Source organism: Triturus cristatus, chromosome 5_1 (assembly GCF_964204655.1).
Source record: "Triturus cristatus chromosome 5_1, aTriCri1.1, whole genome shotgun sequence".
Classification (NCBI taxonomy): domain Eukaryota; kingdom Metazoa; phylum Chordata; class Amphibia; order Caudata; family Salamandridae; genus Triturus; species Triturus cristatus.
Genome location: NC_140587.1, coordinates 25998200 through 26574915, shown reverse-complemented (window position 1 = coordinate 26574915; position 576716 = coordinate 25998200). Strand labels below are relative to the sequence as shown.

Here is a 576716-nt window from a genome sequence, read left to right as displayed (position 1 = left end):
GCTGTACATGTAATGGACAGTACGTGGACTGCTGCACTTGCAATTAACAGTACTGGCATCTGCGATTAGGACTGCTGCACTTGCAATGGTCAGTGCCAGGGCTGCTTTACTTGCAATGGTCAGTGCAAAGGACTGTTTTACTTGCATTGGACATTAGCAGGACTGATGGACTTGTAATGGACAGTAACGGAACTGCTTTACTTGCAAGTGACTGTACCAGGACGGCTCTACTTGCAATGGACAGTACCAGGACTGCGGTACTTGTAATGGAAAGTATTAGAACTGCTGGATTTGTAATGGACAGTACCAGAATTGCTTTACTTGTAATGGACAGTACTAGGACTGCTGTACTTGTAATGGACAGTGCCAGGACTGCTCTACTTGCAATGGACGGTACCATGACAGCTGGTCTTGCCATGAACAGTACCAGGACTGCAGTACATGTAATGGGCAGTACCAGCATCTGAGAGGAGGACTGCTGTACTTGTTGTGGATGGTACCAGGACTGCTGTATTTGTAATGGACAGTACCAGGACTGCTGTACTTGCAATGGACAGTACCAGGACTGCTGGACTTGTAATGGACACTACCAGGACTGCTGTACTTGTAATTGGCAGTAACAGGACTGCTTTACTTGTAATGGGCAGTACCAGGACTGCTGGACTTGTAATTGACAGTATCATGACTGCCTTACTTGAAATGGACAGTACCAGGAGTGCTGTACTTGTAATGGACAGTATCAGGACTGCTTTACTTGCAATGGACAGTACCAGTACTGCTGGACTTTTAATGGACAGTACCAGGACTGCTTTACTTGCAATGGACAGTACCAGAACTGCTGTACTTGTAATGGACAGTACCAGTACTTCAGTACATATAATGGACAGTACCAGGACTGCTTGACTTGTAATGAACAGTACCAGCTCTGCTCTACTTGTAATGGACAGGACTAGGACTGCTGTACTTGTAATGGACAGTACCGGCACTGCTTTAAGTGCAATGGACAGTACCAGTACTGATGTACTTTTTAATAGGCAGTAACAGGACTGCTTTCCTTGTAATAGGCAGTACCAGGACTGCTGAACTTGTAATGGACAGTCCCGTGGCAGCTTTATTTGCAATGGACACTACCAGTACTGTTGTACTTGTAATGGGCAGTACCAGGGCTGCTATACTTGCATTGGTCAGTACAAGGACTGCTGGACTTGTAATAGTCAGTACCAGGACTGCTATACTTGCATTGGTCAGTACCAGGACTGGTGTACTTGTAATGGACAGTACCAGGACTGCAGTACTTGTAATGGACAGTACCAGTACTGCTGTACTTGTAATGGACACTACCAGGACTGCTTTACTTGCAATGGAGAGTACTGGCATCTGTGATGAGGCCTGCTACACTTGCAATAGACTGTATTGACATCTGCGAGGAGTACTGCTGTGAGAAGTTGGCCTGATATATGCTGTCCACTAGTTATATTGGGCACCCTGTATCAGTCCAAACAACCCCTTATGGTGATTGGTTAAAGACAACCTTTATTGAAAGCTATCCTAGTGGTAGCTATGGAGAGCAGCCTTCAGGCTAAGTCTTGAAGGAATGTAAAGCAGCTTGTTTTACCAGTCTATAATCTCTTGAATGATCAAATGAAAGGACAACCACGCCAGGTATATATTTTAAATATATGTATTTAAGATAATACACACCCCTCTAGTCTCTTTATGAGGCTAGAGTTCGAAGTACTTAAGTTAAAAGTCAGTATTCAACAGTATTTGCACAAATACACGTTTGGGCCCTAGGGGTGTAACAAACCATAAAGCAATAAAGCGGTATAAGAACCACGACTGACCCAGACACAAGGCCTAGAGCCTGTAGAATTGCTGGGACCCCAAGGAACCACCCAAGGTAGTGACACAAGGGACCCACGGGGACCGTGTACAGTGTGTGAACACAGCTGCTGGATACCGTTAGCTTCTATGGGCAATGTCACGGTTAGAAATTTAAAGATTAGGGACACTTAGAAATGAGTCAGGAACAAACCCTTTTGGACTTAGGAAGTTCTAGGGCTAGCACCCATGGGAACACCGGAGTACTCGTGTTACCTCACCCAGGGAAGCCGGGAGCATAGGTGTCTTTTGGTGTTGGGTCGCGTCATTGATTTCAATGGGAGCTGGCGAAGAAGTGCTGCTGCAGTGAAGAGGAGAAGTGTCCGAAGCGATCCAAGCCTGGATCTAGGATGGAAGGAACCTGAAAGTGGAGGGGACAGAGTCTGGGTCACTTACCAGTGACCAGGGGCACGATAGACCAAAGCCCACAGACGTCGGGTGCTTCAGGTGAGTTGACGGGTGTCTTGACTCTTCATCCACGAGGTCCAGGGGGCACCGATGATGACCAGGAGCTGGATTCGAGCTGTCCCACGAAGCCTGTGCTGCTGTGTCGGCAACCAGATTGGACTGAAAATGCCCTGGCAACTGTAAGTAACTTGGAATCAGAGAAAGGACGTCGGTAGCAAGATTCTAAGAACTCTGACAGGGGTGGGGACAAGGGTAAAGACCAGAAGTGTTCTCAAGGGCCCCAAAAATCTTCTTCAGGGGGGATTCACAGGCTAACAAAGGGAACGTCCAAAAGAAACCATGGTGCAAAGTCTGTAAGCAAAAGACACACTGGACCAGTGATTGCACCAAGTCCAAAGAGAGTACTCCAACCCCCACCAATGCCCCTAAGGCACCTGCTCCCCCAAGTGCAGTTAAAATTGGTGGTGGGAATACACAGCCAAAGGGTTTAGTAGGGTTGACCCTGGGTACTGAGTTTGGCTCTGGCCTAGTCCTAGTCAGAGAAACCACTCAGGCTGTTCTTGTCTATGATGGGGGAATGGATATGACTCCCTCTGTGAGTCCCAGTAACTTGGGCAAGTACATGCAACAGCCTTTAATCAATGGAGTACAAGCTTTGGCATTCAGGGACACAGAAGCAAGTGTCACTATGGTGACAAAAAATCTTGTGGATCCTGGGAAGATTATACTTGGTAAAATCTACCAAGTGACCAATGCTAGCAATCTCAGAACATACGATTATCTGGCAGTTGTTAACTTCTCCTGGGGAGGGGTAACTGGCCTTAAGAAGGTTGTGGTGAGTGCAGACCTACTAGTCGAATGCTTGCTTGGTAATGATCTAGAAACTTCAGCTTGGGCAGAAGTAGAGCTCAGGACTCATGCAGAAATGATGGGCATCCCTGCAGATGTGTTTGCAGTGACCAGGTCACAGGCTAAAATGTCTGAAACTGAACAGGCCTTGGTTTCTGGAATAATGGACCAAGTGCCATCCAAGAGGAGGAGCAGAAGGGTTAAGGCAGAGCCTTCCCCCTGACTCAGAAGGAGGATCAGTCTCTTGAGGAAGATGATCATAGTCCTGAAGAAGGAACTGTCCCAGAGGAGCTTGAGCCTGCTCAGGTTGGGTTCTTGGGGACAGGGGGACCTTCCAGGGCAGATCTGAGCCAGGAGCAGCAGAGCTGCCCCTCTCTTGAACCCCTCAGACAGCAAGCTGCTGCTGAGGCTGCTGGGAGTGCTAGTGGTACCCTCAAGGTGTACTGGGATGATGGACTCCTGTACTCAGAGTGTAGAGACACCAAGCCTGGTGCCACCAGGAGGTTGGATATACCTCTGAAGTTCAGAGCCCTCCTATTGACCCTAGCCCATGATATCTGTCGTACTTTAATATTCGGGACCGCGTAGGGGACAGGGCCCTACCCCTGTCTATCTTGGTATTAGCGAACCGCAAATGGTAAGTGCGGCATGTACGAGTGCTTTATATATCGTTCTAGCTATGAATGCACTGTGTACACGTTATTCTGCTTCACTACGCGGGTTCCATTTTGGAAGCAGTGGCCATCTTGTCATTGCCCTCACATAGGCTATAATGGAGTAAATACGGGCCTCACAGTACATGGGCTTTCCCTCTGACTTCTCTGTGACCTGGGCAGCTGGCTCTGCTGCCCCAGGCCAAACCGGTCTCACGAGCTCCCCTTCCTCCGTTCACCTGTGATTAGCATCAGGGCTTGACCCGTCATAAAACCCTTTCATTCTATACAATCCCCCGGCTAATCTCTTTCACACCTGCTTGTTCCTGCTTTATGACTTGTTTCCCAAAACAGGAGATGCTCATGTTTATTGGGGGGTCTATTGACATACGATGTGGGATCTGAACCTTACTGTGTAAATCATTGTGGGCTGGCCGAACTGGAATGTGGGATGGTCATCATGACTCTGCTTTTTCGTTTGTAATGTATACCTTTATATGGCCATATCGTAAACCAAGGAATGTGTGCCTGGAGCATGATATTTTGTACTTAAGGAGAAGTCCGTTCCTATGAACATACACGCTGTTGTACTTCTAGGATACCTGTCATTGGTCTGAAGCCAATAAACGATTCTTTGACTTCACCCAGAAGACTCTGTGTTTCTGTAGGTCCGGAACAGGGTGAACCCAGAAGTCATAGGGTGTGTGCCCCTGCACCGCTGGGTCTAAAATACCCAGTACTTCAGTTTGGCGCCCAACGTGGGGCGATTTCAGCGGTACCAGTCCAAGCCAGAGGTTCGTGAGGAGCTTCGTGTGGAAATTCCGGAGGAAGGCCGCCACTTCATCGACCCCTGCATGTCGACGTGGTCCGAAAGTCGTTTCTGCGAGGTTCTCCGCGTCCCGACGGCTACGAAGGACTGCTGCCCTGATTAATCGACCTGTTTTGGACCCTTGACGAGTTTTGAGAGAGCGAAACAATCGAGAGAGTCTTCTGGTGACGCCATTGATCAGCAATATTCAGTTAAGTGTAAGTGGAGCGTCTCCTATTTGTTTTTGGTATCCTTCGGGATCGTTTGATTTGGTAATTTGGTACTTTGGAGTTTGCAAACGCCAAAACCAGAGGACTCGTGTATTCACGAGAATATCGTATTCGATAATCCTTTGACGTTTGGATCTAGACTAGTGAGCAAAGATGCCTGGTTCTGGACTATTTGGTAGATTATTCTGTTTGGGTTGTGGAAAAGATTTCCAGCTAGAGGAATCATGTCCGGTTCCTCCGGTTGGAACTCCAACTTATGAGCTCTATGTAAAACATGGCGTAGGCCCCATTGCATATAACGAAGTGTGGATCCACTACACCAGGAAAGATGGTGTTTTAAAATGGCCCCAAAATGGTAGTTTTGATACCGATATTTTAGATAATTTAGAAATTAAATTGTTTAAGAAGAAAGCCCGGCCGGCGATGTTTGACTCTTTCCGCTTATGGCGAAAGGAAGCCAAACAAAAGGAAATTAAGCTAGCGAAAAAGAATAAGAGACAGAAAGGTATGACAGTAATGCAAGCAGCTGTACAATTTAAAGACAATGAAGAGGAGCAGATGAGTGAGCAATTGCATAGGCAGCGCAAGTTAGGAATTGACAAATGTTACCCGGCTTTACCACATTCTAAGCAGAATGAGTCCGAAGAAAAGGAGAAAGATCCCCTGATGTCACACTTGTTGAGTTCGCCACCCCCGTATGCTCAAACTGCCATGGCGCATCCCCAGCTTATAAATATGCCGCCTCCAGTGCATATACTGCAAGCCTTGCCGCAACCGCCAGTTGCTTTGCAGCCGGTTGCTATCCCTGTAGCGCAGCCCTCTCAAGCGCCGCCAGTTGTGCTTCCAACTGCCCCCGCACTTCCTGCGACTTTGCCTAATTCAGCAACTGCCTCCCCTGACACTCTTCCTTCCACCACTCCAGTACCCGTCTCTACATCCTCTTTTCTTCCCTCTGTTTTTCCCCCTGTTCTCGCCTCAGCTTCTCCTTCGGCGCGACAGCGCTTAGCTAATGTGGTTACTACATTAATGTCTCCTCTCTTTGAGACATCTGGTGCGACTCCTGGTTTACAGCGTAAGCAGTTGAGTAGCCAATTGCCTAACCCCGATGAGAAAAAGTTAATAGATCGCATGGCCCGCAGATGGATTGTTTTCCCTTCACTGTATGATGTGGAGTCAGTTGTTAATGTTTTCCATCAATGGGATGCCCCGAAACAGAGATATGTGTTTGAGAAAATGTGCGAAATTCTCTGTGAAGAATTGGAGGATAGTGGTAAAAATCCGAACCCGCAGGAGTTGTGTAGAGTGAGGTTCGATTTTGGAACTGGTATAATTGTGGAACGCGGAGTAGATAAAGCAGTTGCGGTTGTATTGTCCTTTAGGAATGATGATTGCCAACAGTCATTGTTTGAACAAGATGTCCTTGTGGGGAAAAGGGTAAAAGCGCGACAATACCCTATGAGAGAAGTTCCCCCGGTATGGAAGGAAGCGGTTGCAGCTGCCGGTGGTAACCCCGCTGTGGCAGCGCATTTCCAGCGTGTTTGGGTGCATGTTCCATGGAAGCGCTCTGAGGTGTTAGCGCTTAAGCAGTCCTTGCCTGATCCCCGTAAAAACCCAGCAGGTTATTATAAAGAGTTGTCACAGACGGCAGGGTCATGCATTATGAATCTGGCCGACATAGACATGTTGTTTGGTAATGTTGTTCCATAGCCTCTATGGGGGTCAAGTCGTAATGTAGATCACAATGCAGAACTAGGGGATACATGGGCTAACATTGTTGCTGCTGATGCTAGACAAACTGGTGGTGCGAAACCAGAACCTTTGGTAGCTGAATTGCCTGGTAGAATCATCACGTATATGAAGACAATAATGCCTGCGATGCGCGTAAATTGGGACAAGTTATCTGCATGCAAGCAGAAGAAAGATGAGACAGTGTCAGACTTCTTTACTAGGTTTGAAGAAACGTTTATTGACCACAGTGGGCAAGATATAAGTACTGAGGGTGGCCAACGGTTATTCGTGGATAAGTTTGTGCAGAATTTACTTCCTGACCTGTGTAAAAAGTTAAAAGATTCAGAAAGTTCTTGGGCTGTTTCTTCTTCAGCGCAAATACTGGCTACTGCACAGTATTATGAAAACAGAGATAAGGACGAGAAAGATAGAACAGAAAAGAAAACGAAGGAACTAAAGACAAAGGTCCTTTTACAGCAGGCCTATCCGCCACGTGGAGGTCAGAATAATTATAGGCAACCCCAAGGTGTCTATCACCAACCCCAACAGTTTCAAAACAATCAGCAAATGAACGGGTATTACCAACCACGTGTCCCTGTAGGTCCCAACCAATGTTCATACTGCAAAGAGGAAGGTCATTTTAAATATAGTTGCCCTAAATTAATGCAGCGGAACGGTAATGTGTATAGCGCAAGAGGAAGGGGTGGTCAGCAAGCTCCTAGAGGCAGAGGGCGTGGAAGTGTTCCCCAGAACACGCGTCCTCTGCCGCCTCAAAATACCATCAATAGCTTTGATCAGCAAGCTAACGCGACTAGTAATACGGCCCAGTATTATAATAATGATTATTATGCAGAGGACGGTGATACAGAGAATAATGATTACTAGGACAGCCGTAGACAGAGAGAGGGAGTTGTTTCAGTGCCAGTGGATCAGAGTGGACCGTATGTTGAGGTGACTACAGCAAATGTAACGGAGCCTTTTCCTGGTGCTGCAAAGAGTTCAATCATGCATTCAAAACTCCCTGGCGCACCTTTGTCTGGCGATATAAATGTTTCAGTAGGTTTTTCTGGCGCCCCAGTTAGGAACCCGATTTTTAGTCCCATGTCACTTTCTGTTGGACCTTGCGAGCTGAAAGCACCCCTGATCCTGACAACAGGTTGTGGTGAGAATTTGCTGGGATTAGATTTGTTGAAAAGATTGCACGCTACACTGTATTGTTCTCCTTCAGGAGTACAACTTACATTAGGCAAGGAAGTGATTTCCCCAATGTATTTGTCTAAAAATACAATGCCACCTGAATTGTCATCCCTTCCGGATGCCCTTTGGGCTACTGGTCCCAATGACGTGGGCCTCTTGGAGATACCGCCATATGTGGTGACTCTAAAGGCTAATGTCAGACTGCCACGTATTCCCCAGTACAAGATCTCTAATGAAGGGCAGAAAGCATTGTTAGACATTGTCAGCGACTTGATTGATAAGGGTGTGATTATAGAGACAAGAGGCAACGTTTGCAATAGCCCGATTTTACCTGTCTTAAAACGAACGGATCCTTCACAGCCACCTGTTTACAGGTTTGTGATTGATCTTAGAGAGGTTAATAAGATCGTTGTGCCACAGTTTCCGGTTGTCCCCGATATAACTGCCTTGTTAACGATGATTCCAGCCTCTGCTGCGTGGTTTTCAGTGATTGATTTAAAGAATGCTTTCTTTAGCATTCCAATTGCAGAAGAGAGCAGAGACATTTTTGGTTTTAGTCTGGGAGGCCGAAGCTTCCGCTTCAAACGCGCTCCCCAGGGCTACTGTGAGAGTCCATCCATATACAGTCAGGCTTTGAAAGCGCAGCTTGATGCACTTGTTTTACCTAGTGGCGCTATCCTGATTCAGTACGTGGACGATTTACTGATCGCCGCGGATACTGAGAAGCTTTGTAAAGAAGCCACATTGTCACTGTTGCGCCATTTATCCGCTTTCCATCACAAAGTGTCTCTCTCTAAGCTGCAATATTGTCGACAAGAAGTGACCTACTTAGGTCATCTCTTATCGAAGGAGGGAAGGAAACTGACCCCAGAAAGCGCTTCTAACGAGGAAAGACACAGTACCTGACAGGCTTCTGGGGGCTGTCCTGAACCTTCCTTCGGCTCTGAACGGACGCTCGGTTCCCCTGCCGCTGCTGCCTCGCGCCACCTGAGGCTGCCGCAGGGTAGGACCGCAAGCCCCAGCATTCCCCTCAGCCCCGCCCACTCACGCTGGACGACGCGCCCGGAGGCGCTATATTTTCAGAGGCTCCCTCCGCGTCGCGGGATCGCGCGCGGGTCGGCGCCGGGCTGAGCCCGGGACAAGGGCGGGACCGTCTGTGGCCGTCCGGGGCTGGCCGCGGCTGGGCTGGGCCGGACGCTGTGCAATCGATCATTTAAAGAGTTGCATCTGTATGTACCCGGGTCATAATGCACTTTTGCACCTGATTTTTAATGGTTATTAATTGTGTTGCTGATATATCTAGTTTGTACGGTAATATCTTAAGTGATTTACTGTTATAACAAATTAATTATGTCTGATTAAGGCGTTTCAGAGTGTTTAGTTTAGTTTTATATTTGTGGTTTCATTATTTAATAAGTTAAGATGTCTACACTGAATAAGGAGACTGTCCGTTCTAATTGTGCCACCCTTGATAGTTATCTTGTGAAAGTCGTTGATAAAATCAACAAAGAGCGACGACTTTCTTTGGGCCGGGGGTGCCCTTCAGACTCCCTACCTAATATTCCAGATTTAGCTATTGTTTCACCAATAGCCACAGTAGACGGTGGTGTGAATACTGAATGCTCGCAACGTCCCGTAGTGATCCCCGTACCTGATCCTGATCCTATCCTGATTATGCCAGAATCGTCAGACTCATCATTAGCTCTATGCTCTCCGGCTCCGAGAGTGCAGAGAGTGCTAAGATCGGGGAAGGGTGTTGTTAGGTCAACAATTCCAAAACGAGGAGGGAACCATAATAAAAAAAGATCGGATCCCCCATCTAAGTGTGCAGTGAGTAACCCACCTACTGTTGTTGAAAATACTCAAGTAACATTAGACCCCAAGCAATTAGAGTTTCTAGTTAGTCTGATAGATACTAAGTTTGATAAAATTATCTTGCCTTTAATGGACAAACTTGATACTCTATCATTAGAAATTAAGAGACTGGGGGGGCTTCTAGACAACCATTTAGGGACTAAGGTTAATAGAGTAGATCTACTAGATCCATCAGATCTAGTAACAGCTATGGTATCAGAACCGGAAACTCTTAACATCCCTAATGAGAGCCTTTGTCCTAACTCCACAGTTGAACCGAATTTAGCGGTTGGTTCTAATATTCCACCTTTATCTATGGTAGTGGATAACCCTTGGAAGATCGTCAATAAGCCCAAAAATTATCGTTATCCCTGCCCCAATTTACCCCCGGAATGTGCCCCTTACGTGGCAGTTTTAACTAACGTTCCCTCACTTCCGGACAAGGGGTCTCGGGGCAATCCTGAAAGCCACGAGTCCCTTAAGAATAAAACAGTGGCCTGGTTAAATCGTGAGTGTGGCTACCCAGTGGCCCTGTCTCACGAAATTTTAACTACTACCAGAGCCAATTGGATTGGGAACTCTCCTAAAAGCATTAGTGGCGATTGTGTGATCATTAATTTTAGCAACCCACAACTAGCTACTACAACTTTGCTTAGAGCCACCTCACGACCTACAAATGAACAGGGCATTTCTCTTAGACCACTTGGGTTTTTTTACCAACACGTTATTAGTAGACCCCTTAATGTTCCTAGCAGGGGTGGAGGCAGTGCCTCAAATGTGCCTAATAGGTTTGAGTTAGTTAACTCCAATCGGTTCCAGTGCTTGAGCGGTTTAGATTGTAATGACTGACTGATCTCTGATGTAGTATACTGTGAAGACCGGGTTGTTCACTGTGACACAGCACCAGTAAGTGTTATTCCGGGGCTGATAAGAAACGTTAGTTCCCCCCATGATCACTGCCCGTTAACTGAATCTGGTACTGCTTTTGAGGGGGCTAAAGGAGTATCTTATATAACCAATAACCATAGCAAGTGTCCAAGTGTTTCCCCCCCGGACGAAGGCACAGAATTATCAACTAGAAGTCATTTTGTTAGTTGGAATATTGCTGGCTTAACTTCAAAAGAAGCGAGCTTGGGTTGGCCAGAGTTTATTAATCTTTTTGATATCTGCTGTTTCCAGGAAACTTGGTGTAAAAACTTTTTGGGGTACAATGGATATATCTCTTACCAGCTACCTGCAACTGCATCCATTTCTGGTAGAGCCAAGGGAGGGCTTTTGGTCCTGATTTCTATCAAAATTCCCATTATTGTTAAGAAGCATGTCTTAGTGGGGACCCATGCACAAATCTTGTGGCTGCACGAGAAGGATGGTAGAAATATTCTTTTAATTAATTTCTATAATAATATTTTTGATAGTACCAGGTATGCGGTGGTAGATTCTTTGTTCAGTGCTCTAGAAGATATTATTAATGGTTCTAAAATTGTTTTTGAAATTATTTTCGCAGGGGATTTTAATATTACAGTTTGCCCCCTCTCTAGTCATTGTCCGTGCGGAATTACTAACCGATTTGGGGATGTGGATCTCCATTTTCCTCATAATAAATATGGGGACTCTTTAAACCACCTTTTAGCGGCTTTCGACATGGAAATTTTGGATACCAAAAATAATGACTCTGCAGAAAGTATCCCGACATTTACAGGGAGGGGGGCTAACACTGTCATTGATTTTATATGTTTGTCTTCAAGCCTAGTCCCATGGAGTCTGGCTCCTAAGGTTGTGGACATCGTGCTTAGCGATCATAATTGTATAGTTTTAGAGGTTGTTTTCTGGAACAAAATATCTGTAGTATCATCTGGGGTCATTGACAGTATAGAACCACATAGACCCAATGGTACTAGGTTGAGATGGAAAGGTGACAAATCAGTAATGACGTCTGAGAGTATCATTAATAGTTGTCTTCCTGAAATTACTGAGATCCTTGAAAAGGATGACGTCAATGCCGATCTTGTCCAACATTTTGTAAGAATCAATACCATTATTGACCAAAAATTTACCAAATTAAGTGATGGCAAGCCAATACGGCAAAGAGGATGGTTTGATCGTGCCTGTACCTGCGCACTAAAAGAGCTTAAAGATGCTCTGGCTACCAAACCTAGAGACAAGAAGCAGGTGTGTCAGCTTAGATCTAACTATAAGAATATAGTTAAGCGCAGGAAGACAGAATTACAACACGAGGCTTGGGACAAATTGACGCAGGCCGCCGAACTGAAAGATTGTTCGCTTTTCTGGGCCACGGTTAACTGCCCTTTCTTGAAAGATGAGAAGGCTCCGGAGCTCACCTCTATGGTTGGCATGGATACTTGGATTTCCCATTTTTCTATTATTTTTGATTCAGCTAATTCTTTGCTAAATTTAAGTGACAGCTGGCCTATAGTGCCCCTTAATATTAGTCTCTCTGAGGTCTTGGGTAGCATTGCCAGAAGTAAAGGTGGTAAGGCCCAGGGCCCTGATGGAGTACCCATTGATGTCTACAAGGTAGCCCCGGAGATTTGGGGTCCTGTTCTGGTTAAAGTATTTAATGCAGCAGCCAGTTACGGGATACCCCCAACCTGGGAGGAATCTATCATTGTACCTATTCATAAGAAAGGAGACAAGGGGGATGTGAAGAACTATCGCCCCATTTCCCTGTTGGACTCCTCAGTTAAAATCATGAGTAGGATTCTCCTGGTTAGGTTGGAAGAATGGGCAGAGACCAATGGCATTTTGGCTAATTGCCAGTATGGGTTCAGAAAAGGCCGTGGGACGATTGAGCAATGCCTGAATCTCGAACTTTTGATAGGGAAATATACCCAGGCCAGAAAGGGTTCTATTTATCTCTGCTTTGCAGACTTAAGTAGTGCCTTTGATCTGGTGGATCACGCTATTCTCTGGGTCAAGCTGATCGATATGGGGGCTCCTGAGGGCATTATTTTCTTCTTAGCCAGATTGTATGAAAAACTCCGAACTAGTGTAAGATATGGTTCTAATGGGGAGTGCACCACTAAATTCAGGATTGGGCGGGGAATAAGGCAGGGGTGTGTTTTAGCCCCCCTGCTTTTCACCCTTTTTATTAACGAAGTGGACACTGTGCTACAGTCAGTCGTGGCCGATGCCCCTATAGTCAATAATATGACTGTCCCGGTCCTACTCTATGCGGACGATGCTGTATTATTATCTAGGACCCCGATAGGCCTCCAACGTCTGATGGATAGGTTTTCACAATTTATTACATCGAGAAAGCTTGTGATCAACAAAACCAAAACCTATACCATGGAATGTGGCACCGGAAAGAATAAGCCTCACGCTTATTACATTGATCAACATAGGGTCAAAGTGGTGGACAACTTCTGTTATCTCGGAATTAACTTCTCAAAGAACTGTACATGGGCTAGTGAACTTACAAGTGTTAGAGCCAAGATGGTCAGAAGCTCTAATGGGGTGTTCACCTTTGCCACCAAACTAGGGGACAAGCGAATAAGTGACATGCTTAAGATTTTTCAGTCACGATGCCTTCCAACTGCGCTTTATGGAGCTGGGATCTGGGGCTTTACCCAGGCAGGGGGTTTACAGGTGGAGGAGAATGCCTTTTTGAAAAAACTGTTGAACTTACCCAATTCTGCCTCTAATGACTTAGTCCACAGCGAACTTGGTATCCCCTTTCTAAATGATTTGCTTCTCTTAAGGCCACTATTGTTATGGCGGTCAATTTGGCTCAAAGAAGAGACGTCATTAAATAGAGCCATCATTGATGACTGTCTCTCCGCTGATAATCATTTTAAGATACCATGGATTAAGTATATTGCCAACAGTTTTCAAGAATTCTACGGGATTAACATTAAATCCGATAGATATGGGGCCGCTGCAATTTCTAAGGCTGAAATGAAGTATATCTTTCTGCTGTGTAAATCCGAGGGTCGGAATGATAAATGTAAATCTCTCTCTACCTGTGTGCAATATAACTCCTTGAATGAACTGAAAGGATTTCAGCCATATCTTACCATGGTGAACAGAGTCTCCCACAAATTTGTTTTAACTAGACTCAGAATGGGGATTGTGCATAAATTGGTCGCTTTTCCAACTGTAAACAAGCAGCCCATTGGTTTTTGTCCTTGCGACAATTTGTCTGCACAAAGCACGATGCACTTTCTCTTGTTGTGCCCACTGTATGGGAATCTCCGTGTAGCTTTTTAAAAACCTATTTTTATAAAATTCGGTGTTAGAACAGTACATGATTCTTTTAAATTGCTTTTTAACCTGCATCATCCCGATATTTGCTTTTTTACTGCAACTTTCTTACTCAAAGCGATTAATATCAGGAAAAGTATGTGCTTTTAAATATGTTATTCTCCCCTGTTTGTAATATTCTCTTGTTTTTAAACTATTTGTTGACCATTGTGGCAATTTGTTATGTTATTTTGTTATGTTATGTATGTGCTTATATGGACATTTTTTTTCTATGCTCCGAATAAAGCCTTATGAAATGACCCCAGAAAGAATTCAAGCTATTGCACAGTTGAGTGTGCCGAAAACACAGAGAGAAGTACGTGCTTTCCTGGGCATTACTTCATACTGTAGGCATTGGATCCCTAGTTTTTCTTTATTGGCAAAACCTTTGTTAGCCTTAACATGCAAAGACACACCGAATCCTATCCCATGGTCTGAAGAGTGCCAGAAAAGTGTGGAATTGCGTAATGCATTATGTTCAGCACCTGTGTTGGGTACTCCTGACTACAGTAAGCCTTTTACATTGTATGTTCACGAGAAAGATGGATGTGCATTGTCAGTGTTAACACAGCCTTTTGGCGATAGACCGCGCCCATGCGCATATTTTTCATCAACCTTGGACCCTGTAGCGAGGGCATTGCCAAGCTGTCTGAGAGCGACAGCTGCTGCAGCGATGTCTATCCGACAATCTGCTGGTTTAGTAATGGACAACACATTGATCGTTATGGTTCCACACGCTGTAGACACATTATTAAATAGGACCAAGACACAACACTTGACTAGTGCGCGGCTACCAGGTTATGAACTTACACTGTTAGCTAACCACATACACATAAAAAGATGCAATACGCTGAATCCAGCTACATTGTTGCCAATTCCAGCAGACTCAGATGAGATTGAGCAACATGACTGTCTGTTCAGAACAGAAGAAGAGACGAAAGGGAGAGTAGATCTAAAAGATACTCCCCTGACTGAGTGTGATGGCACTTTATGGGTAGATGGGTCATGTTTCAAGCTCCCTAATGGTGACACGACTGCTGCATATGCTATCACGACTTTGCACACGGTCGTGGAAACTGCACGAGTGCCACATAATTCGGCCCAAGCAGCAGAATTAATCGCCCTCACGAGAGCATGTGTGTTGTCTGAAGGAATGAGAGTGAATATATACACAGATAGCCAGTACGCCTTTGGCGTGGCTCATAATTTTGGGCGTTTGTGGAAAGAGCGTGGGTTCCTGACGTCGCATGGAGCTAAAATTCAGAATGGCAAGTTGGTGAATGATCTCCTTGAGTCACTGACCCTACCGTTGCAAGTTGCGATCATGAAATGCAGTGCGCACAGGAAAGTCACCGATGATGTTGGACGTGGGAATGCGTTTGCTGATGAGACCGCGAGAGAAACAGCACAGAATGTGAAGACTAGAATGTATGTTGCAGGTCCCGCAAGATGGGTTAATGATGTGGGAATGTGTGAGAACACAATAGAGAGTGTGAAGTCGCTTCAAGCTGAAGCCACAGAGGAAGAGTTAAGCAAGTGGAGAGAAAGTATGGGTAAGTTGGATGAGAATGGTTGTTGGATTGACCTGACAGAACATAGGCGATGGTTGTTGCCTGATGCATATGTGCTTCCAGTGGTTATTATGGCACATGGAATGGCACATATCAGTACGAAAGGTATATGCAAGTTGTTGGCTCCAGTGTGGCAGAATGCTGGGATTCCCAAGTGTGCAGAGAATGTGGTCAAGAATTGCTTAGTATGCTTGAAGTACAACCCTGGTAGGGGAACCCCAACTCCAGCTGGTCACTTTGCACCCCCATCATTGTTGTAAATTAAGGCAGAATGTGATTAAGCATTTACTGAAAACATTAGTGTTTCCCTTTTATCGTGTTTTCCTCATTATGTTGGCCGAAGTCCGGACTCCATTTTGTATTGACATGCTGCCACGTGTTCACCACGAGGAGAGTCCGACCTCTGTGTTAGTTGCTCTTGTAATCTGCCTAGCAACAGTTATAAATAGCTCTCTCTTGTCCGTCTGGCGCATGCCCAGACTTGACCACATCTGTTATAATTAGCTTTGCTTGACCATGTGTTTTCGCGGGCCCAAGGAGTGTGTTAGCTCCGCCCATGTATTGATTTGGTATCGAGAATGACCCTAAATGGTAATGTTCTTCAACTCTGTGGTATCCACCCACTCATGAGCCCCTCTGTTGTGTATAAAAGGGGACAATGTACGCGAGTTCTGTGTGCTACTCCTTGCAATACTGAAGAGTGTTGTGTGGATTGTAGGACCACCCTTAAGGGTTAATAAACGTTGTTTTTGTACTTTGCAGTTTCCGTGCCAACTTCCTTATAGATTTCGTTACAGAAGAGCGAACCCTTGTCTCTTGCGGGCCTAGCTGGGGCTTGTATTCATCAATTGGCGCCCAACGTGGGGCCCATCGGCGACTCGGATGCCCGAAGGACTGGTCGCGACGAAGGTGAGGAGTTTGGCCGGGGACGTGATCACTGCCAGCGGCGTCTTAGCCTTGGCATCCCGAGGTTTTTCTTCCTTCCCTTCCGAGCTGACCATCTGGGTGGCGCCGGTCATCGACTGAGACCTCTTCTGTCGGTCCTGCCGTGAGAGCCGTTTGGGCGATTGTGGAGCTTGGCAGTTGGAACCTGGACTCTTGATTGGTAAGAACCGTTGTACGGTACTTGCTCCGAGTTTTGAAGCCTGGTCTGGCTATTTGAGTTTGATTGATGGTGACTAGTCATATTTTGAATTTGTCTTTGTGAAAATATATGCGTTGCAACACATATAGGCAGGTAATGTGGAGAAATTTCTCCGGAGCTGTGTAAACTTTGAACGGCGCAACGATTAAGTGCCATTTTTCTTGATAATACTGCATATTTTGCATTATTCCTAGCATGCCTGCTTTTAGCGCACTTCGTAAGTGGTGCTGCTGTCTTGGGAACCGGTTGAACCTCGAGGAATCTGCTCCAGCTCCCCCAGAGGGGACTCCTAATAGGGATATGTACGTGAAGCATGGTCTTTCTTCCATAATGTACAGCACGTTATGGAGGAAATATACTAGGAAGGATCCTGAGTTGCGATGGCCTTTGTATGGATCGTTTGATATACGTAAGCTTGAGTATGTGGAACAGTGTATGTGTAAGCGACGTGCTCGTCAGGATATGTTTGAGTGTGTGCGATTATGGGTGAAGGAAGTGCGTGAGCGAGAGAAACGTGAGAAAGCGCTGTTTGATAAGGAGCAACGAAAGAATGATCATATGCGAGCGCAGGAAGCGAAGCGTCGGGAGGACAAAGAGCAAACGGACAGACAAGAGAAAGAGCGTAGGCTACAAGTTTCGGGTCAATATGTTGTTCGTCAGCCGCTTTATCCTGTCCTTAATAATCCTGATGACGATTTTTATTTACTAGATCGCTCTCCGCCCCCTTATGTTGGCGCATCTGCTCCACGGCCGCAAGATTCTGGCCCGGCTCCGGGTAAGGTCGACACACGGTCCATGTTATCGGCCGAGTATATGGCTGAGCTTCGGAAACTTTCCCTTCGTGCACTTAAGGGCAAGATGTCTATGGATGAGTTGTTCCATGCTTGGGGGTCGTGGCAAGATAGAGAGAGGGTGGATTTTCTGTCTCATTTTTCAGAAGAAGTAATTGCTGCTTTCCGAAAATATTCTAGTGTCCTTGAGCCTGCCGACGTGTCTTCGGATGCCGGAGCATTACGTAATGGTGTTTTTTCTCCCCCTAAGGCTTCTGAGGCGGCTCGGCGGCTGTTCGCTTTGCGGGACGAAGTGCTGGCCCTTAGAGAGAAAGCACGTCAACAAACGGAGGAGGAGAAGCAGTCGGATTCGTCTGCAGCAGGGGGCCACCCATCCGCCTCCCAGTCAGATAAGGATGACATAGTGCATGCTAAACCAATGCGAGAGGCGGCGCCTTTGTATGTTCCTCCTAAGGGAGCAGGGACTAGCTCGGATGTTAACTCCGCCGATGCAAGGGGATATTTTGTATATAATTGGGTTTATACTCCATGGCATAGGGCCGATGTTATGGCATTAAAGAATGCGCTGCCCGACCCCCGCAAGAATCCAGCGGCCTTCTATGAAGAAGTCGAGGGGGCCTTGAATTCTTGCATTATGACCTTAGCGGATATAGACCTATTCTTTGGCCTTATCCTACCGCCGGATACGTGGCGCTCTGTCCGGAAGGTAGATGATGCGGTTGCCTTCAAGGCCCGGTGGTCTGACCTTGAGGATGAGGATAGGGAACGGAAGCCCGCACAGAAACCCCCCCAGAATATTTTAGATCTCCCTGCGGCTATTGTGGCTAAGTTGAAGACGATTATTCCCCCTAAAAGGATTGACTGGAACATGTTAGCTGCATGTAAACAGAAAGTTGACGAGTCAGTCGCGGACTTCTTTACGCGCTTTGAGGAGACGTTTCATGATTTTAGTGGCCAGTCGCTTACTGACGACACGGGCCGCCACCTTTTCGCGGACAAATATGTGGCTAATCTGCTGCCGGCAGTTGCGGCCCGGTTAAAAGCGAGTGAGAGTTCTTGGTCCTCCGCGACACCGACGGCCCTTCTGACCATTGCCCAGTATTATGAGCGTCAGGAGCACGAGGCGAAGGGCCAGGAGGAGAAGAAATCGAAAGATCTTAAAACCAAAGTGATGTTAGCACAAGTATATGGCCCGCCCCGCCGGGGTAATAATAGTAGGGGTAGGGGCGGATCTTATGGTCCCCCTTCGGGCCGATCGGATTTGAATAGGAACCAGTGTGCGTATTGCAAGCAGTTGGGCCATTGGGCCAGGGATTGCCCAGCGTTGCGTGCTTCGCGTCAGGGGCACACTCCGGGTGGCCCGAGAGGTAGAGGGGGCTTCTCGAACTTTAGAGGGAATTCCAACGATAATGTCCGTTTCGATACCGCTGGACAGCATCGAGATAGCTCAAATGTTTTTGATCGCCAGCACCAGTATCATGTATCGGACATCGATCGCTCAGGATATCATGATTCTCAGCATGCATAGGAATGCGTAGGATGGGGGTCCGAATCAGTTGAGGTGCCGGTCGATCAGACGGGTCCTTATGTATCGGCTGAGGTTTTAGGTTCTACTGATCAGTTCCTAGTGGATACAGGAGCGACACGTAGTGCATTGTCTAGGAACTTGGTTCCGGGGGCTCCCCCATCCAGCTCAATAGTTACATCGGTAGGGTTTGACGGTACACTCTCCCGAAGCCCTCTTTCACAGCCCCTTGCATTTAAAGTTGATTGTTTTTCTGCGCCTTGTCCATTTCTGCTTGCTCCGTACACACCGGATAACATTATGGGCCTTGATATGTTAAAGTACTTTAGGGCTACAATTCGTTGTTCCCCTGAGGGTGTGAGGGTGATTTTAAATGACAACTACCCCCGATCTGGGCGGATGTGTACAATCTCAGAGGATGCGTTGTTGGCTACCCTCCCCCAAGCTTTATGGGCGACTTCGGACACAGATGTCGGACAAATGGTGATTCCTCCGGTCCACATTAGTGTCCAGGAGGGGGCGGTACTACCACGCCTCCCACAGTATCGTATTTCCCAGGAGGGCGAGGAGGCTCTCATACAGATTGTGCAAGACCTGATCGCAGTGGGAGTAGTGGAAGAAGTTCCCTATAATATCTGTAACAGTCCGATTCTCCCAATTTTGAAAAAGGACACGGATGCAAAAGTCTATCGGTTTATAATTGATTTGAGGGAGGTAAACAAGATCGTGATACCTCAGTACCCGGTGGTTTCCGATATCACGACGTTGCTTACCTTGGTCCCGCCTACGGCGACCATGTTCTCAGTGATTGATTTGAAAAATGCCTTCTTTTCTATCCCCATTCACCCTGATAGCCGATTTCTTTTTGGGTTTACATTAAACAATAGATCTTATCGTTTTTGTAGAATTCCCTAAGGCTATACAGAAAGCCCTAGTATTTATAGTCAGGCTTTGAAGCGACAGTTGGATTCCTTTGTTTTACTTGAGGGGGTCGCCCTCATTCAATATGTCGATGACATCCTGTTGGCGGCTGACACCCTGGAGTTGTGCGAGAAAAGTACGATAGCCTTACTTTCCTTTTTAGCATCCCACAATCACAAGGTCTCTAGGAAGAAATTGCAATTCTGTAGACCAAAGGTGACTTATTTGGGTCACCTTTTGTCTAAGGAGGGGCGTGCACTCACACCAGATCGTATCCAAGTAATTTTGGACACACCAAGGCCATCCACGCAGAAGGATGTGCGTGCATTTTTGGGTCTTGTTTCTTTTTGTAGACAGTGGATATTGGGGTTTTCACACATAGCTAAGCCATTACTAGCGCTCTTGACAAAAGACACGCCCATCCCGATCCCCTGGTCAGATGAGTGTGACGCTGCTTTTCAGCAATTGAGACAGGCCCTTTGTTCAGCACCAGTGTTTGGGACCCCTGATTATGCAAAACCCTTTTTCGTTGTATGTGCATGAGAAAGATGGATGTGCATTATCAGTCTTAGTGCAGATGCACGGCGATAAGCAGCGCCCTTGTGCATACTTTTCGGCTGTACTTGATCCTGTCGCCCGAGCATTGCCGGGGTGTTTTCGCTCGGTTGCGGCGACAGCTGTGTCAATACGGCAGAGTGAAGGAATTGTATTGTCCCATAAACTGTTGGTGTTAGTTCCCCACGCTGTTGATGCCCTGCTTAATCAAACAAAGACGCAGCATTTGACCAGTGCCCGTTTAACGGGATATGAGTTGACGCTTTTAGCTCCTCACATTACGTTAAAAAGGTGCGTGACATTAAACCCGGCCACATTGTTGCCATACCCCGAGACACAGCCTGAGGCACAGAAAGCGCATGATTGTATTCTTGTGACTGAGGAACAAACAAAGGGTCGTATTGATCTCCAGGATACGCCCTTTTCAGATGTAGATGGAGAGTTGTGGGTGGATGGATCATGCCTGAAGCTACCAGATGGTACGACTTCAGCAGCATATGCAATTACCACGTTACAGACGATAGTGGAGACAGCACGCATACCACAGAAATCAGCCCAAGCAGCGGAACTGATAGCGTTAACACGAGCGTGTGAGCTTAGTACAGGATTGTGTGTGAATGTTTACACAGACAGCCGCTATGCCTTCGGAGTAGCGCACGATTTCGGCCTACTCTGGAAGGAGAGAGGGTTTCTAACGTCACATGGGGTGCAGATAATGCATGGGGAGTTAGTCCACAATCTTTTAACTGCATTGACATACCCAAAGAAAATTGCCATTGTTAAGTGTAGTGCCCATAGGAAAGTAGTTGATAAGGTTGGAGAAGGGAATGCGTTAGCGGATCGAGTAGCACGGGAGACTGCGATGCAGCCCGGTACTACTGCCATGTATGTAGTGAAGTCACAGGTGGAGAGATGGCATGATGCGAAGGAGGAAGTGCGAGAAATACAAAAGACCGCTTCTGACAAAGAGCGGGAACAATGGGCTAGCGAAGGAGAACTGGATGACGAGGGTTGCTGGAGAAATAAGCAGATGGATAGATGGAAATTACCCACGGCTTTTGTACAACCTATGGTCCAGATGGCACATGGGCTAGCACATGTTGGAGCTTCCGCAATTGTGAAATTGCTTACCCAAGTCTGGGAGCATCCAGAGATTGCTAGCACGGCAAAGAGGGTGGTGCAGACCTGTATGATCTGTCTGAAGTATAACCCAGGGAAAGGCACGCGAACTCCAGCAGGAGGATTTGCGACACCCACTGCACCCTTTGAGGTTCTGCAGATGGATTACATCCAGCTTGAGCGCTGTAACAATTTGAAGTATGTTCTAGTAGTGGTTTGCGCCTTCAGTAAATGGGTCGAGGCGTACCCTGCGAAAGACAATACTGCAATGACTACAGCGAAGCTATTGCTGAAAGAGTTTTTCCCCCGATACGGCGTCTGTAGACTTCTGTGGAGTGATAATGGCCCTCACTTTGTAGCAGATGTTATAAAGTATGTCTTGAAGGGCCTAGGCATCACCCAGAAGTTCCACGCCGTGTTCCACCCTCAGTCTGCAGGACTAGTCGAGAAATATAATGGTACACTGAAGCTTAAGATCGCCAAAATTCAAGCTTCAACGTCTTTGACTTGGCCAGACGCTTTGCCACTGGCGTTATTGTCAATTAGGTCGGTGCCACACTCTCGAACCGGCCTTACACCCTATGAGATTGTATTTGGACGCCCAATGAACATTTGGGGTCCACCAAGGCCTAAGGCTGTGTATGATGTACCTTGTGTGATGATGAGTGATTATCTGGCACAGTTAACGGATAACTTGGTTTCTATTCATCAACAGGTCCGAGAGGCGCTCCCTGATCGGTCTACCGGTGAAGGACATGGTCTCCGGCCTGGGGATCATGTCATGGTGAAGACCTTTGACAGAACGAACAGTTTGGAGCCGAGATGGGTCGGACCTGAGCAAGTCCTTCTTGCAACGAGGACGGCAGTGCGAGTCTCGAACAGGAAGAATTGGATTCATTCCCTGCACTGTCGAAAGGTACCGCCCGGATTGGTGGAGTCTGCCGTGCTGACCGATCAACGAGACATCCTAGCAGCAGAGACAGGCCGTGCTGCAGAGCCAAACGACACTGAGGAGCTCTTTCCGGACCATACGACTTCTGGAGGAAGGCGATATCATCTGCGACCAAGGAAGTGAGGTTTCCAGTACCGGGACATACTGTCAGAACGGCCCTTGGGTTAGTGAAACGGAGAGCCAATGAGGCAAGGGGGGGGGATCAGCCCTGCATTAGTGTAGTGACACCCGTCTTGGCCCGCTGGTGAAGAAATCAACCGCTGCCCAAGGGGAAGAGTTCTGACAGACTTTTAGTTTCAGGAAGATATCAGGGTATTGTTTCCTTTGACATGGAGAAGAAGAAAATTCTTTGTGCGTTGGGGTTCATGCTAACAGTAGCTATCATTGGTATAACCACATGGTTTGTGGAGGAGGCAACTCCAGCCCGAGAGACACTTGTGTTGACGACTCCAGTGCCTGCGGAGCACTACTTTTATACATTGCCATATCAAGAGTTGAAGCATCGACAATCCTATTTGAATAACACTTTCATTCAGATGCTGCATCACACCCACGTTGCTACAAATGCTACGAACTGTTGGATATGTGGGATGATGCCAGCCCATCAGAAGAAAGGAGGCACGCCATTCATACCACTTCCTTTCTCTCACAATGGCTCTTGTAGAGCATGGTACACTCTTTTGTTTGCCGCTCGAAAACCGACAGTGGGACGATTGCTTTTCAGACTTAATAAAGAATGCCATCAGGACAAGAATGGATACCCACAAGCGAATGGGACAATTTGGGAATGGGAAGAGTACCGACCGGACAATGAATCCATCCCCTATATCTTCACGAACACCAGAGACACTGTGGGGAAGGATAAATTTGTAATCCAAGTAGCACAAGCCCAAGCGGACCTGTGCGTCCAGAGTGTGGGTTTTATCCCTGTCGGTGTCAGTGATTGTATAACTGTGTTAAACATTGATGGGTTAAATAACAGCACCTTCCTAGCATCCCATAATACCTATTTTGTATCTGGAAATAAAGGTTATTACCGTTTGCCGGCTGGGTGGTCTGGGGTATGCTATGTATCATTCCTATTACCTCCTGTATTCTTAGCACCTGCGTCATATCATAAGGATTTGAAATTGCTGAATAATGTGACTGTAAATAGATATAAACGTACTCTATCTATTGATGAGGTGGATCAAACAGATACCAGCTTGCAACAGTATATTGATTTTAATTTAGGACTGTTTTTCTTTGTTGGAGCCGCTCTGAATAGTAGGAAGATCCGAAGATTAACAAGAGTGGTAGAAGCTGTGACTAATCAGACTGCTGCTGCTCTTGGGAATCTTACGGAAGAATTACAGATTACCAGGATTGTTGCATTACAGAATCGTATGGTATTGGATGTGATGCTAGCTGATCGAGGAGGAGCCTGTAAAATTATTGGAAGTAGCTGCTGTGTGTTCATCCCTGATCATACGCCATCCGTTTATAATGCCATTAATAAACTGCACAAAATAGCAGCTGAAGTCCACACAGAAAACGGCACTTGGTCCTTTTCTGGATGGTTTTGGGCGTTGGTTACTGCCTGGGGTTGGAAGGTTCTAACTGGTCTCTGTATTATTGTAGCAATTCTGTTCCTTTTCTGTATGTGTATTCAATGTGGACCATTGTGCTGTTCCGTATGCATTTCATTCTGCATTCCAGATAAGAAAGCTATTGCCGATGTTGCCCGCCAGAAGGGTCTAGCTAAAGAGGTTAAAGGAATGATGATAATTGACATATACGATGATTATTCTTGGAAGCCAGATGTCTTCAGTAAATGCTGAAAGGGTCGTCTGTTGTAAATTAAGGCAGAATGTGATTAAGCATTTACTGAAAACATTAGTGTTTCCCTTTTATCGTGTTTTCCTCATTATGTTGGCCGAAGTCCGGACTCCATTTTGTATTGACATGCTGCCACGTGTTCACCACGAGGAGAGTCCGACCTCTGTGTTAGTTGCTCTTGTAATCTGCCTAGCAACAGTTATAAATAGCTCTCTCTTGTCCGTCTGGCGCATGCCCAGACTTGACCACATCTGTTATAATTAGCTTTGCTTGACCATGTGTTTTCGCGGGCCCAAGGAGTGTGTTAGCTCCGCCCATGTATTGATTTGGTATCGAGAATGACCCTAAATGGTAATGTTCTTCAACTCTGTGGTATCCACCCACTCATGAGCCCCTCTGTTGTGTATAAAAGGGGACAATGTACGCGAGTTCTGTGTGCTACTCCTTGCAATACTGAAGAGTGTTGTGTGGATTGTAGGACCACCCTTAAGGGTTAATAAACGTTGTTTTTGTACTTTGCAGTTTCCGTGCCAACTTCCTTATAGATTTCGTTACAGAAGAGCGAACCCTTGTCTCTTGCGGGCCTAGCTGGGGCTTGTATTCATCATCATGTCCATTCGAAGTTTTGCAGCTGTACTTTATTCACATGGAAAGATGCAACAACCTGAAATATGTATTGGTGGTTGTTTGTGCTTTCTCAAAATGGATAGAGGCTTATCCTCTGAAAGATAACACTGCCCTATCCACAGCCAAAGCCCTTGTGATAGAGTGTTTCCCTAGGTTTGGGATGCCAAGAATGGTGTGGTGTGATAACGGAAGTGAGTTTGTGGGTAAAGTGATGAAGAATGTATGTGAAGGGCTAGGGATAAAGCAGAAGTTCCATGCTGCAAACCACCCCCAATCAGCTGGATTAGTAGAACGCTACAATGGAGCCTTAAAGCTCAAGCTGGCCAAAATCCAGGCGAGCACTGGTCTTAAATGGCCTGACGCTCTGCCTCTAGCACTCCTGTCCACCAGAATGACCATACACTCACGAGTGGGGCTTAGCCCTTATGAGGTCGTCTTTGGCCGCCCGGCTAATGTATGGGGCGTGCCAAGACCGGCAAAATTTAGTGAGATAGAACATCCAGTACTGCTCGATTACCTGTATGATTTGACTGTTAAACTGCGTGTTTTGCACCAACAGGTACATGATACTCTTCCCCAAGCCTCTGAACCTCCTGGACACCCTATCAACCCTGGTACGTGGGTGCTAGTCCGAAATTTCCAGCGCAAGAGCAACGACGAGCCTCGCTGGATCGGCCCTCATCTTGTTCTACTGTCGACAAGATCAGCAGTGCGAGTGAAAGGGAAGAAGCACTGGATTCATGGTACCCACTGCAAGGTAGTCCCTTTGCCTCTGCCATATGACCAGTGGGTCAAGGAGGGTATCGCCGACTCAGAGACAGACATTGTATCTCGTTTTGTACCATTCAGTGACGCACGCATAAGAGGCACAGTTTCAGACCAAGAGAGTGACAATATTCTGCAGGAAGCGGTGCCACCATCAAGTCGACTGGACACCACTGAGCCTGAACTTTTGTTTCAAGACCAAACAGCACCTGGCCGTCTCCGCTATAATTTGAGACCTAGGCCCATGGACAAATAAAGATTTTCTCACTATTTCCCTTTTGACATTTTTTGCTCTCCCATCTGAAGGACTTTCTTGATTTTGGTTTTTCGAACCACCATCCGGGTTCTGCCGCAGGGTCGCGGTGCCAAGACTTTGGGGTACAGGCCGAAGACGCTAGGTCAACGGTTCTGGTTGGTCTAGGGCGTTTCCCTGGACTGACAGGCGTACCCCTCAGCAGAAGAAACTCATCCACCGCGAGCGGCCCGAGTAGAGGATGGAGTTTTTTAAGATGGAGAGACCGATTGAGGAAATGAACTCTAACGCAAGGATGTGTAGAATTGTAAAAAGTAAATGTTTTGTCTTTTTGTGCCTTTTTACACTGTGTAGTATAATAATGTTTATTGTAGGATTTGTGTCCTTCTCCGCTCAAAAGCCCATTGAACCCACTGAACAGCCTATACCTCTTTCTACTGCCTCCTCTCACTCTTTTCACCCTTTGCCTGAGCACGAACAGACCAGACGATCAGAGTTCGTAAATAACTCGTTTATCCAGCTCTTGCACCAGCACCAACTGGTAATGAATACGACCAATTGCTGGGTGTGTGGGTTAATGCCACATACCATTAACAAAGGTATTCCCTACCTGGTGCTGCCGTATAGTTACAATGGATCGTCATGGGCATTCCAAACCATGTTTCTCTATGCTCTAGATATATACTCCCCTCGCCAACCGCGTTCCATCAGACCTATCACAAATAATAAGGCTTTGATGAAAGGAGTTGCCGATATGAGTAGGGATATTGATGCATACTCATCCATTCCCAAAGAAGAGTTGAGACCTTATGTAGGATGGAACGCGACGGGGTATAGTATTAGTTTGGGTGAAAGACAGCGAAAAATCTCATCTCCAATCTGGGTCGTACCCCACATGGGTTGGTTCTGCTTACAGGGTAATGGTCAGAATCCTAGAGCTCAACTGGGAAGAAGTGACTGTACTGAAACGTACACCTTCCCATCACAGTTTTCCCCTGCGTTTTTGGCTGCTAAGGGCACATATTTCATCTGTAATGACCGAGCATATACATGGCTGCCCCCTGATTTCTCGGGCACATGTTATATTGCGAACTTGCTGCCGCCGACATTTACTGCTGCCTCTGACTATCACAAGACCAGAGTTGTGAGAGGTGTGATTAGTAAGGAGGATACTGCTGGTCAGGAAGCGGGAGACTTCTTCTTGGGTTTCCTGCCGTTTTGGGGACCTATGGTCAATAGTAGGAACCTGAGACAACTGACTCGTGTGGTTGAATCCACTGTCAATGTAACGGCTGGTGCCCTTAGTAATCTGACAGCTGAGCTCCAAGCGGATCGCCTTATGACTTTGCAGAACCGCATGGTTCTAGACGTTATTCTTGCAGACCGCGGTGGGGTATGCAAGGTCATCCAATCCAGTTGCTGCATTTTCATACCAGATAATGCTCCAACAGTGTATCAAGCCATCTCCAAACTCCATAAAATATCTGAAGCCATACACGTGGATAAGGGAGATTGGTCACTGGTGGGGTGGTTCTGGGAATTGATATCTGCCTGGGGTTGGAAAGTTCTGATGGTCATTGGAATGATCTTAGCCATTCTTTTCCTGTTCTGTCTGTGCATACAGTGTGCTCCTGCGATATGTGGCCTCTGTGCTACCTTATGTGTAAGGAAACCTGTATCGAGGGACGAGCTAAGTAATAGGATGATGCTACAGCAACATCTCCATGACTTCGTGAACATCGACCTAGACTCGGATTAAGATGAGTATAGTGATTGCCTATGTAAGGGCAAAAGGAGGGTCTGTCGTACTTTAATATTCGGGACCGCGTAGGGGACAGGGCCCTACCCCTGTCTATCTTGGTATTAGCGAACCGCAAATGGTAAGTGCGGCATGTACGAGTGCTTTATATATCGTTCTAGCTATGAATGCACTGTGTACACGTTATTCTGCTTCACTACGCGGGTTCCATTTTGGAAGCAGTGGCCATCTTGTCATTGCCCTCACATAGGCTATAATGGAGTAAATACGGGCCTCACAGTACATGGGCTTTCCCTCTGACTTCTCTGTGACCTGGGCAGCTGGCTCTGCTGCCCCAGGCCAAACCGGTCTCACGAGCTCCCCTTCCTCCGTTCACCTGTGATTAGCATCAGGGCTTGACCCGTCATAAAACCCTTTCATTCTATACAATCCCCCGGCTAATCTCTTTCACACCTGCTTGTTCCTGCTTTATGACTTGTTTCCCAAAACAGGAGATGCTCATGTTTATTGGGGGGTCTATTGACATACGATGTGGGATCTGAACCTTACTGTGTAAATCATTGTGGGCTGGCCGAACTGGAATGTGGGATGGTCATCATGACTCTGCTTTTTCGTTTGTAATGTATTCCTTTATATGGCCATATCGTAAACCAAGGAATGTGTGCCTGGAGCATGATATTTTGTACTTAAGGAGAAGTCCGTTCCTATGATTTTCAGCAGTCTCCTGAGAACATACACGCTGTTGTACTTCTAGGATACCTGTCATTGGTCTGCAGCCAATAAACGATTCTTTGACTTCACCCAGAAGACTCTGTGTTTCTGTAGGTCCGGAACAGGGTGAACCCAGAAGTCATAGGGTGTGTGCCCCTGCACCGCTGGGTCTAAAATACCCAGTACTTCAGTTCCCTTTAGCTGGTCACCTGGGCCAGAACAAGATGTGGGACAGAATTGTCCCTCACTTTCACTGGCCCCACATGTCTCAGGACAAAAGGGAGTATTGTTGTTCCTGTGTAACCTGCCAAGCCAGTGGTAAAGCAGGTGGCACTACAAAGGCCCCCCTGATACCACTACCTGTGGTGGAGGTGCCCTTTGAAAGGGTAGGGATTGACATTGTTCGTCCCATGGATCCCCAAACAGCATCTGGGCACAGATTTATAATGGTGGTGGTGGATCATGCCACCAGGTACCCAGAGGCAATTCCCCTAAGGACCAATACAGCACCTGTGGTGGCAAGAGCTCTCTTGAGTGTATTCACAAGAGTAGGCTTTCCTAAGGAGGTAGTATCTGACAGGGAAGCAAACTTCATGTCTAGTTACTTGACTGCTATGTGGAAGGAGGGTGGAGTGAACTACAAGTTCACCACACCCTATCACCCACAATGCAATGGTTTAGTTGAGAGATTCAACAAAACCTTAAAGGACATGATTAAAGGACCCCCAGAGAAGCTTAGGCGAAAATGGGACCTACTCTTGCCCTGCATTTTATTTGCATACAGGGAAGTGCCTCAAAAGGAGGTTGGTTACAGCCCATTTGAACTTTTGTTTGGTCACCCTGTCAGGGGTCCATTGTGTTTGGTGAAGGAAGGATGGGAGTTACCTCTCAAGCTCCCAAAGCAAGACATAGTGGACTATGTACTTGGTTTCCGCTCCAGGATGGCTGAATACATGAAAAAGGCAAACAAAAACCTTGAGGCTAGCCAGGAACTGAAAAAATCCTGGCGTGACCAAAAGGCTGTACTGACTGTTTACCAGCCAGGACAGAAAGTGTGGGTGTTGGAGCCTGTGGCCCCAGCAGCCCTCCAGGACAGATGGAGTAACCCCCATACAATTGTTGAACAGAAAGGGGAGGTTATCTACTTGGTAGACCTTGGAGCCCCTAGGAGTCCCTACAGCGTACTTCATGTCAACAGACTAAAACCATATGTTGACAGGGCAGACATTGGCTTGCTCATGGCTACTGATGAAGGACAGGAGGAAGAGAGTTACCCACTCCCTGACCTGCTTTCTCAGAACCCGGATGATGGGTCAGTTGATGGTGTAGCCTTGGCAGGCAGCCTCACTGCCCAGTAGCAAACTGACTGCAGAAAACTTCTCGGCCAGTTTAGACATATGATTTCTCTGACTCCAAGTCAGACCACCTGGTGCACTCATGAAGTGGACACTGGGGACAGTCTACCTTTGAAGAATAAGATCTACAGGCAACCTGACCATGTCAGGGACTGTATAAGGGCAGAAGTCCAAAAGATGTTGGATTTGGGTGTGATTGAACCCTCAGTTAGATCGTGGGCTAGTCCAGTAGTCCTGGTACCTAAACCTCACACCAGTGGTGTGAAAAGAGAGATGAGGTTTTGTGTAGACTACAGGGGTCTCAATGCAGTCACTAGGACTGATGCCCATCCCATCCCCAGGGCAGATGAGCTAATAGATACTTTGGCCTCAGCCAAGTTTCTAAGCACATTTGACCTGACAGCTGGCTACTGGCAGATCAGACTACCTGATGATGCAAAGCCAAAGACAGCATTTTCTACCCCTAGTGGGCAATATCAATTTGTGGGAATGCCCTTGGGTTTGAAGAATATACCTGCCACTTTCCAAAGGTTGGTGGCTCAAGTCCTTACAGGCCTGGAAGACTTTAGTGCATCATATCTAGATGATATTGCTGTCTTTGGCTCCACCTGGGGGGATCACCTGGTCCACCTGAGGAATGTTTTGGAGGCCTTGCAAAAAGCAGGCCTAACTATCAAGGCTACTAAGTGCCAGATAGGGCAGAGTCAGGTTGTGTACCTGGGCCACCTTGTAGGTGGAGGCCAGGTTCAATCATTACAGAGCAAAATCCAGACCATAATGGACTGGGTTGCTCCAACTACCCAGACTCAGGTGAGAGTCTTCTTAGGCCTGACTGGGTACTATGGGAGATTTGTCAAGGGGTATGGATCAATAGTGACACCCCTGAATGACTTAACTTCTAAAAAGATGCCCAAAAAGGTTCAGTGGACAACTAGATGTCAAAATGCATTTCATGACCTGAAGTAGGCCATGTGCACTGCTCCCATCCTGACTACTCCAAGAAGTTCATTGTCCAAACAAATTCATCTGAATTGGGGGCAGGGGCTGTACTGTCACAATTGAATGATGAAGGTCAGGATCAGCCAGTAGATTTCATAAGCAGAAGGCTGACCCCTAGAGAGAAACGTTGGTCAGCCATTGAGAGGGAGGCCTTTGCTGTGGTTTGGGCTCTGAAGAAGTTGAGGCCATACTTGTTTGGTACTTACTTCCTTGTTCAGACAGACCATAAGCCCTCTTATGGCTACAACAAATAAAAGGTGAAAACCCCAAACTGCTTAGGTGGTCCATTTCCCTACAGGGGATGGACTTTACAGTGGAACATAAACCTGGGAGTAACCATGCCAATTGTGGTAAATATTTCGTTACCGGTACTATTTTTTATGCGGTAAAGTCTATCAAGAATAACTCAGTAAATATAAGAGGCAGAATCCGTGGTATTAGAGGTTTTAAAAGGCTTTATTCCTATACAAAGGAATACAATTCGAATTGTAGGCATTCTATTCCATCACCACGAAAGTTCAGGAAGGAAGGGCATATATTATTGACAGATAGGCAGTTTTATAGAAAATACATTACAGTGAAACAGATGCCAGAGGCGTAACAGCTGATAGTATAGATAAAAGGTGCATACGTAGCTAATAGAGGCGTATACATGGGCGTAATTTAATAAACGTCATCATACATGATGTCACAAGTGGGTGGATCCATAAGAGAATCCTGCAATGTCAGCAGAAATATTTGGCAGAGATGCGCGCGCAGCCGCATGACGTGTGATTGACGTGCAACTAGAGGGTGAAGGGGACTTGACATTTAGCTCTACATGTGGAGACAGAAGTCTGGGGTTATGTCAACCTAATCCCAAATCATATCTAATATCCTATGTTTAAAGAACTGTGTTATCCAAAAAGAGAGGTCTCTTAGGATAGAATCTATTCTATACTGACTATACTGACTGTTAGTGCGTGTACAAGCGTCTAAGTGTCTACACTAGATGCGAGGGGGTAGGAATATTCCACGGTAACGGGGCTATGAATTACTTGCATGAGGACAGCGAGGCCTGGCCCTTTGCACGGTAGCTGGAGGAATGTTTACCTAAACTACTAGACAGGAATGCATCGGATGAGGAGCGGAGGAGATAATCTTGAAGGTGAAATACAGTTTTTGGCAGGCGACAGGCTGGATCAGGCACCGTTAGCCGCGCAGGGAGTAGGACAAAGTTCATGGTCACAGATGCAGGCTCAGACTGGAGCTTTCAGAGGCAGAAGGCAGGAAAAGGCTTGATGACAGAATTCGGGCCTACTCGCCTGAATCTGTAAAATGTGGAAAGTGAACCACATAAAGTCGGTGGCCTTTCATACTTAGGAATGGAATATCTGACCCATTCATGGCGGATCTGAAAGAGGACATGTTGACGGTGGACGCACATATATTTGCGTCTTCAAAACTGGAGCAGGAGGGAACATACATGTACTTGTAGCATGTACATGGAGCCGTTGGGGTCTACGATAGGGGACATAACTGATCACAAAATTCATATTTCCTCATTCCCTCCTTGTCCCCTACGGACCCTCAGGAGATATCGATCTTCATCAATCCATCGATCTGTTCATATAGCATCATTTGTTCTTCTATCTTCTTCCGGGATTTTGAACGAACACTTGGATGTGGGATACACGAGGTGGCACACAGACCACAAATCGCTGGCCCACATTGCAGACATAAGCAGCAACTGAATAGTATGAGAAAGCCAATACCTAGGAAGGATAGGATTCTCCATCCCCAGGCTGACAACACGCCCCAGAACCAACCGGACCAAGTCTAGGTGCCTGGACTCTGGTGTATCTGGCTTACAATCTTATGAAGGCGGGTTATGGCTTTATATCCTGACGGCGAATTTTCTGGTATGAAAATGCAACAACTTGATCCGATGACCCTACAAGCTCCGCCCCTATCGGCCAGGATGACGTCAAGGACAAGACGATTTTGAAGCACAACAATCCGCATAGCAGACTGCTCTTCTGTTAAATTGCCTAAGGCGGAAATAGTTTCGTTCACTACTGCTTCAAGGGTTCTGGTTAATCTACGTATCAGCTTACTATTAGTGACTGTACCTATATAGGGAAAGAAACCTTTATTGAAATCGGTGTATTTTTCCCATGCTGTTTCAGTGTAATCGACAATTGGGAGATCTCTCTGCTGTCTATTGTGTACTAAATGGGTATTTCTATGATAATCAGGAGGAGCTAGGAAAACAGGTGGTAGAAGGAATGCTATGTAACAGGTACCATCCCAATCTAAAGGTAGACGTATATATGCGGTCGGGCCACATATAAAGTAGGAATGGCGAGAAGCTCTAAATGTAGACTTGCCTTGATCACTGAATTTTATTACAGTGGTGCATTTACTATGGCCCATGTGTATGGAACCATTCTTTCTTATACATAATTCCCCTTTTACTGGGAATACTGACATGGCGGGCAAGATTGGTGTAGCTTCAGATTCAACGTTCAGGATCATGAGGTTAAGTGTAAAATTACCTAATCCATATACTTCATTTTCTAGATCAGTTCCTGTTCTTTTGGGAAGTCCCTCCTTGTTAGGGTAGCAGACTTTAAGCAAAACTAGGTTCAGGTTTCCCCATACCCAGTTGTCTTGATAAAGTGCGGAATTCGAATCTAGGGAATTAATCAAAATAAACCATGCTCCACAGGAGCCATTGTGTGTGAACGGATAGGGAAAGAGGGGCAAAACTCCCTTATAGTTCTGATAGGGAGGGAGTCGGCCACATATCCAACAATTTGTGGCATTGCTGGTTTGATGGGAAAGATGTAACATACTAATGAATGTGTTCTTGCGCAGCGCAAATCTATAGGACAGCTCATGCGGAGGTAATTCACTAAAAGAATGTTCTGCAGTTACATTGTAAGCACGCTTAAGAATAGGGTAATACATCTGCAATAGTATGCTGACAATGATGATCAGAAGACTTAGAAAAAACAAAATTAATAATGTTACTGTGCAGTGACTACGAAATGATTTACAATACGCATGCTTCTTGAGCTGCATCTGATGATTTCTTTCTCTATTCTGGTCTAGAGGATACATGTCAAAGACAAATTCAACCGATTCACCTTGGAGAGGACTTAAACAATCAAATTGTCTGACTTACTAGACCTCAATTTTAGTTTGTAAAGTTCTGAGTTCGACTGCTCAACCAAGGGGAGCTTTGAGTCTGTCTGTGAGGGAATACAGGGTTGAGTATTCACACTGGATGGTAGTCCATAAAACTTCTTGATATGACTCGAGTGCAACCACCCTTTCCGTCCCTCGATCTTCACGGCTGTCCTTGTAGTGAGTAGAACCAACTTCGGTGACTTCCACCTAGGATCCAGTTGGGTCTTTCTGTCAAAATTCCTGACCAAAACCAGGTCCCCAGGAACCACGTCATGGGGCTTCACCTCAGTATTATCGGGAAAAGCTGCGGCTACCTGTGAACGACAAGATTGTAGTGCAGACATCAAGGAAGCCAGGTAATCTGTCAGCATATTACAGTCAACATCAGTGATTTTGCGAGGTATAGGCGTCCCCCACATATTTGGTGGTCTACCGAAGATCACCTCGTACGGGGATAGCCCTGTTCGAGAATGTGCTACCATTCTCATGTAAAAGAGCGCAACTGGTAAAGCTACTATCCAATCAACTCCTTTTTCTCTACATATTTTGAACAATCTAATTTTCAGAGTTTGATTATGGCGTTCCACGAGACCTGCTGCCTCGGGATGTCGGACACAGTGGAATTTCCATTGGTAGCCTAATAAAAGGGAAACGTGTTTCATTAATTCGGATGAGAACGGCTGGCCGTTATCTGAGTAGACAACACGTGGTAAACCGTACCGTGGGAAGAATTCTCGAACTAACTGTTTGGCAGTAGTCGGGGCAGTGTAATCTGAAACCGGGTATGCTTCTGTCCAACGGGAAAGAGCACAGACAACTACGAGAACATATTTGAATCCTCGACATCGTTCCATCTGGATATAATCCATCTGGAGGACTTCAAAAGCATGATCGGGAGGTTGAAATCCACCCTGTTCTACGGGGATGCTTTTACCTGGATTAAACTGACAACATATCATACAGGTACGAACTTTTTGTTTAGCTGCTGCTCGCAAGCGTTTGTTGAACCAAATGTGTTGAATGCTGTCTAGCATAGCTTTTTCTCCTAGGTGTGCTGGACTATGTATAGTGTTAATGATGACTTGAACCATTGAGTCGGGAAGAAACCATATAGATTTTTCCTTCGTCATCCATCCTTGATCCGTTTGGATCCCTCCTAATTCAGTCCATTTCTTTATTTCTTCTGGTGTAGCATGTGTCTGTATGTCAATTACATCAAGAGCGGGATCCTTAACTGTCATGCAATGTGTTGGTGTCGGAACTATTGTCTTTGTCATGTCAGTTGTGTGAGTCTGATTCTGAGCAGTCTGTTTAGCTGTTCTGTCAGCTAGGTCATTACCCTGAGAAATGATATCGGTAACCTTTGTGTGGGCTTTGCATTTCATAATCGATATTGCAGTAGGTAGATGAATCGCGTCTAATAGGGCTTGAATGAGGGGTCCGTGTTGGATGTGGGCACCGTGAGAAGTTAAATAACCTCTCTCTCGCCACAGTACGCCGAAGTCATGGACGACTCCGAATGCATAACGTGAATCTGTGTATATGTTGGCTTTTTTATTCGTGGCTTGAATACAGGCTTGTGTTAGAGCGATGAGCTCTGCTGCTTGAGCTGACAAAGTGTTAATACAGTTTGTTTCAATGACTTCAGTGTCTGTTGTGACTGCGTAAGCGGCCACTAACTCTCCTGTACTTGTTCTCATACATGACCCATCTACATACAATGTCAAGTCTGGATCTGACAAAGGGATATCTGTCAAGTCTTGTCTGGGTTTCGTCGTGATAGTAATGACTTCGACACAATCATGTGCCAATGGATCTGTTCCGCCTACTGGTAACAGTGTGGCAGGATTTAACGTATTACAACGTCTGATTTCTATATGTGGCTGAAACAATGTTAATTCGTAACCGGTGAGTCTCGCTATAGTCAAGTGTTGTGTTTGTGTGCGGTTCAAAAGAACCTCTACTGCGTGTGGTACTTGTACTGTCAATTGATGTCCTAACACTATGGCATCGCTTTGTCTGATTGCTAAAGCTGTTGCTGCCACTGATTTCAGGCACGCAGGAAGTACCTGAGCTACTGGATCTAATGTACTAGAGAAATAAGCACATGGTTTGTGTGATCCTGCTTGTTCCTGAGTGAGTACTGACAAAGCAGTACCTCCGCGTTCTGTAACAAAGAGTGTAAACTGTTTACTGTAACATGGTGTTGCTAGGACAGGTGCTTGGCATAAAGCTTTCTTTAAGCTTTCAAAGGCATGTGTATGTTCTGGAGTCCAAGGGAGGACAGTCGATGTGGCTGCCTCCTGTGTTGTCAACTGGATGAGTGGTTTTGCTAGAAATGCATATTGAGGGATCCACTGCCTACAGTATGAAGTGAGGCCTATAAAAGCCTGCACCTCCTTTTGTGTCTTGGGTGGTGGCATGTTAGCAATTAACTGGATGCGGTCGGGTGTAAGCTGCCTTCCCTCCTTGGACAGCGAGTGCCCAAGGTAAACAACTCGCTGGACACAGAATTGCAGCTTAGAAGGGGACACCTTGTGCCCCTTGTCGGCCAGAAATTTTAAAACCGTCAGTGACGCTGTTTCACATTCAGGTTCGCTTCGGGCGGTGATCAGCAGATCATCGACATATTGAAGCAAGGCAGTGTTAACTGGCATGTGGATACTGTCAAGTTCTTGTTTCAGTGCTTGGCTATAGATGCTGGGGCTTTCTGTAAATCCTTGAGGTGCGCGTGTGAATTTAAAACTTCGTCCATTTAAACTAAATCCGAACAGATATTGACTTTCCGGATCGATTGGGACACTAAAGAAAGCATTCTTGAGATCAATTACAGTGAAGAACGTTGCTTCTGAGTCAATAGCTGTGAGTAATGAAGAGATATCTGGGACCACAGGGTATTGTGGTACAATACATTTATTTAATTCGCGCAGATCAATAACTAATCGATATACTGGTGGTGCTTTTGGATCCGTTCTTTTAAGAATCGGAATTATCGGGTAATTACATACATTGGAGTCGGTTTCGACAACCACTCCTTGTGCAATGAGCTCGTCAATGATTTGCAGTAAAGCCACTACAGCATCTGGTGGTAACTTATATTGTCGCATTCGTGGTAGTACTATTCCTGTTTTCAGTGTGACTCGATATGGTATAATGTTCATGCAACCAACATCAGTGGGGCCTTGTGCCCATAAATGTGTAGGTAAATTCTGCAGTCGGTGATCCATGTCTCTGGATACGTAGTGACCTTTAAAGTCACGTAAAAATAGTCGTACTCCTTCCGGAGAACAACATATTATGGCTCCTAGAGCTTTCAATGTTTTTATACCTAACAAGTTTTCTGGACATGATTTAGTAAGCAATAAATCTGTAGTACGTGTCAATGGACCGACTGTAAGTGGAAGAGGTTGTGTTACGTCATTAATTATAGGTTTTCCTGAGAATCCAAGGGAAATATTCTGTGAGCCTGAGAGGGGTGCCCCTGGAACTTCACTGCGCCTTATAGTTGTTCTGCTTGCCCCTGTATCAAGTAAAAACTTTCTGTCTTCCCCTAATAATTCACTATGTACATAAGGTCCCTCTTGATCTACTGGAACCTCAATAAGGGGTAAGCCAACTTCCCTCTCTAGGCTATCTCATGAGTATCGCTGATAATCGGGATAATCTGTTTGTGCATACTGATACATCTGTTGTGTTGTTGCTTGTGTTGCAGAAATAGGCTGCGCTTGTGGTGGTGCTACGATCTGTTGTGGAGCTGCCTGTTGTGGAGCTAATTGTTGCTGAGCTAACCTAGGTTGTGCATGCTGAGGGATTTGTTGTTGATTCTGATCCTGTCTAGGTGGACGTGGTCTCTCCTGGGTTCTACCTGTGGCAATATTATGTTTCAGGACTGGACAATCGTGTATATTATGACCTTGTTGTTTACAATAGTTGCATGTCCCTTTCGCAGGACCTGCGGAATCACCCTTTTGATGACTATCGGCTGGAACTGACTGTGCAACAAGCATTTTCATTTTTGTATCTTTCATACGTCTTTGTTCGTGTTCTTGTTCTTCTCTAATTCTATTGTGGTGATATTGTAACATCTGTAACATCTGTGATGAGGTATTACCTTGCCAGGTACTTTCGAATTTCAATACTCTATTCTTGACTTGTAGCAGAGAATTTTCAACTAATTTTGTAACAAACAGATGTGGATATGACTCACTACTGGCTTTTATGCCACTATTTATACCAAAACATTTTTCAAATCGGGAATAGAAATCACTAGTGTCTTTATCTGGCTTTTGTTTACAGGCTGAGATTGCACCCCAGTCTTCCTTTTTCGTAGTTAATAAACGTGGCAGTACCTGTATTAGTAATCCTGCTAGTGCTGTAGTCTTTTCCCCAAGCCCTGCTCCTGCAGCTCGGGCCTTTTCTTCGTTTTCTAATGCTGTCCAATCTATCTTTTGGTCTCCCACCTCCCATTCCTTTTCTTTGAGTTTCTCATAAACACCGGCGGGTAATAGGACTTTTAATATTTTCATAATATCGGGGTAGGTATACTCTCCCATGAGTAACATGTCTTTTATCTCACGGTGGAAACCTGCTGGATCCTTGTTATGGCTGGGTACTACTTTCTTCATTTCTAATAATTCCAATTTAGTTATAGGCGTGTACACAAACACGCGTGTAAAATTATCACCGGCCCCTCCGATTGGGTGCACTTCGCGTAACGGGTTCTGTCTATCTATGTGATACATTCTTCTTCCCATTATGGGAACTGGAACGTGTTCTGGGCATACGAAATTTAAATATTGGTTTCGGGATTCTAGAATTTCTTTAATCAAATCAGTACCTGACCCTCTCCATGTATTCGTGAGTAGTTCTGTCAATATGTCAGGTAAGGGTCCTGGATCGGAGTGTTGGCTCTTATATAATATAAGGAGGTGTTGAATCATGTATATACTAGCTAAACGCTGTTCATAGGGGTCAAGATTCAGAAACGTGTGTGCAAGTGCATCATCATTGTATTCGCCGGGACTGTCAGCCCATTGTACTGCTGATCTGGCTAATTCTTGTTCGTCCATGGAATCGAGCATATGGTACCCCCTTCGATCTCGGAGTAATTTATCAGCGGCTTGGAATAGGTGTTCAGGGGATTTTGTATTTAACATAGGGTTTGGAAAATGTCTATTATATTCTGGACGTATTGGACGTATCGGGTCGTTAAAACCTCTGGTATTATTATGGGGTCTTCCTCTACCTACATAAGCTATCGTTTCTAATTGCTCTGATTCTTGCTCCTCGTCTTCTTCTGATTCTACTCTGTCTGTTTCTCGTCTTTCTTTTTGTATTCGTTCTACTTCCTTGCGGATCTTTCGACACATTGCGATTATACACGCCTGTCTATCATGTTTCTCTTCTGATATGTTCTGACCCCATTTGGCAAGTCTTTGCATGGTATCGTGATCTGCCCCAGGTCTGTCTTGATTCCTAATTACACAATTTATGAAAAAACGTAGTAGTTGTCTTTGGACATCCACTTTCTGGTATTCCATAGCTTCGTTAATACTTTCTGGACCTCGCCCTGTTTGGACAAAGCGATATATTTCGTCTAGGTGTTCACCCATTCCTGGTATCGTCATTAAATATAATGTAGCTCGTCTTATACGTAGTGATGATATGAGCAATTTATCCTGTCTACCTGGTACTGGGTCGTATCTACAATCCACAAGCTGCTCTTTAAACATGTCGGATGTCGCTAGTTGGGGTGTACGTTGGAGTGCTAAATCTCTAAGGGTCTGTTTATTTCGCGGCGGTGTGGCAAACATGTCTGTCGTACCTCCTGTAGCACCATCTGAGGTGCTAGGCACGAAAGGATTCGTTGGGCGTAGGATAGAGATTGTAGATGCGGGAAAAACTGTAGAAACGGACGGGCCTGTTGGAACTTGTGTAGGAGTTTGTAGTTGCGGGGATACAGACGAATGCTCTTGGTGTTGAACACCATCGGCAAGCGGTGTGGGTGGTATGGCATTAGCATACTCGGGAGCTGCGTCATCTAAATAGGAGGAAAGAAAAACGTCTTTTGCTGTTTTGGGATGTGCTTTGGGATGTGCTTTTATCGGGAGCAATGGAGGAGTTAAATCTTTTGGTATTTCCAGGGTAGCCTTAGGTAACCCTTCGGCCAGAAGAGGATACATACCATTCATAAGAGTGTTTCTTTGTCTATCTACTTGTTCTGATTTTACTCGGGTACCTTCCTCAAGTAATAGATTTTCTCGGGTTTTATTTGAATTCTCTCTACCTTTCTCTTCCTGTCTGAGTGCTTTTTCTGTACGTCTATATGATTCTTTACGCCATAATTCAATGGCATCTTTCTGTGACTGTCTGGCTTTCTTTTTCCATAATTCTTCTTCTACTCTCATGATGCAATCTGCATCCCAGGTCCCCGCTGCGGGCCATCTCTGACTCTCTGGCAATTCTTTGGTGTAGTCCACCCATAAATCAAGAAATAATACGGCATCTAGGCCATGCTTATGATACATGAAGTACCCTGGAGTGTCCCTAGGTGGGATGGGAACAGCTTCTTCGAGTACACCTTTTCTAGTTTTGATCTGTCTTAGTTTCGAAAAGAGCGGCATTTTTAGACCTTATTACTAGAACACACTTTATACAAGGAACACAATAATGAACAGTCATTCACACCACAATATATAGAACGTATTTAAAACATTTAACACTTAACAGTTTTACGAACAATGATAACTAATAGAAAACTAGTTACTGACATTATACTGACACTAGATAATACTTATTTATACTTATTTATATGCAAAACATACTATATATACTGCTAAACAGTACAGATACACTGCTAAAACAGTGCAGACCGGATTTGTGTACCCAAACCCGTCTTGACCGGCACAGACTATGTGCACGTTAAATGCCTCCCCGTTAATGGTACTCACCGGGTAGCTCGGAACGGAAGGCCTCGGAACGGAACTGAAACTGGACCGGACTGGACTCGACTCGACTGGACTCGGAACTTCGGAACCTGGCGGGACTCTGTATACCTCGGATCTTGCTCTCTCAGCTAGGCTCTGGTCGGGATACTTCGCACTTCTCACCGCCTCGTCTGGGTGTTGATCGCAGCCTCAGTCGTCCCCGCTTGGCCGGAGGGAGATACAGGAAATCCTGCAGGTACGCGTTTTTGTCCGTTCAGCTGTGGCAGGAGACCGGGCCTGCAACGCACCGCCGGCGCGTGAGATGAGAAAGTGTCCCTGTTCGGGCGCCAATTTATGTGGTAAATATTTCGTTACCGGTACTATTTTTTATGCGGTAAAGTCTATCAAGAATAACTCAGTAAATATAAGAGGCAGAATCCGTGGTATTAGAGGTTTTAAAAGGCTTTATTCCTATACAAAGGAATACAATTCGAATTGTAGGCATTCTATTCCATCACCACGAAAGTTCAGGAAGGAAGGGCATATATTATTGACAGATAGGCAGTTTTATAGAAAATACATTACAGTGAAACAGATGCCAGAGGCGTAACAGCTGATAGTATAGATAAAAGGTGCATACGTAGCTAATAGAGGCGTATACATGGGCGTAATTTAATAAACGTCATCATACATGATGTCACAAGTGGGTGGATCCATAAGAGAATCCTGCAATGTCAGCAGAAATATTTGGCAGAGATGCGCGCGCAGCCGCATGACGTGTGATTGACGTGCAACTAGAGGGTGAAGGGGACTTGACATTTAGCTCTACATGTGGAGACAGAAGTCTGGGGTTATGTCAACCTAATCCCAAATCATATCTAATATCCTATGTTTAAAGAACTGTGTTATCCAAAAAGAGAGGTCTCTTAGGATAGAATCTATTCTATACTGACTATACTGACTGTTAGTGCGTGTACAAGCGTCTAAGTGTCTACACTAGATGCGAGGGGGTAGGAATATTCCACGGTAACGGGGCTATGAATTACTTGCATGAGGACAGCGAGGCCTGGCCCTTTGCACGGTAGCTGGAGGAATGTTTACCTAAACTACTAGACAGGAATGCATCGGATGAGGAGCGGAGGAGATAATCTTGAAGGTGAAATACAGTTTTTGGCAGGCGACAGGCTGGATCAGGCACCGTTAGCCGCGCAGGTTGTAGGACAAAGTTCATGGTCACAGATGCAGGCTCAGACTGGAGCTTTCAGAGGCAGAAGGCAGGAAAAGGCTTGATGACAGAATTCGGGCCTACTCGCCTGAATCTGTAAAATGTGGAAAGTGAACCACATAAAGTCGGTGGCCTTTCATACTTAGGAATGGAATATCTGACCCATTCATGGCGGATCTGAAAGAGGACATGTTGACGGTGGACGCACATATATTTGCGTCTTCAAAACTGGAGCAGGAGGGAACATACATGTACTTATAGCATGTACATGGAGCCGTTGGGGTCTACGATAGGGGACATAACTGATCACAAAATTCATATTTCCTCACAATGCAGATGGACTCTCTAGGTATTTCCACTTAGAACATGAAGACTCAACTGGTCAAGGTTAGTTTGATGTCCCTGCGTTTGGGGGGGGGGGGTTGTGTAGGAGAGTAAGATCTGCTTCACATTGGTACCCCCACTTTTTGCTGGTGTTTCACTATTTTTCAACCTTACTCTGGCTGTGGCCCTGGCCTAGCTGCTTCCTCTGTAAAAATGGTTTGAATGTACATTAGGTACATAGCTAATTGGATTCTGGAGTGCCTTATAAGCCCCTAGTATATGGTATACTATGTACCTAGGGCATAGGTACCTCAGAGGCCTACCAGGTGCTGAAGTATGTATTATGCCACCCCTGGGAAGCACTCCAAAATGGCACCACAGGTCTACTGCTGCAGCCTGGGTAAGGGTGTGCTTGCACCCCTTACTGTGGTATAGGCTACCTATATCACTACCATTACACACACATATAAAACCTATAAGTCACTCCTATGGCAGGACTTAACAATCCTGAAGGCAGAGTGGTTAGTTTTTATGTGAGAGGGTGCCCCTGCATGGGCAGAGCCCCTCTGCAGCGTTCGGAGTAATTCCTCCAATGCTGTTTGTGGTGCAGCCTGACCATATACTCTTAATTGCAGTATAACCTCGTGGTAAATGCTAACTTTGGGATGGCTGCACAGAAACATGTCGTGTTTGGAGTCAAACGCTTTAGAATACTACACCCCACCAGTCCTGACAGCGGGGTTAGCATTCCACCCTTTAGAGGGAGAGACATGTTCACACTGGTCTAACCCGGTAGGACTTTCTTGAGCCCTGGCATCACAAAATGGATGCCTCTGCCACAGACACGAGTCTGGCCTCCTGTTGCTGACCGAACCTCCAGCAGGGGAGGCCTGGACAATAGGTTTCTTGTCCCAGACAGGCAGATGTGTATTGAGGCTGGGCGGGAGCACTCTCTGGTGTTTTGAAGTCCTGCACTGGGGGCACACTTGGTGTCCCTGTGCATAGTCCAGTTCCAACCAGTTGCATGGGCTACCTGCCCCTGCTCTGGCGTGAAACTGGACAACGGAAATGGGTGTAACCACCCCTCTTTCCAAACCCTCCCATAGGTGGGTCCCTAGAGTATGTCCAACCCCCAAACTTAGTATAATTATGGGAACCCAGTCCTTGCGACTTTAGATTACCCTGGACGGAACTCTGCAATATATATCCTTGACCTTTGACTTACTATTTCGACTAGAAGACAAAAGAAATCTCCCTTGGGGTCAAGGAGTGACTCCCCTGCTTGGCAGGCACCAAAGAAGCAACTGTTCGGTCTACAATTCCGAAGCTCCCATCGGACACTGAAGTCTCTGCATCACCAGAGGTAGATTTCCTCACTTCCTCGAGGCAACCCTGAGTCTACAGCAAAGCTGAGGCCCATGGCTATTGTGGGTGACGAGGAACCGTGACCCCTAGGCACCGCATACTATTGCTGGTACATCAACTTCCTGTTCATCCTTGAAGTTCTGCTTTGGGCTCCAAGTAGCCCCTGCCTTGAACACTGACTGCACTGAAGATCTCTGGCCTCCACTCCACGAGTGACCCATGGGACAGGTTCCAGTGCGACCGCTCGAGGCTCCTTCACGATCTCTAGCCCGTTGGCTAGTGGGTCCCCCAAAGGCAACTCCTCTTCTGCCTGGGCTTTCCTGGTTGCTCCAGATGTGCCCCAACTTATGCTTGCTGGGTGATTCCCTCAGACCTTGCTGGTCTGCACCAACGTCCTACTTCTCTTTCCATGAGACTTGCCGTTGCCAAGGCTTGTTGGGTCCAATCTGGTCGCCGACACCACAGCACTCGACAAACTTCGTGGCACAGCTCGAATCCGGCTCATGGTCTTCGTTGATGCCTCCTGGACCTCGTGGCTGAAGAGTCAAGATACCTGCAACTCACCTGAAGCACCTGACATCTGTGGGAATTGATCCATTCTGCCCTCGGTCACTGGCAAGTGACCCAGACTCTGTCCCCTCTGCTTTCAGGTTCCTTCCATCCTACATCCAGGCTTGGATCTCCTCGGACACTTCTCCTCTTCACGGCAGCTGCAGTTTTTCGCCAGCTTCCATTGTAATCGACGACGCGACCCGACACCAAAAGACACCTATGCACCCGGGTTCCCTGGGTGAGGTAACTCGAGTACTCCGGTGCTATTGTGGGTGCTAGCCCTAGAACTTCTAAAGTACAAAAGGGTTTGGTCCTGACTCGATTCTAAGTGCCCCTAATCTTTAAATTTCTAACCGCGACATTGACCATAGAAGCTAACGGGAACCCACGGTTGTGTTTTCACATTGCACACTGCCCCCGTGGGTCCCCTGTGTCACTACCTTGGGTGGTTCCTTGGGGTCCCAGCGATTCTACAGGCTCTAGTGCTTGTGTCTAGTTCAGTCGTGGCTCTTATACCACTTTTTTGGTATATGGTTTGGTTTGCCCCTAGGGCCCAATGTATATTTGTGCTATTACTGTTGATAACTAACTTGTAAATTAAGTACTTCGAACTTCAGTCTCATAAATAGACTAGAGGGGTGTGTTTTCTCTTAAATAGATATATTTTATATATATACCTGGTGTGGTTGTCCTTTCATTTGATCATTCAAGAGATTATAGACTGGTAAAACAAGCTGCTTTACATTCCTTCAAGACTAAGCCTGAAGGCTGCTCTCCATAGCTACCACTAGGATAGCTTTCAATAACGTTTGACTTTAATCAATTCACCATAAGGGTCAGAACTGTCACGGGGGTAGTATTCCAAAGCGTTTGACACCAAACTCAACATGTTTCCGTGCAGCCACTCCAAAGTTAGCATTTACCGCGAGGTTATAATGCACTTAAGAGTATATGGTCAGGCTGCACCACAAACAGCATCAGAGGAGCTGGGGCATCAGAGGAGGTACTCCAAACTCTGCAGAGGGGCTCTGCTCATGCAGGGGCACCCTCTCACATAAAAACCACGCACACTGCCTTCAGGATTGTTAAGTCCTGCCACACTAGTGACATATAGGTTTTATATGTGTGTGCAATGGTAGTGATATAGGTAGCCTATACCACAGTAAGGGGTGCGTGTACCACCTTACCCAGTCTGCAGTAGCAGACCTGTGGTGTCATTTTGGAGTGCTTCCCAGGGGTGGCATATTACATGCTTCAGCCCCTGGTAGGCCTCTGAGGTACCTATGCCCTAGGTACATAGTATACCATATACTAGGGGCTTATAAGGCACTCCAGAATCCAATTAGAGATGTACCTAATGTACATGTAAACCATTTTAGAAAGGAAGCAGCTAGGCTGGGGTGCTGACTAGCAGGGCCACAGCAAGACTAAGGTTGAAAAACAGTGGAACACCAGCAAAAAGTGGGGGTACCCATGTGAAGCAGATCCTACTCTCCTACACTGCACTTGCAAACAACAGTATTGACATCTGCAAGGAGGACTGCTGGACTTGCAATGGACAGTACCGGCATCTGCGAGGAGGACTGCTGGACTTGCAAATGACAGTACCAGCATCTGCGAGGAGGACTGCTACACTTGCAAGAGACAGTAAGTGGACTGCTGCACTTGCAATCAACATCTGGGAAGAGGACTGCTGTACTTGTAATGGACAGTACCAGGTCTGGTGTACGTGTAATGGACAGTACCAGGTCTGCTGTACTTGTAATGGACACTACCAGGACTGCTGTACTTTCAATGGACACTACCAGGACTGCTGTACTTGTAATGGACAGTACCAGGACTGCTGTACTTTCAATGGACACTACCAGGACTGCTGTACTTGTAATGGACAATACCGGCATCTGCGAGGAGGACTGCTGTACTAGTAATGGACAGTACCAGGACTGCTGTACTTTCAATGGACACTACCAGGACTGCTGTACTTGTAATGGACAGTACCGGCATCTGCGAGGAGGACTGCTGTACTTGTAATGGACAGTTCCGGCATCTGCGAGGAGGACTGCTGTACTGTAATGGACAGTACCGGCATCTGCGAGGAAGACTGCTGTACTTGTAATGGACAGTACCAGGACTGCTGTACTTTCAATGGATAGTACCAGGACTGCTGCACTTGTAATGGACAGTACCGGCATCTGCGAGGAGGACTGCTGTATTGTAATGGACAGTACCCTGACTGCTGCACTTGTAATGCACAGTACCAGTACTGCTGTACTTGTAAAGGACAGTACCAGGACTGCTGCACTTGTAATGGACAGTACCGGCATCTGCGAGGAGGACTGCTGTACTTGTAATTAATAGTACCAGAACCTGATATCAGGAGTCCTGTACATTGTTGTACAAGTATTACACACAAGTACAAGTAGCTTGGGTAGTTTTTTCTAGACTGCAATATTGTGTGTCAAACACAATACGTGCCAGGTGTGAGGAACTACCAGGTGAAAATGGGCCCTTGTCCTCAGACAGACAGATGTAAACAGCTCAGAGAGGGCACAGCTGCAGTTCTTTAGATTGTTTTTCTCTTGACCTCAATCCATTCATTTAGCTTTGAGCACACACCAATTAAGTGGCCTCACTGCTGTCCATTGCTTTGGTAAAAGGTGTTTGCACCAAACGCTGCCTTAGGGGCCACCAAGCAAGTGTGTTGTGTGAATCACAAATGTTTTGTTCTCCAGCCCTTAATGCTATAAACCACTTGAAGTTCCAATTCAGGCTGTGTCTTGGGAAAGGGATGTCTGCATGAGACCAGGAGACAGTGAAAGAAAACAGGTTAAAAGTTTAATGAAACATGTTTTGCTAAGTTCCCTTAAGCCTTTCTATTCCTGCAATATTCTAGAGGGAGAAGCAGCCCTAGGTGGCAGAAGATGCTCTGAGACTTGTGGGATCAACATGTTTGCAGTGTGTCTTCTCTGAGTATTTCTGTACATTTCTGAAGAGCAATATTTTTGTTATTGCTTCAGGATCAGCGCTACTACAGCTGAGCCCCCATACTTCAAGGCTACATTTAGCACACTGCCCCCTTCTCACACCTCCACTGAACTTGTCTATAAGAGCAGCTCATGGGTTTACATTCAGAGAGCGGCCCCCAGGACCTCCACTCTAGGTCACTCAGGAGTGGACCTCAGGAAGAAGAAGAGAAGTCTTGGAGCAGAACAAAGAGTTTGGAAGGAGCCCACATCTTCAATGTTTAAAAACACAACACATAGAAGAGCATGAGGAAAGAAAATCTCCGGTGTTTGGGAATACAGCACACAATACTGAAAGAAACGTAATCTTCAATGTTTGACAACAGAACACACAAGATTGAAAGAGCCATTTCTGGGCAGTGATTTCTCAAGGTAAGCTGCTAATTGGAGTTATCTAAATGTTTTGTCTTCATAGCTGCTTGTGTTAGTGGCAGGCTTGGCAGTGTGCTGATCTCACCACCTTCATTTTTAAACTCAACAGTCTCTTCAGGGCTTGTAGTTGGTGGACAGAGCCTAACAGGGTGACCCTTCATAGATTTAGTGCCCACGGGCCCAGCTATAGTTAGGCCAGCTAAATAGTGAGGTGTGTTTCTAGGACTGAAGCACTGACAGGCTGTTGAAGGAGGGTGTGATGGCAGGCTGTGAGATGAGGATGTGAGGGGAGGGGGTGGAAGGAGGCTGTGAGGGCAGGCTGTGGGAAGATGCTGTGTGTGCTGGCAGTGGAAGGAGGCTGTAGGGCAGGCTGTGGCAGGAGGCTGTGAGGGCAGGGTGTTGAAGGAGGCTGTCAGGGCAGAAAATGGAAGGAGGCTGTGAGGTCAAGTTGTGGCTGGATGCTGTGAGGGTGGGCTGTGGCTGGGTGCTGAGAGGGTAGGTGTGTGGGATGAGGCTGTGAGGGGAGGTGGTAGATTGAGGCTGTGAGGGCAGGCTGTAGAAGGAGGTTGTGAGGGCAGTCTGTGGAAAGAAGCTGAGGGGCCAGGCTGTGGAAGGAGGCTGTGATGGTAGGTTCTGGCAGGAGGCTGTGAGGGCAGGCTGTTGAAGGAGGCTGTGAGGGCAGGCTTTAGAAGGAGGCTGTGAGGGCAGGCTTTAGAAGGAGCCTGTGAGGGCAAGCTGTTGAAGGAGGCTGGGATTACAGACTGTAGAAGGAGGCTGTGAGGTCAGGCTATGGAACGAGGCTGTGATAGAAGGTTGTGGCAGTAGGCCATGAGGGCAGGCAGTGGATGAAGGCTGTGAGGGCAGGCTATGAAAGGAGGCTGTGAGGGCAGGCTATTGAAGGAGGCTTTGAAGACATGCTGTGAAAGGAGGCTGTGAGGGCAGGCTGGGGAGTAGGCTGTGAGAGCAGGCTCAGTGAGGGCAGGCTTTGGAAGAAGGCTGTGAGGGCAGGCTATGGCTGGAGTCTGTTAGGGTGAGCTGTGGGAGGAGATTGAAAGGGCAGGTCAAGGGGCTGTGAGAGCAGGCTGTGGAAGGAGGATCTGTGTGATGGCAGTGGAAGGAGGCTAAGAGGGGAGGCTGTGGCAGGAGACTGTAAGGGCAGGCATAAAAGGAGGCTGTGAGTGCAGGCATAAAAGGAGGCTGTGAGGGCCAGCTGTGGGAGGAGGCTGCGAGTTCAGCCTGTAGAAAGAGGCTGTGAGGGCAGCCAGTAGAAGGAGTCTGTGAGGGAAGACGCTGGAAGGAGGCTGTGAGTGCAGGCTGTGGAAGGAGGCTTGGATGGTAGGCTGTGGCAGGAGGCTGTGAGGTCAGGCTGTGGCAGGAGGCTGTGAGGGCAGGCTAAAGAGGGAGGCTGTGAAGGCAAGCTATTGAAGGATGCTGTGATGACAGACTTTGTAAGGAGGCTGTGAGGTTAGGCTGTGGAAGGAGGTTGTGATGGCAGGCTGTGGGCGGATGCTGTGAGGGCAAGCTGTGAAAAGAGGCTGTGAGTGCAGGCTATTGAAGGAGGCTGTGAGGACAAGCTATGGAAGGAGGCTGTGAGGGCAGGCTGTGGCAGGAAGCTGTGAGGGCAGGCTGTGGCAGGAGGCTGTGAGGTTAAGCTGTGAACAGAGGCTGTGAGGGCAGGCTGTGGAAGGAGGATGTGATGGTAGGTTGTGGCAGGAGGCTGTGAGAACAGGTGATGGAATGAGGCTGTGAGGGCAGGCTGTGGAAGGAGGCTGTGAGGGCAGGTTATTGAAGGAGAATGTGAGGACAGACTGTGGAAGGAGGCTGTGAGGTCAGGCTGTGGAAGGAGGCTGAGATTGGTAGACTGCGGCAAGAGGCTCCGAGGGCAGGCTGTGGATGGAGCCCATGAGGGCAGGCTATGAAATGAGGCTGTGAGGGCAGGCTATTGAAGAAGGCTGTGAGGACAGGCTGTGGAAGGAGGCTGTGAGGGCAGGCTGTGGAAGGAAGCTATGATGGTAGGCTGTGCAGGAGGCTGTGAGGGCAGGGTGTTGAAGGAGGCTGTGAGGGCAGAAAATGGAAGGAGGCTGTGAGGTCAGGCTGTGGCTGGATGCTGTGAGGGTGAGCTGTGGCTGGATGCTGTGAGGGTAGGTGTGTGGGATGAGGCTGTGAGGGGAGGTGGTAGATGGAGGCTGTGAGGGCAGGCTGTAGAAGGAAGTTGTGAGAGCAGTCTGTGGAGGGAAGCTGGGGGGCCAGGGTGTGGAAGGAGGCTGTGATGGTAGGCTCTGGCAGGAGGCTGTGAGGGCAAGCTGTTGAAGGAGGCTCTGAGGGCAGGCTATTGAAGGAGGCTGTGATGACAGACTGTGGAAGGAGGGTGTGAGGTCAGGCTGTGTAAGGAGTTTGTGATAGAAGGTTGTGGCAGTAGGCCATGAGGGCAGGCTGTTGATGGAGGATGTGATGGTAGAATGTGGCAGGAGGCTGTGAGAACAGGTGATGGAATGAGGCTGTGAGGGCAGGCTGTGGAAGGAGGTTGTGATGGCAGGCTGTGGGCGGAAGCTGTGAGGGCAGGCTGTGAAAAGAGGCTGTGAGTGCAGGCTATTGAAGGAGGCTGTGAGGACAAGCTGTGGAAAGGAGGCTGTGAGGGCAGACTGTGGCAGGAGGCTGTGAGAGCAGGCTGTGGTAGGAGGCTGTGAGGTTAAGCTGTGAACAGAGGCTGTGAGGGCAGGCTGTGGAAGGAGGATGTGATGGTAGGATGTGGCAGGAGGCTGTGAGAACAGGTGATGGAATGAGGCTGTGAGGGCAGGCTGTGGAAGGAGGCTGTGAGGGCAGGTAATTGAAGGAGGCTGTGAGGACCGACTGTGGAAGGAGGCTGTGAGGTTAGGCTTTGGAAGGTGGCTGTGATGGTAGGCTGTGGCAGGAGTCCGTGAGGGCAGGCTGTGGATGGAGGCTGTGAGGGTAATCTGTGGAGAGAGGCTGTGAGGGCAGGCTGTGGAAGGAGGATGTGATGGTAGGTTGTGGCAGGAGGCTGTGAGAAGAGGTGATGGAATGAGGCTGTGAGGGCATGCTGTGGAAGGAGGCTGTGAGGGCAGGTTATTGAAGGAGAATGTGAGGACAGACTGTGGAAGGAGGCTGTGAGGTCAGGCTGTGGAAGGAGGCTGAGATTGGTAGACTGCGGCAAGAGGCTGCGATGGCAGGCTGTGGATGGAGCCCACGAGGGCAGGCTATGAAATGAGGCTGTGAGGGCAGGCTATTGAAGAAGGCTGTGAGGACAGGCTGTGGAAGGAGGCTGTGAGGGCAGGCTGTGGAAGGAAGCTATGATGGTAGGCTGTGCAGGAGGCTGTGAGGGCAGGGTGTTGAAGGAGGCTGTGAGGGCAGAAAATGGAAGCAGGCTGTGAGGTCAGGCTGTGGCTGGATGCTGTGAGGGTGAGCTGTGGCTGGATGCTGTGAGGGTAGGTGTGTGGGATGAGGCTGTGAGGGGAGGTGGTAGATGGAGGCTGTGAGGGCAGCTGCTTGTGTTAGTGGCAGGCTTGGCAGTGTGCTGATCTCACCACCTTCATTTTTAAACTCAACAGTCTCTTCAGTGCTTGTTGTTGGTGGACAGAGCCTAACAGGGTGACCCTTCATAGATTTAGTGCCCACTGGCCCAGCTATAGTTAGGCCAGCTAAATAGTGAGGTGTGTTTCTAGGACTGAAGCACTGACAGGCTGTTGAAGGAGGGTGTGATGGCAGGCTATGAGATGAGGATGTGAGGGGAGGGGGTGGAAGGAGGCTGTGAGGGCAGGCTGTGGGAAGATGCTGTGTGTGCTGGCAGTGGAAGGAGGCTGTAGGGCAGGCTGTGGCAGGAGGCTGTGAGGGCAGGGTGTTGAAGGAGGCTGTCAGGGCAGAAAATGGAAGGAGGTTGTGAGGTCAAGTTGTGGCTGGATGCTGTGAGGGTGGGCTGTGGCTGGGTGCTGAGAGGGTAGGTGTGTGGGATGAGGCTGTGAGGGGAGGTGGTAGATTGAGGCTGTGAGGGCAGGCTGTAGAAGGAGGTTGTGAGGGCAGTCTGTGGAAAGAAGCTGAGGGGCCAGGCTGTGGAAGGAGGCTGTGATGGTAGGTTCTGGCAGGAGGCTGTGAGGGCAGGCTGTTGAAGGAGGCTGTGAGGGCAGGCTTTAGAAGGAGGCTGTGAGGGCAGGCTTTAGAAGGAGCCTGTGAGGGCAAGCTGTTGAAGGAGGCTGTGATGACAGACTGTAGAAGGAGGCTGTGAGGTCAGGCTATGGAACGAGGCTGTGATAGAAGGTTGTGGCAGTAGGCCATGAGGGCAGGCTGTGGATGGAGGCTGTGAGGGCAGGTATGAAAGGAGGATGTGAGGGCAGGCTATTGAAGGAGGCTTTGAGGACATGCTGTGAAAGGAGGCTGTGCGGGCAGGCTGGGGAGTAGGCTGTGAGAGTAGGCTCAATTAGGTCAGGCTTTGGAAGAAGGCTGTGAGGGCAGGCTATGGCTGGAGTCTGTTAGGGTGAGCTGTGGGAGGAGATTGTAAGGGCAGGTCAAGGGGCTGTGAGAGCAGGCTGTGGAAGGAGGATCTGTGTGATGGCAGTGGAAGGAGGCTAAGAGGGGAGGCTGTGGCAGGAGACTGTAAGGGCAGGCATAAAAGGAGGCTGTGAGTGCAGGCAGAAAAGGAGGCTGTGAGGGCCAGCTGTGGGAGGAGGCTGCGAGTTCAGCCTGTAGAAAGAGGCTGTGAGGGCAGCCAGTAGAAGGAGTCTGTGAGGGAAGACGCTGGAAGGAGGCTGTGAGTGCAGGCTGTGGAAAGAGGCTTGGATGGTAGGCTGTGGCAGGAGGCTGTGAGGTCAGGCTGTGGCAGGAGGCTGTGAGGGCAGGCTAAAGAAGGAGGCTGTGAAGGCAAGCTATTGAAGGAGGCTGTGATGACAGACTGTGTAAGGAGGCTGTGAGGTTAGGCTGTGGAAGGAGGTTGTGATGGCAGGCTGTGGACGGATGCTGTGAGGGCAGGCTGTGAAAAGAGGCTGTGAGTGCAGGCTATTGAAGGAGGCTGTGAGGACAAGCTATGGAAGGAGGCTGTGAGGGCAGGCTGTGGCAGGAAGCTGTGAGGGCAGGCTGTGGCAGGAGGCTGTGAGGTTAAGCTGTGAACAGAGGCTGTGAGGGCAGGCTGTGGAAGGAGGATGTGATGGTAGGATGTGGCAGGAGGCTGTGAGAACAGGTGATGGAATGAGGCTGTGAGGGCAGGCTGTGGAAGGAGGTTGTGATGGCAGGCTGTGGGCGGAAGCTGTGAGGGCAGGCTGTGAAAAGAGGCTGTGAGTGCAGGCTATTGAAGGAGGCTGTGAGGACAAGCTGTGGAAAGGAGGCTGTGAGGGCAGGCTGTGGCAGGAGGCTGTGAGGGCAGGCTGTGGCAGGAGGCTGTGAGGTTAAGCTGTGAACAGAGGCTGTGAGGGCAGGCTGTGGAAGGAGGATGTGATGGTAGGATGTGGCAGGAGGCTGTGAGAACAGGTGATGGAATGAGGCTGTGAGGGCAGGCTGTGGAAGGAGGCTGTGAGGGCAGGTTATTGAAGGAGTCTGTGAGGACAGACTGTGGAAGGAGGCTGTGAGGTTAGGCTTTGGAAGGTGGCTGTGATGGTAGGCTGTGGCAGGAGTCTGTGAGGGCAGGCTGTGGATGGAGGCTGTGAGGGTAAGCTGTGGACAGAGGCTGAGAGGGCAGGCTGTGGAAGGAGTATGTGATGGTAGGTTGTGGCAGGAGGCTGTGAGAAGAGGTGATGGAATGAGGCTGTGAGGGCATGCTGTGGAAGGAGGCTGTGAGGGCAGGTTATTGAAGGAGAATGTGAGGACAGACTGTGGAAGGAGGCTGTGAGGTCAGGCTGTGGAAGGAGGCTGAGATTGGTAGACTGCGGCAAGAGGCTGCGAGGGCAGGCTGTGGATGGAGCCCACGAGGGCAGGCTATGAAATGAGGCTGTGAGGGCAGGCTATTGAAGAAGGCTGTGAGGACAGGCTGTGGAAGGAGGCTGTGAGGGCAGGCTGTGGAAGGAAGCTATGATGGTAGGCTGTACAGGAGGCTGTGAGGGCAGGGTGTTGAAGGAGGCTGTGAGGGCAGAAAATGGAAGGAGGCTGTGAGGTCAGGCTGTGGCTGGATGTTGTGAGGGTGAGCTGTGGCTTGATGCTGTGAGGGTAGGTGTGTGGGATGAGGCTGTGAGGGGAGGTGGTAGATGGAGGCTGTGAGGGCAGGCTGTAGAAGGAAGTTGTGAGAGCAGTCTGTGGAGGGAAGCTGGGGGGCCAGGGTGTGGAAGGAGGCTGTGATGGTAGGCTCTGGCAGGAGGCTGTGAGGGCAAGCTGTTGAAGGAGGCTGTGAGGGCAGGCTTTAGAAGGAGCCTGTGAGGGCAGGCTATTGAAGGAGGCTGTGATGACAGACTGTGGAAGGAGGGTGTGAGGTCAGGCTGTGTAAGGAGTTTGTGATAGAAGGTTGTGGCAGTAGGCCATGAGGGCAGGCAGTGGATGGAGGATGTGAGGGCAGGCTATTGAAGGAGGCTTTGAGGACATGCTGTGAAAGGAGGCTGTGAGGGCAGGCTGGGGAGTAGGCTGTGAGAGCAGGCTCAATGAGGGCAGGCTTTGGAAGAAGGCTGTGAGGGCAGGCTATGGCTGGAGTCTGTTAGGGTGAGCTGTGGGAGGAGATTGTAAGGGCAGGTCAAGGGGCTGTGAGAGCAGGCTGTGGAAGGAGGATCTGTGTGATGGCAGTGGAAGGAGGCTAAGAGGGGAGGCTGTGGCAGGAGACTGTAAGGGCAGGCATAAAAGGAGGCTGTGAGTGCAGGCATAATAGGAGGCTGTGAGGGCCAGCTGTGGGAGGAGGCTGCGAGTTCAGCCTGTAGAAAGAGACTGTGAGGGCAGCCAGTAGAAGGAGTCTGTAAGGGAAGACGCTGGAAGGAGTCTGTGAGTGCAGGCTGTGGAAGGAGGCTTGGATGGTAGGCTGTGGCAGGAGGCTGTGAGGTCAGGCTGTGGCAGGAGGCTGTGAGGGCAGGCTAAAGAAGGAGGCTGTGATGGCAAGCTATTGAAGGAGGCTGTGATGACATACTGTGTAAGGAGGCTGTGAGGTTAGGCTGTGGAAGGAGGTTGTGATGGCAGGCTGTGGGCGGATGCTGTGAGGGCAGGCTGTGAAAAGAGGCTGTGAGTGCAGGCTATTGAAGGAGGCTGTGAGGACAAGCTATGGAAGGAGGCTGTGAGGGCAGGCTGTGGCAGGAAGCTCTGAGGGCAGGCTGTGGCAGGAGGCTGTGAGGTTAAGCGGTGAACAGAGGCTGTGAGGGCAGGCTGTGGAAGGAGGATGTGATGGTAGGATGTGGCAGGAGGCTGTGAGAACAGGTGATGGAATGAGGCTGTGAGGGGAGGCTGTGGAAGGAGGTTGTGATGGCAGGCTGTGGGCGGAAGCTGTGAGGGCAGGCTGTGAAAAGAGGCTGTGAGTGCAGGCTGTGGCAGTAGGCTGTGAGGTTAAGCTGTGAACAGAGGCTGTGAGGGCAGGCTGTGGAAGGAGGATGTGATGGTAGGATGTGGCAGGAGGCTGTGAGAACAGGTGATGGAATGAGGCTGTGAGGGGAGGCTGTGGAAGGAGGTTGTGATGGCAGGCTGTGGGCGGAAGCTGTGAGGGCAGGCTGTGAAAAGAGGCTGTGAGTGCAGGCTGTGGCAGTAGGCTGTGAGGTTAAGCTGTGAACAGAGGCTGTGAGGGCAGGCTGTGGAAGGAGGATGTGATGGTAGGATGTGGCAGGAGGCTGTGAGAACAGGTGATGGAATGAGGCTGTGAGGGCAGGCTGCGGAAGGAGGCTGTGAGGGCAGGTTATTGAAGGAGGCTGTGAGGACAGACTGTGGAAGGAGGCTGTGAGGTTAGGCTTTGGAAGGTGGCTGTGATGGTAGGCTGTGGCAGGAGTCCGTGAGGGCAGGCTGTGGATGGAGGCTGTGAGGGTAAGCTGTGGACAGAGGCTGTGAGGGCAGGCTGTGGAAGGAGGATGTGATGGTAGGTTGTGGCAGGAGGCTGTGAGAAGAGGTGATGGAATGAGGCTGTGAGGGCATGCTGTGGAAGGAGGACGTGAGGGCAGGTTATTGAAGGAGAATGTGAGGACAGACTGTGGAAGGAGGCTGTGAGGTCAGGCTATGGAAGGAGGCTGAGATTGGTAGACTGCGGCAAGAGGCTGCGAGGGCAGGCTGTGGATGGAGCCCACGAGGGCAAGCTATGAAATGAGGCTGTGAGGGCAGGCTATTGAAGAAGGCTGTGAGGACAGGCTGTGGAAGGAGGCTGTGAGGGCAGGCTGTGGAAGGAAGCTATGATGGTAGGCCGTGCAGGAGGCTGTGAGGGCAGGGTGTTGAAGGAGGCTGTGAGGGCAGAAAATGGAAGCAGGCTGTGAGGTCAGGCTGTGGCTGGATGCTGTGAGGGTGAGCTGTGGCTGGATGCTGTGAGGGTAGGTGTGTGGGATGAGGCTGTGAGGGGAGGTGGTAGATGGAGGCTGTGAGGGCAGCTGCTTGTGTTAGTGGCAGGCTTGGCAGTGTGCTGATCTCACCACCTTCATTTTTAAACTCAACAGTCTCTTCAGGGCTTGTAGTTGGTGGACAGAGCCTAACAGGGTGACCCTTCATAGATTTAGTGCCCACTGGCCCAGCTATAGTTAGGCCAGCTAAATAGTGAGGTGTGTTTCTAGGACTGAAGCACTGACAGGCTGTTGAAGGAGGGTGTGATGGCAGGCTATGAGATGAGGATGTGAGGGGAGGGGGTGGAAGGAGGCTGTGAGGGCAGGCTGTGGGAAGATGCTGTGTGTGCTGGCAGTGGAAGGAGGCTGTAGGGCAGGCTGTGGCAGGAGGCTGTGAGGGCAGGGTGTTGAAGGAGGCTGTCAGGGCAGAAAATGGAAGGAGGTTGTGAGGTCAAGTTGTGGCTGGATGCTGTGAGGGTGGGCTGTGGCTGGGTGCTGAGAGGGTAGGTGTGTGGGATGAGGCTGTGAGGGGAGGTGGTAGATTGAGGCTGTGAGGTCAGGCTGTAGAAGGAGGTTGTGAGGGCAGTCTGTGGAAAGAAGCTGAGGGGCCAGGCTGTGGAAGGAGGCTGTGATGGTAGGTTCTGGCAGGAGGCTGTGAGGGCAGGCTGTTGAAGGAGGCTGTGAGGGCAGGCTTTAGAAGGAGGCTGTGAGGGCAGGCTTTAGAAGGAGCCTGTGAGGGCAAGCTGTTGAAGGAGGCTGTGATGACAGACTGTAGAAGGAGGCTGTGAGGTCAGGCTATGGAACGAGGCTGTGATAGAAGGTTGTGGCAGTAGGCCATGAGGGCAGGCTGTGGATGGAGGCTGTGAGGGCAGGTATGAAAGGAGGATGTGAGGGCAGGCTATTGAAGGAGGCTTTGAGGACATGCTGTGAAAGGAGGCTGTGCGGGCAGGCTGGGGAGTAGGCTGTGAGAGTAGGCTCAATTAGGTCAGGCTTTGGAAGAAGGCTGTGAGGGCAGGCTATGGCTGGAGTCTGTTAGGGTGAGCTGTGGGAGGAGATTGTAAGGGCAGGTCAAGGGGCTGTGAGAGCAGGCTGTGGAAGGAGGATCTGTGTGATGGCAGTGGAAGGAGGCTAAGAGGGGAGGCTGTGGCAGGAGACTGTAAGGGCAGGCATAAAAGGAGGCTGTGAGTGCAGGCAGAAAAGGAGGCTGTGAGGGCCAGCTGTGGGAGGAGGCTGCGAGTTCAGCCTGTAGAAAGAGGCTGTGAGGGCAGCCAGTAGAAGGAGTCTGTGAGGGAAGACGCTGGAAGGAGGCTGTGAGTGCAGGCTGTGGAAAGAGGCTTGGATGGTAGGCTGTGGCAGGAGGCTGTGAGGTCAGGCTGTGGCAGGAGGCTGTGAGGGCAGGCTAAAGAAGGAGGCTGTGAAGGCAAGCTATTGAAGGAGGCTGTGATGACAGACTGTGTAAGGAGGCTGTGAGGTTAGGCTGTGGAAGGAGGTTGTGATGGCAGGCTGTGGACGAATGCTGTGAGGGCAGGCTGTGAAAAGAGGCTGTGAGTGCAGGCTATTGAAGGAGGCTGTGAGGACAAGCTATGGAAGGAGGCTGTGAGGGCAGGCTGTGGCAGGAAGCTGTGAGGGCAGGCTGTGGCAGGAGGCTGGGAGGTTAAGCTGTGAACAGAGGCTGTGAGGGCAGGCTGTGGAAGGAGGATGTGATGGTAGGATGTGGCAGGAGGCTGTGAGAACAGGTGATGGAATGAGGCTGTGAGGGCAGGCTGTGGAAGGAGGTTGTGATGGCAGGCTGTGGGCGGAAGCTGTGAGGGCAGGCTGTGAAAAGAGGCTGTGAGTGCAGGCTATTGAAGGAGGCTGTGAGGACAAGCTGTGGAAAGGAGGCTGTGAGGGCAGGCTGTGGCAGGAGGCTGTGAGGGCAGGCTGTGGCAGGAGGCTGTGAGGTTAAGCTGTGAACAGAGGCTGTGAGGGCAGGCTGTGGAAGGAGGATGTGATGGTAGGATGTGGCAGGAGGCTGTGAGAACAGGTGATGGAATGAGGCTGTGAGGGCAGGCTGTGGAAGGAGGCTGTGAGGGCAGGTTATTGAAGGAGTCTGTAAGGACAGACTGTGGAAGGAGGCTGTGAGGTTAGGCTTTGGAAGGTGGCTGTGATGGTAGGCTGTGGCAGGAGTCCGTGAGGGCAGGCTGTGGATGGAGGCTGTGAGGGTAAGCTGTGGACAGAGGCTGAGAGGGCAGGCTGTGGAAGGAGGATGTGATGGTAGGTTGTGGCAGGAGGCTGTGAGAAGAGGTGATGGAATGAGGCTGTGAGGGCATGCTGTGGAAGGAGGCTGTGAGGGCAGGTTATTGAAGGAGAATGTGAGGACAGACTGTGGAAGGAGGCTGTGAGGTCAGGCTGTGGAAGGAGGCTGAGATTGGTAGACTGCGGCAAGAGGCTGCGAGGGCAGGCTGTGGATGGAGCCCACGAGGGCAGGCTATGAAATGAGGCTGTGAGGGCAGGCTATTGAAGAAGGCTGTGAGGACAGGCTGTGGAAGGAGGCTGTGAGGGCAGGCTGTGGAAGGAAGCTATGATGGTAGGCTGTGCAGGAGGCTGTGAGGGCAGGGTGTTGAAGGAGGCTGTGAGGGCAGAAAATGGAAGGAGGCTGTGAGGTCAGGCTGTGGCTGGATGTTGTGAGGGTGAGCTGTGGCTTGATGCTGTGAGGGTAGGTGTGTGGGATGAGGCTGTGAGGGGAGGTGGTAGATGGAGGCTGTGAGGGCAGGCTGTAGAAGGAAGTTGTGAGAGCAGTCTGTGGAGGGAAGCTGGGGGGCCAGGGTGTGGAAGGAGGCTGTGATGGTAGGCTCTGGCAGGAGGCTGTGAGGGCAAGCTGTTGAAGGAGGCTGTGAGGGCAGGCTTTAGAAGGAGCCTGTGAGGGCAGGCTATTGAAGGAGGCTGTGATGACAGACTGTGGAAGGAGGGTGTGAGGTCAGGCTGTGTAAGGAGTTTGTGATAGAAGGTTGTGGCAGTAGGCCATGAGGGCAGGCAGTGGATGGAGGATGTGAGGGCAGGCTATTGAAGGAGGCTTTGAGGACATGCTGTGAAAGGAGGCTGTGAGGGCAGGCTGGGGAGTAGGCTGTGAGAGCAGGCTCAATGAGGGCAGGCTTTGGAAGAAGGCTGTGAGGGCAGGCTATGGCTGGAGTCTGTTAGGGTGAGCTGTGGGAGGAGATTGTAAGGGCAGGTCAAGGGGCTGTGAGAGCAGGCTGTGGAAGGAGGATCTGTGTGATGGCAGTGGAAGGAGGCTAAGAGGGGAGGCTGTGGCAGGAGACTGTAAGGGCAGGCATAAAAGGAGGCTGTGAGTGCAGGCATAATAGGAGGCTGTGAGGGCCAGCTGTGGGAGGAGGCTGCGAGTTCAGCCTGTAGAAAGAGACTGTGAGGGCAGCCAGTAGAAGGAGTCTGTAAGGGAAGACGCTGGAAGGAGTCTGTGAGTGCAGGCTGTGGAAGGAGGCTTGGATGGTAGGCTGTGGCAGGAGGCTGTGAGGTCAGGCTGTGGCAGGAGGCTGTGAGGGCAGGCTAAAGAAGGAGGCTGTGATGGCAAGCTATTGAAGGAGGCTGTGATGACATACTGTGTAAGGAGGCTGTGAGGTTAGGCTGTGGAAGGAGGTTGTGATGGCAGGCTGTGGGCGGATGCTGTGAGGGCAGGCTGTGAAAAGAGGCTGTGAGTGCAGGCTATTGAAGGAGGCTGTGAGGACAAGCTATGGAAGGAGGCTGTGAGGGCAGGCTGTGGCAGGAAGCTCTGAGGGCAGGCTGTGGCAGGAGGCTGTGAGGTTAAGCGGTGAACAGAGGCTGTGAGGGCAGGCTGTGGAAGGAGGATGTGATGGTAGGATGTGGCAGGAGGCTGTGAGAACAGGTGATGGAATGAGGCTGTGAGGGGAGGCTGTGGAAGGAGGTTGTGATGGCAGGCTGTGGGCGGAAGCTGTGAGGGCAGGCTGTGAAAAGAGGCTGTGAGTGCAGGCTGTGGCAGTAGGCTGTGAGGTTAAGCTGTGAACAGAGGCTGTGAGGGCAGGCTGTGGAAGGAGGATGTGATGGTAGGATGTGGCAGGAGGCTGTGAGAACAGGTGATGGAATGAGGCTGTGAGGGCAGGCTGCGGAAGGAGGCTGTGAGGGCAGGTTATTGAAGGAGGCTGTGAGGACAGACTGTGGAAGGAGGCTGTGAGGTTAGGCTTTGGAAGGTGGCTGTGATGGTAGGCTGTGGCAGGAGTCCGTGAGGGCAGGCTGTGGATGGAGGCTGTGAGGGTAAGCTGTGGACAGAGGCTGTGAGGGCAGGCTGTGGAAGGAGGATGTGATGGTAGGTTGTGGCAGGAGGCTGTGAGAAGAGGTGATGGAATGAGGCTGTGAGGGCATGCTGTGGAAGGAGGACGTGAGGGCAGGTTATTGAAGGAGAATGTGAGGACAGACTGTGGAAGGAGGCTGTGAGGTCAGGCTATGGAAGGAGGCTGAGATTGGTAGACTGCGGCAAGAGGCTGCGAGGGCAGGCTGTGGATGGAGCCCACGAGGGCAAGCTATGAAATGAGGCTGTGAGGGCAGGCTATTGAAGAAGGCTGTGAGGACAGGCTGTGGAAGGAGGCTGTGAGGGCAGGCTGTGGAAGGAAGCTATGATGGTAGGCTGTGCAGGAGGCTGTGAGGGCAGGGTGTTGAAGGAGGCTGTGAGGGCAGAAAATGGAAGGAGGCTGTGAGGTCAGGATGTGGCTGGATGCTGTGAGGGTAGGTGTGTGGGATGTGGGAAGGAAGTTGTGAGAGCAGTCTGTGGAGGGAAGCTGGGGGGCCAGGGTGTGGAAGGAGGCTGTGATGGTAGGCTCTGGCAGGAGGCTGTGAGGGCAAGCTGTTGAAGGAGGCTGTGAGGGCAGGCTTTAGAAGGAGCCTGTGAGGGCAGGCTATTGAAGGAGGCTGTGATGACAGACTGTGGAAGGAGGGTGTGAGGTCAGGCTGTGTAAGGAGTTTGTGATAGAAGGTTGTGGCAGTAGGCCATGAGGGAAGGCTGTGGATGGAGGATGTGAGGACAGACTGTGGAAGGAGATGGTGAGGTCAAGTTTTGGAAGAAGGTTGTGATGGTAGACGGTTGCAGGAGGCCGTGAGGGCAGGATGTGAATGGAGGCTGTGAGGGCAGGCTATTGAAGGAGGTTGTGAGGACAGGCTGTGGAAGGAGGCTGTGAGGGCAGGCTGAGGAAGAAGGCTGTGAGAGCAGGTTGTGGCCGGAGGCTGTAAAGGCAGGCTGTGGGAGGAGGCTCAGAGGGTAGGCTGTGGACAGTGGCTGTGAGAGCAGGCTGTGAAAGGAGGATGTGATGGTAGGCTGTGGCAGGATACTGTGAGGACAGGCTATGGAAGAAGGCTGTGAGGGCAGGCTGTGGTAGGAGGCTGTGAGGGCAGGGTTTTGAAGGAGGCTGTAAGGGCAGGCTGTGGAAGGAGGCTGTGAGGGCAGGCTGTGGGAGGAGGCTGTTAGGGCAGGCTGTGGAAGAGAGCTTTGAGGGCAGGTTGTGGAAGAGGCTATGAGGGCAGACAGTGGAAGGAGGCTGTGAGAGAAGGCTGTTGAAGGAGGCTGTGATGGCAGGCTGTGGAAGGAGGCTGAAAGGGCAGGCTGTGGAATGAGGCTGTGATTGTAGGATGTGACAGGAGGCAGTGATGGCAGGCTTTGGAAGGACGCTGTGATGGCAAGCTGTTGAAGGAGACTGTGAGAGCAGGCTGTGGCAGGAGTCTGTGAGGGTAGGCTATGGACAGAGGCTGTGAGGGCAGGCTGTGGAAGGAGGCTGTGAGTGCAGGCTATAGAAGTAGGCTGTGAGGGCAGGCTGTTGAAGGTGGCTGTGATGACAGACTATGGAAGTAGGCTGTGAGGTCAGGCTATTGAATGAGGCTGTTATGACAGGCTGTGGAAGAAGGCTGTGAGGGCAGGCTATTGAAGGAGGCTGTTATGACAGGCTGTGGAAGGAGGCTGTGAGGTCAGGCTGTGGAAGGAGGCTGTGAAAGTAGGTTGTGGCAGTAGGCTGTGAGGGCAGGCTGTGGACGGAGGATGTGAGTGCAGGCTATGGAAGGAGGCTGTGAGGACGGACTTTGGAAGGAGGCTGTGAGGGCAGGCTGTGGAGAAGGCTGTGAGGGGAGGCTCAATGAGGGCAGGCTGTGAAAGAAGGCTGTGAGGGCAGGCTATGGCTGGCGGCTGTCAGGGCGAGCTGTGGGAGGAGGCTGTTAGGGCAGGCTGTGGAAGAGAGCTTTGAGGGCAGGTGGTGGAGGAGGCTATGGGGGCAGACAGTGGAAGGAGGCTGTGATGGCAGGCTGTGGAAGGAGGCTGAAAGGGCAGGCTGTGGAATGAGGCTGTGATTGTAGGATGTGGCAGGAGGCTGTGATGGCAGGCTTTGGAAGGACGCTGTGACGGCAGGCTGTTGAAGGAGACTGTGAGAGCAGGCTGTGGCAGGAGTCTGTGAGGGTAGGCTATGGACAAAGGCTGTGAGGGCAGGCTATAGAAGTAGGCTGTGAGGGCAGGCTGTTGAAGGTGGCTGTGATGACAGACTATGGAAGGAGGCTCTGAGGTCAGGCTGTGGATGTAGGATGTGATGGTAGGCTGTGGCAGGAGGCCGTGAGGGCAGGCTGTGGACGGAGGATGTGAGGGCAGGCTATGAAATAAGGCTATGAGGGCAGGCTATTGAAGGAGGATGTGATGACAGGCTGTGGCAGGAGGCTGTGAGGGCAGGCTGTGGAAGGAGGCTGTGAGGGAGGACTATAGAAGAAGGAGCCTGTGAGGGCAGGCTGTTGAAGGAGGCTGTGAGGGAGGGCTATAGAAGGATCCTGTGAGGGCAGGCTGTTGAAGGAGGCTGTGAGGGAGGGCTATAGAAGGAGCCTGTGAGGGCAGGCTGTTGAAGGGGGCTGTGATGACAGACTGTGGAAGGTGGCTGTGAGGTCAGGCTGTGGAAGGAGGCTGTGAAAGTAGGTTGTGGCAGTAGGCCGTGAGGGCAGGCTGTGGACGGAGGCTGTGAGTTATGTTATGATATCAAGAGTTTTGTTAAGCGCTCAGCTACTCAAGCAGAGTGTCCCGGTGCTGACAGACCCAAGACCATAAAGCTTCTGCGGGGAGGAGGGCTTACAGACTGAACAGCCGAGTTTTGAGCTTCTTTCTAAAGGTCGTCAAGTTGTCGCACTTTCTTAGCGCCAGAGGGAGGGCATTCCAGGCGAGTGGCGCTAGGTATTTAAAGGAACGCCCTCCGATCCGGGCGCGCCTGATTGCCGGTACCACGGTGAGGGACAGTGACGCAGAGCGCAAGGCTCTGGTAGGTCGATGAAAACCAATCCTCTTTCTCATATAGAGGGGGCCGATGCCATGAAGAGTTTTAAATACCATGGTAAGTGCCTTGAATTCAATGCACTTCTGAATGGGGAGCCAGTGCAGAGATTGCAGTAATCAGTGGCATGGGAGCGGTGGCTAAGGCCAAAGATAGCCCGAGCGGCCGAGTTTTGCACAACCTGTAGGCGTGAGAGAAGGAACTTGGGAAGACCCAGGTACAGGACATTGGCATAGTCCAGCCTAGAGCCTATCATGGCCTGCACCGTGATCTTCCTGTGGGCGATGGAAAGAACAGGAAGAAATTTTCTTAGCATTTTTAAAATGCCAAAGCATTGACCAGCTAGGCCCATAATCTGAGGTTTCAGGGTGAGACAATTATCCATCTTAACGCCAAGATTTTTAGCCACCGAGGCCACATCAGCAGGGGGAAACACATCAGCAGGCCACCAAGACCTCCAGCATGGATCAGGAGGGCAACCGAAGAAGAGAACCTCCGATTTATCTGAGTTGCATTTTAGCTGATTGCATTGGAACCATGTAAAGACCGCGGCCAAGCAGCTCTTAATACGGTCTCCATTGAAATCCATATTTTTACTGCACGTGAAAAGAAGCTGGGTGTCATCGGCGTAAGAAACAATCTGGGCTCCAAAAGATTCGACTAGCGCAGCCAGAGGGGACATATAAATATTGAAAAGGATCGGACTTAATATAGATCCTTGAGGAACTCCCACTTCCAGAGGCGGCACTGTCACCGAGTACGGAGGGGCCCAGACTGTCTGTTGGCGGTTGGTCAGAAAGGACTTGAACCATTTGAACATGTGCATGTGAGTGCAAGCTATGGAAGGAGGCTGTGAGGACGGACTTTGGAAGGAGGCTGTGAGGGCAGGCTGTGGAGAAGGCTGTGAGGGTAGGCTCAATGAGGGCAGGCTGTGAAAGAAGGCTGTGAGGGCAGGCTATGGCTGGAGGCTGTCAGGGCGAGCTGTGGGAGGAGATTGTAAGTGCAGGTCAAGAGGCTGTGAGGAGAGACTGTGAAAGGAGGCTGTAAATGCAGGCTGTGGAAGGAGGCTGTGTGTGCTGGCGGTGGAAGGAAGCTAAGAGGGAAGGCTGTGGCAAGAGACTGTTAGGGCAGAGTCAATGAGGGCAGGCTGTGAAAGAAGGCTGTGAGGGCAGGCTGTGGAAGAAGGCTGTGAGAGCAGGCTGTGGCCGGAGGCTGTAAAGTCAGGCTGTGGCCGGAGGCTCAGAGGGTAGGCTGTGGACAGTGGCTGTGAGAGCAGGCTGTGAAAGGAGGATGTGATGGTAGGCCGTGGCAGGAGACTGTGAGGACAGGCTATGGACGAAGGCTGTGAGGGCAGGCTGTGGTAGGAGGCTGTGAGGGCAGGCTGTGGAAGGAGGCTGTGAGGGCAGGTTGTGGGAGGAGGCTGTTAGGACAGGCTGTGGAAGAGAGCTTTGAGGGCAGGTGGTGGAGGAGGCTATGAGGGCAGGCAGTGGAAGGAGGCTGTGAAAGAAGGCTGTTGAAGGAGGCTGTGATGGCAGGCTGTGGAAGGAGGCTGAAAGGGCAGGCTGTGGAATGAGGCTGTGATTGTAGGATGTGGCAGGAGACTGTGATGGCAGGCTTTGGAAGGACACTGTGAGAGCAGGCTGTTGAAGGAGACTGTGAGGGTAGGCTATGGACAGAGGCTGTGAGGGCAGGCTGTGGAAGGAGGCTGTGATTGCAGGCTATAGAAGGAGGCTGTGAGGGAAGGCTGGTGAAGGTGGCTGTGATGACAGACTATGGAAGGAGGCTGTGAGATCAGGCTGTGGATGTAGGCTGTGATGGTAGGCTGTGGCAGGAGGCCGTGAGGGCAGGCTGTGGACGGAGGATATGAGGGCAGGCTATGAAAGAAGGCTGTGAGGGCAGGCTATTGAAGGAGGCTGTTATGACAGGCAGTGGAAGAAGGCTGTGAGGGCAGGCTGTGGAAGGAAGCTGTGATGGTAGGCTGTGGCAGGAGGCTGTGAGGGCAGGCTGTTGAAGGAGGCTGTGAGGGAGGGCTATAGAAGGAGCCTCTGACGGCAGGCTGTTGAAGGAGGCTGTGACGTCAGGCTGTGGAAGGAGGCTGTGAAAGTAGGTTGTGGCAGTAGGCTGTGAGGGCAGGCTGTGGACGGAGGGTGTGAGTGCAGGCTATGGAAGGAGGCTGTGAGGACGGACTTTGGAAGGAAGCTGTGAGGGCAGGCTGTGGAGAAGGCTGTGAGGGGAGGCTCAATGAGGGCAGGCTGTGAAAGAAGGCTGTGAGGGCAGGCTATGGCTGGAGGCTGTCAGGGTGAGCTGTGGGACGAGATTGTAAGTGCAGGTCAAGAGGCTGTGAGGAGAGTCTGTGAAAGGAGGCTGTGAGTGCAGGCTGTGGAAGGAGGCTGTGTGTGCTGGTGGTGGAAGGAGGCTAAGAGGGGAGGCTGTGGCAGGAGACTGTTAGGGCAGCCAGTAGAAGTAGGGTGTGAGGGCAGACTGGGAAGGAGGCTATGAGGGCAGGCAGTGAAGGAGGCTGTGAGGGCCAGCTGTGGGAGGAGGCTGTGAGTTCAGCCAGTGGAAAGAGGCAGTGAGGGCAGGCTGTGGCAAGAGACTGTGAGCGCAGCCTGCAGAAGGAGGCTGTGAGGGGAGATGCTGGAAGGAGGCTGTTAGGCAGGCTGTGGAAGGAGGCTGTGATGGTAGGCTGTGGCAGGAGGCTGTGGGGGCAGGCTGTGGAAGGAGGCTGTGAGGGCAGGCTGTGGAAGGAGGCTGTGATGACAGACTGTGAAAGGAGGCTGCAAGGTTAGGCTGTGGAAGGAGGCTGTGATGGTAGGTTGTGGCAGTAGGCCGTGAAGGCAGGCTGTGGACAGATGCTGTGAGGGCAGGCTATTATAGGAGGCTGTGAGGACAGGCTGTGTAAGGATGCTGTGAGGGCAGATTGTGGCAGGCAGGCTGTGGCAGGAGGCTGTGAGGGTAGGCTGGGGACAGAGGCTGTGAGGGCAGGCTGTGGAAGGAGGATGTGATGGTAGGCTGTGGCAGGAGGCTGTGTGAAAAGGGGATGGAAGGAGGCTGTGAGGGCAGACTATGGAAGGAGGCTGTGAGGTCAGGCTGTGGATGGAGGCTGTGATGATAGGCTGTGGCAGGAGTCCGTGAGGGCAGGCTGTGGATGGAGGCTGTGAGAGCAGTCTATGAAAGGAGGCTCTGCGTGCAGGCTACTGAAGGAGTCTGTGAGGACAGACTATAGAAGGAGGCTGTGAGGGCAGGCTGTTGAAGGAGGCTCTGAAGACAGACTATGGATGGAGGCCGTGAGGGCAGGCTATGAATGTAGGCTGTGAGGGCAGGCTATTGAAGGAGGCTGTGAGGACAGGCTGTGGAAGGAGGCTGTGAGGGCAGGCTTTGGAAGGAGGCTGTGAGACCAGGCTGTGGCAGAATGCTGTGAAGGCAGGCTGTGGCAGGAGGCTCTGAGCGTGGGCTGTGAACAGAAGCTGTGAGGGCAGGCTGTGGAAGGAGGATATGATGGTAGGCTGTGGCAGGAGACAGTGAGGACAGGCTATGGAAGGAGGCTGTGAGGGCAGGCTGTGGAAGGAGGCTGTGAGGGCAGTTTGTGGAAGGAGGCTGTGAGGGCAGGCTGTGGAAGGAGGCTGTGAGGGCATGCTGTGGGAAGAGGCTGTTTGGGCAGGCTGTGGAAGAGGGCTTTGAGGGCAGGTGGTGGAGAAGGCTGTCATGGATAGCAGTGGAAGGAGGCTGTGAGGGAAGTCTGTTGAAGAAGGCTGTGATGGCAGGCTGTGGAAGGAGGCTGAGGGGAGAGGTTGTGGAATGAGGCTGTGATTGTAGGCTGTGGCAGGAGGCTGCTCGGGTAGGCTGTGGAAGGAGGCTGTAAGGGCAGGCTGTTGAAGGAGGCTTTGAGGGCAGGCTATGGTGGGATGCTCTGAAGGTAGGCTGTGGGCAGAGGCTGTGAGGGCAGGCTGTTGAAGGAGGCTGTGATGGTGGCCTGTAGCAGAGGCCTGTGAGAGCAGCCTGTGGAAGGAGGCTGTTATGGCAGACTGTGGAAGGAGGCTGTGAGGGCAGGCTGATGAAGGAGGATGTGAGGGCAGGCTGTGGATGGAAGGCTGTGAGGGCAGGCTGTGGGAGAAGGCTGCGAGGGTAAGCTATGGATGGAGGCTGTGAGGGCAGACTGTCGAAGGAGGCTGTAAGGGCAGGCTATAGAAGGAGGCTTTGAGGGCAGGCTACTGAAGGAGGCTGTGAGGACAGGCTGCGGAAGGAGGCTGTAAGGGCAGGCTATAGAAGGAGGCTTTGTGGGTAGGCTGTTGAAGGAGGCTATGATGACAGACTGGGGAAGGAGGCTGTGAGGTCAGGCTGTTTAAGGAGGCTGTGATGGTATGCTGTGGCAGGAGATCGTGGGGGCAGGCTGTTTACTGAGGCTGTGAAGGCAGGCTATGAAAGGAGGCTGTAAGGGCAGGCTATTGAAGGAGGCTGTGAGGACAGGCTGTGGAAGGAGGCTATGGGGGCAGGCTGTGGCAGGAGGCTGTGAAGGCAGGCTGTGGCATGAAGCTGTGTCGGTAGGCTGTGGACAGAGGCTGTGAGGGCAGGCTGTGAAAGGAGGATGTGATGGTAGGCTGTGGCAGGAGGATGTGAGGACAGGATATGGAAGGAGGCTGTGAGGGCAGGCTGTGGAAGGAGGCTGTGAGGGCAGGCTGTTGAAGGAGGCTGTGAGGGCAGGCTGTGGAAGGAGGCTTTGAGGGCATGCTGTGGGAAGAGGCTGTTAGGGCAGGCTGTAGAAGAGGGCTTTGAAGGCAGGTGGTGGAGGAGGCTGTCAGGGATGGCAGTGGAAGGAGGCTGTGAGGGAAGGCTGTTGAAGAAGGCTGTGATGGCTGGCTGTGGAAGGAGGCTGAGGGGAGAGGCTGTGGAATAAGGCTGTGATTGTAGGCTGTGGCAGGAGGCTGTGAGGGTAGGCTGTGGAAGGAGGCTGTGATGGCAGGCTGTGGCAAGAGGCCGTGAGGGCAGCCAGCAGAAGGAGGCTGTGAGGGTAGATGCTGGAAGGAGGCTGTGAGGGCAGGCTGTGGAAGGAAGTTCGACTCGTCCTCTTCAAGTCCCTCTGCCTGGTTCATAAGGCAATCCACGGAATAGGTCCGGTCCCACTCCAGGAAAGATTCTCAAGGTACTCCCCCGTAAGGCAGCTGCGGTCATCCAAGGCCAACTTGTTGGCACAGCCCAGGTTCAAACGGGCAAGGCAACGGGAAGCCAGCAGAAGGAGGCTGTGAGGGGAGATGCTGGAAGGAGGCTGTGAGGGCAGGCTGTGGAAGGAGGCTGTAATGGTAGGCTGTAGCAGAGGCCTGTGAGAGCAGCCTGTGGAAGGAGGCTGTTATGGCAGACTGTGGAAGGAGGCTGTGAGGGCAGGCTGATGAAGGAGGATGTGAGGGCAGGCTGTGGATGGAAGGCTGTGAGGGCAGGCTGTGGGAGAAGGCTGCGAGGGTAAGCTATGGATGGAGGCTGTGAGGACAGACTGTGGAAGGAGGCTGTAAGGGCAGGCTATAGAAGGATGCTTTGAGGGCAGGCTGTTGAAGGAGGCTGTGAGGACAGGCTGTGGAAGGAGGCTATGAAGGCAGGCAGTGGCAGGAGGCTGTGAAGTCAGGCTGTGGCAGAAGGCTGTGTGGGTAGGCTGTGGACAGAGGCTGTGAGGGCAGGCTGTGAAAGGAGGATGTGTCGGTAGGCTGTGGCAGGAGGCTGTGAGGACAGGATATGGAAGGAGGCTGTGAGGGCAGGCTGTGGAAGGAGGCTGTGAGGGCAGGCTGTTGAAGGAGGCTGTGAGGGCAGGCTGTTGAAGGAGGCTGTGAGGGCAGGCTGTGGAAGGAGGCTATGAGGGCATGCTGTGGGAAGAGGCTGTTAGGGCAGGCTGTGGAAGAGGGCTTTGAAGGCAGGTGGTGGAGGAGGCTGTCAGGGATGGCAGTGGAAGGAGGCTGTGAGGGAAAGCTGTTGAAGAAGGCTGTGATGGCAGGCTGTGGAAGGAGGCTAAGGGAAGAGGCTGTGGAATGAGGCTGTGATTGTAGGCTGTGGCAGGAGGCTGTGAGGGTAGGCTGGGGAAGGAGGTTGTGATGGCAGGCTGTGGCAAGAGGCCGTGAGGGCAGCCAGCAGAAGGAGGCTGTGAGGGGTGATGCTGGAAGGAGGCTGTGAGGGCAGGCTTTGGAAGGAGGCTGTGATGGTCGGCTGTAGCAGAGGCCTGTTAGAGCAGCCTGTGGAATGAGGCTGTGATGGCAGACTGTGGAAGGAGGCTGTGATGACAGACTGTGAAAGGAGGCTGCATGGTTAGGCTGTGGAAGGAGGCTGTGATGGTAGCTTGTGGCAGTAGGCCATGAGGGCAGGCTGTGGACAGAGGCTGTGAGGGCAGGCTATGAAAGGAGGCTGTGAGGGCAGGCTATTGAAGGAGGCTGTGAGGACAGGCTGTGTAAGGATGCTGTGAGGGCAGATTGTGGCAGGAGGCTGTGAGGGCAGGCTGTGGCAGGCGGCTGTGAGGGTAGGCTGGGGACAGAGGCTGTGAGGGCAGGGTGTGGAAGGAGGATGTGATGGTAGGCTGTGGCAGGAGTCTGTGAGAACACGTCATGGAAGGAGGATGTGAGGGCAGGCTGTGGAAAGTGGGTTTGAGGGCAGGCCTTTGAAGGAGGCTGTGTGGGCAGGCTGTTGAAGGAGGCTGTGAGGGCAGGCCGTGGTAAGAGTCTGTGAGGGCAGGATGTGAAAGGAGGCAGTGAGGGCAGGCTGTGAGAGGAGGTTGTGAGGGCAGGCTGTGGAAGGTGGATGTGATGGTAGGCTGAGGTAGGAGGCTGTGTGAAAAGGGGATGTAAGGAGGCTGTGAAGGCAGACTATGGAAGGAGGCTGTGAGGTCAGGCTGTGGATGGAGGCTGTGATGATAGGCTGTGGCTGTAGTCCGTGAGGGCAGGCTGTGGACGGAGGCTGTGAGAGCAGGCTATGAAAGGAGGCTCTGAGTGCAGGCTATTGAAGGGGGCTGTGAGGACAGAATATAGAAGGAGGCTGTGAGGGCAGGCTGTTGAAGAAGACTGTGAAGACAGACTATGGAAGGATGCTGTGAGGTCAGGCTGCGGATTGGAGGCTGTGATGGTAGGCTGTGGCAGGAGGCCATGAGGGCACGCTGTGGACGGAGGTTGTAAGGGCAGGCTATGAAAAGATGGCTTGGAGGACAGACTGTGCAAGGAGGCTGTGAGGTCAGGCTGTGGAAGGAGGCTGTGATGGCAGGCTGTGGCAAGAGGCCATGAGGGCAGGCTGTGGATGGAGGCCGTGAGGGCAGGCTATGAAAGGAGGCTGTGAGGGCTGGCTATTGAAGGAGGCTGTGCGGACAGGCTGTGGAAGGAGGCTGTGAGGGCAGGCTTTGGAAGGAGGCAGTGAGAGCAGGCTGTGGCAGAATGCTGTGGAGGCAGGCTGTGGCAGGAGGCTCTGAGCGTGGGCTGTGAACAGAAGCAGTGAGGGCAGGCTGTGGAAGGAGGATATGATGGTAGGCTGTGGCAGGAGACCGTGAGGACAGGCTATGGAAGGAGGCTGTGAGGGCAGGCTGTGGAAGGAGGCTGTGAGGGCAGTTTGTGGAAGGATGCTGTGAGGGCAGGCTGTGGAAGGAGGCTTTGAGGGCATGCTGTGCAAAGAGGCTGTTAGGGCAGGCTGTGGAAGAGGGCTTTGAGGGCAGGTGGTGGAGAAGGCTGTCAGGGATGGCAGTGGAAGGAGGCTGTGAGGGAAGGCTGCTGAAGAAGGCTGTGATGGCTGGCTGTAGAAGGAGGCTGAGGGGAGAGGCTGTGGAATGAGGCTGTGATTGTAGGCTGTGGCAGGAGGCTGTGAGGGTAGGCTGTGGAAGGAGGCTGTAAGGGCAGGCGGTTGAAGGAGGCTTTGAGGGCAGGCTATGGCAGGATGCTCTGAAGGTAGGCTGTGGACAGAGGCTGTGAGGGCAGGTTGTGGAAGGAGGATGTGATGGTAGGCTGTAGCAGAGGCCTGTGAGAGCAGCCTGTGGAAGGAGGCTGTGATGGCAGACTGTGGAAGGAGGCTGTGAGGGCAGCCTGATGAAGGCAGATGTGAGGGCAGGCTGTGGATGGAAGGCTGTGAGGGCACGCTGTGGGAGAAAGCTGCAAGCGTAAGCTATGGATGGAGGCTGTGAGTGCAGGCTATAGAAGGAGGCTTTGAGGGCAGGCTGTTGAAGGAGGCTGTGAGGACAGGCTGTGGAAGGAGGCTATGAGGGCAGGCAGTGGCAGGAGGCTGTGGAGACAGGCTGTGGCAGAAGGCTGTGTGGGTAGGCTGTGGACAGAGGCTGTGAGGGCAGGCTGTGAAAGGAGGATATGATGGTAGGCTGTGGCAGGAGGCTGTGAGGACAGGACATGGAAGGAGGCTGGGAGGGCAGGCTCTGGAAGGAGGCTGTGAGGGCAGGCTGTGGAAGAAGGCTGTGAGGACAGGCTGCAGAAGGAGGCTGTAAGGGCAGGCTATAGAAGGAGGCTTTGCGGGCAGGCTGCTGAAGGAGGCTATGATGACAGACTGTGGAAGGAGGCTGTGAGATCAGGCTGTTTAAGGAGGCTGTGATGGTATGCTGTGGCAGGAGATCGTGAGGGCAGGCTGTGGACTGAGGCTGTGAAGGCAGGCTATGAAAGGAGGCTGTAAGGGCAGGTTATTGAAGGAGGCTAAGAGGACAGGCTGTGGAAGGAGGCTATGAGGGCAGGCTGTGGCAGAAGGCTGTGAAGGCAGGCTGTGGCATGAGGCTGTGTCGGTAGGCTGTGGACAGAGGCTGTGAGGGCAGGCTGTGAAAGGAGGATGTGATGGTAGGCTGTGGCAGGAGGCTGTGAGAACAGGATATGGAAGGAGGCTGTGAGGGCAGGCTGTGGAAGGAGGCTGTGAGGGCAGGCTGTTGAAGGAGGCTGTGAGGGCAGGCTGTGGAAGGAGGCTATGAGGGCATGCTGTGGGAAGAGGCTGTTAGGGCAGGCTGTGAAAGAGGGCTTTGAAGGCAGGTGGTGGAGGAGGCTGTCAGGGATGGAAGTGGAAGGAGGCTGTGAGGGAAGGCTGTTGAAGGAGGTTGTGATGGCAGGCTGTGGCAAGAGGCCGTGAGGGCAGCCAGCAGAAAGAGGCTGTGAGGGGAGATGCTGGAAGGAGGCTGTGAGGGCAGGCTTTGGAAGGAGGCTGTGATGGTAGGCTGTAGCAGAGACCTGTGAGAGCAGCCTGTGAATGAGGCTGTGATGGCAGACTGTGGAAGGAGGCTGTGATGACAGACTGTGAAAGGAGGCTGCAAGGTTAGGCTGTGGAAGGAGGCTGTGATGGTAGCTTGTGGCAGTAGGCCATGAGGGCAGGCTGTGGACAGAGGCTGTGAGGGCAGGCTATGAAAGGAGGCTGTGAGGGCAGGCTATTGAAGGAGGCTGTGAGGACAGGCTGTGTAAGGATGCTGTGAGGGCAGATTGTGGCAGGAGGCTGTGAGGGCAGGCTGTGGCAGGAGGCTGTGAGGGTAGGCTGGGGACAGAGGCTGTGAGGGCAGGGTGTGGAAGGAGGATGTGATGGTAGGCTGTGGCAGGAGGCTGTGAGAACACGTCATGGAAGGAGGATGTGAGGGCAGGCTGTGGAAAGAGGGTTTGAGGGCAGGCCTTTGAAGGAGGCTGTGTGGGCAGGCTGTTGAAGGAGGCTGTGAGGGCAGGCTGTGGTAAGAGTCTGTGAGGGCAGGATGTGAAAGGAGGCTGTGAGGGCAGGCTATTGAAGCAGGCTGTGAGGACAGGCTGTGTAAGGATGCTGTGAGGGCAGATTGTGGCAGGAGGCTGTGAGGGCAGGCTGTGGCAGGAGGCTGTGACGGTAGGCTGGGGACAGAGGCTGTGAGGGCAGGGTGTGGAAGGAGGATGTGATGGTAGGCTGTGGCAGGAGGCTGTGATGACAGACTGTGAAAGGAGGCTGCAAGGTTAGGCTGTGGAAGGAGGCTGTGATGGTAGCTTGTGGCAGTAGGCCATGAGGGCAGGCTGTGGACAGAGGCTGTGAGGGCAGGCTATGAAAGGAGGCTGTGAGGGCAGGCTATTGAAGGAGGCTGTGAGGACAGGCTGTGGAAGGATGCTGTGAGGGCAGATTGTGGCAGGAGGCTGTGAGGGCAGGCTGTGGCAGGAGACTGTGAGGGTAGGCTGGGGACAGAGGCTGTGAGGGCAGGGTGTGGAAGGAGGATGTGATGGTAGGCTGTGGCAGGAGGCTGTGAGAACACGTCATGGAAGGAGGATGTGAGGGCAGGCTGTGGAAAGAGGGTTTGAGGGCAGGCCTTTGAAGGAGGCTGTGTGGGCAGGCTGTTGAAGGAGGCTGTGAGGGCAGGCTGTGGTAAGAGTCTGTGAGGGCAGGATGTGAAAGGAGGCAGTGAGGGCAGGCTGTGCGAGGAGGTTGTGAGGGCAGGCTGTGGAAGGTGGATGTGATGGTAGGCTGAGGCAGGAGGCTGTGTGAAAAGGGGATGAAGGAGGCTGTGAAGGCAGACTATGGAAGGAGGCTGTGAGGTCAGGCTGTGGATGGAGGCTGTGATGATAGGTTGTGGCTGTAGTCTGTGAGGGCAGGCTGTGGACGGAGGCTGTGAGAGCAGGCTATGAAAGGAGGCTCTGAGTGCAGGCTATTGAAGGAGGCTGTGAGGACAGAATATAGAAGGAGGCTGTGAGGGCAGGCTGTTGAAGGAGACTGTGAAGACAGACTATGGAAGAATGCTGTGAGGTCAGGCTGCGGATGGAGGCTGTGATGGTAGGCTGTGGCAGAAGGCCATGAGGGCACGCTGTGGACGGAGGTTGTAAGGGCAGGCTATGAAAAGATGGCTTGGAGGACAGACTGTGCAAGGAGGCTGTGAGGGCAGGCTGTGGAAGGAGGCTATGAGGGCATGCTGTGTGAAGAGGCTGTTAGGGCAGGCTGTGGAAGAGGGTTTTGAGGGCAGGTGGTGGAGAAGGCTGTCAGGGATGGCAGTGGAAGGAGGCTGTGAGGGAAGGCTGTTGAAGAAGGCTGTGATGGCTGGCTGTGGAAGGAGGATGAGGGGGGAGGCTGTGGAATGAGGCTGTGATTGTAGGCTGTGGCAGGAGTCTGTGAAGGTAGGCTGTGGAAGGAGGCTGTAAGAGCAGCCTGTGGAAGGAGGCTGTGATTGGAGACTGTGGAAGGAGGCTGTGAGGGCAGGCTGATGAAGGAGGATGTGAGGCCAGGCTGTGGATGGAAGGCTGTGAGGGCAGGCTGTGGGAGAAGGCTGCTAGGGTAAGCTATGGATGGACGCTGTGAGTGCAGGCTGTGGAAGGAGGCAGTAAGGGTAGGCTATGAAAGGAGGCTGTAAGGGCAGGCTATTGGAGGAGGCTGTGAAGACAGGCAGTGGAAGGAGGCTATGAGGGCAGGCTGTGGCAGGAGGCTGTGAAGGCAGGCTGTGGCAGCAGGCTGTGTGGGTAGGCTGTGGACAGAGGCTTTGAGGGCAGGCTGTGAAAGGAGGATGTGATGGTAGGCTGTGGCAGGAGGCTGTGAGGACAGGATATGGAAGGAGGCTGTGAGGGCAGGCTGTGGAAGGAGGCTGTGAGGGCAGGCTGTGGAAGGAGGCTGTGAGGGCAGGCTGTGGAAGGAGGCTGTGTGGGCAGGCTGTGCGAGGAGGCTGTTAGGGCAGGCTGTTGAAGAGGGCTTTGAGGGCAGGTGGTGGATGAGGCTATGAGGGCAGGCAGTGGAAGGAGGCTGTGATGGCAGGATGTGGAAGGAGACTGAGAAGGCAGGCTGTGAAAGGAGGCTGTGATTGTAAGCTGCGGCAGGAGGCTGAGAGGGTAGGCTTTGGAAGGAGACTGTGAGGGCAGGCTGTTGAATGATGCTTTGAGGGCAGGCTGTGGCAGGAGGCTGTGAGGGTAAGCTGTGGACAGAGGCTGTGAGGGTAGGCTTTGGCAGAAGACTGTGAGGCAGCCTGTGGTAGGAGGCTGTGAGGGCAGGCTGAGGAAGGAAGCTGTGAGGGCAGGCTGTTGAAGGAGGATCAAGAAACAAAGAACAATTGAAGAACAGAGTGATAACAGAAGGGAGGAGTGGGAGCACGCTGAAAGTGAAGAACAAGAATAGAGAAAAAACAGAGAGAGAACGCAAGATAAACAGAAAATAAATGAAGATCATGAATGAACAGAGAGAGAACTGACAAAAATGGAACAGGGTGGAAGTGAGAAGAACAGAGTGAGAACATTGATATAACACAGAGAGAACAGAGAACTCCTAAAACATGGTCATTACTGAAATATCTAATGACACTCCAAGATCTCTCACCTTGGGTGCCAGTTTACAGAATCCAAGGTCTGTTACCTTTTGGGCCCGGGTACAGTACCTGAGATCTCCTACCTTCAAAGCCCAGTTAAAGACTCCGAGATCTCTTACCTTTGCAGCACAGTTACATACTCTAAAAAGTGTTACTTGTGGCGTGCAGACACATAGGTTTCTTAGGTCAGAAATCTTACAGACTCTGAGATCTCTTATTTTTGGGGTTCAGGTACATGGGTTTCTCCGATGAGGTGCATGGAAGCAAGGTACCTCCATGACTAACATCCTGGTATCAGAGACTCAGAGCTCTAATTTTGGGATTTATAATTACATATTTTCCAAATCCTAGGACATCTCACTTAAGGTGGCTTCTGCAAGAAATCCCATGTACTCCTCGACTACACCTGGACGACACCCTGATGACTGCCAGCTGCAATGTGTGCCAATGAGCTGCATTCAACACCCAGTGATACTTGTTCACATTTGGAGCTTTGGGACAGACTGGAGGATGGAAGTGAGGACATAAAATGTGGGCTCCCAATGAAGTGTTTCGATTGGACCCTTTGTGACAGATCTGCATGTAGTGTCCCAAACACCACCTCTTTCAGATATATCATGCTGATTTTCATTTTATTCTCGATGGTGCTTCAATGTGCTGCTGGAGATGTTTCTAAACACACACCCAGGTGTATCCTCCGAACCAGGACACAGCCGAGCATGTACAAGGCTGGAGACCTCATGATTGGGGCGGTCATGCAGCGTCATTTGCATAACCTCCAATATTGGAAAGGTTTCAGCGTGTTGAAAGATCCATGGAGATGCTACTGGTGAGTAGTGAGAGGCCTTTCTTGTCATGCATGAAGAGTCCTCCACAAGTGCTTACCCCAAAGTGTAGTTTGTGAACTAGGCCCAGAGAGTGTTTCAAGCTGTGTCCGAGAAGTCTGTCAGTGTTGAGTGCTCATATTTTGCTTGTTTGCAGCCTATTGCGAACTTTCATGCTTTTACACTGTATTGCTTGCACGCAGCATGTTGAACACTGGCATGCTTGCACACTGAATTGCTCACACGCAGCATGTTGAACACTTGCATGCTTGCACTGTATTGCTTGCATGCAGCATTTTGTGAACATCATTGCTTGCAAACTGTATTGCTTGCACGCAGCATGTTGAACACTTGCATGCTTGCACACTGTATTGCTTGCACGCAGCCTGATGCACACTTGTATGCTTGCAAACTGTTTTACTTGCACACAGCATGTTGCACACTTGCATACTTGCACACTATATCGCTTGCATGCAGCATGTTGCGTACTTCATTGCTTGCACACTGTATTGCTTGCACGCAGCATGTTGCACACTTCATTGCTTGCACACTGTATTGCTTGCACGCAGCATGGGGAACACTTGCATGCTTGCAGTGTATTGCTTGCACGCAGCATGTTGCACACTTGCATGCTTGCATAATATATCGCTTGCATGCAGCATGTTGCACAGTTCATTGCTTGCACACTCTATTGCTCACACGCAGCATGGTGAACACTTGCATGCTTACACACTGTGTTGCTTGCACGCAGCATGTTGCGCACCTGCATGCTTGCACACTTTGTTGCTTGCACGCAGCATGTTGCACACTTGCATGCTTGCACACTATATCACTTGCATGTAGCATGTTGCGCACTTCATTGCTTGCACACTGTATTGCTTGCACGCAGCATCTTGAACACTTGCATGCTTGCACACTGAATTGCTCACACGCAGCATGGTGAACACTTGCATGCTTAAAGTGTATTGCTTGCACGCAGCATGTTGCACACTTGCATGCTTGCACACTATATCACTTGCATGCAGCAAGTTGCGCACTTCATTGCTTGCACACTGTGTTGCTTGCACGCAGCATGTTGCACACTTGCATGCTTGCACACTGTGTTCCTTGCACGCAGCAAAACCTGTGTCTCCCAAGATACATAAATTCAAATCAAACTTTCTGTTCAAAGCTGCAAAACTTCAGAAAATCTACAAGACTGAATGCGTATTTGTTTAATTACATTTTACCCGAAAATTTGCGAGAGCCATGGCAACTTTGCGTAAAATAATGTATAATTTTAATTAGGAGAGTCATATCTTTAACTATTGTCATAACCCTAGCATGCCACAGAAGATAGCATCCTCTAATTTGCAGAATGCACTGCAGGCTTTTAATTGGACTAATAATGAGGAGCCTAATAATTTCCACCAATCTCACGCCTCCTATTACCTGCAAAATTGGTTGGAAAAACCATGAAATTGCAACTCAGCGCCTTTCTATTTGAAAGCCAAGTTTTAGATCCCACTCAATATGGGTTCAGAGAAGGGCACAGTACAGAATCGGTAGAGATAAGGGAGGCCCTGCATAGGGGAGGTAAGGCTGCCCTAATTATGTTGGACTTGTCTGCGGCCTTTGATACGGTCCGTCATGATGTATTGATGGACCGTTTGTTGGCATGTGGGGTCCAAGGTAGAGCATGGAGGCTCCTGAAATCCTTTCTGATGGAAAGATCACAGATTGTGGCACAGGGTAAATTTCATTCTCGACCTTTCTCTTTGCCTTGCGGAGTGCCACAGGGTTCTTCATTTAGCCCCACTCTTTTTAATGTATATGTATCTTCCCTAGCTTCTTTAATTGGTTCCTTTGGCTTTAGCCTGACATCGTATGCAGACGACACACACATTGTGTTGGCTCTGCTTCCAGGACAGGCAGCAGGAATTGAAAACCGCAAGGTTGCTTACTGGCACATCCAAATTTGCCCCTATTACTAAGGAAATCAAAAACTTCATTGGTTGCCAGTTAGGAAACAGGTGCATTTTAAAGCTCTACGCACCATTTACAAAGCACTCCAAGCACAGGCCCAGACTACTTGGAAAGGCAAATGTGGTGGTACTTACTCAGAAGCACCATTTGTGCCTGTGGAACCAAGTTGGTGATAGCACCCATCATTAAAAACGCCTCATGGGGTGGGAGAAGCTTTATTGTTTGCGCAACAAAGGCCTGGAATGACCTTCCCCTATATTTGAGAAATGCCACCGACCTCCTTACATTTAGGAGGGGATTGAAAACCTGGCTTTTTAACCTGTAACGTTGCCTTGCTCAGAGAATAATGGTTAGCGCCAGGACACCCTCGGGTAATCGCTGCGCTTTAGAAATACCTATAACATAACATAACATAAAATGAGTGCAGTAATTGATAGGTAATCGCCTGCTTTGTGCTGCTTCCCTGCACACCCTTTTCATGTTAGCCTAGAGTTATCAAGAAAGGTTGTTAGAAAAAGAGCACAAAAACCAACCTTGTTGAACTTTGCCCGCCCTACAGCCGTCTTGACCAATCAGCAAGAGTATTGTTGCTTCCATTCCAACAAGCAGGATAGGGAAGCAGGTCTTTCTTCCACGCGTTGCTGAAGCCTCATAGCAAAGTTTCATGGAGCAGAAAGCCAGGGAGTTACACGCAGATAAAGTCCCAGTAGCTTTGGAGCACTCTGTGAAGGAAGCAAGGGAGCAGGGAATATCTGAAACTGAGGAAGGGAAGGAATCCAATGGGTGATCTATTGAAGGAGCAATGAAGAGAGTGGGGCATTGAAAGTTATCCCACAACCCCCCCAGACCCTTCTGGCAACAGATTCCACCAAGGTGAGATATGGCCTCTTCTGAGACATTGAAAGTTAACCCCCCTTGAGAGATGGCCACTTTTGAGGCATTGAAAGGTAACCCTCCTGTGAGCGATGGCCACTTTTGAGGTATTGAAAGTTAACCTCTCCCAAGGTGAGAGAGGACCACTTTTGAGGCATTGGAAGTCAAAACCCCCAAGCTGAGAGAGGACCACTTCTGAGGCATTGAAAGTTAACCTCCCACCCCCAACGCGAGAGTTGGCCACTTTTGAGGCATTGAAAGTTCACCTCTCCCAAGGTGAGAGAGGACTACTTTTGAGGCATTGGAAGTCAAAACCCCCAAGCTGAGAGAGGACCACTTCTGAGGCATTGAAAGTTAACCTCCCACCCCCACCGCGAGAGTTGGCAAGGAATGGCCATGGAAGTTAACCCCCCCAAGGGGAGACATGGCCAATTCTGAGGCATTGAAAGTTAGCCCCCACCCATGGTGGGAGATGAAAACTTGTGAGTCATTAAAAGTTAACCCCTCCATGAGAGATGGCCACTTCTGAGGCATTGAAAGTTATCCCCCACCAAAGGTGACAGATGAAACCTTTGGAGGCATTGAAAGTTAACCCCCACCACCAGGGGAGAGATGGGCACTTTTGAGGCATTGAAAGTTACCTCCGGCCCAAAGGTGAGAGATGGACACTTTTGAGGTATTGAAAGTTAACCCCCCCGCCCCAAGTGAGAGATGGCCACGTTTGAGGGATTGAAAGTTAACCCCAATCCCCAAGGACAGAGATGGTTACTTTTAAGGCATTGAAAGTTAAACCCCCCCTTGAAAGATGGACACTTTTGTGCATTGAAAGTTAACCCTCCTCATGAGAGATGGCCACTTTAGAGGTATTGAAAGTTAACCCCCATACACCCCAAGTGAGAGATGGCCACTTTTGAGGGATTGAAAGATAAACCCCCTCCCGCAAGGGGACACATGGCCACTTTTGAGGCATTGAAAGTTAACCCACCCGTGAGAGATGGCCACTTTTGAGGCATTGAAAGTTAACCCACCCGTGAACGATGGCCACTATTGAGGCATTGAAAGATAAAACCCCCTCCCCCAAGGGGACACATGGTCACTTTTGAGGCCTTGAAAGTTAACCCACCCATGAGAGATGCCCACTTTTGAGGCACTGAAAGTTATCCCACCCGTGAAAGATGGCCACTGTTGAGGCATTGAAAGTTAACCCTGATCTCCAAGGGGAGAGGTGGTCACTTTTGAGTTATTGAAAGTTAACACCCCCCCCTTGAGAGGTGGATTGAAAGTTACCCCATCAGAGATTGCCAATTTTGAGGCATTGAAAGTTAACCCCCCATGAGAGAGGACCACTTTTGATGCATTGAAAGTTACCCCCATGAGAGATGGCTACTTTTGAGGAATTGAAATTTACCCCCATGAGAGATGGCCACTTTAAAAGCATTGAAAGTTAACCCTCCCAGGTGAGAGATGGCCACTTCTGAGGCATTGAAAGTTAATCCCGATCATCAAGAGGAGAGATGGCCACTTGTGAGGCTTTGAAAGTTAACCCCACCCCCTTAGGAGGTGGATTGAAAGTTACCCTCATGAGAGATGGCCATTTTTTGAGGCATTGAAAGTTACCCCACATGAGAGATGGCCACTTTTGAGGTCTTGGAAGTTAACCCTCCTCTAAGGTGAGATATGACCACTTTTGAGGCATTACAATGTAAATCCCACCCCAAGGTGAGAGATGACCACTTTTGAGACATTGAAGTTAAAACCCCCTAAGCTGAGAGAGGACCACTTTTGAGGCATTGAAAGTTAACCCCCACCCCCAAGCGAGAGATGGCCACTTTTGAGGCATTGGACGTTACCCACCCCAAGGTGAGAGATCGTCACTTCCGAGGCATTGAATATTAGCACTCCCAATGTGAGAGATGAAAACTTTTGAGGCATTGAAAGTTATCCCCCTGATGAGAGATGTCTGAGGCATTGAAAGTTAGCCCTCCCAAAGGTCAGAGATGAAAACTTTTGAGGCATTGAAAGTTAACCCCCAACCCAAGGAGAGAGATGGACACTTTTGAGGCATTGAAAGTTATCCCCCCAACCCCAAGTGAGAGATGGCCACTTTTGAGGGATTGAAAGATAACCCCCCTCCCCCAAGCGGACACCTGGCCACTTTTGAGGCATTGAAAGTTAACCCACACTTGAGAGATGGCCACTTTTGAGGCATTGAAAGTTAACCCACCCATGAAAGATGGCCACTGTTGAGGCATTGAAAGTTAACCCTGATCCTCAAGGGGAGAGATGGCCACTTTTGAGGCATTGAAAGTTAACACCCCCCCTTGAGAGGTGGATTGAAATCTACCCCATCAGAGATAGCCACTTTTGAGGCATTGAAAGTTAACCCCCATGAGAGATGGCCACATTTGATGCATTGAAAGTTACCCCCTTAAGAGACATGGCTACTTTTGAGGAATTGAAATGTACCCCCATGAGAGATGGCCACTTTCGAGGCATTGAAAGTTAACCCTCCCAGGTGAGACATGGTAACTTCTGAGGCATTGAAAGTTAACCCTCCTTGAGAGATGGCCACATTTGAGGCATTGAAAGTTAACCCCGATCCCCCAGGGGAGAGATGGCCACTTTTGATGCATTGAAAGTTACCCCCATGAAATATGGCCACTTTTGAGGCATTGAAAGTTAAACCCCCTCTGGAGAGATGGTCACTTTTATGGCATTGAAAGTTAACCCCAATCCCCAAGGGCAGAGATGGTTACTTTTCAGGCATTGAAAGTTAAACCCTCCATTGAAAGATGGACACTTTTGATGCATTGAAAGTTAACCCTCCTCATCAGAGATAGCCACTTTAGAGGCATTGAAAATTAAACTCCCCCATAAGAGACGGGCACTTTTGAGGCATTGAAAGTTAACACCCCAGAGGGATAGGTGGGCACTTTTGAGGCATTGAAAGTCAAAAACCCCCGTGAGATACGGGCACTTTTGAGGCATTGAAAGTTAACCCCCGAGAGGGATAGATGGCCACTTTTGAGGCATTGAATGTTAACCCCCCAGGTGACAGATGACCATGTTTGAGGCATCAAAAGTTAAACCCTCTACTCCCCAGGTTAGAGATGACCACCTTTGAGGCATTGAAAGTTAAACCCCATACTCTCCAGGTGAGAGATGACCACTTTTGAGGCTTTGAAAGTTGACCCCCATAAGGTGTCAGATGGCCACTTTTGAGGCATTGAAAGTTAACCCCCACCCTCAGGTGAGAGATGACCACTTTTGAGGCATTGAAAGGTAACCCCCAAGGGGAGAGATGACCACTTTTTAGGTATTGAAAGTTACCCTTCCACCCAAGGGGAGAGATGGCCACTTTTGAGGCATTGGAAGTTGACCCTCCCCTAAGGTGAGAGATGACCATGTTTGAGGCATTGAAAGTAGCCCCCCCCCCCAGGTTAGAGATGGCCACTTTTGAAGCATTGAATGTTAAACCCCTGTGAGATATGGCTACTTCTGAGGCTTTGAAAGTTAACCCCCACCTCCAAGGGGAGAGATGGCCACTTTTGAGGCATTGAAAGATTCCCCCCTCCAAGACAAGAGATTGCCACTTTTGAGTCATTGAAAGGTAACCCCCCCAGTGAGAGATGACCACTTTTGAGGCCTTTGAAAGGTAACCCCTCCAGGTGAGAGATGGCCACTTTTGAGGCATTGATAGATGACCCTCCCAGGTGAGATGTGGCCACTTTTGAGGGATTGAAAGTTAACCCCCAAGACGAGAGATGACCATTTTTGAGGCATTGAAAGTTGAAAACCCATGAGAGATGACCACTTTTTAGGCATTGAGAGTTCCCCCCGCCCAAGGTGAGTAATGACCACTTTTGAGGCATTGAAAGTTAAACCCCACCCCCCACGAGAGAGAGGACCACTTTTGAGGCATTGAAAGTTAAAACCCCCCATGAGAGATGGCCCCTTTTGAGGCATTGGAAGTTAACCCTTCCTGGGGAAAGATGGCCACTTTTGAGGCATTGAAATTTAACCCCCCAAGGTGAGAGATGGGCACTTTTGAGGCATCAAAAGTTAAAACCCCCATGAGAGATGGCCACTTTTGAGGCATTGAAAGTTAGCCCACACCCAAGGTGACAGATGACCACTTTTGAGGCATTAAAAGTTAAACCCCCCCACCCAAGGGGACAGATGGCCACTTTTGAGTTATTGAAATTTGACCCTCCCCTAAGGTAAGAGATAGTCATGTTTGAGGCATTGAAAGTGAACCCCCGCAGGTGAGAAATGGCCACTTTGAGGCATTGAAAGTTAAACCCCTGTGAGAGATGGCTACTTTTGAGGCATTGAAAGTTAAATCCCTCTGTGATAAATGGCCACTTTTGAGGCATTGAAGGTTAACCTCCACCACCAGGCAGAGAGATTGCCTCTTTTGAGGCATTGAAATATTCTACCCTCTAAGAAGAGAGATGGCCATTTTTGAGGCATTGAAAGGAAACACCACAGGTGAGAGATGACCACTTTTGAGGCATTGACAGATGACCCTCCCAGATGAGATATGGGCGCCTTTGAGGCATTGAAAGTTAACCCCTATCCCCAAGGAGAGAGATAACCACTCTTGAGGCATTACAAGTTGAAAACCGATGAGAGATGACCACTTTTGAGGCATTGAAAATTACCCCCACCCAAGGTGAGAAATGACAGCTTTTGAGGCATTGAAAGTGAAACCCCACCCCCAAGGAGATAGATTACCACTTTTGAGGCATTGAAAGTAAAAAAAAACCCATGAGAGACGGACACTTTTGAGGCATTGAAAGTTAACCCCCCCCCCCCCAGGGGTGAGATGGCCACTTTTGAGGCATTGAAAGTTAAAACCCCCATAAGAGATGGCCACTTATGTGTCAGGCCGTCAGTAGCTGAATGCTATGGATGCCACTAACCTTAGAAGTCGGCCGGCGGGAGCGATGACCTGTAGTAAAAGCCCTTACTTCAACCGTGTGCAACCCCACGTCGATGTATGTAACAAACACCAAAACATGGAGGAGGCACACCGGGGGAAAGGAGGGAAATAAAACAAACAAACTCTTGTGGTCAATGTGGTGTCATCTACCATCAAACACTGGGAGGAACTATGGTTGTGACTCCCTTGGTTGGCTGCAGAAAGGGGGAGACAAACAGAGAGCCTGTTAGGGAAGAACAGACGACCTACCCTCTTACCCTTCTCCACCCTCTGGGTCCAACACTTACCAAAGGGGGTTACACTCACAGGAAGAAAGGGTTTCTGTTTCAGGAGCCCCACAGCCTCCGAAGCTGTTCTACTCACAGCCACGTGCAATTCTCCTTAACACACCTAGCAAGGATCTTGTCCCCGGAAAGAGAACACTGTGCTTCCAGTATGGTGCCTTTGCCAGTCACTAGCCGTCACGATAGTTATGCCCACCATCACGGTCCTTGTTTGCAGCACACACGCGTTCCTAGCGCGAACTGCACAGTCCCACAAGCGAAAAGAACTCACGAAATAAGTCCGAAGCAGTTGACTCCACTGCCACGGCAAAGTCCCACAAGCGAAAAGAAAGCAAGAGGTATGTCCGAAGTAGTTGTCTCCACTGCCACGGCAAAGTCCGTTGAAAGAGTGCTCACACCCACCTAAATACCTGACACTGGCGTCCCAGCGTAGTATCACCAAAGTCCTCGGGGGAAAAATCGGGCTCCAAGGTTGAGCTGCCGAGTATGCTGCTTCCGGCGTTGGGTTCAGCGCGCGCTCATTCTCCAGCGGGGAACACCATCCACTAAGCGCCGCTGCTGGGTCTTTCCGATGGATTGTCAAGCCCCGTTCCTACTGAGGAGGAGGGCCTTATAGCGGCTGTCACGTTTGTGACACCACTTCCGGTATTCCGACTCTCGGTGCCCCGGAGACTTCTGGGACTTGTAGTGTGGCTCCCGCAGCTTGTTATCATGCGTACTGCCGGGACATGGCTAGGGGCTCCTGTCCTCCGTCCTGCATATCTCTGTTGTCTGGCCAGGTTCGTGACATTATGATGCAATGAAAGTTAACCCCCTGACCCCCAGGGTGAGATATGACCACTTTTGAGGCATTGAAAGTTGACGCACCGACCCTCAAGGTGAGATATGGGCACTTTTGAGGTATTAAAAGTTAAAACCCCCATGAGAGATGACCACTTTTGAGGCATTGAAAGTTAAATCCCATCCCAAGGAGAGAGATGACCACTTTTGAGGAATTGAAAGTTAAAACCCCCCATGAGAGATGACCTCTTTTGAGGCATTGAAAGTTAAACCTTACCCCCATAGGGAGAGATGGCCACTTTTGAGGTATTGAAAGTTAAATACCACAATGAGTGATGGCCACTTTTAAGGCATTGAAAGTTACCCCCATGAGAGATGACCACTTTTGAGGCATTGAAAGTTAAATCCCCATGAGAGATGGCCACTTCTCAGGCATTGAAAGTTACCTCCATGAGCGATTACCACTTTTGAGGCATTGAAACTTAAACCCCCCCCTGAGAGATGGCTACTTTTGAGGCATTGAAAGTTAAGCCTCCTGCCCAAGGTGAGATATGACCACTTTTGAGGCATTGAAAGTTAACCCCCCCGTTGAGATATGGGCGCATTTGAGGCATTGAAAGTTAAATCCTACCCCCAAGGAGAGAGATGGCCACATTTGAGGCATTGAAAGTTAACCCCCCCAGGTGAGAGGTGGCTACATTTGAGGTACTGAAAGTTAACCCCCCCAGGAGAGAGATGGGCACTTTTGGGTCATTGAAAAATACTCCCTGCCCAAGGAGAGAGATGCATTGAAAATTAAATCCACCCATGAAAGTTGGCTACTTTTGAGGCATTGAAAATTACCTTAACCCCCCAAGATGAGAAAGGCACACTTTGAGGCATTGAAAGTTAAACACCATCGTAAGAGATGGACACTTTTGTTCTTTTTTGTTAGAACGGAGAAACTATTTCTTTTGTTCTTGTCTGTGCTCTGTCCTTTTAACAAATGTCATTCAGATTCTCAACTTTTCAGTTCTGCTTCTTACAACCAACTTCTCACTTGTGCTCTACATACTGTGCTGATGTATATCCACGTCGACCCTCGAGGTCTTGTTTACATTCTGTACATCTGCCCCCTTCGTGCCCCACATTTGCTTTACACCATCAGTTCTTTCTACACTCTCTGCTGCCCTTCACACTTCAGCTCTTCACTCTCTACACAGACATCATTAACATTCACTTCCGGCCTTCACCTGCACTCTCTCCTCGGGACGCACGCTCTTCATCTTGTACATTCGCTCTTCAAACTCAAAGTTCGCTCTCCACACACATTTGTTTCTGACATCTTTTCCCACCATGGGTATCTGCTCTTCACTGTATCCATCTGCTGTACATGCTCCATAGTACCCTCCATACTGTAAATGCACTCCCTCTACTGTTACTTTCTGCCATATCTACTTTCTACCAAGTACCTATATCATCTCCCCACTATCTGCACCTGCTCTCCACCCTTGAAAAGCACTCCCCCGTACAGTCCCTCTCCATGGCCCACACCCTCTCCTCGTAGTGCAGCACAGCATCTCTAGTCCATGTGCTTTATCCGCTTTCCTCGAAGGTGGCAAGCCATTGAAGTAACAAGAGAGCCGACCCTAGTGTCAATCCTGACTCTGAGAACCCCAACAAAACTCAAGCCTTGGAAATATTTGACACATAATTCATGCAAAAAACATCATGTGGTCAAGTGTCTTCGAAATTCAAAAACTGCATTTAACACAGAGAAGCATTTCATCTTAATACCTCAGGTGACATGTTGCCACTGGAAAGTATTTGTTAAAAGAGATTTCTAGCATGCTTGAGAAACATTTCTGCCCCCCCTCCCAGGTGACAATGCTATTGGGTAACTAAGAGACACATCCTGTGATCCCCATATGAGGCCTTTATTCTTATGCTAGATGGAGGGACAATATAGGCAACGTGGAGCAGCATTAAAGGCTACTAACTCAAAGTCAAGACGTTTTGTATAGGGTGCATGTTGTACTTCCATATTTGAGGGTGCTCCCACATGTGATAATGAACAAAACAGTGGCTCTGTGAAATAAAGTAGTTTCCTATGATCAAACAATTTGGTCATGCAGGGAAGCTGAGAGCGATCACAGATTTTTAAGTTTTGCACAGTGAAATGTAGACACTAGATGGGTGTCTCTTTTTGTCATCAAAGCTTAATGTTTTGTCCTTATTTCTTGGAAGATGAGATTAGACAGGTTGGCTTGTGGTTGTTAGGCCCTGTGCACAAACACTTCCACAGTACATTCTCATGTTTAAAATTAACATCTTTTAAAAAGTGACTTTTAGAACACTTTTTTCTTGAGCACCAGCATATGATAACGTACTCAGAAAATGATAACTTACATGTACATTTCCTTGTAGGTACAATGTCATCTCTTAGAATATTCTGTACAAGGTACCGTTACGCTGCTTAAACTGTGTTGTTGATTATTGTCTGTTAGGCGACAGCTCTCGTAGGTAGAATAAACAATTATGCTCAGGCATTGAGTGCATGGGTCCAGTTTAATATATCAGCTGGACCAAGCCTTTGCTTAGGCAAGGGAGCATTTTGATGGATTGCTGTGGTCACTCAGTGCCTGAATTCTAGCCCAGAAAAAATCCACCCTTATCCCGAGAAGGATGGCAGCCTGCTCTACACCAAGACTTCTACAAAAAAACTGGCTACCAGATGACCCAATGCACACAGATATCTAGGGAGTAAGTCCACTCTAAGGTATTCTGGCTGACCCGCACACCCTATGCTTATTAGGATAGGCAGAGTTAGGTGGAGTACAAACATATGTATTCACATAATCCAATGCAAATATATAATTGTTGAATTGTTCATTCTTTTCACCCTTCTTGTCATGCTGGTGACATTGTTTTGTTTCATTCTACTAATTATTGCAGCACATGAATTTTACACAAGAGTCTAATTGCCTCAATGAGTATTTGAAATGACAATTCATGTACTTCTTGTGTATTTCTTTGTGCATGCCTGAGTTACTAACACAAGGGTAAGATGTTTCCATAATTTCCTTGGTGGAATCAGGGTTGTTATGTTCTGAACTTGCAGACACCATCAGATACCTGTCCAGGTTTACATCTGAAAGGCACGTTGTGAGCTAGCCAGGAATCAGGCAACATATTCTGACCTTATACGAGGATATAGTCCCCATATTTTTCATGCTTATGTTGCCCAAACCCACAGTCTTACTTAATTAGTAAGAACCGTATAAGAAGGGAGAATCTACAATTCATTTTTTGCCAGTATTGCAAAACACAAACCTTGCCAGAGTGTGTTACAAATGTTTCTCTGTCATTTACTGGTGCTCTCCACTTTCCACAGGTACTCTCTCCACACTGTTCACCTGGTGTCTGCCTTGATTATCTATTCTCTATTGTGGACCGTGCTGTACATGCACTCCCATGCTCACGTATGCTTCCTATATGCACTCTCCATAACTGGTCTGCAACCTGCAAATTCATTTTCCAGGATATTCACTCCCCATCTTGCATGTCTCCTCTCCACCTTGTATGTCTCCTCTTCACATCCACTTTCCAAGCTGCACATGCAGACTGCAACCTCCATTTATGCTTACCACCCTTTCAGATTACCATCCTGTACCTCTGATCACCTACAGATATGCCCTACTGTCTGGAGTATATTCACAAGAGCGTGTGATAACTGCCGCAAGAGTAGCGTAACACAACTTTCAATATCGCAGCCCATCGCGGGAAAATAACCCAGTGACAACGTGGTATTCACAACAAGGTGGTAGCATGCGATAGTCTGCCGAAACCATGGACAATGTCTGCGATAAAACCACCTCGATGGAGATAAAAACACAAACCTCAACACCAAAAAACCTGCGATGGGCCAAAGCACGATGAGGAAGTCAGCGGTAAGCAGCGCCAGGCCAGCAACACACACCTGGCAGGTGGAAAAAATCTCCATAAAAGCAGAAAAAACACCCACACACAAACTGACCTACACCCAAGCACCATGGAGGCAGCCAGAGCAGGTGCATAGGACGAGCGCAACCCCACAAGCACTCCGGACGACTAGCCTGGGACCCCGGGTACAGGGAAGGGCAAGGACAAGAAGTCGAGGAAGATGAAGTTCAGTCTGCAGCCGAACAGGGTCATAGTCACGGAGGTGATGGAACACCATCAACAACTCTTTGTCATCTCCAATGTGTCACTGGGCACCAAAACTGCAATATTGCGGGACATCGTCGACAAGGTGAAAGCCGCCAAGTGCACAAGCAGACAATGGACATGAACAAGAGATGATGTAATGACATCAAGCAGAAGACCAAGGAGAAACTCTCCGCCAACCAGAAGGCAGCAATGCAGACTGGATGTGGGGGCCCAGCGCCACAGCTGGAGCTGGATGACATGGAGGAGCTGGTGTTGACAGTCATCAGTGTGGAGACTGTGGCCGGAGTCGGTGGACTGGACACTGTACGACAGGACACAACACAACCGCAACAGGGTGAGTGACCACCAGGTACTGGGGGGGATGGGTGGAAATGGCCACAATGGCACACATGCACAATCAACCAGAGCACAGTGCACACCCACAATGACTCTGGGTCATCGCCCAGATCTACAGACTGTCACAATGTACAATGCCATGCTGTCTGAATGTCAACCTGAACCATGCATCTACACACATGTGGACACATTGTTATACACCATCTCCCCTTCACATCGCAGGGGCACTGTCCACACCTCCTGCAGAGCAGTCCCAGCCACTCTTCATGGATGACGAGGAGGACAACACCAGCATCGACGCCCAAATTATCCAAGACATCATTGACCTCATCCGCCACTCACCTCTAGGCTCATGGCAGCCCAGCTACATCGATGAGACCCCACCCACCACCCAAACCACCCAGCAGGAGGAACCCACAGCCCCAGCACCCTCCCAAGACCTCCAGGAACAGCACATAAACTTCCAACGCAGTGTGCTCGACTGCCAGATGGAGACGGCTGAGCAGGTGCGGGTGGGTTTCGGCATCATGGCTGCCAAACTGGACACCATCCTTAGGTGTCTATGTTCCCTCCATGGTTTCCAACGAGCCCTGACTGACATCGCTGGAGTCATGACATGCAGAGAAGAACATCTGTCCACTCAGAGTGGCTCCAACTATGCCAGCTGTAAGCAGGCACGCATACAGAGGCTCATGGAGGACATGGTGCGGATGGAGGCGGAATGGATGGCAGCCACCACTGCACATCATCGAAATGTAGCTGGGATCTATCATGCCCTACAGATCTCCACCATGGCATTGCCGCCACAAGGTGTGGTGCTGATGAATGTTGCTTCCCCCACACCATCCACATTCCCTCCCCTGGTGTGTCAGTGGCACACAGTGCAGCAGCCGGATCCACTCAGGCCCCTGATGTGTCAGTGGCACACAGTTTGGCAGCCGGATCCACTCAGGCCCCTAATGTGTCAGTGGCAAACAGTGCTGCAGCCGGTTATGGAACACCCACAGGTGGGGCAGGGCACACATCTGGGGACGAGGACATGGATGGGACTGTGGTCAGAAGAACCAGGCACTAGCATTCATTGCGGCCACCTGGCCTGTTTCTGCTTGGTCCCGCACATGGATTCATGACCTTCCACTGACCAACGATACACTCCCATGCACTCACCTTGGACAGCGATATGGACTGCCACTTCTGGATTGATGACCAATGACACGGGGACCAGGCTGTGGACTGTACCCTTCCCTTCAGCAGGACTTGTCATTCCCGGATGGACTCTGGCTGGCCCTCCACGGGCCCATATTGTGTAGTGGGCTGGGCATTGCCCTAAACCGCTCCAGCTGCACAACTGCACTGGATGTGCAATAAATTTCCATTGACACACTGCTGTCAAAGTGATGAAGCTGCTTACCGTCCGCGAGCAGGGAAAAAACTCTGCTGCACCACGCAAAGCGGAGTTTTCTGTACTCCGCGAGCTCCGCGGAGTGCAGAAATCTCTGCAACCTCCGCCAACAGAGCAGAATTCAACGCCCAGGCCTACCTACATTAAGAGTGAACCATGCAGCACTTTTAACCAACCTTGGTTGTGACCCCAAAGTCAAGCTTTTGCATCTGCTCTCTCCCCAGCACCGTCTATGTGGTAAATTAAGCACTTGCTCCCGCTTCAGCACCAATGAGAGCCAGTACAACCCTGCCCCCGGGCTTCTCGAGTCAGGAAAAATTGAACTGACTGTTGTGACTTGGTACAGGGACCCTCAGCACCTTAACCTTCCATGGGGTCCACATATAACAACCTGCAAGTGACTGATTGTCACTGGTACCTTTTTCCTATTGACTGCTATTGTAAAGGTTCTGGATTGAATTGATTTGTGTTATGACTTGCTCTAAAATCCATATCTCCAGTTAAATATCTCCAATCTTGTTCATTTTGGTGTTTAAAGTCATAAAAATGTGCTTTATTTTATAAATTGGTTTTGGCGATTCTTCGTGTAAATTACGTATCATGTTCCTCTAATATGGCTTGGCTGCTCTTTGTCACACTACCAGGACTGAGCTACGGATTCATTATTGTGAATCCAATGGCCATCTTTGGGGTATTGTGATAATTTTACATGGTGAGCCTATCCAACATCACCACATGATACTTCACTTTCCTACCTTTCCCAACCTGTGCATCTATCAGTCATCCTCTGCTACATCAACCCTGAACAATCTTCTCCGACCTGCGCAATAGCTCTTCACGTTAGACAGTCACCACTCACATCCTCGTTCTAAACTGTACATAAACACTTCCCCCTCTTCTCTTTCTCCTCACCCGTTATATCTGCGATCTTGTTAAAAGTGTAAAATTCAAGACGTGATCTACACAATCTAGTTGCGCTCTACTCATCAGCTATGCTGTACTTCCTTCTAATGTAGACTGTACTGTCCACATAATCTAAATGGAAAATAACTCTCCAAGATCCGCACCCACTTTACATATGTTCTCCACACCAGCTCAACACATATGCAGTGCAGTTCTTTATCCTACACATCCACTCTCCAGGTTAAACATCAATTCTACATTCTGTACATCTGCAATCCACACTCCTCTACTCACGCAACATTCTATCTCCACCCTCTACATCCTTTCTCTGTCTGATAAACCACACCTGCAATCTGTCCTACTCATTCACTTTCAGCCCACAATATTTGCTCTCTAATCTCCACAATATGTCTCCATCAATACAATTCACTATTCCCTGAAACACACACCGACCCTCTCCATCTGCTCTCTATGGTCCATGTCCCATCTCTTTGTACTTTCCATCCTCTGGCTGCCCTCTCCTTCTGCTCTCTACTGTCCATGTCCCACTATATATATCCCACTGTTTCTGTTCTCCACTAGATGTCCCCATCTATGTCATCCACATGAATATATCTCAGTTCTTCTCTTCTCAACCACATAGCCCATCTGTGTCATAATCATGTATGTATCCTACTACTTCTGTTCTCAACCACATGGGTAATCTGTGTCAAACCTATGTATGTAACCAACTACTTATGTTCTCAACTGCATACCCTGTCTGTCATCCCACTGTATGCGTCTCTCTGCTTCTGTTGTCCACCACATGCATCCATCTGTCATCCCACTCTATGTGTCCCACTGCTACTGTTCTCCACCACATGCCCCACCTGGGTCATCCCCAGGTATGCATTCATCTATTACTTTTCTCAACCACATGCCCCATCTGTGTCATCCTACAATATGTATCTGTTAGAATCCGGGGTCTCTGGTTGGCACAGGTATGCACTTGCGACAAGCAGGGACCCTTTCCTCTAAGTCAGGGCGTAGGATTACCTCTTTAAAAATAACCCCTGCTCACCCTCTAGGTAACGTGGCGCGAGCAGTCAGGCTAGATTTTCAGAGGGCACAAGGTTAAGCGTTCAAGTTGTCCCACACTATAATCACCACCCCACCACACAAAGACACAAGGCTGTATTTATGTCAAAATAAAGTTCTTTATATAAAATATTTCTTCAAGCAGGATGTCAAAATACAGTTCTTTCACTTAAATAAGGTTCCAGTTACTCTTGAAGGCTTTCTGGCAGTCCACAGTTCTTAAAATGGCAAAATTGTACTTAAAATAGCTTCTTTAGGGTGTCTGTGCGCTTCGTAGCGCCTTGCGTACGCTTCGTACGAGGTTTTGGACGTCACTTGCCGTTTCTCACGCTTCTCGCGTGAGCACGCGTACTCGGGACGTGAACCGTACGGCCCGTACCTTCATTAGTACGCGTCGTACACGTCCGGTACGCCTCTTGCCAAAGCTCACGCTTCCCGCGTGAGCGCCGTCAATGGATCTAATGCTGGACGAGCCGTACCTTCGTCGGGACTCCTCGAACAGCTGATTTCGAACCGTACAAAAGCTCACACTTCACGCGTTAGTCGCGTAGCGGGTCTACAGCGCTAGTACGGCCCGAACCAAGCAGCGGACGGGTTGTACTTCAGCGCGCTCGCACATAGTACCTGATTTCTCGCACAAGGGTGATCGCAGCAGCTTCAGGGGTCCCTGCAGGAGCGTCCACGTCGCGTTGTCGTCCCTCTGAGGCAGTGGGCGGCGGTGCTTCGTGGGGTGCTCCAGGACGGTCTCGGCCACACGATCAAGGGCAGAAGCAGGAGGGGCAGCTCGGGGGCAATCTCTTCTTCGCGTCGCGCTGTCAGCTTCACGGAGGGGACACACAGTGCGTCACCGGTCTTCACAGGAGCTTCCACGGCCAGGGGGGTCGCAGAGGCTCAGCGCTTGGAGCCGGATGAGTTTCTTTCTTCGCGGTGCGAGCTACGGCTCGGGGGGCAGTTGCTTGCGGTGCTTGGACCAGATGGTCAGGTCTTTGCGGTGCTCGCAGTAGCCCCGGTGGCAGATGTCACGGTGCTCAGAGAAGGGACACAAGGTCCTCAGGGGTCAGCGTCACAGGATCGCTTCCAGCAGCTTTTCCTCTTCTGGGGGGAAGGTAGTGCCCACTGTTCCTGGGACGCAGTTCAGGGGGCAAGTTCACAAGCAAGCCCTTGGAGATTGTTTGAAAGCACAAGTTGATGCAAAGTCTTTTCCTCTAGTCTTTTCCTCTCCTTCCAGCAGACAGGCACCCACTGCAGGCCAGTCTCTCAGGCAGAGAGACAGTATTCCTCCTTCAGCTTCTCCAGGTCCTTCTCCTTCAGGCAGAGGTTCGTCTTGACGCAAACAGGATCTGATTTCTTAGGAGCAGGGCTCCTTCTTTTATAGCACAATTCTTTTGTTCTTTGTCGCCAGGGGGCCTGGGCCTGGCGCAGTCCAGTTTTGGAGCACTTTGTTGTGGTGACTCTGCTCTTTCCTTTCAGCAGCAGGGCAGAGACATCAGCCGCTCCACAGGAGGCGGAGCCGGCAATGTGGTGGCAGAGCACAGGTCTATTCAGAGTCAAAGGTGTACTCCTCCCACCCATCCTGGTGTAATCTCTCTATCCACCACCTGGCAGCCAGCCTGTCTCCGGGAATTCCCCAGCCCTGCTCCTTTACTGTTACTAGGCAGAACACACACACACAGCAGAGGCGGACTGAAATGGCCAGGTCAGTAAATACTGAGGGCCATATGTAGATAGCTAAATACCGGTCGGTAACGACCGAAAATCGGTAATTTTCCCGTTACCAACCGGAATTTAGCCCTTTCTAATGTAGGAGGCAGGTTTTAAGGATTCGGTAATTTACCGAATCGGTATTTTAAGAAATCGGTAAAATACCGATTCGGTAAATTACCGAATCCTTAAATCCTATGTAGGGAGTACGCAAGTGAGTGCATTTTTGGTTTAAGGATTCGTTATTTACCACCAACTACAAGTTGATGGTAAATACCGAATACCTTTTCAAAAGCAATTGTGTGCTTTTTTAAAAGTGCCATGTGGCAGACATACATGCCCTTAGGGCATGTATGTGCGCCACATGTGCACACATGCACGATTCAGGGGTGCAACAGGGTGTCAATGTGACACCTTGCCACCCTGCAATATGCTCCCCCTATTACCGATTCGGTATTTACCGAATCGGTAATAGTGAATGGCTTCCCATTCATTCCTATGGGCCTCCAGGCCCATAGGAATGAATGGGAAGGTATACCTTATTACCGATTCGGTAATAACGAATATTACCGAATCGGAAAAATTTACCGATTTTGTACCTACATTCTATTTACCGATTCTTAAATACCGAATCGGTAAAATTCGGTATTTAGGAATCGGTGAATAGAAATTACCTACATATGGCCCTAACTTTATATAAGTAGTATTTACAAACACAGGTTATTAAAATAAACTTTACTAAAAGAAGTATTTTTTTATTCTGAGTTCAGGCATACTAAACTTGACTTTCTACCATGCTCTATGAGTTCACTGGGATTACAGCGTGTAGTAATTCCAGCAGCCCATTCTGGCCTATGGAGAGCAGGTAGCCTTCAATAGTGAAAAACGAAAATGGCTGTAATTCACTATTAGGACATGCCGCACACATCAGGGCATGTCCTACCTTATGCCTACAATGCACCCTGCCCTTGGGCCAACCTTAGGGGTGACTAATATGTAGTTAAGGGAAGTTTTAGGGACTGGCAAGTAGGTGCACTTGCGCAATCAGCACGACAGTATCAGACCACGTGCAGGTTCTGCAGTGGCAGACCCTAGACACATTTTACTAGGCCGCTTCTGTGGGTGGCACAACCATTGCTGCAAGCCCACCAGCAGCATTTGTATTTACAAGCCCTGGCACTCCTGGTGCACTTTACTAGGGGCTGATAGTAAACCAAATAAGCCAAACATGGACACCAATCAATGTATACACTTTTCCAAAGGGAGCACTTGCACGGTGGCACTGATTAGCAGTGGCACAGTGCCCTGAGCAGCTAACACCAACAAAACACAATGAGGCACATCAGCAAAAATTGGAAGGGAAACTCACGCCATGGTGCCAGGTCTAACAGTATGCCACAGCTTCTTTTTTTTCATCACATGCCCATATCTGTGTAGTCCCACTGTATGTATCCCTTTGCATCTATTCTCCATCACATTCCCCCATCTAAGTCATTGCACTAAATGTATCCCACTGCTTCTTTTCTCCTGCATATGCCCCATATGTGCCAACCCACTGTATGTATCCCAGTGCTTCTGTTCTCCACCACATGCCCCATATGTATCATCCCACTGTATGTATCCCACTGCTTTTTTTCTCCACCACATGCCTCATATGTGTCATCCCATGGATTGTTTCCCACTGCTTCTTGTCTTAACCACATGTCACATCTGTGTCATCCCACTGTATGTATCGCACTGCCTCTGTTCTCTACCGCATGCATCATCTGTGTCATCCCACTGTATGTATCCCGCTGTTTCAGTTCTCAACCACATACCCCCATCTGTGCCACCCACTGTATGGATCCCACTGCTACTGTTCTCCACCACATGCTCCATTTTTGTCATCCCACTGTATGTATCCTACTTCTTCTGTTCTTAGCTACATGCTCCCATCTGTGTAGGCCCACTGTGTGTATCCCTTTGCATCTATTCTCCATCACATTCCCCCATCTGAGTCATCACACTAAATGTATCCTGACGCTTCTTTTCTCCTGCATATGCCCCCATCTGTGCCAACCCACTGTATGTATCCCACTGCTTCTGTACCCAACCCCATGCGCCTATCTATGTCTAATCCAAGTATATATCCCACTGCTTTTGTTCTCTACCACATGCCCCATATGTGTTATCCCATGGTTTGTTTCCCACAGCTTCTTGTCTAAACCACATGCCACATCTGTGTCATGTCACTCTATGTATCGCACTGCCTCTGTTCTCTACCGCATGCATCATCTGTGTCATGTCACTGTATGTATCCCGCTGTTTCAGTTCTCAATCACGTACCCCCATTTGTGCCACCCACTGTATGCATCCCACTGCTTCTGTTCTCCACCACATGCCCCATCGTTGTCATCCCACTGTTGGTATCCCGCTTCTTATTGTCTCAACCACATGCCACATCTGTGTCATTCCACTGTATGTATCATACTGCTTCTGTTATCTACCACATGCCCCATCTGTCACCCCACATTATGTATCCCACTGCTTCTGTCAACCATCACATGCCCCCATCTGTGGCATCCCACTGTAAGTATCCCACTGCTTCTCTTCTCAACTACATGCCCCCATGTCCAATTTGAAATTTTACTAAATGACCCTGGTAAGAAAACTACAGGGTACAAAGACAGGATAAGAACGCGAGCGTGGAACAATTTGGAGGGAGACTCTCTGATTAAGTTGTTGTCCTCCTCCGCTACGGTTATGCCAGGAGATGTGGATATAGCATGTCATAATTATACAGGTTGGCTGCAGAAAGCTTGTGATACCCTAGCCCCTACTAAAATTTTGCGGCCTAAGTGAGCACATCCTTCTGCTCCCTGGTACTCACAGGAGATTAGATCTCAAAAGCTTATTTGTAAGCAGCAAGAACGTAGATGGAGGAGCAATTATAATGAATCTGAGAGAAAAGCTTACAAAATTAGCCTCCAGACATATAAACAGGTTATTGTTACGGCCAAACAAATATACTTTGCCTCTCAGATTTTGGACTCAAGTAACTCAGCCAAAGACAGTGGCCAAGCTGGCAGCACCGAAGCCATGTCCGGTTCAACCTAGCCAACTGCTGTGCAATGATTTGGCCGAATTTTTCTTATCTAAGGTGGAGACTATCTTTGCGGTTTTTAACAAGAGGAGCACCAGTAGCCCAGAGACTAGCTGGGAGGGCTCGAGGTTAGATTGTGCCTCCTATCCGACCTTTGTCAAATTTTGGCCAGTGTCCTCTTTGGACACGCAAAAGATCCTGATGGAAGCTAACTCGGGATCACCATTTGACCCGTGCCCCACTAAGGTGGCTAAACTAGCCTCTGGACCGATTGCGGACCAGCTTTCCAGTATATTTAACCAGATTTGAAACGGGGCTTTTTCCCAGTCACTGGAAATTAGCATCTATTCTTCCATTACTGAAAAAACCTAATCTTCCGATTAATGACCCTAACAGTTTTCGCCCAATAGCTAGACTTCCCCTTCCGGCTAAACTTGTCGAAAAATTAATGAACAGACAACTTAGTCTCTTCCTGGAGGATTCCCAGGTACTTGACCCCACTCAATATGGTTTTAGGCCAGGCCATAGCACAGAATCCGCCCTAATTAAAGCTACAGAAGAGATTAGGGAGGCAGTGGATGAGGGAGGCAAGGCAACTCTGATTTTGCTTGACTTGTCCGCGGCTTTCGATACGGTCCACCATTCAATACTCCTGAGTCGTTTAAAGACGTGTGGGATTGATGGTAAAGCAGGGGACCTTATCAAATCTTTTTTAGCCGATAGAAAACAAGTGGTGACCCTGGGGGAGTTCCAGTCGAAACCTTTTTCTACACCTTGTGGGGTCCCTCAGGGGTCTTCACTCAGCCCCATCCTTTTTAATATCTACGTTAGCGCGCTGGCACCCGTCATAGGGTCCTATGGGTTCGGTATCACCTCCTACGCAGATGATACACAAATTGTTGTATCACTGACACCAGGGGGGGAGGTGGATTTGGAATTGCGTCTACGGGAGTGTATGGTGGCAGTGAGCAGTTGGATGTCCGAAAATTGTCTGAAATTAGACTCGGACAAAACGGAGGTCATATTGTTTGGTAACTTTTGGACCCCTGCCTGCTGGCCCAACTCCATGGGCACTCTCCCATTTCCAGCCAGAAAGGTGAAAAACCTCAGCATGATACTGGACGATAAACTCACCCTGGAGCACCAAATAAAAGTATTAACATCCAAAACCAGGTACACCACCAGAATGATGAGGAAAGTGTTACCCTTGCTCCCTCGAGATAGCAGGCATATGGTGGTAAGGGCTTTGGTAACAGCTAGACTGGACTATTGTAACGGACTGTATCTGAACGCGCAGCAAAGCATACTGAACAAATTACAGATTTTGAAGAATGCGGCAGTCTGTTTACTTACATGCTCCTCCAGATTTTCCTCAGTTACATTGGAAAGAAGAACACTACATTTGCTCCCCATAAAAAGCTGTATACGTTTTAAGGCTCTGCCCATGGCATTTAAGGCCTTGCACGGACTAGGCCCAGAATTTTTAAAGCAGCGTATACAATGGTATGTCCCAGGAAGAAGCCTTCGATCAAAAGGAACAAAACAGGCTCAAGTTCCACATATCAGGAAGGCCCGATGGGGAGGTAGAAGTTTTGTTTACGGAGCCATTAAGGCCTGGAATGATCTACCACTCTATCTTAGAACCCTGCCTGATCTGCTGTCCTTCAGAAAGGAACTTAAGACCTGGCTTTTCCTGTATGACTGACCTCCCATCTAATGCCGCTCGTAACTTACAGGCTTGACATTTCAGGACTTTCTGGACAGCGCCAGGACACCTTCGGGTATTTGTCACGCTTTAAAAGTGTCATTAACATTAACATTAACATTAACATCTGTCACACCACTTTATGTATCCCACTGCTTCAGTTCTCCTCCAGGTTCACCATTTGTCTTGTCCCACTGTATTTATCCCACTGCTTCTGTTCTAAACAAACCACATTCCCTATCTGTGTCATCCCACTCTATGTATATCACTGCTTTTTTTCTCCACCACCTGCCCCCATCTGTCATCTCAATGTATGTATGCTACTACTTCTGTTCACCGCATTCCCCGTCCGTGCCATCGCATTGTATGTATCCCACTGCTTCCGTTCTCTACCACATGCCCCATCTGTGTCATCCGATGGTTTGTTTCCCACTGCTTCTTGTCTGAACCAGTGGGACGGATGCCAATTCGGAACGAGAAAACCCTTCAAAGAAGATATCTTGCCTACTTATCAACTGCTGCTCAGCAATGAAACATGCTGCTGACATTGCTGACCTAATCTTGAATCAACATACTGACATCGCTATTCTAACTGAAACATGGCTATCTGAATCACCCTCTCCATGCCAAGACCTGCTGGTGCCACCTTACTATACCATTGTTGGACTAGATAGGCTATACATATCGGGAGGAGGAGTGGCCTGTATCCACCGATCTAATATCACCATTTCTAAAGTTCTCTCAGACCCTATAGATTCATGTGAATACCTGGGACTCACAGCACGATTCCCAGGCAACCAAGTGTACAAACTACACGCATTCTATCACCCCCCAGGTAAAAACCTATCTTTCATAGACCATCTACTGGAAATGATTACAACTAACTCAAAACCTCACTCCAATGATATTTTCCTAGGAGAATTCAATATTCACTGGAATGACATCCAATATAATCTGATCAACATTCTAAAATAATTCTCAAAGAATTTCTAGCAGACCAGTCACTAGTACGAGAATGTGTCCTACCTACACACTCCAAGGAGATACATTAGACTGGATCATCTCCAAAGAAAATACGATCCAAGAAATTTCTATTGTTCCATGCAACTTGTCTGATCACCACGTCATTACTTTCCAAATACCAGCCAAAAAAAAGAAAACCATTTCACAACCAATCAAACCCAAACAGTGGATGAGAGACATGAGAAACCTGAATTTGGAGATCTAACAGTGCAGGGTGAGAATAAACTTCAAACCCCTTCTGATATATCGGACGTCAGCGAGTTTACAGACCACTACAGTCATACGATCTCTAAAATAATTGACAATGTTGCCCCCCTAAAACTTAAAAGAATACAGATCAAAGATAAAAACCCATGTTTCAACGGATCACTTAACAAAGAAAGACATAAACTCAGAATAACAGAGCGACAAACTCTGTCCCCCCACTTAAAACAACTAAGAATGACCACGAAAACCTACAATAAAAACGTACTTAAATCAAAAAAAGAATATTTTAGGAAGGAACTCAAAAACGCAAAGAACAGACTGAGGAAACTCTTTGAGCTACTTAAAGAACAATCGAACAAATTAGCCAAAACCTCCATATTTACAAAAATAAATCAGATCTTGTTAGAAATTGGAGTCTCTAGTTGACAATGGCTTGCACCTTTGTCCAAGTAGGGACCCTTCTTCCTAGTCAGGATATGGGAGTTACACTCCTAAAATAACCCCTGCTAACCCCCTTGGTAGCTTGGCACGAGCAGTCAGGCTAATCTTAGAGGCAGTGTGTAAAGCATTTGCACAAAACCAACAGTAATACAATGTAAGCACTACAAAAGGACAACACACCAGTCTAGAAAAATATCCACTATTTTTATATACTTAAGACAAGACCAAATACTATAAAAATCCACCGTACAGTACTTCAAAAATAGTTACTTCTCAAGATGTCTTTAAATTGCAAAAATATGTTGAAAACACAGTTCATACAAGTCGGTAGCTCGGTCCGAGCCTTCCGCGATGCTGAAAACCACAGAGTCTCGCCATTCCCGCTGACTGCGTCGGTACGGGCCAGCAACAGCGTGAACAGACTCGTTAACAGTACCTCTCTTAGTGCGGCTCACACGGGTGTGTGAGTCGGTATTGGCATCCGTCACGGTTGCGATGCAAAGTGGAAGCGGTGTAAGGCACGGTGTTCTCTCGATGCGGTGCAAGCAGCGGCTCGGTGACGATCGTCCAGACGGTGTCGGTTAGACCAAGGCTTGCGGTGCAGGGCGAGACGGTGCTCGATGCGGTGCAGGCAGGTTGCGGTGCAGGTGACAGAGCCGGTTGCGGTGTCTGTCGCGGTTACGCTGCAAAGTGGAAGCGGTGCAAGGTGCGGTGTCCTCTCGATGCAGTGCAGGCAACGGCTCGGTGACGATCATGCAGATGGCGTAGATGAGACCAAGGCTTGTGGTGCAGGGCGAAACGGTACTCGATGCGGTGCTGGCAGGTTGCGATGCAAGCGACAGAGCCGGTTGGCGGAAATGGGCACTGGCGGAGCCGGACAGCTGTGCGTGACGATGCTGTCATGGGTGTTGAGCCAGTGAGACCAGGCCAGTGAAGTGAAGCGAGGCGGTGCGGGCTGCGGTGCCTCTCGATGCGGGTCATGCAGCGGATCGTGCTGACGGCATTGGTGAGACCAAGGTGTGTGGTGCAAGGCGAGATGGTGAGGCCCGCTGTGCCTTCAGGACACAAGGCCAGCGACGGAGTCAGTGACAGAGTCGGTCGCGGATCCCTCTTCTCTGTGGCCACTGAAACAGCGGTTCCAGGAGCGGTACCCAGAGGTTGGTGAAGTCTTTGCAGTCCCTGAGACTTCTTAACAGGAGGCCAGCTCGGTTTCAGGCCCTTGGAGATACTCAGCACGAGTAGAGAAAGTTCAGCCCAGTCCTTTCACTGCCCAAGGCAGAAGCAGCAGCTGCAGGCCAACCCAACAAAGCAACAACACAGTAAAGGGGCAGTACTTCTCCTGGCAGCTCTTCCAGCTCTTCTTCTTGGCAGGTTCCTTGATTCCAGTGAGTTCTCAGGTTCTGGGTCCCCCTTTTTATCCTCAATTTCTCTTTTTTCTCCGAAGGCACGGAGGCCTTTGCCTAGTCCAAACCAGTTCTGGTCAGTCCTGGAGCACTTTGTGGACAAGACTCCTTCTTTCCTTTCACAGTGTAGGTCAGGGACATCAGACAGACCCTCCAGCTTTCCGCGATTTCGCGATTCACGAAAAAATCGCGAAATCGGCTGACTATCGCGATGGCCGCGATATTTACAATTATTGCCGCGATAATTATAAAAATGTGTCATCAAAACAAAGTATGCCCTTTTATTGTCTGTTCGCGCACCCGTCACTACGTGCCGCCGTCCAGCCGTCAAATACCTGCTTCCTCCTGGCCGTGGCTTTGATGTGCAAATGCAGCTACTGGCGCCTCGCTCCGATCAGTCCCACGTGAACAGGACCTTTACTCTCATGATGATGCCATTGGCTCAGCGAGAGTGTAGGTCGGCTCAGGCTGCGGAAGGATGTTATCTGTTTCCTGCCGCCTGGGCATTTCTTGGCATTAATGTCTAGGCCTGGGGAAGGTTGCTTAAGAAATGTACAAGTGCAGGTGGGCTGATTGACGAGTGCCTGGTGAGCACGCTCCATGCCGTACTTACTGCCTTTTGTTGATTTTATTCTTCGTGTAACACTGCTTTTATTGTGGTGGCTCAGCAAACGCTTGCCTTGTCAGAAAGCAGGATTAGGAGACGGCTGATTGACCTGAAAGAAGTGTTTTGTTTATTTGGGCTTCTGTCCATGTCTGTGCGTCAGAGAGTGGTCAGCGATCGTCATCTTCCGTCACATCACCTGTTCTTCAGAAAACTCCGAGAAACTGACATGAGCAATGGAGCGTTCAACTACTATTTGTTATAATGCCCGCTGCTGAGAATGTTAACCGTGGTTAACATCCTGCATAGAAGGTGTTAAGCGATATTAATTGCCCAATTATTAGCTGAGCTGATGGCAAGGCTGTACAGAGAGGGCAAAGTAAATTAATAGCTCCTAATGCGCAAACAACACGAGAATAATAAAACTAGCAACAGTTGTTCCCCAAAGACCACACAAAAACAGGCAAATAAACATGCCCAATGTTTCTAAATCATGTCATTTTCACTCAATCTAACAAAGCAGACAAACAACCTTCACACAGTCAGCCAATAACAGCATCCCACATCCCACAGAGGTTACCAACCGTACAGACCCATTACATGTAAAGTGTGCTCCTTTCCTGAATCTTTTTAAACAAATGCAATTTTTATTTTGATACTGTCAACCACACGTCAAATCTGCTAACAACGCAGCCATGCTTCGTTGTAACTAACTTCTCTAGACTGGTCAACAGACTAAAAGCTCAGTGCTATATAATACATATATTTTAATAAATGATTAAATGATAAAAGGCATACAGACACCACCCTCCTGGTAAACAGCTCAAAGCAAAAAGCAAATAGTATAAGTGAAAATGCTTTGAGGCACCATATACCCAGCCGGGACAGTCTTCAGTTAGGGGGGAAGAGGTGGTTAGAACCATACAGAGAAACACTAAATGATCCATTTGTAAATTAACCATTGAGTGCACAGGAGAAACTCTTAGTGGGTAGCGGAGACTCAAGTCTTTTTGGAGCAGTTCCCTCACAAGGATAGTTACTCAGGCACGAGTGCAAATCTTTGGGGTAAAAAATTGAGGATCGGAAGGTAATGAAATAAGGGGACAGGGTGAGGATGGATTGCGGAGCCTGAGGAGGAACTTAAAAATGTAGGTGCACCATCAAGAAAGGAAAACTCTGGAGCTGGCCTCTGTGGGTCTTTTATGGTCTGTAGTAATTGTGATCACATGTAGCATGCATATCTGCAAAACCATATTTTATGAGGATAACTGTGAGTTATTGTTTTTCTCACAGAGATCCTTTTGTTTGCTTGTGGAACTTATGCAGCACGGCGCTGAATTCCTTTTGTGTCCAGGAGTTTTCATGCAACAATAAAAATGTCAAGTTAACTGCTGAATAATGCTCCAGCAGTTGCAAGATCAGCATTTTGTCATGATAAAATAGGGCAGAGGATTATTATGCCTGCTGCAAAGTACGTGAATCAGGTTACAAAGGCACTAGGCTAGTGTCCTTCCATTTCTGGTACTTTGCTGCAGTTTCAAGATATTCTTAGAGTTTCTAATTGCTCAAATGGGGGTATTTCTGATATTTATTTGTTTCCCTAGACTTCATTGTTAGATTTTGTTCAGGAGAAACTGTCACTCATAGCCGTTGAAAGTCACTCATATTTACACTGAATTTATGAAAATGTCACACATAAGCGATCTGAAACCTTGGCAGCCATGTACCCTGCAGCAGCGCTTCAGAACTGCTGGGGATATTTTAAGGTCCTTTTAGACCATAGGGATTCAGATAAGAGGATAGATTTTTTAATGGATTTCCTTGCCTTTGTTCACTCACAAAGTGTCACTTAAATTGCCACGCTTAATTCACTGCATTACTTTCTAGTAAAGCGCTCTAGTAGCAAAGCAGAACTTCCTGTATGGGTCATATTTGTATTATCAATATATTTTCAATGTTAAAAAGAGTGATAGAAATTACTGATTTTTAAAATGGACGGGTCCAGGAGGCAGCAATGCCCCGGCAGGGGTGCATACATGGGTGCTAGAACACCCCTGGGTGATTTAAGGCTGAAAAGGAATGATTACGAGTAAAATAAAGTGCCGCAAAAATGCCGCTAAATTTCCATTTTTGTGCCGCTAAATTTCCATTTTTGTGCCGCTAAATTTGCAAACCTATGCCGCAATATCCTGGGGGGTCTGATCAGACGTACCACAGGAGGTGGAGCCAGCATTGTGGATGGAAGGCACAGCCCTATTCTGGTCCCAGGTGCAACTCCTCCCACCCATCTACATGTAGCTCTTGCTATTCAGACCTGTGCTGACTCACCCTGTCTCTTGGAATTCCCCAGCCCTTGTCACTCAAACTCCAGACAAGGAATACACAACCTAGCATAGGCAGACTTGGATGGTTAGACAAGAAAATACCTATTTTCTAAAAGTGTTATTTTCAAGCACAGAATGTTAAAACCAACTTCACTAAAAGCTGCATTTTATCATTCTGAGTTCAGGCATACTAAACTCGACTTTCTACCATGTTCCCTGGGTCAGTTAGGGTTATAGGATGTAATAATCAAACTGCCCATTCTGGCCTATGGGGAACAGTGGCCTTGCAATAGTGAAGAACGAAGTAGGCTGTAATTCACTATCAGGACATGCCACACACACTAGGGCATGTCCTACCTTTCACATACAATGCACCCTGCCCTTGGGTATACATTGGGCCTTCCAGAGGGGCAACTCACATGTAGTAAAGGGAAGGTTTAGGGACTTGCAAGTGTGTGCATTTGCCAAGTCGACATGGCAGTCCCAGGCTGCGCATAGGCTCTGCGCACAGGCCACAGTTACACGTTACGGACTGTTTGCGTGGGTGGCACAATCCAGTACTGCAGTCCACCAACAGCATTTGATTTATAGGCCTGGAACTTGCAGTGCACTTTACTAGGGACTGACACATAAATCAATATAGTCCAATCATGGAAAACACCAATGCGTAACACATTTTATACAGTGCACTTTTTCCCACTGGACAGCAGTGAGGAAAGTGCGCAGAATCATTACACCGGTGAAAACAGAGTCAAAAACGGGAGGTCAGAAAGCACAAAGTCAGGGGAAACACGCCAAAATATGCCAAATCTAACAGATCTGAACTGTGAAGCTTTTTCAACGTTCTTTACTGATAAATCCAGCTCACTGGAGAGAGAGCTCAACAATGACGCCAAAAAAGCATCAACCCTAAGAAATGATCAAGGGAGGAACAATACCCTACCAACACAAATAATGCCCAAACATAATGTCCAGTGGTCTACCTTTAAACTATATGTTCAGCATGACATCAACAAAATAGTACTATCTCTGAAACCAAATAATCATTACAATGACCCTCTACCATCAAAATGCTGACCCTACTGCAACCACATTGTCATTCCCTACTGGACTGAGATAATTAATGAATCGCTTGCCCAAGGTTCAATTCCAGAAAGCCTAAAAACAGGTCTGGTCATCCCTCTCCTAAAGAAACCTACGGAGAACCCATCCGACCCAAACAACTTTCGTCCAGTAACAACCATTCCCCTACTAGCCAAAGTACTAGAAAAATGTGCGCCCAATCAACTAAGTCAACACATTACTGAATTTGAACTACTAAATGACTGTCAATCAGGGTTCAGAACAAACCACAGTATGGAAACAGCAATCCTACACATAGTAGATGATGTCCTACTCGCCCTAGTCCTGCCTCCTGATCCTCCTGGATCTATCATCAGCATTTGACACAGTAAACCATCCCAAACTATTAGAACGCCTGGATAATAGGATGGGCTTGTCGAGAATGGTACTGAAGTGGTTCTACTCCTTCCTAGAGAACATATCGCAGAGATTCCTGGTAGACAACAAGCTATCCCCACCATCTCCAATTCAGAGTGAGATTCCACAAGAATCAACCCTATCCCCTTCACTATTTAACCTATACATCGAACCATTAACTGAGGTAGTACACGAGGCTAACATTTCCTTTCACATGTACACTGATGACATTCAGCTGTATATGAAGATAGCATCTCCGGAGGAGATCCAAACCATGAACCAAGCACTCAAGAAAACTGTGGAATGCTAGCTGACAATCATCTGAAGCTCAAGTCACAGAAAACTGAATTCCTTTTGATCTCCCCTCCTAAAAACTCAACCAAGATTAAAGAATGGACCAAGTTTATCACAGCTTTAAACGGTACCCTGACGATAGCTGACTCAACCAAATCCCTTGGTATTACACTGGACAAAGATCTAAACATGCGAGCACACATCAACACAATGGCAAGAAACGATCGTTTTCATCTGAATTAGCTCAGAAAACGGCTGTACAGGCACTGGTCATATCAAGAATTGAATATGGATGCGCAACTCTATCAGGACTCCCTAAGATTTCAACAGCTCCCCTAAAAGTCTGTCTCAATGCAGCAACCAGACTTATAACTGGAACACAAAAATATGACCACATCACTCCACATCTGAAAGCGCTCAGCTGGCTACCATACAAGGGAAGAATAGAACTAAAAATTGCATGCATGACACAAAAAGCAATTCACCACAAAACTCTACTCTACCAGAATTTTTCCGTAAGAAAAAACTTACGATAGAGCGTTCACAGCAGCTGCACCAAGGATTTGGAATTTGCGCCCACTGTATGTCAGAAGAATCACATATATACGCAACGATTCAAAAAGGAGACTAAGCCCTTTCTGATGGGCACATTTTCCCATAACGAACAATGTGTTCTTAACATAACAATCCTATAACCAGCTTGGATATAGAAGAACTCAAGAATAATACTATTTTAAATTCAAGTACGACACCACAATCTTGATTGTAATCCATTGATATCTATTATTCCGCACCATATATGTATTGTGTAGGAATAAATATACGCCAATGTTAGAGAATAAATAGACATGTTTGTGATGTGAAAGAATTGGATATCTGCTGATATCGAAGGTGTTTTGAAATGTAAAGTGCTCTGACACCCACTCTCTGGGTCTGGTCCGTGCTATACAAAACAGTAAATAAATAAATACATATAAAATCCCACTGCTTCTGTTCTCACCACATGCTCCATATGTTTTTTTAAGCAAACTTTATTGATTTTTCAATTACATCTATTAGGCTCAAATCTTTGTCAGTTCCTGGCAATATAACTCTCAAATGCCGTTATAAACATCCTATCCCATGATCTAGAAATAGTCCCATTACACACCTCCATGAGATATCTCTAATAGAACATTCAAAAGAACGAAAAATACAAATTTAAGAGTGACCCAATTCCCAAAAAATAAACCACCCAACCCTTTGCATGGCCTACACTTTATTATCCCAATAGGAAACATAAGTAATCTAATCTAATCCACCCAAATGCCAGCTTCCTCTCCTCCCCCCATCTACCCTCTTTCCAGGCATGTCGCTACTAATATTAAAGCTTACAGCACTCTCCATCACCATCACATACATGAAATTAGTTCCATGGTCCAAGGATGTGAACATGTGCGTGGCTCCGCCCCCCTAATCGCGTATCCTACACGCTGCAAGTGCTTGTCCGCCTTTACTGTGGTGAGTTAGTGAGGTGTGGTTCCGGTCCCTGTGTTAGGGCTGCAGTGTCATCTGCACTATCACTTTCATTATCTGGATCCTTCAATAATCCCACCAAGTGCTCCCATGCCCTGGCCGCTTCCAGCGCCCTCTGGCTTCCTGATCTCTTTGCCATTTGTACCCTCACTATCCCATCACATTCCATCCATTTGTTGAATTCTTTCTTCCATCTGGCTATGCTAGGGGCCGCTCTCGCTTTCCAGTGCATCGTGATTTCCCTTTTGGCCAACAATAACCCCATGTCTATGAACTTACTAGTGATCCTAGTTTAAGCCTTATTAGGAAATCAGTGCATGATGCATGACCCCATGGCCGGGTCCAAGCCTCTATCCATCACTACATTCAACAGGTCAACCACCTCCGTCCAATAATTTGCTAATAGTGGGCACCCCATATCATATGTGGAAAACCACTCCTTCCCGTCTGCGGCGCAGGCACTAGTCCGATTCTGTATTAAAATGTGCTTTCATTTTCGCCTGGGTAAGGTAAGCCCTGTGCAGGATATAGAAATGTGACTGGGCATAACCTTCCCACTTGGGGTGACAAATGCAAAAACAACAGTTGATGGACAGAATGCAGAACAATGTCATACATTCACCCCAGTACTGAGATCTGGGCCTAAATCCATCATTATTTTGCTCACCATGCCGTTCTAGTTTGAACCCAGCCATATGCAAATTAGTCTTGACCCTGTGCCTCATCGGAACAGTCCAGCCCGAACTGCCAAGCCAGGTCCTCCCTGGACTGGAAACAAGCATTCTAAGACCGGTTTCGGGGTTTCAACCCTCTTCAGCCAGGATAGCTTGATTCCAGTGGCATGGAGAGCACGGGACCCACGTCTGGGCATACCCTTCCCACTCGGAGTGACAAATGCAAAAACAACAATTGATGGACAGAATCTAGAACAATGTCATACCTTCACCCCAGTACAGAGATCTGGGCCTAAATCCATCATTATTTTGCTCACCATGCCGTTCTAGTTTGAACCCAGCCATATGCAAATCAGTCTTGACCCTGTGCCTCGTGAGTACAGTCCATCCTGAACTGCCAAGCCAGGTCCTTCCTGGACTGGAAACAAGCATCCTAGGAATGGTTTCAGGGTTTCACCCCACTTCAGCCAGGATAGCTTGATTCCAGTGGTACTGCGAGCAAGGGACCCACATCTGGGCATAACCTTCCCACTCGGGGTGACAAATGCAAAAACAACAGTTGATGGACAGAATGCAGAACAATGTCATACATTCACCCTAGTACAGAGATCTGGGCCTAAATCCATTGTTTTTTTGCTCACCATGCTGTTCCAGTTTGAACCCAGCCATATTCAAATTAGTCTTGACCCTGTGCCTCATGGGTACAGTCCAGCCCGTCTCCCAAACAAACAACGATTGAAAACAAGAGGGTCCTGAGGAAGATTTTAAAGAACACCCGGGATTTATTCCCCAATCTCAACTTGCATAACAGTACGAAATCCCTGGGTCTAAACTAGAAACTAGTACAAAATGTGTTCACAACTACATGGCAAATAAAAACAAACAGAATCACAGATACCACCAAGAAAAAAGTTGGGCATTTCCCTTTTTAGGACAAAATCCCTCATTCACCATGACGTGACATGCTTCATCATAGGGACTCTCCTGTCATACAGTCCATCCCGAACTGCCAAGCCAGGTCCTCCCTGGACTGGAAACAAGCATCCTAGGACCAGCTTTGGGGTTTCACCCCTCTTCAGTCAAGATAGCTAGTCTGGATTCAAGATAGCCTGGCTGATGAGGGTTATGAACCCGAAACCGGTACCAGGATGCTTGTTTCCCGTCCAGGGAAGACATGGCTTGGCAGTTCGGGCTGGACAGTTCCCATGAGGCATAGGGTCAGACTGATTTGCATATGGCCATGCCTGAAATGGGGTGGTGGAGTGAGCTAAAAAATGATGATGGATTAAACCCAGATCAGTTGACTGGGGGTGAGTGAGTGATTTACTCAAACGCTCTGTCCATCATCCCCTTTGGTATCGCTTGGTTCGCCCTAAGTTAGCAGGGTATGCCCAGACGTTGGTCCCTTGCTCACTCTCCAACTGGATTCAAGATAACCCGGCTGATGAGGGTTATGAATCCGAAACTGGTCCCAGGATGCTTGTTTCTGGTCCAGGGAAGACATGGCTTGGCAGTTCGGGCTGGACTGTTCCAATGAGGCACAGGGTCAGACTGATTTGCATATGGCCATGTCTGAACTGGTGTGGTGGAGTGAGCTAAAGAATGATGATGGATTAAACCCAGATCAGTTGACTGGGGGTGAGCGTTTGATTTGCTCAAACACTCCGTCCATCATCCCCTTTGGTATCGCTTTGTTTGCCCTAAGTTGGCAGGGTATGCCCAGGCATGGGTCCCCTGCTCACTTTGCCACTGTATTCAAGATAGCCTGGCTGATGAGGGTTCTGAACCCGAAACCGGTCCCAGGATGCTTGTTTCCGGTCCAGGGAAGACATGGCTTGGCAGTTCGGGCTGGACTGTTCCCATGAGGCACAGGGTCAGACTGATTTGCATATGGCCATGTCTTAACTTGGGTGGTGGAGTGAGCTAAAGAATGATGATGGATTAAACCCAGATCCGTTGACTGGGGGTGAGTGTTTGATTTGCTCAAATGCTCCGTCCATCATCCCCTTTGGTATCGCTTTGTTCGCCCTAAATTAGCAGGGTACGCCCAGACGTGGGTCCCTTGCTCACTTTGCCACTGGATTCAAGATAGCCTAGCTGATGAGGCTTATGAACCTGAAACCGGTCCCAGGATGCTTGTTTCTAGTCCAAGGAAGACATGGCTTGGCTGTTCGGGCTGGACTGTACCCATGAGGGACAGGGTCAGACTGATTTGCATATGGCCATGTCTGAACTGGGGTGGTGGAGTGAGCTAAAGAATGATGATGGATTAAACCCAGATCAGTTGACTGGGGGTGAGTGTTTGATTTGCTCAAACGCTCCGTACATCATCCCCTTTGGTATCACTATTTTAAGTTAGGCCACTCGCCCCGCCACCGATAATGGAAGTGTGCCCCAGAACTCAAAGCTGCCCAGCAGACCTGTCATCGCTCTTACTACATTTCCCTCAAGGAAATCCGATTGTGTAAAATATATCTGGACGCACAAATACGGGAGGAAAATATTCTCCCACCTCACACCTGCCACACTTTGTGGGTCACCCCTATCTCCTTTGGTTGTAAATAGGCATGATTTGGCTCAATGAACTCAGAGGCCAGACACCTCTCCCAAATAATGAAGCAGCATCTTTTCCCCCTCTAACGCTTGCCCTGTGTCCACTAAAAACATGATTAAATCGTCCGCATACAAGGCTATGTGATGAATCTGCTCCCCTACTTCTAGCCCCCGGTAGTGCCTCCCAGTCCTAGCCATCATCGCCAAGGGTTCCATAGCCAATGCGAATAGGAGCGGGGACAAAGGGCATCCCTGTCTCGTGCCTCTGCTCACTTCACATGCATCAGAGATCACCCCGCCCGTTCTGACTCACGCCGCAGAAGACTGATAGAGTAGCGTCGTCCACGCTGATGAGTACAGGCCCCAGCTAGGCCCGCAAAATACAAGGGTTCGCTCTCCTGTAACAAAAGCTAGAAGAAAGTTGGCACAGAAGCTGCAAATACAAAGACAGAGTTTATTAACCCTTAAGGGTGGTCCTACATCCCACACAACACTCTTCAGTATTGCATAGAGTAGCACACAGAACTTGCGTACGTGGTCCCCTTTTATACACAATAGAGGGGCTCATAAGTGGGTGGATACAACATAGAGCAAAATTCATTACCATTTATGGACATTTTTGATACAGAATCAATATGTGGGCGGAGTTAACAATTTCCTGAGCCCGTGAAAACATGGTCAAACAAGGACTAACTGATAACAGATGTGGTCAAGTCTGAGCATGCGCCAGACGGACAAAGGAGCTATTTATAGACTGTTAATAGGCAGATTACAAGAGCAACTAGCGAAAAGGTAGGACTCTTCTCGTGCAAAGCACGTGGAGACATGACAATACAAAATGGAGTCCGGACATTAGTCAACATAAGACAAGAAACACGTTTTAACTAGATAGAATTCATGTCTTTAGTGAATGCTTAATCATATTGCTGTTTTAGTTTTCAACAGACGACCCATTCAGCATTCACTGAAGACATTCGGCTTGTTAGGATAATCATCATATATGTCAATTTTCATCATCTCTTCCACCTCCTTGTTTAAGGTTTTCTGATATGTGACATTGGCAATAGCCTTCTTACCAGAAATACAGAATGACACACATAAAGAACAGAGTAAAGGACCACACTGAACACAGATGCAACAGGAAAACAGAGTTGCTACAATAATACAAAGACCAGTTAAAACTTTCCATCCCCATGTAATGATCAATGCCCAAAACCATCCAGAAAAGGTCCAAGTGCCATTTTCTGTATGGATCTCAGCTGCGATTTTATGCAATTTATTAATAGCGTTATAGACTGATGGCGTGTGGTCAGGAATAAATACACAACAGCTACTTCCGATAATCCTATATGCTCCACCTCTGTCTGCTAACATAACATCTAATACCATACGATTCTGTAACGCAACAATTCTAGTGATTGCAATTCTTCCGTAAGATTCCCAAGAGCAGCAGCGGTTTGATTTGTTACAGCCTCTACAACTCTTGTTAATCTTCGAACCTTCCTACTATTTAGGGCAGCTCCAACAAAGAAAAACAATCCTAAGTTAAAATCAACGTACTGCTGTAAGCTAGTGTTAGTTTGGTCAACATCATCAATAGATAAAGTACGTTTATACCTATTTACAGTCACATTGTTCAATAACTTCAAGTCTTCATGATAGGATGCAGGTGCTAAGAATACAGGGGGTAATAAGAACGCTACATAACATACTCCGGACCAGCCGGCTGGTAAGCGATAATAACCCTTATTCCCACATACGAAATATGTATTATGGGAAGCTAAGAAAGTACTATTATTTAATCCATCTATATTCAAAACAATAATACAGTCACTAACACCAACAGGAATATGACCCACACTCTGAACACACAGGTCCGCTTGAGCTTGTGCCACTTGAATCACAAATTGTTCATTCATTCCCAGCAGTGTCTCTGGTGTTCGTGAAGATGTAGGGGATTGATTCATTGTCTGGTCGATATTCTTCCCACTCCCATATTGTCCCATTCGCTTGTGGATAGCCTTCTTTATCTTGGTGACATTCCCTATTAAGTCTAAAAAGTAATCATCCCACTGTAGGTTTCCGTGTGGCAAAAAGCAAAGTGTACCATGCTCTACAAGAGCCATTATGGGAGAAAGGAAGAGGTATGAACGGCGTTCCTCCTTTCTTCTGATGAGCTGGCATCATACCACATATCCAACAGTTCGTAGCATTTGTAGCAACATGGGTATGATGCAACATCTGGATAAAAGTATTATTCAAATAAGACTGGCGATGCTTCAGTTCTTGATACGGAAGGGTGTAAAAGTATTGCTCCTCAGGCACTGGAGTAGTCAAAACAAGCAACTCACGGGCAGGTGTCACATCCTCAACAAACCACGTGGTTATACCAACAATAGCTACAATGATAATAAAGCTTGTCACACAAAAAATCTTCTTCTTCTCCATCTTGTAGTAAAAGTCAATATCGTCCTGAAACTAAAAGGTTGTCAGAACTCTTCCCCTTAGGCAGCCGTTGATTTCTTCACCAGTGGGCCAAGACGGGTGTCACTACACTAATGCAGGGCGGATCCCCCCCCCCTTGCCTCATTGGCTCTCCGTTTCACTAACCTAAGGGCCGTTCTGACAACGTGTCCTGATACAGAAAAAAAATCACTTCCTTGGTCTGAGATGATATCTTCCTCCTCCAGGAATCGCTTGGTCCGGGAAGAGCTCCTCAGTGTCGTTCGGTTCCACAGCACGGCCTTTCTCTGCAGTCAGGATTTCTCGATGGTCGGTCAATACAGCAGGCTCCACTAATCCAGGCGGCACTTTACGACAGTGCAAGGAGTGGATCCAGTTCTTCCAATTGGAGACTCGCACAGCTGTCCTTGTTGCGAGCAAGACCTGCTCAGGACCAACCCATCTCGGCTCCAGACTGTTCGTCCTTTCAAACACCTTAATCATGACATGGTCTCCAGGCCGTAGGTTATGTCCTTCACCTGTGGACCGATCAGGGAGCGCTTCTCGAACCTGTTGATGAATAGAAACCAAATTATCCGTTAACTGTGTCAGAAAATCATTCATCATTACACAAGGTACATCATACACTGACTTCGGTTTCGGTGGACCCCAAATATTCATTGGGCGTCCGAACAAGATCTCATATGGCGTGAGACCGGTCCGAGAATGCGGTATCGATCTAATTGACAATAATGCCAGCGTTAAAGCATCTGGCCAAGTCAAAGAAGTCGAAGCTTGGATCTTAGCGATCTTAAGCTTCAAAGTACCGTTATATTTCTCAACCAATCCCGCAGACTGAGGGTGAAACACTGCATGAAATTTCTGGGTAATTCCCAGTCCTTTCAGGACATACTTGATAACGTCTGCTATAAAATGAGGTCCGTTATCACTCCACAATAATCTACAAACACCATATCGAGGGAAGAACTCCTTCAATAGCATCTTGGCTGTAGTCATTGCAGTATTGTCTTTCGTAGGGTATGCCTCAACCCATTTGCTGAAGGCACAAACCACTACTAGAACATAATTCAGATTGTTACAGCGCTCAAGCTGAATGTAATCCATCTGCAAAACCTCAAAGGGTGCAGTGGGTGTTGCAAATCCTCCTGCTGGAGTTCGTGTACCCTTTCCTGGGTTATACCTCAGACAAATCATGCAGGTCTGCACTACCCTCTTTGCCATACTAGCGATCTCCGGATGCTCCCAAACTCGTGTGAGTAATTTGACAATTGCGGAAGCTCCGACATGCGCTAGTCCATGTGCCATCTGAACCATAGGTTGTACAAAAGCTGTGGGTAACTTCCATTTATCCATCTGCTTACTTCTCCAACACCCTTCATCATCTAATTCTCCATCATTAGACCACTGTTCCCGTTCCTTATCGGAAGCGGTTCTCTGTATCTCCAGCACTTCTCTCCTAGCATCGTGCCATCTTTCTGCCTGTGACTTCACAACATACATTGCAGTAGAGCCAGGCTGCATCGCAGTCTCTCGTGCCACCCGGTCTGCTAAAGCATTCCCTTCTCCAACTTTATCAACCACCTTGTTATGGGCACTACATTTAACTATAGCAATCTTCTTTGGATATGTTAATGCAGTCAAAAGGTTGTGAACTAACTCTCCATACATTATCTGTGCTCCATGTGACGTTAGAAACCCTCTCTCCTTCCAGAGTAGGCCGAAATCGTGTGCTACTCCGAAAGCATAGCGGCTATCTGTATAAACATTCACACACAATCCTGTACTGAGCTCACATGCTCGTGTTAATGCTATCAGTTCCGCTGCCTGAGCTGATTTCTGCGGTATGCGTGCTGTCTCCACTATTGTTTGTAATGTGGTAATTGCATACGCTGCTGAAGTCGTACCATCTGGTAGCTGCAGGTATGATCCGTCCACCCACAGTTCTCCATCTACATCTGTAAAGGGCGTATCCTGGAGATCAATACAACCCTTTGTCTGTTCCTCAGTCACAAGAATACAGTCATGTGCTTTTCGCGCTTCGGACTGAGTTTCCGGGAATGGCAACAATGTGGCTGGATTTAACGTTGCACACCTCTTTAACGTAATATGAGGAGCCAAAAGCGTCAACTCATATCCCGTTAAACGAGCACTGGTCAAGTGCTGCGTCTTTGTCTGATTAAGCAGGGCATCGACAGCATGGGGGACTAATACCAACAGCTTATGAGATAACACAATTCCTTCACTTTGGCGTATTGACACAGCTGTCGCCGCAACCGAGCGAAAACAACCAGGCAATGCTCGGGCAACAGGATCAAGTACAGCCGAAAAATATGCACAAGGGCGCTGCTTGTCGCCGTGCATCTGCACTAAAACTGATAATGTACATCCATCTTTCTCGTGTACATACAGTGTAAAAGGCTTCGTATAATCAGGGGTACCTAACACTGGTGCTGAACAAAGAGCTTGTCGCAATTGCTGAAAGGCAATTGCACACTCATATGACCAGGGAAGAGGAATTGGGGTATCTTTTGTCAAAAGTGCTAACAATGGCTAAGCTATGTGTGAAAACCCCAATATCCATTGCCTACAGAAAGAAGCAAGACCCAAAAATGCACGCACATCCTTCTGTGTGGAAGGTACTGGCGTGTCCAAAATTGCTTGAATACGATCTGGTGTGAGTGCACGCCCCTCCTTAGACAAAAGGTGACCCAAATAAGTCACCTTTGGTCTACAGAATTGCAATTTCTTCCTTGACACTTTGTGATTGTGAGATGCCAGAAAGGAAAGCAAGGATAACCTACACTTCTCACACAGCTCAGGAGTGTCCGCCGCCAACAAGATGTCGTCGACATATTGTATAAGGGCGACGCCATCAGGCAGAACAAAGGAATCCAATTGTCTTTTCAATGCTTGACTGTAAATACTAGGACTCTCTGTATAACCCTGAGGGACTCTACAAATTCTATAGGACCTATTATTCAAAGTGAAGCCGAAGAGATACCGGCTATCAGGATGAATAGGAATCGAGAAGAAAGCATTTTTCAAATCGATAACTGAAAATGTGGTCGCCGTTGGCGGGACCAGAGTAAGTAACGTCGTGATATCAGAAACCACTGGATACTGAGGTATCACTATCTTATTCACCTCCCGTAAGTCAATAATAAAACGATAAACCCTAGTATCGGTATCTTTCTTCAAAATGGGTAAAATAGGACTGTTGCAGACGTTGTAGGGAACTTCCTCCACTACTCCCACCTTAATCAAATCCTGTATGAGTGCCTCCTCCCCCTCCTGGGAAATACAATACTGAGGGAGGCGCGGTAATACTGCACCCTCCTGGACACTAATGTGGACAGGCGGAACCACCATCTGTCCCACATCAGTATCCGAAGTGGCCCACAAGGTACGAGGGAGAGAAGCTAATACAGTATCCTCAGCAACCACACACATCCGTTCTGTCATAGGGTGATTATCGTTCAATATCACACGTACTCCAGTAGGGGAGCAGCGGATCGTAGCTCGGAAGTGCTTAAGCATATCAAGACCCATAATGTTGTCAGGCGTGTTCGGAGCAAGCAAAAACGGACAAGGTGCAGAAAGATGTTCAACATGAAATGCAAGGGGTCGGGATAGAGGGCTTCGAGAGAGTGTACCATCAAACCCTACCGATGTAACCATTAAGCCAGATGGGGGAGCCCTCGGAACCAATTGTTTGCACAGCGCACTGCGAGTAGCTCCTGTATCAACTAGGAACTGATCAGTAGAGCCCAGAACATTTGCTGAAACATAAGGACCCCTCTGATCAACCGGCACATCAACTGATTCCAACCCCCATCCAACGCAATCCTACGCATGCTGCGAATCATGGTACCCAGGACGGTCATTCCCAGACATTTGATACTGATTTTGCCGATCAAATACATTAGGTCTATCTCGTTGCTGCACGTTAGGCTCAAAGCGAGCACGATCATTGGAATTCCCTCTAAAATTCGAAAAAGCCCCCTCTACCTCTCGACGGTCCCTGCCCACGTCCCTGACGGGGTGCATAAAGTACCGGACAATCCCTGGCCCAATGACCCAGCTGTTTACAATACGCACATTGATTTCTATTAACATCTGACCGACCCGAAGGGGGACCATAGAATCCTCCTCTACCTCTTTCAACACCCCGACGAGGCGGACCATACACTTGTGCTAGCATCACCTTAGTTTTCAAATCTTTCGATTTCTTCTCCTCATTCCCCTTCGCTTCTTGTTCCTGACGCTCATAATACTGAGCCATAGTCAGGAGGGATGCCGGAGACGAGGTGGAAAAAGAACTTTCACTCGCTTTTAATCGAGCTGCTATTCCCGGTAATAAATTCGCCACATATTTATCAACAAAAAGATGTCGACCCGTATCATCCGTAAGTGACTGACCACTGAAATCATGAAATGTTTCCTCAAAGCGCGTAAAGAAGTCTGAAACTGATTCATCAACCTTCTGTTTACACGAAGCTAACATGTTCCAGTCAATCTTTTTAGGGGGGATAATTGTTTTCAACTTAGTCAAGATAGCGGCAGGAAGATCTAAAATAAGCTGGGGCGGTTTTTGCGCTGGTTTCCTCTCCCTATCCTCATCCTCAATCTCAGACCACCTAGCCTTAAAAGCGGCTGGATCATCCACCTTCTGTACAGATCGCCACATATCCGGTGGTAAAATGAGCCCAAAGAACAAATCTATATCTGCTAAAGTCATAGTACAAGAATTCAAGGCCCCTTCGACCTCTTCGTAAAAGGCCGCTGGATTCTTGCGAGGGTCAGGCAATGCATTCTTTAATGCCATAACATCAGTCCTATGCCAGGGAGTATAAACCCAATTATACACAAAATATCCCCTAGCATCGGCAGAAGACATATCTGGACTAGTTCCTGCTCCTTTAGGAGGAACATACAAAGGTGCCGCCTCTCGCATCGGTTTAGCATGCACTAGTTCGCTCTTATCTGAATGGGAGGTAGACGATTGTGTCCCGCCGACATGTGAATCCGGTTGCTCCTTCTCCCCTGTCTTTTGGCGCGCTCTTTCTTTAAGTTCAAACATCGCGTCCCGCAATTTAAACAGCCGTCGAACCGCATCGGGTACCTTGGAGGGAGAAAAGACACCGTTACGTAATGCTTTAGAATCTGAGACTACCTCATCGGGCTCAAAAACATCAGAATATTTCCGAAAGGCAGTAATCACTTCATGAGAAAAAGTTTCAACAAAATACAATTTTTCTCTATCCTGCCAATTGTCCAAAAATTCCAATAATTCAGTAAGAGATAGCTTGCCCTTAAGCGCACGAAAAGAAATTTTCCGAAGCTCACCCATACGATCAGTTGATAACCTGGACTGCGTGTCTACCTGATCCAAAACCGATCCAGAATCCTGTGACCTCGGGGCAGACGCGCCAACATAAGGGGGCGGAGGGCGATCTAATAAATGAAAATCATCTTCGAGATTAGTAAGGACAGGATAAAGTGGCTGGCGGGCAGCATATTGACCCGAGACTTGCAACCTACGCTCTTTCTCTTGCCTCTCCGCCAGTTCTCTTTCCTCCCGACGCTTCGCTTCCTGTGCTCTCACATGATCATTTTTCCGTTGCTCTTTATCAATCAGCGCTTTCTCACGTTTCTCCCGCTCACGCACTTCCTTCACCCATAACCGTACACATTCAAACATGTCTTGCCGAGCACGCCGTTTACACATACACTGTTCCACATACTCAATCTTACGCATATCAAACGATCCATACAAAGGCCATCGTAACTCAGGATCCTTTTTGGTGAATTTCCTCCATACTGTGCTGTAAATTATAGAGGAAAGACCATGCTTCACATACATATCCCTATTAGGAGTCCCCTCTGGGGGGGCTGGAGCAGATTCCTCAAGATTTAACCGGTTTCCACAGCAGCAGCACCACTTACGGAGGGCGCTAAAAGCAGGCATGCTCAAAAATAATGCAAAATATGCAGTATTATAAAAAAAATGGCACTTAAACTGTGCGCCGTTCAGATTGAAACAACTCCGGAGAAATATCTCCGCATTACCTGCCTATATGTGTTGCAACGCATATATTCTCACAGTTATCAATACAAAATATGACCGGTCATCACAAATCAAACTCAAATAGCCAACCCAGGCTTCAAAACTCGGAGCAAGTACCGTACAACGGTTCTTACCAATCAAGAGTGTCCAGATTCCAACTGCCAAGTTCCAAAATTCGCCCAAACGGCTGTCACGGCAGACCGACAGAAGAGGTCTCAGTCGAGGACCGGCGCCACCCAGATGGTCAGCTCGGAAGGGAAGGAAGAAAACCTCGGGATGCCAGGACTAAAAGATGCCGCTGGCAGTGATCACATCCCCGGCCAAATTCCTCACCTTTGTCACGACCAGTCCTTCGAGCATCCGAGTCGCCGATGAGCCCCACGTGACGGGCGCCAATTGATGAGTACAGGCCCCAGCTAGGCCCGCAAAATACAAGGGTTCGCTCTCCTGTAACAAAAGCTAGAAGAAAGTTGGCACGGAAGCTGCAAATACAAAGACAGAGTTTATTAACCCTTAAGGGTGGTCCTACATCCCACACAACACTCTTCAGTATTGCATAGAGTAGCACACAGAACTTGCATACGTGGTCCCCTTTTATACACAATAGAGGGGCTCATAAGTGGGTGGATACAACATAGAGCAAAATTCATTACCATTTATGGACATTTTCGATACAGAATCAATATGTGGGCGGAGTTAACAATTTCCTGAGCCCGCGAAAACATGGTCAAAAAGGACTAACTGATAACAGATGTGGTCAAGTCTGGGCATGCGCCAGACGGACAAAGGAGCTATTTATAGACTGTTACTAGGCAGATTACAAGAGCAACTAGCGAAAAGGTAGGACTCTTTTCGTGCAAAGCACGTGGAGACATGACAATACAAAATGGAGTCCGGACATTAGTCAACATAAGACAAGAAACACGTTTTAACTAGAGAGAATTCATGTCTTTAGTGAATGCTTAATCATATCGCTGTTTTAGTTTTCAACAACGCTATAAATGTGTCTCCAAACCCAAAGCCGGCCATTGCATGAAACAAATATGGCCATTCCAAACTATCAAATGCCTTTTTTATATCGACAGCAAATACACCAGCAGTGTCTTTCGTATAAGTGTCTGCTTCGAGCACCTGCAACAAGCCTCGAATATTGAAGGCCGTATTTCGGGCAGGGATAAAGCAGGCTTTGTCCCAGTGAATTAGGGTCGACATGTGTGGTAGTAATCGAGTGGCCAATATAAAGCTTAATATCTTATAGTCCAGTTAAGCATGGAAAGCGGGCGATATGCGGCCCTGTCCTACGCCAGCTTACCAGGCTTAAGGAGAGGGATGAAAACCGCCTCTCTCGTGGAGACCGGGAGGCGGCCCATGCGTCTTGCCTCGGTATATAATTTTTCTAAGTGTTGGGCTAAGTGCTCAGAGTAAGTTAAATAGAATTCAATTTGGAGGCTGTCCATTCCTGGTGTCTTATTCCGTGCCATATGTTTAAGAGCCGCCTGCACCTCTCGAAATTCAATATCTGCGCCCAGTGCCTCCGCCTGCTCGTCATCTAATTGCGGAAATTGAAGTTTGCGTGTGAACTCGGCTAGGTTGTTAGTCGTGCTAGTCATTTGGCTCCTATATAACTCCCTGTAAAAATCATAGAACAGCTCATTAATACCCTCTTGAGTAAAACAGGCGATCCCCAGGTCATCTCGGATCTCCAAGATTGGAGTCCCTCTCCGCGATGGGCTAGCTAACCAGGCCAGGAGAGCTCCCGCCTTGTTCCCCTCTACATGGGTACGGGTAAGATAAGCCTTACAGTCAAAGCAGCACAATCGCTTCACATGCCCTGCCACTGCCTCCCTTGCCTCCAGTAGTTCAGGCTGTTTGTACGGCCTCTCAGTCCGGTCTTTTTCAACAACTCGTAACTTCTGTTACACCTCTACCATGTCCGCCAACAACACTCTGCCCACTCCTACCATCTCAGTAATGCACCGGCCCCGTATAACTGCCTTAAAGGCATCCCATTCCACCAAAGGCATGGAGGCAGTCCCTTCGTTGTCCCCAAAATACTGCGCGATAGATTAGCCTACTGCCTCTCGTAATACCTGGTCTTCCAACGCCTCCGGGCGCAGGCGCCACATCAGAATCCGGGCCCGGGTTTGCAACCATTGCATCCAGATCAAGACAGGGTTATGGTCCGAGAGTGTCCTAGCAAGATACTCGCTCCCTTGCACTCCTACATGCACGTCTAGGGTACACAGCAAGACATCCAGTCTCACATGGAGGTCATACAGCGCCGAAAAGAACAAATAATCTCGTTCCTCTGGGTGGTGAACCCTCCAAATATCAACCAATCCACACCGGTGTTGCCAATTACGCCTAGCCTCTGCAATCTTATGTGTGGGAGCACTGGGAAGCGGGGTGCGATCTATCTAGCAGTATGTCTGAAATGCATTTAAAATCCCCTCATAGCAAAACAGACCCTGTGAGATAGGGAGCCAGTTTCCCAGACAACTGCAAGAAAAAGGCCGGCTGCTCTGTATTGGGCGCATATATGCTCCCCAAAGCAATGTCGCGTCCATCCAGTTTCCCCAGGACCACTACATACCGACCTTCCGGGTCTATACGTTTTTCCCTGCATTGGAAAGGCACCACGCCCGGATCCAAACCAACGCCCTCTGAGCAAAAGCAGAATAGGTAGAATAAAACAGTTGGCCACGCCACCTTCGCTGCAATGCTACCCCTTCCTGCGCCTGCAAATGTTTTTTTTTCTGTAGGAATGCAATGTGTACTCCTCTCCGTGTCAGATAAGCATGTAACTTTTAACGGCCCCACTTAGAGGGCATGCCCCGCACATTCCATGATAAACATTTCAGGTTATTACTGAAACCCATCCCAACTCTGCTAAAAGAACAGTTCAGAAACGGATTCTAGCAACATGCCTGGCACCGAACACCCCAATACTAAAGAAACTCGCCAACTCCCTGACCCCAGTACAGCTATTCTGAAACTTGAACCCATCCAAACCTCAAAAACACACAAATTCCCCTGTCAGCTGCAGAAATGCTGGAGAACGCGGCGAGTCTGGATCCCCTTTCTCCATGTGTATCAGCCCCATCTCAGAAAAAAGCATCTCTAACTCCTCAATAACATCTCCTCAACATCAAGAATCAAACAGATCTCCATTGCTTGCCCTCAACTGGTCCCCCACCCATCAAATTAAGCCATCTGCCGTCTGTGGTGTCATCTCCAGCATGCGATCTACGCTACCCAGCAAACTGCCCGAGTCATTATCCACTGAGTCCCCTCTGGCGCCAGCTTCTACAGTCAACACAACTGCTCGATCTTGCACCAGCGCCACCACTGCCTGGAGTGCCTCTGCCCTCTCCCACACCATCTGAGAATCTGTGGTCTTCTTCTGGGTTCTGTTATGGAGCCACCTGCGTGAGCCCCTTGGACTGCTTGAATTACTTTCCCGTGTGCCCTCTGGATTCCCACTTCTCGGTGCCTCCTTCCTGTAGGTTTCCAGCCAGTCCCATGCTTCGTTAGGGGAGTCGGTGTAATGCGTAGTGCCATTCAGGATAATTCACAGCCTCGCCAGAAACATCAGAGAGTACTGAAGGCCCTCATCCCTAAGCGCCTTTTTTGCTCCCAGATAGGAGGCCCGTTTACGTTGCACCTCCAGCGTGTAGTCAGGAAACAATGTGACCTTTGCAATGTCCACAGTGAGGGGCCCTCCCATTCTCGCTTTTTGTAGGAGCAAGTCTCGGTCATGGAAATGAAGCAGGTGAGTCACTTCCGGCCTCGGCGGGTGCCCCGGGGCCAGCGGTTTTGCTGGAAATCTGTGCACCCTCTCAAGGGTGTAAAAGACCGTGAGGCCCTCCGGGGCTACAACAGTTTGAAACCAGTTTTCCAGGAATGTCACCATGTCGTTCCCTTCTGCCCCCTCTGGTAAACCCACCACTCTCACATTGTTCCATCGATTGCGTCCTTCTGCATCCTCTGTCCTACGTTCAAGCATGCTCACTCTCTCCGCCAGGGCCTTCAGCTGCTGCGCCGCCTCAGCTTGCCACCGGTGCTATTTCTGCAACAGCAGTTTTGTTTTTCTTGACCCTCTCCAACAGTTTTTTATGTTCATCTCGCAGTAATCCAAGCCCCACTGTTACTTTGCTGATGTCTTTGTGGAGTGTCGCTTTCATGTCTGAGATCGCCTCCAGTATCTGCTGGAACTGTAAATGCATCTGGGCATCAAGGCGCACTCGCGACTGGGTCGCTGGATCGTCATCTTGTTCCTGGGTGACCCCGGCCACGGGGCCCCTGGGGTTGCCCATGATGGCAGGGACCCGCTCCACCCCCTCTCGCTCCCTTCTGCGGCTGGCTCAGCTGCTCTCCGGAGCGCTACAAGCCCCGTCCTTTTCAAACTGGGAGCGAAGTATGGTATCACTCACCCCAATTCAGTGGGGCCGCACCTCCAGCCAGCCATTCGGGTCTTCCACTACCGCCGGCTATCCCGATAATGAACCTCACCGGGCTAGTGACTTGGGAACACTAGGTCTCCACCCTGCCCTCGCATAGAAGCCCCCGAGTCTGCGGAAGTCCGGGCTCACCTCCTTACGTGAGATCTGGCCTCCCCCAGGGAGATCCTCCACTGGCTGGATGCCCGGTAAGGCATTCGTGTCATTGGCCCTAGATATGACATGCACGTCTTCCACCCAACCTGTGCTCCTCCAGGCTTATGGGAAAGTCACGCAGAGTCTTCAAGGGGCACTCTTCAGGGATCTTTCTTGGGAGGGTGCTGCTTCCATCAAACGCCTCTCGCGCAGTGTGAGAAGTGGGCCTGGCATATGCTGGTCACTAGTTAAAGTGGCCACCTTGCACCAGTCCAATTCGAATCTAATGGTAGATAGGTTTAAGACAACCTTTTAAAGAAAGCTATCCTAGTGATAGCTGTGGAGAGCAGCCTTCAGGTATATATATAAAATATATATGTATTTATTTCTAGACACACTCTACTAATCTCTTTATGAGATTGGAAGTCAGGAACATATGCACAAATCAATGTTTCACAACAAATCAAACACTTATATGGCTGGGGCCCCCGGGGGCGTACCAGACCATATACTAAAAAAGAGGTATAAGAATATTGACTTGAGAAGGGAGAAGGTCTGGAGCCTTCAGAAGCGCTGGGGCCTCACTAATCCACCCAAGGCAGGTAAGTAAAGGACCCACGGGAGACGCATGCAGTGTGAGAACACAGCCGCGGATCCCAATAGACTTCAATGGAGCAAGTCGCGGTTGGAATTTTAAAGTTCTAGGGTACTTCGGGAGAGTCTACAAGCAAGTCACTTACACGGTAAGTCATTTGAGAGCCAACACACACAGGAGCACTGGAGTGCACGAGTTACCTCACCCAGGGAAGCCGGGTGCATAGGTGTCTTTTGGTGTTGGGTCGCGGCTTCGTTTTCAATGGGAGCCAAAGAAGGCTTGCTGCTTGTGAAGACAGGATAAGTGTCCGGTGGAATCCAAGGCTGGATTCAGAAGAAAGAAGACCTGAAGGCAGAGGAGACACTGTTCAAAGTCACATACCAGTGACCCATGCCCAGGAAGATGGATGCCCACAGTCATCGGGTGATTTCAGGTGATCATGGGTGTCTTGACTCTTCAGCCACGAGGTCCAGGAGGCGTTGACGACAACCAGGAGCTGGATTCAGTGTGTCCCACAAAGTCTGCAGCTTACTGCTGTGTCGGCACTCGGATTGGAGCCAACAAGCCTTGGTAACAGCAAGTCTTGTGGAAAGTGTAAAAAGTCAGCGGGGCAGACCAGATCTGAGGGACTCACCAAGCGAGGGTAAGTCAGGGCAGGCCTGGAGCAACCAAGGGAGCCCTTTGGTTCTGTAGAAAAGTCTTCAGGAGACCCAGAAGCCAACCGGCAAGGGATCGCAAAGATGCCTCAGGAGGATTCACTTCACAGGAGCCCACGGTCATTCGGGACGAGGTAAGCCTCTGATCTTCGGTGGAAATCCTGCTGGAGGCTTGGACCACATTTGGTCCAATCCACAGGTCATAAAGGGGTTGCACTCGACAATAGTGCACGGTACCCGAGTATTGCGGTTCCTCATCACTCGTGGGGTCCACTTACCTTAGCTTTGCTGGGGGCTCACAATGGCCATCAAGAAGTCAGGAAATCTACTTCCGGGGCTGCAGGGACTTCAGACTCCGGCTGGAGCGGGAAAGTTTGCGACTGTTGATTCAAAGTTTTGGTGCCTGCCAAGCAGGGGAGTCACTCCTTGACTCCAAGGGAGATTCTTCAGTCTTCCAAAGGTAGTGGAACGTCGAAGGACCAGGATTCTTCTTGTAAAGCATCATCCAGGGATATCTAACTTGCAATGGCAAGGGTTCCCTATCTTATACTAAAGGAAATGGAGGGACGAGCTCTATGACCACTCCTATGGGAGGGTCAGGGGAGTGGGCAGTTACACCCACTTCCCTTTGTCCAGTTTCAAACCAGAGCATGGGCTGGTAGCCCCTGAACCGGTTTGAGTTGGCATACGCACAGAGGAGCCTACTGCTCCCCCAGTGCAGGACTTCAAAGCACTCCAGGACTGCACCACCCAACCCCAATACACTAAATCCTGTCTGGAAGGTGGTTACACCTCCCTGTGACAAAATGCCTATTGTTGGGCCTCCTCCACTGCGAGTTTCAGTCAGCAGCAGGAGGGCAGCCAAGTGTCTGTGCTGGTGACATCAATTTTGTGATGCCAGGGCTCTTCAGGATTCTACCGTGTTTCCACAGTAGCTACATATCTATCCCTCTAGAAGGGTGAGATCATACTCCCACAACAGTTACTTGTGTGGGGGTATGATTCCAAGGCGTTTGACACCAAACACAACATGTTTTGATGCAGCCATCCCAAAGTTAGCATTTACCGCTAGGTTATAATGCACTTAAGAGTATATGGTTCAACCGCATCCACAAACAGCCACAGTGAATAGACTCTGCCAGCTGCAGAGGGGCCCTGCTCAGGCAGAGGCACCCCCTCACATGAAAACCAAGCACCCTGCCCTCAGGATTGATAGGGCCTGCCTTAGGGGTGACTGATAGGTTTATATGTGTGTGTATAAGGTGAGATATAGGGAACCTATACCTCAGTGAGGAGTGCTAACACTACCTCACCCAGGCTGCAGTAGCAGGCCTGTGGTGTCAGATTTAGTCTGCTTCCCAGGGGTGGCATAATACATGCTTCAGCCCCTGGTAGGCCTTTGAAGTACCTATGCCCTTGGTACCTAAGGTACCATATACTAGGGGCTCATAAGGTACCACAGTATCCAATCACTAGTGCATCTAATATGCACTCTAAGTTGTTTAGAGAGAACAGAGAGGCTGGGGCCCTGATTAGCAGGGTCCCAGTCGGACTATAGCCAGAAACCAGTGTATACACAGAAAAAAAGTGGGGGCAACATAAGTGCAGATCCTACTCTCCTACACGCAGCGCCCTGCATCTCAGGCCCTCAATTGCACCTCTCATGCCAATCATGCACCTCTTCAGATAAACATGGCTGCAGTCCAATCCTTAAATCACCCAGCCCCAGGGAGCACGGTCGCCACCTCGGCTTCAACAGGCAGACAGGGTCTCCAGGCAATGCCCCCGTGCCAAGGCCTCGCTTGTCAAACAGTCACCAGTCCTTGGGCAGACGGGTCCTCAGGGTGACATCTGCTCACGGTCTCCAGGTGAGATAGCCAAGGGTGGTAGGGTGCACTCCTGCTGCCCAATACTTTGGGAGGCACTGGAATACCACTCGACGCGAGCCCACTAGGGGGAGAGGTGCCAGCCGTTACAGCAGATAGAAGCAGCTCTCCTTGGTGTCGGGTGTGTGGTACTTTTGGGTCCCCCCCAACCTGCCCCCACAGCAGCGAGGCTCACCCGGAGATCGCAGATGGTAATCCTCGCCACGCCTCCGCCAGCGATCTCCCCAGCCACCGTCCCGCTGCCCCATCAGGCCTCAGGTACAGTTCAGACCCTGGCGAGGGCCGCTCCAACGGCCTTTGTCTCCCACAGGTCCAGGTCAGGGGGACACCACCAGCAGGGCAGATTGTGGTGCAGCGGCCAGGGCAGCTGACTTCGGAGCACAGGGTTCACAGTTCGATCCCCGGCTCGGGCGGCAGCTCAGCTCAGCACCATGTGACTCTGGGCAATAGCTCACTTCATTTCCACAATGGCCCCCAGCGCCATGAGACGCGTAAGGGTGAGTAGTTTGCGCTGTACAAATACGGCTTTATTATTATTTATTCCCGCTTCACTGCCGCTCTGCTGCCATTCAATCTGCTTCCCCCAGCTGGGGTGCCAGACGCAGCCACTGTCCCCGATCCAATCTTTCTGCACCTCAGGTCTCGGCAGCCATAGTGTTTCATGGGTGGTACCCTGGAGTCGCCAACCTGCTGCACAGCTCAACAGTGGCGCAGCTCGATCAATCACCATCCCTCGTGTCCCCGCAGCAGCGGATCTCACCTCTCCAGCCGTGGCACACTGTCGGCGCTACTCCGGCTTGTTCTCAGCCCCCATTCCACACAGCACCATGAACAGAGGGAACGTCCGGGCCTTGCAGTTCATCTCGGGGCCGCCATTGTGCAGTCATCCCCAGCCACTCATCTGCCACTGCCGGCTGTTGCATCCTATCAACCGCTCCTACCCAGCTCAGGGTCCATCCGGGTGCTCCCTGCAGTGATCAGTTACTCCAGGGGACCAGCAGGCTCGTTCAAAGCGGACTCAGATGCACAGTTTTCAAGGATAAATAGAGCTCACAGTTCACGCGTCCGCCATGATCCTCGGCTAAGACACGCCTTCTCATCACATGCCTCATCTGTGTCATCCTAGTGTATGTATCCTACAGCTTCTGTTCTCCACCACATGCCCCAATCTGTGTCATCTCACTGTATGTATCCCACTGCATCTGTTCTACACCATATGCTCCCATCTGTGTCACCCTACTGTATGTATCCCACAGCATCTGTTCTCAAGCCACATGCCCCCATCTTTGTTATCCCATTGTATGTATCCTACTGCTTCTGGTCTACTCCACATGCACTTATCTATCATTCCACTATATGTATAACACTGCTTCTGCTCTCAACAACATGCCCCCATATGTGTCATCCCAATATATGTATTACAGAGTTTCTGTACTCACCCACATACCCCCTTCCATTTTACCCCATTGTATGTAGCCCTCTGCTTCTGTTTTTCACCACATGCCCCTCTGTGTCATCCCACTGTATGATCACACAGTTTCTGTTCTCCACGATATGTCACCTTCTGGTCATCTCACTATATGCATCCATTGGCTTCTTTTTCAAACCCCATGCCCCCTTCTGTGTCATCCCACTGAGTGATTCCCACTTCTACTGTTCTCCATCAAATGCCCCATTGGTGCTGGCATTGGTGTTTAATATAACTTATCCTGTCAAATGTCAACTTTCAAGACCTCCACCCTGCTCCACCACACCCTGCTCCACCGCCCAACCGCTCTTGCCTGTGCCTGGTTGCCACTGTATATCCCACTCCTTCTATTCCCAACCACATGCCACATCTGTGTTGTAGGAGAGTAGAATCTGCTTCACATGGGTAACCCCACTTTTTGCTGGTGTTTCACTGTTTTTCGACCTTAGTCTGGCTGTGGCCCTGCTAATTAGGACCACAGCCTAGCTGCTTCCTCTCTAAAATGGTTTGCATGTACATTAGGTACATATCTAATTGGATTCTGGAGTGCCTTATAAGCCCCTAGTATATGTATACTATGTACCTAGGGAATAGGTACCTCAGAGGCCTACCAGGAGCTGCAGCATGTATTATGCCACCCCTGGGACGCACTCCAAAATGGCACCAAAGGTCTGCTACTGCAGCCTGGGTAAGGGTGTGCTTACACCCCTTATCATGGTATAGGCTACCTATATCCACATATATATATACAGACACATATAAACCTATAAGTCACTCCTATGGCAGGCCTTGACAATCCTGAAGGCAGAGTGCTTGGTTTTGTGTGAGAGAGTGCCCAAGCATGAGCTGAGCCCCTCTGCAGCTTTCGGAAATCCTTCCTTATATCTGTACTGTGATACAACCATACCATATACTCTTAAGTGCATTATAACCTCGTGGTAAATGCTAACTGTGGAATGGCTGCATCAAAACATGTCGTGTTTGGTGTCAAATGCTTTGGAATACCAATTCTGGTGGCGGGGTAGCATTCCACCCTTCTAGAGGGAGAGACATGTTCACACTGGCTAAACCCGGTAGGACTTTCCTGAGCCCTGGCATCACAAAAAGGATGCCTCTGCCACATACACGGGTCTGGCCTCCTGATGTTGACCGAAACTCCAGCAGGGGAGGCCTGGACAATAGTTTTCCTGTCGAAGGGAGGTGTAACCACCTCCCCAGACAGGCAGATGTGTATTTGGGCTGGGCGGGAGCACTCTCTGGTGTTTTGAAGTCCTGCACTGGGGGCACACTTGGTGTCCCTGTGCATAGTCCAGTTCAAACCGGTTGCAGGGGCTACCTACCCCTGCTCTGGCATGAAACTGGATAAAGGAAATAGGTGTAACCACCCCTCTTTCCAAGCTCACCCATAGGTGGGGCCTTAGAGTTAGTCCAGCCCCTAAACTTACTACAAATATAGAAATCCAGTCCCTAGGACTTTAGATTACCCTTGACAAAACTCTGCAACATATATCCTGGACCTTCGACTTTCTATCCTGACTAGAAGACTGAAGAAATCTCCCTTGGGGTCAAGGAGTGACTCCCCTGCTTGCAGGCACCAAAGAAGCAACTGACCAGTCTGCATCACTGAAGCTCCCGCCGGACGCCGAAGTCTTTGCATCACCAGACATTGATTTCCTAACTGTACTGAGGCTACCCAGAGTGCACAGCAAAGCTGAGGCCCGTGGCTATCGTGGGTGACGTGGAACCATGAACCATGAACCCTGAACACCGTGAACTTTTGCAGCAACACTATCTTCCTGGTCCTCCTTGAAGTTGTGCTTTGGGCTATGAGTAGCCCAATCCTTGAGCACCTTCTTCACCGAAGATTGCTGGCCTCCACTCCACGAGTGATCCGTGGGCCAGTTCCAAGTGCGATCGTTCGAGGCTCCTTCGCGATCACTAGCCCATTGGCTAGCAGGTCCCCACAAAGGCAACTCCTTTTCTGCTTGGGCTTTCCTGGTTGATCCAGATGTGCCCTGACTTACCCTCACTGGGTGAGTCCCTCAGATCTCACTGGTCTGCACCGCATTCCTTTCTCTGAATTCCAGTGACTTGCCGTTTCCAAGGCTTGTTGGGTCCAATCTGGTCGCCGACACAGTAGCACTCGACAGACTTCATGGGACAGCTTGAATCCGGCTCATGGACTTCGTTGACACCTCCTGGACCTCATGGCTGAAGAGTCAAGACACCCATCAACTCACCTGAAGCACACAACATCTATGGGCATTGGTCCATCCTGCCCTCGATCACTTTCAATTGACCCAGACTCTGTCCCCTCTGTTTTCAGGTTCCTTCCATCCTAGATCCGGCCTTGGATCTCTTCGGACACTTCTCCTCTTCACTCCAGCAGCAGTTCTTTGCAGGCTTCCATTGAAATCGATGACGCGACCCAACACCAAAAGACACCTATGCACCCGGCTTCCCTGGGTGAGGTAACTCGAGTACTCAGGTGCTCCCGTGGGTGCTAGCCCTAGAACTTCTTAAGTCCAAAAGGGTTTGGTCCTGACTCGATTAGAAGTGTCCCTAATCTTTAAATTTCCAACAGCAACATTGCCCATAGAAGATAAAGGGAATCCTCGGTTGTGTTTACACACTGCATACAGTCCCCTTGGGTCCCCTGTGTCACTACCTTGGGTGGTCCCTTGGGGTCCCAGAGATTCTACAGGCTATATTCCTAGTATCTATTCCAATCGTGGTTCTTATACCACTTTTTTGGTATATGGTTTGGTACGCCCCTAGGGCCCAAACATGTATTTGTGCTTTTACTGATGATTGCTATCTTGCAACTTAAGTACTTCGAACTCCAGTCTCATAAAGAGACTAGAGGGGTGTGTTTATCTAAAAAACATATATTTTAAATATATACCTGGTGTGGTTGTCTTTTCATTTGATCATTCAAGAGATTATAGACTGGTAAAACAAGCTGCTTTACATTCCTTCAAGACTTAGCCTGAAGGCTGATCTCCATAGCTACCACTAGGATAGCTTTCAATAAAGGTTGTCTTTAACCTTTCACCATAAGGGGTTGTTTGGACAGATACAAGGTGCCCACTAGAACTAGTGGACAGCATATATCAGGCCACCTTCTCACATTGGTGTGCAGCTTGTGGGATTCCAGTTTGCAATTGTTTTACCATAGAATCTCAATTGAATTGATCAACTGAAAACCACTAAAGGTACCTGAGGTACATATAATATCAAGTTTAGCTACAGCAAGTTCTACTGAACTTAGAGTTGTGTGTTAAGGGATAGCACACCCTTTCTACAACTGAAGAGTGTTTAGTAGGCCACACTAGTGTAGGTAGTGCAATACACCACACCACATTTGTAATGTCTAACCAGCCAGGAACCAGTGGGTCCCTACCAGGAACCAGTGGGCTCCTTCCCTACAAGTATGAGGATCTCTCCTTTGCTAGACGTAGGGCCTTATGCACCATTAGGAAGCTGAAGACAGGCAAAAGCCCAACCACACAGCATCTTATAGAGATACTGAAACTGGATGACATTACAAGTCCTAGTGGGCCTGTAGATGGAGACAGTGTGGGTGGGGCAGCACTTGAGACTGGGTCCAGGGGTGGAAAATTCCCTGAGCCTAACTCTGATGCTGACCAGACTGGTGACAATGACCTGTTCCTACCACATGCCCCATCTGTGTCATCCCACTGTATGTATACCACTGCTCCTGTTCCTACCACATGCCCCATCTGTGTCATCCCACTGTATGTATACCACTGCTCCTGTTCCTACCACATGCCCCATCTGTGACATCCCACTGTATGTATACCACTGCTCCTGTTCCTACCACATGCCCCATCTGTGTCATCCCACTGTATGTATACCACTGCTCCTGTTCCTACCACATGCCCCATTTGTGTCATCCCACTGTACGTATACCACTGCTCCTGTTCCTACCACATGCCCCATCTGTGTCATCCCACTGTATGTACCACTGCTCCTGTTCCTACCACATGCCCCATCTGTGTCATCCCACTGTATGTATACCACTGCTCCTGTTCCCAACCACACACCCTCATCTGTGTCATCCCACTGTATGTAGACCACTGCTCCTGTTCCCAACCACATGCCCCATCTGTGTCATCACACTGTATGTATACCACTGCTCCTGTTCCTACCACATGCCCCATTTGTGTCATCCCACTGTATGTATACCACTGCTCCTGTTCCTACCACATGCCCCATCTGGGTCTCCCTACTGTATGTATACCACTGCTCCTGTTCCTACCACATGCCCCATCTGTGTCATCCCACTGTATGTATACCACTGCTCCTGTTCCTACCACATGCCCCATCTGTGTCATCCCACTGTATGTATACCACTGCTCCTGTTCCTACCACATGCCCCGTCTGTGTCATCCCACTGTGTGTATACCACTGCTCATGTTCCTACCACATGCCCCATCTGTGTCATCCCACTGTATGTATACCACTGCTCCTGTTCCTACCACATGCCCCATCTGTGTCATCCCACCGTATGTAGCCCAGAGGTGTGGGGCAGCGGCTAGGGCGGCTGACTCCGGAGTGCTAGGCTCACGGTTTGATCTCCGGCACTGGCGTCAGATCAGCTCAGCACCAAGTGACTCTGGGTAATCGCTCACTTATTCTCCCCAATGGCCCCCAGTGCCTTGAGACACTTAGGGGTGAGTAGTTTGCGCTTTAGAAATACCGGATTTGTTTTATTTATTTTAATTTTACTGCTTCTGTTTCCAAACATATGCCCCCATCTGATTCATCCCACTCTAGGTATCCCACTTCCTCTGTTGTTCAGCACATGCGTCCACCTTCGTCATACCACTGTTTCAACCCCACTGCCTCTGTTCTCCACCAGATGGCCCCATCTATGCACTCTTGGGTCACCTCTGCCTTTAACTTCTACAGTCTTATGCATGTTCTCATTCTGTGTACCTGCACACACTTTTTTATTCAGAGTTTCTCACTTATATCCTCTCTCCTCAGCCATTCACCCATTCATTTCTGTCTTCCAACCAGGCGTTCAAGCACTCACCCATACGCGCCTTCACTCCCCCATTCATTCATCTATGTAATGAGTTATGCATTTTTCAGTCAACATTTCACAAGTTATGGAATCCTCCACTCTCCTGTCCACAAAACCACACATACAAAAGAAGCATTTTGATTTTAAAAGAGAGACATTTTTTTGCCTTCACCTGGCTTTTTGTAGGCTGTGGTATTGAACATGTTGTCTATCTGGGAAAAGTAAACCTGTAATAAAATATGCCAAAACATTCAAAGATGGCCGACTGTACATACATAAGGACCACTTCCATAGCATGTACATAAGGTGGGATTTGGAGAGAGACATGCCCCTACTATGAGTAGAGGTCCAGCATAACTGGCAGGTTCCCTTTCCATGGTTGTACTTATCACAGTAGTAGCTGTTGTTGCCAGTCTTCTTTCAAGTGTGGTGATGTTGCATCTCCTTTTCTTGCACATTGCAGAGATGATTCATGTTTTTGTGGGGCAGGGTGGTGTGCTGGTTGCCCAGGACCAGATACTTCCCAGAATGTTTGATACTGAGAGCAGAATGTTGAGGTGATTTTCTTCTGCATACATCAGGTAGAGGTCCCCACATTGAGCTCTTCAGAACCTAGGATGAAGCAGAAAAAGCAAGGGAAGCTGCAGCGCTGCTCTTTTAATGATCAGCATCTTACAACATAATAAACATAATACACAATGTGGTTCTCTACATTGTTGTTTCTCTGATCTTGTGTAAAGCTGTAACAAAGCTGCACTTCTCTCATGTGTTTCCTGCTCTTTAGGGGTTCATTTCAGCATGTTCTGCAGGGCCTGACCTTCATCTACGCCGTGGAGGAGATTAACAGAAACCCTGCACTTTTACCAAACCTCACACTGGGGTACCATTTATTTGACTCCTGTGCTAGTGAGATGAAAGCTCTTCAGAGCACCCTGAGCATCATGTCCCAGCAAAGTGAGCCAGTGCCAAACTACAGGTGCCCGAGCAAGGGCACCCTGGTGGGTTTCATCGGCGACCTGTCCTCATCAACGACCTACTCCATGGCCCAACTCCTGGCACTTTACAAGTATCCGCAGGTAGGAGGATGCTTTAATTCAACTCTATTATAGCCTGGTGGGTTTCATCGGTGACCTGTCCTCATCAGCTACCTACTCCATGGCCTAACTCTTAACCCTGTACAAGTATCTGCAGGTAGATGGCCGTCGTGCGTCAACTCGTTCAGTTCTTTCCTTAACACACTGGGGTCCAGCTCACAAGCTTCAGAGAGATGTCCTGTGAAATTCTGCATCAGATATTATATATAGGATCCAAAAACATCAAGGAAACAGCAATTGAACCAAAACTATATATTGTAACCTTGGACCAGATTAGACAAAGTGACCATTTTCTGCTGCTTGTCTCCTGACATACAACGTACCACCTCACAATCGCTATCCCATTCTGTGATTGTTCATAGGAGCAGAAGGGAGCCATTAACATGATTTAACTGAGTCGTGCTGTCTATCTACATTGTGTGGACTAACTAAAGCGCATGCACTAACTACAGCTCATGCACAAACTACAGCACGTGCATTAACTAGAGTGCGTGCATTAACTAGAGTGCATGCACTATTTCCAGCACGTGCACTATCTAGAGCATACACTACCTAAGGTGCGTGTACTAACTACAGCTCATGCATTAACTACGGCTCATGCATTAACTACAGTGCATGCACTATTTATAGCAAAAGCATTAAGTACAGCATGCGCACTAACTACAGCACATGAACTCACTACAGCACATGCATTAATTACTGCACATGCACTAACTGCAGAGCATGCACTGTTTAGAGCCTGTGTACTAACCATACTGCATGCACAAACTGCAGTGCATGCACTAGCTATAGTTTGTGCACTATCGACAGCACAAGCATAAAATACAGCGTGTGTGTTAAAGTGCGTGCACTATCTACAGGGATTTCGGTGGTAAAGCAGAATGGTGCCTTGAGATGACTGGATGTCAGAATGTAGGGACTGCATCTCTACCACATCGTACCTGTTGCCCCAAATATTGGCTCGCTCACAGAGCCTCACCTGGACTTCTAAACTTCCCAGAGTAACAGGTGGTTTTGGCAACCTAGAACAAGACCCTCTAGTCCCTAAGGGAACAGTGGAAACAGATCAGATCATAACCTTTCAACACTCACTAATGCAGGCGCATAGTAAGCATAAGAAAGACACGAAGAAAGTTTACAACATATTTATTGAAACTATTGCAGTCTATTATGAAGCAGATGTGCTGCAGTCAATAGGCAGATGGAACTAAACTAAGGAATTAGCATTACGATGAGGGTGTATAAAATAAACATCCCCAGCATGGCAAATGATCTGTCTGTCTAGGGCTATCCTTGCTGTGTTAGCAAAGGGATATATATTAGTGATCTCTGGGATTGACAACACACCCCATACCAGGCGTGCATGGTTATGTGCTCCGCATCATGGGTGTAAACTCAGTTTACGCGGTCAGCATGTCAAGCAGGTGCACATTCCAGGAACAGTCTCTCTAATTGAATTCTCCTCTCCACCATCGAGGCGACAAGACACAGTTTATATGTTAAGAACTACTGGGTTGGAAAGCTGTGCTTCCATGTTATGTCTAAAACGTTAGGGGCTGTTGCTAACTGAGCAGAGAAAACGGTGCACCATGTTGTTAAATATTTCAGGTAATCTTGTACAAAATGTGCAGACTGACTCCCGAGATGCTTCAATAAATAACAAACAACATGTGTAGCTTATTCCTAAAATAATGTCATGAAAACAAATGTATTATGTGTGGCTGTTCAGAGTGAAGGCAGCCTTAAACATCCAATATGCCTAACTAAGGGAGAACCAAAGTAGACCAGGAAGGGGAATGACTACACATGAACTAACTACAGCACATGCATTAACTACAGCACGTGACTAATTACAGTGCAAGCACTATTTACAGCTTGTGCACTATCTATAGCGCATGCACTAACTACAGAGCAACCACTAATTATAGCACATGCTCCATCTATAGCGCATGTCCTAACACATCACATACATTAACTGCATACACTATCTATAGTCTGTGTATTGTCTATAGCACACCCACTAGCTACAGGGCACATACCAAGTACATCATTACACTTTCCACAGGGCATGAGCTATCTACAGCGCATCCAGTAACTACAGCGCAAGCACCAAGTACACCACACGTTCTAACTAAAGTGCATGCACTAACTACAACATGTGCACTAATATACCGCATTCTCTAACTACAGAGCATGCACTAGCTTCAGCCCACACACTAACTGCAGTGTGTGCACTATTTATAGCATATGCTGTAACTACAGTATATGAACTATCTGCAGCGCCTACGCGAACTACAGCAAATACTGTAACTGCAGTTGTGAGAAGTTGGCCTGGTATATGCTGTTCACTAGTTCTAGTGACCACCTTGTACCATGCCAAGCAACCCTTATGGTGTGGTTGTAAGTCAACCTTTTTGGACTAGCTGCCCTAGTGGTAGCGTAGGCTAAGCAGTCTTTGAGGCTAAACTCGTGATGCGTGTTAAGCAAGCTGTTTTACCAATAGTAACCCCCTTTTATACCAATGAAAGGACACCACACAGATATATATTCAAAATATATATGTATTTATTTCTCAAAGTAACCCCTAGTCTCTTTATGAGCACAGGAGCACAAATCGTCAAACAAGATTATCACAGAATACACAGAAGTTGCACTTTATATGGATAGGCCCTGGTGGCCACTCGAACCATATACTAAAATAGTGGTATAAGTACCACGAACAGGAAAGGGAAAAGGCCTAGGGCCTCTAGAATCGCTGGGCCTACAAGGAGCTAACGTCAGTTAGTGACCAGGAGGTCCACGGGTGGCGTGTGCAGAGCAAATAGTCACACGCGTGCTCCCATAGGTTTCAATGGGTGCGTAAAAAGTACAAAGTTACTGCAAAAGGAATCTTCCGGATGACCTAGGAACTTAAGATTTGGAACACAGGCACTAGAGATGTAATACTACACTTGGGCACAGGAGTGCCAGCTTTACCTCACCCACAGGAAGCGGGTGCATAGGCCTCGAAGTGCGTCGGGTTTCTTCTATCGGTTCCGTGGGGCCTGTAGACAAAAGTGCTGCAGGCGGTCGGTCGGGAAGAGATGCAGTGGATCCAAGAGTGAATCGGGGATGTTGAAGACCTGTAAGCAGAGGGGACAGTGTTCACAGTCACTAGCCAGTGACCAGCATGGCACCAGGTGGGTACCAGGCGATGTCGGGTGCAAACAGGAAGGAAGGTGTAGCTTGACTCTGCAGCCACGTGGTCCCTGAAGGTCGACGACGTCCAGGAGTCGAGTCACGAGCTGTCCCACGCAGGCTCTCGCTGTCGGCGGCGTCGGCGACTTGATCGCAGCAAACAAGCCTTGGCAAAAGCAATTGTTGTAGGCAAGGAGATAAGCTGATGGTTCTGACCAGCAAGGTCAGAGGTACTGCTCCTTTGGAGGGGAGCAAGGGCCAGTCTGGAGCAACCAGACCAGCGGTGTTTGTCGTAGATTTCGTCGCCAAGATGGCCACTAGCCAGCGGGCCAGCAACCGGTTAGGCGCGTCGAGTGGCAAATTGCAGAAGGGCCCCACGCAGATCGTGGAGATGCTGGAGGGCTCACCTTTGGTGCAGATGCTGCTCGAGGGTTGGGCTTCTCAGGACCCAAAGCACAACTTGGAGGGAGCCTCGGTTGTTGCACTGGTCAGCTTGTCGTAGTCGTTTCAAGATGGCTGACTCCACGTGTCTCGGTGCCTCCACGGGTCTCCTCTTTGCAGGGACTGTGGATCGGGCGGTGAGAGGTCTGGAGGTCCAGGTCTTGTCAGTCTCTGGGCTCGGGCTCCGGCGGGAGGCGGCGGCAAAGCAGACGTCGATTCGCTGGATGGTGCTTGCGTTAGCAAGGTGGTCACTCCCTGACCACAGGGGAGATTGGCTTCAGTCCTCTGTGCAGCAGAGCGTCGAAGTTCCTGTCTTCTTCTTAGTTTCAAGTTGATTCCAGGATGTCTGAAGTCTTAGGACACAGCTCCTACCTTTAAGCGGATTCTAGGGGCCGGACTACCTGCTAGGTCCCTCCCTATGGGTGGGACCAGGAAGGGGGGTGGTTACACCCCCAATCCTTTGTCCAGCTCGCCCCAGGCCCGGGACTGGTGTGCCCCAGGACCGGTTTGAACTGGCATATGCACCGAGGCTCCTTGTGAGCCACAGGCATGTCTGGTTTCTTTCAAGCCCTACCTGACCAATACACAAAATCCTGTCTGGGGTGGTGCACGCACCTCCCCTGGCAGGAAACCCTTTGTCCACACCTCCCAAGCTGGAAGGACTCCCAGCAGCAGGAGGGCAGACTTGTGTCTGTGGTGGCAGCATCCATTTTGTGGAGCTGAGGCTATGTCTGATTTTACCCGGGTTTCAGGTACTGTACATGTCGTGTCCCTCTAGAAGGGTGGAATGCTAACCCCGTCGCCAGAATTGGCGAGGGGTTAGTATTCCAATTCGTATGACACCTTACTCGACATGTTTTGATAAAGCCAAACCAAAGATAGCATTTAACCGCGAGGTTCATAATGCACTTAAGAGTATATGGTATGACGATATCTGGAAACAGTAGAAGGAAGTTGTTCCGACCACTGCAGACAGGCTCAGCTCATGCCAGAGCACCACCTCACATGGAACCAAGCACTCTGCCTTCAGGATTGTTAAGGCCTGCCATAGGAGTGACTTATAGGTTACCAGGTGTCCCTTTTAAGGTGAGGTATAGGTATACTATACCTAAGTAAGAGGTGATTACACCAACTTACCCCAGCTGAGTGATCAGCCAGTTGTGTCAAATTGTTAGGCCAAGCCTGGGGTGGCATAATACATGCTTCAGCCCTTGGCAGGCCTTGGGTACACCAATGCCCTGGGTACCTAGTGTACACTGGTACAGGGGCTGACAGGGTGATCCACTTCCAATTGGTTATGCACCTAGGGTGCATAGTTTTAATTTAGTAGAGAGAACAGCAGGCTGGGGGTCTGATTGGCAGGCCCACAGCCTCAATATGTCAAAAACCAGTGAAGCAAAAAGCAAACATTTGGGGTGACCATAGGATAGCAGACCCTACTCTCCTACACAACCCCCCCCCCAAACGCTGGGACATTAAACTAGCCTTGACCAGTCTCGTCTTCATGTCCTAAGTGGAAGTACCTGGAGAGACCATCTGCATTCCCATGGTCAGTACCTGGCCGGTGCTCCACTGTAAAGTCCATCCCCTGTAGGGAAATGGACCACCTAAGCAGTTTGGGGTTTTCACCCTTCATCTGATTTAGCCACAAGAGGGGCTTATGGTCGGTCTGAATCTTGAAGTGAGTGCCAAACAAGTATGGCCTCAGCTTCTTCAGGGCCCACACCACAGCAAAGGCCTCCCTCTCAATAGCTGACCAATTCTTCTCTCTGGGGGTCAACCTTCTGCTAATAAAAGCAATGGGTTGGTCTTGACCATCTACATTAAGTTGTGACAGCACAGCTCCCACACCCAACTCAGAAGCATCTGTTTGGACAATAAACTCTTTGGAGTAGTCAGGACTTTTCAGGATAGGTGCAGAGCACATGGCCTCCTTCAGGTCATCAAATGCCTTTTGACAGCTTACTGTCCACTGAACCTTTTTGGGCATCTTCTTGGATGTCAGATCATTAAGAGGAGTCACAATGGACCCATAGTTCTTAACAAACTTCCTGTAGTACCCAGTCAAGCCCAAGAAAGCTCGAACTTGAGTCTGGGTGGTTGGAGGGGACCAGTCCTTGATGGATTGTATCTTACTCTCCAGTGGTTGAACTTGGCCTCCACCTACAAGGTGGCCCAAATACACAACCTTACTCTGCCCTATCTGGCACTTAGTAGCCTTGATAGTGAGGCCTGCCCTTTGCAGAGCCTCAAGAGCCTTCTTCAGGTGGATCAGGTGATCCTCCCAGGTGGAGCTAAAGACAGCAATGTCATCAAGATATGCTGCGCAAAAGTCATCCAACCCAGTAAGGACTTGGTTCACCAGCCTTTGGAAGGTGGCAGGTGCATTCTTCAGACCAAAGGGCATCACCACAAACTGGTAGTGCCCACCTGGGGTTGAGAATGCTGTTTTGGCCTTAGACTCCTCAGCTAATCTGATTTGCCAATAGCCAGCTGTTAAGTCAAATGTGCTCAAAAACTTTGCAGAAGCTAGTTTGTCTATGAGCTCATCTGCCCTTGGAATAGGGTGTGCATCTGTCCTGGTGACAGCATTGAGTCCTCTGTAATCCACACAGAACCTCATCTCTCTCTTGCCATCTTTGGTGTGAGGTTTGGGGACCAGAACCACTGGGCTAGCCCAGGGGCTCTCTGAGGGTTCAATGACACCTAATTCCAGCATTTTATGTACCTCAGCCTTTATACAGTCCCTGACGTGGTCAGGTTGTCTGTAAAGTTTGTTCTTTACAGGCAGACTGTCACCAGTGTCCACCACATGGGTACACCAGTCAGTTTGACTAGGTATCAAGGAAAACATATGTGAAAATGATTGTAGAACCTGTCTACATTCAGTCTGCTGATGGGCAGTGAGGTTGCCTCCAAGGGTCACTCCTTCAACTGAGCCATCTTCAGGGTTCTGAGACAACAGGTCTGGGAGAGGGTCACTCTCTTCCTCCTGTCCCTCATCTGTAGCCATGAGCAAGCCCATGTCTGCCCTGTCAACATATGCTTTAAGCCTGTTAACATGGAGTACCCTGTGGGGACTCCTGGGAGTTCCTAGGTCGACCAAGTAGGTGACCTCTCCCTTCTTTTCCAGGATTGTATGGGGTCCAGACCATTTGTCTTGGAGTGCTGCTGGGGCCACTGGCTCCAACACCCATACCTTCTGTCCTGGCTGAAACTCAACCAAGACAGCCTTTTGGTCATGCCAAGCTTTCTGTAAGGCCTGGCTTGCCTCAAGGTTTTTGGATGCCTTCTCCATATACTCAGCCATCCTGGAGCGGAGACCAAGTACATAGTCCACTATGTCTAGCTTGGGCTTTTTGAGAGGTAACTCCCAGCCTTCCTTCACCAAACACAGTGGGCCTCTCACAGGGTGCCCAAACAACAATTCAAAGGGGCTGTAGCCAACTCCTTTTTGTGGGACCTCTCTGTAAGCAAACAGAAGGCAGGGTAGAAGGATGTCCCATCTTCGCCTGAGCTTTTCAGGTAATCCTTTGATCATACCCTTTAGGGTCTTGTTGAATCTCTCAACAAGCCCATTGCATTGTGGGTGATAAGGGGTGGTGAACTTGTAGTTGACACCACATTCCTTCCACATAGCTGTTAAGTATCCTGACATAAAGTTGGTATCTCTGTCAGATACTACCTCCTTAGGAAACCCCACTCTGGAGAATACCCCCAGCAGGGCCCTGGCCACAACAGGAGCTGTAGTGGTCCTAAGGGGAATTGCCTCTGGATACCTGGTGGCATGATCCACTACCACCAGTATAAATCTGTGCCCAGATGCAGTGGGAGGATCCATGGGACCCACTATGTCTATTCCCACTCTTTCAAAGGGAACCCCCACCACAGGTAGTGGTATCAGGGGGGCCTTTGTTGTGCCACCTGATTTGCCACTGGCTTGGCAGGTAACACAGGAGCGACAAAACTCCTTTGTATCTTCATTCATATGAGGCCAGTGAAAGTGAGGGACAAGTCTGTCCCAGGTCTTGTTCTGGCCTAGGTGTCCTGCTAAAGGAATATCATGGGCCAAGGTAAGAAGGAAGCCCCTAAATTGCAGAGGTATAACCAACCTCCTGGTTGCACCAGGCTTGGGGTCTCTAGCCTCTGAATAAAGGAGCCCTTCATCCCAATACACTTTATGGGTACCTTGAGCATTCCCAGCAGCCTCAGCAGCAGCCAGCTGTCTGAGGGGTTCAAGAGAGGGACAGGATAACTGAGCCTGCCCCAAGTCAGCCCTTGAAGGTCCCCCTGTCCCCAGAAACTCAACCTGGTCAGGTTCAAGCTCTTCAGGGACAGTTCCTTCAGGGTCCTCTAGATCAGCTTCCTGGGAAGGCTGATCATCACTCTGAGGCAGGGGGGAAGGCACAGCCTTGACCCTCCTGTTCTTCTTCTTGGTAGGTGCTTGGTCCATTGTTCCAGGATCCAAGACCTGTGGTTCAGTGAGGCACTTTTTGGCCTGTGACCTGGTCACAGCAAGGACATGTGATGATATACCTAACATCTCTGCATGAGTCCTGTACTCCACTTCTGACCATAGAGAACTCTCTAGGTCATTGCCCAACAAACATTCTACTGGGAGGTCTGCACTAACCACAACCCTTTTGAGGCCAGTTACCCCTCCCCATGAGAAGTTAACAACTGCCACACTATGTGAAGTAGTGGCATTGCTGGCATTGGTCACCAGGTAGTTCTCACCTGGTATGTACTGTCCAGGGTCCACAAAGCCTGGTGTCACCATAGTGACACTAGCACATGTGTCCCTGTAGGCTTGAGCCACTTTGTCATTAATTAAAGGAGTCTGTCTGTACTTGCCCAGGTTACTGGGGCTCACAGTCAGGGACAAATCAATGTCCCCATCACAGATCAAGACTGCCTGTGTCAGGGTTCTGTCTAAGTCAGCATCTCCTTCAGTTCCCATAGTGATTCCCACTACACCCTTTGTCTGGGGACCAACACTGCTAACAGTAGTACTGGGAGCAGGTGCCTTAGGGGCAACAGTGTTGGGGGCTCCACCCTTTTTGCAATCACTAGTCCAGTGAGTTGTATTTTTGCAATGATTGCACCAGGGTTTCTTTTGACCTTCTTTCTTCTTCTTGGACTGTTGTTGGGACCCACCCTCCTTAGCAGTAGTTTGGGGCCCTGTTGAAGACTTCTGGTCTTTAGGTTTCTGATCTCCACCCTTTTGGTCTGTTTTCTTCTGATCACCCCCTTGGCCCTGGTTCTGGTTCTTTTGCTTAACCCTGGTTCTGACCCATTTGTCTGCCTTCTTTCCCAATTCTTGGGGAGAGGTCAGATCAGAGTCAACCAAGTGTTGATGCAGTTGCTGGTTTTGACAGTTATTTAAAATCTGTTCTCTCATCATCAAATTATACAATCCTGTAAAATCAGATACCTTACTTCCCAGCAACCAACCCTCCAAAGCCTTAGTGGCACATTCAATGTATTCAGACCAGTCCTGAGTCTGTGTCTTTTGGGTGTCTCTGAACATTAACCTGTACTGCTCAGTGGTTAAGCCTAACCCATCAACTAGAACACTCTTCAGGACTCTGTAGTTTCTGACATCCTCTTCTCTAACAGTGAGGAGTCTGTCTCTGCCTCTTCCCTCAAAGGAGAGCCAGAGGATTGCTGCCCACTGGTCTTCAGGAACCTGCTGTACTTTGCAGGCTCTCTCAAGAGCAGTTATCCACTTGTGGATGTCATCCCCACTTTTGTAGGGAGGCACAACCTTAGACAGGTTTCTATTATCGAAAACCCTATCTTTGTCCTTAGGGACAATGCTGCCACCAGTGGGTATAGACCCACTCTCTTTATGCTGTCTAGCCTTGCTCAGTTTCTCTTCCATCAGGGCTACTTCTAGCTCCTGCTTCCTGATCCTCAGCTGGGCTTCTTGCATCTTGGCCTCATGTTCCCTCCTCTGAGGGGTGGTCATCCTTCTCCTGGAGTGACCTTGAGAGCCTCTAGAGCCATGGGAAGCATTGGAGTCACCTGAGCGATTCCTTTGCCTTCCAAGCCCTGTGTTAAGTCCACTGGGGAGATCCAGTGGGGTGAACCCACTGTCAGTCCCCAATAGCCTTGGTTTAGCTGGGCCAAGTATAACACTTGGCACTGGGCTAGTTCTCCCTTCATCCTCACCACTGTCTGTATCCCCCTCACTTTCCTCCTCTGTAGTATGGTTTTCATCTAAGGGATGGCTATTGGAAAGGGGTACCTCAGTGGCATCTTCAGAAGGGGGGCCTCCTGTTCCTGTCCCTAAGGGGGCTAACTGGGAAGCTCTCTTGAGCTCTCTTTGATTCTCATCATCTTGCAAGAGTGCTCTGAGCACAGCAGAGGTAGGGTTCTTGGGCTGTTTAAGGCCTCTAAGAGTTGCCAACTGCCTGAGCTCATTCTGATTAAGGGTAGCAAAGATGGATGGTGCCCTCGGGGGGTCACTCTCAACAGAGATGGGTACAGTGGACCCCTCTGCCCCAGCCATTGCTCTTAAGTGTGGGTGGATGTGTTGCAATCTACCTACACTTGGGTTTACCTACTAAACCTATCTAGTGGTTGTAGTCAGGGTGTGCTACTCCCTTTGCTCTACAACAACTAAGTTCAGTAGAACTTAAGTATATCTAATCTTGTTTTATATGTACCTACAGGTACCTATGTGATCTTTCAATTGGTAACCAAGAGATTACAATGGTAAAACACAGCAAGCTCAAATCCAACCGCTGCTCACCAATGTGAGAAGTTGGCCTGGTATATGCTGTTCACTAGTTCTAGTGACCACCTTGTACCATGCCAAGCAACCCTTATGGTGTGGTTGTAAGTCAACCTTTTTGGACTAGCTGCCCTAGTGGTAGCGTAGGCTAAGCAGTCTTTGAGGCTAAACTCGTGATGCGTGTTAAGCAAGCTGTTTTACCAATAGTAACCCCCTTTTATACCAATGAAAGGACACCACACAGATATATATTCAAAATATATATGTATTTATTTCTCAAAGTAACCCCTAGTCTCTTTATGAGCACAGGAGCACAAATCGTCAAACAAGATTATCACAGAATACACAGAAGTTGCACTTTATATGGATAGGCCCTGGTGGCCACTCGAACCATATACTAAAATAGTGGTATAAGTACCACGAACAGGAAAGGGAAAAGGCCTAGGGCCTCTAGAATCGCTGGGCCTACAAGGAGCTAACGTCAGTTAGTGACCAGGAGGTCCACGGGTGGCGTGTGCAGAGCAAATAGTCACACGCGTGCTCCCATAGGTTTCAATGGGTGCGTAAAAAGTACAAAGTTACTGCAAAAGGAATCTTCCGGATGACCTAGGAACTTAAGATTTGGAACACAGGCACTAGAGATGTAATACTACACTGGGGCACAGGAGTGCCAGCTTTACCTCACCCACAGGAAGCGGGTGCATAGGCCTCGAAGTGCGTCGGGTTTCTTCTATCGGTTCCGTGGGGCCTGTAGACAAAAGTGCTGCAGGCGGTCGGTCGGGAAGAGATGCAGTGGATCCAAGAGTGGATCGGGGATGTTGAAGACCTGTAAGCAGAGGGGACAGTGTTCACAGTCACTAGCCAGTGACCAGCGTGGCACCAGGTGGGTACCAGGCGATGTCGGGTGCAAACAGGAAGGAAGGTGTAGCTTGACTCTGCAGCCACGTGGTCCCTGAAGGTCGACGACGTCCAGGAGTCGAGTCACGAGCTGTCCCACGCAGGCTCTCGCTGTCGGCGGCGTCGGCGACTTGATCGCAGCAAACAAGCCTTGGCAAAAGCAATTGTTGTAGGCAAGGAGATATGCTGATGGTTCTGACCAGCAAGGTCAGAGGTACTGCTCCTTTGGAGGGGAGCAAGGGCCAGTCTGGAGCAACCAGACCAGCGGTGTTTGTCGTAGATTTCGTCGCCAAGATGGCCACTAGCCAGCGGGCCAGCAACCGGTTAGGCGCGTCGAGTGGCAAATTGCAGAAGGGCCCCACGCAGATCGTGGAGATGCTGGAGGGCTCACCTTTGGTGCAGATGCTGCTCGAGGGTTGGGCTTCTCAGGACCCAAAGCACAACTTGGAGGGAGCCTCGGTTGTTGCACTGGTCAGCTTGTCGTAGTCGTTTCAAGATGGCTGACTCCACGTGTCTCGGTGCCTCCACGGGTCTCCTCTTTGCAGGGACTGTGGATCGGGCGGTGAGAGGTCTGGAGGTCCAGGTCTTGTCAGTCTCTGGGCTCGGGCTCCGGCGGGAGGCGGCGGCAAAGCAGACGTCGATTCGCTGGATGGTGCTTGCGTTAGCAAGGTGGTCACTCCCTGACCACAGGGGAGATTGGCTTCAGTCCTCTGTGCAGCAGAGCGTCGAAGTTCCCGTCTTCTTCTTAGTTTCAAGTTGATTCCAGGATGTCTGAAGTCTTAGGACACAGCTCCTACCTTTAAGCGGATTCTAGGGGCCGGACTACCTGCTAGGTCCCTCCCTATGGGTGGGACCAGGAAGGGGGGTGGTTACACCCCCAATCCTTTGTCCAGCTCGCCCCAGGCCCGGGACTGGTGTGCCCCAGGACCGGTTTGAACTGGCATATGCACCGAGGCTCCTTGTGAGCCACAGGCATGTCTGGTTTCTTTCAAGCCCTACCTGACCAATACACAAAATCCTGTCTGGGGTGGTGCACGCACCTCCCCTGGCAGGAAACCCTTTGTCCACACCTCCCAAGCTGGAAGGACTCCCAGCAGCAGGAGGGCAGACTTGTGTCTGTGGTGGCAGCATCCATTTTGTGGAGCTGAGGCTATGTCTGATTTTACCCGGGTTTCAGGTACTGTACATGTCGTGTCCCTCTAGAAGGGTGGAATGCTAACCCCGTCGCCAGAATTGGCGAGGGGTTAGTATTCCAATTCGTATGACACCTTACTCGACATGTTTTGATAAAGCCAAACCAAAGATAGCATTTAACCGCGAGGTTCATAATGCACTTAAGAGTATATGGTATGACGATATCTGGAAACAGTAGAAGGAAGTTGTTCCGACCACTGCAGACAGGCTCAGCTCATGCCAGAGCACCATCTCACATGGAACCAAGCACTCTGCCTTCAGGATTGTTAAGGCCTGCCATAGGAGTGACTTAGTTACCAGGTGTCCCTTTTAAGGTGAGGTATAGGTATACTATACCTAAGTAAGAGGTGATTACACCAACTTACCCCAGCTGAGTGATCAGCCAGTTGTGTCAAATTGTTAGGCCAAGCCTGGGGTGGCATAATACATGCTTCAGCCCTTGGCAGGCCTTGGGTACACCAATGCCCTGGGTACCTAGTGTACACTGGTACAGGGGCTGACAGGGTGATCCACTTCCAATTGGTTATGCACCTAGGGTGCATAGTTTTAATTTAGTAGAGAGAACAGCAGGCTGGGGGTCTGATTGGCAGGCCCACAGCCTCAATATGTCAAAAACCAGTGAAGCAAAAAGCAAAAATTTGGGGTGACCATAGGATAGCAGACCCTACTCTCCTACAGCAGTGCATGCAATATCTACAGCCAGTGCACTAAATATAGCATGTGCACTAACTACAGTGCAAGCACCAAGTACACCACATACACTATCCTCAGAAGAAGCATGATCTACAGCACATGCACTAACTACAGAGCGTGCACTAACAATGAAGCATTCACTAACTACAGTGCATGCACTAACTGTAATGCATGCACTGTGTAGAGCACATGCACTATATATAGAACAGGAAGTAACTAGAGCCCAGGCACAATGGACCGCACATGCACTGTTGGCAGTGCATGCACTGTTTACAGCACAAGCAATGTCTACAACACATGCATTAACTCATGCACTCTGACAGAAAGATTGTCATGGGTTGCTCATGTTCACGTTCAGACAGGACCTGACATTGTAGCTTGGAAAGGATTGTTCATATTGGGGCAGGACCAAGGATGAATTCCATATGGCTGGGTGTGATCTGTGGTCACATGATAGATTAAAAATGTGTATGACTGGGAGGTGCTCCTGAAGTAATTTCTAGGAGCTGAGATAAATTTGAGCCTCATTTTCTTGTATTCCTCAGTGCAATGTCCTAAGTGCGAAGGGTATGGCCATACATTGCTCCCATGCTTAATGTGCCCTGTGAACCTTGCCGCACCCCACAGAAGGGACCCAATCAGGTTAATCAAGTTCAAGATTCGCTTGCATACAATTGCTGCTATTGGTCAGGTTACTTTTAGATGCTAGATATTTTTAACTTTCCACATCTATATCGTCGATGAATTTGAGGCAAATTTGAAATTTATTTTTAACTCTATGCCCTGTTATTGTGCTAATACCTGTTGCTTTTAAATTTGCTACGCACTACGCTTTTAGTTGGACTTACTGCTTTAATCAACCCTCCACGTCTCCTTTTCCGTGCGCTGCACCCACAAAGCCATCGCTTTCTGGTCCACCGCAGCTCTGTGCTGATTGTGCGGTGAAAGCTCCTGGACTCACTTCCACCGGGGCCACAGTTAGCATTGCAGTGCTTCAGTGCACGCGGCCATAAATCCGATGCCGGGACGGATACGCAGCGGACGTGCCACTGGTGTGCCAAAAGCACGCCGAAGGCAAGCCCGTCTGTGCCCTTCCGTGCCTGGACGTCACTAGGCACAACGACCTCCGGTTCTTCCTGGGTAAGAAAGAACTGCCCCCATCATTATCATTACTCATCGGATGCCTTGCACCAACTGAGGGAACCTTAAATTGTTAGGGTCTCCCAACAATTGTTATGCACAAATGGCTCCCCCCACACCCTAGTGGGCCTGTAGCCTGTTACAAATGCCATCTCTAAAGCCCCGTCAAATTCAGGGAGCTTCAAGGAGAATCACTCCAGTCCCTTACTCATTAAGAATAGTATAAAAAGCCGCCTCGGTAATGTAAGGTCTCTAGCCAAACACGCTACAGAGATTTGGGATTTAATCACTTCTCAGTCTCAAGATATCTGTTTCCCAATGGAAACCTGGTTCAATCCCTCCAACCTCCCAGCATCACGGTAGTTATTATGGACATCTATAAAGTAATTCTTCTTTAAAGAGGATCAAAAAGGGGCGGAGGCATCGCCATAGTTTTTAAAAATACAATCAATGTCACATGAACCATGTGAGAAGTTGGCCTGATATGCTGTCCACGAGTTCTAGGGGGCACCTTGTATCAGTCCAAACAACCCCTTATGGTGATAGGTTAAAGACAACCTTTATTGGAAGCTATCCTAGGGGAGCTATAGAAAGCAGCCCTCAGGCTAAGTCTTGAAGGAATGTAAAGCCGCTTGATTTACCAGTCTATAATCTCTTGAATGATCAAATGAAAGGACAACCACACCAGGTATATATTTAAAATATATGTATTTAAGATAAAACACACCCCTCTAGTCTCTTTATTAGGCTGGAGTTCGAAGTACTTAAGTTACAAGTCATATGGTGTCGGGTCGTGTCGCTGTTTTCAATGGAAGCTGGCAAAGAAGTGCTGTTGCCGTGAAGAGGAGAAGTGTCCGAAGTGATCCAAGCCTGGATCGAGGATGGAAGTAACCTAAAAGCAGAGGAGACAGAATCTGGGTCACTTACCAGTGACCAGGGGCACAATAGTCCAACTCCCACAGATGCCGGGTGCTTCAGGTGAGTTGACGGGTGTCTTGACTCTTCAGGCACAAGGTCCAGGAGGTGTCAAAGACAACCAGGAGCTGCATTCGAGCTGTTCCTCAAAGTTTGTCGAGTGCTGCGGTGTTGGCATCCAGATTGGACCCAACAAGCCTTGGCAACTGCAAATCACTTGGAAACAGAGAAAGGACGTCGGTGCAGACCAGCACGGTCTGGGGGACTCACCCAGAGAGAGTAAGTTGGGGCACATCTGGAGCAACCAGGAAAGCCCAATCAGAAGAGGAGTTGCCTTCATGGGGACCTACTAGCCAACGGGCTAGTGATCGCAAAGGAGCGTCAAGCGGTCACACTGGAAACTGGCCCATGGGTCACTCGTGGAGTGGAGGCCAGAAATCTTCAATGCAGGAGGTACACAAGGCTGGGGCTACCTGGAGCCTAAAGCACAACTTCAAGGAAGACCAGGAAGATGATGGATCAGCAAAAGATCACGGTGCCCAGGGGTCACCCATGATAGCCTCGGGCCTCAGCTTAGCCTTGAGGAAGTCTGGAAATCCACCTCTGGGGATCCAGAGACTTTGGCCTCTGGCCGGAGCTTTAGAATTGCAGACCATATAGTTGCTTCTTTGGTGCTTGCCAAGCAGGGGAGTCACTCCTTGACCCCAACGGAGATTTCTTCAGTGTTTTAGTCATGATAGAACGTTGAAGGTCCAGGATATATGTTGCAGAGTTTCGTCCAGGGTAATCTTAAGTCGCAAGGACTGGGTTCGTATACTTATACAAAGTGTGGGGGTTGGACATACTCTAGGGACCCACCTATAGGAGAGTTTGGAAAGAGGGATGGTTACACCCATTTCCTTTGCCCAGTTTCACGCTGGAGAAGGGGCAGGTAGCCCCTGCAACCAGTTCAACCAGTTTGAACTGGACTCTGCACAGGGACACCAAGTGTGCCCCCAGTGCAGGAAACCTATTATCCAGGCCTCCCTTACTGGAGTTAGGTCAGCAGCAGGAGGCCAGACCCGTGTCTGTGGCAGTGTCATCCACTTTGTGATGCCAGGGCTGTAGAAAGTCTTTACCGGGTAGACCAGTGTGAACATGTCTCTCCCTCTAGAAGGGTGGAATGCTAACCCCGCTGCCAGAACTGGTGGGGGGTAGTATTCCAAAGTGTTTGACACCAAACACAACATGTTTCTGTGCAGCCAGTCGAAAGTTAGCATTTACTGCAAGGTTATAATGCACTAAAGAGTATATGGTTAGGCTTCACCACAAACAGCATCAGAGGCGGTACTCCGAGCTCTGCAGAGGGGCTATGCTCATGCAGGGGCACCCTCTCACATAAAAACCAAGCACTCTGCCTTCAGGATTGTTAAGGCCTGTCATAGGAGTGGCTTATAGGTTTTCTATGTGTGTGCAATGGTAGTGATATAGGTAGCCTATACCACAGTAAGGGGTGCAGGCACCACCTTATCAAGGCTGCAGTAGCAGACCTGTGGTGTCATTTTGGAGTGCTTCCCAGGGGTGGCATAATACATGCTTCAGCCCCTGGTAGGCCTCTGAGGTAACCATGCCCTAGGTACATAGTATACCATATACTAGGGGCTTATAAGGCACTCCAGAATCCAATTATAAATGTACCTAATGTACATGGAAACCATTTTAGAGAGGAAGCAGCTAGGCTGGGGTCCTGATTAGCAGGGCCACAGCCAGACTAAGGTCTAAAATAGTGAAACACCAGCAAAAAGTGGGGGTACCTATGTGAAGCAGATCTTACTCTCCTACAAATCACTACTACCATTTCTGAATGTATGGAAGTTGGAATCTTTTAGATTACTCTCTCTGCAACAAATAGTTGGAATGGATCCCTGATTGATCGTCCCCCAGGATATAAGGCTGTTAGACCTGGCACCATTGGCGTGGGTCTCCCTTCCATTTTTTGCTGATATCTACTCTGTTTTTGCTGGTATTAGATGCTCTGGGCGCTGTGCCACTGCCATTCAGTGCCACAGCGCGAATTCTCCCTGTGTAAATATGACATGTGAATTGGTATATCCATGATTGACTTATTTGGTTTACCTGTTAGTCCCTAGTAGCGTGGCCTGTGTGTGCCCAGGGCTGGTAAACCAAATGCTGCTGGTGGGCCTGCAGCGCTGGTTTGCGCCACCCACAGAAGCAGCTTGTACAGTGTGTCTCAGATCTGCCACTGCAGAGTCTGCGTGCAGTCCAGAACTGCCATCTTGGCTGTGAAGTGCATGCACTTCCCAGCCCCTGAACCTTCCCTTGGCATCATGTGAGTCACCCCTATGGTAGGGTGCATTGTATGTGTAAGGTAGGACATGCTCTGATGTGTGCAGCATGTTCTGGTAGTGAATTACACCCAATTTTGTGTTTCACTACTGTAAGGCTACCTGTTCTCCATTGGCCAGAATGGGCAGTTTGACTATTGCATTCTATAGTCCTAACTGACCCACAGAACATGGTAGAAAAACGAATTTAATATGCCTGAGCTCAGAATATTAAAATACATCTTTTAGTGAAGTTTATTTTTATATTCTGTGTTTGAAAATACCACTTTTAGAAAGTAGGTCTTTTCTTGCCTAAGCCTTCCAGTGTGCTCTGCTGTTATGTGTATTGGCTGTCTGGTTTTGGAGGGACAGGGCAGGCTGAGTCAGACCTGGGTTGAATAGAGAGATTTGCATTGGAGTATGGGGAGGGGTAGCTCCTTGACCTGAATAGGGCTGTGCCTGGCATGGTGAATGCTGGCTCCACCTCCCACTGTGCGTCTGATGGAAGACCCCCTCTTTCTGAAAGGAAGGATGCAGCCTGGTAAACAAAGTGCTCCAGGACTGGGCAGAACTGGTTCTGGCTGGGTTCAGTGACTTGTAACTTCTGAGAATAAAGACTTTTGGGGTATAAATAGCTGTGCTGAAATCCCTACAATTGGGATTGCTCCTGGACAACAAGAAGAACCTCTGTCCGTGTAACTGAAGGAATCTGCAGGAGGTGACTGTCCTTGTGCTTGTGTGCTGTTTCTTGGATTGGCCTGCAGTGGTTACTACTGGACTTGGAAGAAGAGGAAAATGACTTAGAAGAGAGCTAGCCTCCTGCTGGAGTCTCAGGCACATCAGACTCCACCACCAGCCTCCTGTTTCCTCCCAGCGAGGATTTCGATCTGCAGGTGAGGCTCCTGTGAGTTCCAGGGCATCTAGTTCTACTACAGAGAAAAGAGTGCTGAAATCGTCGCTAACGCCCGTTTGCGAGCCACTGCAGCTGAAGCGCGTATGAAAAATCATCGTGCTGCTGCCGCTGAGTGATAGCTACCGGAGATCGTTTGTGGGCTGCCAAATGCTCGCTGACCTCGAGATCATTGCATCGCACGCTTGCGGGCTGCCAAAGTCTCGCTAACCCGAAGATCATCGCATTGCATGTTTGCGGGCCTCCAAGTGCTCGCTAACCAAAGATCATCGCATCGAGTTCATCGCTTCACGATATCACAGCGCGGACGCCGGGCGTCCGCCATTTTCATCGCATCGCACCCGGATCGTCGCTCCCTCGCGGTGCGCTATTTCTTCTCATCGCAACAGGGTCGCACACGCAACAGGCTTGGCGCATCATCCTCCCTTGCGGCAAGGATTTCAACTCATCGCCAGCTTAGCGTGCAGAAGTTTGTCACTTTGTCCTGCCCACAAACCAGCACATCATCCTCCCTTGCAGCAAGGATTCAACGCAGCGCTGGTCTCGCGTGAAGAAAATCACAGCTACAGCTCCTTAGCGACATTTTGGTTGTTTTGCTACAGAATCCATGTACTTTGTAAGTAAAAGGGTCGCAGAGACCACTGCTTTGAATTGAACTGCTCTTTGCACACTTTGAACTATTTTTGCAGCATTTCAAGAGTAACCCTATTTTCTAGTATTGTGGCTTTTTACTGTTGTTGGTCTTGTGTTAAGTCTATATATAAAGATACTTATTTTTTATAACTACTTGTGTGGTGTCCCCTTGTAGTGTTCCTCACTGTGTTACTGTGTATGGTCATAAATGCTTCACACACTGCCTCTGAGATAAGCCTAGCTGCTTGTGCTACGTTACCACAGAGTTGAGCTGGGTTTATCAAAGAGTGTAGGCTGCTTACTCTGACTTAGGAAGAAGGGTCCCTACTTGGACAGTGGCCAGCCATTGCCAACTAGAGACCCCCATTTCTAACAAAGGCCAATGTCAGTCAGCAGCTGATGGAAGAAATTGCCACCCATTTCCTAGCCTCAAATAAATTCCTTCTTCTAGGCGATTTCAGTTACCACGGGAGGACCACACTTACCCCAAAGTGATGAAGCTATTAACAGACCCAGATAATCTAGGAATCTTTCAAACTGTCTTAGGCCCCACGCATTTAGGGGGCCACTCACTTGACCTGCTGTTCTCTAATTATGAACTTCTTGAATGTGAAGAGCCAAGCTCTCTCACATAGACACACCATTTCCTAATTTCTTTTCAGGTTCAGTCCTCTCCCCTCTCCTCTCCACCACAAAAAGGATCAGCAGGACATCACTTAATGTCCACAGACCTTGGCATAGTCTTACCCCTGAAACTTTCAGTGAAGTTTTTTTCCCCTGTTTGCCGCAAAGTATTTCAGAGGTCACCGATTTACTGGAGTCCTTCAACGATGCCCTAACTGCAGCGTTGGACGCAACAGTACCCTATAAAAACTTCTGCCCCACTAAACATCGACCTTCAACCCTCTGGTTTTCTCCCTATCTAAAACTAGAAAAATCTAAATGCAGGAACCTAGAGAGGGGCTGGCGTAGAAGTAAAGAGCCTCAAGATAAATATCGGTATAAACAAGCCCTGTCCTGCTACCATCATACTATCAAAACCGCCAGGCGCAGATCCATCTTCAAACAAATTGAACTGGCTGGCAACTCCTCAAAGCTCTTTTTACATAGTCCATGATTTTACCACCCCTCAGGCATGTATCCAGTCTCTCTCTGAATCCCAGATATTCTGTGATTCACTGGCCAACTTTTTCCAGGAGAAAATCTCCCTCATCTTTGCAGAACTTAACATCTTCCCCTATCCCGGAGCAGCGACTATTCCTTCCAATGAAGAGCAGCCAAAGGACACTCGCTACTCTTTAGATAGTTCTGTGCCATTCACTATAGGGGAAATCCATAGCTCCTTGGCGTCCGCCAAGTCAGGTTCGCCGTTGGACATCTGCACTCACAAAATAATGTCCTCATTGGCCAGCCATTGTGCACCGGCGATATAAGAGATTTTTTTAATTGCTTAATCAAAACAGGTACCATCTCGCCTCAATGGAAGGCAGCATGTGTACGGCCTATTGTAATAAAAAACACCCTGGACCAAAAATCTCTATCTCATTATTGTCCAATTTGGTAACACTCCCTTCTACTGGAACAAGCTTTTGCTTTACGTTCGCACTTGTGTAAATTACGGCAAATTCAGAAAGCTACTTAAAGCTCATCTCTTCTAATCCTTTCCCAGTCCTCCTGTACTTGTTTTCAAGACAGTGCTGAGATGCCCCAGGGTGACTTGTGTGCTATATCAAGTATCAATAACATAACATAGCAAAGTGGTCTTGGGTAGCTTGTTTTCTGGTTTGGAAAGGACCTGGCTTGGCACTTTGGGCTGGACTGTTCCCAGTGTTGCACGGACCAAGGCTGAGTTGCATATGTCTGTTCTAACCTGATTGGTGCAGCTCACCAAGAAACAATGGCCTGTGTAATTAACCAGCCACTGAGAGTAGTTCAAGAATACCACCCATCACTGTTTCCTATGTCTCATACAACTACTATGACAGAGCCACCATCTTACTCCAACACACCTACCATTGTACACTGCACACTGACCATCAAGTGGCCATCCCACTAACACTTCTGCGCTCTACAGGCTTACTCCAATGACTTAGTTACTCCACCGTGCATCCATTACAGAGATTCTTTCAAACCCATCTCTTATAAAAACAAGGGTTGACTTTAAGGCTGACTTAATATATTGGGGCTTAAAATAGTTTTAAAATTGTATTTAATAAAAATAAAAACAATATTCCCAGGTTAAGGTGTTGCCTTCACTTCATGTGCCAACCCAACAGGAATAAATGGACCTAAACGCCAGCCCCCTTCTTTCTTGGTGATGCTTGCAACAAGGAATGGTTTAGAGACCACTGTGTTTATAAGTGTGAGAAGCGCAGTATAAATTTTGGGTTTTACAAATATGTGATGTAGGGTGAGGACTCCGACCAGGAGAGTTGCCACAAGGGAGAGTGTGGAGAAGGAAGCAGCACAATAAATGTGGATGGAGTGTGAAAAGGGATTGACGTCAGTGAGGAGGGGTTCCTAGTGGGTTCAGGACAAGAGGAAAGAGATTTAAAGACCAAGGGTAGAGGTGGAAGAGAAGGACATGAAGGGGCTAAGAAGAAAGGAGGGTAAGACCACTGTTTGCCTTCAATGTATCGGTAGGTCCTTTTTGGAGCTTGGTTGGGCTTGGTGACTGGTGAATTGGGATTGGGGTGATGTGTAAATGGCAGCCGTAATGGATACACACCACTCCACTAGTATGCAAAGGTCTGTTACATCATCTTGGGTGCTAAACCCCCAGGTTCACCTGCCAAATACCCTCCATAATATTCTGCAAACATAAACACACAAAATGGGGAATCACTCCAAACTATAGTGTAGTCTTGAGTACTGTGTCAACACAATACTCAGGACTACACTATAATATTTTTAATTGTAATTATCTGTATATATGATTTTACGGCCTTGATGAAGTCCCTTGTGGGGGCAAAACATGTTGGCTGAGCTGATTTGATGTTATGTGAAGAAGAGAGAGGAATAAATACTGATTTTATTGTGTACAATCATCTGTTTTTGAGTTTTTTAATGAGCCTAGTATTGTTATGCTGCTACTACAACACCAATATTAGGCCCATAAAATAAATTCAAACACAGTTGATTGTACACAATAATATCAGTATTTATTCCTCCATCTTCCTGATATAACACACATCAATTCAGCCCAGCAAGAGGTTTTGTCCCCTCAAAGGACTTCATCAAGGCTGTAAAAACAGATACACAATGTGAACACCAGCTCTACACAGGACTGTAAACAAAAAAGCTCAAGCAGGGGAAGGCAGAACAATAGGCATCCTGTCATAGGAAGGTGTGACCACCTACCAGACAGGAATTAGTGTATTAGGCCTGGGTGGTTGTGCTTTCCAGCGACCGAAAGTCTGCATGAGGGGCACATTGGGTGTCCCTGTGCATAGTCCTGTTCAAACCAGTCCTGAAAGCCGTTGGCTCCTGCTTTGGTGCGAAACTGAGCAAAGGACATGGGAGTAATCTCCTCACCGTTCTGACCCTCCACTGGGAGGGTTCCCTGATTCTGTCCAACCCTCTCTCGTGGGTACAAAAGGGCTTACCTGGCTGTAGGAAATTAGATTCAACGTGGGCAAGATTATGAACCAAAAACCACTGAACGTCAACTGTCTAGACACTCTGGACTTTGTTTGGGCCCAACGTCATCTCCCTCTCAGTCTGAAGCATCGTCTGTGTCCTTGCATCATACAGGCTCCATGCAAGACCTGTGGAGCATCAAGGACAACTGAAGATATCTCGCCTGAAGTGAAGGAGTCACTCTCCTGCTACCACAGGCACCACATCACAACTGACTGGTCTGCTGCTCCTCAGCTCATCCAGACTCCAAAGGCTTCATCAACACAGGAGGTAAGTTTCTATGTTTCTCAAGGTCCAAGCTTCTCTCTCATCAAGTTTGATGCTGAATTCCTTGCGGGGGCTGCAATACCTGTACCACTGTGTACTTCTTTCTTTTGCAAGTGCATGTGCTTTATGGTGTTTCCAGAACAAGTGCACTAGGGTCCAAGTAGCCCCAACCTCTGGCACCATTTCCTACAAAAAACTGCTTGAGGTCCCATTGCGACTTCTGTGCCTCTGGCCTCTGGGTTTACTTGAAGGTCAACACTGCTTTTCTTGGGCTCCTCTGGTTGCTCCCGTCTTGTCCTGACTTCCCTATGTTTGGTGATTCTCCTGGACCTTGCTGGTCTGAACCGTAGCCAACGGTTGCCATTGCCAAGGCTTATTGATGCTCCTGCCAGACACTGACCCCTCAGCACTCAACATCCTTCGTGGGACAGCTTGCACCTGGCTCCTGGTCATCCTCGACATCTCCTGGTCCTTGTGGCTGCAGAGTCAAGAACCTCCTCAACGCACCTGAAGCACCCGACATCAGTGGCCATTCATCTACCGAGCCCCTGGTCACTCCTGAGTGACCCAGACTCCGTCTCCTCTGCTTTCATGTACTCTTCATAAAGAATCCACCTTTGAATTCCAACAGACACTTTTCTTCCTTCCAGCAGCGGCTCTTCTTCAAAGTTCTCTATTGGGTTTGACGGCGGTTTCTGATGCCACTTCAGACCTAAGCACCCGGCTTCCCTGGAATAGGTAACTATGGTATCCATGAGTGGGGTGGCTATCCTACCTACTAAGTTCCACAGGATTTCTTCAAAGTCCACTGGTAAGGATCCTTAAACTTTAAAACTGCAAACGCGACTCTTCCTTAGAATAAAATGGTGCACGCGGTGTTGTTCCCACACTGCATCCGTCCTCCGTGGGGTCCCTGCTTACTCACCCGGGGTGGTTCCTTGGAGTCCCAGTGATTCTACATTCTCTAGACACTGTCTCGACTCGAGTCGTGGTTCATATACCACTATTTTAGTATATGGTTTGGTCTCCCCCTGGAGCCCACTTTGTAATACTGCTATTTACTATTGTTTCTATGCTACAGTATTGTGTGCTTTGTGATTATCTGCGCGTAGCAGATACTTCATTGTACTTAGAGTGTGTTATATTAATAAATACATATTTGTATAACTACTGTGTTGTTCTCCTTTCCCTTGACAAATACTATAAGGTTGCATTCTGGTAAAACAAGCTGCTCAACATTCATTCAAGACTAAGCCTGAAGGCTGCTCGCCACAGCTACCACTTGGATACGTTTCTAAGGTTATCTTTGACCTCTTAAATCACCATAAGGGTTGTTTGGACTGGTACAGGGTGCCCACTTTAATTAGTGTACAGCATATACCAGGCCAACTTCTCACATTGGTGTGCAGCGTTTGGGATTCAAGCCTGCATTGTATTGCCAGATACATATAATACTGTACTAGGTACATATAATACTAGGCTAGACTAAGTAGGTTCTACTGAACTTAGGGTTGGGTGAGTCAAGGGTCTACCACACCCTTTCTCCAATCTCATAAAGTTTAGTTCCCACTAGGTTAGGTGGGTATTACACCTCATCACACTTAGTATATCTGCTAAAGAAGATGCCAGTGTCTCCCTTCCCTCTAGATACAGTGAGCCTTCATTCCAAGGATTGAAAGCCCTGTGTGGCTCTAGAAAGCTGAAGACGTTCCAACACTCACCGTCTAATAAAGATTTTCCTGCTAGATGACCTAAGGAAGATTCCTGGGTGAGATGAGCAGGACTGAGCGGGTGGGACAGGGAATGAAGACAGGTCAGGAGGTGACACCTTTTATGACCTGGAATCTAATCCTGACAAGGGGGGCCAAGATGGGTCCCACCTGGATAACTCAGATCTTCTACAAGGCAGTGGAGAAGGCCATGATGGCCCCCGCTTCACCCCTCCTGGCAGAGTGCAGAGTTTACCAAGGAGATCTAGATCTCGCTCTTCTGAGTCACTCAGGACAGTCTGTGGGGACCTCTGTATCTTGCAAGAGGGACCACTCTTTTGACAGGGTATACTAAATGGATGAACTTGAGAAAACTAGGATTAGGGTCAGGCAAGAGCAATTGGCTCTAGATAAAGAGTCCCTAGAAGTCCAGAGAGCAGAAAAAAGTTGGGACTAGAGTCCCATGGTGACAGCAACAGTGGCCCTAGAATTAAGGAACATTCCTTTGATAATAAGAACATGAGCAAGATTGTCCCTCCCTACCATATTGGAGATGACATCCATAAGTGGTTAACTGCTTTGGGGAGGGCCTGTAAAGTTGAGAGGGTCCCACAAGAGCAGTGGGCAGCTATCTTGTGGCTGTGTTTTGCTGACAAAGATGGAGATAAGCTCCTCACTGTTAGAGAAGAGGATGCTGACAACTATTCAATCTTGAAGAGTGCTCTCATTGATGGGTTTGGCTTAACCACTGAGCAGTATAGAATTAAGTTCAGAGACACTCAGAAGACACAGAATCAAGATTGGGTAGACTTTGTGGATAGTGTCATTAAGGGTCTGGAAGGCTGGTTGCTTGGAAGTAAAGAGAATGCTTTCAAGGGATTGTACAATTTTATTAAGAGGGACCAGATCATTAATATTTCACAAAATCAGTTATTGCACCGGTACCTGATTGACTCTGATCTGACTTCTTCCCAAGAATTGGGAAAGAAGGCAGATAAGTGGGTCATAATCAGGGTGAAGCAGAAAAACCAAGACAATGGTGGTGACCAAAAGAAGCAAGGTGCTAAACTACAGATAATGGTGGGGACAAGGGTAAATATCAAAAGTCCTCATCAGGGCCCCAGCATCTAGGGAGGTCACAATCTAACAAAGGTAAAGGCAAAAATAAACCTTGGTGTTACTTGTGTAAGGTAAAGACCCATTGGATAAGAGATGCTGATTGTCCAGAAGCCAAGGAAAATCCTCCTACCACCACTGCCCCTGAGGCAATTGTGCCCCTAGCACAAGTACAGGTGGTGGTATAGGGAACAAGAGATTAGAAGGGTTAACCTTGGGCTCTGAGCTGGGTTCTGGCCTAGTAAGATCTGCAGCTCAGGATGTGCTTGACTATGATGTTGGCATGGATCTTGCCACCTTATTTGTCAGTCCCAGTAACCTGGGCAAATACAGACAGCAGCCTTTTATCAATGTTAAAGAGGCCATGGCATACAGAGACACAGGTGCAAGTGTCTCAATGGTGACAGAGAATCTTGTGCACCCTCACCAAATCATACTTGCAGAAATGTACCAAGTGACCAATGCTAACAATTTATTTCAAAACTGAATATTCTTGGCAGTTGTTAATTTCAGCTGGGGAGGGGTAACTGGCCCTAAGAAAGTTGTTAGCTCAGATCTTCCAGTGGAGTATTTGTTGGGAAATGATTTGGAAACATCAGCCTGGGCTGAAGTAGAGTTAAGGACTCATGCAGCAATGCTGGGCATCGCTGCAGATGTGTTTTGCTGTGTCCAGGTCAAAGGCCAAGCTGGCTAACACGGAACAGGCCTTGGATACTGGAAATATGGACCAAGGGCGTTCCAAGAAAAGGAGCAGGAGAGGTAAGGCTGTGTCTTCCCCCAGACTCAGTGTGAGGATCAATCTCTTGAGGGAGATGACCTTAGTCCCTGTGAAGGAACTGTCTCAATGAACTGGAACCTTAACAGGTTGAGTTATTGAGGACAGGCAGCCCTTTCAGGGCAGACTAGAGTTTGGAACAGCAAACCTGCCCCTCTCTTGAACCTCTGTGACAGCAAGCTGCTGCTGAGGCTGCTGGGAGTGTCAGTTGATCCCACAGGATCTATTAGGATGAGGGACTCCTATACTTAGAGAGTAAAGACCCCAAGACTGGTGCCACCAGAGGTTGGTCATACCTTTGAAGCTTAGGGGCTTCCTACTCACCTTGGCACATGATATTCCTTTAACACAGTGATACTCAAAGTACGGCCTGGGGGCTGCTTGCGGCCCTCCTGACCTCTATAGGTGTCCCCCTCTGGTGAACGGCAGCACAAGCTGCATTAGTTGCTGAGTAATGATATTCATTAAAAAGTTTTAAATAAACCGACAAACATTTATTAACCCCCTGTGTGCCCATGACGAGCTGGACTCGTCATGGGCCGCGGTTGCGCTGTGCCCATGACGAGTCCAGCTCGTCATGAACCCCGCCCGCTAATGCAACGGCCGGCACAGGGCGGGGAAAGGGCGTGGCACACAAGGGGTTAACCTGCAAATAAATGCTTGCCCGCTTATTTAACATGATTTTACACCTCCTTACACAATCCCTGACAAACCCATATCCCCTACTGGCAACCTGCTGTCATCAGTGCGGCCCTCGGTCATACCACAGACCGTACTTTGTGGCCCCTGTGCAAATGTTTGTAAGTACCCATGCCTTAGCAGTACACCTAAGCCAGAGTAAGACTTGGGACAGGCTTGTCCCACACTTTTACTGGCCTCACGTGTCAAAGGACACAAAGGAGTTTTGTTTCTCCTGTACCACCTGTAAAGCCAGTGGTAAGTCAGGTGGTACCACACAGACCCCCCTCATACTCTTACCTCTGGTGGGGTTTCCCTTTGAGAGGTTTGGGATTGATATAATTGGTCCAACAAACCCTCCAACAGCATCTGGACACAGTTACATTCTATTCGTGGTGGACCATGCCTCTAGGTATCTAGAAGCCATACCCTTTAGAACCACCACAGCTGCTCTGATAGCCAGGGCCCTCCTAGGAATTATTTCCAGAGTGGGTTTCCCTAAGGAGGTCTTAACTGACAGAGGTGCCAAGGTACTTCATGTCAAGTTACATTAATGTAATATGGAAGGAGTGTGGTGTAAACTAGAAGTTCACCACACCCTATCACACACAATGCAATGGGTTAGTTGAAAGGTTCAACAAAACCCTCAAGAGCATAATCATGGGCCTCCCAGAAAAGCTTAGGTGAAAATGGGATGTCCTGTTGCCCTGCCTTCCCTTTGCCTACAGAGAGGTCCCACAGAAGGGGGTTGGCTACAGCCCTTTTGAACTTCTGTTTGGGCATCCAGTTAGGGTCTCTTGTGTTTGGTGAAGGAGAGATGGGAGCTGCCTCTCAACCCTCCTAAGCAAGACATAGTGGACTATGTACTTGGTCTCTGCTCCAGGATGGCTGAGTAAAAGAAGAAGGCCAGTAAAAATCTTGAGGCTAGTCAAGAATTGCAAAAAGCTTGGCATGACCAAAAGTTTGGGCATTGAAGCATGTGGCCCCAGAAGCCCTCCACGACAAGTGAAGTGGACCCTATACCATTCTTGAGCAGAAGGGAGAGGTCACCTACCTGGTGGACCTTGGTACTCCCAGGAGCCCCCACAGGTGCTCCATGTGAACAGGCTCAAGCCATACATTGACAGGGCTGACATGGGCTTGCTCGTGGCAACTGAAGAGGGACAGGAGGAAGAGAGGGACCTACTTACTGACCTCCTCTGGCAGACAGCCTTACTGGTCAACAGCAGATTGATTGTAGGAAGGTCTTCAATCAATACAGGCAATGGTTTTCTCTCACACCCAGTCAAACCATCTGGTGTACCCATGAATTGGACACAGGTGAGAGTCTGCCTGTCAAGAGTAAAATCTACAGGCAACCTGACCATGCCAGGGATTGCATCAGGACAGAGATCTAAAAGATGCTGGAACTGGGAGTGATTGAGTCCTCAGATAGCCCATGTGCTAGCCCAGAAGTCCTGGTACATAAACGTCACACCCAGGGTGGAAAGAGAGAGATGAGGTTTGAGTGGACGACAGGGGACTCAAAGCCGTCACTAGGACTGACGCTCATCCAATTCCTAGGGCAAATGAGGTTATTGATACTCCGGCCTCAGCCAAGTATCGAAGTAAATTGACCTCACTGATGGTTATTGGCAAATCAGACTAGCTGAGGAGGCCAAACCAAAAACAGCATTTTCAACCCCTAGTGGGCATTATCAATTTATCAAGATGCCCTTTGGTTTGAAGAATGAACCTGCCACATTTAAAAGGCTGGTGAATACCGTCCTTACACAACTGGAAGCCTATAGTGCAGCATATCTAGATGATATAGCTGTCTTTAACTCCACCTGGGAGAATCACCTGGTCCACCTGAAGAATGTTTTGGAGGCTCTTCAGAGAGCAGGCCTCACTATCAAAACTACTATGTGCCAGATACGGCAGAGCAATGTTCTGTACCTGGGCCACCTTGTGGGTGGAGTCCAGGTTCAACCATTACAGAGCTAAATCCAGACTATCTTGGATTGGGTTGTTCCAACTAACCAGACTCAGGTCAGAGCTTTCTTGGGCCTGACTGGGTATTACAGGAGATTTGTTTAAGGATATGGGTCTATAGTGACTCTCTTAAATGATCTCACATCAGAAAGAATGCCCAAGAAGGTTCAGTGGACAGCTAGTTGACAGCAGGCATTTGTTGAGCTCAAGCAGGCCATGTGCACTGCTCCCATTCTGAAAAGTCCTGACTACGCCAAGCAATTTATTGTCCAAACAGATGCATCTGAGTTAGGGGTAGGAGCTGTGTTGTCACACATTAATGCAGAGTATCAGGATTTACCAGAAGCTTGTATGAGCAGAAGATTGAACCCCAGAGAGAAACGTTGGTCAGCTATAGAGAGTAAGCCTTTGCTGTGGTCTGGGCCCTGAAGAAGTTGAGGCCATACCTGTTTGGCACTCACTTCATTGTACAGACAGACCACAATCCCCTCCTATGGCTAAAACAGATGAAGGGAGACAACCCCAAACTTTTGAGGTGGTCCATTTCCCTACAGGGGATGGACTATACAGTGGATCATAGACCCAGGAGTAACCATGCCAATGCAGATGGACTCTCCAGATATTTCAACTTTGAAAATGAAGACTCAACTGGGCACGGTTGGACTCATCTCCTGACATTTGGGGAAGTTGTGTAGGAAAGTAGGATCTGCTTCTTATGGTTACCCCCACTATTTGCTTCATGTAATACTGTTTTTGACTTATCTGACTGGGATCCTACTAATCAGGACCCCTGTCTATCTGCTTTCTCCCAAAAATGTTATGTTATATACTTAGGTACAGTCTATATTGGATACTGGTTTTACCTTTGTCAGTCCCTAGTATATGGTACCCATTTACCCAGGGCATAGGTACCCCAGAGGCCTCCCATGGGCTGAAGCATGTATTATGCCACCCATGAGAGGCCATCCAAATGGATCTACAGGCCTGCCATTGCAGCCTGTGTAAGTTGTTACATGCACCACGTACTTAAGATATAGGTTTGCTATATCTAAGGGTCACTACACTTAAAACCTTTGAGTCAACCCTATAGTAGGCCTTAACAATCCTGAAGGTAGGGTGCTTGGTTTTAAGTGAGAGGCTGCCACTGCATGAGCAGAACACCCCTGCAGCCTACGAAGTCCATTCTCCCGGATTGTTAGTGCTGCAGCCATTTAAGACATATAGGGGCAGATTTTCAATAACTGGCGCATCCCTGAATATCAGCTGGGATGCGCCATTTATTTTGCGCCACAGCAGACACCTCTTGCGCCACCATGGATGTGCCTCATTTACAATGCGGCGCACCATAGGTCAAGAATAGACAGATGTGTGATGCATCTGCTGCCGTAAAGGTGATGCATTGCTGGAGTCGCGTCACAAGCGCGACGCAGCTCCAGCAAGGATCGAGGTACCCCTATGCCTAATATGCTGCGTCAATCCTTACGCCTGATTCAAGCAGGCACAGGGTTTTGACGCAGCATGGCCATAAAAGTGACTGAGTGAAATCTTGTAGATTTCACTCAGCCACTTTTAGGAGGCGTTCCTGCGCCAGCACGCCCCCCCTGCGCTGGAACGCCCACATGTGGCGCAGGGCTTTACAACGTGACGCATCTACCTAGATGTGTCACGTTGTAAATAGCCCGCAGCATGGCGCTGGCTTTGCGCTGTCGCTGCGTCATAAAAGTGACACAACGGCAGCGCAGATGTGAAGTACGGGGCTTGTAAATCTGCCCCATAGATTGGCATTATGCGACCGTGTGATGACCAACTCTAAAATGGCTGGAAGTAACCCCATCATGTTTGGTGTCAAACATTGTGGAATCATACCCTCACACCACATAACTGGTGTGGGAGGTATGATGCCACCCCTCAGAAACAAGTTTTGTGAGGTCCCTGGTGTTCCCGGTACCAGCCTTCTAGTCCGTGGAAGACCAAAATGGTTGCTGCCGACCAGAGACACATTTATGCCCTCCTGCTGCTGAGCCAAGCTTGAGCAGGAGAAAGGCAGAACAATAGAGATCCTGTCACAGGGAGGTGTGACCACCTCCCAGACAGGATTGAGTGTATTAGGCCGTGGGGCTCCTGCTCTGTCTTTGCAAACTCCGCTTTGCTTCATTGTAGCGAGAGCAGGGAAACCTGCTCTCACTACAAGGAAGCAAAGCAGATTGCTTTTGCACACGGGGAGCTGCATGTCAGCAGCTTCCCATGTGGAAAAGCAATGCCAGCTCCCGCAGGACGCGGAAAGCCAGCGGGACCGTGAGGGCATTGGGGCTCCCCCCACGGTCCCCAACGAAGTGGCCAGGCCCCGGGCGATGGGGTCCCCGGGGCTAAAAGTGGCCCGGGAGGGGGGCCACACAGCCAATAAACTTCCCAATAAACTTAAAACATTTAAAAAAAGAAGAGGCAGAACCCTGAGGGATGGGGACCTTGGGGCTAACAGAGGCCTCAGGAGGGGGGACACGCAGCCCCCTCCTTAAAAGATAAAAAAAATATATACCTGTGGCCATGCCCCGGAGGATGGGCTCCCCGACGTCATCATTGGCCTCTGGAGGGGGGCCCCCCTCCTATTTTTTCTTTTTTTTTGTAAAGGGCTCAAGCCCTGGGGGATGGGGTCCCCAGGGCCCCAAAAAAGAAAAAGAAGGGATCCACACAGCCCCCCTTCTAAAAAAAACCGAGAAAAGAAAAAAGCATTGTGCCGGAGGTTCCTCCTCCTCCCAGCAACAATCTGCAAAGGCGCCCTGTGGCGCACTTTAAGTTGGGGATTAATTCCCCTTCAATCCTGAGGGTTCCTGGGGGCCAACTAGTCCATCAGGTACCTCTAGTAAGCACCAGGGAACTGCGTTGCAGAGAGGTGGTCCGAGGCCACGCCCCTTTTTACACCTCTCTGCAACTCAGCTCTGAGACGCTTACTGGAGGTACCTGGTGGGCTAGTTGGCCCCCAGGGACCCTCAGGATTCAAAGGTTCTTAATCCCTCTACTTACAACGTGCCAGGGGGCACGTTTGCACAGTGGTGCAGGGAGGGGGTAGGGCCTGATATGACAAGTGTGCAAACACACCCCCTGGTACATTGTAAATTGGGGGTTAAATCCCCTTGAATCCTGAGTGTCTCTGGGGCCAACTAGCCCACCAGGTACCTACAGTAAGCGCCACAGAGCTGCGTTGAGGACCTCAGGACACAAGTGGACTTCATCATCCGATCAACAGTGCGCCAGAAGCCACGTTTGCAGCATAGTTTAAAAAGGGGCGTGGCCTAGGAACACCTCTCTGCAACACAGCTCTGTGGCACTTACTGGAGTGTTAGACCCGGCACCTTGGAGTGAGTCTCCCTTCCACTTTTTGCCGCTATGCCTCAGGTGTTTTTATGGTGTTGGCCGCTCAGAGCACTGTGCCACTGCCAACCAGTGCCACAGTGCAAGTGCTCCCTATATAAAATGTATATGTTGGTTGGATTCCATGATTGGCTTATTTGGTTTACTATCAGACCCCAGTAAAGTGCACCAGGAGTGCCCAGGGCTTGTAAATACAAATGCCGCTGGTGGGCTTGCGGCAATGGTTGTGCCACCCACAAACACGGCCTGGTAAAATGCGTCTAGGGTCTGCCATTGCAGAACCTGCGTGCAGTCTGGTACTGTCATGCTGACTGGGCAAGTGAACCCACTTGCCAGTCCCTAAACCTTCCCTTAACTTTATGTTAGTCACCCCTATGGTAGGCCCAAGGGCAGGGTGCATTGTAAGCATAAGGTAGGACAAGCCCTGATGTGTGTGGCATGTCCTAATAGTGAATTACAGCCATTTTCGTTTTTCACTATTGTAAGGCTACCTGTTCTCATAGGCCAGAATGGGCTGTTAGAATTGTTACATCCTATGATCCTAACAGACCCAGGGAACATGGTAGAAAATCGAGTTTAGTATGCCTGAACTCAGAATAATAAGGTACATCTGTTAGCAAAGTTTATTTTAATGTTCTGTGTTTGCAAACACCACTTTTAGAAAGATGGACTTTGCTTGCCTAACCATTTCAGCCCGCCTCTGCGCTGATGTGTATCTGCTGTCTGGTTTGTGTGAGTGACAGGGCTGGGGAATCCCAGAGGGGCAGGGCTAGGTAGCCTGGTGGTGAATAGAGAGATTGACATATAGATGGGTGGGAGGAGTACACCTGGAATCTGAATAGGGCTGTGGTCTGCCACCACAATGCTGACTCCACCTCATGTGAAGCGTCTGATGACTCTGCCCTGCGCACTGAAAGCAGAAGCCTGCATCATGTCAACAAAGTGCTCAGAAACCGGATCGAAATAGGCAAGGGCCCCCCAGGCCTGCAAGAACAAAAGAATCGCAGTATAAGTATTGGGGCCCTGCTCCCAAGAAATTAGATCCTGCTAACAAGACGAACCTCTGCCTGAGGGGAAGGAACCGGGAAAGCTGTAGGAGGAGTACTGTCCCTGACCTGGGGGATTGGCCCGCAGTGGTTGCCTTGCTGCTGAAGGAGAGGAGAAAGATTGCTGAGAAACTTTATTTCAACTTGTTCTTTTTAAGATCTCCAAGGGCTTGTGACTGAGCTTGCCCCCTGAACGAAGTCCCAGGACCAGTGGACTTCACCCCTCTTGAGAACCGCCACCGAGAACCGCTGTTCTCACTGCAAAACTGAAGCTGAGAGAACTGTGCACCTCCTAGATCGGCGCGTACACTAAAGAACCTGTGCCCAGCTGTCCGGCCCAAACAACGCGTCTAAGGCCCCCCTACGAGCCGTAGCTCGCACCGTGAAGGAAGGACTTCGTGCCGCATTGTGATCCCCCCTCTTCGCATCGTACTGCTCAGCTTGCCCCCCTACCCCTGTTGTGTGCAGGCTGCGGCACGTAGAGTGGTTGGTACGTCGCTCACCATCAGAGCGTACTGCCTGCTTCGCACTGCGCTTGAAGAAAAGGCGCCGCTCTCAAGGTACGTCTCGTTTGCCGCAACGAACAGCCAGTGCTCCATACCTACGCCCCGCCCTCCCAAACATCGTGACATTGGCCCCCTACGAGCTGTAGCTCGCACCATAACAGGTGAACATCGCAACGTACAACACGCTGGGTTTCAACGCATCGTCCGTGACGAACTTTCAAAGATAAGGTACTGTGTACGTAAGCACCGCAGGGTGTACGCTTCGCACCGGAGCGTCTGCAGCGTTTGTGAGCCCCGTTCGTAAGCACCGCAGGGTTTACGCTTCGCACTGGAGCGTCTGCATAGCTTGTGAGACCCGCTCGTAAGCATCTTTCATCCCCGTACGCACCGTACAAAGAAGAACGAATATACGCTTGAATCAAAGAACTGCTTATTAACAATAGTATTGTAGGTCTTTTTATCGTTATTGGGTCTTGTGCTAAGTCTTATCATATAAAAACAATTATTTTTGATAAACCCAGTGTGGAGTCCATTTGTGGGGGTATCATTGAATTACTGTATGTAGTCACAAATGCTTAACCATTGCGCCCTGAGATAAGCCTTGTCTGCTTGCCCCAAGCTACCTAGAGGATGAGCAGGGGTTGTGTTAGGAGTGTAACCCCTTATCCTGACTGGAAGAGAGGATCCCTGCTTGGCACAAGTCCCTACCTGTGGCAACCAGAGATCCCCAATTCTAACATGGAGGTACCTGGTGTGCTACTTGGCCATTAGGGTCCTTCTGTATTCAAGGGGAGTTAATAGAGATGTTATAGTTAGAAATTAGCATTTAAAAAACCTTTGAAATTCACTAATAGAAACATAGGTTTCATGCATGTTATAGTTAGAAATGAGCATTTACAAAACATTTGAAATTCACTGAGAAAACCGCCTTTGTAGTTAGTTCAGCTAACTATAAATCGCGTCCCCGCAATGCACTGCTGATGACATCACATATTACATCATTCATGACATTGGAAGTGACATCGTTGATGACATCACTGATGACATCTCAAAAGAAATCACTGATGACATCACTGATGACATCATCCACGTGAAAATCTGAAACAACCTTTGATACTATTTTCCATAGGAAAAGCATTTTTTGTTTTCCCAATAACTTTCGCTATGTTTGACGAATCATCGTGAAATTTTCTAAACTAGTGGGGCGCTCCGGTCAGCTCCGGTCTTGAAAGTTTTGGGGTGATTCGCCATGTGGGGGCCAAAATAAAAGGGGGGTCCCAAAATGTGTTTTCTCCATGTTATTTTCCATAGGAAACTTTAGACACGGCTACAGCCCGAACTGCTGAACGGAATTATACCAAATTTTGTTAAAAGGTAGCCCTTGGTTCAGAAAGAGCCCTTTTTGTTAAATGGTGTAAATACTTTCAGTAGCTCCTGAGAGATTCAAAATATAGAGGTCGGAAAATCAATTTCCCATAGGAAACTTTAGACACGGCTACAGCTCAAACTGCTGAACGGAATTATACCAAATTTGCCAAAAAGGTAGTGCTTGGTTCAGAAAGAGTCCTTTTTTAGGTCTCGCTGAGCCCTGCGCATGCGCTGGCTCGGAGAGACATCTTGTATATGCGCTTTTTTAAGTGCTGCTTGCTGGCCTAGCGCTTGCGTGCATGTGAGCGTGCACGCGCACAGCCGCCATGCGCTAGGCCAGCCAGCAGCACTCAGGAGAGCGTCATCGCGATCACTTTCGCTTTCACAGCGATCGTGATCGCGATGACGTTATAATCACTGCACCTGCGCTTTACTTTTAACATTAAAAGTAAAGCGCGGGTGCCGCGATTATCCCAAAAGTAAAGTAATAGAAAAAACATCTATTTCTTTACTTTTGGTATAATCGCGGCACCCGCGCTTTACTAAAAGTAAAGCGCGGGTGCCGCGGCGGCCTGGTTTTCAATTGCAGTTCAACATTTTGAACAGCAGCTGCTCTCAGGCCTTTATTATTTGAAGAGTGCTTATCAGCATACAGAATATCCACAAATACTCTGTGGCCATGCATATTTTAAATAGATAGTAAAGCTATTCAACTTCTTGTAATTATGGGTAACAGCTACTGCTGTCCATTTAGTTGACGTAGATGCAATAACAATTGGAAAAGCAACCCAAATTGGAAACTGGCCAGATATCAAATGTGAGCCCGTTTCTACACTTAGCTGCCCCCCTGTGGCAAGAGTACAGCTTCTGAAGTGGGCGACTTAGCTTGACAGTTTGGTGGCTAGTTTACAATCCTATATTCCGCCGTCCGTCCTTGGAGTAGAATGTATTATAAGGGAATCAAAGCGGAAATGTGCAGCTAATATGAGCGTCTCAAAACTGAACGGTCTCTTCTAAATTGTGACTGACACGGTCCCTTTTCTTTACTGTTCTCGTCCATTCTCACAGTAGCCTTTCCTATTCAGATCACCCTCTCTGTCTCCGTCAATTTCTTGTTTTAGCACTCTCATCCCAACACTCCCTCTTTGCCCAGCCACATTTGATCATATGCCCATCACACGCCTCTCTGATATTATTCCTTTCTCATCACTCCAATCCTTTGCCAGCTTCATTCAGGCTTCCCTACTTCTTTTACTCTACTCACCTCTCGTCCTTTTCTCAGTACCCTATTCCCATCGCCCACTTTGCTCATCCTTCTCCTGGTCCATCCTCCTTGATCTACCTCTAACACCATCTTCATCGCCTTCTCTGCTTTAATGATACACATCACTCTCCTACTTCTCTCTAACCACCTCTCTCGGTAATGCCTCTTCCCTTCTACTTCATACCTTACCTTTATTTCACCTACCTCTTTAATTGAGAATCTTTTCTCTTATGCTTGCCGTATTTGTCTTCACCATCATATTTTCTGTCCTTGCACTCTCCTCTAATCATTCCCCATTTCTCTTCTCTGTGGAGCCATAATGAAGACTGGAGCTGTGTTTTTCAGGATTGTTGATAAAAGGACACCCCCCTCGGACAGCTGCGATTTAATTGATAGCTAAAATAATTAGAGGCCTATTCGGGTTATGCGCTCTACCTTTCAAAATGTACAAAAACCTCACAATTGTTCGAAGTTCAAATAAGTGTGGGTGATCCAGAGCAGCTCGGAATGGTTCCACCGGTGGCAGGACATACAAGTTGTTTTTTTTTGCATTGCTCGCTTCCCCACTCTTGAGTCGGAAATGAAAGGCTTAGTGGCAATATTTGAACTTCTAAAGCCACAGATTGTAGGAACATCTTGGCAGCAAGTGCATTAGCCCTCTACATCATTGTTTGGGTACAAAGGGAGTTACAGCAGCGCTATTATCCATGTCTATCTACCTATGTGACATAAAGAGAGGATTTGTTTTATAGCGAATAAGTGCACTGTCACCAGTGCCTCGAAGTGTGGTGTCTGAGCCTTCACTCCTAATTATTTTAGCAGACTCAGCTGGCACCTCTGGTGATTGGGAGGAGGCAGGACAGTGGTAGTATGTGTTACTGTTCTTTGTATAATGGGAACTTGCACTGCTCCGGCCCACGCTGTATCTGTGCTGGTGAACTTGGGCAAAAGTCTTTACCACTCAGAAAAGTCCAAATGTGTTGTACCGTCAGAATGTCTCATATAGTACCACGAATAAAAAAATAGTGTCTCAGCAGGAAGGACAGTAAACCAACCACTACTAAAATATACATGGATTTTTTTTTACATTTTCAATTACTTTTCTTTGGGTGGTAAAATCCTATCAAATTGTTTCTGCCACATGCCACACACTGGAATTGGGCGGAAAAAGAGGAACAAATTGCAGCTGGTTTCAGTAAATTACACAAGAAAAAGGAAATTATGTAGTGTAATGTGGAAACATTACTTCATTATTTTTTCATTTTCACTCTGGTAACACTGTTTAGGCAAAGGTTTCGCCCCATTAGTACAAGTCTAACGCGCAAATACAGCAACTTTTGATCCATTTGAGCTAGAAACATTGCTTTTGATGAAATCTACAAATTTATGTAGCAGTTGATTGTTTTTCGTGTGGTAAATCCACGCTTTTTACAGAAAACTGCCTCAGAATCCCATAATTCCGGTGTTCCTTGCAAATGTCATCTCTTAAATACTGTGCAATGGGAGCTCGGGGGCCTTTTTGGATAAAAGGGGAATGTCACATGTACCCCTGCTTTTCACATGTAACATAACAGACACCCCTCTCGCAGACTTCACATCATTCCCTAAGCACTTCAAGTATCCAAAGGCCTTGAAGTTTTTCATGAAAGTTAAATGATTAGGCTCAGAAAACAAAGCTTCAGGCCCACATCTTTCATTAAAGACAAGCATTGGCATAGCCAATAGGTCTCGCTTTTGGGACCTTAAAAGTATTTAGTTATGCAGCACAATATCCTTGGTGCAACAACAACTGTTGCATGACAAAACACTTATAAGGTCCGAAAGGCGAGACCTATTGGCTATGCCAATGCTTGTTTTAAATAGTAGAAATCCATTCAGTAGTTTTTAAGATACTAAAGGAAAAAAATCTTTATATATCTGGGCGGGACCTAACTACACAAGCACAAGCTTGGTTCTACTTGGCTGCCAACACTTCAATCCAGGAAGAGTTGGCAGCCATTGTGGTGCAATGCTTTTTAGGTCTCGCCTAGCGACGCAGCGCATGCGCTTTTCATTACAAAAACACCACTGCACTACCCTAAACCCTAAAACACTATCCCCAGCACGACTCCCTACACAGCCCTAACCCAACTGCACTGTCCTAAATCCTAAAACACCACCCCTGCATGACCCCCTACACTGCCCAAACACCACTGCACTGCCCAAAACCCTAAAACAACACCCCCAGCATGACCCCCTACACTGCCCTAACACTACTACACTGCCCTGAACCCTAAAAGACCACCCCAGCACGACCCCCTATACTGCCCAAAAATCACTGCACTGCCCTGAACCCTAAAACACCACCCCCAGCACAACCCCTTACACTGACCACACACCACTGCACTACCCTAAACCCTAAAACACTACCCCAGCATGACCCCCTACACCACACAAACACGACTGCACTACCCTAAACCCTAAAACACTACCCCCAGCACGACCCTCTTCACTAACCTAACACCACTGCACTACCCTAAACCCAAAAACACTACCCCAAGCATGACCCCCTACACTACCCCAACACCACTGCACTACCATAGACCCTAAAACACTACCCCCAGCACGACCCCCTACACTACCAAAAGATCAAAGCACTACCCTAAACCCTAAAACACTACCCCCAGCATGACCCCCTACACTACCCAAATACCACTGATCTACCCTAAACCCTAAAACACTACCCCCAGCACGACCCCCTACACTACCCAAACACCACTGCACTTCCATAAAACCCTAAAACACTACCCCAAGCACAAACCGGTACACTAAACAAACACCAATGCACTACCCTAAACCCTAAAGCACTACCCCAGCACCACCCCCTACACTACCCAAACACCACTGCACTAACCTAAACCCTAAAACACAACACCCAGCACGACCCTTTACACTACCCAAACACCACTGTACCACCCTAATCCCTAAAACACTACCCCCAGCATGACCCTCTACACTACCCAAACACCACTGCATTGCCCTAAACCCTAAAACACTACAACCAGCATGACCACCTACACTACCCAAAGACCACTGCAATACCCTAAACCCTAAAACACTACCCTCCACTCGACCCCCTACACTACACAAACACCACTGCACTACCCTAAACCCTAAAACACCAGACCAAGCACGACCACCTACACCGCCTGAACACCAATGCGCTGTCCTACACCCTAAAACACTATCCCCAGCAGACCACCTACACTACCCAAAGACCACTGCACTACATGAAACCCTAAAACACTACCCTCAGCACAACCTTCTACACTGCCCAACCACCACAGAACTACCCTAAACCATCAAACACCAGCCCCAGCACGACCCCCTACACTGCCCAAACACCACTGCACTGCCATAATTCCTAAAACACCAGCCCCAGCACGACCCCTCACACTGTCCGAACACCACTGCACTGCCATAAACCTTGAAACACCACTCCCAGCATGACCCCCTACACTGCCCAAACACCACTGCACTGCCCTAAACCTTGAAACACAACCCCCCTACTCGACCCACTGCACTTCCCGAATACCACTGCACTGCCCTTTACCCTGAAACACCACCCCCAGCAAGAGCCCCTACTCTGCCCGAACACGACTGCCCTAAACCCTGAAAAAACACCCCCAGCAAGACCCCCTACACTGCCTGAACACCACTGCACTGCCGTAAACCCTAATACACCACCCCCAGCACAACCCCTAAACTGCCTGAACACAACTGCTCTGCCCTAAGCCCTGAAACACCACCCCCTGCATTACCCCCTACACTGCCCAAACACCACTGCACTGCCCTAAACCCTGAAACACCACCCCCTGCACGACCCCCTACACTGCAGAACACCACTGCACTGCCTTAAACCCTGAAACAACAGCCCCAGCATGACCCCCTACACTGACCTAACACCACTCCACTGCCCTAAACCCTGAAACACCATCCCAGCACGATCCCCTACACAACCCGAACACCACTGCACTGTCCTAAAACCTGAAACACCAGCCCCAGCACAACCCCCTATATTACCTGAACAGCACTGCACTTCCTTAAACCCTGAAAAACTAGCCCCAGAACGACACCTCACACTGCCCGAACACCACTGCACTGCCCTAAATCATAAATCTACCCCAGCACGACCCCCTACACTATCCAAACATCACTGCACTACCCTAAACCCAAAATATACCCTCTGCACAACCCCACACTACCCAAACACCACTGCACTACCCTCAACCCTAAAACATTATCCCATCACAACCCCCACACTACACCAACACCACTGCACTACCCTAAACCCTAAAACACTACCCCAGCACAACCCCCTACACTGCCCAAACACCACTGCTTTGCCCTAAACACTGATAAACCACCCCCAGAATGACCCCCTTCACTGCCTGAACACCACTGCCCTAAACCCTGAAACACCACCCCAGCACGATCCCCTACACTACCCGAACAAAACTGCACTGCCCTAAACCCTGAAACACCAGCCCCAGCACGACCCCCTACACTGCCTGAATACCACTGCACTGCCCTAAACCCTGAAACACCAGCCCCAGCACGAGCCCCTGCACTGCCTGAACACCACTGCAGTGCCCTAAACCCTGAAACACCAGCCCCAGGAATACCCACTTCACTGCCCGAACACCACTGCACTGCCCTAAACCCTGAAACACCAGATCCAGCACGACCCACTACACTGCCCGAACACCACTGCTCTGCCCTAAACAATAAAACACCAGCCCCAGCACGACCCCCTACACTGCCCAAACACCACTGCACTGCCCTAAACCCTGAAACACCACCACCTGCATGACCCCCTACACTGCCCGAATACCACTGCACTTCACTAAACCCTGAAAAACAGCCCCAGCATGACCCCCTACACTGCCCAAACACCACTGCACTGCCCTAAACCCTGAAACACCACCCCAGCACGATCCCCTCCACTAGGCGAATGTAGGAGAGTAGGGTCTGCTATCCTATGGTCACCCCAAATTTTTGCTTTTTGCTTCACTGGTTTTTGACATATTGAGGCTGTGGGCCTGCCAATCAGACCCCCAGACTGCTGTTCTCTCTACTAAATTTACACTATGCACCCTAGGTGCACAACCAATTGGAAGTGGATCACCCTGTGAGCCCCTGTACCAGTGTACACTAGGTACCCAGGGCATTGGTGTATCTAAGGCCTACCAGGGGCTGAAGCATGTATTGTGCCACCCCTGGCCTGGCCTAACAAATTTGACACAACTGGCTGATCACTCAGCTGGGGTAAGTTGGTGTAACCACCTCTTACTTAGGTGTAGTATACCTATACCTAACCTTAAATGGGACACATGTTAACCTATAAGCCACTCCTATGGCAGGCCTTAACAATCCTGAAGGCAGAGTGCTTGGTTCCATGTGAGATGGTGCTCTGGCATGAGCTGAGCCTGTCTGCAGTGGTCGGAACCACTTCCTTCTACTGTTTCCAGATATCGTCATACCATATACTCTTAAGTGCATTATGAACCTTGCGGTTAAATGCTATCTTTGGTTTGGCTTTATCAGAACATGTCGAGTAAGGTGTCATACGAATTGGAATACTAACCCCTCGCCAATTCTGGCGACGGGGTTAGCATTCCACCCTTCTAGAGGGACACGACATGTACAGTACCTGAAACCCGGGTAAAATCAGACATAGCCTCAGCTCCACAAAATGGATGCTGCCACCACAGACACAAGTCTGCCCTCCTGCTGCTGGGAGTCCTTCCAGCTTGGGAGGTGTGGACAAAGGGTTTCCTGCCAGGGGAGGTGCCTGCACCACCCCAGACAGGATTTTGTGTATTGGTCAGGTAGGGCTTGAAAGAAACCAGACATGCCTGAGGCTCACAAGGAGCCTCGGTGCATATGCCAGTTCAAACCGGTCCTGGGGCACACCAGCCCTGGACCTGGGGCGAGCTGGATAAAGGATTGGGGGTGTAACCACCCCCCTTCCTGGTCCCACCCTTAGGGAGGGACCTAGCAGGTAGTCCGGCCCCTAGAATCCGAATAAAGGTAGGAGCTGTGTCCTAAGACTTTAGACATCCTGGAATCAACTTAACTACAAGAAGAAGATGGGAACTTCGACGCTCTGCCGCACAGAGGACTGAAGCCAATCTCCCCTGTGGTCAGGGAGTGACCACCTTGCTAACGCAAGCACCATCCAGCGAATCAACGTCTGCTTTGCCGCCGCCTCCCGCCGGAGCCCGAGCCCAGAGACTGACAAGACCTAGACCTCCAGACCTCGCACCGCCCGATCCACAGTCCCTGAAAAGAAGGAACCCGTGGAGGCACCGAGACACGTGGAGCCAGCCATCTTGAAAAGACCACGACAAGCTGCAAGCGCGACAACCGAGGCTCCCTCCAAGTTGTGCTTTGGGTCCTGAGAAGCCCAACACCCGGGCAGCATCTGCCCCGAAGGTGAGCCCTCCAGCATCTCCACGATCTGCGTGGGGCCCCTCTGCATTTTGCCACTCGACGCGCCTAACCGGTTGCTGGCCCGTTGGCTAGTGGCCATCTTGGCGACGAACTTCAAGAACTACACTGCTGGTCTGGTTGCTCCAGACTGGCCCTTGCTCCCCTCCAAAGGAGCAGTCCCTCTGACCTTGCTGGTCAGAACCATCAGCTTATTTCGTTCTCCACAACAATTGCTTTTGCCAAGGCTTGTTTGCTTCGACCAAGTCGCCGACACCGCCGACAGTGAGAGCCTGCGTGGGACAGCTCGTGAACCGACTCCTGGACGTCGTCGACCTTCAGGGACCACGTGGCTGCAGAGACAAACTGCACCTTTCCTCCTGTTTGCACCTGACATCGCCTGGTACCCACCTGGTGCCACGCTGGTCACTGGCTAGTGACTATGAACACTGTCCCCTCTGCTTACAGGTCTTCTACAACTCCGATCCACCCTTGGATCCACCGCATCCCTTCCGGACCGACCGCCTGCAGCATCTTTGTCTTCAGGCTCCATTGAACATATAGAAGAAACCCGACGTACTTCGAGACCTATGCACCCGCTTCCTGTGGGTGAGGTAAAGCTGGCACTCTGGTGCCCAAGTGTAGAGTATCATCTCTAGTGTCTGTGCTTTCAATCTTGAGTTCATAGTCCATCCGGAAGATCCTTTTTGCAGTAACTTTGTAACTTTTACGCACCCATTGAAAACCTATGGGAGCCCGCGTGTGACTATTTGCTCTGCACACGCAACCCGTGGACCTCCTGGTCACTAACTAAAGTTAGCTCCTTGTAGGCCCAGCGATTCTAGAGGCCCTAGGCCTTTTCCCTTTTCTGTTCGTGGTACTTATACCACTATTTTAGTATATGGTTCGAGTGGCCACCAGGGCCTATCCATATAAAGTGCAACTTCTGTGTATTCTAACATATATATTTTCAATATATATCTGTGTGGTGTCCTTTCATTGGTATAAAGGGGGGTTACATTTGGTAAAACAGCCTGCTTAACACGCTTTGACGAGTTTAGCCTCAAAGACTGCTTAGCCTACGCTACCACTAGGGCAGCTAGTCCGAAAAGGTTGACTTACAACCACACCATAAGGGTTGCTTGGCATGGTACAAGGTGGTCACTTTAACTAGTGAACATCATATACCAGGCCAACTTCTCACATTGGTGAGCAGGGTTGGATTTGAGCTTGCTGTGTTTTACCTCTGTAATCTCTTTGTTACCAATTGAAAGATCATACAGGTACTTTTAGGTACATATAAAACAATAATAGATATACTTAAGTTCTACTGAACTTAGTTGTTGTAGAGCAAAGGGAGTAGCACACCCTGACTACAACTACTAGATAGGTTTAGTAGGAAAACCCAAGTGTAGGTAGATTGCAACACATCCACCCACACTTAAGAGCAATGGCTGGGGCAGAGGGGTCCAATGTACCCATCTCTGTTGAGAGTGACCCCCAGAGGGCACCATCCATCTTTGCTACCCTAAATCAAAATAAGCTCAGGCAGTTGGCAAATATCAGGGGCCTTAAACAGCCCAAGAATCCTACTTCTGCTGAACTCAGAGAGCTTTTACAGGCTGATGAAGATCAGAAAGCTCTCAGGAAAGCCTCCCAGTTAGGCCCTTTAGGGACTGGAACAGGAGGCCCCCCTTCTGAAAATGCTACTGAGGTACCCCTTTCCAATAGTCACCCCTTAGATGAGATTCATACTACAGAGGATGAAAGTGAGAAGGGTACTGATACAGAAGGTAGTGAGGATGAAGGGAGAACTAGCCCAGTGCCAAGTGTTATACGTGGCCAAGCTAACTTAAGGCTACTGGGGACTGACAATGGGATCACCCCATTGGATCTCCCTAGTGGACTTAACCAGGGGCTTGGGAGGCAAAGGAATCACTCAGGCGAATCTAATGCTTCTCATGCCTCTAGAGGCTCTCAAGGTCACTCCAGGAGAAGGATGACCACCCCTCAGAGGAGGGAACATGAGGCCAGAATGCAGGAAGCTCAGCTGAGAATCAGGAAACAGGAGCTAGAAGTAGCTCTGATGGAAGAGAAACTGAGTAAGGCTAGGCGACCTAAAGAGAGTGGGTCTATACCCACTGGTGGCAGCATTGTCCCTAAGGACAAAGATAGGGTCTTTGATAATAGGAACCTGTCTAAGGTTGTGCCCCCCTACAAAAGTGGGGATGACATCCACAAATGGATGACTGCTCTTGAGAGAGCCTGCAAAGTGCAGCAGGTTCCTGAAGACCAGTGGGCAGCAATCCTCTGGCTCTCCTTTGAAGGAAGAGGCAGAGACAGACTCCTCACTGTTAGGGAGGAGGATGTCAGAAACTACAGAGTCCTGAAGAGTGTCCTAGTTGATGGGTTAGGCTTAACCACTGAACAGTACAGGTTAATGTTCAGAGACACCCAGAAGACACAGACTCAGGACTGGTCTGAATACATTGAATGTGCCACTAAGGCTATGGAGGGTTGGTTGCTGGGAAGAAAGGTATCTGATTATACAGGATTGTACAATTTGATGATGAGAGGACAGATTTTAAATAACTGTCAAAACCAGCAACTGCATCAACACTTGGTTGACTCTGATCTGACCTCTCCCCAAGAATTGGGAAAGAAGGCAGACAAATGGGTCAGAACCAGGGTTAAGCAAAAGAACCAGAACCAGGGCCAAGGGGGTGATCAGAAAAAAACAGACCAAAAGGGTGGAGATCAGAAATCTAAAGACCAGAAGTCTTCAACAGGGCCCCAAACTATTACTAAAGAGGGTGGGTCCCAGCCTAAAGGGAAGAAGAAAGAAGGTCAAAAGAAACCCTGGTGCAATTCTTGCAAGAATACAACTCACTGGACTAGTGATTGTAAAAAGGGTGGAGCCCCCAACACTGTTGACCCTAAGGCACCTGCTCCCAGTACTACTGTTAGCAGTGTTGGTCCCCAGACAAAGGGTGTAGTGGGAATCACTATGGGAACTGAAGGAGATTCTGACTTAGACAGAACCCTGACCCAGGCAGTCCTGATCTGTGATGGGGACATAGATGTGTCCCTGACTGTGAGCCCCAGTAACCTGGGCAAATAGAGACAGACTCCTTTAATTAATGAAAAAGTGGCTCAAGCCTACAGGGACACATGTGCCAGTGTCACTATGGTGACACCAGGCTTTGTGGACCCTGGACAGTACATACCAGGTGAGAATTACCTGGTGACCAATGCCAGCAATGCCACTACTTCACATAGTGTGGCAGTTGTTAACTTCTCATGGGGAGGGGTAACTGGCCTCAAAAGGGTTGTGGTTAGTGCAGACCTCCCAGTAGAATGTTTGTTGGGCAATGACCTAGAGAGTTCTCTATGGTCTGAAGTGGAGTACAGGACACATGCAGAGATGTTAGGTATATCCACCACATGTCCTTGCTGTGACCAGGTCACAGGCCAAAAAGTGCCTTACTGAACCTCAGGTCTTGGATCCTGGAACAATGGACCAAGCACCTACCAAGAAGAAGAACAGGAGGGTCAAGGCTGTGCCTTCCCCCCTGCCTCAGAGTGATGATCAACCTTCCCAGGAAGCTGATCTAGAGAACCCTGACGGAACTGTCCCTGAAGAGCTTGAACTTGATCAGGTTGAGTTTCTGGGGACAGGGGGACCTTCAAGGGCTGACTTGAGGCAGGCTCATTTATCCTGTCCCTCTCTTGAACCCCTCAGACAACTGGCTGCTGCTGAGGCTGCTGGGAATGCTCAAGGTACCCATAAAGTGTATTGGGATGAAGGGCTCCTTTATTCAGAGGCTAGAGACCACAAGTCTGGTGCAACCAGGAGGTTGGTTATACCTCTGCAATTTAGGGGCTTCCTTCTTACCTTGGCCCATGATATTCCTTTAGCAGGACACTTAGGCCAGAACAAGACTTGGGACAGGCTTGTCCCTCACTTTCACTGGCCTCACATGAATGAAGATACCAAGGAGTTTTGTCGCTCCTGTGTGACCTGCCAAGCCAGTGGCAAATCAGGTGGCACAACAAAGGCCCCCCTGATACCACTACCTGTGGTGGGGGTCCCCTTTGAAAGAGTGGGAATAGACATAGTGGGTCCCATGGATCCTCCCACTGCATCTGGGCACAGATTTATACTGGTGGTAGTGGATCATGCCACCAGGTATCCAGAGGCAATTCCCCTTAGGACCACTACAGCACCTGTTGTGGCCAGGGCCCTGCTGGGAGTATTCTCCAGAGTGGGGTTTCCTAAGGAGGTGGTTTCTGACAGAGGTACCAACTTCATGTCAGGATACGTGACAGCTATGTGGAAGGAATGTGGTGTCAGCTACAAGTTCACCACCCCTTATCACCCACAATGCAATGGGCTTGTTGAGAGATTCAACAAGACCCTAAAGGGTATGATCAAAGGATTACCTGAAAAGCTCAGGCGAAGATGGGACATCCTTCTACCCTGCCTTCTGTTTGCTTACAGAGAGGTCCCACAAAAGGGGGTTGGCTACCGCCCCTTTGAATTGTTGTTTGGGCACCCTGTAAGAGGCCCACTGTGTTTGGTGAAGGAAGGATGGGAGTTACCTCTCAAAAAGCCTAAGCAAGACATAGTGGACTATGTACTTGGTCTCCGCTCCAGGATGGCTGAGTATATGGAGAAGGCATCCAAAAACCTTGAGGCAAGCCAGGCCTTACAGAAAGCTTGGCATGACCAAAAGGCTGTCTTGGTTGAGTTTCAGCCAGGACAGAAGGTATGGGTGTTGGAGCCAGTGGCCCCAGCAGCACTCCAAGACAAATGGTCTGGACCCCATACAATCCTGGAAATGAAGGGAGAGGTTACCTACTTGGTGGACCTAGGAACTCCCAGGAGTCCCCACAGGGTACTCCATGTTAACAGGTTAAAAGCATATGTTGACAGGGCAGACATGGGCTTGCTCATGGCTACAGATGAGGGACAGGAGGAAGAGAGTGACCCTCTCCCAAACCTGTTGTCTCAGAACCCTGAGGATGGTTCAGTTGAAGGAGTGACCCTTGGAGGCAACCTCACTGATCATCAGCAGACTGAATGTAGACAAGTTCTACAATCATTTCAACACATGTTTTCCTTGATACCTAGCCAAACTGACTGGTGTACCCATGTGGTGGACACTGGTGACAGTCTGCCTGTAAAGAACAAGCTTTACAGACAACCTGACCACGTCAGGGACTGTATAAAGGCTGAGGTACACAAAATGCTGGAATTGGGTGTCATTGAACCCTCAGAGAGCCCCTGGGCTAGCCCAGTGGTTCTGGTCCCCAAACCTCACACCAAAGATGGCAAGAGAGAGATGAGGTTCTGTGTGGATTACAGAGGACTCAATGCTGTCACTAGGACAGATGCACATCCTATTCCAAGGGCAGATGAGCTCATAGATAAACTGGCTTCTGCTAAGTTTTTGAGCACATTTGACTTGACAGCTGGCTATTGGCAAATCAGATTAGCTGAGGAGTCTAAGGCCAAAACAGCATTCTCAACCCCAGGTGGGCACTACCAATTTGTGGTGATGCCCTTTGGTCTGAAGAATGCACCTGCCACCTTCCAAAGGTTGGTGAATCAAGTCCTTACTGGGTTGGATGAGTTTTGTGCAGCATATCTTGATGACATTGCTGTCTTTAGCTCCACCTGGGAGGATCACCTGATCCACCTGAAGAAGGCTCTTGAGGCTCTGCAAAGGGCAGGCCTCACTATCAAGGCCACTAAGTGCCAGATAGGGCAGAGTAAGGTTGTGCATTTGGGCCACCTTGTAGGTGGAGGCCAAGTTCAACCACTGGAGAGTAAGATACAATCCATCAAGGACTGGTCTCCTCCAACCACCCAGACTCAAGTTCGAGCTTTCTTGGGCTTGACTGGGTACTACAGGAAGTTTGTTAAGAACTATGGGTCCATTGTGACTCCTCTTAATGATCTGACATCCAAGAAGATGCCCAAAAAGGTTCAGTGGACAGTAAGCTGTCAAAAGGCATTTGATGACCTGAAGGAGGCCATGTGCTCTGCACCTATCCTGAAAAGTCCTGACTACTCCAAAGAGTGTATTGTCCAAACAGATGCTTCTGAGTTGGGTGTGGGAGCTGTGCTGTCACAACTTAATGTAGATGGTCAAGACCAACCCATTGCTTTTATTAGCAGAAGGTTGGCCCCCAGAGAGAAGAATTGGTCAGCTATTGAGAGGGAGGCCTTTGCTGTGGTGTGGGCCCTGAAGAAGCTGAAGCTGAGGCCATACTTGTTTGGCACTCACTTCAAGATTCAGACCGACCATAAGCCCCTCTTGTGGCTAAATCAGATGAAGGGTGAAAACCCCAAACTGCTTAGGTGGTCCATTTCCCTACAGGGGATGGACTTTACAGTGGAGCACCGGCCAGGTACTGACCATGGGAATGCAGATGGTCTCTCCAGGTACTTCCACTTAGGACATGAAGACGAGACTGGTCAAGGCTAGTTTAATGTCCCTGCGTTTGGGGGGGTTGTGTAGGAGAGTAGGGTCTGCTATCCTATAGTCACCCCAAATTTTTGCTTTTTGCTTCACTGGTTTTTGACATATTGAGGCTGTGGGCCTGCCAATCAGACCCCCAGCCTGCTGTTCTCTCTACTGAATCTACATTATGCACCCTAGGTGCACAACCAATTGGAAGTGGATCACCCTGTGAGCCCCTGTACCAGTGTACACTAGGTACCCAGGGCATTGGTGTATCTAAGGCCTACCAGGGGCTGAAGCATGTATTGTCCCACCCCTGGCCTGGCCTAACAAATTTGACACAACTGGCTGATCACTCAGCTGGGGTAAGTTGGTGTAACCACCTCTTACTTAGGTGTAGTATACCTATACCTAACCTTAAGTGGGACACATGTTAACCTATAAGTCACTCCTATGGCAGGCCTTAACAATCCTGAAGGCAGAGTGCTTGGTCCCATGTGAGATGGTGCTCTGGCATGAGCTGAGCCTGTCTGCAGTGGTCGGAACCACTTCCTTCTACTGTTTCCAGATATCGTCATACCATATACTCTTAAGTGCATTATGAACCTCGCGGTTAAATGCTATCTTTGGTTTGGCTTTATCAAAACATGTCGAGTAAGGAGTCATACGAATTGGAATACTAACCCCTCGCCAATTCTGGCGACGGGGTTAGCATTCCACCCTTCTAGAGGGACACGACATGTACAGTACCTGAAACCCGGGCAAAATCAGACATAGCCTCAGCTCCACAAAATGGATGCTGCCACCACAGACACAAGTCTGCCCTCCTGCTGCTGGGAGTCCTTCCAGCTTGGGAGGTGTGGACAAAGGGTTTCCTGCCAGGGGAGGTGCGCCACCCCAGACAGGATTTTGTGTATTGGTCAGGTAGGGCTTGAAAGAAACCAGACATGCCTGAGGCTCACAAGGAGCCTCGGTGCATATGCCAGTTCAAACCGGTCCTGGGGCACACCAGCCCTGGACCTAGGGCGAGCTGGACAAAGGATTGGGGGTGTAACCACCCCCTAGAATCCGAATAAAGGTAGGAGCTGTGTCCTAAGACTTTAGACATCCTGGAATCAACTTAACTACAAGAAGAAGACGGGAACTTCGACGCTCTGCCGCACAGAGGACTGAAGCCAATCTCCCCTGTGGTCAGGGAGTGACCACCTTGCTAACGCAAGCACCATCCAGAGAATCAACGTCTGCTTTGCCGCCGCCTCCCGCCGGAGCCCGAGCCCAGAGACTGACAAGACATGGACCTCCAGACCTCTCACCGGCCGATCCACACTCCCTGAAAAGAAGGAACCCATGGAGGTACCGAGACACGTGGAGCTAGCCATCTTGAAAAGACCACGACAAGCTGCAAGCGCGACAACCGAGGCTCCCTCCAAGTTGTGCTTTGGGTCCTGAGAAGCCCAACACCAGGGCAGCATTTGCCCCAAAGCTGAGCCCTCCAGCATCTCCACGATCTGCGTGGGGCCCCTCTGCATTTTGCCACTCGACGCGCCTAACCGGTTGCTGGCCCGTTGGCTAGTGGCCATCTTGGCGACGAACTTCAAGAACTACACCACTGGTCTGGTTGCTCCAGACTGGCCCTTGCTCCCCTCCAAAGGAGCAGTCCCTCTGACCTTGCTGGTCAGAACCATCAGCTTATTTTGTTCTCCACAACAATTGCTTTTGCCAAGGCTTGTTTGCTTCGACCAAGTCGCCGACACCGCCGTCAGCGAGAGCCTGCGTGCGACAGCTCGTGAACCGACTCCTGGACGTCGTCGACCTTCAGGGACCACGTGGCTGCAGAGACAAGCTGCACCTTTCCTCCTGTTTGCACCCGACATCGCCTGGTACCCACCTGGTGCCACGCTGGTCACTGGCTAGTGACTGTGAACACTGTCCCCTCTGCTTACAGGTCTTCTAAAACTCCGATCCACCCTTGGATCCACCGCATCCCTTCCGGACCGACCGCCTGCAGCATTTTTGTCTTCAGGCTCCATTGAACATATAAAAGAAACCCGACGCACTTCGAGACCTATGCACCCGCTTCCTGTGGGTGAGGTAAAGCTGGCACTCCGGTGCCCAAGTGTAGAGTATCATCTCTAGTGTCTGTGTTTCCAATCTTGAGTTCATAGTCCATCCGGAAGATCCTTTTTGCAGTAACTTTGTAACTTTTACGCACCCATTGAAAACCTATGGGAGCCCGCGTGTGACTATTTGCTCTGCACACGCAACCCGTGGACCTCCTGGTCACTAACTAAAGTTAGCTCCTTGTAGGCCCAGCGATTCTAGAGGCCCTAGGCCTTTTCCCTTTTCTGTTCGTGGTACTTACACCACTATTTTAGTATATGGTTCGAGTGGCCACCAGGGCCTATCCATATAAAGTGCAACTTCTGTGTATTCTAACGTATTCTTGTTTAACGATTTGTGCTCCTGTGCTCATAAAGAGTCTAGGGGATACTTTGAGAAATAAATACATATATATTTTCAATATATATCTGTGTGGTGTCCTTTCATTGGTATAAAGGTGGGTTACATTTGGTAAAACAGCCTGCTTAACACGCTTTGACGAGTTTAGCCTCAAAGACGGCAGCTAGTCCGAAAAGGTTGACTTACAACCACACCATAAGGGTTGCTTGGCATGGTACAAGGTGGTCACTTTAACTAGTGAACATCATATACCAGGCCAACTTCTCACAACGAACACCACTGCACTGTCCTAAAACCTGAAACACCACCCCCAGTACGACCCCCTACACTCCCCGAACAAAACCGCACTGCCCTAAACCCTGAAACACCAGCCCCAGAATGACCCCCTATACTCCCCGAACAGCACTGCACTACCCTCAATCATGAACAAGCATTTGCAATGCAAATTGGTCTCGCATTTGTGAGAGTTAGAGGTATTGGCGATGTAAATGACAATGTCTTTTACCTATGTGTTTTGGATTGGAGTGGATGTATGTGCTGTGCAGTGGAATTCTGTGGGTCGGATTGGAATTGTTAGTTGTGGAATTGTGTATGGTGGAATGTGTGGAGTGGATTTGTGCAGTGGAATTATGTGATATGGTGTGTAGTGGAAAAATGTGGATAGTAATTATGTGGTGTTGACTGTACTGGAATTATGTGGAGTGGGATTGTGTGTGAGAGTAATTATGTGGAATTGCATTTTGTGTTCTGGAGTTTAACTACGTGGTGTGATGTTACATTTTGTATCATGATGTGGAATTCTGTGGTGTTAGTTGGACGTATATGGTGTGTTGCATAATTGTGTTGTTGAGTTGAAATATGTGATTTGTTGTCTAATTATGTGGTGTGGAATGGAAATGTATAGAGTTGAATTATGGGAAGTGGAAGTGTGTGACGTTGAGTAAAATTAGGGCAGATTGGAATTATGTGGCAAGGTATGAAATGCATAAAAACATGGAGCCTCTACATTGAGATACACGCACACATATATCTCACCATATTCACTGGATTTCAACCACCACCACGGTAGCCGCTCACGAGCATTGAAGAAATATACGATTCCAACAAACGAAGCGGGTACAGTGGGGTGTGGGCAGTAGTTTTATTTTTTTTAAAACAGTGCAGCGTACAAGCAGGAAACTACCAACTGATCTCTATACATTCACTGAAAGAAAGAAAACAGGACGACAGGAAACTCTAGGCAGTGACCAGGTTTAACTCAAGCTGTGCCTATCAGCGAAGGCACACCAACAGACACAAGCTGTGATTAGCAAGAAAGTGTGACCCACAGCAATGATAACCGTGCATACACTCTGCCAAAAGCTAGCTGAAGGTGAAATGCCGGCCCTGCTCAAGTTTAACAAGCGCAACCTTTAAGATAATGAATCTCTGCCAGTTGTAGAGAGCGCGTGGGCAATATCAACAGTTTTAAAAAAACTCTCGTAGAGAGAGGCAGAACAGGTGATTATGCCAGTGCTAGCACCCCTTAACAAGTTTAAGCTATTGGCATTGTAAATAACAATGTCTTTTATTTATGTTTTAAAAAAGGAAGAAAAAAAAAAGCATTGTTATTTGTAATATCAGTAGCTTAAACATGCCTAAATGCGACACCTAATGCATTGCAAATGCTTGTTATTGTTTACAACTTCCAACTTTGCCCAGTGTATTTTCCCATCTATTTAAGAATGACTTCAGACTTTTTTTTATGATACATTCCCACCTTATCCATTACATTCAAAACCTACGAATGGAGACACGATCAAAGGCGTGTGACAAAATACATTATCGTTACAGGGAAGATAAATAATGGCAGAAATAACAGAAGCCATCAGTTAGGTGATGATTGATAGCCCTGAAAGAGTCTCACACATTCCCCCAACACTAAAGATATCTGCGGTCGTGAGCAGGCGGGAAGACGCTTGTAGTATTCCACAGCCCGTGCCAATATGATGTAATCACGTTCGGGATAAATAAAGTGCAGCTGTTTATTCAACTTCAGCTTATCCTGTCTTCCATTTCAACATCTGCTGTTACAGCAATAAGTGCACTCACGTGAACTCATCAAAGGTCACTACTCAGCCAACTGATAGTGCGCAGGGAAAGTGCAAGCTGAACGTTAGTGCTAAAATAAGATAGTCAATCTATTAGCTAGCTCAACATTCATGGGCAGCGATTATCATTTTAAAGCATACCCAGCAGCAAGGAACATATTTTTTTATATACATAGTTATTTTTATACCACAAATACAAAGCAACATATCGTGTTGCTTTGGTGCTTTCTTTTATGTTGTTTTTGGCTATATTCCTGTTCATTCCCGTTAGACAAAGTGACCGGATTGGCGGCTAGTTTGCCGACTTTGGTGCTGGAGACCAGGGTTCGAGCCTCGGGGTCGGTCCACAGTCTGTGATTTTCGGCAAATCACTTTATCTCCCAGTGCCTGAATGTGTCATTGCGTAATGTAATCGGTGCTCATGTAAAGCACTTCAATACCTTCGGGTCGAGTTAGCGCTATATATCTATACAAGTCCACTGTTTCCCCGAGTGAAAACACGCCGATGCGGCTTGCATTTTCTTATGAACCATCGTTAATGCGATGACTGTTAAAATTAAACAAACACATGTGTATGAAAAGAATACAAAATCATTATTATTAGAAAAAAACATTTTTTACTTAACTTGGAAACGATTTAAATCCAAGCAGACAGAGAGGTTCAGTGGTGCTTTCTTTTATGTTGTTTTTGTCTATATTCCTTTTCACTCCCGTTGAACAAAGTGAGCGGCTGTGGTCTGATGGCTAATTTGCCGACTTTGGTGCTGGAGACCAGGGTTCGAGCCTCGGGGTCGGTCCACATTCTGTGATTTTCGGCAAATCACTTTATCTCCCAGTGCCTGAATGTGTCATTGCGTAATGTAATCGGTGCTTATGTAAAGCACTTCAATACCTTCGGGTCGAGTTTGAGAGATTGCGCTATATATATCCATACTGTTTCCCGGAGTGAAAACATGCCGATGCGGCTTGATGGGCATGCGCGAATATGTAGGACACTACACAGGGGGAGCGCTTACAGACCGGGAGCTGGAAACGACATCGCGTGCGCACCGTTGTGATTAAACTGGGCGCCAGAAGAAAGTGCGGTGAGTAAAGGGGGCAGTAGCCTTGGAAGGTTACATATGACGACATAATCGTCATGAGGCGGGACTACCAAGCCGTAAACAAATCGGAGAGCAGCATTTCCTGACCTAAGCCAGTGGGCGGAGCTTCCAAGAAGCTTCCCCACTAAAGTGTATACTGCATGTCTCGGAGAGACAGTGCAAGCACTGTCTAGGCGAGACCTAAAAACCAGCCCCAGCATGCCCCCCTACACTGCCTGAACATCACAACACTGCCCTAAACCCTGAAACACCAGCTCCAGCATGAACCCCTACACTGCCCGAACTTCACTGTACAGCCCTAAACACTGAAACACCAGCTCCAGCACGACCCCCTACACTGCACGAACACCACTGCACTGCCATAAACCTTGAAACACTACCCTCAGCACGACCCCCCGCACTGCTCGAACACCACTGGACTGCGCCAAAACCCTAAAACACCACCACAGCACAACCCCCTACACTGCCCGAACACAACTGCACTGCCCTAAACACGAAAACACGACCCCTAAACTGCCCGAACACCACTGCACTGCCCTAAACCCTAAAACACCACGCTGAGCACGACCCCCTACACTGCCCGAACACCACTGCACTGCCCTAAACCCTAAAACACCACACCCAGCACGACCCATACACTTCCCAAACACCACTGCTCTGTCCTAAAACACCACCCCGAGCACAACCCCTACACTGCCCAAACATCACTGCACTGCCCTAAACTATAAATCAACCCCAGCATGACCCCCTACGCTACCCAAAAACCACTGTACTACCCTTAACCCTAAATCTACCCTCTGCACAACCCCTACACTACCCAAACACCACTGCACTACACTAAACCCTAAAACACTACCCCCTCACAACCCCCACACTACACCAACACCACTGCACTACCCTAAACCCTAAAAAAGGACACCAGCACAACCACCTACACTACCCAAACACCACTGCACTGCCCTAAACCCTAAAACACCACCCCCAGAACAATCCCCTACACTGCCCGAACACTACTGCCCTAAACCCAGAAACACCACCCCTGCACGACTCCCTACACTGCCCAAACACCACTGCACTGCCCTAAATCCTGAAACACCACCCACACCATGCATGACCCCCTACACTGCCCGAACACCACTGCACTGCACTAAACCCTGATAAAACAGCCCCAGCATGACCCCCTACTCTGCCCAAACACCACTGCACTGCCCTAAACCCTGAAACACCACCCCAACACGATCCCCTACACTCCCCGAACAGAACTGCACTGCCCTAAACCCTAAAACACCACCCCTAGAACAACCACCTACACTGCCCGAACACCACTGCCCTAAACCCTGAAACACCACCCCAGTACGATCCCCTACACTACCCAAACATCACTGCACTGTCCCAAAACCTGAAACACCACCCCCAGCACAACCTCCTACACTCCCCAAACAAAACTGCACTTCCCTAAACCCTGAAACACCAGCCCCAGCACGACCCCCTACACTGCCCGAACACCACATCTCTGCCCTAAAACCCTGAAACACCAGCCCCAGCACAACCCCCTACACTGCCGGAACACCACTGCACTGCCCTAAACCCTAAAACACCACCCCCAGAACAATCCCCTACACTGCCCGAACACTACTGCCCTAAACCCAGAAACACCACCCCTGCACGACTCCCTACACTGCCCAAACACCACTGCACTGCCCTAAATCCTGAAACACCACCCACACCATGCATGACCCCCTACACTGCCCGAACACCACTGCACTGCACTAAACCCTGATAAAACAGCCCCAGCATGACCCCCTACACTGCCCAAACACCACTGCACTGCCCTAAACCCTGAAACACCACCCCAAAACGATCCCCTACACTCCCCGAACAGAACTGCACTGCCCTAAACCCTAAAACACCACCCCTAGAACAACCCCCTACACTGCCCGAACACCACTGCCCTAAACCCTGAAACACCACCCCAGTACGATCCCCTACACTACCCAAACATCACTGCACTGTCCCAAAACCTGAAACACCACCCCCAGCACAACCTCCTACACTCCCCAAACACCACTGCACTGCCCTAAACCCTAAAACACCACCCCCAGAACAATCCCCTACACTGCCCGAACACTACTGCCCTAAACCCAGAAACACCACCCCTGCACGACTCCCTACACTGCCCAAACACCACTGCACTGCCCTAAATCCTGAAACACCACCCACACCATGCATGACCCCCTACACTGCCCGAACACCACTGCACTGCACTAAACCCTGATAAAACAGCCCCAGCATGACCCCCTACACTGCCCAAACACCACTGCACTGCCCTAAACCCTGAAACACCACCCCAACATGATCCCCTACACTCCCCGAACAGAACTGCACTGCCCTAAACCCTAAAACACCACCCCTAGAACAACCCCCTACACTGCCCGAACACCACTGCCCTAAACCCTGAAACACCACCCCAGTACGATCCCCTACACTACCCAAACATCACTGCACTGTCCCAAAACCTGAAACACCACCCCCAGCACAACCTCCTACACTCCCCAAACAAAACTGCACTTCCCTAAACCCTGAAACACCAGCCCCAGCACGACCCCCTACACTGCCCGAACACCACATCTCTGCCCTAAAACCCTGAAACACCAGCCCCAGCACAACCCCCTACACTGCCGGAACACCACTGCAATGCCATAAACCCTAAAACACCACCCTCAGCACGACCCCCCACACTGCTCGAACACCACTGCAATGTCCTAAACCCTGAATCACCACCCCCAGCACGGCCCCCTACACTGCCCGAAAACCACTCCACTGTCCTAAACCCTAAAACACCACCCCAGCACGACCCCCTTCGCTGCCCGAACACCACTGCACTGCCGTGAACCCTGATGCACCAGCCCCAGGACGACCCCTAAATTGCCCGAACACCACTGCACTGACCTAAACCCTGAAACACCACCACCTGCACGAACCCCTACACTGCCCGAATACCACTGCACTGCACTAAACACTGAAAAACAGCCCCAGCATGACCCCCTACACTGCCCAAACCCCACTGCACTGCCCTTGACCCTGAAACACCACCCCAGCACGATACCCTCCACTACACAAACACCACGGCACTTTCCTAAAACCTGAAACACCACACCCAGCACGACCCCTACAATGCCCAAACACCACTGCTCTGTCCTAAAACACCACCCCGAGCACAACCCCTACACTGCCCGAACATCAATGCACTGCCCTAAACTATAAATCAACCCCAGCATGACCCCCTACGCTACCCAAACACCACTGTACTATCCTTAACCCTAAATCTACCCTCTGCACAACCCCTACACTACCCAAACACCACTACACTAACCTAAACCCTAAAACACTACCCCATCACAACCCCCACACTACACCTACACTGCCCGAACACCACTGCTCTGCCCTAAAACCCTGAAACACCAGCCCCAGCACAAGCCCCCACACTGTCCGAACACCACTGCAATGCCATAAACCCTAAAACACCACCCTCAGCACGACCCCCCACACTGCTCGAACACCACTGCACTGCCCTAAACCCTGAATCACCACCCCCAGCATGACCCCCTACACTGCCCAAACACCACTGTACTGTCCTAAACCCTAAAACACCACCCCCAGCACGACCCCCTACACTGCCCGAACACCACTGGACTGCGTCAAAACCCTAAAACAACACCCCAGCACGACCCCCTACATTGCCCGAACACCACTGCACTGTCCTAAACCCTAAAACACCACCCCAGCATGACCCCCTTTATGTTATGTTATGTTATGTTAAAATGGTACTTGTAGAGTGCACGGCTACACAAAAAGAGTGTCCCGGCGCTTTTATTTAAGGTGAACTACAAAATGGAGACACAGCATATTAAAAAAGAAAAAGAAGAAGTAACACATTCAAAAGGAGAAGCAACCATCAAAGCAGGACCTACTGAGTAAACAGCCAGGATTTAAGATCCTTTCTAAAGGCAAGTAAGCTAGTGGCTCCCCGCAATGTGAGAGGCAAAGAGTTCCACAACTGTGGCGCCAGTAGACCAAAGGAACGACCTCCCAAGCGCACTCTCCTTACTCGCGGGACGGAAGCCAAAAACAGATGTTCTGATCTCAGAGAACGCGCCGGTCGATAGAAAGCAATTCTCTGTTGGAGATACTTAGCTCCCGTCGCATGGAGAGCCTTAAATGTCAAAGTCAGAGCCTTAAAGGCAATCCGCTTGCGGATTGGAAGCCAGTGCAGGGTCTGGAGTAAGCCCGCAGCACTGACACGTCTGTTCAGGCCAAAAATCGCTCTCGCCGCAGCATTCTGCACAATTTGAAGCCGCTGTAGCAGGTAGTCTGGCAGGCCCAGGTACAGAACGTTGGAATAATCTAACCTGGAACCTATCAGAGCCTGCACAGTCAGCCTCCTGTGCTCCTCCGATAAAAGGGGAAGAAACCTCCGTAGCATCTTCAGGAGGCCGAAGCAGATGCCCGACACCCCCAAGATCTGCGACTTCATAGTCAGCCCATTGTCCATCTTAACCCCCAAGTTCTTAGCCCATTGGGATGAGCATATAGGGGGGAACATATTGGCAGGCCACCAAGCCTGCCAGTCTGGCTCCGTATCGCACCCAAAGAAAAGTACCTCGGACTTATCGGAATTGCACTTGAGGCTGTTCAGTTGGAACCATTGAAACACAGCCCCAAGGCAATCCCGGATACTCTTCCCATCAAAGTCTCCTCCTCTCTTACACGAGAAGAGGAGCTGGGTGTCGTCTGCATAGGATACGATCCGGGCCCCAAACGACTCCGCCAACGCCACCAGAGGGGTCATGAAGATATTAAAAAGGGTCGGGCTCAAGATAGAGCCCTGAGGGACCCCGACTCCCAGAGGCGGCATCTCGGCGGAATCAGGCGAGGCCCAGACCGTTTGCCGGCGGCCCGTTAGGAAGGAAGAAAACCAACTAAGCACCGTCCCCCGCAGTCCAATCTCATAGAGTCTTAAGAGAAGACCATCATGGGGGACGGTGTCAAAGGCCGCCGACAGATCCAGCATCACCAGCATGACTTTGCCCCCAGTGTCCAGAACCCCTTTAATGGTTTCTGAGACCTCGAGGAGCGCAGTCTCCGTGCTAAGATTTGGACGAAAACCCGACTGAGTGGCATGCAAAATCTCATTCGACTCTAGAAAGTTGGACAGCACCGTCTGCACGTGCTTTTCGACAACTTTCGTAAGAGCCGGCAGCAGGGAGATAGGCCTATAGTTGACTGGGGCATTTGGATCCAGACCAGGCTTTTTGAGCAGCGGGATGACCATTGCTTGCTTCCAAGCCTGCGGAACCACTCCCTGACTCAGCGAGAGATTCAGTAACGGGTTAGCCAATGGGTTGACCACCTCGGCCAGTTTTGCCAGGATCTTAGCAGGGCATGGATCCAGGGGCGAGCCTGATTTCAAACTACACAGAAGTGCTAAAGAGGCGGGCGCAGGTAAGGGTGGAAATATGTCCAGCGTCAAACCTGGCAGAGCAGAGGACGATCGAATAGCCCCAGAATTAATTCGCTCCACGGGAACAGTTAATTGGAAAGAATCCTGTATGTGTTGGATCTTGCTAGTAAAGAAACCAGCGAGATCAGAGGCCCAAGAATCAGAGGGTCTCTCTTCAGAGATGTTAGTCCTTTGCTGCCCGAACACCACTGCACTGCCCTAGACCCTGAAACACCCCCCCAGCACGATACCCTCCATAACACAAACACCACTGCACTTTCCTAAAACCTGAAACACCACACCCAGCACGACCCCTACAATGCCCAAACACCACTGCTCTGTCCTAAAACACCACCCCGAGCACAACCCCTACACTGCCCGAACATCAATGCACTGCCCTAAACTATAAATCAACCCCAGCATGACCCCCTACGCTACCCAAACACCACTGTACTATCCTTAACCCTAAATCTACCCTCTGCACAACCCCTACACTACCCAAACACCACTACACTAACCTAAACCCTAAAACACTACCCCATCACAACCCCCACACTACACCAACACCACTGCACTACCCTAAACCCTAAAACACTACCCCAGCACAACCACTTACACTACCCAAACACCACTGCACTGCCCTAAACCCTAAAACACCACCCCCAGAACAACCCCCTTCACTGCCCGAACACCACTGCCCTAAACTCTGAAACAGCACCCCTGCATGACCCCCTACACTGCCCAATCACTACTGCACTGCCCTAAACCCTGAAACACAAACCCGTGCATGACCCCCTACACTGCCCGAACACCACTGCACTGCACTAGACCCTGAAAAAAGAGCCCCAGCATGACCCCATACACCACCCAAACACCACTGCACTGCCCTAAACCCTGAAACACCACCCCAGCACGATCCCCTACACTACCGAAACATCACTGCACTGCCCTAAACCCTGAAACACCACCCCAGTACGATCCCCTACACTACCCAAACATCACTGCACTGCCCTAAACCCTAAAACACCACCCCTAGAACAACCCCCTACACTGCCCGAACACCACTGCCCTAAACACTGAAACACCAACCCTGCATGAACCCCTACACTGCCCAAACACCACTGCACTGCCCTAAACCCTGAAACACCAACCTATGCATGACCCCCTACACTGCCCGAACACCACTGCACTGCTATAAACCCTGAAACATCAGCATGACCCCCCGCACTGCTCGAACACCACTGCACTGCCCTAAACTCTGAAACACCACCCCAGCACGAACCCCTACACTGCCCGAACACCACTGCACTGACCTAAACACGAAAACACCACCACAGCATGACCCCTAAACTGACCGAACACCACTGTACTGCCCTAAACCCTAAAACACCAACCCCAACACAATCCCCTACACTCCCCGAACAGAACTGCACTGCCCTAAACCCTGAAACACCACCCCAGTACGATCCCCTACACTACCCAAACATCACTGCACTGTCCCAAAACCTGAAACACCACCCCCAGCACAACCTTCTACACTCCCCAAACAAAACTGCACTTCCCTAAACCCTGAAACACCAGCCACAGCACGACCCCCTACACTGCCCGAACACCACATCTCTGCCCTAAAACCCTGAATCACCACCCCAGCACGACCCCCTACACTGCCCGAAAACCACTCCACTGTCCTAAACCCTAAAACACCACCCCAGCACGACCCCCTTCGCTGCCCGAACACCACTGCACTGCCGTAAACCCTGATGCACCAGCCCCAGGACGACCCCTAAATTGCCCGAACACCACTGCACTGACCTAAACCCTGAAACACCACCACCTGCACGAACCCCTACACTGCCCGAATACCACTGCACTGCACTAAACACTGAAAAACAGCCCCAGCATGACCCCCTACACTGCCCAAACCCCACTGCACTGCCCTTGACCCTGAAACACCACCCCAGCACAATACCCTCCACTACACAAACACCACTGCACTTTCCTAAAACCTGAAACACCACACCCAGCACGACCCCTACAATGCCCAAACACCACTGCTCTGTCCTAAAACACCACCCCGAGCACAACCCCTACACTGCCCGAACATCAATGCACTGCCCTAAACTATAAATCAACCCCAGCATGACCCCCTACGCTACCCAAACACCACTGTACTATCCTTAACCCTAAATCTACCCTCTGCACAACCCCTACACTACCCAAACACCACTACACTAACCTAAACCCTAAAACACTACCCCATCACAACCCCCACACAACACCAACACCACTGCACTACCCTAAACCCTAAAACACTACCCCAGCACAACCACTTACACTACCCAAACACCACTGCACTGCCCTAAACCCTAAAACACCACCCCCAGAACAACCCCCTTCACTGCGCGAACACCACTGCCCTAAACTCTGAAGCAGCACCCCTGCATGACCCCCTACACTGCCCAATCACTACTGCACTGCCCTAAACCCTGAAACACAAACCCGTGCATGACCCCCTACACTGCCCGAACACCACTGCACTGCACTAGACCCTGAAACACCACCCCAGCACGATCCCCTACACTACCGAAACATCACTGCACTGTCCTAAAACCTGAAACACTACCCTCAGTACAACCCCAACACTCCCAGAACAAAACTGCACTGCCCTAAACCCTAAAACACCACCCCTAGAACAACCCCCTACACTGCCCGAACACCACTGCCCTAAACACTGAAACACCACCCCTGCATGAACCCCTACACTGCCCAAACACCACTGCACTGCCCTAAACCCTGAAACACCACCCTATGCATGACCCCCTACACTGCCCGAACACCACTGCACTGCTATAAACCCTGAAACATCAGCATGACCCCCCGCACTGCTCGAACACCACTGCACTGACCTAAACCCTGAAACACCACCCCAGCACGAACCCCTACACTGCCCGAACACCACTGCACTGACCTAAACACGAAAACACCACCACAGCATGACCCCTAAACTGACCGAACACCACTGTACTGCCCTAAACCCTAAAACACCAACCCCAGCATGACCCCTACACTGCCCGAACACCACTGCTCTGTCCTAAAACACGACCCCTACACTGCCCGAACATCACTGCACTGCCCTAAACTATAAATCAACCCCAGCACGACCCCTACGCTATCCAAACACCACTGCACTACCCTTAACCCTAAATCTAGCCTCTGCACAACCCCTACACTGCCCAAACACCACTGCACTACCCTAAACTGTAAAACACTTCCCCATCACAAACCCCACACTACACCAACACCACTGCACTACCCTAAACCCTAAAACACTACCCCAGCACAACCACCTACGCTACCCAAACACCAATGCACTGCCCTAAACCCTAAAACATCACCCCAGAACAACCCCTTACATTGCCCGAACACCACTGCCCTAAACCCTGCAACACCACCCCTGCACGACCCCCTACACTGCCCAAACACCACTGCACTACCCTAAACCCTAAAAAACGACACCAGCACAACCACCTACACTACCCAAACACCACTGCACTGCCCTAAACCCTAAAACACCACCCCCAGAACAATCCCCTACACTGCCCGAACACTACTGCCCTAAACCCAGAAACACCACCCCTGCACGACTCCCTACACTGCCCAAACACCACTGCACTGCCCTAAATCCTGAAACACCACCCACACCATGCATGACCCCCTACACTGCCCGAACACCACTGCACTGCACTAAACCCTGATAAAACAGCCCCAGCATGACCCCCTACACTGCCCAAACACCACTGCACTGCCCTAAACCCTGAAACACCACCCCAACACGATCCCCTACACTCCCCGAACAGAACTGCACTGCCCTAAACCCTAAAACACCACCCCTAGAACAACCCCCTACACTGCCCGAACACCACTGCCCTAAACCCTGAAACACCACCCCAGTACGATCCCCTACACTACCCAAACATCACTGCACTGTCCCAAAACCTGAAACACCACCCCCAGCACAACCTCCTACACTCCCCAAACAAAACTGCACTTCCCTAAACCCTGAAACACTAGCCCCAGCACGACCCCCTACACTGCCCGAACACCACTGCAATGCCATAAACCCTAAAACACCACCCTCAGCACGACCCCCCACACTGCTCGAACACCACTGCACTGTCCTAAACCCTGAATCACCACCCCCAGCACGGCCCCCTACACTGCCCGAAAACCACTCCACTGTCCTAAACCCTAAAACACCACCCCAGCACGACCCCCTTCGCTGCCCGAACACCACTGCACTGCCGTAAACCCTGATGCACCAGCCCCTGGACGACCCCTAAATTGCCCGAACACCACTGCACTGACCTAAACCCTGAAACACCACCACCTGCACGAACCCCTACACTGCCCGAATACCACTGCACTGCGCTAAACACTGAAAAACAGCCCCAGCATGACCCCCTACACTGCCCAAACCCCACTGCACTGCCCTTGACCCTGAAACACCACCCCAGCACGATACCCTCCACTACACAAACACCACTGCACTTTCCTAAAACCTGAAACACCACACCCAGCACGACCCCTACAATGCCTAAACACCACTGCTCTGTCCTAAAACACCACCCCGAGCACAACCCCTACACTGCCCGAACATCAATGCACTGCCCTAAACTATAAATCAACCCCAGGATGACCCCCTACGCTACCCAAACACCACTGTACTATCCTTAACCCTAAATCTACCCTCTGCACAACCCCTACACTACCCAAACACCACTACACTAACCTAAACCCTAAAACACTACCCCATCACAACCCCCACACTACACCTACAATGCCCGAACACCACTGCTCTGCCCTAAAACCCTGAAACACCAGCCCCAGCACAAGCCCCCACACTGCCCGAACACCACTGCAATGCCATAAACCCTAAAACACCACCCTCAGCACGACCCCCCACACTGCTCGAACACCACTGCACTGCCCTAAACCCTGAATCACCACCCCCAGCATGACCCCCTACACTGCCCAAACACCACTGCACTGTCCTAAACCCTAAAACACCACCCCCAGCACGACCCCCTACACTGCCCGAACACCACTGGACTGCGTCAAAACCCTAAAACAACACCCCAGAATGACCCCCTACATTGCCCGAACACCACTGCACTGTCCTAAACCCTAAAACACCACCCCAGCATGACCCCCTTTGCTGCCCGAACACCACTGCACTGCCCTAGACCCTGAAACACCCCCCCCAGCACGATCCCCTCCACTACACGAACACCACTGCACTGCCCTAAACCCTGAAACACCACCCCAGTACGATCCCCTACACTACCCAAACATCACTGCACTGTCCCAAATCCTGAAACACCACCCCCAGCACAACCTCCTACACTCCCCAAACAAAACTGCACTTCCCTAAACCCTGAAACACCAGCCCCAGCACGACCCCCTACACTGCCCGAACACCACATCTCTGCCCTAAAACCCTAAAACACCAGCCACAGCACAACCCCCTACACTGCCCGAACACCACTGCAATGCCATAAACCCTGAAACACCACCCCCAGCACAACCTCCTACACTCCCCGAACAAAACTGCACTTCTCTAAACCCTGAAACACGAGCCCCATCACGACCCCCTACACTGCCCGAACACCACTGCTCTGCCCTAAAACCCTGAAACACCAGCCCCAGCACAAGCCCCCACACTGCCCGAACACCACTGCAATGCCATAAACCCTAAAACACCACCCTCAGCATGACCCCCCACACTGCTCAAACACCACTGCACTGCCCTAAACCCTGAATCACCACCCCCAGCATGACCCCCTACACTGCCCAAACACCACTGCACTGTCCTAAACCCTAAAACACCACCCCCAGCACGACCCCCTACACTGCCCGAACACCACTGGACTGCTTCAAAACCCTAAAACACCACCCCAGCACGACCCCCTACATTGCCCGAACACCACTGCACTGTCCTAAACCCTAAAACACCACCCCAGCATGACCCCCTTTGCTGCCCGAACACCACTGCACTGCCCTAGACCCTGAAACATCACCCCAACACGATCCCCTACACTCCCCGAACAGAACTGCACTGCCCTAAACCCTGAAACACCACCCCAGTACGATCCCCTACACTACCCAAACATCACTGCATTGTCCCAAAACCTGAAACACCACCCCCAGCACAACCTCCTACACTCCCCAAACAAAACTGCACTTCCCTAAACCCTGAAACACCAGCCCCAGCACGACCCCCTACACTGCCCGAACACCACATCTCTGCCCTAAAACCCTGAAACACCAGCCCCAGCACAACCCCCTACACTGCCCGAACACCACTGCAATGCCATAAACCCTAAAACACCACCCTCAGCACGACCCCCCACACTGCTCGAACACCACTGCACTGTCCTAAACCCTGAATCACCACCCCCAGCACGACCCCCTACACTGCCCGAAAACCACTCCACTGTCCTAAACCCTAAAACACCACCCCAGCACGACCCCCTTCGCTGCCCGAACACCACTGCACTGCCGTGAACCCTGATGCACCAGCCCCAGGACGACCCCTAAATTGCCCGAACACCACTGAACTGACCTAAACCTTGAAACACCACCACCTGCACGAACCCCTACACTGCCCGAATACCACTGCACTGCACTAAACACTGAAAAACAGCCCCAGCATGACCCCCTACACTGCCCAAACCCCACTGCACTGCCCTTGACCCTGAAACACCACCCCAGCACGATACCCTCCACTACACAAACACCACTGCACTTTCCTAAAACCTGAAACACCACACCCAGCACGACCCCTACAATGCCCAAACACCACTGCTCTGTCCTAAAACACCACCCCGAGCACAACCCCTACACTGCCCGAACATCAATGCACTGCCCTAAACTATAAATCAACCCCAGCATGACCCCCTACGCTACCCAAACACCACTGTACTATCCTTAACCCTAAATCTACCCTCTGCACAACCCCTACACTACCCAAACACCACTACACTAACCTAAACCCTAAAACACTACCCCATCACAACCCCCACACTACACCAACACCACTGCACTACCCTAAACCCTAAAACACTACCCCAGCACAACCACTTACACTACCCAAACACCACTGCACTGCCCTAAACCCTAAAACACCACCCCCAGAACAACCCCATTCACTGCCCGAACACCACTGCCCTAAACTCTGAAACAGCACCCCTGCATGACCCCCTACACTGCCCAATCACTACTGCACTGCCCTAAACCCTGAAACACAAACCCGTGCATGACCCCCTACACTGCCCGAACACCACTGCACTGCACTAGACCCTGAAAAAAGAGCCCCAGCATGACCCCATACACCACCCAAACACCACTGCACTGCCCTAAACCCTGAAACACCACCCCAGTACGATCCCCTACACTACCGAAACATCACTGCACTGTCCTAAAACCTGAAACACTACCCTCAGTACAACCCCCTACACTGCCCGAACACCACTGCCCTAAACACTGAAACACCACCCCTGCATGAACCCCTACACTGCCCAAACACCACTGCACTGCCCTAAACCCTGAAACACCACCCTATGCATGACCCCCTACACTGCCCGAACACCACTGCACTGCTATAAACCCTGAAACATCAGCATGACCCCCCGCACTGCTCGAACACCACTGCACTGCCCTAAACTCTGAAACACCACCCCAGCACGAACCCCTACACTGCCCGAACACCACTGCACTGACCTAAACACGAAAACACCACCACAGCATGACCCCTAAACTGACCGAACACCACTGTACTGCCCTAAACCCTAAAACACCAACCCCAACACGATCCCCTACACCCCCCTAACAGAACTGCACTGCCCTAAACCCTGAAACACCACCCCAGTACGATCCCCTACACTACCCAAACATCACTGCACTGTCCCAAAACCTGAAACACCACCCCCAGCACAACCTCCTACACTCCCCAAACAAAACTGCACTTCCCTAAACCCTGAAACACCAGCCCCAGCACGACCCCCTACACTGCCCGAACACCACATCTCTGCCCTAAAACCCTGAAACACCAGCCCCAGCACAAACCCCTACACTGCCCGAACACCACTGCAATGCCATAAACCCTACCCTGATGCACCAGCCCCAGGACGACCCCTAAATTGCCCGAACACCACTGCACTGACCTAAACCCTGAAACACCACCACCTGCACGAACCCCTACACTGCCCGAATACCACTGCAATGCACTAAACACTGAAAAACAGCCCCAGCATGACCACCTACACTGCCCAAACCCCACGGCACTGCCCTTGACCCTGAAACACCACCCCAGCACGATACCCTCCACTACACAAACACCACTGCACTTTCCTAAAACCTGAAACACCACACCCAGCACGACCCCTACAATGCCCAAACACCACTGCTCTGTCCTAAAACACCACCCCGAGCACAACCCCTACACTGCCCGAACATCAATGCACTGCCCTAAACTATAAATCAACCCCAGCATGACCCCCACGCTACCCAAACACCACTGTACTATCCTTAACCCTAAATCTACCCTCTGCACAACCCCTACACTACCCAAACACCACTACACTAACCTAAACCCTAAAACACTACCCCATCACAACCACCACACTACACCAACACCACTGCACTACCCTAAACCCTAAAACACTACCCCAGCACAACCACTTACACTACCCAAACACCACTGCACTGCCCTAAACCCTAAAACACCACCCCCAGAACATCCCCCTTCACTGCCCGAACACCACTGCCCTAAACTCTGAAACAGCACCCCTGCATGACCCCCTACACTGCCCAATCACTACTGCACTGCCCTAAACCCTGAAACACAAACCCGTGCATGACCCCCTACACTGCCCGAACACCACTGCACTGCACTAGACCCTGAAAAAAGAGCCCCAGCATGACCCCATACACCACCCAAACACCACTGCACTGCCCTAAACCCTGAAACACCACCCCAGCACGATCCCCTACACTACCGAAACATCACTGCACTGTCCTAAAACCTGAAACACTACCCTCAGTACAACCCCAACACTCCCCGAACAAAACTGCACTGCCCTAAACCCTAAAACACCACCCCTAGAACAACCCCCTACACTGCCCGAACACCACTGCCCTAAACACTGAAACACCACCCCTGCATGAACCCCTACACTGCCCAAACACCACTGCACTGCCCTAAACCCTGAAACACCACCCTATGCATGACTCCCTACACTGCCCGAACACCACTGCACTGCTATAAACCCTGAAACATCAGCATGACACCCCGCACTGCTCGAACACCACTGCACTGCCCTAAACTCTGAAACACCACCCCAGCACGAACCCCTACACTGCCCGAACACCACTGCACTGACCTAAACACGAAAACACCACCACAGCATGACCCCTAAACTGACCGAACACCACTGTACTGCCCTAAACCCTAAAACACCAACCCCAACACGATCCCCTACACTCCCCGAACAGAACTGCACTGCCCTAAACTCTGAAACACCACCCCAGTACGATCCCCTACACTACCCAAACATCACTGCACTGTCCCAAAACCTGACACACCACCCCCAGCACAACCTCCTACACTCCCCAAACAAAACTGCACTTCCCTAAACCCTGAAACACCAGCCCCAGCACGACCCCCTACACTGCCCGAACACCACATCTCTGCCCTAAAACCCTGAAACACCAGCCCCAGCAACACCCCCTACACTGCCCGAACACCACTGCAATGCCATAAACCCTAAAACACCACCCTCAGCACGACCCCCCACACTGCTCGAACACCACTGCACTGTCCTAAACCCTGAATCACCACCCCAGCACGACCCCCTACACTGCCCGAAAACCACTCCACTGTCCTAAACCCTAAAACACCACCCCAGCACGACCCCCTTCGCTGCCCGAACACCACTGCACTGCCGTAAACCCTGATGCACCAGCCCCAGGACGACCCCTAAATTGCCCGAACACCACTGCACTGACCTAAACCCTGAAACACCACCACCTGCACGAACCCCTACACTGCCTGAATACCACTGCACTGCACTAAACACTGAAAAACAGCCCCAGCATGACCCCCTACACTGCCCAAACCCCACTGCACTGCCCTTGACCCTGAAACACCACCCCAGCACGATACCCTCCACTACACAAACACCACTGCACTTTCCTAAAACCTGAAACACCACACCCAGCACGACCCCTACAATGCCCAAACACCACTGCTCTGTCCTAAAACACCACCCCGAGCACAACCCCTACACTGCCCGAACATCAATGCACTGCCCTAAACTATAAATCAACCCCAGCATGACCCCCTACGCTACCCAAACACCACTGTACTATCCTTAACCCTAAATCTACCCTCTGCACAACCCCTACACTACCCAAACACCACTACACTAACCTAAACCCTTAAACACTACCCCATCACAACCACCACACTACACCAACACCACTGCACTACCCTAAACCCTAAAACACTACCCCAGCACAACCACTTACACTACCCAAACACCACTGCACTGCCCTAAACCCTAAAACACCACCCCCAGAACAACCCCCTTCACTGCCCGAACACCACTGCCCTAAACTCTGAAACAGCACCCCTGCATGACCCCCTACACTGCCCAATCACTACTGCACTGTCCTAAACCCTGAAACACAAACCCGTGCATGACCCCCTACACTGCCCGAACACCACTGCACTGCACTAGACCCTGAAAAAAGAGCCCCAGCATGACCCCATACACCACCCAAACACCACTGCACTGCCCTAAACCCTGAAACACCACCCCAGCACGATCCCCTACACTACCGAAACATCACTGCACTGTCCTAAAACCTGAAACACTACCCTCAGTACAACCCCAACACTCCCAGAACAAAACTGCACTGCCCTAAACCCTAAAACACCACCCCTAGAACAACCCCCTACACTGCCCGAACACCACTGCCCTAAACACTGAAACACCACCCCTGCATGAACCCCTACACTGCCCAAACACCACTGCACTGCCCTAAACCCTGAAACACCACCCTATGCATGACCCCCTACACTGCCCGAACACCACTGCACTGCTATAAACCCTGAAACATCAGCATGACCCCCCGCACTGCTCGAACACCACTGCACTGCCATAAACCCTGAAACACCACCCCAGCACGAACCCCTACACTGCCCGAACACCACTGCACTGACCTAAACACGAAAACACCACCACAGCATGACCCCTAAACTGACCGAACACCACTGTACTGTCCTAAACCCTAAAACACCACCCCCAGCACGACCCCTACACTGCCCGAACACCACTGGGCTGCGTCAAAACCCTAAAACACCACCCCAGCACGACCCCCTACACTGCCCGAACACCACTGCACTGCCCTAAACCCTAAAACACCATCCCAGCACGAGCCCCTTTGCTGCCAGAACACCACTGCACTGCCATAAACCCTGATGCACCACCCCCAGGACGACCCCTAAATTGCCCGAACACCACTTCACTGACCTAAACCCTGAAACACCACCACCTGCACGACCCCCTACACTGCCCGAATACCACTGCACTGCACTAAACACTGAAAAACAGCCCCAGCATGACCCCATACACTGCCCAAACACCACTGCACTGTCCTAAACCCTGAAACACCACCCCAGCACGATCCCCTCCACTACACGAACAAAACCGCACTGCCCTAAAACCTGAAACACCACCCCCAGCACGACCCCCTACACTCCCCGAAAAAAACTGCCCTAAACCCTGAAACACCACCCCAGCACTATCCCCTACACTACCCAAATATCACTGCACTGTCCCAAAACCTGAAACACCACCCCCAGCACAACCTCCTACACTCCCCGAAAAAAACTGCATTTCCCTAAACCCTGAAACACCAGCCCCAGCACGACCCCCTACACTGCCCGAACACCACTGCTCTGCCCTAAAACCCTGAAACACCAGCCCCAGCACAACCCCCTACACTGCCCGAACACCACTGCAATGCCATGAACCCTAAAGCACCACCCTCAGCACGACCCCCCACACTGCTCGAACACCACTGCACTGCCCTAAACCCTGAAACACCACCCCCAGCATGACCCCCTATACTGCCCGAACACCACTGCACTGTCCTAAACCCTAAAACACCACCCCCAGTACGACCCCCTACACTGCCCAAACACCACTGGACTGCGTCAAAACCCTAAAACACCACCCCAGCACGACCCCCTTCACTGCCCAAACACCACTGCACTGCCCTAAACCCTAAAACACCAACCCAGCACGATCCCCTTCACTGCCCGAACACCACTGCACTGCCATAAACCCTGATGCACCACCCCCAGGACGACCCCTAAATTGCCCGAACACCACTGCATTGACCTAAACCCTGAAACACCACTACCTGCATGACCCTCTACACTACCCGAATACCACTGCACTGCACTAAACACTGAAAAACAGCCCCAGCATGACCCCCTACACTGCCCAAACACCACTGCACTGCCCTAAACCCTGAAACACCACCCCAGCACGATCCCCTCCACTACACGAACACCACTGCACTTTCCTAAAACCTGAAACACCACCCCCAGTACGACCCCCTACACTCCTCGAACAAAACTGCACTGCCCTAAACCCTAAAACACCACCCAGGCATGACCCGTAAACTGCCCGAACACCACTGCACTGCCCTAAACCCTAAAACACCACCCCCAGCACGACCCCCTACACTGGCCGAACACCACTGCACTGCCCTAAACCCTAAAACACCACACCCAGCACGACCCCTACACTGCCTGAACACCACTGCTCTGTCCTAAAACACCACCCCGAGCACAATCCCCTACACTGCCCGAAGGTCACTGCACTGCCCTAAACTATAAATCAACCCCAGCATGACCCCCTACGCTACCCAAACACCACTGCACTACCCTTAACCCTAAATCTACCCTCTGCACAACCACTACACTACCCAAACACCACTGCACTAACCTAAACCCTAAAACACTACCCCATCACAACCCCCACACTACACCAACACCACTGCACTACCCTAAACTCTAAACACTACCCCAGCACAACCACCTACACTACCCAAACACCACTGCACTTCCCTAAACCCTAAAACACCACCCCCCAAAACAACCACCTACACTACCCGAACACCACTGCCCTAAACTCATAAAAAAGAGCACCCCTGCATGACCCCCTACACAGCCCAATCACTACTGCACTGCCATAAACCCTGAAAAACCAACCTGTGCATGACCCCCTACACTGCCCGAACACCACTGCACTGCACTAGACCCTGAAAAAAGAGCCCCAGCATGACCCCAAACACTGCCCAAACACCACTGCACTGCCCTAAACCCTGAAACACCACCCCAGCACGATCCCCTACACTACCCAAACATCACTGCACTCTCCTAAAACCTGAAACACCACCCCCAGTATGACCCCCTACACTCCCCGAACAAAACTGCACTGCCCTAAACCCTTAAACACCACCCCAAGACCAACCCCCTACACTGCCCGAACACCACTGCCCTAAACACTGAAACACCACCCCTGCATGACCCCTACATTGCCCAAACACAACTGCACTGCCCTAAACCCTGAAACACCACCCTGTGCATGACCCCCCACTCTGCCCGAACACCACTGCACTGCCATAAACCCTGAAACATCAGCACAACCCCCCGCACTGCTCGAACACCACTGCACTGCCCTAAACCCTGAAACACCACCCCCAGCATGACCCCCTACACTGCACGAACACCACTGGAATGCGGCAAAACCCTAAAACACCACCCCAGCACGGCCCCCTACACTGCCGGAACACCACTGCACTGACCTAAACACGAAAACACCACCCCAGCACGACCCCTAAACTGACCGAACACCACTGCACTGCCCTAAACCCTAAAACAGCAACCCCAGCATGACCCCCTACACTGCCCGAACACCACTGCACTGCCCTAAACCCTAAAACACCACACCCAGCACGACCCCTACACTGCTAGAACACCACTGCTCTGTCCTAAAACACCACCCCGATCACGACCCCTACACAGCCCGAACATCACTGCACTGCCCTAAACTATAAATCAACCCCAGCACGACCCCCTACACTACCCAAACACTACTGCACTACCCTAAACCCTAAATCACTACCCCATCACAACCCCCACACTACACCAACACCACTGCACTACCCTAAACCCTAAAACACCACCCCCAGAACAACCCCCACACTGCCCGAACACCACTGCCCTAAAACCTGAAACACCACCCCTGTGTGACCCCCTATACTGCCTAAACCCCACTGCACTGCCCTAAACCCTGAAACACCACCCCGTGCATGACCCCCTACACTGCCCGAACACCACTGCACTGCACTAATCCCTGAAAATACAGCCCCAGCATGACCCCCTGCACTGCCCAAACACCACTGCACTGCCCTAAACCCTGAAACTCCACCCTAGCACGGTACCCTACACTACTCAAACATCACTGCACTGTCCTAAAACCTGAAACACCTCCCCCAGCATGACACCCTACACTGCCCAAACAAAACTGCACTGCCCTAAACCCTATAACACCACCCCCAGAACAACCCCCTACACTGCCCAAACACCACTGCACTTCCCTAAACCCTGAAACACCACCCCGTGCATGACCCCTACACTGCCCGAACACCACTGCACTGCACTAAACCCTGAAAAAACAGCCCCAGTATGACCCCCTACACTGCCCAAACACCACTGCACTGCCCTAAACCCTGAAACACCAGGTCCAGCATTAACCCCTACACTGCCCGAACTTCACTGCACAGCCCTGAACACTGAAACACCAGCTCCAGCACGACCCCCTACATTGCCTGAACATGCCTGAACACCACTGCTCTGCCCTAAACCATGAAACACCAACTCCAGCACGACCCCCTACACTGCCCGAACACCACTGCTCTGCACTAAAACCCTGAAACACCAGCCCCAGCACGACCCCCTACACTGCCCGAACACCACTGCACTGCCATAAACCCTGAAACACCACCCTCAGCATGACCCCCCACACTGCTCGAACACCACTGCACTGCCCTAAACCCTGAAACACTACCCCCACCATGACCCCCTACACTGCCCGAACACCACTGCACTGTCCTAAACTCTAAAACTCCACCCCCAGCACGGCCCCCTACACTGCCCGAACACCACTGGACTGCGCCAAAACCCTAAAATACCACCCCAGCACGACCCCCTACACTGTCCAAATACCACTGCACTGCCCTAAACCCTAAAACACCGCCCCAGCATGACCCCTAAACTGCCCGAACACCACTGCACTGTCCAAAACCCTAAAACACCACCCCCATTGACCCCTACCCTGCCCGAACACCACTGCCCTAAACCCTGAAACATCAACCCATTCACAACCCCCCACACTGCCCAAACACAACTGCTCTGCCCTTAATCCTGGAACACCAGCCCCAGCACGTCCCCTGCACTGGGGAAAACCACTGCTCTGCCCTAAACCCTGAAACACCACTGTTGGACTTGGCCCTTCTGGCAAGTTCACCCCTAAAACTGTTTGCATTACTCTAGCCTTTTTCCTGTGTTGTACTAGTGGTTTTAGGCCTCTAGGCACTTTTACACTGTGTCCCAGTGGAAAACACGTGCGCTCTGTGTATGGTTTAGTGAGACTGACCTGCCCTCCCTTAGGAATGCATGGGGGATCTGAGTGACCGTGCTAAGTCCTGATGTGAGAGGAGTGCAGGGTCGAGTTTGGTATGTGCGAACTCGTGAGATTAAATGCTGCGCGATGATGTATGCGGCGTTACTGTGTCTAGTGTAGAAGTGCCACTTCTAGACGCTGGCATAAATGTGCAGTGACTGTCTGGCTTGTGATTGGCTGGTGTGTCTGTCTCCAGGCGTCAGGATGGGTCTGCTCGGGTGGTGGGTGGAGAGATCTGCATGTTGATGGCAGGGAGGAGTACACCTGGGACCTGAATAGGGCTGGGCTTTCCCCACACAATGCTGGCTCCACCCCCTGTGGTGCATCTAATGTCGCTGGCCTGTCTTGTGAATAGGGAGAGGGGCTGAGCAAAACAAAGTGCTCAGGAACCAGTTGCATCTGGTTCACCCCTTCCCTGCACCTTTGGAGACAAAGGATTTGATGTATAAAAGAAGGGCTGTGACCCCATGAAAGTGTTCAGTGTTCTGTGTTCTGTTTTGGATCTTGACAGAGGGGGGCTTGCTGCTGGTGGGGCCCAGGGGGGACCGCCATGGTGGGTGCATCCCTGCTGGAGGGCCCTGCATTTGCCCCTGGATACTTCAGGACTTTTTGTGACTCCGTTGTGCTTTTCTGGCTAAAGGCCAGGACTTTGCCAATGCTTCTTGCACCTTAGGAGTGCCACATTTGAATCATGGCCCCAGAAGAGAGCGAGGAGCTGACGGCGTGCAGCGCGCCGCTGACGGGAACCTACGGAATCCCAACGTGGGGATTCCCCCGCGATGCCTGCATTTATCGTTGTTTCTCGGGTGCCCACCCCACTTTTGTAATGCTGAAGTATTAAGCAGGTGCCCACCCTGCGTCTTCGCTTAATTTTAATTCACGGGCAGGTGCCCACCCCGCTTTATAGTCTTAATGAAGAGGGAGCCTACCCCTCATGGTGCAAGGAGAACCGCGATCACCGCTGCTGCCTGAGTCGCTACAAAAACGCGGAAGTCAGGCGTGAATGTGCCTGGCAGCGGGCGGGACTTCAGGTTTTGCAGAGGAAGTCCCGCGCACGCCCCGGCAGCCCGAGGAGACGTCTGGAGCCCCGCAGGCTAAATACTGAAGTCCCGGTCCCAGGGACCGGGCGAAGAGCGTAGTGCCGGCGCTGGGGGGCCACGAGGAGGCCCAGAGGAGTTTGGCGCCAGGAGTTAGGCGGGGCTCCCAAGAGCGAGGGAGAGCCCTGCGCAGCCGGCAGAAGGGAGGAGAAGTCCCGGGTCCCTGGAAGGCGCCCGGGTGAAGAGGGGAGAGTGAGAAGAGGAGATTCCCACCCCAGTCGAGAGAGAGCCCGGTGAGTGGGATGGCTGGGGGGAGCAGAGTCGAGGCACCACGCCGGTGCCTCTTTCCCGAGCAGCCCCGCTTGACAGAGGGCTGCTCCAACACTGGGCAGAGATGTTTATTTTTAGAGCCTGTGCGTGGCTCCAACGATGTGGGAATAATTGGTTTTAGAGCCTAGGTGGCTCCAACGTGGGTGATATTTTGTTTAAGGGCCCCAGTGGTAGGGCCAGAGGGGCCCATGTTCTGAGTTGGCCATTCCCATGAGCGGGCCCACGAGGGCGGGCTGCTCCAACGTTGCTGGCATTGTTTGTTTACAGCCCTGTGTGGCTCCAGCATGGTGGGCATGGTTATTTTCGCCAGGTCGCCCCCACAGGCATAATTGTTCTCAGAGCCCCGTGTGGCTCCAACAAAGAGGGCACGTTTGTTTTACGGGCCATTTAGAGCCCATGTCTCATTTGAATATTTCCAGCTGCCCAGCAAGTAGTGGGCAGCTGCACCGTTTAGGCGCACAGTTCTTTGGGGGCATGTCTGAGTTAGGAGTGAGTTGCACTCCTTCGCCCCCTGACCTTCACAGCTGCGCAGCACTTAGTGCCAGCTGCAACGTTTAGGTCTGCGCAAAAGCACGCACCCTTGACTTGTGCTGCATAGGCAGCGCGCCTTGACTTTTGGGACACAGGGCATTTGAGTCCCTCTTTGGGATGGCCAGTTGGCCAGGGGGATCATTACGTTTGTAGGGCGCCCGGCCCTAAATGTGATTTTGGTTAGGCCTGGGCCAAAATTCTGTTCCGCTCGCGGAAATTGCGATAATTTGGCATTTTCGCGTTCCGCGGAAAGCGCGAAAATGTCAAAATTTCCGCATTCCGCAGCTTAGAGATAATTTGTTTCTTGCTTGCGCTGTAAAAAAATACATTCTTGCGTGCGCGCGATCGCCTTACCTGAATCCCCGCGTTCGCTGACAAGTTTTCCCGACCCGGTCGCTTTCTCCACGAGATGTTGGATTGTTGGTAGCCATTTTGCGCTGTCTCGCGACAGTTCGCGGCCGCATTAACGTAATTTGTCGCGCGATCACGTCATTTGTCGCGCAATCACGTCTTTCTTCTCGCGATCATGCACCGCGCGAGTATGAGAAGATTGAGATCTCGAACACGTCATTCTACATCGCGAGCGAGAGGGTGAGGACGCGGGCACGTCTAATCGAACGCGAACAGGAGAAAGAGACCCCGAACACGTCATATCCAACGCGACAGGGACAAAGAGAACGCGATCATGTTATTTTCGACACGCCGGCGGAAGTAATGTGAAGCTCGAGAACTCGAACATGTAAAATCTTCTATTTGGAGAGAAATAACAGCTCTAGCAGCATAAAACCTTCTGCAAATGCTGATTTTGGATGAAAACAACTCCTTACATTGACATTTGGGTGTCCTTTTTTGGGCAAGGAGTCCTTTTTTTAATAGGTGGAGAGAGGGAGGAAGTGACACAGAATCTCCAACTTCCTGTTCCTGTCTGGCAGGCTCCTCCCAGTCTTTGTCCATCTCCTGCTTATTCTGCCTTTGGATTTGGAGCTGGAAAGATCACTTTTTTTGTCTGCTGCATCATTGCAATTGGATTTGAGGATTTTTGGAATAGGATATTTTACAAGTAAGTGGTTGTTGTGTCTGTTTGATTGTGGGCATTGCAGTTGTTGTAACTACAATTTATTTTTTATAATTATCATCATTCCTTTTTTATTTTTTTTATTTTGTGGGTAGTAGTAGTAGGCCCGAGCTAGCCATGGGCATGGCCTCATGGGTGTGTGCATGATGAAGCAACTGTTCCTTTTGTTGTTTTTTGAATGTATTTCATTTTCAAGCACATTTAGGGCATGGATGGCATTGGATTGAGTTGGGGAAGTGTGCATTTTGGGGGTGGCCTTTCTGATGTTGTTGTGCCTGGCCATGTGGCTGGTGGCCATTTTGAAGCCTAGGCCTGCAAGCTTGCCTGGCCTGGTCCTCCAACAGGCCTGCTTTCATCCACTAGGACCAGAGCAGGTAGCCACAGCTTTATTAATCTAGTGTTTTCTGTGTGGTCTGTTGAATTTAGACATCATTTACGGCATGGATGGCATTGGATTGAGTTGGGGAAGTGTGCTTTTTGGGGGTGGCCTTTCTGATGTTGTTGGGCCTGGCCATGTGGCTGGTGGCCATTTTGAAGCCGAGGCCTGCAAGCTTGCCTGGCCTTGTCCGCCAACAGGCCTGCTTTCATCCACTAGGATCAGAGCAGGTAGCCACAGCTTTATTAATCTAGTGTTTTCTGTGTGGTCTGTTGAATTTAGACTTCATTTAGGGCATGGATGCCATTGGATTGAGTTGGGGAAGTGTGCTTTTTGGGGGTGGCCTTTCTGATGTTGTTGGGCCTGGCCATGTGGCTGGTGGCCATTTTGAAGCCTAGGCCTGCAAGCTTGCCTGGCCTTGTCCGACAACAGGCCTGCTTTCATCCACTAGGATCAGAGCAGGTAGCCACAGCTTTATTAATCAAGTGTTTTCTGTGTGGTCTGTTGAATTTAGACTTCATTTAGGGCATGGATGGCATTGGATTGAGTTGGTGAAGTGTGCTTTTTGGGGGTGGCCTTTCTGATGTTGTTGGGGCTGGCCATGTGGCTGGTGGCCATTTTGAAGCCTAGGCCTGCAAGCTTGCCTGGCCTTGTCCGCCAACAGGCCTGCTTTCATCCACTAGGATCAGAGCAGGTAGCAACAGCTTTATTAATCTAGTGTTTTCTGTGTGGTCTGTTGAATTTAGACTTCATTTAGGGCATGTATGGCATTGGATTGAGTTGGGGAGGTGTGCTTTTTGGGGGTGGCCTTTCTGATGTTGTTGGGCCTGGCCATGTGGCTGGTGGCCATTTTGAAGCCTAGGCCTGCAAGCTTGCCTGGCCTTGTCCGCCAACAGGCCTGCTTTCATCCACTAGGATCAGAGCAGGTAGCCACAGCTTTATTAATCTAGTGTTTTCTGTGTGGTCTGTTGTATTTAGACTTCATTTAGGGCATGGATGGCATTGGATTGAGTTGGGGAAGTGTGCTTTTTGGGGGTGGCCTTTCTGATGTTGGTTGTCTTAAAGACATGCTTTTGTTGTATGTGTCTGGTCACTGGTGTTTTGTTGGTGTGCAATGCATGCACCCTGCAGACTTTTTTGGGGCCTGTGAATGTTCGTATTTACATTTTGTTGCATTAAAAAGGCAGAGCAGTGTGCTTTAGCATGCATCCTTTACCTGGCTTTTATAGGCCTTTTGTCAGCTCCTGGTGTTCTCTTCTCCAGGCCCCCGGCTTGTTTGTGATTTGTGAGTGTCCATGTGGGAGGTGGCCTTTTTTGGTGTTTGGACTGGGAGTTATTAGTGTCCTGCTTTTGCCATAGGCCTGCATGGTTTTCCTATTGGCTATTTGGCTTACTGCTTCCATCCATCCACCCCCTTTGCCAGCAGAAGCTCCATGGATGCTGAGATGCTCCAATAATTAAATGGCAAATAGGGTCCACCCCACTTCCATTACATTTGTATTTTTGTGGTTGTTATTAACTTTCCTATCCTTACTGAGAGTGTAGTGTGTGGCTGTACACAGTAGTATAACATAGCCCTAGTTAAAAAAAAATCATAAATGGCTAGACTATCTTTTGTTTGCACTGGTACAGTACTAAGTAACTGAACCACAACAACAAATTCAACATTTCACTGATGTTCTTCTCCTGGCTTATTTGCTTTTAGGTGCACAAAAGACAGAGTAGGAGGTGTCATCAGCATCACCCGGCTACCCGTTGTACTGCCAGCCAGACAGAAGTCCTGCTGCGCATCACGTCCACGTGTGACCAGAACTTGTTGTGCATCTGCATCCTGCCTGACATCTGAAGAAGATGGCCCCAAAGAAAGGTACCAGGTCCAGTACCAAGAAATTTGCAGTGAGAAGAAGGAACAGAAAAAGGAAGTGCCATTAACCACGACTGGTGGTGTGCCGGCCAATGTTTGTTTTGGCACCAAAGCGTTGTCCGGGAACCAAGCTGGGAGCAGCACAGCGGTCCAACCCCACCAACCTAGGCCCAAGGGCTTTAGTGTCGCAGAGGTAGCCAGTCTACTAACGAGCAGCGATGTTGAAGAAATGTCATTACCGCAAAGTAGTACACAATCAAGTTCAACGCAGGCGCAAACTCAGCAGATCAGTGTGCAGTCGCCGCAACAAGAACAGTAGCAGCCGCCGCAACAAGAACAGCAGCAGCCACCGCAACAAGAACAGCAGCAGCCGCCGCAACAGCCCACCATAGTAGTTGTTGCTCCTGACGAAGGGGCATTTCAGGAAATCGAGCTTCCTGCAGACCAAGTGGAGCAAAGTCAAACCACTGTTTCAGAAGATCTATTGTCTTCCAGACCACCAGCAAGGAAAAGGAGGCTTAGTCCATCATCTTCTTCTTCAAGCCCTGCTTCTGATGATCGTGATGACACTTGGGTCCCACCAGCTCGGTCTGAGAGTGATATACGCCACAAGACAATGCTTCTGAAAAGGAAGGTCCCAGAAAAACTTAGAGTTATGGAGGTAGATGTAGAAGAGGGGGTGATGATGTTGATGAAGACGAGCCAGTCATCACGCACATTACTCCCGCCCCAAAGGGATTGGAGACCAACATTCTCACCCTATCCAGAAAGGCTGCTACTGAGCGGGATGTAGCACGGATCTCACCAACACAGGTTACACCACCACTACCTCCAGCTGCCATATTTTCCAAGGCCCGGCAGGGACCTACATCCAGCTCAACCATCTCAGTAGGTAGTGGTAGAAGTAAAAGTCACAGTGTAGGTGCACAGGGTCACATATTTTCAAGCCCCCCCTCAAGTTCATCTGGTGTTGAAAGTGGCACATCCAGCAGTGCCAGAAAGTTCTCCTCCCCAGTTTGGGACTTCTTTTCTGTTAACGCCAAGGAGGAGAACTTTGCTATATGCTCAATTTGTCGGCAAGGCGTTCGGCGTGGTAAGCTTGGTACAAACTATGGTACCGGAGGACAAGCAAGTCATCTAAAAATACACCACACTATCGTGTGGGAGGATCACCTACTTAAGTTAAAAGAAAGTAGAAAAACTCAACCCATTGAAGTTGGTCAGGATGAATCAGAGAGCGATATTATTGCGGTGGCAGGTGAAGAAGAGGGAGGCATTTCTAGCCCTGTCCCCAGTAGTGCAGTGGTAACGCCCACATCCTCCTCAGTAACATCAGAGTGGCACCGCAGTAAGAGCCATACTCAGAGTCTGGGTGAGACACCAAGGCGACCGGCGAGTACCTCAATGAGACAATCTGTGTCGTTGAGCCTTAGTGGGTTAATGAAAACAGCACCACTAAGGAAAGTAAGCCAGCCTACCATTGAGAGCATGTTTAGGTTGGAGGGGCAGTTCCAACGCATCCACCCAACGGCACGATTGTACAATGCGAAGCTGGCTAAAATGTTAGCACTGGACCTTCTTCCTTTTTCATTTGTGGAAGGGGTGGGTTTCCTTGAATTTGTGTCTGCCATCTGCCCGAAATGGAAAGTTCCCAGCCGGTCCTATTTCGCAAGAATTGCTGTTCCAGCACTACATCATGATGTGCTGGAATTGGTTGGACAAGCTTTGCAGATGAGTGCTGTGCACAATATCCACCTGACAACAGACATGTGGAGCAGTTGCCAAGCCACAGATTACATGTGCATCACTGCACACTGGATCTCTTTTGTGGGGGTTAGAGATCAGCTCTCTGCACGAGGTGTTGTTGACACATCTGCGATTTTTGAAGGTACTTGGAAACATGCAACTGTAGCCATGTTCGCCATGGAGAAATCTCATACGGCTGAAAACATTTTACAGGAGTTTCGCACCAAGGTTTTGGAATGGCTGTGGCCCAGAGGGCTTGGTATTGGTTTTGTTGCCACAGACAATGGCAGTAATGTACTTAAGGCCATGGAACTTGGTTCCTATTTCAGGGTTCCGTGTTTGGTGCACTGCATAAACATTATAGTTCAAGACTTTCTGAAAAAAGAACCCATAGTCAGCAATTTACTGGCCATCTGCCGAAGAATATGCACTCATTTCAGCCATTCTTTTAAAGCTCGGAAGCAGCTGAGGATCATCCAACGAGAACTTAGGATGCCAGTCAAGGCACTCATCCAGGAGGTGGCAACACATTGGAACTCAACGTATTACATGCTTGATCGTCTGTACGAACAGCACAGGTCACTCCATGAATATGTCTGGTACAGAAGCAGGGATGCTAGTGTTAAAGGCATGAACCTTGAGAGGGATCAATGGACCCTAATTAAATGCCTGACTGAGATGCTGTCTCCTTTTGAGGTCTTCACACGTGAAGTCAGCAAGGAGGACTATACAATGGGCCAAGTTATCCCATTATTGCAAATGCTAGACCATGAGCTGAATAATGTGTCTGAATCATACAAAGGTGTAGAGGACAGAAGGCAAGCCCATGACTTGGTGGAGAGCTTATCCCGGTGCTTAGCTGAAAATTTAAGGATACAAAATAAAATTTTGTCACAAGAACATTACATTTGTGCCAAAATTCTGGATCCACGTGGAAAATTAGGACTACTGAAGACATTCCTTGCTTTTTCCGACAATGATGTTGCCCGCTACAAAAGTTGTATAGCTGAAGCAGCCAGTAAGTTGGAAAACGAAGGGCTGCTAATTAAAAGCCCGCAAGATCAATCCACAACAAGTACTGATACTGAAGCAGGCCATGCAGAATCAAGTGCAACTTCGTCGGCTGAGGGCAGTGCGTTTGGCTCACAATCACAACACTCACCATCACTATCGACTACAGAAACAATAACTGGATCATTAGGCCGAGTACAATCATTATCATTACAGGATTGGTATGTAAAGATGGGCCTTTGTAAGCACAGTGCTGATGCACAGAAAATACAGCACAAAAGCTTACCAGCAGTATTGGTATAGGAAAAGGTCTGAATGGCCACAGCTCAGTAGGCTGGCGATAAGCTATCTGGCTTGCCCTGTCACAAGTGTCTCTTCCGAACGTGTATTCAGTGCTGCTGGTTCCATTGTAACATTGAGAAGGACCAGTCTATCTCCAAAAAACGTGGAGAGGTTGACAATGATCAAAATGAATCAGCACTTCATACCACGGAATTACACAATACATGAATCAACGGAGGAAGATGAGGACAGCGGCTCAGGTGATGGAAGTATTGTGTCAGATGATTACCTACTACTGGCTGAACCCCCAGAGTTTGAGGACGAGCTATACTTCCCTGACAATTAGGCTCGCACTTACTGTCTTCCTCACTTTTTTCCCCCTTTGCTTATGTGTCTGTCGTTCCGGTTATAAACTTGTGAATCACAACAAATCCATTACCACCGTCTTCTACTCTTCTAATTTAATATACAAGTTTCAGGTGTCTGCTATTTGACAGTACAGTCCTCCGAATCCAGTTCCTCCGCTCCATCATACTGAATCTCCTGCTCAATTCCATTTCCCTCATGAATGATGATAGAATGATGGTAACAACAAATTCAAACTTTCCCTAGTCCTTCCAAAAGAAGTGGACCATGAATCAGATGACTACTATAGCTATCCTCCTTTCAGAGCCGAGAGAGACTGGCCATCAACTGAAAATAAGATGGAACAGGTAATGATTGATGCCATGCATTGGACGCAGAGTCGCAGACTGAATGATTTAGATTTTGTTGTGTTTGTTGTGCATGAATTTATGTAATTGTGCACTGCCACTAATCAACTTTCTACAGAACACACTAATTTTCCACTTCTTGCAAATAAGAAATTTGTACTTCTCCTGCAGCTTGGTGATACATTGCTTTTAATTCAATACAGGAAGGGGGACTCACTCAATCTGCGCAATGAGTATGATTGACACAACAGCACCGCCCATCATGATGATGGCGAAATAGACGGCCCGTTAACTTAAGATGAGAAGGAACAGGTAATGATTGATGCCATGCATTGGACGCAGAGTCGCAGACTGAATGATTTAGATTTTGTTGTGTTTGTTGTGCATGAATTTATGTAATTGTGCACTGCCACTAATCAACTTTCTACAGAACACACTAAACTTAACTCAAGGTGAATTCAATTTTCCCCTTCTTGCAAATAAGAAATTTGTACTTCTCCTGCAGCTTGGTGATACATTGCTTTTAATTCAATACAGGAAGGGGACTCACTCAATCTGCGCAATGAGTATGATTGACACAACAGCACCGTCCATCATGATGATGGCGAAATAGACGGCCCATTAACTTAAGATGAGAAGGAACAGGTAATGATGACAATTAATGGCATGCATTGGACACCTGACTCTGAGCTATTGGTCTTTGTGTTTGCGTTGTTTGTTTGTTGTGCACAAAGTGATGTCAAAGTGTACTAGTAATCTATCTTTCTGTACACAATAAAGAATGACTCAAGTCAGTAAAATTTATATTTCTACTCTTGTTGTGTCATAAAAATGTTACTTTTACTGCAGGCCGATCTTCACAGTCAGTCAGTAAAAGTATCAGAGATGATGATGAAGTCAGGAGGACGTTTCATGAGTGGCATAAAACGGAAAAGTCTAAAGGTAAACACGTCAACAACAACCACAGCAGACCCAAATGTCTGTGTAGAAGTTGAATAGAGTGTAGTGGTGGGATGACTGCAGTGCATTGATTTTACTAACTTAAACTGTAAAATGCTATGTTTGGAATGGATAATGTGCTTTGCGTTTGTCCAACTCTTTGAGAGAAAAAGGACTCTAAAGTGTTAACGTAGGATGTGCTAATGCTAAGCACTGTGGGCCTGCTCTCTCCTGTTACTGTTGAAGGTCAATGCTGGAAACAGACTAGAGTAGAGATGATGCATACATGCCACCTCGGAAAGTGTTCTTGTTGCACTACACCATAACTTGTGCATTTGTTTCAACTTTGTTTCTCAATATCTCCTTTGGTTTTCCCATCTACAATTACAGGCCGGGCCTTGCCCTATACTTTGAAAAACATTACAATGCATACTTACCTTACCAATAAATCAACAATTTTTTTCCAGCCGGGCAGTGGCGAGTGGCGTGGCGACACACCCAAGATTGATGGACGAGAGGAGCAAGAGGAATGCCGAGATGCAAATCCAGTCCACATTTTTTACCAGGATAACACAGTAACAGACAGTATCCACTTTAATCTTCTTTTAAATAATTTGATTAATATTTTGTATACAATCTTTACAACAGTTTGTTCTTGGAGTTGTTATTATCATCATTAGGTTTGCTCTGTGGTTACGATTCTTCCCTACCAATATTTAAAATTTCTATTTGCTATCTGTTAAAGTATTAAGGCCAGAACAACAGAACAAGAACTAGAAGTGTATGTAATCCGGGTCTCTCATCATCATGAATGCATTGCCTTTTTCTCCCTTAAAATATGGATATGGTAGTCTTCAATGATTGTCGTTTGTTTGTCTATGTATGCATACTGTTTTTCTATGTCAAACCTTTCCCAAAAAACCCCTTCCCATCCATTCAACAAACCCTAACCCTCTTCCCCCGGGCTGTGTGACTTATTGTCGAGGTGTAACTAAATTAAATGTACACCAATACTTAATCACACACTTACTGGGGCAGATGTGGTGAAAGCAACACTACTTCAATTTCAAGGCAAAGCGATGATCTTCTTCTGCTTGGCCACCCATGAGTAGGATATTTCAGAGGTTATTTTTTTTAACAAAGGAACATATACCTCAGCATGAATTGCCGGCATTGATTGGGTTTGTTTGTTGTCATTCCTCATATACAGCACTAACTGTTAGGCTGTAGGCCTAGTCAAGTAACTCGACACAACTATAGTTTGTAACTCTGTCTAGTAGGCTATCCTCCTAACCACCATTCTGTCTTTTTGTCAAATATTTGAGCATATTATTGTTGCTCGGTAAGTTCTGTACTGTACTTCATTCAACTACTCCTCTAACAGTCTCTCAAAGGCGATTGACTGTCTCCTTTTCTTTTTTTGCAAATGCTGCCGGCCTGCCAGTGTCTACTACTACTACTATGCTACCACCACCACCACCCCAATCATGGCATGTATGAAAAAGGAAACCATCTTCACCATGCAGCCAGTGCTGTGCCACAGTTGGACATAAACATCAAGCACCGGTAAGAGAGAAGTTTGGGGGAGGCAGAATTAATAATGGAAATGTTGTCAATGATTTCATTTTCACACACCAGTACAAAAATGCATAGACTAGAGGACAGACTGAAAGTACTAGAAGGACCAGTCAATGAGTGAGGTGTGTCGCATCTATCTGTTTGTGTCTTATACAGTGGGCCAATTATTGAAATCAAACACAGGCTATGGGCGACCATGCACCAGCAAGGAAACAGTGTGATGTAAAACAGTTGCCCCACCTACAAAACATTAACAACATTGCATGTAACATAGAAAAATATATTTAATTTACCCTAACAAAAATAAACTAAACCCACAAAAGCTGACCCACCCCCCTCCCTAACCCCAACCAATGTCCATAGAAGTCCGTAACGCCCAAACAAGTTCCCACCCACCCACCCACCCAAACAACAATTAAAAAAGGGGCAGAACAGGATGACAGGGACTAGGTGGTGGGGTGGGACTCAAGCAGGACACGCATCTGGCGCATCTCGCCCTCTAAACGGGCGACGCGGCGTCTAAGGGTGCGGCAGTTGCAGCCACAGTGGGGGGGCACCGGAGATGGCACGGTGGCGGCGGGCAGCCGCCAGACGGTGGCGCCGTACCGCTGGAGGGCGGTGGCTGGAGCCCGGGCCACGGGAGGAGGCTTCAACAATTGCAGCGGCAGTCTCCTCCTCGGCTAAGACCACCAGCCGCCGGTATTCTCGCTGGATTGCCTCCAGCTTCCGGCGCCGTGCCTTGGCGGCCAACTCCTTCCGATTTTGTTTCGGAGTAGCTGTGTATCAAAAAGAAAAAAACAAGAAAATTGTAAAATATACTCTTATAAAAACAGTAGGACAAGGTAATTATTTATACACATAGTGACATGGTAGAGTAGCACAATAAAGCACAGTAGTACATAACATTTTAAATGTCGCCCGTCCTTCTTCCTTCCACCCGTCTTTCACTTTTTAGTTGAACAGTGCACCAGGTGCTCTTCTCCATAAAACTTTCAAAGCTAAGTTGAAATCAGATAGATGAGGCCATTGGTTACTCAATACTCCCGCTCCTATGCCAATTAAAGGGAATTCTAGTCTTCTAGTTCACTCTTCAAACGTCCCCAACAACTCATACTTACTTACGACATCGGATAGTCCGCCCGCCATCCTCATGATAAAAAGGGTGGGGGTCCCGTGGGGACAATTAATTAGGATGATGCGCCCGGCACAGTGACGGGCGCATCCCGTTTTTTTTTACATTCTGGTTGGCTTTGCTGAAAGCAATGCTAAAATGTTGTGCTGCTTTTCCAAGCACAACATGACGGGCCCCGCACGGAGCCTGTCACGTTTTGCTTTGAAAGGCGGGGGGGGTACCATAGCATAGGTAGGTACCCTCCATGGGGGCACCCAAGCATACTCTGCAACGTCTGCATGCCTTTCCGTGGCGGACGGCAATGCAGCCACGCAAAGGCATTCCAAAATGCAGATTATATGGCTGGCGGTGTGTTCAGAGAGACACCACCGGCATATTGAACCCTTTTCCGCCTGGTCGACATGTGGGGGGTCTGAATATTTTCTACAGGGATGGCGGGAGGTTTGCCCCTGCGGTGTCGGCAGTGAATTCCAGCTGGCCCGGCGGGGGCAATACGCCCACCATCCTAATGGGGCCCTAAGTCACAACTGTACAGTATACATCTACATACAGTACACCCTTGCAGTGAGTGTACTGTCAAGTTCAACAATAGTTAAGGATTATGAATCTAACTTACCACCGCCTGCCACTGGTGCTGCCACTCCCCCTTCCGCTCCATCGTCGGTATCGGCAGCAACTGCCGCATCCTCGCCCACCGCGTCACCTTGTTCGCTGGCCCCGGCAATGGTGGTCGGTAGTGCGCCTAGAAAACATTACACATTTATTAGGCGTCATATACACCTCCCCCCTATTGATCAGTAGCAAGGTTGAAAAATGAGTTAATACTAACATACATCACTAGTACAAATCAGGTAGTAGTAGAGTAGACACTAATAGTTATATATGATCATTGTAGCCTTTGCTTAATTAGCCCTGGCCATGCTACCATTTTACCTTTGTGTCTTTTATTTTTGCACATGTGACGTTACCTTTACCTTGCAGCCTCTTAAGACACCTTTGAGCCCACATGACCTGCCTCACACTGCTACTGTCTAGTCTACGTGCTGCGTACAAGCGGTCAACAAACATTAACAAGCCACTTTTTTAGGAAGTACTGGTGTACTACTGTTACTGTTAGTCCATATTGCTTATCCATAAATGCTACACTTTTTGGCACGGCTGAGAAATGCTTGCAAGTTGCAATATACTAACGCACACCATTTCATTTTTCGCATTACAGACGCAAGATTCCCTTCTACGAACCAGAGCTTCTGAATGATGCAACAACTACCAGTACTAGGTTCTTCTATGGTGAGGGGTCCCTTCACTCACATCTTCATTTATAAATTTATATAAACTAAATTGCTATGGGATGGTGGTGCTGCCTTCCACCACTGTTCAGTTATCATGATTTAATTCCCAACTGTATAAGTGTAACAATGTATATTGTTTTAATGTTATTGATTTTCCGGTTGGTGCTGCATTTATAAGAAAACAGTGTACAGACCTTCTCAAATTGAAATAAACATTTTGAACTTACATTTTTGGTGTGGACTAACTTACACGAGTGAGCAAATTAAAGTAAGGGTGTGCATGTGAATTGCTTCCACGACTGAGAGGTTGGGTGTGTTATGTTCTGGGTTGTCTACTTGTTGGGTATCTTGGGGGGAGGGTTCCGAGACCTCATAGTTATGACAAGACAGTACTATAGTCAAGCAGTGGAATTGTGGTGGGTGCGGAATTTATGATTGAGGTGTGCAAGGAAGGTCCAACCTACCATCACCAACATCCTAGTTTCTGGTGCAAATGTCTGTCTATGTGCAAGATCCCTACAACAGTAGTATGTCCTATAGGGTATCATATCAAATAGTAATAAATCTGGTAGGGCTGTTGTTGCTGTGAATTTTCAAATCGTAATACAAATAGAAGGGGGGACCGGGAGCGTTATTAGAGAGAGGTCCAGTACCCGTGCTCCCTCAGACTACAGTGTATGTACTAAGAGGGTAACTGTTCCTAGGAAAAAAGGAAGAAAAAAATCTAGTGATTAGGTATGTGTGTCTGGTAAAACAGGTCAGGTGAAAAGTGGATGTGGGTAATTTCTCCTTTAGAATATAGTGCCCTCACACACCCTTTCGAGTGTCATGCTTCATCATCGGGCGTTGCTCCTCGTGGGGGTGGCGCTGCAGTCCCTCACGGGCCCCGCAAGAGGGCTCTTTATCGGAGATCTTTTATGGAGACGCCGCAGTTGTGCATGTGGGTGTGTGGGCCTATAAAAAGGGAGGTGAGTAGGTGTGTTAAAAAATGCTAAGTGGAGCCCAGAACCTAAGTTTTTATTCACGGTCCAGTGTAGCAAAGATTAAAAATAATCCTGGAGCTCCTCTTTGGAAAAAATGAATGAGGGCAGGTGTGTTGATAACTGCTGCTCTCAGGATGAGTGAGTGGGAATCCTACAAATATAGGGTCAACATGTTTCGCGCATAAAAGCTGGTCCTTAAGGGATCCGTTTGCGCTTCGTCAGGACCGGGTATACGGTGAGAGACAATATATATAAGAAAAGATATTCTGAAGACTAGGTTCCAGGGTAGTACAATACTGTGAACCTATGGTACCTTATTATTAAAGGGATAAAGTGTCCTCGCGCTGATAGGAACTCCTTCTTTTAGGAACCTATACCCAACCTGGTGAGATAAAAAAGAGAAAAGACACACATATGGACAGAACAGAGACAAACACAATATTTGCTGTAATTCATTGGTTAAGCGGTAGTTTCAAGTCCACAAGTTGTGTTTATATTGCAAGCACACAGTGAGTGTTCAATCACACAGGCATGCTCACAATAATGACATGCAGGAAAAATGACCAGGTGCTAAAGCGTCATAATCCCTGTGCAGTTCGCCGCTGTGTTGGGGTACAAGTTCTACAGGCAAGTAACAGTGATCATGTGCCTATAAAACCAACCCCGTTCACGGCCAGCTGTATGTGAACATAATACTACAACAGAGCTGTGTGGGTGGGACAATTTCTATGGTGGACAGAGATCGGAAGACAGATGTCTATAAGCACGCATCGTGTAAAAAAGTATGAGGCAAAGCTGGCGGTGTGTCAGTTCCATATTGAGCTTAAACATGCTTCTCCCCATGATGTGGGAAGTGGTAGTCATGCTAGATCTGGAAGGGGTGTGCCTACCCTTCAAGTACAGGGAATGGGCTCCGTCGGCGCCTCGGAGTTGGCAACCAGAGAGACTGTGGAGAGGGGACGTACTTACTATACACCCATGCCGAGGCTGTTCGTAAACAGGAAGCTGGATGCCAATTCCTAATGGAAAAAGTATACTCACGAGTGCTCGATTGACCAAGGTGTGGAAACCTACCCCTCCTCCGTGGTGCCCCGGGATTGATAAGGGAGGGTAGGAAAGGTGTTCGTTTAAATACGCTACTTAATTGGTAATCAGCCCGGTGGTGGGGGCGGGTCTCAGCGTCTCAAGGTAACGTAGTGACGTGATGATGTAAGTATACCGTGTGGTATGCCCTATGAAACTGTTTTAAGAGTGGTGGCCATATTGGGAGGGTTGTTTCGCTAGGCGTATGCATTGCGATGGCAGTCCCGTGTGTATGTGACTCGGTGACGTCAGTCTACACATATGCGTGTGGTTTTGTATCGATGGTACACCTTATATCAAGGTGATGGGAAGGCGGCGGCCATCTTGAGAGGTGTTATCTCGCAAAACGGGCCAGGATGCACTGATGTTGTGGATGAGAAAGTACGGTGTGTAAACGTGCCGTACAGTTAGTCTTTAGAAAAAATATATAACAAACAGTATTACTGTGTTAGGGTGATTATTGATATATCCCTGAAGCAGTCAAACAGGTTTTGCAGCGAGTGTGGGTCTTAAAGTTCCTTGGTTCTAAACATTATAGTTGATAAGCATTATACTCATCATTGGAAAGGGGTCAGGAGTGGACCAAAAAAGGGAAGGATCAAGAAGAAGCCATCATACAGGTAGTGGGGTTCTTTCAGTAGACCTGTGACCCGACCTTTATCTAAGTGGTCTGTTTATGGTGTCAGGTTATTTTCGCCAGGTCGCCCCCACAGGCATAATTGTTCTCAGAGCCCCGTGTGGCTCCAACAAAGAGGACACGTTTGTTTTACGGGCCATTTAGAGCCCATTTAGAGCCCATGTCTCATTTGAATATTTCCAGCTGCCCAGCAAGTAGTGGGCAGCTGCACCGTTTAGGCGCACAGTTCTTTGGGGGCATGTCTGAGTTAGGAGTGAGTTGCACTCCTTCGCCCCCTGACCTTCACAGCTGCGCAGCACTTAGTGCCAGCTGCAACGTTTAGGTCTGCGCAAAAGCACGCACCCTTGACTTGTGCTGCATAGGCAGCGCGCCCTGACTTTTGGGACACAGGGCATTTGAGCCCCTCTTTGGGATGGCCAGTTGGCCAGGGGGATCATTACGTTTGTAGGGCGCCCGGCCCTAAATGTGATTTTGGTTAGGCCTGGGCCAAAATTCTGTTCCGTTCGCGGAAATTGCGATAATTTGGCATTTTCGCGTTCCGCGGAAAGCGCGAAAATGTCAAAATTTCCGCATTCCGCAGCTTAGAGATAATTTGTTTCTTGCTTGCGCTGTAAAAAAATACATTCTTGCGTGCGCGCGATCGCCTTACCTGAATCTCCGCGTTCGCTGACAAGTTTTCCCGACCCGGTCGCTTTCTCCACGAGATGTTGGATTGTTGGTAGCCATTTTGCGCTGTCTCGCGACAGTTCGCGGCCGCATTAACGTCATTTGTCGCGCGATCACGTCATTTGTCGCGCAATCACGTCTTTCTTCTCGCGATCATGCACCGCGCGAGTATGAGAAGATTGAGATCTCGAACACGTCATTCTACATCGCGAGCGAGAGGGTGAGGACGCGGGCACGTCTAATCGAACGCGAACAGGAGAAAGAGACCCCGAACACGTCATATCCAACGCGACAGGGACAAAGAGAACGCGATCATGTCATTTTCGACACGCCGGCGGAAGTAATGTGAAGCTCGAGAACTCGAACATGTAAAATTTTCTATTTGGAGAGGAATAACAGCTCTAGCAGCATGAAACCTTCTGCAAATGCTGATTTTGGATGAAAACAACTCCTTACATTGACATTTGGTGTCCTTTTTTGGCAAGGAGTCCTTTTTTTAATAGGTGGAGAGAGGGAGGAAGTGACACAGAATCTCCAACTTCCTGTTCCTGTCTGGCAGGCTCCTCCCAGTCTTTGTCCATCTCCTGCTCATTCTGCCTTTGGATTTGGAGCTGGGAAGATCACTTTTTTTGTCTGCTGCATCATTGCAATTGGATTTGAGGATTTTTGGAATAGGATATTTTACAAGTAAGTGGTTGTTGTGTCTGTTTGATTGTGGGCATTGCAGTTAACTACAATTTATTTTTGATAATTATCATCATTCCTTTTTTATTTTTTTTATTTTGTGGGTAGTAGTAGTAGGCCCGAGCTAGCCATGGGCATGGCCTCATGGGTGTGTGCATGATGAAGCAACTGTTCCTTTTGTTGTTTTTTGAATGTATTTCATTTTCAAGCACATTTAGGGCATGGATGGCATTGGATTGAGTTGGGGAAGTGTGCATTTTGGGGGTGGCCTTTCTGATGTTGTTGTGCCTGGCCATGTGGCTGGTGGCCATTTTGAAGCCTAGGCCTGCAAGCTTACCTGGCCTTGTCCGCCAACAGGCCTGCTTTCATCCACTAGGACCAGAGCAGGTAGCCACAGCTTTATTAATCTAGTGTTTTCTGTGTGGTCTGTTGACTTTAGACATCATTTACGGCATGGATGGCATTGGATTGAGTTGGGGAAGTGTGCTTTTTGGGGGTGGCCTTTCTGATGTTGTTGGGCCTGGCCATGTGGCTGGTGGCCATTTTGAATCCGAGGCCTGCAAGCTTGCCTGGCCTTGTCCGCCAACAGGCCTGCTTTCATCCACTAGGATCAGAGCAGGTAGCCACAGCTTTATTAATCTAGTGTTTTCTGTGTGGTCTGTTGAATTTAGACTTCATTTAGGGCATGGATGCCATTGGATTGAGTTGGGGAAGTGTGCTTTTTGGGGGTGGCCTTTCTGATGTTGTTGGGCCTGGCCATGTGGCTGGTGGCCATTTTGAAGCCTAGGCCTGCAAGCTTGCCTGGCCTTGTCCGACAACAGGCATGCTTTCATCCACTAGGATCAGAGCAGGTAGCCACAGCTTTATTAATCAAGTGTTTTCTGTGTGGTCTGTTGAATTTAGACTTCATTTAGGGCATGGATGGCATTGGATTGAGTTGGTGAAGTGTGCTTTTTGAGGGTGGCCTTTCTGATGTTGTTGGGGCTGGCCATGTGGCTGGTGGCCATTTTGAAGCCTAGGCCTGCAAGCTTGCCTGGCCTTGTCCACCAACAGGCCTGCTTTCATCCACTAGGATCAGAGCAGGTAGCCACAGCTTTATTAATCTAGTGTTTTCTGTGTGGTCTGTTGAATTTAGACTTCATTTAGGGCATGTATGGCATTGGATTGAGTTGGGGAGGAGTGCTGTTTGGGGGGGCCTTTCTGATGTTGTTGGGCCTGGCCATGTGGCTGGTGGCCATTTTGAAGCCTAGGCCTGCAAGCTTGCCTGGCCTTGTCCGCCAACAGGCCTGCTTTCATCCACTAGGATCAGAGCAGGTAGCCAAAGCTTTATTACTCTAGTGTTTTCTGTGTGGTCTGCTGTATTTAGACTTCATTTAGGGCATGGATGGCATTGGATTGAGTTGGGGAAGTGTGCTTTTTGGGGGTGGCCTTTCTGATGTTGGTTGTCTTAAAGACATGCTTTTGTTGTATGTGTCTGGTCACTGGTGTTTTGTTGGTGTGCAATGCATGCACCCTGCAGACGTTTTTGGGGCCTGTGAATGTTCATATTTACATGTTGTTGCATTAAAAAGGCAGAGCAGTGTGCTTTAGCATGCATCCTTTACCTGGCTTTTATAGGCCTTTTGTCAGCTCCTGGTGTTCTGTTCTCCAGGCCCCCGGCTTGTTTGTGATTTGTGAGTGTCCATGTGGGTGGTGGCCTTTTTTGGTGTTTGGACTGGGAGTTATTAGTGTCCTGCTTTTGCCACAGGCCTGCATGGTTTTCCTATTGGCTATTTGGCTTACTGCTTCCATCCATCCACACCCTTTGCCAGCAGAAGCTCCATGGATGCTGAGATGCTCAAATAATTAAATGGCAAATAGGGTCCACCCCACTTCCATTACATTTGTATTTTGGTGGTTGTTATTAACTTTCCTATCCTTACTGAGAGTGTAGTGTGTGGCTGTACACAGTAGTATAACTCAATCTGCGCAATGAGTATGATTGACACAACAGCACCGTCCATCATGATGATGGCGAAATAGACGGCCCATTAACTTAAGATGAGAAGGAACAGGTAATGATGACAATTAATGGCATGCATTGGACACCTGACTCTGAGCTATTGGTCTTTGTGTTTGCGTTGTTTGTTTGTTGTGCACAAAGTGATGTCAAAGTGTACTAGTAATCTATCTTTCTGTACACAATAAAGAATGACTCAAGTCAGTAAAATTTATATTTCTACTCTTGTTGTGTCATAAAAATGTTACTTTTACTGCAGGCCGATCTTCACAGTCAGTCAGTAAAAGTATCAGAGATGATGATGAAGTCAGGAGGACGTTTCATGAGTGGCATAAAACGGAAAAGTCTAAAGGTAAACACGTCAACAACAACCACAGCAGACCCAAATGTCTGTGTAGAAGTTGAATAGAGTGTAGTGGTGGGATGACTGCAGTGCATTGATTTTACTAACTTAAACTGTAAAATGCTATGTTTGGAATGGATAATGTGCTTTGCGTTTGTCCAACTCTTTGAGAGAAAAAGGACTCTAAAGTGTTAACGTAGGATGTGCTAATGCTAAGCACTGTGGGCCTGCTCTCTCCTGTTACTGTTGAAGGTCAATGCTGGAAACAGACTAGAGTAGAGATGATGCATACATGCCACCTCGGAAAGTGTTCTTGTTGCACTACACCATAACTTGTGCATTTGTTTCAACTTTGTTTCTCAATATCTCCTTTGGTTTTCCCATCTACAATTACAGGCCGGGCCTTGCCCTATACTTTGAAAAACATTACAATGCATACTTACCTTACCAATAAATCAACAATTTTTTTCCAGCCGGGCAGTGGCGAGTGGCGTGGCGACACACCCAAGATTGATGGACGAGAGGAGCAAGAGGAATGCCGAGATGCAAATCCAGTCCACATTTTTTACCAGGATAACACAGTAACAGACAGTATCCACTTTAATCTTCTTTTAAATAATTTGATTAATATTTTGTATACAATCTTTACAACAGTTTGTTCTTGGAGTTGTTATTATCATCATTAGGTTTGCTCTGTGGTTACGATTCTTCCCTACCAATATTTAAAATTTCTATTTGCTATCTGTTAAAGTATTAAGGCCAGAACAACAGAACAAGAACTAGAAGTGTATGTAATCCGGGTCTCTCATCATCATGAATGCATTGCCTTTTTCTCCCTTAAAATATGGATATGGTAGTCTTCAATGATTGTCGTTTGTTTGTCTATGTATGCATACTGTTTTTCTATGTCAAACCTTTCCCAAAAAACCCCTTCCCATCCATTCAACAAACCCTAACCCTCTTCCCCCGGGCTGTGTGACTTATTGTCGAGGTGTAACTAAATTAAATGTACACCAATACTTAATCACACACTTACTGGGGCAGATGTGGTGAAAGCAACACTACTTCAATTTCAAGGCAAAGCGATGATCTTCTTCTGCTTGGCCACCCATGAGTAGGATATTTCAGAGGTTATTTTTTTTAACAAAGGAACATATACCTCAGCATGAATTGCCGGCATTGATTGGGTTTGTTTGTTGTCATTCCTCATATACAGCACTAACTGTTAGGCTGTAGGCCTAGTCAAGTAACTCGACACACTATAGTTTGTAACTCTGTCTAGTAGGCTATCCTCCTAACCACCATTCTGTCTTTTTGTCAAATATTTGAGCATATTATTGTTGCTCGGTAAGTTCTGTACTGTACTTCATTCAACTACTCCTCTAACAGTCTCTCAAAGGCGATTGACTGTCTCCTTTTCTTTTTTTGCAAATGCTGCCGGCCTGCCAGTGTCTACTACTACTACTATGCTACCACCACCACCACCCCAATCATGGCATGTATGAAAAAGGAAACCATCTTCACCATGCAGCCAGTGCTGTGCCACAGTTGGACATAAACATCAAGCACCGGTAAGAGAGAAGTTTGGGGGAGGCAGAATTAATAATGGAAATGTTGTCAATGATTTCATTTTCACACACCAGTACAAAAATGCATAGACTAGAGGACAGACTGAAAGTACTAGAAGGACCAGTCAATGAGTGAGGTGTGTTGCATCTATCTGTTTGTGTCTTATACAGTGGGCCAATTATTGAAATCAAACACAGGCTATGGGCGACCATGCACCAGCAAGGAAACAGTGTGATGTAAAACAGTTGCCCCACCTACAAAACATTAACAACATTGCATGTAACATAGAAAAATATATTTAATTTACCCTAACAAAAATAAACTAAACCCACAAAAGCTGACCCACCCCCCTCCCTAACCCCAACCAATGTCCATAGAAGTCCGTAACGCCCAAACAAGTTCCCACCCACCCACCCACCCAAACAACAATTAAAAAAGGGGCAGAACAGGATGACAGGGACTAGGTGGTGGGGTGGGACTCAAGCAGGACACGCATCTGGCGCATCTCGCCCTCTAAACGGGCGACGCGGCGTCTAAGGGTGCGGCAGTTGCAGCCACAGTGGGGGGGCACCGGAGATGGCACGGTGGCGGCGGGCAGCCGCCAGACGGTGGCGCCGTACCGCTGGAGGGCGGTGGCTGGAGCCCGGGCCACGGGAGGAGGCTTCAACAATTGCAGCGGCAGTCTCCTCCTCGGCTAAGACCACCAGCCGCCGGTATTCTCGCTGGATTGCCTCCAGCTTCCGGCGCCGTGCCTTGGCGGCCAACTCCTTCCGATTTTGTTTCGGAGTAGCTGTGTATCAAAAAGAAAAAAACAAGAAAATTGTAAAATATACTCTTATAAAAACAGTAGGACAAGGTAATTATTTATACACATAGTGACATGGTAGAGTAGCACAATAAAGCACAGTAGTACATAACATTTTAAATGTCGCCCGTCCTTCTTCCTTCCACCCGTCTTTCACTTTTTAGTTGAACAGTGCACCAGGTGCTCTTCTCCATAAAACTTTCAAAGCTAAGTTGAAATCAGATAGATGAGGCCATTGGTTACTCAATACTCCCGCTCCTATGCCAATTAAAGGGAATTCTAGTCTTCTAGTTCACTCTTCAAACGTCCCCAACAACTCATACTTACTTACGACATCGGATAGTCCGCCCGCCATCCTCATGATAAAAAGGGTGGGGGTCCCGTGGGGACAATTAATTAGGATGATGCGCCCGGCACAGTGACGGGCGCATCCCGTTTTTTTTTACATTCTGGTTGGCTTTGCTGAAAGCAATGCTAAAATGTTGTGCTGCTTTTCCAAGCACAACATGACGGGCCCCGCACGGAGCCTGTCACGTTTTGCTTTGAAAGGCGGGGGGGGGTACCATAGCATAGGTAGGTACCCTCCATGGGGGCACCCAAGCATACTCTGCAACGTCTGCATGCCTTTCCGTGGCGGACGGCAATGCAGCCACGCAAAGGCATTCCAAAATGCAGATTATATGGCTGGCGGTGTGTTCAGAGAGACACCACCGGCATATTGAACCCTTTTCCGCCTGGTCGACATGTGGGGGGTCTGAATATTTTCTACAGGGATGGCGGGAGGTTTGCCCCTGCGGTGTCGGCAGTGAATTCCAGCTGGCCCGGCGGGGGCAATACGCCCACCATCCTAATGGGGCCCTAAGTCACAACTGTACAGTATACATCTACATACAGTACACCCTTGCAGTGAGTGTACTGTCAAGTTCAACAATAGTTAAGGATTATGAATCTAACTTACCACCGCCTGCCACTGGTGCTGCCACTCCCCCTTCCGCTCCATCGTCGGTATCGGCAGCAACTGCCGCATCCTCGCCCACCGCGTCACCTTGTTCGCTGGCCCCGGCAATGGTGGTCGGTAGTGCGCCTAGAAAACATTACACATTTATTAGGCGTCATATACACCTCCCCCCTATTGATCAGTAGCAAGGTTGAAAAATGAGTTAATACTAACATACATCACTAGTACAAATCAGGTAGTAGTAGAGTAGACACTAATAGTTATATATGATCATTGTAGCCTTTGCTTAATTAGCCCTGGCCATGCTACCATTTTACCTTTGTGTCTTTTATTTTTGCACATGTGACGTTACCTTTACCTTGCAGCCTCTTAAGACACCTTTGAGCCCACATGACCTGCCTCACACTGCTACTGTCTAGTCTACGTGCTGCGTACAAGCGGTCAACAAACATTAACAAGCCACTTTTTTAGGAAGTACTGGTGTACTACTGTTACTGTTAGTCCATATTGCTTATCCATAAATGCTACACTTTTTGGCACGGCTGAGAAATGCTTGCAAGTTGCAATATACTAACGCACACCATTTCATTTTTCGCATTACAGACGCAAGATTCCCTTCTACGAACCAGAGCTTCTGAATGATGCAACAACTACCAGTACTAGGTTCTTCTATGGTGAGGGGTCCCTTCACTCACATCTTCATTTATAAATTTATATAAACTAAATTGCTATGGGATGGTGGTGCTGCCTTCCACCACTGTTCAGTTATCATGATTTAATTCCCAACTGTATAAGTGTAACAATGTATATTGTTTTAATGTTATTGATTTTCCGGTTGGTGCTGCATTTATAAGAAAACAGTGTACAGACCTTCTCAAATTGAAATAAACATTTTGAACTTACATTTTTGGTGTGGACTAACTTACACGAGTGAGCAAATTAAAGTAAGGGTGTGCATGTGAATTGCTTCCACGACTGAGAGGTTGGGTGTGTTATGTTCTGGGTTGTCTACTTGTTGGGTATCTTGGGGGGAGGGTTCCGAGACCTCATAGTTATGACAAGACAGTACTATAGTCAAGCAGTGGAATTGTGGTGGGTGCGGAATTTATAATTGAGGTGTGCAAGGAAGGTCCAACCTACCATCACCAACATCCTAGTTTCTGGTGCAAATGTCTGTCTATGTGCAAGATCCCTACAACAGTAGTATGTCCTATAGGGTATCATATCAAATAGTAATAAATCTGGTAGGGCTGTTGTTGCTGTGAATTTTCAAATCGTAATACAAATAGAAGGGGGGACCGGGAGCGTTATTAGAGAGAGGTCCAGTACCCGTGCTCCCTCAGACTACAGTGTATGTACTAAGAGGGTAACTGTTCCTAGGAAAAAAGGAAGAAAAAAATCTAGTGATTAGGTATGTGTGTCTGGTAAAACAGGTCAGGTGAAAAGTGGATGTGGGTAATTTCTCCTTTAGAATATAGTGCCCTCACACACCCTTTCGAGTGTCATGCTTCATCATCGGGCGTTGCTCCTCGTGGGGGTGGCGCTGCAGTCCCTCACGGGCCCCGCAAGAGGGCTCTTTATCGGAGATCTTTTATGGAGACGCCGCAGTTGTGCATGTGGGTGTGTGGGCCTATAAAAAGGGAGGTGAGTAGGTGTGTTAAAAAATGCTAAGTGGAGCCCAGAACCTAAGTTTTTATTCACGGTCCAGTGTAGCAAAGATTAAAAATAATCCTGGAGCTCCTCTTTGGAAAAAATGAATGAGGGCAGGTGTGTTGATAACTGCTGCTCTCAGGATGAGTGAGTGGGAATCCTACAAATATAGGGTCAACATGTTTCGCGCATAAAAGCTGGTCCTTAAGGGATCCGTTTGCGCTTCGTCAGGACCGGGTATACGGTGAGAGACAATATATATAAGAAAAGATATTCTGAAGACTAGGTTCCAGGGTAGTACAATACTGTGAACCTATGGTACCTTATTATTAAAGGGATAAAGTGTCCTCGCGCTGATAGGAACTCCTTCTTTTAGGAACCTATACCCAACCTGGTGAGATAAAAAAGAGAAAAGACACACATATGGACAGAACAGAGACAAACACAATATTTGCTGTAATTCATTGGTTAAGCGGTAGTTTCAAGTCCACAAGTTGTGTTTATATTGCAAGCACACAGTGAGTGTTCAATCACACAGGCATGCTCACAATAATGACATGCAGGAAAAATGACCAGGTGCTAAAGCGTCATAATCCCTGTGCAGTTCGCCGCTGTGTTGGGGTACAAGTTCTACAGGCAAGTAACAGTGATCATGTGCCTATAAAACCAACCCCGTTCACGGCCAGCTGTATGTGAACATAATACTACAACAGAGCTGTGTGGGTGGGACAATTTCTATGGTGGACAGAGATCGGAAGACAGATGTCTATAAGCACGCATCGTGTAAAAAAGTATGAGGCAAAGCTGGCGGTGTGTCAGTTCCATATTGAGCTTAAACATGCTTCTCCCCATGATGTGGGAAGTGGTAGTCATGCTAGATCTGGAAGGGGTGTGCCTACCCTTCAAGTACAGGGAATGGGCTCCGTCGGCGCCTCGGAGTCGGCAACCAGAGAGACTGTGGAGAGGGGACGTACTTACTATACACCCATGCCGAGGCTGTTCGTAAACAGGAAGCTGGATGCCAATTCCTAATGGAAAAAGTATACTCACGAGTGCTCGATTGACCAAGGTGTGGAAACCTACCCCTCCTCCGTGGTGCCCCGGGATTGATAAGGGAGGGTAGGAAAGGTGTTCGTTTAAATACGCTACTTAATTGGTAATCAGCCCGGTGGTGGGGGCGGGTCTCAGCGTCTCAAGGTAACGTAGTGACGTGATGATGTAAGTATACCGTGTGGTATGCCCTATGAAACTGTTTTAAGAGTGGTGGCCATATTGGGAGGGTTGTTTCGCTAGGCGTATGCATTGCGATGGCAGTCCCGTGTGTATGTGACTCGGTGACGTCAGTCTACACATATGCGTGTGGTTTTGTATCGATGGTACACCTTATATCAAGGTGATGGGAAGGCGGCGGCCATCTTGAGAGGTGTTATCTCGCAAAACGGGCCAGGATGCACTGATGTTGTGGATGAGAAAGTACCGTGTGTAAACGTGCCGTACAGTTAGTCTTTAGAAAAAATATATAACAAACAGTATTACTGTGTTAGGGTGATTATTGATATATCCCTGAAGCAGTCAAACAGGTTTTGCAGTGAGTGTGGGTCTTAAAGTTCCTTGGTTCTAAACATTATAGTTGATAAGCATTATACTCATCATTGGAAAGGGGTCAGGAGTGGACCAAAAAAGGGAAGGATCAAGAAGAAGCCATCATACAGGTAGTGGGGTTCTTTCAGTAGACCTGTGACCCGACCTTTATCTAAGTGGTCTGTTTATGGTGTCAGGTTATTTTCGCCAGGTCGCCCCCACAGGCATAATTGTTCTCAGAGCCCCGTGTGGCTCCAACAAAGAGGACACGTTTGTTTTACGGGCCATTTAGAGCCCATTTAGAGCCCATGTCTCATTTGAATATTTCCAGCTGCCCAGCAAGTAGTGGGCAGCTGCACCGTTTAGGCGCACAGTTCTTTGGGGGCATGTCTGAGTTAGGAGTGAGTTGCACTCCTTCGCCCCCTGACCTTCACAGCTGCGCAGCACTTAGTGCCAGCTGCAACGTTTAGGTCTGCGCAAAAGCACGCACCCTTGACTTGTGCTGCATAGGCAGCGCGCCCTGACTTTTGGGACACAGGGCATTTGAGCCCCTCTTTGGGATGGCCAGTTGGCCAGGGGGATCATTACGTTTGTAGGGCGCCCGGCCCTAAATGTGATTTTGGTTAGGCCTGGGCCAAAATTCTGTTCCGTTCGCGGAAATTGCGATAATTTGGCATTTTCGCGTTCCGCGGAAAGCGCGAAAATGTCAAAATTTCCGCATTCCGCAGCTTAGAGATAATTTGTTTCTTGCTTGCGCTGTAAAAAAATACATTCTTGCGTGCGCGCGATCGCCTTACCTGAATCTCCGCGTTCGCTGACAAGTTTTCCCGACCCGGTCGCTTTCTCCACGAGATGTTGGATTGTTGGTAGCCATTTTGCGCTGTCTCGCGACAGTTCGCGGCCGCATTAACGTCATTTGTCGCGCGATCACGTCATTTGTCGCGCAATCACGTCTTTCTTCTCGCGATCATGCACCGTGCGAGTATGAGAAGATTGAGATCTCGAACACGTCATTCTACATCGCGAGCGAGAGGGTGAGGACGCGGGCACGTCTAATCGAACGCGAACAGGAGAAAGAGACCCCGAACACGTCATATCCAACGCGACAGGGACAAAGAGAACGCGATCATGTCATTTTCGACACGCCGGCGGAAGTAATGTGAAGCTCGAGAACTCGAACATGTAAAATTTTCTATTTGGAGAGGAATAACAGCTCTAGCAGCATGAAACCTTCTGCAAATGCTGATTTTGGATGAAAACAACTCCTTACATTGACATTTGGGTGTCCTTTTTTGGCAAGGAGTCCTTTTTTTAATAGGTGGAGAGAGGGAGGAAGTGACACAGAATCTCCAACTTCCTGTTCCTGTCTGGCAGGCTCCTCCCAGTCTTTGTCCATCTCCTGCTCATTCTGCCTTTGGATTTGGAGCTGGGAAGATCACTTTTTTTGTCTGCTGCATCATTGCAATTGGATTTGAGGATTTTTGGAATAGGATATTTTACAAGTAAGTGGTTGTTGTGTCTGTTTGATTGTGGGCATTGCAGTTAACTACAATTTATTTTTGATAATTATCATCATTCCTTTTTTATTTTTTTTATTTTGTGGGTAGTAGTAGTAGGCCCGAGCTAGCCATGGGCATGGCCTCATGGGTGTGTGCATGATGAAGCAACTGTTCCTTTTGTTGTTTTTTGAATGTATTTCATTTTCAAGCACATTTAGGGCATGGATGGCATTGGATTGAGTTGGGGAAGTGTGCATTTTGGGGGTGGCCTTTCTGATGTTGTTGTGCCTGGCCATGTGGCTGGTGGCCATTTTGAAGCCTAGGCCTGCAAGCTTACCTGGCCTTGTCCGCCAACAGGCCTGCTTTCATCCACTAGGACCAGAGCAGGTAGCCACAGCTTTATTAATCTAGTGTTTTCTGTGTGGTCTGTTGACTTTAGACATCATTTACGGCATGGATGGCATTGGATTGAGTTGGGGAAGTGTGCTTTTTGGGGGTGGCCTTTCTGATGTTGTTGGGCCTGGCCATGTGGCTGGTGGCCATTTTGAATCCGAGGCCTGCAAGCTTGCCTGGCCTTGTCCGCCAACAGGCCTGCTTTCATCCACTAGGATCAGAGCAGGTAGCCACAGCTTTATTAATCTAGTGTTTTCTGTGTGGTCTGTTGAATTTAGACTTCATTTAGGGCATGGATGCCATTGGATTGAGTTGGGGAAGTGTGCTTTTTGGGGGTGGCCTTTCTGATGTTGTTGGGCCTGGCCATGTGGCTGGTGGCCATTTTGAAGCCTAGGCCTGCAAGCTTGCCTGGCCTTGTCCGACAACAGGCATGCTTTCATCCACTAGGATCAGAGCAGGTAGCCACAGCTTTATTAATCAAGTGTTTTCTGTGTGGTCTGTTGAATTTAGACTTCATTTAGGGCATGGATGGCATTGGATTGAGTTGGTGAAGTGTGCTTTTTGAGGGTGGCCTTTCTGATGTTGTTGGGGCTGGCCATGTGGCTGGTGGCCATTTTGAAGCCTAGGCCTGCAAGCTTGCCTGGCCTTGTCCGCCAACAGGCCTGCTTTCATCCACTAGGATCAGAGCAGGTAGCCACAGCTTTATTAATCTAGTGTTTTCTGTGTGGTCTGTTGAATTTAGACTTCATTTAGGGCATGTATGGCATTGGATTGAGTTGGGGAGGAGTGCTGTTTGGGGGGGCCTTTCTGATGTTGTTGGGCCTGGCCATGTGGCTGGTGGCCATTTTGAAGCCTAGGCCTGCAAGCTTGCCTGGCCTTGTCCGCCAACAGGCCTGCTTTCATCCACTAGGATCAGAGCAGGTAGCCAAAGCTTTATTACTCTAGTGTTTTCTGTGTGGTCTGCTGTATTTAGACTTCATTTAGGGCATGGATGGCATTGGATTGAGTTGGGGAAGTGTGCTTTTTGGGGGTGGCCTTTCTGATGTTGGTTGTCTTAAAGACATGCTTTTGTTGTATGTGTCTGGTCACTGGTGTTTTGTTGGTGTGCAATGCATGCACCCTGCAGACGTTTTTGGGGCCTGTGAATGTTCATATTTACATGTTGTTGCATTAAAAAGGCAGAGCAGTGTGCTTTAGCATGCATCCTTTACCTGGCTTTTATAGGCCTTTTGTCAGCTCCTGGTGTTCTGTTCTCCAGGCCCCCGGCTTGTTTGTGATTTGTGAGTGTCCATGTGGGTGGTGGCCTTTTTTGGTGTTTGGACTGGGAGTTATTAGTGTCCTGCTTTTGCCACAGGCCTGCATGGTTTTCCTATTGGCTATTTGGCTTACTGCTTCCATCCATCCACACCCTTTGCCAGCAGAAGCTCCATGGATGCTGAGATGCTCAAATAATTAAATGGCAAATAGGGTCCACCCCACTTCCATTACATTTGTATTTTGGTGGTTGTTATTAACTTTCCTATCCTTACTGAGAGTGTAGTGTGTGGCTGTACACAGTAGTATAACATAGCCCTAGTTAAAAAAAAAATCATAAATGGCTAGACTATCTTTTGTTTGCACTAGTACAGTACTAAGTAACTGAACCACAACAACAAATGCAACATTTCACTGATGTTCTTCCCCTGGCTTATTTGCTTTTAGGTGCACAAAAGACAGAGTAGGAGGTGTCATCAGCATCACCCGGCTACCCGTTATACTGCCAGCCAGACAGAAGTCCTGCTGCGCATCACGTCCACGTGTGACCAGAACTTGTTGTGCATCTGCATCCTGCCTGACATCTGAAGAAGATGGCCCCAAAGAAAGGTACTAGGTCCAGTACCAAGAAAGTTGCCAGTGAGAAGAAGGAACAGAAAAAGGAAGTGCCATTAACCACGACTGGTGGTGTGCCGGCCAATGTTTTTTTTGGCACCAAAGCGTTGTCCGGGAACCAAGCTGGGAGCAGCACAGCGGTCCAACCCCACCAACCTAGGCCCAAGGGCTTTAGTGTCGCAGAGGTAGCCAGTCTACTAACGAGCAGCGATGTTGAAGAAATGTCATTACCGCAAAGTAGTACACAATCAAGTTCAACGCAGGCGCAAACTCAGCAGATCAGTGTGCAGTTGCCGCAACAAGAACAGCAGCAGCCGCCGCAACAAGAACAGCAGCAGCCGCCGCAACAGCCCACCATAGTAGTTGTTGCTCCTGACGAAGGGGCATTTCAGGAAATCGAGCTTCCTGCAGACCAAGTGGAGCAAAGTCAAACCACTGTTTCAGAAGATCTATTGTCTTCCAGACCACCAGCAAGGAAAAGGAGGCTTAGTCCATCATCTTCTTCTTCAAGCCCTGCTTCTGATGATCGTGATGACACTTGGGTCCCACCAGCTCGGTCTGAGAGTGATATACGCCACAAGACAATGCTTCTGAAAAGGAAGGTCCCAGAAAAACTTAGAGTTATGGAGGTAGATGTAGAAGAGGGGGTGATGATGTTGATGAAGACGAGCCAGTCATCACGCACATTACTCCCGCCCCAAAGGGATTGGAGACCAACATTCTCACCCTATCCAGAAAGGCTGCTACTGAGCGGGATGTAGCACGGATCTCACCAACACAGGTTACACCACCACTACCTCCAGCTGCCATATTTTCCAAGGCCCGGCAGGGACCTACATCCAGCTCAACCATCTCAGTAGGTAGTGGTAGAAGTAAAAGTCACAGTGTAGGTGCACAGGGTCACATATTTTCAAGCCCCCCCTCAAGTTCATCTGGTGTTGAAAGTGGCACATCCAGCAGTGCTAGAAAGTTCTCCTCCCCAGTTTGGGACTTCTTTTCTGTTAACGCCAAGGAGGAGAACTTTGCTATATGCTCAATTTGTCGGCAAGGTGTTCGGCGTGGTAAGCTTGGTACAAACTATGGTACCGGAGGACAAGCAAGTCATCTAAAAATACACCACACTATCGTGTGGGAGGATCACCTACTTAAGTTAAAAGAAAGTAGAAAAACTCAACCCATTGAAGTTTGTCAGGATGAATCAGAGAGCGATATTATTGCGGTGGCAGGTGAAGAAGAGGGAGGCATTTCTAGCCCTGTCCCCAGTAGTGCAGTGGTAACGCCCACATCCTCCTCAGTAACATCAGAGTGGCACCGCAGTAAGAGCCATACTCAGAGTCTGGGTGAGACACCAAGGCGACCGGCGAGTACCTCAATGAGACAATCTGTGTCGTTGAGCCTTAGTGGGTTAATGAAAACAGCACCACTAAGGAAAGTAAGCCAGCCTACCATTGAGAGCATGTTTAGGTTGGAGGGGCAGTTCCAACGCAACCACCCAACGGCACGATTGTACAATGCGAAGCTGGCTAAAATGTTAGCACTGGACCTTCTTCCTTTTTCATTTGTGGAAGTGGTGGGTTTCCTTGAATTTGTGTCTGCCATCTGCCCGAAATGGAAAGTTCCCAGCCGGTCCTATTTCGCAAGAATTGCTGTTCCAGCACTACATCATGATGTGCTGGAATTGGTTGGACAAGCTTTGCAGATGAGTGCTGTGCACAATATCCACCTGACAACAGACATGTGGAGCAGTTGCCAAGCCACAGATTTCATGTGCATCACTGCACACTGGATCTCTTTTGTGGGGGTTAGAGATCAGCTCTCTGCACGAGGTGTTGTTGACACATCTGCGATTTTTGAAGGTACTTGGAAACATGCAACTGTAGCCATGTTCGCCATGGAGAAATCTCATACGGCTGAAAACATTTTACAGGAGTTTCGCACCAAGGTTTTGGAATGGCTGTGGCCCAGAGGGCTTGGTATTGGTTTTGTTGCCACAGACAATGGCAGTAATGTACTTAAGGCCATGGAACTTGGTTCCTATTTCAGGGTTCCGTGTTTGGCGCACTGCATAAACATTATAGTTCAAGACTTTCTGAAAAAAGAACCCATAGTCAGCAATTTACTGGCCATCTGCCGAAGAATATGCACTCATTTCAGCCATTCTTTTAAAGCTCGGAAGCAGCCGAGGATCATCCAACGTGAACTTAGGATGCCAGTCAAGGCACTCATCCAGGAGGTGGCAACACGTTGGAACTCAACGTATTACATGCTTGATCGTCTGTACGAACAGCACAGGTCACTCCATGAATATGTCTGGTACAGAAGCAGGGATGCTAGTGTTAAAGGCATGAACCTTGAGAGGGATCAATGGACCCTAATTAAATGCTTAACTGAGATGCTGTCTCCTTTTGAGGTCTTCACACGTGAAGTCAGCAAGGAGGACTGTACAATGGGCCAAGTTATCCCATTATTGCAAATGCTAGAGCATGAGCTGAATAATGTGTCTGAATCATACAAAGGTGTAGAGGACAGAAGGCAAGCCCATGACTTGGTGGAGAGCTTATCCCGGCGCTTAGCTGAAAATTTAAGGATACAAAATAAAATTTTGTCACAAGAACATTACATTCGTGCCAAAATTCTGGATCCACGTGCAAAATTAGGACTACTGAAGACATTCCTTGCTTTTTCCGACAATGATGTTGCCCGCTACAAAAGTTGTATAGCTGAAGCAGCCAGTAAGTTGGAAAACGAAGGGCTGCTAATTAAAAGCCCGCAAGATCAATCCACAACAAGTACTGATACTGAAGCAGGCCATGCAGAATCAAGTGCAACTTTGTCGGCTGAGGGCAGTGCGTTTGGCTCACAATCACAACACTCACCATCACTATCGACTACAGAAACAATAAATGGATCATTAGGCCGAGTACAATCATTATCATTACAGGATTGGTATGTAAAGATGGGCCTTTGTAAGCACAGTGCTGATGCACAGAAAATACAGCACAAAAGCTTACCAGCAGTATTGGTATAGGAAAAGGTCTGAATGGCCACAACTCAGTAGGCTGGCGATAAGCTATCTGGCTTGCCCTGTCGCAAGTGTCTCTTCCGAACGTGTATTCAGTGCTGCTGGTTCCATTGTAACATTGAGAAGGACCAGTCTATCTCCAAAAAACGTGGAGAGGTTGACAATGATCAAAATGAATCAGCACTTCATACCACGGAATTACACAATACATGAATCAACGGAGGAAGATGAGGACAGCGGCTCAGGTGATGGAAGTATTGTGTCAGATGATTACCTACTACTGGCTGAACCCCCAGAGTTTGAGGACGAGCTATACTTCCCTGACAATTAGGCTCGCACTTACTGTCTTCCTCACTTTTTTCCCCCTTTGCTTATGTGTCTGTCGTTCCGGTTATAAACTTGTGAATCACAACAAATCCATTACCACCGTCTTCTACTCTTCTAATTTAATATACAAGTTTCAGGTGTCTGCTATTTGACAGTACAGTCCTCCGAATCCAGTTCCTCCGCTCCATCATACTGAATCTCCTGCTCAATTCCATTTCCCTCATGAATGATGATAGAATGATGGTAACAACAAATTCAAACTTTCCCTAGTCCTTCCAAAAGAAGGACCATGAATCAGATGACTACTATAGCTATCCTCCTTTCAGAGCCGAGAGAGACTGGCCATTAACTGAAAATAAGATGGAACAGGTAATGATTGATGCCATGCATTGGATGCAGAGTCGCAGACTGAATGATTTAGATTTTGTTGTGTTTGTTGTGCATGAATTTATGTAATTGTGCACTGCCACTAATCAACTTTCTACAGAACACACTAATTTTCCACTTCTTGCAAATAAGAAATTTGTACTTCTCCTGCAGCTTGGTGATACATTGCTTTTAATTCAATACAGGAAGGGGACTCACTCAATCTGCGCAATGAGTATGATTGACACAACAGCACCGCCCATCATGATGATGGCGAAATAGACGGCCCGTTAACTTAAGATGAGAAGGAACAGGTAATGATTGATGCCATGCATTGGACGCAGAGTCGCAGACTGAATGATTTAGATTTTGTTGTGTTTGTTGTGCATGAATTTATGTAATTGTGCACTGCCACTAATCAACTTTCTACAGAACACACTAAACTTAACTCAAGGTGAATTCAATTTTCCCCTTCTTGCAAATAAGAAATTTGTACTTCTCCTGCAGCTTGGTGATACATTGCGTTTAATTCAATACATGAAGGGGACTCACTCAATCTGCGCAATGAGTATGATTGACACAACAGCACCGCCCATCATGATGATGGCGAAATAGACGGCCCATTAACTTAAGATGAGAAGGAACAGGTAATGATGACAATTAATGGCATGCATTGGACACCTGACTCTGAGCTATTGGTCTTTGTGTTTGCGTTGTTTGTTTGTTGTGCACAAAGTGATGTCAAAGTGTACTAGTAATCTATCTTTCTGTACACAATAAAGAATGACTCAAGTCAGTAAAATTTATATTTCTACTCTTGTTGTGTCATAAAAATGTTACTTTTACTGCAGGCTGATCTTCACAGTCAGTCAGTAAAAGTATCAGAGATGATGATGAAGTCAGGAGGACGTTTCATGAGTGGCATAAAACGGAAAAGTCTAAAGGTAAACACGTCAACAACAACAACAGCAGACCCAAATGTCTGTGTAGAAGTTGAATAGAGTGTAGCGGTGGGATGACTGCAGTGCATTGATTTTACTAACTTAAACTGTAAAATGCTATGTTTGGAATGGATAATGTGCTTTGCGTTTGTCCAACTCTTTGAGAGAAAAAGGACTCTAAAGTGTTAACGTAGGATGTGCTAATGCTAAGTACTGTGGGCCTGCTCTCTCCTGTTACTGTTGAAGGTCAATGCTGGAAACAGACTAGAGTAGAGATGATGCATACATGCCACCTCGGAAAGTGTTCTTGTTGCACTACACCATAACTTGTGCATTTGTTTCAACTTTGTTTCTCAATATCTCCTTTGGTTTTCCCATCTACAATTACAGGCCGGGCCTTGCCCTATACTTTGAAAAACATTACAATGCATACTTACCTTACCAATAAATAAACAATTTTTTTCCAGCCGGGCAGTGGCGAGTGGCGTGGCGACACACCCAAGATTGATGGACGAGAGGAGCAAGAGGAATGCCGAGATGCAAATCCAGTCCACATTTTTTACCAGGATAACACAGTAACAGACAGTATCCACTTTAATCTTCTTTTAAATAATTTGATTAATATTTTGTATACAATCTTTACAACAGTTTGTTCTTGGAGTTGTTATTATCATCATTAGGTTTGCTCTGTGGTTACGATTCTTCCCTACCAATATTTAAAATTTCTATTTGCTATCTGTTAAAGTATTAAGGCCGGAACAACAGAACAAGAACTAGAAGTGTATGTAATCCGGGTCTCTCATCATCATGAATGCATTGCCTTTTTCTCCCTTAAAATATGGATATGGTAGTCTTCAATGATTGTCGTTTGTTTGTCTATGTATGCATACTGTTTTTCTATGTCAAACCTTTCCCAAAAAACCCCTTCCCATCCATTCAACAAACCCTAACCCTCTTCCCCCGGGCTATGTGACTTATTGTCGAGGTGTAACTAAATTAAATGTACACCAATACTTAATCACACACTTACTGGGGCAGATGTGGTGAAAGCAACACTACTTCAATTTCAAGGCAAAGCGATGATCTTCTTCTGCTTGGCCACCCATGAGTAGGATATTTCAGAGGTTGTTTTTTTTAACAAAGGAACATATACCTCAGCATGAATTGCCGGCATTGATTGGGTTTGTTTGTTGTCATTCCTCATATACAGCACTAACTGTTAGGCTGTAGGCCTAGTCAAGTAACTCGACACAACTATAGTTTGTAACTCTGTCTAGTAGGCTATCCTCCTAACCACCATTCTGTCTTTTTGTCAAATATTTGAGCATATTATTGTTGCTCGGTAAGTTCTGTACTGTACTTCATTCAACTACTCCTCTAACAGTCTCTCAAAGGCGATTGACTGTCTCCTTTTCTTTTTTTGCAAATGCTGCCGGCCTGCCAGTGTCTACTACTACTACTATGCTACCACCACCACCACCCCAATCATGGCATGTATGAAAAAGGAAACCATCTTCACCATGCAGCCAGTGCTGTGCCACAGTTGGACATAAACATCAAGCACCGGTAAGAGAGAAGTTTGGGGGAGGCAGAATTAATAATGGACATGTTGTCAATGATTTCATTTTCACACACCAGTACAAAAATGCATAGACTAGAGGACAGACTGAAAGTACTAGAAGGACCAGTCAATGAGTGAGGTGTGTCGCATCTATCTGTTTGTGTCTTATACAGTCAGCCAATTATTGAAATCAAACACAGGCTATGGGCGACCATGCACCAGCAAGGAAACAGTTGCCCCACCTACAAAACATTAACAACATTGCATGTAACATAGAAAAATATATTTAATTTACCCTTACAAAAATAAACTAAACCCACAAAAGCTGACCCACCCTCCTCCCTAACCCCAACCAATGTCCATAGAAGTCCGTAACGCCCAAACAAGTTCCCACCCACCCACCCACCCAAACAACAATTAAAAAAGGGGCAGAACAGGATGACAGGGACTAGGTGGTGGGGCGGGACTCAAGCAGGACACGCATCTGGCGCATCTCGCCCTCTAAACGGGCAACGCAGCGTCTAAGGGTGCGGCAGTTGCAGCCACAGTGGGGGGGGCACCGGAGATGGCACGGTGGCGGCGGGCAGCCGCCAGACGGTGGCGCCGTACCGCTGGAGGGCGGTGGCTGGAGCCCGGACCACGGGAGGAGGCTTCAACAATTGCAGCGGCAGTCTCCTCCTCGGCTAAGACCACCAGCCGCCGGTATTCTCGCTGGATTGCCTCCAGCTTCCGGCGCCGTGCCTTGGCGGCCAACTCCTTCCGATTTTGTTTCGGAGTAGCTGTGTATCAAAAAGAAAAAAACAAGAAAATTGTAAAATATACTCTTAGAAAAACAGTAGGACAAGGTAATTATTTATACACATAGTGACATAGTAGAGTAGCACAATAAAGCACAGTAGTACATAACATTTTAAATGTCGCCCGTCCTTCTTCCTTCCACCCGTCTTTCACTTTTTAGTTGAACAGTGCACCAGGTGCTCTTCTCCATAAAACTTTCAAAGCTAAGTTGAAATCAGATAGATGAGGCCATTGGTTACTCAATACTCCCGCTCCTATGCCAATTAAAGGGAATTCTAGTCTTCTAGTTCACTCTTCAAACGTCCCCAACAACTCATACTTACTTACGACATCGAATAGCGGGCGGACTTTGTCCGCCCGCCATCCTCATGATAAAAAGGGTGGGGGTCCCGTGGGGACAATTAATTAGGATGATGCACCTGGCACAGTGACGGGCGCATCCCGTTTTTTTTTACATTCTGGTTGGCTTTGCTGAAAGCAATGCTAAAATGTTGTGCTGCTTTTCCAAGCACAACATGACGGGCCCCGCACGGAGCCTGTCACGTTTTGCTTTGAAAGGCGGGGGGGGGGGGGGGTACCATAGCATAGGTAGGTACCCTCCATGGGGGCACCCAAGCATACTCTGCAACGTCTGCATGCCTTTCCGTGGCAGACGGCAATGCAGCCACGCAAAGGCATTCCAAAATGCAGATTATATGGCTGGCGGTGTGTTCAGAGAGACACCACCGGCATATTGAACCCTTTTCCGCCTGGTCGACATGTTGGGGGTCTGAATATTTTCTACAGGGATGGCGTGAGGTTTGCCCCTGCGGTGTCGGCAGTGAATTCCAGCTGGCCCGGCGGGGGCAATACGCCCACCATCCTAATGGGGCCCTAAGTCACAACTGTACAGTAAACATATACATACAGTACACCCTTGCAGTGAGTGTACTGTCAAGTTCAACAATAGTTAAGGATTATGAATCTAACTTACCACCGCCTGCCACTGGTGCTGCCACTCCCCCTTCCGCTCCATCGTCGGTATCGGCAGCAACTGCCGCATCCTCGCCCTCCGCGTCGCCTTGTTCGCTGGCCCCGGCAATGGTGGTCGGTAGTGCGCCTAGAAAACATTACACATTTATTAGGCGTCATATACACCTCCCCCCTATTGATCAGTAGCAAGGTTGAAAAATGAGTTAATACTAACATACATCACTAGTACAAATCAGGTAGTAGTAGAGTAGACACTAATAGTTATATATGATCATTGTAGCCTTTGCTTAATTAGCCCTAGCCATTCTACCATTTTACCTTTGTGTCTTTTATTTTTGCACATGTGACGTTACCTTTACCTTGCAGCCTCCTAAGACACCTTTGAGCCCACATGACCTGCCTCACACTGCTACTGTCTAGTCTACGTGCTGCGTACAAGCGGTCAACAAACATTAACAAGCCACTTTTTTAGGAAGTACTGGTGTACTACTGTTACTGTTAGTCCATATTGCTTATCCATAAATGCTACACTTTTTGGCACGGCTGAGAAATGCTTGCAAGTTGCAATATACTAACGCACACCATTTCATTTTTCGCATTACAGACGCAAGATTCCCTTCTACGAACCAGAGCTTCTGAATGATGCAACAACTACCAGTACTAGGTTCTTCTATGGTGAGGGGTCCCTTCACTAACATCTTCATTTATAAATCTATATAAACTAAATTGCTATGGGATGGTGGTGCTGCCTTCCACCACTGTTCAGTTATCATGATTTAATTCCCAACTGTATAAGTGTAACAATGTATATTGTTTTAATGTTATTGATTTTCCGGTTGGTGCTGCATTTATAAGAAAACAGTGTACAGACCTTCTCAAATTGAAATAAACATTTTGAACTTACATTTTTGGTGTGGACGAACTTACACGAGTGAGCAAATTAAAGTAAGGGTGTGCATGTGAATTGCTTCCACGACTGAGAGGTTGGGTGTGTTATGTTCTGGGTTGTCTACTTGTTGGGTATCTTGGGGGGAGGGTTCCGAGACCTCATAGTTATGACAAGACAGTACTATAGTCAAGCAGTGGAATTGTGGTGGGTGCGGAATTTATGATTGAGGTGTGCAAGGAAGGTCCAACCTACCATCACCAACATCCTAGTTTCTGGTGCAAATGTCTGTCTATGTGCAAGATCCCTACAACAGTAGTATGTCCTATAGGGTATCATATCAAATAGTAATAAATCTGGTAGGGCTGTTGTTGCTGTGAATTTTCAAATCGTAATACAAATAGAAGGGGGGACCGGGAGCGTTATTAGAGAGAGGTCCAGTACCCGTGCTCCCTCAGACTACAGTGTATGTACTAAGAGGGTAACTGTTCCTGGGAAAAAAAGAAGAAAAAAATCTAGTGATTAGGTATGTGTGTCTGGTAAAACAGGTCAGGTGAAAAGTGGATGTGGGTAATTTCTCCTTTAGAATATAGTGCCCTCACACACCCTTTCGAGTGTCATGCTTCATCATCGGGCGTTGCTCCTCGTGGGGGTGGCGCTGCAGTCCCTCACGGGCCCCGCAAGAGGGCTCTTTATCGGAGATCTTTTATGGAGACGCCGCAGTTGTGCATGTGGGTGTGTGGGCCTATAAAAAGGGAGGTGAGTAGGTGCGTTAAAAAATGCTAAGTGGAGCCCAGAACCTACGTTTTTATTCACGGCCCAGTGTAGCAAAGATAAAAAATAATCCTGGAGCTCCTCTTTGGAAAAAATGAATGAGGGCAGGTGTGTTGATAACTGCTGCTCTCAGGATGAGTGAGTGGGAATCCTACGAATATAGGGTCAACATGTTTCGCGCATAAAAGCTGGTCCTTAAGGGATCCGTTTGCGCTTCGTCAGGACCGGGTATAAGGTGAGAGACAATATATATAAGAAAAGATATTCTGAAGACTAGGTTCCAGGGTAGTACAATACTGTGAACCTATGGTACCTTATTATTAAAGGGATAAAGCGTCCTCGCGCTGATAGGAACTCCTTCTTTTAGGAACCTATACCCAACCTGGTGAGATAAAAAAGAGAAAAGACACACATATGGACAGAACAGAGACAAACACAATATTTGCTGTAATTCATTGGTTAAGCGGTAGTTTCAAGTCCACAAGTTGTGTTTATATTGCAAGCACACACAGTGAGTGTTCAATCACACAGGCATGCTCACAATAATGACATGCAGGAAAAATGACCAGGTGCTAAAGCGTCATAATCCCTGTGCAGTTCGCCGCTGTGTTGGGGTACAAGTTCTACAGGCAAGTAACAGTGATCATGTGCCTATAAAACCAACCCCGTTCACGGCCAGCTGTATGTGAACATAATACTACAACAGAGCTGTGTGGGTGGAACAATTTCTATGGTGGACAGAGATCGGAAGACAGATGTCTATAAGCACGCATCGTGTAAAAAAGTATGAGGCAAAGCTGGCGGTGTGTCAGTTCCATATTGAGCTTAAACATGCTTCTCCCCATGATGTGGGAAGTGGTAGTCATGCTAGATCTGGAAGGGGTGTGCCTACCCTTCAAGTACAGGGAATGGGCTCCGTCGGCGCCTCGGAGTTGGCAACCAGAGAGACTGTGGAGAGGGGACGTACTTACTATACACCCATGCCGAGGCTGTTCGTAAACAGGAAGCTGGATGCCAATTCCTAATGGAAAAAGTATACTCACGAGTGCTCGATTGACCAAGGTGTGGAAACCTACCCCTCCTCCGTGGTGCCCCGGGATTGATAAGGGAGGGTAGGAAAGGTGTTCGTTTAAATACGCTACTTAATTGGTAATCAGCCCGGTGGTGGGGGCGGGTCTCAGCGTCTCAAGGTAACGTGGTGACGTGATGATGTAAGTATACCGTGTGGTATGCCCTATGAAACTGTTTTAAGAGTGGTGGCCATATTGGGAGGGTTGTTTCGCTAGGCGTATGCATTGCGATGGCAGTCCCGTGTGTATGTGACTCGGTGACGTCAGTCTACACATATGCGTGTGGTTTTGTATCGATGGTACACCTTATATCAAGGTGATGGGAAGGCGGCGGCCATCTTGAGAGGTGTTATCTCGCAAAACGGGCCAGGATGCACTGATGTTGTGGATGAGAAAGTACGGTGTGTAAACGTGCCGTACAGTTAGTCTTTGGAAAAAATATATAACAAACAGAATTACTGTGTTAGGGTGATTATTGATATATCCCTGAAGCAGTCAAACAGGTTTTGCAGCGAGTGTGGGTCTTAAAGTTCCTTGGTTCTAAACATTATAGTTGATAAGCATTATACTCATCATGGGAAAGGGGTCAGGAGTGGACCAAAAAAGGGAAGGATCAAGAAGAAGCCCTCATACAGGTAGTGGGGTTCTTTCAGTAGACCTGTGACCCGACCTTTATCTAAGTGGTCTGTTTATGGTGTCAGGTTAATTCGACCCATGGTATTTCGTCGTTTAGGCCTATGGTGTCGCATCCTAATCTGTGAACCCATCGCTGTTCTTGCTTGAACAGAGTATGTTTTGTCCAGTTGGGATTGGAAATGATGATGGTCCCTCTCAAACTATTTGCAGTGTGTCCTTGTTCTGCAAAGTGTGTTAGTAGTTTGGTATGAGTCCTACTGCGTCTTATTGTGCTTTTGTGCTCCCCCATGCGTATCTTGACTGCTCTGGTGGTCATGCCCACATATCTCTTATTACAAGGGCAGAGTATTGTATAGACACAGTTGGTGGTGTTGCAGTTCGTGTGCTTAGTTTGTCGCCAAGGTGTGCTCAGGCCCAAGTCGATTTCTTTAGAAATCGTGCTTTCTGCACAAGTTGAGCAGGAACCGCAAGGGTAATGGCCTACTACTGGTGGTAAGGACCATAGTGTGGGTTGACGCATTAGTTGTGGTTTGGGTCTCGTATGTACGAGATGATCTCGTAGATTTTGCGTTGGTTTGAATGCGAAGAGTGGCGGTGGGCCTGGTTCGAAAGTGCCCGAATTCAATATTGCCCAATGTTTCCTGATGACCTTCTGTATACTGTTGGAACTGGACGTGAATGTGGTGACACATGTAACGGTGTCTAGTTCAGATCTTGCCTTTGTCTCTAGGAGAGCCGTTCTCGGGTTGTTTCTAGCTCTCTTATGTGCTTGGCGTATGATGTTGCTCGGATAATGTCGTTTCTCAAGGTTGTGTCTGAGGAGATTAGATTGTATTTCAAATTCCTTGACAGTGTCACAGTTCCTACGAAGACGTAGGAATTGGCCCACTGGAAGGTTGTTTCTGAGTGCCCGAGGATGGTGGCTATCGTAGGTCAAGAGACTATTTCTGTCTGTGGGTTTTTTATAATTCGTGGTGTGTAAGTAGCCATTGTCCAAAGAGATGAGTAGGTCTAGGAAAGGGATCCCATGTCGAGATCTTGTACTTGTGAACTTGAGGTACGGGTTCAGAGTATTTACCCAATTGCAGAATGAGATGCATTGTTCTTCATCTCCTTTCCAAAATAGGACAATGTCGTCAATGTAACGACGCCATAGTAGAATGTGTTCACTGTATGGGTTAGTTTCTCCAAGAATGTATTGTTCTTCAAAATGGGCCATGTATAGGCAGGCTAGACTGAGAGCGAATGTGCTTCCCATGCTCGTACCTTGTATTTGATGGAAGAGCTGTGATTTGAAGACAAAGAAATTTTCTTTTAGAGCTAGGGAGGCACAGTCGCAGATGAATGAGATAGGTGTAAGGAAAGGCCAAGGTTCGATGTTGCGGAGAGTGTTCTCTAGTACCTCTAGTGTGGCGTCCTGTGGAATGTTTGTATATAGGGCATCTACGTCCATGGTCACTAGGAAATCTATTTTGTCAGGATCAGGGAAGAGTTCTATAAGATTGAGAACCTCGTGGTATACCTGAGTTAGGTAGGAGTTTTGCTCACCATGGGGCGTAGATAGAAGTCGCAGAACCTGCTGAATGGTTCCAAGACAGAGTCAATGCCTGAAACAATCGGGCGGCCCGGTGGAGGGGTGACCCCTTTATGGATTTTGGGTAGTGTATAAAAGTAAGCGGTACGTGGGTCTTCTGTAGTGAGGAAATTGGCTTCCTGTTGTGAAATCCAACCTTCAGCTGATGCTTCGCTGATCATGCTCTTAATACGAGTAGTAAGGCGTTTGGTTGGGTCCTCTGTGACCGGTTCATAATATGCAGTATTCGCCAATTGGCGGGTGCATTCTCTGTCATACGTATCTTGATCTTGGATGACGATGGCACCGCCTTTGTCTGCTGGTTTAATTATTATGTCACGGTCTTCGGTGATGGTTCGGAGGATAGTTCTTTCTTCTTTTGAAAGGTTGTTGTAAGGTCGCTTCTGACTCATAGCTCCTACATCTTTCAGGACGGCTTGTTCGTAAGTCAGGATCTCATGTGGTGTCATGGCCGCTGTAGGGGTGAATTTGGATGGTTTCTTCAGGCTAGTCTCTGTCGGTGGAGTATAAGGTTTCCCCTGAAAAAAAGCCTTGAGTCTGACTTTCCGAAAAAATTGGTGTAGTTCTTTATGTAACCGGAAAGGGTCTTCCTTGGGTGTGGGGACGAATCCCAAGCCTTTCTCTAGAAGTGTGGTTTCTCCTTCTGTCATTTGCCTGGAGGAGAGGTTGACCACTAGGGTCTCTGGCCTCTCGCCTGGCTCCGTAGCGTCATCGGTTCCTGGTCTTGCCATTGCACCGTCTTGTAACCTCCTCTTCTTCTGCCTCTTCCTTTGCCCCTCCCTCTGTTGTGAAAAGGGGGGTTCGGGAATTGGTGGAAATGAGTCGGTTGGAGATGGTGAGTGGGGGTTACGTGCCACATAGGTGGTGGTCCCATCCATTGTCCTGGGTAGATAGGTGGTTGAAAGGATTGATGTGAAAATGGTGGTGGTGGAGGGTTCTGAAATAAAGGAGGGCGTATTGGTTGTTGTATCCCTCTGGCGTGCGGTGTGTACCGTTGCCCTTCATGACTAGAGTCACTGCCGAATGATCCTGTTCTACTAGATCTGTTGCTGCTCCCTTCATCAGAGGTTGTGTCATAATTTTGGAAAACATAATCTTCTTTGATGTAAGGGTACACTTTCTCTTTGTTGAAACGTTTCAAGTCTTTTTGTAATTTGGTGATCTTTTGCTTGGTGAGAAAGTCTTTATGCTCGTTCATTTCTTCGGTAATTTCGGCTAGTCTGGACTTAAAGGATGTAATCGAGATCCCTGTTTTTAGACCGTTCTCAGCTATGGTTATCTGGATGAGAAGTTCATCCAAGAGACGTTTTGCCGTGTTAATGATTAACACCAGCCAGTCCCGTGTGCATTTCCATGCAATTTGCGACCAGTCTGTACGAAAGGTCAGGTCTTCTAAGAAAATCCTGGGAGGGTAACCAGGAGGCCATTAGGTGCTATGTTTGCCCTAAGGTACTCAGTCATCATCAATCCATGCAGGGCTGTCTTGATCTGTAGTTTCCTTAGTGAGAGTAAGGATTTCCAATCGTCTGCTTTGCTGCCTGTTGCTGCGCTACGGTCATCTGCTAAGAGTGATGGTGCACGAAGAATCTCTGCTATTGTGTCATCATCGAAACTGAGACCCACGGTGTCCATTGTAGGTAGTGGTAACAGGTGTTGTTAATAACTCTCAAGGGGGTATGAATAAAGAGAGAGTTGTTGTCACGGTCCCCAGGGATCCTCTCCTCGGGATGACGCCGATGCTATGTATGGGTCCACCCCCATCCGTCCCCAGTCCGGCGTATGTATAACACCCACGGACTCAGAAGACAGGTGGGTGAGGGAAGGAAGGGTAGGAACAGCGGGGAGAGAGACCTGCAAGAGAGAAAGAGAGGGATTAACCTAGGCGTACCCTCTTGACCCCGCCACCACCCCGGGCCTGGCTCGTCAAGTACCTGTGGTCCCTTTTTCCTTTCGCTCGGTTCCTCGGGACACCTTGGCCCAAGTTGCGTCACTGGGCAAGGCTGAGGGTGTGTTCCAGAGCGGGTAGAAGCCCGGGTGTCTTCGTCCTAGTCTATCCCGTTCAGTCACGGGTAAGGGCGAAAAAGGAGCGAGGGCACTGCAAGAGGCAGAGTCCTGTCAGGGTGGCGCTACCACTCAATGCCCTTTTACCTCCTGGGGCGGAGGAGCGCCTGTAGTCCAAAGGGGTCTCCTCCGTTTCAATCACGGAGAGACCTGAAGGTTGTAGAGCGACTGCCGGGGGCGCTTCAACGTCACGCCCGGAATCCTTGGGCGGAGGAGCGCCAGAGGACAGCCGGTGTATCTGGTCACGGAGAGACGGGAAGTCCGCCTCTCGAGTGCAGCCGGCGCTGCAACGTCACGCCCGGAATCCTTGGGCGGAGGAGCGCCGGCGCCATTGGTAGTGCCCCCCGACTGGGGGTGAGGTACAGGACAGGGAGGTCAGCGGGGTCGCCGGGAGCCGGGAAGGCCAACCAGGGGAGAGCAGCCCGTTACTGCGGGTGGTGTGAGTGGCCAGCGGAGGGATAGCTCTCACCTGCGTCGTCTCAGCTCTCGAAACGAGGGTTCAGCTCCAGACACGAACACAAGAAGCCAAGCAGGACCGAAGCAACTCGGAGGTTGCTTCCAGGACGCCTCTCTCGAGTCCGACGATAGGAATCATTGGCCCCGCCTCCCGGGTTGTCCCGCGCTATATCGGCTTCCGGAAGTCCCGCGCCGTGGGTGAGCGCGTGGGATCCTGGGACTTGGAGTCCGCACCCTGGAGGCGGGGCTTTGCCGGCATCGGATCATGACAGCATACCCCCCTTCACCCCGGCACCCCTGGCCGCCGGGGTTCCCGGGCTTGGAGGGAGAGCGGCGGTGGAAGGCCGCCACCAGGCGAGCCGCGTGCACCGCCGAAGCGGGTTCCTAGGAGTCCTCCTCCGGCCCATAGCCTTTCCAGGCCAAGAGGTACCAAAGCTTCCCCCGCACCAGCTTGGAATCCAGCACCCGCCGCACGATGTACTCCTGATCCTGCTGCACCCACACGGGGGCCGGGACTTTCTTTACCGGGCACAAGGAAGGTTTGAGCAGCGACACGTGGAACACCGGGTGAATCCGCAGGTGAGGGGGCAACCGCAGCTGCACCGCCACAGGGTTCACGTGTCGCACCACGGGGTAGGGTCCTATGAATTTGGGGTTGAAGGCACTGGGTTTTTTGAATCTGATATTCCTAGTGGACAACCACACCCTGTCCCCTTTGTGATAGACCGGAGCGGGCCTGCGATGTTTGTCGGCCTGGTCCTTGTATTTCCCCTTGGCCACCCGAAGGTTAGTCCGGGCTTGCCTCAACGCGGAGCGTATAGCGCTGAGCCTCGTCTGAAGAGTGGGAAGGGATGTGGTTTCTCGCGGAAGGACAAAGGGGACAAAGCGCGGGTGGAACCCAGAAGCAAGAAAGAAGGGGGTGTGGTGTGTGGCAGAGTGCTGTGCGTTGTTGTAGGCCACTTCGGCCACCCAGAGCAAGTCAACCCATGAGTCCGCTGCCTGATTGGTGTAACAGCGCAGGTATTGTTTGAGCGTTTGGTTGAGCCGCTCTGTCTGGCCATCGGTCTGGGGGTGGAAGCTCGTGGAGAGGGAGGAGCGGATACCGAGCTGTTCGCACCACACCTTCCAAAACCGGGCTGTAAACTGCGACCCCCGGTCCGACATGATCCCCAATGGAAGTCCATGAAGCCGCACCACGTGTTTCAACAGGAGCGATGCCAAAACCCCGGCAGTGGGGACTTGCTTACAGGCGATGAAGTGCCCCATCTTGGTGAGGTAATCCACCACGACGAGTATGGCGGTGCATCCCTGGTCTTTCGGGAGCCCTACCACAAAGTCTATGGATATCCTTTCCCAGGGGTTCATAGGGGTAGGAAGCGGCATCAGGAGCCCCTGTTTTCTTTGATGGTCGGATTTCATTTGCGCACAGATCGCACACTGTTTTACCCACTGTAAAACGTCCGGTCGGACGGAGGGCCACCAGAATTGTCTCAGCACCCTTTCCAAGGTTTTGGTCCCTCCCGTGTGCCCCGCACAGGGCAGATCATGACACCAGGAGAAAATGAGCTTCCGGAGCCGGGGCGTAGGTATCAATAGCCGGGAACCACACAAGGGAAGACCCTGGTGGAGGCGCCATTCCTTGTGGCTCTTCAGCCATGTAGTCCAGGCGAAGGTCCGGAGTCCTTGTTTCACCTTCTGTAGAAACGAGTCGGTCTTCACTCTGCCGATGACCTGCCCAGGCGGGACGATGGACTGTTCCGGGGTCCCGGCCGGAAGGCACGGGTAAGTTTGGCGCGACAGGGCATCGGCTTTTCGGTTCAGTGTCCCGGGTCGATAGGTAACTAGGAAATGGTACTCCGCGAAGAAGAGCATCCACCTCTTCTGTCTGGGTGAGAGATGGCAGGCGGACCGCAGGAACTGGAGGTTCCGATGGTCCGTATACACCGTTACCTGGTGCCGAGCCCCCATCAACCAATGCCGCCATTCCAGGAACGCTTCACGGATGGCGAGCAGTTCCTTCTCCGAGATGGTGTAGTTGAGCTCGGCCGGGCTTAATTTCTTGGACATGTAGGCCACCGGGTGGAGCACTCCGGTGTCTGGTTGGCGCTGGGACAGTATCGCACCCACGGCTTCGTCTGAGGCGTCTGCTTCGACCAGGAACGGAAGATCAGGATCGGCATGTCGTAAAATGGGAGCACTGGTGAAGGCTCTCTTGAGTTGGTCGAACGCGGACTGTGCTTCCGCTGACCATAGAAAGGTGGTCCCTTTTGGCGTTAGCTTGGTGAGCGGCGTTACCATGTGCGAAAAATGACGGATGAACCTACGGTAAAAGTTGGAGAAGCCCAGGAAACTCTGGACTTCCTTCACGGTTGTTGGTTGAGGCCACTTGGCGACGGCTTGCACCTTCCGGGCGGTCATGATTTGTCCCTCTGGGGTGAGCAGGACACCAAGGAATTCCACCGTGGACACGTGGAACTCACATTTAGTGAGTTTGCAGAACAACCGGTTTCTTTCAAGGGCCGCCAGCACGTTCCGGACGTGACCGACATGTTCTGCAGGATCTGATGAAAAGATCAGGATGACGTCGATATACACTACGACATATCGGTCCAGGAACTCTCTCAACACTTCGTTGAGGAAGTACTGAAACGCGGCCGGGGCGTTGCAAAGCCCGAAGGGCATCACCAAGTATTCGTACAAGCCGAATCTCGTCTTGAACGCGGTCTTCCACTCGTCGCCCGCGCAGATTCGGACCAGATGGTACGCCCCTCGGAGGTCCAATCGGGTGTAGATCCGCGCTCCTTGGACCTGCTCCAGCAGTACTGGGATGAGCGGCAGGGGGTATTGGTTCTTGATGGTCTGCGCGTTGAGGGAGCGGTAGTCTATGCAGCAGCGGAGCTCGCCGTTCGCCTTGGGTATAAAAAAAAGGGGTGACGCCGCAGGGGAACTGGAGGAGCGGATAAACCCCAGTTTTAAGTACTTGTCCAAGTACTCTCTTAGGTGGCTGGTTTCGGGACCCGTAAGGGCATACACCCTGCTGCACGGGATGATGGCCCCTGGAATCAGCTCGATACGACAGTCGTAGTCGCGATGTGGTGGCAGTTCTTCGGCTTTCTGTTTATCGAAGACCTCCGCATACTGGGCATAACAGTCGGGGAGGGATACTTCCTTCTCTGCGGTGGTGGCCACGTGATGCAAGACCGCTTTGCCCGTATCCAGAGGGGCCCCCTTGAGGCGGCACTGGGTTTGACAAAAGGGGGAGCTGAACGAGATCGAGTTGGTTGTCCAGTGAATGGTGGGTTCATGTCGCCGCAACCACGGCAATCCAAGGATGAGTTTACATCGTGGGGCTTGTATGATGTTCAGAGCGAGCCATTCGCCGTGGTCCTTTCCTATGGTAATCCACAGGGATGGGGTGACATGCCGAATGGGACCGGATTCCAATTCCTTGCCATCGACTGCGTATACCAGCTCGGGAGTGGCTTTGCGGTGAAGGGGGATCTTCAACCGGGTTGCCTCCTTGACGTCCATGAAGCAGCCCGTGGCTCCGGAGTCGATCATGGCCCTGACGTCCGTGGGGCCCCCATCAAGAGTCACCTGCACGGTGAGAAACAGATGGTCGGGTTCTTTAGAGCCGTCAGCTTCCAGGGAAGGGATGAAATGACAGCTTGAAGGCTTCCCTTCCGGTTCCTTCAAGCGCGTTGGTTTCCCGACGCCTCTACACCGAGGCCGGCTGCGGTCTGACTGGTTCGGGGCCGACTAGTCTTCGGGCGCACCGGGCATTCGCGCAAGAAATGGCCTTTCTTGCCGCAATAGAGACAGAGACCCTGTCTTCGTCGGTGGTCCCGTTCGGTCAGGGTCAGGGAGGCTCTCACCGTCCCAACCTCCATGGGATCGCCTCGCGGCGAAGTCTGCTCCGGCAGCCGAGGGGTCTCATACAGAGAAGGGGTCTTGTCCTTCCTTTTGTGGTCTCCTTTTCTCTCCCTGAGCCGGTATTCGAGCCTGGAAGCCAGCTCGATCATAGCGGTACAGGTGACGGGTTGCGGGTCTATCTGAGCGATGACGTCCTTGAGCTCATCCGTCAGACCTCGATAGAAGATCGCGGCTTGCTTCGACTCAGGCCAGTCGGTTTCGACCACCAACCGGCGAAAGCTATTCACATACCCCAAGTAATCGGAACTGGTTTGGCGGAGATCCAGGAGATCGCGATCGGCGGAGAAGGTGTCGGCCCGACGGTCGAAAGTCTTTTCGAACTCCCGCCGGAAGGCATCCCAGTCGTATAGGAGGGCATCGTCTCTCCGTACCAGAGGGACGGCCCACTGTGCTGCTTCGCCTGTCAAGTAGGAGATTAGAAACGCCACCCTTGCCTGGTTGGTGTGGAAGAGCTTCGGCTTGCAGTGGAAGTGCAGCTGTATCTGAGTCAGGAAGACCTGCACCTTTTGTATGTCCCCGTGAAACCTCTCCGGGGGGGCCAAGGGTATCTGTGTCGGCATTTCAACCACGACCTGCGGTGTAGGGGCAGAGGATACAGCCCCCGCGTCGAAGGGATTGCGCTGCATGCGGTCCAAGCGTGTATGCAACGCTGCGGAATCCGCCCTGGAAGCCGCCAATTCCAACTGTACCTGGGCCAACGCGGCTAATACGTCGTCCAAGGTGGCCATGTTTCCGCACCGACGTGATCAGGAGGTGGAAAATTTGTGGGCCAATGATTCTGTCACGGTCCCCAGGGATCCTCTCCTCGGGATGACGCCGATGCTATGTATGGGTCCACCCCCATCCGTCCCCAGTCCGGCGTATGTATAACACCCACGGACTCAGAAGACAGGTGGGTGAGGGAAGGAAGGGTAGGAACAGCGGGGAGAGAGACCTGCAAGAGAGAAAGAGAGGGATTAACCTAGGCGTACCCTCTTGACCCCGCCACCACCCCGGGCCTGGCTCGTCAAGTACCTGTGGTCCCTTTTTCCTTTCGCTCGGTTCCTCGGGACACCTTGGCCCAAGTTGCGTCACTGGGCAAGGCTGAGGGTGTGTTCCAGAGCGGGTAGAAGCCCGGGTGTCTTCGTCCTAGTCTATCCCGTTCAGTCACGGGTAAGGGCGAAAAAGGAGCGAGGGCACTGCAAGAGGCAGAGTCCTGTCAGGGTGGCACTACCACTCAACGCCCTTTCACCTCCTGGGGCGGAGGAGCGCCTGTAGTCCAAAGGCGTCTCCTCCGTTTCAATCACGGAGAGACCTGAAGGTTGTAGAGCGACTGCCGGGGGCGCTTCAACGTCACGCCCGGAATCCTTGGGCGGAGGAGCGCCAGAGGACAGCTGGTGTATCTGGTCACGGAGAGACGGGAGGTCCGCCTCTCGAGTGCAGCCGGCGCTGCAACGTCACGCCCGGAATCCTTGGGCGGAGGAGCGCCGGCGCCGTTGGTAGTGCCCCCCGACTGGGGGTGAGGTACAGGACAGGGAGGTCAGCGGGGTCGCCGGGAGCCGGGAAGGCCAACCAGGGGAGAGCAGCCCGTTACTGCGGGTGGTGTGAGTGGCCAGCAAAGGGATAGCTCTCACCTGCGCCTTGCTGCCGAGAACGTCGTCTCAGCTCTCGAAACGAGGGTTCAGCTCCAGACACGAACACAAGAAGCCAAGCAGGACCGAAGCAACTCGGAGTTTGCTTCCAGGACGCCTCTCTCGAGTCCGACGATAGGAATCATTGGCCCCGCCTCCCGGGTTGTCCCGCGCTATATCGGCTTCCGGAAGTCCCGCGCCGTGGGTGAGCGCGTGGGATCCTGGGACTTGGAGTCCGTACCCTGGAGGCGGGGCTTTGCCGGCGTCGGATCATGACAGCTGTAGTGTTGGTATGGATGAGGCAAGGGGAAAATATAGAAGAATTGGTCCCACGGCTAGCTGCCATTCGTTAACTCGTAATACAAATAGAAGGGGGGACCGGGAGCGTTATTAGAGAGAGGTCCAGTACCCGTGCTCCCTCAGACTACAGTGTATGTACTAAGAGGGTAACTGTTCCTAGGAAAAAAGGAAGAAAAAAATCTAGTGATTAGGTATGTGTGTCTGGTAAAACAGGTCAGGTGAAAAGTGGATGTGGGTAATTTCTCCTTTAGAATATAGTGCCCTCACACACCCTTTCGAGTGTCATGCTTCATCATTGGGCATTGCTATTCGTGGGGGTGGCGCTGCAGTCCCTCACGGGCCCCGCAAGAGGACTCTTTATCGGAGATCTTTTATGGAGACGCCGCAGTTGTGCATGTGGGTGTGTGGGCCTATAAAAAGGGAGGTGAGTAGGTGCATTAAAAAATGCTAAGTGGAGCCCAGAACCTAAGTTTTTATTCACGGCCCACTGTAGCAAAGGTTAAAAATAATCCTGGAGCTCCTCTTTTGAAAAAATGAATGAGGGCAGGTGTGTTGATAACTGATGCTCTCAGGATGAGTGAGTGGAAATCCTACGAATATAGGGTCAACATGTTTCGCGCATAAAAGCTGGTCCCTAAGGGTTCCGTTTGCGCTTCGTCAGGACCGGGTATAAGGTGAGAGAAAATATATATAAGAAAAGATATTCTGAAGACTAGGTTCCAGGGTAGTACAATACTGTGAACATATGGTACCTTATTACTAAAGGGATAAAGCGTCCTCGCGCTGATAGGAACTCCTTCTTTTAGGAACCTATACCCAACCTGGTGAGATAAAAAGGAGAAAAGACACACATATGAACAGAACAGAGACAAACACAACATTTGCTGTAATTCATTGGTTAAGCGGTAGTTTCAAGTCCACAAGTTGTGTTTATATTGCAAGCACACACAGTGAGTGTTCAATCACACAGGCATGCTCACAATAATGACATGCAGGAAAAATGACCAGGTGCTAAAGCGTCATAATCCCTGTGCAGTTCACCGCTGTGTTGGGGTACAAGTTCTACAGGCAAGTAACAGTGATCATGTGCCTATAAAACCAACCCCGTTAATGGCCAGCTGTATGTGAACATAATACTACAACAGAGCTGTGTGGGTGGAACAATTTCAATGGTGGACAGAGATCGGAAGACAGATATCCATAAGCACGCATCGTGTAAAAAAGTATGAGGCAAAGCTGGCGGTGTGTCAGTTCCGTATTGAGCTTAAACGTGCTTCTCCCCATGATGTGGGAAGTGGTAGTCATGCTAGATCTGGAAGGGGTGAGCCTACTCTTCAAGTACAGGGAATGGGCTCCGTCGGTGCCTCGTAGTTGGCAACCAGAGAGACTGTGGAGAGGGGACGTAGTTACTATACACCCATGCCGAGGCTGTTCGTAAACAGGAAGCTGGATGCCAATTCCTAATGGAAAAAGTATACTCACGAGTGCTCGATTGACCAAGGTGTGGAAACCTACCCCTCCTCCGTGGTGCGCCAGGATTGATAAGGGAGGGTAGGAAAGGTGTTCGTTTAAATACGCTACTTAATTGGTAATCAGCCCGGTGGTGGGGGCGGGTCTCAGCGTCTCAAGGTAACGTGGTGACATGATGATGTAAGTATACACGTGTGGTATGCCCTATGAAACTGTTTTAAAAGAGTTGGCCATATTGGGAGGGTTGTTTCGCTAGGCGTATTCATTGCGATGGCAGTCCCGTGTGTATGTGACGCGGTGACGTCAGTCTACACGTATGCGTGTGGTTTTGTATCGATAGTACGCCTTATATCAAGGAGATGGGAAGGCGGCGGCCATCTTGAGAGGTGTTATCGCGCAAAACGGGCCAGGATGCACTGATGTTGTGGATGAGAAAGTACGGTGTGTAAACGTGCCGTACAGTTAGTCTTTGGAAAAAATATATAACAAACAGAATTACTGTGTTAGGGTGATTATTGATATATTCCTGAAGCAGTCAAACAGGTTTTGCAGCGAGTGTGGGTCTTAAAGTTCCTTGGTTCTAAACATTATAGCTGATAAGCATTATACTCATCATGGGAATGGGGTCAGGAGTGGACCAAAAAAGGGAAGGATCAAGAAGAAGCCCTCATACAGGTAGTGGGGTTCTTTCAGTAGACCTGTGACCCGACCTTTATCTAAGTGGTCTGTTTATGGTGTCAGGTTAATTCGACCCATGGTATTTCGTCATTTAGGCCTCTGGTGTCGCATCTTAATCTGTGAACCCATCGCTGTTCTTGCTTGAACAGAGTATGTTTTGTCCAGTTGGGATTGGAAATGATGATGGTCCATCTCAAACTATTCGCAGCGTGTCCTTGTTCTGCAAAGTGTGTTAGTAGTTTGGTATGAGTCCTACTGCGTTTTATTGTACTTTTGTGCTCCCCCATGCGTATCTTGACTGCTCTGGTGGTCATGCCCACATATCTCTTATTACAAGGGCAGAGTATTGTATAGACACAGTTGGTGGTGTTGCAGTTCGTGTGCTTAGTTTGTCGCCAAGGTGTGCTCAGGCCCAAGTCGATTTCTTTAGAAATCGTGGTTTCTGCACAAGTTGAGCAGGAACCGCAAGGGTAATGGCCTACTACTGGTGGTTAGGACCATAGTGTGGGTTGACGCGTTAGTTGTGGTTTGGGTCTCGTATGTAAGAGATGATCTCGTAGATTTTGCATTCGTTTGAATGCGAAGAGTGGCGGTGGGCCTGAATTCAATATTGCCCAATGTTTCCTGATGACCTTCTGTATACTGTTGGAACTGGGCGTGAATGTGGTGACACATGTAATGGTGTCTAGTTCAGATCTTGTTTTTGTCTCTAGGAGAGCCGTTCTCGGGTTGTTTCTAGCTCTCTTATGTGCTTGGCGTATGATGTTGCTCGGGTAATGTCGTTTCTCAAGGTTGTGTCTGAGGAGATTAGATTGTATTTCAAATTCCTTGACAGTGTCACAGTTCCTACGAAGATGTAGGAATTTGCCCACTGGAAGGTTGTTTCTGAGTGCCCGAGGATGGTGGCTATCGTAGGTCAAGAGACTATTTCTGTCTGTGGGTTTTTTATAATTCGTGGTGTGTAAGTAGCCATTGTCCAAAAAGATGAGTAGGTTTAGGAAAGGGATCTCATGTTGAGATCTTGTACTTGTGAACTTGAGGTACGGGTTCAGAGTATTTACCCAATTGCAGAATGAGATGCATTGTTCTTCATCTCCTTTCCAAAATAGGACAATGTCGTCAATGTAACGATGCCATAGTAGAATGTGTTCACTGTATGGGTTAGTTTCTCCAAGAATGTATTGTTCTTCAAAATGGGCCATGTATAGGCAGGCTAGACTGGGAGCGAATGTGCTTCCCATGCTCGTACCTTGTATTTGATGGAAGAGCTGTGATTTGAAGGCAAAGAAATTTTCTTTTAGAGCTAGGGATGCACAGTCGCAGATGAATGAGATAGGTGTAAGGAAAGGCCAAGGTTCGATGTTGCGGAGAGTGTTCTCTAGTACCTCTAGTGTAGCTTCCTGTGGAATGTTTGTATATAGGGCTTCTACGTCCATGGTCACTAGGAAATCTATTTTGTCAGGATCAGGGAAGAGTTCTATAAGATTGAGAACCTCGGTGGTATCCCTGAGATAGGTAGGAATTTTGCTCACCATGGGGCGTAGATAGAAGTCGCAGAACCTGCTCAATGGTTCCAAGACAGAGTCAATGCCTGAAACAATCGGGCGGCCCGGTGGAGGGGTGACCCCTTTATGGATTTTGGGTAGTGTATAAAAGTAAGGGGTATGTGGGTCTTCTGTAGTGAGGAAATTGGCTTCCTGTTGTGAAATCCAACCTTCAGCTGATGCTTCGCTGATCATGCTCTTAATACGAGTAGTAAGGCGTTTGGTTGGGTCCTCTGTGACCGGTTCATAATATGCAGTATTCGCCAATTGGCGGGTGCATTCTCTGTCATACGTATCTTGATCTTGGATGACGATGGCACCGCCTTTGCCTGCTGGTTTAATTATTATGTCGCGGTCTTCGGTGATGGTCCGGAGGATAGTTCTTTCTTCTTTTGAAAGGTTGTTGTAAGGTCGCTTCTGACTCATAGCTCCTACATCTTTCAGGACGGCTTGTTCGTAAGTCAGGATCTCATGTGGTGTCATGGCCGTTGTAGGGGTGAATTTGGATGGTTTCTTCAGGCCAGTCTCTGTCGGTGGAGTATCAGGTTTCCCCTGAAAAAAAGTCTTGAGTCTGACTTTCCGAAAAAATTGGTGTAGTTCTTGATGTAACCGGAAAGGGTCTTCCTTGGGTGTGGGGACGAATCCCAAGCCTTTCTCTTTTCAAAGCCTCAAGATCAATAAGAGTAAAAGTAGTACAAGACGACGACCCAACGGATTGGTCTCAATGGCTCGAGCTACTGGTGAATATGAGTCTATATTACAACCTTTCACAAAGAGTGGCACTGGCCAACTGGGCAAGACTAGCTACTACAGTACAGACAGACTGATGGTATGTAGTAGTAGTAGTACTCAGAGTCATCATTGCGGAGGCAGGGATAAGATTTTTGAAACCGTACAGATCGAAGGATAATTGGTGGTGAAAAAATAGCATTTGGAAACAAACAATAGTTCGGGAAAAATATGGGGCAGTACAAGTTATGGAATAAGAAATATTATTAAAAACAAGAAGACTTACTGGGGCCAGCAGAGGAGCCCTCAGCGGTGTCCTCCTGGTGGTGTTCTGAGTATCTCGCCGACTGCCCAGTCCCTGTCGGTCTGCCCCGGGGGTGCTGATGAACAGGACAGATATAAGAAAGAGACAAACATTGATGGATGGTGTCAAACAAATACAATATTTTTCAACAACGGTCAAAAAACACTTATGTAAACAACAATTGCAATAACTAAATTGACCGATCTCATCTGGTCAACAAGTAATATCGGGGGATTCGCAGTTCGACTACTTAAGTTACTATTTATCAACAGTAATCCAGTCTTCCATTCTGATTCCAGAATACCAAGTTACAACTAAGCCTAAGTACAACGTACCACCCAACCTAGCCCACCTTTTCCAGGCATGCCAATTGTACATTAAGTATGCATTTCCACTGTATTCCTCAACAATGCATATGGTCAAATCATGGAGGACACATGAACATGACTACATGTTTTGGATACACAAAATTTGGGTTTGATTGATTGATGCTGATCTGCTAGTGCTAAGTAACTGCTAAGCCTACCCCCACTCATTGAACAAACTAGAAAAGGTTCTAATAAAGACTGCCGTACTACCAGCACATCACGTAACTGAGTGAGGGGGCATCACGCATACCACTAACAAATTAGAAGCTCATACAAAGTACCTAAACCTAATTATCAATCCGCCCCTATCTATTAGTGACAGGACAAAGAAACGCTGCTGAAGAGAATCCTCAATGGTATTGGTTGCCCGGCGTTCTGTCGAGCAAACCTAATAATAATCCTAAAGCATATTCTCGTCTTTAGCAACCATTTGAAAATAATATCGTGGAATGTCGCTGGATTAAACAATAGCCCTGAAAAATTACAATTCCTACAAACACTAGAGGCTAATGTGATTTGTCTCCAAGAGACTTGGTGTGTAGAGAATTTATTTGTAGGAAAGGATTATTTTTCGTTGGAGGGTGGAGCAATTCCCTCTAGGAGAGGACATGCAAGGGGCGGAGTGGCCTGTTTACTGTCTACCCAGATAACATTGAATTTTTCCCACTATATAGATTCTAGTAAACTTTTCCAGGCAGTAACGTTGTTTAATTTCGCCAATACTGAAATCTGTAAACCAATCGTTTTGATGAACGCCTATATTCCCCCAGATGCTTGTTACAATGTAGTTTTAAAGAAGGTTTCTCCTTTATAAAGAAATTATCTGATAAAAAACCTCTTCCCCATATAATTTTGCCAGGGGATTTTAATTGTAAAATCTCTAACTTCAGTCTAGAGTTATTTAGAAATAAGCACAAAGAGGAAGCCTTGCAGATTCCTCAAGCCCTTTTTCCAGGAAACATCAAAACAAACAAGAGAGGGAAATTGCTCCTTGAAGAACTGACAGAAGTTGATGGAATCATAGTGAATTGTAGGCTTCCTTCAGATACTCCGGCGAATTTCACCCACAAATCAAATCATAGTGAATCCATTTTAGATTACGTGATGGTGGAAAGCACCTCTTTTTCCCTTTTGAAGGACCTTACGGCCTCCTATACATTATATAGTGATCATAAAGTAATAACTGTTACTGTGAATTTAAATCCGCCCTTGACGGATCGTTGGTCTTTAAACAGCGAACTTGTCAGTTTTGGAGATAAATCAGAGAGATGCTATTGGAATATTAGGGCAATTAGGGGCTTGGAAAGCATTCTAGAGGTTGCAGTAAAAAACTTGGTGAACTGGAAAGGACTTGAAACTATATGTTTCGCTGATTTCATGAATGCGGTGATCTCCATTGCAAAAAAATTGTATCTAAAAGGAAAAACCAAAGTAGTCCCTAGTTCTGTTCGTTTACATAATACTGAATTAAACAAATTAGTAAGGGAACAGTATTTGAGTTATTCTCCCGAAAGATATCATAGAATAGTTTTACTTAGGAGAAGGAGGTCCAGGGTGAAGGTCAAATTGAAAAAAGAGAGGGAAGACACCTTATGGATTAAATTGTGGGAGGCTGCATCCAAAGGTCGAGTAAGATTATTCTGGTCGCTGATGGGGGAGGGATGTGGAGTAAGATCTAGACCACTTCCAGTTCCCATCGAAGAGCAAATTTGGGTTAACTATATTGAGAACCTATATTCAAGTAATGGAACAGTGGTTGGGGCTAGTAGAGCAATTGAGGACAGTTCTTTAAATAGCCCCCCTTCTGAAAAAGACATTAAAATTGCTATTAAGGGCTTGCGTTCCTCTGGGGCTATGGGTCCGGATGAGCTTCCCATTTCGGTCCTAAAACAGGATAGTGAACGGCGGAGCAAAATTCTTTTTCCGGTGTTTAACTTTTGTTTTTCAAGTAAAACCGTTCTCCCTTCTTGAAAGGGGAGTATATTAGTACCCCTTTTCAAGAAGGGTGACCGGGATGCTCCACAAAATTATCGACAAATTGCCCTCTTGGACGCTATAGATAAAGTCTTCGCAAAATGCCTTCTGAAGTTAATTAATGATTGGGTGGTCAAGGGCGAATTATTACCCCTCGAGCAGACTGGGTTCAGGCAAAGGCATGGTACCCTAGATAACTTAACGGCATTACAAGTTATATCAGAAAAATACATCAAAGTCCGAGGAGGGAAAGTCTATGCAGCCTTCATAGACTTCTCCACAGCATTTGACAAAGTAGATCGTCCTTTGCTGTGGAGGAAATTATCGGACCTGGGAATGCCAACCACGATCCTGGAGCTGGTTCGGGCTCTTCACTCTGATACCTGGTGTAGAGTTTTATTGGGAGGGGAAAGAGGTCTCTCTCAAGTTATTTCTTCAGTTAATGGACTAAAACAAGGTTGTTTATTGACCCCTTTATTATTTTCCCTATATATATCTGACCTCCCCCATGCCCTGTCCTTAAGCGATGGTATTGCACCTGTATTAGCGGACAAGCCGATTGTCTGTCTGTTATATGCAGACGATATATTAATATTGGACCTAACTCCAAGAGGATTAAACAATCGTCTACAGGCACTACATGATTACGCAGAGACCCACCATCTGAAGATAAATGTGTCTAAAAGTAAAGTAATGTGTATGACGGGAATGAAAAAGCTGAAATATGGGAGCTTCACTTGGTCTGTAGGTGGACAGAAGTTGGAAGTTGTAAAATCTTATGTCTTGATAGGAAAAACAATATCTGGTAATTTAAGTGATAAGGCCCATATAGCAAATAATACCCGGAAGGCATTGGCACAATGTAAAAGTTTAAGCTCTCTTTATAGATCTACTGGCAGAAGACATTTTGCCCTTCTGCTAGAGGTCTTCCGTGCCAAAATCCCAGCTTCCCTACTGTATGGCATTGAATTACTTGAATTGGGCAAATGGTTTTTTTTTAACGTTACAGAGGGCAAGATCTTGCGGTATTTAACTACGGTTAATACCGCTTGTACCGTGGCCGCTCTTAGGTTGGAATTTGGGCTGCGTAGCAGTTGGGACCAGGGCCTCGCTGGGCTAGTGCGATGGGTCTTTAATATTGCAAAGGGAGAACCCGGTAATCTAAGATATTGTTAGAAATGGGATTTCTGGTTGGCTAGGGCTTGCGCCAAAGCCAGGCAGAAACCACCACTCTAGTCAGGGCTGGGGAGTTACACGCCAAAGATAACCCCTGCTCACCCCCTTGGTAGCTTGGCACGAGCAGTCAGGCTTATCCCGGAGGCGATGAGTAAAGCGTTTGCGCGCGCACCCAGCAACAACACCCAAGGCCCACCACAAAGGAAACTCCACACAAGGTATTATATAAAAATAGCCTTTGTATTATACCAAAACACATTAGATAAAAACACACACTTCACAATGTGCCAACAGGCACGGGCAGAATTTACAAGGGATTATATGTACAGGGGACAGGGCCACATGGACCACTGTCAGGAATTAGCACTTTGTAGAAATTAGCACTTAGAACATAGGAATAATACTTTAGAACATAGCACATACAATCACTGTAGTACTAAATAACATATGTAGCACACGACCAGTAACTACTGGTAACAGGTAAGTACCACCTACGCAACCCTAACCACCTTAGGAAAATATCGCGCAGGGAACCAGGACCTCACTAGCACCACCTGTACTAGGAGAAAACAACCACCTAAGTATCACAATACCTGTAGGGGTAAACGCACATTACACATGATGCATCACAACACATTCAGAGGTGTAAACAACACAAGGCATATGACACATATCAGCACAACCTACACTAGGAAAAACCCTCCCCTACGCATAGGTACAGCTAGCAATCAGCATAGCATAAAGGCATTGCGCCGGCGCAAAAGTACATATGTAAACATCAACAGGTACCCTAGGTGAGGGCACAACACAGCACAACTGTCCCCAGGCCAACCTGGCCTTTCAGGGGCTCAAGCGCCCTTTGTCCAAAGTCAGGGCTGGACTGCGCACGCAGTCAAGACAGACGCAAAGGCCACAACCTAAACGTTGCAGCTGTCCACTACGTTCTGGGCAGCTGGAGAAATGCTGGGGGCACTCCTGGGCCTTCTCAAAACAACATACAGTACTCACGTGGAGCCTCTCTGGGCTCTAACCACAAGAAATGCCCCCGGACGTTGGGGCCTTCGAGGCCCTAGAACAATGCGCCTTTTTGGAGCCTTCTAGGCTCTTTCAACACTGTGCCCCTTCGTTGGAGTCCTGGTCATGGACTCGAGGAATAATGCCCCCAGACGTTGGAGTCCTGGTCGGGGGACTCTAAGCCAATAATTTGCCCCGTCGGTGGAGCCTCGTGGGCTCAAGCAATGTGCCTTCTTGGAGCCTTCAGGCTCTAAAACCAAGAGTGGGGGCCCACGTTGGAGCGGCCCGCTGCCTTCCGGGGCCGCTCTTCTTAGCAAAACAACTGCCCCTGTATGGTGGAGCGCTACTAGTGCTCTCCGCTACTACGGCCTCTACGGGGGCAAACGGGCGCTCTCTTCAGTGTCCCCCCCGTCGGAGCAGCCCGCAACTGCGGCGCCGCTGTGGGGGACAGGGAGCAGAGACCACTCTCACATGGAGTCCCGCTTACCTGGGACTCCCGCGGCGTCTTCCGCGCTGCCGGTCTCCTCAGTATGCAGGACTCTCAGACCACCTGGAGCCCTGCGTGCGTCGCGCTGTTTTCCTCCTGCGCGTCCGGGCAACAGGCAGGCGGGGTAGGCTCCGGGTCTCTGCTGCAGCACGTCCCCGTGCGGGGTGAGCTCCCGCCGGGGTCTTCGGACGCGGCACTTCCTCTGCACCGGTGAAGGCGGGGCAGGCTCCCGCCCTTCTACTTCCGGTTGTCCCGGAGGCCCGCCCCCGGCCTGCCTGACTTCCTGGATGTCCCGGCCCGGGCTGCAGCTGTGTTATTTCCCGCAGTAAGAGGGGAAGGCTCCCTCGCGAGAGGAAATATACGGCGGGGTGGGCACCCGTCATGAGATTAAGACAAATAAGCGGGGTGGGCACCCGCCAACGACCACGGCAATGTCCCTGGCAGGGTGGGCACCTGCCAGGGGACTTCAGGATCAGCACAGCCTACACGTTGCAAATGCCGGGTGGGCACCGGCTTCCAGAAATAAAGCGCTCCTAGCGCTAAGGATAAAAGTGAAAGCGCTCTCAGCGCTAAAGGCAAGTCCAGCAAAGTTTTAGGAAGGTAGGCAGGGGGGCAAGGCTGGGCCAGGGGCCAGCTCACTGGGCCCTACAGGCAGGAAGGCAGTCCTAAGTGGCGGTTCCCCCTGACCTCCAGCAGCAGCAGCCCCCCTCAGATAGGATCCTGGAAGAGAACAAATTGTAAGGGGACACAGACCCTTCTTATACTGTAAAACCCTTTGTTCTTGGTTCAGGGTGAGGGGGAAAACCAGTCGCAGCTGGTTGGGGAGCACCCTTGATGTGCTCAGCCCCTCACTCTATTCACTGGCAGTGCTAGGGTCGTCAGTCGCACCACAGGGGGCGGAGCCAGCATTGTGTGGGGAAAGCCCTGCCCTATTCAGGTCCAAGGTGCACTCCTCCCCAGCCATCCGCATGCTAATCTCACACTCACCACTGGGGCAGACCCACCCAGACTCCTGGAGCCAGGCTCACCAGCCCGCTCCAGCCAATCACACGCCAGACACCTTTTACACTAATATGCCAACTCCTAGAAGTGGCACTTCCGCACATGACATAATCACGCATTATACATCGTTGCGAAGCATTCGATCACACAAGTCCGCACATACCAAACTCGAGCCTGCACAACCCACGCATCAGGAACTACCAGGGACACATACATTCCCCATGCATTCCTATGGGAGGGCAGGCCTATCTCACCACATGCACTCAGAGTGCGCACGCACTTTACTCTGGGACACAGGGAAAGTGCGCAGAAACCAAAAATCATTACCACCAGATCACCAGTAAAAGCAAAAAGTTCAGGGGTGAACCTGCCAGAAGGGCCAAGTCCAACACAACCCCCTTCCAGCCAAAACGCAGGGCAGACCAATCACCACCGTGATGGACTTCCCTGCTTGGGGCGATAGAACACGGACGCGGGCCCGCAACTGCAGGGACACCCTCCTGTTCTACGCCACGGTGAACCCATGGGATTTCTTCTAAAACCACTGTCCGCGCCAACTGGGCTACCCCACTGGTACTCCCAAGCTGTCCGCGGCCAAGACCAGGCCCTAGGCCACCAAGGTGCCACCGGTCCTTGCCTAATCACAGAGTGGGGGGTAGTAACCCCTGGCACATAGCGGCCATTCTCCACTCTTCCTGTCTGCAAGACAGGACTAGACTGCCACTGGTTCTCCAGCCTAGGGTCTACACCCTCAGGCGGACCAGGAGTCTCAGGGAAGGCTCTCCTCCCCCTACCTCTTCTCCTAGGGTTCCTCCTCCTCTGGCGAGGGGAACACCTAGAACGCCATTCCAACCCAGGGTTTAACCCCTTAGGTTGCACCGGGGTCAGAGGTGGGCTCTCCCACCCTCTGCACCCCCTTCCAGAGCCCTGCTCCCTACCAACTGGGGCGGCACCTCAGGAAGAAGAACCGGTCAGGACACTGATTACAGTCGTCCTACCCTTCAGGTCAGGCTGACCCTGAACCTGGCCTTCCAACCTCCGGCCTAGAACCTTTGGTGGAATAATCGCCTGGCACTCCAGGACTTCTGGGGATCTACACTCCATCCCCCTGAGGCTAACAAAAGACACGTATGTCGTGTGACTGTCTGTCTGGCACTGATCTCCCATCCCCTGTCCACCTGACAGTGTGCAGAGATCCCCCAGAACAGAAGTGTTGTCACCATGGTCACTACACAGGATCCTAGCCCAACTGGGTAGTCCCTGACTTGCCGGCTCCTCCACTGGGGAACTCATCCCCCAATCACTCCTCACACTGGACTCCTGTACCCTCCCTACCGGAGCGGTACTGCCAGACTCTAGAACCACAGGAGCCCTGTTTACAGGCGCTCCAGGTCCTCTACTCACTAAGAGATCTTCCTCAAGTGGGGTAACAGGACAGCCTAGGTCCCCAACTTTGTGTTCTCTCATGAAACCATCCAAGTCCTGAGGCAGTGTTTCGTGCGTCTGGGGACCCTCGGTCACCCTCTCACTCCTGCTCCACTGAGCCAGGCAGTAAGCCCCTACACCCTCCTCGCTATCCTGGGACCTAGCTGGGCTACACTGAGCCTCTTCCACCACGCTGGGCTGGAAGATACCTGAGCCACTACTTTTGGAGTCACTCTCTAATGACTCTATAGAACCTCTAGCACTTTCCCAGCGCTCTGCTTCATCCCCAAGCTCAAATGGCTCAGACAATCCACACCCCAACAGGTGTTGGCACAACCCCGGCACACAACAACTGAGCAGGTGTTCTTTGAGAACCAGATTACACAGTTTATCAAAATCAGATTCTGCGGAAACTCCTATCCAATCAAACAGTGCATTCTCACATTCATTCACAAACTCCTCCCAAGACTGGTGGGACAGTTTCCTACTGCCCCTGAATTTCAACCTTAACTCCTCCTCCTGGGAAACAGGTACCAGACTGGGGGAACTGGGACTGGGATTTCCTACACTGAAATCTATATGGCTGCCACCACTGGACTCAACCCTCCCTGGGGAGCCCAGAAAGCTAAGACTGCGCGCAGGGGATAGTCTACCCTCCAGAGCTATTTTGCCTCTGATGGAGGCCCTCTCAGCCTCCTCTACCCTCTCCTGCGCCAAGACCCACTCAGTCTCTCGCTGTTGCTTCTTGACCTCCAGCTGCGCCATAGCCTGGGCATGCTATAAACCTGAGCTTCTCTAACGTCAGCTGGTGCTCCCTTTCTTTCCTCCTATCTTCCCACTCCTCTGGGGACAGGGAAAGGGATGAGGCGCTGCCTCCCACGCTGGACCCAGCAAGGGACTCCCTACCTATGGGGTCCTCACTCTGTACTGGCGTCCAGGTACTGTCATCTTCTTCCTCCTTTTCTGAATCCTCAGTGCTCCCCACAGACCCACCACCCTCCAGGTGTGAGGCCCAGGCCCTTTCCGTACTGCGCTCAGGATCCCAATGACCCTTTTGCCAGAGGATCAGGTGGTCCCTAAGTTCATACAGAGTGTCTGACACTCTCACCCCTATACCTCTCTCTCTACAGGACCTTTCCAACTCCTGCCTATTGTGCCCAAACAAATCACACAGATCAAAAGCAGGCTCCATTCTGGTGGACGTTCTGGTGAAAGGATTACACAGGGAACCTAGGGGTCTGAGCTTAACAGGAGCACACAATTCACAAAAAGGATTCAGCAAGCTCTCTATCCCAGAGAACTCACACTCACTGTCTAGTGCCACACACCATTCATCCACACACAACCCTCCCCTCGGACTGGTAAGGCAGTTTCTACCACCCCTGATTCCTCAACCTGACTACAAGTGACACAGGTACCGACTCTGGGCGCAGGGCGGGGAACAAATGTACTGGACACTATTATGCTGCCACCACTGGATCCCACCCTTACTGGTGAATCCAGAAACACATTTCCACAGAAATGACACTTAAGAACAAACTTAGAACAATAATCCCTATACCATGTGACTATCTAAATGCAGAGTTTTGTGGTGCAGCCAGTTGCTGCTGCGGTACAGCGCAAACGCAAGTCCAAATCCCACCGCTGATCACCAATGTTAGAAATGGGATTTCTGGTTGGCTAGGGCTTGCGCCAAAGCCAGGCAGAAACCACCACTCTAGTCAGGGCTGGGGAGTTACACGCCAAAGATAACCCCTGCTCACCCCCTTGGTAGCTTGGCACGAGCAGTCAGGCTTATCCCGGAGGCGATGAGTAAAGCGTTTGCGCGCGCACCCAGCAACAACACCCAAGGCCCACCACAAAGGAAACTCCACACAAGGTATTATATAAAAATAGCCTTTGTATTATACCAAAACACATTAGATAAAAACACACACTTTACAATGTGCCAACAGGCACGGGCAGAATTTACAAGGGATTATATGTACAGGGGACAGGGCCACATGGACCACTGTCAGGAATTAGCACTTTGTAGAAATTAGCACTTAGAACATAGGAATAATACTTTAGAACATATCACATACAATCACTGTAGTACTAAATAACATATGTAGCACACGACCAGTAACTACTGGTAACAGGTAAGTACCACCTACACAACCCTAACCACCTTAGGAAAATATCGCGCAGGGAACCAGGACCTCACTAGCACCACCTGTACTAGGAGAAAACAACCACCTAAGTATCACAATACCTGTAGGGGTAAACGCACATTACACATGATGCATCACAACACATTCAGAGGTGTAAACAACACAAGGCATATGACACATATCAGCACAACCTACACTAGGAAAAACCCTCCCCTACGCATAGGTACAGCTAGCAATCAGCATAGCATAAAGGCATTGCGCCGGCGCAAAAGTACATATGTTAACATCAACAGGTACCCTAGGTGAGGGCACAACACAGCACAACTGTCCCCAGGCCAACCTGGCCTTTCAGGGGCTCAAGCGCCCTTTGTCCAAAGTCAGGGCTGGACTGCGCACGCAGTCAAGACAGACGCAAAGGCCACAACCTAAACGTTGCAGCTGTCCACTACGTTCTGGGCAGCTGGAGAAATGCTGGGGGCACTCCTGGGCCTTCTCAAAACAACATACAGTACTCACGTGGAGCCTCTCTGGGCTCTAACCACAAGAAATGCCCCCGGACGTTGGGGCCTTTGAGGCCCTAGAACAATGCGCCTTTTTGGAGCCTTCTAGGCTCTTTCAACACTGTGCCCCTTCGTTGGAGTCCTGGTCATGGACTCGAGGAATAATGCCCCCAGACGTTGGAGTCCTGGTCGGGGCACTCTAAGCCAATAATTTGCCCCGTCGTGGGAGCCTCGTGGGCTCGAGCAATGTGCCTTCTTGGAGCCTTCAGGCTCTAAAACCAAGAGTGGGGGGCCACGTTGGAGCGGCCCTCTGCCTCCCGGGGCCGCTCTTCTTAGCAAAACAACTGCCCCTGTATGGTGGAGCGCTACTAGCGCTCTCCGCTACTACGGCCTCTACAGGGGTGAACGGGCGCTCTCTTCAGTGTCCCCCCCGTCGGAGCAGCCCGCAACTGTGGCGCCGCTGTGGGAAACAGGGAGCAGAGACCACTCTCACATGGAGTCCCGCTTACCTGGGACTCCCGCGGCGTCTTCCGCGCTGCCGGTCTCATCAGTATGCAGGGCTCTCGGACCACCCGGAGCCCTGCGTGCGTCGCGCTGTTTTCCTCCTGCGCATCCGGGCCACAGGCAGGCGGGGTAGGCTCCCGGCCTCTGCTGCAGCGTGTCCCCGTGTGGGGTGAGCTCCCGCCGGGGTCTTCGGACACGGCACTTCCTCTGCACCGGCGAAGGCGGGGTAGGCTCACGCCCTTGTACTTCCGGTTGTCCCGGAGGCCCGCCCCCGGCCTACCTGACTTCCTGGATGTCCCGGCCCGGGCTGCAGCGGTGATTTTTAGGCTCCCTCGCGAGAGGAAATATACGGCGGGGTGGGCACCCGTCGTGAGATTAAGACAAATAAGCGGGGTGGGCACCCGCCAACGACCACGGCAATGTCTTCAGGATCAGCACAGCCTACACGTTGCAAATGCCGGGTGGGCACAGGCTTCCAGAAATAAAGCGCTCCTAGCGCTAAGGATAAAAGTGAAAGTGCTCTCAGCGCTAAAGGCAAGTCCAGCAAAGTTTTAGGAAGGTAGGCAGGGGGGCAAGGCTGGGCCAGGGGCCAGCTCATTGGGCCCTCCAGGCAGGAAGGCAGTCCTAAGTGGCGGTTCCTCCTGGCCTCCAGCAGCAGCAGCCCCCCTCAGATAGGATCCTGGAAGAGAACAAATTGTAAGGGGACACAGCCCCTTCTAATACTGTAAAACCCTTTGTTCTTGGTTCAGGGTGAGGGGGAAAACCAGTCGCAGCTGGTTAGGGAGCACCCTTGATGTGCTCAGCCCCTCACTCTATTCACTGGCAGGGCTAGGGTCGTCAGTTGCACCACAGGGGGCGGAGCCAGCATTGTGTGGGGAAAGCCCTACCCTATTCCGGTCCAAGGTGCACTCCTCCCCAGCCATCCGCATGCTAATCTCACACTCACCACTGGGGCAGACTCACCCAGACTCCTGGAGCCAAGCTCACCAGCCAGCTCCAGCCAATCACACGCCAGACACCTTTTACACTAATATGCAAACTCCTAGAAGTGGCACTTCCGCACATGACATAATCACGCATTATACATCATTGCGAAGCATTCGATCACACGAGTCCGCACATACCAAACTCGAGCCTGCACACCCCACGCATCAGGAACTACCAGGGACACATACATTCCCCATGCATTCCTATGGGAGGGCAGGCCTAACTCACCACATGCACTCAGAGTGCGCACGCACTTTACTCTGGGACACAGGGAAAGTGCGCAGAAACCAAAAATCATTACCACCAGGTCACCAGTAAAAGCAAAAAGTTCAGGGGTGAACCTGCCAGAGGGGCCAAGTCCAACAGATATCTTATTCAAAAAGAACTACTGGGATCCCTAAAAAAGCACTCCCTAATTGTAAAGAATTTCAGAATTGCAGTTGATCTTTTACAATTGGATGAATCAGCACTTTTCACACTATCTGCATATCAGCTGAAGTCCACCTTGAAACTAGCTACATGGAAATTAAGTTTTGGGATGGATAGGGAAGCCCTCATCTTAAAGAAAGGTGTTTCCCCGGCCATTGATTCCTGCCTAATAAGGAAAATACAACCCTATGTTACCTGGAACCTTCCTCATGGTGTACGCTTTTTGTTTCTATTGAGGCAGGATCGTCTTCCTTTGAATAATCTATTGTCTAGATGGTATGGTTCTTCAGCAATGTGTAATCTTTGTAATAATGCTTCTCAGGATATCACTCATGTACTCTTTGTCTGCCCAGCTCTGCTTTTACATCGGCGTAAGTGATTGAGACCAATTTGTTTAAAATTAGATATTTTGTCTGCCACCACATTCATAGACGCCATTTATAATCCCCTCAATGAAATGTTTTGTTATAAAATCTTCAACTTTTTTAAAAGCTTTTTAGATATATACTAGAGGTTCTCAAAATGTTCTTTTTCTGTTGTTTTTATTTTGATTTTAAATGCATGAAAATGTATTTTCCATGTGTTATCCTTTTATGTGGATCTCATTTGAGTTCCAAAATCATAAATAAAAATAAAATTGAAATTGAGTGGACTAGGGTCACTGTATCATTACGTAACTTAATTTCTCTAAAATAAACTCGTAAAGAATCACGCTAAGCAAGCGCAAACGCAAAGCTGCAAACAAGTAAGATTAGTAGTAGCGCAGAAGAGCACCTGTGTCAAAAAAATCACAGACTTTTAAACGTAATTAACCTGGAATGTAAGCAGCAACATTCTAGCTGGTTGGAAGAAAAAAAAGATATTCGCAATATATAACACAGAGCAGAAGAACAGACACAAAGTAGTAATAATTAAATAGGTACTCACCAAGCCCCGGGACCTCCACTCCTAGCAGGTCCAGCAGGTCCTGCTCACGGTCCAAGATGTCGGACCACCGGTGCGTCAGCTGCGCCTGGGTGCGCCGGACACCAAAGAAGCGTGACACTGCCCGGCGCACCTTCCCCCACCGCTGCCGACGCTCCCGGAGGCCGTACCCGGACCCAGGCCTGCCACCTGCTGCCAGGGTTGAGGGGAGGTGGCGCTGCACAAAGAAAATTAGTGCAGCCAACTCCAACTCCCCAAATAAGGCCCGTGCCTGCACCCCTTGTGGGCGCTGCCTTCCGGCGAACAGCCCTACCCTTGGACATGGTTCTGGGGACGGGGCGGTAAAGAAAAGATAAAATAAATAAAGGAGTAAAGGAAATAAATAGCAGGCAATAGAAAGAGAAAATGTATGCTAAAAAACAAAAAAAAGTAGACAAAAACAAAAAATATAGAAGCAGGAAAATAGTTAGAGAAATAATAAGTAATAAAGATCCAAAAAAAGTGGCTATAAACAAAGGATTGAAAAGATTTTGGGAGGATTCAAAATCAGGCCCCAGAACCATGCAATAGAGTGAAAAACAAGATGGCCGCGCCTATTGCGACCACGTGCGCAAGTTTGCGCGATATTTTCTCCCGAGCAAGCAAAAAGCAACGCGATCAAGTAAAAGCGAACAGGAAATATCGACCGCGAACGGGCGCGAACATGCATTGCGTGACCCGGAACAGGAAGTAAGCATCGCGAGAGGGTGGGACAAGTGAAAACAAGATGGCCACGCCTGTGAGCAACCGCATGGGTAAGTTGGCGACCCGCGATCACGCAAAAAATACCGCAAACAGGCGGGAAAGAAACTTCCGCGTCTTTGCGATATTTCCGGGGTGTTTGCGGAGATTTTCAGCATTTTCGCGATAATTTGCGAAAGGTAATTTAGCAAATTCCGCCCACCCTAGGAAATGTAATTCATGTAGTATGTTTTACGCACCTTGTGTTTTATACCTCTAAATGTGGTCTTTTATGATTATGAGGTTGTTTTGCATATCATGATTTATGTTAGGGAGATAATACTTCCTTGTGTGATGTACGCCCCTAGTGTAGTTATACTTAGGTGGTTAGGTCTAATGCGTTAGACTAATGAGAAATTGCATAATGTGTTTATGCCCCTGTGATGGATGCAGGATAGGTTTTATACCTGATTCTAGTGTGATGACGCTGAGGTCATTATTGAGCCAGTAGTAACTGGTTCTGTTCTACAGTGATAATTTGTGTTACAGTTGGTATATGTTCTACATGTACAATTGGTGATTTGTGCTGATTCTGACAGTGGTCCATGTGGCCCTGTCCCGTGTAAATAGTCCGGCACAGTGTAAATTATGTGATTATCATCTACTGTGTTTATTATAAGGCTATCTTTTATATATAACCTTGTGTGGAGTTTCTTTTGTGGTGGGCCTAGGGTGTTGTTGCTGTGTGCGCGCGCAAACGCTTTACACATTGCCTCTGGGATAAGCCTGACTGCTCGTGCCAAGCTACCAAGGGGGTGAGCAGGGGTTATCTTTGGCGTGTAACTCCCCAGCCCTGACTAGAGTGGTGGTTTCTGCCTGGCTTTGGCGCAAGCCCTAGCCAACCAGAAATCCCATTTCTAACAACCACCCCCAGCAGGACCCACTACACTGACCGAACACCAGTGCACTGCCCTAAACCCTGAAACACCAGTTCCAGCACGACCCCCTTCGCTGCCCGAACACCACTGCACCGCCATAAACCCTGATGCACCACCCCCAGGACGACCCCTAAATTGCCCGAACATCACTGCACTGACCTAAACCCTGAAACACCACCACCTGCACGACCCCCTACACTGCCCGTATACCACTGCACTTCACTAAACCCTGAAAAACAGTCCCAGCATGACCCCCTACACTGCCCAAACACCACTGCACTGCCCTAAACCCTGAAACACCACCCCAGCACGATCCGTTCCACTACGCGAACACCACTGCACTGTCCTAAAACCTGAAACACCACCCACAGTACGACCCCTACACTCCCCGAACAAAACCGCACTGCCCTAAACCCTATAACACCAGCCCCAGAACGACCCCCCTATACTCCCCGAACAGCACTGCACTACGCTCAATCATGAAAAACAAGCCCCAGCACTGCCCTAAACAATAAAACACCACACCCAGCACAACCCCCTACACTCCCCGAACAAAACTGCACTGCCCTAAACCCTAAAACACCACCCCTAAAACAACCCCCTACACTGCCCGAACACCACTGCTCTGCCCTAAAACACCACCCCCAGCACTACCCCTACACTGCCCGAACATCACTGCACTGCCCTAAACTATAAATCTACCCCAGCACGACCCCCTACACTACCCAAACACCACTGCACTACCCTTAACCCTAAATGTACCCTCTGCACAACCCCTTCACTTCCCAAGCACCACTGCACTCTCCTATACCCTAAAACACTACACCAGCACAGCCACATACACTACCCAAACACCGCTGCACTGCCCTAAACCCTAAAACACGACCCCCAGAACAACCCCCTACACTGTCCGAACACCACTGCCCTAATCCCTGAAACACCACCCCTGCACGACCTCCTACGTTGTCCGAACAACACTGCACTACCCAAACCCTGAAACACCAGCCCCAGCACGACCCCCTATGCAGCCCGAACACAACTGCACTGCCCTAAACCCTGCAACACCACCCCCAGCATGACTCCATACGCCACCCAAACACCACTGCACTGCCCTAAACTCTGAAACACCACCCCCAGCACGACCCCCTACACTCCCCTAACAAAACTGCACTGCCCTAAACCCTGAAACACCAGCCACAGCTTAACCCCCATACTCCCCGAACAGCACTGCACTGCCCTAAACCCTGAAAAACCAGCCCCAGCACGACCCCCTACACTGCCCGAACACGACAGCACTGCCCTAAACCCTGAAACTACAGGTCCAGCACGAACCCCTACAATGCCCGAACACTTCGGCATTGCCCCAATCCCTGAATCACCAGCTCCAGCACGGCCCCTACACTGCCCGAACTCCACTGCCCTGCCCTAAACCAAAAAAACACCACCCCAGCACGACACCTAAACTGCCCGAACACCACTGCACTGCCCTAAACCCTAAAACACCACCCCCAGCACGACCTCCTACACTGCCCGAACACCACTGCACTGCCCTAAACCCTAAAACACCACCCTCAGCATGACCGCTACACTGTCCGAACACCACTGCTCTGCCATAAAACACCACCTCCAGCACGACTCCTACACTACCCGAACACCACTGCACTGACCTAAACTATAAATCTACCCCAGCACGACCCCCTATACTACCCAAACACCACTGCACTACCCTCAACCCTAAATCTACCCTCTGCACAGCCCCTACACTACCCAAACACCACTGCACTACCCTAAACCCTAAAACACTACCCCATCACAACCCCTACACTACACCAACACCACTGCACTACTCTAAACCCTAAAACCCTACCCCAGCACAACACCCTACACTACCCACACACCACTGCACTGCCCTAAATCCTAAAACACCACCCCCAGAAAGAACCCTAACCTGCCCGAACTCCAATGCACTGCCCTAAACCCTAAAACACCACCCACAGCACGACGCCCTATACTACCGGAACACCACTATACTGCCCTAAACCCTAAAACACCAACCCCAGCACGACCCTTATACTACCCAAACACCACTGCACTACCCTTAACCATAAATCTACCCCAGCACGACCCCCTACACTACCCAAACACCACTGCGCTATCCTAAAACCTGAATATACCCCCAGCACGACCCCCTATACTACCCAAACACTACTGCACTACCCTCCACCCTCAATCTACTCTCAGCACAAACCGTACACTACACAAACATCACTGCACTACCCTAAATCCTAAAACACTATCCCCATCATGACCCCCTACACTACACCAATACAACTGCACTACGCTAAACCCTAAAACACTACCCCAGCACAAACCCCCAACACTTCCCAAACACCAATGTACTGCCATAAACCCTGAAACACCACCCCAGCACGATCCCCTACACTACCCGAACACTACTGCACTGTCCTAAAACCTGAAACACCATCCCCAGCATGACCCCCTACACTCCCCGAACAAAATTGCACTGCCCTAAACCCTGAAACACCAGCCACAGCACGACCCACTATACACCCCGAACAGCACTGCAACGCCTTAAACCCTTAAAAAACAGCCCCAGCACGACCCCCTACACTGCCCGAACACCACAGCACTGCCCTAAACCCTGAAACACCAGCTCCAGCACGAACCCCTCCACTGCCTGAACAGCACTGCACTGCCCTAAACCCTGAAATACCAGCTCCAGCATGACCCCCTACACTGCCCGAACACCACTGCTCTGCCATAAACCATGAAACACCAGCCCCAGCTCGACCCCTTACACTGCCCGAACAACACTGCACTGCCATAAACACTGAAACACCACCCTCAGCAAAACCCCCCTACTCTGCCCGAACACCACTGCACTGCCCTAAACCCTAAAACACAACCCCCAGCACGACCCCCCTACACTGCCCGAACACCACTGCACTGCGCCAAAATCCTGAAACACCACCCCAGCACGACCCCCTACACTGCCCTAACACCACTGCACTGATCTAAACCCTAAAACACCACACCCAGCATGACCACTACACTGCCAGAACATCACTGCAATGCCCTAAACCATAAATCTACCCAGCACGATCCCCTACACTACCCAAACACCACTGCACTACCCTTAACCCTAAATTTACCCTCTGCACAACCCTACACTACACAAATACCACTGCACTACCCTAAACCCTAAAAAACTACCTCATCACAACCCCTACACTACACCAACACTACTGCACTACACTTGACCCTAACACACTACCCCAGCACAACCCCCTACACTACCCATACACCACTGCACTGCCCTAAACCCTAATACATCGCCCCTGCACGACCCCCTATACTGCCCAAACACTACTGCACTGCCCTAAACCCTGAAACACCACCCCCTGCACAACCCCATACACTGCATGAACACCACTGCACTCCCCTAAACCCTGAAACAACAGCCCCAGCATGACACCCTACAATGCCCGAACACCACTGCACTGCCCTAAACCCTAAAACACCACCCCCAGCATGACCCCCTACACTGCCCGAACACCACTGCACTGACCTAAACTATAAATCTACCCAGCACAATCCCCTACACTACCCAAACACCACTGCACTACCATTAACCCTAAATCTACCCTCTGCACAACCCTATACTACCCAAATACCACTGCACTACCCTAAACCCTAAAAAATTACCTCATCACAACCCCTACACTACACCAACACCACTGCACTACACTTGACCCTAAAACACTACCCCAGCACAACCCCCTACACTACCCATTCACCACTGCACTGCCCTAAACCCTAAAACATCACCCCTGCACGACCCCCTAAACTGCCCAAACACTACTGCACTGCCCTAAACCCTGAAACACCACCCCCTGCACAACCCCCTACACTGCATGAACACCACTGCACTCCCCTAAACCCTGAAACAACAGCCCCAGCATGACACCCTATAATGTCCGAATACCACTGCACTACCCTAAACCCTAAAAAACTACCTCATCACAACCCCTACACTACACCAACACCAACACCACTGCACTACACTTGACCCTAAAACACTACCCCAGCACAACCCCCTACAATACCCATCCACCACTGCACTGCCCTAAACCCTAAAACATCACCCCTGCACGACCCCCTATACTGCCCAAACACTACTGCACTGCCCTAAACCTTGAAACACCACCCCCTGCACAACCCCTACACTGCATGAACACCACTGCACTCCCCTAAACCCTAAAACACAACCCCATCACAACCCCTACACTACACCAACACCACTGCACTACCCTAAACCCTAAAACCCTACCCCAGCACAACACCCTACACTACCCAAACACCACTGCACTGCCCTAAACCCTAAAACACCACCCCAGAAAGACCCCTACACTGCCCGAACACCACTGCACTGCCCTAAACCCTAAACACCCACCCTCAGAATGACCCCCCTACTCTGCCCGAACACCACTGCACTGCCCAAAACCCTAAAACACAACACCCAGCATCACCCCCTACACTGCCCGAACACCACTGCACTGCGCCAAAACCCTAAAACACTACCCCAGCACGACCCCCTACACTGCCCGAACACCACCACACTGATCTAAACCCTAAAACACCACCCCCAGCATGACCACTACACTGCCAGAACATCACTGCAATGCCCTAAACCATAAATCTACCCAGCACGATCCCCTACACTACCCAAACACCACTGCACTACCCTTAACCCTAAATCTACCCTCTGCACAAGCCCTACACTACCCAAACACCACTGCACTACCCTAAAACCCTACCCCATCTCAACCCCTACACTACACCAACACCACTGCACTACTCTAAACCCTAAAACCCTACCCCAGCACAACACCCTACAATACCCAAACACCACTGCACTGCCCTAAACCCTAAAACACCACCCCCAGAAAGACCCCTAACCTGCCCGAACACCAATGCACTGCCCTAAACCCTAAAACACTACCCACAGCATGACACCCTATACTACCGGAAAACCACTGCACTGCCCTAAACCCTAAAACACCAACCCCAGCACGACCCCTATACTACCCAAACACCACTGCACTACCCTTAACCATAAATCTACCCCCAGCACGACCCCCTACACTACCCAAACACCACTGCACTGCCCTAAACCCTAAAACACCACCCCCAGAAAGACCCCTAACCTGCCCGAACACCAATGCACTGCCCTAAACCCTAAAACACCACCCACAGCATGACACCCTATACTACCGGAAAACCACTGCACTGCCCTAAACCCTAAAACACCAACCCCAGCACGACCCCTATACTACCCAAACACCACTGCACTACCCTCCACCCTCAATCTACTCTCAGCACAAACCCTACACTACACAAACACCACTGCACTACCCTAAATCCTAAAACGCTATCCCTATCATGACCCCCTACACTACACCAATACAACTGCACTACGCTAAACCCTAAAACACTACCCCAGCACAAACCCCTACACTACCCAAACACCACTGCACTGCCCTAAACCCTGAAACACCACCCCAGCACGATCCCCTACACTGCCCGAACACCACTGCACTGCCCTAAAACACCACCCCCAGCACGACCCCTACACTGCCCGAAAACCACAGCACTACCCTATACCCGAAATCTACCCCCAGCACGACCCCCTACACTACCCAAACACCACTGCACTACCCTAAAACCTGAATATACCCCCAGCACAACCCCCTATACTACCCAAACACCACTGCACTACCCTCCACCCTCAATCTACTCTCAGCACAACCCCTACACTACACAAACACCACTGCACTACCCTAAATCCTAAAACACTATCCCCATCATGACCGCCTATACTACACCAATACAACTGCACTACGCTAAACCCTGAAACAATACCCCAGCACGAACCTGCACACTACCCACACACCACTGCCCTAAACCCTGAATCACCACCCCAGCACGATCCCCTACACTGCCCGAACACCACTGCACTGCCCTAAAACACCACCCCCAGCACGACCGCTACACTGCCCGAACACCACTGCATTATCCTAAATCCTAAATCTACCCTCTGCACAACCCCTACACTACCCAAACACCACTGCACTATCCTCAACCCTAAATCTACCCTCTGCACAACCCCTACACTACCCAAACACCACTGCCCTATCCTAAACCCTAAAACACTACCCCGTCACAACCCCTACACTACCCAAACACCACTGCACAGCCATAAACCCTAAAACACCACCCCCAGAACGACCCCTACACTGCCCAAACACCACTGTACTGCCCTAAACCCTAAAACACCACCCCCAGCATGACGCCCTATGCTACCCGAACACCACTACACTGCTATAATCCCTAAAACACCACCACCAGCATGAACCCTATACTACCCAAACAACACTGCACTAGCCTAAACCCTAAATCAACCCTCAGCCCGACCCCTTACACTGCCCAAGCACCACTGCACTACCCTAAAATCTGACTATACCCCCAGCACGACCCTCTATACTACCCAAACACCACTGCACTACCCTCCACCCTCAATCCACTCTCAGCACAACCGCTACACTACACAAACACCACTGCACTACCCTGAACTCTAAAACACTACCCCCATCACGACCCCCTACACTACACCAATACTACTGCACTACCCTAAATCCTAAAACACTACCCCAGCACGACCCCCTACACTACCCAAACACCATTGCACTGCCCTAAACCCTTAAACACCACACCAGCACGACCCCCTACACTCCCCGAACAGCACTGCACTGCCCTAAACCCTGAAAAACCAGCCCCAACACGACCCCTACACTGCCCGAACACCACATCACTGCCCTAAACCCTGAAACACCAGCTCCAGCACGAACCCCTACACTGCCTGAACAGCACTGCACTGCCCTAAACCCTGAAACACCAGTTCCAGCATGACCCCCTACAATGCCCGAGCACCACTGCTCTGCCATAAACACTGAAACACCAGCCCCAGCACGACCTCTTTCACTGCCCGAACACCACTGCACTGCCATAAACCATGAAACACCACCCTCATCACGACCCCACCACACTGCCCGAACACCACTGCACTGCCCTAAACACTGAAACACCACCCCTAGCATGACCCCGTACACTGCCCGAACAGCACTGCACTGCCCTAAACCCTAAAACACCACCCCCAGCATGACCCCTATACTACCCAAACACCACTGTACTACCCTAAACCCTAAATCTACCCTCAGCACGACCCCTTACACTACCCAAACACCACTGCACTGCCCTAAAATCTGAATATACCCCCAGCATGACCCCCTATACTACCCAAATACCACTGCACTACCCTCCACCCTCAAACTACTCTCAGCACAACCCCTACAATACACAAACACCACTGCACTACCCTAAACCCTAAAACACTACCCCCATCATGACCCCCTACACTACACCAATTCCACTAAACTACACTAAACCCTAAAACACTACCCCAGCATAACCCCCAACACTTCCCAAACACCAATGTACTGCCATAAACCCTGAAACACCACCCCAGCACGATCCCCTACAATACCCGAACACCACAGCACTGTCCTGAAAACTGAAACACCATCCCCAGCATGACCCCCTACACTCCCCGAACAAAATTGCACTGCCCTAAACCCTGAAACACCAGCCACAGCACGACCCACTATACACCCCGAGCAGCACTGCAATGCCTTAAACCCTGAAAAAACAGCCCCAGCACGACCCCCTACACTGCCCGAACACTACAGCACTGCCCTAAACCCGGAAACACCAGCTCCAGCATGAAGCCCTACACTGCCTGAACAGCACTGCACTGCCCTAAACCCTGAAATACCAGCTCCAGCATGACCCCCTACACTGCCCGAACACCACTGCTCTGCCATAAACCATGAAACACCACCCCCAGCTCGACCCCTTACACTGCCCGAACAACATTGCACTGCCATAAACCCTGAAACACCACCCTCAGCAAAACCCCCCTACTATGCCCGAACACCACTGCACTGCCCTAAACCCTAAAACACAACCCCCAGCACGACCCCCCTACACTGCCCGAACACCACTGCACTGCGCCAAAACTCTAAAACACCACCCCAGCACGACCCCCTACCCTGCCCGAACACCACTGCACTGACCTAAACCCTAAAACACCACCCCCAGCATGACCACTACACTGCCAGAACATTACTGCGATGCCCTAAACCATAAATCTACCCAGCACGATCCCCTACACTACCCAAACACCACTGCACTACCCTTAACCCTAAATCTACCCTCTGCACAACCCTACACTACCCAAATACCACTGCACTACCCTAAACCCTAAAAAACTACCTCATCACAACCCCTACACTACACCAACACCACTGCACTACACTTGACCCTAAAAGACTACCCCAGCACAACCCCCTACACTACCCATACACCACTGCACTGCCCTAAACCCTAAGACATCACCCCTGCACGACCCCCTATACTGCCCAAACACTACTGCACTGCCCTAAACCCTGAAACACCACCCCCTGCACAACCCCCTACACTGCATGAACACCACTGCACTCCCCTAAACCCTGAAACAACAGCCCCAGCATGACACCCTACAATGCCCGAACACCACTGCACTGCCCTAAACCCTAAAACATCACTCCCAGCATGACCCCCTACACTGCCCGAACACCACTGCACTGACCTAAACTATAAATCTACCCCAGCACGACCCCCTATAATACCCAAACACCACTGAACTAACCTCAACCCTAAATCTACCCTCTGCACAACCCCTACACTACCCAAACACCACTGCACTACCCTAAACCCTAAAACACAACCCCATCACAACCCCTACACTACACCAACACCACTGCACTACCCTAAACCCTAAAACCCTACACCAGCACAACACCCTACACTACCCAAACACCACTGCACTGCCCTAAACAATAAAACACCACCCCAGAAAGACCCCTACACTGCCCGAACACCACTTCACTGCCCTAAACCCTAAAACACCACCCTCAGAATGACCCCCCTACTCTGCCCAAACACCACTGCACTGCCCAAAACCCTAAAACCCAACACCCAGCATCACCCCCCTACACTACCCGAACACCACTGCACTGCACCAAAACCCTAAAACACCACCCCAGCACGACCCCCTACACTGCCCGAACACCACCGCACTGATCTAAACCCTAAAACACCACCCCCAGCATGACCACTACACTGCCAGAACATCACTGCAATGCCCTAAACCATAAATCTACCCAGCACGATCCCCTACACTACCCAAACACCACTGCACTACCCTTAACCCTAAATCTACCCTCTGCACAATCCCTACACTACCCAAATACCACTGCACTACCCTAAACCCTAAAAAACTACCTCATCACAACCACTACACTACACCAACACCACTGCACTACACTAGACCCTAAAACACTACCCCAGCACAACCCCCTACACTACCCATACACCACTGCACTGCCCTAAACCCTAAAACATCACCCCTGCACGACCCCCTATACTGCCCAAACACTACTGCACTGCCCTAAACCCTGAAACACCATCCCCTGCACGACCCCTTACACTGCACGAACACCACTGCACTCCCCTAAACCCTGAAACAACAGCCCCAGCATGACACCCTACACTGCCCGAACACCACTGCACTGACCTAAACCCTAAAACACCACCCCCAGCATGACCACTACACTGCCAGAACATCACTGCAATGCCCTAAACCACAAATCTAACCAGCACGATCCCCTACACTGCCGAAACACCACTGCACTACCCTTAACCCTAAATCTACCCTCTGCACAACCATACACTACCCAAATACCACTGCACTGCCCTAAACCCTAAAACACCACCCCCAGCATGACCCCCTACACTGCCCGAACACCACTGAACTAACCTCAACCCTAAATCTACCCTATGCACAACCCCTACACTACCCAAACACCACTGCACTACCCTAAACCCTAAAACACAACCCCATCACAACCCCTCGCTATACCAACACCACTGCACTACCCTAAACCCTAAAACCCTACACCAGCACAACACCCTACACCACCCAAACACCACTGCACTGCCCTAAACCCTAAAACACCACCCCAGAAAGACCCCTACACTGCCCGAACACCACTGCACTGCCCTAAACCCTAAAACACCACCCTCAGAATGTATGTATGTATGTATGTATGTATGTATGTATGTATGTATGTATATGCGGTCTTATATAGCGCTCAAATTACCCTTGGGCATCTCGGCGCTTGCATTGGGAACCCGTCCTGGTTTTTCCCTGTGAGATAACCCGTACTGGGCATCCCCAAGGTGAAAGCCAGGCATCCCGCCGCGGGGGACCGTTGTGGAGATTAAGCAAGCTTGTTGTCCAGAGCTGCATAGTGTGAACTCGTGCTTAGAGTAGGCACCGAAGCGAGAATTATCGAGTCCGTGGACAATTGGGCTCCAGACCCTGCCGCGTCGGGAATCGAACCCTGGTTCCGGGTCTGACCTCTGCTTCAGGGTATGCCTCCTGTAACCAGTAAGCTACACTTCTCCACTACTCTGCCCGAACACCACTGCACTGCCCAAAACCCTAAAACCCAACACCCAGCATCACCCCCTACACTGCCCGAACACCACTGCACTGTGCCAAAACCCTAAAACACCACCCCAGCACGACCCCCTACACTGCCCGAACACCACCGCACTGATCTAAACCCTAAAACACCACCCCCAGCATGACCACTACACTGCCAGAACATCACTGCAATGCCCTAAACCATAAATCTACCCAGCACGATCCCCTACACTACCCAAACACCACTGCACTACCCTTAACCCTAAATCTACCCTCTGCACAATCGCTACACTACCCAAAAAACACTGCACTACCCTAAACCCTAAAAAACTACCTCATCACAACCCCTACACTACACCAACACCACTGCACTACACTAGACCCTAAAACACTACCCCAGCACATCTCCCTACACTACCCATACACCACTGCACTGACCTAAACCCTAAAACATCACCCCTGCAAGACCCCCTATACTGCCCAAACACTACTGCACTGCCCTAAACCCTGAAACACCATCCCCTGCACGACCCCCTTCACTGCACGAACACCACTGCACTCCAGTAAACCCTGAAACAACAGCCCCCGCATTACACCCTAAACTGCCCGAACACCACTGCACTGCCCTAAACCCTAAAACACCACCCCCAGCATGACCACTACACTGCCAGAACATCACTGCAATGCCCTAAACCATAAATCTACCCAGCACGACCCCCTATACTACCCAAACACCACTGAACTAACCTCAACCCTAAATCTACCCTCTGCACAACCCCTACACTACCCAAACACAACTGCACCCCCTAAACCCTAAAACACAACCCCATCACAACCCCTACACTACACCAACACCACTGCACTACCCTAAACCCTAAAACCCTACCCCAGCACAACACCCTACACTACCCAAACACCACTGCACTGCCCTAAACCCTAAAACACCACCCCCAGAAAGAACCCTACACTGCCCGAACACCACTGCACTGCCCTAAACCCTAAAACACAACTCCCAGCACGGCCCTCCTACACTGCCCGAACACCACTGCACTGCGCCAAAACCCCAAAACACCACCCCAGCACGACCCCCTACACTGCCCGAACACCACTGCACTGACCTAAACCCTAAAACACCACCCCCAGCATGACCACTACACTGCCAGAACATCACTGCAATGCCCTAAACCATAAATCCACCCAGCACAATACCCTACACTACCCAAACACCGCTGCACTACCCTTAACCCTAAATCTACCCTCTGCACAACCCTACACTACCCAAATACCACTGCACTACCCTAAACCCTAAAAAACTACCTCATCACAACCCCTACACTACACCAACACCACTGCACTACACTTGACCCTAAAACACTACCCCAGCACAACCCTCTACACTACCCATACACCACTGCACTGCCCTAAACCCTAAAACATCACACCTGCACGACCCCTATACTGCCCAAACACTACTGCACTGCCCTAAACCCTGAAACACCACCCCCTGCACAACCCCCTACACTGCATGAACACCACTGCACTCCCCTAAACCCTGAAACAACAGCCCCAGCATGACACCCTACAATGCCCGAACACCACTGGCCTGCCCTAAACCATAAATCACCACCCCTGCACGACCCTAAACTGCCCGAACACCACTGCACTGCCCTAAACCCTAAAACACCACCCCCAGCATGACCCCCTACACTACACCAACACCACTGCACTACCCTAAACCCTAAAACCCAACCCCAGCACAACACCCTACACTACCCAAACACCACTGCACTGCCCTAAACCCTAAAACACCACCCCCAGAAAGAACCCTACACTGCCCGAACACCACTGCACTGCCCTAAACCCTAAAACATCACCCTCAGCATGACCCCCCTACTCTGCCCGAACACCACTGCACTGCCCAAAACCCTAAAACACAACCCCCAGCACGACCCCCTACACTGCCCTAACACCACTGCACTGCGCCAAAACCCTAAAACACCACCCCAGCACGACCCCCTACACTGCCCAAACACCACTGCACTGAACTAAACCCTAAAACACCACCCCCAGCATGACCACTACACTGCCAGAACATCACTGCTATGCCCTAAACCATAAATCTACCCAGCACGATCCCCTACACTACCCAAACACCATTGCACTACCCTTAACCCTAAATCTACCCTCTGCACAACCCCTACACTACCCAAATACCACTGCACTACCCTAAACCCTAAAAAACTACCTCATCACAACCCCTACACTACACCAACACCACTGCACTACACTAGTCCCTAAACACTACCCCAGCACAACCCCCTACACAACCCATACACCACTGCACTGCCCTAAACCCTAAAACATCACCCCTGCACGACCCCCTATACTGCCCAAACACTACTGCACTGCCCTAAACCCTGAAACACCACCCCCTGCACAACCCCCTACACTGCATGAACACCACTGCACTCCCCTAAACCCTGAAACCACAGCCCCAGCATGACACCATACAATGCCCGAACACCACTGCACTGCCCTAAACCCTAAAACACCACCCCCAGCATGACCCCCTACACTGCCCGAACACCACTGCACTGACCTAAACTATAAATCTACCCCAGCACGACCCCCTATACTACCCAAACACCACTGAACTAACCTCAACCCTAAATCTACCCTCTGCACAACCCCTACACTACCCATACACCACTGCACTACCCTAAACCCTAAAACACAACCCCATCACAACCCCTCGCTACACCAACACCACTGCACTACCCTAAACCCTAAAACCCTACACCAGCACAACACCCTACACTACCCAAACACCACTGCACTACCCTTAACCCTAAATCTACCCTCTGCACAACCCTACACTACCCAAATACCACTGCACTACCCTAAACCCTAAAAAACTACCTCATCACAACACCTACACTACACCAACACCACTGCACTACACTTGACCCTAAAACACTACCCCAGCACAACCCCCTACACTACCCATACACCACTGCACTGCCCTAAACCCTAAAACATCACACCTGCATGACCCCTATACTGCCCAAACACTACTGCACTGCCCTAAACTCTGAAACACCACCCCCTGCACAACCCCCTACACTGCATGAACACCACTGCACTCCCCTAAACCCTGAAACAACAGCCCCAGCATGACACCCTACAATGCCCGAACACCACTGGCCTGCCCTAAACCATAAATCACCACCCCTGCACGACCCCTAAACTGCCCGAACACCACTGCACTGCCCTAAACCCTAAAACACCACCCCCAGCATGACCCCCTACACTACACCAACACCACTGCACTACCCTAAACCCTAAAACCCAACCCCAGCACAACACCCTACACTACCCAAACACCACTGCACTGCCCTAAACCCTAAAACACCACCCCCAGAAAGAACTCTACACTGCCCGAACACCAGTGCACTGCCCTAAACCCTAAAACACCACCCTCAGCATGACCCCCCTACTCTGCCCGAACACCACTGCACTGCCCAAAACCCTAAAACACAACCCCCAGCACGACCCCCCTACACTGCCCTAACACCACTGCACTGCGCCAAAACCCTAAAACACCACCCCAGCACGACCCCCTACACTGCCCGAACACCACTGCACTGACCTAAACCCTAAAACACCACCCCCGGCATGACCACTACACTGCCAGAACATCACTGCAATGCCCTAAACCATAAATCTACCCAGCACGATCCCCTACACTACCCAAACACCATTGCACTACCCTTAACCCTAAATCTACCCTCTGCACAACCCCTACACTACCCAAATACCACTGCACTACCCTAAACCCTAAAAAACTACCTCATCACAACCCCTACACTACACCAATACCACTGCACTACACTAGACCCTAAAACACTACCCCAGCACAACCCCCTACACTACCCATACACCACTGCATTGCCCTAAACCCTAAAACATCACCCCTGCACGACCCCCTATACTGCCCAAACACTACTGCACTGCCCTAAACCCTGAAACACCATCCCCTGCACGACCCCCTACACTGCACAAACACCACTGCACTCCCCTAAACCCTGAAACAACAGCCCCAGCATGACATCCTACACTGCCCGAACACCACTGGCCTGCCCTAAACCATAAATCACCACCCCTGCACGACCCCTACACTGCCCAAATACCACTGCACTGACCTAAACCCTAAAACACCACCCCCAGCATGACCACTACACTGCCAGAACATCACTGCAATGCCCTAAACCATAAATCTACCCAGCACGATCCCCTACACTGCCCAAACACCACTGCACTACCCTTAACCCTAAATCTACCCTCTGCACAACACTACACTACCCAAATACCACTGCACTACCCTAAACCCTAAAAAACTACCTCATCACAACCCCTACACTACACCAACACCACTGCACTACACTTGACCCTAAAACACTACCCCAGCACAACCCCCTACACTACCCACACAACACTGCACTGCCCTAAACCCTAAAACATCACCCCTGCACAACCCCCTATACTGCCCAAACACTACTGCACTGCCCTAAACCCTGAAACACCACCGCTGCACAACCCCCTACACTGCATGAACACCACTGCACTCCCCTAAACCCTGAAACAACAGCCCCAGCATGACACCCTACAATGCCCGAACACCACTGGCCTACCCTAAACCATAAATCACCACCCCTGCACGACCCTTAAACTGCCCGAACACCACTGCACTGCCCTCAACCCTAAAACACCACCCCCAGCATGACCCCCTACACTGCCCGAACACCACTGCACTGACCTAAACTATAAATCTACCCCAGCATGACCCCCTATACTACCCAAACACCACTGAACTAACCTCAACTCTAAATCTACCCTCTGCACAACCCCTACCCCACCCAAACACCACTGCACTACCCTAAACCCTAAAACACAATCCCATCACAACCCCTACACTACACCAACACCACTGCACTACCCTAAACCCTAAAACCCAACCCTAGCACAACACCCTACACTACCCAAACACCACTGCACTGCCCTAAACCCTAAAACACCACCCCCAGAAAGACCCCTACACTGCCCGAACACCACTGCACTGCCCTAAACCCTAAAACACCACCCTCAGCATCACCCTCCTACTCTGCCCGAACTCCACTGCACTGCCCAAAACCCTGAAACACAACCCCCAGCATGACCCCCCTACACTGCCCGAACACCACTGCACTGCGCCAAAACCCTAAAACACCACCCCAGCACGACCCCCTACACTGCCCGAACACCACTGCACTGACCTAAACCCTAAAACACCACCCCCAGCATGACCACTACACTGCCAGAACATCACTGCAATGCCCTAAACCATAAATCTACCCAGCACGATCCCCTACACTACCCAAACACCACTGCACTACCCTTAACCCTAAATCTACCCTCTGCACAACACCTACCCTACCCAAATACCACTGCACTACCCTAAACCCTAAAAAACTACCTCATCACAACCCCTACACTACACCAACACCACTGCACTACACTAGTCCCTAAAACACTACCCCAGCACAACCGCCTACACTACCCATACACCACTGCACTGCCCTAAACCCTGAAACACCATCCCCTGCACGACCCCCTACACTGCACAAACACCACTGCACTCCCCTAAACCCTGAAACAACAGCCCCAGCATGACACCCTACACTGCCCGAACACCACTGGCCTGCCCTAAACCATAAATCACCACCCCTGCACGACCCCTAAACTGCCCGAACACCACTGCACTGCCCTAAACCCTAAAACACCACCCCCAGCATGACCACTACACTGCCAGAACATCACTGCAATGCCCTAAACCATAAATCTACCCAGCACGACCCTCTATACTACCCAAACACCACTGAACTAACCTCAACCCTAACTCTACCCTCTGCACAACCCCTACACTACCCAAACACCACTGCACCCCCTAAACCCTAAAACACAACCCCATCACAACCCCTACACTACACCAACACCACTGCACTACCCTAAACCCTAAAACCCTACCCCAGCACAACACCCTACACTACCCAAAAACCACTGCACTGCCCTAAACCCTAAAACACCACCCCCAGAAAGACCCCTACACTGCCCGAACACCACTGCACTGCCCTAAACCCTAAAACACAACACCCAGCACGACCCCCCTACACTGCCCGAACACCACTGCACTGCGCCAAAACCCTAAAACACCACCCCAGCACGACCCCCTACACTGCCAGAACACCACTGCACTGACCTAAACCCTAAAACACCACCCCAGCATGACCACTACAATGCCAGAACATCACTGCAATGCCCTAAACCATAAATCTACCCAGCACGATCCCCTACACTACCCAAATACCACTGCACTACGCTAAACCCTAAAAAACTACCTCATCGCAACCCCTACACTACACCAACACCACTGCACTACACTAGACCTGTTGGACCCGGCCTCGTAGAATGGCCCTCCGTGCCCCCGCACCACCGAAACCTGGTACCTGCAGCCCAGGCACACGGCCCAGCCGAACCTCCCCACCAAGACACACGCACCGACCCAGACGTCCCCGTCCCTGGCCTCTCTCCTTTCGGCCACCCCGGGCCCGCGTGCCCACTTCATCTACCAAGATGGCCGCCCGGCCCCGGCGCGACCCGGGCCTAGAGGCGCCACTCTGGCTGGAGGACATCACGCTTCCAGGGGTTGATAGAGGGAGGAGCAATTTCTATCGCACCTCTGAACTCCCCTGGGACGATGGGTTTCGATCGGCCCTCCGGCCTCCCTGAGGGCTGGCTCCGTGCCTGCTGGGTGTCTGGGACTCCTCCCGACCCGGCCCTGAAAGGATCAAAAGACTATAGCAGGAAATCCCGACAAGCGACCCCCAGGTGACAAGACCCCTGCCTGCACAGACTCCGGACATCAAAGAGGGGTCGACCTATAACAAGGGGTGCTCTGGGTCTGTCCGGCAGATTCGACGCTGGAACAACGAGAGCCTGCCGACGTGGTCGCGGCTCCTGGAACTTGGACCCACCTGAGCCCTGCTGAGTGACTCGCGGCTCCCTGAAGATCGTAAGACCTCCGAACTTGTACCTGAGCCCTGCTGAGTGACTCGCGGCTCCCTGAAGATCGTAAGACCTCCGAACTTGTACCTGAGCCCTGCTGAGTGACTCGCGGCTCCCTGAAGATCGTAAGACCTCCGAACTTGTACCTGAGCCCTGCTGAGTGACTCGCGGCTCCCTGAAGATCGTAAGACCTCCGACCTTGTACCTGAGCCCTGCTGAGTGACTCGCGGCTCCCTGAAGATCGTAAGACCTCCGAACCTGTACCTAAGCCCGCTGAGTGACTCGCGGCTCCAACCGACTCTCACGGTCCCGCCGGACCCCGACTACAACATCGTATCCCCCAGCTCGAGGATTGTGAGCTGTGCGCCGGATATGTCCCTGCTTGAACCTTTAACAGAGACTGTCCCGCTACCCCCTACCCCTTCCGAGACTCTTGAGCCCATGCTCACCTTGTACATATTTGCAGTGATACCCTTCTTGATAAAGATTGTTTTCTCAGAATACCCGGTGTGGTCACTCTGTGTCGTGTGGTGCCAGAAGTACGATCCTAGATACGAGATTACTCCCCCTGGGGAGTCTCCCGCCAGTGCCCGGCTACGATACCTTGAGGGTGGGTCTCAGAGTAGTCAGGACCCCTTCCAGGCTCCTCTGAGGTCGCCGTCTAACATTGGTGGCAGCGGTGGGATTTGGGCCCATCACCTAGAGATCGTACCGTGAACAACGGAAGCACTACCGACAAAGATGGCAGAAGGAAGCGCCGTGAGCCCCGCAGAAACCAGCGCCAACAGGGTGTTCCAGGTGGAGCAGCTAGAAGAATACACACACAAAGAGCTAAAGCAATTTTGCAAAGAACTTAAAATCGCTACCACTGGTCTCAACACTAAAGAGGATTTGCAGAAAGCACTGAAAACTTGGGTGGAGACCGGGGCCTCCCGCCCGGAAGGCACGGGGGAGCGCCCCGACGAAGCCGAACCCCCCCAAAGTGGAAGCAGTAGCAATCAGGGGCGAGGCATCGTACCAGACGGGGGCCTATCCCCGGAAGAGCTCGCGGACAGAGAGAGAAGCCGCAATCATGAACTCGAGTTAGCCAAACTCAAAATCGAGGGCGAATTGAAGTTAGCGGAAAAAAAGCTAGCAGTAGAGCAAATGCGTGTACAAGGCGAACTAGAAGAAAAGAAGCTCCAACGGGAGCACGAAGGAAGGAAGCTCCAACTAGAGCACGAACGCAGCTTGAAAGAAATCGAGCTCAAGGCCAGAAGCGAGGAAGGAAGGCCCCCGGGAAACCGAGAGACGGCCTCCCCAGCGGAACAGAAGGTCCACATCCCCAAGGATGTGGTCAAGGAATATTATAAAAACGATGACATTCAGCAATGGTTCAGGGCCTACGAGGTCGCCATGACCTCCCATCGGATCCCGCAGAAGGACTGGGGGGCGGGGTTGTGGGGGCGGTTTCTGAGCGAAGGAAGGGACACCCTGCTCGACCTACCCCTCTCCCTGCAGACCTCCTACAGCCACATGAAAGAGGCTCTACTCACAAGATACGGCCTCACCCCAGAAATGTACCGTCAGCGATTCCGTTACTGCAGGAAGATCCCGGGCACCACCTGGGTGGAGTATGTAAACTTTTTCAGTCGGGCCTTCGATGGGTGGATCAAGGGCAGCAAAGTCACCACCCTTGCCGAACTCACTGACCTCATGTTGTGGGAACATCTGGCTGCGAACTGCTTCATAGAACTACGTCAGCATCTGCTTGACAGCAAGCTCACAGATCCCCGGAAGCTGGCTGTGGAGGCCGACCGCTGGACCAACACCCGGGTCTCCCGGGGCATGGTAGGAGAGTACCCCCGAGCCGGTCAGGGACCACCCCGCCAGAGAGGGGGAGGGAACCAGGGAGGGCCGAGAGAGTCCCAGCCTAGCCCCCCGAAGACACAACCTCCACCTTTCCCAGCGCCCCCCCCACCGGTGACAGGGCCCCCTGGGAGACGGGGACACCGGGTGACCGTCACATGTTTCTGTTGCCAGAAACCCGGTGTTGGACCCGGCCTCGTAGAATGGCCCTCCGTGCCCCCGCACCACCGAAACCTGGTACCTGCAGCCCAAGCGCACGGCCCAGCCGAACCTCCCCACCAAGACACACGCACCGACCCTGACGTCCCCGTCCATGGCCTCTCTCCTTTCGGCCACCCCGGGCCCACGTGCCCACTTCATGCACCAAGATGGCCGCCCGGCCCCGGTGCGACCCGGGCCTAGAGGCGCCACTCCGGCTGGAGGACATCACGCTTCCAGGGGTTGAGAGAGGGAGGAGCAGTTTCTATCGCACCTCTGAACTCCCCTGGGACGATGGGTTTCGATCGGCCCTCCGGCCTCCCTGAGGGCTGTCTCCGTGCCTGCTGGGTGTCTGGGACTCCTCCCGACCCGGCCCTGAAAGGATCAAAAGACTATAGCAGGAAATCCCGACAAGCGACCCCCAGGTGACAAGACCCCTGCCTGCACAGACTCCGGACATCAAAGAGGGGTCGACCTATAACAAGGGGTGCTCTGGGTCTGTCCGGCAGATTCGACGCTGGAACAACGAGAGCCTGCCGACGTGGTCGCGGCTCCTGGAACTTGGACCCACCTGAGCCCTGCTGAGTGACTCGCGGCTCCCTGAAGATCGTAAGACCTCCGAACTTGTACCTGAGCCCTGCTGAGTGACTCGCGGCTCCCTGAAGATCGTAAGACCTCCGAACTTGTACCTGAGCCCTGCTGAGTGACTCGCGGCTCCCTGCAGATCGTAAGACCTCCGAACTTGTACCTGAGCCCTGCTGAGTGACTCGCGGCTCCCTGAAGATCGTAAGACCTCCGAACTTGTACCTGAGCCCTGCTGAGTGACTCGCGGCTCCCTGAAGATCGTAAGACCTCCGAACTTGTACCTGAGCCCTGCTGAGTGACTCGCGGCTCCAACCGACTCTCACGGTCCCGCCGGACCCCAACTACAACATCGTATCCCCAGCTCGAGGATTGTGAGCTGTGCGCCGGATACGTCCCTGCTTGAACCTTTACCAGAGACTGTCCCGCTACCCCCTACCCCTTCCGAGACTCTTGAGCCCGTGCTCACCTTGTACATATTTGCAGTGATAACCTACTTGATAAAGATTGTTTTCTCAGAATACCCGGTGTGGTCACTCTGTGTCGTGTGGTGCCAGAAGTACGATCCTAGATACGAGATTCCTCCCCCTGGGGAGTCTCCCGCCAGTGCCCGGCTACGATACCTTGAGGGTAGGTCTCAGGGTAGTCAGGACCCCTTCCAGGCTCCTCTGAGGTCGCCGTCTAACATTGGTGGCAAGCGACGGGATTCGGGCCCATCACCTAGAGATCGTACCGTGAACAACGGAAGCACTACCGACAAAGATGGCAGAAGGAAGCGCCGTGAGCCCCGCAGAAACCAGCGCCAACAGGGTGTTCCAGGTGGAGCAGCTAGAAGAATACACACATAAAGAGCTAAAGCAATTTTGCAAAGAACTTAAAATCGCTACCACTGGTCTCAACACTAAAGAGGATTTGCAGAAAGCACTAAAAACTTGGGTGGAGACCAGGGCCTCCCGCCCGGAAGGCACGGGGGAGCGCCCCGACGAAGCCAAACCCCCCCAAAGTGAAAGCAGTAGCAATCAGGTGCGAGGCATCGTACCAGACGGGGGCCTATCCCCGGAAGAGCTCGCGGACAGAGAGAGAAGCCGCAATCATGAACTCGAGTTAGCCAAACTCAAAATCGAGGGCGAATTGAAGTTAGCGGAAAAAAAGCTAGCAGTAGAGCAAATGCGTGTACAAGGCGAACTAGAAGAAAAGAAGCTCCAACGGGAGCACGAAGGAAGGAAGCTCCAACTAGAGCACGAACGCAGCTTGAAAGAAATCGAGCGCAAGGCCAGAAGCGAGGAAGGAAGGCCCCCGGGAAACCGAGAGACGGCCTCCCCAGCGGAACAGAAGGTCCACATCCCCAAGGATGTGGTCAAGGAATATTTTAAAAACGATGACATTCAGCAATGGTTCCGGGCCTACGAGGTCGCCATGACCTCCCATCGGATCCCGCAGAAGGACTGGGGGGCGGGGTTGTGGGGGCGGTTTCTGAGCGAAGGAAGGGACACCCTGCTCGACCTACCCCTCTCCCTGCAGACCTCCTACAGCCACATGAAAGAGGCTCTACTAACAAGATACGGCCTCACCCCAGAAATGTACCGTCAGCGATTCCAGGACTGCAGGAAGATCCCGGGCACCACCTGGGTGGAGTATGTAAACTTTTTCAGTCGGGCCTTCGATGGGTGGATCAAGGGCAGCAAAGTCACCACCCTTGCCGAACTCACTGACCTCATGTTGTGGGAACATCTGGCTGCGAACTGCTTCATAGAACTACGTCAGCATCTGCTTGACAGCAAGCTCACAGATCCCCGGAAGCTGGCTGTGGAGGCCGACCGCTGGACCAACACCCGGGTCTCCCGGGGCATGGTAGGAGAGTACCCGCGAGCCGGTCAGGGACCACCCCGCCAGAGAGGGGGAGGGAACCAGGGAGGGCCGAGAGAGTCCCAGCCTAGCCCCCCGAAGACACAACCTCCACCTTTCCCGGCGCCCCCCCCACCGGTGACAGGGCCCCCTGGGAGACGGGGACACCGGGTGACTGTCACATGTTTCCGTTGCCAGAAACCCGGGCACTACGCCAATGACCCAGAGTGCCCCATGGCCACCCAAGTCTCCCCTACCACCCCTGCGAGACAGATAGCCAACGTAGCTCTGGGGGAGGAGGTTGAGGAAGCCGAGGAGTGGGAACCCGCAGCAATGGCCCTAGTATCCCTGGGAGATAGAGAGATGATCCCTGGTAGCCTCCTACCCTCCAACACACAGAAATACGGGCAGCTCGTCAAGATCAATGGCCACCAGGTAGAGGCCCTGTGGGACACCGGGGCCAGTATCACCGGTGTCCTCAGGCACCTAGTCCCCGAGGAGCAGATCCTCCCCAACGTCTTTTGCCCCGTAATATCCGCAGACAATAGAGAAAGTATGTGTCAGGTAGCCCTGGTGCCGTTTGAGTGGGGAGGGGTGATAGGTAAACTCAAGGTGGCCGTAAGAACCTCCCAGCCGGTCGACTGCCTCTTAGGGAACGACCTGGAGAGTTCTCCCTGGAAGCACGTCGAGCGCAAGGCCCACCTAGGAATGATGGGACTCCCCGAGTGGGTGTGCGCCACCACCCGATCTATGTCAGCCCGACTCACTCCCCGGAGAGAAGTCGAGAACACCCCGATCGAAGAGACCAGTACAGTCCCCGCCGAGGGTCCTCCCGTACCCCCATCAGAAGGGCCCGTCGCCCGCGACGAACCCGCACCATCCGACCCCGCCCCGGTCCCCGAGTTGGGAGATCTACCCGAGTTGGCCCATTGGCGCCACGAGGGCGGGCCCACTCGGGAAGAGTTTTGCCGGGAGCAAGCCACTTGTCCTTCCCTGGTCGGGCTGCGGCGCCAGGCCGAGGGCCAAGCCGCAGGTGACCATACCGGGACACACCGAATCTATTGGGAAAATAACATCTTGTACAGTGAGCAGAAGTCGGTGGAGCTGGGATCCGGACGGGTACTGGTGGTACCCCTCCGCTTCCGAGATTTCCTCCTGGGCTTAGCCCACGACATCCCCCTCGCCGGCCACCTGGGTCAGGACAAGACCTACAGCCGTCTCGTGACCCATTTTTACTGGCCTAGAATGAGAGCAGCGGTAGAAGCCAACTGCAAGTCCTGCCCCACGTGCCAGGCTAGTGGGAAGAGTGGGGGGAAGTGCAAGGCTCCCCTCCAACCCTTCCCGGTCGTCAGTACCCCTTTTGAACGAGTCGGAATCGACATCGTGGGACCACTGGACCCTCCCACCTCCCAAGGCCACCGTTTCATCTTGGTCCTCGTGGACCACGCCACCCGCTATCCTGAGGCTATTCCCCTACGCACCATTACGGCCCCCGTGGTGGGCCGGGCCCTGATGGGGATCTTTTCCAGGGTGGGTTTTCCCCGCGAGGTCGTGAGCGATCGCGGAACTAATTTTATCTCGAAGTATATGACGTCCCTGTGGCAACAATGTGGGGTGTCCTATAAGTTCACCACCCCGTACCATCCCCAAGGGAACGGCCTAGTAGAAAGGTTTAATAGGACTTTGAAAGGGATGATCGCTGGCCTAGAAGAGCCCCTCCGGCGTAAGTGGGACGTCCTTCTCCCCTGCCTCTTGTTCGCTTACCGGGAGGTCCCCCAGAAGTCCTTAGGGTTCAGCCCGTTTGAATTACTCTATGGACACCCCGTCCGAGGTCCCCTCAGTTTGGTTAAGGAAGGGTGGGAGGCAGCACCCCAGACCACCCCCCGAGATGTGTTTCAATACGTCCTGGCCCTCCGGAACCAGACCAGGAAGTTCCGAGAACTGGCCGAGGCCAACCTGGAGGCAAGTCAAGAAGAGATGAAGTGCTGGTACGACCAGAATGCCACTCTGGTCGAGTTCCAGCCGGGCCAGCAGGTGTGGGTCATGGCCCCCGTGAAGCCTGGCGCCCTCCAGGACCGATGGACTGGGCCCTACAAAGTGGTTGAGCGGAAGAGTGAAGTCACATACTTGGTGGACGTCCAGTCGCCTCGGGATCCCCTCCGGGTCCTGCACGTGAACCGCCTTAAGCCTCACTTCCAGCGGACAGAACTGAGCCTCCTGCTGGCCACCGATGACGGGGCCGAAGATGAGTCGGATCCCCTCCCGGACCTCCTGTGTGTCAAGGAGCAGGATGGCTCCGTAGAAGGAGTGAACCTCTCCCCAGCCCTCACTGCCCAGCAACAAGCGGACTGCCGCCAGCTCCTAAGACAATTTTCCGACCTCTTCTCCCTGACCCCCCGGGTCACCAACTGGTGTGTTCATGACGTGGACACCGGGGACAGCCCGCCGGTGAGACACCGAGCCTACCGGGTTCCTGACCGGGTCCGGTCCTGCATTCAGGCGGAGGTCTCGAAGATGTTGACCCTGGGGGTGATCGAGCCCTCTGACAGTCCCTGGGCCAGCCCCGTGGTCCTGGTCCCGAAGGCAGCGGCCCCCGGTGTCGCCCCCGAGCTCCGATTCTGCGTGGACTACCGGGGGCTCAATGACGTTACCCGAGCCGATGCCCACCCCATTCCACGAGCCGACAAACTCATTGACCGACTAGGGGCAGCCCGGTTCCTCAGCACATTCGACCTCACCTGCGGATACTGGCAGATTGCGCTCACCGAAGGGGCCAAGGAGCGGTCCGCTTTCTCCACCCCCGATGGGCACTACCGCTTCCGCGTAATGCCCTTCGGGATGAAAAATGCCCCGGCCACTTTCCAGCGACTGGTGAATAGGGTCCTGGCCGGGCTAGAACAGTTCAGCGCGGCATATCTGGACGACATCGCTGTCTTCAGTTCAGAGTGGAGTGAGCACCTCCAGCACCTCCGGAGGGTGCTAACCGCCCTGCGCCAGGCAGGCCTCACAGTAAAAGCCAGCAAGTGCCAGATCGGGCAAGGATCCGTGGTCTACCTGGGGCACCAGGTCGGGAGCGGCCAGGTCGCCCCTCTACAGTCAAAGATCGACGCCATCCTGGCCTGGGAACCACCCATCACCCAAACGGAGGTCCGAGCCTTTCTGGGACTCACGGGCTACTACCGAAGATTCATTCAGGGGTATGGCAGCCTTGTCGGCCCTCTCACAGAACTCACGTCTAAAAGACAGCCAAAGAAAGTGCAGTGGACGGCTGCCTGCCAGGAAGCTTTCGATGCCCTAAAAAAGGCCATGTGTACTGCCCCCGTCCTCCAGGCTCCCGACTACGCCAAGGAGTTCATAGTCCAGACCGATGCCTCCGAGCATGGCATTGGGGCCGTCCTATCACAAGTGAATGACCAAGGCCTAGACCAGCCCGTCGCCTTCCTCAGTCGGCGGCTGTTGCCCCGAGAACAGAGATGGAGCACCATAGAACGCGAAGCCTTTGCCGTGGTCTGGGCACTCAAAAAGCTACGACCCTACCTGTTCGGCACCCATTTCAGAGTCCAAACTGACCATCGGCCCTTGCGATGGCTCATGCAGATGCGAGGAGAAAACCCCAAGCTACTGCGGTGGTCAATCTCCCTCCAGGGGATGGATTTCACCGTAGAACACCGCCCTGGTACGGACCACGCCAATGCTGATGGCCTCTCCCGGTTCTTCCGCCTCAGCGAAGAGAACCCCCCAAGCTGATGGGCAGTTCTCTCCGGCTTTCAGCTGGGGGGGACGTGTGTTGGACCCGGCCTCGTAGAATGGCCCTCCGTGCCCCCGCACCACCGAAACCTGTTACCTGCAGCCCAGGCGCACGGCCCAGCCGAACCTCCCCACCAAGACACACGCACCGACCCGGACGTCCCCGTCCCTGGCCTTTCTCCTTTTTGCCACCCCGGGCCCGCGTGCCCACTTCATGCACCAAGATGGCCGCCCGGCCCCGGCGTGACCCGGGCCTAGAGGCGCCACTCCGGCTGGAGGACATCACGCTTCCAGGGGTTGAGAGAGGGAGGAGCAGTTTCTATCGCACCTCTGAACTCCCCTGGGACGATGGGTTTCGTTCGGCCCTCCGTCCTCCCTGAGGGCTGGCTCCGTGCCTGCTGGGTGTCTGGGACTCCTCCCGACCCGGCCCTGAAAGGATCAAAAGACTATAGCAGGAAATCCCGACAAGCGACCCCCAGGTGACAAGACCCCTGTCTGCACAGACTCCGGACATCAAAGAGGGGTCGACCTATAACAAGGGGTGCTCTGGGTCTGTCCGGCAGATTCGACGCTGGAACAACGAGAGCCTGCCGACGTGGTCGCGGCTCCTGGAACTTGGACCCACCTGAGCCCTGCTGAGTGACTCGCGGCTCCCTGAAGATCGTAAGACCTCCGAACTTGTACCTGAGCCCTGCTGAGTGACTCGCGGCTCCCTGAAGATCGTAAGACCTCCGAACTTGTACCTGAGCCCTGCTGAGTGACTCGCGGCTCCCTGAAGATCGTAAGACCTCCGAACTTGTACCTGAGCCCTGCTGAATGACTCGCGGCTCCCTGATGATCGTAAGACCTCCGACCTTGTACCTGAGCCCTGCTGAGTGACTCGCGGCTCCCTGAAGATCGTAAGACCTCCGAACCTGTACCTAAGCCCGCTGAGTGACTCGCGGCTCCAACCGACTCTCACGGTCCCGCCGGACCCCGACTACAACATCGTATCCCCCAGCTCGAGGATTGTGAGCTGTGCGCCGGATACGTCCCTGCTTGAACCTTTACCAGAGACTGTCCCGCTACCCCCTACCCCTTCCGAGACTCTTGAGCCCGTGCTCACCTTGTACATATTTGCAGTGATACCCTTCTTGATAAAGATTGTTTTCTCAGAATACCCGGTGTGGTCACTCTGTGTCGTGTGGTGCCAGAAGTACGATCCTAGATACGAGATTCCTCCCCCTGGGGAGTCTCCCGCCAGTGCCCGGCTACGATACCTTGAGGGTGGGTCTCAGGGTAGTCAGGACCCCTTCCAGGCTCCTCTGAGGTCGCCGTCTAACAAGACCCTAAAACACTACCCCAGCACAATCGCCTACACTACCCATACACCACTGCACTGTCCTAAACCCTAAAACATCACCCCTGCACGACCCCCTATACTGCCCAAACACTACTGCACTGCCCTAAACCCTGAAACACCATCCCCTGCACGACCCCCTACACTGCACGAACACAACTGCACTCCCCTAAACCCTGAAACAACAGCCCCAGCATGACACCCTACACTGCCCAAACACCACTGGTGTGCCCTAACCCATAAATCACCACCACTGCACGACCCCTAAACTGCCCGAACACCACTGCACTGCCCTAAACCCTAAAACACCACCCTCAGCACGACCCCCTACTCTGCCCGAACACCACTGCACTGCCCTAAACCCTAAAACACTACCCTCAGCACAACCCCCCTACTCTGCCCGAACACCACTGCACTGCCCTAAACCCTAAACCACAACCCCCAGCACAACCACTACACTGCCAGAACATCACTGCAATGCCCTAAACCATAAATTTACCCAGCACGACCCCCTAAACTACACAAACACCACTGAACTAACCTCAACCCTAAATCTACCCTCTGCATAACCCCTACACTACCCAAACACCACTGCACCCCCTAAACCCTAAAACACAACCCCATCACAACCCCTACACTACACCAACACCACTGCACTACCGTAAACCCTAAAACCCTACCACAACACAACACCCTACACTACCCAAACACCACTGCACTGCCCTAAACCCTAAAACACCACCCCCAGAAAGACCCCTACACTGCCCGAACACCACTGCACTGCCCTAAACCCTAAAACACCACCCTCAGCACAACCCCCCTACTCTGCCCAAACACCACTGCCCTAAACCCTAAAACACAACCCCCAGCACGACCCCCCTACACTGCCCGAACACAACTGCACTGTGCCAAAACCCTAAAACACCACCCCAGCATGACCCCCTACACTGCCTGAACACCACTGCACTGACCTAAACCCTAAAACACCACCCCCAGCATGACCACTACACTAGCAGAACATCACTGCAATGCCCTAAACCATAAATCTACCCAGCACGATCCCCTACACTACCCAAACACCACTGCACTAACCTAAACCCTAAATCTACCCTCAGCACGACCCCTTACACTACCCAAACACGACTGCATGGCCCTAAAATCTGAATATACCCCCAGCACGAACCCCTATACTACCCAAATACCACAGCACTACCCTCCACCCTCAATCAACTCTCAGCACAACCCCTACACTACGCAAACACCACTGCACTAAACTAAACCCTAAAAAACTACCACCGTCATGACCCCCTACACTACACAAACACCACTGCACTACCCTAAATCGTAAAACACTATCCCCATCATGACCCCTACACTACACAAACACCACTGCACTACACTAGACCCTAAAACACTACCCCAGCATAACCCCCTACACTCCCCATACACCACTGCACTTCCCTAAACCCTAAAACATCACCCCTGCACGACCCCCTATACTGCCCAAACACTACTGCACTGCCATAAACCCTGAAACACCACTCCCTGCACGACCCCCTACACTGCACGAACACCACTGCACTCCCTAAACCCTGAAATAACAGCCCCAGCATGACACCCTACACTGCCCGAACACCACTGCACTGACCTAATCTATAAATCTACACCAGCACGACCCCCTATACTACCCAAACACCACTGAACTAACCTCAACCCTAAATCTACCCTCTGCACAACCCCTACACTACCCAAACACCACTGCACCCCCTAAACCCTAAAACACAACCCCATCACAACCCCTACACTACACCAACACCACTGCACTGCCCTAAACCCTAAAATACCACCCCCAGAAAGACCCCTACACTGCCCGAACACCACTGCACTGCCCTAAACCCTAAAACACCACCCTCAGCACAACCCCCCTACTATTCCCGAACACCACTGCACTGCCCTAAACCCTAAAACACAACCCCCAGCACGACCCCCTACACTGCCCGAACATCACTGCACTGAACTAAACCCTAAAACACCACCCCCAGCATGACCACTACACTGCCAGAAAATCAGTGCAATGCCCTAAACCATAAATCTACCCAGCACGACCCCCTATACTACCCAAACACCACTGAACTAACCTCAGCCCTAAATCTACCCTCTGCACAACCCCTACACTACCCAAACACCACTGCACCCCCCTAAACCCTAAAGCACAACCCCATCACAACCCCTACACAACACCAACACCACTGCACTACCCTAAACCCTAAAACCCTACCCCAGCACAACACCCTACACTACCCAAACACCACTGAACTGCCCTAAACCTAAAACACCACCTCCAGAAAGACCCCTACACTGCCCGAACACCACTGCACTGCCCTAAACCCTAAAACACCACCCTCAGCACAACCCCCCTACTCTGCCCAAACACCACTGCACTGCCCTAAACACTAAAAAACAACCCCCAGCACGACCCTCTTCACTGTCCGAACACCACTGCACTGAACTAAACCATAAAACACCACCCCCAGCATGACCACTACAATGCCAGAACATCACTGCAATGCCCTAAACCATAAATCTACCCAGCACGATCCCCTACACTACCCAAACACCACTGCACTACCCTTAACCCTAAATCTACCCTCTGCACAACCCTTGCACTACCCAAATACCACTGCACTACCCTAAACCCTAAAAAACTACCTCATCACAGCCCATACACTACACCAACACCACTGCACTACACTAGACCCTAAAACACTACCCCAGCACAACCCCCTACACTACCCATACACCACTGCACTGCCCTAAACCCTAAAACATCACCCCTGCATGACCCCCTATACTGCCCAAACACTACTGCACTGCCCTAAACCCTGAATCACCACCCCTGCACGACCCCCTACACTGCACGAACACCACTGCACTCCCCTAAACACTGAAACAACAGCCCCAGCATGACACCCTACACTGCCCGAATACCACTGGCCTGCCGTAAACAATAAATCACCACCCCTGCACGACCCCTAAACTGCCCGAACACCACTGCACTGCCCTAAACCCTAAAACACCACCCCCAGCATGACCCCCTACACTGCCCGAACACCACTGCACTGACCTAAACTATAAATCTACCCCAGCACGACCCCTATACTACCCAAACACCACTGAACTTACCTCAACCCTAAATCTACCCTCTGCACATTCCCTACACTACCCAAACACCACTGCACTCCCCTAAACCCTAAAACACAACCCCATCACAACTCCTACACTACACCAACACCACTGCACTACCCTAAACCCTAAAACCCTACCCCAGCACAACACCCTACACTACCCAAACACCACTGCACTGCCCTAAACCCTAAAACACCACCCCCAGAAAGACCCCAACACTGCCCGAACACCACTGCACTGCCCTAAACCCTAAAACACCACCCTCAGCACAACCCCCCTACTCTGCCCGAACACCACTGCACTGCCCTAAACCCTAAAACACAACCCCCAGCACAACCCCTCTACACTGCCCGAACACCACTGCACTGTGCCAAAACCCTAAAACACCACCCCAGCACGACCCCCTACACTGCCCGAACATCACTGCACTGACCTAAACCCTAAAACACCACCCCCAGCATGACCACTACACTGCCAGAACATCACTGCAATGCCCTAAACCATAAATCTACCCAGCATGACCCCCTACACTACCCAAACACCACTGCACTACCCTAAACCCTAAATCTCCCCTCAGCACGACCCCTTACACTACCCAAACACGACTGCACTGCCCTAAAATCTGAATATACCCCCAGCATGAACCCCTATACTACCCAAATACCACTGCACTACCCTCCACCCTCAATCTACTCCCAGCACAACCCCTACACTACGCAAACACCACTGCACTAAACTAAACCCTAAAATACTACCACCGTCATGACCCCCTACACTACACAAACACCACTGCACTACCCTAAATCCTAAAACACTATCCCCATCATGACCCCCTATACTATGCCAACACCACTGCACTACCCTCGACCCCAAAACACTACCCCAGCACAACCCCCTAGACTACCCATACACCACTGCACTGCCCTAAACCCTAAAACATCACCCCTGCACGACCCCCTATACTGCCCAAACAACACTGCACTGCCCTAAACCCTGAAACACCACCCCCTGCACGCCCCCCTACACTGCACGAACATCACTGCACTCCCCTAAACCCTGAAAAATCAGCCCCAGCATGACACCCTACACTGCCCGAACACCACTGGCCTGCCCTAAACCATAAAACACCACCCCTGCACGACCCCTAAACTGCCCGAACACCACTGCACTGCCCTAAACCCTAAAACACCACCCCCAACATGACCCCCTACACTGCCCAAACACCACTGCACTGCCCTAAACCCTAGAACACCACCCACGGCACGACCCCTACACTGTCCGAACACCACAGCTCTGCCCTAAAACACCACCCCCAGCACAACTCCTACGCTGCCCGAACACCACTGCACTGACCTAAACTATAAATCTACCCCAGCACGACCCCTATTCTACCCAAACACCACTGAACTAACCTCAACCCTAAATCTACTGTCTGCACAACCCCTACACTACCCAAACACCACTGCACCACCCTAAACCCTAAAACACTACCCCATCACAACCCCTACACTACACCAACACCACTGCACTACCCTAAACCCTAAAACCCTACCCCAGCACAACACCCTACACTACCCAAACACCACTGCACTGCCCTAAACCCTAAAACACCACGCAGAGTACGACACCCTATACTACCTGAACACCACTGCACTGCCCTAAACCCTAAAACACCAACCCCAGCACGGCCCCTATACTACCCAAACACCACTGCACTACCCTAAACCATAAATCTACCCCCAGCACGACCCCCTACACTACTCAAACACCACTGCACTACCCTAAAACCTGAATATACCCACAGCACGACCCCCTATACTACCCAAACACCCCTGCACTACCCTCCACCCTCAATCTACTCTCAGCACAACCCCTACACTACACAAACACCACTGCACTATCCTAAATCCTAAAACACTATCCCCATCATGACCCCTACACTACACCAATACAACTGCACTACGCTAAACCCTAAAACACTACCCCAGCACGAACCCCTACTCTACCCAAACACCACTGCACTGCCCTAAACCCTGAAACACTACCCCAGCACGAACCCCTACACTACCCAAATACCACTGCACTGCCCTAAACCCTGAATCACCACCCCAGCACGATCCCCTACACTGCCCGAACACCACTCCACTGCCCTAAAACACCACCCCCAGCCTGACCCCTACACTGTCCGAACACCACAGCACTACCCTAAACCCTAAATCTACCCCCAGCATGACCCCCTACACTACCCAAACGCCACTGCACTACCCTAAAACATAAATCTACCCCCAGCACGACCCCCTACACTACCCAAACACCACTGCACTACCCTAAAACCTGAATATACCCCCAGCACGACCCCCTATACTACCCAAACACCCCTGCACTACCCTCCACCCTCAATCTACTCTCAGCACAACCCCTACACTACACAAACACCACTGCACTACCATAAATCTTAAAACACCATCCCCATCATGACGCCTACACTACACCAATACAACTGCACTACACTAAACCCTAAAACACTACTCCAGCACGAACCCCTACACTACCCAAACACCACTGCACTGCCCTAAACCCTGAAACACCACCCCAGCATGATCCCCTACACTGCCCGAACACCACTGCACTGCCCTAAAACACCACCCCAGCATGACCGCTACACTGCCCGAACACCACTGCACTGCCCTAAACCATAAATCTACCCCAGCACGACCTCCTATACTACCCAAACACCACTGCACTACCCTCAACCCTAAATCTACCCTCTGCCCAACCCCTACACTACCCATACACCACTGCACTACCCTCAACCCTAAATGTACCATCTGCACAACCCCTACACTACCCAAACACCACTGCACTAACCTAAACCCTAAAACACTACCCCATCACAACCCCTACACTACACCAACACCACTACACTACCCTGAACCCTAAAACACTACCCTAGCACATCCCCTCCACTACCCAAACACCACTGCACTGCCCTAAACCCTACAACCCCAGCATGACCCCTACACTGCCCGAACACCACATCACTGCCCTAAAGCCTGAAACACCAGCTCCAGCTCGAACCCCTACACTGCCTGAACAGCACTGCACTGCCCTAAACCCTGAAACACAAGCTCCAGCATGACCCCCTACACTGCCCGAACACCACTGCTCTGCCATAAACACTGAAACACCAGCCCCAGCACGACCCCTTACACTGCCCGAACACCACTGCACTACCATAAACCCTGAAACACCACCCTCAGCACGACCCCCCCACATTGCCCGAACACAACTGCACTGCCCTAAACACTGAAACACCACCCCCAGCATGACCCCCTACTCTGCCCGAACACCACTGCACTGCCCTAAACCCTAAAACACCACCCCCAGCACGACCCCTATACTACCCAAACACCACTGTACTACCCTAAACCCTAAATCTACCCTCAGCACGACCCCTTACACTACCCAAACACCACTGCACTACCCTAAAATCTGAATATACCCCCAGCACGAACCCCTATACTACACAAACACCACTGAACTAACCTCAACCCTAAATCTACCCTCTGCACAACCCTTACACTACCCAAACACTAAAAATTCGTGATAAAGGGCTATTTTATTTTTTTTACGGTAAAATTAGGTGTCGCGCATCCTTACGCGTTGGGTGTATGATTTCTCTTGTGTTGGGTGCGCGGTTCCTAGCACGTTGGGTGCGCAAATCCAAGGAGAACAAACTGAAATTTTTGGGAGATAAACATCAAGCTTAAGTGTTTTGTTCATGAGTGGCTCTAAAAAGAGCCGTTATGTTCATTGAGAGTTTTTGGTACTTATAAGTAAGTACCTATACAGAGTCTAAAGTTGTTGAGGAAGACTCTGTTTCCTTCATCAGTGAAGTGTACTCCATTTCTCCTATACATCTCTTGCATATGAAAGCGCAGATTGTTATTGTAAATGGACCCCATTCTATAGTCTAGGAGAAAAGCAGAAACAGATTTATTCACATGTTTCCTAGCTTTCTCAATCTGTGGACAAAAATGATTGGACCAGTTCCATTTCTGCCTTTGGCATATGTGAGAATACACAAAGGCAGTTTTGGGAAAAAGTGAAATCAATTCTGCAAAGGTGTTCTTCATAAGCATTTCCAGACCTACCCCAGTCAATGTGCCTAGGTCATTGCCACCACAGTGCACTATTATGAGGTCAGGGTGTTGGAGATGCATAAAGGATTTTACCAATGGCATCAATTGGTGCCACTTTAACCCTCTCTGTCCAATCCATTTAATGTCTACATTTGGCAAACCTAGGTCTTTGTGAATGCCTTTGTTTTCTGCATACCTTTGGCTCCAGAAAATATAGCTGTGTCCCACAATCCACACTCTAAGCATCTTGAAGGGAGGTCTGGATGCACTCATATGGTCTCTGTAAATAAAAAGGCAGTTTGAAAAGTAAGATTTTTCTAAAATGGTGGATAAGATGCAGTTTTGAAAAAAGAAAAGAAATGATTGGTTGTTTGACAGCTTCTTCACTGAAAGGTAGGGTGCATGTTTCTGTTTTTTAAACGCATGATTCTTATTGGTTAACAAAAACTGATTGAAAGGAACATTATATATGATAAGCTGATATGATGAAAAGTCAAGCACACTTGCTGTTTTGATTAGCAACATTTTGTGCTGAACTTGTGACCTGCGTGCTCTGTTAAGTGTACCATGACCTGTTTCTATGGTAACAGGCAGAAGGCAGATTGGGGGTAGGGTTCAAATTTATGCCATTTGAAAAGGGTTGAAATGTTTAACCAATAGAAATGTGTGTTGGCTTTTGAATTAATGTGGGAAGGAATGTGATTTGATGTTTACATGTATATGTGTCCAAAATGAGAGGGAAACCTTGCCATTCTTTGGTTTTGCTGACAGGTGCACAGTGCAGAGATTCTATATAAGAAAATCTGGTGTGTGACTGACATACTTCTTAATTTACAAAACAACTTGAAAGGTGAGTTATTTAATTGTGAGGGGATGTATATGATCTATTTTGATTTTAATCAGACTAATGTATTTCTCCTGCTAAAGTGCAGGGAGTACTTTTTGTTTGTCTACAATCTTATTGACAGTGTGTGTGTATGTAGAAACCATTTTGTGATAAGCATTTGTGTTTTTCATGTGTTTGTAGACAGATAACTGTGCTGTTTTTATGTTTTGGTAGAATTAGAAACCAGTCATTGTTTATGTATTTGCAAATGTTTCTACACTAAAATGTAGTACTTCTTCTAGATTAAGAAATGTGTTTTGGTACAGTGCAAAGAATAGTGTTGTTTGTCTAGAATCACGTAGTGAGTCTTTGTGCATTTAGGAATTATTTTGAGAGAAACATTTTGGTACTAATGTGTGGTAGAAAATGTTCTGCAATGTGTGCAGCCACTTTACATCTTGTAGACTAGTGAATGTATTTTGTACGAGGGATAGTTGGCTGTCTACAATCGGATGTATGACGTTACAACGCACACTTTTACAACGCATGCACTTACAACGCATTTTTTACAACGCATAATCCATTACAACGCATGACATTACAACGCATGAAACTACAACGCATTTTTAAAAAATACCTTTACAACGCATTTCCATTACAACGCATACTACCTTTACAACGCATACCATTACAACGCATAATATTAAATTACATTTAAGGTAAGTATTAGATAGTATAGGGGTAAAAGTTACTTTTCTAACTCCAGGGGGTGCAACAGTAGGGTAAGTGTTGGATAGTATAGGGGTAAAAATTACTATTCTAACTCCAGGGGGTGCAACAGTAGGGTAAGTGTTGGATAGTATAGGGGTAAAAATTACTATTCAAACTCCAGGGGGTGCAACAGTAGGGTAAGTGTTGGATAGAATAGGGGTAAAAATTACTATTCTAACTCCAGGGGGTGCAACAGTAGGGTAAGTGTTGGATAGTATAGGGGTAAAAATTACTATTCTAACTCCAGGGGGTGCAACAGTAGGGTAAGTGTTGGATAGTATAGGGGTAAAAATTACTATTCTAACTCCAGGGGGTGCAACAGTAGGGTAAGTGTTGGATAGTATAGGGGTAAAAATTACTATTCTAACTCCAGGGGGTGCAACAGTAGGGTAAGTGTTGGATAGTATAGGGGTAAAAATTACTATTCTAACTCCAGGGGGTGCATCAGTAGGGTAAGTGTTGGATAGTATAGGGGTAAAAATTACTATTCTAACTCCAGGGGGTGCAACAGTAGGGTAAGTGTTGGATAGTGTAGTGTAATATTATGCGTTGTAATGGTATGCGTTGTAATGGTAGTATGCGTTGTAATGGAATGCGTTGTAAAGGTAGTTTTTAAAAATGCGTTGTAGTGTCATGCGTTGTAATGTCATGCGTTGTAATGGATTATGCGCTGTAAAAAATGCGTTGTAAAGGTAGTGCGTTGTAAAAGTTGCGTTGTAAAGGTTGTTCCCCTCTACAATCACACTGTGAGTCTGTGTGCATTTGGGCAATTATTGTGAGAAAAGCATCTGGTAGCATCATGTCTTTGCTTGCAGATTACTGCTATAAAATTTGGTTTGTTGTCAAGTTTGAGTAGCATTAGAGGCCAGTCATTGCTTATGCAATTGCAATTGCAAAATGAGTCAGGCTTTCATGGTTGTGTGCAGTATTGAAATATGTAGAATGTATGCAGTCACCTTACCCCTTCCAGAGTAGTGAATGACTTTTGGTAAAGTCTTAGGGATAGTGTTGCTTTTCTAGAATCACACTGTGAGTCTGTGTGCATTTGGGAACCACTGTGAGAGAAGCATTTGGTAACATCGTGTATTTGCTGACAGATAAGTGTTTTAAAACCTGTCATGTTTTCAAGTTTTAGTAGCATTAGATGTCAGTCTTTGCTTATGCATTGATAAAATGAGTCAGGCTTTGACACTAAAGTGCAGTACTGAAATATGTAGATTGTGTGCAATCCCCTGACCCCTTCCACAGTAGTGAATGGGTTTTGGTAAACTCCTAGGGATAGTGTTGCTTGTCTACAATCACACTGTTAGTCTGTGTGCATTTGGGTAACCATTGTGAGAGAAGCATTTGGTAACATCATGTATTTGCTGACAGATAACTGTTTTAAAAGCTGTTATGTTGTCAAGTTTTAGTAGCATTAGAAGCCAGTCTTTGCTTATGCATTCATAAAATGAGTCAGGCTTTGACACTAAAGTACAGTACTGAAATATATAGATTGTGTGCAGTCCCCTTACTCCTTCCAGAGTAGTGAATGTGTTTTGGTAAAGTCCAAGGTATAGTGTTGCTTGTCTAGAATCACACTGTGAGTCTGAGTGCATTTGGGTAACCATTGTGAGAGAAGCATTAGGTAACATAGTGTATTTGCAGACAGATAACTGTTTTAAAACCTGTCATGTTGTCAAGTTTTCGTAGCATTAGATGCCAGTCTTTGCTTATGCATTGATAAAATGAGTCAGGCTTTGACACTAAAGTGCAGTACTGAAATATGTAGATTGTGTGCAGTCCCCTTACCCCTTCCACAGTAGTGAATGAGTTTTGCTAAACGCCTAGGGAAAGTGTTGCTTGTCTAGAATCACACTGTGAGTCTGTGTGAATTTGGTTAACCATTGTGAGAGAAGCATTTGGTAACATCATGTATTTGCTGACAGATAACTGTTTTAAAAGCTGTCATGTTCTCAAGTTTTAGTAGCATTAGAAGCCAGTCTTTGCGTATGCATTGATAACATGAGTCAGGCTTTGACACTAAAGTACAGTACTGAAATATGTAGATTGTGTGCCATCTCCTTACTCCTTCCACAGTAGTGAATGCGTTTTGGTAAGCTCCTAGGTAAAGTGTTGCTTGTCTACAATCACACTGTGAGTCTGTGTGCATTTGGGTAACCATTGTGAGAGAAGCATTTGGTAACATCATGTATTTGCTGACAGATAACTGTTTTAAAAGCTGTTAAGTTGTCAAGTTTTAGCAGCATTAGAAGCCAGTCTTTGATTATACATTCATAAAATGAGTCAGGCTTAGACACTAAAGTACAGAACTGAAATATATAGATTGTGTGCAGTCCCCTTACTCCTTCCAGAGTAGTGAATGTGTTTTGGTAAAGTCCAAGGTATAGTGTTGCTTGCCTAGAATCACACTGTGAGTCTGTGTGCATTTGGGTAACTATTGTGAGAGAAGCATTTGGTAACATTGTGTATTTGCAGACAGATAACTGTTTTAAAACCTGTCATATTGTCAAGTTTTAGTAGCATTAGATGCCAGTCTTTGCTTATGCATTGATAACATGAGTCAGGCTTTGACACTAAAGTACAGTACTGAAATATGTAGATTGTGTGCAGTCCCCTTACTCCTTCCACAGTAGTGAATGAGTTTTGGTAAACTCCTAGGGATAGCGTTGCTTGTCTACAATCACACTGTGAGTCTGTGTGCATTTAGGTAACCATTGTGAGAGAAGCATTTGGTAACATCATGTATTTGCTGACAGATAACTGTTTTAAAAGCTGTTATGTTGTCAAGTTTTAGTAGCATTAGCAGCCAGTCTTTGCTTATACATTCATAAAATGAGTCAGGCTTTGACACTAAAGTACAGTACTGAAATATGTAGATTGTGTGCAGTCCCCTTACTCCTTCCAGAGTAGTGAATGTGTTTTGGTAAAGTCCAAGGTATAGTGTTGCTTGCCTAGAATCACACTGTGAGTCTGTGTGCATTTGGGTAACCATTGTGAGAGAAGCATTTGGTAACATCGTGTATTTGCAGACAGATAACTGTTTTAAAACCTGTCATGTTGTCAAGTTTTAGTAGCATTAGAAGCCAGTGTTTGCTTATGCATTGATAAAATGAGTCAGGCTTTGACACTAAAGTGCAGTACTGAAATATGTAGATTGTGTGCAGTCCCCTGACCCCTTCCACAGTAGTGAATGGGTTTTGGTAAACTCCTAGGGATAGTGTTGCTTGTCTACAATCACACTGTGAGTCTGTGTGCATTTGGTTAACCATTGTGAGAGAAGCATTTGATAACATCATGTATTTGCTGACAGATAACTGTTTTAAAAGCTGTCATGTCAAGTTTTAGTAGCATTAGAAGCCAGTCTTTGTGTATGCATTGATAACACGAGTCAGGCTTTGACCCTAAAGTACAGTACTGAAATATGTAGATTGTGTGCCGTCCCCTTACTCCTTCCACAGTAGTGAATGAGTTTTGGTAAGCTCCTAGGTAAAGTGTTGCTTGTCTACAATCACACTGTGAGTCTGTGTGCATTTGGGTAACCATTGTGAGAGAAGCATTTGGTAACATCATGTATTTGCTGACAGATAACTGTTTTAAAAGCTGTTATGTTGTCAAGTTTTAGTAGCATCAGAAGCCAGTCTTTGCTTATACATTCATAAAATGAGTCAGGCTTTGACACTAAAGTACAGTACTGAAATATGTAGATTGTGTGCAGTCCCCTTACTCCTTCCAGAGTAGTGAATGTGTTTTGGTAAAGTCCAAGGTATAGTGTTGCTTGCCTAGAATCACACTGTGAGTCTGTGTGCATTTTGGTAACCATTGTGAGAGAAGCATTTGGTAACATCGTGTATTTGCAGACAGATAACTGTTTTAAAACCTGTCATGTTGTCAAGTTTTAGTAGCATTAGAAGCCAGTCTTTGCTTATGCATTGATAACATGAGTCAGGCTTTGACACTAAAGTACAATACTGAAATATTTAGATTTTGTGCAGTCCCCTTACTCCTTCCACCGTAGTGAATGAGTTTTGGTAAACTCCTAGGGAAAGTGTTGCTTGTCTAGAATCACACTGTGAGTCTGTGTGAATTTGGGTAACCATTGTGAGAGAAGCATTTCGTAACATCGTGTAATTGCTGACAGATAACTGTTTTAAAACCTGTCATGTTGTCAAGTTTTAGTAGCATTAGATGCCAGTCTTTGCTCATGCATTGATAACATGAGTCAGGCTTTGACACTAAAGTGCAGTACTGAAATATGTAGGTTGTGTGCAGTCCCCTTACTCCTTCCAGAGTAGTAGAGTGTTTTGGTAAAGTCCAAGGGATAGTGTTGCTTGTCTAGAATCACACTGTGAGTCTGTGTGCATTTGGCCAACCATTGTGAAAGAAGCATTTGGTTATATTGTGTATTTTCTGACAGATAACTGTTTTAAAACCTGTCATGTTGTCAAGTTTTAGTAGTATTAGAAGCCAGTTATTGCTTATGCATTCATAAAATGAGTCAGGGTTTGACACTAAAGTGCAGTACTGAAATATGTAGATTGTGTGCAGTCCCGTTACCCCTTCCAGAGTAGTGAATGTGTTTTGGTAAAGTACAGGGGATAGTGTTTCTTGTCTAGAACCACACTGTGAGTCTGCGTTGGGCCAACCATTGAGACAGAAGCATGTGGTAACATTGTGTATTTGCTGAGAGATAACTGTTTTAAAACCTGTTATGTTGTCAAGTTTTAGTACCATTAGAAGCCAGTCATTGCTTATGCATTCATAAAATGAGTCAGGCTTTGACACTAAAGTGCAGTACTGAAATATGGAGATTGTGTGCAGTCCCCTTACCCATTCCAGAGTAGGGAATACATTTTGGTAAAGTCCAAGGGATAGTGTTGCTTGTCTAGAATCACACTGTGAGTCTGTGTGCATTTGGGAACCAGTGTGAGAGAAGCTTTTGGGTACTTCATATCTTTGCATACACTTAACTGCTTAAAAACCTTTCCTGTTCTCAAGTTTTGGTAGAATTAGAAGCCAGTCATTGCTTATGTATTCACTCAGGAACTCTCCTTGCAATACTGTAAACATTCAGTTAATATCCAAGTACTAACGGAGTGAGGCAGGCCTTAGCACATGCATTGATTCAAACGCCTATCCACTATGCATGCAGTCCTCTAACCACCTACACCCTTGTCTTTCACACCTTCAATTCCCCAGTCAGTATACATACACTTCCAGGAAACACCCTGTCACTGGCCTTGCACTCCTCTACTGATCCATTCAGCACCATGTACTAATCCATTCACTGTGCGAAAACCCAACCACTTATAAATTCATCCAGGCACTGTCCTTGCAGTACTCTAATTGTTCAGTCAGTACCCAAGTACTCATGCAGTGAGCCACGCCTTAGCCCAGGGAGTGCTTTAAACCCCTATACACTATGCATACACACTTGTCTTTCATACCTGTAATTCCTCAGTCATTATCCATTCACTTCCAGCAAACATTCTGTCACTGCCCTTGCATTCCTCCAGTGACACATTCAGCACCATGTACTAATCCATTGACTGCACTAAAACCCAACCACTTATAAATTCACCAAGGCACTCTCCTTTTAGTACTCTGATCATTCAGTCAGTACCCAGGTACTTATGTAGTGAACCCGGCCTTAGCACATGGACTACTTCAAATGTCTATCCACTATGCATGCAGGCCTCTAACCACCTACACAATTGTCTTTCACACCTTCAATTGCACAGTCAGTATCCATATAGTCCAATAAACACTCTGTCACTCCCCTTGCACACCTTCAGTGACTCATCCAGCACCATGTACTAATCTATTCACTGCGTCAAAACCCAAAAACTTAAAAGATTCATCCAGGTACTCTTCTTGCAGTACTCTAATGATTCAGTCAGTACCCAGGTACTCATGCAGTGACCCATGCCTTAGCCCATGGAGTGCTTTAAACGTCTGTCCAGTATGCATGCAGGCCTCTAGTCACCTACACACTTGCCTTTCACACCTTCAATTCCCTAGTCAGTATCCATACACTTCCAGCAAACACACTTTCACTCCCCTATGACGCGTATGAAACACAGAAGATAGGCAGCGTGAAGGAGGCGGAGAAGCCAGCACGAGCCAACATCGGCGTCCATTTCCGTCAGAAGAACCGTCTCCTTCATGCCTACAAAACCCAAAGGAAAAAAGACAAAAAAAGGACCAAACAAGCAATGACAAAGCCAATAAATATCAAATAAAAAAAACCTGGGACAAAAACACACCCACAACTCCAACTATATCAAGGACTACAATCACTACCATCATCCCTTGCAAACAGTAGACACAGCCAGCAGCAAACACCAGTACACAGCAACCACAGACACACTCACAACTCACCATCACACAAATCACACACCATGAGCACCTCACCAAAAGCACTCACACATACACACAGCAAAACCAACACCAACCCAACATCACTTGCACCCTCACACACACATCCCTCACCACCACCACCCATCACCATGCCTCCAAAGAAGAATCCAAAGTCCACAGATAGTGAGTTAGAAGTGCTGGTAGACGAGATCATCAGAGTAGAGCCACACTTGTTTGGTACATTGGTCCAAAGGACCCCCTTCTCACAGAAAGCCAAGATGTGGGCGAGGAATGTGGAAAAGGTGAACGCACAAGCAACAGCAGGGCACACAGAGGACGGCATCCAGAACAGGTGGTATGACGTGCGCAGGAGTGTCAAGAAACTAATCAAAAAATATCACGCCCTGAGTCAGTGCACCGGCAGTGGCCCTCCTGTCAAACAAGTCTACTTCAGGACCTGGGAGGAGAAGGTGCGGGACATCCTACCACCAGAGAGCGTCCATGGCCTAACACACATCCCAGAGCCTGGTGAGTACACAAACAACATACCCAAGATTGTGTGGCAAGGGAAAAGTGAAACCATGCATCGCAAGAAAAGCTACACTAACCAATAGATAATCAGCCCAAGATGTGTATGCCAGTCAGACACACACAATACCTGCCACCGCATAGTGACTCGGGACTGTGTCATGACATGCACCAACCTACAAACAAATAGAGCAAGCCAGTGTCACAAAGCTAAATACACCCTGCCAGACAGTTTGACACCACAAACACACCACCTCACAGTGCAGCCGACTGTCAGGAAGGAATAGTGGGGATGCAGGTGAAGTGAGTCTAGCCAAAAGCATGATGGGGCCTGTAGTCACAGATAATGCACACCCTCCTCTTTGTCCCATCAAGACCTCTCTGAAACATGCCCACATTACAGGGAGTGGAAAATGACTGACAAGGTGGCTGACACTGGGTCCTGCTGTGGGGAGCACAAGGCCCTGCTAGGGCTTGTGTGCAAATCAGAAGCAGGACACCACTGACTGACATCCTGAAAGACAACTTGCACGCCCTACAATGGAAGCACGTTTCATGATGGGAAGGAGAACCGACAGCCCTGACCAGACTACTCAGCATGGGAAGACACCCCCCCCTCAACACAAACTCCACACAACTCACCAGGTACAATGCATTGACACACATCTCATTAAAATATCAGCAAAAGATATCCCGTGCTGGGTGCTGCTGTCTGAAGCACAGGGGCTCACTTGGGACTTGTAGCCAAACAAACATCAGGATTTCACAGTCAGCTCTCTTGCCATTGCTGTCACACCCCCTCACAGGGAAGCAGAGTCAAGAGGGAGGAAGCATGGGTATGCTGGGAAGGGGGATGTAGCCAAGAGTATGATGGGACTCGCAGTCACAGACAACCTACACCCACCCACATGGCCCAGCAAGATCAAACTGAAACATACTCGCCTCACAGGGAGTGGGAAGGGACTGACAAGATGCCTGACACTGGGCTCTGTTGTGGGGAGCACAAGGCCATGCTGGGAAATGGCCAACAACAATATCAAACTCTGTCTGTGACAAGCTCGGAAAAAGCAGTGTACAGGCAGGAATCTGTTTGAAAAGTAGAAAATGTCATGTTTGTGAACCAACGATGCATGTAGAAACAAAAATCACATTGTGTGTCTCTTCCAAACACAGGCGGTGCTGGGCACCCAGCACCAAATGACGAGGATACCCAGTCCCAGTCCCAGAATCTGGTGGACACTGAGCTCTCTGGTCTGACTCTCTCACTGTCCTCTTCGGATGACGACGGCCCCTCTGGTGTGAGCCATCATGCAGCACCAGCAGCAGCAACATCTGCCCCCCCGTACCCACGCCTCCAGCATCTGGACACCGACAGGGCACCCCCGCCAACACGGACAGACCAAGGACAATCAAAACCCACAGCAGAGGGACACAGGACCCCCCGGAAGCTACAGCCAACACCACCAGCAACATCACCCAAGGGGTCCCAGTTTCACCTGTGCGTACCACCGCAGGTCCTGCCCGTGTGGAGAGGGGTGCTGGGAGGGGTGGAAGGCACAGGGCACACCTTGCAGAGGGGTCTGGACTGAATGATGACCCCCAACTGGCACGCATCTTAGATGCATACCAGGATAGCACCGGAGGATTTGGCCAGGTAGTGGGGATCCTCAAGGACATGCAACATGAGCAGGCTGCCCACCATGCCGCATAGAGGCCAAGTGGGATGACATCACTGAGGTGCATCGGGACATACAACAATGCCTCCGCCAGATCAACACCAACCTGTCCACACCCCCCTGTGTTCCCACAACATCTGTCACAACACCATCTGCCAGCGCCACAGGGAGGGAGGAGGACTCTGGCGGAGAGTCCCCTGCACCACAGAGGCCTGCACATGAGGATCCCCCCCCACCCGGAAGAAGAGGGGTCGTCCGAAGAAGGACATGTGAGAGGCAGATGTCCCAGCACATCCCCCAGGGCCTCCAAACCTGTGCGCAACCCGTTCACCTTGTCCAATCGCACACAACTCGCCCACATGACATGGAGGGTTCATGTTGGGCCAATGTAGCAGATGACTGTGGACTTTACTCTGGACATTTCATCTACCAGCACTTCCAACTCCAATGTGAACTTTGGATTCCCAAATACTGCAACAATGTGACCAATGTAAGGTGAGTCATGGGGATGTGACACATGTGAGAGAGACACACCACTATGGCAACACAAACATACTCACCATGGCCATGTTACTCATCACACACAATGATGTTGACCTGAAACACATTGGCATGCACAGACACAACACCAAGCACAGTCAGTGGTAACAAGTCCACAGGTGAGGTAAGCAGATGTCAGTCAGATGTGGGAAGACAGACAACGCACATAACAAAGCGTAGCACAGGTTCATTACACATCAGCAACATGTTTATTCCACAATAGTCGCACGGTAATTCTACGTAACAGTGGACACACGCTCACAATGTGTTGGAGAATGGAAGTCCAGGGATGTGTGGTACATCAGTTGATGGGAATTATCAACTTCCACACTGGTGTTGGCTTCTGGGTGTTGGGGTCAATGTTGACCACACAACAAGCAAAGTACCCTGGGAAGGACAGACAAGATACAGTCAAAAGCACAGAAAAACAGGAGAGAAATGCAATACACATGCACAAAACATGTTGCAAAACACCTACACAAACACTAGTTAGCAGTACTACCCTATTGTGGAGTACACACCACTTGAATGAACACATCACAGCACACATCCAGTCAAGTGGCACACAGACACACTCAGAGAGCAACAGAGCTGGCTCAACACATTCCAGGCTACCTCCATACATTCACATAACAACCCTGGAAACTCACATTTAGGTGAAGAAGTTGTTGATGAGCTGGGAGCGGACGTCACCATCATCTTCATCATCACCGGCATCTTGTCCCAGGCCAGGATCCTCCACAGGTGCCGGACATTGGTCATCGTCATCCTGGATGAGAGGCACGTCCTTCCGCACCACCATGTTGTGTAGCATGCAGCAGACCAGTATTATTTTGCACACCTTTGCAGGCTCATATTGGAGGGCCCCTCCGGTCTTGTCCAGGCAGCGAAAGCGGCATTTTAGGAGGCCGAATGTCCGCTCAATCACCCTCCTGCTCCGACCATGTGCCTCATTGTAGCGCAGCTCAGCTGGTGTCACAGGGTTCCTGAGGGGTGTCAGCAACCACGGCATGTTGGGGTATCCAGAGTCAACTACACACACAAAAATGAACAAGTAGCGGAGTTTTGTAGGAGTGCGGAATACAACACTGACAAACACACACAATGCGAAACAGTCAGTATGTGGCAGGGATTCTGCTCATGCACAGAACTATGCGCAGGAAACCAGGACCTGAGTCAATTGTGGTGTACCAAAAAACTCACCTCAGAACCTAGAACCCCAATCTGACTAGCATCAGTGTCCCATTCGTTATCCGTATTCTATCGGAGCTCCCAATGTATAGACAACCCAGAACAAGCGACTTAGAGTACTCTCAGGAATGGTGGGAATCAGAAATACCTGTTCGTTATTATTCTCATACCAGTCCACTACAAGAGTAATCAGAGACACTGTAAAGTTTAAAAAAACGTTTATTTTATAAACTACGCGTCCTAAGATGCAGTACTTTGGCTAACATAAGCAGACAAATGATTACAATTAAAACCATCAGCATTGTTACAATACCATAGAAAATGAAAGGAGAAATCATATTATGAATGACAGTGGAATATAGCCACCTTCCCTTCACTAGTAAGCTAGTATTATTAGACTTATAGAAGGTCTCTAGGTTTGAATGGGGAAACCCATACCGTAAAGATCAGCTTCGGTGAATCACATCACAGGATCAGCTTTGCTCTGTGCCTGGAAAAGTTCTTCTCCAGAATGTGTGTCTAATGCATTCAAACTGCAATATTAAAGGAGCTCGAATTTCAGGTATTTGCAGCTGTGTGCGTGTTATGGCTAGAGCTTGGGCCGATCAAACTGAACTCAAAAACATGCATTGTCTGGCGACTCAGACTGTTTCTTCACACAATGTTCAGACCAAGGTCGCAGTCCACGTCTAGGGATGTGAACAACAGACAGTTCTCATGTGAAGAAAAGGCAAGCAAGCATTTTTCAAATAATAACATGTATCTGCAGTGTCGTGTGCAAAAGCAGCAAAAGTGGCAAGATGGCTTTCTAACATCTAACGCGCTTATGCTAACATAGCAATGTATGTATCTAAATCGCTACCTTCACTACACCCCCCCTTGATCAGACCACGAACAAATAGGGATACAATTAAGGAACGCAGAGTCCAAGTGCGATAGAACGGAACTAAGTGCACAAATTTGAAATCCATATAAAGGGCAGTGAAAGTTTGAAGAAAAAAACAGAGAAAAGGGAAAAAAAATTCTGAAGGGAATTAATAATTGGAAATCTTAATATCTTCCAAAGGCTCAGCGAGCCCAAATGTCGAATTAAAATCCCCCCCCCCAAAAACCATATGTGCGTGTGACGGACAAGGAAAGTTGGACAACATCCAAGTTAATCCATCAACGTATAAGCACAGTAAGTAGCAACAGCTTCCAAGAGGAAGTAATTGGAATGTTCTGTAAAAGTGTCCGCCATCCAGTCTAGCAAAGTAAATGAACATACATGTTCTTTGACAACTTGGGCCTCTAGCACAATCAGAGGACAACTGGCGTGTTCTTCAAGATAACTTTCTGCCAGGAAGTCATATGCAGCCATACCGATGTCCCAATTCCCTAGGACTCCATGTGCTGCTCCACAGGCCATAATCCTGACACCAGAACAGTCCAACTCATGAGCCACTAAGGGACTCATAAGTCGATCATAGTCCGGGGCAGGAGACACCGAGTTCGACAAGTACAAATCCAGAGCCTATTCGAATGGACAATCGAGGCAGTGAAAAACAGCTTGCATACATGTAAAGTAGGAAAACCGGAAGGACAATCCATAGGCTATGCTCAGGGTTGCCAGTGGTAATGTTCCATAGTATTCAAGCATCCGGTTACGAAGATGGAGCAGCCAGGACAGGCTGTCGTGTGACACAAATCGTGCAGGCATTGCGCAGTAAGCAGACCAACAACAGCACCCCAGCTGCGAGAATTAACGGGAGACCGGCAAAGACGCTGGAAAAAATAGAATGAAAAAATGCCGGTGTCACACCAAAAATAGTTTGGAAGGAGGTCACGAGGCCGGAGCCCACAATTTAAAAAAAATGCGCCAAGCCAGTTGTTGACGAGGCATTAAATATAGTTTGAATCAGTGCACCAAAACGAAGTGGGAGATCAGTATTCAAAAGCGCATGCACCTCGGTGCGCGTATTTGCTACACGTATTTGCTACGTGAAGGACAAATGTTTCACGTGAAGAAGTCAGTGCGACTTCTTTTTGAGACATTAGAGCCCTTATTCTGCTCATCATATTGAACTCTACTTTCAAAGTTGGAATGGAAGGCCAGATGGATACATCCAGCCGCCCATGCGGGGGTGGGAAAAGGACATTCTTACAGCAGACTACTCTTTGCGATACAGTCACAATGTAGGGAATTCCCACTAGCATCCCGCAGCAAGCCTCGTTATTTAAAAGCAAATAACTACCGTTAGCTAGCAACGTGAAAGAGGGTTTAATAGCTGGCACTGGAATCCCTTTCAGGACGCATGCTAAATTAGGAGCTAGCACATTGCACGCACCATGCAATTGAATGTGCGTACAGACTACAGAGTGATCAGGTGTGAAAGTGCATTCCTCACCTGTCAAATAGACTTCTTTACCGTCTTTTATGCACCTGTATGTAAATGGGAGTGACCAAACTTCATGCAGGAAGGCAGTACCCAGTGGTTCATATTTGCCTAGGCCATTATGTTTCATGCAAGAACTGAACTTAAACAAGGGAAATGTTAGTGTTATTAACCCGTGGATAAGCCACACAGCGGAGTTCAATTCTGCCACAGAGAAAGGTAAAGGTTCTAACTTTTCAATATGCAGTAACGAGTATGTCGCATCCTTCAAGGACATGAATTGTTGTTTCGCAGTTAGATTAAAGGAAAGGAACAAAGACGAAGTATTCATGTAGTCCCATGGGACTTTCCCAGCTTTTAACGTTTGCAATGTCCATGCAAACTGCATTATAGAACGCAATTGATTCTGACCATGATACAAGACAGACATATCATCCTGCACAATATCAACAACAGATGAAACAATGTTATCTAAAGTGTAAATCCTGGAAGAAAGGGTGTTAATGCTATTATCGATAACCGCTAGTACTTTTTCCATATTGGCTTGATCAATAGCTCTCAATCTGGAAGCAGCTTCAATTTGTGATAGCTTCCAAACTTTGTTATAAACAGCATACACCCATCTTTTGGACTTGCCACCTATAGGACCCTTAACAAAATCATTCAAATCTATTTTGTCATGTAATTTAGATAAATGAAGTTTAACAGATGCCAAGGTGGAATGTTGCAGCCAAGATTGGCATAACTTTCCTACCGAGTAGGTAGTAACAGAATGAGAAGATTCAAAACGGGGGTCTACACGAACCTGCATATACCCAGGTTTCAGACCAAGAAAATAATTTTGACAGGAATCTAAGCTCGTCTGCCATGTTAACCATCCTTCCGGATTTAATTTGGAAATATTGAAGGATGTATTAGAGATGTATGACTGCAACGCATCAAGGGACAGATCTGCATGATTATCCCAATTTGGATAAGCACCCAGATCCGGAGTAGAGGGAGAATTCAGCTTTTTTAGAAGTAGCCAATCCAAAGCAGGTGGTCTGAAAAATTGTTGAATTAAAAAATAATATGTGGTTCGGGATGAGGCAGGCATGATGCAAAGCTTCTGTTGTTTGTACCTGCCACGGTTTAGAACCCCAAACCGATTTCAGATCAATAGTAGCTTTCCACAGATCATAACCCCTGATTGACAGATCATCCATAAAGGATTTGGAATATAATAATTTAGTGTGTGTCAGCCTAACCTTCGAGGCAGACTCTGCTGCCACTTTAAAATAAAAGGAGGAAGGTTTTGAAACACTGAAATCAGTAAAATATGTGAATTTGCTCACCAATGTGGTGGAGCTGCCTAGCATTGGCGTTGGACAATGTCCCCATTGCGTATAATTTACAAAATTTCGATTCGTATTGGCTTTATGTAGGAAATGATTGCCATAATGTTGATAGTAAAACTGCTCCCCGTAATTGGCAGTATCTAAATACAAATCTTCAGCATCAAACGCGGCATAATATTTCAAATCAGAAAATAGTGCTTCAATGGCCTGAACGTCCCAATCATCAGAGCGGATGTTCTGTTTAACAACATCACCCATAGAAACACGAAATACATTGGGAACATTGATAACCTCAGTGGGTCTGTGAATTAGAAATTTAACAGCATCCCACGCAATCCCATCTAACACAGGCCAGGCAGTAATATTCACAAAAGTCTGGTCCCTCTTCATGATGTGTGATGAGGAGTGGGGGGCCAAAGTTCCATCAGTTAGTCTAATTGTAGATATTTCTTTAAGGTAGTGTCCATTCACAAGATGAAAAAATACAACCACAAATCCAATGGACATAAACTAAAAAATACATATGAGCATCAGCCAAATGTAAGTCCAAGGGGGAATCAAAACATGTTTTTTAAACTAAACAGCAAAAATTTAAACTTTTGATGGGACACTGGAAGTCATAGAGTTTGTATCAAAGGAGAAACGTGACTGGTTAACTGCGGTACACTGCAAAACAGGCAATGTCACATCTGCATGATAAGCATACTCAGTATCTTCAGGTGGACCACCAGCCGGTGGTAGCAACAAAGGATCAGTAACTGTATGCATCTCGATGGCAATATCAAACATGGTGGTAGAAGCTGGAGCCAAAACAGAATTTCTCAGCATCGCAGGGCAAGAAACCGCTGCAGTGATACTAAGAAGAATCGGCCACTCGCTGTAGTTTGACATTGTCAATGGAGATGTACCTGTTATCATTGCGACCACGAAGTGGAGGTAAAATGACTGCTCTTGTATCCTGCACACCAAGCACTGGAACCGGGGCACGATAAGAGGGGCCGAACACCTTCTTGTTCTCCACCTTTTCACGGACCAGGTCACCAACTCGAGGTAGCCAGCTGACTACCGGAATCTAAAGCGCAGCATCAGATGTGGAGGGCAAGTGTTCCTTCACAAGACTGTCTCTGGTCTTTTGTAGACTCTGCAATACAGCACAGTGATCATCTACGTCAAAGGGTGTGGCAGACGCCGCCATGTCTAGACCATCAAGGTCCGGGTCAAACATTTTTATGCCAAAGAGCATCATGTATGGGGTTCGCCCACCCAGAGACCTTCTGGGGAGATTATTAAGTGCACGTTGGACGTTATACAGATGTGCTAACCAGTTCCGGTCAGTGCCTAAAACCCTAGCTGTCAAGGATTGCTTTAAGTCACCGTTCATTCGCTTCACTACACTATTACCCTAAGGTCGGTATGGAGCCGAAAATTTTTCTTGGACCCCCAAATTTTTCATGGCTTCTTTGTACGCCTTAGTGGTGAACGCAGGGCCCTGATCAGAATGAAAGGTACCACACGCAAAACTTTCCACAAAGACACGCAAATCCCTGATGACAGTACAGGCATCAGCACTCCTTTGCGGCCATACCCACAGAAAATGTGTGCACGAATCCACTGCAACTAAGATATATTTGTACGCAGTATCAGAGGAGAAAGGACCGCAGTGATCTAGATAAACACACCCAAGTGATTTATTAGATATGTACAACTGAGTTTGTGGGTGGCGCGCAGCAGTTGAAGGTTTAATCTGCTGGCAAATGTCACAATCAAGAACATGAGTGCGAGCCTGTTAATATAACCCGCGCCACCAGTAACGTTGTTGTAACAGAGTAACAGTTGCTGCAACGCCGGCATGGGCAGAGGCCATACCCTCGTGATCTGCTGTTATCAAGGATGGTCTTCAGTCCGCGTTGGGAATCAATCTGTCACCAACGTTGTTAATTCTCACTAATGGGACGTTATCAGGACTTAAATGATAATGGTACCGAGAAGGAAAACCTCTCGGGTAATTACTTCCCTTCTCTGTAGCAGCAATTGCTGCCAAGATGTCATCATCGATCTTACTTTTGGATCTTGTAACCGCTGCTACTAGATATGTCGCCACTGCTGTTTTCGCAGCCTCGTCAGCCAAGCTGTTGCCGACAGCGTGGACACCAACACGCTGGTGACCAAGAGTGTTAATTACATTCACGAGAGGCAGATGTTCTTTAAGTTCTGCCACTCAAACCCAAAGCATTTTATGCTTAATTGTGCTACCTTTGGAATCATGATATTCATTTTGAGACCAAAAAAATAGATTGTCGTTAAAGGACTGAACACAGTAAAACGAGTCACTTACAATAAGAGTAGTAACCCGAGGATCGGTAAACTCCAGTGCAAGCACCAGAGCACGGAGCTCTGCCAATTATGTGGTACAATCACCCAATGACTGCGTATGCACGTCATCAGACTGGAATTCACCATTCACGAAAGTGCCCACCACAATTGCGCAGGCAGCCGGATAGGCATGCTTCGATTTCGTCGCTGGTTGCGCCGAACCGTCAGTGTAAATTGCACAATGGTAATCCTCGAGCGGGCGCAAAGACAGAGGAGCCAGATGAACAAATTCATACTGCAAAAACTCCTGAGTCTGAAAGAGGCATCAAAGATATAGGTGACATCAGGCGATTGTATCCAACGCGGATGCAAAGGTTTAGAATTAGGTACACTGGCTTTCGTCACCACCTCTAGAGATGGATATGATGTAACCACCAACATTCGTTTTCCTTGCAACAGCGATCGTTCTTTAAGAATCGCCATCTGCACCACAGTCAAAACTTTTTTGACCACGGAAAAGCACAGTTCAGCCGAAGTGTACAGGTGTGATTTGTAGGCAATGGGGACGGTATCGCCCTCATTGAACGTTCAGTACGTGAAACCCACTGCTCCCGGCACAATTCTTATTACCAGGTTAGTGTGGTTATCACGTGTCAGTAAGTATTTCGAAGCAGGAAGATCAGCCTGGAAAGATTTTAAAATAGCTGTATGCTCTGGCAGCCAGCTCGATTTGGAAAAAGTAGGTTGTACCAAGGCATAAAGCGGCTTGATACGCTGGGCATAATTGGGAATGTACGTACGACCGAAATTCAGAAAGCCCAGCAAAGATTGTAATTTTTTCAGTGTTGTTGGAGCACGCAAACATGCACACTTTTCCAGAAAGTGAGGAGCTCACCCTCGACCCTCATTGTTGAGCTCGTAGCCCAAAAACAACATTGTATACTCTGCAATGTGAGACTTCGCAAAGTTGAATTGGTAACCGAAGTCTGCAAACAAAACAATGATGCGATCAACGCGACACAGATGCGGCCATAACTCGTCGTCTGTGAGATAGATATCATCAACATACGAGTACGCATCAGGGTCAATGCTCTCCAACAGAGAGACAACACATGCGGGAAAGACGCCAGGGCTGTTTTTGTAGCCCATGGCCAATCTCTTAAACTGCTTTGTTTGCCGCCAGAAGTAAACGCTGTCCACTGACTACTAATAGCAGACAGGTTATGGCTATAAAAGCCATTGGATATCTCAAGTGTGGTTTTAAACCTTTTTCTCACGAGACTATCAGCGAGGGCAGAACTGTGGGTATTTTGTACAGCACATGTCCGGCAATGAGAATTCAAATGCCGGTAATCCAAAACTAGGCGGTACGACCCATCAGGCTTTGTTACAGTGAATAAAGGATTATTAATTGGTAACACACATGTTTCAATAACACCCTGATATTCCAATTGTTCAAGGATTTCCGTGACGTGAGATCTAGCTTCGCGGCGCATGGAATATTGAGGCTCTGGCTGAGGCATAGACCGTAAAGGAATCTCATGGCTGGGGGACAATTTATCCCAGCCTACCTGAGTATGATACAAAGCCGGAGCAAGCACCAGAGCCCACTCCTCGGCAAACTTTTCAGCATGTTCCTTTGGCACTGTGTGTGCAAAGGACGGGAGGATTACCTCCTCCCCTCTAGGAGCATCTAAATTGAAAGCTGTGGGTCAGTCCGCCTCCGCTAAGAGAATGTCATAGGAAGAGGTCAGATTATCCCAAAAAATCACTTGAATTGTACGTTGTATGTCACCTTCAATTAAGTGGACTATAGTCTGTCAGGGGGAGCCACTCTAGTGTCAGCAGTTTCTACAGTAATGAACGTGTCAGTTGCTGTTGTCTCCAGGTATGGACGCGTGCTTGCCGCACTACTGCTGTAACCTCCGCTGCCCTGTCGAGCAGCGTTAGAGCCCATGTCAGGTTCCGAAGCTGCGATCTCACTATCTGTGGCATACCTCGCTGTTAGCGCAGCAACCTTCTTTTTTTGAAATGGGGACGTTGACATGCAAACTCATCCTGCTTGCCTTTACCGTCAGCCTGACGGGGTTGTTCATGTTCTTGTTGGGCACCCCAACCTGTGCCATGTTCTCCGCCACCGGACTGTGAGGCCGATGTTTCCTGTGAAGAACGAGGAGAACGTTGTTCAGTAACCTGAAATCTATCAGGTGACCTAATACTAGTGCGATCATGCAAATCGTATGTGCGTTCACCAGTCGGCTGTACGGAAGACGCAGGACGAGACCCCTGTTTCTGTTGCTGCTTCCCCTATTTCTTTGTTCACCAATTTTGCTTTGGAAAAGTTGGATGATCGTCTTTAACAGATGAGCTCACCTTAGTGTGCTGTATCAAGTCAGGAATGACTATAGTCGGCTTAATCCCTAAGCTACTGCGGCCAATAGTTCTATAAGCTTCCGCAATAATTTTAGGCAACTCTTTGGGCTTATCGAGCTCATCGACATGGGCTAAGCCATTAGCCACTTGGAATTGTACCTCATCTCCCTTGAGATTACCAAGGACAAGAGAGGCAACTACGTCGAACACACCGACAAGCCGCATTCCCAACTCGACAGCCACCTCCGGACCGTGGTTAACTTGAACGCGTTTAATGACGGATGGAAGCACAGTCATAGGCGGAGTGCCAAAGCACTTCGAGTAGACCGCGGCAAAAACCTTACCCCAGTTGTCGCAATCGGACACTTCTGCCTCTACGTCCTTCTGCAAACTAATGGTGAGGATCCTGTGTTTCTCCACACGAGTACAATGCGGAAATACTGCTTCCAGTTGGTCAAATTTCTCGGCAAGCCAATAAGGCAAATCGTCCTTATTCTGGGGGGGCTTGCCCATTACCGAATTAACCATGACAGGGCTAATAACAACCGCAGGTTGGCCAGCTGGTTGTCCCACAACAGCAGGTGCCCCACCTGCACGTTGCGTGAAACGTATTGCACTAAAGCCCTATATACTGTAATGAGGGCTGTATGGAGTACACGCAACTCATCCACCGCAACAGTCAAATAGCGGGGGTGAGGCGTAAATCCGGCTAGCACCGGCCAAGTGGCTCCTGGAATTTACAAAGGGCCCATGCTAGTTGGTGCAACCACATGGGGAAGGGCACCATTAAACCAAATGCTATGCTGCCAGGCTGAAAGGGGAATCTCTTGCGTCCTATATGGCGTATAATTTGCTGGGACCCGCGCGTGAGTATACGAGTGAAACGTATTATCATCCGCATTTACTGCCGGCAGCATCACCCAAGAGTAAAACAACTCGTAGGGGTAGGACGCATCAGCACTCACCATAAAAATAACGGCCATCTCATCATCTGACACCCCATACTGCAACAAATGACGCCGCAAAGGCGTACGGCTATGTGCTGCAATTTCGACCGCCATAGGACCCAGAGAAAAACAACAATGGATTTCACTGTAGCACAAGGGTCCAGAAATATGAAGAACCTTTTTAATTAACAAGCTTGAGAGAGCCTATCGTACTAATAGGTAGGTTAAATCCGTCACTCCCGCTATCCGGAAACAAGAGTGAGGGAGTCGTGGACTAATACAAGCACTACTAAGGCATTTCAAATTAAAAGACCAAACGTTAGGCGCGCCATGTTGCAGGGATTCTGCTCATGCACAGAACTATGTGCAGGAAACCAGGACCTCAGTGAATTGTGGTGTAGCAAAAAAACTCTCCTCAAAACCCAGAACCCCAATCCGACCAGCATCAGTGTCCCATTTGTTATCAGTATTCTATCGGAGCTCCCAATGTATAGACAACCCAGAACAAGCGACTTAGAGTACTCTCAGGAATGGTGGGAATCAGAAATACCTGTTCGTTATTATTCTCATATCAGTCCACAACAAGAGTAATCAGAGACACACTAAAGTTTAAAAAACGTTTATTTTATAAACTACGTGTCCTAACATGCAGTACTTTGGCTAACATAAGCAGACAAATGATTAAAATTAAAACCATCAGCATTGTTACAATACCATAGAAAATGAAAGGAGAAATCATATTATAAATGACAGTGGAATATAGCCTCCTTCCCTTCACTAGTAAGCTAGTATTATTAGACTAATAGAAGGTCTCTAGGTTTGAATGGGGAACCCCATACCATAAAGATCAGCTTAGGTGAATCACATCACAGGATCAGCTTTGCTCTGTGCCTGGAAAAGTTATTCTCCAGAATGTGTGTCTAATGCATGCAGACTGCAATATTAAAGGCTCTCGACTTTCAGGTATTTGCAGCTGTGTGCGTGTTATGGCTAGAGCGTGGGCCGATCAACCTGAACTCAAAAAAATGCATTGTCTGGCGACTCAGACTGTTTCTTCACACAATGTTCAGACCAAGGTCGCAGTGCACGTCTAGGGATGTGAACAACAGACAGTTCTCATGTGAAGAAAAGGCAAGCAAGCATTTTTCAAATAATAACATGTATCTGCAGTGTCGTGTGCAAAAGCAGCAAAGTGGCAAGATGGCTTTCTAACATCAAAAGCGCTTATGCTAACATAGCAATGTATGAATCTAAATCGCTGCCTTCACTACAAGTACACACCGACAATCCAGGCACGCTGAGCTGGCATCTGTGACATCAGCGTTGCAATGCGACTACTCCTCATAATGGAGGCATCGTGCGCCGAACCAGGGAACCGTGCACACACATTGATCGAATGGTAATGTGTCCTGTTCTGGTATGCCTGCTCATGTGCCTGTGGTGGTGTCAGGGCAACATGTGTCCCATCAATAGATCCAATGACGTTTGGCATCCTCCCCAGTGCATAAAAGGCATCCTTAATGGCTCGAGATCTTGATATACAGGTTGAGGAATTGCAACATCCCCTCCAAGACATCGCGTAGCACCCGACTAAACATCGTTTGCGACATACCACCAGCAGTAGCCATAGTGTACTGGAAGGTACCGGTAGCAAAGAAGTGTAGGGCTGCCATCACCTTCACCTCTGGGGTCAGTGCTGTAGGGTATGTCCGGCCAGGTAGCAGATGTGGCACCAACTGCTCCGCCAACTCCTCAATCAGTGGCCTGGTGAAGTGGTACCGTCTGATGCAGTCACGTTCCTGCATGGTTGCAAGGTCTGGGAACGGACGATGGACAGCTGGTGCCCTGCAGTACAGAGATGCACAAAGGAAGATTGTCAGTACACCCCACCATGTGGCCATGACCACGATCACTATCACATGCTAGTTCTTGACATTACACAATGTACTGAGGTGTGTGCTGTTGGTCATGGAAACATATGTCACCTCCAAGACCACCACCTCACATCTCAATTCCACATGTCCACATGAGTGCCATGTAGTGCATTGTGTCACCCAACCTATGTGCTGCTGCAACATTCAAAAAACACACCCCAGTCACAATTGAGGACTCATGTCTCCCAGGCATCACATATCTTTGCCATGCGGAAACCCAGGCTCCCTGTATTGCCACATCAACACAGCAATGGACATGGCGTAGCACATACACACCACAAGGCAAGCGTAAGTCCCACAGGTAGTGGCCACTGTTGTTCCTGCCGGCCCTACATGTACGTCTCTTAGACACACACCCCATCAAGGTTGATGCATATACCACATGGATGTGGAGACTGTCACCCATTGGTAACATGTGATCAGACACATCTGAGACACAACATGCACACAGACTGTGGGTGCACATCAGTATTGGGGCTACAGGTCTCACTGTGACGTACATGCCATCACCCCCAGGACTCAGGGTGCATGTGACATGTCTTAAACATATTCAACCTGACACTGTGGCCTTGACTCATGCCCATTCCTGTCCAATTGCACATCACAGTGGTAATGTGCACAACACACAAAGGATTCTGCCCGCATGTACACGATAGCAGCCTGGGAGTGGCTATACAAAGTGCCAGCCAAAAAAACAGCTCTGACCCCCACAAACACCCAGGGAATGCAGACTTACATGCCATGGGACACTGTGTGGCCAATGCTATAGAGTGGCAGGTGTGCGCAGGTGTCCATGGCCAGTATATGTGTGTTGCATCCGTATAATAGTCACACTAATGAGGTCCGACGCTGGTGACAATGCGTACGCATTGCACGGTTCATGGCCGAGCCATGCGTACGCTTTGTCATTGAATCCAATGAGGTCCGACGCAGGTGACAATGCGTACGCATTGCACGGTTCATGACTGAGCCGTGCGTACGCTTTGTCATTGAATCCAATGAGGTCCGACGCGGGTGACAATGCGTACGCATTGCACGGTTCATGACCGAGCCGTGCGTACGCTTTGTCATTGAATCCAATGAGGTCCGACGTGGGTAACTATCATGCATACGTGTCGGACAGGCATGGTCCGAGACAGGCATACGCCTTGGCCATTGAATCGTATGGAGATGGGGGCATGTGTATATTCAAAATACACGCTGTACAGTCAGTTGAACGAGCCGGGCGCACCCATTGTCTCAGGACTGTCATGGAGACGGATGCAGATTCAAAACTTGTACGAGTTGTGCACTGGAAATTCAGTTGGATGCCTACAACAATGTTGCTATTTCAAGTGTTCCATGAAGGTGAAGATTTGAACGATGCAGAAGGCGTGTACGAGTCGTACTTTTGAATGGATTGGCCAGATTCATAGAATGCAACCATGCTGGACCTATCACTTGGAACACATGGCACATAGTCTGCCTCTGCAGCACAGATATAAGGCTGGCTGGCCCCCAGGGAGCTCACTTGCCTGCACTACATGCTACTGGACCACATCCCTGCTACCACTGCTGCTGTCTCTGCATCCTCTGGTTCCTGTTATGGCACATACTCTGGAGAGGGCCCCAGCCTTCACTGAGTAGGAGAACCAGGCCCTGCTGGACGGGCTCCTACCAGAGTACAGAAAGCTCTATAGGACACCAGGGGAGCAGGTGAGTGTGCTGTCCACTGCCTTCCTAATTATGCATGTTGTCTGACTAGCAGTACTAGCAGTGTGTACACCAGTGGCAAACATTCTCACTGACTACTTTCATACGCCAAAGTGTGTAGGTACATATGATGAATAGTTTTCCTGCTGCTAAAGTGCATTATTGCAAGCTATCCAGGCATTGTTAACATGTCAAACATGCATGTGAGTTTTCATTCCCCATGGTTGCACTACCTGTGTAATTTATTTCCCTTTGTGATGATGACATGTATATCCAAATGTGTGCTGCACAATTCTGGGGAATGTGTGTTAATGTACTTTTCACTTTTTCCTCCTCACAGGTTGATGCCCACCAGAAGCAGGAGATCTGGTTGAACATCGCCCGGGCAGTTCGTTCTGTTGGGGTCTACAAGCGCCAGATCCGCAACTGCCAGAAGAGGTGGCAGGACCTTCGGGGCTGGACCCGGAGGATAGCTAGAGTCCAGCTGAAGCTGTCACCTCCACGCAGGAGGGGTGGACACCGGACCCTGACTCCCCACATGCCCCGTATCCTGGCGGTGGTCTTCCCCGCCCCTGGATAGGCAGCTGAAGGCCAGACAGCAGCAGGAAGGGGGTGAGTCCATGTCTGATCTGTGTACTATGTCTGACATGCAAATAGCAGTCTTTTGTCCAGGTCACACTTCCACATTACGTAGGTCTTGTAGTCCCAAACTCAGGTCCCTCATTTGTGTGATGCACCCTCCTCATCTGTTCCACATGTGTAGCCCCTCCAGTCTGTTGCTTGGGCACTGTGTCCTGCAGTCAGCTATGCTTCAGGGACCAGTCAGCATCAGTTCCCGTGAATCTGTTGTGTGTTTCATGGGTGGGTCAATTGTTTACACAATGCCTGAGATATGACATGTGATCTGTGTGTGCCCTTGAGATGTGTACCAATTTCAGGTCTGACTCGCAACATGTGGCTAGGGTATTCCAATCAAACGCATGCAGCAGGGGACTCAAATTTTTGGGAATCAAGAGTATGTATATCAAGTATGTCACACTTGCTTAGCCACCTGACTACTGTCCGGGGCAAAACACTGTTTCACTTAGTCCTGGCCAGTCATGCCCCCTCAAAGGCATTCAGAAACACTCTGTAATCCCACTCCTGTGTATGAAATTGCAGGTTGTGCTTAGTGACATGTGCCCCCAGGTGTCTGCCTATGTGTCATTAGGGTGTGGCTTGTTGCTACGTTCACCTGGGGTGTCCATAATTCAGAGGGTCAGCATGACATCTGCGATGTGACTGTGAGAGACAAGACCTGTGTGACATATAAGTGTTTTATCATCTGACAGCGCACAATGGTGTATGCAACTGTTTCCTTCATGCATCTGGGTTACATGCATGGCAGACTGTGATGTGTTAATGTACAGGGATTTGTGTTTGCTGAGACTCATATGAATGATTTGCATGATGTGGGGTCTTCTGGGTCCTGGATATGTTGTTTGCAGGGGATGGTCAAGTGCGCCGGTCATCTGCAGAGTTAGCTTTACCCCTGAGCTAGGATTGTGAGTTAGTGCATATTGTTGTTGTCTGGATGCCCTGCCTCTGTGACAGGAGACAGTGTTGACTGACTTTCAGGGCATCCCAGTGTCATGGCATTTAACTTGCTATGAGTGAGCCTGTATTGTGTTCAAGTGTGCACCATGCACCCCATTGTGGCCTTGCCCATCAGGACATGAGTACATCATAGTGTGTGTTGCTGGCATGCATCCCAAGCATGTGAAATGAGTCTCTGCCCATCCCTTCATCCAGACACCTGTACAGTCAGTAGCAAGAGATGTGCTGTGTGTATAGTGACATACTCCTACATGTTCACTTGCATGTACAACTAATGTGTGGGTGGTGCATGTTGGCACATTGGTGTGTTAGCATCCAACATGCAACAGACATATGTGTGAAAGTCAAGGAGGGATATGTGTGCCATGGTTGATGTTGAGAATGACAATTGTCTTATCCTAAACAGTGTTGGCACTTTGAGCTGTGTTCAGCTGATGATGCCAGGGCTTGCCCTGTGATGTGATGTACTCACTGTGGTGTGTGCAGTCGGTGCATGTGACTGATGCAGTTCTGTTACTTCCTATTCCTATCCAGATACATCCACGGCCACAGGAGGGGACAGCTCCATGGACCAGGAGGAACCACAGAGCCTTACAGGGACAGAAGGAGAGGAGTCGGGTGGACCCAGTGGCACGGAGGGCGAGTTGAGCCACACAGAGAAGTCGTCAGCACCATCCCCCCCAGCTGAAGGCCACAGCAGCTCTGAGGATGACTCCCTTGTGGAGGTGGGTGTCAGCAGCCACCAAACCCCAGCTAGTGAGGCTGTCTCCGCCCCTGCCACCGCCACCACAAGCACCACCACCCCCCTCCCATCGGCTCCCATCCCAGAGGTCCCTGTGGGCTCCCGTGTTCATGAGCATGTCTCCTTTGTGCCAGGCACCGCACCCCCTGCCCCTGTGTCCCCTGCTGCCCTGAGTGAGGAGTTTGTGGACTTACTTCGACAGATCCATGTAGGGCAGACGTCGATGCTGAGTGTCCTCCATGCACACACAGGTCTGTTGACACAACTGGTGTCATTCATGGAGGGCATTTCCTCGGGCATGTCTGCCTTACAGAGGACCAGTCAGTCCGTGGCCTCCTCCCTGACGGCAGCAGTGTCCCTCCTCCAACAGTCCAGCACCCCTCCTACCCCTACACCACCCACGATTCCTAGCACCCTACCTGTCCCAAGCACAGAAACCCCCAAACCAAGGCCACACTCACAGGGGCTGAATTGCTGACACACACACAGTCATTCACAACCACTCCACAGTCCTCCAAGACCTTTCCCTCCCAGCCCCTTCCCTTGCCTCACCTGCAACCCCATCCCCCCAGAAGCTTTTCCTCTGCGACCTTAGCCTCTTCCCCACCGACCCTGCAGATCCTGATTACAAGGGGAAGAGTAAGTCCCCACACACAGAAGGGAGTGCCCCTCATACCCGGACACCCTCCCCCAGTCGCAGTCAGACCGAGACGCCCACCCGCAAGTCCTCCTGGCGCAAGAAGAGCAAGACCCCCCGCCACAACGCAGCTCCAAGGCAGTCTCCGTCCTCCATCCCCCAGGCCACCACTCCAGAGGTTCCCCACCACTCCCTGACCCGGGTTCCCCCACACACAGATATACCATCCCCAAAATGCTAAGGCCATCCCCCCAGCACTTGCTCCTCCACACCTGGTCAGGCAGTTAGTGCCTCTGATGTGGGGTCCGTGTCCCCCCCCCCCGCCCTGCCAACCTCACTTGTCTCCTATTCCGCTCCCATGGATGTAGGCACTGCTTTGGAGTCCACGACCACCCCGTCTGACTTGGACACTGCAGGGGTGACCCAATCCACTCCATCTGGCCTGCCCACTGGAGTTGTGCCGGCACCCACCCCATCTGACTTGTGCCCCACAGTTGTGACTGCACCCACCACTTCAGTGAGCTCCACTGCAGTTGCAAGTATCCCACCTACATCCACAACCTCTTCACTGCCTCCTTCTGCTGCGCCCTGATCCTGTCCCTGCGGTGCCTGGCCTACCCCCATGTATGCCCCTCCGAGGGGATGACCCCTGTCCTTAGCAGTGCAGGCAAGCAAGGTGTGACAGTTGTCACTCTAGTTCACTCCTTGGCATTTGGACATGGACTGGCCATTGGCCTTTTGTTTGCACAGATGTTTAGATTTTCATATACTGAATTTGTCACTCTAGTTCACTCCTTGGCATTTGGACATGGACTGGCCATTGGCCTTTTGTTAGAACAGACGTTTGACTTTTTATATTCTGAATAAAGCTTTTTTCTTTGTCCCTGTACATCATGTTGATGTAGTTTTACATGCCCTTGCACCTGTAATGCTTGGTTTACAATGTTGCATACTGATGTGTTGATGTGAGGTACTCCCTGTGGTCCATGAGATATGTATCCTATTCTGGTGTGTATACATGTCCTCCTTTGCAGCTACCTGGGTGTGGCAGGATCAACTATTTGTGTACATCTCTCTGTGAGCATTTAATTGGCATGGTCACATCTGTGGCTTGCACCCCTGCATATATGATGTGCTTCCCATTGTCCAATTTGTCACTTCCACATACTTTGTGCTCATCAAGACTGGACCTACAGGTGTGGGCATCATTGTAATAGGAGCAACTGGGGCCTCTGTGCAACTTGCTAGACATATGTTTTGGGTATGTGCAGATGACTTAGGGGAGACTCACATACCCAGGCTGTTGGGACCAGAGCCTTCATTGTGTGGTAACTGATGGCTGACTGACCAAGTGTTCTGCATGAGTGGGACTTGCAGTGAATATGTTTGGCACAGCTGATCTCCCACAGGAGTTGTGTCCCCTCAAGTTAGTGTGTTGTCCAGTGACATGGGCTGGGTCCATGGTGTGTGTTGTGTGAGCATGTGTGTGTGTCCACATCCCTGTTCGTACACAGACAGCGTTCCCTTGATATGTTCCTGTTGTTGATGCTTGCTGAGTTGTACTGGGTTCATCCCACTACTTTTCCAATGGGCTATTAGATGTGTGGGTGCATGACACACTACTGTTAATTGGTGTATCATCATTGTGATTTGTCAGTTCTGAGTGATGATGATGTTGTCAGACACAGATGGGACACAGTCAGGGTTCCTCAACGCACTTGTTTGTTCGCAATATCATTTTGATGTCCCTAGGTGGTAGTTTTCAGTGATTGAGACATTTGTATGCGTGTGTGACTGCTCCTACTTGTCGGGTTCACGGCTGCGATGCTGGCAGGTGTCAGCATGTGTGCCTTGTGGTTCGCCTTGGCTTCTGCATTGTCCTGGGACTGTGGCAGGGATTCTGGAGGTTACGTGAGCTTTGAGGTTATGGCCATGTACCACATACTGTGCAGTATGTCTGTCATTCCCCAGGGTTGTAAACTGTCCTTGTGTGATATGTCTGTGCACCATAGTTCTTACCAACATTCCTGTGTTTGTCATGGGTGCATGGGCAATGTCACCTGTCCATGTGTGCTTCACAGATACACATTGTTGCAGTTCAGGGTGTGTGGTGTTGAGGGTGGACTGATGTGAATGTTTGCATGGATGGTCCCCTAGCTCCCATTTGTCCATGGATGAGGGGCCATGCTGAGTGTTTTGTTTGTGTGTATGTGTGATGTACGTTTGTGGCACAGGACACATGTCTGGGTTTCCCAGTTTGTACAACATCTGCCTTTGTCATCACAGTGGAGGTGTCATGCATGCTTGTGTCACCCCACTGTCTGGTCCCTGGGGGTAGTGGTGTTGTGTGTCAGTCTCTTGCTGTGTTAGTTGGGGTTGATTCCAGCTTGTGTCACATGAGTCTGTTGTGCTCCCTCTCATCTCCCAATGCCTGATTGCCCACTGAGGGTGTCCCAGTGATGGTTTACTTTTGTATGGCACTGTGTCCACATCTGTGTCACTGTGGTTCAGCCCCCCTCATGTGTTGTGTAGTTGCCTGGGGATACTGTGACAAACACACACACATGTTGTGTCGGATGTGCAGTGTTAGTTTGCCTGATTGTGTTTGAGCATCTGCATCAGTGCATTGGTATTGCTGTTGTGGGCCTTTGTCTGGATGCTGTTGCTGTGATTTTGCATGCTGTCCCTGTGAGTCATTTCACATCATTGTGCACATTCATCCTGGTTGTTGGGTGCCATTGCTGGCATGGAATGTGAGTTTGTGAGCTGACACCTACAGCCTACACATATTGTTTTGATTGGTGTGTCTATTTTCGAGATGTGTGCATGCTTGGTGATGGTCACTTCTGCTGTTGTGTCATTGTACGCTGTATGCATTGTCAGCCCCCATGTGTGGTACTTGTCTGCACGTGGCCGAGAGTGTTATGTTTTCCCAACACTGTTAGCCTCACCACATCTCTGTGTGTATGGGACACAACCACTAGTTTGCCCCAGAAGTGTTTGATGTGTTGGGAGCATGGATCATACATGCTGGTTTTTATTTGCAGCTTTGACCATGATGACACTTACCTTTTGGTAACTGTGATGAGGGGGTTTTGGTCCCCATCACCACAATGCTCCACATCTGCTGCATTTTGTGAGCCCCCACTTAACTTCTGTTCTACACAGTGAGGGGGTGTTCTTTTTACATTCCCACAGTGCTATTGTGATGCTTGCCCTGTGTATGTCACACTCATGTGTTGGTCACACGTGTGCTGTTACTTACATTGTATGCTCGTAGTCATAATCACTGTTGTGGGCATTTGTCACACATAGAAAAAATATTCAAAATAATAGGAAAAGCAAAAAAGCTAATGGATAGTCAAAGGAGACGAAGTATGGTAAAAGAAGGCAAAATCAGTATAAGGAAATACGCAAATATTTTACAAGAGAGTAGTACATAATTTGCTGAAAGATGTGAAGAAATATAAAAAGAGAGCTCTATTTTATAAAAAGAAGAAGCATTTTGAAACCATTGTTGAAAAGGCTTTTGAAGTAAAAAGGAAACTATTTATTTTAGTATTAAACAGAATTCGATCACTAGATAAACCAATCCATTTAATGAAGGCCAAAAGTAGGAGGAAAAGAGTAATTAATAGAACAAATTTTTGTGATGTTTTTTGGGGAGAAAGGAAACACAGTTCCAGTTCAGAGCCTTTATTTAATGAAGAGAGTTATTTACAGAGCAATAATTTATTGCATGCAGTTGACACCAGTGGTCGAGGTTATGAGGTTAGAGATGGCTGTCCAATTGAGATAGAGAAAATGGTTGAAAGAAATGTAGAAGAAGTGATAGCTGATGAAGTTCTAGGGAGACGTCCTAAACACCCTGTGTACACTTGGGATTGCAGTAGTATTTGTAGTGTATGACAAGAATCTATTGATAAATATGTAGTTTTTTTCGAGCATAGAGTAAAAAAAGTGTTAAACAAAAGATTAAGGTGTTGCAAGAACTAGACCCTTGCAGAGTGAGAAAGAATACTGGTTTGCAAGGTCATTCTCTGGCTTGTTTTTCTAGGTAAGTTTGTCAAAGTGTTTTTCACCATTTCAGGATGTTGGCAGTACATCATACTCAAATACGGAAGTTAGTGAGAAGATTGTATTATGCAAAAAGTCCAGCACTAAAGTTAAATGAGTTGAACAGTGCTCTTTTGCGTGGGTCAGTATCAGATGTGAAAAAGGTTTGTGATGATATTGAGTTTTGTTACTTTGGTCCTCAGCAAGAGAGTGCAGAAACTGACACATTAGTAGAACAAAATGTTGAATTCAATGTAGAACCCGTGATTACAAAACTTTTTGAAGATCAAATCACAAAGTTTAAGGTAAATTCAGGTGAAAGACCACATTTTTCTTGTATTTGTTGTCGGCGAAGTCACTATAAAAATCAGACTAGGAGTGTCAATCTGTATTTAAAAAGTGAAATAGAAAATAATGTTAAGTGGAAGGAATTTGCAACTTATTTGTTGGTAGAGGATTGTTTTGATTTGGGATCTAGCAGCGTATTTGCAAATTTTGTTAAAACAAATTAGATGAGAATAAAATGCCTGCTAGAGCTGTTCATAATAATCTAGAGTTGGTTGCTATTCCTCCAGAGCTGATAGATTTAAATACGTATGAGTCTATTCTCATTCAATGTGTGCACCCGTTTCAGGCTTTTGTTCATATGGAGCCTAAAACAGGTAAATTACCTCCATCAGAGTTACAAAGAGGATTGAAAGGAAGAGTTGTGTATTTACCGTTAGATTTAAAGAAAAACATTGAAACTATTGGTGTAGACTATGCAGAACATGAACCACTAGTCATTCTAGTTTATGGTGTTCCTACTAAGAATAAGAAAATCTTGCAAGAGTTAGTGGATGTTAGAAAATTGCGAAAGGCATCATTGTATCTGATAAAAAAATAATGAGTACTATAGAAATGACTTTGTAGGAGAAGAAGAAATAGATTTAGCAGAAGATACTGAAACATTAAGTGGACAAATTGAAAAAGTGGACATGTCCAGATGTGAAGAAATCTATGAACATTACAGTGTACATCCACTTCATTCCAAAGAGGTGATGGGGAATACGATTGAGTTGTTCCAAATGAAAAAAGCAAGAGGAAGTCCCATGAGTGTATGGGAAGAGAGCTAGGAAGCTCGTTGTTTCCCGCAGTTGTTTCCAACAGGAAACGGTGGAAGATATGATGAACGTCCTGTGCAGATTCCTGCATCTGGATATCGAACAACAAGATTATATGCAGAAGTTCCAAGATTTCGACAATGTATCCCTTATATGTTTCATCTTCTGTTTGAAAGTGACTTGTATGGACTTTCATATGCAGTAAATCACATTTTAAAAACTGGAATGCATCTGCAAAATGTAACTGCAAACGATTTTATGGATAAAGTGCATCAGAGAGATGATCATTTAGAATCTCAGTTGATTAATCTGATGGCTTGTCAGCGTGGGACTAATGAATATTGGTACCTTCGTCATGGAGAACTGAAATGTATGCTACGCAACTAAGGAACTTCTACATGGTTTGTTACACTAAGCTGTGATGAGTTTGCTTGGGATGATTTACTTGAATTTCTTCGAGAGGAACATTCCAATATAAAAAATATTGAATACAAGACACCTGGAGAATTGTGCTCTTTGGATCCTGTTAATGTATGCAGATATTTCAATCATAGATTTGAAGCTATGATGTCTTTCATCTGCAATAAAAAAATCCTCCTCTTGGAGAAGTTGTGGATTTCTTTTGGAGAAAGGTGTATCAAGCACGAGGTGCTCCTCATATACATATGTTGTTATGGATCAAGGACGCCCCCAAATTTGGAACAGATTCAGATGATACTGTTTTGTCTTTCACTGAAGATTATGCCACATGTTCCGTACCCAATAGCAGAAAAGATAAAAACTTAAAACATCAAGTCTTACGATTCCAAAGCCATAGGTATGGAAAATACTGTAGACGAAAGTAGAAGTCAAAGGATAAGTTCTATACCAAATGTCGTTTTGGATTTTCACGTCCTGTGTTATCCAAAGGAAGAGTGAACAGTTTTATGTCAGGTATGCGACATACCATCACAAGAAAGTCTCCGAAAAATACCTACAACTTAAGAAGAAGCGAAGAGTCACAATACATAAATGACTACAATTCAGTTATTTTATCCATGTGGAACGGTAACATGGATACTAAGTATGTTGCGGACAAATCCATTGCTGTTGCTCGATATGTAACGTCCTACATTACTAAATCAGAAAAGACGGAATTGAAAGAAATGTGGGAAGAGATTTCTCACGAGAAGACTCTAAGTAAGAAATTATACAGTTTCAGTTTGAAGATGTTATTGCATTGTGAAATTGGAGCATATGAATGCTCAGATCGGTTAACATCTGTAAGTCTATATTCCAAAAGTAGAAGCATCATTTGGGTGAGTCTAGGTCTTGCAGCAATGCGAAATCTTGGACTGAAATCTGTTCAAGAAATTGAATATTTAGCAGAAAAAGAACCAGAAAGTACAGATATTTTGAAAACGATTATGTTGGACACATATTACCCAAACAGAAGTAATCATCTTGAGAACATGTGTCTCTATGAAGTGCTGCAAAACTACACTTTTAAACGGAATGCTACAGAGAACATCAATGATGGAAAATATGCAGTGATTGGTTCTGAAGGATGTTTGGTGAAACAAAGGAAAGGAAATGTAATCAATCACAGGAAACTGAGTTGTGACACTGCTGATATAAGGGAATTTTACTATTTAGCCCTTTTACAAATGTTCAAACCATGGCGTTCAGAACTGGAATTACTTGGAGATTTTCAGAGCTATGAAGATTCATGTAATGCTTGTAAAGATAGTATACAATGCAGTGCTTTTGCAAATTATGTGAAAATGTTGAATGATGAAATTGATCAAGAAGCTACAATTGCAGCTGAGATTGCTGGAGACAGTTCTCAAGACAGTCAAATCTCTGCTGCACTGAGTCAAGATCCACTAGGACAACCAATTGTTGAAAATGAAGCAGCAATTGCCATGAATGAGGTGGAAACAGCAATGTATCAAGCTCAAGAAGATCTAATACAGTTAGGAAGCTTGGAAGAACAACTAAATGTTGAATAGAAACAAATATGTCAACAAGTGAAAGAGCAGATTGACCATGGATTTAACTTCATGAAAAGAAAGGGTGCTCATGTACATCATTTCAACCTATCCGAATGTATGTGAGTGGTCAAGCTGGAACAGGAAAAAGTTTCTTAATTAAAGTAATTACAAGTAATCTGCAGAGAACAACTGAGTCACATTTGTCTTGTGTTGTCACTGCTCCAACTGGGTTGGCAGCATATAACATTAAAGGAATACAGTAGAGCATGAGAACAAATTGGAATACCACAAGCTATCTGGAGAAGCTTGTTGTAAAGTTTCAAGAGTCCTGAAGAAAATGAAACTTCTCATTATTGATGAGGTAAGCATGGTCTCAAACTTGATGCTTGCCTTTGTGCATTTAACAATGCAGCAAATTCTTAAAACAGAGTATGACATTTTATTTGGAGGAAAACACATCATCATTTTTGGAGATCTACTGCAACTGACTCCGGTAAAAGGACAACCGGTATTTAAAACACTTGCACATGAAGATACCAGAAAGTCTCTTGGTAGTGTTGGTAACGTGAACATTTGGACATATTTTGAATACAAAGAACTGACATAACATATTCGACAGGCAAATGATGCTGAATATGGAAGTATTCTTCAAGATATAAGAATTGGATTTCTGACAGAACACGGAAAACAAGCTTTGCAGAGTTGATTACTTTCCAATTTGTTTCCAAATGAAAATGTAGTTCCAGAGAAAGTGTACATTAAAATTGCAGAAAATAAATCAGTGATCTGCTTAATGCCAACACTGCGTGAGTGTTCTATATTCAACGAAGAACTATTGAAACTGGAAAATGAAGAAATTATAAAAATGGAAGCAATCGATAAAATAGAGCATGAAGGAATCACTATTATTTTGACGGGAAAGTTGAAAACAAAATTGGATCCTTTAGAAAAGAAGATTTCTAAAACGGCTGGTTTAGAAAAGACTCTATATGCATGTGTAAACTGTCGGGTAATTTTAAGGCGTAATTTGGATGTAGAAAAAGGTTTAATTAATGGAGCAATGGGTAAAGTGGTGGATTTTGTTAATTATCAGTAAAAAGAAGGAATTGAATTTAAAAAAATTAAATTTGATCAGATTGAAGAAGTTAAAGAAATTGGTCGTTGTTCAGTTCGTTTTTTGCTTTTTAAAGATTTATATGTCCATAGGAAACAATTTCCTTTTTTTCTGGCATACGCAGTGACTATTCATAAATCTCAAGGACTAAGTGTGGACAGTGCATTGGTGAACATTGGATCTACTGTGTTTAAAGAGGGTATGGCATATGTTGCTTTGTCGCAAGTCAGAACATTATCTGGTTTGTTTTTGATTGATTTTGATGACACGAAGGTTACTGCAGATGCAAACTGTGTAACAGAGTATAATAGGTTAAGAAGGGCGTATGCTCCCAGTTTAGGTCAATATCCTGTATTTGAAAAGCGCGTGGTTGGTCGAAAAAGAAGGTTTGGGAATATCTGTACTGAAGGTGTAGAGAAGGGAAAAGAACAAGATAATGTGATAGCAAGTAAAAAGAAAAAGGACACTATTGAAGAGTTTGTTGGTTATTAGTTTGAAAATAGTTCAGGTGTCAACTGCTATGCTAAGGTAGTGGTCAATGTTGTTTTTTATCTTGAAGGTTTGCTAGAACAAATTATGCAGAATCGGGAAAAAAGATTTTGTTTCTTGTTGCATTCTGTTTATGAAAAATTGACCACAGATACAAGCAAAATACAAACTGTTTCAGATGTTCGTAATCTTGTGGATGTGTGTTCTGGTTCTACACAATTTACGCAAAATATCCAACAAGATGCTCAGGAATTTTTAATGTATATGCTTACCATTTTAGAAAATGAAGGTGTAGAAATATAAAATATTTTTGGCCTTTGTTACAAATGGGAACATCATTGTGAAAATTGCATGTATACATCTAGCACTAATGTAGACACTGAAAGATTTCTATATTTAACATTACCGGACTCTAAATCAGTGTCTTTCAATGAATTAGTTAAAGGTGCAAATCAAAACATGGAGTGTAGCCAATGTAAATCAGAAATGTTATCCACATTATTTTTTTTTAAATATGGACAATATATAATTTTAATGATGCAACGTTGTACAGCTGATGGAGGAAAATTGAATACTTTAATAAAGCAATTTGCAGCAACACAACTATCAATATCAGGAAGGACTTTAAAAGCAATTGCAATAATTTTCCATGATGGTCCTTCAACAATATCGGGACATTACACTGCCTATCTAAAATATGACAAAGGCTGGACACTTTGTAATGATGCCCAGTTGGTTTTCAAACAATGTTTGCCTAGTGAATTACCAAATTCATACCTAATATTTTTGAAGCCAAAGTTTTAGGAAGATAATTCACTCTCTGAGGAATTTATTATTATAATTTAATAGGATTACCATTGGACAATTTACATAAAAAGGAGTGAAAAATTACCATTTGGCCTCAAGGAAAGGTATATGTTTGAATTATGGACTTTTTTTGTGCTCATTGACTCGGTGAATATTTTAAAGCAACAACATTAAAGTTATAAAATTTTGTTTGCCGTAAGCATTTCATATATGTGTTATTTGTAATTTCTGGTATATTACTGAGAGTAGCATGTTGTTTTTTTTTAAACAATCTTTTTGATTGTTTTTTTTCCCGCTGTTATGTGATGAGTACGATTGAAATCACTATTTCTAGTGAAATTCAATATATTCTGAGAACAGCAAAAAAGGCAAACAAATTACTTTGTTTAAATTATGTTGTGCTCTAAAAATGTATTATTACATGTTATAACTATTTTTTCTTTTCTTTCACAGATCCTAATTCTAAGATAAACAATTTATCCCAATTTACATTACAAAAAACATCTGAAAAAAATGTGTAACATTTTTTATTTCCATTACCGTGAAGGTAAGTTTAACTAAGTATTAATATGTACAATTGGCAGATCTGCAAGAAGCTACAAAGTTTGAATACGTTTTTCAAAATACCCTGTTTATACCTATATAGTTTTTGAATTTCCCTGTCATAAGATATCATGTGACCTGCAAAAATACTGATTTGAGTGGTTCATAATATTTCCCATTGTACCTATTGAAGGATCGCAATCATTTCAATCATTCTTCTTTGAGCATCTTTGCAGACAAAACTCTGTGCTTACCTTTTATCATTCGCAAGCAATTTTCCAAACAGAAATATGTCACTTTTAGAAACATAGTTATAGCGCAAGACACTCTTCCATATTTACAAAGAGAGGAAAAGGCACACTGTGTACCTTTTCTACTCCATGTAAATACAACCTCATCATACACACCACTTTGCGTTGAAAGGGCGTTCTATAAGTGTTGTTGTGCGTGATTGCACTAAATACTCATAGAACAAGACACATCTCCAGATTTATCAGAAATCATAAATCTCGACATGTGTGTGAATGCTGCACCATTCTCCAATTGTTGTAGGAAAGCACAACAAGGAGAATTGTTTTCATTTCTCCTCATTTTTTAACCTTCAATGCATGCTAAAATGTTCAGCATACATTGAATGAGAAAAATGCATTTTCTGATTGTTTTTGTGCAGGAAGGTGTGTCTTCCTGCACAAAAAACAAACACCACATGACACAGATATCCTTGCACCATGGTGCAAGGGTGCCTGTGTCACCATATGGCTGCAGTTTAAGCAGCTGTGCAGAGAGAAACATAGATTTGCAACATATTTATGTACATATGTTGCATCCCTGTGCTTCGGAAGTACTACAGCCCACTGCAGTTAAAGAGGTTACTGTGTGATGCTGCAGCACTTCCTCATAGTTCTGCACTTATACATTCACCATGCGCTACTAATGCATTAGTTCAGGCAATTACATACTACACATACATTCATCTATACTTTCACACACTAACAAACAAATATAGCTCTTTTTTAAACCAGGAAAGTTAGTTCTTAGAAGAACTTTTTTTTTCTTCTTTTTTCTATTATATATTTTCCATCGTTTTCTAAACAATTTTAAATTTTTTCTGGTTTTTCTTTAAAAAAAAGGAAAAAGCTGAACTGGAGGAACAAAACAATGAACTTCAGGGAAAAAAACCCAAAAAACTAGCAATGATGGTTTTCTTGCTTTCGACAGATAAGGTCAATCGACTGCTCTCCATAGCATAGTACAGCGTTGCATTTTATGCAGAGCACTTTTAGGGTTGCAAACTATGGACGGATGTCCAAGTTTTGCACAGATGTATCCACCCTTGAAGTACTCGGCTGTGATGCGTCTGATGGAGCTGGAAGAACTCGCATTCTTCGGCATTCCTCTTGAGCAAGGTTAACCGGATGGAGGGTTCTCAGATGCTTCATCATACTGGCTGTACCGCAGGAATATTTTTTGTTGGGATCCCCGCGGGAGAGCACTCGCTGGCAGATCTTACAGGTCACTAAGGTGGCATTAGTTTTGGTTTGCCCCTCAGGAAAAGTGAAACATTTCCACACCACAGATGAGTATCTTTGTGGGCGTGGTGGTTCTTCCAAAAATTCATCCTCAGATGAATGAGCAGATGCTGGAGATGCCTGCTGCCCTGAAGCCATTGTTTTGAAAAAAAAGTTTGATCTAAGTGTAAACTTAGTCCAAAAAAAGTTATTCTCTGCAGCGAGATGCTCCTCCAAAGAAGGTCAAAGAAGAATGATTGAAATGGGTGGGGTCTTTCAATAGTTAGAATAGGAAGTGTAATGAACCAATCAAATCTCTTTTTTTCAGGTCACATGGGATCTGCGCACCGTGCGCATAGGCAACACGCACCGAGCGCGAATCCACGAAATTGCATTTAAAAGGAATATAGGATTAGAAGTAAAAATATATAAATTTTATTAGTAGTTTAGATTATGTCTTCAATTATTATTCACATGAAATACATATATACATGTTTTTTGACATTTAAAATATTTCACGGGATTTGCGCACCCACCGCGTTAAACACGCATATGACGTATTGCGGAAGCACGCAAGCATCGCGTAACGTGCTTCGCACGTGTGGGTATAGGCTTGGAGACACGTACCAGTCGCATAGCAATCACGCATGAAAATACGTACCCAACGCATAGCGTACGCGGATGATTTCGCGCAGGGATCGAGAAAGGTGCCCATAGGGTGCGGGAATCCAACAAAAATGTAAAATATAAATAATACAATATTAAAAATATAGTTTAAAAAATATGTATAAAAATCTAAAAAATAGTTTACATTTTTTTACAAATTAAAAAAAAAACATTAAAGATTTTTTAATTTTTTAAAGAATTAATTGAAAAAAAGTTTAAAAATTGGTGAAAAAACTAAATTAAAAAAAACATAATTAAAGAAATTGACCACTGAAATATAAAAATTTAGAAATCCTATGAAAATCATTAAACATCATAGCTTTAGAGATAAGTTATAGATGGGAATTTGCATTTCAAAAACCTTTGAAATTCACTTAAAAAACCATAGGTTTAAGGTATTTGTTATAGTTAGTAAATATCATTTAAAAAACCTTTGAAATTCACTGAAAAAACCATAGGTTTCATGCACGTTATGGTTAGGAATTAGCGTTTAAAAAACCTTAGAAATTCACTGAAAAAAACATAGGTTTCACACATGTTATAGTTAGCTGGACATTTCACTCGGAAAAAACCAATGAAATTTCCCCGTTATAGTTAGTTCAGCTAACTATAACTCGCGCGCCCGCAATGCACTACTGATGACGTCACATATTACATCACTCATGACATGGTCACTGACATCACTCATGACATCACTCATGACATCTCAAATGACATCACTGATGACATCACTGATGACATCATCCAGTGAATGTGTGTTTTTCTGAAAATTAAATAGGTTTTATATAAGTATATCTCAAGCTCGATGGAAGATTAAATGGGTATATAAGTGTCTAAATGGATGATTTTTTTAAAAAAATGTATTGTGTAACTGATTGTTAAAATGTATCATAGTGAATACATGGCTTAGTGTGTAATGTTTAAATATGTAAATATCTGTATCAGTCTCTCACTTTGTGTATAAGTGGCTGCATGGGTTGGTGAGTAGCTACATGGGAGTCAATATAGGTTATTAGTTGGTTTTTTGAGTATCAGTCTGAGTGTCTGCATGGTTCGGTGGGGGGTATTACGTAGTGCATAGGTGCATGAATGAGTGACTCACTGTATGTGTTGAAGACAGCATGTGTGCATGACTATATGGGTGGATGAGTATGTGTAAAGGTGTGTTAGTGAGTGAAAGACTGTCTCAATAGTGTCTCCATGAGTAACTACATATGTTTTTAACTGTTATATGTGTCTTTTGGTGTATATAACTGAGTATATGTGAGAGTAAGAGATTGAAAGAGTTCCTGTATGAATAAGTATGTGTTTCTATAAGTGATTGTTTAAAAGACTAAGTATGTGTAAGTTTCTGTAGAAGTAGGTGTGGTGGTGTGTGTATAACTGTATATGCAAGTAAATGGATGTTTGATTCTTTATTAGCATGAGTGACTTTGTGTGTGAGTAACTCTATGGATGAGTGGCGTTGTGTAACAGGATGTATAGGTGTATGAGTACATATGATGAGTGAGTACATGTATGAGTGACTGTATAGGACTGTTGGTGAATGAGTGGATGTGGATGTGGATCTTACAATTACTGAATAGGTTGGTATTGGTATGTCCATTGTTTTGAAAATTTGAATTTCTATTTTTGAATGTGTGTATCAAAGGTTATATTAGGGGAAGAAGAGGTCTGCTACTATTTCACAAGGATGATGTCATCAGTGATGTCATCAGTGATGTCATTTGAGATGTCATCAGTGATGTCATGAGTGATGTCAGTGACCATGTCATGAGTGATGTAATATGTGACGTCATCAGTAGTGCATTGCGGGCGCGCGAGTTATAGTTAGCTGAACTAACTATAACGGGGAAATGTCATTGGTTTTTTACGAGTGAAATGTCCAGCTAACTATAACATGTGTGAAACCTTTGTTTTTTTCATTGAATTTCTAAGGTTTTTTAAATGCTAATTCCTAACTATAACGTGTGTGAAACCTATGGTTTTTTCAGTGAATTTGCAAGGTTTTTTAAATGCTAATCCCTAACTATAACATGTGTGAAACCCATGGTTTTTTCAGTGAATTTGCAAGGTTTTTAAAATGCTAATTTCTAACTATAACGTGTGTGATACCCATGTTTTTTTCAGTGAATTTTTTACGGTTTTTTAAATGCAAATTTTTTTGGTCATTTTTTGTAACCCTTTGTATAAAATAATATATGTACTATATCCTGCATTATGGAAAGGTTTTTTTTTTTTTATTTATGCATTTTTTTCCGTGCGCGTACGGTAAGCTGAGGGTACGCGCTTCGTACGTCATAAGTACGGTGCGCGTACGTGAGTGACGTACGTGTACACCCGGAAGCAACGTCGCGGGTACGCAGGGGCGTGTAATTCGCATGCGCGATACGCAATACGTGCGTGACGTACGGGAACACCCGGAAGCAACGTCGCGGTTACGCAGGGGCGTGTAATGCGCATGCACGAGTGTGACATACGCGCTGCGTAAGCGCACCGTAAGCGTCACGTGCACGCACGGCAGGTCATGTGACTTACAAAGAACACTTTTTATTGGTTGAAATTACTTTCACTTCCAGAAACTTCCCACACCACACCCATTCCCCTCATTACTGCTTGAAAGAACACTTTTCATTGGTTGAAACTACTTTCAGTTCCAGATTCTTCCCACACCACACCCATTCCCCTCATTTCTGCTTGTGATTCTCTAGGAGTAGGAGCTGGATTGACATTGGGATACAATGGCAGAACAGCAGACCTCTTCTGAGAGTGAGGCCAGCAGCACCACCATGATCCAGAGAAGGAGGAAACAAAAGACTTCTTTTGTATGGGAGTATTTCACTTTTCCAGAGGGGGAGAAAAAGGTGAATGCTCCATTGGTCAATTGCAAACTTTGTGGTCGTGTTTTATCAAGAGGAAATCCAAGGAGGAAATACTCCTTTGGAAATCACTCTATGAAGAGACACCTCCAGGACAGACACCCAAGGACCTTTGCTCGACATGCTGTAGAAAACCCTTCAGTAAGTCACCAGAGCCCAGCCTCAGATGCTCAGCCGAGTACATCATCGGCAGCTCAGCTGAGCCCTTCCTCTGATGTGGGAGCATCACCTTTTTCTTCTCCTGTGGACATCAACCCTCGATTTGGGAGCATTGAAATGAGGTGTACAAAATGTGGTGGTCTTATTGTTTTTGGGGAGATCAGTCTTACCCTTATTAACAATAAGATAGACCAGCATGTTTGTAGACGCTTATAATACTCCCATTCTTTCTTTCCTCCATCCCTGTATGAACCCAACGGCTCTTATAAGAGCCAACCTTACCCCTCAACTTATTTTTATTTTTTCTTTGAAACTTTTTTTTTATTTTTTTTTACCGTACGCGTACGGTAAGCGTATTTTTTTTTTTTTTTTTTTAAAACACTAAAAATCAATTACCACATCTCAAGATCCTTGAGAAATTAATAACTAATTTTTTTAAATCTTTTAGAGATAAAGTGGACCAGACCACAAAGTATGCAAGTGACCAATTGAGCATTCACCTTTTTCTCCCCCTCTGGAAAAGAAAAATACATTATGAATCCACTTTTCAGATTCTGAAAACAGCACATGTCCAAACTGCTTTTTCAGACCAGCACCATGTGTAACCTGGTTGTCTGCCTACACTCCAGCAAGGGCAACCAGCCTTAGTGATGCTGAATGTATTTGCATTACTGGCTGAAACCTCAAACCCCACTCGCTTGTAAATACTGTGCATGATTCCACATGGTAAGCAGCTGGGTGTGTGCTAAGAGTCTGCTTCTGCACCAAAAAACGGCTCCCCCTTTCCATCTAATGCAACTGTGAAATCACCAGAGCAATACGCAATAAATCTCTGCCTATAATTCCTCTTTGCACACAGAGTCATGTTTTCACATTAGTCACAAAACGAAATTTCTTTGTCAATTTAAAAGCACACTTACTGCTCATTTTTTTGGCAAGTGATAATCACTTTTACAGACTGACACATTATGAATCCACTTTTCAGATTCTTAAAAAACCACATGTCCAAACTGCTTTTTCAGACCACCACCATGTGTATCATGGGTGACTGCCTACATACCAGCAAGGGCAACCAGCCTTAGTGATGCTGAATGTATTTGCATTACAGACTGAAACCTCAAACCCCACTCGCTTGTAAATACTGTGCATGATTCTACATGGTAAGCAGCTAGGTGTGTGCTAAGAGTCTGCTTCTGCACCAAAAAATGGCTCCCCCTTTTTCCTACTAATGCAACTATGAAATCACCAGAGTAGTACACAATAAATCTCTGCCTGTAATTCCTATATGCACACAGAGTCAGGTTTTCACATTAGTCACAAAACGAAATTTCTTTGCCAATTTGAAAGCACACTTACTGCTCTTTTCTTTGACAAGTGATAATCACTTTTACAGACTGACACATTATGAATCCACTTTTCAGATTCTTAAAAAAGCACATGTCCAAACTGCTTTTTCAGACCACCACCATGTGTATCCTGGGTGACTGCCTACATACCAGCAAGGGCAACCAGCCTTAGTGATGCTGAATGTATTTGCATTACAGACTGAAACCTCAAACCCCACTCGCTTGTAAATACTGTGCATGATTCAACATGGTAAGCAGCTGGGTGTGTGCTAAGAGTCTGCTTCTGCACCAAAAAATGGCTCCCCCTTTCCATGTAATGCAACTGTGAAATCACCAGAGCAATTCGCAATAAATCTCTGCCTATAATTCCTCTTTGCACACAGAGTCATGTTTTCACATTAGTCACAAAACGAAATTTCTTTGCCAATTTGAAAGCACACTTACTGCTCTTTTTTTTGACAAATGATAATCACTTTTACAGACTGACACATTATGAATCCACTTTTCAGATTCTTAAAAAACCACATGTCCAAACTGCTTTTTCAGACCACCACCATGTGTATCCTGGGTGACTGCCTACATACCAGCAAGGGCAACCAGCCTTAGTGATGCTGAATGTATTTGCATTACAGACTGAAACCTCAAACCCCACTCGCTTGTAAATACTGTGCATGATTCCACATGGAAAGCAGCTGGGTGTGTGCTAAGAGTCTGCTTCTGCACCAAAAAATGGCTCCCCCTTTCCATGTAATGCAACTGTGAAATCACCAGAGCAATACGCAATAAATCTCTGCCTATAATTCCTCTTTGCACACAGAGTCATGTTTTCACATTAGTCACAAAACGAAATTTCTTTGCCAATTTGAAAGCACACTTACTGCTCTTTTTTTTGACAAGTGATAATCACTTTTACAGACTGACACATTATGAATCCACTTTTCAGATTTTTTTAATTGCACATGTCCAAACTTCTTTTTCAGACCACCACCATGTGTAACCTGGGTGACTGCCTACATTCCAGCAAGGGCAACCAGCCTTAGTGATGCTGAATGTATTTGCATTACTGAGTCCAACCTCAAACCCTTAAACTATTCTTTTTTTATACCAGTACACCTTAATTTATCGTGAAAACATAGTCCATATTATTTTACATGTTCCTCACATTTAAATTTCTCCCAAAACAGAAAATGATAAACACAACTTCAACAAAAGGAATTCCATTTCTATTATTCATTTCTTAATTTACCATATACATCCCCTCTCAAACTCTAAACTCACCTTTAAAATTAGTTAGCTGTGAAATAAATGTGGCACTCAAACAGCAGATTATCAGAGCCAGGATCTCTTTTCTTTACACCTCTCTCCTATTCTCTTTCTATTGGTTGAAAACCAACCCTTTTCCAAAAGGACCCTTCCCCCAACTTGACTTCTGCCTAGTACCCTTCCCCCAACTTGACTTCTGCCTGCTACCATAGCAACAGCTCATGGAACACTGCTGTGTGGAGTTAGGTCAGAAGTTCGCCAAACAATGTTTCAATTCCACAGAGCAAGAGTGCTTGACTTTTCAAACCTAACAGCAAATCCAAAGTACTGTTCTTTGGTAACACATTTTTCTGTACCAATACAAAACATGCTTCTATTAATTTACACATGCAGCCTAGTTTTTATTCTAGAATGGTATGAAACAGCCAATCAGTTCTTTTTTTTATGAAAAAAATATGTATGCCTCCATTTCCAAACTGTCTTTCATTTCATTTTCCCATTCTACTGAATTACACCTCCTGAGTGCATCCAGATCTCCTTGGAAGATGTTCACAGTGTGGATTGTAGGGCACAGCTATGTCTTCTGGAGTGAAAAGTATGCAGAGAAAACAGGTATGGTGAGAGACCTTTCTTTGCCAAATGTAGACATTAAATGGATTGGTCAGGGAGGGTTAAAGTGGCACCAATTGATGCCATTGGTGAAATCCTTCATGCAAATCCAACACCCTGACCTCATAATAGTGCACTGTGGTGGCAATGACCTAGGCACTTTGACTGGGGTAGGTCTGGAAATGCTTATGAAGGACACCTTTGCACAACTGTTTTCACTTTTCCCTAAAACTGCCTTTGTGTTTTCTAACATATGCTAAAGGCAAAAATGGAACTGGTCCAATCATTTCTGTCCGCAGATTGACAAAGCAAGAAAGCACGTCAACAAATCTGTTTCTGCTTTCCTCCGTGACTATGGTATGGGTTCCATTTACCACAACAACTTGCGTTACGACATGCAAGACATTTATAGAGGAGATGGTGTACACTTCAATGATGAAGGGAACAGAGTCTTCCTCTTGAACCTTAGACTCTGCATCGGTACTTACTTGTAGGTACCACTAAAAAATCACTTCATAAACACAACGGCTCTTTTTAGAGCCCCCTAATATCTAAACACTTAAATCTGAATTTTATTTCTCTTTTTATTTATTTTTTCTACCGTACGCGTACATTAAGCTTACCGTAAGCTTACCGTACGCGTACCCCGCGATTTTTAAAAAAAAAATAATAAATGTTTTCTTTGAAATTTTCTGTCCTTCTTTGACCCCCTTACAAATGTTAGGGGGTCTGTAACTCTCCACCTTGCCCCCTTTTCAAGATATCACTCTTTTTTTTCTGAGTGAAAAACACGAAATGGCGGCCGCCGCTTCTTGGTTTCGACCGATTCGAATGTTTACTAAGATCTAAGGGCCAATCAGAATCGCTCTCGCGCACGCCACAGTACGCGTACGGTAAGCGCACCGTAAGCGCACGGTAAGCTGCCACAGATATATATATTGATTAAAAGGCTATTTTCTCAGATTCTACTGAACAGATTTACACCAAACCTACAAAAGGCACTTCCTTGACCTAGGGACTACCTCTCTGCCAAATTTCAAGTAATTCTGTTCGGCCGTTCGGGCTGTAGCCCTGTCTAAAGGTCCTATGGAAAAATGCATGGGAAAAACGCGTTTTGGGACCCCCCTTTTATCTCAGCCCCCGCTTGACGAATCCCCCCGAGACTTTCAAGGAAGGAGCGGAGCGTAGCGCCCCACCTATTTTAAAAAATTCGCGAGGATTCGTCCACCGGCGCCAAAGTTATTCAAAATAGAATGTTGCGGATTTCCTATGGAAACGTGGTCCTAACTATAACTACCTACTGGCGACCGCCAGTAGGTAATATATATATATATATATATATATATATATATATATATATATATATATATATATATATATATATATATATATATATATATTCCACAGGACAACACGCACTCCCTCTACAGCGTGAAAACAGGCCAACTCCAATCGTGCATCTGAGTTTCTTTATTTGAGGCAAGATAAAGGTAGGCATTACGCGTTTCAACTCATGCGAGTCTTAATCATATGCCACTGTGTGTTTGGCGGGTTCGTTAGATTTTAAATAACGTGACTCCTAAACATTGAAAAAGGACAAATGTCCGCTTAATCACAGTTTTTAAAGGGGCAGTCAGTTAATATATTAATGGATTTCTCGTAATGTATTTACAAGCAGCAAAAGTAAGTACCATTATTTAAATTTCAGTCAGGTTAAATCCTTTGAACAAAAGTGTTCATAAATACATGTTCCACTCTGCTGCTTTTGTCGTTTTTGTAGTCACAGTACCACAGTTCCCATAATGCTCCAAAACTGACCTTTGTTCCCCACAATTCATTATTCAATGTTTGTTATTGGCAAAACTTCAATCGTTCCACGGTGCTCCGAATGTAGTCACTGCTTTAAACGGAAAGTTCCATAAGACGGGCACAGTGTTTCAAATGACATCCTGCTACCACCAAAAAAAAAACTTACAGCTTGCGACTTGCCTTTCGAACTGGTATCCTCATAGCGTTTAAAGCAGTGACTGCATTCGGAGCACCGTGGAACGATTGAAGTTTTGCCAATAACAAACATTGAATAATGAATTGTGGGGAACAAAGGTCAGTTTTGGAGCATTATGGGAACTGTGGTACTGTGACTACAAAAACGACAAAAGCAGCAGAGTGGAACATGTATTTATGAACACTTTTGTTCAAAGGATTTAACCTGACTGAAATTTAAATAATGGTACTTACTTTTGCTGCTTGTAAATAAATTACGAGAAATCCATTAATATATTAACTGACTGCCCCTTTAAAAACTGTGATTAAGCGGACATTTGTCCTTTTTCAATGTTTAGGAGTCACATTATTTAAAATCTAACGAACCCGCCAAACACACAATGGCATATGATTAAGACTCGCATGAGTTGAAATGCGTAATGCCTACCTTTATCTTGCCTCAAATAAAGAAACTCAGATGCACGATTGGAGTTGGCCTGTTTTCACGCTGTAGAGGGAGTGCGTGTTGTCCTGTGGAATATTGGAGGTGTCTGGCACACCTGAGACAGGCCCCAACCCGCAAGGTGGAGGCGCTCTTTTTTGTCAGACTCTTCGTTTGGATTTCATGTAAAGAGTGCCCACAGGCTGCGATATGGAACATGACCGGAGTTTTGATGGAAGGGCCGCATTCAGAGGCCCTCCGCAACTTGGTGATTGAACTTTTTTACAGCCAGGGTATGCAGGAGGGATTTCCCTGTGCACTTCGTGCTATGAGGATACCAGTTCGAAAGGCAAGTCACAAGCTGTAAGTTTTTTTTTTTTGGTGGTAGCAGGATGTCATTTGAAACACTGTGCACGTCTTATGGAACTTTCCGTTTAAAGCAGTGACTGCATTCGGAGCACCGTGGAACGATTGAAGTTTTGCCAATAACAAACATTGAATAATGAATTGTGGGGAACAAAGGTCAGTTTTGGAGCATTATGGGAACTGTGGTACTGTGACTACAAAAACGACAGAAGCAGCAGAGTGGAACATGTATTTATGAACACTTTTGTTCAAAGGATTTAACCTGACTGAAATTTAAATAATGGTACTTACTTTTGCTGCTTGTAAATACATTACGAGAAATCCATTAATATATTAACTGACTGCCCCTTTAAAAACTGTGATTAAGCGGACATTTGTCCTTTTTCAATGTTTAGGAGTCATGTTATTTAAAATCTAACGAACCCGCCAAACACACAGTGGCATATGATTAAGACTCGCATGAGTTGAAACGCGTAATGCCTACCTTTATCTTGCCTCAAATAAAGAAACTCAGATGCACGATTGAAGTTGGCCTGTTTTCACGCTGTAGAGGGAGTGCGTGTTGTCCTGTGGAATATTGGAGGTGTCTGGCACACCTGAGACAGGCCCCAACCCGCAAGGTGGAGGCACTCTTTTTTGTCAGACTCTTCGTTTGGATTTCATGTAAAGAGTGCCCACCGGCTGCGATATGGAACATGACCGGAGTTTTGATGGAAGGGCCGTATTCAGAGGCCCTCCGCAACTTGGTGATTGAACTTTTTTACAGCCAGGGTATGCAGGAGGGATTTCCCTGTGCACTTCGTTCTATGAGGATACCAGTTCGAAAGGCAAGTCACAAGCTGTAAGTTTTTTTTTTGGTGGTAGCAGGATGTCATTTGAAACACTGTGCCCGTCTTATGGAACTTTCCGTTTAAAGCAGTGACTGCATTCGGAGCACCGTGGAACGATTGAAGTTTTGCCAATAACAAACATTGAATAATGAATTGTGGGGAACAAAGGTCAGTTTTGGAGCATTATGGGAACTGTGGTACTGTGACTACAAAAACGACAGAAGCAGCAGAGTGGAACATGTATTTATGAACACTTTTGTTCAAAGGATTTAACCTGACTGAAATTTAAATAATGGTACTTACTTTTGCTGCTTGTAAATACATTACGAGAAATCCATTAATATATTAACTGACTGCCCCTTTAAAAACTGTGATTAAGCGGACATTTGTCCTTTTTCAATGTTTAGGAGTCACGTTATTTAAAATCTAACGAACCCGCCAAACACACAGTGGCATATGATTAAGACTCGCATGAGTTGAAACGCGTAATGCCTACCTTTATCTTGCCTCAAATAAAGAAACTCAGATGCACGATTGGAGTTGGCCTGTTTTCACGCTGTAGAGGGAGTGCGTGTTGTCCTGTGGAATATTGGAGGTGTCTGGCACACCTGAGACAGGCCCCAACCCGCAAGGTGGAGGCACTCTTTTTTGTCAGACTCTTCATTTGGATTTCATGTAAAGAGTGCCCACCGGCTGCGATATGGAACATGACCGGAGTTTTGATGGAAGGGCCGTATTCAGAGGCCCTCCGCAACTTGGTGATTGAACTTTTTTACAGCCAGGGTATGCAGGAGGGATTTCCCTGTGCACTTCGTTCTATGAGGATACCAGTTCGAAAGGCAAGTCACAAGCTGTAAGTTTTTTTTTTTGGTGGTAGCAGGATGTCATTTGAAACACTGTGCCCGTCTTATGGAACTTTCCGTTTAAAGCAGTGACTGCATTCGGAGCACCGTGGAACGATTGAAGTTTTGCCAATAACAAACATTGAATAATGAATTGTGGGGAACAAAGGTCAGTTTTGGAGCATTATGTGAACTGTGGTACTGTGACTACAAAAACGACAAAAGCATCAGAGTGGAACATGTATTTATGAACACTTTTGTTCAAAGGATTTAACCTGACTGAAATTTAAATAATGGTACTTACTTTTGCTGCTTGTAAATACATTACGAGAAATCCATTAATATATTAACTGACTGCCCCTTTAAAAACTGTGATTAAGCGGACATTTGTCCTTTTTCAATGTTTAGGAGTCACGTTATTTAAAATCTAACGAACCCGCCAAACACACAGTGGCATATGATTAAGACTCGCATGAGTTGAAACGCGTAATGCCTACCTTTATCTTGCCTCAAATAAAGAAACTCAGATGCACGATTGGAGTTGGCCTGTTTTCACGCTGTAGAGGGAGTGCGTGTTGTCCTGTGGAATATTGGAGGTGTCTGGCACACCTGAGACAGTCCCCAACCCGTAAGGTGGAGGCGCTCTTTTTTGTCAGACTCTTCGTTTGGATTTCATGTAAAGAGTGCCCACCGGCTGCGATATGGAACATGACCGGAGTTTTGATGGAAGGGCCGCATTCAGAGGCCCTCCGCAACTTGGTGATTGAACTTTTTTACAGCCAGGGTATGCAGGAGGGATTTCCCTGTGCACTTCGTGCTATGAGGATACCAGTTTGAAAGGCAAGTCACAAGCTGTAAGTTTTTTTTTTGGTGGTAGCAGGATGTCATTTGAAACACTGTGCCCGTCTTATGGAACTTTCCGTTTAAAGCAGTGACTGCATTCGGAGCACCGTGGAACGATTGAAGTTTTGCCAATAACAAACATTGAATAATGAATTGTGGGGAACAAAGGTCAGTTTTGGAGCATTTTGGGAACTGTGGTACTGTGACTACAAAAACGACAAAAGCAGCAGAGTGGAACATGTATTTATGAACACTTTTGTTCAAAGGATTTAACCTGACTGAAATTTAAATAATGGTACTTACTTTTGCTGCTTGTAAATACATTACGAGAAATCCATTAATATATTAACTGACTGCCCCTTTAAAAACTGTGATTAAGCGGACATTTGTCCTTTTTCAATGTTTAGGAGTCACGTTATTTAAAATCTAACGAACCCGCCAAACACACAGTGGCATATGATTAAGACTCGCATGAGTTGAAACGCGTAATGCCTACCTTTATCTTGCCTCAAATAAAGAAACTCAGATGCACGATTGGAGTTGGCCTGTTTTCACGCTGTAGAGGGAGTGCGTGTTGTCCTGTGGAATATTGGAGGTGTCTGGCACACCTGAGACAGGCCCCAACCCGCAAGGTGGAGACGCTCTTTTTTGTCAGACTCTTCGTTTGGATTTCATGTAAAGAGTGCCCACCGGCTGCGATATGGAACATGACCGGAGTTTTGATGGAAGGGCCGCATTCAGAGGCCCTCCGCAACTTGGTGATTGAACTTTTTTACAGCCAGGGTATGCAGGAGGGATTTCCCTGTGCACTTCGTGCTATGAGGATACCAGTTCGAAAGGCAAGTCACAAGCTGTACGTTTTTTTTTTGGTGGTAGCAGGATGTCATTTGAAACACTGTGCCCGTCTTATGGAACTTTCCGTTTAAAGCAGTTACTGCATTCGGAGCACCGTGGAACGATTGAAGTTTTGCCAATAACAAACATTGAATAATGAATTGTGGGGAACAAAGGTCAGTTTTGGAGCATTATGGGAACTGTGGTACTGTGACTACAAAAACGACAAAAGCAGCAGAGTGGAACATGTATTTATGAACACTTTTGTTCAAAGGATTTAACCTGACTGAAATTTAAATAATGGTACTTACTTTTGCTGCTTGTAAATACATTACGAGAAATCCATTAATATATTAACTGACTGCCCCTTTAAAAACTGTGATTAAGCGGACATTTGTCCTTTTTCAATGTTTAGGAGTCACGTTATTTAAAATCTAACGAACCCGCCAAACACACAGTGGCATATGATTAAGACTCGCATGAGTTGAAACGCGTAATGCCTACCTTTATCTTGCCTCAAATAAAGAAACTCAGATGCACGATTGGAGTTGGCCTGTTTTCACGCTGTAGAGGGAGTGCGTGTTGTCCTGTGGAATATTGGAGGTGTCTGGCACACCTGAGACAGGCCCCAACCCGCAAGGTGGAGGCGCTCTTTTTTGTCAGACTCTTCGTTTGGATTTCATGTAAAGAGTGCCCACCGGCTGCGATATGGAACATGACCGGAGTTTTGATGGAAGGGCCGCATTCAGAGGCCCTCCGCAACTTGGTGATTGAACTTTTTTACAGCCAGGGTATGCAGGAGGATTTTCCTGTGCACTTCGTGCTATGAGGATATCAGTTCGAAAGGCAAGTCACAAGCTGTAAGTTTTTTTTTTGGTGGTAGCAGGATGTCATTTGAAACACTGTGCCCGTCTTATGGAACTTTCCGATTAAAGCAGTGACTGCATTTGGAGCACCGTGGAACGATTGAAGTTTTGCCAATAACAAACATTGAATAATGAATTGTGGGGAACAAAGGTCAGTTTTGGAGCATTATGGGAACTGTGGTACTGTGACTACAAAAACGACAAAAGCAGCAGAGTGGAACATGTATTTATGAACACTTTTGTTCAAAGGATTTAACCTGACTGAAATTTAAATAATGGTACTTACTTTTGCTGCTTGTAAATACATTACGAGAAATCCATTAATATATTAACTGACTGCCCCTTTAAAAACTGTGATTAAGCGGACATTTGTCCTTTTTCAATGTTTAGGAGTCACGTTATTTAAAATCTAACGAACCCGCCAAACACACAGTGGCATATGATTAAGACTCGCATGAGTTGAAACGCGTAATGCCTACCTTTATCTTGCCTCAAATAAAGAAACTCAGATGCACGATTGGAGTTGGCCTGTTTTCACGCTGTAGAGGGAGTGCGTGTTGTCCTGTGGAATATTGGAGGTGTCTGGCACACCTGAGACAGGCCCCAACCCGCAAGGTGGAGGCGCTCTTTTTTGTCAGACTCTTCGTTTGGATATATATATATATATATATATATATTATCTACTGGCGGTCGCCAGTAGATAGTTATAGTTAGGACCGTGTTTCCATAGGAAATCCGCAACATTCTATTTGGAATAACTTTGGCGCCGGTAGACGAATCCTCACAAAATTTTTAAAATAGGTGGGGCGCACCGCTCCGCACCTACCCTGAAAGTCTCGGGGTAATTCATCAAGCGGGGGCCGAGAAAAAAGGGGGGTCCCAAAACGCGTTTTCCCCATGCATTTTTCCATAGGACATTTAGTCGTAGGTACAGGCCGAACGGCTGACCAGAATTACTTGAAATTTGGCAGAGAGGTAGTCCTCAGGTCAGGGAAGTGCCTTTTGTAGGTCTGGTGTCAATCTGTTCAGTAGTTCCTGAGAAAATCAAAAGTAAAATCATATATATATGTGGGCGGAGCCTAACCACACATCTCATCCTGAGATCTGATTGGCTGTCAGCACTTCATCCCAGAAATGTTGGCAGCCATCTTGGGACCAATATACATGATAGCACCTCATTAAAAAGCAGTGCAGTTAGTAGAAGGTTTTAAGACTTTAGTTACATTATAAATCATTTGTTGATGGTACCATACTCATTTTAGGAATTGTGGTATGTTCTAAGGTGATTTCACCATGTGAAAAAGCCTTCTGCTGGGATATCATGATTGAGAGAAAAATATTTTCTCATGCTTTTCCCACAGAGGTTTGGAAGGTTGGTCAAGTGGTCAACTGGATAAAAAAACATAAAGATAACAAATAATTTAAAAGTGCTTTGTCGCTATTTGAAAACTCAGAAAATATGTCCTTATTTTAGTCTTTTAGAGCACTAACCATAATTTTGATGCCAATAAGACCCTCTCATATATGTAATTTCTAAAGGAAATGCTCTAGGTATTACAGTGTTGATTACATCAAGATGACGTCAGGCGTTCCACACTTTTGTAATAAATATAGAATGTTAGCAATCTAGTTGTTCATTAGGATACTGTTGAGAGGCAGAGGCCAAGGGCACGGACTCTGAAAATTGAAGGCAGGTAGGAGGGTGCAAAGGCAACAATTTAACCACACAGAGCAGGCAGGAAGGGCCGTGGCAGCACAACAGACTATGGAGGGCAGTGGAAAGAGGGCAGGGGCAACAAACCAACAATACAGGACTTGCAAGAGAGGCTGTGGCAATGTAATAGACCATTGTGGGCAGAAGGAAGAGGCAATGGTAGTACAACCATACATGCCAACAGACCCGATTCAGCCAGGAAACGTCCAATGTTTTTAAGCTCAAATGGGCTTTATTTGATCTGTCTCCTGTTTACAATCTCATCTTTTTCAATGTAACTCAAAGGGGAAAATCAATACCCAAGTTTTTTTTCAAAATCTCCCTCTTTCCAAGTTCAAAATGTTCGCAAGTATGGTACATTGGATCATGGAAGGAAATGGGGTAGGGACATAGACTTGGATAACAGAGGACAGGAGGGACATGGAGAGGTGCACCAAACTGACCCTGCAGGGCAGGCATCAGGGTTTGCAGCAGCACAATACACCACACAGGGCATGCGGGACGGGATTGCAGCACAACAATCCATAGAAAGCAAGAGGGAGGGGACAGGACCATGCACATGGACAACAGAGAACAGAGGGGCAAGAGGCAATGGTAGCTAGCTGACCATAATGGACAGACAGGAGAGAAAGCTGCAGCATAACAGACCATAAATGGCAGGAGGGACGGATCAGGGGCATTACAATGGAACAGACAAGCCAGGAGGGAGGGAGTAGGGGTCTGCACATGTAAACAGAGGGCTGGGGGCAAGAGGGCAGGGCAGGAGCAGCAAGATAGCCATGGAGGTCAGGCAGGATGGGCACTAGAAGCAAGACACACCATGAAGAGCAACAGTGAGACTGTGATGGCATACAGACAGACCATGGAGGGAAGGTGGGAGGGGGTCAGGGGCAGCTAACTGACCACACAGGGAAGGTGGGAGGGGCCATGGCAGCACAGAAGACCATGCATGGCAAGTGGGAGGGTTAGTGGCAGCACAATGGCTGTGATGGATAAGAAGGAGGGTACAGGGGCATGCACAAAGGACGATGGAGGATAGAAGGGAGGGTCAGGACCTGTGCACAGACAAGAAAGTTCAGGGGAAGGGGCCTCACAACAGACCGCACGGGCCAGGCAGGAGGAGCAGTTGCAGCACAACAGACCAGGGAGGGCAGAAGGGTGTGGCAGTACAATGGACCATGTAGGACAGGAGGAAGAGGATAGGGGCATGGCATGTGGACAGGCAGGGTGGAGGTGGCAGGGACAGGTTACAGTCATATGACAATGCTAGGCAGGTGGGAGGGGAGTGGCAGCTCAACAGAACACTCAGAGTAGATAGGAGTGGCAGGTCCATGGAACATGGTGGGCAAAAAGGATGGAGCAGGGGCATGCACAAAGACATCGGAGGGCAGGGGGAAGGAGAATAGGGGCAGCAAGCTAAGCACGGAGTTTAAGCAGGAGGTCAATGATGGGGCATAGAATTGGGCAATGGAGGGCAGGAGGAGTGGACTGGTACATCATACTAAATTGAGGGCAGTGGCAGCACATCAGACCATGCATGGCAGGAGGGAGGAGGCTAGTCCATGGATTCACACAACAGAGGATAGGGAGGAGGGGGATGGGGCAGCAAGCTAACTGTTCAGAGAAGGCGGGTATTAGGAACTTTACTGTTTTTAAAATGTGTGTCTGTGCGAACTACTTAAAATATGAACAAGTATGCAGCATAATCTCACTTTTATTCAGGAAGAAGAGGACGTTTGTGACTGTGACTCCGGGCTCACTTGGCAGAAACACCCCCTGGCCCTCCACCCCCTATCGCAAAATGTAATGCCCGTGAAAAGGGTAGGTGATCACAGTGTTATATAGAACATAGTCCTGAGAGCACGATTGAAAATGAAAACTAGATATAGTGTATGGTATAAACTATGCACCAAAAAGTGTGATATAAGATGAACCGGGCATGAAATATAATATGCAATACATTGTGCGCAATGACAGATTAATTGGAGAGAGCGAGATAGCACAGGCACTAGCGCGTGCTATGCGATATGCGCCTTGGAGTGTAATATGCACAGGGCAGTGTTGTGTAACCTAACTAGTCTCTAAAGTTGTAATATAATATATGTGCTGGGGAGTGTAACGTTGCATATGCACTGTGACAAAGATATGGATCCCAGATTGTAATATGTATGGCATAGCACTGTGCGTTATAACATTGGCATCGAGGAAGGCACTTTAGATGGGGCAATATAACCCGTGCGAAGACAAGTGTGGCATGACATATTCACGGGGTGGTGTTACAGTGCACATGGGCTAGAGAGTGTCATAGCATATGCACTAGCTAGTGGAATACAACATAGAGGTGTGTGGCACTCAGCAGGCAATGGTGGGTGTAACACAGCATTGGGCTCTGCCAGGAGCGCGCTGTGACTCTCAAGTGATGTTCGTCCCCTTTCCAGAGAGTAAAATAAAAAGTATTACACATCCGGCAGTGGATGTGTGTTTTATTAACTGTGAGGGGGGTTTCTTGCATAGTTTTGTTAGAATTTTTGTCGAATCCCCTTTGAATGGCTTGGTGTGCATGTGTATTAAATGTGCCCGTCAATAGCTACCCATGTTTGTATAAATAAACGACAAGGGTGTCTACCGGGATTAGGCACGGTAGGGCATCAGACATGTCAGAGCTTCACTAGTGGTGTAAATACATTCCATGTGGATTCATTGTATGCATAGTCGCCTTTTAATGAATATCACGCAAATCGTCATGGTGATAGGTACGTACGGTTTGTCCAGCATGTCCTAGGTGTGTCTACAAATATATATTTTTTAAAAATAATAAAAAACAGTGTTCTGAGGCCAAGCCCCTTTTTACACCTCTCTGCAACGCAGCTCTGTGGCGCTTACTGGAGGTACCTAGTGGTCTAGTTTGACCCTAGGGACCCTTAGGATTCAAGGGGACTTAATCTCTCAACTTAGAACAGCCACAGGGCGCGTTTACACAGTGGTAAAGGGAGGGGACGGGGCCTGAGGTAACGCGTGCAAACACGCACGATGGCACGTTTTAAATTGGGGATATAATTTCCCTTCAATACTGAGGGCCGCTGGGGGCTAACTAGCCCACCAAGTGCTTCCAGTAAGCGCCACTGAGCTGCATTGCAGAGAGGTGGTCCAGGCCGTGCCACTTTTTACACCTCTCTGCAACGCAGCTTTGTGGCACTTACTGGAGGTACCTCGTGGGCTAGTTGGACCCTAGGGACCCTCAGGATTCAAATGAACTTAATCTCCCAACTAAAAACGGACACAGGGCGTGTTTACACAGTGGTGAAGGGAGGGGACGGGGCCTGAGTTAACGTGTACAAAAACGCCCTGTGGCCTGTTTTAAGAGGTAGTTTTAATCCCCCTGCCCTATTATATACTAGGGGCTTACAGAGGAGGTCATGCTAATCACAGGGAGACCCCAATGCATAATGTTCCCTAGTGTATGTAGGTGTTTTCACTGTATTCTAAGTGTCTTTTAACATAGCACTGGCTCTAGGACTGGTTAGTCAGACTCAGTTACCACCAGTATCTATCTGAAAAAGTTGAGGGTACAGGATGATTTTGCAACAAGGCTTCTTTCTGCTCTTCTTTTTGTTCTTTCTACACGTTATCCTTCTTCCTGCACTTTTCTTCGTCTTTGAGGACTTCTGTTGCTTCTTTCTGCACTTCTTTTTTTTCTTTCTTTGCATTTTTTCTTCTTTCTTCACATGTCCTATCTCTGTAGACATAGTTAGAAATTAGCATTTAAAAAACCTTTGAAATTCACAGAAAAAAACATAGGTTTCAGGCTCGTTATAGTTAGGAATTAGCATTTAAAGAACCTCAGAAATTCACTGAAAAAACCATAGGTTTCAGGGGTGTTATAGTTAGCTGGACTTTTCACTTGTACAAAACCATTGAAATTCCCCCGTTATAGTTAGTTCAGCTAACTATAACTCACGCGCCCGCAATGCACTGCTGATGACGTCACATATTACATCACTCATGACATGGTCAGTGACATCACTCATGACATCACTGATGACATCTCAAATGACATCACTGATGACATCATCCTTGTGATAGAGTGGCAGACCTCCTCTCACCCTAATATAACCTTTGATACACACATTCAAAAATAGAGACTACAATTTTCAAAACAATGGACATACCAATACCAGTTACAACAACCTCTTCAGTAATTCTAAGATCCACATACACATCCACTCATTCACCAACAGTCCTATACAGTCACTCATACATGTACTCACTCATCATATGTACTCATACACCTATACATCCTGTTACACAATGCCACTCATCCATAGTTACTCACACACATAGTCACTCATGCTAATAAAGAATCAAACATACATTTACTTGCATATACAGTTATACACACACCACCACACTTACTTCTACGGAAACTTACACATACTTAGTCTTTTAAACAATCACTTAGAGAAACACATACTTATTCATACAGAACTCTTTCAATCTCTCACTCTCACATATACTCACTTATATACACCAATAGTCACATATACTAGTTTAAAACATATGTAGTTACTCATAAAGACACAATTGAGACAGTCATTCACTCACTAACACACCCATGCACACACTCATCCACCCATACAGTCCTGCACACATGCTGTCTTCAACACATACAAACAGTGAGTCACTCATTCATGCACCTATGCACTACGTAATACCCCCCACCGAACCATGCAGACACTCAGACTGATACTCAAAAAACCAACTAATAACCTATATAGACACCCATGTAGCTACTCACCAACCTATGCAGCCACTTATACACAAAGTGAGAGACTGATACAGATATTTACATATTTAAACATTACTCACTAAGCCATGTATTCACTATGATACACTTAATCAGTCAGTTACACAATCAATTTTTCAAAAACAAATCATCCATTTAGACACTTATATACCCATTTATTCTTCCATCGACCTTGAGATATACATATATAAAACATATTTAATTTTCAGAAAAACACACATTCACTGGATGATGTCATCAGTGATGTCATCAGTGATGTCATGAGTGATGTCACTGACCATGTCATGAGTGATGTAATATGTGACGTCATCAGCAGTGCATTGCGGGCGTGCGAGTTATAGTTAGCTGAACTAACTATAACGGGGGAATTTCAATGGTTTTGTACAAGTGAAAAGTCCAGCTAACTATAACACTCCTGAAACCTATGGTTTTTTTCAGTGAATTTCTGAGGTTTTTTAAATGCTAATTCCTAACTATAACGTGCCTGAAACCTATGTTTTTTTCTGTGAATATATATATATATATATATATATATATTCACTGAAAAAACCATAGGTTTCACACATGTTATAGTTAGCTGGACATTTCGTTCGCAAAAAAGCAATGAAATTCCCCCGTTATAGTTAGTTCAGCTAACTATAACTCGAGCGCCCGCAATCCACTGCTGAAGACGTCACATATTACATCACTCATGACATGGTCAGGGACATCACTCATGACATCACTGATGACATCTCAAATGACATCACTGATGACATCATCCATTGAGTATGTGTTTCTGAACAGTTTTAATATGTTTAATATATATAGGGAAAGGCCTGTTGAAGAATGAGTGGGTGTACAAGTGTGTGAATGGGTGATTTTGTAGGTGTGTAACTGACTCTATAAGTGAGTCATTAAATGTATCTTACTGCAGACTAGTGACTAAACTGTGTAAATGTCTGTATGTGTCTGTATGTTGGTGTATAAGTGGCTGCATGGTTTTGCGAATATCTATATGAGTGTCTATATGAGTTATTGATTGCTTTTCTCAGTATCTGTATGGGTTCCTGAGTGTTTGTGTGGGTATGGTGTGTGTTACTCTGTGACTAAATGTGTGAGTGGGTGATTCTATGGGTGCATGGTTTTAAGAGTGCATCTGTGATGGACTGTATGGTTGAGTGAGTGTATGTATGGGTGTGTTTGTGATTGAATGTATATCTCAGTGGTATATTTGTGACTAACTACATATTTGAAAGGCAGTATATATGCGTGTAAGAGTATATAAGTGGGTAGATGCGAGAGTGTGTGATTGTGAGAGTGACTGTATGGATGAGTGTGTGCTTGTATCAATGATTCTAACAGAGCGTAAGAATGTGGTACTATTTTTATGAGTAAGTGAACTTGAGTGTGTATAACCGTATAGGTGAGTAAATGGGAGTGTGATTATTTGCATGACTGACTAGGTGTGAGAGTACCTCTATGGATGATTGGTGGTGTGTGAGTGTCTATATAGGTGTATAAATGCATATGATAGTCTTGTATGGAGTGACTGTAAGTATGAGTGACTGTACAGGTGAATGAGTGGAGGTGTATGTAGACCTAAGAGTTAATAAGTGGGTATGTAGTTATTTGTATTGCAGTATGTATGGTTTTGAGAATGGAACTCTGAAATTTTGAGTCGGTGTATCAAAGGATATATTAGGGTGTGAGAAGATGTGGTAATTTATCACATGGATGACGTCATGAGTGATGTCATTTGAGATGTCATGAGTGATGTCATGAGTGATGTCACTGACCATGTCCTGAGTGATCTAATATGTGATGTCATCAGCAGTGGAATGCGGGCGCGCGAGTTATAGTTAGCTGAACTAACTATTACGGGGGATTTTCATTGTTTTTTTATGAACGAAATGTCTAGCTAACTATAACATGTGTGAAACCTATGGTTTTTTCAGTGAATTTGCAAGGTTTTTAAAATGCTAATTCCTAACTATAACGTGTGTGAAACCTATCGTTTTTTCAGTGAATTTCCAAGGTTTTTTAAATGCTAATTCCTAACTATAACGTGTTTGAAACCTATGGTTTTTTCTGTGAATTTGCAAGGTTTTTTAAATGCTAATTTTTGAATTTTTTTGTATTTTTTTATATTTGTTTTTTTACAATATGCTACCTATGTATATAATTATTGATTTAATGTATCCTGCAATATGGGATGGCTCACCTTTTTTAAAAAAATGTTTAGATGTAATTGAACAGCATAGTTAATATCGTCTACAAACCTCTAAACATTGTTTTTTTTTTTTTTAAAGGGATTTTTACCGTGCGCGCACCGTAAGCTTACGGTGCGCGCACGGTAAGGTACAAGTACGGTACGCACACATTTTTTCCATAGCTACGTGCTACGTGTGCGTATGCGTACATGATTTACGTATGCATGAGTACTTCGTTTTCGATGTGTACGCGCGGACTCCGTACGCGCATGCGCACGTGCGTCGTACGCGCGTTCGCTAGGGGTGGGCGGAATTTGCGTAATCGCGTTACGCAAATCTCCGTGAAACGGTAAAAAATCTCCGTGAACACGCAGATATTCCGCGAACACGCGGAATTGCTTGTTCGCGATGCTTTTTTCCTGTTCACAATCGCTGTTTGCGTGCTCGGGGAGAAATATCTCGCGAACACGCATGTTGAGAACGCGAACAAGCAAAAAATTTCGCGAAGTCGCGGAAAGCAGAATTTTGGGCAATTTCGCGTTCTCCGCGGAACACGAAATTACCCAAATTCTGCAAATTCCGCGAGCGGAACGGAATTTACCGCCCGGGCCTAGCGTTCGCCTTACGCGCATGCTCCTAATGCGCATCGCCGCGTGTGTCGTACGTGCGTGTTGCGTATGCGCACGTGTGCGTCTTACGTTCGTGCAAGCGTACTTGTACCGTGCGCGCACCGTAAGCGTACGTTGCGCACACGGTAAGTCATGTGATCAAGAAACAACACTTTTCATTGGTTTAAAGTACTTTCAGTTCCAGAATCTTCCTACACCACACCCATTCCCCTCATTATTTCTTCTGATTCCCTGGGAGAAGGAGCTGAACTTTTTTTTGGGATACAATGGCAGAGCAGCAATCATCTTCTGGGATTGAGCAGCAGAGCCTTATCAGAGAGAGACAGAGGAAACAGAAAGATTCTTTTGTCTGGCAATATTTTACATTTCCAGGGGGGCAGAAGAAAGTCAATGCTCCCAAAGTCACCTGCAAACTTTGTGGACATGTCTTATCTAGAGGAGATCCTAAGAAGAAGCACTCTTTTATTATCTTCACTATGTTCAGGCACATTAGGGATGTACATCCTGTGACTTTTGCTCGAGCTACTAGAGAAACCCCTCCAGCAGTTCAGCCGAGCACATCTGCAGAAGCTCAGATGAGTACATCATCGGCAGCTCAGCCGAGCACTTCCTCTGCGGTGGGAGCGTCACCCTCTTCTGCTCCTCTGGACATTTACCCTCGGTTTCAGAGTGTACATGTAAGGTGTAATACTTGCTACGCTCTTATTGCTTTTGGGGAGTCCAGTATTTCCCTTATAGATAATAAGATACAGCAGCACAAGTGCGGCACCTTCTAATACTGCCATTCTGTCCTTCCTCTGTCCCTGTATTAACACAACGGCTCTTTTTAGAGCAACCTTACCTGGAATTTTTTATTTTTTATTAACATTTTTTTTTCCCAGCCGTGTGCGCACGGTGCGCGCACCTCTTGTTTTTTTTTAAAAAAAAAAATGTTTTTTTCACCCTTCATGGTCCTTGAGGGACCACAAGGGGAATGAGATAAGCAGAGTGAGGAAAAGTGAAAAAAAGGGAGCATGAAATTAAAGGGCTGAAAAATACAGATATTTCAAACTTACCTGACCCACAAAATAAATTAATTAAAAATAAATGTTTTTTTTTTAATTGCTAGAAAAAAGGATTAATTTTCCTAAATTTTCTTTCTCGATCTGAAAAAAATGAAAAAAAGTATTAATATTTAACAATACATTTTAGAATACAGTAAACATATTTTCATATTTAACAAAGTAATTTTTTGCCCTTTTTTTGCTGTTTTCAGAATATATTGAATGTCACTTCAAATTGTGAAACCAATTGCATTCATCACTTAACAGCGGGCAAAAAAATTAACAATCTGAAAGATTGTTTAAAAAATGCCCAGAATCTCTTCTAAGTAAAACATACCTTTATAGAAATGTAACATATTTAATAAAAATATCATGTAAGAACAATAACTTTTTGCAATAAATATCGTCTGTAAATCTTGTTGCTTAAGCACATACACCAAAATAATATCTGTCAAAGAAGTCCACAAGAGAAATGTTTACCTGTCCATGAGGCCAAATGGTAATTTTTAAATTCTTTTTTGATGAAATATCCAATGGTAATCCAATAAAATCGCAATAATGGTTTGTTCAGATAGTGCAATTTGTATCTAAAATTTTGGTTTTAGAAAAATTAAGGAACAATTTGGTAAATCATAAGGCAAACGTTGCTTGAAAATCAATTGAGAATCATTACACAGTGTCCATCCTTTTTCACATTTAAGATAAACTGTGTAATGACCAGAAGTTATATAAGGTCCATCATGAAAAATTATTGCAACTGCAACAAATCTTTTTCCAGATATTGATAATTGATGTCCTGTAAACTTCTTTATTAAAGTGTCCAATTTTGTACCATCATCTCTACAACGTTGCATCATTAAAATTACATACTGTCCATATTTATGTAAAAATAACGTTGATAACATGTCTGTATTACATTGAGAACATTCCATGTTGTGATTGGCATCTTTAACTAATTTACTAAAAGTCACTGATTTACTCTCTGGTAATGTTAAATATATGAACCTTTCAGAATCAACATTAGAGCTGCATGTGTTCAAACAGTTTTCACAACTATGTTCCCATTTATAAGAGAGACCAAACATATTTTCTATTTCTACCCCTTCATCTTCCAGTACCATAAGCATATACATTAAGAATTCCTGTGCATCTTGCTGGACATTTTCAGTAAACTGTGTACATCCTGAACATACATCTAAAAGATTTCTAACATCAGAAGCACTTTCTATTTTAGTTTTATCATTACTCAGCTTCTCATAAATGAGACTCAGCAGAGAACAGAATCTTTTTTCATGATTTACTATTATCTGCTCGTGCAAAATTTCAAGATAAAATACAACATTGAGCACTACATTGTCGTAGCAGTTGACACCAGAGCTATTTTCAAAATGACAACCAACAACCTCTACAACACTGTCCTTTTTCTTTTTGCTTACAGTCACATCACTCTCTTTTTCTTTTCTCTTCTGTACATCCTCATTACAGATATTCTCAAATCTCCTTTTCCGACAAACAACACGTTTTTCAAACACAGGATACTGACCTAAATGAGGAGCATAGCTTCATCTTAATCTATTATACTCCTTTACACAGTTTGCATCAGCACTTACTTTTGAGTCATCAGTCTATCATGAATAAACCAGATATTATTTTCACGTGTGACAAAGCAACATATGCCATACCTTCTTTAAACACAGTAGATCCAATGTTTACAAATGCACTATCTACAGTTAATCCTTGAGATTTGTGAATAGTTACTGCATATGCTAGAGAAAAAGGAAACTGCTTCCTACGTACATATAAGTCTTTTACAAGCAAGAAATGAACTGAACAACGACAAATGTCTTTAACCTCTTCAATCTGATCAAATTTTATTTTTAAAAATTCAATTCCAACTTTTTTCTGGTAACTAACAAAACCCACAACTTTACCCATAGCTCCGTTCACTAAACCTTTATCTACATCCAAATTACGTCTTAAAATTACTCGACAGTTCATACATACATAAAGATTCTTTTCTAAACCGGCTGTTTTCGATATGTTTTTCTCTAGAGAATCCAATTTACTTGTCAATTTATTTGTCAATATCATAGTTATTCCTTCATGTTGTATTTTATCCACAGCTTCCAGGTTGACAATCTCTTCATTTTCCAATTTCAAAAGTTCTTGATTGAATATAGAGCATTCATGTAGTGTTGGCATTAAGCAGATTACAGTATTTTTTCCAGCAATGTTCTTGTATATTTTCTCTGGAACTATTTGTTCTGTTGGAAACACATTACATAGCAATCGACTCTGTAAAGCTTTTCTGCCATGTTCTGTGAGTAGTCCAATTCTGATATCTTTGAGAATACTTGCATAATCCTCATCATTGGCTTGCCACATATTGGTAATGAGTTCTTTGTACTCAAAGTATGTCCAAATATTCACATTACCTATACTTCCTAATGACTTTTTCGTGTCTTCATGTGTAAGGGTTTGAAAAACTGGTTGTCCTTTAACTGGAGTAAGCTGCAGAAGATCTCCAAAAACTATAACATGTTTTCCTCCAAATAGCACGTCATAGTTTGTCTTCAGAATTTGCTGCATTCTTAAATGCACAAAGGCAAGCATTAAGTTTGATACCATGCTTACCTCATCAATGATGAGAACTTTCATTTTTTTAATACTCTTGCAACTTCAAAACATGCTTCTCCTGTTAGCTTGTGGTATTGTATTTTGTTCTCGTGCTCTACTGGTAACATTAGCAAACAATGGAGAGTAATTCCTTTCATGTTATATGCTGCTAACCCAGTTGGAGCAGTAACAACACAAGACAAAGTTGAATCTGTTTTTTGCTGTAGTTAGCTTCTAATTACTTTAATCAAGAAACTTTTTCCAGTCCCGGCTTGTCCACTCACATACATTCTGATTGGTTCAAACGATGTGCATGAGCACTCTTTATTTTCATGTAGTAATCCGTGATCAATTTTTTTTCTGACTTCCTCATAAATTTGTTGTTGTTCATCATTCAGTTGTTGTTCCATATTTGGTAGGTTTATTAAATCTTCCTGAGCTTGATTCATAGCTGTTTCCACTTCAGTCATGGCTATTGCAGCTTCATTTTCTACGATTGGTTGTCCTAGAGGATCTTGACTGAACGTCCCAGAACTTTGACTGTCTTGAGAACTGTCTCTAGCTACTTCAGCTGCAATTGTTGCTTCTTGTTCAATTTCTTCATTTAACATTTGAACATAAGTTGATAAAGTACTGCATTCTATGCTATCTTTGCAAGCATTAAAGGAATCTTCATAGCTCTGAAAATCTCCAAGTAGTTCGTCCTCTGAACGCCAAGGTTTAAACAGCTGTAAAAGTGCCAAGTAGTAAAATTCCTTTTTGTCAGTAGTGTCACAACTCAGCTTCTGGTGATTAATCAAACTTCCTTTTGTTTGTTTTACCAAACATCCTTCCTCACCAGTGACTTTATATTTTCCATTATTGATGTCTTCTGTGGTATTCCGTTTATAAATGTAGTTCTGCAGCACTTCATATAGACACATGTTCTCAAGATGATGACTTCTTTGTGGGTAATATGTGTCCAACATGTTTGTTCTTAAAATGTCTGTACTTTCAGGTTCGTTCTCTGCTAAATATTCAATTTCTCGAACAGCTTTCAGTACCCGATTTCTCATTCCAGCAAGGCCTAAACTTACCCAAATTATTCTTCTGGATTTGGAGTACAGACTTGCAGATGATAATCTATCTGAGCATTCGTAGGATCCAATTTCTCGATGCGATAACATCTTTAAACTGAAACTGTATAGCTTTTTACTGACAGTCTTCTCATGAGAAATCTCTTCCCACATTTCTTTCAATTCCGTTTTCTCAGATTTAGTGATGTAAGATGTGACATACCGAGCAACAGCAATAGAATTGTCAGCTACATACTGTATATCCATGTTAGCATTCCACATGGATAAAATGACTGGGTTGTAGTCATTTATATATTTTGACTCCTCTTTTCTTCTTAGGTTGTAGGTATTCTTAGGCGATTTTCTTGTAATAGTATGTCGCACAACTGACATAAAACTGTTTACTCTTCCTTTTGAAAGAACAGGTCGTGGAAATCCAAATCGACATTTTGTGTAGAATTTATCTTTACTCTTGTACTTTCGTTGACAGTATTTTCCACACCGATGTCTTTGGAAACGTAAAACTTGCTCCTTTAGGTTTTTTTATTATGTGCTTTTAGGTATAGCACGTATTGCATATTCTTCAATGAATGATAAAACTGCATCATCAGAATCTGTTCCAAATGTTGGTGCATCCTTGATCCACAACAGCATATGAATATGAGGAGCACCTCTTGCTTGGTACTCTTTTCTCTAAAAGAAATCCACAACTTCTCCAAGAGGTGGATTTTTTTTATTGCAGATGAAGGAGATCATAGCCTCAAATCTATGATTGAAATATCTGCAAACATTAACCGGATCCAATGAGCAGAATTCTCCTGCTGTGTTGTATTGGATGTTTTCAATATTTTAATTTGCCTCTTGAAGAAAATCCAGTAAATCATCCCAAGCGTACTCAGCACAAGTTAGGGTAAGGAACCATGTAGGAGTTCCGAAATTCTGTAACATACATTTCAATTCTCCATGGCGTCGGTACCAATATTCATTAGTTCCTCGCTGACAAGCCATCAAATTTATCAATTGAGATTCCAAATGATCATCTCGCTGTTGCACTTTGTTCATAAAATCCTTTGCAGACACATTATGTAGATGTACTCCAGTTTTTAAAATGTGATTTACTGCATAAGATAGTGCAGACAAGTCACTTTTAAATAAAAGATGGAACAAATAAGGAATACTTTGACGAAATCTTGGATCTTCTGCATATAATCTTGTAGTCCGATACTCAGAAGCAGGAATCTGTACTGGACGTTCACCATATCGTCCACCTTTTCCTGTAGGAAACAGCTGGGGAAAACAACGAGCTTTACAACAAACAATTGATGGACGGAATGCTGACAATGCAGACATTCTCCCCCAGTCAAGAGATCTGGGTTAAATCCATCATTCTTTTGCCCACTATGCCACCCCAGTTTAGACATGGCCATATGCAAATCAGTCTTGACCCTGTGCCTCATGGGAACAGTCCAGCCCGAACTGCCAAGCCATGTCTTCCCTGGACCGGAATCAAGCATCCTAGGACCGGTTTCTGGCTATCAGCCGTCATCAGCCAGGATAGCTTGACTCCAGTGGCGTAGTGAGCACGGGTCCCACGTCTGGGAATACCCATCCCACTTAGGGCGAAAAGCGTTACAACAAACAATTGATGGACGGAATGCTGACAATGCAGACATTCTCCCCCAGTCAAGAGATCTGGGTTAAATCCATCATTCTTTTGCCCACTATGCCACCCCAGTTTAGACATGGCCATATGCAAATCAGTCTTGACCCTGTGCCTCATGGGAACAGTCCAGCCTGAACTGCCAAGCCATGTCTTCCCTGGACCGGAATCAAGCATCCTAGGACCGGTTTCTGGCTATCAGCCGTCATCAGCCAGGATAGCTTGACTCCAGTGGCGTAGTGAGCACGGGTCCCACGTCTGGGAATACCCATCCCACTGAGGGCGAAAAGCGTTACAACAAACAATTGATGGACGGAATGCTGACAATGCAGACATTCTCCCCCAGTCAAGAGATCTGGGTTAAATCCATCATTCTTTTGCCCACTATGCCACCCCAGTTTAGACATGGCCATATGCAAATCAGTCTTGACCCTGTGCCTCATGGGAACAGTCCAGCCCGAACTGCCAAGCCATGTCTTCCCTGGACCGGAATCAAGCATCCTAGGACCGGTTTCTGGCTATCAGCCGTCATCAGCCAGGATAGCTTGACTCCAGTGGCGTAGTGAGCACGGGTCCCACGTCTGGGAATACCCATCCCACTTAGGGCGAAAAGCGTTACAACAAACAATTGATGGACGGAATGCTGACAATGCAGACATTCTCCCCCAGTCAAGAGATCTGGGTTAAATCCACCATTCTTTTGCCCACTATGCCACCCCAGTTTAGACATGGCCATATGCAAATCAGTCTTGACCCTGTGCCTCATGGGAACAGTCCAGCCCGAACTGCCAAGCCATGTCTTCCCTGGACCGGAATCAAGCATCCTAGGACCGGTTTCTGGCTATCAGCCGTCATCAGCCAGGATAGCTTGACTCCAGTGGCGTAGTGAGCACGGGTCCCACGTCTGGGAATACCCATCCCACTTAGGGCGAAAAGCGTTACAACAAACAATTGATGGACGGAATGCTGACAATGCAGACATTCTCCCCCAGTCAAGAGATCTGGGTTAAATCCATCATTCTTTTGCCCACTATGCCACCCCAGTTTAGACATGGCCATATGCAAATCAGTCTTGACCCTGTGCCTCATGGGAACAGTCCAGCCCGAACTGCCAAGCCATGTCTTCCCTGGACCGGAATCAAGCATCCTAGGACCGGTTTCTGGCTATCAGCCGTCATCAGCCAGGATAGCTTGACTCCAGTGGCGTAGTGAGCACGGGTCCCACGTCTGGGAATACCCATCCCACTTAGGGCGAAAAGCGTTACAACAAACAATTGATGGACGGAATGCTGACAATGCAGACATTCTCCCCCAGTCAAGAGATCTGGGTTAAATCCATCATTCTTTTGCCCACTATGCCACCCCAGTTTAGACATGGCCATATGCAAATCAGTCTTGACCCTGTGCCTCATGGGAACAGTCCAGCCCGAACTGCCAAGCCATGTCTTCCCTGGACCGGAATCAAGCATCCTAGGACCGGTTTCTGGCTATCAGCCGTCATCAGCCAGGATAGCTTGACTCCAGTGGCGTAGTGAGCACGGGTCCCACGTCTGGGAATACCCATCCCACTTAGGGCGAAAAGCGTTACAACAAACAATTGATGGACGGAATGCTGACAATGCAGACATTCTCCCCCAGTCAAGAGATCTGGGTTAAATCCATCATTCTTTTGCCCACTATGCCACCCCAGTTTAGACATGGCCATATGCAAATCAGTCTTGACCCTGTGCCTCATGGGAACAGTCCAGCCCGAACTGCCAAGCCATGTCTTCCCTGGACCGGAATCAAGCATCCTAGGACCGGTTTCTGGCTATCAGCCGTCATCAGCCAGGATAGCTTGACTCCAGTGGCGTAGTGAGCACGGGTCCCACGTCTGGGAATACCCATCCCACTTAGGGCGAAAAGCGTTACAACAAACAATTGATGGACGGAATGCTGACAATGCAGACATTCTCCCCCAGTCAAGAGATCTGGGTTAAATCCATCATTCCTTTGCCCACTATGCCACCCCAGTTTAGACATGGCCATATGCAAATCAGTCTTGACCCTGTGCCTCATGGGAACAGTCCAGCCCGAACTGCCAAGCCATGTCTTCCCTGGACCGGAATCAAGCATCCTAGGACCGGTTTCTGGCTATCAGCCGTCATCAGCCAGGATAGCTTGACTCCAGTGGCGTAGTGAGCACGGGTCCCACGTCTGGGAATACCCATCCCACTTAGGGCGAAAAGCGTTACAACAAACAATTGATGGACGGAATGCTGACAATGCAGACATTCTCCCCCAGTCAAGAGATCTGGGTTAAATCCATCATTCTTTTGCCCACTATGCCACCCCAGTTTAGACATGGCCATATGCAAATCAGTCTTGACCCTGTGCCTCATGGGAACAGTCCAGCCCGAACTGCCAAGCCATGTCTTCCCTGGACCGGAATCAAGCATCCTAGGACCGGTTTCTGGCTATCAGCCGTCATCAGCCAGGATAGCTTGACTCCAGTGGCGTAGTGAGCACGGGTCCCACGTCTGGGAATACCCATCCCACTTAGGGCGAAAAGCGTTACAACAAACAATTGATGGACGGAATGCTGACAATGCAGACATTCTCCCCCAGTCAAGAGATCTGGGTTAAATCCATCATTCTTTTGCCCACTATGCCACCCCAGTTTAGACATGGCCATATGCAAATCAGTCTTGACCCTGTGCCTCATGGGAACAGTCCAGCCCAAACTGCCAAGCCATGTCTTCCCTGGACCGGAATCAAGCATCCTAGGACCGGTTTCTGGCTATCAGCCGTCATCAGCCAGGATAGCTTGACTCCAGTGGCGTAGTGAGCACGGGTCCCACGTCTGGGAATACCGACAACAACGAGCTTCCAAGCTCTCCTCCCATACACTCAGGGGACTTCCTTGTGCTCTTTTCATCTGAAACAGATCAATTGTCTTTCCCATCACTTCTTTAGAATGAAGAGGATGTGTGCTGAAATGTTCATAAATTTCTTCTTCTTTTGACTTATCCACTTTTTCCATTTGCCCAGCTGGTATTCCTGAGTCTGCTAGTAAAACTTCTTCATCTTCATCCATATAAATTGTTTCATACCATTTATTATTTCTTTTCAAATATAAATTTGCTCTTTGTACTTTTCGTACATCTACCAGCTCCTGCCAAATTTTCTTATTCTTTGTTGGTACTCCATTAACCAGAATAACTAATGGTTCAGTTTCCAATCTATCTGCATCAATTGTTTCCATATTTTTTTTCAAATCCAATGGCAAATAGACAACTCTTCCTTTTAAACCTCTTTGTAAATCCGAAGGAGGTAATTTACCTGTTTTGGGCTCCATACGAACTATAGTCTGAAAAGGATGGACACATTGAATGAGTATAGACTCATAAGTATTTAAATCACTAAGTTCTGCATGAATTTCAACCAATTCTAAATTATTATGTACAGCTCTTGCTGGCATTTTATTTTCTTCTAACTTGTTATAACAGTATTTACAAATACAGTGATATTCACCCAAATCAAAACAATTTTCCAGAAATAAATATGTAGCAAAATCCATCCACTTAGTAATATTTTCTTTTTCACTTCTTTTATAGAGATCAACATACCTTGTTTGATTATTATAATGGCTTCTCCGGCAACAAATGCAAGTAATATTTGGTCTTTCATTAGAAATGATAGTCAATTTTGTCATTTGATCTTCAAATGTTTTACTAACAGTGGGTTCTACATTCTCTTCCACATTTTCCTCAATAACTGTGTCATTTCCTGCACTTTTTTCCTCTGGACCAAAGTAACAAAACTGAATATCATCAGTAACCTTCACTACATCTGATACAGATCCACGGAACAGAGCACTATTCAACTCATTTAACTTTAGTGCTGGACTTTTATCAAAATACAATGTTCTCACAAACTTTCTCATCTCAGTATGCCAGCATCCTAAAATGGTGAAAAACACTTTGGCAAACTTTCCTAGATAGACAAGCAAGAGAATGTCCTTGCAAACTAGTATTCTCTCTCACTCTGCATGGGTCTAGTCTTTGAAGCACCTTAATCTTCTGTTTAACACTCTTTTTACTATATTCTCTTAGGAAGTCACGTAATTTATCAATAGATTCCTGTCGCACAGTGCAAATACTACTACAATTCCAAGTGTACACTGGGGCTTTAGGACATCTCCCCATAACCTCATCAGCTAACACTTCTTCCTCATTTCCTGGAACGATTTTCTCCTTTTCCATTACACAACCATCTTTAACTTCATAAGCTCGACCATTGGTGTCAACTGCATGCAACAAACTATTACTTTGGAGATAACTCTCTTCATTAAAAAATGGCTCAGTACTTGAACTATGCTTCCATTCTCCTAAGAACACTTTACAAAAGTTATTTTTTTCACTTCTCTTTTCCTTTTGCTTTGTGACTTCATTGCTTTTACTAATTTTTCTAATCTACGCATCCTGTTCAAAATTAAAATAAATAGTTTTCGTTTTATTTCCAAAGCCTTATAAACAATTTTTTCAATATATTTCTTTTTTTTTATAAAATGTGGTTTTCTTGTTATATTTTTTCACATCCTTTAGCAAATTTAACATCACTCTTCTCTGAAACATTTTTCTACGAATGTTTTTAAAATCTATTTTTCGTGTTAAGTCACTCTTTCTTACTTCTGATTCAACATTGGCTTTTCGTATTTTCTGTCGACTCTGTTGTTGTTTTGTACGTGAAACACTATTTGCAGTGCATATTTTCTTAACATTTTTTCTTTGTTTGAAGATATTTTTTAAAAATTCCTTAGTCTGCTTACCAGAAGTCTTATTCTTTTTTCCAACATGAGGTTCTTCAACTATTTTTTGGGGTCCAGTTTTCTTCAAATATAGATGTTGTTGCTGTTCTTTTCTCTTTCTTGACTTTATAGGCATCTTTAATTAATTTCACTGTTGTTCAGCAATACCTGAAAGAAACTAAAAAAAAAATACCTTTATGTAATTTTAATACATTACCATTTTTTTCAGAGCTTTTCAAATCCTATCACATGACCTGTCCCTTTCCTAAAACTCCAAGTCTTACAGAACAAGAGCAGCACAAATTAAATCTCTGACAACAATTCCTGAGTGCGCACAGACTCATGGTGTGATTCTAGGCAAAAAACGATTTTAGTTTCGCAATTTCAAAGCACATTTACTACTGTGGAAGAGTAAGTCATAATTACTATGGCAGCCTAACACATTTTCCTTATATTTTAAAGAGGCAGAAAAGAGTACACGTCCTAACAGCTACTTGAGACCATCAGCATGTGTTACAGGGTGAGTGATTAGAGTAGAGCAAAGGAAATGAGCCTTGCTGACGTTGAATGTGTTAGCATTACACACTGCTATCTAAAATATCACACAGAGCTGAATAGTAAGCATGAGAGTGCAGGAGATGCACCTGTCTGTGTGCTAAGGGCATGCTTCTGGAGACCACTTATTGTCAGGTGCAACACAGATCTGCATGGACGCTTGTAGAACTGCATGAAAACTGCAGAGATGTATGTAAGAGTACATGTGTGGTAAAGGTTAATTGGAGTGTTGAACATGTAGGATCTAACTCACCCATTGCGGGAGTGGAAGGAAAATGTACCATGCTAATTTCAAATGTGTTAGCATTTGCATCTCATTTGTGAGATAGTGATTTCTGCTGAATGCTAACCATCACAGTTCAAGAAAACAAGCTGCCCCTTTCCTGCGAGTGCAAGTCTAACAGAGCAAGAGCAACCTGAATTAAATCTCTGTGAAAAATTCCTGTGTACAGACAGACTCATTGTGTGATTCTACGCACAAAACAGTATTCCTGGGTGATACCAGTACACCTTAACTTATGGTGAAGACATACTCCATAATATCTGACATGTTCAAGGCACTTAAATATCTTTCTTAACATAAAATGTAAAACACAACTTTTAAAATGGTAGGAAAATGTACCATGCTAATTTCAAATGTGTTAGCATTTGCCTCTCATTTGTGACAAAGTGATTTCTGCTGAATGCTAACCATCACAGTTCTTGAAAACAAGCTGCCCCTTTCCTGCGAGTGCAAGTCTAACAGAGCAAGAGCAACACAAATTAAATCTCTGTGAAAAATTCCTATGTACAGACAGACTCAAGGTGTGATTCTAGGCACAAAACAGTATTTCTGGGTGATACCACTGCACCTTAACTTATGGTGAAGACATACTCCATAATATCTGACACGTTCAAGGCAGTTAAATATCTTCCTTTACATAAAATGTAAAACACAACTTTTAAAGTGGTAGGAAAATGTGCCATGCTATTTTCAAATTTGTTTGCATTTGCCTCTCATTTGTGTGAAAGTGATTTCTGCTGAATGCTAACCATCACAGTTCTTGAAAACAAGCTGCCCCTTTCCTGCTAGTGCAAGTCAAACAGAGCAACAACAACACAAATTAAATCTCTGTCAAAAAGTCCTGTGTACAGACAGACTCATGGTGTGATTCTAGGCACAAAACAGTATTCCTGGGTGATACCAGTACACCTTAACTTATGGTGAAGACATTCTCCATACTATCTGTCATGTTCCAGGCAGTTAAATATCATCCTTAACATAAAATGTAAAACACAACTTTTAAAGTGGTAGGAAAATGTACCATGCTAATTTCAAATGTGTTAGCATTTGCCTCTCATTTCTGACAAAGTGATTTCTGCTGAATGCTAACCATCACAGTTCTTGAAAACAAGCTGCCCCTTTCCTGCGAGTGCAAGTCTAACAGAGCAAGAGCAACACAAATTAAATCTCTGTCAAAAATTCCTGTGTAAAGACAGACTCATGGTGTGAGTCTAGGCACACAACAGTTGTTTTGGTTGATACTAGTACACCTTAACTTATGGTGAAGACATACTCCATATTATCTGACATGTTCAAGGCACTTAAATATCTTCCTTTACATAAAATGTAAAACACAACTTTTAAAGTGGTAGGAAAATGTACCATTCTATTTTCAAATGTGTTTGCATTTGCCTCTCATTTGTGAGAAAGTTATTTCTGCTGAATGCTAACCATCACAGTTCTTGAAAATAAGCTGCCCCTTTCCTGCGAGTGCAAGTCTAACAGAGCGAGAGCAACATTAATTAAATCTCTGTGAAATATTCCTGTGTACAGACAGACTCATGGTGTGATTCTACGCACAAAACAGTATTCCTGGGTGATACCAGTACACCTTAACTTATGGTGAAGACATACTCCATAATATATAACATGTTCAAGGCAGTTAAATATCTTCCTTAACATAAAATGTAAAACACAACTTTTAAATTGTTAGGAAAATGTACCATGCTAATTTCAAATGTGTTAGCATTTGCCTCTCATTTGTGACAAAGTGATTTCTGCTGAATGCTAACCATCACAGTTCTTGAAAACAAGCTGCCCCTTTCCTGCGAGTGCAAGTCTAACAGAGCAAGAGCAACACAAATTAAATCTCTGTGAAAAATTCCTATGTACAGACAGATTCAAGGTGTGATTCTAGGCACAAAACAGTATTTCTGGGTGATACCACTGCACCTTAACTTATGGTGAAGACATACTCCATAATATCTGACATGTTCAAGGCAGTTAAATATCTTCCTTTACATAAAATGTAAAACACAACTTTTAAAGTGGTCGGAAAATGTGCCATGCTATTTTCAAATGTGTTTGCATTTGCCTCTCATTTGTGTGAAAGTGATTTCTGCTGAATGCTAACCATCACAGTTCTTGAAAACAAGCTGCCCCTTTCCTGCTAGTGCAAGTCAAACAGAGCAACAGCAACACAAATTAAATCTCTGTCAAAAATTCCTGTGTACAGACAGACTCATGGTGTTATTTTAGGCACAAAACAGTATTCCTGGGTGATACCAGTACACCTTAACTTATGGTGAAGACATTCTCCATAATATCTGTCATGTTCCAGGCAGTTAAATATCATCCTTAACATAAAATGTAAAACAAACTTTTAAAGTGGTAGGAAAATGTACCATGCTAATTTCAAATGTGTTAGCATTTGCCTCTCATTTGTGACAAAGTGATTTCAGCTGAATGCTAACCATCACAGTTCTTGAAAACAAGCTGCCCCTTTCCTGCGAGTGCAAGTCTAACAGAGCAAGAGCAACACAAATTAAATCTCTGTCAAAAATTCCTGTGTAAAGACAGACTCATGGTGTGAGTCTAGGCACAAAACAGTTTTTTTGGTTGATACCAGTACACCTTAACTTATGGTGAAGACATACTCCATAATATCTGACATGTTCAAGGCAGTTAAATATCTTACTTAAAAAAAAATGTAAAACACAACTTTAAAAGAAGAATTACATTTCTATTATTTATTTCAAAATGTACGACATACATCCCCTCTCAAATTCATAACTCACCTTTAAAAGTAGTTAGTTGAGAAAGAAATGTGCCAATCACACAGCAGATTATCAGAGCCAGAATCTCTGAACTGTACACCTCTCAGCAGAACCAGTAAATGGCAATGTTTCCCTCTTTTTTCACACATATACATGTTAACTTCAAATCACAGTCCTTCCCACATTTTTTCAAATGGAATAACACATTTCTATTGGTTGCAAATTTCAACCCTTTCCAAATCATCCCTTCCCCCAACATGACTTCTGCCTGCTACCATAGCAACAGGTCATGGAACACTGGCGTGAGCAGGGAGGTCAGAAGTTCAGCACACAATGTTTCTAATCCAAAGAGCAAGAGTGCTTGACTTTTCAAACCTAACAGCAAATCCAAAGTAATGTTCTGTGGGAACACATTTTTCTGAACCTATACAAAACATGTTTTTAAAAATGTAAACATACAACCTAGTTTTTAGTGTTGTATGGTCTGAAACAGCCAATGAGTTCTTTTAAAAAAAAAAAAGTATGTAAGCCTCCATTTTACAACTATCTTTCTTTTCATATTGCCATTCTACTGAAAGACACCTTCTGAGTGCATCCAGATCTCCTTGGAAGATGTTCACAGTGTGGATTATAGGCCACAACTATGTCTTCTGGAGTGAAAAGTTTGCAGAAAAAAGAGGTATTGTGAAAGATGCCAAATGTAGACATTAAATGGATTGGTCAAAGAGGGTTAAAGTGGCACCAATTAATGCCTTTGTTGAAAACCTTTCTACATCTCCCACAGCCTAACCTTATTATTGTGCACTGTGGTGGAAATGACCTAGGCACTTTAACTGGGGTAGGTCTGGAAATGCTTATTAAGGACACCTTTGTGCAAATGATGTCACTTTTTCCACAAACTGCCTTTGTATATTCTAATATATGCCAAAGGCAAAAGTGGAACTGGTCCTACCAACATTGTCCGCAGATTGACAAAGCAAGAAAGCACGTCAATAAGTCTGTTTCTGCTTTCCTCAGAGACTATGGTATGGGTTCTATATACCACAACAACTTGCGTTACAGCATGCAAGGCATTTATAGAGGAGACGGTGTACATTTCAATGATGAAGGGAACAGAGTCTTCCTCTTGAATTTTAGGCTCTGCATCGGTACTTACTTGTAGGTACCAAAAAACAATCAATGAACACAACGGCTCTTTTTAGAGCCAACCAACATCCAAACACTTAATCTTTTTTTAAAAATAATTTAAATTTTTTTTTTTTTTTTCCGTGCACGAACGATGCGCGCACCTCGCGATTTAAAAAAAAAAAATTAAAATCTTATTTTTTGCCCTTCGGGGTCCCACTGTGACCCCCTGACAAACGCTAGGGGGTCAGGAACTCCCTACCCTGCCCTCTTTTCACGTTCTCCACCTTTCCTTTTCAGTGTGACAGACAAAATGGCGGCCGACACTTCCTGATTTCGACCGCTTCGAATGTTTACAGACATGGAACAACCAATCAGAATTACGCTCGTGTACGTTAGGGTGCGCGCACCGTAAGCTTACGCAGCGCGTACGGTGCGCGCATATAGATATGTATATGTTTTTAAATGCTATTTTCTGAGGAACTAATGAACAGATTGACACCAGACCTGCAAAAGGCACATGCCTGACCTGAGGACTACTTCTCTGCCAAATTTCAAGTAATTCTGTTCAGCCGTTCGGGCTGTACCTTCGACTAAAGGTTCCTATGGGAAAATGCATGGGGAAAACGCGTTATGGGCCCCCGCTTGACGAATCACCCCGAGACTTTCAGGGTAGGAGCTGAGCGGAGCGCCCCATTAGTTTTGAAAATTTTGCGAGGATTCGTCAACCGGCTCCAAAGTTATATATATAACTACAGGGAGATGCGTCACGTTGTGAAGCCCTGCACCACATTAAACCTGCGTCAGGTTTAATGCATGCAGGGTGGGCGTTCAAGATTTCACTGAGTCACTTTTACGTCCATGCTGCGTCAAAACCCAGCGCCTGCTTGAAGCAGGCGTAAGGAGTGACGCAGTATGTTAGGCATAGGGCGCCCCATAGCATTGCTGGAGTTGCGTCGTGCTTGCGATACGACTCCAGCAATGCGTTACTCTTCCGTCAACAGATGTGTCAGAATTTCTGACGCATCTGTCAACCCTTGCGCCATGGTGCGCCGTATTGTAAATAAGGCGCATCCATGGTGACGCAAGGATTTGGCAGGTTGGCGCAGGGAAAGTGACGCATCTCTACAGATGCGTCACTTTCTTGTAAATCTGCCCCAAAGTTTGTGAATATCAATACATTTGGAAAACGTACTCAAACGTGAAAACTTACTAAAAGGGAAAATGACCTTCATAAATCTGGGACCAAATGATGCCCTCAAGTATCTGGCAAATTATGATATTTCCATTTTTATTCACAGTTAAAAATAAATATCGACAAGAAAATAAATGGTTTTCTGTCTGTATTTATCTGTAAAAATCAGTAATAACTGAAAACAGGGAGCCTTAATTATGATATGATACATGGCTTCAGCCCAGTTTATCCTAATGTTCTTTTGTGACAACTACAATCAGCTCTAACTAAAGATAACATTTGTTTACCCCTCCACCTTTCTTTCAGAGAGGGCTGCCAAATTTCATCTCACATTTCTTACCTCATGTCTTCCTTCTTTGCAGATCAGTTACGGGGCTCAGAACCCTGTACTCAGTGACAGAGTGAGATTTCCATCCTTATACCGGACTGTCCCAAATGATCTCTCCTTCTACATTGGAATTGCTCATTTGTTAAGACATTTCGGATGGACCTGGGTGGGGGTCCTGACAACGGATGATGACAGCGGAGAGCAAGCGCTGCGAGAACTGAAGGGCGTGATCGGTCAGGTCGGAGGCTGCATCGAGTTCTCCTATATGATTCCCGCTTATGTTTCGAAAAGTGACCCACCAAACCTAGATGCAGTCGTTGACGTTGTTAATACATCCACCGCACAGGTGGTCATTCTCTACTGCAGTACAGTGAACGCTGTGCATTATTTCTCCTACAATGAGTGGAGAACGTTGCCTCCTAAAATTTGGATTTTGTCAGAGGCCATCTCCAATTTTGCCAATTTTGAATTTGCCTCATATTTATTCAATGGAAGTCTGGCATTTTTTATCCAAAAAGAAGAAATTATTGGATTTAGAGATTTTCTGCATGATGTTACTCCATGGGAATTTCCAGGTGATACAGCCCTGGCTAATCTATGGGAGGCGGGGTTTAGGTGTCTTTTAATGGATAGAAATAATATAAATGTGACAGACATTTCATCTGATCTTTACTGCTCAGGAAAAGAGACATTTCAGATGTTGTCTGAATATCGCAATATTAAATACAGTCTGATCCATACGGTTCATACTGCTGTCTACGTACTGGCAAACGCCTTACATACCATATATTCATCTGACCCCAGACCAGGAACAGGAAGTGCTGCTCGGAGCTCAATGAAGGAACAGAAACCGTGGGAGGTAAAGATGTGTCACATGTAAAATGGAGCCAGGGATGTAACTCGTATCCTTTTAACTCTGGCATTAGCCAAGAACGTTTGATTTTAGCAAAATTACTTACTTATCACTGTTTTCACCTAGTTCTCTTCATGCATTGGTATTCTGTTGTGTCCTTCACATTTGTATTCCACCCACCACAACATAAAGCTTGGGGCCATGGACCAGCCATCTTCACCCATTGGTTAACTTCATTATGGCAGCACTTGCCCTCTCACATGGAGAACATTCACACACAAAATACCTCTCATTATGCTAGCGGTTACAATAGCAGTGTGTGTTGTGAGTAGCAGATTAGTGGCTTCACTAAAGAAGGAGCTGAGCGCTTCAAGCTGCTACATGTTAACAATGTGTACAAGCTCTGCTTTCTGTGTGCTGATCATAGAGAACAGGCAGCCATGTTAGTGTCAGGCTGCACCATGTTAGTGTCAGGCTGCGCTCTGCATTTCTACCGCTCCTGCATTTAAGCAATTAAAATGAAAAGTTTTCTAGTTTTTCTATTTTAATTGTGCGCATAAAAAGAATCTAGTTCTAAGTGACATTTGTACATTAATTTATTTCCCAATAAATGGTTCTTTCTTCCTCAGCATGTTTCATTCATGAATGCTGCCAACTTATAAAAATACATTTTAGATTTACATTATTGTTTAAAAAAAAGCCAAAACACTTTTCTCAGTTCCTTGTTAGTTCCTTGGTCTGACACCATTCCAGTACAGCACTACTTTTATTAGCCTATGTCCCTCTCTATCTTCAGGCGCTCCAAGGCGGGGGGTCTCCAGCCTGCAGGGGGAGGGTGGCTGATGGCAAAGACGGCTGGGCTGGGACCACTTCCTTCATTCCCATAGATCATTGCTCATCACCCATAGTCTGCTGTGCATCATTATCCATATTAATAAAACACAGACCACCCTATATACTCCCACCCTCTGAAGCACTTTATCCTGTCAGGAACAAGCACCTAGAAACTTTCACTGGCATAAAATGTATAAGACTGCACCGCGTACCTTGTCAGAAATTAGAACTTCCAGGAACTAAAGCGCTCCCACCAACACGTTAATATATTCGCATAGGGAAATTATGTAATTTCCTTTCTTTATTTTCAGTAAAAAAATGTACTTACTGTGAAGAAGTGAACACTTTTTTGCATTTTTTTTTATAGTTGCTCCCTCTAACTGACATTGAGTTTTGCATTGTTGCTGAAGGAGGAAAAGTTTTTCTTAGCAATGATTGTTTACAACACTGTGGTTCACAGGTCACTTCAACCTGCCTTGATAGCGTCCTCCTGGGGATGCAATACAGATAAGAAACAGTTTGTGCAAAAAGCTATTGAGCCAAACTCATTCACGGATCCTCAGATTTAGTGAAGAACTCTATACACAGTTATAACTTTCTGTATGTGCACTTGCTGAGCAATTCATCCGCCTTTAACATGTTCTCACATTGAAGCACTCACGACGAGTCTACAGACCACACACACAGAACCATGACCAGTGAAGCTTCTCTTTCATTCAAGGATGGCCAGATGCCCTGCCTTTGCCAATGCTTGTTGGTACGTGATGCTGAGTTGTGTCCTTTGTGGTTTAGCACACAGGGTTCACCATAGGATTCCCAGCTCTCACACATCTCTTTCATTCAAAGATGGCCAGATGCCCTGCCTTTGCCAATGCTTGTTGGTCTGTGATGCTGAGTTGTGGCCTTTGTGGTTTAGCACACAGGGCTCACCGTAGGCTTCCCAGCTCTCACACATCTCTTTCATTCAAAGATGGCCAGATGCCCTGCCTTTGCCAATGCTTGTTGGTCCGTGATGCTGAGTTGTGGCCTTTGTGGTTTAGCACACAGGGCTCACCGTAGGCTTACCAGCTCTCACACATCTCTTTCATTCAAAGATGGCCAGATGCCCTGCCTTTGCCAATGCTTGTTGGTATGTGATGCTGAGTTGTGGCCTTTGTGGTTTAGCACACAGGGCTCACCGTAGGATTCCCAGCTCTCACACATCTCTTTCATTCAAAGATGCCCAGATGCCCTGCCTTTGCCAATGCTTGTTGGTCCGTGATGCTGAGTTTTGGCCTTTTTAGTTGAGCAATCTCCTCGCAGGCTGGGCATACTGTAGTATGGCGGTCCACACAGATAGTTTGTAATTAAAGATGATTTATTCAAGCAGGTAACATATTGAATAGTTCCAGCGCGACAGGTAGTGGAGTTGTGAAGGGGTGCCCCACCAGGAGGAGCCTGCCTGCTCCTCAGCCCATGCTCCACAGTCACTTCACCTCTCTGTGGCCCAACATTCAGAGGCACATCAAGGCTCCAACATTCTATTGAGCACACAGCACAGACACTGGCTGAACAGGAGGTGTAAAATACATTGCATTAACAAATGCAGGATACTACATATCCCTTCTCACTGAGGACGACAAATGCAAGAGGAGGAAATGATGGATGGAATGCTGAACACTACAAACATTCACACCAGCCACAAAGATCCTGGTTTAATCCATTGTTCTTTTGCTCACCACGCCACCCCAATTTAGACCCAGGCATATTCAAATCTGTCTTGACCCTGTTTCTCATGGGAACAGTCCAGCCCAAACTACCAATCCAGGTTCTCCCTGGACTGTAAACAAGCATCCTGGGACCGGTTTCAGGGCATCAACCCTCATCAGCCAGTCTAGCTTGAATCCAGTGGCACAGTGAGCATGGGACTATGGTTAGCAGACCCTTTCCACTCAGGGTACCCACATTTAAAACATTGGGGACAGTGGGTGGATCCTCACGGTCCCCGCTGTCCCTGCCGGCTCATTGCATCCTGTGGGAGCTGGCATTATTTCTAAATCCAGGGAGCTGCTAACATTCAACTCCCTGGATCCCAAAGCAATGAGTCTTTTTCTCTCCTTTGCTTCACTGCGGGCAGGGATACAGACACATGCTGTGCTTTCAGCAAAAGAGAACATTTTGTGTTTCTAAACCAAAAAAGGTTTAGTGTCCCATTGCTGCCCTCCCAAGGAAGGTAGAGACCCAGGGGACCTCATTCCCCAGGGCCTGGCCTCTCCATTGGGGACCGCGGGGGAAGTTTGAAGGCCCCCGCTGTCTCTGGCAGTTCCTCGCCTCTTGCAGGAGCCAGCCTTGCTTTAGGACAGAGGGTGCTGCTAAACATGCAGCTCCCTCTGTCGAAAAGCAGTTCTGCTGTGCTTTGTGCAAGTGAGAGCATTGTACATGCTCCTGCTTGCACAAAGTGGAGAAGATTTTGCTATGGCTTCTCAGAGCAAACCATAGCAATCTACAATGTCTAGGGATGGGCACCCCAGAACATTGCTGGAGCTGGTTCTTGGGGGGTGGTGGTTCCCAGGGCCATATAGATCCACAGGCAGTGGCGGAGCGCCCCCTCCTTTGTTTGTATTTGTCTCGGGAGGTGGTGGTCCTGCCTGCTACTCACCATTGGTTCAGTCCACTGTCACTCTTCTTTGCTGCCTCCTAACTGGTTTAGGCAGTGATTCCTCACTTCCTTATTTGCCCAGAGGAGCACAGGCCAAGTACAAATTCCTTACTCTGTGAGCGTCTATTTGTTGTTAGGGGGAACTCTTTTGTAATTGTTTTGTGCTCATGTTATGAGTGTTCAGCTTCGGTGCCCTTTGCCCTTGTTGAATCTTATTTCGTGTGCTAATCTATGGTGTCCATTGCCATTGTATATTTCTTCCCATAGGCATTGTTTAATTTTATTTATTGCAATCATTATTTTTTTTTTGTGTTTGAGAGCTAATGCCAAGACTCAAACCCGATTCAACAATCCCAAAATGTGCAGCTCTGTAGGTTATGCTGCATCCTCCCAGACGCTAACTACACCTCTACAATGGCGCACTGGTGAAAGGGCCATGCACGGAATGAGCACTGCTGTAGATCAGCTTGTAACAGCTCACTGGAGGCGCTATCTCCCAAGCAGTCCTCTGTCCCTGGCGCGTCCCTGCCTGGGACAGCTCCACAGGCCTCCACAATTAAAATCGACAAAGCTAAGAGCAGTGCACAGGGCTGGTGGGCAGAGACCGCTTGAGAGGTGAGGGGACATGTTCAGCTGCTGTAGGGGAGTATGAGGGGCAGAGTGTTTTTACTTGAACTTTGTGGCTGTTTCCTTTTTTTGACTCTCCGTTGCTGTTTTTCATTCTTTACTGAGGCTACCATGAAGTGTGTTCTCTTCAATAAAGTTGTACAGCTATTCAAATAGGCCAGGAGTCTTCACTCTTTGAGTAGATTTATTGCAGCCAACAGGATACACAGGTATACAAGTGTAGAGGGCTCAAGGTGGTTGCTTCAACTGCTAGTGAAGCAACTGCAGCCTCTGGCCCAAACATTCTAAACAAGTAATACATGGAATACCTTGACAAGTACAAAGTAACATTCCAACATTTATATGTAAAATAAGTGCACTGAGAAATAATGCATAGACACCACATATCTCCCTCCTTTTAACGAAAAAGGAAAATTACACATTTAACAAAACTGTGAGCAAAATGTTTACTGAACATACCTACTAGGAATCCTCCTAATTCTTGAGCTCCTTCTGACATCGGGAGAACTCTGACCAATATTTACAACTGGAATATAAACAGGATTGAATCTGGCCAAGCGACCAAAATTCCACCATTGACCATTCTCTAATTTTGCACTGTTACCTTTAATTATGACTATACGTGCAGGATCCCTGCATTTTGATTTACCTTTTTGTAGCAACAAAGGATCCTTGACACGAACCAGGTCACCAACAACAAATTTGACTTCTTTCTTGGAAACAGGCACGGAGAGTTTATTACATCTGCTAACGCTGGCTTCATCACTACGATTTTTAGCAATGAAAGAATTCTTTGCAAAATCACATTTATTATCCAAGAAATTCAATTTCCAAAACGGATTGAGCGTAGATACCACTTTCCTCCCTCTCATCAATTCAAAAGGAACACAACCAGATACAGAGTGAGGGGTGGTTCTATATGCCCATACCACATCTCTGATAGCAGACTCACAATCTACTTTTGCTTTGATGGCACTCTGAATACATTCGACTAGAATCCTGTTGAATCTTTCAACTTTGCCGTTTCCCTGAGGAAAATACAAAGGAGTGCGTAAATGTTTGATACCCATCTTTGTCAAGAAGTCTTGCATGAGTTCTGAAGTAAATTGAACCCCATTATCTGTAAGCAATTCTTCAGGTGTGCCCTCTCTGCTGAATACATCTTGCAGAAAACGAATGACAGATTTGGTATTTGGCTCAGAAACACCTCTGACCTCTACCCACCTGGATAAATGATCGATTAGAACTATAAAATATCTCATGCAATTGAGTAGTACATGAAATGGTCCAAGAAAATCTACTGCAACCTTTTGCCATACTCTGTTGGGAGAAATTGAAGGTTTGGGAGATTGAGAATTTGTAACCAAATGTTTGTCACTATATAAACATTGTGTGCAATTATTAACAAGTGCTTCCACATCTTGATCAATAGACGGCCACCAAAAATCATTACGTACTCTGCGCTTGGTGGCAGTCATACCCAAATGACCTGAATGCGCAGTTTCTAAAATTCTTTGTCGAAAACAAAATGGAGGAATTAATTTGCCTTCTCTGACTAAAAGTTTGCCTTCAAGCGATAACTCATTTGCAACCTTACAAAATGGTTGTAACTCAGGCTCAACAGATCTTTCCTTAGGCCAACCTTTCACCACAAATTCCATCACTTGTTTAAGTAGTGAATCACTTTCTAATGCTTTATACCACTCTACTATGTCAGGGCACATTACGGTGTCATCAATGCTAGCAATGATACATTCTTCAATATCATCTTCTGAAGCATTAGACTTGTCCACCTGCACAGGATGTCTGGATAAGAAGTCAGCTTTAATATTTTTTCCTCCAGCTATGTATTGCACAGTAAAATTGAATTCTAAAAGCTTGGTGGATAACTTGGCTAAGCTAGCTGTTGCTTTTTTGATTTTGTTGCCAGAAAGTATGTCAACTAATGGCTTGTGATCGGTCCTCAAACTAAATTTTCTCCCCCACACGTATGGTTTAAACTTCTCAATTCCCCATACACAAGCAAGCAACTCTTTTTCAATAACTGAATATCTCAGTTCAACGTCTTTCATCCGTCTAGAAGCAAAACCAATTGTAAGCTCATTGTTGCCAGACATTTGAGACAACACGGCACCCATGCCATAAGAACTGGCATCTACCGTAACAAATGTGTCTCGCCCTTCCACGTATGCTTGAAGAGCAGGTGCAGAAAGGAGACTCTCTTTGATACGCTGAAAATGGTCTTGACAAGTGGCTGTCCATATAAAATCTGAGTTTTTCTTTAAAAGGCTTCTGAAACATTCAGTGAGACTTGCAAAATTCTTTATGAACTTGGAATAGAATTCACAAAGCCCAATGAATGAACAAAGTTGATCTTTGTCAATAGGGTGAGGAGCATTGACAATGGCATCCACAATACTGGGTTTAGGTTTGACACCATCTTTGGAAAGGATATTTCCTAAGTACACAATCTCATTTACTGAAAAGATGCATTTGTCTTCTCTGACAGTCACATGATTGTTTTGTAATACAGTCAGTACATTTTCAAGTACAACGTTGTGTTCTTCTTTTGAAACAGTGTGCACCAAAATATCATCTTGAAACACAACTACATTAGCAATATCCTTAAGCATATTGCTCATAACTTTCTGAAACACAGAGGCAGCTGACGCCAAGCCAAATGGCATCCTGCGAAACTGGAAGGTGCCATCAGGTGTAACGAAAGCTGTGAAATTTCTTGAAGACACGTCCAGTTCCACCTGATGGTACGCGGCTCGTAAGTCCAGTTTGGAAAACCATTTGGATTGGCCGACAGCAGTGATGAGATCCTCAATGCGAGGTAATGGAAAATTTTCCACCCAAATTGCGTTGTTGATGGAGCGCAAGTCAATGCATAAGCGAAGTTCGCCATTTTTCTTTTTGGCCAAAACGATCGGAGAAAGCCATAGGGTGGCATCTACTTTCTCTATAATGCCATCTTTCTGCATGTTGTCTAACATTGCAGAAAGCTCGTTTCTAACACTGTGAGGGACATTGCGTAGCCTATGCTTGACGGGTTGCACACCTTCTTTAATCTTGATAGTGTGGCAAAAATTCTTAATCAAACCAATTTTGTCAAAAAATACATTTTTGAATTTCTTTTTCCAAGTTGAGTGGTTAGAAACCGAATTAGTAACAGAAACAGGATGTTTATGACCAGGTTTGATAATCATCCCAAACTCTGCTTGATGCCACCACCCCAGTACATTAATGCCTTTGTATGCAACATAAAATTTACCATGAATAGTCTTAGTTTCAAAATTGATGTTGCCACAAAAATATCCTGCTAAATCAATTCTGCTGCCTTCAAATGCTGTAGTGAAAACATCAAGAGGCAATAATACTTTATGTGACCAGCTTTGTTTATACTTGTCAATAGAAATAATAGTGATTCTTGCCCCAGAATCTATAAGTAGCGGAATGTTGATATTGTCAATAAAAATCTGGACCAAGGGATCTGAAATTGGGTTCTCAGAATGTACATTGTTAATGTCGATGCAATCTACCGCTAACATTAATTCCTCAAGTTTGTTTTCTACAACATCAGTATCAACATCAGAGTCTTGAACAAGTCTAATAGGATGACGTTTGCCTCCTCTACAAACATTGCCAAAATGACCAATTTTCTTGCATTTCCAGCACTCTTGTGCTGCAGCTGGACAATTTTAAAACTTGATACATGGGAATTTGAACCACATCTAAAACACAAAATTCTACCACGACCAAAAGATGTACCTCTGAAACTTCTGAAATTTGAAAAAACACCTCTGGGTTTGTTTGCTACCATATCAGTTGTGTGTGTGGGCTTTGTTGACAGCGCACCAGTGGTTGAAGGCAAAGGTTGAGTTTGTAAAATTTTAGAATCACTTTCAGAGGTTTTAATACTCTTTGGTATATCAATAGCTTCATCTAATGAGGGATTTCTACAAGATAAAAGTCTTTGTTGGATTTTCTTTGAATAACATCTAGACACTAATTGATCTCTAATTAATTGTGAAGTGAAGTGATCAAAATCACAATAACTGGCCAAAACTTTTAGTGTTGTTACATAAGTGTCAATAGATTCATTGGGACCTTGGATTTGTGACGATGAACAACTAAATTTACTTTTCCCTCATAATAAATGGTTAATTTTTTAACTGCGAGTTGATATTCATCTAGATCACCTAAGTCTTGGCCCAAGTATGCAGGTACATGGTCAAAAACATCTATGGTTGTAAACCTGTTAGAAATCTTGATGAAGTGGATGAAAACTGAGCTTCCATGAAGTAAAACAAGGTAATGGATGGTTACAGTACACTTTGTTTCCTGAACAAACAAGAGAAATGTCAGTCTGAAAAGTGCTAGGTAGAATAGTTTAAGCTGAGAAAATTCCAGTTGCTGAACATAGTGTTTATTTTGAAATTTTTTAATAAGTGGTAGTCAGAAGCTGTATTTATTTACTTGGACTTAACTTTTTGATGTGAAGATGGTCGTAAACATTGCTGTGAAGGATTGTCTAATAGGTGTGCATATTTTGAGAAAACCGAGTTTAAAACATGAGACAGTTTGATGCTTGGCTGTATGATGTAAATAAAACACACTGAATTGAACACTTGCTGAAGAAATAGTGACTTTCCCTTCGCGCTTGACTGAGCTGCTGAAGAGAAATAGTGAATTGGGGAATAATGGCTTTCCCAAGGGAGTTGAATTTAAAGTGCAGAAGATACGTGCATCCTGTTTATTTTCAATCATAAACACAGGTAGAATCGCAAAGGAGTAGAAGTTCTGTGAAAATGTTTATTTGCTTTAACATGAATGAATGAAAGCACAAGCGCTGCTGCTTATTTTTCAAATTACGAAGTCAGTCTCTTTCACTTGGATAAAAGAGCTGGAGCACAAGAGTTGCCAATGTTTACTTTCAATTAGGCGGATTGCCTTTCAAGGGACACAGGTGCTGCTTAACTCGCGCTATGGAATACTCCTCCTCGCGCTCAATAATACCGGCTCAGCATGCTTTGTTTACTTTCAAGCCTTTCTTCATTGTTAAAATGCTTCCTTCGCACAGCTTATTCGCACGCATTGCAGGAATTAAATTTAAGGCGCACAGGAGGAAATGATTATTTTGAAAGATTGACAATTGACTTCACACACTTATTAGCTGAAGTCCTTGAATTAGTCCTTGCGCAGCCAATTAACAATGAAAAAATGACAGTAAAATGTCACAGGGATGTAATTTGGCAGAAAAGAAGTCCTTGACCCTCAAAAGTATTAAAGAGGTTACAGTACCTTTTTAAGGCAGCAAAGCAGAAAGTCCATTTTCTAATTCTTATGAAAGGAAGAAAAAAAAATGTTCATCCCAAGCTTGTCGCCAAAATAGAAGTGTGTTCTACTCAATAAAGTTGTACAACAATTCAAATAGGCCAGGAGTCTTCACTCTTTGAATAGATGTATTGCAGCCAACAGGATACACATGTATACAAGTGTACAGGGCTCAAGGTGGTTGCTCCAACTGCTAGTGAAGCAATTCCAGCCTCTGGCCCAAAAATTCTAAACAAGTAATACATGGAATACCTTGACAAGTACAAAGTAACATTCCAACATTTATATGTAAAATAAGTGCACTGAGAAATAATGCATAGACACCACATACCACGAATCACCTCCTCTCCCCAGAGCATCCCCCACCTCCTCCCGCTAGTCGCTGCTGCTCCGACTGAGGCAATCAAAATGTATGTGCTCCATTTGCATCGTGAATCACGTACATATAATACAAAGTGAAAGGTTGTTGGAAATTGGTCCATTTGGCAGTGGAAAGAGGCAGACGCCATTGCAAAATGCATATTTGCAGGTCCTGTTTCAATGTCATCCAACACCGGGCACAGCGCCTCCCTTCTGCAGACTGTATTTTGGCATTACAGACTGGCAGACGGAAGGGGGCGTGTCTAAAGCTCCAGTCTCTCGGAGGCGCGGGTTTGAGTCCCACCGGTACCAACCATCCTTATTCTATTGTAATGTCCGTAGCATTATGTGATGATGTACAAGACTGTAGGCACAACAAAATCTGGGTTTGGCAGGCAGATTTGAAGACATTTGACCAGCAGGATGCTCTCCTACCACTTTGGATCTGATGATATTTTACAATCTTTCTTTTTAACTCAACAAAGAAAGTTGTGAGTATGATGTTGTGTTTTTCATCCAACCAGAAGCGAGGTAAGCATGAGGTACTCAGTGCTTAATTTGTAACAATAAAAAAATACATGCCAGGGCTTTTGTCAGGAGGTGCCTGCAGCTCACACCACACATTGCCCCTGCTGTGCTGCCACTAATAGTAACAACACAACTACTAACCATCACACTCCTACAAGTGTAATAATACGGATTTTTCAAGGCCCCCAAAGCCATAAGAATGACTTGGTCGGCAGATAATAGTCATTTTTAATGCATATTGACTTAATAATTAACTGTTGTTGTGGTCATCTCTAAATTAGCCATGCAGTGCCATCTTGTGGCAGACTGTCACTAGTGCCGGTGTTGACAGTTAAGTGCCGGTGTCGAGCGCCGTAAACCACCAGCTCAAATCAAGCACTGGCGGTATTCAAGTGATCGGATGTGTTTGTAACATTGTAAGTGTGGCCGCCTGTGACTGAAACATGACACTTTCCTAATAGGCCGTGAGAAAACGATCATGGAAGACCTGATTACATTTATTACACTCAGATAAAACTGGGATACATTACAGGTGTTCATTTTGCAGCTGTGTTTACCACAAGCTCAGCCATATAAAGTGTCCTATATCACTGGACTTAGTGACAACAGCCTAGAACCTGTTCAGAATCAGTCCAGATCAACAGTTTCGGAACAAGCTGCACTTAACACAGGTCACATTTCCATTTATTTGATGTCTTGCTCCAGCCCCTTCCAAGCCTCACGTTCTTTCATAAAAAAGAGCAGAAAGGTAGACTGCTTGCATTAAAAATTATGTGACAGAGTTATATTTCGGGATAAATATTATGTTTAAATGACAGTAAATTGAAAGGGCCTTCAACCAGCTTTGGAAATATATTTGCTTCTGTCTTCATGGATGGTTTGCAATGCATGAGCGCCACCTTCTGGCTTATTAATGAATTACTGTTAAACACTGCAGTAGCCACCCTATTCTCTGTTATGTGGTGCGGTGACATGCTCAATCAATCAATCAATCAATCGTAGCATTTGTAGAGCGCACTACCTACCCGTAAGGGTCTCTAGGCGCTAGGGGGGAGACGCTGCTACTGTTCAAAGAGCCAGGTCTTCAGGAGTCTTCTGAAGGTCAGTAGGTCTTGAGTCTGCCATAGGTGGATGGGGAGGGTTTTCCATGTCTTGGCGGCGAGGTGGGAGAATGATCTGCCACCGGCGGTCACTCTTCGGATGTGGGGGACAGAGGCGAAGGCGAGGTCTGCGGACCGGAGCTGGCGGGTGGGGGTGTAGAAGCTGTTAAACTCTGTATTTCTTTACAGTGCATTTAATGATATGTGCCACCTGCATATCAGTCATGCGAGTCACGAGAATAGGCGTGAATTACAAGTAGGGCACACTGATGCTGGGCAGCCACTCTTTAGATCAGACAGGGCCAGCTAGTCTCTGCAGAAGTGCTAGTGAGTGATGGGCAGTATTTCCACTTCTTAGCTGGACACTCATATTTTACTTGGGATAATGGGACACTTTTCCACAGTGTTGTGATGTAAATGTGTCTGTAAGAGCACTTGTCAGCATGGCTTTTGTGTATTTAATAGGCTGAATTTGCACTCCTCATTAGGATCGCAGTAGTTTCAGCGGAACAGCTACAGCTCTTTTCAGCAGGCAATGTCATTCGGTAACGCAACGGTTTTAAAACAACGAAGCATTGTTGCTATTGTTTTAGTGGAGCATTACAATAAGTTCTGAAATAGATTAAATAGAATAGTACTGGTACTTTTTAAAATGCATGCTAAATATGTAAAAAGAATGCATCAGAACTTAGCTTGCCTCCAATCCATCCACTCTCTCGATACACTCCATGCTTTTCCACCCCACTTCACGCCACTCTACGATATTTCACTCTGACACTGCACTCTATGAGAGTCCCTGCCAATGAACTTTGCTCATCTCTACTCATCTCTACCCCCCACCCTACTCCACTCTACTACACTCAACTCTGCCGAATTCTGTCTCTGACACTCTACTTCTCCCACTCCACTCTAGGACACTGGCAACTGCCACATAGCAACAATCCACATAAATACACTCCACATCATGCCACATAATTCAAATCTGGATAATTTTACTGAAAACACACAATTCCAAGCCACACAATTCCACTTCATACCACATAATTTGGCATATAATTACTTAATGTAACTCAACAAAACTTTTGCCTAACACACCAAATACATCCAATCCACTCTACAAAATATCACATCATACCCCAAAATTCAACAACACACTACATAATCAAATTCCAAGTATAGAACTACACAATACATAATGCCATTCCACATATTTACATGCCATAAACACAATCCCACTCCATATAATTTCAACTAAACTCAAAACCAAACAAATTACTATCCACATAATTCCACTGCACACCATAACACTTAATTCCACTACATACATCCTCTTCACATGATAGAATTCCACAACAAACAATAAGACTCTCTCATATGGTTGGCTTCGGGTCTTTATTTACAAATTTTTATACAGCGCTGGCTAGACCCGAAGGTATCAGAGGTCTCCAGGCACAGATTATTTCCTCTACCTTTTCAAATTTCCCAAACCTCAAACCCGAGCTATCCTCCTTTTCGTAGCATGTCATCTGCATACACAGGTGCTCCCTCTTTATAAGTCTGTAGCCTGCTCTCCCCTTCTTTCTTTCTTTCTCTGACACTTTCTACTCCTCCGTCTGAAGTACATTCAGCACTTCTTGCACAAACTACCTATATGTCTCTGTCTTCCTTTCTATCTATTCTTTACAGCTCTCACCCCTATCTATTCACCATGCCACATCATTTTGGCTACACAAATACACTCCACACCACATAATTTCACATCTAACAATTTTAACACAACTCACATAATTGCACTCTACATCACATAGACCAACTAGACTCCAAGCCAAAACTCATAGGTAAAAGTACTAAGCTGTCTGAGGCTTTCACTAAAAGTGAGCCAGACTTTTGTGGTGAATAAACTCATTTGAGAGATGTATGACGTTACAACGCATGCTATTACAACGCATGTATTTACAACGCATTTTTTACAACGCAAATACTTTTACAACGCATGTTGTTACTACGAAAACTGTTACATCGCGGGAAAGAGATATTAAATAAAAAGTACTTTTACAACGAACACAACTATATCGCATACCTTTACAACGCATCAATATATATATATATTCACTGAAAAAACCATAGGTTTCAGGCACGTTATAGTTAGGAATTAGCATTTAAAAAACCTTAGAAATTCAATGAAAAAACCAAAGGTTTCACACATGTTATAGTTAGCTGGACATTTCACTCGTAAAAAACCATTGAAATTCCCCCGTTATAGTTAGTTCAGCTAACTATAACTCGCGCGCCCGCAATGCACTACTGATGACGTCACATATTACATCACTCATGACATGGTCACTGACATCACTCATGACATCACTGATGACATCTCAAATGACATCACTGATGACATCACTGATGACATCATCCTTGTGATAGAGTGGCAGACCTCCTCTCCCCCTAATATAACCATTGAAACACACATTCAAAAATAGAAACTAACATTTTCAAAACAATGGACATATCAATATCAGTTACAACAACCTATTCAGTAATTCTAAGAACCACATACACATACAGTAATTCACCAACAGTCCTCTACAGTCACTCATACATGTACTCACTCATCATATGTACTCATACACCTGTACATCCCGTTACACAATGCCACTCATCCATAGAGTAACTCACACACATAGTCACTCATGCTAATAAAGAATCAATCATCCATTTACTTGCATATACAGTTATACACACACCACCACACTTACTTCTACAGAAACTTACATATACTTACTCTTTTAAACAATCACTTATAGAAACACATACTTATTCATACAGGAACTCTTCCAATCTCTCACTCTCACATATACTCACTTATATACACCAATAGTCACATATACTAGTTTAAAACATATGTAGTTACTCATAAAGACTCTATTGAGACAGTCATTCACTCACTAACACACCCATGCACACACTCATCCACCCATACAGTCCTGCACACATGCTGTATTCAACACATACAAACAGTGAGTCACTCATTCATGCACCTATGCACTAAGTAATACCCCCCACCGAACCATACAGAAACTCAGACACTCATAGTGATAAAAAACCAACTAATAACCTATATAGACACTCATGTAGCTACTCACCAACCCATGCAGCCACTTATACACAAAGTAAGAAACTGATACAGATATTTAAATATTTAAAGATTACTCAGTAAGCCATGTATTCACTATGATACACTTAAACAGTCAGTTACACAAAAAAAATTCCAAAAAAAAGTATCCATTTAGACACTTATATACCCATTTATTCTTCCTTTGACCTTGAGATATACATAAATATAAAAAATATATAATTTTCATAAAAACACACAATCACTGGATGATGTCATCAGTGATGTCATCAGTGATGTCATTTGAGATGTCATCAGTGATGTCATGAGTGATGTCAGTGACCATGTCATGAGTGATGTAATATGTGACGTCATCAGTAGTGCATTGCGGGCGCGCGAGTTATAGTTAGCTGAACTAACTATAACGGGGGAATTTCAATGGTTTTTTACGAGTGAAATGTCCAGCTAACTATAACATGTGTGAAACCTTTGGTTTTTTCATTGAATTTCTAAGGTTTTTTAAATGCTAATTCCTAACTATAACGTGCCTGAAACCTATGGTTTTTTCAGTGAATTTCAAAGGTTTTTTAAATGCTAATTTCTAACTATGGCTACAGAGATAGGACATGTGAAGAAAGAAGAAAAAATGCACAGAAAGAAAAAAAAGAAGTGCAGAAAGAAGCAACAGAAGTCCTCAAAGACGAAGAAAAGTGCAGGAAGAAGGATAACGTGCAGAAAGAACAAAAAGAAGAGCAGAAAGAAGCCTTGTTGCAAAATCATCCTGTACCCTCAACTTTTTCAGACGGATACTGGTGGTAACTGAGTCTGACTAACCAGTCCTAGAGCCAGTGCTATGTTAAAAGACACTTAGAATACAGTGAAAACACCTACATACACTAGGGAACATTATGCGTTGGGGTCCCCCTGTGATTAGCATGACCTCCTCTGTAAGCCCCTAGTGTATAATAGGGCATGGGGATTAAAACTACCTCTTAAAACAGGCCACAGGGCGTTTTTGCACACATTAACTCAGGCCCCGTCCCCTCCCTTCACCACTGTGTAAACACGCCCTGTGTCCATTTTTAGTTGGGAGATTAAGTTCATTTGAATCCTGAGGGTCCCTAGGGTCCAACTAGCCCACTAGGTACCTCCAGTAAGTGCCACAGAGCTGCGTTGCAGAGAGGTGTAAAAAGTGGCACGGCCTGGACCACCTCTCTGCAATGCAGCTCAGTGGCGCTTACTGGAAGCACTTGGTGGGCTAGTTAGCCCCCAGGGGCCCTCAGTATTGAAGGGAAATTATATCCCCAATTTAAAACATGCCATAGTGCGTGTTTGCACACGTCACCTCAGGCCCCGTCCCCTCCCTTCACCACTGTGTAAACGCGCCCTGTGGCTGTTCTAAGTTGAGAGTCCCCCTGAATCCTAAGGGTCCCTAGGGTCAAACTAGACCACTAGGTACCTCCAGTAAGCGCCACAGAGCTGCGTTGCAGAGAGGTGTAAAAAGGGGCTTGGCCTCAGAACACCTGGCTGCAGCGCAGCTCCCTGGCGCATACTGGAGATGCCTGTTGGGGGCGCGTTTGCAGAGTGCTGCACGGAGGGGGCATGGCCTCCGGCACGATGCCAGTCTTTTATTTATTTTAGTTTTTTAAGAAGGGGGGCTGTTTGGTTCCCCTTCTTATTCTAATTTATTGGCCCAGATGACCCCATCCCCCAGGGCCAGTCTCCTAATTATATTTTTTTGACCCCAATCCCCAGGGCCGGCCACTGTTTTTTATTATTTTTAAAAAATATATATTTATAGACACACCTAGGACATGCTGGACAAACCGTACGTACCTATCACCATGACGATTTGCGTGATATTCATTAAAAGGCGACTATGCATGCAATGAATCCACGTGGAATGTATTTACACCACTAGTGAAGCTCTGACATGTCTGATGCCCTACCGTGCCTAATCCTGGTAGACACCCTTGTCGTTTATTTATACAAACATGGGTAGCTATTGACGGGCACATTTAATACACATGCACACCAAGCCATTCAAAGGGGATTCGACAAAAATTCGACCAAAACTATGCAAGAAACCCCCCTCACGGTTAATAAAACACACATCCACTGCCGGATGTGTAATACTTTTTATTTTACTCTCTGGAAAGGGGACGAACATCACTTGAGAGTCACAGCGTGCTCCTGACAGAGCCCAATGCTGTGTTACACCCACCATTGCCTGCCGAGTGCCACACACCTCTGTGTTGTATTCCACTAGCTAGCGCATATGCTATGACACTCTCTAGCCCATGTGCACTGTAACACCACCCCGTGAATATGTCATGCCACACTTGTCTTCGCACGGGTTATATTGCCCCATCTAACGTGCCTTTCTCGATGCCTATGTTATAACGCACAGTGCTATGCCATACATATTACAATCTGGGATCCATATATTAGTCACAGTGCATATGCAACGTTACACTCCCCAGCACATATTTTATATTACAACTTTAGAGACTAATTAGGTTACACAACACTGCCCTGTGCATATTACACTCGAAGGCGCATATCGCATAGCACGCGCTAGTGCCTGTGCTATCTCGCGCTCTCCAATGAATCTGTCATTGCGCACAATGTATTGCAAATTATATTTCACGCCCGGTTCATCTTATATCACACTTTTTGGTGCATAGTTTATACCATACACTATATCTAGTTTTCATTTTCAATCGTGCTCTCAGGACTATGTTCTATATAACACTGTGTTCACCTACCCTTTTCACGGGCATTACATTTTGCGATAGGGGGTGGAGGGTCAGGGGGTGTTTCTGCCAAGTGAGCCCGGAGTCACAGTCACAAACGTCCTCTTCTTCCTGAATAAAAGTGAGATTATGCTGCATACTTGTTCATATTTTAAGTAGTTCGCACAGACACAATGTTTTAAAAACAATAAAGTTCCTAATACCCGCCTTCTCTGAACAGTTAGCTTGCTGCCCCATCCCCTTCCTCCCTATCCTCTGTTGTGTGAATCCATGGACTAGCCTCCTCCCTCCTGCCATGCATGGTCTGATGTGCTGCCACTGCCCTCAATTTAGTATGATGTACCAGTCCAGTCCTCCTGCCCTCCATTGCCCAATTCTATGCCCCATCATTGACCTCCTGCTTAAACTCTGTGCCTAGCTTGCTGCCCCTATTCTCCTTCCCCCTGCCCTCCGATGTCTTTGTGCATGCCCCTGCTCCATCCTTTTTGCCCACCATGTCCCATGGACCTGCCACTCCTATCTACTCTGAGTGTTCTGTTGAGCTGCCACTCCCCTCCCACCTGCCTAGCATTGTCAGATGACTGTAACCTGTCCCTGCCACCTCCACCCTGCCTGTCCACATGCCATGCCCCTATCCTCTTCCTCCTGTCCTACATGGTCCATTGTACTGCCACACCCTTCTGCCCTCCCTGGTCTGTTGTGCTGCAACTGCTCCTCCTGCCTGCCCCGTGTGGTCTGTTGTGAGGTCCCTTCCCCTGAACTTTCTTGTCTGTGCACAGGTCCTGACCCTCCCTTCTATCCTCCATTGTCCTTTGTGCATGCCCCTCCACCCTCCTTCTTGCCCATCATAGCCATTGTGCTGCCACTAACCCTCCCACTTGCCATGCATGGTCTTCTGTGCTGCCATGGCCCCTCCCACCTTCCCTGTGTGGTCAGTTAGCTGCCCCTGACCCCCTCCCACCTTCCCTCCATGGTCTGTGTGTATGCCATCACAGTCTCACTGTTGCTCTTCATGGTGTGTCTTGCTTCTAGTGCCCATCCTGCCTGACCTCCATGGCTATCTTGCTGCTCCTGCCCTTCCCCCTTGCCCCCAGCCCTACTCCCTCCCTCCTGGCTTGTCTGTTCCATTGTAATGCCCCTGATCCGTCCCTCCTGCCCTTTATGGTCTGTTATGCTGCAGCTTTCTCTCCTGTCTGTCCATTATGGTCAGCTAGCTACCATTGCCTCTTGCCCCTCTGTTCTCTGTTGTCCATGTGCATGGTCCTGTCCCCTCCCTCTTGCTTTCTATGGATTGTTGTGCTGCACTCCCGTCCTGCATGCCCTGTGTGGTGTATTGTGCTGCTGCAAACCCTGATGCCTGCCCTGCAGGGTCAGTTTGGTGCACCTCTCCATGTCCCTCCTGTCCTCTGTTATCCAAGTCCATGTCCCTATCCCATTTCCTTCCATGATCCAATGTACCATACTTGCGAACATTTTGAACTTGGTAAGAGGGAGATTTTGAAAAAAAACTGGGGTATTGATTTTCCCCTTTGAGTTACATTGAAAAAGAGGATATTGTAGACAGGAGACAGATCAAATAAAGCCCATTTGAGCTTAAAAACATTGGACGTTTCCTGGCTGAATCGGGTCTGTTGGCATGTATGGTTGTACTACCATTGCCTCTTCCTTCTGCCCACAATGGTCTATTACATTGCCACAGCCTTGAAGGAGGGTAGATTTTGTATCACAGGGGGCCCCTGGCCCGTTCTGTCCACACCTGAAGTATGAGACCCTTGTCCTTGCCCTGCCAGCTGCATTTGTAGGCCGTATTAAATTGACCAGCGGGTCCTGTATTGCTATATAATTATCCTGAGACATCCTTACCACTCAGCCAGCATAAAACCCCTGTGTAGGCCCTTCTGTTCAATATGTAGGCCTCTTTGTTAAATTGACCATAGCTCTGCAATTTTAGTGTATAGCAGTCTGAAGGCAGGTCTGCGAGGCCTTCTGATCCAAACTAGTAGCCCCCACCCTACCCGAGTGCTCCGTGCTCGGTATCAAAGTTCAACATCCCCCTGAAGCTGTCGACATACAGTAGGCTGCATCCTGGACTGGTACTTGCTTCCTGGGCAGGTTTCCCGCTTTTAAGGAAGTGGCAACCGCAGAGCGTCAAGTTAGGAGAACTGAGGAGATTTTATACATGAATATATTGAATTCCCGTACAATACCCATTATTTTCTGCTTGCTCTATGGAACTTACGATAAGCGATTGGCCTGAGAGACTGACCTTTTCACCCAGTCCATTGTCAGCATTAAGTGGGTAAATGCCGAAATGTCTGGTAAAATCTGCAGTCGAAGCTTTTGGGTAGCATACGTAGGTAGATGTAGCGTGCAAAGGAGCCCACAAAATGATATAAAAAGGGAGCACCCACAGATATCGACGGACTACCTCGCCGTCTGTATGTAGGTTAACAGGCAGTGCAGGTTTTCCCCAAGAGCTGGGAGCTCTTGTCTTCCTTTGCTTAAAATGTCTTGCTCTGCTTTGCTTGAAGTATCTTATTCTATTTTACCTATATGAAATGTCATGTTATGTTTAACCATTGTTCTCTTTACTTTTGCATTTAAAAGATTTTGTATTGTAATTGCAGGAATGCTTGCTCTAAGAGTAAACGTGAGTGTTCCTAGGTAACATTTTCCTTGGTGTAACTTGTTTCTCATGATGCATTTATAGATGTGTTTTCTCTCTCTCTCTGTCAGTACATTAATTGAGATACAGAGAATATTATGACAGCTGTATGATTATCTGGATTCTGTTTTTTGTACTTTATGTCTCTATTCTGCGGTTTCTTTGAAGTTGCATCTTCTCATTAAACTGCCATTGTATTCTGCCTCCAATTCCATGTCTCATATGTCTGTTTTCTTCATTTTTGGAGCAAGCGTTCCTAGGCACCCCGGCTCAAATTAAGGTGCCCCTTTTGTCCCTGACTCACTCTCCTGCTCAGTTCTGTGGTGGCTCCCGGGGATCTGGGGACCGCCCCTAGCTTCCTTGACCCGTAATAGATCTTCCCTCCAACAGCCTCTCTTGCAAGTCCTGTATTGTTGGTTTGTTGCCCCTGCCCCCCTTTCCACTGCCCTCCATAGTCTGTTGTGCTTCCACGGCCCTTCCTGCCTGCTCAGTGTGGTTAAATTGTTGCCTTTGCACCCTCCTACCTGCCTTCAATTTTCAGAGTCCGTGCCCCTGGCCTCTGCCTCTCAACAGTATCCTAATGAACAACTAGATTGCTAACATTCTATATTTATTACAAAAGTGTGGAACGCCTGACATCATCTTGATGTAATCAAAACTGTAATACCTAGAGCATTTCCTTTAGAAATTACATATATGAGAGGGTCTTATTGGCATCAAAATTATGGTTAGTGCTCTAAAAGACTAAAATAAGGACATATTTTCTGAGTTTTCAAATAGCGACAAAGCACTTTTAAATTATTTGTTATCTTTATGTTTTTTTATCCAGTTGACCACTTGATTAAATGTTGCACTTAGGGGAGAGGATGTGGTGTTACTTCCAGAACTGCAGACTTTGCAACTGGGGAACCAGGTTGAAGTTTCTGCTTCAGCTCGACATTCTGTGATTCTGGTCAAATCACTTAGTCTCCCCATGTCTACAACCAAAATGAATTTGTTCTTGTGTGATGTAACCAATGCTCATGTAAAGCACTCCAATACCTGACAAGTCTGCACTATATAACACTGCAAAAACACAAAATAATAAGTGTTTTGCACACTTCTGTCATTGGGCTATATTTGGGCTACATCTGGTTGATTTTGGGCTACATTTGGGCTCTTTTGTCTCCGGTGGCCATCTTGGGAGATTTATTTGTTATGAAGTTTCCTAAGTTCCTCATGTACTGCAGTCTCCTCAGTAGGAAATGCTTTCAGTGTTTTACTTTGATTCCATCATGAAGGTATTCAGATATGTCACACATTTGCCATAAATTCTGAATGTTAGCACTCTAGTTGCTCATTAGATCACTGTAGTAAAACTACTCCACCATGGAAGTCTGCTCCTGGTATTAAAAGTGCATGTTTCAGTCTGCATGTCAGAATTTTTTAATGAAATAGAAGAGGATTTGAGAAGTCACTCAAAATGTGCCCTCATTTTCTTTCTTCAGTATTAATCATAATTTCTATGGCAAAATGAACCTCCTCATTGTGTTCCTTTTTAAATTAAATGTTTTAAGTGTTACCAGTTTATTCCAATCAAGATGGCTTCAGGTGTGCCATACTTTTGTCATAATGAAGACAGTAAGCGCTCTAGTTGTTTTTAAGAACATTCTGGGACATTCTGTCATTGGGCTATACTTGGGCTACATCTGGGTGATATTTGGGCTACATTTGGGCTCTTTTGTCTCTGGTGGCCATCTTGGGAGACTTATTTGTTATGAAGTTTCCTAATTTCCTCATTTACTGCAGTCTCCTCAGTAGGAAATACTTTCAGTTTTTTACTTTGATTCCATCAAGAAGGCATTCAGATGTGTCACACATTTGCCATAAATTCAGAATGTTAGCACTCTTTTTGCTCATTAGATCACTGTAGTAAAGCTACTGCTCACCAGGGAAAACTGCTGCTGGTATTGAAAGTGCATGTTTCAGTCTGCATGTCAGAATTTTTTAATGAAATAGAAGAGGATTTGAGAAGTCACTCAAAATGTGCCCAAATTTTTCTTTCTGCAGCACTAATCATACTTTTTATGGAAAAATGAACCCCCTCATTTTGTTCCTTTTTAAATTAAATGTTTTAAGAGTTACCACTTTAATCCAAGCAAGATGGCTTCAGGTGTGCCATACGTTTATCATAAGTAGGACTGTTAGCGCTCTAGTAGTTCTTTGGAACACTCTGGGAAGCTGCAGTAGAACACAAAGGAATCAACTGACAGTCTCTGCCCTTGTTGGATGTACATGTTTTACTGAGAATATCAGACTTCATTCTCACATGACTGAGAAAGATAATGTGAATTTACAGAAAATAAGCTCTCAGTTTAGCCTATAGATCACCTTCCAAACCTCTGTGGTAAAAGCATGAGAAAATATTTTTCTCTCAATCATGATATCCCAGCAGAAGGTTTTTTCACATGGTGAAATCACCTTAGAACATACCACAATTCCTAAAATGAGTATGGTACCATCAACAAATGATTTATAATGTAACTAAAGTCTTAAAACCTTCTATTAACTGCAATGCTTTTTAATGAGGTGCTATCATGTATATTTGTCCCAAGATGGCTGCCAACACTTCTTGGATGAAGTGCTGACAGCCAATCAGATCTCAGGATGAGATGTGTGGTTAGGCTCCGCCCACATATATATATGCTTTTAAATGCTATTTACTCAAGAAATACTGAACAGATTTACACCAGACCTGCAAAAGGCACTTCCTTGACCTTATGGCTACCTCTCTGCCAAATTTCTAGTAATTCTGTTCAGCCGTTCGGGCTGTAGCTCGTTCTAAAGGTCCTATGGAAAAATGCATGGGAAAAAAGCGTTTTGGGACCCCCCTTTTATCTCAGCCCCCGCTTGACGAATCCCCCCGAGACTTTCAGGGTAGGAGCGGAGCGTAGCGCCCCACCTATTTTGAGAAATTCGCGAGGATTCATCGACCGGCGCCAAAGTTATTCAAAATAGAATGTTGCGGATTTCCTATGGAAAAGGGGTCCTAACTATAACTACCTACTGGCGACCGCCAGTAGGTAATATATATATATATATATATATATTTTTTTTTTGATAAATAAAACCTGGCACGGGATGCAGGGAAATTAGGGGTTTTTGGGTGGGGAAGTGTTTTAAAACGTAGAGAAAAACTGAACGTAAATGTATTGAAAAGCATAATATTTTTAATAGCGAATACGCGAGTACTAAAATTAATACTTGAGTATTAAAATTAATACTCGAGTAATAAAATTAATACTCGTATATAAAAAAATCTATTATTCAACATTTATAAAAGTATTCCACAAACAACAATGTATTAAATATATTAAACATAAAAAATAATATTAACTAACAAAACAAATGAACGAAATAAAACATTTCACATACACATAGTCGCCATTTTTAACTTTCTACTTCCAAAACATGTCCTACAACACTTTCCATGAAAATAATACCAAAACACTACTTTCAAAATGGATGCCAAAACGGAACTTAAAAGTAAAAACAACACATCTTAAAATGTTTTTAAAATTAGAAATTTACACAGCAAATTAAACCACATGAAAAATTATAACCAACGCGGTGTTTAAAAAAAATATTAATGACACTGACTAAAACTTATAAATACAAGCAAGACACCATTTTTAAACCAGTTGATTATCAACTCCCAGAGAGACCAGACTCATAAACCTGACCCTGTGACCTCTTCACCGAGAAAACACCGAAATACATTTGAGAAGCATTTTTCGATTGGAAATACAAGTAAGTTTCTATTAAAATTAAACACAAACTGCTACTTTATTCATTTAACATTTCAAACATTGCATACACTGCACCTAATAAAATACAAACATTATTTTTTAATCCTCAAACATGTTAAGCAAAATTATCATGTAATGAAATATAAGTTAACTAAATATTAAGATGTATTATTTTTCCAAAAATACCAACACATTATTTTTTTGCTATAGCATAAATTGTATCAACTGTGAAGAAAAAGACAACGTTAAAAATAAGAAGTTTATCTAAACAACCTACACTCCTCATCTCTACTAATGTGAAGGTATATTTCTAAATAATTGTATGCACAATTTTACAATAGTAAATAGAAAATATTTGTTGCGTAGCATAAATATTTTATGTTTAACATACAAATCCAAATTGGTAAAATAATTTTTTTTGTGGTTAAACTATAGAAATTGTGAGATAGTATGATTTTTAAGTTTTTTTAATGTAACTCCAGAAATGTGCTGCTAGTGACAAATTGTAGTATAGTGTAACAAAATATATAAAAATTCTAACTTCATGAACGTAGAGCAGTAAGAAAGCTTTTATTGAATGGTGTAGGGGTAAAAATTAGGATTCTAACTCCAATAAGGTAGAGCAGTAGGGAAAGCGTTGGATCATGTAGGGGTAAAAATTACTATTCTAACTCCAGGAAGGTGCAGCAGTAGGGAAAGTGTTGGATGGTGTAGGGGTAAAATAGACTTTTCCAACTCCAGAAAGTTAGAACAGTAGGAAAAGTGAGGAATGGTGTAGGGGGTAAAACTTACTAATCTAATTCTATAAAGCTAGAGCAGTTGAAAAATTGTTGCATGGTGTAGAGATATCAATTACTATTCCAACTCCAGTAAGTTGTAGCAGTAGTAAAATTTTAGAAAACAGTACAGATACACTACAATACATTCTCATCAAAGCACAGAAATGTTTACATATGTAAAATTTTAAATAAACGTTTTTATAAATGTACATTAACTTTTTTTTACTTATAGATCCTTTCACAAATCTATTCAAAACTGGAACCACATAAAACCAGCCAACCCAAATCAACACAAAATTGCAACATAGAAAACAGGAAGCCAGACCAAGAAAAAATCACCAAAACCAAAAGGTATTTGAAATAAACACACCCAAATACTGCACAAATTAATAGTTAAAACTTTTTATAAACTAATCAATATAGCTTAAAAAATACAGAAATGATAGGATAGTCTACGGGTTATAATTACTATTCTAACTCCATAAAGGTGCAACAGTAGGGAAAGTGATGGATAATTTTGTTTTTTCAATTAATATTCTAACTCCAATAAGGTGCTACAGTAGGGAAAGTGTTAGATAGTGTAGAGTTAAAAATTACTATTCTAACTCCAGGAAGGTGCAGCAGTATGGAAAGTGATGGATGCTATAGGAAAAAAATAACTATTCTATCTCCATTAAGATGCAGCAGTACGGAAAGTGTTGATATTTTTAGGGTATCAATTAATATTCTAACTCAAGGAAAGTGCAGCAGTAGAGAAAGTGATGGATGGTCTGGGGTAAACATTACTATTCTAACTCCAGAAAGATGCAGCATTAGGGAAAGTTTTGAATGGTGTAGGGATAAAAATTATTGTTCTAACTCCGGGAAAGTAAAGCAGTAGAAAAAGTGTTGCATGGTAAACAAGTATCAATTACTATTCTAACTCCTGGAAGATGTAGCAGTAGTAAAACTTTTTAAAACAGTACAGGTACACTATAATAAATTATCATCAAAGCACAGAAATGTTTACATATTTGCAATTGTAAATAAATGTTTTTATAAATGTACATTAACATTTTTTATTCTTATAGATCCTGACACAAATCGATTCAACTCTTCAACAAAACTTGAAGCACATAAAACCAGCCAACCAAAATACCCAGAAAATTCCAACATAGAAGACAAAAAGCCAGACCAAGAAAAATTCACCCAAACCAAAAGGTATTTGAAATAAACACTCCTAAATACTGCACAAAATAATAGTCAAAACTTTTTTAAATAATCAATATTGCTTAAAAAAAAAGAAATTGTGGGATACTCTAGGGGTAAAAATTTCTATTCTAACTCCAGTAAGGTGCAGCAGAAGAGAAAATAATGGTTAATTGTGGTGTATGAATTACTATTCTAACTCCAGAAGGTGCAACAGTAGGGAAAGTGTAAGATAGTGTAGGGATAAAAATTACTATTCTAACTCCAGGAAGGTGCAGCAGTAAGGAAATTGATAGATGCTGTAGAAATAAAAATGACTATTCAAACTCCATTAACATACAGCAGTAGAAAAAGTGTTGAATAATTTTAGGGTATCAATTAATATTCTAACTCAAGGAAAGCCCAGCAGTAGAGAAAGTGATGGATGGTGTAGGGGAAAACATTACTATTCTAACTCCAGGAAGATGCAGCACTAGGGAAACTGTTGGATAGTTTTGGGGTATCAATTACTATTCTAACTCCAGGAAGGTGCAGCAGTAGGGAAATTGATGGATGCTGTAGGGGTAAAAATAACAATTCAAACTCCAGTAACATACAGCAGTAGAAAAAGTGTTGAATAATTTTAGTATATCAATTAATATTCTAACTCAAGGAAAGTCCAGCAGTAGAGAAGGTGATGGATGGTGTAGGGGAAAACATTACTATTCTAACTCCAGGAAGATGCAGCACTAGAGAAAGTTTTCAATGGTGTAGGGATAAAAATTAATATTCTAACTCCAGAAATGTAGAACATTAGAAAAAGTGTTGCATGGTAAACAGGTATCAATTACTATTCTAACTCCTGGAAGATGTAGCAGTAGTAAAACTTTTTAAAACAGTACAGGTACACTATAATAAATTATCAACAAAGCAATGAAATGTTTACATATTTGCAATTTTAAATAAATGTTTTTATAAATGTACATTAACATTTTTTATTCTTATAGACCCTTACACAAATCGATTCAACTCTTGAACAAAACTCGAAGCACAAAAAACCAGCCAACCAAAATCAGCAGAAAATTCCAACATAGAAGACAGGAAGCCAGACCAAGAAAAAATCACCAAAACCAAAAGGTATTTGAAATAAACAGACCTAAATAGTGCACAAATTAATAGTTATAACTTTTTTTAAAATAATCAATATAAGTTTAAAAATACAGAAATTGTGGCATACTCTAGTGGTAAAAATTACTATTGTAACTCCTGGAAGGTGCAGCAGTAGGGAAAGAAAGGGATAATTTTTTTGTATGAATTACTATTCTAACTCCAGAAGGTGCAGCAGTAGGAAAAGTGTTGGATAGTGTTGTGATAAAAATTACTATTCTAACTCCAGGAAGGTGCACCAGTTGGAAAAGTGATGGATGCTGTAGGGGTAAAAATGACTATTCTAACTCCAGTAACATACAGCAGTAGAGAAAGTGTTGGATAGTGTAGATGTAAAAATTACTATTCTAACTCCAGGAAGATGCAGCAATAGTGAAAGTGATGGATGCTGTAGGGGTAAAAATGACTATTCTAACTCCAGTAACATACAGCAGTAGAGAAAGTGTTGGATAGTGTAGATGTAAAAATTACTATTCTAACTCCAGGAAGATGCAGCAATAGTGAAAGTGATGGATGCTGTAGGGGTAAAAATGACTATTCTAACTCCAGTAAGATGCAGCAGCAGGGAAAGCATTGGAAAGTGTAGCAGTAGACTTATTGTGGAATATTTTAAAGTAACTTTAAAGCCATTTTTTTTTAAACTAACTAAATTAGTACACAGATTTTTAGATAAATGCAGCATATTCTTCACTCATATATCTCATTTTAAATTTTAAAGTAATTTTCTCCTTTTTTTCTTCACAGATAATGTCTACACAAGAAACTGCTACCTATATTAAATCTAGAAAAGGGAAAAACTTACTAAACCATGCTGGATACATATATTGTAAAGAAAGAATAAGTTTCCCAAGAAATCATTGGAGGTGTGTGCAATACTACTCTACCCATTGCACTGGCAGAGCGGTAACACATGATAATTTCATTGTAAAAACAACTGAACATAACCACTCTGCCTCTGCAATTGAGGTAGAAGTAAGAGAAACCTTAAACGAAATGAAAGCAATTGCAAGCACCTCCAATGATTCCACAGGATCCATTCTAAGAGAGGTTGCACAGCATGTCCCCAGTCATGTTGCTAGTAATATGCCTATAATTCCTAATTTGAGACGAATTATTCAAAGACAAAAGCAGGCAAGTAACCCAAAAACCACTACACCTCATACATTTTCAGAGATTATTATTCCACATGAACTTTCTATTTCTTTTGCTGATGAACCCTTCCTCCTGCATGACAACGAAAACCCTCAAAAACGTATTCTTATCTTTAGTACACCACGTAACCTTGTTAAATTAGAAAATAGTGAAATTTGGATGATGGATGGGACATTTAAAAGTACACCCCATCCTTTCACTCAAATTTACACTATACACGGTAAAATTAACCATAATGTAATCCCCTTAGTATATAGGTTGCTACCTGATAAGACTTCTGCTACTTACTCTGAACTTTTATCAGTTATTAAAAATTTTACATCAAAAAGTCCAAGGAAAATTATAGTTGATTTTGAATTGAGCATGATCAATGTGATCAGTAAAACGTACATGGATACCCAAATTCAGGGATGTTTTTTCCATTTTTCCCAGGCATTTTGGCGTAAATTACAAAAAACATCCCTGGTAGCAGAATATTCTCGTGATAGCAAACTACAATTTGAATTAAAAAAATTAACAGCTCTTTGTTTTGTTCCTCCCGATAGTGTGGACGATTACAGAATCTGAATTTTGCAATGGAAATGAAGAAAAATTGGCCCCCATTCTAAATTATTTTGAAGACACATGGATTGGACACCTAAGCAGATCTGGTCGCAGGAGGAAGCCACGTTTCCATGTGGAGTGGTGGAACTGCTACACGAGCTGCTTAGAGGGAGAAGCTAAAACAAATAATGCCATTGAGGGATGGCATAACTCCTTCAATCATACCATTGGTAAACCACACCCTAACTTCTACTCTTTCTTGGAAACTTTGAAGAAGGAGCAAAGTTTTCAAGAAATTAGACTTTCACAAACACTAGCTGGTAGTCTAAACCCACGAGTTTCTCTAAAAACAAAGGAAAGGTCTGAAAGACTTTTGGGTGTTATACAACAATTTTCGTTGTGTGTGGCTTTAGACTACCTTGAAAATCTTGCTAACATTCTTAACTTCTAACTATCTTTTTCAAGATACTTTCCTGCTTTGCACTAAATTTTATTCCACATTAATTACAATTGGCAATAACATTTTCCAAAAACATTTTTCTAAATTAATAGTCGGGTCAGCCTATGTTATTTTTCCATTTCCCTATTTCATCTCTTTATTGCATCAAAATAAGATCTATTTTTCAAACAACCAAACTCTTATTCAAAAGTACAGTTTTCGTAATTTTTATAACTGTGAAAAACCATTCCTATATTACAATTACTACTACCTACAAAATAATAATCTCACTACCTCTGAAAATTACCCAATATAAAACCACAACCTCAATAAATCAAGAAATCTTTTTCCATTGTAAATAAAGGACATTTTTTTTACCCCTACCAAACCATTTTTTTTTTTTTTTACGATCTTTATTTAAATCGACTTTTTTAATTCCTTAATTTTCATTACAACATATATTTACAAACAGTTTCTGGTTTTTCACTACATAATAAAAATAAATAACTTTAAAATGTAACTTTCAGGGACCCGACATAGGCATACACTATTAACATGATTGGGACATGCATTTTTACAATTTTTCCATCTAATTGTTAAACCGCAACCTCTCCTTATTCTTTCTTTACAATATATGTATCCTTTTTTAAAATTACAAATATTAATAAAGTTAAAATAGTTTCCTACCTGGGCGTAGATCAGCTTCCAGCTGCTTCCTCCATCAATGCTGTTCAAAATGGCCACTTACGTTCACGTTTACGTCTTGACGTCATAGCTGCAAAGAAGAAAAAGGGACTATTTGTTTATATATTTTTGATTAATATATGTTTTATATTATAAAAACATATTATGTTACGTTTAATAAAAATTTAAAAAATATGATAATATTTAAATATGTAAAAGCATTTTTTCTAAAATTTTGTTTAATAAAGAAATTATTTTTAAACCATATGTGCATTATTTCTTATAATCTTTATATTTATCCTTTACATGTAACTTGTATGTTATATGTTCTAAAATAAACTTAAATCATCCTTACCTCGACAATATTTCGTTTCTCTGTCCAAACTTCCCCTTTCTTCCTTTTTCACTGCTTCCTTTCCAGTTCCGCGGCTTGATACAGCTTGAGCTATAGAAATAAATAAAGGACAATTTTTCACATTGACTTCAATACAAAAGCGTGGGAATAATATTAAATTACAATCTTTTTTTTTAAATACAATATAATTTTGTATGTAATTATTAATTATATATTTTAGAAATAATGTTAAAGTTTTTCTTACATTTACATCATGATAATTTCAATGTTTTAAAATTATAATAAACAACTAATTTTATTTTTCTATAACAACACTATTTTTTATTTTCATGAAATATATTAATAAATATACATTTATTATTCACACACTTAACATGTTTAATAATATTTTTTTTGAATAATATTTTCACTTAACTTTGTATTCTTTTAAATTATTTTATTCATATATTTTAATTTTATTTAACTGTTTTCACACTTTATTAATATGTTAAAAAATGTACACAGTTTATATTTTCCCATTAATACAACTAAATCAATATAGTAATATAAATCTTCATTTTTTAATTTTTTTCCTTAAATAATATATACACTTAATATTAAATAAAATTAATACTTGAGTATCTTTTTTTTTTAAACCTCTACCAATAATTAATAATCTTATTTTTTTTTATTCTAGAGTAATTTTTTAAGATAATTTTGCGAAATATTAATAAGACTTAATCACATTTTTTTTAATTTTTAAATACTTTTATTTTTTATCAATCCAAAATTTGTTATTTATTTATTTTAATAATTAATTTATTACCAAATTATTAAATATAATAAATACTTTTGATCAAATAATTAATACTCAAGTATTTTTTTTAGTACTGTAGTACTAAATACTTATTTAATTAGTTAAATATTAATATAACAAAATCACTTTATTTCTTCATTTTTTATCAACATTTTTTATTATTCATCTCAAAAAAATTATATATTACTGTTACATTATATAAAAAAAAATAATACAGATAATAAATACTTACATTTTGAAGGTACTTTAGCGTTGTAAAAGTATGCGTGGTAATGGAACTTGCGTTGTAAATGCATGCGCTGTAAAATTCTGCGATGTAAATGAACTTGCGTTGTAAAACTTGCGTTCTAATGGTAGAGCGTTGTAAAAGTTGCGTTGTAAAGGTTGTTAACCAATTCGAGGCATGCAACGCTTTAGCCACTCCCACCTTCTCCATTGTGCTCTGTACCCTGGGCTGCTGCAGCCCCCTGGACACACAGCATCCTTTAATCATTCGTGTATGCTGGACTGCTGGACTTTGGAGGCCATCAAAACACCTTTGAAAGTGGAGGAGTTTTTTTTGTTGATTTTTTCCTGTGACCCTGCTGACAACCTTCCTTCAGTCCATTTGCCAGGCATCAAAGACTTATTGGGACAGATGAAAGGCCTCATTCGCATATTACTCACCTCTCCTCATCCACACTGCAACTGTGCCTCGCCTCTGCTTAACTTCTAAAAAAGGAAATTAACATGCATACCTTTGCTTTAAAACGTAATGGCATTTCTAGCTTTTCTCAATGCTTGTGTGGCCCAAAGGGTCATTATTTCAGAAACAATTTAGGAAGGATTTTACATTCCAATTAAAAATAAAATATGTATGACATTAGAATATAAATGTTAATGAACATTTTTGTTAGTGCCTTGAAACCATTTTTAATATAAGGTACTAATAATTTAGTGAATGGCCCAGCCCATCTGCTCCTCTCATTCCAGGTAAATGTTGCTTTAGCACAGTTTATTGTGGGTGCAGTATGTTTGGTTGTACTGCGAATAAGAATTTTCCTTTCACAGAGGCTGCTTTGGACGTGATTGGGCAAACGTGTGTGTCCTTTATTAGCTAGAATAACTATCATTGCACACTTGATGCACAGAACCCATAATCTCATACCAAAACATTCCAAATATAGGCCACAATGCACTCAAAGAAGTACAAATAAAGCCTTAACATAAGGAAAGGCAAACATTACTCACTTTCTAGCTGATTTGTACAAAGTGGAACCAGAAAACATGGATAAACCACAACTTTGCTGCTTAAATTGTGTGATCTTATTTTATTTTACCCAAACTATTTTTTCTTCATATCTTTTAACGCATACTTCTCAATGCAGTGATATAATGTCACGTAGTAATGTCAAAGCTTCACATGTTGAAGAAACACACTTTTTTAAAATTTTGAACAACATTATCATATTTTTTGTGATATTTTTCGTGTTATTTTCATAGCAAAGGTTTTCAAGGATGGCGTGGTGTGAGGGCTCTAAGATCTTATCCAGGCCCTTGGTTCGGCTCTGGTTGAGTGCTCCCTGTAAATGTATTGTCCGCCTCTATTGACTACACGTCAAGAGCACTCTCTGAACATCATGCACAATGTGTACTCAACCTTTATAGGGTGCTGCATGTGAATTGAACAAAAAGAGACAACATATAATATATAACATATAATTGGAGTTAATTGTGTAATGGTTGCTTTTCTTTTGCTGCTAATTTCACACTACGATAATCCATTAATATAAGTTTAGCCCAAAACTCAACCGTACATTTTAAGCAATAACAACGCATCACTGCTTTCTAAACCACAATATTTTAACCGAGTAAAAAGAATATCTAACAATTCTGCAGCGCGAGTTAAACACTCATCGGTTTATCCACAAAGGGCAATTCTGTTTCATTCACAAAATAATGATTATTTGAAACATTTTTGTTCTAATAGTATTGGGTTTGTCCAATATGATTAAAATACACAGTGTGTCACTATGTTGTTGAATTGGCTCCAAGGATAAGTCCACTCCCAATTGTTTCAAATGTTAGCTCCGCCTCTATTGCTTGGTGTGTCAGCACTCCCAAAAAGTTCCACTCTAGTTGCACCCCTGATGCTCTCACTTGACAAATACAGCCTTCTCTTTCAGCCAACATCAGCTCACTGGCGGCTTTCTGCTTTTATTCTATTCGCTTCCCTCAGAAAATTAAGGTTCATCTACCTGCATTTGCGTCCAATAAGACCGTCCTAGCTTATAACACTACCAGTCCCAGAATGCACCACAGGTTTGCAGAATCCTTGCAAGTGGAAAGCTTATTCTTTTTGTGTAACAAAGGTGGGCCATTAGTTGTGACCCCTCTAAGTTCACACATTGATGCGTCTCCTTCCTGCAGCTGTCTGCTTTTGTGACTGTCTGTTGACTCATACAGGTAAAACTGCAGCATCTCGCTCATCAAGAATTTTCTGGAAGTTAAAGTGAACAACAGGTAAGCACAATGGGCCTGTGCCCTCAAGCTATAACAGGCTTTGACGGTATAAAGAGCCCTGATCTTGTGAGTCCTGTTCTGCCCTCTGTGATGCCTACAAGGTAACACAAAAACATGCGTTTGTGTGTTCGTGTGTGCGCACGTGTGAGTGTAAACCACCCACCAGAGGATGCTAGAACTGAACACTTAAGGAAAACATACCTACTTAACTGACAGTAATATGTCCCTTCTCACTCCCTCGGAGCATTGCAGACTCTGCTCAGCCTTCAGCTCTGTCGTACCCCAGTGTCAGTGAAAGCCACACTGAATGGATGTATGTTTGTATTGGGAGTGGGAAAGGAGGGACATTATAGTTAGGAAAAATAATTTAAAAAACCTTAGAAATTCCCCCCAAAATTAAAGGTTACAGGGACCCTACAGTTTGGATATAGACTTACAAAAATCTCACAAGCAGAGTTTACAGGGGCGTTGTAGTTAGGAAATAGAATTTAAAAAAGAAACCGTAGAAATTAACTAAGGTTACAGTGACATTATAGTAAGGAAATAGAACTAAAAACACCTTAGAAATTCATTACAAAACACAAAGGTAATAAGGGTGTAGGGTCAGAATTCACAGACATAAAACCATAGAAATTCAGCAGTTATAGTTAGAGTTATCACAAGTAACTATAAGTCGTGCCGTAAGGTAACTATAACTCGCGGCCCCTCATCAATAATATTACTTCAAATGTTATAGTGAAATCATCAGTGATATCATGATGACTGATGTAATGTGTGGGGTAACTAACAGTGCATGGAGAGGGTGCAAGTTATAGTTACCTTTAGAGCAAAAGTTATAGTTGTTGGATGGGAGATAGGTGCTCTGATATCTCCATGGTCTCCCCTCCTTTTGTATGTCTTCACTAATTTTCTTCTAATATCCAAATACTTACCCCACATGAGGAGGCAGATATCAAATCCCATTCTAGTAGCCACCTTTTGAGGGGTGATCCCAGGATACATGTCTCTGGTCCAGGGAGGTCCAGGGAGGACCTGGCTTGGATGTTCAGGCTGGACTATTGCTATGAAGGAGAAGGGCCACGACTGATTTGCATATGGCCGAGTCTAAACTGTGGTGGCATGGTGAGCAAAAGAACAATGGATTTTACCTAGATCTCTTGACTGGAGGTGAATGTTGGATTTACTCTGCATTCCATCAACCAATTGTGCGTCTTTTGCTCTATCTCCTTTAAGTGCACCGGTTATGCTCATATGTGGGTCCCAGGCTCACCTTGCCACTGGATTCAAGCTAGCCTGGCTGATGAGGGGTGATACCCCTTAACCGGTTTGGTTCCAGGTTACTTGTTTCTGGTCAAGGGAGGACTGGGCTTGGTAGTTCGGGCAGTTTGGGCTGATCACATGAGGAAGATTAATTTACATATGACTGGGTCCAAACTTGGGTGGTGTGGTGACCAAATGTATCATGGATTTAATCCAGATCTCTTGACTGGGGTGAATGTGCCAGGAAACACCCGGAGGCCCAGAGGTCCAGAGGCACCCAGAGCACTGTCAGGCAAAGCTCCAATGGCGAAAGAACTGAATAAATCAGGAATCAGGAAACACAATGACATCGCCGGAAAGTACGTAAATCAACAAGAAAGAATGGGAAACAGGAATGGCAATAAAGCAATAGAAACGTAGGGAACAATACAGTGCTAAACTAAGCTTGAACGGGAGATATGCAATGAGCAGAAAAATTGCATTCACCATTCTCCTAGTTTGTAGCTGTACTTTCCCTACTGAGCCAGACAAGGAACTGTCTGTACTTGGACCTCTGTATATGAGCCAGACAACCAAAAAATAGTCCTTCAAAGTCTCCAAGTTGCCTGTCATTCATGAATCTTTTGGACAGAAATGAAACATACTTGCGCTTATTTCGTTCTTCCTGTATGTCCTTATATTAAATACTGACATTCTCTCTCTTGTCAAATTCCTTTGATGAAAAATAAGCACGGCTGTGTTGCTAGGAATGCCGGTGGATCCTATCTGCTGCAGCTGATATCAAGCACTGTCTGGAATACTCCCTGCTCCCCTTTCCCCTGGACCCATCCCTGCTCCTCAGAGGCCTCTCCATCTGATTTCCAAAGGGGAAGTTGTGCACAGTGTTAGCTTCCTTTTGAAAATCTGTTATCATCTCCTTTCAGCAGTCAGTACTATTGCAATGATTTCTGACCACCATTCCATTCACAAACCACTGATATATCATGTACTGAATCACAATTAAGAGGAGACGCCCCGTTCACACCCCGTCCTATTTGCAAATTGAAACAAATCATAGAACAACTTCTTCAATCCGGTAAGCCTTTTCCTAATCTCAAAAGGTGTTCTATAAATTCTAACACTTCATGGTGTGGCCACACCCCCAGTGCTCTTGCGAATCACAGGGTTTGACATTTCAAAATAGTGACATCCATGGCACAGCAGATGTGGCAGTGCATTGCAGGGGCGCGAGTTATAGTTAGCTGAATTAACTATAATAGGGGAATTTCTAGGGTTTTGTACGAGGAAAATGTCCAGCTGACTATAACGCACCTGAAACCTATGGTTTTTTTCAGTGAATTTCTAAGGTTTTTTAAATGCTAATTCCTAACTATAACGTGCCTGAAACCTATGTTTTTTTGAGTGAATATATATATATATATATATTCACAGAAAAACCCATAGGTTTCAGGGGTGTTATAGTTAGCTGGCCATTTCACTCGTACAAATCCATAGAAATTCCTCCATGCACACAGACTCATGCTGTGATTCTAGGCAGAAAACGATATTTGATTACCAATTTCAAAGCACATTTAATACTGTTTGAGTGATTAGACTAAAGCAAAGGAAATTAGCCTTGGTGACGTTGAATGTGTTACACACTGCTATCTGAAATACCACACAATGCTGAATAGTAAGCATGGGAGTGCAGGAAAAGCAGCTGCCTGTGTGCTAAGAGTGAGTTTCTGGAGACTGTGTATTGTCAGGTGCAAGAGAGATCTGCATGGACGCTTGCACAACTGCATGAAGACTGCAGAGATGTAAGTAAGAGTACATGTGTGGTAAGGATTAATTGGAGTTTTGAACATGTAAGAACTACCTCACCCATTGCAGGAGTGGAAGGAAAATCTACCATGTTGATTTCAAATGTGTTAGCATTTGCCTCTCATTTGTGAGCTATTGATTTTTGCTAAATGCTAACCATCACAGTTCAAGAAAACAAGCTGCCCCTTTCCTGTGAGTGCAAGTCTTACAGAACAAGAGCAACACAAATTAAATCTCTGACAACAATTCCTGTGTGCACACAGACTCATGGTGTGATTCTAGGCACAAAACAGTATTCCTGGGTGATACCAGTACACCTTAACTTATGGTGAAGACATACTCCATAATATCTTACAAGTTCAAGGCAGTTAAATATATTCCAAAATATAAAATGTAAAACAAAACTTTAAAAGAAGAAACAAATTTCTATTATTGATATCAAAATGCACCACATACATCCCCTCTCAAATTCATAACTCACCTTTAAAAGTAAAATACACAAAATTGGCCGGGTTGGATGGGTATGAAGGAAAAGGCGCTCAAGCGTGTGCACTAAGGGTATCACTTTTCGATAGTAAGTTTAGGTGCTGCCAGGTCAGGGATACCAACCCAAAGGATCCCTGCGATAAAGTGGGAGAACCCACTTAAGGAAATAGCAAACAAAGTCCTGCGCACGCAATCAGGATAACGCTATTGTTAGCATATAAAGCGAACTGAACAATAATCAGAGACTCAGGTTTCTTGAAAGGAGAACATCAACAACAATGACATTTTTCAGAGTGATGTTCTTTATATGTATGTTACAATAGCGTTATCCTGATTGCGTGCGCAGGACTTTGTTTGCTATCACCTTTAAAAGTAGTTAGTTGAGAAAGAAATGTGGCACTCACACAGCAGATTATCAGAGCCAGAATCTCTGAGCTGTACTCCTCTCACCAGAACCAGTAAATGGCAAAGTTTCCCTCTCTTTTTTGACACATATACATGTTAACTTCAAATCACATTGCTTCCCACATTTTTTTCAAATGGAAACACACATTTCTATTGGTTGTAAATTTCAACCCTTTCCAAATGATTCCTCCCCCCAACATGACTTCTACCTGCTAGCATAGCAACAGGTCATGGAACACTGGTATGAGCAGAGAGGTCAGAAGTTCAGCACACAATGTTTGTAATCCAAAGAGCAAGAGTGCTTGACTTTTCAAACCTAACAGCAAATCCAAACTAATGTTCTATGGGAACACATTTTTCTGAACCAATACAAAACATGCTTTTAAAAATGTAAACATACGGCCTAGTTTTTAGTGTAGAATGGTCTGACACAGCCAATGAGTTCTTTTTATTAAAAAAAAAGTATGCAAGCCTCAATTTTACAACTATCTTTCATTTCATATTGCCATTCTACTGAAAGACACCTTCTGAGTGCATCCAGATCTCCTTGAAAGATGTTCACAGTGTGGATTGTAGGTCATAGCTATGTCTTCTGGAGTGAAAAGTATGCAGAAAAAAGAGGTATTGTGAAAGACCTTGCTTTGCCAAATGTAGACATTAAATGGATTGGCCAGAGAGGGTTAAAGTGGCACCAATTAATGCCTTTGGTTGAAATCCTTTCTACATCTCCCACAGCCTAACCTTATAATTGTGCACTGTGGTGGAAATGACCTAGGCACTTTAACTGGGGTAGGTCTGGAAATGCTTGTTAACCTCTTCAGTGCCCATGACGAGATAGTCTCGTCATGGAGCACGGTTGCGCTGTGCCCATGACGAGACTATCTCGTCATGAACCCCACCCACTAATGTAACGCCCGGCACAGGAGGGGGAAAGGGCGTGGCACAGAAGGGGTTAAGGACACCTTTGTGCAATTGATGTCACTTTTTCCACAAACTACCTTTGTATATTCTAATATATGCCAAAGGCAAAATTGACAGATTGACAAAGCAAGATTGACAAAGCAAGAAAGCACGTCAATCAGTCTGTTTCTGCTTTCCTCAGAGACTATGGTATGGGTTCTATATACCACAACAACTTGCGTTACAACATGCAAGGCATTTATAGAGGAGACGGTGTACATTTCACAGATGAAGGGAACAGAGTCTTCCTCTTGAACTTTAGACTGTGCATCGGTACTTACTTGTAGGTACCAAAAAACACTCAATGAACACAACGGCTCTTTTTAGAGCCAACCAACATCTAAACACTTACACTTAATTTTTAAATCTATTTTTTAAAGATTTTTTTCAGCCATGCGCGCACCCCGCAATTTTTTGAAACTCTCTACCCTGCCCCCTTTTCACGCTTTCCACCTTTCTTTTTCAGTGCGACACACAAAATGGCATCCGACACTTCCTGATTTTGACCGATTCGAATGTTGACTGACATCTAACCACCAATCAGAATTACGCTCGCTCACGGCACCGTGCGCGCACGGTGCACGTACGGTGCGCGCCTATAGATATTTATGTACTTTTAACTGCAATTTTCTCAGGAACTACTGAACACATTGACACCATATATGCAAAAGGGACATGCCTGACCTGAGGACTACCTCTTTGCAAAATTTCAAGTAATTCTGTTCAGCCGTTCGGGCTGTACCTTCGACTAAAGGTCCTATGGGAAAATGCATGGGGAAAACGCATTTTGGGACCCCCTTTTTTCTCGGCCCCCACTTGACGAATCACCCCGAGACTTTCAGGGTAGGAGCTGAGCGCAGCACCCCATTAGTTTTGAAAATTTCGCGAGGATTCGTCAACCGACGCCAAAGTTATTCAAAATAGAATCTTCAGATTTCCTATGGAAACTCGGTCCTGACTACTGGCGACCGCCAGTAGATAATATATATATATATATATATTACCTACTGGCGGTCGCCAGTAGGTAGTTATAGTTAGGACCCCTTTTCCATAGGAAAACCTCAACATTCTATTTTGAATAACTTTGGCGCCGGTCGATGAATCCTCGCGAATTTCTCAAAATAGGTGGGGCGCTATGCTCCGCTCCTACCCTGAAAGTCTCGGGGGGATTCGTCAAGCGGGGGCTGAGATAAAAGGGGGGTCCCAAAACACGTTTTTCCCATGCATTTTTCCATAGGACCTTTAGAACGAGCTACAGCCCGAACGGCTGAACAGAATTACTAGAAATTTGGCAGAGAGGTAGTCCCTAGGTCAAGGAAGTGCCTTTTGTAGGTTTGGTGTAAATCTGTTCAGTAGATTCTGAGAAAATAGCCTTTAAATCAATATATATATCTGAGCCCGCTTACCGTACGCTTACCGTACGCTTACCGTAAGCGTACGGTGGCGTGCGCGAGCGCGATTCTGATTGGCTCTTAGATCTTAGTAAACATTCGAATCGGCCGAAACCAGGAAGCGGCGTCCGCCATTTTGTCTCTCGCACTGAGTGTTGTTTATCAAACATGAAGGCAAAAAACATGTTACGGGGCTGTTTTGACAACTCCCTCCCACATAGTCATGTTGAGGGAGTCCCCAAACATCCCCCAAGAGCAAAAAAGGTTTTATTTTTTTTTCGGCAAATTCGCCAAGTACGCTTACCGTACGCTTACCGTAAGCGTACGGTAAAAAAAAAAAAAAAAAAAAAACACTATCCACACTTACCCCACCCCCTGTGCTTTTGGTGGCCCTAGGCCACCAAATGTACAGGGCTTATTATAAGGGAAAAAAACACTATCCACACTTACCCCACCCCCTGTGCTTTTGGTGGCCGAAGTCCACCAAATGTACAGGGCTTATTGTAAGGGAAAAAAACACTATCCACACTTACCCCACCCCCTGTGCTTTTGGTGGCCGTAGGCCACCAAATGTACAGGGCTTATTATAAGGGAAAAAAACACTATCCACACTTACCCCACCCCCTGTGCTTTTGGTGGCCGTAGGCCACCAAATGTACAGGGCTTATTATAAGGGAAAAAAACACTATCCACACTTACCCCACCCCCTGTGCTTTTGGTGGCCGTAGGCCACCAAATGTACAGGGCTTATTATAAGGGAAAAAAACACTATCCACACTTACCCCACCCCCTGTGCTTTTGGTGGCCGTAGGCCACCAAATGTACAGGGCTTATTAATAGGTAAAAAAAACTAAATTTTGGCAACATGAAATTATAAAATCGAAATAAAAAAAACACTATGCACATTGACCCCACCCCTTGTGCTTTTGGTGGCCGAAGGCCACCAAATGTACAGGGCTTATTAAAGTTGATAAAAACCGTGCACGGAACGAACTGCGTTAAGTGGGCGCGCACGCCTCGAATGGCGTAAAGTAACTTAGCATTTAAAAAACCGTACTAATTCACTGAAAAAACCATAGGTTTCACACACGTTATAGTTAGGAATTAGCATTTAAAAAACCTTGCAAATTCACTGAAAAAACCATAGGTTTCACACATGTTATAGTTAGTGGAAATTTTACTGATAAAAAACCAATGAAATTCCCCCGTTATAGTTAGTGCAGGCAACTATAACTCACGCGACCACAATCTTCTGCTGATGACATATGTGTCTTTATGAAAAAAAAATATTTGTAATATATGTATAGCTAAAAATGTATGGAAGAAGACATGGGCAAATAAGTGTCTAAATACAGTATTAGCATCAGCAGAGGATTGCGGTCGCGTGAGTTATAGTTGCCTGCACTAACTATAACGGGGGAATTTCATTGGTTTTTTATCAGTAAAATTTCCACTAACTATAACATGTGTGAAACCTATGGTTTTTTCAGTGAATACATATATATATATATATATATATATATATATATATATATATATATATATATATATATATAGTTCTTCACATTGCCCAACAGTGCCACATTCTAACACTGTTCACCAGTGTAACTTTACTATTCTGAACCCCACAGCCTCTTTCTCACAATCTTCATTGTGGCAGCTTCTTAACCCCTTCAGCGCGGCGCGGATTACCGCGCTGTGCTGAAGGTTCGTTGCGCGGGCGGGGCTGTGACGGAGCGGTTCCGTCATCCGCACAGCGCGACCGATGCGCATGACGGAACCGCTCCGTCATGCGTATCGAAAGGGTTAAACTGCCCATCACTTGCAACTACACATTTTGCCCCCACTACCCGTTCTTCATACTGCCCACTTGGGGAGATCCTCACATGCCCCCAATTGCCAGTCCCTCATGCTGTCTATCAGTGACAGCATCTCACACTGCCCGACAGGGTCGGTTCGTCACATTGTTTACGTATGCCAATAGCTGACACTGCCCATCAGACTCCATGCCCATTTAATGCTAGGACTCTTTGCTGTGACTAGAAGCTGTAAGACCATGTTTGTGCCAGCTATGCATGAGTGAAGTGAGGGAACGCAAGGAGAAGTGGGGTGTAAGGCTGAGAGTGGATGAAAGCCTCTGGAAGTCGGGGGGGGGGCCTCCAGGGGCACAAACATGCTCCAAATGACCAAGAGACAAGCATCCCCCCCATCTGTGCACCAGGATGTCGAAAAGGCCCCTCTCCAGAGAGGTTCTTTGACCCCTAAAGCGGCCAGATAGGAGCCAAGGGGGCGCCACATCACCGAGTACCTAATGTGCCATTGACACGAGTCCTCGGCCCCTCACCCCTCCCCGCGGCTCCGAGTCCACAGCATGTACTGGCCTAGCAAAGGTAACATACAGTACTGAGCAGGGTACAGCTGAGGCACTGTAGCGAGCGTGCGGGCTCTGGATTCGTCTGGCTGTGCCCTCTTCACTGCCTCTGCTGGAACCAGCGCCTCCCATTTACTCTCTACCCTTCCCATTACACCGTCTCTCATCTCTTCCTGGTACTCTCACCCCGTGTATTTACCCTCGGCCGTTACCCGACCTCACTTCTCATTCCGTACCCTTTAACCTTGGTCTCCTTCACTGCAGTCACCATGTCTCTCCGATCTTCTCTCTCCTATGCAGGTGCGCATAGCTAGCCCCCCCCCACCCCCCTGTCGTGTGTGTCTGCTGTCTACCAGGGCTGAGACGCTTCCCGGGCACACACAGCCGCACCCAGGTACTTCACAGGTCTTTGAAAGACCATCACTTCACTTGTTAGCGAGGCTTTGTTGTTTTTTTCACCTCTTCGGCCGGAAGAATTAGCCCCCCCCCCCCCGAAATTTTTATTGTGCCTCTGCCTAGCAGTGAGAGCATGCTGGTTGGGGATGACTATCCTAGGCTCCCCCCAGGGGTCCTGAGTAATGACCTGTGAAGGGAGAGTGCCAAATGCTGTACTAAGACTCCGCCCTCTCAGGACTATGTTCTATATAACACTGCGTCCACCTACCCTTTTCACGGGCATTACATTTTGCGATGGGGGTTGGAGGGTCAGGGGGTGTTTCTGCCAAGTGAGCCCGGAGTCACAGTCACAAACGTCCTCTTCTTCCTGAATAAAAGTGAGATTATGCTGCATACTTGTTCATATTTTAAGTAGTTTGCACAGACACACATTTTAAAAACAATAAAGTTCCTAATACCCACCTTCTCTGAACAGTTAGCTTGCTGCCGCATCCACCTCCTCCCTATCCTCTGTTGTCTGAATCCATGGATTAGCCTCCTCCCTCCTGCCATGCATGGTCTGATGTGCTGCTGCTGGAGCGGGTTATGCAAAATGTTTGTATACCCATCCCATTTTGCATGTCGTTTTATTAATTAGATTAATTAATTAATCATAATCATACTAATGGTTTGGAGTGATGTGGAAATAACTAATCAACCTTATTAATGACCGAAATACACGTGGGATTTGCATCTGCATGGCCTAATTAATGACGTGAACTAAATTTCGTACGCATATTAATGATAGATAATTAGAACATTGCATGATATATGTCGCTTTAGTGATGAAATTGTGATTCATGCTTTATTTAGTAAGTAAAAACCGCATTGAGTGTTGCTTTTGGCTGGATAAATACACACACATATGGGTATTAGCGAGGGAATAACATTTAATTAGTCATGTCTATGTATTAATTACGTTTTTATGTTTCTTTGCTTAAGTTGACTATTCTGGCCTATCAAATGATGGCTGCTTTTGGTGCCTAACCCAACTGCCGACGCTGAACCAGGCTTGGGTGAAGTGCGCCTGCGCTAAAAGATGAGCAACAATGGCCCTGTCTTGACCCCAGGCAAACTGTACTTATCAAGGACACTGGGAAAGGTGCCAGCGCTACAGACAAAAGGCTTTATTAAAGAACCGGAACCAGCAAGTATGCTGACAACATGGACTAAACCTTATGGGAACGGAGAGGTTGACCCCTGATCAGCCAATCAGAACAGTTTAAAACTCAATATTGTTACATTTTGCTATTGAAATTATTATAAAACCCATAGAATAGAGAGGTTGGAGGGTTGCTCCTTCAATTTCCTGATGATATGCTGACGAAGAGGACGGTGACACTGCAGGACAGCTCTTAGCCTGAATCTTTGATGGACTGAATTAGTGCCCAAAATCCTGATGAACTTAACCTGCTAAATTGATGGGCATAGATTTGCGAGATTGCCAGATTTGACATAGAGGACGACTTTAGCCAGAATAGGTAAATATGAATGGCAACTTGATCAAATGAATGATTTAATCTGCAATATTAATATAAATTTGGATTTGAACATCAGAAATGAGTTGGGTTGTTTATTCATTGAAATGTGTTAATGAAAAGGTTAATTAGAGTATTAGAAATTCACTTAAATCTACAACTAAAAGATCCATCCCGGTCATGAGGGGAATACCAAATGTAGAATCTAGGGCCTAATGAGTATAAGAAGGGTTTGTAGGTTTGTTGCTCATTAGGGTAAAGTGGTATCTTCCTCCCTCATTATCCAGCACTTGGAAGGATAATCGCCTCTCGTACGGACTGATGGTGAGTGTGTGTTGGTGTTATGGGCCCCACCAGCGAATGTATGGATAGTGTGCGTGTGTGAGATCTTTTGGTCCGCAACGGTAGGGAGGGATTTTGCACTCCGCGCTGGAGCACTGCCACTGCCCTCAATTTAGCATGATGTACCAGTCCACTCCTCCTGCCCTCCATTGCCCAATTCTATGGCCCATTATTGACCTCCTGATTAGCCTCTGTGCTTAGCTTGCTGCCCCTATTCTCCTTCCCCCTGCCCTCTGATGTCTTTGTGCATGCCCCTGCTCCATCCTTTTTGCCCACCATGGTCCATGGACCTGCCACTCCTATCTACTCTGAGTGTTCTGTTGAGCTGCCACTCCCCTCCCACCTGCCTAGCATTGTCAGATGACTGTAACCTGTCCCTGCCACCTCCACCCTGCCTGTCCACATGCCATGCCTCTATCCCTTTCCTCCTGTCCTCCATGGTCCATTTTACTGCCACGCCCTTCTGCCCTCTCTGGTCTGTTGTGCTGCAACTGCTCCTCCTGCCTGCCCACGCGGTCTGTTGTGAGGCCCCTTCCCCTGAACTCTCTTGTCTGTGCCCAGGTCCTGACCCTCCCTTCTATCCTCCATGGTCCTTTGTGCATGCCCCTGCACCCTCCTTCTTGCCCATCAAAGCCATTGTGCTGCCAATACCCTCCCGCTTTCCATGCATGGTCTTCTGTGCTGCCATGGCCCCTCCCACCTTCCCTGTGTGGTCAGCTAGCTGCCCCTGACCCCCTCCCACTTTCCCTCCATGGTCTGTGTGTATGCCATAATAGTCTCATTGTTGTTCTCCATGGTGTGTTTTGTTTGAGTGCCCAACCTGCCTGACTTCCATGGTCATCTTGCTGCTCCTGCCTTGCCCCCTTGCCCCCAGCCCTCTGTTTCCATGTGCAGACCCCTATTCCCTCCCTCCTGGCTTGTCTGTTCCATTGTAACGCCCCTGATCCGTCCCTCCTGCCCTTTATGGTCTGTTATGCTGCAGCTTTCTCTCCTGTCTGCCCATTATGGTCAGCTAGCTACCATTGCCTCTGTTCTCTGTTGTCCATGTGCATGGTCCTGTCCCCTCCCTATTGCTTTCTATGGATTGTTGTGCTGCACTCCTGTCCCGCATGCACTGTGTGGTATATTGTGCTGCTGCAAACCCTGATGCCTGCCCTGTAGGGTCAGTTTGGTGCACCTCTCCATGTCCCTCCTGTCCTCTGTTATCCTACCCCAATTCCTCCTGCCTACCATGATCCAATGTACCATACTCGCGAACATTTTGAACTTGGTAATAGGGAGATTTTGAAAAAAAAACTGGGGTATTGAATTTCCCCTTTGAGTTACATTGAAAAAGAGGAGATTGTAGACAGGAGAGAGATCAAATAAAGCCCATTTGAGCTTAAAAACATTGGACGTTTCCTGGCTGAAACGGGTCTGTTGGCATGTATGGCTGTACTACCACTGCCTCTTCCTTCTGCCCACAATGGTGTATTATATTGCCACAGCCTCTCATGCCAGTCCTGTATTGTTGGTTTGTTGCCCCTGCCCCCCTTTCCACTGCCCTCCATAGTCTGTTGTGCTGCCACTGCCCTTCCTGCCTGCTCAGTGTGGTTACATTTTTGCCTTTGCACCCTCCTACCTGCCTTCAATTTTCAGAGCCCGTGCCCCTGGCCTCTGCCTCTCAACAGTATCCTAATGAACAACTAGATCGCTAACATTCTATATTTATTACAAAAGTGTTGAATGCCTGACGTCATCTTGATGAATTTACATATATGAGAGGGTCTTATTTGCATCAAAATTATGGTTAGTGCTCTAAAAAACTAAAATGAGGACATATTTTCTGAGTTTTCAAATAGCGACAAAGAACTTTTACATTATTTGTATTCTTTATGTTTTTTTATCCAGTTGACCACTTGATTAAATGTTGCACCTAGGGGAGAGGATGTGGTGTTACTTCCAGAGCTGCAGACTTTGCAACTGGGGAACCAGGTTGGAGTTTCTGCTTCAGCTCAACATTCTGTGATTCTGGTCAAATCACTTAATCTCCCCATGTCTACAACCAAAATGAATTTGGTCTTGTGTGATGTAACCAATGCTCATGTAAAGCACTCCAATACCTGACAAGTCTGCACTATATAAAACTGCAAATACTCAAAAAATAAGTGTTTTGCACACTTCTGTCATTGGGCTACATGTGGGCTACATCTGGGTGATATTTGTGCTGCATTTGGGCTCTTCTGTCTCTGGTGGCCATCTTGGGAGATTTATTTGTTATGAAGTTTCCTAATTTACTCATTTAATGCAGTCTCCTCAGTAGGAAATGCTTTCAGTTTTTTACTTTGATTCCATTAAGAAAGTATTCAGATATGTCAAACATTTGCCATAAATTCTGAATGTTAGCACTCTAGTTGCTCATTAGATCACTGTAGTAAAGCTACTACTCATCACGGAAGTCTGCTGCTGGTATTAAAAGTGCATGTTTCAGTCTGCATATCAGAAGTTTTTAATGAAATAAAAGAGGATTTGAGAAGTCACTCAAAATGTGCCCTAATTTTTCTTTCTTCAGCACTAATCATAATTTCTATGGCAAAATGAACCCCCTCATTGTGTTCCTTTTTAAATTAAATGTTTTAAGTGTTACCAGTTTTTTCCAATCAAGATGGCTTCAGGTGTGCCATAGTTTTGTCATAAGTAAGACAGTAAGCGCTCTAGTTGTTCTTAAGAACATTCTGGGACATTCTGTCATTGGGCTATAATTGGGCTACATATGGGTGATATTTGGGCTACATTTGGGCTCTTTTGTCTCTGGTGGCCATCTTGGGAGATTTATTTGTTATGAAGTTTCCTAATTTCCTCATTTACTGCAGTCTCCTCAGTGGGAATACTTTCAGTTTTTTATTTTGGTTCAATCAAGAAGGCATTCAGATGTGTCACACATTTGCCATAAATTCTGAATGTTAGCACTCTAGTTGCTCATTAGATCACTGTAGTAAAACTACTGCTCACCAGGGAAGTCTGCTGCTGGTATTCCAAGTGCATGTTTCAGTCTGCATGTCAGAATTGTTTATGAAATAGAAGAGGACTTGAGAAGTCAAAATGTGCCCTAATTTTTCTTTCTGCAGAACTAATCATAATTTCTATGGCAAAATGAACCCCCTCATTTTGTTCCTTTGTAAATTAAATGTTTTAATTGTTACCACTTTATTCCAATCAAGATGGCTTCAGGTGTGCCATACTTTTGTCATAAGTAAGACTGTTAGCGCTCTAGTTGTTCGTTAGAACACTCTGGGTCATTCTGTCATTGGGCTATACTTGGGCTAAATCTGGGTGATATTTGGGCTACATTTGGGCTCTTTTGTCTCTGGTGGCCATCTTGGGAGATTTATTTGTTATGAAGTTTCCTAATTTCCTGCAGTCTCCTCAGTAGGAAATACTTTCAGTTTTTTACTTTGGTTCCATCAAGAAGGCATCCAGATGTGTCACACATTTGCTATATATTCTGAATTTTAGCACTCTAGTTGCTCATTAGATCACTGTAGTAAAGCTACTGCTCACCAGGGAAGTCTGCTGCTGGTATTCAAAGTGCATGTTTCAGTCTGAATGTCAGAATTTTTTTATGAAATAGAAGAGGATTTGAGAAGTCAAAATGTGCCCTAATTTTTCTTTCTACAGCACTAATCATAATTTGTATGGCAAAATGAACCCCCTCATTTTGTTCCTTTGTAAATTAAATGTTTTAAGTGTTACCACTTTATTCCAATCAAGATGGCTTCAGGTGTGCCATACTTTTGTCATAAGTAAGACTGTTAGCGCTCTAGTTGTTCGTTAGAACACTCTGGGAAGCTGCCGTAGAACACAAAGGAATCAACTGACAGTCTCTGCCCTTGTTGGATGTACATGTTTTACTGAGAATGTCAGACTTCGTTCTCACATGACTGAGAAAGATAATGTGAATTTACAGAAAATATGCTCTCAGTTTAGCTTATAGATCACCTTCCAAACCTCTGTGGGAAAAGCATGAGAAAATAGTTTTCTCTCAAACATGATTCATGATATCACAGCAGAAGGTTTTTTCACATGATAAAATCACCCTAGAACACACCACAATTCCTAAAATGAGTATGGTACCATCAACAAATGATTTATAATGTAACTAAAGTCTTAAAACCTTCTATTAACTGCAATGCTTTTTAATGAGGTGCTATCATGTATATTGGTCCCAAGATGGCTGCCAACACTTCTTGGATGAAGTGCTGACAGCCAATCAGATCTCAAGATGAGATGTGTGGTTAGGCTCCGCCCAGATATGTATATGATTTTACTTTTGATTTTCTCAGGAACTACTGAACGGATTTATACCATATATGCAAAAGGCACATGCCTGATCTGAGGACTACCTCTTTGCCAAATTTCAAGTAATTCTGTTTAGCCGTTCGGGCTGTACCTTCGACTAAAGGTCCTATGGGAAAATGCATGGGGAAAACGCGTTTTGGGACCCCCCTTTTTTCTCGGCCTCCACTTGATGAATCCCCCCGAGACTTCCCCCCGAGACTTTCAGGGTAGGAGCTGAGCGGAGCGCCCCATTAGTTTTGAAAATTTCGCGAAGATTCGTCAACCGGCGCCAAAGTTATTCAAAATAGAATTTTGAGATTTCCTATGGAAACACGGTCCTAACTATAACTATCTACTTTTATATATACTATATATAAAATAAAAAAACATAGGATTGAGATACCTTAGACTTACAAATTTTCAGTTAAAAACTTTTGAAATTCACTGGAAAAACCATTGGATTCAGGCACATTATAGTTAGAAATTAGCATTTAAAAAACCATAGAAATTCACTGAAAATACCATAGGTTTCAGGAACGTTATAGTTAGAAATTTGCATTTAAAAAACCATAGAAATTAACTGGAAAAACCATAGGTTTCAGGAACGTTATAGTTAGTTGGACATTTCACTCGTACAAAACCATAGAAATTCTGGCGTTATAGTTAGTTCGGCTAACTATAACTCGCGCCCCCGCAATGCACTGCTGATGATGTCACATATTACATCATTCATGACATAGTCAGTGACATCAGTGATGATATCTCAAATTACATTACTGATGACATCACTGATGACATCATCCACGTGAAAATCTGATGTACCTCCTCACACCTGAATATAACCTTTGATACACCCACTCTAAAATACAAACTACCATTTTCGAAAAAATAGACACATCAATACCAGTTACTAAATATGCACTGACTGATTCCTAGGTCTACACACACATCCACTCATTCACCCATACAGTCATTCATACATGTAGTCTCTCATCAATACAACACTATCATATGCACTCATACACCTATACAGACAATCACACACTGCCACATATCCAGAGTTAGTCACACACTTAGTCAGTCATGTAAAGAATAAATCATACTTCCATTTACTCATCTATACAGTTATACAGGCACAACCTCACTTATTTAAACAGATTCTAACACATAATTACTCTCTTATAGAATCACTGATACAAATACACACTCATCCATGCAGCCACTCTCACAATTACTGACTCTCACATATAGTTATTTGTATACACCATCACTCACATATACTGCCTTTTACATATGTAGTTACTTGCACATGTACCACTGAGACATCCATTCACTCACCAACACACCCATACACACACTCACCTACCCATACAGCTGTTTCCACATGCACTCTTGAACCCATACACCCAGTGAATCACGTCATATAATATATATATATATTAGGGGTGGGCGAAATTTGCGAAATTAACTTTTGCAAATTATCGCGAAAATGCAGAAAATCTCCGCAAACACGCCGGAAATATCGCGAAGACGCGGACGTTTTTTCCCCACCTGTTCACTGTATTTTTTGCATGATCGCGGGTCACCAACTTACCCATGCGGTTGCTCACGGGTGCGTCCATTTTGTTTTCACTTGTCCCGCCCTCTCGCGATGCTTACTTCCTGTTCCAGGTCGCACAATGTATGTTTGCGCCTGTTCGTGGTAGTTATTTCCTGTTTGCGACCGCTTTTACTTGATCGCGTTGCTTTTTGCTTGCTCGGGGACAAAATATCGCGCAAACTTGTGCACGTGCTCGCAATGGGCGCGGCCATCTTGTTTTTCACTCTATTGCATGGTTCTGGGGCCTTATTTTGAATCTTCCCAAAATCTTTTCGATCCTTTGTTTATAGCCACTTTTTTGGGATCTTTCTTACTTATAATTTCTCTAACTATTTTCCTGCTTTTATATTTTTGGTTTTTGTCTACTTTTTATTTGTTTTTTAGCTACTTTTTCTCTCTTTCTATTGCCTGCTATTTATTTCCTTTACTCCTTTATTTTTTTTACCTTTTCTTTCCCGCCCCGTCCCCAGAACCATGTCTAAGGGTAGGGCTGTTCGCTGTCACAGCCAGAGCCGCGACCGCCTTCCTTGCGGAAGGCGGCGCCCACAAGGGGTGCAGGCACGGGCCTTATTTGGGGAGGTGGAGTTGGCTGCACTAATTTTCTTTGTGCAGCGCCACCTCCCCTCAACCCTGGCAGCAGGTGGCAGGCCTGGGTCCGGGTTCGGCCTCCGGGAGCGTCGGCAGCGGTGGGGGAAGGTACGCCGGGCAGTGTCGCGCATCTCTGGGGTCCAGCGCACCCAGGCACAGCTGATGCACCGGTGGTCCGACTTCCTGGACCGTGAGCAGGACCTGCTGGACCTGCTAGGAGTGGAGGTCCCGGGGCTTGGTGAGTACCTATTTAATTATTACAACTTTGTATCTGTTCTTCTGCTCTGTGTTATATATTGCGAATATTTTTTTTCCTTCCAACCAGCTAGAATGTTGCTGCTTACAATACATTCCAGGTTAATAACGTTTAAAAGTCTTCTATGATTATGGTGCTCTTCTGCGCTACTACTAATCTTACTTGTTTGCAGCTCTGCGTTTGCGCTTGCTTAGCGTGATTCTTTACGAGTTTATTTTAGAGAAATTAAGTTACGTAATGCTACAGTGACTCTAGTCCACTCCTTACTTTGTCCCGTCACTAATAGATAGGGGCAGATTGATACTTAGGTTTAGGTACTTTTTATGAGCTTCTAATTTGCTAGTGGTATGCGTGATGCCGCCTCACTCAGTTACGTGACGTGCTGCTAGTACGGCAGTCTTTATTAGAACCTTTTCTAGTTTGTTCAATGATTGGTGGTAGGCTTAGCACTAGCAGATCAGCATCAAGCAATCAAACCAGAATTTGGTGTATACAAAAATGTAGTCATGTGTCCTCCATGATTTGACCATATGCATTGTTGAGGAATACAGTGGAAATGCATACTTAATGTACAATTGGCATGCCTGGAATAGGTGGGCTAGGTTGGGTGGTACGTCGTTCTTAGGCTTAGTTGTAACTTAGTATTATGGAATCAGAATGGAAGACTGGATTACTGTTGATAAATAGGAACGTAAGTAGTCGAACTGCGAATCCCCCGATATTACTTGTTGACCAGATGAGATCGGTCAATTTAGTTATTGCAATTGTTGTTTACATAAGTGTTTTTTGACCGTTGTTGAAAAATATTGTATTTGTTTGACACCATCCATCAATGTTTGTCTCTCTCTTATATCTTTCCTGTTCATCAGCACCCAGGGGCAGACAGACAGGGAGTGGGGGTTCGGCGGGACAACAGTCCGAACAGCACCGGGGGGACACCGCTGAGGGCTGCTCTGCTGGCCCCAGTAAGTCTTCTTGTTTTTAATAATATTTCTTATTCCATAACTTTTACTGCCCCATATTTTTCACAAACTATTGTTTGTTTCCAAATGCTATTTTTTTACCACCAATTATCCTTCGATCTGTACGGTTTCAAAAATCTTATCCCTGCCTCCGCTATGATGACTCTCAGTACTACTACTACTACATACTATCAGTCTGTCTGTACTGTAGTAGCTAGTCTTGCCCAGTTGGCCAGTGCCACTCTTTATGTGAAAGGTTGTAATATAAAACTCATATTCACCAGTAGCTCGAGCCATTGAGTCCAACTCCAATCCTTTGGGTCGTCGTCTTGTACTACTTTTACTCTTATTGATCTTGAGTCTTTGTTAATCTTGAGGCTTTGTAAATTCACAGCAACAACAGCCCTACCAGATTTATTACTATTTTGATATGATAGCCTATAGGACATACTACTACTGTTGTAGGGATCTTGCACATACACAGACATTTGCACCAGAAAATAGGATGTTGGTGATGGTAGGTTGGACCTTCCTCGGCTCGCACTCCTCAATCAGAAATTCCGCACCCACCACAATTCCACTACTTGACTATAGTACTGTCTTGTCATAACTATTAGGTCTCGGAACCCTCCCCCCAAGATACCCAACAAGTAGACAACCCAGAACATAACACACCCAACCTCTCAGTCGTGGAAGCAATGCACATGCACACCCTTACTTTAATTTGCTCACTCGTGTAAGTTAGTCCACACCAAATACCACCAAAGTTCAAAATGTTTATTTCAAATTGAGAAGCTCTGTACACTGTTTTATTGTAAAATGCAGCACCAACCGGAAAATCAATAACAATAAAACAATATACATTGTTGTTACACTTATACAGTTGGGGATTAAATCATGATAACTGAACAGTGGTGGAAGGCAGCACCACCATCCCCTAGGAATGGTGTGCGTTAGTATATTGCAACTTGCAAGCATTTCTGAGCCGTGCCAAAACGTGTAGCATTTATGGATAAGCACTATGGACTAACAGTAACAGTAGTACACCAGTACTTCCTAAAAAAGTGGTTTGTTAATGTTTTTGTTGACCGCTTTTACGCAGCGCGTAGACTAGACAGTAGCAGTGTGAGGCAGGTCATGTGGGCTCAAAGGTGTCTTATACAAGAAGCTGCAAGGTAACGTCACATGTGCAGAAATAAAAGACACAAAGGTAAAATGGTAGCATGGCTAGGGCTAATTAAGCAAAGGCTACAACGATCATATATAACTATTAGTGTCTACACTACTACCTGATTTTTACTAGTGATGTATGTTAGTATTAACTCATTTTTCAACCTTGCTACTGATCAATAGGGGGGAGGTGTATATGACGCCTAATAAATGTGTAATGTTTTCTAGGCGCACTACCGACCACCATTGCCGGGGCCAGCAACGGCGACGCGGAGGGCGAGGATGCGGCAGTTGCTGCAGATAGCAATGGAGCAGTAGGGGGAGTGGCAGCACCAGTGGCAGGCGGTGGTAAGTTAGATTCATAATCCTTAACTACTGTTGAACTTGACAGTACACTCACTGCAAGGGTGTGCTGTATGTATATGTATACTGTACAGTTGTGACTCAGGGCCCCATTAGGATGGTGAGCGTATTGCCCCCACCGGGCTGGCTGTAATTCACTGCCGACACCGCAGGGGCAAACCTCCCGCCATCCCTGCAGAAAAAATTCAGACCCCCCCACATGTCGACCAGGCGGAAAAAGGTTCAATATGGCGGTGGTGACTCTCTGAACACACCGCCAGCCATATAATGTGCAGTTTGGAATGCCTTTGCGTGGCGGCATTGCGGTCCACCATGGAAAGGCATGCAGACATTGCAGAGTATGCTTGGGGGCCCCCATGGAGGGTACCTACCTATGCTATGGTACCCCCCGCCTTTCAAAGCAAAACGTGACAGGCTCCGTGCGGGGCCCGTCATGTTGTGCTTGGAAAAGCAGCACAACATGTATTTTTAGCATTGCTTTCGGCAACGCCAACCAGAATGTAAAAAAACCAGGATGCGCCCGCCACTGTGCCGGGTGCATCAACCTAATTAATTGTCCCCACGGGACCCCCACCCTTTTTAGCGTGAGGATGGCGGGCGGACAAAGTCTGCCCGCTATCCGATGTCGTAAGTAAGTATGAGTTGTTGGTGACGTTTGAAGAGTGAACTAGAAGACTACAATTCCCTTTAATTGGCATAGGAGCGGGAGTATTGAATAACCAATGGCCTCATCTGTCTGATTTCAACTCCGCTTTGAACGTTTTATAGAGAAGAGCACCTGGTGCACTGTTCAACTAAAAAGTGAAAGACGGGTGGAAGGAAGAAGGACGGGCGAGATTTAAAATGTTATGTACTACTGTCCTTTATAGTGCTAGTCTACCATGCCACTATGTGTAAAAATAATTAACTTGTCTTACTGTTTTTCTAAGAGTATATTTTACAATTGTCATGTTTTTTTCTTTTTGATACACAGCTACTCCGAAACTAAATCGCAAGGAGTTGGCCGCCAAGGCACGGCGCCGGAAGCTGGAGGCAATCCAGCGGGAATACCGGCGGCTGGTGGTCTTAGCCGAGGAGGAGGAAGAGACTGCGGCAGCAATAGTTGAAGCCTCCTCCAGTGCCCCGGGCCCCAGCCACCACCCTCCAGCGGTACGGCGCCACCGTCTGGTGGCTGCCCGCCGCCACCGTAGTGCCATCTCCAGTGCCCCCCCCACTGTGGCTGCAACTGCCGCACCCTTAGACGCCGCGTCACCCGTTTAGAGGGCGAGATGCGCCAGATGCGTGTCCTCCTTGAGTCCCGCCCCACCACTTAGTCCCTGTCATCCTGTTCTGCCCCTTTTTTAATTCTTGCTTGGTTGGGTGGGTGGGAACTTGTTTGGGCGTTACGGACTTCTATGGACATTGGTTGGGGTTAGGGAGGGGGGTGGGTCAGCTTTTGTGGGTTTAGATTATTTTGTAAATTAAATATATTTTTCTATGTTACATGCAATGTTGTTAATGTTTTTTAGGTGGGGTAACTGTTTTACATCACACTGTTTCCTTGCTGGTACATGGCCGCCCATAGCCTGTGTTTGATATATAATTGGCTGACTGTATAAGACACAAACAGATAGATGCGACACACCTCACTCATTGACTTGTCCTTCTAGTACTTTCAGTCTGTCCTCTAGTCTATGCATTCTTTGGAGTGGTGTGTGAAAATGAAATCATTTACAACATGTCCATTAATAATTCTGCCTCCCCCAAACTTCTCTCTTACCGGTGCTTGATGTTTATGTCCAACTGTGGCACAGCACTGGCTGCATGGTGAAGATGGTTTCCTTTTTCATACATGCCATGATTGGGGTGGTGGTGGTAGCATAGTAGTAGTAGTAGACACTGGCAGGGCGGCAGCATTTGCAAACAAAGAAAAGGAGACAGTCAATCACATTTGATAGACTGTTAGAGGAGTAGTAGAATGAAGTACAGTACAGAACTTACCGAGCAACAATAATATGCTAAACTATTTTACAACAAAACATAATGGTGGTTGGGATAGCTTACTAGTCAGTTAAAAACTGTAGTTGTGTCGACTCGAGTCACTTGACTAGGCCTACAGCCTAACAGTTAGTGCTGTGTATGAGGAATGACAACAAACAAATCCAATCAATGCCGGCAATTAATGCTGAGGTATATGTTCCTTTGTTAATTAAAATAACCTCTAAAATATCCTACTCATGGGTGGGCAAGCAGAAGAAGATCATCGCTCTGCCTTGAAATTGAAGTAGTGTTGCTTTCACCACATCCGCCCCAGCAAGTGTGTGATTAAGTATCGGTGTACATTTAATTTAGTTACACCTCGACAATAAGTCACACAGCCCGGGGGAAGAGGGTTAGGGTTTTTTGAATGGATGGGAAGGGGGTTTTTGGGAAAGGTTTGACATAGAAAAACAGTATGCATACATAGACAAACAAACGACAATCATTGAAGACTACCATATCCATATGTTAAGGAAGAAAAAGGCAATGCATGCATGATGATGAGAGACCCTGATTACATACACTTCTAGTTCTTGTTCTGTTCCGGCCTTAATACTTTTACAGATAGCAAATAGAAATTTTTAATATTGGTAGGGAAGAATCGTAAACACAGAGCAAACCTAATGATGATAATAACAACTCCAAGAACACACTGTTGTAAAGATTGTATACAAAATATTAATCAAATTATTTAAAAGAAGATACAAGTGGATACTGTTACTGTGTTATCCTGGTCAAAAATGTGGACTGGATTTGCATCTCGGCATTCCTCTTGATCCTCTCGTCCATCAATCGTGGGTGTGTCACCTCGCCACTCGCCACTGCCCGGCTGGAAAAAAAAATGTGATTTATCGGTAAGGTAATTATACATTGTAATGTTTTACAAAGTATAGGGCAAGGCCCGGCCTGTAATTGTAGATGGAAAACCAAAGGGGATATTGAGAAACAAAGTTGAAACAAATGCACAAGTTATGGTGTAGTGCAACAAGAACACATTCTGAGGTGGCATGTATGCATCATCTCTACTACTCTAGTCTGTTTCCAGCATTGACCTTCAACAGTAACAGGAGAGAGCAGGCCCACAGTGCTTAGCAGTAGCAAATCTTACGTTAACACTTTAGAGTCCTTTTTTTTTCTCTCAAAGTGTTGGACAAACACAAACCACATTATCCATTCCAAACATAGCATTTGACAGTTTCAGTTAGTAAAATCAATGCACTGCAGTCATCCTACCGCTACACTCTATTCCACTTCTACACAGACATTTGGGTCTGCTGTGGTTGTTGTTGACGTGTTTACCTTTATGCTTTTCCGTTTTATGCCACTCATGAAACGTCCTCCTGACTTCATCATCATCTCCGATACTTTTACTGACTGACTGTGAATATCGGCCTGCAGTATAAGTAACATTTTTATGACACAACAAGAGTAGAAATATAAATATTACTGACTTGAGTCATTCTTTATTGTGTACAGAAAGATAGATTACTAGTACACTTTGACTTCACTTTGTGCACAACATACAAATAACGAAAACACAAAGACCAATCGCTCAGAGTCAGGTGTCCAATGCATGCCATTAATTGTCATTACCTGTTCCTTCTCATCTTAAGTTAACGGGCCGTCTATTTCGCCATCATCATGATGGACGGGTCTGTTGTGTCAATCATACTCATTGCGCAGATTGAGTGAGTCCCCTTCCTGTATTGAATTAAAAGCAATGTATCACCTAGCTGTAGAAGTACAAATGTAGTATTTGCAGTAAGGTGACAATTGAATTTACCTTGAGTTAAGTTTAGTGTGTTCTGTAGAAAGTTGATTAGTGGCACTGCAAAATTACATAAATTCATGCACAACAAACACAACAAAATCTAAATCATTGAGTCTGTGACTCTGCGTCCAATGCATGGCATCAATCATTACCTGTTCCATCTTATTTTCAGTTAATGGCCAGTCTCTCTTGGCTCTGAAAGGAGGATAGCTATAGTAGTCATCTGATTGATGCTCCACTTCTTTTGGAAGGACCAGGAAAGTTTGAATTTTTTGTTGTATTATTTACCATCATCCAATCATCATTCATGAGGGAAATGGAATTGAGCAGGAGATTCAGTATGATGGAGCGGAGGAGCTGGATTCGGAGGACTGTACTGTCAAATAGCAGACACCTGAAACTTGTATATTAAATTAGAAGAGCAGAAGACGGTGATAATGGATTTGTTGTGATTCACAAGTTTGTAACCGGAACGACAGACACACAAACAAAGGGGCAAAAAGGGAGGAAGACAGTAAGTGCGAGCCTAATTGTCAGGGAAGTATAGCTCGTCCTCAAACTCTGGGGGTTCAGCCAGTAGTAGGTAATCATCTGACACAATACTTCCGTCACCTGAGCCGCTGTCCTCATCTTCCTCCATTGCTTCATGTATTGTGTAATTCGATGGTATGAAGTGCTGATTCATTTTGATCATTGTTAACCTCTCCACGTTTTTGGCGATAGACTGGTCCTTCTCAATGTTACAATGGAACCAGCAGCACTAAAAACACGTTCGGAAGAGACACTTGCGACAGGGCAAGCCAGATAGCTTATCACCAGCCTGCTGAGCTGTGGCCATTCAGACCTTTTCCTTTACCAATACTGCAATGGGTTTTGATCAATGTACACCTCTGTTGGGTCGTCCAGATAGGCCTGGACCATCCGCTCAATGTTCAGGGTTGCTGCTGGTAAGCTTTTGTGCTGTTTTTTCTGTGCATCAGCACTGTGCTCATTAAGGCCTAACTTTACATACCAATCCTGTAATGATAATGATTGTACTTGGCCTAATGATCCAGTTTTTGTTTCTGTGGTCGATAGTGATGGTGAGTGTTGTGATTGTGATCCAAACGCACTGCCCTCAGCTGACGAAGTTGCACTTGATCCTGCATGGCCTGCTTCAGTACTTCTTCTGGGTTGATCTTGCGGGCTTTTAATAAGCTGCCGTTCGTTTTCCAACTTACTGGCTGCTTCAGCTATACAACGTTTGTAGCGGGCAACATCAACGTCGGAAAAAGCAAAGAATGTCTTTAGTCCTAATTTTACACGTGGATCCAGAATTGTGGCACAAATGTAATGTTCTTGTGACAAAAGTTTATTTTGTATCCCTACATTTTCAGCTAAGCGCCAGGATAAGCTCTCCACCAAGTCATGGGCTTGCCTTCTGTCCTCTACACCTTTGTATGATTCAGACACATTATTCAGCTCATGCTCTAGCATTTGCAATAATGGGATAGCTTGGCCCATTGTACAGTCATCCTTGCTGACTTCACATGTGAAGACCTCAAAAGGACACAGCATCTCAGTCAGGCATTTAATTAGGGTCCATTAATCCATCTCAAGGTTCATGCCTTTAACACTAGCATCCCTGCTTCTGTTCCAGACATATTCATGGAGTGACCTGTACTGTTCGTACAGACGATCAAGCATGTAATACGTTGAGTTCCAACGTGTTGCCACCTCCTGGATGAGTGCCTTGACTGGCATCCTTTGTTCACGTTGGATGATCCTCAGCTGCTTCCGAGTTTAAAAGAATGGCTGAAATGAGTGCATATTCTTCGGCAGATGGCCAGTAAATTGCTGACTATCGGTTCTTTTTTCAGAAAGTCTTGAACTATAATGTTTATGCAGTGCGCCAAACACGGAACCCTGAAATAGGAACCAAGTTCCATGGCCTTAAGTACATTACTGCCATTGTCTGTGGCAACAAAACCAATACCAAGCCCTCTGGGCCGCAGCCATTCCAAAACCTTGCTGCGAAACTCGTGTAAAATGTTTTCAGCTGTATGAGATTTCTCCATGGCGAACATGGCTACAGTTGCATGTTTCCGAGTACCTTCAAAAATCGCAGCTGTGTCAACAACACCTCGTGCAGATAGCTGATCTCTAACCCCCACAAAAGAGATCCAGTGTGCAGTGATGCACATGTAATCTGTGGCTTGGCAACTGGTCCACATGTCTGTTGTCAGGTGGATATTGTGCACAGCACTCTGCTGCAAAGCTTGTCCAACCAATTCCAGCACATCATGATGTAGTGCCGGAACAGCAATTCTTGCGAATTAGGACCGGCTGGGAACCTTCCATTTAGGGCAGATGGCAGACACAAATTCAAGAAAACCCACCCCTTCCACAAATGAAAAAGGAAGAAGGTCCAGCGCTAACATTTTAGCCAGCTTCGCATTGTACAATCGTGCCGTTGGGTGGTTGCGTTGGAACTGCCCCTCCAACCTAAACATGCTCTCAATGGTAGGCTGGATTACTTTCCTTTGTGGTGCTGTTTTCATTAACCCACTAAGGCTCAACGACACAGATTGTCTCATTGAGGTAATCGGTCGCCTTGGTGTCTCACCCTGACTCTGAGTATGGCTCTTATTGCGTTGCCACTCTGATGTTACTGAGGAGGATGTGAGCGTTACCCCTCCAGTGACTGCACTACTGGAGACAGGGCTAGAAATGCCTCCCTCTTCTTCACCTGCCACCACAATAATATCGCTCCCTGATTCATCCTGACCAACTTCAATGGGTTGAGTTTTTCTACTTTCTTTTAACTTAAGTAGGTGATCCTCCCACACGATAGTGTGGTGTATTTTCAGATGACTTGCTTGTCCTCCGGTACCATAGTTTGTACCAAGCTTACTACGCCGAACACCGTGCCGACAAATTGAGCATATAGCAACGTTCTCCTCCTTGGCGCTAACAGAAAAGAAGTCCCAAACTGGGGAGGAGAACTTTCTGGCACTGCTGGATGTGCCACTTTCAACACCAGATGAACTTGAGGGGGTGCTTGAAAAAATGTGACCCTGTGCACCTACACTGTGACTTTTACTACCACTACCTACTGAGATGGTTGAGCTGGATGTAGGTCCCTGCCGGGCCTTGGAAAATATGGCAGCTGGAGGTAGTGGTGGTGTAACCTGTGTTGGTGAGATCCGTGCTACATCCCGCTCAGTGGCAGCCTTTCTGGATAGGGTGAGAATGTTGGTCTACAATCCCTTTGGGGCGGGAGTAATGTGCGTGAAGACTGGCTCGTCTTCATCAACATCATCACCCCCTCTTCTACATCTACCTCCATAACTCTAAGTTTTTCTGGGACCTTCCTTTTCAGAAGCATTGTCTTGTGGCGTATATCACTCTCAGACCGAGCTGGTGGGACCCAAGTGTCATCACGATCATCAGAAGCGGGGCTTGAAGAAGAAGATAATGGACTAAGCCTCCTTTTCCTTGCTGGTGGTCTGGAAGACAATAGATCTTCTGAAACAGTGGTTTGACTTTGCTCCACTTTTTCTGCAGGAAGCTCGATTTCCTGAAATGCCCCTACGTCAGGAGCAACAACTACTATGGTGGGCTGTTGCGGCCGCTGCTGTTCTTGTTGCGGCTGCTGCTGTTCTTGTTGTGGCTGCTGCTGTTCTTGTTGTGGCGGCTGCTGCTGTTCTTGTTGCGGTGGCTGCTGCTGTTCTTGTTGCGGCGGCTGCTGCTGTTCTTGTTGCGGCTGCTGCTGTTCTTGTTGCGGCGGCTGCTGCTGTTCTTGTTGCGTCGGCTGCTGCTGTTCTTGTTGCGGCGGCTGCACACTGATCTGCTGAGTTTGCGCCTGCGTTGAACTTGATTGTGTACTACTTTGCGTTAATGAAATTTCTTCAACATAGCTGCTCGTTAGTAGACTGGCTACCTCTGCGACACTAAAGCCCTTGGGCCTAGGTTGGTGGGGTTGGACCACTGTGCTTCTCCCAGCTTGGTTCCCGGACAACGCTGCTGCAGGCGTAACATTTTTGGTGCCAAAAAACACATTGGCCGGCAAACCACCAGTCGTGGTTAATGGCACTTCCTTTTTCTGTTCCTTCTTCTCACCGGCAACTTTCTTGGTACTGGACCTGGTACCTTTCTTTGGGGCCATCTTCTTCAGATGTCAGGTAGGATGCAGATGCACAACAAGTTCTGGTCACACGTGGACGTGATGCACAGCAGGACTTCTGTCTGGCTGGCAGTACAATGGGTAGCCAGGTGATGCTGATGACACCTCCTACTCTGTCTTTTGTGCACCTAAAAGCAAATAAGACAGGAGAAGAACATCAGTGAAATGTTGCATTTGTTGTTGTGGTTCAGTTACTTAGTACTGTACTAGTGCAAACAAAAGATAGTCTAGCCATTTATGACTTTTTTTTTAACTAGAGCTATGTTATACTACTGTGTACAGCCACACACTACACTCTCAGGAAGGATAGGAAAGTTAATAATAACCACCAAAATAAAAATGTAATGAAAGTGGGGTGGACCATTAAATTATTTGAGCATCTCAGCATCCATGGAGCTGCTGCTGACAAAGGGGGTGGATGGATGGAAGCAGTAAGCCAAATAGCCAATAGGAAAACCATGCAGGCCTATGGCAAAAGCAGGACACTAATAACTCACAGTCCAAACACCAAAAAAGGCCACCACCCACATGGACACTCACAAATCACAAACAAGCCGGGGGGCTGGGAAACACCAGGAGCTGACAAAAGGCCTATAAAAGCCAGGTAAAGGATGCATGCTAAAGCACACTGCTCTGCCTTTTTAATGCAACAAAACGTAAATACGAACATTCACAGGCCCCAAAAAGCGCTGCAGGGTGCATGCATTGCACACCAACACACCAGTGACCAGACACATACAAAAAAAGCATGTCTTTAAGACAACCAACATCAGAAAGGCCACCCCCAAAAAGCACACTTCCCCAACTCAATCCAATGCCATCCATGCCCTAAATGAAGTCTAAATTCAACAGACCACACAGAAAACACTTGATTAATAAAGCTGTGGCTACCTGCTCTGATCCTAGTGGATGAAAAAGCAGGCCTGTTAGCAGACAAGGCCAGGCAAGCTTGCAGGCCTAGGCTTCAAAATGGCCACCAGCCACATGGCCAGGCCCAACAACATCACAAAGGCCACCCCAAAAAAACACACTTCCCCAACTCAATCCAATGCCACCCATGCCCTAAATGATGTCTAACTTCAACAGATCACACAGAAAACACTTGATTAATAAAGCTGTGGCTACCTGCTCTGAGCCTAGTGGATGAAAAAGCAGGCCTGTTGGCAGACAAGGCCAGGCAAGCTTGCAGGCCCAGGCTTCAAAATGGCCACCAGCCACATGGCCAGGCCCAACAACATCACAAAGGCCACCCCCAAAAAACACACTTCCCCAACTCAATCCAATGCCATCCATGCCCTAAATGATGTCTAAATTCAACAGACCACACAGAAAACACTTGATTAATAAAGCTGTGGCTACCTGCTCTGATCCTAGTGGATGGACAAGCAGGCCCGTTGGCAGACAAGGCCAGGCAAGCTTGCAGGCCTAGGCTTCAAAATGGCCACCAGCCACATGGCCAGGCCCAACAACATCACAAAGGCCACCCCCAATAAACACACTTCCCCAACTCAATCCAGGCCCTAAATGATGTCTAAATTCAACAGATCACACAGAAAACTGTTGATTAATAAAGCTGTGGCTACCTGCTCTGATTCTAGTGGATGAAAAAGCAGGCCTGTTGGCAGACAAGGCCAGGCACGCTTGCAGGCCTAGGCTTCAAAATGGCCACCAGCCACATGGCCAGGCCCAACAACATCACAAAGGCCACCCCCAAAAAACACACTTCCCCAACTCAATCCAATGCCATCCATGCCGTAAATGATGTCTAAATTCAACAGATCACTCAGAAAACACTTGATTAATAAAGCTGTGGCTACCTGCTCTGATCCTAGTGGATGAAAAAGCAGGCCTGTTGGCAGACAAGGCCAGGCAAGCTTGCAGGCCTAGGCTTCAAAATGGCCACCAGCCACATGGCCAGGCCCAACAACATCACAAAGGCCACCCCCAAAAAACACACTTCCCCAACTCAATCCAATGCCATCCATGCCCTAAATGATGTCTAAATTCAACAGATCACACAGAAAACACTTGATTAATAAAGCTGTGGCTACCTGCACTGATCCTAGTGGATGAAAAAGCAGGCCTGTTGGCAGACAAGGCCAGGCAAGCTTGCAGGCCTAGGCTTCAAAATGGCCACCGGCCACATGGCCAGGCCCAACAACATCACAAAGGCCACCCACAAAAAACACTCTTCCCCAACTCAATCCAATGCCATCCATGCCCTAAATGATGTCTAAATTCAACAGACCACACAGAAAACACTTGATTAATAAAGCTGTGGCTACCTGCTCGGATCCTAGTGGATGTAATGTAAATGTACTTATATAGCGCCGAATCACCCCTGGGGGTATCTCCGCGCTTTACTCATACCGCTGTAGGAACCCTTCCTGGCTATCCGTGTGAAGTGTCCACTCCTGGGCACCCCCATGGTGAAGCCAGGCATCCCAGCGCTGTTGGGGCCGTTGTGGAGACTAAGCAAGCTATTGCCCAGAGTTGCAGCGTGGGACCCATGATTAGAATAGGCACTGATGCTAGAATATCAGGTCCGCGGAATTTATAGCCCAAGACCCTGCCGCGTCGGGAATCGAACCCTGGTCCCGGACCAGTGCTCTGCATCGAGGTCTGCCACTCTAACCATTGAGCCATCCTGAACTGCCCAGGCTCTTTTTTAGGTACTACCCCCAAGGGAGAGCACACAAACCCGGGTAAAGGAGGCAAACCAAAGGGGCCCGCCACCCGCCCCAGTGCCAATTCCTTGCCCACCTTACTTGTCACCACATCTGAGTGCATCCGTGCTGACATGAGATTCTTACAGTAACCCACCGGTGGGACCCCAGTGGCAGGAATGCGGAACCCCACTGAAAACCCTTCAAACAACATTCTGGCTGCCTTCCTGTCAGGGTACCGATTTAGCCAGAGCATCAGTTTCCCTACGTTGACCGGCGTCGGTAACTCATTGTGCAGGTGGGGGCTTAGCTTCTCTCCCTTTTTCCCTGGACTTTTTGCTACATTTGAACTCGGGATGGGAAGGGTGGCCACAGTAACCACATGCATGCCTGAACTTGCATGTCCCTGGAGCCCATGAGCATGTTTTCCTGTTGAACGCCCAACATGTGCCCTTCTTTTCACCCGGGCCTCCTTGGGAAGTCCGAAAGGGCTGCCTCACATGCAATTTGTTCACACTTTCTAGCCACACGTTCACCTCCGTCTGGTCCCACCCCATATCCGGGTCTTCAACCTTCGCCCACCTAAAGTCCCTGTCGTAATCTAACCAAGCGCCACCCCCGTATGTCACCTGTACCTTCAAGATTTTATTTGCATAGCAAATCAATGGCACTGCCAACTCTGGCCTTTTTTCCAGCAGTATGATTGAAAACACGTTGAAAAATTAGGCCTGTTGGCAGATAAGGCCAGGCAAGCTTGCAGGCCTAGGCTTCAAAATGGCCACCAGCCACATGGCCAGGCCCAACAACATCACAAAGGCCACCCCCAAAAACACACTTCCCCAACTCCATCCAATGCCATCCATGCCCTTAAATGATGCTTGAAAATAAAATAAATTAAAAAAACACTCAAGGAACAGTTGCTTCATCATGCACACACAAACACACCCATAGGCCATGACCATGCTGCTCGGGTCTACTACTGACTAGTACTACCCACAACATTTAAAAAAAAAAGGAAAAATGATAGTTACCAAAAATAAATTGTAGTTACAAGAACGGCAATGCCCCCAATCAAACAGACACAACAACCACTTACTTTTAAAATATCCAAATCAAAAATCCTCAAATCCAATTGCAATGATGCAGCAGACAAAAAGAGTGCTCTTTCCAGCTCAAAATCCAAAGGCATAATGAGCAGGAGATGGACAAAGCACTGGGAGGAGCCTGCTGGACAGGAACATGAAGTTGGAGATTCTGTGTCACTTCCTCCCTCTCCCCACCTTTTTAAAAAAGGGCTCCTTGCACAACAAAGGACAGCCAAATGTCAATCTGAGGAGTTGTTTTCATCCAAAATCATCTTTTGCAGATGGTTTCATGCTGCTAGAGCTGATATTCTTCTCCAAATTGAAAATTTCACATGTTCGCGTTCTCGAGCTTCACATTACTTCCGCCGGATGCCGATTGCGTGTCGAAAATGACTTGATAGCGTTCTCTCGCTCCCTGTCGCATTGGATATTACGCGTTCGGGGTCTCTTTCTCCTTTTTGCGTTCGAATAGACGTGCCCGCGTCCTCACTCCCTGGCTCGTGGTGGAGAATGACGTGTTCGAGATCTCAATCTTCTCGTTCTCTTGCGGTGCATGATCGCGAGAAGAAAGACGTGATCACGCGACAAATGACATGCTCGCGCGAGAAATGATGTTAATGCGGGCGCGAACTGTCGCGAGACAGCGCAAAATGTCTATCAACATCCAACATCTCGTGGAGAACGCGACCGGGTCGGGAAAACTTGTCGGCAAACGCGGGGATTCAGGTAAGACGATCGCGCACACGCGAGAATGCATTTTTTTACAGCGCGAGCAAGAAACAAATTATCGCTAAGCTGCAAAATGTCGAAATTTTGAAATTTTCGCACATTCCGCGGAACGCGAAAATGCCAAATTATCGCAATTTACGCAAACGGAACGGAATTTTGGCCCAGGCCTAATATATATTACCTACTGGCGGTCGCCAGTAGGTAGTTATAGTTAGGACCTATTTTCCATAGGAAATCCGCAACATTCTATTCCCAATAAGTCTAGCGCCGGTTGATGAATCCTCGCAAAACTTTCAAAATTTTTGCCCAGCTCCGCTCCACTCCTACCCTGAAAGTTTCGTGGTGATTCGTAAAGCGGGGGCCGAGAAAAAAGGGGGGTCCAAAAACACGTTTTCCCCATGCAATTTCCCATAGAATCTGTTGTCACTGCTACAGCCCGAACCGCTAAATGGAATGACACCAAATTTGGCAAAGAGGTAGTCCTCAGTTCAGACTCGTGCCTTTTGCATAAATGGTGTGAATCCGTTCCGTAGTTCCTGAGAAAATTAGAGTTAAAAGTACATAAATATCTATGGCCAAGGAGGAACCGCGGATCCTACCCGCACCGTATGCGCACCCTCCCCGAACCGAGCGCGCACCCTCCCGATCGCACGCTGAATGCTAATTGGCTGTTGACTGTCTGTCTACATTCGAAACCAGGAACTGTTGGCGGCCATTTTCTGCCTCGGTAGAAGCGAGGCTGAAGAAGCAAGGGGAATAAGTGTGTAAAACATATAAAGGGGGCAGAGTGAAAATTCTCTGACCCTCTAGAGGTGCTTAGGGGGTCCTAGAAGGACCCCCTGAAGCCCCCTTTTTTTAAAAAAAAAACGGCGAATGCGCGCACGGTGCGCGCATCCTATCACGTTGGGTGCACGGATTCTCTCGCGTTGGGTGCGCAGATCCACGGAAATTAGTTGTATGACTACTTTCTACACTGAAAGGTAGGGTGTATATTTCTGTTTTTTAAAGGTATGATTCTTATTGGTTAACAAAAACAGATTGTAAGGAACATTATATATGATAAGCTGATGTGTTGAAAAGTCAAGCACACTTCCTGTCTTGTTTAGCAACACTGTGTGCTGAACTTGTGACCTTTGTGCTCAGTGCAGTGTTTCATGACCTGTTTCTATGGTAAGAGGCAGAAGGCAGGTTGGGGAAAGGGTTGAAATGTATTTCATTTGGAAAGGGTTGAAATGTTTAAACAATAGAAATGTGTGTTTGCTTTTGAGTGTATGTGTGAAGGATTGTGATTTGATGTTTACATGTGTATGTGTGGAAAATGAAAGGGAAACTTTTCCATTCTTTGTTTTTGCTGAGAGGTGCACAGTGCAGAGATTCTGTACAAGAAAATCTGGTGTGTGACTGATATACTTCTTAATATACAAAACAACTTGAAAGGTGGGTTATTTAATTGTGAGGGGATGTATGTAGAGTATTTTGATTTTAATCAGACTAATGTTTTTCTCCTGCTAAAGTGTAGGGAGTACTTTATTTCCCTACAATCTTATTGACAGTGTGTGTGCATATAGAAAAAATTCTGTGATAAGCATTTGTGTTTTTCATGTGTTTGCAGACAGATAATTGTGCTGTTTTTATATTTTGGTAGAATTAGAAACCAGTCATTGTTTATGAATTTGTGGAATGAGTTATGTTATGTTTCTATACTAAAATGTAGTACTTCTTCTAGATGAAAATATGTGTTTTGGTATAGTGCAATGGATAGTGTTGTTTGTCTTGAATCACACAGTGAGTATGTGTGCATTTGGGAACCACTGTGAGAGAAGCATTTGGTAACATCGTGTATTTGCTGACAGATAACTGTTTTAAAACCTGTCATGTTGTCAAGTTTTAGTAGCATTAGAAGCCAGTCTTTGCTTATGCATTGATAAAATGATTCATGCTTTGACACTACAGTGCAGTACTGAAATATGTAGTTTGTGTGCAGTCCCCTTCGACAGTAGTGAATGAGTTTTGGTAAGCTGCTAGGGATAGTGTTGCTTGTCTAGAATCACAGTGTGAGTCTGTGTGCATTTGGGAACCACTGTGAGAGAAGCATTTGGTAACGGTGTGTATGTGCTGACAGATAATTGTTGTAAAACCTGTCATGTTGTCAAGTTTTAGTAGAATTAGAAGCCAATTTTTGCTTATGCGTATTAAATGAGTCAGGCTTTGACACAAAAGTGCAGTCCTGAAATATGTAGATTGTGTGCAGTTCCCTTATCAGTTCTACAGTTGTGAATGATTTTTGGTAAACTCTTAGGTATAGTGGTTGTTGTCTAGAATCACACTGTGAGTCTGTGTGCATTTGGGAACCACTGTGAGAGAAGCATTTGGTAACATCGTGTATTTTTTAGCAGATAACTCTTTTAAAACCTGTCATGTTGTCAAGTTTTAGTAGCATTCGAAGCCAGTCTTTGCTTATGCATTGATTAAATGAGTCATGCTTTGACACTAATGTGCTGTACTTAAATATGTAGATTGTGTGCAGTACCATTACCTCTTCTAGACTAGTGAATGAGTTTTTGTAAACTGCTAGGGATAATGTTGCTTGTCTAAAATCACACTGTGAGTCTGTGTACATTTGGGTAAGGATTGTGAGAGAAGCATTTGGTAACATAGTGTATTTGCTGACAGATAACTATTTTAAAACCTGTCATGTTGTCAAGTTTTAGTACCATTAGAAGCAGGTCATTGCTTATGCATTGATAACATGAGTCAGGCATTGACAGTAAAGTGCAGTACTGAAATATATAGATTGTGTACAGTCCCCTTACCCCTTCCACAGTAGTTCATGAGTTTTGGTAAGCTCCTAGGGATAGTGTTGCTTGTCTAGAATCACACTGTGAGTCTGTGTGCATGTGGGAACCACGGTGAGAGAAGCATTTGGGTATTTCATATCTTTGCATAAGCATAACTGCTTAAAAACCTTTCCTGTTCTCAAGTTTTGGTAGAATTAGAAGGCAGTCATTGCTTATGTATTCACCCAGGAACTGTCCTTGCAATACTGTAAACATTCAGTTAATATTCAAGTAGTAACGGAGTGAGGCAGGCCTTAGCACATGCATTGATTCAAATGCTTATCCACTATGCATGCAGTCCACTAACCATCTACACAGTTCTCTTTCACGCCTTTAATTCCACAGTCAGTATCCATACACTTCAATCAAATACACTGTCACTCCCCATGTACTCCTCTAGTGACCCACTCAGAACCATGTACTAATCCATTCACTGCGCCCAAACCCAATCACTCATAAATTCACCCAGGTACTCTCTTTGCAGTACTCTAATCTTTCAGTCAGTATCCAAGTACTCATGCAGCGAGCGAGGCCTTACAGCATGGACTGCTTCAAACCCCTATCCAGTATGCATACAGGCCTCTAGTCACCTACACACTTGTCTTTCACTTCTTTAATTGACTAGTCAGTATCTATATACTTCAATAAACATCCTGTCACTCATCTTGCACTCATCCAGTGATTGATCCAGTACCATGTACTAATCTCTTCACTGCACCAAAACTGCAAAACTTAAAGGTTTTACCCAGGAACTCTCCTAGCAGTAGTCTAATGCTTTAGTCAGTTTCTAGGTACTCATGTAGTGAACCATGCATTACCACATAGACTGCTTCAAATGTCTATGCAGTATGCATGCAGTCTTCTTACCTACTATACACTTGTCTTTAACAGCTTCAATTCCCCAGTCAGTATCCATGTACTTCCAGCAAACAACCTGTCACTCCCCTTGCACTGTTCCAGTGACTTATTCAGCACCATGTAGTAATGCATTCACTGCACCAAAACAGAAACACTTATAAATCCACCCAGGTACGCTTCTTGCAATAGTCTAATCATTAAGTCAGTACCTAAGGACTAATGGAGTGAGGCAGGCCTTAGCATGTGGGTTGATTCAAACGTGTCTCCACTATGCATGGAGGCCTCTAACTACCAACACAATTGCCTTTCAGGCCTTCAATTTCTCTGTCAGTATCTATAAACTCCAATAAACACTCTGTCACTTTAATTGCACACCTCCACTGACTCATATGGCAGTAAGTACTAATCTATTCACTGCACTAGAATCCAAAATCTTAAAAAGATTCACCCAGTCACTCTGTTTGCAGTACTCTAATGATTCAGTCAGTACTCAGGTAGTTTTGCAGTGATCTAAGTGTTACTCTATGGACTGTTTCAAATGTCTATCCACTATGCATGTAGGGCTCTAGCCACCTACATACTTGTCTTTCACACCTTCAATATCCCATACAGTATGCATACAGATCCCGCAAACACTCTGTCACTCTCCTTATACTTCTCCAGTGACCCATTCAGCACCATGTACTAATCCATTCACTGCGCCAAAAGCAAACCACTTATAAATTCACCCAGGCACTCTCCTTGCAGTACTCTAATCATTCAGTCAGTATCCAAGTACGCATGCAGTGAGCCAGGCCTTAGCACATTGACTGCTTCAAACGCCTATTCACTATGCATGCAGTCCTCTAACCACCTACACACTTGTCTTTCACACCTTCAATTCCCCAGTCAGTATTCATACACTTCCAGGTAGTTTTGCAGTGATACAAGTGTTACTCTATGAACTGTTTCAAAGTCTATCCAGTATGCATGTAGGTCTCTAGCCACCTACACACTTGTCTTTCACACCTTCAATATCCCAGACAGTATTCATACAGTTCCCGCAAACACCCTGTCACTCTCCTTATACTTCTCCAGTGACTTATTCAGCACCATGTACTAATGTATTTACGGCACCAAAATACAAATACTTATAAATTCAGCCTGGCACTCTCCTTGCAATACTCAAAACATGCAGTCAGTATCCAAGTACTTTTGGACTGAGACAGGCCTTAACATATGGATGGATTCAAACACGTATGCACTATGCATGTAGGTCTCTAATCACCTACACACTTGTCTTTCACACCATCAATATCCATGTCAGTATTCATACACTTCTAGCAAACACCCTGTCACTCACCCAGTGCGTCTCCTTATAGTACTGTAATCATTCAGTCAGTCAGCATGTAGTCTTTTAGTGAGGTACGCTTTAGGGCATGAATTGCTTCAAAGTAGTATGCACTATGCATGTAGTGTTTTAACCATCGTCACACTTGTGCTTCAGGGCTATAGTTTCTTAGTCAGTTTTTATATAAAATGTGTTTCTACAGTAATAGAATAGTATAAATTTGAAAGTTATTAATATACATTTATTTGTGATTCTTTTTTATAGATACTGTTTTTCAACGTTAAAATAGAGAAATCATGCCAGAAAAAAAAAAGAAAAAGAAAAGAACAGAGACAGGAGAATTACTTGAAGAAACATCAACCACAAGTATTGAATGTACAAGATAATGTGGCTAAAAAGAAAAAATCTTCTGGTAAGATCACAAAGCAATTTATTAAAAATGTTTTTAGGACCAAACAGATTGTATAGAATGCTGAAACCACTGAGAATGCTTCAACTAGAAAAAAAATTCAAAATAAGAGGAAAAGCAAAAAAGCAAATGGATGGTCAAAGGATACAAAGTATGGTAAGAGAAGGCAAAATCAGTATAAGGAATTACGCAAAAAAATATTTTACAAGAGAGTAGTACATAATTTGCTGAAAGATGTGAAGAAATATAAAATGAGAGCTCTATTTTATAAAAAGAAGAAGCATATGAAAACATTGTTGAAAAGGCTTCTGAAGAAAAAAGGAAACTATTCATTTAAGTATTAAACAGAATGCGATCACTAGATAAACCAATCCATTTAATGAAGGCCAAAAGTAGGAGGAAAAGAGTAATTAATAGAAAACAAATGTGTGATGTTTTTTGGGGAGAATGGAAACACAGTTCCAGTTCAGAGCCTTTCTTTAATGAAGAGAGTTATTTACAGAGCAAAAAATTACTGTATGCAGCTGACACCAGTGCTAGAGGTTATGAGGTTAAAGATGGTTGTCCAATTGAGAAAGAGAAAATAGTTGAAAGAAATGCAGAAGAAGTGATAGCTGATGAAGTTCTAGGGAGACGTCCTAAACCCCGTGTACACTTGGGATTGCAGTAGTATTTGTAGTGTACGACAAGAATCTATTCATAAATTATGTAGTTTTTTACGAGCATATAGTAAAAAAAGTGTTAAACAAAAGATTAAGGTGCTGCAAGGACTAGACCCTTGCAGAGTGAGAAAAAATACTGGTTTGCTAGGTCATTCTCTGGCTTGTCTTTATAGGAAAGTTTGTCAAAGTGTTTTTCACCATTTTAGGATGCTGGCAGTACATCATACTCAAATGCGGAAGTTAGTGAGAAGATTGTATTATGCAAAAAGTCCAGCACTAAAGTTAAATGAGTTGAACAGTGCTCTTTTGCTTGGGTCAGTATCAGATGTGAAGAAGGTTTGTGATGATATTGAGTTTTGTTACTTTGGTCCTGAGCAAGAGAGTGCAGAAACTGACACATTAGTAGAACAGAATCTTGAAGACAATGTAGAACCTGTAATTACTAAAACTTTTGAGGATGAAATCACAAAGTTTAAGGTAATTTCAGGTGAAAGACCAAATGTTTCTTGTATTTGCTGTGGGCGAAGTCACTATAAAAATCAAAATAGGAGTGTCAATCTGTATTTAAAAAGTGAAATAGAAGATAATGATAAGTGGATGGAATTTGTAACTTATTTGTTGATAGAGGATTGTTTTGATTTGGGATCTGAACAACGTATTTGCAAATATTGTTATAACAAATTAGATGAGAATAAAATGCCTGCTAGAGCTGTTCATAATAATCTAGAGTTGGTTGCTATTCCTCCAGAGCTGATAGATTTAAATACGTATGAGTCTATTCTCATTCAATGTGTTCACCCGTTTCAGGCTATTGTTCGTATGGAGCCTAAAACAGGTAAAGTACCTTCATCAGAGTTGCAGAGAGGATTGAAAGGAAGAGTTGTGTATTTACCGTTAGATTTAAGGAAAAATATTGAAACTATTGGTGTAGACCATGCAGAAAATGAACCACTAGTCATTCTAGTTAATGGTGTTCCTACTAAGAATAAGAAAATCTGGCAAGAGTTAGTGGATGTTAGAAAAGTACAAAAGGCATCATTGTATCTGATAACAAATAGTCAGTACTATAGAAATGTGTTTGTAGGAGAAGAAGAAATAGATTTAGCAGAAGATACTGAAACATTTAGTGGACAAATTGAAAAAGTGGACATGTCCAGATGTGGAGAAATCTATGAACATTAAAGTGTACATCCACTTCATTCCAAAGAGGTGATGGGGAATACTATTGAGTTGTTCCAAATGAAAAAAGCAACAGGAAGTCCCATGAGTGTATGGGAAGAGAGCTTGGAAGCTCGTTGTTTCCCACAGTTGTTTCCAACAGGAAAAGGTGGACGATATGATGAACGTCCTGTGCAGATTCCTGCATCTGAATATCGGACAACAAGATTATATACAGAAGATCCAAGATTTCGACAATGTATCCCTTATATGTTTCATCTTCTGTTTGAAAGTGACTTGTCTGGACCTTCATTTGCAGCAAATCACATTTTAAAAACTGGAATGCATCTGCAAAATGTAACTGCCAAGGATTTTATGGATAAAGTGCATCAGAGAGATGATCATTTAGAATCTCAGTTGGTTAATCTGATGGCATGTCAGTGTGGGACTAATGAATATTGGTACCGTCGTCATGGAGAACTGAAATGTATGCTACGGAACTTGGGAACTCCTACATGGTTTGTTACACTAAGCTGTGCTTGGGATGATTAACTTGAATTTTTTTCTTCGAGGCAAATTCCAATATAAAAAATATCGAATACAAGACACCTGGATAATTGTGCTCTTTGGATCCTGTTAACGTATGCAGATATTTCAATCATAGATTTAAAGCTATGATGTCTTTCATCTGCAATAAAAAGAATACTCCTCTTTGAGAAGTTGTGGATTTCTTTTGGAGAAAGGAGTATCATGCAAGAGGTGCTCCTCATATACATATGTTGCTATGGATCAAGGACGCCCCCAAATTTGGAACAGATTCAGATGAAACTGTTTTGTCTTTCATTGAAGATTATGCCACATGTTCTGTACCCAATAGCAGAGAAGATAAAAACAAAAAACAACAAGTCTTACGATTCCAAAGCCATAGGTGTGGAAAATACTGTCGATGAAAGTACAAGTCAAAGGATAAGTTCTATACCAAATGTCGTTTTGGATGTCCACGTCCTGTATTATCCAAAGGAAGAGTGAACAGTTTTATGTCAGCTATGCGACATACCATCACAAGAAAGTCTCCAAAACATACCTACAACTTAAGAAGAAGCGAAGAATCAAAATACATAAATGACTACAACACAGTTATTTTATCCATGCGGAACGCTAACATGGATATTCAGTATGTTGCGGACAATTCCATTGCTGTTGCTCGATATGTAACGTCCTACATTAATAAATCAGAAAAGACTGAATTGAAAGAATTGTGGGAAGAGATTTTTCACGAGAAGACTCTAAGTAAGAAATTATACAGTTTCAGTTTGAAGATGTTATCACATCATGAAATTGGAGCATATGAATGTTCAGATCGGTTATCATCTGCAAGTCTATATTCCAAAAGTAGAAGAAACATTTGGGTGAGTCTAGGTCTTGCAGGAATGCGAAATCGGATACTGAAAGCTATTCAAGAAATTGAATATTTAGCAGAAAAAGAACCAGAAAGTACATATATTTTGAAAACGAATATGTTGGACACATATTACCCAAACAGAAGTCATCATCTTGAGAACATGATGGAAAATATGCAGTGATTGGTTCCGAAGGATGTCTGGTGAAACAAAGGAAAGGAAATTTTATTAATCACAGGAAACTGAGTTGCGACACTGCTGATAAAAGGTAATTTTACTATTTAGCCCTTTTGCAAATGTTCAAACCATGGCGTTCAGAACTGGAATTACTTGGAGATTTTCAGAGCTATGAAGATTCATTTAATGCCTGTGAAGATAGCATACAATGCAGTGCTTTTGCAAATTATGTGAAAATGTTGAATGATGAAATTGATCAAGAAGCTACAATTGCAGCTGAGATTGCTAGAGACAGTTCTCAAGACAGTCAAAGTTCTGCTGCACTGAGTCAAGATCCACTTGGACAACCAATTGTTGAAAAAGAAGCAGCAACTGCCATGAATGAGGTGGAAACAGCAATGTATCAAGCTCAAGAAGATGTAATACAGTTAGGAAACTTGGAAGAACAACTAAGGTGTCGATTCCGATCCTGTGAAACCCGAGTACGAATCGTCGGTCAGAGCGTTTTCTCTGTACGACTCGTACCCGGGAAAAACACCTTACAAACATGCAAGTACGATTCGTACAAAAACACCATTTCCGTACGAATCGTAAAAAACACCGTACGACTAAAAAATACATACAAATCTGATCCGGGACAGCGCATACGCGACATTCGCACGGAGTCTGGCTGGTTTTTACGTACCAGCAAGTACGATTCGTACCGACAGCACTCCGGACGACAATATTTTTACGGGACCCAAAAAGTGCCGGAAAAGCCAAGTACACCACGATGCGTGAGGAAAAGGGGGCCCGGTACGCGCCGTACCCCCATCCCTACAAGTCCGCGCCGTACCCCAGCCCCCCGTAGGTACGCGTCGTACCCCCTCCCCACCCCCGTATGTATGGTGCGTACCCCCACCCCCGTATGTACGGTGCGTACCCCCACCCACCCCCGTATGTACGGGGCGTACCCCCACCCCACCTACATATGTATGGTGCGTATCCCCACCCCCGTATGTACGGTGCATACCCCCACCCCACCCCATATGTACGGGCATACCCCCATGCCCCTTTTGTACGGTACGTACCCCCACCCCACCCCCGTATGTACCGAACATACGGGGGTGGGGTGGGGGTACACACCGTACATACGGGGGTGGGGGTACGCACCGTACATACGGGGGTGGGGTGGGGGTACACACCGTACATACAGGGGTGAGGGTACACACTGTACATACGGGGGGCTGGGGGTACGGCGCATACATGCGGGGGGTGTTCGGCGCGTATGCGGGCACATGTTTAGACGTGTACATGAGTGCTATGGCGTTTGCTCCGTTCGGTGTTTTTTCCATACGGTCAGACAATCGGACAGATGGGACGGATCGTACTTGCGCGCTCGGACTTCATCTTTACGAATTGTACGTAAAAATGTACGGGGACGTGTCGGGGACTTTTTCCGATCTGAGGACGTGTCGGGGAATGTTCCCAATGTGATTCGTATGTAGTTTTTCACATACGAATCGTACTTGCCAGTTTGTACGGGACTTGTACGATTCGTACGTAAAAAAATATGGATATGATTTGTATGGGGAATATTTCTAACGGATCGGAATCGGCACCAAAATGTTGAACAGAAACAAATATATGAACAAGTATAAGAGCAGATTGACCATGGATTACTTCATGAAAAGAAACGGTGCTCATGTACATCATTTCAACCGATCCGAATGTATGTGAGTGGTCAAGCTGGAACAGGAAAAAGTTTCTTAATTAAAGTTATCTACAGAAAACAACTGAGTCGCATTTGTCTTGTGTTGTCACTGCTCCAACTGGGTTGGCAGCACATAACATTAAAGGAATTACTTTACATCGTTTACTAATGCTACCAGTAGAGCATGAGAAAAAATGTAAATACCACAAGCTATCTGTAGAAGCTTGTTGTAAAGTTTCAAGAGTCCTGAAGAAAATGAAACTTCTCATTATTGATGAGGTGAGCATGGTCTCAAACTTGATGCTTGCCTTTGTGCATTTAAGAATGCAACAAATTCTTAAAACAGAGTATGACTTGTTATTTGGCGGAAAACACGTCATAGTTTTTGGAGATCTACTGCAACTGACGGTAAAAGGACAACCGGTATTTAAAACACTTGCACATGAAGATACCAGAAAGTCTCTTGGTAGTGTTGGTAATGTGAATATTTGGACTAATTTTGAATACAAAGAACTGACAACAAATATGTGACAGGCAAATGATGCTGAATATGGAAGTATTGGAATTCTTACAAAACATGGCAAACAAGCTTTAGAGAGTCGATTACTTTGCAATGTGTTTCCAAATGAAAATGTAGTTCCTGCAAAAGTGTACATGAACATTGCTGAAAATAAATCAGTGATCTGCTTAATGCCAACACTGCGCGAGTGTTCCATATTCAACGAAGAACTATTGAAACTGGAAAATGAAGAAATTATAAAAATGGAAGCCATTGATAAAATAGAGCATGAAGGAATCACTATTATTTTGACTGGAAAGTTGAAAACAAAACTGAATTCTTTAGAAAAAAAAATATCTAAAACAGCTGGTTTAGAAAAGACACTATATCCGCGTGTAAACTGTAGGATAATTTTATGGCGTAATTTGGATGTAGAGAAAGGTTTAGTTAATGGCGCAGTGGGTAAAGTGGTGGATTGTGTTAATTATCAGAAAAAGAAGGAATTGAATTTTTAAAAATTAAATTTGATCAGATTAAAGAAGTTAAAGAAATTGGTCGTTGTTCAGTTAATTTTTTGCTTGTTAAAGATTTATATGTCCGTAGGAAACAATTTCCATTTTCTCTGGCATACGCAGTGACTATTCATAAATCTCAAGGATTAAGTGTAGACAGTGCATTGGTGAACATTGGATCTACCGTATTTAAAGAGGGTATGGCATATGTTGCTTTGTCGTGAGTCAGAACATTATCTGGTTTGTTTTTGATTGATTTTGATGAGACGAAGGTTACTGCTGATGCAAACTGTGTAAAAGAGTATAATAGGTTAAGAAGGGTGTATGCTCCAAATTTAGGTCAATATCCTGTATTTGAAAAGCGTGTGGTTGGTCGAAAAAGAAGGTTTGAGAATATCTGTTCTGAAGCTGTCGAGAAGGGAAAAGAACAAGATAATGTTGTGATTGCAAGTAAAAAGAAATCGGACACTGTTGAAGAGATTGTTGGTTATCAGTTTGAAAATAGTTCAGGTGTCAACTGCTATGCTAATGTAGTGATCAATGTTGTTTTTTATCTTGAAGGTTTGCAAGAACAAATTATGCAGAATCGGCAAAAAAGATTTTGTTCTCTGTTGCATTCTGTTTATGAAAAATTGCCAACATATACAAGTAAAATACAATCTGTTTCAGATGTTTGTAATCTTTTGGATGTGTGTTCTGGTTCTACAGAACAAAATATCCAGCAAGATGCTCAGGAATTTTTAATGTATATGCTTACCATTTTTGAAAATGAAGGTGTAGAAATAGAAAATATTTTTGGCCTTTCTTAAAAATGGGAACATCATTGTGAAAATTGCATGTATACATGTACCACTGATGTAGACACTGAAAGATTTCTGTATTTAACATTACCAGACTGTAAATCAGTGTCTTTCAATAAATTAGTTAAAGGTGCAAATCAAAACATGGAGTGTAGTCAATGTAAATCGGAAATGTTATCCACATTATTTTTAACAAAATATGGACAATACGTCATTTTAAAGATGCAACGTTGTACAGCTGATGGAAGAAAATTGGATACTTTAATAAAGCAATTTGTAGCAACACAACTATCAATATCAGGAAGGACTTTTGTAGCAATTGCAATAATTTTCCATGATGGTCCTTCCACCACATCTGGACATTACAATGCCTATCTAAAATGTGACAAAGGCTGGACACTTTGTAATGATTCCCAGTTGGTTTTCAAACAACGTTTGCCTAGGGAATTACCAAATTCCTACCTAATATTTTTAAAGTCAAAGTTTTAGGAAGATAATTCACTCTCTGAGGAATTTATTATTATAATTTAATAGGACTACCATTGGACAATTTACATAAAAAGGAGTGCAAAAATACCATTTGGCCTCAAGGAAAGGTATATGTTTGAATTATGGACTTTTTTGTGCTCATTGACTCGGTGAATAATAATAATTGACAACATTTACAGTTTTTATAAGTTAAAGTTATAACATGTTGTTAGCCATAAGCATTTCATATATGTGTGATTTGTATTTTTTGGTATTTTACTGAGAATAGCATGTTGGGTTTTTTTAAACAATCTTTTTGATTGTTTTTTTTTTACCCGCTGTTAAGTGATGAGTACGATTGAAATCACTATTTGTAGTGAAATTCAATATATTCTGAGAACAGCAAAAAAGGCAAACAAATTACTTTGTTGAAATTATGCTGTGTTGTAAAAAATGTCTTACATGTTATACCTATTTTTTCTTTTCTTTCACAGATCCTAATTTTAAAATAAGCAATTTACATTCATTTACCTTGCAAAAAAAATCTGATAAAAAATGTATACCAGTTGGATCGTCATTTCATCATCCTGGAAACTTTTTGGATATCCTGCAAGCTACACATGAACTTTGGATATTATAGCTATAATACTGCTACTGGTCTGTAACTTATATGTAGTGCGAAGGACCTAGCCTGTTACATATGGGAGTGCTGTCCAAGTCAATCTTTCTAGACAACTTTCCGGCAGTTGTGTTTTCACTTTGCTTATAGCACTTTTAGGTAGTAAGTGCTTCTGGCTTATCAAGCACCCCTTGACATCTACAACTATACATATATATGCCTTACCTGTGTTTCTGTGATATCTGATTGATGTGCGGTCCATTCCCAGTTTGGGAACACTACTACCTTTCTGTCTAACCTGTTTTTAAAAACGTGTTCAAACTTTGTAGCTTCTTGCAGATCTCCCCATTTATACGGATGTGTCTTGCTACCCAGCTCTGTTTATCACGACTTGGCTATATTATAAGCCTAACGGACCTATTATTTGCACGGTTAGTGTGACTTACTGCACATATATACAGTATACCTTGTGGCGGTATCTGCCTTTGTGTTTCACCGCTAGGGGAGAAGTGACTTCAATTGTGATATATGTTTTATACATCTCTCGAGGCTTCTTGTCGTATGGTCAAGTATCTAATAACACTTTTGCTCTTGGCTACCCTTAGATTTTATCTTCTTTTGATACATACACCTTATGACCTACATGATCTTTCATATCACATTATATTAGATCATTCTTCTATACCATATTCTGGGTCCCCTGCTTGTCCAACTATTTGGTCTCTGTCTATATCTTTATTCCAGATTTGCTTATACGGAGAACTCATACAAAGGACATGATTTTATGGATCTTAATTCAATAGCAACACTTGTTGGATACCAGTTTATTTTGCACATACTTCGCACACTGGTATGTCATTTTTGCGTCTTTTACTTCTCATTTGATCTTATTCTTCTTATCTGAACTTTATCTATAAGGTGCGCACATTTCGGGTAGTGATTATTTTTAATGTCCTAATCTTATTCGTGTTCGCTTTTCCCTTATTACACTATTTTTTACTACTTAAACTTTCTTGATACAGCATGCTAGTCTTTGCTTCTTTGCCTCTGTGCTTTCTCTTCGTAACTTATGGTTACTAATGTTTCTCTTTTCCTCTCTTTTTCTTCTTTGGGTTCACAAATAACTTATTTTTATTCTTCTTCTACACAATCGGAATAATCTATATCGACTTGGAACTTTTGGGTACGTTTCACTTTCAATAAGGTTATACTCTTTTTCTTGTCTACATCATTATTACCAATTGTGTTACCTTCTTGATATGAATTGTGCATATTGGACTGTACAGTTATTGTATACATATGTACTTTTTGAATTGCTTTTTAAAATTCTTACTTTTCTTGCATGTTTCTATATCACAGCCTTGAAAAAGTCGTTGTACTTACCCTGTACAGACGAAACATTTGTTGGTTGTTTTCTTTTATACAACATACATTGAAGAACATTAAAATCATCAACTATACTGAGATTCTAGTTGGATCGTCATTTCATCATCCTGGAAACTTTTTGGATACCCTGCAAGCTACACATGAACTTTGGATATAATAGCTATAATACTGCTACTGGTCTGTAACTTATATGTAGTGCGAAGGACCTAGCCTGTTACATTTGGGAGTGCTGTCCAAGTCAATCTTTCTAGACAACGTTTTTAAAAACACTCTGTTTATACCTTTGTAGTTTTGAAATCTCTCTGTTATCGGATATCATGTGACCTCTAAAAAACAGATTTGAGTGGTTCTTAATATTTCCCATTGTACCTATTGAAGGACCGCAATCATTTCAATCATTCTTCTTTGAGCATCTTTGCAGACAAAACTCTGTGCTTACCTTCTAACATTCGCAAGCAATTTTAAAAACAGAAATATGTCACTTTTTGTAACATAGTTATTGCGCAAGACACTCTTTCATATTTACAAAGAGAAGAAAAGGCACTGTGTACTTTTTCTGCTCCATGTAAATACAACTTCATCATACACATCACTTTGCGTTGAAAGGGTGTTCTATAAGTGTTGTTGTGCAGGGAGTGAGTCAAGGGCAGTTTGAAGCACAGCAGTCACGTGACCACGCAAGGCGCTGGAGCCCACGGAGGCGATTGCTCACTTTCTCGCTGTGAATGCTCTCCTGCCCTGGTAATTGAAAAACACGCTGTGGGTTGAAAAATGAAAGAGGGGAATGAATCCGTCGCCTAAGGGTCAGAAACGCACGCTCTGCCGTGAACAAATGGGGTGCAGGGGGGCTTCTTATAGACCGTGGCTGTATGGCCTTTCAAATCACCTCTCCTGCCAGACGACTACATTGATTTTAATTCCACGTTTAGCTCTGCTGCAATTCAAAACATGCATTGTTATGTAATTGAATGTAGGTAGCGCTTACTACTCCGACGAGGCGCTCAAATGCTTTGCGCATTCCTTCATTTGGAGTTTGGCAAACGCTCCTGGCAAATTAACCTCCTGGCAAATTAACCTCGTTCTGCATATAGCGCTATGCGCTGGAAAGCTTGCAACTGAATTTTAAAATACCCCGTTTTGTCTTTTGTTTTCAATTTAAATTTGCGTTCATTATACCCCGTTTTTAATGTAAGATTAGATATTTCAGCCACCCTACCTGTGTCCTTGAACCCGGATCGCACTGCTGCACTTTAAATTGGTGATATTCACCGCCATTCGGGCGGCCCGGTCCCCGCGCTTTGTTTTCCTCGGACGCCATCTTGGGTGGGTCACAAGCGCTCCTCAGCCATTCGCTGAAGCCGCCACGTGGATTGGCTAGAGGCTGATATTGGCGATAGCATATAAGGCAGGTAGGAGAGTTTTTCACTCCTGTTTGAACCTCGTTCTGCATATAGCGCTATGCGCTGGAAAGCTTGCAACTGAATTTTAAAATACCCCGTTTTGTCTTTTGTTTTCAATTTAAATTTGCGCTCATTATACCCCGTTTTTAATGTAAGATTAGATATTTCAGCCGCCCTACCTGTGTCCTTGAACCCGGTTCGCACTGCTGCACTTTAAATTGGTGATATTCACCGCCATTCGGGCGGCCCGGTCCCCGCGCTTTGTTTTCCTCGGACGCCATCTTGGGTGGGTCACAAGCGCTCCTCAGCCATTCGCTGAAGCCGCCACGTGGATTGGCTAGAGGCTGATATTGGCGATAGCATATAAGGCAGGTAGGAGAGTTTTTCACTCTTGTTTGAACCTCGTTCTGCATATAGCGCTATGCGCTGGAAAGCTTGCAACTGAATTTTAAAATACCCCGTTTCTTCTTTTGTTTTCAATTTAAATTTGCACTCATTATACCCCGTTTTTAATGTAAGATTAGATATTTCAGCCGCCCGACCTTTGTCCTTGAACCCGGATCGCACTGCTGCACTTCAAATTGGTGATATTCACCGCCATTCGGGCGGCCCGGTCCCCGCGCTTTGTTTTCCTTGGACGCCATCTTGGGTGGGTCACAAGCGCTCCTCAGCCATTCGCTGAAGCCGCCACGTGGATTGGCTAGAGCCCTACATAACTAGCAGGGTATGGCGCGCAGCGTGTACGCGCAGCGCGGACGCCTTAGTGATGCCGGAGTCACGCCAGAGTCCAGCCCGTCTGCGCCCGTCCGCGCTGAGGAAGCGCTGGATGGCTGGACTCTGGACCTCGCCGATTCCCAGCTACCCCGCTATAGCTATTCACTCCGGCAAATGCTAGGCCTGAAACCTCGAGGATTGGGATGTTTGCACTCTTACGAGCCTGATGAACTTCTTCTTCCCCTACGTTGTGGCTGCCATCTTACGCGTAGGCCTCCCAACTTTGTCCATTATCACCCTTCTTCTGTCCAACCAGCCACCACCAGCTCTAGTACAGTGGGAGTAGAAGGTATCCTTATTAACGCCCGCTCCCTTGTTAAAAATAAGATCATGTTTAAGGAGATGGTATCAGATAGAATGCCTACCCTAGTATTTGTCACGGTAACATGGGCCAAAGATTCATCTGGTCCTGATCTAATTGAAGCGGTCCCGGAAGGGTACTGCCTGGTCAGACTCGACAGACAGGGTCGAGTGGGAGGGGGCATAGCGATCCTCCATAAAGCCCACCTTCAATGTCATACTGTATCTATATCTGATTTCCCGGATTGCTTTCAAGCTCTTTATTTTACTATAAAGGAAGCGCAATGTCCCGTTCTTAATGGAATTCTAATATATCGACCTCCAGGCTCGAGGGCCAATTTCGCGCACAACCTTTTTCAGTCCTTGGAACCCTACTTTGGTCAAGAAAATCTTTCCATTTTGGGTGATTTTAATTTTCATTTAGAACAGCTTGACCTGCCTGATACATCAAGCCTTATTGAGACTCTGGCGTCCTGTGGACTCACGCAGCGAGTTAGCAGGGCCACCCATCGCGCAGGCCACACATTAGATGGCATTTTTTCCAATGATCTTCGTTTGACCATAAAAGACCCGGTGTATCTTTCCTGGTCGGATCATCTTGCGGTTCCTTTTTGCTTGGAATACCATAGGGTGAGTGTTTGTAAAACAGGGAATCACGTAATGGAAACTGCTAGAAACTTTAGAAACATTAGCAGTGACTCCTTTGCGCCCTGGGCTGCTAGCCTTTCCAACTTAGGTTCGGGTAGTGTACAGTCCGCAGTTGGCCATTTCGAACAGGTTACCAGGGAGGCCCTGAATGAACTGGCCCCAGTACAGACCCGCCGCCGAGCCAGAAAGAGACCATCTTCCCCCTGGTTCTCTGACTCCCTTAGACTCCTCCGTCAAGAAGTGAGGAGGAAGGAGAGGCTCTGGCATGCTAGCTGGGACCTTAAGAACAAGGAAGTTCACAAACTCCTTGTCAGGAAATATAAGACGGCGATCATGCAGGCCAAACAAGACTACTTTGTAGCCCTAACAACCTCGCTCTCTTCGCCGAAGGAGCTCTTCAAAATCGTTGACTCTTTAGTCAACCTGCAAACTCCTGATCCTGTCACTCCATCCCAAGACCTATGTGATAAGATTGCCTCTTTTTTCCATACTAAAATACACGATATCCATCTGGGTCTTGAGGAACAAAGAGCGTCTATCAGTGTGCCCACCGCTTGGGCTGAGATGAATATGACCTCTACTGACATCTCCCCACTGTGCACCCTGGATTCCTTTCCCCCGCTGGCCTTGCTTGATCTGGAGATCTTGCTTGATAAGACCAAGTCCGGCTCGCCCCTGGATACTTGCCCTTTGAAAATCATCAAGCAGTGTAGGGAGACCCTTCTACCTCCGCTGCTAGAAATAATGAATCTTGCCATCAGAGATGGCATCTTCCCTCTGGAGTGGAAGAAGGCAGCGGTGAAACCTCTGTTAAAGAAGGCCTCTCTCGATCCGGAAGTCCTAAAAACTTTCCGTCCAATTTCGCTGCTCCCGGCTCCAGCGAAGATGCTTGAGGCACATCTTAACAAGCATCTCGCTGTCTTTGTGGAGAGTTCGGGCTGCCTGGACCCCTCCCAACATGGATTCAGGAGGGAACACAGTACCGAGTCAGCCCTTACCATCGTGCTTGACAAAATCCGCACGACAGTCGATGGGGGCCAGACCGCCCTCCTGGTGCTACTTGATCTAACTGCGGCCTTCGATACCCTCTCCCCCTCAGTTCTTACATCACGCCTGAGGGATGTGGGGGTGAAGGACGCAGCTCTAGATCTATTGACTTCTTTCCTCGTTGGGAGGGAACAAAGAGTCAAGCTGGGGGAGTTCCTATCTCCATCCCGTCCTGTGCTATGTGGGGTCCCCCAAGGGTCGGCGCTTAGCCCGACCCTATTTAACATCTACGTAACCCCTCTAGCCAGACTAATAAGAACGTTCGGGATGGAGGTAGTCTCTTATGCAGATGACACCCAAATACTCGTCTCTCTCTCCCATTCAGATGTGCAAACCGCCTCCAAGTTCAGATCTTGTATGGAGGCGGTTGGTCATTGGATGATTCAGAACTCCCTTAAACTGAATGGGGAGAAGACTGAGGTGATGGTGTTTGGAGGGAAAGAAAACATCTGGTCAGCCAATTGGTGGCCTGACTCGTTGGGAATGTGTCCTTCCCCCACTACATCTGCTAAGAATCTCGGGGTGCTGATAGACCCTGCCCTTGATATGAACAAACAGGTGAGTAGGACCATCTCCACCTGCTGGGGTCTGATCCACACTCTTCGAAGGATTAGGAAATACCTTTCCTTGCAGGCCAGAAAGCAAATTGCTGTCGCACTTATTGGGTCACGTTTGGACTACTGTAATGCGCTGTATGCGGGGCTAAACAGGAGCCTCCTGCAACGCTTACAGGTAGTTCAAAATGCCACAGCCAGATTTGTTCTGGATATCCCCAGACGCTCTTCGGCCATGGAGGCTAGGAAAACGCTGCACTGGTTACCGGTAGAACTTCGAATACGGTTTAAAATCCTATGTATGATCCGCCGGGAAATTGCTTCTTATAGCTCCCCGTATACGAAGAGCTAAATGGGGTGGCAGGGCCTTTTCCACTCTGGCCCCCAAATGGTGGAATGATCTTCCTCTTGACCTCAGATCCTTGCCCTCCCTGCAGAAGTTCCGTAGTGCTCTTAAAACTTGCCTCTTTCGGCAGGCCTATATGTAAGGATGTTTGCTTCAATTATTGATCGTATTCTTAGGCGCCTTGATACCTTCGGGTTATTGTTTTGCGCGATATAAATTTTTATCAAATCAAATCAAATCAAATCATGATTGCACTGAATACTCATAGAACAAGACACATCTCCAGATTTATCTGTAATCATAAATCTCGATATGTGTGTGAATGCTGCACTATTCTCCAATTGGTGTACGAAAGCACAACAAGGAGAATTGTTTTCATTTCTCCTCATTTTTAAATCTTCAATGCATGCTAAAATGTTCAGCATATATTGAAGAAGAAAAATGTGTTTTCTGATTGTTTTTGTACAGGTAGGTGTGTCTTCCTGCACAAAAACAAACAGCACATGACACAGATATCCTTGCACCATGGTGCAAGGGTGCCTGTGTCACCACATGGCTGCAGTTTAAGCAGCCGTGCAGAGACAAGCATAAATTTGCAACATATTTATGTACATATGTTGCATCCCTGTGCTTCGGAAGTACTACAGCACACTGCAGTTAAAGAGGTTACTGTGTGATGCTGCAGCACTTCCTCATAGTTCTGCACTTATACATTCACCATACACTACTAATGCATTCATTCAGTAAATTATGCACTACACATACATTCATCTAAACTTTCACACATAAACATACAAATATAGCTTTTTTTTAAACCAGAAAAGTTAGTTCTTACAAGAACTATTTTTTTCTTCTTTTTTCTTTTATATTATTTTTTGGGGGTTTTCTGAATGTTTTTTACATTTTTTTGGTTTTTCTGGAAAAAAAGGAAAAAACAGAACTGGAGGAACAAATCAATGAACTTCAGGGAAAAAAAACCTAACAATGATGGCTTTCTTGCATCCTGCAAATTAAGTCAATAGATTGCTCTCCGTAGCATAGCACTGCATTACACTTCAAGCAAAGGACTTTTAGTGTGGCAAACTGAGGACGGATGTCCAGGTGTTGGTCCGATGGATGTACGTGAGAAGTACTTGGTTGTGATGTTTGTGATGGTCCAGGAAGAACTCTCATTCTTTGGCACTCTTCACGTGCCAGATTTATTGGATGCATGGTTTTCAGATGTTTTTTCATGCTGCCTGTACCACATGAGTACTTCTTTGCTGGATCTCCACGGGAGAGCACTCTTTGGCATATCTTGCATGTCACTTTGGTGGCATTGGTCTTGGATTGCCCAGCTGGAAAAGTAAAAATTTCCAGACGATAGATGAATATCTTTCCGGGCATGGTGCTTCAACCAGAAATTCATCTCCAGAAGAATCTTGAGATGCTGGAGATGCCGCCTGCCCTGAAGCCATTGTTTACAAAAAAGTTTGAACTAAGTGTAAACTTAGCCAAAAAAAGATCTTCTCAGCAGAGAGATGCTCCTCGAAAGAAGGTCTAAGAAGAATGATTGAAATGGGTGGGGTCTTCCAATAGTTAGAATAGGAAGTGTAATGAACCAATCAAATCTCTTTTGTTCAGGTCACATGGGATCTGCGCACTGTGCGCATAGGCAGCACACACCCAGCGAGCATCCGCGAAATTGAATTTAAAAGGAAAATAGGATTACAAGTAAAAATATATTACTTTTATGAGTAGTTTAGAGTTTGTCTTCAATTAATATTCACATGAATATATATATATATATATATATATATATATATATATATATATATATATATATGGTTTTTTAAGTGTAAAATACTTCACGGGATTCGCGCACCCACCGTGTCATACACACATATGACGTATCGCGGAAGCGCGCAAGCGTCGTGTAACGTGCGTCGTACGTGTCACGTATAGGCTTGGAGTTGCGTACCGGTCACATTGCAATCGCGCACCAAACACATACCCAATGCATACCGTACGCGGATGCTTTCGCGCAGGGATCGAGAACGGTGCGCATAGGGTGCGCGAATCCCAAAAAAATGGAAAAAATAAAATAAAAAATAAAGTTTTGAAAAAATAGTTTCAAAAATATTTTACAAAATATAAAAAAATATTTTTAAAAAATTTACACTTTTTTTAAAGAAAACAATAAAAACAAATAATATTTTTTAATTTTTAAAAGAATTAATTGAAAAAATAAGTTAAAAAAGTATTTAAAAAAAACATAATTAAAGGAATTGACACACTGAAATACAAAAATTTAGAAATCCAATGAAAATCATTAAACATCATAGCTTTAGAGATAAGTTATAGACAGGAATTAGCATTTAAAAAACCTTTGAAATTCACTGAAAAAACCATAGGTTTCATGCACATTATATTTAGGAATTGGCATTTAAAAAACGTAGAGAAATTCACTAAAAAAAACATAGGTTTCAGGGGCGTTATAGTTAGCTGGACATTTCCCTCGTACAAAACCCTAGAAATTCCCCCATTATAGTTAGTTCAGCTAACTATAACTCGCGCCCCCGCAATGCACTGCTGATGATGTCACATATTACATCACTCATGACATGGTCAGTGACATCAAGACATCCAAGAAGTAAATCACCCTGTGCCGGCCTAAATCACAAGGCAGAAGGTGAGAGAATCATCAGATCAAAATAGTCATACACATATTCTGTTGTTCATTTCCCACCCTGCCACGCCATTACATCCCCAACGCACCACTGCTCCTACCTGCCCAGTCTGCGGCAGTACTTCACAACACTGTTAGCATGCAGAAGAAATGGGGAAATCCCTGAAAAGTTCCACAAGCACATTTCCCATTTGATTGCTTGTCTCTCTTCTCACCCATTGATACATTCAGCCAGAGCACAGACAACTACAGTAGCAGAGGTCCCTGCATCTACTGGGTGGTATCGACATCGTAGAGAGTAAGGCATTCCACCCTCACCAACTGGTAAGTCAAACTGTCCAGGAGATGGTCAAAATGCATACATTGTCAGGAAACGACAGAGGGACATATAGGGCCCGATTCACAGAACTAACTTAAGACAAAATCCTAAACTTACTACCATTTTCGTATTCACAGAAGGCACTTACTCATTTTGGTATTCACAGAAGGCACTTACTCACTTTGGTATTCACAGAAGTTAGGAGTCCTAACTTTAGGACTCCTAAATGCCTTCTGTGAATACCGAAAGCCTTAAAATTAGGATTTTTCTCAGTTTAGGAGTCCTAAAGTTAGGACTCCTAACTTTACTACTTCTAAACTGAAAAAAAATCCTAATTTTAAGGCTTTCGATATTCACAGAAGGCATTTAGGAGTCCTAAAGTTAGGAGTCCTAAGTTTACTACTAATAAATTGAGAACAATCCTTATTTTAGAACTTTCGGTATTCACAGAAGGCATTTAGGAGTCCTAAAGTTAGGAGTCCTAACTATACTACTACTAAACTGAGAAAAATCAAAATTGTAAGGCTTTCGGTATTCACAGAAGGCATTTAGGAGTCCTAAAGTTAGGAGTCATAACTTTATTACTACTAAATTGAGAAGAATCCTAATTTTAAGACTTTCGGTATTCACAGAAGGCATTTAGGAGTCCTAAAGTTAGGAGTCCTAACTATACTACTACTAAACTGAGAAAAATCCTAATTTTAAGAGTTTTGCTATTCACAGATGGCATTTAGGAGTCCTAAAGTTAGGACTCCTAACTTCTGTGAATACCGAAATGAGTAAGTGCCTTCTGTGAATACCAAAATGAGTAAGTGCCTTCTGTGAATACCAAAATGGTAGTAAGTTTAGGATTTTGTCTCAAGTTAGTTCTGTGAATCGGGCCCCCAGTGCCCACATATGAAAGTCAACCAGAGATGAAAAAATATCTGCATTACTATTGGAGTTGTCAATGGACATCCACCTTTAGCAAATTATATTTGTGATCAGCGAAAGACAAAATATAACATGTCTTGGCTCATCATACCTTTTTAATTGTGGAACATAACATGTATTTCACCAACAGTCCCAGACCTGGGAATCCAATCCTGTAATTCAGTGCCACAACTAGTCAAAAGGGTGTCCCCACTATATTGTAATAGTGGCTGTAGACCTAATCAAGAAATCCAATTTGCACAAATATGGTAATGATGAACAAGAAGTGAGATACCAGGGTCAGTAATATTGACAATGCATCCACTGTCCAACTTCTAATGGTTCCAAGATACATTAAATTGCCCAGTCCACACAGCCGGTCATGTGTTTCTTACATTGGCTGGCTTTTTTGTTGGCCATCAATAAAACACGATAGCGGATCTTACCTCAGGATTCGTAGTCATGTCATTGTGATATAGGTTGCATCTAGGTACAATGAGGTCCTCCCAGACTCAAAGACGCACACTGACTTCTGCTACAAGGTTGACTGTGACATCTGTTCAGGGACCACACACTGTTCTGGTGCTGGGCCAAGGTAAGTAAACCCAAGAATAAATCAGGCTGAATGCTCATGAAATGTGCCTTTCACCTACACCGTATGTTGTTTGTGTTGTACAACACTGTTGTCCTGCATCTCAAAATCTCACATATGGCATTTGAACACATGCAAGATCAGACCCTGGTGGCTAATGAAAGGGTGACACAAAATGTATGCCAATTGAGTGCAGAATGGACATACAATAGTACAATGTGTCATATGAAGTGACCAAAACACAACAGGCTTGCAATTCAATGATAGGAACAATTCCCTAGCAAAATATATATGGTTAAATCATAATGAACTTGGTTATGGCTGAGACCAACACTGATGCCAGTTGTGTACCTTTGAGATGGGTGTAGGGGCTGCTAAGGTGAATCTTCATGCAGTCACACATGCAAAATAACTTGGCTGAAGAGCAACACACTAATCCAGTGCAGGCGGAAGGCATCAAAGCTTCTCAGCCTATCCGCAATGTGTGATCATAACCAAATGTTGCATTCTGCTTGCCTCCTCTCATACCCTATTCGCATGTATAGGTGAGTGTTTGACATATGAGGTTTGGATGTCTGCTGTACAAGACACCATTCGTTGTCAGCTAAATAGTACCAAGTTGTTGGAAATAGAGTATGCAAAGAGAGGACACTCAAAGGACGGACATAAGAAATCTGTGTTCTCTCATTCAAAAGTGAGCTGTGTGACTTCATGGGTAGGGAGGCACAAATGAGCAACATCATGTCCCTGACTACTGCACATCTCACACATGAACCCCTTTCTGACTTGTCAACAGACAACATTACACTCATGAAAAATGTAAGTCTTAATGGCAAAGGTGAAATCAGTGTAATGCGGAGGAGTCCGGGTCATTTATCCCCTTCCTTGAAATATCAGTAACCTTCTCATACAAGTTTGTCTCTTGATGTGTCATCTCATTGATGTCAGTGCTGCGTGGAGGTAACAGCTGGCAAAAGCTGCATGTGAGCAGGTGCCCACTTGTAATGTCCATGAGGTAAACATGCTGCACATTGTCCTGGATTATCCGCAAATGGTTATTGAGAATGACATGTTGACTCATAGCTACCATCTGTTGTACTAAAATATGGACATGTATGTCTCATCACAGCTGCTGACAGGATGACATCACTGCAGCGGACACCATCCCGGGAAATGGATGACATCCTGGCTGCAGCAGTGAAACCCTTGCGCACCTGTCCTTCAGGTAATTCTGGCATGAGGTGTGTCACTAGCTTAGATTACTAAGCCATGACAGAAATCAAGATCCCCTTCAGCATGGAATCAGCAGTTGTTGTTGACAAAGTGAAATACAAATCAGGAGTGTCATGTGCCTGTCTGTCAATTAGTGATGCAGATCATTGAGAATGTTGTCACTTTCCTCTACAGCTGCTGGATCGGGGACAGCTATGTCTGCAACAGCTATGAGGAGACAGGTTCAGCAGGTGACACTAAGGGGGGAACGCGAAGGGACAGAAAGTTGTGGCTGGAGCTGGTGAGTTTGCTTGTATCATGTACATCTCTGTGTAACATCTCAGTGCTATGGTGTGAGCTGTCATTTGTGGTGGTACCCTAACCTGGTCACATGATCCTTAGCTGTTGATGCAAAGTGCAGTTAATACAACCCTTGTGTTGCACCACATGTAATACCAGGTCGATCACTAATACGGTTGAAACCTCTGTGTTCCAGGGGATGCTGAGGAAGAGGATGACAGACCTATGATCAGTGCGGGCTGACGGGGAATCAGAAGGGAGAATCCCCTGATCCTCTTGAGCGGTTATGTCGGCAGCAAGTACTGCTCAAGAGGAGGAGGAAGTTCCTGAGGACGTCGACTTGGTGGATGATGATGACTAAATGTCCATCCACTCCGGGGATGACGATACTGATGCCAATGAGAGCTATAATGCCAGATTGGCAAAATCTGTCAGGGCATCACATCCTCCACCAAGCAACGTTCGTCAGCCTCCTCCCAAGCAAACAATTGCCTGTCCCCAGCATCGAGCAAACCAGCCACAGCTCCCAGGATTCCCAAAACAGACATCATTTCCTCACAGCCCTCACATCCAGGACCGACATGGTGGTTCCCCTACCCGCTCTTCCCTATACCGTGTATTCCTGCCATCCTCTCCACCATCTGGGGGAAGTACCAGCCCTGTTGTGGTGCAGGTATCCCCTGGGAACAATTCTCCTGCCCACAGGCTCCCACCTGCCACCCCCTCCCCTGCTGTTGGACCTCCTCGTCCCATCCATGGCAGACACCTGCAGAGAGGGCCTGCACCTGGCTATGATGGCCAGTGAGAGCAGGACTTCTTGCAACAGCAGACAGATGTGAGGCAGGACATTCATGCCATAGGGGCTACCCTGTCAGACATGTCTGAGTCCCTGCAGGACATGGTCCAATTCCCTCAAGTGGTGGACGGGCTGAGCCAAGTTTTGGATAGGATGGATAGAACTTGGCAGGACATGTCCGGGAATATGAGAGAAATGATATTCATCCAAAGGGAAGAGAGTGCAAGACACCATGCCTTGGCCATGAAGGTGATGTAGGGCATGCTAAAAGTAATCCAAAGTTTCCCTTCACGGACAACGCACAGAGGGGAGCCATCATATCTGCCTGCAGGACAGCACATCCACACCCCTGTACCACCAACTGCACAGCATCACAGCAAAGGTACACATCTACACCGGCGGCCTGAACAGGCACTCCCACCACCTGCACAACCACTACCAACACCTGCACAGGCACTGCCACCACCTGCACAACCACCACCAACCTCTGTACAGGCACTCCTGCCACCTGCACAACCACCACCAACCCCTGTACAGGCACTGCTACCTCTTGCACAACCACCACCAACCCCTGTACAGGCACTCTTGCCATCTGCACAACCACCACCAACCCCTTTAAAGGCACTGCCACCACCTGCACAACCACCACCAACCCCTGTACAGGCACTGCCACCACCTGCACAACCATCACCAACCCCTGTACAGGCACTCCCACCACGTGCACAACCAGCCTTTGTCCAGGCACAAACACCAAATGTGCATACACCATCTGCCCCTGCACATGTAGATCACCCTGTACAGGCCCATGGACAATACCCACCAACACCTAGGCGACGAGCCCGACCTGACACCTCACAGCGATCATCACCTCCAAAATTGCGATGTCGCAAGCACGATCGCCAGAGACAAGAACCCCAAGACAAATTGACCACGTGAATATGTGTATGGAAAAAATAAAGATCTACAAAACTAAGATTCTGTTGTGTATCATGTCCTGTGTAACGATGTAGGTGGCCTAGAGATGTGATGAGGTGTGTGTGTGACACAGTTACAAGTGTAACCCATCATTGCAACAAGCCATTATGTGCATAGCAGATGACTCACCAAATATGTGTCCATATTCTGAACCAGACTTTCAAAATGAAGTCAAACAAGTTAAAGTAAGGGCGCTAGGTGGTGCCAAACCAAGATGGCCGCACTGCAGTGATGCTCCCGCCGGACCGGGCACTTCCAACATCCTTCATGGCATCCTGACCGCAAAAACCTGCTCATAACCCTCAACGCTGTGCCCACAACAGTCTGCTGAATGCAGCGGTGCCAAGAACGCTGCAATCGCCCATCGGAGGGCCAAGATATCTGTGGCGGTCCCCCTGGGCGGGGGGCTGTGCCTATCTGAGACCTGCAGGCTGGCGGCGTGCGCCCGCTGGGAAAGTCAGGGGCTTTGAGGCCTGCACGCCGCGACGGGAGCGTCGTCCTGCGAGGAGCATCGTGGCGCTGGAGGGAGCTCGACTGCCACCTAAGCGGCGGTGACACCTTCACAGTAGTCGTTGTGAGCGGCCCCGTGGAGGGAATTTATCCGTGGGTACTCGACCGGACATTATCCGGCAACTTGGACTGCTGTCCCGGACTTGGGCTGGGAGGTCACCATTTGGGCTGGGGACACAAACCGACTCTCCCTGCGCCAATATCGGCCTCGTAGCGGTACTGACTGGGACAGTGATATGGGAGCTCCAATGTCAGACGACCAGTGGGAGGAAAGTTATTCTCATACTAATGCGGTGACCGGTAATGCCCGCCTTCGACTGGTGCATTTAACATTTTTACATCGCCTCTACTTTACCCCTGCCAAATTGTACCGCTTCGGACTCCGGGACAACGACTGCTGTCTGAGATGCAGGAGAGCGGGCGCGGACTTCATGCACCTGGCATGGATGTGCCAGGCCGTGGCTACTTATTGGACGGCGGTGTTCGAGGCCCTTTCTGAAATGATTGGGGTAAGCACCGCACCCTGCCCTAAGATTGCCCTGCTGGGCCACTCAAACCCCGTGGTAAAGGCACATCGGAAATTTTTCGCGCTGGGACATCTGTTGGCAAAGCGCCATGTGGCGTGCAGATGGGGGCGAGGGTGTGCGCCCAAATTCAAGATTTGGCTGGCTACGATGTCAACCTGGCAGGAACAACTTCACAGTTATGATGACCTCTTGCCTCACAAGTCACGTCCCAAAGACCTCTGGGGCCCTCTCACTACATATCTCCTACGGGCTCAGAACCCGGACGAATCCGAGAGGGACGGGAACAGGGATACAGGTAGGGTTAGCCCGTCCACCATGCTCTGTCCTGCACCTACTCCACTGGCAACTGCGGCTGATTGATTTCCTCACCTCCCTTCTTCTTTTCCTTCCCACACATAACATGCATGGCGTTCCTAGTACGTCCAGACCTGTTACACGCTTTCTGATGTACTTACACACCGCACGCCGGCTACACGGGCGGGGTAGGTGGTGGGTCTGCCGTTCCCCTGGATCTTGGGTAGAGTGGCCCTCACTCTACCATGGCACACGCTGCAAGGCATTACAGGAAGTAGCACCAGGTTACGTTCTCTGATTGGGTCATAACCATATCCTCCCAGGTCACTGGATGGGTCAGAAAGGTGCAGAGCGACATCATTCCGGGCTCTGGCTGCACTCTATAGTGAGGTGCATTGCACCGCAGCTCTGCACTGCACGGTCCTTTATGCCACATACTGTGTATGGTGGACACATTCTGGGAGAGAACAGATACTATTGCACTTTCCGGTTGGTTACGAAAGATAAAAGAAACCTCAAGCATTTCATGTTCGAATACGCCTTGCTGATATCACTGCTCGCTAATGCATACTTAAACAGCTTTAGTTACATTATTTCGCGGCCGGCCCTTGTGGGTTGTAGGCGACATGCTGTGTTAATCAGTTGATACTTTCCAGCTAGTATTTCTTGATTATGACACTGCATGTTGACGCTGCGGGCCTGTTCACACAGGATGTAGGCAAAAAGCTGTGTACTATTTGTTGGTGACCAATAAAGGTTTTGGAAAAAAAAAAAAAAAAAGAAAAAAGTTAAAGTAAGTAGAATTCCTCAAAGATATTTATGATTGAACAGAAGAACAACCGTCCGTTTGGAAGGGAGAAAGGAAAACAAATGATGATCTTAATGCAGATGGAGAAGGGAACTTGGATTGGGGTGGGGCAAAAAAAATATAACACGTCAGGGAGCATCAGGGAAAACAGTCTATTTACAAGGGGAAAATGAAATAATTGTTCAGGACGACGTCTCAGTCAAAAGTCAAGTGTCCTTCTGGCCATCCTCTACTACCACAATGTCCAGATCCTCAGAGTCTGATGCAGGCACGCAGCTGGCAGGTGCAGGAACAGGCACCACATGGGTTTGTGACACACGAGGAGTACGGGGGAAACAGTGTGGGGCAACGGACAGGGGGAGACATTGACAGTGGTATGGAAAGGGATTTGGGAGACAAGAGACGACATGGCCGTGGTCATTGAATTGATGCTGGTGGTGAGGGTGGCCAGAGATCAGACAATGTCCTCTCGCATCATGCGTATCTCCAGACACACTTGTAGCATGATGCGAGCGGACATGTCTGACTGACTCTCACACATCCACCTCAAGTCCCCTGGCATAGCCACAGGAGGAACAATACCAGGCAGGGTCTGGGGGGGACAGGAGGGATGTGGTGCCTCAGGTCCGGAGCCAATGCTGTGGTCGAGCTGGCAGCTACGATGAGGGGGACTGGTTAAAGGGGATGCAGCTGGAGCCCCCGATGGAATGGGGGACTCTAGAGGTAGGGAGTGGCTGATGGCAGGCCCAGATTGGGTATTGGCCTGCCCCGGGGACACCTCTTCAGGACTCAAAGGTGAAGAGTCTGGGGGAGAGTATCTCTCCAACACACATTGGGCAGAGGTGTTGGTTCTTCCCCCCACCTTCAATGTCCGCAGCCTCCACCCGGGAGGTAGCACCAGCATCAAGGTGTTCCTTGTCAGTCCGGGTGGCCGCAATCCCCTTGTCTCCTGATGTTGAGGGTCCCTCCTCATCCTCTTCTTCCTCGCTGGTGGAAAGAGAGTGTAGCCGCCAGCGCACTGATTGCCTCGCTCTCTGTTCCTGGTCCTGCTGTCCTTCCATTTCGCCAGCTGTGCCTGCTGAAATATAAGCAACATCCTAATGTGGTGGTTGTTTCATGCAGGACGATATACATACATAGATGAGCCAGGGTCAGACTTTGTTTTCCTCTTATCACACTCTACAGTTGTCAGTGTTTATGAACTTACATTACGTGTATGTTCACTGTCATTTACAGAATTGAGTCTGACATGGACATCTCACATGAATGTTTGTGGCTTACACAACTGTATTGGCCAACCCTCAACCTTGGCATTCTTGTGATCTGTGTGTCCTGTCACTGCTACATGTGCAGGTTCCAAAACCAGTCCACCAAAGGAGAACATGAAGAGTCCAGATTTATTTGAATTTGGCCATTGATATGGAGTCGCAGCTATTTAACGTCTGGACAAGTGTCATCTGCTTTGTAGCATTGTATGGGACAAGACAAGTGCCGAATGTGGGTCACACATCCACATAGGGTCTGGACTATTTCTTTACCTACATTGTGAGTCTAGCCTTTTGCTGTCCCCACACATAATATGACAATCCAGTGCCACATATTGGCGTTGGTGACTGATAAGGTAGTGCAGTACACCGGTGAACAGTGGGGGGTCGTTGTGACAGCTACCTGTACATGTGAACTATCATACAGGCCATTGAGGGTGAGACGTCAGTCAGTGGACACACCTTGCAAATTTAGAAGCACTTAAGAGTGATGCAAGGATGTCAAAGTCTGTCTTACTCCATGGCACATGATGATCTGTCTCAATTTGAACCCAAACTCTACAAATGCAATGCAAGTCACAGCATCCAATACCCTTTGGCCTGCCATGTGCACACTGGACAGTGTCTGTACCATTGCACATCCAATGCACACATCAGTTATGATTTCCTTGTTCCAATTGTAGTGGTGCTGGAACAGCAGATTTCAATATGAATGCACAAGTGTGGCTCATTTACCCAGTTGTCATGAAGAAACTATAACTCCCAAAATGCACTCTGCCCTGTACAGTCCATATGCCACAGTGTGCCTTTTTAATCTTGGTGACTGCTGCATGGACACAGAATCGGTGAATGGAGGCATGGGACACACAATGGTACAGCACTGTTTCACTCACATCATACTCCCAGACACATATTGCATATGATGCACTTACCAGGTCTCTGCTGCTCATGCTCCTCCAGCTGAGCATGGAGGGTCGGCCAAGCTGCTCACAGGACCCACCTATACAGTGGGGAGAGGTGAGGATGATGCACATGGTGCTGGGAAGACAGGCCCACCAGCTCCTCAGCCTTGTGCCGGGACCAGCGTTTTAGGTCATCCCAGCGCTTGCGGCATGCCCTAGCACTCCTGGTGTGGACTCCCACTGCACTGCTGTGCTCCCTGATGTTGGCCCATAGCCTGGCCCGGGCTGCATTGCTCAGCTGGTGTTCTGGGTCCCAGTATAGCTGATGATATTTGGCCAGCACCCCCTCAGCTAAGATGTCTAATTCCCTTTCAGTGAAAGGGGGTGCTTTCTCTTCATAACCCTCAGCCATTTTGGGGCAAATAAGAAAGATGAGAGCAGCAGGATGTCAGAGCATCTGATCTGTGATAGAGGATGACTCAGAATGAACCCATAATGGCTGTCAACAACTTCCTGTGATGTATTTCCTGCCTCACACTTCCTGTATGACAATTCCTGTATGAAATAATGTGTTCTGAGTTATTTTCGGAGTTTACAGCCCGTAAACGTAGTTTCTGGTTCCAGAGCAGCAGGTCCACACACGCGCATTAGGCTCCGAAATCAGAATTTCTGATTTCGGGCCATGAACTCCGAAAATGACCCGGAACACATTATTTCATACAGGAAATGTTTTACAGGAAGTGGGGGGCAGGAAATACATCACAGGAAGTAGTTGGCAGCCATTTTGTATTCATCCTGATCCATCCACAATCAGAAATCAAATCCACTGCCATTCTGCTGTTCTGTTGTGGAAAAAAATGAAATGACAGTGCAGGTGAGAATTATGAATATGTAACAAAATGGGAAACAGACCATTTAATGACATTTCTGTATGGACGGGGGGGCTGACACAACATCAAACCCCAGTTTCATTTTCTCCTACTTTGCATAATGGTACATGTAGTCTATATTGAGTGCTCATTACCAGAGTTGTGTGATGTGTTAGGTAACATTGGGGTGGAGCAGTGTGGATATATCACAGAGACATGGTGCCTGATTCACCCATGACATCCTCACTCACATTGTGGACCCATCATTTGTAGGGGAGTCAAATCTGTTGAGGGCACAGGCCTGACAATGCAATGGTTATGGCCTTTTGTGATTAAGTGACCCATCCTCATAAGGCCCGTGTAGGTCTCTCAGAACATGTATCGTTTTTCATCTGCGTCAATAGATTCTTTAGGGACATCCACTACACTGATCGCTGACATGGGCACATGAGCTGAAGCACGCTCAACCTTTTGACTACTGTCAACAGCTGTGATTTACATGCAGTTATTGTGGCTTGCAAAGTTGTCTCTGGAAGTAATTTATTGACACAGTTGTGTATATCCAAGTTTCGTCATTGACAACAGACAGCAAACCACATTTTGTCCATGACACTACAGGTTGCTCATGTGAAAAACGTGGCAACGAGCTGATCACGGACTTACATGCCCTGACCTTGGTTATGTGCAATGGCCCGGTTTCCCAGATTCAGAGCTAGCCGAGGTTCCAGCGGTATGTGTAAGCCATGCGTTAAAGCAATGTTGTGCAAAACACAACAGGCTAATATGATCTTGCACACGACTTCTGGGGAGTACAGCAGCACACCTTCTGTATGGTCGAGACATCTGAATCGCGACTTCAACAGACCAAAAGTGCATTCTATGATGGCTCGAGTCCGTATGTGTGCCCTATTGTACCTATGTTGTGGTACAGTGTTTGCACGCCTGTAAGGCGTGAGGAGATGTGGGGAGAGTGCATACCCTGCATCGCCTGAGGAGTGAAGAAAGGGCAGTTGTTTACATTTCCCTCTTTGATTTGCACAGTACATGATCTATACTTTAGTACATGCAGTATCTGTTGGGCCATCTATGTAGCTTTATTTTTCTTATTGTACAATGGCTAATGTTGGGGGGCATTTAGACATTTCAATAACATATTTCCCTCATTTTTAATGCTTGGTACTTACCCAGCAGCCACATGTTGCCAAATTCTCCCGCAGCGATCTGCCGGGCAAGAGGTGACATGCGGAATATGAAGCTGTCATGGGTACTGCCTGGGAACACCACATTAATGATCCTCCCACTGGCATCACAGACAGCTTGACCGTTGATGGAATACCATCGGTGTCTGTTGCAGAAGATGTGTGCAATGCGGCGGGGTGGCTGAAGGGCCACATGGGTACAATCAATTGCACTCAGCACACGTGGGAATTGTGCAATGAGATAGAAATCTTGTACTGCTCTTTGTCTCAGGACCAGTGTATGTGGCATTTGTATGTGGTTGGGGGCTCTAGCAGTGATGCATCTCAGTACCTGATGCAGGCACCGCGGGTGGCTCACCTGGTATATGCCCACATGGTCACTGGAGACCCTTTGGAAAGACCCAGTGGCAAAGAAATGGAGTGCAGAAAGGATCTTGAGGTATGCTGGTATTGCATGTGAGCAGCAGGTCACAGAGTCAAGCTCCTGCTCCCATTCATATACCATATCCAAGATGATTTCTGGAGGGAAACGGTATCTGGCCCTTACATCTTGGCTGGACATTCCAAATAGGTTGATCCTCTGTCTGAAGATCCTCTCTGCTCCTCAAGTAGTTGGCAAGGAGGCCTCCTGGAAAATGTAACAAGGGACACTAAAGATAGACGATGGGGGGGTCGGCTTCACCGTGAACTTGACTGCCTGGTTAAAATTGATATGGGGTGGGCTCTGGGCGGCTGGGGTTGGTTCTCGTCCGCCTCCTCGCAGCACAGTCAACCAGTTTGTTGGGCGATAGGCGCTCTGCTAGTTGGGGATGTGGGTAGTTGTAGACCTATGTGGCAGGGTGGCAGGGAGGGGGGGGAGTTGGGGAGGGGTGTTTCGGAAGGGGAGGAAATGGGGTCGTTTTTCAGTGGCCAGGCAAACTACAAAGCGCAACAAATCGGGATGACCGCAAGGGACGTATGTTGGACATTGACAACCAATTTCAAGTCTGGGATGCATTGGGATAAAAGTCTGAGGGCCCGATTCACAGAACTAACTTAAGACAAAATCCTAAACTTACTACCATTTTGGTATTCACAGAAGGCACTTACTCATTTTGGTATTCACAGAAGGCACTTACTCATTTCGGTATTCACAGAAGTTAGGAGTCCTAACTTTAGAACTCCTAAATGCCTTCTGTGAATACGGAAAGTCTTAAAATTAGGATTTTTCTCAGTTTAGTAGTAGTATAGTTAGGAATCCTAACTTTAGGACTCCTAAATGCCTTCTGTGAATACTGAAAGTCTTAAAATTAGGATTTTTCGCAATTTAGTAGTAGTAAAGTTAGGACTCCTAACTTTAGGACTCCTAAATGTCTTCTGTGAATACCGAAAGCCTTAAAATTAGGATTTTTCTCACTTTAGTAGTAGTATAGTTAGGACTCCTAACTTTAGGACTCCTAAATGCCTTCTGTGAATACCGAAAGCATTAAAATTAGGATTTTTCTCAGTTTAGTAGTAGTAAAGTTAGGAGTCCTAACTTTAGGACTTAAACTGAGAAAAATCCTAATTTTAAGACTTTCGGTATTCACAGAAGGCATTTAGGAGTACTAAAGTTAGGACTCCTAACTTCTGTGAATACTGAAGTGAGTAAGTGTCTTCTGTGAATACGAAAATGAGTAAGTGCCTTCTGTGAATACGAAAATGGTAGTAAGTTTAGGATTTTGTCTTAAGTTAGTTCTGTGAATCGGGCCCTGAAACTTTTGAGTTGGAATGTGAATGGGCTGGGGGAAAAGGTGAAGCGTAGTATTGTGTTGCAGTACCTCAAGCGGCATCTCCCGGATGTAGCACTGCTCCAGGAGACACACCTAATCGGTAACACCTGCAAAGCACTAAATAGATGGGGATACACAATGGTGTCGTACGCCGGGTTCACGTCCGGATCCAGGGGAGTGGGCATAATGTTAAAACGTACCTTCCCATTCCATGTCCAACATTCATGGGCGGATCCGCTGGGGCGCTTCACAGCTGTATCGGGGCAACGGGAAGGACAAACACTGATTTTTTTAGCAGTCTACATCCCCCCGGGCCTTCAAGCCCAATCTTACAAGGACCTGGGTACTCTTATGCTTTCGCTACCAGAGGGGGTACTTATAGCTGGAGGAGACTTTAACTCGGTCATTTCAGGAGCGACTGACCGATTTCCACCGTGAGACGTTAGCGCTAGCCATAACTGGCTCCTGAACTTCCTAGAGGCTTTTGGCCTTGTAGATCTCTGGAGACAGTGGCACCCCACCTTACGGGAATACACGTTCCTGTCGGGGGCGCACAACACCCTCTCTAGAAATGATTACATCCTTGTGCATCCGCACCAGGGCGTGAGCACCCAAGAAATTAGACACTTGGCACGTGGCATCTCGGATCACTCCACCTTGTGGGTCCACCTCACGTTCGGGGAAAAGAGAGTGGGACATGTACCATCTATAAATCCCTGGTACCTTAAAAACCAAGACATCAAGGCAACTCTCACGCGGGCCATAGGCCAGTACTTTACAGAGAATGAGGGTATGGTCGACTCCTCCACCTCACTCTGGGAAGCCTTTAAAACGGTGATAAGGGGACAAGCCCTATCGGCAATTGTGGGGACGCGTAAAGAAAACAGGAAACAAATGGTCAATATTGAACGAGACCTTACCCGTCTTGAGGAAGAGGCGGGAGAGGGTGCAGACCAAGACACCGTCCATCGATTGCAGATAAAGGTAGCCGAATATAAGGCCTTGGTCGCTGACGCTGCGAGGACCCTAGCCAGGGACAGGGAAGGGCGGCTCTACGATCAAGGAGATAAAGCAGGCAAAATGATAGCCTGGTTAGACAAGAAAGAGAGGGCACAAAGAGTGGTGCCAGAGCTTAAAACCGGAACGGGGACGGTTCTCACTGAGCCCCATGATATTGCCAGAGAATTCGCTGTGCACTTCCGGGCGGTGTACAGGAAGGGGTCAGAGCGAACGGAAGAAGACTCCGCCGACCTACTGGCAAATATTCAACTGTCGACGCTTTCGGACTTGGACAGGGAAACATTAGAAATGGCGCTCACGAACGACGAAGTGGCTAGCGCGATTTGCGACCTCCGCCCAGGTAAAGCGTCGGGACCAAACGGTCTACCTATTGAGTTGTACAAACTCAAACCTGATAAACTGGTGCCTTATCTAAAGAATATGTACGAAGACAGTAAAAGATTAGGGTGGATGCCAAGGGACCAACGTATGGCAACACTAGTGGCCATTCCTAAGGAAGGGAAACCTAGAGACAATTGTGCTTCTTACAGACCTATCTCCCTTCTCAATGCAGAACCAAAAATACTAGCAAAGCTTCTGGCTAACAGGTTCCGCCCAATACTAGCCAAGCTGGTGCACCCAGATCAATCGGGCTTTATGCCACATCGCAATACCGCCCTCAATCTGAGACGTCTGAATGGAGTACTGGGACGCAGCCACACAATACAGGAAGACGAAATGGTGGTCTCTTTGGACGCCACCATGGCTTTCGACACATTGGAATTGGCGTACCTCACGGCGGTTCTTAAACGGATGGGTTTCGGCCCTAACTTTGTCGGGTGGGTGCAACTGCTATATGCAGAGCCTCTGGCGCAAGTGGTAGTTAACAACAAGATGTCGGAAGCATTCACACTTGAGAGGGGAACAAGGCAGGGGTGTCCGCTTTCGCCGTTGCTTTTCTCGCTCTCCCTGAAGCCGCTGGCGGCTTGGATACGGGGCGATGCATCGATCAACGGACTGAAATGGGCCGAGGGGTGGGAGGACCGGATCTCCCTCTATGCAGATGACATCCTCCTTTATCTGGCCTCCCCCTGAAAGTCCTTAAGAGTGGTGTTGGACATCTTCACCAGTTTTGGGATGAACTCAGGCTACAAATCAACTGGAGTAAATCATTAATCTATGTCATACATGGGGACCCCCCCTGCTCTACCAGCTGACTGCCCTATCCAGGTGGCAAAGGAGGGGTTCAAGTACTTGGGGGTGTTCGTCACCACCGACACTAAGACCCGCTATGAGCGGAACCTTATTCCACCCCTGCAGAGACTCTGGCGCGATTCTGACGCGTGGAAGACACTTCCTATATCTTTACTGGGAAGAGCCACGCTCTTTAAAATGATGGTGTTGCCCAGGTTCCTCTATGCCCTACAGAATTATCCTGACCCGGTTCCGGATGCGTACTTTGCGGCCATCGAAACCGCACAACGGGACTTACTGTGGGATGGGAAACCGCGTATAGCTTTTAGAAAGTTAACCTTGGGATGGTACGATAAAGGCATTGCTCTCCCTAACATCAGGAAGTACTATTGGGCAGCATACCTCTCAGCCATTAACCAGTGTAGATATAGCGACGGGGGCGACCCAGCATACAGTGTGGACAGGTGGCTTCTCCCGGGAGGAGATTTTGCTGGGGCGCTATACTCAAAACGGAAGAGATACCTCCTTACGGGACCGACGCGGCATACAGTGCATCTCTGGCATGCGGTTAATCACAGCCTGGGGTGGGCGAATAGGCTTACACTGGCAACACCACTCTGGGACTCAGAGATATTGGGAACGCTGGGATGGACAAAGGGGTTCGATAAATGGGATCTCATCGGGATCTCGCGTATAGGGGATCTCTGGGGGAAGAATGGAATGGTATCATTTGCGTTGCTACAGCAGACGTACGACATGGCAGCCTCGGAGCACTTCAGGTACGCACAAGTTAGGCACTCCCTGCAGGCCAATATTCCAAAGGGATCGACGTTGCCAGAGTCCTCCCCACTTGAGGACAGGCTCTTAGACGGACACCTTCCCGAGAGGAGTATATCCCTCATGTACAAAAAATTAATACACCACACCCCGGACCCCCTGTTGACACTGCGGGAGAAATGGGGTAGGGACGGACTTGAAATAGACGACGAGGAATGGCAGGATGCCCTGTCCTTCTCTAAGGAAGTGGCCATTTCGGCACGACTGCGACTGGTGCAATTGAAAATTCTCCACCGGGTTTATTTTTCCGAACGCCCATTACTACGTATGGGAAGGAGCGCAGATGGTAGGTGCAGGAGAAAATGTGGCCAAGAGGGGACTTTTCTGCATACGATTTGGGAGTGTCCACTGATCCAAAATTATTGGGTAAAAATACATGAATGCATGAAGGAGATTTGGGGGGTGCAGCTGCGGCCTGAGGCTAAAAGATGTCTTCAAATTATTGTGGAGCCCACGGACTTAAATACAAGAGGTAGGACCTGGGTGACGCTGGGGCAGATGGTCGCAAAAAGGAATATTGCCAGGCATTGGGGAGCGACAGCGCCACCAAAGATCAGTGCCTGGAAACAGGACATGGACTGGTGTATGGCAAGGGAAAAAATGGTGTACGTGGCCCGCGGATGTCCTCGAAAATGGATACAGTTACGGACTAAATGGTATGTATACCGTGGGAACATATGTGAGCCCCCACTGGCCCCCTCCATAGACGAACAAGTAATGCTTTGCAGTCCCAGAACTGAGACAGCACAATAGTGTGAATACGCTGTTACACAACTGCTATAACTTGTGACCAACACTGTACCTTGCAGGAAAAATATGTACGCTTGTATGCCACTGTCTTTTGTTATTTGTTTAATAAAAAGATTTTTTTTTAAAAAAAGAATGCTAATAAATACATGGCACAGCTGAAAAAAAAAAGTAGTTGGCAAGGGGCAGTGCAACAAACACAATCAGTGATATGTTGTAAGGGTTGTGTGTGTCCGCTCTGCAGTTATACTTACTGGAGGGCTAGGATTGGCTGCAGTGTGTCAGCTGATGCATGGTGGGGGATGGTAGGCACTTGGACAGGTGTTTACCCTTGGCTAAAATGATCAATGGCAACAGTTTGTGTATTCCGGCCCAGAATCAGAGATTCCGGCCCGTAGGCGGAGATTCCGGCCCGGAAGCGGAATTCCTGCTCCGGGTGTGGAATTCCCGCTTCGAGAGCGGAAATTCCGACCGAGTGCGGACATAAAGTTAGTAGTCGTAAGTCCATTCTGTGAATAACAAAAGTAGTAAGTTCATTCTGTGAATGCCAAAAGTAGTAAGTGCATTCTGTGAATACCAAAATGGTAGTAAGTTTAGGATTTTGTCTTAAGTTAGTTCTGTGAATCGGGGCCTAAGCCATCATAAGTTTTAACATGATAGTATGTTCATATAATGCAATTGGCCTTCTTCGTAAATAATACAGACATGCATTCGCTGTTTGTTCTTGATATATGCAAGTATATAATGAACAAACATCCAAAGTAATAAGCATAAAGTCCTTTTCCCATTTTACATCGTGAATTCTTTTTAGAAAATCTGTACTGTCTTGGCAGTAAGAACTCAGATCTTTAACATAGGGGCCTAAAAAATGATCCAAAAAGATTGAGGTATTTTCTGATAAGCCCCCATTGGTAGAAACAATGGGTCTCCCCAGTGGTTGTGTTTGATGCTTATGTACCTTAGGTAAAAGATACAAACACGGGACCCGTGGATTGTCAGTCTTCAAAAATTTAAATTCATCGTCATTAATAAGATTCACATTCCACCAATTACATAACATTTCATGGTACCCTTTGATGGTATCATCATATTGTTGCCAGGTTACCGTTTCGTAACAGGTGCTGTCTGATAATTGCCGCATTGCTTCAGCCTTGTAGTCCTGGATGTCCCATAGGACGACATTTCCTCCTTTATCAGAGGGATTTATTGTTAAAGATGGGTCTTGCAAAAGATCCTGTAAAGCCATTCATTGTTTATATGTCAAGTTGTCCTTTATGATGTATTTTTGATCACCTTTTAATTTGATCAGTTCTTGCACCATCACCGAGTGAATAGCTTCAATGTTGTCATAAAGCGTATTTGGATTGAAGCGAGAATTTAATTTGAGACCGTTACTGATAGTAGAACTTACATCAAAGCCAATATTGTCCATCGTCTATTCCTGATGGTTGGTTTACCATATTGTCCTCATTCAATTCCTGTATTTCCAGAATGGTATCTATGTCATTGATCACAAAATCCATTGAGATATTGGTTATCTGATCTGACGTTGTCAAGGAGTGTTGATTCCTCTAGTTATAGCGTGAGGCTTGCAGCTTCATTAGTTTTAATTTCCTGATGTAAAGGAATTAATTCTGGTGTCAACATAATTCCAGTCTGTGAAAGGACAGAATGATAGTCCACGTTTAAGAAGTGATGTTTCCTCAGTTGACAATTCTCGTTGTGATAAATTAATAATGGATAGGTCGGGCATGTCGGGCAACGGGTAATTTCTGTGCCAGATTATACTGCAATTCCCTCTTCTTGTTAAGCGTTGTTTTTCTTTTTATTGACGGTTGTGCCTCTTGGTCTTCCCCGCCCTCTTCCTATTGGTTCTTCTTTTTACTGAGCGTGTTAACTTTGCTCTTTCTGTTGTTTCAATATCTGAAATTCGTGTAAGAAGGTCAAAGGTCGTGTGCCTAAAGGGGTGGCAGATATTCGCACTTCTGAATCTGAGCTCACATCCGAGATGGAATCAGTGGATACTCCCTCAACTGGTTTTTGTTGTTGTATAAACTGCAGACATTTCTGCATCAAGTCAAATCGTTTGGCATATGTTAGAATTCTCCCCTCGGCATAATCACGTTTATCCCACAGGAATTTACGCTCATTCCTTATGTTGATTATATCCTCATACGATTTGAGACGCCCTTCCAGTCCTTTCATAAATTCAACTACAACTTTATCTTCTTCATTTCCGATGCCCTTTGAACTTGACAAAGGCCATTTCGGCTGAAACGCGGTGTTCAGTTTATTTTATTCACTTGGAATAAAAGTATTGACACTTGATTGGTGTGCCGCCTATCCTTCCTGCTGGACTAGACTTCTTCGTTTATCTTTGGGGGGGCTGTCAACCCCGGCTGGCACCGACACTTTACAGGCAGACTATCGGCATTCTGACAGCACTTGGTGACATATATATATGTCACTGACCATGTCATGAGTGATGTAATACGTGACATCATCAGCAGTGGATTGCGGGCGCGAGAGTTATAGTTAGCTGAACTAACTATAACAGGGGAATTTCAATGGTTTTCTACAAGTGTAATGTCCAGGTAACTATAACGTGTGTGAAACCTATGGTTTTTTCAGTGAATTTGCAAGGTTTTTTAAATGCTAATTCCTAACTATAACTTGTGTGAAACCTATGGTTTTTTCAGTGAATTTCAAAGGTTTTTTAAATGCTAATTTATGAATGTATTATTATATTTTTTATATATTTATTTTACAATAAGTTACCTATGTAGATAGTTAAAGATTGGCTGTATCCTGCAATTTGGAATGGCTCAGCTTTTTTTTTTTTTTGAATTAGGATAATGTTGAACAGCATAAATAATATCTTCTATAAACTTATAAATACTTTAATTTTTTCTTTTTTTTTTTACGGTTTTTCACCGTGCGCGCTCCGTGCGCGCACGGTGCTTGCAACGTCAGCATGCGTGCTCGGTGCGCGCACGGTGTACGCATGCGTACGTGCTCCATGTGCGAATGCGCACTTGCTCCACATGCGCATGCGTACGTGCTCCACATGCGCATGCGTACGTCGTGCGTGCTACGAGCGCGAGTGCTCCGCGCGCTACTTTCGCGCATGCGCGCATGCTCCGTACGCGCGCTAGGTACGCGCGTGCTCCGTTCGCGCATTGCGCGTGTGCGAAGTACGCGCATGCTCCGTACGCGCATGCGCGCGTGCTCCGTGCGTGCTCCGTGCGCGCTCCGTGCACTTACGGAGCGCGCACGGCAAGTCATGTGATCAAGAAACAACACTTTTCATTGGTTCAAAGTAGTTTCAGTTCCAGATTCTTCCAACACCACACCCACTCCCCTCATTATTACTTCTGATTCCCTGGGAGAAGGAGCTGGACTATTTTTGGGATACAATGGCAGAGCATCAGCCATCTTCTAGGAGTGAGCAGGAGACTCTTGTGCCACAGAGATGGAGGAAGCAGAAAAACTCTTTTATATGGCAGTTTTTCACTTTTCCTGAGGGGCAAAAGAAGGTGAAGGCTCCCAAAGTCACCTGCACTATTTGTGGAACGACCTTATCTCGTGGAAATGCTAACAAGAAATACTCTTTTAGTATTCACACTATGTTAAGGCACGTTGAAGGAATACATCCTGTGGCTTTTGCTCAAGCTGCTAGAGAAAACCCTCCAGCAGCTCAGCCGAGCACATCCGCAGCAGCTCAGCCGAGCACATCTTCGGCAGCAAAGCCGAGCACTTCATCTGCGGCAGCAGATTCACCCACTACTGTTCCTCTGGATATACGCCCTGCTTTTCATAGGGTGTATATACGGTGCAATGACTGCCATGCTCTTATTTCTCTTGGTGATACCAGTATTGATCTCATTGAGAGGAAGATAGAGCAGCACTCATGCTCCCCGCCATAATATTTTTCATTTTTTCGTTTTTCTGTTCCTCTGTCCCTCCATTAACACAATGGCTCTTTTTAGAGCCACCTAATATCTAAACACTAAAACTTTTTTTTTAAATCTATTTTACGTTTTTTTTTTGTCGTGCGCGCACCGTGCGCGCACGGTACGCGCATGGTGTGATTTAAAAAAAAAAAAAAAATTGTTTTTTTCACCCTTCGTGATCCTTCAGGGACCCCCTGACAAAGACTAGGGGGTCAGGACGTCTCAACTCTGCCCCCTTTCCATGTTCTCCACCTTTCTTTTGAATGGAAACACATTTCTATTGCTTGCAAATTTCAACCCTTTCCAAATGATTCCTACCCTTAACATGACTTCTGCCTGCTTGCATAGCAACAGATCATGGAAAACTGGTGTGACCAGAGAGGTCAGAACTTCAGCACACAATGGGGTAGATTTACAAGCCCCTTGCGCCAATTTTGCGTCACTTTTCACATGGAAAAAGAGACGCAAAAGTGGCTCAAGGGGCTTGTAAATCTGCCCCAATGTTTCTAATCCAAAGAGCAAGAGTGCTTAACTTTTCAAACCTAACAGCAAATCCAAAGTAATGTTCAGTGGGAATAAATTTTTCTGAATCAAGACAAAACATGCTTTTAAAAATGTAAACATACAGCCTAGTTTTTAGTGTTGAGTGGTCTGAAACAGCCAATGAGTTCTTTTTAATACAAAATAAAAGTATGTAAGCCTCCAATTTAAAACTATCTTTCATTTCATATTGACATTCTACTGAAAGACACCTTCTGAGTGCATCCAGATCTCCTTGGGAGATGTTCACAGTGTGGATTATAGGTCACAGCTATGTCTTCTGGAGTGAAACGTATGCAGATAAAGAGGTATTGTGAAAGACCTTGCTTTGCCAAATGTAGACATTAAATGGATTTGTCACAGAGGGTTAAAGTGGCACCAATTAATGCCTTTGGTGAAATCCTTTCTACATCTCCCACAGCCTAACCTTATTATTGTGCACTGTGGTGGAAATCACCTAGGCACTTTCACTGGGGTAGGTCTGGAAATGCTTATTAAGGACACCTTTGTGCAAATTATGTCACTTTTTCCACAAACTGCCTTTGTATATTCTAATATATGCCAAAGGCAAAAGTGGAACAGGTCCAACCAACATTGTCCGCAGATTGACAAAGCAAGAAAGTACGTCAATAAGTCTGTTTCTGCTTTCCTCAGAGACTATGGTATGGGTTCTATATACCACAACAACTTGCGTTACAACATGCAAGGCATTTATAGAGGAGACGGTGTACATTTCAATGATGAAGGGAACAGAGTCTTCCTCTTGAACTTTAGACTCTGCATTAGTACTTACTTGTAGGTACCAAAAAACACTCAATAAACACAACGGCTCTTTTTAGAGCCACCTAATATCTAAACACAAACTTGATTAAAAAAAAAAAAAAAAATGTTTTTTTTCACCTTTGGGGGTCAAAGGCTAGGGGGTCGGGAACTCTCTACCCTACTCCCTTTTCACGTTCATATGTTTTTTTTTAAGGGCTTTTCACCGTGCACGCACGGTGCGCGCACCCCGCGTTTTTAAAAAATTTTTTTAAAAAAAATGTTGGGCCCTTCGGGGTCCTACTGTGACCCCCTGAGAAAGGCTAGGGGGTCAGGAACTCCCTACTCTGCCCCCTGTTCACGTTCTCCACCTTTCCTTTTCAGTGCGACAGACAAAATGGCGGCCGACACTTCCTGATTTCGACCGATTCGAATGTTTACTGACATCTAACCACCAATCAGAATTTCGCTCGCGCACGGCACCGTGCACGCACAGTGCACGCACAAAGCACGCACGGTGCACACGTATAGATATTTATATGCTTTTAAATGCTTTTTTCTCAGGAAATACAGAACAAATTGACACCAGACCTGCAAAAGGCACTTCCCTGACCTGAGGACTACCTCTCTGCCAAATTTCAAGTAATTCTGTTCAGCCGTTCGGGCTGTACCTTCGACTAAAGGTCCTATGGGAAAATGCATGGGGAAAACGCGTTTTGGGACCCCCCTTTTTTCTCGGCCCCCGCTTGACGAATCACACCGAGACTTTCAGGGTAGGAGCTGAGCGAAGCGCCCCATTAGTTTTGAAAATTTCGCGAGGATTCGTCAACCGGCGCCAAAGTTATTCAAAATAGAATTTTCAGATTTCCTATGGAAACTCGGTCCTAACTATAACTATCTACTGGCGACCGCCAGTAGATAATATATATATATATATATTATATATATATATTCATAATGTTTATACATATTTAATTGAGAATGTATAAACAAATATGAAAACAAATTATGAAGATAATGTTATTGTTTGATGATAATTTAGAATGTTATATTTTTATAATTGTTGTGAAAAACAAATACAATTAAAGTATTTAAAAACATTTTAGGAAAATTATGTGTTTTTGATTTTTATTAAAAAATTGGTTATATATAATTTTAATTTTACAGTTGTAATTTTAGATTATGATTTTATATTTTATTTTGTGGTTCTTAGTTTAAAAATAGTAGTAAATAGTTTAAAAACCATATTAATTATTAATAGTGATAATATTTTTTGGTTATATGTTAAAGTGTAAACATAGTTTTGGTTAGTGCATCTTTTAATTATATGTATGTAATTGTATGCGGCTATGGTCGATTGATTGTATATCTAATTTTATTAGTCTGTAGCTCATTTCATAAAATGTTTTAGATTACGGTGGAAATACTAAATCCCACCTCTTTAGCATCCAACACCTACTCCAAATTGGCTTGGATTGGAGAAGTCATAAGTAATATTATCCCTTTAGTGTTCAACACATTCACCCAAATTGTTTAGATTGAATTGGTAATAGTAAATATTACCTCTCTAGTGTCCAACACTTTCTTTAAATTGGCATTGTTTGGAGCGAGAATAGTAAATGTCACCCTTTTACTATTTATCACTTTCTTCAGAATAGTTTACTTTGGAGTGGAAATAGTAAATGTCTTCCGTTCAGTGTTCAAGGCCTTCCCTAAATTGTTTTAAATTGGAATTTGAATATTTAATGTCATTCCTTCAGTGCCCAACACCTTCCCCAAATTGATATACATTGGAGTGAGAATAGTTAATGTTACTTCTTAAAGGGACACTTACGAGTTTGACTGTGCGGCGGCGGGACCTACCCACCGCCGCACCACCAAACCTGTGTGAGAACTGTCTGCGGTATAATGACTTTTTTAGTCATTGACGGGCATTTCCTTTGCCATTCCAATGGTGGAGCCTATAAAACAGGCATCACACTGGGAACGTCAAAGCAAGTTGTGGCGCAGCATTGGCTGTAAAGTCTATGCCATACTGGACTTGGGGCACTTGATCGCAGGGTGGCACAAGGCGTGAGGTGTAAGGGTGCCTGTAGGGCCCTCATGTTTCCTTCATGACACTTTTTTCATGGAGGAAAGACCTCCATGAAATCAGTGGCAGTGCTGTCAGTTATTATAAGCTGCAAATCCAAAGGGAAGGATGGACGGAGTGTTGAACATTGCAAGCACTCACCACTATTCAACTGATCTGGGTTTAATCCATCATCATTCTTTAGCTCACTCCGCCACCCCAGTTCAGACATGGCCATATGCAAATGAGACTGACCCTGTGCCTCATGGGAACAGTCGAGCCGGAACTGCCAAGCCAGGTCCTCCCTGGACTGGAAACTCTGGACTGGCGGAGTGAGCTAAAGAATGATGATGGATTAAACCCAGATCCATTGACTGGGGGTGAGTGCTTACAATGTTCAACACTCCATACATCATCCCCATTGGCTTTGCTTTGTTCACCCTAAGTTGCAGTGTATGCCCAGACGAGGGTCCCGTGCTCTCCATTAGGCTTGGGCAAACATTTCGTTCCGTTTGCGGAAATTGCGATAATTTGACATTTTCGCGTTCCGCGGAGAGCGCAAAAATGTCAGAATTTCCGCTTTCCGCAGCTTGGCGATAATTCGTTTCTTGCTCGCGCTGTAAAATAATACATTCTCGAGCGCGCGCAATCGCCTTACCTGAAGTTTTCTTGATCCGGTCGCGTTCTCCATGAGATGTTGGATTGTTCTTAGCCATTTGCGCTGTCTCGCGACAGTTCGTGCCCGCAGTGACGTCATGCTTCGCGCGATTACGTCTTTCTTCTCGCGATCATGCACCGCGAGACAACTCAAAACAAGATGGCTGCGCCCGCGAGCAACCACATGCGTAAGTTGGCGACCCGCAACCATGTAGAAAATCTCGCGAACATGCGGGGGAAAAAATTCCGCATCTTCGCGATATTTCCGCTTGTTTGCGATAATTTTAAACATTTTCGCGATAATTTGCGAAAGTGGATTTCGCAAATTCCGCCCACCCCTACTCTCCATGCCACTGGAATCAAGCTATCTTGACTGAAGAGGGGTAAAACCCCAAAACCGGTCCTAAGATGCTTGTTTTCAGTCCAGGGAGGACCTGGCTTGGCACTTCAGGATGGACTGTTCCCATGAGGCACAGGGTCAAGATTGATTTGCATATGGCTGGGTTCCAACTGGAATTGCATGGTGAGCAAAAAAACTATGGATTTAGGTCCAGATCTCTGTACTGGGGTGACTGTATGACATTGTTCTGCATTCTGTCCATCAACTGTTGTTTTTGCATTTGTCCCCCTGAGTGGGAAGATTACGCCCAGACGTGGGTCCCGTGCTCTCCATGCCACTGGAATCAAGCTATCCTTTCTGAAGTGGGGTGAAACTGCAAAACTGGTCCTAGGATGCTTGTTTCCAGTCCAGGGAGGACCTGGCTTGGCAGTTCAGGCTGGACTGTTCCCATGAGGTACAGGGTCAAAACTGATTTGCATATGTCTGGGTTCCAACTGGAATGGCATGGTGAGCAAAAAAATAATGGATTTAGGCCCAGATCTCTGTACTAGGGTGAATGTATGACTTTGTTCTGCATTCTGTCCATCAACTGTTGTTTTTGGATTTGTCACCCGAGTAGGACAGGTATGCCCAGACGCGGGTCCCGTGCTCTCCATGCCACTGGGATCAATCTATCCTGGCTGAAGAGGGGTGAAACTCTGAAACCGGTCTTAGGATGCTTGTTTCCTGTCCAGGGAGGACCTGGCTTGGTAGTTCAGGCTGGACTGTTCCCATTAGGCACAGGGTCAAGACTGATTTGCATATGGCTGTGTTCCAACTGGAATGGCATGGTGATCAATAAAATGATGGATTTAGGCCCAGATCTCTGTATTGGGGTAAATGTATGATAATGTTCTGCATTCTGTCCATCAACTGTTGTTTTTGCATTTGTCACCCGAGTGGAATGGGTATGCCCAGATGTGGGTCCCATGTACTCCATGCCACTGGAATCAAGCTATCCTGGCTGAAGAGGGGTGAAACTCCGAAACCAGTCCTAGGATGCGTGTTTCAAGTCCAGGGAGGAACTGGCTTTGCAGTTCAGGCTGGACTGCTCCCATGAGGCACAGGGTCAAGGCTGATTTGCATATGGCTGGGTTCCAACTGGAATGGCATGGTGAGCAAAAAACGATGGATTTAGGCCCAGATCTCTGTACATGAGGTAAATGTATGACATTGTTATGCATTCTGCCCATCAACTGTTGTTTTTGCATTTTTCACCCCGAGTCGGACGGGTATGCCAAGACGTGGGTCCCGTGCTCTCTGTGCCACTGGAATCAAGCTATCCTGGCTGAAGAGAGGTGAAACACCGAAACCGGTTCCTAGGATGCTTGTTTCCAGTCCAGGGAGGACCTGGCTTGGCAGTTCAGGCTGGACTGTTCCCATGAGGCACAGGGTCAAGACTGATTTGCGTATGGCTGGGTTCCAACTGGAATGGCATGGTGATCAAAAAAACGATGGCTTTAGGCCAATATCTCTGTACTGGCGTGAATGTGTGACATTGTTCTGTATTCTGTCCACCAACTGTTGTTTTTGCATTTGTCACCCTGAGTGGGACGGGTATGCCCAGACGTGGGTCCCGTCCTGTCCATGCTACTGGAATCAAGCTATCCTGGCTGAAGAGGGGTGAAACCCTGAAACCGATCCTTGGATGCTTGTTTCCAGTCCAGGGAGTACCTGGCTTGGCAGTTCAGGCTGACCTGTTCCCAATGGGCACAGGGTCAAGACTTATTTGCATATGGCTGGGTTCCAACTGGAATGGCATGGTGAGCAAAAAAATGATGGATTTAGGCCCAGATCTCTGTACTGGGGTAAATGTATGACATTGATCTGCATTCTGTCCATCAACTGTTGTCTTTGCAGTTGTTAGATGCTGGTTGGAACTGTAGGGGTGCCTTAGTGTCCTACAACTTTTCCAAATGATCACTGATTGAGTACGAATATTAAATAGCACCCTTTCAGTGCCCAACACCTTCCCCAGATTCATTTAGAAATGCAGTGGGAATAGTAAATGTTACCCTTTAATGTCTGGCAATTTCTTAAGTATGGTCTACATCGGAGTGTGATTATTTAATTTCATAATTTTATTGTGAAATCCTTTGTCTAAAGTGTATTTGTATGTAATGGAAGTAGTTTGTGTTATTAAATAAATATTGTTGGTGTTTAGAAATATAGTTAAAATAGTTGTATGTTTATAATAAATATTATTATTAATTATATACTTTCATAGAAAGCAGGCATTTAACATATTTTTCTAATCTTCTTCATGTTTTCAAAGCATATTCAATGTACATAGTTACATTTTTAAAGATATACATTTTAGCTTTTAAAGCAACCTGTATCTATAGATAAATAAATTAAACGGTTTTAATGCATTTTTAATATTTCATAAAAAATCAGAATCATATTTAGTATTGTATGTTGTACATTTACACATTTATTTTCATCATTTAACTTTTCAACATATCCTAAATTGTTTTTATACATATTTTCAGCATCATTATACTATAAGTGTTTTCGGTATACATGAAATAATTGTATACGGCTTATACTAATATTTAATGTATACATTTTATAACATTTTGCAAGATATTTTACATGTTTAATAATCTGTAAAGATTTTAATACATTTATTTAACATTTTCAAATAATTGTGGAAATATGGATTTTTATGATCAGTTATGTCCCCTATCTTGGACCCCAACGGTTTCATGTATAAATCACAAATACATGTATGTTTCCTCCAGTTCCAGTTATGAAGACGCAAACACATGTGCGTCCACCGTCAACATGTCCTCTTTCAGATCCGCCATGAATGGGCCGGATATTCTATTCCTAAGTATGAAAGGCCACCGGCTTTATATGGTTCATTTATCTCATTTTACAGTCCAGGCGAGTAGGCCCTGATTCTGCCATTAAGCCTTTTCCTGCCTTCTGCCTCTGAAAGCTCCAGTCTGAGCTCGCATCTGTATCCATGAACTTTGTCCTACTCCCTGCGCGGCTAACGGTGCCTGACTCGACCTGTCTGCCTGCCAAAAACTGTATTTCACCTTCAAGATTATCTGCTCTGCTCCGCTCCCCATCCAATGCATTCCTGTCTAGTAGTTTAAGTAAACATTCTTCCAGCTACCGAGCAAAAGGCCCGGCTTCTCTGTCTTTATGCAAGTAATTCATAGCCCTGTTACTATGGAAGATTTCTGCCCTTGCATCTCATGTAGACACTTAGACGCTTGTACACGCACGCACAGTCAGTATAGAATAGATTTTGTTCGAGAGACCTTTCCTTTTGGATAACATAGTTCTTTAAACATAGGATGTTAGATATGATTTGGGATTAGGTTGACTTGACCCCCCAGACTTCTGTCTCCACATGTAGAGCTAAATGTCAAGTCCCCTTCACCCCCTAGTTGCACGTCAATCACACGTCATGCTGCTGCGCGCGCATCTCTGCCGAGTATTTCTGCTGACATTGCGAAATTCTTTCATGGAACCACCCTGTTGTGACATCATACCTAATGACGTTCTTTAGTTACGCCCAGTTACACCCATTTTAGTTACGCATGTATGTTTTATCTTTGTTATCAACTGTTACGCCTCCTGCATCTGTTTTCACTATAATGCCTCTGTATAAAAATGATTACTTGTCAATAAAGTTGGTCCTTCACTTCCTGAACCTTCGTGGTGATGGAATATGGAGTCCATCAATTCGAATTGATTTTGGAATAAAGCCCGTTCCGAACCTCTAATACCACGGATTCTGCCTCTTATTTTACTGAGCTATTATTATTAATTTTCCGCATCAAATTAAGTTCCGGTAATTAAATTATTTACCACATATATGGCGCCCGAATAGGGACACTTTCTCATCTCACGCGCCGGAGGTGCGTTGCAGGCCCGGTCTCCTGCCACAGCTGGACGGACAACAACGCGTACCCACAGGATTTCCTGTATCTCCCTCCTGCCGAGCGGGGGTAACTGAGGCTGCGATCAACACCCAGATGAGGCGGTGAGAAGTGCGAAGTATCCCGACCAGAGCCTAGCTGAGAGAGCAAGATCCGAGGTATACAGAGGCCCACCAGTTTCCGAAGTTTCCGAAGTTTCGAGTCGAGTCCAGTCCGGTTCAAGTCCAGTTCAGTTCAGTTCCGAGGCCTTCCGTTCCGAGCTACCCGGTGAGTACCATTGTCGGGGAGGCGTTCTGACGTGCACATAGGTTGTGCCGGTCAAGACGGGTTTGGGTACACAAATCCGGTCTGCACTGTTTCAGCAGTGTATCTGTACTGTTTAGCAGTATATCAAGTATGTCTAGTATATAATTCAGAATTACCTAGTTAGTGCCGAGTATTATGCTTAGTGACTAGTTCCCTAAATGGCCATCATTGTTGTTCATTAAATGTTAAATGTTAAATGTTTTAAACACGTTCTGCATATTGTGGTGTGAATGACTGTTCATTATTGTGTTTTGTTGTATTAAACGTGTTCAAAATTAGGTATCAGATCAGTTCTCAATATGCCGCTCTTTTCGAAATTAAGACAGATCAAAACTAGAAAAGGGGTACTCGAAGAAGCTGTTCCCATTCCTCCTAGGGACACTCCGGGGTACTTCATGTATCATAAACATGGCCTAGACGCCATATTATTTCTTGATTTATGGGTAGACTACACCAAGGAATTACCAGAAAGTCAGAGGTGGCCCGCAGCTGGGACCTGGGATGCAGATTGCATCATGAAAGTAGAGGAAGAATTATGGAAAAAGAAAGCTAGACAGTCACAGAAAGATGCCATTGAATTATGGCGTAAAGAATCATATAGACGTACAGAAAAAGCACTCAGACAGGAAGAGAAAAGTAAGGAGAATTCAAATAAAGTCCGAGAAAGTCTATTAATTGAAGAAGGTACTCGAGTAAAAACAGAACAAATAGACAGACAAAGAAATGCCCTTATGAATGGTATGTATCCTCTTCTGGCCGAAGGGTTACCTAAGGCTACTCCGGAGATACCAAAAGACTTGCCACCCCCATTGTTTCCGATAAAATCACATCCCAAAGGGCATCCCAGAACCGCAGAAGATGTTTTCCTTTCCTCTTATTTAGACGACGCAGCTCCCGAGTATGCTAATACTGCACCACATAGACCGCCTGCCGAGGGGGTTCAACGCCAAGACCCTCCTCCGTCTGTACCTCCACAACAACAAACTCCGACACAAGTTCCGGCAAGCACATCTGTTTCTACAGCTGTATCCACACCTATGGTTGCTATATCACGTTCAACGAATCCTTTCACATCCAGCACCCCAGGTGGTGCTACAGGAGGTACATCAAACATTTTTTCCACGCCACCCAGAGTAAATAAACTTTCCTTTCAAGAATTAGCCCACCAACGTACGCCCAAACTAGTAACTCCCGACATGCTTAAGGAACTTCTAATAGATTGTAGATATGACCCTGTGCCCGGCAAAGAGGACGAAATGCTGCTGGCATCATTACGTATCCGACGAGCTGCAATATATTTAGGGAGGCTACCAGGAATGACTACACATTTAGAAAATATATATCACTTTGTCCAGTCAGGACGAGATTCTGAAAGTATTAATAGAGCCATGGAGTACCAGAAAGTGGAGATACAGGGGGAACTGTTACGTTTCCTCATAAATTGTGTGATCAGAAATCAAGACCGACCAGGGGTAAATCCGGAAGAAATGCAAATTCTTACCACATGGAGTCGGAATATATCAGAGGGGAGACATGATAAACGATTAAGTATAGTAGCTATGTGCCGAAAGATCCGCAAAGAAATAGAACGAATACACGAAGAAAGATTAGCAGTAGACCAGCCTGAACAAACCGAGGAGGAGGAAGAATTAGAACTGCCCACAGGACAGTTAGAAACCATGGCCTATGTAGGTAGAGGAAGATCTTGCAATAATACTAGATGCTTTACTGATCCGATACGTCCGATACGTCCAGATAATAGCAGAAATTTCCAAACCCCTATAATAAATATAAGGTCCCCCGAACATTCGTTCCAAGCCGCTGACAAATTACTCCGAGAACGAAGGGGTTATCATATACTCGATTCTATGGACGAACAAGAATTAGCCAGGTCAGCCGTTCATTGGGTTGATAGTCCCGGAAAATATAGTGATGATACACTAGCACACACGTTTTTGAACCTCACCCCAGATGAACAGCGTTTAGCTGGTATCTATATGATTCAACAACTCCTTATATTATATAAAAGCCAACACTCCGATCCTGGCCCCTTACCTGATATATATTGACTGAATTGCTCACGAATAAATGGAGAGGTTCAGGTACTGAGTTAATTAGAGAAATACTAGAATCCAGAAAGCAGTACATTCTATTTGTATGCCCCGAACATGTCTCACTGCCCATCAAGGAAAGAACGACGTATTATATGGATAGACAGAATCCCTTACGCGAAGTCCACCCGATAAAAGGTGAGGACAATCAGTTTAAACGTGTGTTTGTATACACACCCATATCTAAAATAGAACTATTAGAAATGAAGAAAGTGGTACCCAGTCATGACAAAGACCCAGCGGGTTTCCACCGTGAAATTAAAGACATGTTGCTCATGGGAGAGTATACCTATCCCGACATTATGACAATATTGAAGGTATTAATGCCTGCGGGCATTTACGAAAAACTCAAGGAAAAGGATTGGGAGGTGGGAGACCAAAAGATAGATTGGACAGCATTAGAAAACGAAGAAAAAGCTCGAGGTCCAGGTTCAGGGCTTGGGGAAAAGACCAAAACACTACCAGGTTTACTAGTACAGGTACTGCCGCGTTTATTAACTACGAAAAAGGAAGACTGGGGTGCAATCTCAGCCTGTAAACAAAAGCACGATGAGGACACTAGTGATTTCTATGCCCGATTCGAAAAATGTTTTGGTATAAATAGTGGAATAAAAGCAAGTAGCGAATCATATCCACATCTGTTTGTGACAAAATTAGTTGAAAATTCCTTGCCCCAAGTTAAGAATAGAGTATTGAAATTCGAGAGTACATGGCAAGGTAACACTCCGTCACAAATGTTACAAATGCTACAGTACCATCACAATAGAATTAGAGAAGAACAAGAACATGAACAAAGACGCATGAAAGACACGAAAATGAAAATGCTAGTTTCCCAGACAGTTCCAGCTGACGGTCATAAAAAGGGTATGACACAGTCCAGTGTTTCAGCAGGTCCTGTAAAAGGGACATGCAACTATTGTAAACAGCCAGGTCATTATGTACACGATTGTCCAGTTTTAAAACATAATATCGCCATAGGTAATACAAAAGAAAGACCACGGCCACTTAGACAGGAGCAGAACCAACAAGGAGCTCCGCAGCATGCACAGTCCATGCCAGCTCCGCAACAGTCTATGCCAGCTCCACCTCCGCAGCCTATTGCTGCCACACAAACAACGACACAACAGATGCACCAGACCGCACAGTATGACTATCCTGATTATCAACGATATTCATGAAACAGCCTAGAGAGGGAAGTTGGCTTACCCCTTATCGAGGTCCCTGTAGATCAAGAAGGACCTTATGTACACAGTGAACTATTAGGCCAAGATAGAAAATTTTTACTTGATACAGGGGCAAGCCGAACAACCATAAAACGTAGTGAAGTTCCAGGGGCACCCCTCTCAGGCTCACAGAATATTTCCCTTGGCTTTTCAGGAAAACCTATCATTAACGAAGTATCACAGCCTCTTCCCCTTACGATTGGTCCCTTGACACGAACTACAGATTTATTGCTTACTAAATCATGTCCAGAAAACCTGTTAGGCATAAAAACATTGAAAGCTCTAGGAGCTATAATATGTTGTTCTCCGGAAGGAGTAAGATTGTTTTTACGTGATTTCAAAGGGCACTACGTGTCCCGAGACATGGATCACCGACTGCAGACTTTACCCACACGTTTATGGGCACAAGGCCCTACAGATGTTGGTTGCATGAACATTACACCATATCGAGTCACACTAAAGACAGGAGTGGTACTACCACGAATGCGACAATACAAGTTACCCCCAGATGCTGTAGTGGCTTTACTGCAAATCATTGACGAGCTTATTACCCAAGGAGTGGTTGTGGAAACCGACTCCAATGTATGTAATTCCCCGATAATTCCGATTCTTAAACGAACTGATCCGACAGCCCCGCCAGTATATCGATTGGTTATTGATCTGCGCGAATTAAATAAATGTATTGTACCACAATACCCCGTAGTCCCAGACATTTCTTCATTATTGACAGCCATTGATTCCGAAGCAACATTCTTTACTGTAATTGATCTCAAGAATGCCTTTTTCAGCGTCCCAATAGATCCGGAAAGCCAATACTTGTTCGGATTTAGTTTAAATGGACGAAGCTTTAAATTCACACGCGCACCTCAAGGATTCACAGAAAGCCCCAGCATCTATAGCCAAGCACTGAAACGAGAACTTGATAGTATCCACATGCCAGTCAACACTGCCCTGCTTCAATATGTCGATGATCTGCTGATCACCGCTAGAAGCGAACCTGAATGTGAAAAAGCCTCACTGACGGTTTTACAATTTTTGGCCGAAAAGGGGCACAAGGTGTCCCCTTCTAAGCTGCAATTCTGTGTCCAGCGAGTTGTTTACCTTGGGCACTCGCTGTCCAAGGAGGGAAGGCAGCTTACACCCGATCGCATCCAGTTAATTGCTAACATGCCAATACCCAAGACACAAAAGGAGGTGCGGGCTTTTATAGGCCTCACTTCATATTGTAGGCAGTGGATCCCTCAGTATGCATTTCTAGCAAAACCACTCATTCGGTTGACAACACAGGAGGCAGCCACATCGACTGTCCTCCCTTGGACTCAGGAACATACACAAGCTTTTGAAAGCCTAAAGAAAGCTTTATGTCAAGCACCTGTTTTAGCAACACCATGTTACAATAAACAGTTTACACTCTTTGTTACAGAACGCGAAGGTACTGCCTTGTCAGTACTCACACAGGAACAAGCAGGATCACACAAACCATGTGCTTATTTTTCTAGTACATTAGATCCCGTAGCTCAGGCTCTGCCTGCGTGCCTGAAATCAGTGGCAGCGACAGCTTTAGCAATCAGACAAAGCGATGCCATAGTGTTAGGACATCCATTGACAGTACAAGTACCACATGCAGTAGAGGTTCTCTTGAACCGCACACAAACACAACACTTGACTATAGCAAGACTCACCGGTTATGAATTAACATTGTTTCAGCCACACATAGAAATCAGACGTTGTAGTACATTGAATCCTGCCACACTGTTACCAGTAAACGGAACAGACCCACTAGCGCATGATTGTATTGAAGTTATTACTATCACGACGAAACTTAGACAAGACTTGACAGACGTCCCATTGTCAGACCCAGACCTGACGTTGTATGTAGATGGTTCATGTATGAGAACAAGTACAGGAGAGCTAGTGGCCGCGTATTCAGTCACAACAGACACTGAAATCATTGAAACAAATTGCATAAATACCTTGTCCGCTCAAGCAGCAGAGCTCATCGCTCTGACACAAGCCTGTATTCAAGCCACAAATAAAAAAGTCAACATATACACTGATTCACGTTATGCATTCGGAGTTGTACATGACTTCGGCGTGCTGTGGCGAGAGAGAGGTTATTTAACTTCTCACGGTGCCCACATTCAGCACGGACCCCTCATTCATGCCTTATTAGATGCAATACATCTACCCACTGCAATATCAATTAGGAAATGTAAAGCTCATACGAAAGTTACTGATATCATTTCCCAAGGCAATGATCTAGCTGACAGAACAGCTAAACAGACTGCTCAAACTCACACATCTGACATGACAAAGACAATAGTCCCGACACCAACACATTGCATGATGGTTAAGGATCCCGCTCTTGACGTAATTGACATACAGACACATGCTACACCAGAGGAAATAAAGAAATGGACTGAATTAGGAGGGATCCAAACGGATCAAGGATGGATGACGAAGGAAAAATCTGTATGGTTCCTTCCTGATTCAATGGTCCAAGTTATCATTAATACTGTACATAGTCCAGCGCACCTAGGAGAAAAAGCTATGCTAGACAGCATTCAACACATTTGGTTCAACAAACATTTACGAGCAGCAGCTAAACAAAAAGTTTGTACCTGTATGATCTGTTGTCAGTTTAACCCAGGTAAAAGCATTCCCGTAGAACAAGGTGGATTTCAGCCTCCTGATCACCCTTTTGAAGTCCTCCAGATGGATTATATCCAGATGGAACGATGTCGAGGATTCAAATATGTTCTCGTAGTTGTCTGTGCTCTTTCCCGTTGGACAGAGGCATACCCGGTTTCAGATTACACTGCCCCGACTACTGCCAAACAGTTGGTTCGAGAATTCTTCCCACGGTACGGTTTACCACGTGTTGTCTACTCAGATAACGGCCAGCCGTTCTCATCCGAACTAATGAAACACGTTTCACTTTTGTTAGGCTATCAGTGGAGATTTCACTGTGTCCGACACCCCGAGGCAGCAGGTCTCGTGGAACGACATAATCAAACTCTGAAAATTAGATTGTCCAAAATATGTAGAGAGAAAGGTGTCGACTGGGTAGTAGCCTTACCAGTTGCACTCTTTTACATGAGAATGGTAGCGCACTCTCGAACAGGGCTATCCCCTTATGAGGTGATCTTCGGTAGACCACCAAATATGTGGGGGACGCCAATACCACGCAAAATAACTGATGTTGACTGTAATATGCTGACAGATTACTTGGCCTCCTTGATGTCTGCACTACAATCTTGTCGTTCACAGGTAGCTGCAGCCTTTCCCGACAACACCGAGGTGAAACCCCATGACGTAGTTCCCGGGGACTTGGTGTTAGTGAGGAACTTTGACCGGAAGTCTCAGCTGGATCCTAGGTGGAAATCGCCTCAACTAGTACTGCTCACCACGAGGACAGCCGTGAAGATCGAAGGTCGCAAAGGCTGGATACATTCAAGTCATATCAAGAAATTTCATGGACTTCCGTCTGATGTAAATGATACACCTCGCGTGTCTTCACCGATTGACTCAAAGCTTCCTTTGGTTGAACCGAGTAATAAGGAACTATACAAACTAAAACTACGGTCTAACAAGTCAGACAATTTGATTGTTTAAGTCCTCTCCAAGGTGAATCGGTCGAATTTGTCTCTGACATGTATCCCTTAGACCTGAATAGAGAAAGAAACCGAAAGATGCAATTGAAACAACATGCGTACTGTAAATCACTGCGTAGTCATTGCACAGTGACGTTATTAATTTTGTTTTTCTTAAGTCTTTTAATAATTGCTGCAAGTATATTGTTGCACATATATTATCCTATTTCTAAACATGTTTACAATGTTATTACTGAACACTCTTTTAGTGAATTACCCCCGCATGAGTTGTCCTATAGATTTGCGCTGCGCAATAACACTTTTATTAGTATGTTACATCATTCCCATCAGGCTAGCAATGCTACAAATTGTTGGATATGTGGCCGACTCCCTCCCTATCAGAACTATAAGGGAATTCTGCCTCTCTTTCCATATCCGTTCACACACAATGGCTCCTGTGGAGCATGGTTTAGTTTAATTAATTCCCTCGATTCAAACTCAGTAAATTATCAAGACAACTGGGTATGGGGAAACCTGAACTTAGCCTTGCTTAAAGTCTGCTACCCTAACAAGGAGGGACTTCCCCAAAGAACAGGAACTGATCTAGAAAATGAAGTATACGGATTAGGTAATTTCACGCTTAATCTCATGATCCTGAATGTTGAATCCGAAGCTGCACCAATTTTGCCCGCTATGTCAGTATTTCCAGTTAAAGGTGAATTATGTGTAAGAAAGAATGGTTCCATACATATGGGCCATAGTAGATGCACCACTGTAATAGAATTCAGTGATCAAGGCAAATCTACATTTAGAGCTTCTCGCCATTCCTACTTCATATGTGGTCAGACTGCATATATACGTTTGCCTCTAGATTGGGATGGTACCTGCTACATCGGATTCCTTTTGCCACCTGTTTTCCTAGCTCCTCCTGATTATCACAGAAATACTCATTTAGTACACAATAGAGAACGGAGAGATCTCCCAATCGTCGACTACACTGAAACAGCATGGGAAAAATACACAGATTTCAATAAAGGTCTCTTTCCCTATATAGGTACAGTTACCAATAGTAAGCTGATACGTAGATTAACCAGAACCCTTGAAGCAGTAGTGAACGAAACTATTTCCGCCTTAGGCAATTTAACAGAAGAGCAGTCTGCTATGCGGATTGTTGTGCTTCAAAATCGTCTTGTCCTTGACGTCATCCTGGCCGATAGGGGCGGAGCTTGTAGGGTCATCGGATCAAGTTGTTGCATTTTCATACCAGAAAATTCGCCGTCAGTATATAAAGCCATAACTCGCCTTCATAAGATTGTAAGCCAGATACACCAGAATCCAGGCACCTGGACTTGGTCCGGTTGGTTTTGGAGTGTATTGTCAACCTTTGGATGGAGGGTCCTATCCTTCCTAGGTATTGGCTTTCTCATACTATTCAGTTGCTGCTTATGCCTACAATGTGGACCAGCGATTTGTGGTCTGTGTGCCACATCGTGTATTCCACCACCAAGATTTCATTCATCCCGAAAGAAGAAAGAAGAACAAATGATGCTATATGAACAGATCAACGGATTGATGAAGATTGATATCTCTTAAGGGCAAGTAGGGGACAAGGAGGGAATGTGGAAATATGGATTTTTATGATCAGTTATGTCCCCTATCTTGGACCCCAACGGTTTCATGTATAAATCACAAATACATGTATGTTTCCTCCAGTTCCAGTTATGAAGACGCAAACACATGTGCGTCCACCGTCAACATGTCCTCTTTCAGATCCGCCATGAATGGGCCGGATATTCTATTCCTAAGTATGAAAGGCCACCGGCTTTATATGGTTCATTTATCTCATTTTACAGTCCAGGCGAGTAGGCCCTGATTCTGCCATTAAGCCTTTTCCTGCCTTCTGCCTCTGAAAGCTCCAGTCTGAGCTCGCATCTGTATCCATGAACTTTGGCCTACTCCCTGCGCGGCTAACGGTGCCTGACTCGACCTGTCTGCCTGCCAAAAACTGTATTTCACCTTCAAGATTATCTGCTCTGCTCCGCTCCCCATCCAATGCATTCCTGTCTAGTAGTTTAAGTAAACATTCTTCCAGCTACCGAGCAAAAGGCCCGGCTTCTCTGTCTTTATGCAAGTAATTCATAGCCCTGTTACTATGGAAGATTTCTGCCCTTGCATCTCATGTAGACACTTAGACGCTTGTACACGCACGCACAGTCAGTATAGAATAGATTTTGTTGGATAACATAGTTCTTTAAACATAGGATGTTAGATATGATTTGGGATTAGGTTGACTTGACCCCCCAGACTTCTGTCTCCACATGTAGAGCTAAATGTCAAGTCCCCTTCACCCCCTAGTTGCACGTCAATCACACGTCATGCTGCTGCGCGCGCATCTCTGCCGAGTATTTCTGCTGACATTGCGAAATTCTTTCATGGAACCACCCTGTTGTGACATCATACCTAATGACGTTCTTTAGTTACGCCCAGTTACACCCATTTTAGTTACGCATGTATGTTTTATCTTTGTTATCAACTGTTACGCCTCCTGCATCTGTTTTCACTATAATGCCTCTGTATAAAAATGATTACTTGTCAATAAAGTTGGTCCTTCACTTCCTGAACCTTCGTGGTGATGGAATATGGAGTCCATCAATTCGAATTGATTTTGGAATAAAGCCCGTTCCGAACCTCTAATACCACGGATTCTGCCTCTTATTTTACTGAGCTATTATTATTAATTTTCCGCATCAAATTAAGTTCCGGTAATTAAATTATTTACCACATATAGACTCATTCTTTTCAATGGGCAAATAATCAATTTTAGCAATTAGCATTTTTTTTTTACCTCTACCTTAAATTTTGTAGTCTAACTGTGTCATTTGTTTTTACTTTTTCTAGGATCCAGGTTGCGGTAAGGTTCTGCTGTGTGTAGGAACAGGTAAGTCAGTTTTTCCTTTTTTTAAAAGGTTTTGGGAGCAATGGGGTTTGGTGGGAGGAGCAGAGGTTAATTATTAGTGTTATGTGTGTTTTTTTGTACTTTTAGTTTTATTAATAGTAGTATTTTTCACTATTATGCAGTTTTGAATTTTCATACAATAGCTTAATAATATATCATTATGTTAAGTTACATTGAGTTCATATTTGCTGCAAGTGTAATGTATATGTATTTTTATGAATGTGTTTTGTGTGTGGGTGTTCTTGGTTACTTTACAGGTTTGTGTCTTTGATACGTCCTGTGGGCCTTGGGCGTTATCTTTGTTTTTAAGGAAATCACTTTTGGCTTATAATAAACCAATTTTTTAAACCTTGATTTGCTTTTTTGGGGTTTGCAGGAGTGGGTATTTAAAAAAAATAATTCATTTTTTTTATGGTTCCAAGATACTTTGGATTGCTTCAAATGATGTATATTGGATTTGTTTTTTTTGTGCATTATTTTGGGGCTTTTGGAAAGGTATTTTTCTCATTTTTGGTTGATTGTTTTTTGGCTAGCACATACAGAGGAAGATCTGCTGTAACAGAACAGTAAGTCATATTTATTTTGGATAGGACACATTATACTTTTTATTATTTTTCTAAACATTATGTGATTGTTTTTGAGAAATTTGGGCTTTATGTTTTGTATTTATTTTACACGATGTTTGAGTTTGTCCTTTGAGCTTTTTGATTGGTGAGGTTTACATTTTTACTGTAAATAATGTATATATTATTTTATTATCTCAGTCTTATTTAACATTGGAGTTGTATTTAATATTAGATTGAAGTAAAAAATATTATGTTTATTATTTATGTAAACATATTTGTTATTTTGGGTTGGATTGTCAGAGATTTTGGGAGATTTGCTATTTATTTTGCAATTTGCTTTTGGCTATTAATTCTCAGTAATCTACTACTTTATTGTTTATGAAGAGTTTGACTTTTGGCTTGTCGTACATTTGTTTGGTTTGTTTGCTAAGTTTAGGTGCAGTTTGGCTAAAGATGGCTCCATTCGTATTTGCTGGTAGCTTTGCTCTTTTTGTAATGATCTTATATATTTATAGATTGTAGGTTTGGTTCTTCGTAGGGTGGATTGGAAGCCAGTATGCCGTCTTTCTACTGTATTGTTTGTTTTGGCTTCCTGTGTCAAGGTGCTATCATAGATATTACACCATGGCTTTTGGAATTGAGGTTGGCGTCTTTGTCTTGAGCTATGTAGTCTGCCAACGAAAGTATCGTCTAAATAATCCATTAGGAGCTTAGATTGCATTCATGTTGTTGGTAGGAGGGCTTTGTATTCGTAAATGGTAGATGTTAGCAAACTCTGTGACAGCACTTTAAACTCACTTCTATGGGCCCTAGATTGGATTAGAACCACTTGGCAGAGTACAAATTACAGCAAGTAAAGTCCAGGTGCTGGGATAAAGATGAAAGGTGAAGTCTTTGAAATCCCTAAGACTTCAGCAACAGGAGGCAAGCCAAGAAGCATTTAGAGAAACATAAGGCCTTAGAATGTAGAGAAAAGTCCCAGTCCTTCTCAGTTTCTGGCAAAAAGCAGTATCCAGCAGGCCAACACAGCAAAAGCAGTTAACAATGTGGCAGTCCCCCCTACAGCACAGCAGCTCTTCTTCTTGGCAGGATGTCCTTAGTTCCAGCAGTGAACTTATCTGGTGGGATCAGAGGACTAGTACATATACCAAGTTTGGCCTTTGAAGTAAAGATACTTCAGAGAAATGTGTTTGTGGTGCACAAGAGCCTTCTCTTCACTGCCCTGGCTCCAGACTCACTCCAGAAGGTAAAGGCAAACTTCGAGTGGAGACAGGACGCCATCCTTTTAGGTGCAGAGTGTCAGCTCCTCCCTCCCCTCCTGCTTAGGCAGCTCCATCGACAGAAAGCACCGAACGTTTTAAGTAAGATGTTTCCAACTTTCTAAAAGTGACACTTACAGAACTAGAATTTTAAAACCAATGTCATCATAATTTGTAAATTCAAATTGTGATTCTAGAGACAAAAAGGGGCCGATTCCGATCCTGTAAAAAGGCTGTACGAATCGTTGTACGGAGCGTTTTCTCCGTACGACCCGCACCCGGTAAACTGTCCCTACAATCTAGAAAGTACGATTCGTACAGAAAGCCTATTTCCGTACGAATCGTACAAAAGACCGTACGTGGAAAAAATACCTACGATTCTGATCCGGAACAGCTTGTACGCGACGTCCGGACGTATTCAGACAGCCGTTTCCGGCCCAGCAAGTACGATTCGTCCCTACGTCACTATGTACGGCTCTTTTTTTACTGGAGTCAAACACAGCCGGAAAAGCAGAGTTCGACGCAAACAGCTACGCAACAGAGCCCCGGTACACGACGTAGACGCCATGAACCCCATCGTACGTGTCATCCCGGTCCGCTTGGCCTATGACCTGGTGCACCGCACCCGACGCACACGCCGCAGAAGGTGAGATCAACACCCAGGGGCCAGGGTGGGGGTGAGGGGCAGGAAACATACCCCATACACAAACCCAAACTTATAATATGTAGGCCATACATTACCACCAGGATCTGGTCACTTGGGGGGGTTTGTCCAGCAACCCCTGCGTACCGCAACAACGGAAGTGGACGTGTACGGTGCGTACCACACGTGCCCTTACGGCACCATTTCAACAGTGGTACGGACCGTACCCACACATGAATGCGTGGGTATGGTGCATACCACACGTACCACTACGGCACCATGACAACTCAGGTACGGACCGTACCCACGCATGAATGCGTGGGTATGGTGCGTACCACATGTACCCCTATGGCACCATTGCAACAGTGGTACGGACTGTACCCACACATGAATGCGTGGGTACAGTGCGTACCACATGTACACCTACAGCACCATGACAACTCAGGTACAGACCGTACCCACGCATGAATGCATGGGTACAGTGTGTACCACACGTACCCCTACGGCACCATTGCAACAGTGGTGCGGACCATACCCATGCATGAATGCGTGGGTACGGTGCGTACCACACGTACCCCAACTGAAGTACTGGGTATTTTAGACCCAGCGGTGCAGGGTCACACACCCTATGACTTCTGGGTTCACCCTGTTCCAGACCTACAGAAACACAGAGTCTTCTAGGTGAAGTCAAAGATCATTTATTGGCTGCAGACCAATTACAGGTATCCTAGAAGTACAACAGCGTGTATGTTCTCAGGAGACTGCTGAAAATCATAGAAACGGACTTCATCTTAAATACAGTTTTTCCTGCCTCAAGCATACATTCCTAGGTTTTATGATACGGTAATAAACAAGTGTACATTTCAAACGACAGAGCAGAGTCATGATGACCATCCCACATTCCAGTTCGGCCAGCCCACAATGATTTACACAGCAAGGTTCAGATCCCACATTAGATATCAATAGGCCCCAATAAAACACGGGCAGCTCCTGTTGATAGAAACAAGTCATAAAGCAGGAACAGTCAGGTGTGAAAGAGATTAGCCGGGGGCTCGTGTAGAATGAAAGGGTTTTATGATGGGTCAAGCCCTGATGCTAATCACAGGTGGACGGAGGAAGGGGAGCTCGTGAGACCAGTTTGACCTGGGGCAGCAGAGCCAGCTGCCCAGGTCACAGAGAAGTCAAAGGAAAGCACATGTACTGTGAGGCCCGTATTTGCTTCATCATAGCCTATGTGAGGGCAATGACAAGATGGCCACCGCTTCCAAAATGGAACCCGCGTAGTGATGTAAAACAACGTGTACACAGTGCATTCATAGCTAGAACGATATATAAAGCACTCGTACATACCGCATTAACCATTTGCGGTTTGCTAGTACCAGGATAGACAGGGGTAGGGCCCTGTCCCCTACGCGGTCACAGAGATTAAAGTACGACAGACCCTCCTTTTGCCCTTACATAGGCAATCACTATACTCATCTTAATCCGAGTCTAGGTCAATGTTCACAAAGTCATGGAGATGTTGCTGTAGCATCATCCTATTACTTAGCTCGTCCCTCAATACAGGTTTCCTTACACATAAGGTAGCACAGAGGCCACATATCGCAGGAGCACACTGTATGCACAGACAGAACAGGAAAAGAATGGCTAAGATCATTCCAATGACCATTAGAACTTTCCAACCCCAGGCAGATATCAGTTCCCAGAACCACCCCACCAGTGACCAGTCTCCCTTATCCACGTGTATGGTTTCAGATATTTTATGGAGTTTGGAGATGGCTTGATAGACTGTTGGAGCGTTATCTGGTATGAAAATGCAACAACTGGATTGGATAACCTTAGATACCCCACCGCGGTCTGCAAGAATAACGTCTAGAACCATGCGGTTCTGCAAAGTCATGAGGCGATCCGCTTGGAGCTCAGCGGTCAGATTACCAAGGTCACCAGCCGTTACGTTGACAGTGGATTCAACCACACGAGTCAGTTGTCTCAGGTTCCTACTATTTACCATAGGTCCCCAAAATGGCAGGAAACCCAAGAAGAAGTCTCCTGCTTCCTGACCGGCAGTATCCTCCTTACTAATCACACCTCTCACAACTCTGGTCTTGTGATAATCAGAGGCAGCAGTAAATGTTGGCGGTAGCAAGTTCGCAATATAACATGTGCCCGAGAAATCAGGGGGCAACCATGTGTATGCTCGGTCATTGCAGATGAAATATGTACCCTTGGCAGCCAAAAACGCAGGGGAAAACTGTGACGGGAAAGTGTACGTTTCAGTACAGTCACTTCTTCCCAGTTGGGCTCTAGGATTCTGACCATTACCCTGTAAGCAGAACCGACCTATGTGGGGTACGACCCAGATTGGAGATGAGATTTTTCGCTGTCTTTCACCCAGACTAATACTATACCCCGTCGCGTTCCACCCTACATAAGCTCTCAGCTCTTCTTTGGGAATGGATGAGTATGCATCAATATCCCTACTCATATCGGCAATTCCTCTCACTAAGGCTTTATTATTTGTACTAGGTCTGATGGAACGCGGTTGTCGCGGGGAGTAGGCATCTAGAGCTTAGAGGAACATGGTCTGGAATGCCCATGACGATCCATTGTAACTAAAGGGCAGCACCAAATAGGGAATACCCTTGTTAATGGTATATGGCATTAACCCACAGACCCAGCAATTGGTTGTATTCATTACTAGTTGGTGTTGGTGCAAGAGCTGAATAAACGAGTTATTTACAAATTCTGATCGTCTGGTTTGTTCGTGCTCAGGCAGAGGGTGAAAAGAGTGAGAGGAGGCAGTAGAATGAGGTATAGGCTGTACAGTGGGCGCAATGGTCTTTTGAGAGGAGAAAAACACAAATCCTACGATGAACATTATTATACTACACAGTGTAAATAGGCACAAAAATACAAAACATTTACTTTTTACAATTCTACACATCCTTGCTTTAAAGTTCATTTCCTCAACGGGTCTCTCCATCTTAAAAAACTCCATCCTCTAATCGGGCCGCTCGCGGCGGATGAGTTTCTTCTGCTGAGGAGTACGCCTGTCAGTCCAGGGAAACGCCCTAGACCAACCAGAACCGTTGACCTAACGTCTTCGGCCTGTACCCCAAAGTCTTGGCACCGCGACCCTGCGGCTGAACCCGGATGGTGGTTCGAAAAACAAAAATCAAGAAAGTCCTTCAGATGGGAGAGCTAAAATGTCAAAAAGGAAATAGTAAGGAAATCTTTATTTGTCCATAGGCCTTGGTCTCAAATTATAGCGGAGACGGCCAGGTGCTGTTTGGTCTTGGAACAAAAGTTCAGGCTCCGTGGTGTCCAATCGATTTGACAGTGGCACAGCCTCTTGCAGAATATTGTCACTCTCTTGGTCTGAAACTGTGCCTTTTATGCGTGCATCACTGAATGATACAAAACGAGGTACAGTGTCTGTCTCAGAGTCGGCGATACCCTCCTGGACCCACTGGTCGTATGGCAGAGGCAAGGGGACTACCTTGCAGTGGGTGCCATGGATCCAGTGTTTCTTCCCCTTTACTCGCACCGCTGATCTTGTTGATAAAAGGACAAGGTGAGGGCCGATCCAGCGAGGCTCGTCGTTGCTCTTGCGCTGGAAGTTTCTAATCAGCACCCATGTGCCAGGGTCGATAGGGTGTCCAGGAGTTTCAGAAGCTTGAGGAAGAGTATCATGCACCTGTTGATGTAAAACACGCAGTTTAACAGTCAAATCATACAAGTAATCGAGTAGTACTGGATGCTCGATCTCACTGAATTTCGCCGGTCTTGGCACGCCCCATACATTAGCCGGGCGGCCAAAGACGACCTCATAAGGACTAAGTCCCACTCGTGAGTGTATGGTCATTCTGGTGGACAGGAGTGCTAAAGGCAGAGCATCAGGCCATTTAAGACCGGTGCTCGCCTGGATTTTGGCCAGCTTAAGTTTTAGAGCACCGTTGTAGCGCTCTACTAATCCAGCTGATTGGGGGTGATTTGCGGCGTGGAACTTTTGCTTTAAACCTAGCCCTTCACACACATTCTTCATCACTTTACCCACAAACTCACTTCCATTATCACACCACACCATTCTTGGCATTCCAAACCTGGGAAAAAACTCCTTCACAAGGGCTTTGGCTGTGGACAGGGCAGTGTTATCTTTCAGAGGATAGGCCTCTATCCACTTCGAGAAAGCACAAACAACCACCAGTACATATTTCAGGTTGTTGCACCTTTCCATGTGGATAAAGTCCAGCTGTAAAACTTCAAATGGGTATGATGGGGGTGCAAAATGACCAGCTGGAGTTGGGGTTCCCCTACCAGGGTTGTATTTCAGGCATACCATGCAATTATTGACCACATTCTCTGCACACTTGGGAATCCCAGCATTCTGCCATACTGGAGCCAACAACTTACAAATTCCTTTCGTACTGATATGTGCCATCCCATGTGCCATTGTAACTACTGGAAGCACATATGCATCGGGCAACAACCACCGCCTATGTTCTGTCAGATCAATCCAACAACCATTCTCATCTAACTTACCCACACTTTCTCTCCACTTGCTTAATTCTTTCTCTGTAGCTTCAGCTTGAAGCGACTTCACACTCTCTATTGTGTTTTCACACATCCCAACATCATCAACCCATCTTGCGGGGCCTGCAATATACATTCTAGTCTTTACATTCTGTGCTGTTTCTTTCGCAATCTCATCAGCAAACGCATTCCCACGTCCAACATCATCTGTGATTTTCCTGTGCGCACTGCATTTCATAATCGCAACTTGTAATGGTAGGGTCAGTGATTCAAGGAGATCATTCACCAACTTGCCATTCTGAATTTTAGCTCCATGCGACGTCAGAAACCCACGTTCTTTCCACAGTCGTCCAAAATTGTGAGCCACGCCAAAGGCGTACTGGCTATCTGTGTATATATTCACTCTCATTCCTTCAGACAACACGCACGCTCTCGTGAGGGCGATTAATTCTGCTGCTTGGGCCGAATTATGTGGCACTCGTGCAGTTTCCACGACCGTGTGTAACGTCGTGATAGCATATGCAGCAGTCGTATCACCATTAGGGAGCTTGAAACACGAACCATCCACCCATAAAGTACCATCATACTCAGCCAGGGGAGTATCTTTTAGATCTACTCTCCCTTTCGTCTCTTCTTCTGTTCTGAACAGACAGTCATGTTGCTCATTCTCATCTAGGTCTGCTGAATTTGGCAATAACGTAGCTGGATTCAGCGTGTTGCATCTCTTTATGTGTATGTGATTTGCTAACAGTGTGAGCTCATAGCCTGATAATCGCGCACTAGTCAAGTGTTGTGTCTTGGTCCTATTTAATAATGTGTCTACAGCATGTGGAACCATAACGATCAATGTGTTGTCCATTACCAAACCAGCAGATTGTCGGATAGACATAGCTGCAGCAGCTGTCGCTCTCAGACAGCTTGGCAATGCCCTCGCTACAGGGTCCAAGGTTGATGAAAAATATGCGCATGGGCGCGGTCTGTCACCAAAAGGCTGTGTTAACACTGATAATGCGCAACCATCTTTCTCGTGAACATACAATGTAAAAGGCTTGCTGTAGTCAGGAGTACCCAACACAGGTGCTGAACACAATGCATTGCGCAATTCCACAAAACTTTTCTGGCACTCTTCAGACCATGGGATAGGATTCGGTGTGTCTTTACATGTCAATGCTAACAAAGGATTTGCCAACAAGGAAATATTTGGGATCCAGTGCCCACAGTATGAGGTAATGCCCAAGAAAGCACGCACTTCTCTCTGTGTTCTTGGCACACTCAACTGCGCAATGGCTTGAATTCTTTCTGGGGTCAGTTTCCTTCCCTCCTTCGATAAGAGATGACCTAAGTAGGTCACTTCTTGTCGACAATATTGCAGCTTGGAGAGAGACACTTTATGATGGAAAGCAGATAAATGGCGCAACAATGACAATGTGGCTTCTTTGCAGATCTTTTCAGTATCCGCGGCGATTAGTAAATCGTCCACGTACTGAATCAGAATAGCGCCACTAGGTAAAACAAGTGCATCAAGCTGCGCTTTCAAAGCTTGACTGTATATGGATGGACTCTCACAGTAGCCCTGGGGAGCGCGTTTGAAGCGGAAGCTTCGACCTCCCAGACTAAAGCCAAAAATGTCTCTGCTCTCTTCTGCAATTGGGATGCTAAAGAAAGCATTCTTTAAATCGATCACTGAAAACCATGCATCAGAGGCTGGAATCATCGTTAACAAGGCAGTTATATCAGGGACAACTGGAAACTGTGGCACAACAATCTTATTAACCTCTCTAAGATCAATCACAAATCTGTAAACAGGTGGCTGTGAAGGGTCCGTTCGTTTTAAGACAGGCAAAATCGGGCTGTTGCAAACGTTGCCTCTTGTCTCTTCAATTACACCCTTATTAATCAAATCGCTGACAATGTCTAACAATGCTTTCTGGCCTTCATTAGAGATCTTGTACTGGGGAATACGTGGCAGTCTGACATTAGCCTTTAAAGTTACCACGTATGGCGGTATCTCCAAGAGGCCCACATCATTGGGACCAGTAGCCCAAAGGACATCCGGAAGGGATGACAATTCAGGTGGCATTGTATTTTTAGACAAGTACATCGGGGAAATCACTTTCCTGCCTAATGTAAGTTGTACCCCTGACGGTGAACAATACAGTGTAGCATGCAATCTTTTCAACAAATCTAACCCTAGCAAATTCTCACCACAACCTGTTGTTAGAATCAGGGGTGCTTTCAGCTCGCAAGGTCCAATAGAAAGTGACATGGGACTAGAAATCGGGTTTCTAACTGGGGCGCCAGAAAAACCTACTGAAACATTTATATCGCCAGACAAAGGTGTGTCAGGGAGTTTTGAATGCATGATTGAACTCTTTGCAGCACCAGTGTCTAGCAGAAAGGGCTCCGTTACATTTGCTGTAGTCACCTCAACATACGGTCCGCTCTGATCCACTGGCACTGAAACAACTCCCTCTCTCTGTCTACGGCTGTCCTAGTAATCATTATTTTCTGCATCGCCGTCCTCTGCATAATAATCATTATTGTAATACTGAGCTGTATTACTAGTTGTGTTAGCTTGCTGGTCAAAACTATTGATGGTATTTTGAGGCGGCAGAGGACGCGCGTTCTGGGGAGCATTTCCACGCCCTCTGCGTCTAGGAGCTTGCTGACCACCCCTACCTCTTGTGCCATAAGCATTACCGTTCCGCTGCATTAATTTAGGGCAACTATATTTAAAATGACCTTCCTCTTTGCAGTATGAACATTGGTTGGGACCTACAGGGACACGTGGTTGACAATACCCATTCATTTGCTGATTGTTCTGAAATTGTTGGGGTTGGTGATAGACACCTTGGGGTTGCCTATAATTATTTTGACCTCCACGTGGCGGATAGGCCTGCTGCAAAAGGACCTTTGTCTTTAGTTCCTTCGTTTTCTTATCTGTTCTATCTTTTTCATCTTTATCTCTGTTCTCGTAATACTGTGCAGTAGCCAGTATTTGCGCTGAAGAGGAAACAGCCCAAGAACTTTCTGAATCTTTTAACTTTTTACACAGGTCAGGAAGTAAATTCTGCACAAATTTATCCACAAATAACCGTTGGCCACCCTCAGTACTCATATCTTGCCCACTGTGATCAATAAACGTTTCTTCAAACCTGGTAAAGAAGTCTGACACTGTTTCATCTTTCTTCTGCTTGCATGCAGATAGCTTGTCCCAATTTACGCGCATCGCGGGCATTATTGTCTTCATATACGTGATGATTCTACCAGGGAGTTCTGCTATTAAAGGCTCTGGTTTCGCGCCACCAATCTGTCTAGCGTCAGCAGCGATGATGTTAGCCCATGTGTCCCCTAGTTCTGCAGCATGATCCATATTACGAATGGATCCCCACAAAGGCTGTGGAACCACATTCCCAAACAGCATATCTATATCAGCCAGATTCATTACACAGGATTCTGCAGTTTGTGACAACTCCTTGTAATAACCGGTAGGGTTTTTACGGGGATCAGGCAATGTCTGCTTAAGTGCTAACACCTCAGATCTTTTCCATGGAACATGTACCCAAATACGCTGAAAATGTGCTAAGACAGGTGGATTAGCATTTGGTTCAGCAGGTCTCCAAACTGGGGGAACCTCACGCATCGGATATTGGCGTGCTTTTACCCTTTTTCCCACAGAGACATCAGGTTCAAACAACGACTGTTGACAATCATCATTCCTGAAGGATAATACAACCGCAACTGCTTTATCTACCTCGCGATCCACAATTGTACCAGTTCCAAAATCGAACCTCACTCTACACAACTCCTGCGGGTTCGGGTCTTTACCACTATCCTCCAATTCTTCACAGAGTATTTCGCACATTTTCTCAAACACATATCTCTGTTTTGGGGCATCCCCTTGATGGAAAACGTTGACGACTGATTCCACATCATACAGTGAAGGGAAAACAATCCATCTACGCGCCATGCGATCTATTACCTTTTTCTCATCGGGGTTAGGCAATTGACTGCGCAATTGCTTACGCTGTAAACCAGGAGTCGCACCAGATGACTCAAAGAGAGGAGACATTAATGTAGTAACCACATTAGCTAAGCGCTGTCGCACTGAAGGAGAAGCTGAGGCGAAAACAGGGGGATAAACAGAGGGGAGAAAAGAGGATGCAGAAACAGGTACTGGAGTGGTGCAAGGAAGAGTATCAGGGGAGGCAGTCAACATGCTAGGCAAAGTCGCAGGAAGCGCGGGGGCAGTTGGAAACACAACTGGCGGCCCTTGAGAAGGCTGCGCTATAGGGATAGGAGCCGGCTGCAAAGCAGCTGGCGGTAGCGGCATGGCTTGCAGTATATTGACTGGAGGTGGCATATTCACAAGCTGGGGAGGCGCCGTGGCATTTTGAGCATACGGGGGTGGCGAACTCAACAAATGCGACATCAGGGGATCTTTCTCCTTTTCTTCTAACTCATTCTGTTTAGAGTGCGGTAAAGCTGGGTAACATTTGTCGATCCCTAACTTACGCTGCCTGTGCAATTGCTCATTCATCTGCTCCTCCTCATTGTCTTTGAATTGTACAGCTGCTTGCATTACTGTCATACCTCTCTCCCTTTTATTCTTTTTCGCTAGCTTAATTTCCTTTTGTTTGGCTTCCTTTCGCCACAAGCGGTGAGGAAATATGAATTTTGTGATCAGTTATGTCCCCTATCGTAGACCCCAACGGCTCCATGTGCATGCTATAAGTACATGTATGTTCCCTCCTGCTCCAGTTTTGAAGACGCAAATATATGTGCGTCCACCGTCAACATGCCCTCTTTCAGATCCACCATGAATGGGTCAGATATTCCATTCCTAAGTATGAAAGGCCACCGACTTTATGTGGTTCACTTTCCACATTTTTACAGATCCAGGCGAGTAGGCCCGAATTCTGTCATCAAGCCTTTTTCTGCCTTCTGCCTCTGAAAGCTCCAGTCTGAGCCTGCATCTGTGACCATGAACTTTGTCCTACTCCCTGCGCGGCTAACGGTGCCTGATCCAGCCCGTCGCCTGCCAAAAACTGTATTTCACCTTCAAGATTATCTCCTCCGCTCCTCATCCGACGCATTCCTGTCTAGAAGTTTAGGTAAACATTCCTCCAGCTACCGTGCAAAGGGCCAGGCCTCGCTGTCCTCATGCAAGTAATTCATAGCCCTGTTACCATGGAATATTCCTACCCCCTCGCATCTAGTGTAGACACTTAGACGCTTGTACACGCACTAACAGTCAGTATAGTCAGTATAGAATAAGATTCTATCCTAAGAGACCTCTCTTTTTGGATAACACAGTTCTTTAAACATATGATATTAGATATGATTTGGGATTAGGTTGACATAACCCCAGACTTCTGTCTCCACATGTAGAGCTAAAAGTCAAGTCCCCTTCACCCTCTAGTTGCACGTCAATCACACGTCATGCGGCTGCGCGCGCATCTCTGCCAAATATTTCTGCTGACATTGCAGGATTCTCTTATGGATCCACCCACCTGTGACATCATGTATGATGACGTTTATTAAATTACGCCCATGTATACGCCTCTATTAGCTACGTATGCACAGTTTATCTGTATTATCAGCTGTTACGCCTCTTGCATCTGTTTCACTGTAATGTATTTTCTATAAAACTGCCTATCTGTCAATAATATATGCCCTTCCTTCCTGAACTTTCGTGGTGATGGAATAGAATGCCTACAATTCGAATTGTATTCCTTTGTATAGGAATAAAGCCTTTTAAAACCTCTAATACCACGGATTCTGCCTCTTATATTTACTGAGTTATTCTTAATAGACTTTACCGCATAAAAATAGTACCGGTAACAAAATATTTACCACAGCGGAAAGAATCAAACATCGCCGGCCGGGCTTTCTTTTTAAACAATTTAATTTCCAGATTATCTAAAATATCAGTATCGAAACTACCATTTTGGGGCCATTTTAAAACACCGTCTTTTCTGGTGTAGTGGATCCACACTTCGTTATATGCAATAGGGCCTACGCCATGTTTTACATAGAGCTCATAAGTTGGAGTTCCAACCGGAGGAACCAGACATGATTCCTCCAGCTGGAAATCTCTTCCACAACCCAAACAAAATATTCTACCAAATATTCTAGAACCAGGCATCTTCGCTCACTAGTCTAGATCTAAACGTCAGAGGATTATCGATTACGATAGTCTCGTGAATACACGAGTCCTCTGGCTTTGGCGTTTGCAAACTCCAAATTTCCAAATCAAAACGATCCCGAGGGATACCAAACAAATGGGAGACGCTCCACTTATACTTAACTGAATATTGCTGATCGATGGCGTCACCAGAAGACTCTCTCGATTGTTTCGCTCTCTCAAAACTCGTCAAGGGTCCAAAACAGGTCGATTAATCAGGGCAGCAGTCCTTCGTAGCCGTCGGGACGCGGAGAACCTCGCAGAAAAGACTTTCGGACCACGTCGACATGCAGGGGTCGATGAAGTGGCGGCCTTCCTCCAGAATTTCCACACGAAGCTCCTCACGAACCTCTGGCTTGGACCGGTACCGCTGAAATCGTCCCGAGTTGGGCGCCAAACTGAAGTACTGGGTATTTTAGACCCAGCGGTGCAGGGGCACACACCCTATGACTTCTGGGTTCACCCTGTTCCAGACCTACAGAAACACAGAGTCTTCTAGGTGAAGTCAAAGATCGTTTATTGGCTGCAGACCAATTACAGGTATCCTAGAAGTACAACAGCGTGTATGTTCTCAGGAGACTGCTGAAAATCATAGAAACGGACTTCATCTTAAATACAGTTTTTCCTGCCTCAAGCATACATTCCTAGGTTTTATGATATGGTAATAAACAAGTGTACATTTCAAACGAAAGAGCAGAGTCATGATGACCATCCCACATTCCAGTTCGGCCAGCCCACAATGATTTACACAGCAAGGTTCAGATCCCACATTAGATATCAATAGGCCCCAATAAAACACGGGCAGCTCCTGTTGATAGAAACAAGTCATAAAGCAGGAACAGTCAGGTGTGAAAGAGATTAGCCGGGGGCTCGTGTAGAATGAAAGGGTTTTATGATGGGTCAAGCCCTGATGCTAATCACAGGTGGACGGAGGAAGGGGAGCTCGTGAGACCAGTTTGACCTGGGGCAGCAGAGCCAGCTGCCCAGGTCACAGAGAAGTCAAAGGAAAGCACATGTACTATGAGGCCCGTATTTGCTCCATCATAGCCTATGTGAGGGCAATGACAAGATGGACACCGCTTCCAAAATGGAACCCGCGTAGTGATGTAAAACAACGTGTACACAGTGCATTCATAGCTAGAACGATATATAAAGCACTCGTACATACCGCATTAACCATTTGCGGTTTGCTAATACCAGGATAGACAGGGGTAGGGCCCTGTCCCCTACGCGGTCACAGAGATTAAAGTACGACACTACGGCACCATGACAACAGTGGTACGGACTGTACCCACGCATGAAAGCGTGGGTACGGTGTGTACCACACGTACCCCTACGGCACCATGACAACAGTGGTATGGACCATACCCACGCATGAATGCGTGGGTACGGTGCATACCACACGTACCCCTACGGCACCATGACAACTCAGGTACGGACTGTACCCACGCATTCATGCATGGGTACTGTGTGTACCACACATACCCCTACGGCATCATGACAACTCAGGTACGGACTGAAACCACGCATGAATGCGTGGGTACGGTGCGTACCACACGTACCCCTATGGCACCATTACAACAGTGGTACGGACCGAACCCACATGCCATGAATGTGGGCTTAGAGGACTGGCCCAGCATGTTAACATCATATTGGTGTGTGTGTAGGTCCAGGCCAGCAGTGTACAGCTCCAAGGGGGTGCGTGGGTGGGTGCATATGACTCCCAGCAGTGTCCAGACATATGGGGGTGGGTGCATATGACTCCCAGCAGTGGACAGACATATGGGGGTGGGTGCATATGACTCCCAGCAGTGGACAGACATATGGGGGTGTGTGCAGAGGACTCCCAGCAGTGGACAGAGATATGGGGGTGGGTGCATATCACTACCAGCAGTGTCCAGACATATGGGGGTGGGTGCATATCACTACCAGCAGTGGACATACATATGAGGGGTGGGTGCATATGACTCCCAGCAGTGGACAGACATATGGGGGTGGGTGCATATGACTCCCAGCAGTGGACAGACATATGGGGGTGGGTGCAGAGGACTCCCAGCAGTGGACAGACATATGGGGGTGGGTGCAGAGGACTCCCAGCAGTGCACTGAGATATGGGGGTAGGTGCATATTACTACCAGCATTGGACAGACATATCAGGGTGGGTGCAGAGGACTCCCAGCAGTGGACAGAGATATGGGGGGGTGCATATCACTACCAGCAGTGTCCAGACATATGGGGGTGGGTGCATATCACTACCAGCAGTGGACAGACATATGAGGGGTGGGTGCATATGACTCCCAGCAGCGGACAGACATATGGGGGTGAGTGCATATGACTCCCAGCAGTGGATAGACATATGGGGGTGGGTGCAGAGGACTCCCAGCAGTGGACAGAGATATGGGGGTGGGTGCATATCACTACCAGCAGTGGACAGACATATGGGGGCGGGTGCATATCACTACCAGCTGTGGACAGACATATGAGGAGTGGATGCAGAGGACTCCCAGCAATGTCCCACTCCCAGGAGGATAGATGTCTTTCACACACTGCACGACACACCACATATGGGTGTGAGGACATATAACACTTGCATACCCACCCATGGCGGATGCAGCACAATACACACCCTGATTTCATGCCAACATACCGTATAGTCTTGTAACTGCATACAAAACTAAGATAGCCAAAGGGAACACACACTGTCACGCACATCCCAGGACTGATAGAAATGTCCAGGTGCTGGTCCAGCCACCAAGATGTTGTCTCTCATGGAAGGAATAGGGTTCAATGCCACTAGATACAATGCCCACAATTGTGAGTCAGGTGACCAAATACCCTGCATAACACGTACCATTTGTGTGTTAGGCCGTGATTACACACATGCATAGTGCTGAAAAGGGGCAATTTGTCCCTGATGCCATTCCTACATACCCAAAACACAAGTACAGTGACTGGCAAGGATGGCACAGACGATTCAGCAGGAGACATCGGTGAGCAGGCATGGCCATTGTTGAAGGGATCCGTCACCAACAAAGGAAATGTTGACACAGGTCAGCACAACAATTGTGCACTGTTTGCAGGGACGATGTCAGGTGCCACAGAGGAAGGAACACTCCTTGGGACAATGTCTACAAAGGAAATGAACACACACCCCCAATGATTATTTGCACAGACATTGTGATGGCACACAGATACCATGGTCCACCTCATGACCATCTTACAAAAACATATCTCATAACCCTATCACATTACCAGAACACCAACTTCATGAGCCTCATCAACCAACATCAAGTACCTGAAATGCAATAGTGTTGAAAGTAAAAGAAAAGGCTTTATTCAGCACAGAAAAATAATAAATTAATAAGACTTTGTACAAAGGCCAATGGCCAGTCCATTTCTCGAGTCCAAGGGTGGACGTAGGGGACCGTGTCCACCCCTACCTTGCCTGCACAAACGAACCTCAAGGTTTGTCGACCGGGGGGGGCATCATCTGTGGCAGTACCAGGCACTGCAGGGACAGGAGGGGGTTGGGTAGGTGTGGTGGGTGCAGGGCTGGATGTCTCCACCACAGGGGGTGGGGCAGCGCCAAAGGTGGAGGTGAGCACGGCTCTACACACTTCTGCTAGGGCCTCCAGAGTAACCCCTGCACCTGAAGATACCCCAGGGCCAACGGAGGGTGTGTTGGCTGAGGGATGGGGTGCAGCGCTCTTTGGTGTCACAGTGGGGGTGAGGGCCAGATCAGCCATGTAGATGTCCTTGGGTGACAGTTTGGCAGGGGAGCTAAGGGGAGTGGTTTTGGAGGTACTGGGTTGTGAGGACTGCGGACTATGACTGTGGCTGCTTGTCTGTTGTCTTCCCCCAGACCCTGTGGGTGTGCCTACATCCCCCTGAGTGTGCGTGCCAGGATGTGTGCGCTGTGCCTTACTTGTGGGTGTGCTGGATGTGTCTGTTGGGGTGCGTGCCCGTGACTGTCTGGGTGTGCGTTGGGCAGGCATGGGAGAGGGCAGTGTGGATGAGTCCGGGGTAGGGGGGCGGAGCTCTGCAGGGCAGTAACTGCTGCCGTCAGTGAGGAGTCCATGGACCGCAGAATCCTGCATTAGTCACACATCGTAGCTGACATGCCCTCCATGAACGACACCGCCTGTGTGAGCAGTCTAGTGTGGTCATGGAGGACATTCAGCATCGATGCCTGCCCAACCTGCAACTCCCATAGTATGTCCACAGACTCTTCACTGAGGGCAGCAGGGGTCACAGGGGCAGGGGGTGCGGTGCCTGGCCCGAAGGAGACATGGTGGGACGCTGCACGGACAGGAGGGACGGGAGCAACTGGGAGGGTGGAGATGGGAATGGAGGACGCTGAGACAGATGTGGGGATGCTGCCAGTTGGTGTTGCAGCCTCCGCCTCCTCAGGGAGTTCAGCCTCGGACCCGTCGGCGTCGTAGCTGCTCTCGCCTCCAGACAGGTCCTCCAACTGACTCCCCTCGCCCTCCGTGCCATTGGTTCCTGCTGACTCCACAGCATTGGCGGCTCTGTCGCTGGGTCCCTCCTCCAGGTCCATGCAGGTATCTCCCTCGGATTTGGTTGATGATGCTGTGGGCAAGGATAAGAAACCAAAATGCATCAGTCACCTGTATACATCTGACACATGAGAACAAAACAATTGGTCACAGTGCATATCCGGCAATGCATCATGAGTAACAGCTACATTACTCCGCACATATGTATGCCCTGTACTGCCCAGTTGGTAGACTCACTATGCCACTTGGACACCATGAAAAAAAGAACACACCAGGCCACAACTTGAATGAGAAATACACTGAGAAGCTAGTGTCTGTGAACCAGTGAGCACAGCATTACAATGAAGTCATGCCACCTCTTGTTTACCCTGAAAGAAAAAGTAGTGGGGCACCCAAGGTAAACTAACACACCTCAATACTTAAGGTGTCACCACACTCAGAGACCTGTAAGGACTTTGGAACATAAAACAAAAAAATGTTGTTACCTTGGGACTCACAATACTTTAAACAATCAACATGTTTTGAATGTGGAAATTCGCCATCTCGTGAAAAGAACACTCATGTGCCTGGATGAAATATGTCGCACAAGGCAGTGCACACAAAAGTACATTTACCCTGCCATTGAAGAAGCTGACACCTTTTCTAAGAATCCACAGTTAGAAATAAATGGTGTTGCAGAAAGTACATATACAGGTGGCCACGGAGGTCTTGATGTCTTGACACTCGTTAGTTCATATCACCAACAACACAGGAGTCTCACAAAATCCAGACAACTGTGGAAACATGTATATGGAGAATCTGCAACACCAATTAATTCTAACAGTGGCTTCTTTGAAAAGGTGCCAGTGTGTTCAATGAAAGTGGAAATGCTGTTTGGTGTGCACTTCCTTGGGAGATATCTTTCATGCAGGCACATCATTGTTCTTAACACAAATCATCAAATTACCACATTTAAAACATGAAGAACTGTTGACAAGTGCTGTGAGTGCCAAGGTACAATTTTTTTTTTAGTAAAAACTTGAATTATGTCAGTTGTCACATGGCTATCTGTCACCTGATTACACAGTTGGCTACACATATGACCTACTGCCTGTCATCTGGAGTGGCACACATGTCCACACCCAGGACAATGCATAAGCTAATGGGCCAGCAATTGGTTTGAAAAAAAACCTAGCTCTACTGTGTGGACACCCTCAAGGCAAGCCAGAATGTACACACAGATGTCAGCACACAAAGTCAAAACTGCGTTGCATCTGAACCACACACAGGTGCAAAAAATGTATGAGCACGATACATGTTTGTAAAAAACTGACACAGGCTGCAAAGCACAAACATAAAGCACTGGCCACCATCACAGGGGCACTGCACGTTGATTTTCTGTACAGCCAATTCTCACACACAAGTCAGACCTGGCAATGAAAAATCAGGGTTGCACATGTATGCCCCTCCCGCACCCCCCCATACCTGAGTCAATGTGACTGATACAGATCAAGAAGTGACACCTCTTATTCAGGGTTACAATAACTGTGCTTGAAAACTTGCTTCATTGACACAACATCACCTCGTGGGGCTGGTAACACATATTTGTGACAAACAACCATCAACAGATTGTTGTGAATAGCCACACAGTCACTGCCCAGTGTGAGTATGCACAAGCAAAATGGTGTATCCCTGTCCAGTGGACACATGTAGCACACATTTGAAAAATACAAACTAGGCCAGGTAACAATGCCACAGAGGCAGACCTATGCAGAACCCACAGTGAATGTGCACAGTGTTGGATGACACACATGATTAGGAGGCCAGGGTGTCTCAGGGGACTGTAGTGGGCACACTGCTCCGTGGTCCAGGAATGAGCTGACTGTACCACGTTCAACCGTCATGGCACTAAGCATATCTCCCACTCATGCACATCATGTCTGAGGCCACAACATTGGTCATGCATGCTGCAAGGGGGTTCAGTTGAAAGCTCACACTCCTATGTTGAGAATCATTATCAGTGACAACAAATATGGACCCCCAACATAGTGAACAGGTCATGGCACAGGCAAGGTACCAACACAAGTCACATTGGTGACATTGGGGAACAGAAAATGCACTGCACATATCAACTCTGGGAGTGTATTCATGCGAAAGAGCACTTTCAAAAGCAGGCGACACATAACACGACCAAAAGCCATGTACCTACCCCCTCCTTGCTGCAGTCTCTCCTGTAACTGCCTATTGAGGTCAGGGAAGACCACCGCCAGGACACGTCTCATGTGGGGGTCAGGCGTCGGCAGCCGCCGTGGGGGCGAGGAGGGTCGAGCCCCAGCTGGACCCAGGCGATCCGACAGGTCCAGCACCGGATGTCCTGCCACCTCTTGCGGACCTGTGGCAGCTGCCGACTACGCTCCCCCGCAGTTCTCACGGCCCTTATGACGTTGTTTCAGATCACCTCCTTCTCGTAGGCAGTTACCTGTCAGGATGAAAAAGTGACACAACATCAATACACCTGCTCCATGTCCCAGAGACACACATTAGAACATCTTTGAAATGTTGAACAGGGCATAGGATGCTGACATGAATTGCCTCATTCACAACAAGAAATAGCCCTGTGTGCAAGCGCCAATGCACTACATGGCATTGAAAGTCAACAGGTGGCATGAGGGGTGCAAAACACTCACTGATTATGCCACACACTGTGCAGCACATGCAACAGCAGGCTGATGGCCAGCACGTGCCAAGCAGTCACATGTCCCACTCCACTGAAGCACCCTCAGCAGACTAGACAGACATACCCAGGCACAGATCACTCGCCTGTCATTGTCAACAGTGGATACAACCCTCACTCTGCACATGTGCCATTTGCCAGTGGGGAGTCACAGGTGTCGTGCTAGCCCTGCAAGTCAGACACAAAGCACGGCTTACTTCTCACATCAGATGGGTAGATCTGTTGCCTCCACCATGCAGCTGTGGTGCAACACTTCACAAAGACACTCACCCACATGACAAGGAACATTCACACACATGAATGACCATGAGGCCGTACACATCATTTGGACACTCTCACCACAGGTCCACTCAACTCATACATATGTGTGGGTACAGTCACCTGTCACACCGGGGGACCACTGAATCACCTCAGGACAACAGGAAAAAAAGCCACCAAGGATTTGCCAGGCTGAATGTGTCATGCACTATGCAGTGAAAGTCACTGTAAGCACTATGCAAGTGAGGAGTGCACACAGGAACTACATCATGCTCTGTATGAGAGCCATAAGCATGACTCCCCCGGGACACACTCTAAACAACATTGCATGTGTGTCCCACCTGGACACAATATTGACTGTCACACAACAGGTGCATAGGCAAAGGTAGTGGAGTCAGCACTCACCTGCTCCCCTGGTTTCCCATACAGGCTGGTGTACTGTGAGAGGAGGACGTCCAGCAAGGCCTCATTCTCCTCCAGGGTGAATAGCTGGGCCCTCTCCACAGCATGTGACATGGCCAGAGGAAGCAGAGACAGCAGCAGTGTTGTTGACTCTTAAGTTGTGCAGGACAGTGCCCTCTCATGGGTTCTGCCTTATATCTGTCTTGCTGAGGGGCATTCATTTTGAGGAGTACATAGTGATTGGTCTGAATCATTTGCATCGTACATTTACTCCAATCCCTTTAAACATACACCAGTGACAGCATTTGCATCGTTCAAAATTTGAGCATCATGTCAAGTCAACAACCACTTTGCAACATTGTATTTTGTGGCCAACTGACTTTTCCAGGAAACCTGATGGACAAATTTCAACTGAAAACTCGGTATCCATGACAACCAGCATGCATTTATGGCCTAACACTTGTCCCTTATGTGTCCCCTATGTAATTTTGAAATCCACACACAGGTACTATGCGTTTAACACGTACCCCTACGGCACCAGTTGTACAGTGCGTTTGAAACGTACGTGTACGCACTAGTAGTATACATACGTGTACTACTCTTACCCGTAAGGGGATCGCACTAGAAGTACACGTACGTGTACTACTCTTGCAATCCCCTTACGGGTATGCACTAGTAGTACAAGTACATGTACTACTAGTGCATACACGTACGTGTACTACTAGTGCGATCCCCTTACGGGAACAAACTAGTAGTACACATACGTGTACTACTAGTGCGATACATGTACTACTAGTGCGTACACGTATGTGTACTACTAGTGTGATCCCGTTACGGGTTCGCAATATGCACTAGTAGTACACATACGTGTACTACTAGTCCGTACACGTACGTGTACTACTAGTGCGATCCCCTTACGGGTACGCACTAGTAGTACACATACGTGTACTACTAGTGCGATCCCCTTACGGGAAAGTACTAGTAGTACACGTACGCGTACTACTAGTGCGTACCCGTAATGGGATCGCAATAGTTGTACACGTACGTGTACGCACTAGTAGTACACATACGTGTACTACTAGCGCGTTCCCGTAAGGAGATCGCACTAGTAGTACACGTACATGTACTACTAATGCGATCCCCTTACGGGTACGCACTAGTAGTACACGTACGTGTACTAGTCTTGCGATCCCCTTATGGGTATGCACTAGTAGTACACGTACATGTACTACTAGTGTGATCCCCTTACGGGTACGCACTAGTCGTACACGTACGTGTACCACTAGTGCGTACACGTAAGGGGATCGCAATAGTAGTACACGTACGTGTATGCACTAGTAGTACACATACGTGTACTACTAGCACGTTCCCGTGAGGGGATCGCACTAGTAGTACACGTACATGTACTACTAGTGCGATCTCCTTACGGGTACGCACTACTAGTACACGTACGTGTACTAGTAGTGCGTATCCATAAGGGGATCGCACTAGTAGTACACATACGTGTACTACTAGTGCGTACTCGTATGGGTACGCAGTTCACACGCTTACAATGGTAATACAGGCGTACACATGCCAGGAATGGAGGGCTACGAGTCGCACAAGGATGTCCATCAAGTACTTGTCATTACATACTTTCATGTGCAGGCCCTAGGTGTGTTAGCCAGTGATATTGCACATGTCATGTGTGATGGGGCACTATGTGCCAGACATCACCTTGACACTTGCCACATGTGTGTCTGTAGTCCAACTGTGTCATGCACAGCAGCAGTGGGATGACACAGTCATCAACACCCGCACCTGTCTCCTGATGCCAGGGACAGGGACACTCTTTCAACTGACCTGTCACAATCAGCGTGCCCCTTTGGGACTATGTCAGGTGTGTGTCATGTGTTCCCATGAGCTTGATGTCAGTGTCCCGTCAACTGCATCTGCTGTTGGTGCATCCAACAGGGGTCTGTGTGGAGATGGGCATGGAACACATCTACGCACACCATGCCACATGTGGATTCCCACGGCTGTAGGGTCTGTGTGCATCGGGCAGCATATTTTCCCAGTCATACATGCGTGCGTTGTCTCAATAGCTGTGTCTTTGTGTTGTCACGTGTACCCTTTCATCGCACTGTGTTTGATATGTACATTTGACATTCCATGTGACCTGTGCGTGTGCCTTTCAGTCAGCTGTCTGGATGAGATGACATCTTTCCAATGCAGCTATGTGGTTGTGTGTCACTCCGGTGATATCTGTGGCTCTTCACTCAGAATGGCCCCCAAATCATTTCAGGGCATGTCATGTAAACTTGACAATCAACAGGTGTATCTGGCTTTTTGTCGGAGTGCCAGCAAGCTGGCATATGTGTCCTGTATGTATTGCACACACCCGACTCCATAGTTACCTGATGTGTATTAGCAGTGTAGCATGTGCTATGTTCATTGACATTGATATTGGCAGACTCTCAATCTTCATTCTTACAAACAATGTCTTGCAGGGCACCGCCTGTCCCAAGACCAATGCCAGACGTGGGTGCCATGAGGGAACGTGCCTGCATCCAACGTTACAGATTCACTCAACAGTTGATTGAGGACTTGACCAACAGGCTGGCACCACACCTCCAACCGCGACACAGGTATCCTACTGCGCTGACCCCAAAGATGATTGGGATGGCAGCCCTACATTTTGTTGCCACCGGTAAGTTTCAATTCACCATAGCTGATGTTGGTGGCATGTCATAGGCAATGTTCAGCCGTGTCCTGCGTGATGTTTTAGCAGCCATGTTGGTTCACCTGGATGAATTTACACATTTCCTACTCCTGAGGAGTTGACAGATGTCAAGGGTGATTTCTATGCCCTGGGAGGGATGCCTCATGTCATTGGGTCCATTGATGGTACACTGTAAAAGCATAACATTATAAGTAGGGACAAGAAGGGCACACACAAAGGCTTCAAAAATGGCTTTATTGCCAATGAACTGCAGTTGAGATAATTTGCAAGTATGACTGCAAAGAGATCTGATTACAGAAAGCAAAACCAGTCCTTATATACAATTTTCAGAACCTTCAGACATGTTAATCATTAATACCAAGACCATGGTGTGAGCATTTCACAAATATGTCCACGTGTCCATTACTTTATACGTGACGTACATGATCGTGCTAATATTTAGCCAACTCTTAACGTTACTGCCTTCTATGCACTATTTCCACATATATGATATTTGCCATGAACAAACACTTTACCCAAGCAAGAGCAGAGCAGGTTGACATGCTCTAGTTCAGAGAGCCATTTCTAAGAATGAACTCGCTGATCTGGCTTCTGTACATAGTTGAAGGCTAGTGTGTCATTTCCAGGAACTTTGGACAAGGGCCTGCAAGTTACACGTATCTGCACAAAGTACAGTTGCAATCCATGTGATTCTTGCTGAATTTCAGACAGTTTGGTTTAACTATTTGTGTACCACCAAACTGTATCTGATGAGTGAGCACATATCATTTGCAAGTTGGTGAAACACAGAAATTAATGTAAAACTATGGTTCACTCTAATATATCTGTTTACTAAAGGGGCTAATTCATTTTTCATCTTTTACAACACATGTGGCATTGGTACCACCACAGGCACAGGAACAAGCCTATCGCAATAGAGAACATTACCACTCAATAAATACCCTTGTGGTGTGTCTTGCTAACATGCTGATTTCCCATGTCTGTCACGGTTTCCAGGATCAGCACACGATGCCTACATCAAGAGGCGTAGCAGGGTGCCACAAATGATGCTGCGGCTGCACAACGAACGAGCATGTCTTGTTGGTGGGTATACTCTTTTTGTCCTATGTGTTGCAGTATCTTTCTCTCTTACGGCATCTCCTGACCCACTTATTTACATGATGTTTCCATGTAGGGGACTCTGGCTATCCCAACATGCCATGGCTGATTACACCTCTCCGCAACCGAAGAACAGCTGCAGATCACCGGTACAACAATGCACATGGACAGACCAGGCGAGTGATTGAGAGGACCTTTGGACTCCTGAAGAGCCGATTCCGGTGCCTGGACAAGACAGAGGGTCCCTCCCTTATGCCCCGGAGAAGGTGTGCCAAATCTTCCTCGTGTGCTGCATGCTGCACAACATGGCAGTTGAGAAAGCAGTGCCACTCATCCTGGATCCGGATGAGCAGGAACATCCACCCGTGGAGGATCAAGGGCTTGCTCCTGAGGCTAGTGATGAGGAGGAGGAGGGGAATACGCAACTTCTTCTCATAATGGTGAGTCACTGGGTATGAGTGTGCAAGCTTGTAGCATTGAGTGGCATGTGTTGCAATGTGTGTGTCCAGCTGACTGAATGCAAAGTGACTTGGATGTGTGTTCTGATGTGTCACTCGAGTGATGATGTCATACCACACAGTTTTGCGGAGAGACTTTCTTTGCAATTTACATGTGTCAAACATTGTTCATGTTTGGTAAATGTCCATGTGTGCAGTGAGAATTGTTTTAGGTGACTTCTTGTGTGTCTGTCATTCCCAGGTATTTTGCGCCTGTTGTCTGCTCGTGTCATCGTTGTCCTCCTGCTATTCCTCATGAGGATTGCAACGTGTGCTGAATCAGCATTCCATGCACGGACATGTGGAAAGGTCAGATTAGGTAAGGATTGCAGCAAGGGTTTTTTGTGGTGGTACGGGTTTGGAATGTGTAGGGACTCCTTCTGTGCATGTTGTGGTACCGTGCATACATGTCTTCTCACCATGGAGCATTTAACATGTAGCATCACTCCCATGACATGATCGTCACCCTTCTTGACAGTCATCTGTAGTGGAGTGAGGCGTTTGATGAAGGCATTAATGTGTGTAAAACTTGCCTCTGAAACATTGCAGATGCTATGGGTGGATATAGTGGGGGACATCACAACAACAGGCTCCATGGGGAATTGCAGCCTCTCTGTGTGCAGCAGGATGTGTTTGGCTCATCCCCTTAACTTGTGTGCCAGTTCATTGGGATTTACATCATCCGTGTTGTGAAGGGGGTGTCCAGCGTATGTCCCACATGTTCTTTCAACTGACCTGTGAGTCTGTTAATATAGATGCATATCCCTTTGTCTGTGTATGTGGAATAAAGGTGTTCAGCACAATCCAAAGTGCCTCATCTCTGTCACTGCAGCTCTCTTGACAGTTTGCATGCGTCGTCTATGGCATAATTGTCAAAGATTGAGCATCTGTGTGTATGTGTACTTTGGCAACATGCATGCAGTGCTTTATGGCTAATGATCTCTATTGTGCATGAAGTACCTGGTTGTGTATGTATTTGTGCAGGTTGCTCCCCACAACGGGACGTGAACACCTGCTGATGGTGTGTCTCCTTTGCGCATCTCCGCATTTTGTTGCCTGATCCAGTGGCTGTAATTTATGGTGATTGTTCATACATTTTCGCCCGACCCATGAGTAACCTGACACTCCTTCCTTTACATACACCTGTTGCACTGTGCCTTTCAGGCCTTGTCTTTGTGTGCTACTTTTTGCCTAATTTCTAACCCCTTCCGCCTGCTGCTGCCTCACCTGCGGCACCGCCCCACCGAGTGCCCTGATTCTGCAACCCCCACGCCTCAAAAATGCTCTGCCCTTCCCCCTCCACCCATGTGAAATGCAGGCAGCAGCTTTTCTGTGCCACTGTAGCCCCAGCGCCGTGCCAAAGGCATGAACGTCTGTGCCTGGAACATGCACAGTGCACGACCCTTTAGTCTTTGCATGACCCACGTCACACAACAGGCTCATGCTGCAGCCACTCTCCAAGCAATGTCATTGTGACAATCATCCGCCTGCTATCAGGTAAACCCTAAGCACACACACGACACCTTCGCATGCTGAGTGTGCTACTCCAACTGCCTACACAGCGCTGCCCAGCCTACAAGACCCTGTCAGAACAACCAGGTAATGTGCCTCCTACTCCACACCCACTTCGTTCACCAGCACGCCATTGGACTCTGTTACCTCCTCAACACAACAGCCCCAAAAATCACCTTCATGACTGTAACCTGGACAAAAGCATCCTCAGCACATGACGTCTTCATTGCCATCTCAGACAGATACAAGATCACCCGCAGGGATGGCAACACCAATCCCGGGGGATGAATTGCTATTTATTCACAAGTACACCCTCAGAGTCACAAATCCGGGTTTGCAGCAACTCCATGGCAACCCTCAGAGTAAGATCTACAGATCTACAGGCCTACATCCACTATTCCGCTAAGCCATCAACACGTACATCTGCACGCACGCCCTCACCTCCACGGGCTACATGTGGCTGGGGGCCAGTAACTTCTTGCTGGAGGGGAACCACACCACCATCCATCATTGGTCTATCAACATTTGAATCCACGTCTCCGACGAGCAACACACTGCCCCACACCCCGCTACCGATCCCCCAAAGATGCTTGATGTAAGTCACCACAGACAAGCTGTGTGGGACACTCAAAACAACACCCCCACCACACCCTGCAACCTCACGCACTGGATCGGCAACTGATCCAACAATCTTGCCACATTGACGGACTTTCCTGTGAAGCACAACAACAGTTAAGGCACCTGGGACAAGGCAGACCTACTGAACTCCTACAGACTTAGCCGGACTCTTGTGCAAACCTTGCAACACAAGGAGCCATAATTTGCCTTACAGCCCTGGAAAACACCACACACAGCCATCACCATATCATCAGCAAGGACAAGTGGAGATCCTTCAGATAGTGCTGAGACACCCAAACACACGACATCAAGGAGCTCATCAGCATTGTGAGTGAACTGACAGCAGATCTCCATCTAAGACACCCCACCCTTGCAAGGCAGATCACATCCCTTGCAACTTTGTAACACTGCAAGGGCATACACGACAGCCTTGGCACCCAGAGGCAGACAGCACTATTATCCGCAGGACAAACCCCCATCAGGTTATGGACTCCCATCAGCAGCAAGTACACAACCTGGCTCATGTGCAACATACACTCTGGCTCTCCATCAGGCCCCTTCACACACAACATTTAAACCACATCATTCCACATCCTTGAAGCCCACGTCCAGCGCGTCATGAATGTCTCCTTTGAGTTTGCCACATTCCATGGGTGCAGGAGGCATGCAGAGACCCAGGCCCTTCTTAAAGAACGGACGGCAGTACCACAGGATCTCCTGGTACATCACCCTGCTTCCCTACCCAGCAAATGTCACCAGGAAGACACTCAACAAGCAACTGACAAATTTCATCCATGCAACCATCTCCAGGCAACCGGCACCAGACCATCTTCCACAGTAATCACACCACTGCAACCGTCAGCATGCTCAACAATGGTGAGGCCACCACCCTTGACCTCTCAATGGCATTCTACACCATGTGCTACCACACTGTCAGCTCACATATCTCCAACACTGTATCCAGAGGAGGGCCCAGGGTTAAATCAAAAAGTCGCTCACCAGCAAGGCCCAGGGAGTCTGCCTCCACCCTGCAACATGTAGTACACTGGGGTCATCTGGCCCATGCCACAGGGCTCTTCTCTCAGCGTGACCATCTTCAATGTCTCCATGACCCCCCTCTCCACCATCACATGCGCACACAACCTTATCATCATCTCGTATGCCATTGACACCCAGCTGCTCCTCAAACTCACCAAAGACCCAGACATTGCCAGATCCAAACTTCAAGAAGGCATGAGATCCATTGAGGAATGGCTGAACATCAGCCACCTGAGGCTGGACTTGGACAGGACAGATGTCATCATCTGAGGATTGTTCCCTTACAGCTGGGTCAACTCCTTGTGTCCCACTGGTCTGTGCACCGCACCAGCACCCAGTGGCCACGCACGCAAGCTGGTGTTCATCATGGACCCATCGCTCACAATTACCATGCAACTCACCACCATCTGTACCTCATGCTGCAACACCCTCCACATGTTGCAAATGACCCACAGATCCACTCCAAGGCAAGACAGACCGTCCCCCTGGTCCACGACACCAGCCGGCTCAACTACAGCACCGGCCTCTACAGAGAACAACAGCAAAACTGCAGGAGAACTTGTCCACATCCAGGGTGCATCCGCACACCTCATCTGCAACATCCCCCGCCCCAGCCACATCACCGTCCACCTGAGATAGGTACAATGTCTCACTGTGTGCTGCAGGATCACCTTCAGACTCCTCAACCACACTCAGGAGGCAGTCCACAACCTCAGACCCAACACCGACCTTGGATGTCTGTCATCCAACACCCCATTGGCCCAAATCCATGCAGCACACCTTACCCTGGCCACCATTCATCACATCCACATAAAAACTGCATGCAGGAGATAGTTCTGCCACCTCGCAAAACAGACATGGGACTCCCTCCCCGGGCACATCAACATGACCCATGACCTCTACACCTTCAAGATACTCTTCCAAATTGGTCTGTCTGAGCAGTATTGCAAGCACCCCCTCAGCAGCTTGAGGCCATCACGGGTGAGTATTGGGCTCCATTTCTGTATTTTGTGATACATTGTGACCCATGTGTGTCCCCAACTGGACTGAGATCCAAGTGTATGGATGGCTGGAGTTAGTTCCACACTCAGGCATACTTCGACATATCCCCACACGTATGTTGTGGACTCATGCTAAATGACTGCAACATAACATTTCATGTATTAATTTTTTATTTATAGCTCTGGGGCATGATTTGTGCACAGAAAAAGGTGCAATGCAGGGACCATAGAATCCAAAGTTCACAGGGGGAGATGGGATCCTTGGCATTTGAAGTCATCAGAGTCCAGACCACAGTGTTTGGCAACATTGGTCAGACTGTGACCAGCAAGTCCATGTGGCAGATGATGTCAGTCAATGAGGTGATGCTGTCGCACATAAAGGCCAAGTGCCAGGCCAGGTGACCTGGGAGATGTGGATGGGCCGCTGCCTCTCACGGTCTTTTCCGTGGACGACCCACCTTCCTCGTGGGACCCTCAGATGCAGGCCTTGACGATGCTTGGGATGCTCCATCAGACGAATCCTCCTCCTCCTCCCTCCCTGTGGCTGGTGGTGGTCTGCGCCTGGTGGCACAGGGAGGGTTGCCCAAGTTGTCAGCGATCCGACGGAGTGAATGGCTTATGTCCCTTTGCACCGCCAGGAGCTCAGCCAGTCTTGCCTCCATCCGTCCTTGGTGTTCTTGTTGACTGGCGTGTTGCTCAGCCTGCTGGTTCTTGATCTCTGTGAGGGTCACCACTACCTGGCTGAACTCCCTGGCTTCACGCCGGTATGCCTCCATGATGTTGTGCATGTGTGACATACCGGTCCCTTCAGCTGGCTGGCCAGGTTCTCGCCTCCGCCGTCCTCCACTCCCACCACCCCTGCCCACACAAGCTTGGCCTGCCGTTGTGGGCACATTGGGTCTACGGGACCCCTGAGGGATGGCAGTGGGGGTGTTGGCTGCCTCCTCCTGGGTGCCCGCCGTACCTTGTCCCTCCTGGTCAGACTGGCTCAGTTGTTCACTGCGGGCAGGGCTCCTCGGTGTCTCCTGGGATGTGGCAGGAATGGGGGTGGTGGTTGGCACAGATGTTCCTGAACCAGGTTCTGCAGGGACTTGGACACCAGAGGGTCCAGGTCAGTCGGGTTCATCCGCGGAGTGTTGAGAGGCATCGCTGCCGGTGGGATCAGGTTCCTCCCAAGCCTGTGACTATGATTCTTCCCCCCATTGTTGGGGGGATATTCATCACGTTGTCCTGTGTGTGGGAGACAGACAATGTTAATGCTGTTTCATGCAACATGCATGTTTCATACACATTCAAGTTGGCACTGTTCCTCCAGGTAGTTGTATGTGCCTAGCATTCTCCTCAATGTTCTCTTGTGGATGGGTATGTTACAGTGGACAGATTGATATGTTCTCCTGAGTCTTTGACATGTCGATTTGTGGCTTGGATGCTTCTTCGGCTATGTATTGGTCTTGTTGTGTTGCATGTCCATTGTGACAGTGGGTAAATCCATTGCCTGTCCTGGTGGTGTCTGCTTGTGTAAGGGGTGTGTGTGACAGGGCCTGCTGGTGGGTGTAGTGTGATTTGTCCCTGGGGCTCCCAGGTGATGTAGCTATCCCCCCATGGAGCATGCTGCCATGACAGTGAGTGTGAGTGTAGGAAGGTGGATATCTGACTATGGTTACCCCCAAATTTTTGCCTAGTGTCTAGCTGGTTTTTCGACTTAGTTGGCCTGAGATCCTGCCATTCAGGCTCTCAGGCTATCTGCTCTCTCTTTAAAATGGACTCTATGCACCCTAGGTGCATAACCAATTGGAAGTGGATCACCCTGTCAGCCCCTGTACCAGTGTACACTAGGTACCCAGGGCATTGGTGTACCCAAGGCCTGCCAAGGGCTGCAGCATGTATTATGCCACCCCAGGCTTGGCCTAACAATTTGACACAACTGGCTGATCACTCAGCTGGGGTAAGTTGGTGTAATCACCTCTTACTTAGGTGTAGTATACCTATACCTAACCTTAAATGGGACACCTGGTAACCTATAAGTCACTCCTATGGCAGGCCTTAACAATCCTGAAGGCAGAGTGCTTGGTTCCATGTGAGATGGTGCTCTGGCATGAGCTGAGCCTGTCTGCAGTGGTCGGAACAGCTTCCTTCTACTGTTTCCAGATATCGTCATACCATATACTCTTAAGTGCATTATGAACCTCGCGGTTAAATGCTATCTTTGGTTTGGCTTTATCAAAACATGTCGAGTAAGGTGTCATACGAATTGGAATACTAACCCCTCGCCAATTCTGGCGACGGGGTTAGCATTCCACCCTTCTAGAGGGACACGACATGTACAGTACCTGAAACCCGGGTAAAATCAGACATAGCCTCAGCTCCACAAAATGGATGCTGCCACCACAGACACAAGTCTGCCCTCCTGCTGCTGGGAGTCCTTCCAGCTTGGGAGGTGTGGACAAAGGGTTTCCCGCCAGGGGAGGTGCATGCACCACCCCAGACAGGATTTTGTGTATTGGTCAGGTAGGGCTTGAAAGAAACCAGACATGCCTGTGGCTCACAAGGAGCCTCGGTGCATATGCCAGTTCAAACCGGTCCTGGGGCACACCAGTCCCGGGCCTGGGGCGAGCTGGACAAAGGATTGGGGTGTAACCACCCCCCTTCCTGGTCCCACCCATAGGGAGGGACCTAGCAGGTAGTCCGGCCCCTAGAATCCGCTTAAAGGTAGGAGCTGTGTCCTAAGACTTCAGACATCCTGGAATCAACTTAAAACTAAGAAGAAGACGGGAACTTCGACGCTCTGCTGCACAGAGGACTGAAGCCAATCTCCCCTGTGGTCAGGGAGTGACCACCTTGCTAACGCAAGCACCATCCAGCGAATCAACGTCTGCTTTGCCGCCGCCTCCCGCCGGAGCCCGAGCCCAGAGACTGACAAGACCTGGACCTCCAGACCTCTCACCGCCCGATCCACAGTCCCTGCAAAGAGGAGACCCGTGGAGGCACCGAGACACGTGGAGCCAGCCATCTTGAAACGACTACGACAAGCTGACCAGTGCAACAACCGAGGCTCCCTCCAAGTTGTGCTTTGGGTCCTGAGAAGCCCAACCCTCGAGCAGCATCTGCACCAAAGGTGAGCCCTCCAGCATCTCCACGATCTGCGTGGGGCCCTTCTGCATTTTGCCACTCGACGCGCCTAACCGGTTGCTGGCCCGCTGGCTAGTGGCCATCTTGGCGACGAAATCTACGACAAACACCGCTGGTCTGGTTGCTCCAGACTGGCCCTTGCTCCCCTCCAAAGGAGCAGTTCCTCTGACCTTGCTGGTCAGAACCATCAGCTTATCTCCTTGCCTACAACAATTGCTTTTGCCAAGGCTTGTTTGCTTCGATCAAGTCGCCGATACCGCCGACAGCGAGAGCCTGCGTGGGACAGCTAGTGACTCGACTCCTGGACGTCGTCGACCTACAGGGACCACGTGGCTGCAGAGTCAAGCTACACCTTCCTTCCTGTTTGCACCCGACATCGCCTGGTACCCACCTGGTGCCACGCTGGTCACTGGCTAGTGACTGTGAACACTGTCCCCTCTGCTTACAGGTCTTCAACATCTCCGATCCACTCTTGGATCCACTGCATCTCTTCACGACCGACCGCCTGCAGCACTTTTGTCTACAGGCCCCACGGAACCGATAGAAGAAACCCGACGCACTTCGAGGCCTATGCACCCGCTTCCTGTGGGTGAGGTAAAGCTGGCACTCCTGTGCCCAAGTGTAGTATTACATCTCTAGTGCCTGTGTTCCAAATCTTAAGTTCCTAGGTCATCCGGAAGATTCCTTTTGCAGTAACTTTGTACTTTTTACGCACCCATTGAAACCTATGGGAGCACGCGTGTGACTATTTGCTCTGCACACGCCACCCGTGAACCTCCTGGTCACTAACTGACGTTAGCTCCTTGTAGGCCCAGCGATTCTAGAGGCCCTAGGCCTTTTCCCTTTTCTGTTCGTGGTACTTATACCACTATTTTAGTATATGGTTCGAGTGGCCACCAGGGCCTATCCATATAAAGTGCAACTTCTGTGTATTCTGTGATAATCTTGTTTGACGATTTGTGCTCCTGTGCTCATAAAGAGACTAGGGGTTACTTTGAGAAATAAATACATATATATTTTGAATATATATCTGTGTGGTGTCCTTTCATTGGTATAAAAGGGGGTTACTATTGGTAAAACAGCTTGCTTAACACGCATCACGAGTTTAGCCTCAAAGACTGCTTAGCCTACGCTACCACTAGGGCAGCTAGTCCAAAAAGGTTGACTTACAACCACACCATAAGGGTTGCTTGGCATGGTACAAGGTGGTCACTAGAACTAGTGAACAGCATATACCAGGCCAACTTCTCACATTGGTGAGCAGCGGTTGGATTTGAGCTTGCTGTGTTTTACCATTGTAATCTCTTGGTTACCAATTGAAAGATCACATAGGTACCTGTAGGTACATATAAAACAAGATTAGATATACTTAAGTTCTACTGAACTTAGTTGTTGTAGAGCAAAGGGAGTAGCACACCCTGACTACAACTACTAGATAGGTTTAGTAGGTAAACCCAAGTGTAGGTAGATTGCAACACATCCACCCACACTTAAGAGCAATGGCTGGGGCAGAGGGGTCCACTGTACCCATCTCTGTTGAGAGTGACCCCCCGAGGGCACCATCCATCTTTGCTACCCTTAATCAGAATGAGCTCAGGCAGTTGGCAACTCTTAGAGGCCTTAAACAGCCCAAGAACCCTACCTCTGCTGTGCTCAGAGCACTCTTGCAAGATGATGAGAATCAAAGAGAGCTCAAGAGAGCTTCCCAGTTAGCCCCCTTAGGGACAGGAACAGGAGGCCCCCCTTCTGAAGATGCCACTGAGGTACCCCTTTCCAATAGCCATCCCTTAGATGAAAACCATACTACAGAGGAGGAAAGTGAGGGGGATACAGACAGTGGTGAGGATGAAGGGAGAACTAGCCCAGTGCCAAGTGTTATACTTGGCCCAGCTAAACCAAGGCTATTGGGGACTGACAGTGGGTTCACCCCACTGGATCTCCCCAGTGGACTTAACACAGGGCTTGGAAGGCAAAGGAATCGCTCAGGTGACTCCAATGCTTCCCATGGCTCTAGAGGCTCTCAAGGTCACTCCAGGAGAAGGATGACCACCCCTCAGAGGAGGGAACATGAGGCCAAGATGCAAGAAGCCCAGCTGAGGATCAGGAAGCAGGAGCTAGAAGTAGCCCTGATGGAAGAGAAACTGAGCAAGGCTAGGCAGCATAGAGAGAGTGGGTCTATACCCACTGGTGGCAGCAATGTCCCTAGGGACAAAGATAGGGTCTTTGACAATAGGAACCTGTCCAAGATTGTGCCCCCCTACAAAAGTGGGGATGACATCCACAAATGGATGACTGCTCTTGAGAGAGCCTGCAAAGTGCAGCAGGTTCCTGAAGACCAGTGGGCAGCAATCTTATGGCTCTCCTTTGAGGGGAGAGGCAGAGATAGACTCCTCACTGTTAGAGAAGAGGATGTCAGAAACTACAGAGTCCTGAAGAGTGTTCTAGTTGATGGGTTAGGCTTAACCACTGAACAGTACAGGTTAATGTTCAGAGACACCCAGAAGACACAGACCCAGGACTGGTCTGAATATGTGGAATGTGCCACTAAGGCTTTGGAGGGTTGGTTGCTGGGAAGTAAGGTGTCTGATTATACAGGATTGTACAATTTGATGATGAGAGAGCAGATTTTAAGTAATTGTCAAAACCAGCTTCTCCATCAACACCTGGTAGACTCAGATTTGACCTCTCCCCAAGAATTGGGAAAGAGGGCAGATAAATGGGTCAGGACCAGGATCAGGCCTAAAAACCAGGGTGGTGACCAAAAGAAAGATACCACCAAGCCTCAAGAGAAGGGTGGGGATAAAGAAAAAGAGAAACCTTCCTCAGGGCCCCAAAACTCCACACAGGGTGGTGGGTCCCAAGCTCCCTCCTCTACCACAGCTAAAAAGCCCTACTGCTATGAGTGTAAAACTCCTGGGCATTGGAAAACTGACAGCGGTTGCCCAAGGGCTAAAAACAAAACTGTTCCTCCAATTACTCCTGTCACACCACCTATTACTGTCAGCAGTAATCCCCCAGGTGGTGGGAGTGCCCCCAGAAATCTGGGTGGGTTTACTTGGGGAACACAGGGGGACCCTGGCTTAGCCAATTCCCCTACAGCAACTACTCTTGTCTGTGATGGTGGCATGGGGTTTGCCAACTTCACTGCCTGTCCCAACACTTTGGGTAGGTACAGACAGGAGCCCTACATCAATGGTACAAAAGCTGAGGCCTACAGAGACACTGGGGCTAGCATTACAATGGTGGCCCATTGGCTAGTTCCCTCTGAGCAGCTTTTGCCTGGTTTCTCCTACCAGGTGACTAACATTGATGGCAAACAGAACAGTCATCCCATGGCAGAGGTATGTCTCAGCTGGGGAGGGGTCACTGGCCCTAAAAGGGTAGCAGTGTCCCCAACCTTGCCTGTAGACTGCTTACTGGGGAATGACTTAGAACTCTCAGCTTGGGCTGGAGTTGAACAAAACAACCATTCTAAAATGGTAGGCCTTTCACAAAAGGGTAGTGGGGTTGTGCCATTCACAACCCCTGTCCAAATAGATTTCCTCCCTGGAAAGGTTGGAAGGGCAGTGGTAGCCACAGCCCAGGCACAGACAGACTTCCCTGTAGAGACTGGCAGAGCTGTGACAGTCACAGCTCAAACACAAACTGAGTGCCCCCCTGAAAAGGTTGGCAAGGCTGTAATGGTCTCAGCCTATACTCAGACTGACATAGGTGTAGTGAAGCCTGAAACAATGGATCACTCCACACAAACTGAGAGTAATGGGGAGGAAGAAAAGTCTCCCTCTCCCCAGACATTAGGAAAAGGTCAGCCTCCTCAGGGATCTGACCTCACCCCTTGTGAAGGAACTGCCCCAGAGGTAGCCAGGCCTGGCCTGGCAGAGCCTCTGATGTCAGTGGCCCCTTCCAAGGTGGGACCCAGTCTGGTGCAGGTAGCCTGCCTCTCTCCACCCTGCCTCAGTCAGCCCAGGGCTGCAGAGGTCAGGGAGGCCAGTGGACCCCCAGAGGGCCCCTGTCCACAAGAACCCCCCCATCAAAAGAATGAGGATTGCCTGGCTAGTAGCCCTAGTCAGGTGATGGGTAAAAACATTCCTGAGGGATCTCCTTTACAGGTAGTTAGGGACCTCCCCCAGAGGGATTCTGTTGGGCACAGGCAAACCTGGGACCTTAGGGCCCCAAACCTGACCTGTCCCTCCAGTAAGCCCACAAAAGGGACCCAGCCTCCAGCTTTAGGTAGCCAGAGGCTGACCCTGAGAGCACAGTGCAACTCAGTTAAGGAAAGAAAGGCATCCATGGTGAAGGATGATTGGAGGAAGCTGAGGCCTCACTTTGAGGACACTCACTTCAGTACTCCATCTCAACACCAGCCTTTTACTTTGCCAAGACACGCCAAAGGTAGAGATTCCCTATGGTGGAGACCCTCTGATACCCTTAGGGTGAGGGATTGCTTAGTGGACCATGAGACAGGGGGTAACCATGCCAGTGCTGGTTCCTCCTTATATGGCCACTTGGGCAATATAGGCTTACCTGGTCAAGGTCAGCCTTATCTCCCTTCGTTTGGGGGGGGGGTTGTGTAGGAAGGTGGATATCTGACTAAGGTTACCCCCAAATTTTTGCCTAGTGTCTAGCTGGTTTTTCGACTTAGTTGGCCTGAGATCCTGCCATTCAGGCTCTCAGGCTATCTGCTCTCTCTTTAAAATGGACTCTATGCACCCTAGGTGCATAACCAATTGGAAGTGGATAACCCTGTCAGCCCCTGTACCAGTGTACACTAGGTACCCAGGGCATTGGTGTACCCAAGGCCTGCCAAGGGCTGCAGCATGTATTATGCCACCCCAGGCTTGGCCTAACAATTTGACACAACTGGCTGATCACTCAGCTGGGGTAAGTTGGTGTAATCACCTCTTACTTAGGTGTAGTATACCTATACCTAACCTTAAATGGGACACCTGGTAACCTATAAGTCACTCCTATGGCAGGCCTTAACAATCCTGAAGGCAGAGTGCTTGGTTCCATGTGAGATGGTGCTCTGGCATGAGCTGAGCCTGTCTGCAGTGGTCGGAACAGCTTCCTTCTACTGTTTCCAGATATCGTCATACCATATACTCTTAAGTGCATTATGAACCTCGCGGTTAAATGCTATCTTTGGTTTGGCTTTATCAAAACATGTCGAGTAAGGTGTCATACGAATTGGAATACTAACCCCTCGCCAATTCTGGCGACGGGGTTAGCATTCCACCCTTCTAGAGGGACACGACATGTACAGTACCTGAAACCCGGGTAAAATCAGACATAGCCTCAGCTCCACAAAATGGATGCTGCCACCACAGACACAAGTCTGCCCTCCTGCTGCTGGGAGTCCTTCCAGCTTGGGAGGTGTGGACAAAGGGTTTCCTGCCAGGGGAGGTGCATGCACCACCCCAGACAGGATTTTGTGTATTGGTCAGGTAGGGCTTGAAAGAAACCAGACATGCCTGTGGCTCACAAGGAGCCTCGGTGCATATGCCAGTTCAAACCGGTCCTGGGGCACACCAGTCCCGGGCCTGGGGCGAGCTGGACAAAGGATTGGGGGTGTAACCACCCCCCTTCCTGGTCCCACCCATAGGGAGGGACCTAGCAGGTAGTCCGGCCCCTAGAATCCGCTTAAAGGTAGGAGCTGTGTCCTAAGACTTCAGACATCCTGGAATCAACTTAAAACTAAGAAGAAGACGGGAACTTCGACGCTCTGCTGCACAGAGGACTGAAGCCAATCTCCCCTGTGGTCAGGGAGTGACCACCTTGCTAACGCAAGCACCATCCAGCGAATCAACGTCTGCTTTGCCGCCGCCTCCCGCCGGAGCCCGAGCCCAGAGACTGACAAGACCTGGACCTCCAGACCTCTCACCGCCCGATCCACAGTCCCTGCAAAGAGGAGACCCGTGGAGGCACCGAGACACGTGGAGCCAGCCATCTTGAAACGACTACGACAAGCTGACCAGTGCAACAACCGAGGCTCCCTCCAAGTTGTGCTTTGGGTCCTGAGAAGCCCAACCCTCGAGCAGCATCTGCACCAAAGGTGAGCCCTCCAGCATCTCCACGATCTGCGTGGGGCCCTTCTGCATTTTGCCACTCGACGCGCCTAACCGGTTGCTGGCCCGCTGGCTAGTGGCCATCTTGGCGACGAAATCTACGACAAACACCGCTGGTCTGGTTGCTCCAGACTGGCCCTTGCTCCCCTCCAAAGGAGCAGTTCCTCTGACCTTGCTGGTCAGAACCATCAGCTTATCTCCTTGCCTACAACAATTGCTTTTGCCAAGGCTTGTTTGCTTCGATCAAGTCACCGACACCGCCGACAGCGAGAGCCTGCGTGGGACAGCTCGTGACTCGACTCCTGGACGTCGTCGACCTACAGGGACCACGTGGCTGCAGAGTCAAGCTACACCTTCCTTCCTGTTTGCACCCGACATCGCCTGGTACCCACCTGGTGCCACGCTGGTCACTGGCTAGTGACTGTGAACACTGTCCCCTCTGCTTACAGGTCTTCAACATCTCCGATCCACTCTTGGATCCACTGCATCTCTTCACGACCGACCGCCTGCAGCACTTTTGTCTACAGGCCCCACGGAACCGATAGAAGAAACCCGACGCACTTCGAGGCCTATGCACCCGCTTCCTGTGGGTGAGGTAAAGCTGGCACTCCTGTGCCCAAGTGTAGTATTACATCTCTAGTGCCTGTGTTCCAAATCTTAAGTTCCTAGGTCATCCGGAAGATTCCTTTTGCAGTAACTTTGTACTTTTTACGCACCCATTGAAACCTATGGGAGCACGCGTGTGACTATTTGCTCTGCACACGCCACCCGTGAACCTCCTGGTCACTAACTGACGTTAGCTCCTTGTAGGCCCAGCGATTCTAGAGGCCCTAGGCCTTTTCCCTTTTCTGTTCGTGGTACTTATACCACTATTTTAGTATATGGTTCGAGTGGCCACCAGGGCCTATCCATATAAAGTGCAACTTCTGTGTATTCTGTGATAATCTTGTTTGACGATTTGTGCTCCTGTGCTCATAAAGAGACTAGGGGTTACTTTGAGAAATAAATACATATATATTTTGAATATATATCTGTGTGGTGTCCTTTCATTGGTATAAAAGGGGGTTACTATTGGTAAAACAGCTTGCTTAACACGCATCACGAGTTTAGCCTCAAAGACTGCTTAGCCTACGCTACCACTAGGGCAGCTAGTCCAAAAAGGTTGACTTACAACCACACCATAAGGGTTGCTTGGCATGGTACAAGGTGGTCACTAGAACTAGTGAACAGCATATACCAGGCCAACTTCTCACAGTGAGTTCCTGTCCTAGATATCTGACCTTGTTGTCTTGGTGTTTGTGTTTGCACTGCTCACAGGAGGGCCTTGTGCTTCCTACACCAGGGCCAAGTGTGAGCTATCTTGTCAGTACTTTCCCAATCCCTGTGCATTGCGCATGGTGCATGGGTATGTAGCTAGGCCATATAGGATGAGGGCAATTGTGTCTGATTTATGATTCAAACATGCGTTTTGTGCCACCCACCCTCCCAGCATACCGGACATCCATTCTTGGGCTGGCGCTTCATGGAGCATGGTACATAGCATTGCCTTGCTTTCTCAATGGGGCATACACATGTTATTGGCATTAGCGTCGTTTTTTACTGTGGTTCTTGCCGGTGATGGCTTGGGGGTAGTTGCGTGCATTTGGTGTAGTTCGGGTGTGGATGCCATTACCCCCATGTTACATAAGTTGTTTGTGTACTCACCAGGCTCTGCAACTCCTTGGAGTCCATGTACTCCCACTGGCGGAAGCATGGCCATCACCTTCTCCTCCCAGGGATGGTAATGTACTGGTCTGCGGGGCGCACCACCTCCAGTGATGGTGCTTTGGGCGTAGTCGTCATTAATTTTTCTCTTGACCGCCCTCCGCAGATCGTACCACCTGGCTTGGCATTCAGTCCTGGTCCTTCTGATGGGTGCAACAGCATTCACCCTATCGACGATCCTCTGCCACAGTCGTGATTTTTCTGCTATGCTGGTCTGTCTGACCAATGTTCCAAACAGCTGTGGCTCGACTCTGATGACTTCATTGACAAGGATCTCCAGCTCCTCCCTTGTGAACTTTGGATTCTTGTCTGTGGGCATGGTGTGGGGTGAGGGTGTGGATGGTTGTGGGTGGGTGGGTCTGAATGTGACGGTGTGGATCTGAATGTGGAGAGGGGGTATGTGTGAAGGAGGTTGTGTGAAGGTGTATATGATAAGGTGGATGGGTGCAGTTGTTGGTGTGTGCTCTATAGCTGCAGTGAGTCTGTTGCAAAGGCTCATGGTTTGTGTGTGTGGGCTCTTTTTATTGGTCCATTTGTGGGTGTGGCTCAGTTTCAATTTTTGGTGTGTGTGTTATTAGGGGTGGTGGTGAGTTTGCCCCTCTGTTTGCCTGTTTGGATGTGTCCAGGTCAGTCCTTTCCATTTTTTGTGCAGTGTAGACGTGTTTTGTGGTGTTGTGCGAGTCGAAGAGACCCTCCTTGTGCTGTTTTACAGTGTCTGTGGTTCAGTACGGTACAGGTTAGCCATCATCAGCCAGGTTAGCTTTAATCCAGTGGCAAAGTGAGCAAGGGACCCACATCTGGGCATACCCTGCCAACTTAGGGCAAACAAAGGAAAACCAAAGGGGATGATGGGCGTAGTGTTGAACATTGCAAGCACTCACCCTGAAGAACCAGAACCTTTTGGGCCTGGCGTCGCAGGGTACGCCCTCCGTCTCCTGGGTCAACCTGCTTCGATACACAGAGACACAGGACACTCTGTCGGCGTTAGAAGATTGGATTTATTTAGCTGCAGCTAGTACAGTTATCGTAGAAGTACACAAAGTAGGTTCTCAGGAGACTGCCACTTTACTCTGTGGCGCATCAGATTAAATACTATACAACACAGGATAATTAACAGAACACACACCCCAAGCAAAGAAGAAAAGAGCCAATAGGGTAAGTGGAAAACAAAGCAGAACCAGTAAGAAGGGTTCAAAAACAGAAAGATCAGATGACTCGAAGAGTCCTCTCTTCCAACTGTGTTTGTCATCCCACCCCCGAACTTAATATATTAATAGATTACAACTGACTTGCAGGTGGTGAGATACGTTTGTGTGTATTGGAGGACGGGCATGACACAAGAGAATGCTAGCAGGAGACAGTGAAGGCCAGTTGATAAGATATGATTGGGAAATGATGGTGTGAGCCTACAGATAGTTGGAACAGGGATTAGAGAAACAGACACGGATTAGTGTACTCGGCTAGTCCAAACACCAGCCTCGCAAACAAGGCCGAGGACATATTTTGACACCAAGCTACGGGGAAGCAGAAAAGACTTTGTTCGCCGTGCTGCTTGAGTGGTGGCAACACAAAATGGCAGCGGGTTACAAAATGGCGGGTCGATTCGATCGTAATCGAAAATCGAATTCCTCAGACCCTCCTTTTGCCAGTACTCAGGCAAGATAGACTCACGTTAATCTGAGTCCAAATCAATAGCCATGAGATCATCAAGCTGTTGTTGTAACATCATCCTAATGTTTTCTGTCACTTGAGGTTTGGGTCTTGAAATGCACATAGTGGCACAAAGATCACAGATAGCGGGACCACAGTGCATACAAAGACAACAAGAAAATATGATTGTCAAAATTACTCCAAGGAATGTCAATACTTTCCAACCCCATTTGGACAGTAGTCCCCAAAACCATTCCGTTAAGGACCAATCTCCTTCGTCCTGATGAATAGACTCGGAGATTATATGCAATTTGGAAATAGCTTGGTATACTGTCGGAGCGTCATTAGGAATGAAAATACAGCAGCTTGACCCAATCAATTTACACGCTCCACCACGATCAGCAAGAATAAAGTCTAAGGCAACTCGATTTTGTAAGGTCATAAGACGATCCGCCTGCAGTTCCGCCGTGATATTACTCAAGGCTCCTACAGTGATGTCTATCGTAGTCTCGACAACATGGACCAGTTGCCTTATATTTCTGCTATTGGCCATTGGACCCCAGAAGGGAAGAAAACCCTTAAGGAAATCTCCTCCTTCTTGTCCCGAGGTGTCTTTGGAGTCGATAATTCCTCGGCTGTGACGGGTTCGGTGATAATTGGCAGAAGCAGTGTAAGTAGGGGGGAGAAGAAAAGCTATGTAGCAGGTACCAGAGAAACCCGTTGGCAACCAGGTATAGGCTCTATTATAACAAATGAAATAGGTGCCTTGTGACGGTACTAGAGGAGGTGAGTTCAGAGAGGAATAAATGTATGTGTAGGAACAGTTACTTTTTGGTATAGTGTCAGAAGAGCGTTCGTTTATCTTTAAACAGAAATTACCTTGATGCGGTACAGTCCAGATTGGTGAGGATTTCTCTTTTCCCATTTTATTATTAAGACTTGACATGTATTGGGTGACGTTCCAATTAGGGTATGCTTTTCTTTCATCGATAGAAATCTTGCTATTCTCCATGATTTTAGCCATAACCACCATACCCTTAATCAAAGAACTATGACTAAAATCCGGATAATTGATTTGTGAAGCAACAGATCGTCTGAATTTCCTTTGATATGTATTTGAGAAGATAACAAAGAATGCCCAAGCGGAACCTTCGTAGGAGAAAGGAAGAACTAGAAATGGTATTCCCTTTTCAGTAGTATGCGGCATAAGACCACATACCCAACAATCAGTTGTATTAACCACTAATTGATGCTGGTGTAATAGTTGAACAAAAGAATTATTGTAATACTCGGTTCTTCTGACAAGTTCATGTGAAGGGAAAGTATGGAAAAAGTGTGGAGAGATAGTAGAAGAAGGCAAAGAAAAGGAAGGGGAGGTGTGTTTTGGCTGCAAAACATAAACTATCCAACCAATAATCGCCAAAGTAATACATAATGATATCAAAACACATAGGGTTATACTGTAATGATTGTACATTATTTTACAAGATGCTTTCTTTGTTTTGTTTCTTCTCTCTTCAATACTTGGTGTAGTTTCCATTTCCACTAGTAGATGCTCACGGCAATCTTCCTTAATCACTAAAATCACGATACTCTACCGTCCTATGACACTGAAAGATCCTGCAGACCTATTGTCACTACTCAGGTCGTGACCTAGACTCCTACCGTGAGCCTGCAACCTAAACAGAACACTACACAAGGAGAAAGACGAATAAAAAAAAGGTCTTAAGTGTTCTTTTGTCTGGGCCTAAGGTTGTAGCGATCCTTCCCAGGTACACTCTGATCTTGAAACAATGTTCTTGGTTCAGTCGTATTTAAGCGGCGGTGCAATGGAATTGCTTCCTGTAAAATGTCGTCGTCCTCTTTCTCAGACAATGTCCCATTCAGGTGTGCATCGCTAAAGGGTACGAATCGTGGAACTGTTTCACCTTCGCAGTCACCAACCCCTCTGCGAACCCACTGATCGAAAGGCAAGGGCAAAGGTACTTTCTTGCAGTGCACACCGTGAATCCAATTTTTCTTTCCTTCAACTTTAATTGCTGTCCTTGTAGCGAGTAGAACCATTCGGGGCTTCCGCCATCTGGGCTCCAAATTCTTCTTCCTCTGAAAATTGCGGATGCAGACCCAGTCAACTGGATGGATGGAGTGACCTGGATCTGTGGAAGCCTCTGGCAAAGCACTCCGAACCTGTCGATGAAGGACATGCAATTTAGTTGTAAGGTCATGCAAATAGTCAATTAACATTGGGTAGGGCAAATCTGAGTACTTTTTAGGACGAGGTATTCCCCATAAGTTGGCCAGACGGCCAAACACCACTACGTAAGGGCTAAGTCCCAGACGAGAGTGTACTGCAGTTCTGGTGGATAGCAGAGCTAACGGTAAAGCATCAGGCCAATTAAGTCCTGTACTTACTTGAATTTTCGCTAACTTCAATTTCAAGGTCCCATTGTAGCATTCTACTAAACCTGCTGATTGGAGATGATTTGCCGCATGGAACTTTTGTTTGATTCCAAGACCTGCACAAACTTTCTGCATGACTTGGCCAACGAATTCGCTCCCATTGTCACTCCAGACAATTTGCGGCAATCCAAATCTGGGAAAGAATTCTTTAAGAAGGATTTTGGCTGTGGATAAAGCTGTGTTGTCTTTCAAAGGGTATGCTTCTATCCATCTTTAAAAGGCACATACTACCACCAGAACATATTTGAGGTTGTTACATCGATCCATATGAATATGATCGATTTGCAACACTTCAAATGGTATGTCGGAGGAGCAAAGTGACCTGCTGGAGTGGGGGTTCCCTTTCCTGGATTATACATCAGACAAACAATACAATGTTTTACTACGTTGTCTGCACATTTAGGGATATTTTCATTCTGCCAAACTGGGGCTAAAAGTTTACAAATGCCTTTTGCACTAAGATGAGCTGGATCATGAGCCATAGTAACCACTGGGAGTACATAAGCATCTGGCAACAACCATCGTTGATGTTCGGACAATTCTACCCAACAACCCATCTCATCTAACATTCCTGTACTTTCTCTCCACTTGCTTATCTTTCTTTCTGTAGCCTCTTTCTGAATCGTTTTCACGCTTTCTATTGTATTCTCACACATTCCTCTTTCTGTGACCCAATTCGCAGGACCTGCCATATACATTCGACTCATTGAATCTTTCGCTGTTTTCTTTGCTGTCTCATCGGCAAATGCATTTCCTCGTCCAACATCATCTGTTATCCTCTTGTGAGCACTAAACTTCACTATCGCAATTTGGACAGGGAAAGTAAGTGACTCCAGGAGATCAGTCACTAACTGACCATGCTGTATCTTATTGCCATGTGAAGTTAGATAACCCCTCTCTTTCCAGAGATGCCCAAAATTGAACACGACACCAAAGGCGTATTGACTGTCAGTGTACACGTTCACTCTTTTCCCTTTTGATAGTACACAAGCTCTCGTCAGTGCTATCAATTCTGCTGCTTGCGCTGAGTTGTGTCTAACACGTGCAGTTTCCACAATTGTATGTAAGGTAGTTACAGCATAGGCTGAAACCGTATCCCCATTAGGCATCTTAAAACAGGAACCATCTACCCATAGAATCCCATCTGGATTCTCTAAAGGTGTGTCTCTCAAATCAATCCTTCCCTTTGTCTCTTCCTCAGTACGGAAGAAACAGTCATGTTGTTCTTCAATACTCTCCTCATTAGGAAGGGGCAACAAAGTGGCTGGATTCAGAGTATTGCATCGTTTGATGTGTACGTGACTAGCCAATAGCGACAGCTCATAACCAGTTAAACGTGCACTTGTGAGATGCTGTGTCTTTGTTCTGTTTAGTAAGGTATCCACTGCATGTGGCACCATGACAATAAGAGTGTTATCTAACACTATCCCAGTGGACTGTCAAATAGAAATTGCTGCGGCTGCTGTGGCTTTAAGACAATTAGGCAATGCTTTAGCTACGGGATCTAACGTAGCCGAAAAATAAGCATATGGTCGCTGTCTATCTCCAAATTGCTGTGTCAAGACTGATAATGCACAACCTTCTTTCTCGTGAACATACAGCGTAAAAGGCTTAGTGTAATCTGGGGTACCCAGTACAGGAGCAGAACACAGAGCAGTACGTAAATCAGTGAAACTCTTTTGGCACTCGTCAGTCCAAGGAAGGGGCTGAGGTGTATCTTTTGAGGTGAGTGCCAACAAAGGTTTGGCGATCAAAGAGAAGTTAGGGATCCACTGTCTACAATAGGAAGTGATTCCCAGAAAAGCATGCACTTCCCTTTGTGTGGTTGGTACTGACATTCGTGCAATTGCCTGAATTCGTTCTGGTGTCAATCGTTGTCCTTCCTTTGATAGGAGATGACCCAAGTAGGTAACCTCTCGACAAACATACTGTAGTTTGGAAGGTGAAACCTTGTGATTCAGCTTGAACAAATGATGTAGCAGTGCAACAGTGACATCTTTACAGATATCTTCTGAGTCAGCGGCGACTAACAAGACGTCCATGTATTGGATAAGAGCAGCACCAGACGGAAAGTGAAAAGTATCAAGATGACATTTCAAAGCTTGGCTGTAAATGGAGGGACTTTCACAGTACCCTTGGGGTGCGCGCTTAAACCAGAAGCTTCGGCCTCCAAGAGAAAAACCAAAAATGTCCCTACTCTCTTCTGCAATTGGAATACTAAAGAAGGCATTCTTTAGATCAATAACAGAGAACCAAGTCGCTGTGGAAGGTATGATAGTCAACAAGGCAGTGATATCCGGAACAACAGGAAATTGTGGAATCACAATTTTGTTCACTTCTCGCAGGTCAATCACAAACCGGTACACAGGAGGCTGAGAAGGATCAGTACAATTAAGAAAAAGAAGAATAGGGCTATTGCATGTGTTGCCTCTCGTTTCTTCGACCACACCCTTCCGAATGAGATTGTGAATGATTTCTAAGAGCGCTTTTTCACCTTCAGCAGAAATTCGGTAATGCGCCAATTGAAGAACCAGAACCTTTTGGGCCTGGCGGCGCAGGGTACGCCCTCCGTCTCCTGGGTTCACCTGCTTCGATACACAGAGACACGGGACACTCTGGCGGCGTTAGAAGATTGGATTTATTTAGCTGCAGCTAGTACAGTTATCCTAGAAGTACACAAAGTAGGTTCTCAGGAGACTGCCACTTTACTCTGTGGCGCATCAGATTAAATATTATACAACACAGGATAATTAACTGAACACACGCCCCAAGCAAAGAAGAAAAGAGCCAATAGGGTAAGTGGAAAACAAAGCGGAACCAGTAAGAAGGGTTCGAAAACAGAAAGATCAGATGACTCGAAGAGTCCTCTCTTCCAACTGTGTTTGTCATCCCACCCCGAACTTAATATATTAATAGATTACAACTGACTTGCAGGTGGTGAGATACGTTTGTGTGTATTGGAGGACGGGCATGACACAAGAGAATGCTAGCGGGAGACAGTGAAGGCCAGTTGATAAGATATGATCGGGAAAGAATGGTGTGAGCCTACAGATAGTTGGAACAGGGATTAGAGAAACAGACACGGATTAGTGTACTCGGCTAGTCCAAACACCAGCCTCGCAAACAAGGCCGAGGACGTATTTTGACACCAAGCTACGGGGAAGCAGAAAATACTTCGTTCGCCGTGCTGCCTGAGTGGTGGCAACACAAAATGGCGGCGGGTTACAAAATGGCGGGTCGATTCGATCGTAATCGAAAATCGAAGATCCTCAACCCCTAGTCAACTGATCTGGGTTTAATCCATCATCATTCTTTAGCTCATTCCGCCACCCCAGTTCAGACATGGCCATATGCAAATCAGTCTGACCCTGTGCCTCATGGGAACAGTCCAGCCAGAACTCCCAAGCCATGTCTTCCCTGGACCGTAAACAAGCATTCTAGGACCGGTTTCTGGCTAATCAGCCATCATCAGCCAGGCTAGCGTGAATCTAGTGGCAAAGTGAGCAAGAGAGCCACATCTGGGCATACCCTGCCAACTCTAGGTGAAGGTCATCACTCCATCCATCATCCCCTTTGGTTTTGCTTTGTTCGCCCTGAGTTCGCAGGGTATGCCCAAACGTGGGTACCTTGCTCACTTTGCCACTGGATTCAAGCTAGCCTGGCTGATGATGGCTGATTAGCCAGAAACCTGTCCCAGGATGCTTGTTTCCGGTCCAGGGAAGACATGGCTTGGCATTGTCCATTCAGGGATGCAGTGCTCCAACAGTCTGAAGTCTACTTCTTTGTTAACTCATGTTTTGTAATCTGGTAAAATGTTATCCTATATGTTCTCCTAAATTCTTGGTGGCCACCTGGACCCTAAATGATTTCATTTCAGTTGGAAAAAACATCAGCCCTGCAACCAAAAGACTTGATTGAAATTTGCAGAAAACTGGGGTAATGATAAACTCCCATTTGATTGAGGAATGGGGAAATATTGCAATGATAAAGGTAGACCAAAAGTCTCAATTTAGACCTGAAGTCTAAGTTTAGACCTAAAGTCTAACTTTACACCTGAACTCTAAGCTTAGACCTAAACTTATGCCATTAGGTATCCGGAGATATGACCCAGAGATTAATTACCATGTTTAGGAGTGCTTTCCAACAGACCCAGTTAAGTTCAACGTTTTAGTAGGTAAACAACTTGGAGTTTTTGGTGTCAACTATAACAAAATCACGAAAATGCAATCCACACTGTTTTACCTGAATGTGACCTTCTGATCTTGTGTTTTGTGTTTCAGGTGAACAGTTTCCTTCAGAAGATACATTTTAGGACTGCTGCAGGGCATGTTATATTTTTTGATGACAAAGGGCAAGTACCAGCAACATATGACATTCTGAACTGGGTTTATAAAAGCTTCTATAACTTTGAAGTTGTGAATGTTGGACAGTTAGATCTCACAGCACAACCAGGGCAACAACTTGTCATCAACAAGAGCTCCATCTGGT

The 576716-nt window shown here is 46.8% G+C and overlaps 1 protein-coding gene across 1 annotated transcript; it reads left to right on the top strand.

The window, feature by feature from the left end:
* Positions 1-135283: 135283 nt before the first annotated feature.
* LOC146829990 (vomeronasal type-2 receptor 1-like) lies at positions 135284-399669 on the top strand. The gene is made up of 3 exons (XM_085603676.1): positions 135284-135294; positions 135773-136064; positions 398824-399669. The coding sequence occupies exons 1-3, from the start codon at positions 135284-135286 to the stop codon at positions 399667-399669; spliced, it is 1149 nt and encodes a 382-aa protein (XP_085459802.1).
* The last annotated feature ends 177047 nt before the right edge of the window (positions 399670-576716 follow it).

Coding starts and splice junctions, on each gene's coding strand:
- LOC146829990 (XM_085603676.1), top strand. Junction 136,065..398,823: donor CACTTTACAAGTATCCGCAG/GTAGGAGGATGC, acceptor CCTTCTTTGCAG/ATCAGTTACGGGGCTCAGAA.